The 527,032-nt window shown below is 44.6% G+C and overlaps 2 protein-coding genes and 1 long non-coding RNA gene across 9 annotated transcripts; all 3 read right to left on the reverse strand.

The window, feature by feature from the left end:
- Positions 1–19,842: 19,842 nt before the first annotated feature.
- LOC120939679 lies at positions 19,843–30,276 on the reverse strand. Its single transcript, XR_005749350.1, has 2 exons — positions 30,066–30,276; positions 19,843–20,049 (listed from the first exon to the last, which is right to left on the reverse strand). It is a non-coding gene; the product is annotated as an uncharacterized LOC120939679 (long non-coding RNA).
- Positions 30,277–158,587: 128,311 nt separating this feature from the next.
- TPD52 (tumor protein D52) lies at positions 158,588–423,818 on the reverse strand. Of its 7 annotated transcripts, none has more exons than XM_040354489.1 (7): positions 316,327–316,456; positions 304,358–304,464; positions 301,546–301,694; positions 296,642–296,743; positions 284,295–284,343; positions 237,783–237,964; positions 158,588–158,760 (listed from the first exon to the last, which is right to left on the reverse strand). In XM_040354489.1, the coding sequence occupies exons 1-7, from the start codon at positions 316,439–316,441 to the stop codon at positions 158,616–158,618; spliced, it is 849 nt and encodes a 282-aa protein (XP_040210423.1). In that variant the 5' UTR covers positions 316,442–316,456; the 3' UTR covers positions 158,588–158,615. The 7 variants fall into 7 exon arrangements, with proteins under 7 accessions (XP_040210423.1, XP_040210421.1, XP_040210422.1 ...); XM_040354487.1 differs by lacking the exons at positions 158,588–158,760; positions 237,783–237,964; positions 316,327–316,456 and adding exons at positions 274,616–275,269; positions 284,685–284,726; positions 423,700–423,818; XM_040354488.1 differs by lacking the exons at positions 158,588–158,760; positions 237,783–237,964; positions 316,327–316,456 and adding exons at positions 274,616–275,269; positions 284,685–284,726; positions 405,614–405,653.
- A 58,266-nt stretch (positions 423,819–482,084) lies between these two features.
- Positions 482,085–503,955, reverse strand: ZBTB10 (zinc finger and BTB domain containing 10). The gene is made up of 5 exons (XM_040354490.1): positions 503,037–503,955; positions 496,950–497,847; positions 490,204–490,269; positions 487,326–487,507; positions 482,085–484,149 (listed from the first exon to the last, which is right to left on the reverse strand). The coding sequence occupies exons 1-5, from the start codon at positions 503,712–503,714 to the stop codon at positions 483,754–483,756; spliced, it is 2,220 nt and encodes a 739-aa protein (XP_040210424.1). The 5' UTR covers positions 503,715–503,955; the 3' UTR covers positions 482,085–483,753.
- Between the last annotated feature and the right edge of the window lie 23,077 nt (positions 503,956–527,032).

Below are 527,032 nucleotides of genomic sequence, written 5' to 3' on the forward strand. Positions count from 1 at the left end.
TTGACAGCAGCGGGAGCCAACGGCTTGCGCTGCTATTAATATATCCAATCAAGAGAACCCTGGGCAGAGGAAGAGCATGTTTCCGCCATAGGAAATTCCAGGGCTCAGGTGAGTAAAACGGGGGGAGGGGGGCAGGGTTGGGCTAGAGGGCCGGTCACAAGAAGATTTTTTTTCACCTTAATGCATCCTTACAACCCCTTTAAGCTTTGACCATAAAAACTGGAAGCTGATTGGTTTCTGTGCAGAGCTGCACCAGATTTTGCAATTTCATTCATTTTTAATATTCCAAACAAACTCCCCCATCCATTCATGTATTTTGTTGTGAAATCACCTTGAAAATCACCTAGCATTTCTGGCCATGGTCATCTCATGTAAGGGTAAATGATTCCTGTAGAATTTACTTCCTGGAATCCAACTGCCCTTTGCTCAAACATGCATGCAGGAGAGTGTGCTTAGCTGGGAAAACCCCTCCTCCTCTCCTGAAGACTCCTGGGATGTATGACATCATTTGCCTAGGAAGTAACTGAAGAAATGTAAACATAGTTTAAAACAAGTAAACTATTTTGTAAACAAAAAAACAAGTAAAATATGATATACTTTCTTATCTATTTACTAATGCTAGCAGCATAGGGATGAAAAATAATCAATATTGATTGGCAGAGTGAAGTTCCACTTTAAAGACATACCTTGGCAGATCAAGCTAGACAAAATTTGAGCTAGGATACCCGTTGCTTCAAACCCACTGCTCTACAGATAATATCCCCAACTCCTATTATTCCCTTCACCTCCAATCTGAGCAATCCCTGTTCCTATGCTACTGGATGGTTTGGGGGGGTCATCAGCCACATTTGTTTATGAACAGTAAAATAAATAAGTGAGAGATTAATGCAGATTTGTTTTGGTCTGGCTAGAGATCCTCTTGAACCCCTCTAAGGCCCCGTACACACGAATTCAGCCAGAAACTCGATCGGAGCTGTATTCTGCCGAGAAACCCGGTCGTGTGTACACTTTTGGCCGAGGAGGCCGACGAGGAACTCATCGGGCCAAATAGAGAAATGAGGAAACTTGGCTCGCCGAGATCCTCGGCGGCTTCACAAGGAACTCGACGAGCATAATGATGTGTTTTGCCCGTCGAGTTCCTCGGACGTGTGTACGGGGCCTAAGGGGTTACCAGGCCATAAGTAGATATCACCAGCAGTGTTTCCGGGGCCTGCCCCAAAACTTCTTCCAAGACATATTTCTTAAGAAAAGTTTGATGTGAGCTTTCGGTCGGAAATTCCGACCGTGTGTAGGCCCCATCGAAAATTTGAGAGCTGGTTCTTCATTTTTCTCGGCTTGTCGTAGTGTTGTACGTCACCACGTTCTTGACGGTCGGAATTTTGTGTGACCGTGTGTATGCAACACAAGTTTGAGCCAACATTCCGTTGGAAAAAAATCCACGGTTTTCGTGTTGGAATTTCCGATCGTGTGTACGCGGCATTACAGTTGTGGTGGAGCCTCACAGTATTTATCCATGTAAATTTCCCAAACCAACTCACTTGGCACCTTCAAAGAAGGCCATGAATGCGGGAATGTACATGTCTATAACATGTTTGCCTTTCACTTTTGCTTATTTTTACACTCTCTGGAATAGTGATGAAGTGGTTCTATTTCAAGTCTTTAGAGTAATGGTTTTATTCACACTTGTTGATTTACTAAAACTAGAGAGTGAAAATCTGGAGCAGCTCTAATAGAAGCCAATCACCTTCCAGTTTTTTTTTGTCGAAGCTTAATTGAACAAGCTGAAGTTAGAAGCTGATTGGCTACCATGCACAGCTGCACCAGATTTTGTACTCTCCAATTTTAGTAAATCTACCCCAAATGTAGGCCAAACATGGAGCAAATGTACTTCTTGCGACCGTTGTATTCTCCTGGTGGGGGGTAGGGGGGGAAGCCGTCCACGCTGGAAGAAGACACTGATTATTGCTAGTGGTTCCATCAACTTGGTACAATTAGCCTGCCTATTCATGGTTCAAATCTCGGCCAGTTCCTGTTGAACCGGCCAAGATTCGATCTGTCTATGGCCGGCCTAAGTCTCTTGGACAACCATATTCTGCATTCCAGAAAAAACAGGCCATCTTTCAGGGAAACCTTATTTCATTCTTCTGCATCCAGGACCTTTCAGTCTTTATCTATTACTCAAAACCTTTTTGAAGATAGGCAATAAGACCGATCTGTAAACAATTGTGGCCAGATTCAGGTAGGGCAGCGTAACTTTGTGCGGGCGTAGCATATGGTATTTACGCTATGCCGCCGCAAGTTAGAGAGGCAAGTGCTGTATTCACAAAGCACTTGCGTCCTAAGTTACGGCGGCGTAGCGTAAATGTGCTGGCGTAAGCGCGCCTAATTCAAATGAGGAAGAGGTGGGCGTGTTTTTGTGAAATTAAGCATGACCCCACGTAAATTACGTTTTGAACGAACGGCGCATGCGCCGTCCCTGGACGTATCCCAGTGCGCATGCGTCGGATAGAATGCCTAAGATACATCGAACACTGCCTACGTCGTGAACGTAACTTACGCACAGCCCTATTCGCGTACGACTTACGCAAACAAAGTAAAAAGATAAGCTTGTTCCGACGTCCATACCTTGCATGGGCTGCGCCACCTAGGGAGCAGCTTTATCTTTACGCCGGCGTATGTCTTACGTAAACGGCGTAACTAATTGCGACGGGCGCACGTATGTTCGTGAATCGGCGTATCTTGCTCATTTGCATATTCAATGCGGAAAAAACAACGGAAGCACCACCTAGCGGCCAGCGTAAATATGCACCCTAAGATACGACGGCGTAGGAGACTTACGCCGCTCGTATCTTAGCCTAATTTAAGCGTATCTGGTTTCCAGAATACGCTTACATTTACGACGGCGTAGATTCAGAGTTACGACGGCGTATCTACTGATACGTCGGCGTAACTCTCTCTGAATCTAGCTACCGGTCTTTTCCAAAAGCACATTCCATACCACCCCACCAAATGGACCAGGCACAGTGTCATCAAAGCTGCAGCCATTCAACCTTTTCACTTTCCAGTCATAGGGCCCATACACTTTTTGACAACAGTTGTCTGACAGACGTGTTTTATCAGACAATCCGACCGTGCGTACGCTCCATCGGACAATTGGTTTTGGTTTTTCATCGGACAAATGTTCACAGTTAAAGCGGGGGTTCACCCTAAAAAAAAATTCTAACAATACATGGAGCCGGCCTATGAGTCCGACAGTATGCTGTTGTTTATTTTTTTTTTTTTTCGTACATACCATTATACGGCTGTTTTCACCCCCGGCTTTCCCTCGGGAGTGGGCGTTCCTAATCACAGGCTGTGATTGACGTGTTTCCGACCGGCGCATACTGCGCGTCACGAGTTGCAGAAAGAATCCGAACATCGGTGCACATGCGCCGTACAGAGCCGCACCGACGTTCGGCTTCTTTCGGCAACTCGTGAAGCGCAGTATGCGCCGGTCAGAAGCACATCAATCACAGCCTGTGATTAGGAACGCCCACTCCCGCGAGGAATAGTGATGGACAGGAGAGAAACTGCTGCAGTACTAAGGTAATGATCGCGATTAAAAAAAAAAAAACAACGGATTCGTTATTGTCTATGCCTGTAGGTTTACAAAATTTAGGGTGAACCTCCGCTTTAATGCTCTCAAACTTTTCGGCAACAAATGTCCGATGGAGGATAATCTGATCGTGTGTACACAAGTCCAAAGTACAAACACGCATGTTCAGAACCAATGCTAAAGATAAGCCAACAATAGCAGAAGTTGCCCAAGCAGTGGCGGTAAAGAGCTGAAAAACCACGCGATTTGGTGAAAGTTGGCCGAAAATTGTTGCAGAAAAAGTTCACGGCCAACGCCCATTCGGACCAAGATCCACGGAAAGTACGATGGAAGTCTGATGTGTGTATGAGGCTTTAATATCCCAATTTTCAACACTTGTGAACTGGATCCCAAGGTACCTAAACTACGCAGAAGGCTGTGGTTCCAATTCCAACTGATGGAGGAACTCTGCTGCTTCCTGAGAAAGAACCATGGCCTTGGATATATTGCTGCCCCTTCCAATATGTGTGTTTGAGGCCCTGTACACACGATCAGTCCAAACTTATGAAAACGGACTGAAGTTCAGTTTCATCGGTCCAAACCGATCGTGTGTGGGCCCCATCAGTCCTTTATCCTTCGGTCCAGAAATTTAGAACTTTAAAAGCTTTAAAATTGAACTGATGGACTGGTAACCGATAGGTCAATACCGATGGTTAGTATGCAAAAGCATCGGTTCCAAACCCGGGCATGCTCAGAATCATGTCGAAGCATTGAACTTCATTTTTCTCTGCACGTCGTTGTGTTTTACGTCACCGCGTTGGACTCGATCGGTTTTTGAACTGATGGTGTGTAGGCACATCAGACCATCAGTCAGCTTCATCGGTTAAACGATGAAACTGAACTTCAGTCCGTTTTCATCAGTTTGGACTGATCGTGTGTACAGGGCCTAACTGTTGAGTACTACAGCCATGCTACTTTCATTACTAGAGGGTTAAAGCGGGGGTTCACCCGTACAGAACACTTTTTCCCCTTAGATTCCTGCTCGTTTTGTCTAGGGGAATCGGCTAGTTGTTTTAAAATATGAGCTGTACTTACCGTTTACGAGATGCATCTTCTCCGCCACTTCCGGGTATGGGCTGCGGGACTGGGCGTTCCTATTTTGATTGACAGTCTTCCGAGAGGCTTCCGACGGTCGCATCCATCGCGTCACGATTTTCCGAAAGAAGCCGAACGTCGGTGCGCAGACGCAGTATAGAGCCGCACCGACGTTCGGCTTCTTTCTGCTACTAGTGACGCGATGGATGCAACCGTCGGAAGCCTCTCGGAAGACTGTCAATCAAGAAGGAACGCCCGCTCCCGAAGACCCATACCCGGAAGCGACGGAGAAGATGCATCTCGAAAACGGTAAGTACGGCTCATATTTTAAAACAACTAGCCGATTCCCCTAGACAAAACAAGCATCCATCTAAGGGGAAAAGAGAAAAAAAAACATCATTGGGTGAACTCCCGCTTTAAATATAAAAGTGTCATTTCATATTTTCCTACTTGTTGGACAGCATTTCACATTGGAGAAGTGCATACCAGCCCCTGCAGCCGCGCAAGGATTAATCATGAGCCTATTAAACAAACACAATCCAAAAGCCGACAGTGTAAAAAGCTAGAACATTTCATGACATGTTGAAGCGTGGACACACACACAAAAAAAAGAAGAATGAGTTTTGACATAGCCCTCCGTAGTGAGAGAAGGTAATTGTTACTCTGCATGTTCCTTAGGGATATACAAGGAGTACTCACAATGACAGAATAAGGACCAGAGCCTATTCCAGCGAGACAGTCCAGGAAGACTTGACAGATCCCTGATGTGGGGATGTCCTTGTCTAAGACCTGTCTGCCCTTAACCTTTACTTATTTTCACACTCCACAGACTTATTATTCTCAGGGGACTGTGATGAATAGAAGATGGTAATAGCCCATTTAGACAGGTCAAATTACACACAGGCATCAAAGCCTATGCACATGAGTGCTGGGGCAACCTGCAGCCTCACAAGGTTAATGTTGTGGCCCCGCCAGTGAGCTTTGAATTCTGTTTATTTTATGTAGGCCTGTTTATGCTACTTTCCTCCTGGGGGATTTTTATCAAATGTTTCCCAGTGCGGCCGCAAGCTGCAAGAGAAAACCAGCAAAATATTGGTATTGCTGCTATTTGCCCTGTAACTTGATTGCTTTCTATGCACAGCTGCACCAGATTTATTTTTTTGCACACCCCAGTTTTAGTAAATCAACACCACATTTTTGTATTTTTATGTTTTTATGATATATATTTAACATATTCCTTTGTATACTGATTATGTCCTATTTCTGCCCCGGGCTTATTACAGTAAAGTATTGATATCACTTATTATTATCCTTATCAGCCATCCTTAAAAAAAGCTTCAAATCCAATCACAAAAATCTCATATAACCTTTAATGTGTTAATGTAATTTCAAACATAATATTCATTATTTTAATATCTAAATAATTAAATAAAATAGTACCTAATGCTCCTGCCATGAAGATCCTTGTTGAAGAACTTCTATGAGGCCTCGTACACACGACTGAGTTTCTCTGCAAAAACCAGCAAGAAACTTGCTGGGAGATATTTTTTTGCAGAGGAAACCGGTGGTGTGTACATTTTCGTCGAGGAAACTGTCGAGAAACTCGACGAGCCAAAAAGAGAGCATGTTCTCTATTTCCTTGACGGGAATGGAGAAAATTGGCTTGTCGAGTTTCTCGACAGCCTAACAAGGAACTCGACGAGCAAAACGATGTGTTTTGCCCGGCGAGTTCCTCGGTCGTGTGTACGAGGCCTAAGGTGACAACGTTCTTTCTTAGGGAAGTGACAATGGGGGTTATTTACGAAATGCAAATCCACTTTGCACTACAAGTGCAAACTACAAGTGCAAAGTGCACTTGAAATTTCACTGAAAGTGCACTTGGAAGTAAAGTTCCTGTAGATCTGAGGGGGGCATGCAAGGAAAATAAAAAACAGCATTTTATTATGCACATGATTCAATGATAAAATCGTCAGAGCTTCCCCTTATTTCAGATCTACCCCTCAGGCCTCGTACACACGACTGGTTTCCTCTGCAGAATCCATCAAGGAACTTGGTGGGAGAGCTTTTTTTGCCGAGGAAACCGGTCGTGTGTACATTTTTCATTGAGGAAACTGTCGAGGAACTCGACAAGCAAAAAAGAGAGCAAGTTCATTTTTTCCTCGACGGGAGTCTCAAATTGGCTCATCGGGTTCCTGGTCGGGCTGGTTTTCAACGAGAAACTCGAGCGTGTGTATGCTAAGAAACCCGCTCTTGCTCAGAATAAAGTATGAGACGGGAGTAAAAGTAGCATTTGTAATGGAGATAACACATTTTTAAAGCTGTAACAGACTGAAAAGTGCAAATCGTCTCTTACCAAACTTTTAATTAACACGCAAACACATGAAATTAGCAAAAGCAGCCCCAAGAGTTGTGCAAGTGGAATCGAACTTCCCCTGTATGTGTTGGACGTCACTGCGTTTGAGAACGAGGAGATTTTGTCTTGACGGTGTGTACGCAAAGCAAGCTTGTCGAGTTCCTCGACAAGCCTAACAAGGAACTCGATGAGGAAAACGATGTGTTTCGCCCGACGAGTTCCTCGGTCGTGTGTACGAGGCCTCAGATTTACAGCGACTGCATTTCCAAGTGTACTTTCAGTGCAATTTCAAGTGGCATTTTTATGAAGATTCTCAGTACATTTGATGACTTGATGAATGTTGCTCAATGATGAATGTTGTTCAAAGTACTTTTTAAAACATTCTTTGCTTTTACTTTTCGATTTTGGAATAATTAGACTTTGCTAAGTCTAATTTTGCTAAATCTAACTTTGCTAAACAAAAACCACAAACACTTTCCATCCTGCTGCTTTGAATTTTCTCCTCATTGCATTCGAAAATGAACATCGATTTAACCCCACTACTGAGAGATCGAACAAAAGTTCTTAAAACAAATAGTGTGTGTGGCCAGATTTAGAAGCATCTGTGATCTAAACAAGCAAGCCAGTACTACTAAATGAACAAGTCAGTGGGGGTTAAATAAGAAAAAGCAAATCCACTTTGCACTTGAAATTGCACTTGGAAGTGCAGTCGCTGTAGATCTAAGGGGGACATGCAAGGAAAATAAAAAACAGCATTTTAGCTTACACATGATTGGATAATACAATCAGCAGAGCTTCCTCTCATTTAATTCGAGTGATATCGAAGAGGTCAAGCGGCTCTCACACATACCTCACATACCTCAGAGTGGGCTCCTGATGAAGCAAAATTCCAAAATGCATTGGGACCTACAAAAATCTTCCTGCATTTTTTCCCTACTCTCTAGCAATACATTACACAGATTTTAATAATTTTCTTGAATATTAAGAGGGCTTAGCAGAAACTAGTGCCTTTTTAATGATGGTATAGATTTTTCATCTTTTATGGAAAGTTTTGTAACTTATGCACCAATAAACTTTTTGTAATGTTTTGTGAACTGAGATGATGTGCGTTCATTTCTGGAATTATGTATAGCACCTCAACTTACCATTTCTTCTCTTCTTTTAAAAGTTTTGGACCCGTTACCTGAATTTCAGCATCGTTATATTTTTCTGTGCATTGAACTGATATCTTAAAAAAAATGCTATTGGCCTTCCCAGCTATCTTCTGGGAACTACAAACCCCGTTCATCTTCAAGTAATGAAGATAAGGAGAGGGGGAGGAGTTTATAGTCCAACTCAGGAGAGTATACTTGATGACGTGACAGTGCTGTTGCTCCACAGATACATGGCAGGAGGTGTTGCCACCTTAGGACAAGAAGTATGTTACTGTCATGATAGTCAGGTGAAAACAAAGGAAAAAAGCCTGTAAAAAAGAAAACAAATGCAAACATTGCATCGAAGGACTGGTAACCCCCAATATATTAGGGTTTTTGTTTTTGGATTTAGATACACTTTAAAGTGGTTGTACACCTTGATTAAGGCTTACCTGTAGGTGCAGGAAATATCTCCTAAAGCTCCACAGTTTAGGAGATATTTACAAAAGTGGCGAGCGCCGATGTCTACGGCGCATGCGCACTTTACAAACGCCAATCGTGACGTTTCTAAAGGAAGGTCATGCCATGACTGGTGGCTCCCACGCACATGGCGGCTCCCGTCACGTGACTCTGGCCAGTCACAGAGCCGGCCAAGAAGGAGGATGGGTGAAGAATGGACGCTTCCTGCAAAAGCCCATTATGCTTTACCTTTGCAAGGAAAAAAGAGGAGGTAAAATCCATCAGGCCTCATACACACGACCGAGTTTCTCGGCAATATTTTTGCTGAGGAAACCGGGCGTGTGTACACTTTTCGACGAGAAAACTGTCGAGGATCTCGTCAAGCCAAAAAGAGAGCATGTCTTCTTTTTCCTCGACGGGAATGGGGAAATTTGGCTCGCCGAGATCCTCGACAGCCTAACAAGGAACTCGACGAGCAAAACGATGTGTTTCGCCCGTCAAGTTTCTTGGTCGTGTGTACGAGGCTACAGGGTTTACTTCCTCTTTAATGCAGATCTTTGATTTCTGAATCACTAATAACATTAACATGTAACTAAAGGCAAAACTTATTTTTTTCATTTTGGATAGAGTAAGGGAGGTTTATACCCATCTTTTTATTTGTTACCATCTGTGTCCTATAGGGGAGGTTTTCCTTCACTTCCTGTCCCATAGCCAAAACAGGAAGTGAGAGGAAATCCCAACAAAGTGAGGGAATCTTGGGGTGCCACTAGGGTCACAAGAACTAGTGTCCCCATTGGAAGATTTCCTGTCTGTTACTTTTCTGGGCACAACCCAAAATTTGGAATTTCCTTTTACTTTCACTTCTGATAATGGTAAACAGGACAAATACAGATGGTGACACAGACACTCCATTTTATCCACAACCCAAAAAAAGTTTTGCCTTTGGTTTAAGCTAGATTAATTTATTGAGCTCCTGAATGCAGTTATGATGTTTTCTGAATATTACTGTAATCCCTGCTTTACTGCAAAACCCACCGGCATACATGATTGGCAGGTTCATGTGAAAGATAAACTAACCTATTCACTTGATGTTAGTACCCAAGAAACTGTGCACAGAATCTGGTGGAACAGTCTATATCTCATTACATTATGTAAATCATTGAAATTCCTCACACCCTACTTTTTTTGTGAATCCTTAACCCCCTGCCCCCTGATCCGTGGTAATGAGCATTACTTCTATGCACCAGTGATTCTTTATAGAGTCAGATGGTGTCAGAAAGTGTGGAAGGTCAGCAGGCATTGTTGCAGAGCATTGCAATATGTGAAAGTGTTCCAGTGATGGAATTTGGAGACAATCCCTGATTGTGTGCTGCTGTGTTCAGCATCTATGCTACTCTATAATGAGACCAAACCCTAAGCCTGCCTCATTTTACTGACAATTACATTTCCGGTTAATGTGATTCAGGTATTGGTTTTGTTTAATGGCATGTTAAGGTCTCCTTGCTGTAATTTGGAGCACTATATAATGTGCCTTAAACTGTATTAAAGAAATCTTTTACGCACGGTTTGCATCTATTATTGTTGCATTACATAACCTCATTATAGATATTTTTCTAATGCAATGGCTATTCTGAAAAGAAACAAGCTTTTATGGTGCTCCAATGCCCATAACTGCCCATCCAGGTATGGAGGCTTTTACATTTTTATTACAGTCAATGCTTCTTTTTTTACACAACGCCAACACTGAGTAGGTCTGAACCAAGTACAAAAAATCTCAACTTTTCCAATTCTTTGCTGGATTGTGTTGTACTGTCAATCAGCTTTATACAATAGTGAAGATAGGCACATGCACAAACCTCTATGACTGTATGTGATATACACGTGACACTGCCATAGGTATTAGACATGTGCATTCGTTTTCGTTAGAATGCATTTTCGTCCGAAAATCTGTTTTTTCGTTTTTTTGTTTTTTTGTTAAAACGATAACGAAAGTGCAAGAAACGAAAACCGAAAGATCCGACATAAAAAAATGCTTTATTTTCTTTTTCGTTGCGGTAAAAATTCGATATAGAGAGATTCGACATTATAGGGAAAAGATTCGACATCATAGAGAAAAGATCCGACATTATAGAGAAAAGATTCAACACTATAGAAATAATAGATTCGACATTACAGAGAATAGATTTCGATTTATGAGAAAATAGATTCGACATTATAGAGAATAGATTCGACATTATTACTAGTCATACAACATTAGAATTCTTGTAGGCGGAATATTTGAACGGAAATGTACGATTCGACGTAAAGATTAGACGTTCCGTTGAATATTCGTTTGAACAATCGACAGAAACCAAGTATTATTGGATTTTCGGACGAAAGCTATTCCCCAACGAAAAACGAAATAAATCAAAACGATTTTTGGGAGTAACTAAATAAATTTATTTTCCAAACGAAAACGAAACGAAATATTCCAGTCTGCACATGTCTAATAGGTATTAGTGGAAGCAATCCAACTCCATTCAAATATTTCTATTATACATGTCACATGTTTTTCTTCGAGAGGCCTTTTACATTTGTTGTTTTGCTCACTTTGATCCCAAGTATAAACAGAATTACAATAAAAATTGGAATCTCTTTTATAGCAATGTAGGGAAGTTGCTGGGTGTCAGAGAGTCATAGGCACCACATCCCTTAAAGCGGAGGTTCACCCTAAAATTCAACTTTGTTTCATCCATACCATTACCCATCGTTAATGTACAATCCGCCCTTTTTTTTTTTTTATCTGTCTCCTTACCTTGATTTGGCAGCATTTTGTCTTCCTCCTGGATCCTTTCCCCGTGGGAGTGGGCGTGCCTTTATTTTTCCCCGATCAGCGCGATGTCTCCTGGGAGTGATGTGTCGAGACTCCCAGGAGACACGCTGTAGCGTAATCTCGGGGTCATGTGACTCGGCAAGCGGGTCATGTGACCAGGGCGGGTCCTAATTCGCCATTTTAGCTGAGGGAACACAAGTGTAAATGCCTGCTGGGCTTCAGAGTGCCCACACTGAAGATGGAAACGTCCATCTACTCATTTTATAAAGTATCGTTTGTGGGCCAAACACAACGCGGGCGGCTATAACACTGGGAGACACGAGTGGCTGTTTTCATAAGGTAAGAGCGCCCAAGGGATTTAAAAAAAAAAAAAAGAAAACCCGCGGAACCCCCGCTTTAATAATCAAAGTATTGATGGGAACAGGAAAATTAGGTTTTTAAGGTGCCACACAGACAAAAAGCCTTGGAGTCATCTTTGACTCAGACATGACTATGGACACACAAATAGGATCAGTAGTCAGCGGATCTCACTATCTTCTCCGCCTGCTGCGTAGACTCATCCCTTTCATCCCGGAAGAAGACACAGCAGTAGTAGTGGGAACACTCATCAATTCCAGACTTGATTAGGCAAACTCCCTCTACCTAGGACTACCAAAATACCAGATGTCTCGTCTACAAGTCGTCCAGAACACTGCAGCCAGACTGGTAACAGGCAAAAAAACGTGGGAACCAATCTCCCCGGTCTTGAGGACCCTCCACTGGCTAGCTGTAAAGGATCAGGTGACATTCAAGACACTCTGCCTCACCCACAAATGCACGCAAGGAAATGCGCCGCAATACTTATGTGAGAAAATAAAACACTACACCCCAAATCGGGCCCTACGATCAACTAATCAGAACCTCCTCCACATCCAAGTCCCACTACAAATCTAAAGGAGATTGAAGATCTGCAGTCCAAGGACCATGGCTATGGAAAGCTCTACCTACAGACATTCAGATGGAAGTAAACCATCTAACACACACACCCACTAACACACAGCTCCTTTCTCTATCTGCAACGTAGAGAGCGTCCTGACTCTCCAGTAGCTCCAAGGGAGGGGGCGAGCACAACACTCCACACCAGGGAGAAAGCCTTGCATTACGGTGTGTAGTTACAGATAGAAGAACAGGAAGTGAGGATTTCTCAGAAGAAATAAGGACATTTAAAAGCAAAATGGAAGGATGAGGTAAGTGAAGGAGGACTGCACTAAAGGTAAAGGAAGCTATTTAGGAAAAAAAATTGTACCTTTACAACCCCTTTAAGTTGGGGTGTAAAAAAAAAAAAACGGATACCAACTCCAAATACCGTATTTATCGGGCTATAACGCGCCGCGGCGTATAGCGCGCACCCCCGAACTTGAAGGAAAATTCCTGCAAAAAAAAAAAATACTTACAGTTTGGATGCCTCTCGTCTGTGTCTTGCCCGTCGTCCATCGCGTCCTGCCCGTCGTCCATCGCGTCCTGCCTGTCGTCCATCGGCGGCCTTGTCCGGTCTGGCGTCCTTCGTGGTGTCCTCCCCGCTCGATCCCCGCTTCCCGCGCTGTGTTCGAACCACTGCGCCGACATATACCGAGCGAAGTACACTCGGGTATAGTCGGGCGGGCTCAGCTCCTCTCGCGTAAAGGACGTACAGGACGCACAGGACGTGACCGCGAGAGGAGCCGAGCCTGCCCGACTATACCTGAGTGTACTGCGCTCGGTATATGTTGGCGCAGTGGTTCGAACACAGCACGGGAAGCGGGTATCGGCGTATATCGCGCACCTACGATTTTGCCCTGATTTTCAGGGCAAAAAAGTGCGCGGTATACGCCGATAAATACGGTACATACATCATATCCAAAATAAACTGCAGTCATTAAAAGTATAAAAGTGGCTTGTTCTTAATTTCACATAAGTATCGATAACCATAATAATAAACTTTCCTTTTCCCTAATTAACTATTGGAGGTCACAGGTAGACATTAGTCAAATGGAGAAGCCAAGCCTCTGAAGTCATGTAGACAATATGATTACATGGAGGTGTTTTGAAATCTATAAATGAAATAAAGCCAGTCACTTGGGGGGGCATATATCTCAATGACAAGTTAATGATGATGTACTGCTGTGTATATACCACTTTCTCATATCTAACAGCTATGAAAGAGTCTGCAACAGAGCTGATTGATGGTCTAAACAATTTATTTGATGTTTTGTCTAGACTTTTTGGGGTCTATTTATCAATGTCAGCCAGATGCAGAACTGGGGTTAAATACACCTATTAGGTTTATCACAAGACAACACCCATAATTCTAGACACATTCCTTGCCTGGCTCTTCACCCGTTCACACATTTTTGAAATTTAATTGGCAAAGAAGAGCTCCAGGCCAATATATAAAAACACTTGAGAATAGTTTTTCCAGTTTAGCCAACCTAAATATGTATGTAGCAGGGGGCACCACTGCCCCAGCCACACGGGGGAACCATGACATACGTATCGCCTGCCCCACAACAGTAAAATAAGTGAACTGTCAAACCCCCCCTCCAAGCCTCACATCAGAAGGACCATGTTTCCTCTTAAGCCGGTGACATGGGTCTGTAATTTTGAGGCTAACAGTGCAGAACAATAGACATCCTCCACTAGTTCCTTAAGGTGGAGGTTCACCCGGACATAGCATTTTTTAACCTTAGATTCCTGCTTATTTTGTCTAGGGGAATCGGGTAGTTTTTTTAAAATCGAAGCTGTACTTACCGTTTTAGAGATGCATCTTCTCCGCCGCTTCCGGGTATGGACTGCAGGACTGGGCGTTCCTATTTTGATTGACAGGCTTCCGACGGTCGCATCCATCGTGTCACGATATTCCGAAAGTAGCCGAACGTCGGTGCGCAGGCGCACTATAGAGCCGCACCGACGTTTGGCTTCTTTCGGCTACTCGTGACGCGATGGATGCGACCGTCGGAAGACTGTCAATCAAAATAGGAACGCCCAGTCCCGAAGACCATACCCGGAAGCGGCGGAGAAGATCGCTCTCTAAAACGGTAAGTACGGCTTCGATTTTAAAACAACTAGCCGATTCCCCTAGACAAAATGAGGATCAATCTAAGGGTAAAAAAAAATTTGTGGGTGAACTCCCGCTTTAACACAGCACATTTGTCTTGCTCCATACACAGCGACCTTAGACTAGGGTCCCAACGCTGAGAAGGACATATTTAAACAGACACCAAACTACCCTTCCAACTGAAACCTTCTGTAACTGGCCACCACCATCCCCATTGAAAACTGACTGCTCTTGAAGCACTCTTATTTACTTACACTTCGTTACCCTCATTGCACAAACTGTGATGGCACACATGAGCTTATCTTCATTAAGTGACCAGACCAGACTTTGTAGAATCAACTAAGAGCAGTCATAGGTGGAGAATTTTCTATCCTGCAACCATATCAGTGTTGATGGGGGAATCCCTCCTGTGGAGCAATTGTGTTCCCCCCGCCAGCTTCTAACAATAATCATTGTAAAATCCAACAGGCTGGTTGTACCCAAGTTGATCAATCAATAAATTGGGTACATTCAGCTTTCCTATAGATGGTTTGAATATCGGCTGGTTCCTGCTGAACCAGACAAGATTCAAACAGTCTATGGCCAGTTTAACTTTTTTACTTTTTTAGCGTTGAGTGCAGTTCATGATGTTTGTACAAAGATGTTACATTGCTCTAGACAATATATATCATCTACAGTCATTTCCATTACAATTAATTACTTGGTTGTGACAATGATATTGGTTGTGGCCAGGGCTTTTTTTCTCAAAGAATAGGTGCTGGAACTTAACCACGACACCCCCAAAAAAAATTCCCCCCACACACACCTCACAAACAGTAGGAAGGTCTTAAAGGGGCATTAAATACCAGGATTGCATTACATACAGTGTGCAGAGTTCAGGAGGGTTGCACACAGTGCAGAGCAGTCACTTGTAAACACAGAAACCAGATTTCTGTGTTTACAAGTATTTTGGTGAGCAGGCACCAAATTGTCTGAGCCAGAGATAGTAGAACTGAGTTCCACCAAGTTCCACCTAAAAAAAAGCCCTGGCCGTGGCCATGATTTCAGTAGTAACCATGGTTTTGGCTATAACAATGGTGTGTATACTTTTAGCTTAAAAATTTCCCAAAAATGTAGCTAGCGTTCCTTCATTTTCCCCATCACGTACAAGACTCCTTCCTCCACTAACATTCGCATTGAAGGATATGTGTTTTCCTATCAGACAAATGCCGCTATATACCTTGGGGAACACTCCCCTATATACCCTCACAATGGGAAGTGACCTCCCCTCTGGTCAACACACCACTGTATGCAATTACCCCACAGATATCAGTTATTAAAACACACATAAGTGCCTAACTTATCTCCTGTGAACATGCACATACTGTATTGTTATAAACATTTTAACAAATAATACAAATCCACTTTTAACAGTTTGGCTGCAGTGTTGCCCTTTAATCCATGGCTGGTAACAAGCTATATAGCATTAAAAGTGGTCATGTGTGTGTTCCACTGAATCATTAAATAAAAAATTAGCATTTTTCTTAAAAAAAACACTCCACACGCAATAAAGCGGTTCCATTGTATAAATTTACATATGAATCTAGGGGATGTCCAATAAAATTCTCCAAAGTATGGGATATTTGGACAGAGTTCAGAGATACTGTTGGATCCTCGGCAACCCCTCCATAGGATACTCTGTTTTGCTTCTGTTTACTGCTTAGATGTGGATCTGTATACAAAGAATGTACCACCCGACCCTTTTACTTTGCACACTCCAGATACCTTGCTTCCAGTTCCACTAAGCCTTGGTTACCAAACACCTTGCCTTTTGTTGTTTTGTCTTTTAATGTGTGTGTTATCACTTAAGCCTGGGTATGCCCAATAGGCTTTGTTTTGTATTCCAATTTATATTCTTACAATAAAAAGAATAGGAGCCGGTTCACACTGGGGCGACTCGTCAGGCGACCCAGCCGCCTGACAAGTCGCGTCCCATTCTATTCAATAGAATCTTTCTAATAGGAGCGACGCAAGTCGCTCCGACTTAGAAAAAGGTTCTTGTACGACTTTGGGGGCGACTCGGGGCGAATTGCATTGACTTCTATACAGAAGTCATTTTGCAAGTCGCCCCTGAAGTCGTCTTCAGGACACCTTGCCGAGTCGCCCCTGAAGTCGTGCCGCCCCAGTGTGAACCGGCTCTAAAAAAAAAAAAAACACACTCCACACAAAGTTAAAAATGAAGCCTAAATATGTATGCAGGGAGCGCCGCCGTCCTACTCTGTACTTAAAGTTTTCATCCAGATGTCAATGTTTTGCAGCAGTCAACCTGCTCCTTTGGTGTGTAATCTGTTGATCCTACAATGGGTCTGCTTGTGATGCTGAAACACCCTCTTGCTGCTGCTCACACAAAAACCTGATGTAACGGTTTCCTGTAGGAAACCCAAGAAGGTTCCCACAGTCAACAATCAGTTTTAAACTTGCTTTGGATATCTGAATAAGATTGCTGATGTAAGATGAAAAGATACAGAGGGGGGTGATACAATAAGGCATTTGCGACAAATTCTGGTGTATATAGTCAGAAGCCTTGTGCCAAATATATGAAAACCCTGAGGCCGCGTACACACGGTCGGTCCAAACCGATGAAAACGGACTGAAGGACCTTTTCATTGGTCCAAACCGATCGTGTGTGGGCCCCATCGGTCAATTATCCTTCGGTCCAAAATTTTAGAACTTGCTTTAAAATTGAATCGATGGACGCCTAACCGATAGGTCAAAACCGATGGTTAGTATGCAAAAGCATTGGTTAAAAACCCGCGCATGCTCAGAATCAAGTCGACGCATGCTTGGAAGCATTGAACTTCATTTTTCTCAGCACGTCGTTGTGTTTTACGTCACCGCGTTGGACTCGATAGTTTTTTTAACTGATGATGTGTAGGCACATCAGACCATCAGTCAGCTTCATCGGTTAACCGATGACAACGGTCCTACGGACCGTTCTTATCGGATGGACTGATCATGTGTACGCGGCCTGAGACATTTTCAGTTTCAGTACCGACACATGCAGCAAATTCTCATTGTTCTTATTTGCATCACTATTTTTGTCTTACTGATGTGATAAATTCATAATGGAATACCACTATATCAGTGTTGAAGAAAGTGGAGATAAATAAGACATCCTCTATGCTGGAGCAAATAGTTGATTGTATTGTATGTATAATGTATGGTGTTGCATCTTAACCACTAGCCGACCGTCCACCGCCGTTATACGTCGGCAAGTTGGCTCGGCTGGGCGAGAGCACGTAGTATGATGTCCTCTCTCCCAGCCGCCACTAGGGGCGCGCGCGCGCGCCCCCCGCTCGCCCCCGACTCCCGTGCGTGTGCCCGGCGGGCGCGATCGCCGCCGGGCACGCGCGATCGCTCGTTACAGAGCGGGGACCCGGAGCTGTGTGTGTAAACACACAGCTCCCGGTCCTGTCAGCAGGGGAAATGCTGATCTTCGGTTCATACAATGTATGAACCGAGGATCAGTGTTTCCCCTAGTGAGGCCCCTAGTGACCCCCCCCCCCCACAGTAAGACCACACCCAGGCATACTTAACCCCTTCCCCGCCCCCTAGTGTTAACCCCTTCACTGCCAGTGGCATTTTTATAGTAATCCAATGCATTTTTATAGCTCTGATCGCTATAAAAATGCCAATGGTCCCAAAAATGTGTCAAAAGTGTCCGAAGTGTCCGCCATAATGTCGCAATACCGAAAAAAAAATCGCTGATCGCCGCCATTACTAGTAAAAAATATATAATAAAAATGACATAAAAATACCCCCTATTTTGTAAACGCTATAACTTTTGCGCAAACCAATCAATAAACGCTTATTGCGATTTTTTTTTACGAAAAATATGTAGAAGAAAACGTATCGGCCTAAACTGAGGAAAAAAAATGTTTTTTTATATATTTTTGGGGGATATTTATTATAGAAAAATGTAAAAAATATTCATTTTTTTCAAAATTGTCGCTCTATTTTTGTTTATAGCGCAAAAACTAAAAACCGCAGAGGTGATCAAATACCACCAAAAGAAAGCTCTATTTGTGGGAAAAAAAGGACGCCAATTTTGTTTGGGAGCCACGTCGCACGACCGCGCAATTGTCTGTTAAAGCGACGCAGTCCCGAAACGCAAAAAGTACTCTGGTCTTTGGGCAGCAATATGGTCTGGGGGGTAAGTGGTTAAGCCGCGTACACACGACCATTTTTAATGTCCTAGAATAAACAACGTTTTTTTCGAAGTGATTATTGTCAAGCCTGCCTTGCATACACACGATCGTGAAAAAAAAATGCTCGAGCAAAGCGCGGTGACGTACAACACGTACGACGGTACTATAAAGGGGAAGTTCCATTCTGATGGCGCCACCCTTTGGGCTGCTTTTGCTGATTTTGTGTTAGTAAAAGTTTGGTGAGAGGTGATTCGTGCTCTACAGTCTTCGTGCTTTTCAGTCTGTTACAGCGTGACGAATGTGCTATCTCCATTACAGTTTTACCAGAACGAGCGCTCCCGTCTCATAACTTGCTTCTAAACATGCGCGCTTTTTTCACGTCGTTAAAGCCTACATACGACCGTTTTTCACGACGTGAAAAACGACAACGTGAAAAACTACAAGAAAATTTAGAGCATGTTCTAAATTTTTAACGCCCATTTTTCACGTCGAGAAAAATGCTCTGGAGCCTACACACGATCGTTTTTAATGACCATTTTAAAAAATGGCATTTTTCACGTCATGAAAAACGGTCGTGTGTACGCGGCATCAGAGACATCTTTAAATTCTTCTGGAACTGCTATTTGATAAATTTCGATTACTTCCCCGTCTTCTCCAAATAGCTCCTCTGCTTGTATAACTCTGCTATTGAAGAAGAGATCCCTGGGACATTCCTGTACAGTTGCGTCAGATTCATATGCACTTTAAGGGCATGTACAGGAATCTGACGCAAGTTCCATTATTTGTGGCACTACCGTGAGACAGATTATTAGAGAGTATCTACAACACCCTTTATGAATTTCACAGAGTATGTTTTATAGTAGGGGCTCCATGAAGTACATTCCTACTGACCCTGTGAGATGGTCTGTGTGTGCTTCAATTGCAATGGATTACAAAACTCAGATTCGGGTGAATCGAGTGAATTTATTGATTGTAGCACAGATGCAGCAGGCTGGAATATATTAATAGCTAGTTATTGTTTTTTTTGTCCGACTGAAGGTAGACACCTGTAGTTACGCACCTCATCCCAGAAGGTCCATTTATTAAAAAAAAGGAGAAGGATGATGGGACTATAGTGGTTCTTGTTCACATAATAATGAAAACCGAACAATGATAATTAAAACGTAAATATGAATTATCTTTATTATACAAAAGATTAAAAATGAGTAACAAGCCACAAGAGGTCGTTAGTGTAGGGTAGATCCAGAGTGGTGGTTATATATGGAAGTTTTCTGAAGGTTGAATAGTCATACGTTATCTTGACATGTTTCGCCTCTAGACTTCATCAGGGGATGTATGCGTCAACCATGGATAAACAAGAAAACTGTACAAACATAGAAATAACAAATAAAATAAAAAAATCAACACTACATATAACAAGAATACCCTTGTTGACAAAATCCACAAAGAAGCAGAGGGACTTACCATCAAGGACCCTATCCCCCCATATGAGAGGAAACACTTAGTAGCTAATTGACTGGATTCACTTGTAGCCTATAATTGTTCTATAAGTTGATTTTGCAATGTACAGTAGTTAAACAGATAAACCAGGTTTCAGAGATAAATTAACTGGATAGGTAATCTGCAATTCTAGCATTTTTTTGGAAGGATTTGAGTGTCTGAGAATGTACAAGGCAGAGGTATGGTAACAAGTGTTGCAAAGTAAGCAATGACAACCTGTGAGCGGTTCAGATATGATGGTAATCTATGAACACTTGTCTGTTTCCCACTTTTGGCACCTGCAAAACCATGAACAGCGGAATGAAGAGGCCATGTAAAGATGCATGTGCACTTTATATTGATCACACTTCATTCCAGCAGCTATCATTGCAACACGGTGACAAGCACTTATACAATATTGGGGTTCAAGGTGTATGTTAGGGGAGGGGCTGTCTGCCCCACAACCTATGCTGGCAATTGTCATCACTCATCACTGTGCAGAATAGCACTACTATAATCTGTCTATAAGGCTCATTAGACCATTTCCATATCTGCTGCTGCCGGGAGTGGGGCTGGGACTTGCACCTCTTACTTGGGGGAATAGGTGGGTTTCTCAGAAGTAGTAAGTAGTGGTGTGGTCAGGGTCTATGGTGGACAGAAGGAAAATAGTGTTATTGTCCTAGAGGGAAACGAGGGCCCTGGTCTGGAAACATGTAAGAGGCCCCCCATACAGCTTCCCCTCCAAGGGGAACCCAGGAATTGTCTCCCTAGAGGGGTGGAGTCAGGATAGATGGAGGACCAGAGTAGACAAGGTACTGACTTGAAGCTATCTTTCACATGAGCAGCGAATCAAAATCATGCCAGCCAGAGAATAATCAATTATATGCGGATTAACTGTTTTATGTAAAAATAAGTTATAAGTTCTGTTCTAACCTGTTCCAGGTTTAAAAAAAAAAGACAAAATCGGACTGACTCTCCCCTTATATAGGTAAGCCTATAATTGGAGAACCTTCAGAATGTCTCAGAGTTGAAAACAGGTGGTTGGCCTAGTGAATGATAATCCCCCTCCCACAGATCTATGGTAAAGTGTCTCCCAAATAAACCGTGTGCCCTGTAACCTGGATTCCTATGTTCAACGGGTCCAGGTGCTCAACATGATCCTTCTGGGCTAGACTTGGAACTTCTGGTAGCTGAAAGGCCCCTCATGTATAGGTGAGAGTGTTTTCCAGTACAGCTGTTGAGACGTGAGCAAAGTAGTGGCTTTGTGATCAACTAGAATATTGGAGTAGGCCCTTCCAGGCTTCAAATCAGTGGCGTCACTAGGGTTGGAGTCCCCTGGTGCAGTAAAATATGGTGCCACTCCCCCGAGTCACTGAGCAATCTGGGGCACTAAGCAGGCTAGCGCATTAGCATAGCTCTCCCCCCTGGCCTGCCGCAATGCTCTGTCCTGATGCTGCGGAGTGACAGCAGGAGCAGAACAGAGCAGTGGACACTGAACAGGTTAGTTTTGGGACTCAGTGCACGATCATGATGCACACCCCAAACTGGCCCCTGTAAATGTTGTGGTTTATGCCAGTGCACCAATTCATGCACTGTCACGGATGGGGGGTGACACCATCACGTCGGATATCACTTCCTTCTTAATGGTGTCGCCCAGGCCTGGACTGGGACACAAAATAGACCAGGGCATTTTAGACTGAGCATCCCAGTGGAACCCCCAAGTGTAAATCCCCTCTAGTGAAATCCTCCCAGTGTAAGAGTGTAATTCCCCCTCTCCCAGTAAATCCTCCCAGTTTAATCTCCCATAGTGTAAATTCCCCCAGTATAAATCCCCTTACCATTGTACTCCCCCATGTAAATCCCTGCACCATTGTACTCCCCGGTCTAAATCCCCTAAGTGTATCCCCCTGTGTAAATACCCTTCAGTGTAATCCCCTCAATGTAACCCCCCCCCCCGTGTAATGCCCTCAATGTACCCTTGTGTAATCCCCCTAACGTAACTCCCATCCCTGTGTAACCCTCCCTGTGTAATCCCCCTAATGTAACTCCCCCGTGTAATCCCTCTAATGCAACTCCCCCTGTGAAATCCCTCTAATGTATCCCCCCGTGTAATCCCCCAAATGTAACCCACCCTGTGTAATCCCTCTAATGTAACCCCCCTGTGTAATCCCCCTAATGTAACCCCCCCCCCCCGTGTATATCTGCCCATTGTGACTATATAGTGTATATCTCCCCTCGCCACATTTACAGGCCTCAGATCAGCACAGCTCGGTCCACATGGATGTCCCTCCTCCTAGGCTCCTCCACCTGTTGTGATATACTGTCAGTGTGGAGGAGGAGCCTAGACTCAGTCAGCTGAGAGGAGTGTAACTGCAATAGGCAGCCGACACCTCTTCCCGCCTGCCTTTCACAATAATATTCCCAGAAGACATGCAGGCGCCGGGCACTGGGCTAGCCGCTATGGGACTCCAGAGCTGTCTTCCTATGCCTTCTTTCTCCTCCTCCCTCCCCAAACATTGTGGGGAGCTAAGTAGACAGAAAAGATACCGGAGTGCGCAGGGGAAGGAAAAAGAGGAGAGAGCCACGGCGCCTCTCTCAATCCAGCGTTATGCCAGGTGTCCTCCCTGGTGCGGCCCGCACCCCCCGTTTCCCCCAAGCAATGCCACTGCTTCAAATAGTAACTCTGCTTTTGTTGAGAAAACATTTCCCTTGGGTGATCAATGTACATTGGAAGGATTTTAACAAATTATGTTGCAGACTCCTACCTTTTGTTGCTCTGAAGAAATATCTGTTTTTTTGATTATATCAATGTGCAAAGTGAATCTGAATGGGAATTAATTTTTCATTATCAATCGGCTGCAGGGTTCTAATGGGGACAAATTGCAGGGTCTGAATCCCTTTGAGAGTATCTCACCAAAATGATTTTTTTTCTGCAGAGAATGCCTAAAATTTGACTTGTAATTTAGATAAATAGACTTCTGAGAAAATTACTGAGTCAATCTCACCAGCAGGAAATTACATTTCTGAGGGTGTATCGTACATCAGCAGTGTACAGAATGCCTTCAGGTTGCCATATTGCATTTAATTTTACAGAAACTGACAGTGCTGCAGGATGAAATGGAAAGGTAGTTTTTGCCTAGTATGGAATTGCCCAGCTTCCAATGAGGAGACCAAGGGGTCCAAGGGTAGTTGAGATATTCTCTGAGTTTGGTCTTGCAGTTTGGGCACCCCTCACTCAGTGATTTAGTGGATTTGGGATGTCAGGAGGTACATCTTGGGGTTTTGGGACTGTGTGAAGGATGTCAGTGTAAATCTCCCTGCTTGGTTAAATTGTGGGTTAGATGGATTCATGTGTTACAAGCTATTGACATGTTAATGACCCTTCCTCAGCCAGCTCCCTAGTTCAAATGGTAATTGATTTATTGTGTGTGGGAAGGAGACCGGCCTTACTGTTTACAATGATTAGATAAGCAGCTCATGTTAATTATTCTGATTGCTTCATTGTGGTCAGGCTGTTACACCTAGTAATTAACTCCGCTGATGTCTTTATCTAAAGAAACGTGTCTGCAGGGTCGGCTCCGACTTGTCTCCTATAATCTGTATGGGAAACCCCACTGTGTGAGGGGGGCGTTCCTAACAGGCTGTAACCACATATAAGCTGAGTTTTTGTGTCAATAAAGTGTCTTGTTCTAGCAGTAAGCTTGTCTCATGTGTGGCTTTCTGGGCGATTCCAGGGATATCCCTCCTCGTGGAATATTGGGGTGATTGTCGTTATGGGAAGAAGGGAACGTTGACTGGGATATCATACCGATACCGTCACAATTGGTTGGTAGCAGCGGGATCTTCCCTTCTATGCCCCTTCACACCCGGATTCCAAGCAGACACTGGAAGAACTACTGGAAGTTCGTGGAAGGATCGCTAGCAACAAAACCAAGCGGGTCATCATAGCAGAATTAATGGAGCTAGACCAGGAGAACGGGATTGCAGCAACGCCAGCAGTACAAGAGATGGAGACACCAGTGATTCAGGAGGAGTCACCAACCAACAAGCTAATGAGAGAGAAGCTAGCGTGGTTCGGCCCGAACCCAACGCCGGATGTGGTGCTGAAAGTGATGGACCTGTTAGCGGAGGAACAAATAAGAGACAAACAAATAAGAGACGCAGAGCTACAGGAGGCTAAAGAAATAAGGGACGCAGAGCTACAGTTAAAACTGGCAGCAGTCCAACAAGCAGCCGCACCTTCTACGAACAGTGAGTACAGCACAGCAGACGCAAGGAAGATTCCGTTTAGCGCTTTTAAAGCTTTTGATGAAAAGGACTGTGAAATTGATAACTACCTGGCGGATTTTGAGCGACAATGTAACCTGCACCGAATAGCTAGAAGAGAGTGGGTTGCAATATTGTCAGGCAAACTGTCAGGCAAAGCTTCTGATGCTTTCCGGACCGTGCCAGATCAGGATATCCATAGCTACGCCAGGGTTAAAGAAGCGCTCCTGGCTCGTTATGCAGTAACCCCAGAGTCCCACCGACAGAAGTTCAGGGACTCACGCAAAACCACGAAAGACTCTTACGCAGAATGGGCATGCCAGCTGTCCCTGTCGGCCTCTAACTGGGTTAACAGCAGCCAGGCCACCACCGCAGAGGACATTTTGCAACTAATGCTCCTGGAGCAATTTTACAATCACATCCAGACGGATGTCAAAGATTGGGTGAGAGATCGCAGGCCCATGACTCTACCAGAGGCCGCGAAGTTGGCGGATGAATATGCGGATACTCGCAAGACAAACCAGGTCACACCACGGGTACAACCTCCACAACCAACGGCGCCCTCACACCCACCAGCCGCTAGATACCAACCGCCTAACAGACCGATGACATCTAGCCCTCGCTACCCACGCCAGGAGGACAACGAACAACGCTGCTTCCAGTGCAAACAGTTGGGTCACTTCAAGCAGAATTGCCCCATGAACGACAACACCAGGTCAAATTGGTCTCAACCGGGGTACCGCCCACCAGCAGCAGCCCATTGTGTAGACTCGGCTTGGGATCCCCAGGAGCTGGGTCAGGAAGAACCATTGGGCACCCCTTACGAAGCCCTCATGGTACAATCTGTTATTACGGACAACAGGGAACACCATTGTCAGCTGGTCATGGGCGACCGCCATGAGCCGGAGGGGCCTTGGAGGGAGCTGGGCAGAAAGAGGCACCGCCAGCTACCCTCCAAGAAGAAGAGGTCCTGGAAGTCATATAACCAGCGGACCTGGGAGGAGAAGAAGCGACTGGAGGAGATGGAATCGCAGCGGGCGCCCCAGATGCGGGCCGAGATGTTCGCCAAGGGCCCACCGGTGGCCCCTTACACCACCACCCAGTTCCTGATGATGAAGGACCACGTGGAGAGCCTGCAGGACATGAGCAAGCAGGATCTGATCCGTGAGTACATAGAGCTGGAGGAGTGCATAAGCCGCATGGAGGAGGAGAACAACCACCTGAGGTCACAGCGGGCTGACCCCCCCAGGCTCCATGAACTGGAGATGGAGCTGGAGAAGCTCAAAGAGGAGAACCGGCGGCTGCGGAGGGAGCAGGGGGTGGCTGACCTTATGGGGCTCTGAGTCCCCTCTTTCCCCCCCCCCGGACTCTGAGCACCAGTGCTACAGCATTTCAACAAATATAACTTTTTCTTTTTATGAATCTCCTGTGATTGTCACTTCAGAGCCATAACCTGCCCCCTCCCATAGCGGGACACCTAGATGGCGGCGCACAGACCCATTCGCTGTCTTCACACTGACTTCTGGTGACTTTGCAGATCGCACAAAGACTTGGGGACTGACCGGCGTGTGATCTGACGACCCGGTGGCATACCTGAGTCGGAAGCAGTTACCAATGGAGGTCAGTCACGCCAAACGGAGTTAACCTCGGACTAAAAGGTCTGAACCCGTCAACCCTACTGGACCAGGGAAGGTCCAACCGGGTTTGCCGGAGCAGGGAGAAAAAGGGGGGCCATTGTGAAGGATGTCAGTGTAAATCTCCCTGCTTGGTTAAATTGTGGGTTAGATGGATTCATGTGTTACAAGCTATTGACATGTTAATGACCCTTCCTCAGCCAGCTCCCTAGTTCAAATGGTAATTGATTTATTGTGTGTGGGAAGGAGACCGGCCTTACTGTTTACAATGATTAGATAAGCGGCTCATGTTAATTATTCTGATTGCTTCATTGTGGTCAGGCTGTTACACCTAGTAATTAACTCCGCTGATGTCTTTATCTAAAGAAACGTGTCTGCAGGGTCGGCTCCGACTTGTCTCCTATAATCTGTATGGGAAACCCCACTGTGTGAGGGGGGCGTTCCTAACAGGCTGTAACCACATATAAGCTGAGTTTTTGTGTCAATAAAGTGTCTTGTTCTAGCAGTAAGCTTGTCTCATGTGTGGCTTTCTGGGCGATTCCAGGGATATCCCTCCTCGTGGAATATTGGGGTGATTGTCGTTATGGGAAGAAGGGAACGTTGACTGGGATATCATACCGATACCGTCACAGACTGCTACACCAACTTGAGTGATTTTTGTTGCATCTAGTCAACAGCATGTCAATATTCAAAGTTACAAAGTCTGAGAGGGCAGTGGAAATGTAGGTCCCTAGGTATTTAATCCCTTCCCTCCAATACCTCCCAGCCCTTAAAGAAGAGTTATACTCTGTAAAAAATGTTTTAAAGTCTTTTAATATAAGGACACTTACCTTTCCTAGGATCCTGCGATGTTGGCACCCTGAACCAATTGGGCCAATCAATGGGTTTTGAGTGTGGGCACCAGCATTGTAAGTATAGGGAACCGGCAGTGAAGCCTTCAGGCTTCACAGGCGGTTACCTACTGCACATGCGTGAGTCACACTGTGCTTTATGAATGTTCCCACCATCTTCTGGGACCTGCATGTGTCCCAGAAGGCAGCGGGGGAGGAGGAGGGCCCAGAAATGTCATAGATCACCGATCGGTGATCTTACATGGAAGTGGCAGCAGGTACGTGTCAAAACCAGGTACCCGCTCCCCCTTCCACCTAAAAAGTGCAAAATGTGAAAAAGCGGAGCTTCCCTTTTGGGTGGAGCTCTGCTTTAACCCCCTCAGTGGTATTCCAGAGTCTGGCACAGGGTGGAATTCCAGCACCAAAAGCGTTAACCTCGAGCCTGAGGATCGCTTTGCAGTGTCCACAGGCAGAGTTTACTTACCTTATACCTTGATCCTGCGATGCCTCCCCGCTGTGTGATCAAGCTGTGTCACGGTGCCCGTGTGCCGGCAAACTCTGTTCCCTGCGACGTTACGACGCACGGGGGTGGAGATCGGCGCCAAATTAAAAAAAGTAAATACACACAATACATGCAGTATACTGTAATCTTATTGATTACAGTACTGTATGAAATAAATACACCCCCCCCCCCCCCCCTTGTCCCTAGTGGTCTGCCCAGTGTCCTACATGTACTTTTATATTATTAAAACTGTTCTTTCTGCCTGGAAACTGTAGATTGTCCATAGCAACCAAAAAGTGTCCCTTTACATCAAAAGTGGTTTTTCCAGCTAGAAAACAGCGATAATAAATTAGAATCACTTGCAGAATTGAGCGATAGCGATTTGTGGGGAAATTCGTCATCAAACAATAAAAGTAATGACAGCGACAATTCTGCAACTGAGCAAATTTCAAAGTTTTTGATTTGATTACATTATTGAATAATTTTTATTATAATTACATTATTATTTGTTATAATTATTTAACCATTTCATGCCTAAGCCTATTTATGACATTTGGTGTATACAAGTTAGAATCCGTATTTTTTGCTAGAAAATTACTCAGAACCCCCAAACATTATATATATTTTTTTAGCAGAGAATCTAGAGATTAAAAATAGCGATTGTTGCAATATTTTATGTCACACTGTATTTGTGCGGCTGTGTTTTAAACGCAACTTTTTGGGAAAAATGTACTTTCATGAATTTAAAAAAAATGAAAAAGTAAAGTTTGCCCAATTTTTTTGCATAATGTGAAAGATGATGTTACACCGAGTAAATAGATACCAAGCATGTCATGCTTTATAATTGCACGCACTCGTGGAATGGCGACAAACTACGGTACCTAAAAATCTCCATAGGCGACGCTTTAAACTTTTTTTACGGTTACCAGGTTAGAGTTATAGAGGAGGTCTAGTACTATAATGATTGCTCTCGCTCTGACGATCGGGGCGATACCTCACATGTGTGATTTGAACACCATTTTCATATGCGGGCGCGACTTCCGTATGCGTTTTCTTTGTTGCACAAGCTCGCGGGGAGGGGGCGCTTTAAATTTTTTTATATTTTTTCTTATTTATTTTATTTATTTTTATAATATTAAATTGTGTTTTTTTTTTACATTTTGATCACTTTTATTCCTGTCACAAGGAATGTAAACATCCCTTGTGACAGTAATAGGTGGTGACAGGTACTCTTTATGGAGAGATCGGGGGTCTAAAAGACCCCCAATCCCTCCTTTTCAATTCAAAGTATTCAGATCGCCAAAAACGGCGATTCTGAATACTGTGTACTTTTTTAAATCCGGCGCCATTGGCAGCCGAGAAACCCGGAAGTGACGTCATGACGTCGCTTCCGTGTTTACATTGCGGCGACTGAATCAAAGCCGTTTACGGCTTAGTTTCAGTCTGCGCCTGGACACTGGAGGCGCCGGATCAAGGATCGGGTCTCCCGGTGGGACAGGAGGCCTGGTCAGAGCGGCGAGAGGCGGCGGGAGGGGTTATGTCCCCTCCCACTCCTCTGGCATAACAACCGAGCGGCTTTTAGCCGCATCGGTGGTTATGTCTGGATAGCCAATCGCCGGCTCTAAACAACGGTACCGGAATGATGCCTGCAGCTGCAGGCATCTTCCCGGTATAACCCCCGAAAGCCGAGGACGCATATATACGTACGCTCAGCGTGAAAGGGATTGATTATATTATAATTTATAATTTTGTTTTTCAAACTTTATCATACCCGAGATGTCTACTAGACTCTGGTTTGGTCAGATTTAAGTGAGTTATTCCTAAGAATTACAGGCCTACAATGTAAAACGCCAAATTTCCATGCAAAATAATGGTACCGCTTTCAGCACCTAAAACCTGAACTAATCATACCGCCAGAGAGGTTAAAGAACTTCTAGATGTCGGGAGATGGAGGCGGCCATTTTGGTCATGTGACGGCTGTAATTGGCTGTCACAGTGGTCACATGTTTTCCGATCCTGGCGCACGCTCTCAGCACAGTTTTGTGTTTACAGTAGGCTGCATATATGTGACCTTCCGGGGGAAAAGGTTAAAAAATGTAAACTGAGGCTACCTGGTTAGCTTCAGAGGGAGTGGGTCTGAAATTGGATCTAACAGTAAAAGAACCGAATTAATAATAAATACAGAAAAGGATCCGTAGGTGGTAATCAGAGACATGTTAGATATCAGGGTGCGTGTCATGTCTCCAGTAAGGTAATTATTCATTACAATTGGATATGCGTTTGCTATTATTTTGTTTTATTTCCTATTTTTCCAACGAAAGTGGAGTTACACTTTATACTTTTACAAGTCACCTAAAGTAAGTCATGATAGACACTAATGATGTGAACTGCCTTAGGAGTAACCAGACTGCCCATTTTGGTAAATGACACCAAATCTCATCCCGCCATGCCCTCTTTTGTATATGAGCAACATCCATGGCTATTGTAGTGGAAATAAATTTCGTTGTGATTCTCGCCTGTCTGTCTTCTCCACACCACAGGCAGCTGCTGCGGCGGTCCAGCTCTGGTTACACATCTGCTTAGCAGTGACTCAGGGCTACCTGGGGTCAGATTGCTATGAATACAGCTGCTTCTGAGCAGAGGTGACTACAATGCAAACACAGCCTACCTGGCCTTCTGGAAATCTCAACGTCTAGCGAATTATCTCAACAGCGCTGAAAAGGAACCAAATGTTAACTCAATCCAGGTCACATCTTGTAGACATGGTGTATCTGATACATAACATGATCCTCTGTGGTCAGACAGCAGTAACCCTCATTGCTGTTAGATTGCAGACATGTCCTCCGACCAGAAGAAGTTGTCTCCTGCTGAAATTATGATATTGTTGATCCTTTCTTTTCTGTGGAGGGAATGTGACGCCAGGCCTTCCCCCAAGACCAGCCTGCTTTGTCTATGAAGGATCACACGGAGCTTTATAAACCAAATGGCCTCTATTACACAACATGTGAAATCAGCATTAGTGCCTCTAATATATGAGCGGCTTGCGTTTGTCTTTACATTCATATCTATTACAAGGCGAGCTGTCACTACATAAGCTGACTAGTAAATTACAACTGAACTGAGATATCTAGCTCGGCTTAGTTGGTCTTGCAGCACTGGAGCCCTGCGGTCTGATCCAGTATCAGTATGGAATTTGCATACCTTTCCATTTACATTTCTGAGGGTTTTGGTTTGCTCTTATACACCTTAAATACGGTATATTGGAAAGTGAACATGAACATAATGTGCCCAGACTATGGATATTAAACTATTCTGAACAAGTAGTAAAAGAGCTTGCCTGTGTTGTGAACTTTGAAAATGAACTTCTCCACAATGCCTATAGGTACAGACATGTATGAGGGCTTGTTTAATTGTCATTTCTTTGATTGTTCCTGATATCTATGATGGTTTAAGCAAAACGCATAGTATTGTGCTTAGGACAGAGGTAAGGTTGCTGCCTCCCCTAAAGAGCTCCCACTGGGGAATCTGGGACATATGGTAAAGGAAATGGGGTAAATGGCGCTACCTAGGTTACATAGGAGTAGGGTTCCCACTGAGCTGGCTTGAATAAATAAAAATGTGAAAATATAATGTTACGTGGTCAGGGCCGGATTCCAGACAAGGCCACCGAGGCCAGGCCTCGGGGTGGGAGTGGGTGCAGGGGCGGCGCCGAGGCAACAGGGGGGTGAAAAATTCCTGTCGTCCCGGCCTCCTCCTAATCAACAGCATCTGTAACTCGGGCAATGGAGGGCTCGTTTCCAATTGTCTCATTCGGATCCAGTGGGTTTTCCAATGGGATTCCTGAGAGGGCCGGCTTCCCCCAATGGCAGGTGGGGCAAAGAGCGGCTGCGCCGTGACGTCACGAGGCTGGGAGCCCGGCGGCGCTGGCTCAATGTGCTCGGCAGAGGGTAGTCAGCTTCTACACCATGGACACAGGGTAAGAGCCCGTCCTGGGAGGGGAGAGGGGCCGTCGCTGGCTGTGGACACACATGAGGCTGTGGAGGATGGGGAGAGCTGAGCCGGCAGGTAAGAGCGCCCGACTGTCACTGAGAGGAGTTTAGGAGGGAGACGTGTGCTGGACTGGGACAACGACAATCCTATATACCGCTCTATACTACACTATGACTGCCGGTGTCCTGACGAAAAAAGTCCCCCGGCGGATAATGTCCCCCCTGTACAGCGCTGGCAGGGGTGGCATTGAAGGACCCAGCCTTGGGGCGGCAAAGGGAGTAAATCCGGGCCTGTACGTGGTTAAGTGACAAATGATACAAAAAAACATATGAGATGAGGTATGTACCAAAAAAATGAGTGACAAAATATTTATATACCACCAAAAAATAAAATAAGTGGCAGGAGGCAGAGATTTTATTTTATTTTTTGGTGGTATATAAATATTGGGTCACTCATTTGTTTGGTACATACCTCATCTCATATGTTTTTTTGTATCATTAGTCACTTAACCACGTAACATATTATATTTTCACATTTTTATTTATTCAAGCCAGCTCAGTGGGAACCCTACTCCTATGTAACCTAGGTAGCGGCACTTACCCCATTTCCTTTATCATATAGGATGGTTTGTCTGTGCTATCTTTAAGGCCCTGACGAAGCGGGGTTCCCGCGAAACGCGTAGGCCACGTGCTTTGACATCTCTTACCAGGATCTGCACATCCTGGATGCAAGGAACAGTAGACTGCATTGTGTCTTAAATTGTAATAGATTTTAAAGACGTTTCTGCCCATGGTTGGCAAATAAAACTTTTTCTATTTTCTCATAATTGTGGTATCTATATTTCTGTTTATACGCCACCGAAGCACAATCAAAGTCCCACTCCACCCTATTTTGAACTCTAGTCGTTCCTGATATGTATTTGTATACCATGCATCTGTGGCCACCCATTCCCTTTATTATGCTGGCAGCATGAATTACAAAGAACAGACAAAAAAAGGCCCCCAATGCACCATGGGAGCTCAGCTGTAATATTTTCTGGTTGAGAGTTGCCTTACTATTGCACAGAGCTCCTAGTCTTCTGATATGGTAAAGATAGATGTCTTCAAACACCAAGAGTGTCGGTAAATGCAAGCCTAGATTGCCATACCAGCAGTCTAAAGATACAGTTTCTTGCTTTGATAGTCCTTATCTAAATTAGAATATTATGATAATATATAGATAAATGTATATGAAGTAACTCTATTTTTCTACTAACAATTGAAAAAAAATGTGTAGCCCAATAATAACAGCGGGAAAATCTGCCTCTTTGCAAGTACTGCCCTTAGGCAAATGCCTGCTGTGCCAAATGCAACATTTAAAATAGTGTAGCTGAGTCTAGCTGAGCACCCCTCTAACACATAAGGCTCCATTCACACATGAGCATATCAGTTTACGCGCAGTTTTCAGGCATTTTGTTAAGCTTTTTTTGCAGCTTTTTAAAGGCATTTTAGGAGCATATTTCAAGCTTTATACAGCATCAGGCATTTTTGTTTAACCAATAGAAAGCACTAGGGGGAGGAGAGGTTGAGAAAAATAGGGGTAGAGATCTGCTGTTTGAACAGAAAATGAGCAAACAAAGTGCTCGTAAAACGCTCAAGTTAGGCTTTTCTATTGAAGTCTATGGGGCCAAAAACGCTTGTAATCTGCCAAAAAGAAGCTCATGTACTTTTTTGGGCTTTAGGCATTTTGCTTCAGATGACAGAATGCTTAGATGTACATAAGGGCCATTGAAATGAATGGGATTTGGAGCTACAAGCTTCAAGCAGAAAACCGCTCAGGCGTGAACGGGGCCTACCTAGGGCCCATTCGCACCATCTCCATTGGGCTACATGCTGAAAGCTATTGTTTCCAATAGGCCCAGTTCATACCAATGTGCCATGTTCTGTGTCTCTCCAGCAGCTCTGCTCCGTTCCCTTGCACCATGACATCACACGACACGCTCAGTCACCACCTCCACCAAACCCCCCCACCGCCACTGCCCGAACACACTGTAGCAGGCACTCGGATGGTCTCTGTCGGCTCCGGATTGGAACTGCGAATACGCAGTTCCGAGCCGAGAGTCACAGACATATTTTTAACTGGCAACCTTTTTCGTGTTACTGGCAGGAGAAAAGTGCCCATTTGTTACTGGCTGGCAGTAAAAATACTGGCGGTTGGCAATACTGGTATACACTAGTAGAATTGCAAATGAAAATTTGTACAAAAATTCTCAGTACATTTGAATATCGTTTCAAAGTAGTTCAAGATTTTGTTTGCCTTTAACATAAATTTTTGGAACAAATGGACTCTATTGAATGAAAGCCACATATACGGTTACAAATTCGTACATGCGAGAATTTTTTTCCATCCTGCTCCTTCGAAGCTTCTCAACACAAATTAAATATCAATTCGACCGCACTAAGGATTAGAAAAAAGAAACGTTCTTACAACAGTCTTTCAATGAAAAATGTTGAATGGAATTCTACTATTGTATACCCAGCTTATCCCTGTTCTACTACATACACCCCTTGTCCTGCACTGAAAGACTCCGCACCCCTAGTATAGTGCCCCATGCTAAGTTCATGCAGCAATGGCAGCTTCCTTCATGGAACTCCTTTTTTACATAGCCCCAGGTGTGTAGACACTTAATATTCTTTAAGATATACAAGGTCTTATACAGTCTGGAAATTAATGGAAAATTATAGTCTTTAGCCTTTTCCCCTGGGGACGTAAAATATTGTCACAGGTAATGTATGTCATGCTTATTCGTTATACACCCTGTAAAATGGCCATTTCATCATTGATGGCATTCCTCCTTTACACTTTGATGTTGAGCTCCCGCAGAGCCATTCTCACTGTAAGGACTTGAGTGAAGGGACTACAGCAGTGCTTAAAGAAGTGTATGTCATAATGGTCAGTCAAGCAGGACACAAATGAAAAACATATACAGTACAAGCCATTAACCTGTCAAATAATATACAGTGCTCAGCAAAAATGAGTACACCCCTTTTGAAAAGTAAGATTTGAATCAATATCTCAAAGAACACAAGAACAATTTCCAACATTTTGGGATAAAACTGAGTTTTATAGAACATTTGTTTCGCTCATTACATGATATAACTTAAATCACAAAATCTTCATTTTTACTCAAAGTAGTTGATGCAAAAATGCATACACCCCACAAAAAAAACGACTACATCTAGTATTTTTATGACCTCCGTGATTTGTAAGAACAGCACCAAGTCTTCTCGACATGGAATGAACAAGTTGGCGACATATTGCAACATCTATTTTTTTCCATTCTTCAAGAACAATGGGCCAGATCCACAGCCAGCGGGCTTAACTTAAATGTTCCTATTTAAGTTACACCGCCGCAAAATTTCTACCTAAGTGCCCGATCCACAAAGCACTTACCTAGAAATTTGCAGCGGTGTAACTTAAATCCGTCCGGCGCAAGGCGTGCCCAATCTAATGGGGCGTGTCCCATTTAAATTAGGCGCGCTCCCGCGCCGGACGTACTGCGCATGCTCCCGACACTATTTTCCCGACGTGCTTTGCGCGGATTTACGTTGCGCCGAGTTTTGAGGATCGCGACGGGTGTAAAAGAAAAAAAAAGAGTTGCGGCGGGAAAACATTTTTTTTTTTTAAAATTTGACAGCGACGCGGGAAAGAAGGGTCTACTTTTACATGGTGTACTAAGTTTACACTTTGTAAAAGCAGCCCTAATTTTGCGACGGCAAACTAACACTTACGGGGAAAAAAACGAAGGGAAAAAGCTTTGTGGATCTCCGTAAGGGCTAATTTGCATACCCGTCGCGGAATTTCGACGAGAAATGCCCCCAGCGGCGGCCGAGGTACTGCATCCTAAGATCCGACAGTGTAAAACTATTACACCTGCCGGATCTTAGGAATATCTATGCGTAACTGATTCTATGAATCAGCCGCATAGATAGAAACAGGGATACGACGGCGTATCAGTAGATACGCCTGCGTATCCCTTTTGTGGATCTGGCCCAATCTCTATTAGAGCCTGGAATGTTGGATGGAGAGTGATGATCAACTTGTCTCTTCAGAATTCCCCATAGGTGTTCGATTGCCCATAGGGGTTCAGATCAGGAGACATACTTGGCCACTGAATCACTTTCACCCTGTTCTTCTTCAGAAATGCAACCGTGGCCTTAGGTGTGTGTTTTGGATCATTGTCATGTTGGAAAAGTGCACAACGACCAAGGGCACAGAGTGATGGTAGCATCTTCTTTTTCAATATAGGAAAATGGAAATGTGAATGTAGCGCTAATAATTCTAGGAGAAGGTGAAATCTCACTGAGGTGAATATAACCACTGGGTGTAAACAGTGAAAATATGAACAATAAAAGTGATGTGAGTGTGAATATGGAGGAAAAAATGTGATAAAAAATGTCCATCAACATAACATGGGAAGTGACAGTGGAGATGAATGTGTAGCCACAAGTATCATCGGTCAGAACTTTCTTTCAAGGAGGGTAAGAAGAGATGGAATACGCTTACCGGAACCAATGGATCTACCTGTCAGCGACAGCAGATCATTCAGGCATAGGGAATCCCAACAACGAAAAGGCTCAACTTGTCTGAAGACTCTCGGTAGCAGGAACCACGAACGCAGCCACTAGACCCGACAGTCCATGGCTTGATGGATGGTATCCTGAACTTGTAGAGAAGAACCTAGAGCTCACAGGGTATCCACCCTGTTTTTAACGAATGTTGAGACAGCTTCAGATGAGAAAAACCCTTTGTAGGGTCAATGTAGGGCACGATGGAACAGCACCAAAAAACTGTTTTGTTTTTTTCGGGGGTTCCACTTTAAAATGACTTCATATGGTGCCACGTGCGGGGTTCCTTTTCTGAGGTCTTGTGTACTAATGAATATAGAGCAGTACATCTGTGAATTCATGATGCCATCAATGAAATGCAGTTCCCCGACACCATGCAGCCCCACAGAAGGACACTGCCACCACCATGTTTCACTGTAGGCACCATGCATTTTTCTTTGTACACCTCACCTTTGCAATGCCATACAGTTTTGAATAGGCATGTGCATTTCGTTTCGTTCCGAATCGAAATTCGGACAAATTTTTCATTATTCTGACATTCGGATGCATACGAATTCCCGAATTGTAATATTAACGAATTAACCGAATCCGAACGAACGTTTTCGAATCGAAAACCCACGTACCAAATTCGATCAAATTCGAAAACAAATTCTATTCGACTCGAATTCGAAAACAAATTCTATTCGCATCGAATTCGAAAACAATTAGATTCGAAATCAAATTCGAATGAAAATTGAAAGCAAATTTGAATCAAAATATGAAAAATATAAATCGATTTCTAAAAAAGAATGCAATAAAATAGAATATAAAATAATAAAACAATAGAATGAAAATCAAAGAATAGTAAAGAACAGAATGGAATTTAATAGAATGTAATCAAATACAATAGAATATGACCTGGCTTCTTCTATCTATCTTCTATCTATCTTCCATTTTCTGAAATTCGAAATTCATATAGAATGAACTCAAATTGGAATAGAAAAATATTAGAATAGAGTAGAATAAAATATATTTATATATATATATATATATATATATATATATATATATATATATATATATATATATATATATATATATATTGTTATTATTCTACTCTTCTAATATTTTTCTATTCGAATTTGAGTTCATTCTATATGAATTTCGAATTTCAGAAAATGGAAGATAGATAGAAGATAGATAGAAGATAGATAGAAGATAGATAGAAGAAGCCAGGTCATATACTATTGTATTTGATTACATTCTATTAAATTCCATTCTGTTCTTTACTATTCTTTGATTTTCATTCTATTGTTTTATTATTTTATATTCTATTTTATTGTATTCTTTTTAGAAATCGATTTATATTTTTTAGATTTTGATTCAAATTTGCTTTAAATTTTCATTCGAATTTGTTTTCGAATCGAATTGTTTTCGAATTCGATTCGAATAGAATTTGTTTTCGAATCCGATTGAAATATTATCGAATCCGGTCGAAATATTTTCGAATTCGACCGGATTTTTCGAAATTCGGTCGAAAACGAACGAATTCCGAAAAACGAATTTAACACATGTAACAAATCTAACTTAACAAAATTAATTAAATAACAAATTAAAACGAAACAAAACGAAACAAATTTTTCCCTTTTGCACATGCCTAGTTTTGAAGTCATCGGTTCCAAAAACATTTATGTTGGTCTCATCACGCCAGAGTACAGATTCCCAGTAACTTCTTCTTTTTTAACATGGGCCCTAGCAAATTCTAGGTGGGCTTTTTTGTGCATGGCCTTTAGGAGAGGCTTCATTTATGGGCGACATGCCATTCCTCTGCAGTGTACACCGTATTGTGTCACGGAAACAATCACCCCAGTTTGGCTTTCTACTTCTTTAGCTAAATGCAGTGAACTTTCATGACGACTTTCTTCAACCCTTCTCATCAGAAGACGCTCCTGTCGAGGTGTTAAATCTCATGGAAGGCCTGGACGTCTCTGTGAGATGGTTGCAGTTCCATCTTTGTTACATTTTTGTATCACTTTTGCTACAGTATTCTGACTGATAGGTAAAGCTTTGCTGATCTTCTTGTAGTCTTCAGATTTCTTGTGTAAATAAATTATTTTCTTTCTCAGGCCTTGTGACATTTCTCTTCCATCTGGTGCCATTGCTGACATAATGAAATGGGAAGGGGTTTTCTTTATTATTAAAGCGGGGGTTCACCCTATTAATAAAAAAAAAACATTTTTTTCCTCTAGCATAAAATGAGGCATAGTAGCGCGAGCTACAGTATGCCTGTCTTTATTTTTTTAGCCCCGTACTCACTGTGCAATCGTAGAGACAAGATTCCTATGGAGAGGGAAGGTGATTGACGGCCGGCTCTGGCACGTCACGCTTCTCCGGAAATAGCCGAAATAGGACTTTGCGCTTCACGGCGCCTGCGCATAGTCTGTGCGCAGGCGCCGTATAGCGCCGTGAAGAGCCGAGACCTGTTCCGGCTGTCTTCGGGGAGCGTGACGTGCCAGAGCCGGCCGTCAATCACCTTCCCTCTCCATAGGAACGCCCATTCCCCGCGGGGAGTCGGAATCTTGTCTCTACGATTGCACAGTGAGTACGGGGCTAAAAAAATAAAGACAGGCATACTGTAGCTCGCGCTACTATGCCTCATTTTATGCTAAAATGTTGTTATGGAGGGTGAACCACCGCTTTAATTAATGCCCTTTTATAATCAACTGTCTGCTGGACACCTGTTTAATAAATAATTAGACTCATCTGTAGTTGAATTCTTGTTAATTAGGATTTGTTGTCTAAAATGTAGCTTTGCTCCTAAAGCCTCATACCCACGATCGGACTTCCATCTGACTTTTACATGGATTTTTGTCCGAAGGCCGTAAATTTGTTCTGCATACAGACGGCAGAACATTTTCAGCCAACATTCACGAAACTTTGTGTTTTTTCTTCTCGTTAGCGCCACGCTTTTCTGCAACTTCTGCTAATGTTGTCTGATGGTTAGCATTGGTTCGGAGCATGTGTGTTTCTACTTTGGATTTTAGTCACAGTTCTTGTTGGACAATTTTAGAGCATTCACAGCCAACATTTGTTGTCAGAAATTCCGACAACAATTGTCCGATGGAGCATAAAGACGGTCGGATTATGCGACAAAACACGTCCGTCGCACAATTGTTGTCAGAATATCCGATCGTGTGTACAGGCCTTAAGACTTTCATTGGGATGTAATCATTTTTGCAACATGGTCTTGAATGAATTTGTTAGGAAAAATACTTTTCTGTGTGTGCAAATGAACAAATCTTGGTTGCAATAAATGGCCCGCATTTGTGGGAGTATTTCGTAGTATAGTGTCCCATCGAAACTGTTGACTCTGAAAGGAAAGGAAATTTTTTCTGACAAATCTGTTGGGGTTAATTAATTTATGCTGTGCACTGTATATGCATTATACAGTTTACTGATCCACACATCCTCTCAGTGTCCATTCTTTCAAGAGCTTAGGCCACTGCTCCACTTTCTGCCTGCTCTTTGGAAGGTTAGTGCACCTCAGTGGCACCCAATGTGAGATCTCTCTCTGTGTGCCCAATGTAAGTATCTCAGCTTAGACAGCAAGCACTGCAAGCCTAACTTCAAATTTCAGCCAGTATGCAGCACCTCTATAGTAAGAGATTTTAAACTATTTCACTTGCTAACTGGTGGCATTTGGCGTTTGACCAAATTTCAATGGCTGATCATGGGATCTCAGATGAGAAACAGGATTAGAGTTCAAGCAGAGACACACTGACTGGCCTGGTTTGCTAAATGTCAATCTTCTACAGCCCTTCAGCTGACATTGTTTTAATCATGCCTGTCATTTAGTTATGTGATTGTCTGCCAAGGTTGCCCAGAGCAATGTTCACAGTGGGACAGGCAAATGATTAAGAGCGCCTTACGGACCTATGCTGACGGATGTTGTTTTCTTGTGTCTGATGTGTGTTTGGAGCGTACAGCAAACGCAGTTCAGCAAAAGTTAGTTACCTAGTTGGTTATCGCTGCCCCTTCCACTCAGGCTACGTAGGCGATCTGAGTGTAAGTTCTCCTCTCCCCCTCCCTCCCTGCAATCTTCTGGGACACAACACACGTCCCAGAAGATTGCCCAACTATTCAGGAGCACACCAGCCTGTAAAGCTGCAAGCTGTCACAGCTGGGTGCCCACAATTGTAATGCCGGCACCGGAGAGAGGAGAGGTAGAGAATTGCTGATCGATTGTTCGGGCGGCCACATCGCTGGACCATGGGACAGGTGAGTCTGTGTTTATTAAAAGTCAGCAGCTACACTTTTGTAGCTGCTGACTTTTAATAAACACAAAAATGACTGGAACTCCGCTTTAAATTGTAATCCATTATTTAAGCATTTCTCTACTATTTCCAAACTCATTATATACTCCTGGAGTAAAAATCAAATAAACATGTTTATTACTTAATGTATTAAAGCAGGAGTTCACCCAAAAAAAATGTTTTAACCTTAGATTGATGCTCATTTTGTCTAGGGGAATCAGGTAGTTTTTTTTAAAATCGAAGCCGTACTTACCGTTTTAGAGATGCATCTTCTCCGCCGCTTCCGGGTATGGTCTTCGGGACTGGGCGTTCCTACTTGATTGACAGTCTTCTGACAGGCTTCCGACGGTTGCATCCATCGCGTCACGAGTAGCCGAAAGAAGCCGAACGTCGGTGCGGGTCTATACGGCGCCTGCGTACCAACATTCGGCTACTTTCGGAAAATCGTGACGCGATAGATGCGACCGTCGGAAGCCTGTCAATCAAGTAGGAACGCCCAGTCCCGCAGCCCATACCCGGAAGCGGCGGAGAAGATGCATCTCTAAAACGGTAAGTACGGCTTCGATTTAAAAAAAACTACCCGATTCCCCTAGACAAAATGAGCATAAATCTAAGGTTAAAAATTTCCGGGTGAACCTCCACTTTAAGGTTTAAACATGACAGACACAGATTTAACCTTTGTAATATATACCCAGTGCTAATTTTGATGTAAAATTTCGATTTAGTTTTAGCCATAGTTGTTTGACTAAAAATATGATTTTAGTTTCAGTCATATTTTAGTCATCTGAATTGTTTTAGTCATATGCCGCATACACACGGTCGGAATTTCCATCAACAAATGTTCGATGGGAGCTTGGTGTCGGAAATTCCGACCGTGTGTAGGCTCCATCAGACATTTGCTGTCAGAACTTCCGACAACAAAAATTTGAGAGCTGGTTCTCAAATTTTCTGCCAACAAAACTTGTTGTCGTAAATTCTGAGCATGTGTACACAATTCCCACGCACAAAATTCCACGCATGCTCGGAATCAAGCAGAAGAGCCGCACTGGCTTTTAAACTTTTTTTTTTCTCGGCTCGTCGTACGTGTTGTATGTCAACGCGTTCTTGGCGTTCGCAATCTCCGACAACAGTTGTGTGACCATGTGTATGCAAGACAAGTTTGAGCCAACATCCGTCGGAAAAAAAAATCACGATTTTGTTGTCGGAATGTCTGATCGTCTGTACGCAGCATTAGTCATATTTTAGTTGACTAAAATGGTATTAATTTAATTGAAAAAAGTCTTCAACTTTTTGGGTCAGATCCACGAAGAAGTTACGACGGCGTATCTATTGATACGCCGCGTAACTTCTAGGTTGCTCCGGCGTATCTTTGTTTTGTATCCACAAAACAAGATACGCCTGAAGCTGGGCTAGATCCGACTGGCGTACGTCTTAGTACGCTGTCAGATCTAAGGTGCATATTTACGCTGGCCTCTAGGTGGCGCTTCCGTCGATTTCCGCGTCAAATATGCAAATTAGCTAGATACGCCAATCCACAAACGTACGTCCAGCCGGCGCATTTTTTTACGTAGTTTCCGCAAGGCTTTTTTCGGCGTAACGTTACCCCTGCTATATGAGGCGTACTCAATGTTAAGTATGGACGTCGGGCCAGCGTCGAATTTTACGTTGTTTGCGTAAAACTTTCGCGAATAGGGCTTTGCGTAGAATTACGTTCACGTCTAAAGCATTGGCTTGTTGCGGGTTCATTTGGAGCATGCGCACTGGGATACCCCCATGGACGGCGCATGCGCCGTTCCAAAAAAACTTCATTTACGTCGGGTCAAAACGTATTGCCATAAAACACGCCCCCATCTCATCCATTTGTATTGCGTGCCCTTACACCGACACAGTTACACTACGCTGCCGTAACTTACGGCGCAAATTCTTTCAGGATACGGAAAATACGCTGAAAGTTACTGTATCTGAGATACGCTATGCCAGACGGAAAAATGCGCAGAGGTACGTGGATCTGGCCCTTTGTGTTTGATGTGTTGTCTCTTACTAAACTGCTCAACCATTTCTACTGTCTGATCTCTACAACATATAGGCTAACCATTCAGTGGTCCATGATAAGAACAAGGATGGTTAAATAGCCTCATTGAGATAACACAGGAAGTGTTTTCCGAGGACACAGGACAACTCTGAATTTTCCGACAAGATCAACAGGTACTACTGGCCTGACTTCAATAAAGCAACTTCCAGTTGGCTTCTATGGGTTATGGGCTTTAGAACTTTTCTTCTTGAACTGTTTATTGGATAAGGCCAAGTATGTCTTAAGGCTTAGTCCTAAAGCCTCCAGAGATATAAATAGTCACACGGTATGAATTTATTGCCCTTATCTCATACATAAAGCCTGTTGTCACTTTCCATGAGAAAATAGATATCATACTTGCTCCTTGGTGGGAACTGGCTGGCGATCGGCAGCACCAAACAGGTGGCCGTTACCGCGGAACGCACACACACAGCCCACAAATGAGTTTTAGCAGTACATCAGAGTTCGGCCTTTCCACACATTCTTTGTGCAAAGACATTTAAAAGGCTCTCGCCACACAAGCAGCAGACTCGGTCAATATTTGTCAAAGATGTAAGGTTCGATAAGCAGTGTCTTTTTTAACCCCACATTTCCTCAAGGAGACACGGGGATATGTGATCCTCTGCAGACAGAGCAGCTGTGGGACGCCCATTGCTCCTCTGTGTCATCGGCTTGTCAGAGTTGACAGACAGAATGCACAAGCTCCTACTTGCTCCATCGACCAAACAAAAACCACAGGCCAGCTCCATTTCACAAGGATCCTTTTCTGCTGGCTAAGGGTCTAGGAAACTGCGTTGTTTATAAGTGTAGACACTCTATACACATAGGCGACATGCACGCCTGCTGATACTTTCCTACAATAATAGGGAAGCAAAGGACCATCAATCAGTAATGCCTGATGGAAAGTAGGATACTGAATTACTAAGGCCTCTTAGCAGTTTACATGATGCATTCCTCTTTTACTCCCTAGATTTGCCAATACATTCAATTAAAATAAAATGTTCTTAAGAACAATCCCATCAATGTAAAAAAAGGTTAGGGAGAGGTAGAGGCACAACATCGGAACTGGTGTCGATCTAAAGCCAGCTATAGAGGGTTTGAATCTCTGCTGGTTCAGCAGGGACCAGCCAAGATTTGAACCATGTATGGGCAGGCTGATTGTACCCAAGTCGATCCAGCTGCTAGCAATAATCACTGTGTTCTCCCAGCAGGAAATAAAATCATGTCATCTATGGCCTGCCTACATTACTCCAATACAGCAGGGTTTTCTTTAGATATAAAGGAGATGTGCGCAATCAGATTGTAAAGTGTACAGCCAGCTTAAAGGGGAACTAAACAGTATCCGAGCACCACAAGCTGAAAACCCAATTTTAATACATTTTTAATATTCAACGCAAATTCACCAGTGCATTCATGTCTCCATGCTTTATATATTGAGAAATCACTTTACCTATAATTTCTAGCCGTGGCCATCTTAAGTAAGGGCAGATGATTTATGTAGCATTTACTTCCTGGCATCCATCTGCCTACATCTGATACAGTGCACTAAAACGGATAGGTAAGTGGGCAGGCCACCTTTACTACAATCACATGATCAGTCTCAACGTTGTAGTTACACTCACTGGCCACTTTATTAAGCACATCTGTTCAATTGCTTGGTAACCCAAATTGCTAATCAGCCAATCACATGGCAGCAACTCAGTGCATTTAGGCATCTAAATGTGGTGACGATGACTTGCTGAAGTTCAAACCGAGCATCAGAATGGGGAAAAAAGGGGATTTAAGTGACTTTGAACGTGGCATGGTTGTTGGTGCCAGATGGGCTGGTCTGAGTATTTCAAAAACTGCTGAGCTACTGGGATTTTAACGCACAACTATTTCAATGGTTTACAGAGAATGGTCCGAAAAAGAGAAAATATCCAGGGAGCAGTGTAGCCAGTTTTCAATCCAGGTACTCACCCTATGGTCCATGCCCCACATTTGTGGGTAATTGTATCGAATGACTTTGCAAAATCCAGATACACCACATCCACAGCCCTTCCTTGTGGACGAAAATGCCTTGTTGATGTCAGAGGTCAGAGGAAAATGGGCAGACTGGTCTGAGATGATAGAATCGCAAAAAAACACTTGTTACAACAAAGGTATGCAGAATACCATCTCTGAACGCACAACACATCGAACCTTGAAGAACAGCCGCAGAAGACCACACCGGGTTCCACTCCCGTCAGCTAAGAACAGGAAACTTAGGCTACATATTGCACAGGCTCACTTGGACAATAGAAGATTGGACAATAAAACATTGCCTGGTCTGGTGAGTCTCGATTTCAGCTGTGACATTTGGATGGTAGGGTCAGAATTTGGCGTAAACAACATTAAAGCATGGAGTACTTCCCATTTATCACCACCCTCTGAACTCGCCCCTGTAGCCAGTTTTCAATCCATGTACTCACCCTATGGTCCATGCCGACAGACCTTAGTTTGTACAGTAAATGTTTATGGGGAACTGCCTTTGCAAAATCCAGATATACCACGTCTACAGGCCTTCATTTATCTAGATGGCAGCTCACCTCCTCATAGAAGGTTAATAGGTTGGTTTGGCAAGAACAATTCTTCATTAATCCATGCTGATTACTGCTAATGATACCGTTTTCATTACTAAAATCTTGTATATGGTCCATTATCATCCCCTCCAAGGGCTTGCATACATCTTGGCCCTCTTTTAAATATTGGAGCTACATTGGTTATTCTCCAATCTCCAATCTGCTGGTACCATTCCAGTCAGTAGACTGTTTGTAAAAATTAGGAACAATGGTCTGGCAATTACTTGACTGAGTTCTCTAAGGATCCCCGGGTGCAAGCCATCTGGTCCCGGTAACTTATTAATGTTAAGTTTTTCAAGTCTTTTTCTAATTCTATCCTCTGTTAGCCATGAGGGTGCTTCCTGTGACGTGTCATGAGTATAAAAATTGCAGTTTTGGTTACTGAATCCCCCGGTTTCTCTCATGAAGACTGAGGAGGAGAATAAATTCAATACCTCTCTCCATCCTTAGTAACTAGGTTCTCTTCATCATGCTTTATGGGATCAATATGATCTGACCTCCCTTTCTTACTATTTATATACTTAGATAATTTCTTGGGATTTTTTTTACTCTCCTCTGCTATGTGTCTTTCGTATCCTATCTTAGCTGCCCCGATTGCACCTTTATATTTCTTGTTGCATTCTTTGTAATGTTAGGATGCTGATTGCTGATGATGATCCCTCAGCCTTGCATTTTTTGAAGGTCTTTTCTTTTGCTTTTATATGCATTTTTACATTGGAGTTAAGCCACCTAGGACTTTTAACTCTTTTAAATGTATTTTGCATTGGGATGCACTGGCTAATACCCTTATATAATTATGTTCTTAAAGCATACCCATTTTTCCTCCGTGTTCTTTGTTCTTAAGATTTTATCCTAGTGAGTATCTTATAGTAAGGATGGTAGTTTATGGAAGTTGGCTCTTTTGAAATTAAGTGTCTTTGTATTCCCCTTATGTTTCCTATTTGTGTGATTTATACCGAAATGAATTGAGCTGTGAGCGCTGTTTCCTAAATTGACCCGTTTTTCCACATCTGAGATCAGGTCTGTATTGTTGGTAATCAGTAGGTCTAGTAACGCTTTGTTTCTTGTTGGTGCATTTACCATCTGACCCATGAAATTGTCCTGCAAGACATTTAGGAAATGGCAAGCTTTAGATAATGTGTGGTAAAGATTAAAAGCTGGCTTGTATGTAAATTAATAAAACAGTACATTGTAAATACACACTTGGTGATTGTTGTAAAAAATGCATCCTAAAAGCTTGACATGTTTCGTGGAAACAATCCACTTCCTCGGGAGCAGATGCAGTAGAGCTGTAAAACATATAGACACAACATTGTAGTCTTATTATGAATCAAAAATAGTAATAAGAAGGGGGAGAGGGGGAAGACTGAATCCCCCCCCCAAAAAAAAACATACCCCTCCCTAATGTACTCACAGCTCAGTTCTAGATATGACACCTGGGTGTGTTACGGACAGTGAGTCACTGGGGAACGCCTGCATCGGTAACTGTGGGAGTATATTCCTGGACTGCCCAGGCACAGATGGGGACCTCACAGAGAAGACAGAACTCCATTATATGATCAGTGGTAGCATAGGTAACAATCTCAAAGGGATTCTATGAAAAATATAAATTGTAACATGATCGGTGCGAGTAGAATAGACCCATGCCAAATGGCAGGAACAATGTGATTGCTATAATCGAATCTCAAACCAAGAAAGGAATAAAAAATAGCTTCATAAAGAAGTGAGATGCAGTGAACTAATTATAAGGGTGATAAAAGTGTAACCCCATTTAAAGTCCCAATCTCTCTCCCCCTTTCTAAACAAAATTAGGGATGGAAGCACCGGGCACCACTTTGCCTTATGCTTCATTTAAAGTCCCAAAACCTCTTCCCCCTTTTGAATTTCTGATAAAGTAGTTATTACCCCTGTCATTTTTTTGCCATCTGTTATCTCATTGAGGAGATTTCACCCGAGAGGAAATCCCTTCTAAGTTAAGGAAATCGCTGGAAGTCAACCCAAAATTTGGAATATTCTTTCACTATCACTCTCCGGTATAAAGGTCACCAGGACAAGTAGAGAGGGTGAATCTTCAGAATGGAGACACGCCAATAATATACACGCCCATATAATCCCAATGATATTCCAGAAAATGGAAACTGCAGACATCGGGGTTTAGAAATACTCTTGTAGCCCTACTCTACTTTGTAGGGGTCAGTGAGTTATTTTTATTTTACTCTAACCTGGCCCTAATCACAGGTGTGACAGACAGATCCCAAAGGCCTAACAAGTAAGGATGAGCTCAGGCATGTTTGGATGCTAGTCCTAACCCACCTAGGCAAGCCCACCAAGTAGGTGTCACTGTACTTTGCCAATCATAAACATTTGAGGCATTTCCCACACCCCTTGTATACCTGCAGCTGAGGGACCTAGAATGTTTTAGCTGCAGATTGGTCCCGTACAGCAACTGCTTCATGGTGGGAATGCTCAGATGGGTTTGGACTATGATCCAAACACACCTGAGTTTAACAGCCTTTGGAATATAGAGTAAAAATAAATCAATAAACTGCTTTAAATTGCCATACAAATATATATTTGAAATCAAATCTTTATTCTTTTTTGGCAATAACATGGTGTGGGCTGATTTCTGGCAGTCACAAGCTGTGTCACGCCCCTCCAGCCTGTGTTTTAAAATAAAAGGGAGGTGATTCCTCCATTAATCTACATGTAATACCCTGCCCCCATTGTGTTCAGCTTAGTGGGCATGGAGGAGGGGGGAGGCATTTAACACTATGTATACACTGTATCCCCACCATGTGGGACTCTATAGTGACATGGGCTGCTCAGATGTAATAGGGAGGAAATGCTCAGCATAGAAACTCACAGACAACTGAGCATGTGCAGAGCTGCCAACACAGCTCTGCAAGATCCCTAGCTGAATTAGGGGCTTGGATAGAAGGTGGAGATACAGAGCACCAGGATCAACAAGTTTTTTTGCAGAATAAAGGGAACAAATCTCACAGTGAGTATGAACAGCATGCAATACACCATTTATTAATATTTTTTTATGATGTGGGTTTAGTGACACATTAACCCCCCTGGCGGTATTCCCGAACGTGACTCGGGGTGGATTTTTTGTGCTAAAATCGGTATCCCCGAGTCACGCTCGGGGTAGCTATGCAGAGCCTGCAGCGCGCGCTGGCTTACCTTGATTAACACAGTGTCCTCCTGTGCCGTCGATCTCCGTTCCCTGCGACGTTACGATGCACGGGAGCGGAGATCGGCGCCAAATTCAAAAAAGTAAACAAACACTATACATACAGTATACTGTAATCTTATAGATTACAGTAATGTATGTAAAAAATACACACCCCCCTTGTCCCTAGTGGTCTGCCCAGTGCCCTACATGTTCTTTTATATAGTAAAAACGGTTCTTTCTCCCTGCAAACTGTATATTGTCCATAGCAACCAAAAGTGTCCCTTTATGTCAAAAATGGTTTTAGATCAGCTAGAAAACAGCGATAATAAATTATAATAACTTTCAGAATTGTGCAATAGCGATTTGTGGGGAAATTCGTCATAAAAAAATAAAAGTAATGACAGCAACAATTTTGCAACTGAGCAAATTTCAGTGATTTTGAGTTGATTACATTATTGAATAATTTTTATTAGAATTATATTATTATTTGTTATAATTATTTATAATTATTTATTATATTATAATTTATAATTTTGTTTTTAAAAAAATGTCATACCCGGGATGCCTATTAGACTCTTGTTTGGTCAGATTTAAGTGAGTTATTCCTAAAAATTACAGGCCTACAGTATAAAACGCCAAATTTCCTTGCAAATAATGGTACCGCTTTTGGTATGTAATTCCAGACAGAATCATACCGCCAGGGAGGTTAAGGATGGAAATTCAAGTTTTCAACAGTAAATTATGTCACTGTAGTAAAAGTATTTATGTGTCTTTAGAAAATGTGCATGCACCATAAAAGTGGCCATAAAAGTGGCCCCTTGCTCCTGACACATGTCTTAGTCTTCCTGACACCTGTCAGTGGCTGTGCTTGTTTAGTGCTGATGTAGTCACATCCTTCAGCATTGTATGCTTATCTTAGAACACGTCCTTCCAACAGTCAAAGTGTTAAGAGGTCCTGGCCTTCACGGTGAAAAGATCAGCTCTGTCCTTGTCAACAAAGCAAACCTAGTTGCCAACCTGGGGGTAACCCCCTTTTTACCGCATACGGATAAAGACTATTTTTTGAACTTTATAGAGAGACTAACACAATTGGCAGAGAACTAGACAAGACCTTTCTGGAGACTGTGTACAACCCCGACTGACCACAGTAACCCTGTTGATCTAGTCCCTTAATGCTGATGTAGGATGAAAGGCAAGCCACAAAGCCCTGTGGACGTACAACAGAGGTCACTTTCACATCCCAAGCAAAATATCTGAGGCGGAGCGGCTGTGACCCAGGAGATTAAGTCATGGTGAAACTAGGGATTGTTCCTTCAGCAGTCTAGAGAGAAAGTCACAGCGGCAGCTCCCCTCCTCTCACCCTCCCCAGCTGAGCTTCTAAGAGGAAAAGAAATCTTTTGAAGGCGCCAGGGTGTTATTGCACCACAAAATGCTATATGTAGAGTGCTAAGCTTTGTCACTACTGCTGCAGGTTTCAGTGCCAAGCCAGCAAACAAATACAAACCCTTCTGTCTCCTGGAACTGGCTTCTACCTCCTGTGGGGAGAACTCGCTCACAAGCCAAGTCACTTCCTTAGCTTTATTCCTTCTTCTACTTATGCAGCATACAGGCTTCATTTATTTATTTCACTAAAGAAAGAACGGTCAATCCAGTCTGCCCAGCTTCATGGTGACAGTTTTCTGGGATTTAACTGGGTTTATGCTATCTCCAACGTTATTTAAATATTTTTTTTTCCAGATTTGAGGTTGGGGTGATAAAAACAGGTGGTTGAGCCAAGCTTTTATCACTTCCCCAACTGCCCCCTAAGCTGCAAAAGAGCTGAGGTTGCAATATTATAAAAAATAATTATTCCCCCACGTTCATGGGCAGTACCACCTGTGAAATCCTACCTATTCAAGTGAATAGAGCTGTGCAGCATCCACGTGCAATGCATGCAATTGTAGCATGTTGGTTCAGGTTTTTAGAGGTTAAAACTAGGGCTGTTCTGAGCCCCAGGGAGCTGGTCATGACCAGACTTCTGAGGTGCTTGTAAACGGGTGCTATTGTGAGATTATGAGGGACTGTTTGTTGTATTATTGGTATAGGGGTGGGAGGGCATGTATATTAGAGGGGGAAGACTGATGTCGGTGGGTGAAGCGGGGGACATGTATCTATTTATGTATGATGTACGCTTTAAAGGAATTAACCTCTGTCTGTGCACTGGAGAGCTGTACTGTTTGTTTGAATTTGTTTCTGAATCAATAAAAACCTTTCTGATTTAAAAAAAAAACTAGGGCTGTTACTGATAAAAAAATTTGTGTTCGATTAATCGTTTTTGTTTTTTTAAATCGATTAATCTACTAATTTAGATTAATTATAACGCACATACATTTTTCGGATCACCACCATATATAGTCCCCACTGTAATATACACTAACTTCTCCCCCACTGTAATATCCACAGACATCTCCTCCACTGTAATATCCACAGACATCTCCCCCACTGTAATATCCACAATCACCCCTACTGTAATATCCACAATCACCCCCCACTGTAATATCCATAATCACCCCCACTGTAATATCCACAGACATCTCCCCACTGTAACATCCACAGACATCTCCCCCATTGTAATATCCACAGACATCTCCCCTACTGTAATATCCACAGACATCTTCCCCACTACCTGTAATATCCACGATCACCCCCACTGTAATATCCACAGACATCTCCCCCATTGTAATATCCACAGACATCTCCCCTACTGTAATATCCACAGACATCTTCTCCACTACCTGTATTATCCACGATCCCCCCCCCACTGTAATATCCACAGACATCTCCCCCATTGTAATATTCACAGACATCTCCCCACTGCATTATCCACAGACATCTCCCCACTGTAATATCCATGATCACCCCCACTGTAATATCCACAGACATCTCCCCCATTGTAATATCCACAGACATCTCCCCACTGCATTATCCACAGACATCTCCCCACTGTAATATCCACAGACATCTCCCCTACTGTAAAAGCCACAGACCTCTTCCCACTGTAATAGCAACAATCACCCCCACTGTAATATCCACAGACATCACCCCCACTGTAATACCAACAGACCCCCCCCCCCCCCCCACTGTAATATCCACAGACATCTCCCCCACTGTAATATCTACAGACATATCCCCCACTGTAATATCCACAATCTCCCCCACTGCTATATCCACAGACATCTCCCCCACTGTAATATCCATAATCACCCCCACTGTAATATCCACAGACATCTCCCCCACTGGAATATCCACAGACATCTCCCCACTGTAACATCCACAGATATTTCCCCCACTGTAATATCCACATAAAATCTCCCCACTGTAATATCCACATAAAATCTCCCCACTGTAATATCCACAGATATCTCCCCCAATAAATAAAATGCATAAAACAACCAAGTACCTGTAAAGAAGACAAGAAATACGTATTTGACTCCACTCAGTTTGTAACGCCTCGTACACACGATCGGATTTCCCGTCGGAATAAACTCTGACAGGTTTTCCGACGGAATTCCGCTCAAGCTGTCTTCCGACCGTTGAAAATGCGGTAACGTACAACACTATGACGAGCCTAGAATAATGAAGTTCAATGCTTCCGAGCATGCGTTGAATTGTTTCCGAGCATGCATGTTTTTTTCTCCATCGGAATTCCATACAGACTAAAGGAATTTCCAATAAAAAAAATTTCAGTCGGAAAAAAAGAGAACATGTCTTTTTTTCCGACGGAAAAAGTCAGATGGGGCATACACACGATCAGAATATGGGATGAAAAAAATCCGTCTGACTTTTTCCATCGGAAATTCCAACCGTGTGTACGCGGCATAAGAAATTGTCTCCCTAAAGTCTGCTGGGGAACCAAGACTTCTGGGAGTGTTGATCTCCTGAAAAATGCCTGAATCTCCCATTGGTTCCTCCTGCTGACTTCCACATAATTTTTGTCTCCGTTTGTGATGTTGAGTTCAGCAGAAGGGACCTGTAGGTCCTATTCTCACTATTATGTTGTGATAATGTGTGTTGGTGCAGTGAGGTGCCATGCATTCTGAATGTCACCCTAAGGCACCTTGCCAACGGATATGGTTATAGCCCACCACAACATACACTGCCATGCATTGTAATGTGCAGAATTACAAAAAATCGTACATGCACCTTTTTTGGTGTGTTTTGGTCCATTAGGCAGCCCATTCAAATAAATGGCCTGCCTTAACACAATGCGTGTTAACACGTGGCGTTACATGCATGTGCGCCAACACTGCAACAGTGTGTACAGGACTTTACAGGAAAAGAATTACAGGTTAAAAGTGCTAGAGTCCAATTTATAGTCCATAATACTACTAAAGGAGGACTTTAACGGCTGCCACTTATAACCCAACGGTTCTATTTTGCTTCAGTTCTTCATAAAGAACTACAGTATATACTACTTGGTTTTTAATATTGTTAACTTTTCAGGACATCGTTCTCTAAATAATTAAACTCCAGCAATGAACAGTTTTGACTCATATTGCAATAAAAATGATATCTATGAGCCGTTACCACATATTTAGAGGTTTTTGCACAATTATTTTTGGATATGGAATCTTGAAACTAATTTTAGAATCATTTTTTCTAATGTTATTTTAAAACTGTTTAGACATGTCTTTCCCAGCTTGTGTTTATATATCCAAGATTCCCAGGCAAATGCAAGTCTGTCATTAAGAAATCATTTGAGTGTTGTATATTACTAAAATTAGCTATGAGTGTGACATGTCATCTTGCATGGCAAACTATTAGAACAGTGGTTCTCAACTCCTGTCCTCAGGACCCACTAAAGGGTTTTAACCACTTGCCGCCCGCCATATAGCAAAATGATGGCGGCAAAGTGGTTTCAAAATCCTGACCGGACATCATGTGACATCTTCAGGATATTGAGCCGCTGCGTGCCCCCGGAGGCACTATCGCGGCGATCATTGTTGTGGTGTGTCAGTCTGACACCCCGCAACACTGATCTAGGTAAAGAGTCTCTCACGGAGACTCTTTACCAATCACGACTGATCACGATGTAAACAGGAAGAGCCAGTGATCGGCTTTTCCTCACTCGCGTCTGACAGACGCAAGTAGAGGAGAGCCGATCGGCTGCTCCTCTGACAGGGGGGGTCTGTGCTGATCAATTATCAGTGCAGCCCCCGAGGATGCCCACACTGGACCACCAGGGACGACACTAGGACCACCAGGGATGTCACCATCAGGTATGCCACCCTAGACCACCAGGGATGCCAATCAATGCCCACAATGGATGCCAATCAGTGCCCACAATGGGCATCACTGATTGGCAGGCATTATTGTTTGGCACTGATTGGCATCCATCAGTTACATACATTACAGTACATCAGTGCCACCTATCAGTGCCCATCCATGCCCATCTGTGCCGGCTATCAGTGCCCATCTGTGCCGCCTATCAGTGCCCATCCGTATATGAATACGAATACCCCTTATTCAATACAGCGCTAAAGCAACAAAATTGAAACAATAATTACAAAAAATTGTACAATGTATCAATCCCACATAAATATGTACACCACAGTACTTAAATAAACCAAATGAATAATCTCTTGTAACAACATGAGAAGTAAAGTGTCCAACTTGAGTGGGACAAAGGCTAGGTTAACACCTTTGCAGATGAATGGGCTGCTGTACCTTGCAAAAACACGGCCTGCAGCTCCCATACCCACAAACACGCTGCGGGTTGGGGTGCCATAGGGGATGAATGGTAGCCCCCAGTGTCTCTGTAGAGCAGCACATTTTGGCACATTTTATGCCCCTGCATAGATGTGAACCTAGGTAAAGGCCACATCCTCTTTAAATCTGGGTACACACGATAAATTATTATTTTTTGTTTAACCCACTGGGCTGAATTTAAAAAAACTGGGAGATCGGTGTACTAACACAAGTGATGTTAGTGCAACAATCTCCCCCGCTGTGCCTTTGTATTCTGACAGGAGACTGTCCCCCCTCTCAGAACACACTGATCAGCACTCGCAGCCATTGGCCAGTCAGATGATGGTTTTCTAGCACGCCCGTTCGACCAAAGTCGGTTGCAAGACCGGCTTCCGTAGAACAGACAGATGTATACACGGACTGAAAGTCCGCCGATTCCTGCCGAACCAATCGTTTTCAGAAGATTTTCATCCCATGCAAACTCTATAGGACTATCTCTTACAGTATTTACCACCACTGTGACTTGATCAATAGCATGCAGCCCACCACCAGCTATTGGACATACACTTATTCTGCATACACACAATCGGAAATTCCGACAAGAAAACCGTGGATTTTTTTCAGACGGAATTTTGGCTCAAACTTGTCTTGCATACACACGATCACATAAATGTTGTCTGAAATTCTGACCGTCAAGAATGTGGTGACGTACAACACTACAACGAGCAGAGAAAAATGAAGTTCAATGATTCTGAGCATGCGTCGAATTGATTGCGAGCATGCGTGGTTTTTGTTGTGCATCGGAATTGCATACAGACGATCGGAATTTCCGACAAGAATTTTTCCCGTCGGAAAATTCGAGAACCAGCTCTCAAATTTTTGCTGTCGGAAATTCCGACAGAAAATGTCCTTTGGAGCCTACACACGGTTGGAATTTCCGACCAAAAGCTCACATCGAACTTTTCTTGTCGGAAATGAAGTAATGTGGGCTCATACAGCATGAGATTTCACATACCGTATTTTCCGGCGTATAAGACGACCCCCTAATTTTCCAGGAAAAATTTTGGTTTTGGGATATACTCACTGTATAAGACTACCCCCTTTTTTTCAAGCCCCACTGTGCCATTACATGCCCCCACTGTGCCATTACATGCCCCCACTTTGCCATTACATGCCCCCACTTTGCCATTACTTGCCCCCACAGTGCCATCACATTACATGCCCCCACAGTGCCATCACATTGCATGCCCCCACAGTGCCATCACATTGCATGCCCCCACAGTGCCATCACATTACATGCCCCCACAGTGCCATCACATTACTTTCCCCCACAGTGCCATCACATTGCATGCCCCCACAGTGCCATCACATTACATGCCCCCACTTTCCCCCCCACTGTGCCATCACTCACGTTTTGCAGGCCGGTGACAGTCTCCGTCTGCTGCGAGCGTCCATGATTTCAAAGCCGCGCGCCGTCTTCTCAGCGTGTCCTGTGATTGGCAGAACACAAATTTTCCCAGTAGCGCCTCTGTTCTATGTTCCGCCAATCACGGATGCCTTCTCATCTCGTCCGAGGATGAGAAGGCATCCGTGATAGGCGGAAAACAGAACAGAGGCGCTGCTGGGAAGATTTCTGTTCCGCCTATCACAGGACAGCGAGGACGCGCTGAGAAGACGGTGCGCAGCTTTGAAATTATGACGATCGCAGCTGCACGGAGACCGTACCCGGCGTATAAGACGACCCCCGACTTTGGATGCATTTTTTTGCATCCAAAAAGTCGTCTTATACGCCGGAAAATACGGTACATGGATGGACAGATGCATCACAAAGAGGTTGATTTACTAAAGGCCAACAGACTGTGCACCTTGGAAAGTGCAATTGCACTCTGCAAGTGAAGTTGCTCCAGACCTTAGTAAATGAGGTAAAGCTTCACTTTGCAAAGAATACCCAATCACACGCAAGGAAACAAAAAAAAAAAAACAGCATTTTTGCTTGCACATGATTGGTTGATGAAAGTCAGCAGAGCTTCCGCTCATTTACTAAGCTCTGGAGCAACTGCACTTTCCAAAGTACACAGTCTTTTTGCCTTTAGTAAATCAAGCGCAAGTGCCTGATTCACCAAGCACTTGCGTGTAAACTTACGGCGGTGTATCGTAAAGACGTCCAGCGCAAGCCCGCCTAATTCAAATGGGGCGTGTACCATTTAAATTAGGCGCGCTCCCGCGCTGGACGTACTGTGCATGCTCCGTTTTGAAATTCCCGCCGTGCTTTGCGCGAAGTGACATCATTTTTTTTGAACGGCGACGTGCGTAACGTACTTTCGTATACCCGGACGTCTTACGCAAAAAAAGAAAAAAATTTAAATTCGACCCGGGAACGACGGCCATACTTTAACATGGCTCATCTAAAGTTAAGCCATGTTAAAGCAGGCTTAACTTTGCGACGGGAAAAAATTACTAGCGACGACGTAACGAACGCGAAAACCTTTGTGGATCGCCGTAAAACCTCATTTGTATACCCGACGCTGGAATATGACGCGAACTCCACCCAGCGGCGGCCGAAGTATTGCATCCTAAGATCCGACGGTGTAAGTCAATTACACCTGTCGGATCTTAGGGCTATCTATGCGTAACTGATTCTATGAATCAGTCGCATAGATAGAAACAGAGATACGACGGCGTATCAGGAGATACGCCGTCGTATCTCTTCTGTGAATCTGGCCCATAGTTTTTTATCTTAGTTTTCACATAAAAAGCACAGAGTGGGGATATATTTGATTAACGTGAATGTATATTCTGTCAACAAAGGTTAACACCCCAGTTATCTCTGTGTAATACACAGCCTTTTAAACGTTTTTTTTTTTTTTTTATAGTCTATAATATCTTTTGGGTGCATAAATATTTGAAGTAAAAAAATGTTTTTTTAATGTCAGTGATTGCTTATTGTATCGGCATGTGAAAAGTTACATTTTTGTTTTTCTTAGTGAACAATCATGGACAATTAAGAAATTGGGACCGGGACCTGGACCACAGGAGCAGGGCCGGTGTTAGGAATCATGGGGCCCCATACAGCCTACCTGACGAGAGGGGGAAAACCTGGGTGAGAGACACGCAGGGCATTGTTCTTCACCAATCCTCCTGCTGTCCGGGCCCCTCTGTGTGCCGGGGCCCCCTACAGGAGGGCTGGTGGTCCCCCCTATCAACAGCCATGCACAGGAGGCCCACCAAAGCACCAATATTCAGGACATTTAATCAGACCGCTTATCTGGTGAAATGGCACTTGGAGAATCTGTTTGCTTCTATGTCACTTCAGCTTTGATTTCAAGCCTTTGTTGTGGGTGGCAAATTAGTCTATATTTTAATTTCCTCGTTATTTATTTCTTACGGGTATTTATATAGCACCATCAATTTACACAGCACTTTACAGTCACATCATTATCTGTTGTCAAGGAGCTTACAATTTAAAGTCTTTATTTCACATATTAGGGCCAATTATCCTACCAGCATGTCTTCGAAGTGTGGGAGGAAACTGAAGTACGCAGAGCAAATCCAAGAAGAACATGCAAACTCCATGCAGGCAGTATATTGTCTAGGAAACAATCCAATGACTCCAGTGCTGCAAGGCAGGTGTACTAACCACTATGCCACTGTTCTGCTCCCATAGACACCGCATGCATGTCAATATTGCAAGTATCGCAAATGTCATTTTTAGTACATTTTATATACCGTATTTATCGGCGTATACCGCGCACTTTTTTCCCCTTAAAATCAGGGAAAAATCGTGGGTGCGCGATATACGCCGATCCCCGATGTCTCCGACATTGTCCGAGCATTAGCCGAGCCGAGTGTACTGCGCACTCGGCTAGGCTCGGCTAGGCTCGGGCAGGCTCGGCCACGCTCGGCTCCGCCCGCAGCCACACGAGAGGAGCCGAGAGAAGCCGAGTGCGCAGGAAATCCGGCTCTGCACAGCGTGCCAAATTCAAACACACAACGGAACGCAACCCCGGGCAAGGTGCGGATGGACACCCACAACACTCGACGGAACCCGGACAAGGCCACCGATGGACGCCGGGCAAGACAGCAGACGGACACCGACAAGGCTGGACGGACCCCGCGCAAGGCCGCAGACGGACGCCGGACAAGGTCACCGATGGACGCCGGGCAAGACATCCAAAATGTAAGTTTTTTCTCTAAACTTCCCTTCTCAGCTTGGGGTGCGCGCTATACGCCGGCGCGCGGTATATGCCGATAAATACGGTAATTGTTTATTTTAAAATCTGAAGCCTCATCAATAGAAAAGAAAGGAAAAAAACTGCTTTACATGTCAAGCCTTCCTCTTCATATATACATTTTTATACATTGTACCCTTTAAAAAGGGCACTCACAGTGGTGTGGCAATTCCCGTTATGAGGATGTGCTGGTATTAAGGTGTTACTAAACCCAGGAGCCTGCATTCACTATATCTGGTATGCCACAGTACACAGAACATGTAATTATTTTAGTAAATATAAACTGCTAAATATATTTTCTCATCGTAAATAGCAGTCTTGTGACTTCAATCAGTGTCTGGCCAAGCACTGGTTAAAGCTTGTAAGAGGAGTTTTCATTCTCCTCTGACTATCATATGAGGCTGCAGGACCCCTGACTTTCCATCTGGACAGTGCTGATTAGTCCTGTGCGGATCACATGCACCCTCCCTAAAAAAAAAAACTCTCTAGCAATACACACCAAACTGAGGATGTGCAGAGTGCCTCCTAGGACTCTTTCTATCAGCAGATGGATTGGGGACTGTGGAAGAAGGGGAGGATCAGAGAAGACAGGACAGTGAGGATTAACCCCTTAGGTTCCACAGTGAGTATAACAAGCATGCTTTGCTGCATATAAAGACTTTTTGCTGTTGTTGGTTTAACTAGTTGCTGACCAGCCGCTGCAGTTGTACTGTGGCAGGTTGGCACGGCTGCACGAATTAAAGCTATAGGGGCCACCGGCCACCTGTGATCCCTCCTCAGAGAACCAGCATTGGAATCAGTCAATGTAAACAGACAGAATCCCCATTCTGACAGGGGAGTAGACAGAGATCTGCTGTTCCTAGTGATCAGGAACAGCGATCTCTCTCCTCCAGTCAGTTCACTGCCCCCACAGTTAGAAATACCTCCCTAGGGAACACTTAGCCCCTGGTGTTAACCCCTTCCCTGTCAGTGACATTTACACAGTAATCAGTGGCTATTTTTAGCTCTGATCGCTTTTTAAATGTCAATGGTCCCAAAAAAAAATCATAAGTGTCTGATCTGTCTGCCACAATGTTGCAGCCCCATTAAAAATCACAGATCGCTGCCATTACTAGTAAAAAATAAATAAATAATAACAATGCCATAAATCTATCCCCTATTTGGTAGACGCTATAACTTTTGCACAAACCAATCAATATATGCTTATTGCGATTTTGTTTTCCAAAAATTTGTAAAAGAATACATATTGGTCTAAACTGATGAAGAAATTATTATTATTTTTTTTAAATATTATTTATTTGAGAAAAAAGTTAAAAATATTGTTTTTTTTCAAAATTGTTGCTCTTTTTCTGTTTATAGCACAAAAAAATAAAAACTACAGAGGTGATCAAACACCACCAAAAGAAATCTCTATTTGTGGGGAAAAAAAGGGACATTAATTTAGTTTGGGTACATTATCACACGCCCACGCAATTGTCAATTAAAGCGATGCATTGGCATATCAAAAAAAATGGCCTGGGCAAATCCTTCTGGTTCCTTAAAGGGGTTGTAAAGGTACAATTTGTTTCCCCCCTAAATAGCTTCCTTTACCTCGGTGCAGTCCTCCTTCACTTACCTCATCCTTCCATTTTGCTTTTAAATGTCCTTATTTCTTCGGAGAAATCCTCACTTCCTGTTCTTCTGTCTGTAACTCCACACAGTAATGCAAGGCTTTCTTCCTGGTGTGGAGTGTCATGCTTACCCCCTTCATTGAACTACAGGAGAGTCAGGACGCTCTCTATGTTGCAGATAGAGAAAGGAGCTGTGTGTTAGTGGGTGTCCTGACTGTCCTGTAGTCCAAGGGAGGGAGCGAGCACTACACTCTACACCAGGGAGAAAGCCTCACATTACTGTGTGGAGTTACAGACAAAAGAACAGGAAGTGAGGATTTCTCAGAAGAAATAAGGACATTTAAAAGCAAAATGGAAGGATGAGGTAAGTGAAGGAGGACTGCACTAAGGTAAAGGAAGCTATTTAGGAAAAAAATTGCCTCATGCATGAGCAGTAGGGTTCCCGGCGTGAAGCCAAAAGGTTACACTGCCGGGTACCCTTATCTGCAATGGCGGCGGCGGCAGCACCCAACAGCTGATGGAAACATCAGCTGCGGGTGCCGACAATGCTGCACTTCAGGACAGGTAAGTGTCCATTTATTAAAAGCTAGCAGCTGCAGTATTTGTAGCTGCTGGTTTTTGATTTTATTTTGGGGGCGGGACACTCCTTTAAGTGGTTAATAACACTTTAATAATGGACCTCTTTATGTGCTTGCTGTGTAAATATCCCTAACCTTTCCCATAGACTGCAAATCAAATACTATTTTCTTAAAGCAGCTGTAAGGAAATGAGGATATTGTCCAGTGCTGACAGGTGAAAAACACTAAGGAAGCTGAGATGGAAAGTTTGCAGTCAAGCACAATATGGTAAACCTCCCCCGCACTAGAATTTATCAGATTGGGACTCTGTGGATGAGGGTGAAATGCGGTTGCTCCAAATTACATCATCAAATTAAAGCTGAGCTCCAGGTATGTATATTTTTTGCATAGTTACATTGGATCAATGTAAGTATACATTTTCCATACCGGTGGGATCCCTGTGAAAATTGGAGAATCACTGTAGTAGTCTCCATCACTGCAGCAGTGTTGCCAACCTACCAGATTGAAATTTACTGTCACGACACCCGAAATTTACTGGCGCAGCCACGTTTTTACTGGCATTTCACAAAAGTTACTAAATTACATTTTTAGGTGCAAATTTTAGTATTTTGGCTACAAACAAGTACGCTATGTGATTTAAGGTAGATATTAAGGTAAAAAAAACTTATTTTCGATATAATAAGGGTAAATTATTTAGTCACCTCACCCCCTGCCTCCATCCCCCTCTGCCACCAACACCCCCTGCCTTCACCCCCCTCTGCGGTGCCACAATATCCCCCTGCCTCTAGTCTCCCCCTGCCTCCAATCTCCCTCTGCCTTCAACCACCCCCTGCCTCCAATCACCCCCTGCCTCAAATCTTCCCCAGGCCCTCTGCCTCCAATCACCCCCTGCCTCCAATCTCCGTCTGCCTTCAACCACCCCCTGCCTCCAATCACCCCCTGCCTCCAATCTTCCCCAGGCCCTCTGCCTCCAATCACCCCCTGCCTCCATCGTCCCCTGCCTCCATCCCCCTCTGCGGTGCCACCAACAACCCCTGTCTCCATCCCCCAACCTCTGTGGTGCCACTATCCCCCTCTGCTGTGCCACCAACACCCCCTGCCTCCAATCATCTCCTGCCACTAACACCCCCTGCCTCCAATCTCCCCCTGCCTCCATTGCCCCCTGCCTCTATCCCCCTCTACAGTGCCACCACAGCCACCATCACCCCCTGCCTCCAATCACCCCCTGCCTCCAATCTCCATGCACAGTTCCAAGCCGAACCAATCTCGGCTTTTTTTACTGGCACATTCCCACAACCACGGACATTTACCAACGGGGGAAAAAAGTGTCCATTTTTACGGACTGTCCGTAAAAATACGGATGGTTGGCAACACTGCACTGCAGTGATTGTCTGTCTGTGCCGAGCAGCTGCCCTGATGCATAGTGAACAGAGGGTCATTCACTTGGCCCAAGTGCCATTCACAGAATGCCTTGCATTTTTTTCAATTAATGAAAAGCATTCTTTGATTGGACGAGGTGAAGATTGTGATGTCAGCATGGGACCCGGAAGACAGCAGCAATCACTGTAGTAGCTGTGACCACTACAGCAGTTCTCTGCTTCAACAGGTATCCCACGGGTATGGCATATGCATACGTACAAGGGTTCAAGCTGGAACAATGTAACTATGCAAAAAAAACATACCTAAATTCAGATTTAAAGAGACTCTGCCTGAAATATTGTTGGTAGAGGCTTATGCCACGTACACATGATCGGAATTTCCAACAAAAAAAGTTCAATGTGAGATTTTGGTTGGAAATTCCAACTGTGTAGGCCTCATCAGACATTTTCTGTCAGAATTTCCGACAGCAAAAATTTAAGAGCTGGTTCTCAAATTTTCCGACAGGAAAAGTTCTTGTCGGAAATTCTGATCGTCTGTATGCAATTTCGACGCACAAAAATCCTTTGCATTCTCAGAATCATTGAACTTGTTTTTCTCCGGTCGACGTAGTGTTGTACGTCACCGCGTACTTGACGTTCGGAATTTCCGTGTGACCGTGTTTATGCAACACAAGTTTGAGCCAACATTCCGTCAAAAAAAAAAAATCCACGGTTTTCTTGTCGGAAATTCCGGTCGTGTGTACAGGCATTAGGCCCAGGCAGGCTTATGTGCAGAACGTTTCACTCTCACTCATGGAAGCATAGCACTGGATAACAAGCATGGTTTGTCACATCATTATATTTATTATAGCCTTAGAGAAAACTGAATAGATCTATTTAATCGTCCTTATTACTGGGAAATATAATACGCTTCCCAGTCAGTTCACCTGCATTTAGATATATTTGCCTTTATGAACAATTATGCACATTTACCTGCGTTCAGAGTATTAAATCTGACCCTGGATTTAAAGCATTCTATTTTCTCTAAACATTGCTAAACTGAATGCATCTAAATCTACGGTGTGAATTTTACCATTAAGGCCTCATTCACGCAGGCACTGAGGTCCATATACCATGAATAGGTTGTTTTCTTCAGGGTCTCTAAACTCCGGGTGTTGCCTGCAGGCAGCCCATTCAAGTCTATTGAAGCAGAACTGTATCTGAGCACCACAAACAAAAAACGCTATTTAATTTGTTGTTAATATTCAAAGAAAGCTAATGCTTTATTTTGCTTGGAAATTACTTTGAAAAACAACCCCTAGCTTTTCTGGCCATGGCCATCTTGAGTAAGGGCATGTAGGTAGGTTGCCTACAGTGTATTAGTTAGACAGCTGGTTTCCCCAGGCTGGGGAAGGGGTTAACATTTTGCTTCTCAGTTCCTGGGCTTTTTGGGCCCTGCCTAACCGTCTTGTGGTATAAATGGTGGGGGAAGGCCAGGTTCGGTGGCCTCTGTTCCTGCAGATGCTGTAACTGTCATGGAGCACTGAGAGGGATTGCTGCACCTGGCAGTCCATCAGAAGACACCGGGAGTTTGGAAAACTGTCAAGTCTTGGAAGGTGCCACTAATGTAGGGTGACTAGACATCCCCAGTTTCAGGGGACAGTCCCCTGATTGAGGACACTGTTCGCGGACCAAGTCTGTCCCTGGTTTTGTCCCCAGATTGGAATAGGGGGCAGGGGCAATTTCAAAGACAATCAGTGCAGAATTAAAATAAAAAAAATTAGAATTACACACCCCCGCTCCGCCGTGCCTACTAGCATAGGGGGTTGTATTTTTCCCATTATCTGTGCCCCTTTCTGATGATCATGTGCTGGTCGGAGGGAATATTTCTTCAGTTTCGGGCTCATGCCTATTCAGCTTTGCTCGCATGTTCTTCTGCCTTGGCTCAAATCCTGGCCAGCCACCTGCCTATCTCATTGCCTTCCCTGGCAGAGTGATCTTCCTCCGCTCCCCATCCAGTAGTAGCCGGGGCCCGAAGAGTAAGACTTGAGAGGCTGTGAGGCGGGTGGCGACGGGCAGAGAGTCACTGATTGTTGCCATTACTAGTAAAGAAAAAATATGTCCCCGGATTTAATTTTAGAAATCTGGTCACCTTACACTAATGGACTACCACCTTGAGGTTCAGGTATGCCTGGGCAGCCTAGTTCAGTCACAGAGGAACATGTTGCACTGGAAATGTACTTGTTTGATTTTCTCACAAATGTTCAAGTAAAGTTGCATTAACTATGTAAAGCCTAGTCTGAAGTAATTCAAAGGGGTGCATGATGATTTCTGGAATATGAAAGAACAGGGTCAGTATAGCAAAAAAAATGAAACAAGCTAAAAAAAATGAAAAAAATGAAACAAGCTACTTTTGAGGGTTCACTCTGCAAGGACTAAACGGAGGAGGAATGCAGTTGCTATGGGTAATCAGAAGTAGTGAAAGGTACATTGCAGCACGGTACCTGGTGTAGGTGACAGGTCCTCCGGTAGCAAGGGGGTAGGTGATCTGTCTCCCTTTCCAGCGGTTCGTTTCCCAAAGCCACCAGTACCGAACCTGCAGTATGGAGGCCTTGTGTGTCTGGCCGCATGGTATAGGAGAGAAAGGGTGGAGGAGGCATGAGAGAGAGAGGGGGTGAGAATGAGAGGGGTGGGGTGAGAGAGTAGGGGTGAGAGAGTGGGGGTGAGAAATAGGGAGATGGGTGCAAGAGAGGCGGTGAGCGAGGGGCTGAGAGATAGGGTGCCTGAGAGAGAGAGAGTTAATCTTGAGCATGCACGAGATCCGCACCAGTGCACGGTGGAACCCAATTCTGTCACTGGGAGTGAGGTGACAGAGGTATGCTAGACTAGTGGAGGGGGCATAGGCTCAGCAGCATCCCTCCTAAATGAAACATCCATCAAGCTAAGTTCTGTAATGACGTGGGACAAAGGCACTTCACAGAGGGGCTCTGTACATTTTTCTACTGCACACTGTATAAGGCTCATCTTGGAGAACCGCCATAATGTTTGACTTTCACATGAATGTGGTCTAGGGTTGCCACCTGTCCGGTTTTGATCCAGACAGTCTGGGCTTTGACACATATGCCAGGTTTCCACGCGGACACACATACCAACCGTTCTGTGGCCAGTGGCAGCCGGATCTCTGGCCCCGGCCGCAAACATCTAGAGGGGCGCATCTCATGCCCGCTATGACTGTCATAACTCACACACTGCCAAAACTTTGATGCGCTTTGAGCCCAGCTCAGCAATGGGCAGTGAGTGCCCTGTTATTGGCCGATTGGGTCATGTGCGGTGGTCACATGTGGAGGTGGGGCTGGACTGTGCGTAATCTGTCAGCTCCCCCCCTCTGTTAGTCATCTTCCTGTCAATCACCCCCCTCTGTTATCCCCCCTCCTCTCTGTCAGGCCCCCTCCTCTGTCAGCCCCCTTCCTGTCAATCACCCCCCTCTGTCAGCCCCCCTCTTCTCTGTCAGCCACCCTCCTCTCTGTCAGCCACCCCCCTCTCTGTCAGCCCCCCAGCCCCCCTCTCTGTCAGCCACCCAGCCCCCTCTCTGTCAGCCCCCCTCCCTCTCAGCCCCCTTCTCTCTCACCCCCTCCCACTCAGCCCTCTTCTCTCTCTCTCAGGCACCCTATCTCTCAGCCCCTCGCTCACCGCCTCTCTTGCACCCATCTCCCTATTTCTTACCCCCACTCTCTCACCCCTACTCTCTCACCCCACCCCTCTCATTCTCACCCCCTCTCTCTCTCATGCCTCCTCCACCCTTTCTCTCATCTCTCTCACCTCCTCCTATCTCTCACCCCCCTCTCACCACTGCCTCTCTTTCACCTCCTCCTCTCACCTCCCCCTTTTTCCACCTGCCTCCCCCCACCTCTTTCCCTCCTCAAAGGGTGAAAGCCCCATGAGGTAGGCTGTATGGGGCCCCAATAATTTCTAACAGCAGCCCTGTGAGTGAGTACACCAGTTCGGATGTGTCTTGATTCCTGTGTCTTGCCGATACACTTCTCACCAGCTCACCAGCCCCCCCCCCCACACACACACACAATGGAAGGAAGGAAAATAGCACTACAGTGAAGGAGCTCCACCCCCAAACTCCGGCTCCCACACTTCCTGGCTTAAAGCGGCTCTCTAATGGGGGTCTTTCGGGGCAGGGGACACTGATAAGGGGGTTCCCTGATCTAATCAAGGGCGGGCCATATAAGGGAAGGGGACTTTGAGGTAATGGGGGGAGTCGGAAGAGGGGGTGCTGGCTGCTGGTGACCAATTAGATGAGCAGTCAGTTAGAGACCCCCATTATATCAGCACCCCCCCCCCCCCCCACACACACACACACTTAGAGACCTCTATTAGATAAGGGGAACTCTCCTTATATCAGCACCCCCTTTAGAGACCCACATTAGATCAGTGTGTTCTTATATCACCCCTTTCCTTAGAGACACCCATATTATATCACAGTCCCCTTATATAAGCACCCACCTTAGAGACTAACGGCTGGCCTCTAAAGAGAATCGGATATAGGGGACTCTGATCTAAAAAAAAAAAAAATGCAGTGCAACCTCGCCCTATAATTATATTAATTTGAATGTGAACAAATAATTGTGAATGATGGTGGAAACCCCAAAGGATAATCCAAGTATTAAAACACTTCAATCTTATTTAAACACACAGTATATACTGTACAATCTCCATACACTTATAATACTGTATGAATAGTGGTGTAAATCTATTCCAAAATGTGCTGTGCTAATATCCAACGAATCTAACTGAAAAGGAGTTTATAAATTGGATATTAGCACAACACATTTTGGAATGGATTTACACCACTATTCATATAGTAATATATGTGTGTGGAGACTGAACAGTATATATGTGTTTAAATGAGATTGGAGTGTATAAATACTTGGATTATCCTTGGGAGTTCCCCCATCATTCACAATTATTTTTTCACATATGAATTAATATAATTATAGGGCGAGGTTGTGCTGCATTTTTTTATTTTTTGGAGGGGACTCTAAGGCCCCGTACACACGAGAGGATCCATCCGCTGAAAAATCTCAGCGGATCGGTTTCAGCGGATAGATCCCCTGGTGTGTACGTTCCAGCGGATATTTATCCGTGGATATTTCCGATTTCCAGCAGATAAAAATTTGTAGACATGCTAACAAATCTATCTGCTGGAATCGGCTCCAGCGGATCGATCCGGTGGTCTGTACAGACTCACCGGATCGATCCGGCCTAACCCATCCCTCGCATGCGTCGTAATGATTCGACGCATGCGTGGATATCCTTATATGACAGCGTCGCGCACGTCGCCGCGTCATCATCGCGGCGACGGCGCGACACGTCACCGCGATGGGAATTCGGCGCGGATTTTGATCCGATGGTGTGTACACTCCATCGGATCAAAATCCTCAGAGGATTTATCAATCCTATCAGAGGATCAATCCTATCGTGTGTACCAGGCCTAAGGGGAGTACTGATATAAGGGGATTCTGATCTAATGGGGGTCCTCTATGGGGGGGGGGGCTGTATTATGGAGGGCGTAACACTGACCCCCATGAAGGGGATGACACTGACCCCTGAGTTATGGGGGGTAACACTGACCCTTATATTATAAAGGGGGTGACACTGACCCCTGTTTTATGACACCTAGGATTGCCACCTGTCCGGGATTCACCTGAACAACTCAGGTTTTGAATCATGTTTCTGGGTTTCAGTCTGCCTAAAACCCACCCACAGTAGCATCTACTTCCTGGAATCCATCATCCCTTAGCTCAGGCGTGTAGGCAAGGGGGTGTGCTTAGCTGAGAAAACCTCTTCTCCCCTCCTTACGATTCCTGGGATGTATGACATCATATGCCTAGCCCTGGAAACCAGGAAGTAACTGAAGAAATGTAAAACAAGAACATATAATATACCTTCCTTTCTATTTACTAATGCTAGCTCCATGAGGATTAAAAATAGTCAATGTTGATTGAGAGAATGAAGTTCCGCTTTTAGACACGGAAACAGTCATTCGTCCTAATGTGACAGCCGTGTGGGTGTAGATGAGGCCCCCCCAAACGTAGACAGTGTGCAGCCACACTTTCCTGCCTGTTAGGATGAGCAAAGGTGTCCATGAAGCCACTGCGATCTAATAGACTTAAATGGGCTGCCTACATCTGCAGTCTACAGACACAAAACAATAGTCTGTTCACAGTATACGCGCCTCAGCAAATAAGTGCCCATTACACCGGCAACACAGCATAACGTGCGGCCGCTGGTGTATGCTGTAATGGAGCAGTGCGCTGCGTTGTTACAAGGCATCACAACTTTATTAAAATGTAAAAAATATTTCATTTCATTTCTAAAGCCCCGCAATGCACTTTGATGTGGTGTAGTACGTTGTATGTCAAAACACAATGGGCTAATAGTTACATTTACCATGCTCAAGTACAAGTACAAATGTTATTATGATTGTACAATTGTTTATTTTGATTCTACAATAAAAACTTTATTGAAAAAGAAAAAAAAAACACAATGGGCTGAGTAAAATACAACATATCCAACTTTTTTCAGCTCCTGTTATGGTGTGAACGGAACTAAGAGGACATAAGAAAAAATGCTTTATACGTGTAGATTTGCCCGACGCATATGGGCCCTAAAAATCATTATATGCGTTTAGAAATGTCCTATAAATGCATATAATGGCAGGATGGTTGATGCTGGAATGAACGTGGCCTAAGGCTATAATAAAAATAATGATGTGACAAACTATGCTTGTTATTCGGTGCTATGCTTTCATGTGTGAGAAGTTAGTCAGGCGGTGTGTACGCTGTGGCGGCCATGTTGCACACAGCTATGCAGTAATGAGGTTAGCTGGTAGCTCTGGCCTGTTGCACTGCAGCTGCCCTCCCGCCTCTCTCTCTGTGGCTGTGTGTGTGTGTTTAGGAGGTGCTGTTTCCCACAGCTCTGATCTAATTCAGTTGTAATTCAATCTCCGTGTGACCAACACGCAGCCAGTGCTCTCCCACCCGCCGACAGTCTCCTCTGTCCCAGGCTGTGTGTGATACACATTTACACTGTCAATCTGACAGGCTCCCCTCAAACAACCTCTGTGGATAGACTTACAATGTCAATCGCTCAGGAGTTGGGGGCTGTCTGCGGCAATAACACTCATGTGACCTGTCCAACCCCCCCTTCCATTCCTTCATGGACCCCCCCTGTGTCCTGGCTGCCTACAGTAGACACCCTATACCTGTCACTCAGCCCCTGTAAAGGGACCTTTGTTTGATGGCCTTTTTCTGAGTCACCAGTAAGAGAGGGAGAGAGAGAGGCACATAAAGCTGAAGAGACGGAGCAGATGTAAAAGAGATCAGCGGGAGAAAGCTGTGTGCACATTGCAAAAGTTTTTTTTCCTGAGATTTATTGTAGTCCATACTAGGTTTTCTATAAACAGCATAGGGCTGGCCGCACGTGTTCGCTTATAGTCTATGTAAACTAAACATCTGTTTTTCAGCATGTTTGGCTTCATGCCTCACTTGCTGTATGCACAGTGGCTTAGTGGTTAGCCTTGCAGCACTGGAGTCCTTGGTTCAGGTCTTGGCCAGGACACTATCCGCACAGAGCTTGCATTTTGTCCTTGTGTTTGTGTGGGTACTCCAATTTCCTCCCATATTTCTTAGACATGCTGGTAGGTTGATTAGCTCCTGTCTAAATTGGCCCTAGTATGTGATTACATATTGGCTAAAAACATGTGTTATTAGACATGTGCATTCGTTTTCGTCCGAATGCATTTTCGTCCGAATTACAGGTATTTTCGTTATCATTTTAACAAACGATAACGAAAGCACAGAAAACGAAAACCGAAAGATCCGACATAAACAAATGCTTTATTTTCATTTTCGTTGCGGTGGAATGTGCCTAACCTTAACTCTATTAGTCCAATATTATTCTACATAAAGAGAAAAGATTCGATATAGAGAGAAAAGATTCGACATTATAGAGACATGGAGAAGAGTCGACATAGAGAGAAAAGATTCGACATAGAGAGACATGAAGATTCGCCATAGAGAGACATGAAGATTCGACATAGAGAGACATGAAGATTCGACATAGAGAGACATGAGGAGTCGAAAAAAAAATTTCTTAGAACATTCGACAGACACCATAAGCCTTCAATGACAGATTGGACCTTAATTTGGATTTTCGGACGAATGCATTTTTTTAACGAAAAACAAATTAAATAAAAACAAATTTCGATTGAGAAACAAAAAAAAAAAAAAGTTTGGGAGTAACTAAATAGATTTATTTTTCGGACGAAAACTAAATTACGAAACAAAATATTTCAGTGTGCACATGTCTATGTGTTATCACATTCCGATTGCCAGTCCAACACCCAAGCACTTGGGGAGGCTTGGGGAAAGGTCTAGTGACCTACCTTGTAAATATTGATATATGTTTGATTTAAATATGTATCTATATGCTGTATTTTAAGAATAATTACTACTACTATCCATACACTGTTACTTAAATATGTTATTTACCTTGTAGATGTATTCTCCTGATGAAGTGGTCCTTTGTTTGTGAAACATGTAGAGGATTATATGTCCTGTGAAGACTTTTCAAACCTTGAATCCATCCAGACGTTTACAAGTATTCGTATACTGTGCCGATACCTTCTCTGATTTTATGTATTGATTTTTTTAAGTCATGTTTAGACTTTTATATGTATAATAAATGAAAAAAAATATTCCAAAGTGTATTGTGCTTATTGGTACCAAGATAGTCCATTCTCTTTGGAGAACTACCTTAGCAACTGTCTCCACTCCCCTTTTACATACAATATTTGGATGACGGTACCCATTTTTTGCTTATTATTCTTTCCCCATGATGGGATCTCAGAAACCCTGTTCTTTGCTACCTTGTAAATAATTGGCAAGAAAATTCTGTGTAAAAAGGCTTGTATGTGTATGGTGCTCAAAGAGCTGGCCTACAGATAAATCACAAGTCAGATACGACTAAACACACATTACACACAATTGCAGTGCCCCCCTGTCAGGGAACTCCTGTGAGACGTTTTGCACACAGACGTGCGCAAGCACATAACCTTTGCCATAGAATGGCTCACCGGCGCGTGCATGCTTGCCAGAGCCCGCAATTGCAGGCACGCATGCGCACAGGCGCAAGCACGCGCGCACACGTATCCTGCTCTGATCCTGTGTGTCCTTCCAGTATTTAGACCCGGCTTGCTCTTGACCTTGGCTCTGTGTTCTGTTCCTGTACTGATGCCCATCTCTGACCCGGCTCCGTTCCTGACTCTGGCTCTGTCTATGATTTGGTACCTCACTGCCCGCCTGCTGACGAACCTGGCTATCCCTGAGACCTTGCTCCTGTCTATGTTCCTGGTTGCTGTTAACTCTTGGTTACCTGCCTGGCTGCTAACTGTTCCTGCTCAGTTCATCACAGTCTACTCCAGGCCACTGAACCCTGCCAAGCTGTTCTCCCGGGACCTCCTGCTCCAGGCACTCGTGTCCCTCTTGTCCTTCGGCTTCCTATGTCTCACCTTCAGCGGAGCCAGGACAGGAGATATAAGAGAGGCCGACCTCATCAAATCAGTCTCCCATCCGATCCCTGACACCCCCCCCCCCCATACCTCAAGACCTAAATGATCTTGAAGCCTGGAGAAATAATCGGTAACACTTACCTTACTCCTTCCTTCGCCAGGTTTCCTCAATCCTATGTGATCAGTCAACCGAAGTCTCTTCTCTAATGCTCTAGGTCAGGGATATGCAATTAGCGGACCTCCAGCTGTTGCAGAACTACAAATCCCATGAGGCATAGCAAGACTCTGACAGCCACAAGCATGACACCCAGAGGCAGAGGCATGATGGGACTTGTAGTTTTGCAACAGCTGGAGGTCCGCTAATTGCATATCACTGCTCTAGGTTCTAATGCTCCTTTAATCCCAAGACTTAAATGGGTTGTAAACCCTCGTGTTCATGGGATACATTAAGCTGAAAAAACTTCTGACACTGTCCAGCCCCCCCGTTTTACTCGTTCGTTCCCTCGGTGGAGACACGCTCTTCCTCTCTGCCCGTTGTCTCAGCTCTTGATTGGATAGATTGAAAGCAGTGCAGCCATTGGCTCCTGCTGCTGTCAATCATATCCAATGACGCGGGCGCTGGAAGGTGGGGCCGAGTCCCGTTTTCTGTGTGAATACATGCAGAAGCAGGACTCGGGAACGCGCCTGCACAGGTGTCCACCAAGGAGTGAGCTTCTCCAATGTGGACACCTGTTGTGGGGAGGAGCTACCAGCGCCACCATGGGACCCCAGAAGAGGACGATCGGGGCCACTCTGTGCAAAACGAACTGCACAGTGGAGGTAAGTATGACATGTTTTTTTTTTTTTTTTTAACAAGTGTTTACTAACTCTTTAACTCGGATTTCACCCTTGCAGTGTGGTGAGAGTGCACGGCAAGTATAGCGCTTTCAACAATCTTGGAGTTCAGCTTTAAAGAGTAACTCCACTCTTACTTACACCCTCTGGATGATCTATGTACATTACAAGGATTTTGACAAACTTTGTTGCTGATTCCTATCTTTTGTTATTCTGAAGAAATCCCTGTGTGTTTGTCTATGTCCATGTGAGTCTAATGGGAGTGCTGCTGCACCTGCACGGCTCTAATGAGTAAAATTGCTGGGCCTGAAGCCCCCCCTTTTTTTTTTATTATTTAAACTTTATTTTATTTAGGAAATATTTATTTTTGGCTGTAAAAGATAGGAGGGTTTTATTTTGCTTTAAGGTTGTCAGTAGATTGGCCTCTCTAGATTCAACAGTGCCTAAAAAAAAACTAAAAGTAGAGCGCAACTGAGCATGTTCAGAGCAGGGTGAGACTGTAATACTGGATTTTATATAGTATAGACTATAGACACTTATTTTTAATGTTTTATATAGCTATACCTGCAAAGGGGACCATCCTGAAGTCATCTAGCAGGACTTGATTTTTTGACTTAAGTTCCACTTTAACAATGGGTCATTAGGTACACATAAAATCTTATCTTATCTTGAGCCAAACAATCTTTTAATGCGTTTATGTAACGTCTTTATTCAATGACCTTAAATGGGATACACGGCACACCAAAAATGGATCATGTAGATAAAATAGGTGCCATTGGTATGGATGGATTTTTAAAGCACTATTCAATTTGCTTACATTTAGAAAGCAGCACCCTACATGGAACTACTGTGCATCTGTTGTAATAGAGCCCTAATACACCAGTGAAAGATTGTCTCATATTGAGCTTTCAACTGACACCTACTGTATGTAGATTAGTGTTTTATAGTGCAGTAAATTAGACATTATTTTACCATAAAGAATTTTTTACTAAAATAATTACCGTAATTGATTATAAACACTAACCTACTTTCCAAAGATCATCTTCTTAGCATGGCTAGATTTATCTCTGCAAACATTAGCATTAGCATGTACGCGGGTGAAAGATGTTATTTTACTAGTGAAGGAGAGTGAGTAGGACCACCATCTTTGGCCCTGTACCGCCATCTCTGGCTAGCCAAGTGGAGATAATGAGTAAAATGATTGCAGTTCTATATCAATCCTGCTGGTGGCAGTATATAATTGTTGGTGTCTTGCTTGAGGGTGGCAGCAGTACTGTACACATATATATATATATATATATATATATATATATATATATATATATATATATATATATATATATATATATATATATACAGTATATATACCTTGCAGAGGATTGAATTGCCCTCTGCACAGAACTCTGGCAGCCATCTTTGTTTTCTGATAGGTTCCCCCAATATATAGGTGGTCACCTTGTGCCCCAGAAAGGATAAATAGTATCCCTGTTGTGGCCATGTGGTGAGCCCTGCAATTTGTAGGGACCTGTTTTTTTAGGGAGAGACAAACTTAGTCTAGGGACAGGTTCCTCTGGAGAGGGGACAATTTAAGGACAACCCTGCTTGTTTCTGGGGTTGGGAAAAAAAATGTCTGTTATTAAGTGCACCAGTCTGGTGCCAACTTGCACACCAGTTGGGCAGTGGGGCATCCCCTGAGCAGGTCCAAATATTCAGCTACAACCAAATCTCCTTGGGGATGTAACCGATTGTATGTAAGTGCTGCATTTCTATTGTACAACTGAAACTGTCGGACATCTGATGTTGAAAGTGCCCTGTTGAAAAAGTTGATTTTGTAAAAAAAATTATTTTCCACTGTTGATTGCTCAGCACAGTAAAAGAAAATCTTGTGTCGCCTGATCCCTCTGGATCATAGCCATGCGCAAGCCCCGTCCAGACAACGGCTTGCGTTATGCTCCTGGGCATTCTGATGTCAGTTTGTGAGGCATGCACAGGCTTATTGGGGCCACTTTGTCTGCTAAAGGTAGAGAGAGAGAAAGGAGCAGATTAACCACTTAACCCCCGGACCATATTGCTGGTCAAAGACCAGAGCACTTTTTGTGATTCGGCACTGCGTCACTTTAACTGACAATTGCGCGGTCGTGCGACGTGGCTCCCAAACAAAATTGGCGTCCTTTTTTCCCCACAAATAGAGCTTTCTTTTGGTGGTATTTGTTCACCTCTGCGGTTTTTATTTTTTGCGCTATAAACAAAAATAGAGCGACAATTTTGAAAAAAATGAATATTTTTTACTTTTTGCTATAATAAATATCCCCCAAAAATACATAAAAAAACATCGCAAAGCGTTTATTGATTGGTTTGCGCAAAAGTTATAGCGTTTACAAAATAGGGGGTATTTTTATGGTATTTTTATTAATATTTATTTTTTACTAGTAATGGCGGCGATCAGCGATTTTTTTTTCGGTACTGCGACATTATGGCGGACACTTCAGACACTTTTGACACATTTTTGGGACCATTGGCATTTTTATAGCAATCAGTGCTATAAAAATGCATTGGATAACTATAAAAATGCCACTGGCAGTGAAGGGGTTAACACTAGGGGGCGGGGAAGGGGTTAAGTATGTTCCCTGGATGTGTTCTAACTGTAGGGGGGTGGACTGACATGAGGAAATGACTGATCTTTTGTTCATACATTGTATGATCAGAAGATCAGCATTTCTCTCCCTGAGGCCTTGTACAGACGAGCGAACATGTCCGATGAAAACGGTCCGCGGACCGTTTTCATCGGACATGTCCGCTCGGAGATTTTGGTCTGATGGTTGTACACACCATCAAACCAAAATCCCCGCTGACAGACAGCGCGGTGACGTGGCGGTGACATTGACGCCGCCACGTCCGCAAACCCGGAAGTTCAATGCTTCCACGCATGCGTCGAATCACTTTGACGCCATGCGCGGGTTCTCGGGCCAGCGGACATGACCGATGAGTTGTACTGACCATCGGACATGTCCGACGGACAGGCTTCCAGCGGACAAGTTTCTTAGCATGCTAAGAAACTTTTGTCCGCTGCAAACCTGTCCGCTAGGCCAGAAAATTGTCCGGTCGGCCCTACACACGACCGAACATGTCCGCGGACCAGTTTCAGCAGACATGTTCGGTTGTGTGTACGAGGCCTGACAGGACCGGGAGCTGTGTGTTTACACACACAGCTCTGTAACAAGCGATCGTGTGTGCCCGGCGGCGATCGTGCCCGCCGGGCACGCGCATGGCCGCTTCGAGAGCCGACGTATAGCTACGGGCTCTCGCGCAGGGGAGCCGACATGCCACACACAGAGTTTACACACAGAGCTCCACGTCCCTGCTGTCTTACCGACGATCGCGTGTACCCGGCGGACATCGCGGCCGCCAGGTACATGCATCGGATCCCCAGCGATGCGCAGGGACAGTGTTTACCCGCTGCGCGCCCCCCAGTGGCGCGCGCGGGTAATGCTATTAAATGACGTCCAAAGACGTCCTGTTGGCACTTGAGAGCCGCGCTGTTGACGTCTTTTGTCAATAGCGCGGGTCTCAAGTGGTTAATGAAGGTACAACATTTAGCAACTTATTGCTACACTTAGAGGCTCCTTTCTTCTATTTTATACTCTGTAGCTCCTGCTGGATTTTGCTTCTAATCCCCTTGTGGAGGCTTCCATTTGTGGATGGACATTTTATGGTTACACAACCTGGTCACATTGCTATAATCTTTTTATAAGGACTATAAACTGAAGAACTTATGAAAAAATGGTTGTGGAACGAATCATTTGCGTTTCCATTATTTCTTATGGGGAAATTTGCTTTGATATACAAGTGCTTTGGATTACAGGCATGCTTATGCAACAAATTATGCTCACAATCCAAGGTTTTACTGTAAATCTAAAGTAAATTGAACAAGAAAATTGTATGATGTATGGCCAGCCTATGGGCCAGATTCAGATACAATGGCGTATCTTTTGGCCGGTGTAGCGCATCCCATTTGCACTACGCCGACGTAACATACAGTATTCACAAAGCACTTGCTCCGTAAGTTACGTCGGCGTAGCGCAAATGGGCCGGCGTAACCCTGCCTAATTCAAAGTAGGCATGTAGTGGGCGGGCTACATTTAAATTAACCGTGACCCCATGTAAATGAGGGCCATTCGTACGGCGCATGCGTGCGCATGCTCAGAATCACGTCGCAAATACTCCCTACGAAACGACGTCGGCTCAATGCTTTCGACGTGAACGTAACCTACGCCCAGTCCCATTCACGTACGCTTACGCAAACGACGTAAAATACGACGGCTGTTCCGTTCGTCCATACCTTGCATGGGCTGCGCCATCTTTTTGGTGGTTTATCTTTACGCCGGCGTATGTCTTACGTAAACGGCGTAGCTTACTGCGACGGGCGTACGTACGTTCGTGAATCGGCGTATCTTGCTCATTTACATATTCGACGCGTAAATCCACGTACACGCCGTTAGCTGCCAGCGTAAATATGCACATAAGATACGAAGGCGTAGGAGACTTCCGTCGGTCGTATCTTAGCAACAGTGAGGCGTATCTCATTTTAACAATGCGCGCAAAGATACGACGGCGCGCATTCGGACTTACGGACTTACGTTGTAAGTCTTTCTGAATCCGGCTATATGTGTCCAGCACAAAGACTGTTGATATAATACATTTTATCCAGAGCTTTCCTGGGACCGGAAACTTTTTGAAAGGCTCCTACAGGATAGGATGTCTGCCCTAGGCACTGCTCGTGTCAAACACCTAGCCAGGTTCACAGGAACTTAAAAAACACATAAATATCCCCAAGCCTGATTTGGGATTTAAAGTGAGCACCAGTAAGGATGTCATTGAGGTCCTTAGCATCTGTGAGACCCTGTCCATGTGTCAGATTAACGGGGCAGCGGCTCAGTTAAGCATTGCATAGAGAAGGGAAGCCTGGGTGTTGTAAAATGTGTTACACGCCATTCATCTGCCAATGCCTGATTGAGATCTCTGAGATGTCATAGTGGTGAAATAAGCACTCAGCAAGGGCAGTGCATCTAAACTGTAGGTGTGTGTTACGTGAAAGCTCCTTCAGCTCAAATCACTGCCAAAGACTCGAAATAAAATAAAAATAGATGAGGCTGTGAATAAAAAAAGACAAAAGGGCTACAGATAATTAGGGAGGTTTATGCTGTGCTGATTTTTTTATTTTATTTGTATGTGTGAAAATTAGAATTTTTTTATGAAATCCAATAGGGAATGTGAAATGAAGGTGGTTTTTAAAGCGGGGGTTCACCCTAAAATATCTATATACCGTGTTTCCCCGAAAATAAGCCCGGGTCTTATATTAATTTTGGCACCCAAAAACACACTAGGGCTTATTTTCAGGGTATGTCTTATCATGCCGTGTGCTGTCTTCTCTCCCCATGCCTGTCATAAATCCCCTGTGGAACCGTGTAAAGTGCATGTAAAATCCTAGAATCCACTACATATTGCAAAATGTGTATGTCTCTGCAATCCATTAGTGCCACATACCTTATAGTGCTTGGCACATCTGTAACCCACCAAAGCTCTCTTCCCCTTCTTCAAGCACTGCAGAGGCAGGGGGGCCTGACATCCCCCGCTGACAGCTTGCAGAAGAGCAGAGTGACATCAGCTGAGCGCCGCTCGGCGCTTCCATGGCCAGCCGGAGCCCTCATCCCAGCTCCGAGCACTGCAGAGGAAGGGGGGCCCCAACATCTCCTGCTGACAGCTTGCAAATACCGTAAGCAGAGCGGAGTGACATCAGCCGTGCGCCGCTCGGCGCTTCTGTGCTCCATCGGAAGCCTCTTCCAAGCTCCGAGAACTGCAGAGGGAGGGGAGCTTGAGATCCCCCACTGACATCTGAGAGGAGAGGAGAAGAGGAAAGCAGCGCGAGATCAGCTGAGAGCAGCGGAAGGTCAGCGATATGCCGAAGGTATTTGGCACAACTAGATCGCATAAACACCCACCCACTCTCTACACTTACAGTAATAGCACTGTAAACTAGGTCTTATTTTCGGGGTAGGACTTATATTGCAGCCCTTCCCGAAAATCACACTAGGTCTTATTTTCGGGGTAGGTCTTATTTTCGGGGGAAACACGGTACTGTTATATCCAGCATGAACTGCTGACATCAACAGTATGCTGGATTTTTTTTTTTTCGGGCTGTACTTACGTTTTTTCGTTGTTTTCACCCGGCTTCCGGGTTCTCGCTCCCCTGGGGAGTAGGCGTTCCTACAACGACGCATAGATGATTGACGTGCGGGAAAAGCGCGTCATCGCCTTTCCGAAAATATCCGAGGGGGACTCGGCACTTTACGGCCCCTGCGCAGTCAGCTGTACACGGCAGGCGCAGGTTCCGTATAGCGCCGTAAAGAGCCAAGTCCCCGGCGGATATTTTCGGAAGGCGATGACGCGCTTTACCCGCACATCAATCGTCTCCTGGGAGGATCAACACTCACTCCCAGGAGACATTGCGCAGAGCTCCCCGTCGGGGAAAAGGAGCGACACGCCCACTCCCTGCAAGGAAGAAGACCCGGAAGTGCGGCTGAAGACAGGTAAGTGTACACATTGAAAAAAAAAATGACAACGCTACAAGCCTTTATTAAGGCTGCAGATAGGTTAGCAAAAAAGTTAATTTTGAGGGTGAACCTCCGCTTTAAGTGTGCAATGGGCTTTAAAGTGCCCCTGAGCAATAGGGAAACTCCATTCAACTATCCTGGACCTGTTACACAAAACGTTAACCCTAATGCTATGTCTAATGATACGCTTAAAGTGGTTATAACTTCTGAATGAGTGAATAACTTGTCTAGCGCTACAAATGCGAACTGAATCGCCTCAAGGCGCTTGGTATCCATTTTCTTCTTTAGCCTTCAGAATAGGTGGGTCTTAAGTTTTTTTCTGAAGGCCTGGTGATTTACTTCCGTACGGATGTTAGTTGGTAACGCGTTCCACAGTCGAGGTCCTTGGACTGCGAATCTTCGTTCTCCTTTGGACTTGTAGCAGGCCTTGGGGATTTGAAGTAGATTTTGGTTAATTGATCGAAGAACGCGATTGGGGTTGTGGTATTTTATTTTCTCACATAAATATTGGGGGGTGAGTCCTTGTACACATTTGTGCGTCAGGCAGAGGGCCTTAAATGTGACTCGGTCCTTTACAGCCAGCCAATGGAGGGTCCTCAGGGACGGAGTGATTGATTCACGTTTTTTTTTTTCCTTTTACCAGTCTTGCTGCCGTGTTCTGGACGACTGAAATAAAAAATGAATAGAGTATATTCCTCTACAGTGCCTTGAAAAAGTATTCATACCCCTTGACATTTTCCACATTTTGTCATGTTAGGGCTCTTTCACATGGGGCGGACCATTTTCGGGCTCCGCTTTGCAGGGACCGACCTGTCAGAGCGCCGCTCTCCCCTATGGGGGATTGGATGACAGCGGACCGTAGAGTCCGTTGTCACCTGATCCGATCTGCCAGACGGATGGAAAATAAAGTTTTCCTCCGCCACACTTTGGTGGATCGGTGGGGGTCAGATGTCAGCGGGCATGTCTCCGCTGACATCTGTGGCTCCATAGAGCGGTCCGCCCGTGTGAAAGAGCTCTTACAATGTTAAAACTGAAATGTATTTTATTGGGATTTTATGTTGTACTCTCTAATATGAGAGACAGAATTTTCACAGTTCATTGTTTTGATCATTCAGCCTGTTTTAGGTTTTGTAAGTTTTATTAACTTTGTACATTTTTAGCGCTACACTTTTCACTTGCAAGAATGGTATGTGGCAGGGGCCGCCTGCATCTTAGCAACAAAGAAAAAAAAGGGGGTGGAACCAGTGGCGTCTCCAGCTTTCATATTTAGGGGGGGCACATGGGGGGACAGGGACAAAAGTAGGGGGGCCAACTATAAAATGCAATTATATATATATATATATATATATATATATATATATATATATATATATATATATATATATATATATATATATATATATATATATATATCCTGGGGCCCTTTACTACAATCCCACTATGGGCCCTTTCACATGTTCTGCAGTGAGCTCCCTTCCTACTATACTGGGGCCCCCCAGGGTGGCAGAAAACAAGAGATATGTCACCAGCACACCAAGAAAATATAAGGGTCCAAAGCAGTGGGAGAACTATCAGGGTTGCAAAGGTTGTCTTGCCACCGGGCCCTGGTGTTCTGCCACAGTGGGGATCCCCAGCTGTCCTGTCCCTGCTATTTACAGCGCTGGGCTGGCATCTGTCTCCTTGGCAGCGGCGGCAGTCTATTAGGACCTAGTGCTGGTGACATTATGGGTGCATGCAGGGGAAGGCTGGCACTATTGGTTATAGAGAGCCAAGCCCCCAGCTGGTCACCTAGCAGCAGTAATGCTGTATAACCTTCTCTGTTGACATGCTGATCGGCATGTGATCCAGGTGATGCTCCCAGTCAGATCTAATAAACACAGTATTTATTAGCATCAAGAGTACAACCACATAAATATAATCAACTGTATGATCAGCAGCCATGTGGGCTCTATGCCTGTAAAGTGTGGGCTTTGATCAATAAAATCAATGATTTAATGACTAGGATTTGACTAAGAATCACCTGGATTGCATCCCGATCAGCATGTCAGAGAAGGGTCCACTGCTGCTAAGCAACCTGCAGGAAGCTCAACTGTCTACAACCAATAGAGATGGGCTCGGGTGTGTTTGAATTCCCACATGCCCGATCATGCCAGGAAGCCGACACTCCACAGTGCTAATCAATGTATGGGCTGCCTAATTGCTAAGACCAGCCATAGACAGTTTAAATCTCAGCTGGTTCAGCAGAAACTGGCTGAGATTTGAACCATTAATGAGCAGATTCTCTTATAATTATCACTAGTGGTTGCTGTATAGTCACTGGTGATAATCACTGTTTGTCGGGAGAATACAATTGCTGGGCAGGAGGGATATTCCCCTGTCACCACTGTCTGTTGATGGGGGAATCATGCAAGTTTCTTTCCTGCAATCTGTGGATGCAGGAAAGAAATTTGCACCGTATATTATCTGCCTAACTGAAAGTGAAAGTAAATTGTGAATGTTTTGAAAGAACAGGAGAGGGGGAGGGAGACAGATGGGGGGGGGAGAAGGGATGGAGATAATGTAGTTCAGTGATTACAGTGTACTGCAGTCTGCAGTGCACACACTTAAACACAGTCCAGGCTAGAATATCTGGTTGTGTGAGCGCTCGCATTATGCAGTGTCGGCGAGCAGAGGGGGGGGAGGAATCCCTCGCAGAGCTGACTGGGGACGCTCTCCCTCTCGGGGAGCAAAACACAAAAATTGCAAAAGAAAAAAAAAAAAAAAACATTTTTTTTTTTTTTTTTTGGGGGGGGCACATGGTGGGGCACAGCATGATGTTGGGGGGGTCAGGGCCCCCTCTGGCCCCCCCCTAGGGACGCCTCTGGGTGGAACAGGTGAAGGTGGTGGGATCCCTCTAGCCAATATGCCAATATGCCCCCTCCTCCAAGTGCACTCACTGAACAGTGGGCTGATAGCAACTGAACTTAATATTAGTAATGCCCACAAATTGGACTATTATCAGGGGAGGAACAGATAAGCTGGAACTCAATGATTAAAGAGGGATTTTCTGCACATTTCAGTATAATTTCATTTGAGAAGCTAATACAGGCATTTAGACATGAATGTATGGGCTTGCTGTGACAGCCTGGAGAAGGAGCACGCATGCTCCGAACGCACGCATGAAGTCCCTGTGTCCCGTATCCAGTGACGTAGCAGCCAACAGGGAGATAACTGCTAGCTTGACTCGGAGCCTTGGAAACCCCCGCAGCCTTGGAAACTCCTGCAGCTAGGGAGACAGCAGCAGCACCCCACACCGCCGGCTATATGGATCAGGACTACACAGCAAGCCTCCCCTTGTGACTAGCCTTTTTAACCCTTGCCCTGTTAATTCTTATTTAAAAATGTTTCTTAATAAACTCATCGTTAGTCGTTTAATATACTGCACTCAGATGAGCGCCGTTGTTCTCCACATTATATTCTGACATACTTTGGCTGTGCATCCCCCGTCCCCTCCTCTGCTCTCATAGGGATATGCAGGACAAGGACGATTTTGTGGAGCAATTGGAAGAGGTTTTCTGTTACTTCTAAATGCTGAAGCCTGGATTCTGTGTTTACAAGTGATGGTAGCGAGAAGCAAGCACAGGACCGGTGGCAGAGGTGGCAGAACTGCAATCCACCATGCTCCAGCTAAAGAAAAGCCCTGCTTATATTTCTCTTAGAACAAGTTTTGGGTTTGCTTCATTCAGGGCAAAGTTATGCCTTGTACACACGATCGGAATTTCCGATGAAAAAAGTCAGACGGAATTTTTTCATCGGATATTCCGACCGTGTGTGGGCCCCATCTTAATTTTTTTTCCCGTCAGAGTTTAGAAATAGAACATGTTTTATTTTTTTTCGATGAAAAAAAATCCTATCGGGAATTCCAATCGTCTGTGTGGAACTCTGACGGAGAAAAAAACATGCATGCTCAGAATCAAGTCGACGCATGCTCGGAAGCATTGAACTTAATTTTTGTCGGCTCGTCGTAGTGTTTTACGTCACCGCATTTTGGATGGTCGGAATTTGGTCTGACAGTTCCCAGTTTCCTATCGGAAATTCTGATCGTGTGTACAGGGCATAACAGGTTTGCTTTGATCCCCAAGTCCTCCCCACAATATACTCACTTCTTTCACTCCGCCCACTGCTCTGTTCAGCCTCAGGAGCCAAAGGAAATACCAGGCATGGAGGAGCATGTGATAGAACTGGGCCAATAAAATCATAACTTACAGGTGGGTTTTCTATGGGATAGTATGCAGAACCATTACATTTACAATAATAAATCAATATATTGATATTTTAAATTTTTTATTTATTTAAAACTTTAACAATGTATTTGAATGGCCGGGGCCCTTTATTATTGGTATTATATTTATTTACCAACTTACAATAGATAATAACCAATCACTTTAACTCAATTTAACCTGACAGCTCGAGTTAATACTTTAACCAGCTCAATATCTCTATAACTGTCCCTTTTCATGAGAAAGGACCAAACCACATAATAAGGGCCTCGACGATGGGAGGGCGGGATGTTCCTTCTTCTTCTGCTGATCCGCTGCTGTCTGTTTCACCTACGCAGTTTTAATTTTTTATATAAGGGCTAGCTCGTGCCCTTTTGGCATGTGACTAGTTTTTCAACCAATAATATTTAAACATATTTAAATTATAACTGACATTTAACCTGTAGTCTGCCCCGACCCCATAGGTGGGTGGAGCAAATTATTTTGCTCCTCCCTTTTCCTTCCTCGTAGCTGCTGAAGAAGCGGCAGGGGAGTGAAAGGAAAGCAAATACCGTATATGCTTTTGGGTAGAGGTAAGTTAAGGTGGACCTGTTGCTTTGCACAAAGTGAACTAATTAAAGATATAGATTTGTGTGGAACAATTACCGATATTTAATTGGAACCCGTATCCTCATTCAAGCTGTACACGTCAGGCTCTTGTACTCCTTGAGCAAGAACAGGGTTAAAATGTTCCCTGACCTCTGTAAATTACTCTCAAGGGCTGTGTGTTCCAATGCTGCGGATGACACACAATCGCTTTTAGCTAAACTGACTGACTGTTCAACTGGGCCTTCCCAGCACTATAGAAATGAAACACTATACTTGATGATCCAGTCTCGGGCGGGCTATTGACAATGTCACTTGCTTCCTTCAATCCACACAAAGCTGGTATAGCGCAGGAAGCTGGGACGGACAAAGAAAGAGGTAAAGGACCTGGAAACCTTTGCCAATTTTTTTTTTTCTTGAAAATTTATAGTCTGCCACTACTTTATCACTGTGAGCTGTCCCCTTGTTTTCTTCTTTTACAGGCGTTTTTCCCAGTGGACAGGCCATGCCAGCTGTCTAGGCAGCAGGAACGTCCTTTTTTCCCAAGCCTCGACCTGTGGGAAAATCTTCATTGGCCAGTAATTGATTCCACCCTGCCAGCTCCATTACTTTAGGCCACAGTCAAACTGCCAGCAGTCTGGAGACAGCCAGCCTTCACCCCCCCTCCTTCCCGAGCACTCTTAAGGGGCACAGTTCCTGGCAGCACACTTAATACAGGGTCCTCTGGCTGATGTGTCAGCCCACCCTGCAATTAGAACTAATCTGGAAATTGCCCAGTGCTTTCAGAGCCGTGCACCTGACAGCTAATTGTGTGTATGCGGATATCAGAGAAAAGTCACTTAGCAAATATCCCTTTTTTTTTTTTCCACAAGGTACACGTGGGCAAGCAGCACCTCGCTCTCTCCTACCGAAAACACAAACATTATCTGACAAAAACCTTTCATCAATAAAGACAATAGAATCTTAAAGGACTATTCAGGCTTAATTAAGGTCACATTGCACAAATATGCATGAAAGCTTTTCCAAATCCATAGCGGCAGAGTAAATGAGAAAAGCCAATAGTTACAGTAGTGGTCTGAGAAATGTAGTTACCGTTAGTAACCAGCGACACACCAGATCATGATGGCCCCTTTACACTTCTGCATTTTAACACACTTTCTGGCACCCTATGTGGCTTCCCATATTGAAAATGGTGTCTATGCCCAATTTAAAAACTTAGGCCCAGATTCTCAAAGGACTTACAACGACGCAGCGCCATGTACGCCGTCGTAAGTCCTAATCTGACCCGTCGTATCTATGCGACTGATTCTTAGAATCAGTTACGCATAGATATCTATTAGATCCGACAGGCGTAAGTCTCTTAGGCTGTCGGATCTAAACTGCATTTTTTTTCCACCGCTAGGTGGCGCTTCCGTCGAATTCCGCGTTGAGTATGCAAATTAGCTAGATACGCGAATTCCCGAACGTACGCGCGGCCGACGCAGTAAAGTTACGACGTTTATGTTAGGCTTTTCCCGGCGTAATGTTGCCCCTGCTATATGGTGGCATAAGTGCAGCGCAACAATGTTAAAGCGGATCTCCACCCTAAAGTGAAGTCGCGCTGATCGGCACCCTCCCCCCCTCCGGTGTCACATTTGACACCTTTCAGGGGGGAGGGGGGTGCAGATACCTGTCTACAGACAGGTATTTGCACCCACTTCCGGCCACACGATACGGGCAAAGGACGGGTTTTTTCCTGGCATCCCATCCGTCCCCCGTTGTATGCTGGGAACACTCGGCTCCCAGCACACAGCGGGAGCCAATCGGCGGGCGCAGCGCGACTCGCGCATGCGCCATAGGGAACCGGGCAGAGAAGCCGGAGCGCTTCACTTCCTGGTTCCCTCACCGTGGATGGAGGGGGGAGCAGCAGGGTGACGAGCGATCGCTCGTCATCTGCTGCGGACATCGCTGGACTCCAGGACAGGTAAGTGTCCTTATATTAAAAGTCAGCAGCTGCAGTATTTGTAGCTGCTGGCTTTTAATATATTTTTTTAGTGGCACATCCGCTTTAAGTATGGCCGTCGTTCCCGCGTCGAATTTTGAAAAAGTTACGTTGTTTGCGTAAATCGTCCGTGAATGGGGCTGGACGTCATTTACGTTCACGTCGAAACCAATGAAGTCCTTGCGGTGCACTTTGGAGCAATGCACAAAGTGCGCCGTTCCGAAAAAACGTCAATCACGTCGGGTCACAGTAGTTTTGCAAAAAACACGCCCCCCTGATCCAAATTTGAATTAGGCGGGTTTACGCCGGCCGAATTACGCTACGCCGCCGCAACTTACAGAGCAAGTGCTTTGAGAATACAGCACTTGCCCGTCTAAGTTGCGGAGGCGTAACGTAAATCGGATACGTTACGCCGCCGCAAGGATACGGCGTTCTACAAGAATCTGGCCCAGACATGTCCAATTTTTCTGCATTTTAGTGCATTGGAGGGCCCACAGAAGTCAATGATAATACATCAAAATGTATATAACATGTTTTGATGCATTGTAACAGGTATTAACAAGTCTTGGTCATTGGCTCTTATCCCTATCCATTCCAAAGCCTAAATTCAAAAAAAGCTTTGAAAATGTGCAAGTGGTTATAAAGTCAAATTTTTTTTAACTTAATGCATTCCTTGCATTAACAACTTAAGCCGAAAGACAACTACAGCATGGCTCTGTTGTTCCTTCGGACACAGCTGATCAAAGATCGTGGTAAAGTGCCAATCACAGCAGCCTTTTACCATGCGATCAGCTGTGTCCAATGTAAACACACTTGTCGGTTATCAGCAGTACTTTCCTCATTCGCTGTCACAGTGTGAGGAAAGCAGAGACGGTAACCGAAAAATGTCACAGGGGACATTTACACAGATAATCAGGGCCCATCAATGCTGCCTGTAAGTGCAGCCTCATCAGTGCGACCTCATCAGTGCAACCTCATCGGTGCAGTCTATCAGTGCCGACTATAAGTGCAGCCTCATCAGTGCCTTCTCATCAGTGCCCATCAGTTCAGCCTTATCAGCACACAACAGTGAAGGTGAAAAATTAATTATTTGCAAAATTTTAAAACAGAAGTTAAAAAAAGTGTTTTTCTTTTTTAATGTTTTTTTTTTTTTTTTGCTAAACAAATGAAAAAAATACCAAACAGTGGTGATTGAATACCACCAAAAGAAAGCTCTGTTTATGTGATTTCATATGGCTACAGTGTTGCATGACCACGCAATTGACATTCAAAGTGTGGAGCTGAAAGGTGAAAATTGGCCAGGACAAGAAAGGGGTGAAAGTGCCCAGTATTGAAGTGGTTAGGGTAAAAAATGTATAGGTAGTAGTATCCCCTCTCACCCCCCTTATACTTACCTGAGCCCTCAGTCGATAAAGCGTCTTTAGCGGCTCTCTCCCCTCACTTCCTAGTCCCACAGGCTTTGCCATTGGCTTCTGCTGTTGTCAATCAAAGCCAGTGATAAGAGAGCAGGGGAGGGGCCAAGCTCAGCTCTCTGTGTCTATAGAGTGAGCTTGCACAAGTGCCCCCATAGAAAGTGGCTTTTTATGGTGGGCACTTGCCAAAGAGGAGGAGCCAGGAGCATTGGCGGAGGACCCAAAAAGAGGAGGTTCAGGGCCGCTCTTTGCAATTCCATGGCACAGAACAGGTAAGTATAAACCTGTTTGTTATGCAAGAAAATTGCATTAACAATCACTTTAAAACAAATGTCAATGACATATGACAATGCGCCAGCCTAATGCTACAAAAAAACAAACCTGTATGCACATGTGTAGATTTAAATGGGCCTGGATTAGATTCTTGTGTACCAGGAGGGGTGAGCTGTACATGCGTATCTCAACACTGACACTGTTAAAGGAGAAGAGACACACCCCCCCCTCGTTTAGCAGCCCAATAGAATAGCCATCTGCTGCACATGTGCATCACCAACAGAAGGGCCCCCACGACAGCCTGCGAACACTGACAATTATGCACCAGGCTCTTGGCAATCACCTCCAGGGGTACCCCTTTGTCAGGATGCATATACTCAGCCACTATTGGGGCTGTATGCATAATGTGCACATGGGGACCTTTATTTTATGGGATTAGTTGATGCCAATACTTTAACCCTGTTTGTACCACTTATAGTTTGAATTAGTATTGCTATAGTTCAATTGATTGATGGTTTATAGGCCAGTGCTCATTTATCTAGAATAGTGTCTTTAAACCTGTTTGGTTGCTTGTTTGTTGATTTATGCATTGTTTAACTGCATTGCTTTAATACATCCATTTAACCTATCACCCATTGCTTGGACATTGCTTGAGTGCTAGCACTAAATTACTTAGATTTGTCAGTGACCAAGCAGCTTGACAGAACAGAGAATGCATCATCACCAGCTTCTGTGGGGGTAAGCACTACAGTTCAGTAAAGCAGGCCCACTGATGCAATTAATATTGTAAAGCTGACCATACACTAGTACACTTTAATTCTTGTTCAGCCTGCAGGCTGAACAAAAAAATCAAATAGCTTACTGAATCCATGCTAACAGCATAGAGGGCGAAACCCCCTGCTGGGCTATTGTATTCTGACAGAAGCCAGATGCAGGTGACAGAATACCTGAATAGTGTCTGCAGACAAATGAATGCAGCCGTTGTTTGGCCATCAATTTTCCATGTAGCACTTTCTGTTTTTCAATCAAAGGATGACGGGTAGAAGACGGTCAACAGGGCCACCCTCTAAGCAAATTTAGGCTGGCTCATCAGGAACCAGAAGAAATCTCAACAGTGCATGGCCAGCTTTATCCCTTTTATGACTAAGGCCCCGTACACACGAGAGGATATCCGCTGGAAACGGTCCGCTATTGGCGTATTTGGATCTGATGGCTGTACACACCATCAGATCGAAATCCGTGCGGAATACATCCGCGGTGACGTGTCGCGCCATTGCCGCGACGATGACGCGGCGACGTGCGCGACGCTGGAAGGTAAATACTTCCACGCACGCGTCAAATCATTACGACGCATGCGAGGGAGGGGAGCGGAAAGACTGATCCGGTGAGTCTGTACAGACGACCGGATCAGTCCGCTGGACTGGATCCCAGCGGATAGATTTTGTAGCATGCTACAAAATTTTTATCCGCTGGGAATTGTCCGCTCGGACGTACAGACGACCGGATCTATCTGCTGGAACTGATCCGCGGATCAATCCCAGCGGATAGATCCAGTCGTCTGTACGAGGCCTAAGCCTATTTCTGACATTTGTTGCTTGCAAGTTAAAATCTGTGGGCCAGATTCACAGAAGAAGTACGCCGGAGTATCTACTGATACGCCGGCGTACTTTCAAATTTGCCGCGTCGTATCTTTAGTTTGAATCCTCAAACCAAGATACAACGGCTTCTGGCTTAGATCCGGCTTCGTACGCCTTCGGATCGTAGGTGCAATACTTCGGCGCCCGCTGGGTGGAGTTCGCGTCGTTTTCCGCGTCGGGTATGCTAATTTGCTTTTTCTGGCGATCCACGAAGGTACGCGTGGCGGTCGCATTCTCTTACGTCGTCGCTAGTCGGCTTTTCCCGGCGTATAGTTAAAGCTGCTATTTCGTGGCGTATAGATAGACCTGACATTTTTTTTTGCGTAAGTCGTCCGTGAATAGGAAAGGACGTAACTCACGTCTACGTTCAAAAAATGACGTTGGTGCGACGTCATTTTGCGCAAAGCACGGCGGGAAATTTCAAAATGGAGCATGCGCAGTACGTTCGGCGTGGGAACGCGCCTAATTTAAATGATCCACACCCCCTACCCGAAAACTGGACAGCCGCACTCCAAAATAACTTAAAAAAGTTGTCTTTATTTTTCAACTGTACAAACACAGTCACTGCAACCAACAGAAAACAGGATGGCCGACACGTTTCGCACTTACACTTAGTCATATTGCTCACGGGGCTCACCTGGAGCGGTGAGAAATTTGTCTGTCCCCCTACCCGGATCATTTGAATTAGGCGGGCTTGCGCCGGAGGGATTTACGCTACGCCGCCGCAACTTTACAGGCAAGTGCTTTGTGAATCAAGCACTTGCCCATAAAACTTGCAGCGGTATAACGTAAATGCGATACGTTACGCCGCCGCAAATGTACCTGAATCTGGCCCTGTATTTTTTGCCAGAAAAATACGTAGAACCCACAAACATTATATATGTTGTTTAGCAGAGAATCTAGAGAATAAAATGGCGATCATTGCAATATTTTATGTCACACTGTATTTGCGCCGGGCGCAGCGGCCTTTCAAATGCAATTTTTGGGGAAAAAATACACTTTCATGAATTAAAAAAAAACTAAACAGTAAAGTTAGCCCAATTTTTTTGTATAATGTGAAAGATGATGTTACGCCGAGTAAATAGACACTCAACATGTCATGCTTTGAAATTGTGAACACTCGTGGAATGGCGACAAACTACAGTACAAAAAATCTCCATAGGCGGCGCTTTAAAAAAAAAAATGACGGTTACCAGGTTAGAGTTACAGACGAGGTCTAGTGCTAGAATTATTGCTCTCGCTCTGATGATTGCGGCGATACCTTACATGTGTGATATAAACATCGTTTACATATGCAGGCACAAATTACATGTGTGTTTTCTTTGGTGCACGAGCTCGCGGGGACGGGGTCGTTTTTTTTTCTATTTTTTTTTGGTTACTTTAAAAAAAAATGTATCACTTTTATTGCTGTCACAAGGAATTTAAAGATCCCTTGTGACAGTAATAAGTGATGACAGGTACTCTTTATGGAGAGATCGGGGTCTAAAAGACCCTAAATCCCTCCTTTACACTTCAAAGTATTAAGATTGCCAAAAACGCAGATTCTGAATACTGTAATTTTTTTTTAAACAGCGCCATTGACAGCCGAGTAAACCGGAAGTGACGTTGTGACGTTGCTTCCGTGTTTACAGAGAGAAGACTGAAACAAAGCCCTTTCCGGCTCCGTGCCAGCCTCTCTCTAGCCAGCGTAAATGCCGGATCGCGGACCGGGTCTCCCAGTGGGACGGGAGGCCAGGTAAGGGTGGCGGAAAGCGACAGGAGGGGGGGACGTCCCCTCTCGCACCTCCGGTATGACAGCCGAGCAGCTTTTAGCCGCATCGGTTGCTATCCCTGAAGAGCCAACCGCCCTCTCTAAAAAACAGCTGCTGCAGGCATCATCCAGGTATAACCCCCTAAAGCCGCCGAGGCTGCCTATGTGCGTACACTCGGGGGGAAGGGGTTAATCTCATTCCTTGCTCGAAGTTATAGTGCAGACACAGGCAGGTAAATACAAACAATGGGATGTTTACATTGGTATGACAATGTGATGACAGCTCTCAGAGCACAGGAAGAGGAAAGTAGAGGAGGTAGGAGGTTACAGGGGGGGGTTGTTTACTAAAGGGAAATCCACTTTGCACTACAAGTGCACTTTATCTGCTTGAAAGAACTTTTATTTATTATGGTTTGCGCAAAAGTTATAGCGCCTACAAAATAGGGGACAGAACTATTATTTTTTATTATTTTTTTTTTTTACTAGAAATGGCGGCGATCTGCGATTTTTATTGGGACTGCGACGTTATGGCGGACACATCGGACACTTTTGACACATTTTTGGCGCCATTCACATTTATACTGCGCTCAGTGCTATAAATATGCACTAATTACAGTATAAATGTGACTGGCATTGAAGGGGTTAACATTAGGGGGTGAGGAAGGGGTTAAATGTATTCCCTGCATTGTGTTCTAACTGTGGGGGGGGGGTGACCGATCTATGTCCCTATGTACACAGATCGGTCTCCTCTCCAGAGACAGGACGCTGTCTCTGTGTAAAATGGCAATGAGAGATGATCTCATATGTTTACATATGAGATCATCTCTCATTGGCCGCACAGATCGCATCGCAAACGGCCACTCTGATTGGCCGTTCACGGCGATCTGTAATTGGCTGTGTCCAAGGGACACGGCCAACACAGAGTTTCCCCGCTGCGCGGTCTGGAGCGCGCGCGGGGAACGCGCAAAGGGGCGGACGTCAATTGACGTCCAGTTGGATTTTCAGGTCCGCGCTGTAGAGAGAGAGAGAGAGAGAGAGAGACTTGTAAAGCGCAACACATGCGAACTGAATCGCCTCTGGGCGCTGTATCATTCGGCTATAGCGCGGGTCTGAAGTGGTTAAATGCAAAAAATCCACCAGGTATGAGAAAAACTGTGCTTTATGCGGTGCTTTGTACCTTAAAAAAAAAAAACAATGTCCCAAAGGTCTACCCCCTCAGGATGTTTCTGAAGCTGTCCATCGGCTCTCCCCCTTTCTCTCCAGCCTCTTTTAACCTCTGCACTGAGGGGTGAAAGAACTAATTTCTTTTCAGTAGTGATTACGATAATAAGAGAACATTGTTTCTAAGCCGACCACAAAAGTAGAGGTTTTCCTTGAAAACAAACACAAGAGAGGAAATTTGAAGAAAACCGTGAGGCATTCTCTCTGATCTCAGACTTCTCAAGGGTTGCGTGTGAAAGTTGATTCCTTTCTCAACATGGCCGACAGCATAAAAGAGACATGGGGGTCAAAGGGCAGGAAACGAAGAAAAAAAAATAGAAAAGTGGTTTTCATTAGGAAAGGAGGTTGGGCAAGATTAAAAAATAAAGTCCAAAATCGTAATCGCATTTGGTACTGAGATTTCTTGTCGCTACTAGTGATAAAAAAGCTTATGGTAAAATTTAGCAGATTATTAGCTACACCCAAAATGTAGATTCCAGGTGTGAGTGGACATCAAGGGCATGAACCACCCATTGGGATCTCTCTGGGAGAGACCTGCAGTTTTTATTTTTCCTATGTCTGGATGCGTAACCAACCCAGATAGCCAGCAAGTTTGAAATGACTTGCTAAACTATTGCTAGACTTGCCAGATAGCACAAATGTAGCAAGTCCGAACTGCATGACTCCAGATCAACTTTGCAAGTCTGCTGCAAGTTATGGTTCAGTTAAAGTGGAGGTTCACCCAAAAAGTTAATTTTTAACATTAGATTGATGCTCGTTTTGTCAAGGGGAATCGGGTGTTTTTTTTACAATCGAAGCAGTACTTACCGTTTTAGAGATAGATCTTCTCCGCCGCTTCCGGATATGGGCTGCGGGACTGGGCGTTCCTATTTGATTGACAGGCTTGGCAGAGAGCGCTGATCGGAGTGTTCTGGTGGGGGGGGGGGGTCTCCCTGTCAGAACAAAACAGCTCAGTGAGGGATATCGCTGGACTAACCTCCCATGGTCAGTACAGCAGCTCTAACCGGAGCTGACAGTTTTTTTTTTTTCATGCAACCACTTGGGTTGCGCAAAAAAAAGACTAGTGTGTACCCGAGTGAAAGCTGCTCTCTAAAGCTGCAAAATCGTCCAAAATTCAAGCCATGGGTGACCCCGTCTGCACCACCTGACTTCAATTGAACAATGACTGCAGATATCAAAATACAACAAGCCAGTGCACCAGCAAAACAGCCAAGCAACTGCCATTTTCAAAAGAAGTTTTTCTTCAAAGCGTGAATGTACTTCCTCCGTTTCTCACAGCTTCTTTTAGAATTCTCTGTGCCAGGCTCACATATGTACTTCACTATCTCCATTTAATCCTATAGAGAGTTCATACTTCAACAGTCTGATAGCAGATTGTGGTGTGCATTCCTGGGCCTAGGGGAAAACATTTTGACAAGAGGCTGTGTGACCTCCTTGGTATTGGGAACAAGTCAGTATAAAACTGTTGGGGGGGGGGGGGGCTGGGTTTCATAGAACAATGTACGCTCCAACCATCATAAAATGTGGGTTTACCTGGTGTTCATGGATCCGGAGTCATGTGTTTTCTGTAGATGCAGCTGAACAAACTGTCTGCTCCAAACATTGCGTTTACTGCCAAAGTCTGCAACGAAGATCAGGGCTTGTCATGTATTTGGCTAGTAGTGTCAACCTTCCTAACAGCAGGTGACATTATACATATTATAAGATGTGTGCGAGGATGGACATAACAACATTTATGGGTACCGTCATCCATATGTGTTTAGGGCACATGATCAGAGAAGACCTGAGTTATCCCAATTTTTTGGCATGATGTGAAAGATGATGTTACGCTAAGTAAATAGATACCTAACATGTCACACTTCAAAATTGCACACTCGCTCGTGGAATTGTGCCAAACTTCGGTACTTAAAAATCCTAATTGTTTTACTGGTTGCATGTTTTGAGTTACAGGAAGTCTAATGCCGCATACACACGACCGTTTTTCATGACGAGAAAAATGCAATTTTTTAAATTGGTCATTAAAAACAACCATGTGTGGGCTCCAGAGCATTTTTCTCGTTGTGAAAATTGGCCATTAAAAATTTAGAACGTGCTCTAATTTCTCGCGTCGTTTTTCACGTCGTGAAAAGCGGTAGTCGTGTGTAGGCTTTAATTGACGGGGAAAAAATGCGCATGCTCAGAAGCAAGTTATGAGACGGGAGCACTCGTTCTGGTAAAAAATACAGACAGAGCTGCAATCGAATGCTTTAGATCAAAGCATATTCATGTGTTAGAATGGCCCAGTCAAAGTCCAAACCTAAATCCAATTGAGAATCTGTGGCAAGACTTGATAATTGCTGGTCTCAGACGCTCTCCATCTAATCTGAAAGAGCTTGAGCTATTTTGTAAAGAAGAATGGGCAAAAATGGCCCGGAAGAATAGGGGGGGATTGGGAGGCCCGGATTTCATTAAATATTATTTTGCCTCGCATCTGAGAGCTCTCACCTCCTGGACCTCTCGAAAAGCCCCAAATAGGTGGGCAGAGATAGAAATGAATGTCACAACTCCAGTCCACCCTTGTTATATGCTTTGGCCCTCTGCTTCCCTTCATATGCCCCAATTGCGGAAACTTTGTTTAGCCCCCATGCTGTTCACGTTATCTATTTGGAAACGTTGCTCTGAACGCTACTCCTTGTCCTCTTCGAGCCCACCACTCGTGAACGTTCTATTTAATCCGGACATCCCAGATAGCCTCTCTTACGACCGCATGCTACCTTGGACTCAGGCAGGTCTTTTCCAACTACGACACTTTGTTAACCCAGTGACCCGACGTCTTCTGACTTTCCCTGAGTTGCAGAATCAGCATCAGATTCCCCAAAAGCTTTTCCACTCATATCTACAGATTAGACATTTTTTTTCTACTTTATCCCCTTCTTTGACTTTGGAAAGGCCAACCGACTTTGAATCCCTATGCGCTAGAGGCCCTCATGAGCCCCAAATGATCTCTACCATCTACAAGATATTGCACAAGGCAGTCCCCATGGTGGCGAATGCTCACCTCTACATGAGAAAATGGTCACAGGTCTTACAACACGACATCTCTCTGTTAGATTGGGAGAGAGTGTGGAGGCACACCTCCAGGATTTCTCGATGTGTAGCCCACAAGGAATCTGCATACAAGGTTCTGATGCATTGGTATAGGACCCCAGACATATTACATGCCCGCAACCGAACGGTTCCAAAGCAATGCTGGAGGTGTAATAACGCTGTAGGCTCTCACTTCCACATCTTCTGGGAGTGTCCCCCTGTTCACCGCTTTTGGCTTCAAGTCCAGAAACTGTTAGAAGACTTGGTGGAGACCCCTGTCACCCTGACGCCCATGATCTGTTTGGTGGGTCTCCCGTTCCCTGGTGTCTCTAAGGCCTTGCGCCGATTAATATCTTTTATACTGCTGGCTGCTAAGAGGGTCATCCCCAGACTATGGCTGTCCTCCTCGCCCCCAACAATCCCACAGCTGCTCTCTACTGTAGCTGACATCAGAAAAATGGAGCAACTGACGGCTACAGTGGAGGGTACGGAAGATAAATTTTCTGATACGTGGTCAGTGTGGGATGACTCAGTTTATGGGTCTGAAGGAGACGACTCAAGTTAGTTTGCTTCATTTACCTAAGCATTCCACTAGTGTGTTTACCACTTTTATATGCAGGGTTTTATTTTTGTTTTTCTGTCCAATTTTACAGTATGTTTATAGAGTGATTATGTTGCCTCCATGGCCCTTGGACAGATGTTATCGCGCCCATTTTCTGAATCTTCTCTTTTGATATTGTGATGGACTCCCTTACTCCCACTCAAGACAATCATCTTTTCACATCACCATTCCAATACGTATGCTGATTTTGTATGCTTAGTAGTTCACTAAGACAATGTATACCTGTGTCTCTTTATACCGTTAATAATTCATCTGTACTTTTTTTGTACGATTTGCAAAACTTATAAATAAACAATTTAAAAAAAAAAAAAGAATGGGCAAAAATGTCACTCTCTAGATGTGCAAAGCTGGTAGAGACATCCCAAAAAGACTTGCAGCTGTAATTGCACTTAAAGGTAGTTTTACAAAGTATTGATTCAGGGGGGCTGAATACAAATACACGCCACACTTTTTACATATTTATTTGTAAATACATTTGATAACCATTTATCATTTTCTTTCCACTTCACAATTATGTGCCACTTTGTGTTGGTCTATCACATAAAATTCCAGTAAAATATGTTTACGTTTTTGGATGTAACATGAGAAAATGTGGAAGATGTCAAGGGGTATGAAAACTTTTTCAAGGCACTGTACTTTTTCAAGTTTCGAGTGACACAAAGCTCATGTGTGAACAGGTACCACAGGATACAATGAAAATCCTCATAGTCGGCATTGAAGCACTTCTAGATAAATACTTTAATCAATTCAGACCCAGGCCAATTTTGAAATGTTTCTCATGCATTTAAAAATCAGCATTTGTTCTGCCTGCTTTTTGTCAGTAGGAAGAACAGGGAAAGGCCTTGTTTACATAGGCATCTCCCCGTTCTGCCTCTCCGTGTCACGGTTGTGGTCCGCCGACGAACATTGAGTTTTCGGGGCCCCCGCAGGCACAATCACGGAGTACGCAGCAGGCGCGCGTGCTCACCACACGGCAAATTAAAGGGAACGTACCTGTACCCCCATTTGCCCACCGCTGCCATTGTGCCGACGTATATCAACGTGCAGCAGTCGGCACACTCCATGTGTATGCCCCATCAGAGTAATTCCATCGAAAATTACAATGAATTCCATTCATAGAGAACATATTCTATTTTACTCCGATGGAATTCCGATGTGATTTGATTTTGGTCGGACAAAGGTCCGATCTTGGGGAACAGGGCATAAGGGTTCCCTGAGACCTAAAAATTATTAGACATGTGCACACTGAAATATTTTGTTTCGTAATTTTGTTTTCGTCCGAAAAATAAAATGTATTTAGTTACTCCCGAAATTCGTTTTTATTTATTTTGTTTTTCGTTAAAAAAATGCATTCGTCCGAAAATCCAAATTCAGGTCAAATATGTCATTGAAGGCTTATGGTGTCTGTCGAATGTTCTAAAAAAAAAAAAAAAAAGGAGATTCGGCAGAATCTTTAAAAAAAAAAAAAATAAATAAATAAATCGACTCTTCATGTCTCTTTATGTCGAATCTTCATGTCTCTCTATGTCGAATCTTCATGTCTCTCTTTGTCGAATCTTCATGTCTCTCTATAACGAATCTTCACGTCTCTATATGTCGAATCTTCATGTCTCTCTATGACGAATCTTCATGTCTCTATGTCGAATCTTCATGTCTCTCTATGTCGAATCTTCATGTCTCTCTATGACGAATCTTCATGTCTCTCTATGACGAATCTTCATGTCTCTCTATGTCGAATCTTCATGTCTCTCTATGTCGAATCTTCATGTCTCTCTATGACGAATCTTCATGTCTCTATGTCGAATCTTCATGTCTCTCTATGTCGAATCTTCATGTCTCTCTATGCCGAATCTTCATGTCTCTCTATGTCGAATCTTCATGTCTCTCTATGCCGAATCTTCATGTCTCTCTATGTCGAATCTTCATGTCTCTCTATGTCGAATCTTCATGTCTCTCTATGTCGAATCTTCATGTCGCTATGTCGAATCTTCATGTCTCTCTATGTCGAATCTGTCATTGAAGGCTTATGGTGTCTGTCGAATGTTCTAAGAAAAAAAAAAAGAAGATTCGACAGAATCTTTAAAAAAAAAAAAAAAATGTCGACTCTTCATGTCTCTCTATGTCGAATCTTCATGTCTCTCTATGTCGAATCTTTTCTCTCTATGTCAACTCTTCTTCAAGTCTCTATAATGTCGAATCTTTTCTCTCTGTCGAATCTTTTCTTTTTATGTAGAATAATATTGGACTAATAGAGTTAAGGTTAGGCACATTCGACCGCAACGAAAACGAAAATAAAGCATTTGTTTAAGTCGGATCTTTCGGTTTTCGTTTTCTGTGCTTTCGTTATCGTTTGTTAAAACGATAACGAAAATACCTGAAATTCGGACGAAAACGAATGCACATGTCTAAAAATTATAAGGGTTCCTCTAAAGTAAAAAGATTGAGAAAGGCTGGTCTATATCCATGTATTTATCTTAGTGCAGGTTTCCTTTCACTAAAGGAAATCCGTTTATCTTACTTTATGCATTGAGTTTGGATTTCACTACAGACAACAGAATTCCATGACGGCCGGCAATGACCCCTACTTGAAAAAATTCTTTGTTTTCACCTGCACACTTGTTGCTATTTATGTGCATCCTGAGAACCGAAGCTTTCAAGGGCCACCAAGCATGAAAAGCACAAGTGCCTGCCCTAGTTTCAACAGCTGAGTGTTTCAATAGGGATACTCACCTCGTCAGCACAGTTAATCTCATGTTTCCACAAGCTGACAGCGTGTCTAAGTTTCTAGCAAACATGATCATCTGAGAAAGTGGACTTCGTGTTTCCAGCAGCGGAGCGAATGCTAAAGGATTTATTCTTTGTTTAAAAAAAAAAAAATGGGAAAAACCTTTTTCCAAGAAGTAGTTAGCATGAGCCAGTCATTGGTATGAAAACGTTAATGAAATAAAATATGTACATGTCTTAACTGTGTTATCTTTCAGATAAGATTATAGAATAAAGTCAGTCAACAGTTTGTGTTGTAAGAAAACATAAATGTGGGGAAGAATTCCATCTCACCGCTTGTCATTCACTATTGATATTCAGCTGCGGGTTCAGCGGAGGGTCAGACACTCACGGAACAAAGTAGAATTAGGAATGTGGTGACAGCAGCAGGTGCTAAAATTCTATGGGCTGTACTGATAGGACCTTGTGTATGAAAACTGAAGGAAAGGAAACGTGGAGCGCTGCCCATAGTAATCAATCAATGCTCTCATTTTTCTAGGGCAGGTGAGAACATTAAAGTGAGCACGTATGATTCCTTGTACACAATACCTACACATTTTTCCAGCATGACCCAAACAAAGGTGCCTTTTCCGAAATCACGACTGGGTGATCTAATGTCAGCTTGAGAGTGGACCAACTTGATACCACTTGAGCGGACGTATGGCGAGAAGGCCACTGTTACAATTGGACAAGCTGTCACGGATGCCTGTAACCTAGGTGGCCTATGATTGGGACACAGCTGAACTGATTATTTGGCCTAGCGACTAGGGGGACTCTATGAAGAGGCTGTTTGCCCTGCACCCCAGAATTTAGTTGTATCTTACAATACATTGTACATATTGTAACTTATCCTACCTATATTCAGAGATGTATTATGGCCTAGGCCGACAAGGCCCAGGCCTAGGGCGGCACTTTGCGGGGGGCGGCGAAAAAGCCCACCTTGTCCCCCTGTGCTCATCCCACCCTGTCCTCATCCCTTCCTGTCCTCATTCCACCCTGTCCCCCTGTGCTCATCCAACCCTGTCCCCCTGTGCTCATCCCATGAAAATGACAGGACGGGTCTTAAAAAGGAAGGGGTGCGTCATATATAAAGTAGGGGGTGCGCAAGTTTCACCAGGCCTAGGGCAGCTAAAAACCTAAATACACCCCTGCCTATATTAACCTATATAAGACAACCTGCGGCTGTGATTTTATCCAAGTACGTTGGCCCTCTACTATCCATTATGGATATCTGATATTCTGGATGACAGTTTGCACACCTATTGCTCCTCTGGTTATTTTTTAAAGCTATTATGCTAGTTCTACAGTGCGTTAACACATACGGTACTAATACTTACCCTATAAGAATAAGAATGACACGAAACATGTAGAGAACCTAACTAAACAAACTAACTATGGGCCAGATTCACAGCCGAGATACGACGGAGTATCTCAGATACTCCGTCGTATCTCTCAGAGACTGATAGAATCAATTACGCATAGATAGCACTAAGATCCGACAGGTGTAATTGTTTTACACTGTCGGATCTTAGGATGCAGTACCACGGCCGCCGCTGGGGGGAGTTTGCGTCGTAAACCAGCGTCGGGTATGCAAATTAGGAGTTACGGCGATCCACAACGGTTTTTCGCGTTCGCTACGTCGCTGCTAGTCTAGTTTTCCGTCGCAAAGTTAGTCGTCGTTTTGGGTGACCTAACTTTACTCAGCACACGTATGTGCTGTATAAAGTATGGCCGTCCTTCCCGCGTTGAAATTTAAAAATTCACGTCGTTTGCATAAGACGTCCGGGAATACGGAAGTACACTACGAACGTCGCCGTTCGAAAAAATGATGTCAGTTCACGCAAAGCACGGTGGGAATTTCGAAACGGAGCATGCGCAGTAGGTCCGGCGCGGGAGCGCGCCTAATTTAAATGGCACACGCCCATTTAAATTACGCGGGCTTACGCCGGAGGCCGCCAGCGTAGGTTTTCATTGCAAGTGCTTTGTGAATCAGGCACTTGCGATGAAAACTTGCAGCAGTGTAACGTATCTACGATACGTTACGCCGCCGCTAGTCTACGTGAATCTGGCCCTAAGCTCCTGAAGAAGCGCAAAGACATGAAACATGTAGAGAACCTAACTAAACTAACAAACTAATTAAGCACCTGAAGAAGCGCAACAACACGAAACATGTAGAGCTTCAATTTGCTACATCAACTTACACCAAGTCTGCCCAGACATTGATGGCTGCAATTCACTGACACACTGATTATAGATATGATGGGGCCTTTTTGGTGGTTTTGTTGATGTTCATGTTGTAGTTTGAGTAGTATGCTATCATTAGAATTTTAACTTGCATTATCATGTTTTAGTAAATTTGTAATAAAATAAATATATACTTTTTAAAGACATTTATGTATCTTGGTCCCTTTAAAGTTTATAAGGGTTCACTTACAAATTTTGCTATAGATTTTGGAATGTGGTACTGTTTTAACTATACTCGCACGCACAGTACCACCCTGTGAGGATGCAAATATACTCTATTGAATTGTAGGGCAGATGCCGCACTCTCCCAACTACTCAAAGTCTGGTATCCCTATTATGTTTCCTGCTCTTATGTTCCTCATATACCCAGGCCCCTTCTTACTGTGCATGGTGGGAATTAGATCATGGTGCAGCGCAATACCCTGAAGACTGGAATACAATGTGGGAGTCCCCCTTTCACTCTTCATGCAATGTGGTGGCCTTGAAGAATTATTTTAAGGTAATATCCAGGTTGTACTAAATCCCAGCAAGAATTGCGAAGCATCTCCCTACTGATCCAGCCTCTTACTTTTGGGAATACTCAGACCAGGGTGACATGAAACACATATGGTGGACGCAGGTTCAGGACAAGGGGTGGGCAGGCGGGGTGGCTATAACATGGTCAATACAATTTTACACTAAAAACTTCCATGAAGATCCCTGGGAGACCTTGTTGCATAAGCCAATAGAGGGCTTAACTAAGAAAGAATGCGTCCTAGCGACTCACATTTTTTGGCTATGAAACAGACAATTGCAAAAGCATGAAAAACACCAGTCCTCTCCTTCAACGCAGTGAAGCAGCGAGTTAACGGCCTGCCAGTGAACAAAAAGCTCACAGCGATTCTTCTCGATGCACATAATAAGTTCCTGCAAACCTGGCAGCCTTGTTTGGACCAGTTTCCGACTATGCGACCACCCAATCGTTTACTGGATTTGTAATTTTCGAAGACTAGCCGACCACACAGTCGGGCCCCCATGGATTGTCCTTTCTCAGCCCCGTCCTCCATCTTGCCCTCCCCCTCTTTATCCTCCTTCCTTTCATTTTTTCTATCTGTACTTCTCTTCCGTTTTTGAGTCTTGCTTTTTCCTTTTCTTTTGTTACCCTATTGATTAGCATGCCTCCATTCTTGCCCCTATCGGGAAACATCTTCACACTGTCATGCTCCACTCTCCACTTGGCCATAGGCCAGCCACTGGATGGAATGAACCCTGCACTGGCTACTTCTTAGGTGCCATATGGACCTTTACCTACTGAAGTAGAGGTTTGCCAATCTCAATGCTGCTTTAGGGCCCATTTATAAGCTGTTGCCAGTGTTCGGATAGTGCCCGGCTGACTTGAATGTGCATTCTTTTTGAATCCTATTATGTGTCACATTGGTTTTTTTTTTGTTGTTCCTGAGGCAAAGGGAATTAACATCTCATATTTTATTATTATTACATTATGTTTCTGTAATGGCATTAAGACTGTTAAATTTCTATGTGCTGAGCTTTATGTAAATTTTGTATGTTACTTATTCCGCTCAATTATTTTCTTCCAATATAAACATTGCAAAAGAGAGTTGACCAACTTGGTTGGATTTTTCCAGCTGGTCATTATTGATTTCTTCTAAGAAAGGTCAGCTCCTTCTTAACTTTCCATTGGAACAAAGCCTTATTTTAAAGTGCATGCTTGTTCAACAACCATTTGTAAAAAATAAGAATAATAGGTTGCTGTAGCCAGTGGTTAGAAACTCCACCTAGCAGAACTAAGGTCGTTGATTTGAATCCCAGCAGTGACACTACATGCCTGGAGTTTGCATGTTCTCTGTGTGCCAGTGTGGGTTTCCTCCCACATTCCAAAGACATTCTGGTGGGTTAATTGTCTCCTGTCTAAATTGGCCCTAGTATGTGTATGTATGAATGTGAGTTAGGGACTTTAGATTGTAAGTTTCTTGAGGGTAGGGACTGATGTACATGTACAATATGTATATATATATATATATATATATATATATATATATATATATATATATATATATATATATATATATATGTATGTCAATTGATGGCGCTACATAAGTACCTGTAATAAATTAAATGTTTAAACCTTCAGGAGTTATATTTTTGCAGAGGGAAAGAAGCTCTCACAGAACCCAGACAATCACAGCTATCACTGTGTATAGCTTGAACTTCAGTGATTTACAGCTAAACTAGCAGCCCTCCAGATATCAGAATTGGATGTTTACAGGAAGCCAAGCTGGCCCAATGTAAGCTTTTCAAAAATATCATTCCTGAAGTTCAGATGTAAACATTTCTATTCCCTTCCATTAACTTATTTTTTTTATTTTACAAATGGTTATTGAACAAGCTTGCATTTTCAATTAGGGCTTAGTGCAAATGGAGTATAGTAGGAGCACTCAGAAGATATCCTCGGAGCTGGCCTATTTTGGAAGAAATCAATAATGGTCAGCTGGAAAAAAATCTAACAAAGGTGGTCAACACTGAAGCTGTTAAATGATTGTTGAGCAAGCATAAGGCGGCCATACACGGTTCGAATTTCGAAAGAATTTTCTTTCGAAAATCGTATCAAATAATTTTAGTGGGCTGCAGCAACAGCCGATTTTCGCGCGGCAAACAATTTTGAGAAATCCGACATGTTGGAAATTTTTTAAAAAACAAACGATTTTCTGAACAATGCTGGGAGAATCTTGCGAGAAATTTAATAGAAAAAAAATGCGCATGTGCAAGAAAATATTCACGGAGAGAAAAGAATATTCCCGGAGAGGAACGAATATTCCTGGCAACATGAAGGTTTGGTCGGCCGAATTTAGAAAATCAATGGTGGCATCATCGGATCACAAAAAAAACGAACTTTCTGATTTTGAAAAGAAAATTTGTTTGAAATTCGACCATGTATGGCCTGCTTTACTCTTTCAAATTGGGTTAATTCCCCAACCTCCCCCTTCCAGTCATCCCTGCCAGCTTCTGGCCTAAGGAGCACATACAACATACACTGAAAGCAAATTTCTTTCCTTCAACAGACAGTGTTAATTCTGGGAATCCATCATGCCGGCCATTGTCTTCTCCTGGCGGGGGGGGCGGGGGAAGACAGTGATTATTGCTAGCAGCTATAGCAGCCCCTAGCGTCAATCACAGGTAAAACCCGGCATGCTGGTTGTACCCAAGTTGATCGATTGACCAACTTGATACATTTAGCCTGCCCATACACGGTTCGAATCTTGGCCGGTTCCAGGTGTGTATATGGACTGCCTAAGGTTAAAGCGGAGGTCCACACAAAAATGGAACCTACGCTTTTTGGAACTACCCCCCCCCCCCCCCCCCGTCGGGTGTCACATTTGGCACCTTTCAGGGGGAAGGGGGTGCAGATACCTGTATAATACAGGTATTTGCACCCACTTCTGGGCATAGACCCCCGCAGAATCTGCGGGGGTCTACGTCACTAAACCGCTACACAGGTCCCCGAAGAGAGCAGGGACCAGTGAGGAGACGCGGCGCGACTCGCGCATGCACAGTAGGGAACCGGTAAATGAAACCGCAGTGCTTCACTTCCTGATTCCCTACCCGAGGATAGTGGCGGGGGAAGCCGAGAGCTGAGCGATTGCTTGGCTTCGGCTGCCGACATCGCGGGTACCCTGGACAGGTAAGGGTCCATTTATTAAAAGTCAGCAGCTGCAGTATTTGTAGCTGCTGGCTTTTAATATTTTTATTTTTTTCGGCTGACCTCCGCTTTAAATAGCTTTTTTATATAAAACTGTAGGCAGATAACCTTGTGCTTGCAGAAGACTTTATCAGGAATTAGTCAGTTAGAAATCTGAACTGCCAGGCAATTATTGATACCAGTATAGCTCCCAAAGGACAGCAGGCACAAGGAAAAAATGTATATATACACAAACTTGCTTGATATGTCAGGATCTACTAAAGAAGCCAAGGTACGTTAAAAAGCACTTATTTCTTTAGGCGTAGGTTTCAGAAATTCTCCCCCAAGGCACACAGGAGTCCATAGCTACTAAGATCTGTGGACTGGTACAATAAACTGCAAAGGGAAATTGAGCCCTGTGCACTTCTGTGCAAACACTCCAGACCTGCGGTGAGGAAAAACACAGGCAGACTGGAGCAGTGTTGACATGTCCAATTTCTCTTTGATGAATAGACCCCTCAGACTTGAAAGGACACCGTCTGAGACTGCAGGCTAATTCCTGAACATGTTGAAGTCACGTGCAGCGCAGCATAAAGTTCGCGGATATAATTATGGATGTCTGAAATTGATCATTTCCCGGGGAAAATTAGGACAATTTTGATAATAATAGACGGCTGACTCTTTATCTTGGGAAGCATCTCTTTAAGAATTTTCAGCTACATCTCACATATGTTATGTTTTGTGTTTCTGGTTTATTATTATGTACTGCCCCAGCCATGTATTTTACAGTGACTGGCCTCATTATCCAAGAAGTGTCTGTTCTGCAGCTGTCAGTGCGCAGCCACCTCGCTGAACTCAGGGAGACGCAGGAGCCCTAGATGGCCTCAGAACATCTGGGAGACCTCTAGGCACAATAAAAATAACATTAATGCTGTATAATGTCAAGGTACCTGATGCTCTTTTTTTACATTCAATAGATTTTTATTGAATATGATATGCTCGTACAGATATTACATATGCAACAAATAATACATCAGACCTGGGGGAGCATTCCCGTCAATTCTAAAAACAAAGCAACCAAAGAAAAAGGCAACCATAAAATCTGTTAAGGGTGTAATCAGGGCTCTAGTCCTGCGGGAACGCGTGGGAACGGAGTTTCTGCACTTTTTTCACAGCAGGAACGTAGTTCCCTTTGCAGGACTAGAGCAGCCGAGAGCAGCCGAGCCGCCCGAGCCAATCCTTCACTAAGCGGCGATGCCCAGCTCGAGTCACTGTCAGGGGCAGGCGAACCTTAGTAATCCTTTATGTTACTGGCTGCTTCCTGTATATGGATTCATCGGGTAGTGTGCGGGTATTCTGTCACTTCCTCGATGCCGCAATGTCTCCTGGGAGCTTTTGTCATTGTTCCCAGGAGACATTCCGGAGGTCTGCCGCGAGTTATCGCGGGATTTAGAAAGAACTTGCTTAAAAAAAACATGCGGTTTAGTAATTATGCATATGAGCGTATCATTTTTTTTTTGGTGGGGGAGTGGATCTTGGGTGGGAGTTCCCACACTTTTTTCCCCAGGACTTGACCCCTGGGTGTAATACCCCTGAAAACGGCAACATTCTAAAAAACAAATCGAGAGGAATGTGCGGGTGCACCCACTGATGTGAGGCTGTGTCCCCGTGAAGACTAGACCCAGACCCCAGAGCCACAGGGGTCCCCCCACCCCCAGCACCCCACCAGGGATCATGCTGTGCTAAAGGCAAGGCCCCCCCACAGCCCTCAGGCCCCGAACCGGTCATGGACATTTCCCGTGGATAAGGGTAAACAAACAACAGTGTTGCAAAGATCACAGAAGGAACTCCTATCAACATCTTGGAAGCGGTAACGCTTCAACAGTCACTAATAGGTTACTAAATGAACATAAACAAGCAGGGATAGTTAAAAAGGACAGAAAGTAGGAAAAGAGAGGGAAAAGAATGGTGGGGCAGGGGTAGGAAGGAAGGGAGAACAGAGTGCCTAGTTATGGGCTAAGTTCCGTGTAGCCGCTATGCAGATCCGGCGATAAGGGGAATACCAACATATTCAGCCCAGGGATCCCAAATCTTGTGGAACATCACAGAGGTATCGTCCAGTATGCTAGACAAGTTTTCCTGAGTCATAATCCACAAAATTTTTCTTTTTACAGTTGACAAGGACGGCTTGGGCTGTTTCCAAGATGTAGCAATAGAAATTTTGGTGCCCAGAAAAATAAAGTGGATTAGCCTTTTTGTGGATCTAGGGAGCCGCGGGACTTGAGCATTCAGTAAGGCGACTTCGGGGGACCTTGGAATCTGGCATCCGGTCACCCTGTTGATCATGTTAAAAATAATTCTCCAGAAGGTACGGATTCTGGGGCATTCCCACCAAATGTGGGCCATGGTGCCCCTCAGCTGGGAACCTCTGAAGCATAAGGGATCTACATTGGGGAACATGGCTGCCAGCCTGGAGGGAGTGAGGTACCATCTGGAAATGACTTTCATGCTAGCCTCCATCAAGGAGACATTTTGAATTCCCCGGAATGATTGGGCGAAAGCCTTATGCCAAGTCTCCAAGCTCGAGCTGCGTTGGAAGTCAGACTCCCAAGCCTTCATATAAGTTGTTTTATCCGTGGGGTGAGTGAGGGCTGAGTAGACCACCGATATGCCACCCCTTTGCTCCATGGCTTGTCCGCACCATATCTCATATGGGGTGAATTTGGGAGGCAGGGGTTTGTTGATGCTCTTTTTTTAATGAACCACGGAATGCATGCAATTATATGCATGTGTAGGACATTTATAAACACATCTGCGCGTAATGATTTTAAGGCCTCATGCTCACTGGTGCCTGAGATCCCAGCATTTTCGTGAATGCAGAAGCCTGTAAAACTCTATGAGAATGCAATGTGATTGGATGGTGTACAAAGTGGTACTAACATTAGGTATGTATGCACCCAGGAACGAATACCCAAAACGCTGCGTTACGGGCATTCGTCCTTGGGTGTATACTGCCCTAAATGTTAGTACCACTCAGTGGCATGATCCAACCTGTCCAGCCACAGCCGTTTTCAGCCTCTCATAGAGTTTTACAGGCTGCTTGCAGCAAGGCTGGATTGTGCACTTGTGCTTTTACACCCACGCAAAACTACTGGTGTTCTGTCGTTATGTGCCCGCCGTCGAAAAGTGCCTGCACATGCGCAGAACAGAAGGGCACTCCGGCTGATTTGCCGATCAGCTGGAGTGACGTCCCACAGCGCATGCGCACATCGTAGAAGCTTTTTTTTTTTGACGGGCAATACCATTTCGCGGGGCACAATTTAATGCTATGCAAACAGCGGCGGTACACCATATTTGTCATATTGTGCCTCGCTGTTGCGCCGTGGGTTTACATCGAGGCACAATCTGACATCTATGGTGTCCCTCCGCTCTTTGCATAGCTTTCAATTGTGCCTGTGAAATGGTATCGCCCATCGAAAAAACCCTCCTATGGTGACGTCACTGTAGCTGATGGGCAACTCAGCTGGAGTGCCCTTCCATTCTGCGCATGCAAGGGCACTTTTCAACATAGGGAACAAATCGATCGAACACCGGGATCTTATGCCTAGGGGGTAAATGCCCAATGGTATAATGCATACTGGGCCAGATCCACAAAGAGCCGGCGTAACGTAAAAATTCCCATTTAAGTTACACTGCCTTAAAATTTCTACCTAAGTGCCCGATCCACAAAGCACTTACCTAGAAATTTTCGGCTGTGTAACTTAAATTCCGCCGGCGCAAGGCATTCCTCTTCAAATGGGGGCGATTCCCATTTAAATTAGGCGCGCTCCCGCGCCGGCCGTACTGCGCATGCTCGTGACGTCATTTTCCCGACGTGCATAGCGCGAAATTACGTTACGCCAAGCTTTGTGGATCGCGCCGGGTCAATAAAGTTGCGTCGGGAAAAAAAAAAGATACGGCAGAAAAAAAAAATTTAAAACAAAAAAAAAAAAACGCGTCGCTGGACAGAAGAGTCTGCTTTTACAAGGTGTAAACAGTTTACACTTTGTAAAAGCAGCCCTAATTTTACGATTGCAAACTAAAACTTACGGAGAAAAAACGAAGCTGAAAAGCTTTGTGGATCTCCATAAGTGCTACTTTGCATACCCGAGGCGGCATTTCGACGCAAAATGCCCCCAGCGGCGGATGCGGTACTGCATCCTAAGATCCGGCAGTGTAAGTCCCTTACACATGTCGGATCTTCTGCCTATCTTTTGGAAACTGATTCTGTGGATCAGTTCCATAGATAGAAACAGGGATACGACGGCGTATCAGTAGATACGCCGGCGTATCCCTTTTGAGGATCAGGCCCACTGTGTTTATCTGCTTCAGGAGCATTCAGCATTCTAGCTTGGTGCTAGATTGTGAACGTCGCTCAAGCTGAGGAAGCCAAACTCCCGAAATCACCAGGAAGAAAGATGCAAGCTGCCAAAGGTGCCCATCCAAGGCGATGCATGTAAAAAATCAAAGAAGATCCGCATTCCCATCCAGACAACCTTGTGTAGACTTGAGGCCTCAGCATATGAGTCTCTGCCAAAGCCACACCCCTGGCATGTTTCGCTCAGCCCACCAGGGCTTAATCATGAATTGATTAAGCTCTGGTAGGTGGAGAAAAACATGTCAGCTTCTTTTATTTTATCCTACGAGCAAAACGTGTACATTTAATGTGCACATAAACACAGGAGGAATTGATCTGGGAAGTATAAACTTTGTTTATAATTTTCATCTCTATTCCTTCTGAATTTAATCTCTTAGGGCCCTTTCACACATGGGGACTGTATGTCAGCTTTTTCATCCATCCGTGTACGGATGAAAAAGGGACATACATTGGTCCCTATGAGATCGTGGGTGTCAGCGGATGAACATCCGCTAATAACCGATCTCGCCCCGGTTCCGCATTCCTCCGATTCTGCAGATGGAGGAAAACCCTATTTTTCCATCTATCTGCGGATCAGATCGGGTGAACACGGACAGACGGTCCGTGTTCATCCGATCCCCCCACAGAGGAGAGCAGAGAAAAGACAGGGCGGTCCCTGCACAGTGTGCGGGGACCGCCCTGTCATCCGCCGGCTCAGCGGGGATCAACGGAGCGATCCCCGCTGAGCAAGCGGAGGTTCACGGGGCGGATCATTACTGATCCACCTCGTGTGAAAGGGCCCTTGGTGTCAACTCCTGCTGACCCTTTAAATTTAAGACGTTCATTCACATCTTAATTTGTATTCTCCAGTAAACAAATTTGTAGTATGGTTATTTACGAAAGGCAAATCCACTTTGCACTACAAGTGCAAACTACAAGTGCAAAAGTGCACTTGAAATTGCACTGAAAGTGCACTTGGAAGTGCAGTGGCTGTAAATATGAGGGGTAAATCTGAAATGAGGGGAAGCTCTGCTGATTGTATTATCCAATCATAGTAAACACATACACTGGCTGGACACACACTTAACCCTTTGATCAGTGGCGGCCCGTCCATAGGGACGCACGGGCGCCACCCCCCTCCCACAGTCACAAAAAAAACAAAAAAAAAAACAACGGGCCCTTTAAGAACTTTTATTCAGCTAAAATGTCATTTTGACATTTTAGCCGCAGTTCTGGCGGCCGTCTATAGAGGGCGCTGCAGTGCCACCCCCTCTCGCAAATAACACACATTCGTGCATAAATGCACAAATGTATGTTATTGTTGGTTGCCAGCGCTGCCTGGTCTATTCAGATAACCGGATGCGGGACGCCGGTTACCCGAATAGCGGCAGCTGGTTGGCTGAGGGGAACTGCCTATCAAAGCCAGCGGCTCTGATAGGCTTTTCTCCGGCTCTCAGCTGTCTATACTCTGAGCGCAGGCAATCTGCGCTCATTGTATAAGACAAACGGCCGTTTCAGCCAATCAGGTTCCCGGATTCTGGTTATCAGGAACCTGATTGGCTGAAGCTTCACCACAGCGGCAGAAGACATCGAGGGAGCACATGGAATCCTCAGGTAAGTGCTTTTTACAGGGAAAGGGGCACAGTGACATCATGGGGCACAGTGGTGACAAAGGGCACAGAGGTGACAATTGGCACAGTGGCATCATGGGGCACAGTGGTGACAAAGGGCACAGAGGTGACAATTGGCACAGTGGCATCATGGGGCACAGTGGTGACAAAGGGCACATAGGTGACAATTGGCACAGTGGCATCATGGGGCACAGTGGTGAGTGACAATGGGCACAGTGGCATCATGGGGCACAGTGGTGACAATGGGCACAGTGGCATCATGGGGCACAGTGGTGACAATGGGCACAGTGGCATCATGGGGCACAGTGGTGACAATTAAAGGGCACAGTGGTGACAATTGGCACAGTGGCAACAGTTGAGGGGCACAGTGGCTGCGTTTGATGACATGGCACAGTGGTGACAATTGATGGCACAGTGACTGTGTTTGATGGTATGGCACAGTGGTGACAATTGATGCCACAGTGGCTGCGTTTGATGGCATGGCACAGTGGTGACAATTGATGGCACAGTGGTTGCGTTTGGCATGGCACAGTGGTGACAATTGATGGCACAGTGGCTGCGTTTGATGGCATGGCACAGTGGTGACAATTGATGGCTCAGTGGCTGCGTTTGATGGCATGGCACAGTGGTGACAATTGATGGCACAGTGGCTGCGTTTGATGGCATGGCACAGTGGTGACAATTGATGGCACAGTTGCTGTTTGATGGCATGGCACAGTGGTGACAATTGATGGCACAGTTGCTGTGTTTGATGGCATGGCACAGTGGTGACAATTGATGGCACAGTGGCTGCGTTTGATGGCATGGCACAGTGGTGACAATTGATGGCACAGTGGCTGCATTTGGTGGCACAGTGGCTGCATGTGATGGGCACAGTGAGGCTGCAATTTTTTTTTTTTTCGTTTGCGCCCCCCCAAAAATTTTGAGCACCAGCCGCCACTGCCTTTGATCAACCTAGATGTTTAACCACGTCAATACCAGGTGCTTTCCCCCTTCCTGCCCAAGCCAATTTTCAGCTTTCATCGCTGTCGCTGTTTAAATGACAATTGTGCGGTCATGCAACACTGTACCCAAACAGAATTTTTATAATTTTGTTCCCACAAATAGAGCTTTCTTTGGGTGGTATTTGATCACAAATAAACATATAAAAAAGACCGAAAATTTAGGGGAAAAAAATAATTTTTCTTTTGTTTCTGTTACAAAATGTTGTAAATAAGTACGTTTTCTCCTTCACTGATGGGCACTGATAAGGCAGCACTGACGGGCACTGATAAGGTGGCACCGATAAGTTGGCACCAATGAGGTGGCACTGACGGGCACCGACGATGGGCACTGATATGCAGCACTGATGGGAGGCACTGATATGCAGCACTGGTGGGCATTGATAGGCGGCAATGGGCACTCATGGGTGGGACTGGTGGGCACTGATGGGCAACACTGATGGGCACTGAAAGGCTGCAATGATGGGTACCTATGGGTGGCACTGATAGGCGGCACTGCTGTGCACTGATAGGCGGCACTGATAGGCATCCCTGGTGACACTGGCGCTGATAGCCATTGTGGAAGGAAACTGATTGGCAGCTGCCTGGGCATTAATTGGCAGCTGCCTGGGCACAGATTGGCATTTCCCTGGTGGTCTAGGGGGGCACACCTGGTGGTCCAGTGTGGTGGCCATCCCTGGTGTTCCCGGCAGCATTCTGGTGGTCCTGGGTGGGCATCAAGGGGGGGCTGCACTAATAAACAATCAGCACAGGACCCCCCCTCCCCCTGTCAGGAGAGCACCTGATCAGACTGACACACCGCACCACCGATCGCCGCGGTGCAAGCCCCCACTGGCGCACGGAGGCTGTTAACCTGCTGGACGTCATATGTTGTTCAGTCAGTATAGCTGAACCACCGCGCGGCCGTCATTCTACTATAAGCCAGACGGGAAGTGGTTAACCCCTTCTCAGCCAGTCATTAGTACAGTGACAGCGCATATTTTTAGCCCTGATCATTGTATAAATGTCACTGGTTCCCGCAAAGTGTCAAAAGCCTTGCTTAGTGTCCGATTGTCCACCGCAATATCACAGTCCCACTATAAGTCGCTGATTGCTGTCATTACTAGTATAAAAAAAAATCCAGTATAAATTAGTTGCGTGTAGACACTATAACACATGATACATATTGGTATAAATTTATGAAGAAATTTGATTTTGATTTTTTATTATTGAATATGTTTTGTAGCAGAAAGTAAAAAATATTGTTTTCTTTTCAAAATTTTCTTTTTTTGTTTATAGATTGCGAAAAAATAAAAAAACACAGAGGTGATCAAATACCACCAAAATAAAGCTCTATTTGTGAAATAGAAGAAAAATGGAAAAACATTTTGGGCCAGATTCTCGTATACTTGCGTAAAACAGCGGCGGCGTAACGTATCTCATTTACGTTACGCGGCCGCAAGTTTTACGGGCAAGTGCTTAATTCACAAAGCACTTGCCTGTAAAGTTGCGGCGGCGTAGCGTAAATTCTCCGGCGCAAGCCCGCCTAATTCAAATGATCCAGGTAGGGGGCGTGGATCATTTAAATTAGGCGCGTTCCCGCGCCGATCGTACTGCGCATGCGCCGTCCCTAAAATTTCCCGACAGGCATTGCGCTAAATGACGTCGCAAGGACGTCATTGGTTTCAACGTTAACGTAAATGGCGTCCAGCGCCATTCACAGACGACTTACGCAAACGACGTACTTTTTTAAATTTCGACGCGGGAACGACGGCCATACTTAACATTGGCTGCACCTCATAGACCCAGGGTCAACTTTACGCGTCGCAAAGGCTATGGAAACGTTGTAAATTCTCTGCGTCAAGCGCGCGTACGTTCGGGAATCTCACGTAAATAGCTAATTTGCATAGACGGGGAAAACGACGAGGCGACACCTAGCAGCGGAAAAAAAATTGCATTTAAGATCTGACAGCGTAAGAGCCTTACGCCTGTCAGATCTAATGGATATCTATGCGTAACTGATTCTAAGAATCAGTCGCATAGATACGCCGGGCCAGATTAGGACTTTTGATGGCGCAAATGGCGTTGCGCCGTCGTAAGCCCTTTGAGAATCTGGCCCTTTATTTGGGTACAGTGTCGCATGACCGCGCAATTGTCAGTTAAATGAATGCAGTGCGGTATTGCAAAAAGTGGCCTGGTCATGAAGAGGGGGTAAATCTTCCGGAGGTCAAGTGGTTAAGGTACCTCGTGGCAATTTCGAGTTCTTCTTATACAGCATCACGAATTTCATGTCCAAAAATCATACAGCAAATAAAAACACAGACGTAGGTAAATATCTTTTCACTTTGCATATGAATTATTGAATTTCGTGCTTTTGTTTCTATGGTTCCTCTTTAAGAGCAGCCCAATTCATCATACAGCATATGGCGATTGCTGATTTGATTAGATTTCCATTCACTTCCACCGCAGGAGGGAGAAGCAAAGACCGGAAAGGGGACAGGGGGAGGATGGTGAAGAAAAATAATCCCAGCAGTTTTCATCCAGTCATATAATTGCACCTAGTCTCGCTGTCTGCACCCGCGCTGTCAACACAAACCAGCAATTAGCATTAATGCACTTTGGCAACTGGATCCCAATTCCGAAAGAGACTGGAGGTTGCACCATTTGCATTCAATAAATTATTAAAGGTTGTCAGCTGTTCAGACGAGAGTGGGTAATAACGTGGTTAAAGGCCTACCACATGTCTAATTTGATGTGTGCGCACCGGGCCCCGTTCCCCTACAAGCCTATTCACATCTGTGTAGCCGGAGCTCCGGACTAATAGCTAATAGCTTTACAATGAAGAATACATTAGTTGGATTAGAGGCTAGTTCAAGGTGATTATTAAACCGCATGCAAGAAAACAGAAAGGAACAAAGGACCATCAATGTTTTACTGACATGTAATAACAGGTTCTTTTATTAATTGTACTGAATAAAGTATAGGCAACTTTACACTTGTACGGTAAATGCCAGCACCACTGGGTACCTGGCTGAAACACGTGGCTCAGAACGGAGATTTATGTATGTGCAATTCTCTTATTCCAACTGCCAGGAGGGCTCGGCTTTGTCCAGCCAGGCTACCTGCAAAAGCCTTCCAATATCTTAGGCCCCGTACACACGACCGAACATGTCTGTTGAAACTGGTCCGCAGACCAGTTTCAGCGGACATGTTCGGTCAGCTGTACGTCCGACCGGACAATTTTCGGGCGGATCGGACAGGTTTCCAGAGGACAAATGTTTCTTGCGTCGCGCGTCGCCACGGCGACGGCGCGGCCACGTCACCGCGTATCGTGTCCGCGCGGATTTCTGTTTGGTGTCTACAACCACCAGACAGAAATCTCTGAGCAGACATGTCCGATGAAAACGGTCCGGCGGACCGTTTTCATCGGACAGTCCGTCCGTGTGTACGAGGCCTAAGAAATAGAATGTCCTCATCTCTCGACATGCAAAAGTCTTCTATTGTCCTCATCTTGTCTCCATTATTGTCTTGTATTCCCCATTTACTTCAGAGTATTTAGAAGATTTCATCTTTTTTCAGCCGGCGATTCTGTGCACCGTAAGAAGAATCATAGCCACCTTACCAATCGTTCTTTGTCTGCTACTCCTCTCTGTCAATCCCTCCACTGGCTTCTGCTCACCCGACAAATTAAATTTAAAATACTAACAACTATTTACAAAGCCATCCTGTCACGGTCTGGAGTCAGGCTCAGAAGCCAGCAGCAGAGCGGATATTCACACAGGTCACCCTGACTGATGACACAGGTTCACCTGAGGTGCCGTGTCTAAGCACTAACCGGTATTCACCAGAGCTCCTGATGGTGGAGATGGGCTTTGCTGCGTGTTAGTGCCAGGTCGCAGTCCTCAGGATAGCCCCACCAGGAGGGGAGCAAGCGGGGTCCGGAAGCAGATATAACAGGTAGGGCTCAAGCAGAAGCGGAGTCGGGGAACGAGCCAAAAGTCGGTAACAGATAGTTGCAGGTTGGGATTCAGCAGAAGCGTAGTCGGGGGGACGAGCCAAAAGTCTGTAGCGAATGGTAGCAAAGTCCGTTTGGCAGCAAGAGAGACAGGAGCAAGATATTGTCTGGTGAAGGCACAATATTCTGGCAACCAGGAAGTGCAGGGACATGATAGGAAGTTCATGGAAGGAGCAAAGGGTTCAAGGTTCAAGGCAAACAAGATTCAAGACAAGATCATTCAACTAACTATCTGAAGAACTGTCCAAGGAGCTGTCCAGCATTCCAGGTGGCTCAGCAAGCAGAGTCACTACCAGACACACCAGAGGTCCCAGGTTCAAACCCAGGTCCTAACAGTACTCCTCTCCTCCCAGAATGTCCCCTGGATGTCTTAGGGCCAGGTTTCTGAGGAAACCTCTGGTGAAATTCCCTTGTTAATCTAGGGGCATGAACATTGTTTTCAGGCTCCCAAGAATTTTCTTCTGGCCCATTTCCTTCCCATTGAACCAAATATTGCAATTTGTTCCTAGAGATCCTGGAGTCAAGAATTTTTCCCACCACAAATTCTTCTTCACCCTGTACCTCAACAGGTGGAGGAGGAGGATGAATTCTTCCAGAAAAAGTATTTTCATGAAACTGTTTGAGTAGCGATATATGAAAAACAGGGTGAATCTTCATATTGTCAGGAAGTTTTAGGCGAAAAGTGACCGGGTTGATTTGAGCAGAAATCTCAAAAGGTCCAATAAACTTTTGACCCAGCTTAGCACATGGAACCTGAAACTTTACATTTTTGGTAGATAACCAAACTTTGACCTACCTGAAAGGTGGGAATAGACCTACGGTGTCTGTCAGCAACCTCCTTGTAATATTCCTGCGCCTCCTTCGATGTATTAGTCAATCTCTTCTGGATCTCATGTAATGAAGTTAGTCTATTGGTAACAGCAGGAATTGAAGTTGAGATAGGGAGATCAGCAATAAAAACTGGATGATACCCGGCGTTGAGGAAAAATGGGCTTTGGGAAGTGGAGCTATGTTTAGAGCAATGTTAAGCAAACTCTGCCGTAGGAAGGTAGTCCACCCAGTCATCCTGGAGATAACTCACGAAACATCGAAAGTATTGCTACAGAGTTTGATTGGTCCTCTCGGTCTGACCATTAGACTGCGGATGAAAAGCTGAGGACAGATTAATTGTTACACCCAAAGCTGAGCAAAAACATTTCCAAAATTTTGAGGTAAACTGTACCCCTCTGTCAGACACCACATCATCAGGGATTCCATGAAGTTTAAAAACTTCTCTAACCATTACCTCAGCAGTATGTTCAGCAGAGGGTACCCCCTTAACTGGAATGAAATGAGCCATCTTAGTGAGACGGTCAACGACTACCATAATGGTGGTCTTCCCTTTTGAAAGAGGAAGGTCGACTACAAAGTCCATAGAAATTGACCCCCATGGTCTTGATGGAACAGGCAGTGGTAGAAGTAACCCCAGAGGAGAAGATCAGGGTGTCTTATTGCGAGCACAGGTTAGACATGAAGCCACATATCTCTTTACATCTTTCTTGTACCCAGGCTACCAAAAGGAACGTGATAAGAGTTCTTCTGTCTTAGAAACCCCAAAATGACCGGCAAGTTTAGAGTCGTGTACCAACCTGAGGGCTTCTACCCGAACTAATTCAGGTACATAGAGGCAATGCCCTTGAGTCCAAAAACCATTGTTGTACTTGAGGTTAATGTCTTTAGGAGGATTATTAAGAAGTTGGTCATTTTCATAACCCTCCTTGAGGAGATTAAGAAATGTCTTTGAACTTGTGGCCCCTAGAAAGTTCTTTTGAGGCAGGATTGTACATTCAGAATTGCTTTCCTGGAGAGACCCAGGCAACATTCGTGATAGGGCATCAGCCTCACCATTCCTTGACATAACAAAATTGAACCTGGAGAAAAAAAGGGTCCAACATGCTTGTCTAGATGACAACCTTTTAGCAGACCTAATAAATTCTAAATTTCTATGATCGGTAAGAACGGTTACAGGGTGCTTAGCCCCTTCCAGCAGATGCCTCCACTCAGAAAATGCTTCCTTAATTGCCAGCAGCTCCTTGTTTCCAATTTCATAATTCTTCTCGGCTGAAGACATCAGTCGAGAGAAATAAGCGCAAGGATGAAGCTGCATTTGTTCTCCAATTCGCTGAGAAAGGATAGCTCCCACAGCAGAATTAGAAGCATCTACTTCTACGATGAAAGGTAGTTCTGGATCTGGATGTACCAGTATTGGTGCAAAAGTAAAGAGAGTTTTCAGTTTACTAAAGGCAGCCCGTGCCTCAGGTGACCACAAAAAAGGCACCCCTTTCTTTGTCAGCTGTGGAATTGTAGCAATTACCTTGGAGAAATTCCTTATAAACCTTGAATGAATGAATGAATGAAAAACTTATAAAGCGTGGCGCATGCGAACTGAATCGCTTCTGGGCGCTAGTTGTTCGTGTCTCATGACATCAAAAGAGCAGAGTTTTGATCTGTCTTCTGAAAGTCAGGTGGTTTTCCTCCAACCGAATGCTGGTTGGTAAAGCGTTCCATAGTCTAGGACCCTGAAAAGCAAACCTTCTTTCTCCTTTGGACTTGTATTTGGTTTTTGGTACCCTGACCAGATTTTGGTCGGTGGATCGCGATTCGAATTGTGAGGTTCTATCTTGTCGCAAAGATATTGCAGAGCCTTCCCATTGATGCACTTATGTGTCAGGCAGAGTGCTTTAAATGCAATTCTGTCTTTTACTGGCAGCCAGTGAAGGGTTCTCAACGAAGGTGAGATTGATTCACATTTTTTTTCCCAGTCACCAGTCTGGCGGCCGTATTCTGAACGACTTGCAGACGGGAGATTTGGTACTTTGGGAGTCCGAGGTACAGAGCATTAGCATAGTCCAGTCTGGAATTCACGATTGTTCCCACCACGACTGCTACGTCTTCTTTGGGGATAAATGGAATAAGTCTGCATAGTAGGCGCAACAGATGGTGCGCTCCGCTGACTACTGACCCTATTTGTGCATCCATTGTCATGAAGGTGTCGAAGATGACCCCGAGACTTTTGACTTTGGAGCTAGGGGTGATGATTTGGCCCAGAATGGGCGGCGATGTCCAGGTTGTTGCCAGTTGACTCTTTCGGCTGGCGTGAAACATAAGGAGTTCTGTTTTTGAACTGTTGAGTTTAAGATAACTCTTAGTCATCCAGTTTTCTATCAAAGAGAGACATTTCTCTAAACTGGGATGATGATCCTTTTTGTTGCAGATGCGAAAATACAGTTGCGTATCGTCTGCATAAGAGTGATAGAGTAGTTCTTGGCTACTGATAATATCAAAGAGAGGGCGAAGATAGATGTTGAAAAGCACCGGTGACAGGGGGGATCCTTGGGGGACTCCACATGACACCGTGCGCTTTTCCGACGTGAAAGAACCCAATTTAACTGTTTGTGATCGGTTTTCAAGAAAGGAAGAAAACCATGGTAAATCACCTTCTGCGACTTCTGCTACCTTGGCTAGTCGCATCAGTAACAGTTTGTGGTCTACCGTGTCAAAGGCTGCGCTTAGGTCCAGCAGAACCAGGAGACAAGATTCTCCTTCGTCTGCGGCCTCGAGGGCATCGTCCCATATTTTGAGTAAGGCCGTTTCTGTCCCGTGTCCGGGACGGAAGCCTGATTGTAATGGATCCAGTAGATTGTGGGTATCTAGATGCTGTTGCAGCTGTTGTACCACTACTTTCTCCATTATCTTGGAGAGAACATTTAGGCCTGTTATGGGACGGCGGTGAGTTGGGTCCTTGGGATCCAGGTTAGGTTTTTTCAAGATGGGCTGGATTGTGCCCTCTTTCAACAGGGATGGCACTGTGCCTTCCTTAAATGACTGGTTTATAAGCTGTGTGATGGGTGGTGCCAGGATGTCGGCACATTCCTTCAGCAGTTTGGTGGGGATGATATCATTGGGCGATGTGCTGTTCCGCAAAGCACCAATGATATTTTTTGTGGTATCGATGGAGATCGGTTCCAAAGTGAACTTTGTTGATTGTAGAGCGTTTCTGTGGGTGTTTTGTGGTTGATTGACGGTGGGGTTGAGGGGGGTATTGTTTTGCATGATGCTTTCCCGGATTCTTTCAAATTTTGTTGATGAAGAAATCCGATAGTTCATTACAGAACTCTTGGGTGTCTGAGTTGGGGACTTCAAGACATCCTGGATTCATGGTCTGGGTGACCATCTTAAAGAGTTTGCGGGGGCGGTTTAGGGCGCTGTTAATCGCCATAGAAAAATTATGTTTCTTGGCTTTGAAGATTTCTTTATGATATCGTGTTGTTATTGCCTTGTAGATGATGAGGTTATCCTCTGCAGGGCTTCTTTTCCAGGCGGCTTCCGCCCTTCTGCGCTCTTGCTTCAGAAGCGACAGCTGGTTGTTGAACCAGCCGGACTTTATTTTTCGGATGCAGGCTTTGCGTTTCGGTGCTACTAAATCGGCTGACTGTAGCAGGGCTGCGTTTATGGCATCCAGTGTATCTGCGGCTGTTTGATGTGGATGGATTGTTTTGATTCTGTTTCCCAAGGTAGATTTGAAGAGTTCCGAATGGAGCTTCTTCTGAGATCTAGCCCAGTGTATTGTCACCGGCTTGGGTGCTTTTATCACTGGGGGAATTTTGGAGATTATGAAATTAATTGCATGGTGGTCTGTCCATGGCAATGGTTCATTTTCTAAAATGCTTATTTTCAGATTTTGTCTGAAAATTAGGTCGAGTGTGTGACCTGAAGCATGTGTTGGCCCGCATATAAGTTGCTGTAGTTGCATATAAGTTGCGTCCGCAATGGGATCCTGTGCGGAGTTGGCCCACAGATTAAAGTCCCCGAGCAGCAAAAGGTGTTTGCTGTTAAGGGTATAAGTGGATATAAACTCCGTTAATGATGGCAAAAACTGCGATTTTGGCCCAGGTGGCCTATAGCAGAGGAGAATGTGAACAGTCTCCTGGGGGGAAGTTTGAAGTTGAAGAGTAAGGGTTTCCATGAATAGAAGAGGATTTTGAAGGGCTGGCTTAGTGATTGTAATGTGATTCTTGTGGATCACCGCCAGGCCTCCTCCTCTTTGCCCTATTCTGTTTTCCGTTATAATGCGATAGTTTTCTGGCACCAGTTCTCCGAGAATGGTGTTGCAGTCGTCTGAGAGCCAAATGCAACAAATCACTGTATCTCCTTAACCACTTAAGCCCGGACCTTTAGGCAGCTAAATGCCTAGGCCAGGTTTTGCGAATTTCTGGAATCAGCGGGAGTGGATAGCGATTCTTAATTGTGATCCTATTTAAATCTCTGTAGTTAATACATGGACGCAGGGTGGAGTTCTTTTTCACCACAAAGAATAAGGCTGCCCCAGCAGGAGAGGTTGAGTGTCTGATAAAACCCTTCTCTAGATTCTCATGAATCCACTCTTTGAGCACCTTCAGTTCAGGTTCTGATAAAGAAAAAAGGCGCCCAAATGGTATTTCTGCCCCTGGAAGTAATTCAATGGGACAATCATAAAAACGATGAGGAGGCAGCTGATCTGCGTTCTTTTTATCACAAACGTCCCGAAACTCAATATATTGTGGAGGTAGCTTGTCGTATGACTTGATAGTTGCCAAAGATGCTTGTAAATCTTGGGTTTGTGGAGGGCTTATTTGATAAGATTCTTTGCAATGTTTTTTGCAATGGTCAGATGTAAAGCTTAAAGAACGTGTCTCTCAGTTGATGGAGGGATTATGGATAGAGAACCAAGGAATGCCTAGGATAATAGGGAACATGGGTGATGTGATCAGCTTAAAGCTGATAGTCTCCTGAGGAGCATTACAAAGCCCAAAGGGCATGACCAAAGACTCAAAATGTCCATATCTGGTTCTGAAAGCAGTTTTATATTCATCTCCGGGACAAATGCGGACAACATTGTATGCCCCCCGTAAATCTAATTTGGTAAAGAGCTTGGCGGAGCGGAGTCTCTCAAGCATTTCTGGAATCAGTGGGAGTGGATAGCGATTCTTAAAGCGGTGGTTCCCCTAAAAATAAAATTTTAACATTGCTTTTCCCAAATAAATTACGATTAGAATCGGCCGGTTTTATAAAAAAAAAAAGGTCCGTACATACCGTTTGTTATTTTCGTTCCCACCGCCACTTCCGGGTACGATGCTGGCGGTGGGCGTTCCTAATTGATGGACAGGCATCCGACCGACGCATACATCGCGTCACGAGATGCCTAAAGAAGCCGAACGTTGGTGCGCATGCGCCGTATAGAGCCGCACCGACGTTCGGCTTCTTTCGGCATCTCGTGACGCGATGTATGCGTCGGTCGGATGCCTGTCCATCAATTAGGAACGCCCACCGCCAGCATCGTACCCGGAAGTGGCGGTGGGAACGAAAATAACAAACGGTATGTACGGACCTTTTTTTTTTTATAAAACCAGCCGATTCTAATCGTAATTTATATGGGAAAAGCAATGTTAAAATGTTATTTTTAGGGGAACCACCGCTTTAATTGTGATCCTATTTAAATCTCTGTAGTTAATACATGGACGCAGGGTGGAGTTCTTTTTTACCACGAAGAATAAGGCTGCCCCAGCAGGAGAGGTTGAGTGTCTGATAAAACCCTTCTCTAGATTCTCATTAATCCACTCTTTAAGCACCTTCAGTTCAGGTTCTGATAAAGAATAAAGGCGCCCAAATGGTATTTTTGCCCCTGGAAGTAATTCAATGGGACAATCATAAAAACGATGAGGAGGCAGCTGATCTGCGTTCTTTTTATCACAAACGTCCCAAAACTCAAGATATTGTGGAGGTAGCTTGTCGTATGACTTGATAGTTGCCAAAGATGCTTGTAAATCTTGGGTTTGTGGAGGGCTTATTTGATAAGATTCTTTGCAATGTTTTTTGCAATGGTCAGATGTAAAGCTTAAAGAACGTGTCTCTCAGTTGATGGAGGCATTATGGATAGAGAACCAAGGAATGCCTAGGATAATAGGGAACATGGGTGATGTGATCAGCTCAAAGCTGATAGTCTCCTGATGGTCAGTCTCAATTAGGAGTTTAAGAGGAATGGTCTCGTGGGTAACTGGTCCTGAAGACAAAGGTGAGCCATCCACAGTTTCCATATTAATAGGGGCGAGTTTATTTCTTATTTCAATGGCGAATGGTAGAAAAGTCCGTTTGGCAGCAAGAGAGACAGGAGCAAGATATTGTCTGGTAAATGCACAATATTCTGGCAACCAGGAAGTGCAGGGACATGGCTTTTATAGGAAGTTCATGGGAGGAGCAAAGGGTTCAAGGTTCAAGGCAAACAAGATTCAAGACAAGATCATTCAACTAACTATCTGAAGAACTGTCCAAGGAACTGTCCAGCATTCCAGGTGGCTCAGCAAGCAGAGTCACTACCAGACACACCAGAGGTCCCAGGTTCAAGCCCAGGTCCTAACACATCCACAATTTAGCCCCCAGCTACATCACTAGCCTAGTCTCTAAATACCAACCTAATCGTTCTCTTCAGTCCTCCCAAGACCTCCTGCTCTCTAGCTCCCTCGTCACCTCCTCCCATGCTCGCCTCCAGGACTTTTCAAGAGCCTCTCTAAACATATGGAACTCCTTACCCCAATCTGTCTGCTTATCTCCTACTCTATTAGCTTTTAGACGATTCCTGAAAACCCTTCTCTTCAGAGCAGCATATCCTACCCACACCTGACAACTGTATTTTCATGTTCTCCATCAGCTCACCCCCCACAGTTATTACCTTTTGTTCCACTTGACCCTCCCTTCTAGATTGTAATCTCTAACGAGCAGGGCCCTCTGATCCCTCCTGTATTGAATTGTATTGTAACTGTAATGGCTGCCCTCATGTTGTAAAGCGCGGTGCAAACTGTTGGCGCTATAAAATTCCTGTATGATAATAATAATTGATCATTTTTACAAGCAGCGGGAGGGGACTCCGTCCACCTCCCTCCGCTACCCTCTGTTGTTTCTCCCGGCTCGCCCCTGCGAATGGCGAGCCGGAGAAGAAATCGGTCACCGCCGAAAGTTAAGCATAACATTTCCGGTGACCAGATGGCTCCCCGGTTATCTCTATGACCCTTAAAGGCCTAGGTGCAACGTTATGACATGACGTCATGTCAGTGAAATCTACTGACAGGACACCAAAAATTTACTGACAGCCAAAATGATCTTTTCAGTGCAAAGATCAATATTTGGCATTTTTAAATAACAAACATGTTATACTTACCTCCACTGTGCAGTTCATTTTGCACAGAGTGGCCCCGATCCACGTCTTCTGGGGCCCCTTGGCGGCTGTCTCGGCTCCTCCCCGCGAGAGTTAACCCCCCTCTGGGAAGCACTCTCCCAAGGGGGTTAGCTTGTGGGCGCGCTCCCGTGTGATACAGTCGGCGGCCATAGCCGCCGACTGTATCACTTGGCCCTGCCCACGGCACGCGGCATCATTGATTTGATTGACAACAGCGGGAGCCAATGGATGCGCTGCTATCAATCATTCCAGAAAGAGCCAACTAGAACTAGGTGAAAGCAACGCGGGATCGCACCCAAGGAGATTCGGGTCTCAGATAAGGTAAATGGAGGATCGGGGGGGGGGGGGGGTGACTGAAAGGTGTTTTTACACCTTAATGCATAGGATGCATTAAGGTAAAAAAACACAAAGCTTTACAACCCCTTTAAAGTATAACTAAAAGGCAAAAACATATTTCTCCTTTTCATAGGCGTGCGGACAGGGTGTGCCCAGGAACACACTAATCACTCTGTGCAGTATAGATTCCCCCGACTGCCCTAGCTCCCCCCTTCCTTCCGAACCACTGCTGGCTTCCCTCCTCTCCTCTCCCAGCGGCTGTTGCTGCAAGGATGTTTTAGGGTGAATTTGGGCAAGGGGCCAGTAAATATGTAATTTACTGACCCCTTCGCGTTTGAATGAACACAGTGAGCGATTGGTAATGTGTGTTTGAGCTTTGGGGTGTACACCCTAATGCAATAGGCTGCGCACACCTATGCTCCTTTTACATGAATGCCAGGTTAATATAACCCAGGGGTCAGCAACCCGTAGATCATGGACAGGTGATTGGTAGATCTCGGTCTGGGTTTGCTATCCAACCATTCCAGAGTTGGAGCTGTAGTAGGAAGCAAGAGCCGCATAAGCCGATGCCTCCTCTGTAGTGCCGACTCCTGTCCTATTTGGAGTAATACCAACTGCACTCCACCTCCTATCCCAGCTAGCAGTCTCCAGAGTGGTACCAGCAACAGGAAAGAAGATCTTCAGGTCAGTGTGAAGTAATACACTGGGCATTATAGTATAGGTCTGTTTTTACCCTGATGTGCTGCGGTTTTTACACACCGTGGGTTCAGTGCAGTGTACCTGCAGCTTTGCCGTGAATAGCCATAGGTTTCTATTATATCCTGCTGTTTTACCACCTCCTAACTTTATGTGTGAACGAGCACAAGTGCTAATCCTCTGAAAAGCGATCCGAGTGTTGATAGGTGGTGAGGAGGTTATATGTTGCCTTCTCGCCACTTGATTTAAACCCATGATTTAAACCAGTAATTGCAGTACTACCGTGTCACAAATGTGCGATGGCAATGCATGCATTTACGACACGGTAGTCCTGCAATTACTAGTTTAAATCAGGTGTAAGGAGGCAACACTGTGAAAGGTAAAATTTGACTTCTCGCGTGTTGTTTAGGTAGATCTCCACCTCTCTAAGGTTGCCTACCCCTGATATAACCCAACAAAGAGTTCTTCCTTACATCAGAGTCTGCAGGGTTCCCCTTTAAAGTGCTAGTAGGAACTCTGCGGACCCTTATGTAAAAAGAAAGAATGTGAACTCTGATGTAAAGGAGAACTCTGAGGACTCTGATGTAAGGGGGATTTCTGTGGACACTGCAATCCCTCCTCCTTACACAAGAGTACACAGAGTTCCCCCCTTACATCAGGGTCTGCAGGATTTCTACTTACAGTGCAAGGGGGAAGAGTCCAATCCACAGAGTTTTCTTTTACATCACAGCCCACAAAGTTCTCCCTTATATCAAGGTCCACAGAGTTTCACTTCACATTAGAGTCCTCATGGTTCCCCCCTACAGTGTAATGCCCCGTACACACAGTCTGACTTTTGACTGGCCAAAATCACATCGGAATTCCGACGGAATTCCATCGGAGTAAAAGAGAACATGTTCTGACGGAATTCCTCTGAATTTCTGATGAAAAAAGTCAGATGAGGCGCACACACGGTCGGAATTTCCGATGGAAAAAGTCAATCAGACTTTTTTCATCGTAAATTCCGATCGTGTGTACAAGGCATAAGGGGGAACTTTGCGGTCCCTGAAGTAAAGAGGGACACTGTGGACCCTGATGTAAAGAGGGACACTGTGGACCCTCATGTAAAGAGGGACACTGTGGACCCTGATGTAAAGGGGAATGCTGTAGATCATGATGTAAAGAGGAACCAAAGCCCCCCTCCCCCTTACACAAGAGTACACAGAGTTCCTGCTTACATAAGAGTCTGCAGGATTCCTACTTACAGTACAAGGGGGAACCCTGTGGGCCCTGATTTAAAGGGGAACTCTGATGTAAAGGAAAATGCTGCAGACTTTGGTGTAAAGGGGATCTGTGAGTGTGAGTCTGAAGGGGATCTGTGATGTAAGGTGGTCTCTGGTCACCATACATCTATGCCAGCATGGTTAGTTTTCTGGCTGTGCTGGGAGCTCAGCCTGCCTTCCCTCCAATGACCAAGACTTGTACTGACACGTGTCCCCTCCACACAGCCATCCACTGGAAAGATTAGTGTACTGCGGTTTCTCCACCCCCAGTTCTCTAAGCCTATGCAGCTGGGAAAAAAAAGTATTTATAATGTTTTTATATATATACAGTGGGTATAGAAAAGACAGTTTTTGTTTTATCCAGCTGTATTTACAACATCCAAGTGAAAGCTATAACACCAAAGTGTCAGATTTTTTTTAAAAAAGGGGGATCACCCCCTTGTGTCAGTATTTATTTGAATCAACTTTTGATTTAACCACTTAAGCCCCGGGCCTGTTTTTCAGATTCGGTGTATACGAGACTAAAACTTTTTTTTTGCTAGAAAATTACTTAAAACCCCCAAACATTATATATATTTTTTTCTAACACCCTAGAGAAAAAAATGGCAGTCATTGCAATACTTTTTGTCACACCGTATTTGCGCAGCAGTCTTACAAGCGCACTTTTTTTTGAAAAAATGCAGTTTTTTAAATTAAAAAATAAGACAACAATAAATTTGACCCAATTTTTTTATATATTGTGAAAGATAATGTTACGCCGAGTAAAATGATACCCAACATGTCACGCTTAAAAATTGCGCCCGCTCGTGGAATGGCGTCAAACTTTTACCTTTAAAAATCTCGATAGGCGACGTTTAAAAAATTCTACAGGTTGCATTTTTTGAGTTACAGAGGAGGTCTAGGGCTAAAATTATTGCTCTCGCTCTAACGATCGCGGCGATACCTCACTTGGGTGGTTTGAACACCGTTTTCATATGCGGGCGCTACTCGCGTATACGTTTCGCTTCTACGCGCGAGCTCGTCGGGACGGGGCGCTTTAAAAATTTTTTTTGGGGGTTTTCGGATTTATTTTTATTTATTTTACAATTTTTAACACTGAAATAAAAAAATAAAAAAAATTATCACTTTTATTCCTATTACAAGGAATGTAAACATCCCTTGTAATAGAAAAAAGCATGACAGGTCCTCTTAAATATGAGATCTGGGGTCAAAAAGACCTCAGATCTCATATTTGGGCTTAAATGCAAAAAAAAAAAAATTTGAAAAAAAATTTAATACTGTCATTTTTTCAAATGACAAAAAAAAAAATGTTGCTTTAAGACGCTGGGCGGGACTGACGTTTTGACGTCACTTCCGCCCAGCAGAGCTATGGGGACAGGTGAAGGAGATTTTTCCTTCACTCGCAACCCCGCACAGCTGCCGAATGGTCCCGATCTCTTCCGCCGCTACCGACGGCTACGGTAAGCGGCGGAGGGCGCGGGAGAGCGGCGGGAGGGTCCTCTCCTGCCACCGATAACGGCGATCTCGCGGTGAACCTGCCGCGGAGACCGCCGTTATCGCTGACAGGACCGCCCACTGAAGAGATGAATATCTCGGTTGTGGCAGCAGCTGCTGCCGTTACCGAGATATTCATCTTCAAAGTGATGACGTAGAATGACGGTGGGCGGTCGGCAAGTAGTTAATTACAGGCTTTCGTCTGTTCGGGATGTTTCTACTAACTTTGCACATTTAGACTTTGCAATATTTGCCCACTCTTCTTTACAGAACTGCTCAAGTTCAGTTGAATTTGATGGTGACAGTTTCTGGAGCTCCTCACTTCTGCACTGCAGGTTTGCAGTCTCATATGGCAACAGTATCCAACAGTTACTAACGCAAAGTTCAACAGTTCTCTAGTCTTCACTATAATGTCCACTTGTAGCTCTTCAGCCCCTTAAAGTAGAGGTTCACCCTATAAAAAAAATTCTAACACTGCATCCAGCCCAGTTGTGCATATAAAATGACACTGACCTTTTTTTTTCGTAGATAGCGTTTAGCCGTGGAATTCACCGCGGCTTCCGGGTAGGGAATCCCGCGGGAGTGGGCGTTCCTATTGACATGCCAATTGATTGACATGCTAAACGACGGCGCACACAGCGCGTCACGACTTCCCGAAGGAAGTTCGGCGTCACGACTTCCCGAAGGAAGCTCGGGTCGGCTCGGCTCTATTCGGTGCCGGTGCGTAGGCGCCGAATAGAGCCGAGCCGACCCGAGCCTCCTTCGGGAAGTCGTGACGCGCTGTGTGCGCCGTCGTTTAGCATGTCAATCAATTGGCATGTCAATAGGAACGCCCACTCCCGTGGGATTCCCTACCTGGAAGCCGCAGTGAATTCCACGGCTAAACGCTATCTACGGAAAAGAAAAAAAAAAGATCAGTGTCATTTTATATGCACAACTGGGCTGGATGCAGTGTTAGAATTTTTTATAGGGTGAACCTCCACTTTAAGCTCCTAGTTTCTCACTGGACTCTCTTATTCACTGACTCTGAATTCCGTGAGCTCCTCAAGGCTCTTGCGGTGGTATCTTCCTCAAACGTCACCCACGCTTCCCTGCTGGGTCCCTAGCTTGGCCCACCAGATACCTTTCAAGCTTCACCCCTGATAACCGGCTCAGTCCCTGGCTTGACAGACAAGGCTGCTCTGCAAGCATCACCTCCGCTGGTTGGGTCCCTGACTTGATCAATGCCTGAAGTTTCCTGATTCTCCACCATGCCTGGTCGGTGAGAATACTGCTCCGGTACTTGCTTCAGTTACTCACTGTGGTCCCTGGTAAAGGTGGATGGTCCCTTAGTGGCGACAGCTCCCCTTCTACCTCGGACCACGACAGGTTCTCCGGCCGGCAGAACCGCGAGCAACAGTCCCAACCCTGCTTTGCCCTCTTACTCCTGGATAGACCCTCACATAGCCTGGCAGCCAGATTCCCCTGGGATAGGCCCAATCTCCGGCCTAGCAGCCCGGGGAGTATGACACACGTCCACCCAAACAGCGGTTCGGGTGGCACAGAACATAGATCACCTGACTCCACCTGAATACATAGTCTCCCAGCAGGCCAAGGGATCCAACAAAACACCTGCCCATTGGCTGAGATATGCCATATACCCATAACCTGACCTTGAAATGTATTTCTCACATCGAATGCCATCAAGTGTCCGGCCACCTAGTGGCAGAAGAGAAAAGAACAAGGCCAAACGTAGGGAGAAATCAATGGATCTCTAACAACTATCTACAGTAGCTACCCCTGACAAGGAATTGGGTGAGGAGCTCCCTGACTAAACCCCAGGGCGCTACAGTTCATTAAAAAATAAAAGGAAACATAGTGATCCACTGAGCTTAGCGCTTCATCACTGAGCTGAGTTCAGTCAGATGTCACTGCACACTGGCCACTGTGCTGTAATGATGGCTTGGTGCCAGATACCACTGCATACCGCTAGTGCCATCCATGCCAATGAGTCAGGGATGTTGTGACAGCAAAAGGGGGACATACGCAATATTAGGTAGGTGGCAGTGGCATAGAGGGCGCAGGAGCGCCACCCCCTCTCGCTCCTGCACCGCCACTGATCAACAATACATAGATTCATGCATTGCATGAATCAATGTATTGTCCCTGCTGCCCACTATGCAGATGGCAGGCCCCCTGGTGAGCACAGGCCATCTGAATAACGGCAGCTGGTTGGCTTCGGAAGTGCCTATCAGAGACAACGACAATTGATGGGCACAGTGGCTGCGTTTTGGCATGGCACAGTGGTGACAATTAATGGCACAGTGGTGACAATTGATGGCACAGTGACTGCGTTTGATGGCATGGCACAGTGGTGACAATTGATGGGCACAGTGGCGATAAATGATGGAACAGTGGCTGGGTTTGATGGCATGGCACAGTGGCTGCATTTGATGGCATGGCACAGTGGCTGAATTTGATGGCATGGCACAGTGGTGATAATTGAAGGCATGGCACAGTGGTGACAATTGAAGGCCAGAGTGGCTGCATTTGATGGCACAGTGTCTGCATTTGAAGGGCACAGTGTCTGCATTTGAAGGGCACAGTGGCTGCATTTGAAGGGCACAGTGGCTGCATTTGAAGGGCACAGTGAGGCTGCAATTTTTTTTTTTTTCATTTGTTTGCGCCCCCCCCAAAAAAAATTGAGCACCAGCCGCCACTGGTAGGTGGTCATAAAGTTATTGCTGATTGGTGCATTTCCTCTTCTGTCATTGCCAAAAAAACTATTTTTTTGTTGTTGTTAGAAACTTCCTATAACAGATCCAATGACTCGGGTCATAATAGATCAGCAGGACAGTGCAGTGACTGAAGGCATTGCTATGTTTATTTTGGGGTTTGTGCCGTCACTAAAGAACCATCTAGGAGTTCCAGTCTCTTGAAATCCCACAAGTCAGCTTGTCAATGACAGTCTTGACAAGGTAATGTGCATAAATACACAGGTTGTGAATGCCTGCGAGCCCAGCTGCTACCGCTGCAACACCCAATCCTGCTGGGAAGGAATTAGAAAAGCGTGTAGCATTTGTTTATTGTTCTTGAGATAATGGCAAGCTTCCGCAGACTTCCATTAAATGTCAAGGTGTGCGAGTATGCAATCAAAAGGGGAGCGTTCCTAACGGCCAGCATCAACTTTCATCAGTGCAAACAGATGAAAGATGAGAAGGGGGAATAAAAGGAACTGGGATTGCAGCAATGCGGTCAATGTGTGTTGAACAAGTTATGACGTACAGTAAAACCTTGGATTGAGAGTAACTTGATTTGAGAGCGTTTTGAATAAATGCTTGTGGAACAAATCATCTGAGTTTCTATTATCTCTTATGGGAAAATTTGTTTTCAAATACGAGTGCTTTGGATTACAAGCATGTTTCCGGAACTAATTATTTTCTATATTTTTAATTCTGCAGCTTTCATTGAAAATACATTGTTTGTCTCTATAAGCTTAGCACGTCGATCTACAAAATTGCTCCAGCTTCCTCAGGTTAGATGGGTTGGTGTACAGCAATCTTCATCATTCCACAGATTCTCAGTTAGATTGAGGTATGGGATTTGAATAAGCCATTCCAAGACATGAAAAGGGTAACTCCACTTAGCAAAAAAAATAAATAATATAGTGTAAACAATTGCGACACAAGTCATATTGTAATTGGATGTTATTAAAAATGACCTTTCCTTTTTAATCTGTAGCTTTGTAATTTTCTGTAAAATGCAATATGGCTACCTGGAGGTGTTCTGTACACAGCATTTGTACAGAACGCCCCCAGAAACATTATTTCTTGCTTGTGTGATTGGCTCGCTGATATTTCCAGAAATCTGCACTAGGCATGTGCAATTTTTTAAGTTACGAATACGTTTTCCGTAAATTTTCGTTATTTTAGTTGATTCGTTAACATACGAATGAACGCAATTAATAACGAATAACGATATTTTCAAAATAACGAATATGAAAAACAACGAAGATACGAAAGAAGAAAGAAACGAAAACATAGAAACAACGAAAATACTGAACCCAAAAAAAAAAATAATTACGAAAAACAAAATGAACGAAAATGCAAACTTACTAATATTTGAAGACCGAAAAGAAAACAACCGAAATGCCGAACAAAGAATAAAAAACGAAAATCAAAACTAACGAAAAATAAATTACGAATCTTCGGAAAACTGAAATGAAAACAACGAAAATACAAAATAATGTAAATTAGCTTTCGTTAGTACTGAAATATTTCTGGACCAATAGCCACTGAGCGCTGTCCCTTTCCTCTGAAGAGGTTTGTTCCTTCCCCCAATGAGCTTCTTTCTCATTACCTCCTGGCTCCTTGTGTCTTTTTCTGTGTTAGACTGCAGTGCATCTAATTTCTAGATTTGTATTTGTAATATCTGACATATTTTAGTTTTCTTCTACGTCAGACTTCATTCTAGACAGGGTGTGTGTGTGATAACTAAGACAGTCAAGTCAATCACAGTAAAGTACGAATTACAAAATGACGACGAGTAGTGTGTCGAATAAACGTAAAATGTATTCTAACAGAATTACGAATGCAATAAAATCTACAAAAGTACGTTTTTACAATTAAAGGAAATTAGACACGAAAATACGAATGATCATAAAGCAACGAAAATATATTTCTTACGAAAATACGAATGCGGCATGATGGAAAATATTATGTAAATAGAAATAACAAAACGAAAATTAAACCAACGTAAAAACAAAGGAACAAATAAAATCATTTTAAAAATACGAACGCGGCAGAATACAAAATATAACGAAAATACGAATCTCGATTCAACGAAAAATAAACTAACAGAAAAAAACGGAAACGGAAAAAAGAGTGTTACGAAAATACTAAAGAGTACGAATACGATAACTAACGTCTTACGAAATTACGACTCGTTACGAATCACGATAAACGAACAGAAACGAAACAGAAATAAACGAAAATTTTTGCTGTGCACATGTTTAATCTGCACTAAGATACATGTCAGATTTTTGGCATCCCTGCAACAAAAATTTCATTTTTGGTGAGATACTCCCAATGGGAAATCACATCTAAGGGGATGCAGACCCTGCAGCTTTCCTCATTAGAGACCTGCAGGTGCTGCAGCTGATTGATAATTATGAAACCACTCCCATTAAATTCACTTTCCCACATGGACACAGAGAAACACACATGGATTTCTTCAGAAAAGATAGGAATCTGCAACAAAGTTTGTAAAAATCCTTGTAATGTACATAGATCTCACAGATCTCACAGAGGGGAATGTTTTTTTTTCTCAACAAGTGAATTTACGCTTTAAAGGTCTTCCTTTAATCCACTGCAGTGTATCAGTTTAGCTTTGTCAGTATATTTAGGGTCATTGTCCTCCTGGAAGGTAAACCTCCACCCATCTCCAATCTCTGACAGACTAATGCCGGGTACACAGGATGAGATTATCAGACGAATGATTGTCTGTCTGTTTTTTTTGCATTTTAGTCTCATATCGAAAATAAAGAGGTTGCTAAAGTTATGAAAACTCTCCTATGACAGGATAAAAAATCGGAAGTGATGTCATGTATTGGATTGTATTTTTGGGTGACAACTGTACTGATTAACCGGTTCTGGACCACCTTTGGCACATTTACTGCGGCAGGCGGCCCGGCTGCGCAAAACAATGTACCTGTACGTCGTTCCATGCAGTAGCTCTGAGGGCGCATGAACGCTGATTGGCCAGAGGGGGAGCCAATCAGCGGATCCGGCGGACCTAATGTTCGCCGGCCGCCCACAATCATCCCCGAAAGAGGCAGAACGGCAATCTGCCTATGTAAACAAGGCAGATTGCTGTTCTGTCAGAGCGAAAGAAAGAGATCTTGTGTTCCTGCTAAGCAGGAACACAAATCTCTGTGTTCTCCCAGTCAGAGCAATCTCCACAGAGGACACACTTAACCCTTTGATCGCCCTGATGTTAAACCCTTCCCTGCCAGTGTCATTAGTACAGTGACAGTGCATATTTTTTTAGCACTGATCACTGTATTAGTGACACTGGTTCTCAAAACAAATGTCAAAAGTGTCAGTTAGGTGTCCGATTCCAGTTTTAGTAAATCAACCCCATTATGTTAAGATCTCAAGAAATATCCGGTTGGCCTCACTTCCATTAAATCACCTTTGATTGATTCATAATTCACATAGACAGTCCACAATGCACAGACGAGGGAATATCGCCATGAGCTAATGCACTTTACAACCTAGGCTAATCATTGCTCTAGGGCCAGCAGTCATTAGTGTGCAGTGGAGGTCATACAGGTAAAGACTCACCTAGAGCAGTTTCACTCTTTCTACATTTAACCCCATTGTGTTATTGTGTTTCCAAAGATGTTCAATTTTAGAATCACCCGGCCAGAGAACCTTCTTCTATGTGTTTGGAGAGTCTGCCACATGCTGTTTGGGGAACGCCAAACATTTATTCTTATTTTTGCCCTTTGCTATAGCTATTTTCCTGCCCACTTTTCAGTAAAGACCCACTTTGTGGAGTGTATGGCTTAAAATTGTCCTATAGGCAGATTCTCCCATCTCCACTGTTACCTTTGGTGTTTTTGTTGCATCTCTAAATAATACCCTTTTTATTCAGTCTTAGTTTTGGAGAGGTGGCCTTCTCTTGTCAGGTTTGTAGTGGTGCCATATTATTTTAGTTTTGTTTAGGCCTGTTTCACGCGAACTTCAGCTTGTAGACACGCAGTATGAACAGCACGCTTTGACAAAGCATTTGCAGAGATCTCAGTAAGAATGCTAACTGCCACTTTAAACAAGCAGCTGGCAGGCTTTGGCAGAATTTCAACAAGCTTCAAGAGTTGGTGAAGCCTGCTAGCAGCTTGTTTAAAGCGGCAATCAGAACTCCCATTAGATGTGTGTTCAACATTTACAAGCTGGTACTGTAAAAGCTTCAAAGCTTGCTGAAAGCTCTGCAAATGCTTTGTCAAAGCTTACTGTTCATACTGCTCCTATAGAAGCTGAAGCCGTGTGAAACTGGCCTAAATGGATTTATTGCTGCTCTGTGGAATGTCCGAAAATGTGTTTTTTTTTTTTAAACCCAACCCCGATCTATACTTCTCCACAACGTTGTCTCTGACCTGTTTGGATTGCTCGTTGGTCTTTAAGTTGCTTGCTTAGTGGTTTTCCAGACTCTGGCATTTCAAAACAGGTGCATTGTATTCATACTGACATCATGTGACAGCACATGTGCACTTTAATTGCATGCAAGTGGACCTTACATAATGACTTAATTATGGGACTGCTGAAGTTAATTAAGGGATTCAAATCAACCAGGTAAATACTTATCTACAACAAAGCCACACATTTTAGTTCAAATAATTTTTCTCCTCTCACTTCCGGTTTCGGTTATAGGACAGGAAGTGAAGGCAAACCTCCCCCATGGGACACACATGCCAAACAAAAATCCGACAGGGGCGATAACCTTTACTTACTTTATCCAAAATAAAGAAAAATACGTTTTTCCTATAGTTCTACTTTAATCCTTAATATGTAAGAAAAGAAAAAGAAAGAGCACGTTTATGGCTGTATCTGCAGCCTGCATTGCAGCATTAATATAGAGGCTGCAATTGGATCTTAATATATAAATAGCACTTTTTTATTTTTTTTAAAGTGTATTTTGTGCGTGTACTCGAGAGAGGAGTCGGACTGCAGGAGTTGGGAGTAGGCAGGCCTCCCCCAGAGGGAATCTGCCACCTTTCTCCATGCCCCGGGTGGCAATGGTGGGTGTGTGAGGGGGTCCTCCCACACAGCCCGCCCTACCTGCTCCGCTTTGAAGCCCAACGGGGCAGAGGGACTCCCTATAAGGGAGTGAGAGGATTTGCCCGCTCAACCAGCCCCGTTAGTCCTTCGCCTCTCTTTTTAGAGACCGCGTGGTGAAAGTGCGTGCATGTTAACCCAATTTTGAGTGCGTGTAAGTGTGGTGGTTTTTGTGGGAGGGGGGTGGGCGTACTAAGCGCAGGCTTACCTCGCATAGCACACCCACCGGGAGCCGGGCTGAGACCACCAAACTCAATTCACAGTGCCAATCGCGTTGAGCCACCGCAGCTCATAAATAGCACTTTTGAAGTCAGAATGCACCATAGAATGCCATGGGTTCAATGATAACACCCAACCGCTATCTAATTTCTGTTTCTACAATCATAAGCTGCATAATGCAGAAGAGTTACTGTATCACAAGGCATATCCCTATTCACACAATCCCTATTGTCTACACCTATATCCAGAGGCTGGAATGAGATGGATCAAAAGGGAACCCTTCCAAGCAAGTCAGCCTAATTATCCAATAAAGGAGCAGTCTAGAGAGGATGTTGTGGGGCAGGAGGCTTTGAACTTTGCTCACTGGGATTTTCTAAAAGGCTGAGTCTCACTATTTCTTCTCCATTTATGCTTCATATTTTTACTTGTCTGAAGTGTGTGATGAATGAATAATACATTATTTAAAAGATGATCACATTCCATGCCGTACAGCAGACTGGCAGACATCTGATGCACCAGAGATAGGTAAAACAGGACTTACAATGTTTCTCATCACAGAAATTCTCAAATGACCCATTATCAATTGTGTATCAGTTTCTAAAGCTTAGAATTCTGCTACTATGCAAATTGGTTTAGTGCCCTGGGGTTTAGTCAGGGAGCTCCTCACCAAACTCCTTCTCAGGAGTAGCTACTGTAGTTAATTACTAGGGATCCATTGACTTCTCCCTAAGTTTGGCCTGGTTGTACTTTCCTCTTCTACCATCAGGTGGCCGGGCACCTTGAGTTATTACATTGAGAAGTACAATTCAAGGTCAGGTTATGGGTATGTGGGGTATCTCAGCCAATGGGCAGGGATTTTGTTGAACCTCTTGGGCCTGCTGGCCGGAGATTGGGTCTATCTCAGGGGCATCAGGCTGTATGAAGGCCTATCCAGAAGTAAGAAGGCAGCGCAGGGTTGGGACTGCGGCTTGCAGTCCAATCAAAAGTAATGCTTCTGCCAGCCGGAGAATCTGTCAGTGGTCGGAGGTAGAAAGGAAGCTGTTGCCACAAAGGAACCAACCGCCTTTACCAGGGACCACAGTGAGTAGCTGAAGCAAGTACCAGAGCAGTATTCTCACCGAACGAGCGCGGTGGAGAATCGGGAAACTTCAGGCGGTGATCAAGTCAGGGACCCAACCAGTGGAGGTGACGCTTGCAGAGCAGCCTTGTGTGTCAAGCTAGGGGCCGAGTCGGTCAGCAGGGGTGAAGCTTGAAGGTATCCGAAGTGCAGAGCTAGGGACCCAGCAGGGAAGCGTGGGTGACACTTGAGGGAGATACCACCACAAAAGCCTTGAGGAGCACATGGGATTCAGTTAGTAAACCAGAGGGTCCAGTGAGGGACCAGGAGCTGAGGAACTACAAGGAGAAGTTGTAGTACAGCTGCGAGAACTGTTACTTTGAGTTAGGAACTGTTTAAGTACTGTTACCATAGGAGACAGCAATCCTGCACGTGCAGAAGTGGCGCCTTTCCCTGTACAGCTGTTCTCCTATTGAAGTCTTGGAGTCTGCCAATTGAAATTGCAACTACTTAAGGGTGTCCTGGCCCTAACCCTCTTTCCCCTACGAAATCTAAAAAGAACTGTCAAAGAAAAAAAAACTTTTACATCCAAGAAGTGTCTGGCACCCAAGGACTTTTACCACCTTTGCACCCACTATGCCTCACAACCCACCACATATTGAAGAATGTCAGCTCTCTTTGACCTTGAAGGTTCCCATTAGACTGGAAGAGGTACAAGATTCTGCTACATTAGTCCTCTAAACTCTAAACTTCTTAAAAAGAAAGTTGTAAATACTCACCTTTCCTGGGGGTTTGCACCACTGAATTAGGGTTACCACCTCATCCCTTTAAAACCGAGCACATAGTAATTACACAGGTTCTGTGGCCAATTAAGGTGGTAATTAAACTCACTTGGTACATTACCTGCATTAAATTAGCCTCAGAACCTGTGCAATTCATATGTTTGGGTAAAGGGATGAAATGGCAACCCTACACTGAATACCACTGTGATCATTAGAACTAGACCCAGCGAACCAGTGTGAGCTGTGGGGAACCACCATTATGAGCCATGGAGATCGACATTCCAGCCAGTGTTGGTTTCCAGTGGACTTTGGGGGACCAATTCTAGTGATCGATGCAGAGTCTGTCAAGAGGTGAATATCTACTGCCCTTTTTCTACAGGAAACTCATTTTAAGCTCCTTATTGCTCTCTTATCAGCTCTGAAAACTGTAAAAATCTATTTCACAATTTACGTATGTGAAGTTTGTTAACATGTGCTGGTTGCATTAAAGTGTTACTGACCCATTATCCTAAAAAACTACTAATAAATGGTGTATTACATGCTGTTCATACTCAGTCACTATGATATTCCTTTTCTGTATTCTGCAAAAAAAAAAACTGGTCGATTCATGTTCCAAAATCAGCTCGGGATTTTGCAGCTGTGGTGGCAGCTCTGCACATGCTCAGTTTTCAGTGAGTTTCTAGGCTGAGCATTTCCTCCCTATCACATCTGAGCAGCCCATGTGAGTATAGAGTCACACATGTGGGCGTATACACAGTGGTAAATAACAGCTTACCCCATCCAATACATTACAATATGGTTTAACACCCCTAAGTGAAAATGTCCAAATTGGGCCCAATGTGCCAATATTTTGTGTGGCACTGCCTTATCCCTCTTGGGCATGGAGTTCACTAGAGCTTCACAGGTTGCCACTGGAGTCCTCTTCCACTTCTCCATGATGACATCACAGAGCTGGTGGATGTTAGAGAACTTGCCCTCCTCCACATTCAATTTTAAGATGCCCCACAGAAGCTCAATAGAGTTTGGGGTAGATCCACAATGAAATTACGCCGGTGTATCTACTGATACGCCGGTGTAATTTCAAAATTCCTGCATCGTATCTTTGTTTTGAATCCTCAAAACAAGATACGACGGCATCTCAGCTAGATCCGACAGGTGTAAGTCTTCGTACGTCGTCGGATCTAAGATGCAATTTTTCGGCGGCCGCTAGGTGGCGTTCCCGTCGTAATCCGCGTTGAGTATGCAAATGAGCTATTTACGGAGACCCACCAATGTACGTCGGCCCGTCGCTTTTTTTTCCGCCGTTTGCGTTTGGCTTTTTCCGGCGTATAGTTAAAGCTGCTATACTGAGGCGTACTCAATGTTAAGTATGGCCGTCCTTCCTGCGTACAATTTTGCATTTTTTACGTTGTTTGCATAAGTCGTTCGCGAAAAGGAATTTGCGTAGAATAACGTCACCGTCGTAAGCATTGGCGGGTTCCGGTTTAATTTCGAGCATGCGCACTGGGATACCCCCAGGGACCGCGCATGCGCCGTTCCAAAAAAACGTTGTTTACGTCGGGTCACGATGTATTAACATAAAACACGCCCCCATTAGATCCATTTGAATTCCGCGCCCTTACGCCGCAAGAGATACACTACGGCGCCGTAGCTTACGGCGAAAATTCGTTGAAGATTCAAACAAAAGCAAAGTAAGTTACAGCGGCGTAGCGTATCTTACATACGCTGCACCCAGCGCAGATGTATGTGGATCTGCCCCTTTTTGTCTGGAGACATGCTTGGCCAGTTCATCACCTTTTACTCTCAGCTTCTTTAGCAAGGCAGTGGTCATCTTGGAGGTGTGTTTGGGGTCGTTATGTTGGAATACTGCCCCGCGGCTCAGTCTCTGAAGGGAGGGGCTCAGCTCTGCTTCAGTATGTCACAGTACATGTTGGCATTCATGGTTCCCTCAATGAACTGTAGCTCTCCAGTCCCAGCAGCACTCATGCAGCCCCAGACCATGACACTCCCACCACCATGATTGACTGTAGATAAGACAAACTTGTCTTTGTACTCCTCACCTGGTTGCCGCCACACACGCTTGATACCATCTGAGCCAAATACGTTTATCTTGGTCTCATCAGACCACAGGACATGGTTCCAGTAATCCATGTCCTTAGTCTGCTTGTCTTCAGCAAACAGTTTGCAGGCTTTCTTGTGCATCATCTTCAGAAGAGGCTTCCTTCTGGGACGACAGCCATGCAGACCAATTTGATGCAGTGTGCGTCGTATGGTCTGAACACGGACAGGCTGACCCCCCACCCCTTCAACCTCTGCAGCAACGCTGGCAGCATCATAGGTCTATTTCCCAAAGGCAACCTCTGGATATGACGCTGAGCACGTGACCTCAACTTCTTTGGTCGACCATGGTGAGGCCTGTTCTGAGTGGAACCTGTCCTGTTAAACAGCTGTAGGGTCTTGGACACCGTGCTGCATCTCAGTTTCAGGGTCTTGGCAATCTTCTTATAGCCTAGGTCACCTTTATGTAGAGAAACAAATCTTCTTTTTCAGATCCTCAGAGAGTTCTTTGCCATAAGGTGCCATGTTGAACTTCCAGTGACCAGTATGAGAGAGTGAGAGCGATAACACCAAATTTAACACACCTGCTCCCCATTCACACCTGAGACCTTGTAACACTAACGAGTCACATGACACCAGGGAGGGAAAATTGCTAATTGGGCCCAATTTGGACATTTTCACTTAGTGGTGTACTTTACATTGTAGCAAAGTGTAATTTCTTCAGTGTTGTCACATGAAAAGATTTAATAAAATATTTACAAAAATGTGAGGGGTGTACTAATTTTTGTGAAATACTGTACACACATATATACACACGCACCAGCCACTTTATTAGGTACACCCATGGGCGTCCGCTGAACTTTTTTCAGGGGGGGGCATCATTTTAAAGTCATCAGTGCTCGGTCCCTTTTTGACAATGTCACAAAGAAGGGGGCTTAGTCATTATCGCATAAAGCGTAGGCATGCAAAGGTTTGAGAAACCTGATGCAAAAGCTTAATAGAAGGATCAAGCTGCCATTGTCTGATTATATAATCACGCACGAGAATAAAAAGTTAATTAATTAATCTGTGACCAGTAAAATCATTTATCAGTGACCCGTGACCAGTAAATTAATTCATCAGTGACCAGTAATATCATTCATCAGTGACCCGTGGCCAGTAAATTAATTCATCAGTGACCAGTAAAATCATTTGACAGTGACCAGTAAAATCATTTGACAGTGACCAGTAAAATCATTTGACAGTGACCAGTAAAATCATTCATCAGTGACCAGTAAAATCATTTGACAGTGACCAGTAAAATCATTCATCAGTGACCCGTGACCAGTAAATTAATTCATCAGTGACCAGTAAAATCATTCATCAGTGACCATTATTAGTGCAGGACATTAATACATGAGTTACTATGACCAGTGCAAGACATTTATCCCCCCCCCCCCCCCCGCCGCATATTACAAAAATCAGTCATTACAGTTAATAATCTTCAGACTGCATCATTCCGTATGGCATCAGTTGGAAGATTTTTTTAATATACAGCATGGCGGGGGGGGGGGGGGGGGGGTAAATGTCCTGCACTGGTCATAGTAACTCGTATTAATGTCCTGCACTGACATTAATACATGAGTTACTATGACCACTGACCAGTGCACCCTCCTGGCATTTTAAGGGTATATATACAAAGAAAAATGTAAAGGTTTTTGTTGCCAATCCCCTTAAAGCGCTAGTTGTTTGGCTGTCTCTGGTGGCTTTCCAGCCAAGAAACTAGTATTTTCAGAAGGGAAGTCAGTAAAACCAGGCTGGCTTTGCAGTGCAGTAATGCAACACACATTTTGGCGCACTTTGTACGTATTAAAGTGGAGGTTCCCCTAAAAATAAACTTTTAACATTGCATTTATGAGATTAATGACAATTAGAATCGGCATTTTTAAAAAAAAAAATATGTCCGTACATACCGTTTCCTATATGTGTTCTCACCGCCGCTTCCGGGTATGATGGTCGGGCTGGGCGTTCCTAATTGATTGACAGGCATCAGACCGACGCATACAGCGCGTCACAAGATACCGAAAGAAGCCGAACGTCGGTGTGGCTCTATACGGCGCCTGCACACTGACGTTCGGCTGCTTTCGGCATCTTGTGACGCGCTGTATGCGTCGGTCTGATGCCTGTCAATCAATTAGGAGCGCCCAGTCCCGACCATCATACCCGGAAGTGGCGGTGAGAACACATATAGGAAACGGTATGTACGTATTTTTTAAAAAAAACCCAGCCGATTCTAATAGTAATTAATCTCATAAATGCAATGTTAAAAGATTATTTTTAGGGGAACCTCCACTTTAATGTTTGCACTGACATTTTTTGTAATGGCTCCCCAATGCACTAAAGGAACACACTGACCTGCTGCATGGTAATACACTTGGTTGGTAATTAACTATACACTTTGATTTGTACTATATTCGAGTAGAGCCACTGAGCCATTTTACAAGTGTGTGCACAGTGCACATGTGTTAAACTTGCCTAAACAGCGGCGCTCCGGGCACTGGCTCCTCTTGGTACAGCAGAGTCCTCCCATCAGTCTCACGATGATCCCCGACCCTCCCAGCGTGAGTGACGTCACGCCGCCAGAACGAGCACTGGGCTAGACTGTAAAGTTAGGGGGAGTGAGTGGCTCAGCAATCATCTTCATCTATTGGCTGGCCGGAAAACAAGGGGCGGGAGCGGAGCGGAACACAGACTGGCTGACTTGATATCCCGGCCGCGGCGCTGACTGACATACATAAGAGAGAGAGACACACACAGTGACAATCGGCGGCGCAGGTGCGAGAGGCAGCCGCAGCTAAATTTGTGACACTGACGCTAACATACATAAGAGAGAGAGACACACAGTGCGGGAGGCGGCCGCGGCTAAATGACAGTGTGACAGACACTGATTCCAGGGGGGGGGCGAACGCCCTAGCTTGCCCTATGGAGCGGACGCCCATGGGTACACCTTATAGTACCGGGTTGGACCTACTTTTGACTTCAGAACTGCCTTAATTCTTCATGGCATAGATTCAACAAGGTGTTGGACACATTCCTCAGAGATTTTGGTCCATATTGACATGATAACACAGTTGCTGCAGATTTGTCGGCTTCACATCCATAATGCAAATCTCCCGTTCCACCACATCCCAAAAATGCTCTATTGGATTGAGATCTGGTGACTGTGGAGGCCATTGGAGTACAGTGACCTCATTGTCATGTTCAAGAAACATGTGGTGAGATGATTTGAGCTTTGTGACATGGTGCATTATCCTGCTAGAAGGAACCATCAGAAGATGGGTACCTTGTGGTCATAAAGGGATGGACATGGTCAGCAACAATACTCAGGAAGGCCGTGGAGTTTAAACAATGACCAATTGGTACTATAAGGGGGCCCAAAGTGTGCCAAGAAAATATCCCCCACACCCTTACACCACCACCCCCAGCCTTAACCGTTCTTACAAGGCAGAATAGATCCATGCTTTCATGTTGTTTTAAGGAAAATTCTGACCCCACCATCTGAAATTGACACTCATCAGACCAGGCAACATTTTTCCAATCTTCTATTGTGCAATTTTGGTGAGTCTGTGCGAATTGTAGCCTCAGTTTCCTGTTCTTAGCTGACAGGAGTGGCACCTGGTGTGGTCTTCTGCTGCTGTTGCCCACCTGTTTTAAGATTCGGTGTGTTGTACATGAAGAGATGGTATTCTGCATACCTTGGGTTGCAACAAGTTGTGTTACTTTTGCCTTTCCATCATCTCAAACCAGTCTGCCCATTCTCCTCTGACCTCAACATGGCCTTTTCCTCCACATAACTTCCACTCACTGTATATTTTCTCTTTTTCAAACCATTCTCTGTAAACCCTGCAGAAGGTTGTGCGTGAAAAATCCCAGCAGATCAGCCGTTTTTTAAAAATACTCACACCAGCTCGTCTGGCAACAACAACTAGGCAACATTGAAAAGGGAGAGTATCGCCTCTATTAGACTAGCTATAAAAATATATTAAATGTGCCAGCATCCCGTTTAGTATGAGAAAAGTGGCACCCAATGAATAAAGACTAAAAGGCTGCTTGAGGTCGATCAGCGTCCATCATCATGGGTCAAAAAAAGGGGGAGTTGTTGGTTGGGACTTTCAAGGCACTGATAGGAGACCAAGAGGGTGAAGTAAAAAACGATATTTATTTACATATAAGAATATACAATATAAAAACATTTAGGGACAGACCCCACAGATCAGATCAGAAAACAAGACCATCCCCTGTTAAAAAAAAAAAGAAAACAAGACCACCTGTGTCTAATGGGTGGAGCCAGTGACGTCACAGTGACAAGGTCACTGGCTCCACCCATTAGACACAGATGGTCTTGCTTTCTGATCTGATCTGTGGGGTCTGTCCCTAAATGTTTTTATATTGTTATATGTAAATAAATATTGTTTTTTACTTCACCCTCTTGGTCTCCTATCAGTGCCTTAAAAGTCCCAACCAACAACTCCCCCTTTTTTTGACCCATGATGATGGACGCTGCCCGGCCTCAAGCAGCCTTTTAAACTAGGCCAAGTTCAAAGTCACTTAAATCTCTTCTTCCCCATTCTGATGCTCGGTTTGAACTTCAACAAGTTGTCTTCACCATGTCTAGATGCCTAAATGCATTGTGTTGTTGCCATGTGAGTGGCTGATTAGCAATTTGTGTTACCAAGCAATTGAACAGGTGTACCTAATAAAGTGGCCGATGAGTGGACATCTCTCTCTTTCTCTCTTTCTCTCATATATATATATATATATATATATATATATATATATATATATATATATATTTTTATTAGGTATATCTAAATGATTAAAATGTTTTTTCCTTTTTTTTAGTTCAGCTGGAAGGCTAAGACTCTGGCCCGGGGTGGCTTCTGACACGCTAGCGGCGCCCAGGCTTTCATCGTTAAAGGCAAGTCTAATTTCCCCAATTAAGCTGGTTGACAAGCAATATGACATGTGCCTAGGAGGGAAATCTCTCCTTCACATTTTATCAACATTTCTCATGACTAGAGCGGCCTTTCTATAACTTACAGCTGAGCAGTGCACTTTCCCATGCCGTCAGGGGTTAGGAGGTTAGGACTGAAGCATTGTGCCAGTTGTTTTTCACACAAGAATTCCTGCACACTGCAGTTCAGCTGAAAGAATCCAGCCTGTTGAAAGAGAAGGAGCCCCCTTCTTTGCTCCCACCATCTCTCTAATAAATGCAACGCCCACCACTTGAGTGGGCAGCTCAGTTTAACCCGACATTGATCTGGACAAGTTGCAACACTAATTGGGGAAGGGGAGACCCCCTCCTCTATTTACCAAAGCCAGCGAGTCTGTAAATGAAACTTCTCTCCTGCCGAAGTGAGTGTACATGGAGAGTGTGGCTCAGAGCGGGATATCACAGACTGCTCTCTAACCCCTGCAGAGATGGAGGGGACACAAGTGGATAATGTGAAGCTGCTATTTACATTTCTCGCACCCAAAACACAGCCAGCCGCTTCCCATGAGAAGTTATTTAACCTTACTTAAGAACCTAAGAGCAGAGCTAGATTGGCTACACAACCTGAACTTTCAAAAGCCTTGTGAGGAAAATTGAATGTTACTTGCAACGACTGCAAAAGTGACAGCTCGAAAAATACTTGTATTCATAATATTAATTTTATGAGGGACCAAGTAGGGAAAGCAGATACAGCATGTCATTCTACAAATGCTTAAAGTGGATGTCACAATGTAGAGTATACGATTTCCTATCATCTGTGCCCAGTCTTGCCACACAGAGTTAATCCAGCTCTGAGCAATCCTCTTTTATTGTTCAGTAAAAAAATTAACAGACTTTCAGATAAAACCCTGTCTAAATAAAAAGTCCTTTCCTCTCTCCTTGCTTTGAGTGACAGGTTATTTACATATCTAGCTTGGACATGTTTATCATATGTTATGTTAATCATATTATGAGGTCATTCACAGTTTATTGTATATAACCAGGATGTGTTATGTGGGGGAAGGGGTGGATTTCTCACTTTTTATACTGTGGATCACCTCATATTATCATAAACATAACATATGATAAACATGTTCAAGCTAGATATGTAAATAACCTGTCACTCAAAGCAAGGAGAGAGGAAAGGACTTTGTATTTAGACAGGGTTTATCTGGAAGTCTTAATTTTCACTGAAAAATAAAAGAGGATTGCTCAGAGCTGGATGAACTCTGTGTGGCAAGACTGGGCACAGATAACAGGAAATCTTATACTCTACATTGTGACATAAAAAATATATATATTTTTGGGGTTTACATCCACTTTAAAGATTTATGGAAATGTCATGGTTGATAGCCAACTAACCCCAAAATGTATCTCATTTTAAATGTAAGTGAAAATATCTTCAAGGAATTGATGGCTGATACAAAGCCAAAGATGGCACTGGGGTCCTACCGCATATTCTTCATCATGTATTGTAGAAGAAAAAAACAATCCATGTAAAATTCAGCTAGAGAAAGGTGGAAGTCTTGTGAAGACTCTGTGGGAGGGGCAGTAACACAAAAGAATCTAATGCCCCGTACACACGATCGGAATTTCTGTTGGGATAAACTCAGACGGATTTTTCTGACGGAATTCCGTTCAAGCGGTCTTGCATACACACTGTCACACACAAATTGCGACCGTTAAAAACACGGTGCCATACAACACTACGACGAGCCTAGAAAAATGAAGTTCAATGCTTCAGAGCATGCGTCGACTTGATGTTCTTTTTTTTAAGTCCGTCAGAATTTTCGATGGGGCACACACACGGTCAGAATATCCGATGAAAAAATTCCGCCTGACTTTTTTCATTGGAAATTTCGTGTAAAATGCATAAGGTGAACTCTACATTACAGTCTACCAAAAACTGAGGCAGGAAGGAGATTCAAACCAGTGGCTCCAAGTTGGGATCTGATTGGTATTCCACCCATTTAAAAGTCAGACTTTTAATGATCAGACACTCGCCTGTCCCACGGTCCAGTGATGCGGGTGCAGGAAGCCTCGCTCCTCTCCGAGAAGCCAGCATTCTAACTGTGGGCGCCTGGCGCGTGCGCGAGCCACTCTGCGCATGGCCGGACAATCTTCTGGGACCTGCAACGTGTCCCAGAAGATTGCTGGGAGGGAGAGGTGAAGTTCCTTCCGGCGCCGCAGAGCCAGGGGAGGAAGTGGGAGCTGTGTGCCCATAAAAATTAAGACAATCAAAAAATAAGACAACAGTAAAATTAGCCCATTTTTTTTTTTTTTTAAATCGTGAGAGATAATGTTACGCTTCAAAATTGCACCTGCTCGTGGAATGGTGTCAAAATTGTAACCTAAAAAATCTCCATAGGTGACAGGTTACCAGTTTTGAGTTACAGAGGAGGTCTAGTGCTAGAATTATTGGTCTCACTCTAATGATCGCGGCGATACCTCACATGTGTGGTTTGAACACCGTTTTCATATGCAGCGCGACTTCTGCTTGTAAGCTCGGCGGGACGGGGCGCTTTAATTTTTTTTTTCCGATTTAGTTTACTTTTTATTTTGACACTGTCCTTTTAAAAAAAATAAATGTATCACTTTTATTCCTATTACAAGGAATATAAACATCCTTTTTAATAGAAAAAAAGCATGACAGGACCTCTTAAATATGGGATCTGAGGTCAAAAAGACAGCAGAACTCATAATTACACTAAAATGCAATAAAAAGTGTAATTTGAAAAAATGGAAAAAAATAAAATTATTTTTGAAGAGCATTGGGCGAAAGTGACGTTTGACGTCGTTTCTACCCTCCAATGCTATGGAGCCGAGCGGGGGCCCATCTTCCCCTCACTTGGCATCCAGGCCCAGAGGAGAGCAGACGAGATGGTCTCCGCCGCTACAGAGGGCTCCGGTAAGCGGCAGAGACGACCGATAAAAGTGATCTTGCGGCAAATTCACCTGCTGAGACCACTTTCATCTAAAAGTGGACCGCCCACTAAAGAAGAGGATACTGGGGTTATAGCAGCTAGCTGCTACCATAACATTGATATTCCTCTTCAAACTGATGACGTATAACAACGGCGGGCGGTCCTTAAGGAGGTTAAAGTGATACTAAAGTCTTGTTTTTTTTTTCATTTACATATACCATGTCATACTTGCATGCTCTGTGCAATGGTTTTGCACAGATTAGCCTAGATACTCTTTATTCTCAGGTTTCTCGTCCAGCCCTGTGAATACTCTGGGTGCAGAGGATATCTCAGATGGCAGTTTACAAATTGGAAGGGTTTGTCTCCTGCGAAGTGCAGGAAGCACTAATTAAGTAGTCAATTAGAAATAAGCATCTTGGATGTCTACTGATGCCAAGAATTCCCTTTGTGACTGACCTTCCATGCAAAACTTTCGAATGTGAAGGTATTTGTTTAGGGATCGTAGGTCCAGGATAGGATGAATACTCCTGTTGGGTTTTGGCAATGTGAACAGGTTTGAATAGAATTCCTTGAACCTATCCTTCAGAGGAACCGAACAATCACTCCCTGGGACAAGAGATGTTTCAGGGTGATCTGCAAATCTGGCTGTCCTAAAGAAGATTTGGTTTGTTTTATGAGAAAAAATATATATTATATGGGGGTAGAGTATATGCCCCTTTGAAACCACTTATGCCTCGTTTCCACTGAGCGGAACGGTTCGGGTCGGTACAGTTTGGAAGGGTTAGAATGGTCCGGCCTATTCAGGTGAGCGTTTCCACTGCAAGTCGGACCTATTATCTGGACTGAATGGCGACGTGGGGTTTGTTTTGCTTTCCTTTGACGTGAGCATTGACGTTCTGTCCGCCAATCAGTGGAATGTATCATGTGACGCCAGTAGCTCCGCCCTAACTGTACTGTACCATTTTCTATGGCCCCCACATCTGAAGCAGGACCCTGAATGGTGTGCGGTATGGTTCGGTTGCATGGGCCGCTTTCAGAATGGAAACACTCAAAATAGCGTACCATACCAAACCAACCCGAACCGATCCGCTCAGTGGAAACGAGGCATAATTAATGTCTTGGACCCAGAGAAAGACAAACATCCTCTACTCTTAGGAGTGATTGTGAGAAGGGTTTTGGGGTGGTCATGGTAGTTGTATTGTTCCACACCTTGCACCAAAAGGAAGGACTAAGTTGGGGCTTTGATGAAGAAGTACCAAGAGAGCAATAGTTTACTCCTCTTTTAGAGGAGGTAGAAGTCCCAGAAGAGTGAGATTTATGAAACTTCCATTGTAGAAGAGCTTTTCCTCTTGTGACCTGTTTGATGAATTTGTCAAATGCCTCACCAAATAGACATCCTCCTTCAAAGGGCATACTTGTGAAGCATTGCACGCAAGCAGCTTCAGCTGACCAGACTTTTAGCCTTAAAATTCTGCGCATATGGATAGAAATGAGGGCCATTCTGTAGATCTGTGAGATGACTTGTTCTAGTGCATGAATACAAAAGAGTAAGACAGAGGGTAGTGTCTACAAGTACTCCAACAGGGTTCAATCTTCAAAGGCCAGATCCATTATGATTAGCTGAGGTCTGACAAACAGAATTTGCAACAATAACCGGTTGCAGAGCGGGGCCTGCATGTTTAAAGTGAGCCATTGAAATTTACTCAAATTTCTGTCCACAGAATTTTTAAATGAAGAAACTACTGCTGTAGATACAGTAAGATGTTTAAGACCAAGATGGCAGAGTCTACTAATGTAAGAGACCACTTTCTAGTGAACTCTTTTTCCACTAGAAAGATCGGCAAAGATTTTCAGAGGGTTGAACCAAGTGCAACAATGCCAAGGTTTTTGTGTACAGAAGTGAGCATATAAACACTGGCAAGCATATCGAGTGAGGCCATAACATCAGGTGCATGAAAAAGACTAAGAAATCTTCCCCAGCTTCCATCTAACACTGATGTTGGATCCTTCATTCCTCATAATGAGGAGGCTTTATACTTTTTTTTACTTTGAACAGGGATGGCTATATTAAGGTCATTAGTTGTCTGAAAAATTCTGACATGGTTGCAGAAGATACGCCTTGTTCTGATAGGCCGCTTGTAGTGTGCCTGAGATAGAGCTAGAATTGAATGCAGAGACCTGGTTTATAGAGACCATTGTTAAAAATTTGAATTTTGCTCCGGTGAATGGGAAGCATGATCACACCGAGCAGTTTAAGTGTTTTGCAGGCCTTCGCCCAAGCCAATGTTTGCCTGAGATTTTGCCACGGTTCCTGGTTTCCGCCATTGCCATCAATGAGGACATTTGCCCCGTGGGGCACTCACAGGTGTGGAAATCAGGTAAGCGTTTCCATGAAATTGAACACATAAGCCCAGGTGTTGACCATCCTGTGGCAAAGGGGATGCAGGAAGTGCCCGAGTATCTTCCAAAAGGGATCTTGGCAGAACTGGTGGCAATAGTGTGACCTGTGTTGTGACGTAAAACCTCATCATCCACTTAACTTTCAATGGATGAATTTTTACAGCCAAAATTTTAACGTTTAAAGAATAATTTTTAAAACAATTCCTGGTTTTAACGTAGACATGAATACTATTCAGGAAGCCGGTAATAAATGAGGTTACAGTACTGGTCCAATACAGGGAAAACCTGTCTTATCTGTCTATATTGCTGGTCCCTAACCGAAGGTTATGAGTAAGCACTAATTGTAGTGTAAAACGCGTTAACTTTTACTGTATTCCGCACTGTCTGTGATAATTTTATAAGAAGATTCAATAAAGTATTGAAGAAGTGCAGCAAATTCTGGATTTTTATTGTTCCTAGGGTACAGGCTATATCCATCACAGTGGGCATATCCCTGGTGGGGTCTTCAGGGTCTAGGTTCCATAAGGATGGACCATAGCCCTGGATAACAATATGCATTGCACCAAGTGGCAAGGTGAGCGCCCAAGAAGGTCGTCCCCATTGTGTGGGGTTTAAGTGTGGCTTCCATAGTTTTACTGAAGTAGCATTGATCCTGATGCACTGCTTCTTTTGTTGTATTAGAAGGCAGTGAGACGTTAAGAATCCAAATGAAAACAAAAAACAAAACTAGTTGAAGTGGTTGTATACCCTCGGAGACAACATTATTTAAAAAATTGGCCCATAACACAGGCAGCCCACCGCTGTCTGTGAAAATGTACTCGCCCCTGTAATTAGCTGTAAAATCGCATTTTTATTTTTGATGACGTCACCGCGCTTGCACACTTATGCTCGTCAAAACCGGCCCATCTAAAGTTTGCCGGTTTTTCATTTTAGTTGCTTCCGGCACTGAATGTGAGAGAGCTTCCCCTCTGTCCGACACAGAGGAGAAGTCTCGCGTTGTTACACTGCAGCCGCAGACACAGCAACTAATGTCGTTTTCCGCGGTAACGGAGATTGAGATCGAGGCTTGGTTACGGCGATACAGCGCATGCGCGAGATTTACAACAGTGAAACAGTAAGGGCGGAAATTACGTATGAAAAGGAGTCCCTAAACAGCAGTCGCAATGGCACTTTCAATACCCAGAAATGCTGCTAATAAAAATTCCACGAAAAAGGTATTTACAGGACTAGTTTTTAAAAGTGTTATATGTAGAATGCATTGCGCTGAGCTGGTGTACTATATCAATTCAAAAATAGAAAAAATCGGCGGGGGTTTACTTCCTCTTTAAGCAAAGAATGATTTCAGTGTAAGGGAGGTGTCCATCAAAGCTTGATCTGTGGCACCTGAAGATACCAGCCTATAAACCAGGTCTATGAATATCAAAATCTGTGTCCTGTACTGCACAATTAGGATATGTGGCGACCATATGCCACAGCTCCTACAATGAGATTCGGTTGGTGTTCCATTGGATGCATCGTCCATTCTGAAATTGCCATTACTGAGTTTTTATCTCATACGACTGCCTGCCTACATTACTGTGGTGGACTCCAACTGCTGTGACTCAGGAGCAGCTCTGTTTGAATTAGTTTGTGTCGTGCCCTGTAAGATTTGATCTGCTTTTGGCTGCCATAGAACGAAAGAATTATCTGCTTCTGCCACTATTATCTGCACTTTTGCCTCCTGCTGCTGCTTTACCTAGTTTTTCGGCTTCTGAAAAACAAAACAAAAAAATTTCCGCACATGCTGCATTTTTTAATGTCGTTTTTTAAAATGTCGTTTTTCGAGTTGTAAAAAATGATCGTGTGTGGGCTAAAACGACGTAAAAAACCTGCGCATGCTCGGAAGCAAGTTCTGAGACGGGAGCGCTCGTTCTGGTAAAACTACCGTTCATAATGGAGTAAGCACATTCATCACACTGTAACAGACAGAAAAGCGCGAATTGTCTTTTACCAACAAGGAATCAGCTAAAGCAGCCCAAAGGCGAATAGAACTTCCCCTTTAAAGTGCCGTTGTACGTGTTGTACGTCACGGCGCTTTGCTAGATCATTTTTTAAAAACGATGGTGTGTGGGCAACGTCGGTTTTAATGATGAAGTTGGAAAAACGTTGTTTTTTTTCATGCCGAAAAACAACCAGGGGCCAGATTCTCAGAAGAGATACGACGGTGTATCTCAAGATACACCGTCGTATCTCTGTTTTTGGTTATCTATGCGTCTGATTCCTAGAATCATTTAAGCATAGATACGGCGTAGATCCGACAGGTGTAAGTCACTTACACCGTCGGATCTTAGATGTAATTCTACGCTGGCCGCTAGGTGGCGTTTACGGTGATTTCTCATTTGACTATGCAAATGAGCCTGATACGCAGATTCCCGAACGATTCTGCGTCGTCGTTTACGTTGTTTCCGTAAGCGTAAGGTTACCCCTGCTATATGAGGGGTAACCTTACGTCAGTCCGCCGTATGCCATGTTAAGTATGGCGTCGGGTCAGCATCGTCTTTTTCCGTCGTTTTACTAAGTCCTTCGCGAATAGGACTTTACGTCAATGACGCTCCCGTCGGCTTCATTGACGTTTTGCGGCATGAGCTGGAGCATGCGCACTGGGCTATTTTTACGGCCGGCGCATGCGCAGTTCGATCGTTGCGGGGGCGCGCTTAATTTAAATACAAGCCGCCCCCTTTGAATTACGCGGCCATACGCCGGGCCATTTACACTACGCAAGCCGCAAATTATGTAGCAAGTGCTTGGAGAATACGACACTTGCTCCAGTAAGTTGTGGCGGCGTAGTGTAAATGGCTTACACTACGCCGCCGCGGATTCTATGTGAATCTGCCCCCATGTGTACGCGGCATAAGAACTGTTCTATTGTTGTCACATATTATCCAGGTATATTTGGGGCTTGCTAATAAAATTGCACTTATGTCCGAATGGACAGTGGGCAAACTATACATTACGAAACAGAAGTAGCACTCCTTAAATTACATTTGTCTATCAGTTGTTTCTATTGGGTCAAATTATTGAGCCTAGGTGTCAGCTGTGTGGTTAACCTTACAGCCTTTTCTTAGGTCTTAATGGGACACTTGAGTTATACTGTACCCTATATATCAGCCAGTCAAGCGTGCGAGTCATGGCATGACTGTGACCCCAGGTATATTTTAGAAGTCACATCATTGTCATTTTTTATTATGCATTGGTTTTTGAATTGAGGTTTATTTTCTATAATTATTCAAGTTTTTTGAAGGCGAGATTGGTGTTTGTCCTTTTATTAGAACTACTTTAGGTTATTTCTCACACGGTAATTTATGATTAGGATATGCAAGCTTCCTGGCTGTCATGTTATTGTGTTGGCTTCAATCACTGGGATTGATTTACAAATGGCAAATAGCTTAGTGAACATCTCTGGACATTCATCTGCTAATCACGTGCAAAATAAAATCATGTTTTTGTTTTTCCATTTGCTTGCGATTGGGTAATCTTTGCATAGTGAACACAGTATTCATGTCATTCACTAAGCTAAGGGAACGTTCTCTTGCAAAGTTCAAATTACCTAACAAAGTGAACAGCCTATTGCCATTAGTAAATTAACCCCACTGACTCATAAGTTGTGAATATGAAATTTGGACAATTCTTGTAATTGTATTGGTTGCAAACTTGAACCAAGTTATTTAAGCCCTTTCCTATGAGTGCGTGGCATCACCATTGCAGGCTCTTGCAATGCTTCAGACTTCCTGTTCACTCATTCTACTGCTACCAACATTGCGCTAAGAGCGTATAACAAATCTACATAAATCATGCATGGAAAAATCCTGGAAAAATGGTTCTCGTATAGATGTCCATAGGAGGGAATATCTACAACCACTTAATATTAATAACAAATGATTTATTTCATAGGATTATGAATACATGCACCCATATTAGGTATACTGAAAGCGGAGTTTCACCGACTTTTTTTATCTTATTAAATACCATTAATAGCAGTAGTTTATTCATTGATCGTTTTTTTTTTCCAGTCAGCTTACCATGTTTCTAGGCTGTTCCATTTTACTTCCTCCGTCTCCCACCCGTGGCTAATCATGCCATTTCCTGCAGCACACTGTCTCTTGGGAGCTTGGGGTCATAATTCCCAGGAGTCGGTGTGGATCGCCGCCGCTCAGCATCGCAAGATTCCATCCTGAGATATCTTCGTTGCCATCACAACGTGGCGGGTACTTCCGCCCGTTGTGATGGCAACGTCAGAAGTTTACGGCACTGCGAGCCTAACATTCTGCATATGCGCGAGAGCGCGCGGTGCATGCTGGTCGCTCAGCTGCACCAAATCCCATTAGATAGTGCTTATGGGTTTCACATGCCCATAAGCAATATGGGAAATGCCAGGACAGAAGAATAAGTTATTTTTTGCTTCGAAATCGGAAATCGAGCGGCGATATATACAAAAAACGTGAGTGCTATACATAAAAGTTTTGATCGCAAGATATTCACGAAAATTATATATATATATATATATTTTATTTGGGACTCCACTTTAAGGCAGGAAAAGTTGAGGATCGTTCCTAGTCATTTACCCATTCCAAAAAAAATGACCATGTGCTGCAAATACCAGACACTCACATCCCGAGGGGTTTTATGGCTGAAGGTGTGATAAGAATTCCGATCTCAATATTTTCGACCTGGAATTTCCTCCTCTAATTGCTTTTCCTCTGTAAATCGTTGTCAGTATATTTATAGAACAGACGACACTGCGGATGGGACACCTCGTCCAGCTGTTTCCCACCATGAATATTTGTTAGCAGTGGTTTAAAAAAAATCACCAATTAGATAAACCAATTAAGGTAATTATGGATTGTGTGATCTATTGACCTCGAATTGCAGACTTGCAGCTTATTAGTACAGGAACAGGTAAGGTATGATTATAGCAAAACAGACCATGTCTACTTGTTATTGCTGAGATTTCCCATCAAGCAGAATGGTGTATTATATGTAATGTTTGTGAATAAGCAATGAAATGCAAACCTCTAATGGTCTTTAGCCTTCTGAAAATCAAGATTTAATATCTTTGCTTGTAAAGCAGATCTAAAACCCTAACTGGATGACATTTGCACTGCTAATGCATTGTATATGTTTTCTTCCCGATAAAATACGTATTTTTTTTGGTGCTTTCCACCACCCAAGCATTCTCTGACTGGACAAGGTAGTGAGGAGGAGCGGTGACGTCACGCTTTTTGTCATGTCCATTTAGAAAACACTTTGCATTCATTCAGAAAATACAATGCATTCTCTGAATGGCCCCTGTGCCTGAGTTAGTAAAACATTCAGTGTGCCTTACAGTGGTACACTCCTGAGACCATTCAAAGTTCTACATAAAGCAGTGAACGATCAGGCCCTTCTCACTGAAATTACACAACAGCTTTGTCATACGGAGTCCTTTTCGACAGTCATTAGAACTTGTCATCTTCCCCTATGCAATTAATAACTGGCTAAGTAGTTCTCCCAAAGTTAGAAAAATTGAAGCCAGTGTAAAGACTTTTCACATATATAATTATATTACACAAACCTATATATTACACACATTATCTCACAAAAGTGAGTACACCCCTCATATTTTTGTAAATATTTTATATCTTTTCATGTGACAACACTGAAGAAAATTACACTTTGCTACAATGTACTGTAGTGAGTATATAGGTTGTATAACAGTGTAAATTTGCTGTCCCATCAAAATAACACACAGCTATTAATGTCTAATCCGATAGCAACAAAAGTGAGTAAACGTCTAAGTGAAAATTTCCAAATTGGGCCCAAAGTGTCAATATTTTGTGTGGCCACCATTATTTTCCAGCACTGTCTTAACCCTCTTGGGCGTGGCATTCACAGGTTGCCACTGGAGTCCTCTTCCACTCCTCAATGACGACATCATGGAGCTGGTGGATGTTAGAGACCTTGCGCTCCTCCACCTTCCATTTGAGGATGCCCCACAGATGCTCAATAGGGTTTGGGTCTGGAGACAAGCAAGGCAGTGGACATCTCAGAGGTGTATTTGGGGTTGTTATGTTGGAATACTGCCCTGCAGCCCAGTCTCTGAAGGGAGGGGATTATGCTCTGCTTCATTATGTCACAGTACATGTTGGCATTCATGATTCCCTCAATGAACTATAGCTTCCCAGCGCCGGCAGCACCCATGCAGCCAGGGCCGATCTGCCCTATACGCACTCTACGCAATATGCGTAGGGCCCCGCAAATGCCATCCGCCGCTGCCGCTAGAGGTCCGCGGCCAGGCGGAGACAATGTCCCTGCTGGCCGCAATTTTCTTGAAAGCCGCCGCTGTCGCTAGAGGTCCGCGTCCAGGCAGAGACAATGTCTCCGCCGGCTGCCATTTTCTTGAAGACCAATGGCACCACTGTCCACTCTGTTCTGTAATAGCAGCAGAGAGAGTCTCTGCTGCTGGGGATTATACTTGATGTAAGGGGGGAACTCCGCTGGGAACGCCTGGTGTAAGGGGGGAACTCCGCTGGGAACGCCTGGTGTAAGGGGGGAACTCCGCTGGGAACGCCTGGTGTAAGGGGGGAACTCCGCTGGGAACGCCTGGTGTAAGGGGGGAACTCCGCTGGGAACGCCTGGTGTAAGGGGGGGAACTCCGCTGGGAACGCCAGGTGTAAGGGGGGGAACTCCGCTGGGAACGCCAGGTGTAAGGGGGGACTCTGATGGGAATACCTGATGTAAGGAGGGGCTCCGCTGGGGACACCTGATGTAAGGAGGGGCTCTGGACTTCCACTGAGTCTGCATTATGGTGAGTTGAATGATTTCATTCTATATTACAATGTAATAATGCGCTTCAATCATCCTGACACCATAACAACCTTGGTGCCGGGATGATTGAAGCGCCAACCCAAGGTGTTTGGAGTATCTTTATCTGCCGATTTGTTAAACTTTCTGGAATACACATATTTCTATTGTGGTGTAGGATCTGGGCCTGCCGTCTGTCCATCCCTCTTTCTTTCTTGTTCTCTCTCCCTCTCTTTATGAGCACTGACAGGCTGACCCCCCCCCCCCCCCCCACCCCACCCCTTCAACCTCTGCAGCAATACTGGCAGCACTCATACGTCTATTTCCCAAAAGACAACCTCTGCATATGACGCTGAGCATGTGCACTCAACTTCTGTGGCTGACCATGGCAAGGCCTGTTCTGAGTGGGACCTGTCCTGTTAAATCGCTGTATGGTCTTGGCCACCATGCTGCTGCTCCGTTTCAGGGTCTTGGCAATCTTCTTATAGCCTAGGCCATCTTTATGTAGAGCAATGATTCTTTTTTTCAGATCCTAAGAGAGTTCTTTGCCATGAGGTGCTCATGTTGCCATGAGAGTGAGAGCGATAACACCAAATTTAACACTCCCGATTCCCACCTGAGCCCTTGTAACACTAACGAGTCACATGACACTAGGGAAGGAAAATGGCTAATTGGGCCCAATTTTCACTAAAGCAGGCCATACACGGTCGAATTTCGAACAAATTTTCTTTTCAAAATCAGAAAGTTCGTTTTTTTGTGATCCGATGATGCCACCATTGATTTTCGAAATTCGGCCGACCAAACCTTCATGTTGCCGGGATTATTCTTTTCTCTCCGGGAATATTTTTTCTTGCACAGTTTTTTTCCCCTATTACATTTCTTGCACGATTCTCCCATCATTGATGAGAAAATCGTTAGTTTTTCAAAAAAATTCCAACATGTCGGATTTCTCAAATTTGATTGCTGCACGAAAATCAGCTGTTGCTGCAGCCCACTAACTGTGCGAAATTCGTACGAAAATTCTTTGATACGATTTTCGAAAGAAAAATCTTTCGAAATTCGAACCGTGTATGGCCGCCTTTAGGGGTGTACTCACTTTTGTTGCCAGCAGTTTAGACATTAATGGCTGTGTGTTGAGTTATTTTGAGGGGACAGGTAATTTACACTGTTATACAAGCTGTACAATCACTACTTTACATAGTAGTAACGTGTCATTGCTTCAGTGTTGTCGCATGAACAGATATAATAAAATATTTTACAAAAATGTGAGGGGTATACTCACTTTTTTGAGATTGTGTGTGTGTGTGTGTGTGTGTGTGTGTGTGTGTGTGTGTGTATTCAACAGGAACAAATTATGCTATAATCATGAAAAAGTTAAAGGGCCAGTCCACCTTATTTGATATTTCCACTTTACTTTCTGTAATACAACATTACAGCTCTATCCACCCTTCTTGTTCAAAGATCTGACACACAACCATTAGCAGGGTCTAAGCACTTCTGTTGAAAGTCTTGATTCCACATTACTGACAATGCAGGAGGCGGCAATTTCATTCTAATTCTACATGGCAGTAGAGAAAAGACAGAAAATCTCCAATGAATTCCTCGAAATATGCAAGTCCATCAGAAAAGCATACAGTTTGTTCCAATAAAATCTACTTTATACTATTACCGTATTTATCGGCGTATATCGCGCACTATTTTCCCCTTACAATAAGGGGAAATCGTGGGTGCGCGATATACGGCGATATCCGCTTCCCGCGCTCAGTTTGAAATCCTGCGCCGACATATACCGAGTGCAGTACACTCGGGTGCATTCGGCTAGTCTCGGCTTCGCTCGTGCTCACGCATAAATGTCACATGCCTTGCTGAATGTACCCGAGTGTACTGCACTCGGTATATGTCGGCGGAGGCATTCGAACTGAGCGCGGGAAGCGGGGACTCGACTTGAGGCGCGCGCTGGAGAAGCCGGGAGGACACCATCGAGGCCGGAGACGGACGCCGGACCGGACGATGGACGCTGGGAAGACACCAAAACTGTAAGTAATAAAATCATATAAAACTTTTTTACAGGAATTTCGGGGGCAACTTTAGGGGTGCGCGGTATACACGGGAGCGCGTTATACCGCGGTAAATGATTTTTCTTATTTTTCCTTCTGTGGACATCTGGGGGTTGTCTCCGGTTTCTCTTCGCAAATCATACAGGAGTGTTGAGTGGACTGACCTTTTAAAGGTTTAGATAACCACATAAAATAACTCAACGATTGCCCAATCCCACAGACACACTTTAAACAGGAAACCTTCATAAAACTTTATTATTTATTTCTACTCTTGTGTTTTCTGCTGCAGTATTCCTAATAGAACAGCATCTGCTTCAAGCAAAGTCGTATCTGTAACAGCTCCTAGGAATCTCGAAGTCAATTCCAGGTCAATAAGCTTCAGGCGCACTTTAGTCCCTTTTTGATATTTTCTGTAAAAAGACAATAAAGAGAATTAATAGGTTTTACACTAAAAAAAAAACTGCAAGAAGATGACATTTAAATAATGACAATCTTAAAAATGAACTCCAAGCTAATGGCTTAATACACCGCCCAAACACGTATCATGGAGCTCTTTTACCTGTCAAAGGATTTGCATTTCCTTCCTTGTAGTCTTGATAAATACATACACTATGAGACAGTACTGTCAGCCTGGGGACTTGGCTTTTCTTTACTGCTGGTAATCAATACAGTCAGGTCACCTCCCCACCCCCAGTCTGATTAACAGGCAGCGCCCACCTTAGGCCCCTTCTACACAGGATGGGCTCTGTTGGAGATTCGAACCATCTATGGCCGGCCTAAGGTGGGGTAAGGTTTGCTCTAATGAATTTCTAAGGACATCATAAGGTTAGCAATACAGGAGGGTTACTTTTAAAAACACTTTCTCTGCTGATGACCTTCTAGTACGATTCTTCTACTTCTTTAACCACTTAAGGACCGCCTAACGCCGATATACGTCAGCAGAATGTCACGGCTGGGCACAGGTACCTACAGGTACGTCGCCTTTAAGAGCCCAGCCGTGGGTCGTGCGGGACCCGATCGCCGCCGGTGTCCCGCGATTGGTCACAGGAGCTGAAGAACGGGGAGAGGTGTGTGTAAACACACCTTCCCAGTTCTTCACAGTGGCAGTGTCATTGATCGTCTGTTCCCTGATATAGGAAAAGACGATCAATGACGTTACAAGTCCAGCCTCGCCCCCTCTACAGTTAGAAACACATATGAGGTCACACTTGATCCATACAGCGCCCCCTAGTGGTTAACTCCCAAACTGCAATTGTAATTTTCACAGTAATCAATGCATTTTTATAGCACTTTTTGCTGTGAAAATGACAATGGTCGCAAAAATGGGTCAAAATTGTCCGATGTGTCCGCCATAATGTCGCAGTCACGAAAAAAAATTCTGATCGCCGCCATTAGTAGTAAAAAAAATATATATATGAATAAAAATGCCATAAAACTATCCCCTATTTTGTAAACGCTATAAATTTTGCGCAAACCAATCGATAAACGCTTATTGCAACTTTTTTTACCAAAAATAGGTAGAAGAATACGTATTGGCCTAAACTGGAGGAAAATTTTTTTTTTTTTTATATATATTTTTTGGGGATCTTTATTATAGCAAAAAGTAAAAAATATTGAGCTTTTTTTTTAAATTGTCGCTCTATTTTTGTTTATAGCGCAAAAAATAAAAATCACAGAGGTGATCAAATACCACCAAAAGAAAGCTCTATTTGTGGGGAAAAAAAGGACGCCAATTTTGTTTGGGAGCCACGTCGCACGACCACGCAATTGTCTGTTAAAGTGAAGCAGTGCTGAATCGCAAAAAGGGGCAAGGTCCTTAACCTGCATATTGGTCCGGGTCTTAAGTGGTTAAAGCATCATACCAACCAAAATCGATGGCATAGATTTTGGTGGATGATGGCCACCATTATGTCTCAGAAATTCTGGTGGTTAAAAGGTCACTGGTGGCTTGACTTGTTCCCCAGTCTGCACACCTGTTGTAGCAATTACAATACAAAAGGGTTATACTTTCCCTGAGCCCAGGTTCACACTGGGTACGATTTCCTTCGATCTGAGATGTGATTTCACATGTGAAATCGCATCTCAAATCGGCGGCATTTGCCACCAATTGTCGGCAATGACACTGTCCTAATCGGTGCGACGCCGCATCTGCGGCGCTGCACCGATTTCAAAAAGTAGTTCCTGTACTACTTTTTGCAATTTCAGGCCGCGATTTACATAGGTGAACGGCAGGTGTGTGAGGAACCCGTGAAGGAGATAAAGGAAACCCGCGAAAGACTCCGTGAAAGGACCTGTTTGAAAACGCTTCTCTGCTGACAGTTTGCAACACACTACCGTGCATTATTGATCCCTTGGGGGTCGTTTAGTTCCGGTAAGGGTCAGTGTGTCTTCATGGTGGTGGTGCCTCGACTTTACTTCACAGTGTCTGTCTATTACTTATCACCGGGAGTTAAATTAGAGTGCCCGTTTTGTTATACGTTTTTGCACTATTGTTTTTTGTTTTGTTTTTTTTCTCCACTGGGCTGAGTCCATTGAAGTGGGAGCTCCCTAAACCGTTCTGATTCGGATCTTCAATTGATACATCACAGATTGCCTATTTTGATCCTTGGGGATCTATGTTTCCGGTAAGGGTCAGCTTGAACGCTTTTTTCCTGATTTTGATCCAGCATTAGCAACGGAATTGGATTCATTTTACATTATCTGGACATTTGCACCACTCTTCCATTTATTGTTTATTTGTATCTATATTTGGGACTTTGTCACACAGTTGGCCTTATTGGTCATCATATGAGGTGTTTCTAGCACAACTCGTTTTTATTTTATTTTTTTCTATGGTCACTCATATACCAAGTTTTTTAGCGCAACTCCCACTTTTTATTATTTGTCTATATGTTGTATAACATCTTGAGTTTGATGCTTTTTATTTGATTTTGTTTTTGTTATTGGGTATGCGCAATCTTTCACTGTTTATAGACATCTGTGCAGAAACCTGCACAAATGTCTCTTAAATCGCGGCCGAAATCGGGACTGCCGGCGGGAGTGAAATCGTGCGAGTTCAGCTGAACTCGCACGGCTTCACTCCTGCAGCCCAGTGTGAACCAGGGCTGAAGGATTTTTTCATTTATATTGTATTGTGGTTAATGAAACAAGGAGTGTGCAGGCTTGGCAGGAAAATCTGGCTACTTAGGTCCCTGAATGTTATATACAGACAGTGTGTGGGACTCAGCCCATTAGTCTCTATCCAAAACTGAAAATATCACTTTTGAGTGGGCTGACCCTCAACACTTCCAGAAACCCACTAGCGTTAACGTGCTGTTTAGCTCTCCGAATTTTGTATCCCTCCATGGAATGGTAAATTGTTTCAATCTACACAAGCAGGTGATGAGCAGCAGAGACAAGGTTGCCCTTTTACAAACATTGACACATGCAGGAGTATTTAGTAAAAAGAGGGGGTTGTTAGAATGGCAAATAAACCTCAGAAGGCCTTCACTAATGGTTAATACCGAATACTAACACAACTACATTTACTATTACTAAAGTGCCTTGTGATCCAAATATTTCTGGTTTATAAGCATCTAACCAAAACTGGCAATGCAGGTCTGAGTAGCTACTGCCAGGCATGGGCACCCAACAATTTGAAGCATTCCTTTAGATCAGGGGTCTCCAGACTTTCTAAATAAAGGGCCAGTTTACTGTTCTTCAGACTTTAGGGGGGCCAGACTGAAGCAAAAAATTGTCCCAGCAGCCATGGGAGTAAACAATGCCCCATCATTGGTTTTAGTAATAGCTCCTCATTGTTGGTACCAGTGGAAGAAATAGTGCCCTATTGTTGGTGTCAATGAGAAAAATAGTGCCTCAATGTTGATATTAGTGGGAAGAATAGAACCTCATCATTGGTGTCTGTAGGAGAAATAGTGCCCCACCACTGGTGTCAGTGGGATGAATGGTGCCCCATCCTTGGTGTGTGTTGTGCATGTAATAGTGCCCTAAGGGCCGGATAGAGGCCAGCAAAGGGCCACATCTGGCCCCAGGGCCGCAGTTTGGAGACCACTGTTTTAGATCCACCTCCTGATTTTTTTATTTCAATTGGCAAATAAAACCGCAGGAACCTTAAAAGCGAACCTATGGTGACTGCACTTCCAAGTGCCCCATTGTTTTACATTTTTAGTTCAGGTGACATGAATTGACAAGGACATTCCAATTCTGGGAACATTAACAGGTACTTGCTGGAAAATGTTTAGCCTGAAATAAGAAAGCCAATGCAGCCACTAAATTTAAGGACTAATAAGCTGCAATATATACATCTTTTTTTATTGGATTTAGTTAGATATCTTTAAACACATTGGGCCAGATTCTTGTAGATTCCGCGGCGGCATAGCGTAAGCCATTTACACTACGCCGCCGCAAATTACTGGAGCAAGTGCTGTATTCTCCAAGCACTTGCTCCGTAATTTTGCGGCGGCGTAATGTAAATGGCCCGGCGTAAGGCCGTGTAATTCAAAGGGGGCGGCTTGTATTTAAATTAAGCATGCGCCGGGCGGAAAAATAGCCCAGTGCGCATGCTCCAGCTCACGACGGAAAACGTCAATGACGCCGACGTGAGCGTCATTGACGTAAAGTCGTATTCGCGGACGACTTAGGAAAACAACGTAAACAACAGAAAAAGCCGACGCTGACCCGACGCCATACTTAACATTGCATACGACGGACCTTCATAAACTCGCCCCTCATATAGCAGGGGCAAGTTTACGCTTACGGAAACGTCGTAAATTCGCTGCGTCGTCCGCGCGTACGTTCGAGAATCTCGCGTAAATAGCCAATTTGCATAGACGACGGGGAAAACGACGAGGCGACACCTAGCGGCGGGAAAAAAAATTGCATTTCAGATCTGACAGCGTAAGAGCCTTACGCCTGTCAGATCTAATGGATATCTATGCGTAACTGATTCTAAGAATCAGTCGCATAGATACGACGGCCCAGATTAGGACTTACGACGACGCAAATGGCGTTGCGCCGTCGTAAGCCCTTTGAGAATCTGGGCCACAATTCATAGCAACAAAAATAAACACAACAAACTCCAGTCTCAGTAAAAATAATTGTTACCTACTATCTGCTTATCTGCCCAGGGCACAGTTGCATTACTCATATTAGTTCTTAGATTTGTCTATGCTGTAGTAAGCCTTTAGGTTTTCTACATGCATCACTGAATGTAATTATACTCTATGTGCTCCCACCCTCCAGCTGGCCTTAATGCCAACAGTTTACTGTAGGGAGCAAGATGTTCCCACAGTCAGTGCTTTATCGCACATTTATATACAAGTTATTAACTTACAGGCCCAGTCAGGTCCATTTTCCTTCATTTGACTCAATTAACACAGCACTGTATTTAGCTGAAGAACAATTATCCATGATGAGGATAATAAGAAAATCCTGGGAGTCCAAGTACCATAACTTCAGTGTCATCAAGACCTTCACAGAGCCAAGTACAATAATAGCAAATAGAAGTCTGTTTTACTGTATGAAATATTTGCTAGGTGCAGGAACCCATAATAACCAATTGCAGCTTACCGATTTTTCGTTGTGGTGGCTTAGTTTTATTTTTTAGGCCTTCTTTCTTTTATTTTCACCTGGTAATCCTGCCAGCAAGCCTGTTCTTTTTCAACAGAACAAGCTGTCCTGCAGATGCAGCACTTGCAGGGTTGAGACAAACCCATTAACAGTGACGGTGGGTGCTTACAATAAACAGCTTTTATGTAGACACATTATCCTAAAAGGAAAAATAGTTCCTGTAACGGCTTATAAAAGCGTTAACTGGAGTTCGGTTTCAATTTGTTTGTGTATTTAAATCTGCTAGTACATCCAACAATCCCCCCCCAGACTGACAATGCTCCTGTATGTGGGGGCACTCCAATACAGGAGGTGTGTTACCAGCTAGTATATTGTCAAAAAGTCTGATCGTGTGTATGGACCTTTAGACAACCAAAAAAAAAAACTTAAAGCGGTTGTATACCCGCAATGATTTTTTTTTTTCACACCTGAAAAGGCAAAAGCCATAATGAGCTAGTATGCACCGCATATTAGCTCATTATGAAATACTTACATCGGAACGAGGTGAAGGGAACTGACCTGGTCCACGCAGAGCGAGATGTCATCTTGCTTCGGCGTGTCTTCCGGGTATTGCCGCTCCGTGATTGGCTGGAGCGGCGATTTCGTCACTCCCGCACATGCGCGCGGGAGACTTTAATCCGGTAAGGTCCGGCGGCTGCCGGCCCTTTAGCCGAGGATCCCCGCTGCGCATTGCAGCGGCGCATTGCGAGCGGAATATCTCCTAAACCGTACAGGTTTAGGAGATATTCTTTCTACCTACAGGTAAGTCTTATTATAGGATTACCTGTGGGTAAAAGTTAAAAAAACGCCTATACAACCACTTTAAGTATTCTAGGAGAGGAAAAGGTTATACTAGGCTGTTCCAATCACTGAAGGCAGCAGCATAGCCCTATGTACCTGAATACTCATCCTGTGTCCTACAAAGTATGGTTAAGAAGTTTATTATTAGTACATTATAGTACAGTTTCAAAATGTGTAATATTAACAAACTTTACTGATAATAACATGCCTATCCTGCCTAATATGTGGCATTCTCAAGGTGGACGTCAGACAAATAGCTTGGATCTGAAAAAGGCTTGAATGGTATAAATGTTGCTCACAAATATGTACACAAAGTATTTTTTCTCTGTTGGTAAATGCCAGTCTTTCATCTCCTTACTCAACTGCAAAATATTTTCCTGCACTGTTCAGGGATCAAAACAGGCCTGTTTTGCTGTACGTCGCAATTCTGGAACATGAATGACAATTATGCTCACATCTCCCAGCAGATTGTACTTTTTAGCAGGAGCGGATCAAAGTGCTGCTTAGCGGTTCCCTTTTGATCCACAAACAAGGAATAACATGCAATAGAGTATGCATTAAGAGATTATTCAACACCCTGGAGTCTTACAGGACTTATAGGTTGATCTTACAGAAAAAAAAAAAGTTACTTGACTTTGAAAATATAACTAAATTAACTTTTGATCTTGTTATAGTGTGGGTCCGGGAATTCCTGCTATACTGTATCCAGCAAGTACCAACACACCCTAATTTATTTGGGCCCCGTTTACACAAATATTATCATCATTTGTTTATCCTAAAGGGATATTCTGTGCAGAGTTCACAGCAATGGGCAATCTAGTGGTGATATGGTTAACAAGTTTGTTTTGCAGTGGAAGGGGTCCAGGAATAAGTCTTTTCCAGGGGTACCAACAGCATGGCTCTCCCTGTGTTTGTCCAGACTTTATTCCAAAAACATAGTGGTAGGTCTGCGGGTTTTCAGCAAATGTTTTGTAGGAAGATCCTTTGAGGCATAAGACATGAACTCTGTAAAGGCAACGCAATCATTACAAGGGTTGTCTAAAGGCAAGTTCACACTATTTTGCTGTGGTAACACACAATGGAACAGACTCCCTCCAGAGGTGGTTCTGGCCAGCTCAGTAGATTGCTTTAAGAAAGGCCTGGATACTTTCCTAAATGTACATAAAATAACTGAGTACTAAGATTTGTAGGTAAAGTTGATCCAGGGTAAATCCGATTGCCTCTCGGGGGATCAGGAAGGATTTTTTTCCCCTGCTGTAGCAAATTGGATCATGCTCTGCTGTTTTTTTTTTGCCTTCCTCTGGATCAACTGTGGGTATGGAGTTGGGTGTATAGGATTGTACTGTGTTTTTTATTTTGTTTTTTTTATTTTTTGTGGTTGAACTGGATGGACTTGTGTCTTTTTTCAACCTGACTAACTATGTAACTATGTAATGTCGTTACAGTGCTACTCATTTGGCCCCCCAACATACTAATGCAATGCACCCGCTCTACCAAGCACTGCATTCACTCCACAGCCTCTCTGCCCTTCCACACATCAACCAAGATGTCACAAAGTTCATCCAGGTTTGGGACATTATTTGGGAACAGCTGCGAAAGCCTCCACCGCCATCATCATGAGGAAGCTCCACAGCAGGATCCACAAATTGGGCCACTATACATCCTCTTTAGTATGGAGTAGGTTACAACAGTTCTAGATAGCCAAGAACAAGATCTGGAACATGCGCAGAACGAGCTGTCCTCCCTCAGGGATCATCTAGAGCAGTGGTCATCAACCCTGTCCTGCAGTGTCCACTTACAGGCCAGATTTTATGTATTACCTTGGGGAGATGCAGTCTAGAATACTGCAAATCACTGAGGAGCAAATGATATCAGCTGTGATGTATTTCAGTTATCTTGCAAACCTGGCCTGTTAGTGGGCCCTGCAGGACAGGGTTGATGACCACTGATCTAGAGGACTATTAAAACAGAGCCCACCCTGAGACTATAGAAGACCTCCAAGGCTCCATCACAGCCCTCTTTGAGGAGCTGGCACCAGATGCGGACAGCTGAGAGATAGGCTTGGTTCATCTCGCCCAAAGGCTCACTGCGGGACATCCTAGTTAAACTCCTTTTTTTTTTTTTTTTTTTTTTTTTGACTGTGAGAGCAGCTTCTTCAAGCTGCAAGAGACTCTTCACATCTGTCTTTCCAGGGTCATCCCTATGGTCTCTACAGGGTTCTAGCCCGCTACACTATACTTAAATGGCCTCCAAATTTACCTCACGATTCTTCATGCTGCAGGCATCAAAATGATGAAGCTTCCCTTCAAACTTTACTTCACCTATGAAGGCAAGTCATATCAGCTTCAGACATCCTAAGATATCTATGCCTGCTTTAGAGAGCTCAACCTCCAATAGTCTACACACTTGGCCTCTTTGCAAGCCTCTGCGCAGGAACCTCCTTCTCAAGCCTCTTATTGGCTTTCCCTTGGACCAAAGACCACCAAAAGTCTGTAAGGCTCCATCTTTGCGTGCCTCACCTTTCCCGACTCAGACTTTGGTGCACCTGAGCTTTGACTTTTCTTTTTTTTTTATTCCACCTGCAATACCCAGCAAGTTTACTGCCCTGCATATGCCAACTTCCATGGTTTTGGATTTTACTCCATTACTTAGGTGATGCCACTCTATGGCAATACACATTTGCTTATGTTTTCATGTTAAGTGCTTTTGTGTTTTAATTGTGATATTATACCCAGTTTATAGCGGTCAGACACCACACTTTTACTGGGCTCTATATCCTACTCCTGTACCTCGGTATTTTTCTTTTCTGGACCCCCATGGATAAACCAGCACACAAAGCCCTACTGGGACCACCTTGTTTTGTACTTATTTACATCTGGGATCCTCTGAACCCCACTGGTATTGCCTGCTTAACATTAGCTGACCCATAGGGAGGGTACAAACTATGCTTTAGTCTGCTTCTCATCTACCGCCCCGGCATGCCTGGGCTACCTAATAGATCCAGCACATTAGAGCACTTCAACCCAACTATAATCACTTTTGCAACACTCCGGTCCATTTGGCATTTTTATTAAAGTGGTTGTAAACCTCCGACATAAAATATGAACAAAGCATACCCTTCTATAGTGTGTACTTGTCTTAATACAGAGAACCAAGTGTCATTTCTGTCCATTGCCTCATTCCTCTGCTATCAGCATGAATCACTTCTGATGGGTTTCCCTGACACCAAGAGAAAAATGGTGACAGGGAATAGCATAGTTTTTGATCGACAGCCTCAGCACTGTTGCAATGTACTGTGTGTATCCCTTCCTTCCAATCATCTCTCACTCTGATGTATCTAGAAGTTATGGAAGTACCCCACTCACAGCAGAACGTGAGGCATGTGCACACAAATATGTTTTTTTTTTTTTTTTCAAAAAGAATTGCAATTTTATAAAGTACTAAAGGGGTTATGATATGTAACTACATAAAAAGGAGCTCAATGTCATTCTTTAGTTACCTGGAAGCGATCCAAATATTATAATGAGTGTGGTTTTACAGCTCATCCCCCCTCCCTGACCAGGAAAAAAAAATCCCCCAAACTGTTGTAACAACAGCAAAACACAGAACAATGGTGGTGAAAGTTGTTCTGCTGTCTGTGTGTGCCTGCAGGGGAGATTATTTCCAATGAAAAGAACAGGCAATTACCGTGCGATACCAGTGTCACAGGCTCTAACTGCTGCTCCTTGTAATTTGAACACAAACCCTCAGATACTTTAATCACGCCTAATCCAATTTATTAAAGAAATTCTTCAACAGCCTTGTCGCACCTGCATATAAAGATATCCTGAAAATGGTGCTCATGAAAGGCATCTGACATGTCTGTCAGGTAATGTGGGGTATAAACACTGCCCTTTATGACAGATGCTGCCTGCAGCTAAAACATTTGCGGACGGGAGATCAATAGGGAGAAAGAGCCAACAAGCGGAAATGTGGATGCTGCTTATACAGGCTCCCATCACAGGCGTTCAGAGGGAAACATAAATGATAGGTTGCTGTAGGCATGGTAATCATACATAAACCTGTCATTATACCCTGGCACCAAAGCGCTAATCCTTAACACAACTCAGCCTGTCCTGTATTTAAAAAGGTGGAAGCTTTAAAGCTGGAGATGTTTTTATTTTTAAATCCATGGTGTTTAGCCACCAATAAATTTGTGATCCAGAGCTGGTGAAAGGATTAGAATATGTTGGTAGCCACTGGACAGCTAGAGGAAGAGAGAGAACTAACCACAGATCTTCTATGGATGTAGGCTGCCTCAAATCCTTCAGTCTCTTTATGTAATCCCAGACTTGATGTTGGGATCAGGGCTCTGTGGGGGCCAAACCATCACTTCCAGGACTCCGTGGGGCAGATTCATCAAGAGATACGACGGCGGATCTCCTGATCCGCCGTCGTATCTGTGAGAGCCGACGGTCAGATCTGTGAGATCCCACGGTCGGAGCTATGCGACTGATTCAAAAGAATCAGTTCCGCATAGATCTTCCTTAGATCCGACTGGTGTAAGTGACTTACACCAGTCGAATCTTAGGCGTAATCTCCTGCCGGCCGCTAGGTGTTGTCGCTTTTATTTTTACACGTTGCATATGTAAATGAGGAGAACCGCCGATTCACGTCCGTACGCCCGCCCGTCGCTCTTTTTCAACATCGTTTGCGTTCGGCTTTTTCCGGCGGATAGCTACCCCTGCTAATATGAGGGGTAGCCAATGTTAAGTATGGCCGACGTTCCCGCGCCAAGTTTTAAATTTGTTACGTCGTTTGCGTAAGTACATCGGGAATACGGATGGCCGCAAGTAACCTAGCCGCTGAAAACCTAGCGACGTCATTTGGAGCATGCGCACTGGGCTTTTTCGCCGGCGGCGCATGCGCAGTTAAATCGGCACGGGAACGCGCCTGATTTAAATTGTACACTCCCCCTAGCCGCGGAATTTGCATTCCGCCGGGGGGAGTTAGGATCCGACGGTGCAATTTGCGAGGCAAGTGCTTTATGAATCATGCACTAGCCTCGCTAAATTGCACCGGCGGATCGTAAAACAGGTAGATCTGGCGGATCTAAAGATCCGCTGATCTACATGAATCTGGCCCCTTGTCTTTTACGCTGAAGATAGTTCAGTGGGCTGCATGTTAGGGGTCATTGCTCTGCTGCAGAATAAATTTGGGGCCAATCGCACACCTCCCTGATGGTATGGCATGATGGATTGGATATAAGCATCTGTCTGCATTTCTCAGCATTGAGGACACCATTGATCCTGACCAAATCTCCAACTTCATTTGCAGAACTTGGAAAGGACCCCCCATGCTTCACTGTTGCCTGCAAGCACTCATTGTACAACTTCCCAGCTCTTCGGCAAACAAACTGTCTCCTTCCATAGCCAAATATTTCAGTCCAGAGCACCTGCAGCCATTTTCTTCACCCCAGGCTTTTGTGCATATTTGAGTCAATTAGCCTTGTTTCCACGTCAGAGGTACAATTTTTTTGGTCACAATTCTTCTATTAAGACTTCTGGCCAGACTTCTCTGGACAGTTGATGGGTGTACCTGGGTCCCACTGGCATCTACCAGTTCTGTGTTAATGGCACAGCTGGACATCTTCCGATGTCGAAGGGGAGTTATAGCATGATATGTCTTTTATTTGCTGCATAAAGCGGAGGTTCACCCAAATAACATGTATACAAGATCATATTCTTTATACTTCCAACATGTACAGTATGCCCTTTTTTTTTGGCTCTACATCCCTTATTATGGCTATTTTACACCCGGCTTCCGGGTACTCACTCCCGCGGGAGTAGGCGTTTCTATGCAGAGGCGCAATGTCACCTGGGACTTCGCCCAGATGATTGACGTCCTTGAGAAAAAGTTCCCCCCCGCACCCCCCTATTGCGTAGGCGCGTCACGAGAGTCACAGAGTTTCCAAAAGTAGCCGAACTGCGAGACAGCTCTACACGGCACCTGCGCACCGACTAGGAGCCGTATAGAGCCAACTCTCAGTTCGGCTACTTTCGGAAACTTCATGTTTCCTTGGCCGACCACTGAGTCTACAGTCCTCAACTTTGCCTGGTCAATGGTGTCATCAATGGCGTCTTCAAGGATGAGAAATACAGGCAGATACTTATCCATCATGCCATACCATCAGGGAAGCATGTGACTGGCCCTAATATTATTCTGCAGCAGGACAATGACCCTAAACATACAGCCAGTCATTAAGAACCATCTTCATCGTAAAGAAGAGCAAGGAGTCCTGAAAGTGATGGTTTGACCCCCACAGAGCCCAGATGTCAACATCAAATCTGATTTACATGAAGAGACAGAAGGATTTAAGGCAGTCTACATCCACAGAACTGCCAAGTGCCTTCAAAAACTCTGTGCAAGTGTACCTAGAAGAATTGATGCTTGTTTGAAGTCAAAAGCGTGGTCACACCAAATAAGGATTCGATTAAAAAATTTCTTCTGTTCGCTCACTTTTTTTATATCAATTTACAAAATTCATACAATAATAAAAAAAAATATTTCGAAAGCATTCTTACTTTACAGCATTTCTTCACATATGCCCAAAACTTTCACAGTACTGCAATTAAAGCGGATGTGCCACTAAAAAAATATATTAAAAGCCAGCAGCTACAAATACTGCAGCTGCTGACTTTTAATATAAGGACACTTACCTGTCCTGGAGTCCAGCGCCGATCGCAGCAGATGACGAGCGATCGCTCGTCACCCTGCTGCTCCCCCCTCCATCCACGGTGAGGGAACCAGGAAGTGAAGCGCTCCGGCTTCACTGCCCGGTTCCCTACGGCGCATGCGCGAGCCGCGCCCGCCGATTGGCTCCCGCTGTGTGCTGGGAGCCGAGTGTTCCCAGCATACAACGGTGGACGGACGGGAAGCAAGGAAAAAACCCGTCTTTTGCCCGTATCGTAGGGCCGGAAGTGGGTGCAGATACCCGTCTGTAGACAGGTATCTGCACCCCCCTCCCCCTGAAAGGTGTCAAATGTGACACTGGAGGGGGGGGAGGGTGCCGATCAGCGCGACTTCACTTTAGAGTGGAGATCCGCTTTAAAATTAAATATGGTACCATATTGTTGGTGGGTAACCAAAATCACAAACAACAGAATTATAAATACAAGTGTAGCAAGGTGCCACTTTTGATATGGATAAAAGACTGCCGTTTGCAGATAAAGAAGAAACTCAGCTGCCTCTGGTGGACAATTGTATTATAGACACCTCCTGTGTTTTACCCTGGTACAGCAATGGATGTTGGGAAATGAAGTACAGGGAGATAAAGACTCCATTCCCCTGGTCAGTTGACAGACTACAATATCCAGAGTGCAACTGTGCGATCCCAAAATACTTTGCGCCCTGCACAGCCTGCTGAGTGAAGGAATTTAAGGAGGAGGACCTTCTTGGCTCGCTCTCTTGGACCACCTCTCCAAGCAAGAAGTAGGCCCGTTTTGAGGCTCGTCTCCAGGAACCTAGGCCTGAGAAGCCTGAGCCTAATTACGCCTGTGCGGATCGCCCATCTCGTTAGGGGGATTCCTGACGGAGTGACCGGACCGTGTCCAAGAGCAGCTAGTGACCTGTTCGATCAGCAGTGTGTGTGTGACGGCCGCGTGGAAGACCGGGAACTGTCGGTGACGGAAAGGACAGAGTGTCAGAGTTTTCGCTGACGGAGCAATCTAGAAAGGCCAGGTTTGGTTGGGCGAGACGGGCACCTGCCCAACAATATCTGGATTACAAATTACCCATTGCACGCCACCGCAGTATATTCGTGAATTGTTGGGAACGATCGTATTGAGGTTTGGTCTGATCAACCAAACCTTCCTAGTAAAACATATGTTTTAAAAAGACTGCCTGTTAGGAAGAGTCAGTTGTTGATATACATATCTATATATACTCTTCTATCTAAAGTATATGGCTATATTAAGTTGCACAGTGTTGCTGATAGTAAGAGCTGGGTGAGGCCTGGAGAAGAGGTGCTTCAGTATTAGACATATCTTACTTTGCTGTGCGCTTACACAGGTCTGTTTTAAGTGCTATAATCAAACCTGTATTTATTCCTTATTGCTATTGACTCTTACAGGGCCCTGTAAGCAGTCCACTAACTGTTTTACTTTGTTCTTTTACTTTAATTGCTTACCAAGTAAAGTTTTCTTGGTTTAGTTTAAACCTGTGTGCTGTCTATCGATTATCCTGTGGACCAGTACAACACAAGGTAACAGTTTATTTACAAATTTTACTGTGGTAGGATATCACTGTGTTCCCCAACAGTCAGTGGGTTCCAGAATCCCTACCAATACCAGTTGTGCCAAGGGAGGGTTCGAGCCAGTTTCAGGGGTTGATAGCCAGAGTACAGATACAAAAACAAACCAGCAGCTCCTTCGGGGGTAGTGCCACACAAGCATAGCAAAAGGTTCCTGCAGTAGGCAACGTAGGGGTCAATAGCCAGCAATAAGTGAATTTTCTCCAAATACTCTATATACCTAATATTTCTACATCCAGTATAGATCCATCGCCTCCACTGACAAGGAACTGTCCTTTTACTATGTATGATCTGCTTTGAAACATTGGTCAAAGGACCAGAACGGTTCTTGCCAATTCTGCATTTAAGTGAAGATGGGCAGATAACCCGTCATTTTCCATGACAGATCCAAATGTCTGTGGACATCCTGATGAATATCACACTGGCAAACAGAATAAAAGGGAAAGAGCTTTTCATCCCACTCTATTATAGCACAATGTCATTCAAACCAGTACAATCACCTCCAGCTAAAATCTGCACATGTGTAGGTGAATGACGGTAATAATGATGTGAAAGCATTCATAAGAACTATTTGGGGAAAACTTTGGATACGAAGGATCACTGAAGACCTTGTTGCATCTAGAGCAGGTATTGTGTCAGAGGGCAAAGGTGAAATAAAATAGTACTACAAATAATAAAACTTTCCCCTGAATATAGCAGATCTCTGGCATCAGTTCATCCCGAGTCACCTACCCAGAACAAGCATGAAGATTACAACATTGAAATCATTCTACATACTTGTTACAGGTCACTGACGCCAATATTGAAACCATTGGATCAGTATGACAGCTAAACTACTGGCAATTTTTAAAGTCTTTAAGGGATACTAAAAAGGTATATATAATTATAATTTATTTTTCAAAATAACAAACATGTCATACATTCCTGCTCTGTGCAATTGTTTTGTTGCGGCGATTAGCAACTTAGAATGCCTGCTGTACTATCACAGTCCCAAGAACATCACCAGTGACACCAATACAGTGATCAGTGCTAATAAAATGCACTGTCACTGTACTAATGACACAGGGTAGGAAGGGGTTAATTTGTGTGCTGAAGGTATGTAATGTAACTACACTGTGTACCGTTTTACTACACAGATCTCTTTCCTGTCACTCGCTCCAGAGATCGGCGGGTCCCACTAATGAATCATTGGCCAGGACCCGGTGATCGACATGTAAAGGGAGTCAGCGAGACCGCAGCGAAAATGCAGAATCACAAATTGCTCATGCCTGGTGCCAACAGCGAATGGGCTGACAAACGTCCAGGTGCAAGAATTCAATTTCTAGTTCCGGTTGTGACCTGGTGCCTGGGATTTGTCAAGCCCTGGTTTAAAGAAAGTAACTATACACCATCCTATCGGTTTACTAATGCTAGCAGCAAAGGGTTAAAAATAGATAAAGTGCAACTCCACTTTCACATAGATCACACCCCCCGGGGTAATTTATGTACATTAAAGAGGGGGATTCTAAAGCGCTAGCCAATAGTGAAACGTGAGGTATGCAAATAATACAGTGAAGTGCAAACAAACTGCTGCTCAAATCTAAAATGTTACTAACAAATGCAGTGGTATGAATAAAAAAGTGATGAGCGCAATAATACACTGGGTGATAAGACTCAGTAGCACTTAGAGGGGGTGCAAACAAATATAAAGTGACAAATCACAAGGCAATCAAATAAGGACCACCACTAAAATAACTAGGGTTGTCCCGATACCACTTTTTTAGGACTGAGTACAAGTACCGATACTTTTTTTCAAGTACTCGCCGATACCGAATACCGATACTTTTTTTTAAATGTGTCCCCAAATGGAGCCATGTCCCCCCACAGATGCAGCCATGTCTCCCCCCATATCCAGCCATGTTTCCCCCCATATCCAGCCATGTTTCCCCCCATATCCAGCCATGTTTCCCCCCATATGCAGCCATGTCCCCCATATGCAGCCATGTCCCCCATATGCAGCCATGTCTCCCCCCCATATGCAGCCATGTTCCCCCATATGCAGCCATGTCCCCCCATATGCAGCCATGTCTCCCCCCCCATATCCAGCCATGTCCCCCATATGCAGCCATTGTCTCCCCCCCATATCCAGCTGCCGCCGACTGGTTAATACGCGCAGGGAACATTACAGCTTTGAATAGCTGTAATGATTTGCGCCACGCTGCGTATAGACACTCCCCCTTGCTCGGGATTGGACAGTTCACCCGAGCAAGGGGGAGTGTCTATACGCGGCGTGAATCATTACAGCTATTCAAATGAAAGCTGTAATGTTCCCCGCGCGTATTAACCAGTCGGCGGCAGCGGGGATGCGGCGTAACGGCGGCGGGATGCGGCGTGGCGGCGGTCGGAGTATTCTATTTCGGTATCAGGGGTATGAGGAAAGCCGCTGAGCCTGCATCCCTTTAGATGTGGATGCCTAAAATCTGACTTGCATCTTAGTGCAGAGCAGACTGATGGGAAAATTATTGAGCCAATCACACAAGCAGGAAATTATGTTTCTAGGCGGCGTTCCGTACATATTCTGTGTACCGAACACCTCCTGGTAGCCAAAATAAAATTTTCTGAAAATTACAGTGGCTGCAGATTGAAAAAAAAAAAGGTACATTTTAATAACATTCAATTACAATATGACTTGTGTCGGCGATTTTTTCTTTATTTGCACCAGTGGCGTTGCCCTTTAATGTTGATTGAGAGTGTTTAGTTCTGCTTTAACCAAACTTTTTCAAGTAACGGCAACCAAAAATTTTTCTCTTTTTATAGTTGCGTTTAAAGATTGAATAAAAGATAAAACTGTCAAGATTTTTATTGCTGGCCGAGTCCGCAGAACTGTCACCTAGACGGCGAGGAAAAATCTCTCAGACAGCAATAAAGAAGCGGTTGTAGTCTTCCTCTACTAAAGCAAAAAGTCTGCTTTCCGCTTGGAAATTTCTCCTTGCTTCCTGCTCTCAAGTCGTGACACATTATTATAGAAGGGGAAATGATGGCATGGGATGGGAAATCTCCCTATGCCCACAGATGGCATTAAAAAACCCTTCCTCACTAGCCCCAAAAAAAGTTTGGGCTCCAGATGCCCTCAGAATTTACCATAGCTACTCGTTTTCTCACATATGGTCACCCCACCTTTTCCCCACTTAAAATAAAAGCATGACATTAGCCCATTCTCTTCCATGTCTTTTATAAGACAGGAAAGTAACACTTGAGACATCTCTTCCTCATGGGACCTCCATGATGCCAGAACAGGCATCTTACTGCATCTATCGGCTCAAAGAGTCAAAGTAACCCATTAAGAAGCAATCCAAAGAGCATAACCCATTGTATGAGTGAGCATCAGTCCCTTTCTCACCATCTCCCAAGGTGGCTCCACACTTTCCCACAGTATCGTATTGCTGGCACAAACACACGCACGCAGCCAGCCAGCCTAGGTGATAATTCACTCCAACTTAAACCACTTTTTTTTTTTTTTTTCAAACTTCTTCTCCAAACAAGGTATTATCTGCGTTTGAAATAGTGGCTGAAATTCCACCGCCTCTCCTGAGAAAAGAACAGGGAGGTTTATTGTGTCCTACAAAGGATTCTTGAGATGTATTGACAGTGCAAGCAATCCACAGCCCTCTCGAGGGTGGAAGGGATTGTTAGCAAAGTTTTCTCACAGAAAAATAAAACGGAGGGAAAGTGGCACAGAGGAAACTTAGCTCGGCGACGTACATACTATCAAAACAGAGGGACACCTGACAACAACAACAGGCTACAGTGCCGAGGACAAAGCCCGGCTTTCATGAGCAATCACAAAGAAAACACAAACAAAACATATCCTATTGTGTGGTGATATAGTCCTACCACATTTAGGGCTCCCATATGTTTCAGATAACCGAGTAGTCTGGACGGGGGGAACCATTTGCATTAGCCTGATTATAGCTCGGGTATGGGGTCTGCATGGGTAGGCCACCATAAGCAGAGAATAGAGGAAAGAAGAGCGCACAGCCACCCTAAAGTAACGTTTAATGGTGTACATATAAACCAATAAAGTTGAACTCACAGCGGAAGACTTGGTGTTCACATGGACACGAATATGCCTCCTCTCGTGGCCTCTTCCTTGGGAGATCATCCGATGGTGTGGGGAACGAGCGAGAGATGACAGTCACAAAAATTCCCAGCTGCAGTGTCCCACTGAACAGCTCTGGGAGCCGTGCCTGCGCGACGTCAATCCCGGCCACGATGTAGAGGAAGTAACAAGCAAGCAGTCTGCCAGAAGGGTTGCTAGGACAACATGTTTCAGAGATACGGCCTCCTTCTTCAGGTCACTGGGATTGATTGTGGGAGGCTATAACATTTGGATGTTGCCTAATAGTTACACTTTAAATACCAAGTACACTTTGGGGGGGGGGGGGGGGGAATAAGTGCACATATTCTTTCATGAAAAAAAAATGTGCATTTATTATTTTTTCCCCTCAAGAGCCTGCCAAGCATTGTACTCGTGATCACGGGTGCAATGTCAGGCTTCTGCAGATATGCCCTGCAGCTTTCAGTCTGCACCTCCGATATGGGCTGACTGTTTACAAGCTGTAGGGCTTGTGACTGAATTACGAGTGGGCACATCGGTGCCCTCCCAGCTCATTGAGAACTACAAGCAGTCAGCCACAATGGCTGTTGGTACTTGTAGTTCTCTTGTTCACAGATCGCGGGGAATGAATATCACAACTGTGTGGGAGGAGGCATTTTCAAAATGTGACAGCGGATGTGGGGAGATGATCCCTGCCTGCTGTCGGGGGGAAATCAAGGGTGTGGGGGCAAGTATGGAGCATGTTACACACTACACCCCAATTATGGGTGTAACATGCTCTGAAAAGTGAACTTATCCTTTAACGTACTGCTTGGGGTCACTGGACTTTCATACAGGTAGGGTGACTCATGTGTCCCCTGCCTGTCTACATGAACCCTCAGGGGCATTCGTTCTTTAAACATCTGCAGATTTCTACCTGCTTTCTAAAATTCACACCTTTCTGTGATTTACTTCTGCTAAAGATGTTATGTAGAATGCAACACATCTCCAAAGCCACCTATGCCATTAGATTTCTATTTTGCTTATTTGTGGATATTAGGGGCCAGATCCACATACATGTGTAACGGTGCAGCGTATCAGAGATGCACTACGCCGCCGTACCTTACCTGGCGCATTTTCGAATCCTCAGCGAGTTCGCGCCGTAAGTTACGGCGGCGTAGTGCATTTCTGTCGGCGGATTTGAAATTGGGCGGGTTGGGGGCGGGTTTCACTTAAATGAAGCGCGTCCCTGCGCCGAATGAAATGCACATGCGTTGTTCCTAAATTTCCCGCCGTGCATTGCGCTAAATGACGTCATTTTTTGAACTTAGATGTGACTTACGTCCATCCCTATTCACGGACGACTTGCGCAAAAAAAAATATTCAAATTGCGACGCGGGAACGACAGCCATACTTTAACATGGCAAGTCTATCTATACGCCGCAAAATAGCAGCTTTAACTATACGCCGGAAAAAGCCGACGTAAGAGAATGCGACCGCCGCGCGTACGTTCGTGGATCGTCGGAAAAAGCTCATTTGCATACCCGACGCGGAAAACAATGCGAACTCCACCCAGCGGACGCCGAAGTATTGCATCTGCGATCCGAAGGCGTACGAAGCCGTACGCCTGTCGGATCGAACCCAGATGCCGTTGTATCTTGGTTTGAGGATGCAAACTAAAGATACGACACGGGAAATTTGAAAGTACGCCGGCGTATCAGTAGATAGCCCAGTGTACTTGCTCTGTGGATCTGCCCCTAGGAGGCCAAGTTGTCCATGACAAAATAGAAAAAAAAAAAACCTTCAGTACAGCAAATGTATGCAGTACACAGAAGCCACGCCAATGTAGCATGCAATATTAGTTGCCCTATTGGAGACATTTCCCAGTGACCACCGTCTCTGAAACAGAAGGTAAAAATCAGACAGATGTAAATGCCTGGCACAGGTTCTAATCCTTTCCACCATGTAATAAAAAATTATATAATAAACAAGGTCTGTACTACTGTAAAATGTTCATATTGGAGAGAAATCTTTATTTGCCAACCTAGTGACCACTGTCTTTGGGACAATAGTGAAGGGAAATCTATTTATTATTAGGGATGCCAACAACAGAAGCATTTTATCACTTACCCCAAAAATATTTTGGCTGAAATTCTACTATTTATATCAAACTCGGGTTGAACTGGATAAACCAGTGTCATTCAGTTTTGGCTGTATAATGTACCAATGGCGTGATGTCAACAGTGTGCAACTCTGATTTCATGTTTTTATAAAGTATATTAAGCAAAAAATATATATGAAAATTGACCCACAAACCATTATAGTTCTTCTGTGAGTATATGCCAATAAACACACGTAACCTAGGACACGACATAGAAGAGGTGGAGGAAGGAACCATTCTTTACATTCTTGCCCAAGCTGCCCAATCCACATCAAAGTATAATAAGATATATTAAGAAGAGCTTTTGTTTTTGGTGCCAAAAAGTTTGAGATAGCCAAGCATGGAACGGGATCTATCTGTAAAGCACTTTAATCGGTTGTCTTTGATCCCATTTGATCCCCAATGATTCTCACTTAAGAATTTTTGGTTTTATTTGCCACATACTTTACATTTCATTTACAATGGTCAGACATAATATAATAATATTGACCCATTCTCCAACCTCTTAAAGTATATATGCAGATCTATAAACGGTCACCAATTTATGCTTGTATGCAGAATGTCACCAAGGTTTGGACAACCAGATTTTATTTAATCCCAAATGTATGTTTGCTGCAACCTTTTCACCTACATATCTATACCTTGCTCCTGATTGTGCCAACAGCTCCAAATAACCTGTACAGGCTCAGCTAGAGCCAAACTGATCACTGGACTGGCAATATGGAGGCACTGCATGACACTTCTATGCCAACATAGCCAACTTGTCTGGCAGCACTTGTGTACAGAAGGAAGAATTCAATGAACCCTGGAAAGGCAGGTAATGCTCAGGCAATCTGTAAACACTAGAGGTCGACTGATTATTGGGGCGGCCGATATTTACTTTTTTTTTTGAAGAAGTGGTAACAGTAACAATCTTAACAAAGTTGAGCCATTATCACAAGTAGCGGGAGGGGATGTCGGCCCCCCCATGGCCTTTCAACGCTCAGCCAAGGTCTCCCGCCCCACTGGGAGGCCCGAGCAACCAGTCGGCATGCCCACGACTGGCCAGAGGCCCTAAACAAAGCCTATGGGGCAGATTCAAAAAGAGATACGACGGTGTATCTCCTGATACGCCGTCGTATCGCTGGAGTTCTGCCGGTCGTATCTATGCGCCTGATTCATAGAATCAGGTTACGCATAGATATCCCTAAGATCCGACAGGTGTAAGTGACTTACACCGTCGGATCTTAGGCTGCAATCTCACGCTGGCCGCTAGGTGGCGCTTCCGTTTGAATACGCAAGGAATATGCAAATGAGGAATTACGCCGATTCAGAAACGAACGTTCGGCTTTTTCCGGCGTATAGTTACCCCTGCTATATGCGGCGTATCCTATGTTAAGTATGGCCATCGTTCCCGTGCCGAGTTTGAATTTTTTACGTTGTTTGCGCAAGTCGTTCGCGAATACGGATGGACGTAATTTACGTTCACGTCGAAACCAATGACGTCCTAGCGATGTCATTTAGAGCAATGCACGCTGGGAAATTTTACGGACGGCGCATGCGCCGTTCGTTCCGCGCGGGGACGCGCCTGATTTAAATTTTACACGCCCCCTAGCCGCGGAATTTTAATTCAGCCGGGGGATTTACGATACGCCGCCGCAAGTTTACAGGCAAGTGCTTTCTGAATAAAGCACTTGCCTCAAAAACTTGCGGCGGCGTAACGTAAATCAGATAGGTTACGCGGATCTAAAGATCCGCTCACCTATCTGAATCTAGCCCTATATGTTTACATTCCTTGTAACAGCAATAAAAGTGAAAACAAAAAATAAGAAATGTAAAAAGGACAGTTTAAATATAAAAACTTTAAAATCTACTGAGAAAAAAAAGGAGATTATTCAGAGAAGAATAACCAATGGTCGGACTTTGGAGGCAAAACAACAGAAATAGCAAAAAATATTATTTTATTACAAAAAGTATACACATAACACAGTGTTCAAAGATAAAAAAACATACAAGATATTGAAAGTATGAGTTGTGTCCCTTGTGCGTCTCAGGTCCCAAATTTCTGAAAAGCAAATTTATCCTTTAGGCTCGGTTCACACTTCGGATGCGGCTCACAGCAGAGGATCCGGTGCGTCCCTGTTCTCCGTTTCAGCGATGAATCAGCCTGAATTTTTTCCTGAATTCAGACCTGAAACAGAGCTAAAGTTGCACCTTCTGCTGTACGCTCCGCAGCTCCATTGAGAGCCAGTCACAGTCTCCTGTCGAGTGAATTGGATGCAGAGGAAACCCGCATCCAATTCGCATAACTGTGAACCCAACCTTAAAGCAGGGGTCTCCAAACTTTCCAAACTAAGGGCCAGTTTACTGTTCTTCAAACTTTAGAGAGGGGAGTGGACTATGGCCAACAGGAGTGGAGAATGCCCTAGAATCAGAGGAGGTAAACAATGCCCCATCTTTAGTATTAGGTGGAGGACTAGTGCCCCATCATTGGTGTCCGTGGAAGGACTAGCGCCCCATCTTTAGTATTAGGTGGACGACTAGCGCCCCATCATTGGTGTCCGTGGAAGGACTAGCGCCCCATCATTGGTGTCCGTGGAAGGACTAGCGCCCCATCATTGGTGTCCGTGGAAGGACTAGCGCCCCATTGTTGGTATCGATGGGAGAAATCGTGCCCCACCATTGATGTCAACTGTAGGAATAGCGGCCCACCCTTGGTGTCGGTGGAAGAAAAAGTGCCTCACTATTGGTGTCAGTGGGATAAATAGTGCCCCACCATTGGTTTCAGTGGGAGGAATACTGCCCCATTATTGGTGTCAGTGAGAAATAATACCCCATTATTGTCCGTAAGCGGAGTAGTACCCCAAGTCTGGATAAAGGCTAGCAAAGTGCAGCATCCGGCCCCGGGTCACAGTTTGGAGACCACTGCTTTAAAGGAAAGCTGTACCAAGAGCTGCCATTGCTGGCCTCCATCTGAAAAAGCTAGTTGCCAGTGGCTTTGCTACATCATGTAGTTGACCCAGGACAAATATACTTCTGTTTTAGCAAAGCCAAGAAACTAGCATTTTCAAAAGTTGACCTCAGGAGAGGCAGTAAAGTCTTCTATTGTCAAGCTTAGTATTAGTGATTAGATACAAATCCCAGGAAGCAAATACCATACTGTTCTGTATCTGCCCACAGATGAATAAAGTCTACATATGAATGTGTTATACTGTTCATACTTCCCTACCGAACTCCACAAAGTGAAAGTGTTGGATCCAATAATACTTTATGAAGCATTGTGCAAAGTGGTAAAACCTACAGTCTATGTTCCATTATAAACAAAAAAATACCAGGCACATTGTCCACTTGTGTTGAAGAAGCCAAAATGCTGCACTGCCAGCTACACCCCCTTTAGATCCGATTCCAACGGATTATCTTGTACTTGCACAAGAGAAAGCAGCTGTATGCAAGATGTTAAGTATACATAGAAGTAGTCATGATTGCCTACACATCATCACTATTGATGAGAGGATGCATGGAATTTAGTCCTTTGAAAACTCAACAAAAGGGCCTGGGTCACTTAGGAAAAGGCCAAGTGGCGGCAACAGATAAGTGCATTTTAAGCAGCGCTATTTACGTGAATGATGAGCAAACTGTCAATGCTGAACAGGTACCTGGCCAATAAAAGAGCCTCTTATAGCGCCAACACTAGGTTGGGCTACATAATACTGGGAACAAAATGATCTTCCCTCAGACATAATGAAAGTTCCAATATTAAGCAGGTTCACACTGTGTTGCGGGAATGAGGCCGCGCGATTTCATCTGAATTTCACTCCCGCTGGCAGTCCCGACTTCAGCCACAATTACAGAGACATCTGTGCAAATTCCTGCTGCGATTCCCCTTGACAAAATGAGCATCAATCTAATGTTAAAAAAAATTTTTCGGGTGAACTCCCGCTTTAAGAATCACTGCCCTAAACAATGGAAAGATCCAGATTTCACAGGTTTGTTCTAACAAATATGCAGTACACTTTTCAGCCGCCTGGCAGAATGTCACTAAGCGCAAGTGGGTCATGTTTAAGGCCAGTCCCAAAATATTTCATGCAGCTATAGACCCCAATTCAGGGCAAAACAACAACATTCCGTTACTCATTTCCTGTGAGCTCTGCCCATCTTTCACCTTATTCCCAGGGGCACATCATCACAAAGATTTGACTTCCAGTACTCCAGGACTGGCGATACTCACAGGTCATTTCATCAGCGCTGACCAGTGATCAGTACTGGAAGAATGCCTGCCTCCTGTCCCTTCCAGAATAAAGAAAACGTCCTGATGATGTAAGAATATAACAGGAAAAAGGTAGGTTTATAAAAAATATCAGTGGGAGAGCTTCAGGGGGTAGGGGGTGTGACGGGAGTTTAAGTTTAAGCAATTCATCAAACAATGCCATTTTATTTTGAATACTTATGGCTGCATGGCATATCTCAGGGGGCAACATCAATAGACCATGTCTGCAAAATTTATGCTGAAACGCTCACCTGTAGTCTCCATAGGAAGGCTTCGAGACAAGGTGACAATGCAGGAGCACAGTTGGGAGAAAAGACCAGAGCACTGTCATTTTATAAGAGGAAGTGCCTAAAACAAGAACTTTATGGCAGGATGCCCAGGTATTATTGAAATGAAAGCTGCAGATCAATCATTGTCACAATCTGAATGCTGGCCTAGAACAACAATGTGCAGCCGATACTGGAGCTTTATCTTTAGGAGTTTTAGGCAGCTCATAGTTCAGTCTGTTTTTTTGTGCAAGCAAAATGACTCGGCTTCCCCATCTATCTCCTCCCCTCTGTATTCTAACAGCAGGGAGGCTTTTGCCACTGTCAGAATACACTGATCAGTGTTGCAGGCTACAGCCTGCAGCTCTGATCTAGCGGGGAAAATCCAACAGGCCTGTTGTACATAGGTCAATCAGTAGATCAACTTCTGTGCAACCACATAAATTGACCCGGTCCGATATGAGCCAACCAAGTTTCGATCAATGTATGGCTGGCTTTTGAGAAGGGATCCACTACTTTTAAGTATAAGCAAAATATTTCCAAGGCATGACAAGATTCACACTGGATTTAACACAATTTATGATTACCGTATTTTCCGGCGTATAAGACGACTTTCTGGATGCAAAAAAATGCATCCAAAGTCGGGGGTCGTCTTATACGCCGGGTACAGTCTCAGTACTCACTTTTTTCCCAGCGCTGACAGTGTCCCATGCTGCGATCGCGATCGTGAAGGATTTCAAAGCCGCGCCTTCACTGCAGAGTGTTCTGTGATAGGATGAACAAAAATCTTCCCAGCAGCGCCTCTGTTCTTTGTTCCTCCTATCACAGATGCCTTCTCATCCTCGGACGAGATGAGAAGACGTCCGTGATAGGCGGGAAACATAACAGAGGCGCTGCTGGGAAGATTTTTGTTCATCCTATCACAGAACACTCTGCAGTGAAGGCGCGGCTTTGAAATCCTTCACGATCGCGATCGCAGCATGGGGGACTGTCAGCGCTGGGGAAAAAAGTGAGTGTTAATGCACTGGGGGGGGCAACAAGTTCAGGCACAGTGGGGGCAAGTGATGGCAATGTGGGGGCATGTAATGGCACAATGGCAATGTGGGGGCATGTAATGGCACAATGGCAATGTGGGGGCATGTAATGGCACAATGGCAATGTGGGGGCATGTAATGTAATGGCACAGTCTGGGCATGTAATGTAATGGCACAGTGAGTAATGTAATGGCACAGTCTGGGCATGTAATGTAATGGCACAGTGAGGAATGTAATGTAATGGCACAGTGAGATTTGAAAAAGCCTGTTTCTGTCAGCGGTTCTGGCAACCCCTCAGCTTCCAGAAAGACAGTAAGAAGGGGGTAGTCTTATACAGTGAGTATATCCCAAAATCAAAATTTTTCCTGGAAAATTAGGGGGTCGTCTTATACGCCGGGTCGTCTTATACGCCGGAAAATACGGTACATGGTCTACTTCATTTACTACCAACAAGGCACACAGACATCCAGACACACATTCCAACACTTACATATAATCAGATTATTTTCAAATATCTTCAGAACAACAATTATCTATAAGTGGATTCATTTTCAATAGATCTAAGTCACAATCTTTCTGCTAGTCGTGTCAATTCTAACCGTTCAAACCTCCAAAGTCACAAAGACTTCTGCTTCCCTAGAGATTTAGGGCTGGATTCACAAAGAGTTACGCCGGCGTATCAGTAGATACGCCGAGGTAACTCGGAATCTAAGCCCGTCGTAAGTTTAAAGCGGAGGTTCGCCGGTAAAATGCTGTTTTTACCCTTAGATGGATGCTCATTTAGTCTAGGGTAATCGGGTTGTTGTTTTAAAATCCGAGCATTACTTACTGTTGTAGAGGGTGATCTTCTCCGCCACTTCCGGGTATGGGCTGCGGGACTGGGCGTTCCTCCTTGATTGACAGGCTTCCGAAAGGCTTCCGACGGTCGCATCCATCGCGTCACGATTTTCCGAAAGTAGCCGAACGTCGGTGCGCAGGCGCAGTATAGAGCCGCACCGACGTTCGGCTTCTTTCGGCTACTCGTGACGCGATGGATGCGACCGTCGGAAGCCTTTTGGAAGACTGTCAATCAAGAAGGAACGCCCGCTCCCGAAGACCCATACCCGGAAGTGGCAGGGAAGATCGCCCTCTAGAACGGTAAGTAATGCTCGGATTTTAAAACAACTAGCCGATTCCCCTAGACCAGTGATGGCGAACCTTGGCACCCCAGATGTTTCGGAACTACATTTCCCATGATTCTCAACTACACTGCAGAGTGCATGAGCATCATGGGAAATGTAGTTCCAAAACATCTGGGGTGCCAAGGTTCACCATCACTGCCCTAGACTAAATGAGCATACATCTAAGGGTAAAAGAGCAAAAACAGCCTTTATGGGTGAACTCCCGCTTTAAGTGTATGCTCAAACTGAGATACACTTAAACCTAGCTAAGATACGACAGCCTGCACCGTCGTATCTTAGGGTGCAATTTTTCCGCTGGCCGCTAGGTTGCGATTCCGTTGATTTCGGCATAGAATATGTAAATGACTAGATACGCTGATTCACGAACGTACGCTTGCCCGTCGCAGTAAAGATACGCCGTGTAAAGATAAAGCTGCCCGCTAGGTGGCTTAGCCAATGTCAAGTATGGCCGTCGTAATTTGAAAATCTTACTTTGTTTGCGTAAGTCGTCCGTGAATGGGGCTGGACGTAATTTACGTTCACGTCGAAACCAATACATCCTTGCGGCGTACTTTGGAGCAATGCACACTGGGATATGTACACGGACGGCGCATGCGCCGTTCGTAAAAAACTTCAATCACGTCGGGAGACCAATAATTTACATAAAACACGCCCCCTCATCCTCATTTTAATTAGGCGCCCTTACGCCGGCACTATTTACGCTACGCCGCCGTAACTTAGGAGGCAAGTGCTTTGTGAATACAGCACTTGCCTCTCTGACTTACGGCGGCGTAGCGTAAATACGATACGCCGCCGTAAAAATGCGCGGATCTACGTGAATCCAGCCCTTAGTTTACAAGTGTCTGTGTGTTAGAGAACGATTTTGTTTAAAGATGGAAGTTTTCTGAATTGCTTTAAGAATAGGCACATCTGGTCTACTGACCAAGCAGCAGAAGCAATCAGTAAGAAAAGTTCTAAGATCGGGATTTAATTAGTTTTTTTTTTTTTAACACGAATCCAAAAATAAAAAAAAGTCTGGTATTGGGTTGTCAACCAGGAAAAAATTCCCATAGGATAACAAAAAAAATATGGATTATTACGTGTAGAGACTCAGACCTCTCTTCAACCTCTAATCTTTCATGTAGTAGTGTGAAACAGAACGGGTAGTGATCCAAGAGCCATCCATGGGATGAACTTGGCACTGAGTAGCTTCAAAGAGCTCCCAAGGAGGGTTCCCGGCAAATGAGTGTCACACAGTACAAACCAGGAGCTTGTGTACAAAAAATGCATGGATATTAAAAAAAAGTCACGTGGCCCATATCAAATCGGCTTTCAAAGGTCCTCTGCAGTCTGAAAATGAGACAAGAATACCAAACTTTTTGCTGTGGGCAAGAATACATCCTTTTCATTTCTTAAACGACCCTAACCCAGTCTTACTTCGGTCTTGGTACTCCTTTTCCAGGTGACATGGGCCACCTAAGAACCTCACTGCCCACCTACATCTATGCGTACGGTGTCTGGGAAGTGACAATTAATGCTCGGAAATGTTGTCCTAGCAGTGGCACCTAACTTACTCCTGTGTGATGAAGACACCATAAAACAATATGTGGCTTGCGATCACTCAAATATTGAATTAGTTGAGGTTTCCAACATTGAACTTGCCCACGTGGTTTGGACTATTGGCTCCGATAAAGATCGGGGGAGAGGGAAGGTATTAATGGATGACGAGGGGTTATTCTTTTAAGAGAACCTGTTGCTTCCTTTTGAAAAGGCAAAGCAACAGAATATTTGTAGGGACACGGTTTAGAAGTCGTCTTTATTCTACCTGTTTTGTAAAGTACCGAGTCACAGAAGAGGTTAAACTCCACGTGTCAGAAATACAGAGTAGGCTGTAAATGAAGGCTTTTTTCCCTCACAACTACAATGAGAATCAGTGAGGCGGGCTATCAATTACTCATACAGTACAGTTTGTTTCCTCTGCGGCTTCTCGAGTTACCGTGAACAATGGCTCCGCTGTTCCTTCAAACTCCACTGTACAGGTGCAGCCCCCAATGAACTCAGCCAACGTGTCAATGCACTTCCCAATGAAATGAGAACACCAAACTTGGGGCCTAATAAATAAAGGGACAAGCTAGAGGACAGTTGCTTACCATGAAAGAATGATAAAAGGCCTTTTCAGGCCAGTGGCCTCTGCAGGAACCAGTAAGAGTTACTGGGAAAGGGCCAGTTGCACTTGTCAGCTCCTGTCAACAGCTGGGGGGGAAAGGGTGCACAAATGAGCTTCAATGCTAATCCTGGACTTAAGGGTTCCTTTACCTCATCATCTACAAGTCACGCTCCCATCTAAACTGTCATTTTTTAATACATTTTCCCAGTGCTGTCAGACACTGCTGGTATAATCAAACTCTATGTGTCACAGTAATTAATCATAAAAAGGAAGCCATACATAGCTTTCAGATTATGCTGTAATACACAGTTGGGCCCCTTTCACTTCAAAGTCGCGCAATTTTGGGGAGACTTGAGGTCTATGGGCCAGATTCACAGAGGAGATACGACGGCGTATCTCCCGTCGTATCTATGCGGCTGATTCAGAGAATCAGTTCCGCATAGATAGCCCTAAGATCCGACAGGTGTAATTGACTTACACCGTCGGATCTTAGGATGCAATACTTCGGCTGTCGCGTCGTATTCCAGTGTCGGGTATGCAAATTAGCAGTTACGGCGATCCACAAAGGTTTTTTTCGTCGTTACGTCGGCGCAAGTCTTTTTTTCCCGTCGCAAAGTTAGGTGTGCTTTAACATGGTGTAAAATTACTCCACCATGTTAAAGTATGCCCGTCGTTCCCGCGTCGCTTTTGAATTAATTTTTTTCCAGCGTAAGTACGTTACGCACGTCGCGATTCACAAACACGTCGGGCCACCGTAAGTTCGCGCAAAGCACATGTCGGGAAAATTGCGAACGGAGCATGCGCAGAACGTCCGGCGCGGGAGCGCGCCTAATTTAAATGGTACCCGCCCCATTTGAATTGGGCGGGCTTGCGCCGGACGACTTTACGTTACACCGCCGCAAGTTTCCAGGTAAGTGCTTTGAGGATCAGGCACTTACACTGAAAACTTGCGGCGGTGTAACGTAAACAGGTTACGTTACACGGCCGCAAATTTTCGTGAATCTGGCCCTATGAACCTAAACTTGCATCAAAGTAGTGCAGGGACTATTTTGAAGTCGGCACGACTTGAAGTCATACTAATAGGAATGGTTATGATTGTAAATCATGGGGAATGACTTGTCATACAAGTGTGAAAGGGGCCTAACTTGAACATATGATTCATCTAAAAAAGCTATACTCTGTACAGTATAAAATCAGAGGAATATTCATTTTATACCCAGATTTTATTGTTCTGTAAACATAGGGGGAGATTTACTAAAACTGGTGCACACAGAGTCTGCTGCAGCTGTGTATAGTTACCAATCAGCGATATTAAAGTGGAGTTCCACCCAAAAGTGGAACTAACACTTATCCGATTCCTCCCCTACCCTGCAGTGGCACATTTAGGTACATCAGAAGTTAAACCCCCCCTGCTGCTGGGCCAGTAAGAGTGCAGTGTGCTTCGCACATGTGCAGTAGGGACCCGGCTCTGAAGCCGCAAGGCTGGGGTGCTGACATTGCTGAATTCCAGGACAGGCAAATGTCCTAATATTAAATATCAGCAGCTACAGTATCTGTAGCTGCTGACTTTTCTTTTTTTTTGAGAGGGGGGGGGGGGCGAACTCCACTTTAAAGGAGTTTTTTTTTTTTTTAAATAACAAAACAAACATGTCATACTCACCTGCTCTGTTTAGTGGTTTTGCACAGAGCAGCCCCAAACCTCTTTGCGGGTCACCCACTGGCGCTCCTGGCCCCTCCCTCCTACCAAGTGCCCCCATAGCAAGTAGAGGCTCCCAAGCAGGCACATTCCCGAGTTGCTACCCTGCATGTCCATTCACACACAGAGTGGCTCGGCTCCACCCCTCTCTCTTCATTGGCTCACTGGCTGTGACCGACAATAGCTCCTGCTGCTGTTTCAGACAATGAGGAGGAAGAGACCCAGGAGAGCCGCTGCTCCTGTACACAATGCTGGATCGAGATGGGGCGCAGATAAGAATGCATGAAGGTAAAAAGCATTGAGGCCTTTACAACCACTATAACAGCTTGCCGACCGTATAACTTGCATACACACCGGCAAAACGTCTCTCTCCTGTGCCAGATCCCCTGCTAGGTACGTGACCCGGCACTTCCAGGTAGGGGGTACATGTGGCGCCGGCGACCTGGCTGTGCTATGATTATACACAGCAGATGTCGATCAGTGGGTGCCGGCCATAAGACGACTGCCAGCACCCGCTGATCAGCAGGAGGACACACCGGACAGAGCTCTGCCTATGTAAACAAGGCAGAGCTCTGTCCTGTCAGCAGAGAAGTAATGGATTTTCTTTCCCTTCAAAGCAGGGAATAAAATCCATTACTTCCCCTTAATAAAAGCACCTAACACAGTACACCAAAACACTGGCTAGGCACATGTTTAACCCTTTTGATTGCAACAATGTTTAACCCTTTCCCAGCCAGTGTCATTAGTACATTGACCATGCATATTAGTGTCACTGGTGTCCGATTGTATACCGCAATATCACAGTCTCGCTTTAAAGCGGGGGTTCACCCTAAAATATCTATAGACTGTTATATCCAGCATACTGCTGACATCAACAGTATGCTGGATTTTTATTTTTTTCGGGCTGTACTTACGTTTTTTCGTCGTTTTCACCCGGCTTCCGGGTTCTCGATCCCCCGGGGAGTAGGCATTCCTAAAACGACGAGGAGACGATTGACGTGCGGGTAAAGCACGTCATCGCCTTCCGAAAATATCCGAGGGGGACTCGGTACTTTACGGCGCCTGCGCAGTCAGCTCTACATGGCAGGCGCAGGCGCCTGCGCCATATAGCGCCGTAAAGAGCCGAGTCCCCGTTGGATATTTTCAGAAGGCGAGGACGCGCTTGACCCGCACGTCAATCGTCTCCTGGGAGGATCAACACTCACTCCCAGGAGACATTGTGCAGAGCTCCCCGTCGGGGAAAAGGAGCGACACGCCCACTCCCTGCAAGGAAGAAGACCCAGTGCGGCTGAAGACCGGGAAGTGTACACATTAGAAAAAAAATAACAACGCTACAAGCCACTTAAGGACCGGACCAATATGCTGCTAAATGACCCAAGGGGTTTTTACAATTCGGCACTGTGTCGATTTAACAGACAATTGCGCGGTCGTGCGCCGTGGCTCCCAAACAAAATTTGCATCCTTTTCTTCCCACAAATAGAGCTTTCTTTTGGTGGTATTTGATCGCCTCTGCGATTTTTATTTTTTGCGCTATATACAAAAATAGAGCGACATTTTTGAAAAAAAAAAATATTTTTTACTTTTTGTTATAAGAAAAATTAAATAAACTAAATTTTAGTCAAACATTTAGGCCAAAATTTATTCAGCCACATGTCTTTAGTAAAAAAAAAAAAAAAACATCGCAATAAAAAAAAATAGCTACCTAGCGGGAACAGCGACACCAATACAGCGATCAGAAAAATGGTCGCTTAGTGACACTGGCAATAGGGAGTGAAAGGGTTAACTAGGGCGGTGATCAAGGGGTTAAAACTTTATTAGGGGGGGGGGGCTACCCTGAACCTAACACTAACTGCCTATCACACTGACACTAAATGCAGTGATCAGTACATATATGATCACAGCATTCAGTGACACTGTGACAGGGGGGTCGGGGAGGGGGGGCTGATCGCAAGGGGTTAATGTGCCTGTGTGTCCTGGTGTCAGTGTAGTGTTGTGCAGACTCACTGTGTGATGTGATCTCTCCTCAGTGGCGGTTGAAAATACCGCCGAGAGGAGAGAATACATCACTTCCCTCTGCCTGTGTTTACACAGGCAGAGGAAGTGACACACGGGGAGCGCACTGATTGGCTGAGAGCGATCCGGAGGGGGCGGACAAAAACAAACAGCCGCCCCCTCATCCCGGATCACTCGGGCAGCCACGGGGACCGCCGCAGGTACCGGGGGGTCTATTTTCATATTACTGGGTTTAGTAACACTTTAAGCTTGACAGATTCTGTGTGCACCAGTTTTAGTAAATCTCCCCCATAATATTCTTCTCTTCAGATGGTGTGAAGTATACAGGTATACATAACATAAGGTTTCACCAGATTTCTCTCCGATTTAAAAATTTCATGGAACAAATAAAGTTTAAAAAGTAACTTGCTGTTTATTCGAATTGCAGAAAAAAAGAATAGAAGCATAAGGAAATGGTGAGACGTTTTATTCTGCCATTTAGCATCTTGGAGTTAAGTGGCCAGACATTCACAATGAACACAGAAGTCAGACTGTGGAGCGCCCAGGAGCAAGCATACTTTTATAACCAATACAAATTCATACTAAAGCACCCCTGGCTTTGGAAATCTTAGGGAGCTCTAAAGATTATTTACTATAGGAGGTACTCGATGCACCTCCCTGACTTTGGTATGAGAGATTAAAGGCTTCAAGCATGTGTCAATGGCATCAATATGACACACTTTACAACTCATCGACAGGTGTTTCTGACCTCCTTCACAAAATGAATTTGGTCTACTTCCAGGAGGTTTTCCATTCCCATGGACCGATATGGGAATGTAAAACCCACTTTAAACAACCAAAATTTAATGTAAAAAAAAGTGGAATTACACTCACAATGTATATCACGTGTTAGAGAGTCTGGTGCTCATCCATGTAAAGCCTCTGGTGTATACCGTACTGTATGTGGCCAGAAGTCCGGGGGCGCTAGTGGCTCCCAGCGCTTCCTGAGAACTCAGCATAACACGCGCACGGAGCACCCCAAAGTGTCAACAGTTCCCGAGTGTCTCCAGGAAGCACTGAGAGCCACCAGCGCCCCCGGACCTCTGGCAACATACAGTAATGTATATACCAGAGGCTTTACTGTATACACCAGAGGCTTTACATGAATGAGCACCAGACTCCTTAACACAGGATATACATTGTGAATGTAATGCCACTTTTTTGTAACATTAAAACAATGATCCTTCTACTGCTCACATTGCCCCAGGACCTCTGGCCACGTACTGTATACACCATACACTTTATATTGTACTGGATTTTTTATTGCCGTAATATTTTTTTTATTTATGAATAAATGGTTGTTGAACGAATCATCCGAGTTTCCATTATTTCTTATGGGGAAATTTGGTTTGATATATGAGTGCTTTGGAATACAAGCATGCTTCTGGAACGAGTTCTGCTTGTAATCCAAGGTATTACTGTATACCTTTTCATGTGACAACACTGAAGAAATAACACTTTTCTACAATGTAAAGTAGTGAGTGTACAGCTTGTATAACAGTGTAAGTTTGATGTCCCTTCAAAATAACTCAACACACAGCCATTAATGTCTAAACCGCTGGCAACAAAAGTGAGTACACCCCTAAGTGAAAATGTCCATTTTGGGTCCAAAGGGTCAATATTTTGTGTGGTCACCATTATTTTCCAGCACTGCCTAAACCCTCTTGGGCATGGAGTTCACCAGAGCTTCACAGGTTGCCACAGGAGTTCTTCCTCTCCTCCGTGACATCACAGAGTGGATGTTAGAGACCTTGCGCTCCTCCACCTTCTGTTTGAGGATGCCCCACAGATAGTCAATAGGGTTTAGGTCTGGAGACATGCTTGGCCAGTCCATCACCTTTACCCTCAGCTTCTTTAGCAAGGCAGTGGTTGTCTTGGAGGCGTGTTTGGGGTCGTTCTGTTGGAATACTGCCCTGCGTCCCAGTCTCCAACGGAAGGGGATCATGCTCGGTTTCAGTATGTCACAGTACATGTTAGCATTCATGGTTAACTCAATAAGCTGTAGCTCCCAAGTGCCGGTAGCAAGCATGACATTCCCATTACCATGCTTGACTGTAGGCAAGACACACTTGTCTTTGTACTCCTCATCTGGTTGCCGCCACACACGCTTGACACCTTCTGAACAAAATACGTTTATCTTGGTCTCATCAGGCCACAGGACATGGTTCCAGTAATCCATGTCCTTGGTCTGTTTGTCTTCCGCAAACCGTTTGTGGGCTTTCTTGTGCATCATCTTTAGAAGAGGCTTCCTTCTGGGACGACAGCCATGCAGACCAATTTGATGCAGTGTGCGTCGTATGGTCTGAGTACTGACAGGCTGACCCACCGCTTCAACCTCTGCAGCAATGCTGAAAGTACTCATACATCTATTTCCCAAAGACAACCTCTGCATATGACGCTGAGCATGTGCATTTAATTTCTTTGGTCAACCATGGCGAGGCCTGTTCTGAGTGGAACCTGTCCTATTAGGCTCCATGTACACCGGGCTTAAAAAAACGTTCATATAGAGCATTTTTTGTACAAAGTTTAGGAGAGTTTTACGTTTTTTCTGCCAGTGAGCTCCAATCAGAAACGCGAATGAGAAGGTTTTTTTTTCCTGCCTCTAAACGTTGTTCTAAAAAATATGCCTGTAAACATCCTAATGTGCATGAACACAAAGGATAACATTGAGTTGCTTCTACAGGCAGAACACAAAACTCCTGTAGAACCAACGTTTTTTATTCCAGTATGCATGGAGCCTTAAACCGATGTAATGTCTTTGCCACCGTGCTGCATCTCAGTTTCAGGGTCTTGGCAATCTTCTTATAGTCTAGGCCATCTTTATGTAGAGCAACAATTCTTTTTTTCCAGATCCTCAGAGTTCTCTGCCATGAGGTGCCATGTTGAACTTCCAGCAAGTGAACATATTCGCCATCACACCATGGATCAACACTTCCGTCCAAAGGTTTATTTTATTGAAAAAGATCACATCACAAAAATAGGTGCAACGTTTCAGAGCCGTGCAGGGCCCCTTCGTGTTTCAACACATGCCTGACGTTGGGGCCCTGCACGGCTCTGAAACGTTGCACCTATTTTTATGATGTGATCTTTCTCAATAAATAAAAACCTTTGGACGGAAGTGTTAATCCATGGTGTGCTGGCGAATATGTTCACTTGCTTGATGTTTCCAGGACCCAACTGGTAATGGCTACAGCACCCACCACCATTTTAAGAACCATACTTTCCAGGAACGCGTGCAATCGAAATATTAACAAGAATGTTTAACTTCCAGTGACCAGTATGAGAGAGTGAGAGCGTTCACACACCAAATTTAACACACCTGCTCCCCATTCACACCTGAGACCTTCTATCACTATCGATTCATATGACACCGGGGGGGGGGGGGGGGGGGGGTAGCCAATTGGGCCCAATTTGGACATTTTCACATAGGGGTGTTCTCAATTTTGCTGCCAGCAGTTTAGACATTAAAGGGGAGTTCGACTTTTTTTTAAGTTTATTAAAAGTCAGCCGCTCCAAAAAGTGTAGCTGCTGGCTTTTAATAAACAGACACTTACCTGCTCCACGGCTCCAGCGACGCGCCGGCCGGGGCTCCGCTCTTTGCCCCCCCTCGCCGGCCGGCGTCTTCATTCCTAGTGTGGGCACCCGGCAGTGACAGCTTTCGGATTCACAGCCGGGCACCCACTGCGCATGCGCGAGCGGCACTGCGCATGCGCGAGGGGCGCGGAGTCCCGTCCGATTGGACAGGGAGGGGCTGCAAGAAGGCGATTAAGCTAATCGCCTTTCCAGCCCCTCGGCGGAAGGGGGAAGTGGGACATGAAGTCCCCTTCTCCTGAAGCCCCCACTCCCCCCCCCAAAAAAATTACATGCCAAATGTGGCATGTAAGGGGGCGAGGAGTGGGTTAATCGGAAGTTCAATTTTTAGGTGGAACTCCGCTTTAATGGCTGTGTGTTGAGTTATTTTGAGGGGACAGCAAATTCACACTGTTATACAAGCTGTACACTCACTACTTTACATTGTAGCAAAATGTAATTTCTTCAGTGTTGTCACATGAAAATATAATAAAATATTTACAAAAATGTGAGGGGTGTACTCACTTTATGTGTGTGTATATATGTGTATGTATGTATGTATGTATGTATGTATGTATGTATGTGTGTATATATATATATATGTGTATGTATGTATGTATGTATGTGTGTATATATATATGTGTATGTATGTGTGTATGTATGTGTGTATGCATGTGTGTATGCATGTGTGTATGCATGTGTGTATGCATGTGTGTATGCATGTGTGTATGCATGTGTGTATGCATGTGTGTATGCATGTGTGTATGCATGTGTGTATGCATGTGTGTATGCATGTGTGTATGCATGTGTGTATGCATGTGTGTATGCATGTGTGTGTATGTATGTATGCATGCATGTATGCGTGCGTGTGTTTTTTTTATTCTTTCCACTTTTTGCATGCCTTGTTAAATATCAGCATTGCTTATTTCCTTCATCCTATTTGCTGCTGCTTCCTATCTGCATACATACACTTTACCAAATGCTGCATATCACTTTTCAGGGTGGGTTTTCGGACAGTGACAAGTAACAGTGCATGATACCAGTGCAATGTCTTCACAGAAGCTTGCAGTCTCCACTAGAAAAACATGCGTCAAGATGACAATGCAAATACAAAATTGGGGGACAGAGCGATGTTTCCCCTTAATACCTTTGCGGCAAGTATACTTTAAAGAGAACTGCAGATTAGAAAAATACTGAAATGACATTAATGTTTTATAGCTTATACTATACAAGATTTTTGTGGCTGGATTTACATATGCACATTTTTTACTACAAGGAAATATTAAATGCAGAAATACTGAAGAAACTGTTAAGAAGAACAAGATGGTGGTCGTTAACCTCACGGTCAGACAACACTGCACACCACAAGCTCAGCACTTTAACCTCTTGTGAGCTCATTAACCTCCTGACATGAAAGGCAATACTACAGAGCTGTGCAACAGGTGACCAGCTAGTGATAAATGCCTGCTAAATGACCCATCTTCTTCCCAGTAAGGGGCTTCTGGCCAAGTCTAAATGAGCAAGAGAGAAGACATGCAAATTGAAGGCCACAGACTGAACATGTCCCCTCTGATAACACTGCTGCTCTGAGGTTGTGGCCGCTGTTCCCGGGAGCGCAGCTGTCAGTGCGGGTAAAGTGGACTCCCCGTCCTAATCCTCTGCTGACCTTCGAGCTGAGCCTGAGAACTTGTCAGGAAGGTGCTCTCACACTCCTAGACAGCACGCAGCAGCTGCTGGGGCTTAGCGAGCTGCAGCCGCTGATGTTTAAAGGCTTCTCTTTTATTGTCATTACGCTGATGCCAAATGCGTGCTGCATGCAAACTGTTGTACAGTAAGAGGGCAGTCCACAAGGTGAGAGGCCACAGGCTCCTCACATCCATTATTCTCACATGACATGATAGAGTATCTCTGTATGGGGACTAGATGCCACCAGAAAGCCAAAGCATACAATTTATGACAAAGGGATTCAAAGTTTTGCTGTTGCTTTTAACAACTAATAATAATATTATCAGATGATGGAGAAAGAAAAAAGTACAGCTACCGGAAGCAACATAAGATTGGACTCTTTCAGAAAATTAGAAGGGGAACAAACAGAGTTTTCTGATAGAATCATCAAATAGATTACATTTTATAAAGGAAACCGGGAATCTGACCGGTTGCTGAAGATTAACTCCTAGCCCTCGTTCACATTGAATGCGGCTTTAAAAAACTTGCGACTTCATCTGCAATTTCAAAGCCGCAACATCAGTGCGACTTTGACAACATCAGTGCGGCTTCATGCACAGATGTCTATGCAAGTCGCACCCGAAATTGCCAAAAATAGTACAGGAACTACTTTTTTGAATCCATGTTGCTCGGATATGAACAGTGCCATGGCCGACAATACGGTGCGACTTGTCATGCGATTTAACCTGTCAAATCGCATGACAAGTCACTCCAATGTGAACAAGGGCTTAAAGGGGTAGTAAACTCATTAACTTACCTACAAGTAAGCCTGATTGCAATGGGGTTGATTTACTAAAACTGTCAAGAGCAAATGCTTGTGCAGCTGTGCATGGTAGCCAATCAGCTAACTTCAGCGTGTTCAGATAAAGCGGAGTTACACACAAAAGTGGAACTTCCGCTTTAAGGACTCCTGACCCCCTGACACATTTTATTTTGGGAGGGGGTTGACAGGTACCCAGCTCCCACTTCCGCTTATGGCAACTAGCAGAAGCTCTCCTCTCCCCCTCCCTCCCTGCAATCTTCTGGGACACATCACAGGCTCTAGACCAGCCATTCAGAATGTGCAGCGCAACTCACGCATGCGCAGTGCGCACCCAGCTGTGAAGCTGTCGCAGCCAGGTGCCTACACTTGCAATGCTGGCGCCACAGAAAACAGAAGGAGAAGCGAGGCTTTGGGCGGCCGCATTGCTGGACCGTGGGACAGGTCAGTGTCTTTATTAAAAGTAGCTACGCTTTTTGTAGCTGCTGACTTTAAGCTTTGACAAGAAAACCCTGTAAGCCGATTGGTTTTTATGCAGAGCTGCACCAGATTTTACACTTTCCAATTTGAGTTATTCAACCACAGTGAGCATCTCCTAAACATGCACTGTTTAGGATGTTTTCACATCCGCAACAGACCCTAGAGGTCTCTTCAGTCACAAACCTACACCCAGCCTGTCAGCGAGTAACATGACCTGAGCTGCACATGCACAGCTCAGACCACATTTACAGCCCTCTGTGTTTGCCGCAGTCGTCACTCCCATGCACATGCGCGGGAGTGACGTCGCTTCGACCCAGCCATTAAAATGGCCGAACATAAGAAACCAAAAGAAAGATTGGGTAAAGATTGAAGCGCTGGGTATATGGGAGAGCTACGACAGTGCAGTGTTGTACGCAAGGCGGTCATAATATACTAGTATGCAATGCGTACTAGTATATTAGGACTTAAAGGGGTTGTAAAGGTTCATTTTTTATTTTCTAAATAGGTTCCTTTAAGTTAGTGCATTGTTGGTTCTGAATTTCTCACTTCCTGTTCCTCCTCAGTAAGGTGTTCAGTAAGCTGTTCCAAATGACTTTCCACCGCTCAGGTGATGGTGGAACGCTTACTTAGGAGAAACAGGAAGTAAGAGATTCAAACAAAGAAAAAAAAACATTTAGAAGGGAAATCGAAGGAAAAGGTAAGTGAACCAACAATGCACTAGCTTAAAGGAACCTATTTAGAGAATAAAAGACGAACCTTTACAACCCCTTTAAACCTGTGGGGGGGGGGGGGGGGGGCTATATTTTATCATGATCAGCAAGACTTTTCCATCACTTTAAATATGCTGCCAATACAAATAATGATAACCCCATGTCACACATGAGAGCAGCATAGTGCAAGAACCCTTTCACACTGCCAGCGCCCAGAAAATGCTAGTAAAGCGCTGCTAAAACTAGCAGCGCTTTACCAGCGTTTTTCTGGCGCTTTTAACCCCCGCTATCGGCTGAATAAAGGGTTAAAAGCGCCACTGCTGAGGCACTTTGCAGGCGCTTCCCATTGATTTCAAAGGGAAGGGGCGATTTAGGAGCGGTGTATTCACCGCTCTTAAAGCGCCTCCAAAAAGCTGCTTGTGGGACTTTTTTTGACGTCGTCTTGCCAGCACAGCGCCCCAGTGTGAAAGCACTCGGCTTTCACACTGGGATTGCAGATGAGGCTTTACAGGTGCTTTTTCTAGCGCTAAAGCACCTGAAAAACGCCTCCAGTGTGAAAGGGGTCCAAGTCTCCTCTCTATCTGGCATGTCTTTGCTTTCCCTGGACTTCATGTGAATGGAAGAAAGGAACACATCCATCTGAACCTGGACTTCAGGCAATGTGCTGGACCTCATGGTTGGTGGAGACTCCATGAAAATGCAGGAACACAATTCTAGCAAGATGGCACTACGCATGGGAAGGTCACAACCCCCAATTATCTCATTACGGGGGCATAGTGTAATCATTTCTTAGGAACAATGCCATGCAATGCAAAGATTTTCACACTGGGAAGGTTGTCACTTCACTACACTGTAATTACACTGCACGCTCTTAACATTCCTGAAAGATGCTGGTCTATAATCAGGAGTTGGTGACACTGAAGTCAGTACATATGCTGTTGCTCTGACTGAACAAATCTATGGACTGCCATAGAGTGAATTATTGTGGAACTGCATGCCACACAATACTGTCTGATGAGAGGTAACAAGAAAAGGCTAATTTTATCCATTCTCTTGGTGGATATAGGAGTCCAGGGCTTGTGACGAAAGTCAGTGCCAAGCCTTGGTTTTGAAGATAATGCCTGGAGAGATCCCTTTCACTGGGAAGAAGTAGTAGCTGTAGGAGTAGCACATGTAGGCAGCCATAGATTCATTTCTTGCATTCAATGGTTTGAACGAAGAAAAAAAAAAAAAAAAAAAATTACTTGACCCCCCCCCCCTTACACATTCAGAATACACTGATCAGAGCTGCTGTCAGTGCTGATCAAGCAGAAATGATTCAATAGGGCAGTTATACAGAAGTCAATCGATAGCTTGACTTCTTTACAACCACCCTTCCCATATATGGTTCGAAATCCAGCCAGTCCCTGATGAACCGGACAAATGTCAATTCATGTATGGCTTGCTTTAGGCTTCTTCCTGTGGCCAGGAGTACCTTTCCCTCAGGACTTCCTCGAATTATTCACCAAACAGGCATCCACTGTTAAAAGACATGCTTAGAAGATGGTTCTTACAAGCCAATTCAACAGACCAAGCTTTTAGCAACAAATTCCTGCATAGAGATAAGAACCTTCTAGAGACTTGGAGAATTACATTATACAATAGGTCTGAGGGTATCACCTGCAATGGTTCCAAGAGAGACGGGTTATCAGAGACAAGTTCCCAGTGTCTGTTCATGTGTCTTGTCCTCAAAGTGCATAATAACCTGTGCTTGTATGGGAAGTCTTTTCTGACTGAACCGGCCTTAGTGCCCAAAGGAGCTTCTTTTGGCTCAGCTAATAGGTTCACCATGTCAATGAGTGTGTCCACAGTAGAAAGCATTTGGAGTGACGCCTTATCTCGTACCTCAAAATGTAGGGGAGGGAAAATCCTCTGTGGGCTCCACTAGAGCATCAGGGTCTTCAATACTTTCCTCAAGTAAAGAGGGCTCCACCTCTGATTCCTAGAGTCAGGGGAAATAGAGGAGGTTTAACCTCTTGGGACCCGCGCTATAGTCAAATGACGGCTATAGCGCGGATCCCAAAATCCAAGTGGACGTCAATTGACGTCCGCCCCTTTGCTCGTTCCCCGCGCGCGCTCCAGAGCGTGCAGCGGGGAACTGCTGTGGTGGCCGTGTCCCTTGGACACAGCCAATCACAGATCGCCGCGAACGGCCAATCAGAGTGGCCATTTGCGATGCGATCTGTGCGGCCAATGAGAGATGATCTCATATGTAAACATATGAGATCATCTCTCATTGCCGGCTCACACAGAGACAGCGTCCTGTCAGGGAGAGAGGAGACCGATCTGTGTCTCTTGTACATAGGGACATAAATCGGTCACCCCCCTTCCCCCAGTCACCCCCCCACCTACAGTTAGAACACTAATTAGGGTACACATTTAACCCCTTCCTCACCCCCTAGTGTTAACCCCTTCAATGCCAGTCACATTTATACTGTAATTAGTGCATATTTATAGCACTGATCGCAGTATAAATGTGAATGGCGCCAAGATTGTGTCAAAAGTGTCCGATGTGTCCGCCATAACGTTGCAGTCCCAATAAAAAAAAAAAAAAAAATCGCAGATCGCCGCCATTTCTAGTAAAAAAAAAAAAAATTATTCTGTCCCCTATTTTGTAGGCGCTATAACTTTTGCGCAAACCAGTCGTTTATTGAGATTTTTTTTTTTTTTACCAAAAATATGTAGAAGAATACGTATCGGCCTAAACTGAGAAAAAAAAATGTGTTTTTTTTTTTTAAATTGGGATATTTATTATAGCAACAAGTAAAAAATATTGTATTGTTTTCAAAATTGTCGCTCTTTTTTGTTTATAGCGCAAAAAATAAAAACCGCACAGGCGATCAAATACCACCAAAAGAAAGCTCTATTTGTGGGGAAAAAATGACGTAAATTTTGTTTGGGAGCAACGTCGCACGACCGCGCAATTGTCTGTTAAAGCGACGCAGTGCCGAAAGCTGAAATTTCACCTGGGCAGGAGGGGGGTATATGTGCCCAGTAAGCAAGTGGTTAAACACTTCAGGCCTCCAGAAACTGAAGGTTCTAGAAGTGGTGAAAGTTTTCCAAAGAATTCAGACATAGTGGCAAAGAAACCTGCCTTTGTCACAGACCACATGGTGCATTCCTCAGAGGGAGCTAGAATCAGAGGAGGGGAGCGGTGCCATAACAGGGCACTGCTCTGACTCAAGGGAACAGCCATCACCATGGGCATTTTTTTTAGTTTCCTGTAGGCAGCCCCTTTTGTTCCATCTCCCTTGCACGAGCCACTATAACCCAAGTGCTGACCATGTTCCTGTGGCTGGGTGTCTGTAGTAGTTGGCAGCAGGAGTACAGAAACCTGCTGTGGGAGTTCTCGGTGCAAAAGGTGACAAGAAGGACTTACAATGCAGTTACCGCAATTTTCTGAGAGGAAGTCCAGATAGGAGAAAAAAAAAAAAAAAGTTCAAATTGCTTGCACCAAGAAAACATCATCGTCAAATATATTAGGGACACTACATTGAAGTGAAGAACTTCCCATTCCTCTTTTGTAAGATCTAGATACAGGCGGTCCCCGGGTTACAAACAAGATGGGGACTGTAGGTTTGTTCTTAAGTTGAATTTGTTTGCAAGTCGGAACAGGAACAAGTGTAGCTCCAGCCAAAAGATCTAATTTTTAAAGCGGGAGTTCACCCATTTGTAAAAAAAAAAAATTTCTCCCCTTAGCTTCCTGCTCGTTCGGTCTAGGGGAATCGGCTATTTGTATTAAAATATGAGCAGTACTTACCCGTTTTCGAGATGCATCTTCTTCCGTCGCTTCCGGGTATGGGTCTTCGGGAGCGGGCGTTCCTTCTTGATTGACAGCCTTCCGAGAGGCTTCCGACGGTCGCATCCATCGCGTCACTCGTAGCCGAAAGAAGCCGAACGTCGGTGCGGCTCTATACTGCGCCTGCGCACCGACGTTCGGCTTCTTTCGGAAAATCGTGACGCGATGGATGCGACCGTCGGAAGCCTCTCGGAAGCCTGTCAATCAAGAAGGAACGCCCATTCCCAAAGCCCATACCCGGAAGCGACGGAGAGGATGCATCTCGTAAACGGGTAAGTACTGCACATATTTTAAAATAAATAGCCGATTCCCCTAGAGAAAACGAGCAGGAATCTAAGGGGGAAAAGTGCCCTCTAAGGGTGAACCCCCGCTTTAAGTCTTTTGGATTTGTTTTGCCGTCTGGATTTGTTTTGCTGTCTGTGCCCCTGTTCACAAGATTTCCCCTCACTTTCTGTCCCTATGACAATTGGGTTTTAAAAATGTTGGGTTGATAGGGAAACATGGACTGGTGATAAAGCTTTTGAGGAGACACATTTTCCCCATAATAACTCTTACAGGAGTGAATTTCCCTTCCCAGGGGTAGATTTCCTCTCACTTCCTGTTGTCTCCCTTCGTTTGTAAGTAGGAGTCCTTCGTAAGTCGGATGTTTGTAACTAGGAGACCGCCTGTAGTGTGCTACACACTGTGTTTTATCCTATTAAAAGCCAGGAACCGGTATAAGCATACAGCAAAACCTTGATTTTTCCTTATCCACGACTACTAGAGGTCCAGGCTTCACCCATTATGGTGGCACCCATGAAGGGCCTGGGAATCATAGAAATGAACCACGACCCTGGACCTGTATAGCACCCCGAGGCCAACTATACGCATTGAACTTCATGCTTAAACTTCAGGTCTTATTTTAAAGCTCAGTTACTGCTGGTTACGCAAATACTTTAAAGGAACACTAAAGTAAAAATATTTTTTTTTTAAATAACAAACATGTTATACTTACCTCCACTGTGCAGCTCGTTTTGCACAGAGTGTCCCCCGAACCCTGGCTTCTAGGGTCCCTCTGCGGCTCCTTCTCGCAAGAGCTTTCCACCTTAATGCGAGCGAGCTTGCATGGTGGAAAGCTTTTGTGGGCGCACTCCCGTGATACAGCGGCTGGCATAGCTGCCGACTGCATCACTCGGCCCTGCCCCCCCGGCGCGGCGCATCATTGGATGTGATTGACAGCAGCGCCAGCCAATGGCTGTGCTGCTATCAATCCGCCCAGCCTAGCCAATCAACGGCCAGGCTGGGAACCGAAGAGGATCACGGGGACGAGCCCGGGACTTTCAAGGGGTGAGCCAAGTAAAATGGGGGTTCAGGGGGGGGCGGTACCGTCGGATGTTTTTTCACCTTAATGCATAGGATGCATTAAGGTGAAAAAACATTTACATTTACAACCCCTTTAATGTCCATAGCCTGGCCACAGTGTCATGTTAAAACTGACCGCTTTGTAAAGAAGGAGGTCATTTTTTATTTTAGGTCCCATTTAAGCTGAAATTCAAAATATTAAAAGCTGATCAAGTCTGTACAGGTTTACTTTTTCTTCATAACGTACCAACATGGCAACTTCATGATATGTACAATGGTTAAAGAAGAAAAAAAAAAAACGGTCAACCAAGCAAGCTTTGAGGCCTCTTGCACGCAGGCATCATAAATTACTGATGTTTACTCAGAAAATTGTGATGCCGGTGTGCCAAAGGGGGGCCAAAAACTTTGTGTAAAGACCAGAGTAATATTGAGTATAGGCGAGTAAAGGTGGGTAACAGTATAGACGCGTAACATTTTACTTCATTGCCAGTATTGTAATATACAGTAAAACCTTGGTTTGAGAGTAACTTGGTTTGAGAGCATTTTGCAAGCCAAGCAAAATGTTTTAATACATTTTGCCTTGCTATACAAGCGATGTCTTGATATAAGAGTAGCGTCATGTCACAACCGAGTATAAAAAAAAAAAGGAGAGGAGCCTCCAAGTGTAGCAATATAGTTACATTTAATGAAGGTACAACATTTAGCAACTTCTTGCTACACTTAGAGGCCCTCTCTTCTCTTTTATACCCTGTAAAAAAAATGCTTTGATATACAAGTGCTTTGGATTACAAGCATGTTTCTGGAACAAATTATGCTCGCAAACCAAGGTTTTACTGTACTCATTTACACTCGCATGTGTATGAGTAAATTACTGCATTCAAATAAAAAAAATTCAATTTTTGTTCTACTGCTCTGTACTCAACACTGCATTACTGATCTCTACTGTGTGCAATGTCCCATAGAAAACAATGCATCCCATTTCAGATCAGGAAAAAAAACGTTTTTTTTTAACTCCCGTGTGCAAGAGTTCTTAGCCCGCATTCACATCTAGGCGTTTTTACGCCTGTAGCGCTACGCCGCTGCCGCCAGAGGGCTGGAAACACATTTCCCTGTGTTCCCTGCCGCCTGAAAAAAGGTCCCGGACCTTTTTTTCAGGCGTCTTTCGGCGTTCGGCTAGGAGATGGGAAGCATCTCCATAGAGGGGGGTCAATCCGGGGCACATCTAGGCGGACAATACCGGCGTTTTGTCGCCGCAAATCGCGGTACAAAACGCCGCCATTTGTACCGCGATTTGCGGCGACAAAACGCTGCGATTTCGTCCTCCTAGATGTGAATGGAGCCTTAAAAAGTGTTACTGAACTAAATATTTTCTTTTATTATTATTAAAATAACAAACATGTTATACTTATTTGTTCTGTGCAGTGCAGTGCAGTGGTATTGCAGAGTGCCCCCCGATCCGCCTCTTCTGCGGTCCCCAGCAGCTATCTTGGCTCCTCCTCTACTTTTAAGAGACTACCATAGCCAGCTGCCAGTCACATGACAGCCTAGCTAATGGTCCAGGGTGGCTGTTGTGAGAGCTAGTGAGGAATTCCCAGAGCAGTGCCATCACCCCACTGGCGCCAATGCTCTGCCCATTGTCAGAGACCGACCTGAGGCTGGGGTAAGACACTGCAAGAGGCTTCACTGCAAAACAAAAAAATGCACATAATGGGACAATGTTGATGTACCGTATTTATCGGCGTATACCCTGCACTTTTTTGCCCTGAAAATGAGGGCAAAATCGTGGGTGCGCGGTATACGCCGATACCGGCTTTCCCGCGCCGAGTTTGAATACTGCGCCGACATATACCGAGCGCAGTACACTCGGGTAAAGTCGGGCAGTCTCGGCTCCTTCCGGGCTCACGTCATGGACGTCAGCGCGAGAGTTGCCGAGCCTGCCCGACAATACAGGAGTGTACTGCGCTCTGTATATGTCGGCGCAGTATTCAAACTCGGCACGGGAAACAAGCGGGGAGGACGCGAGGACGCCGCAGAAGGATGCCGGACCCGACCAAGAGGACACCCGAAGCTGCAGACGGACACCGGACCCGACGAAGAGGACACCCGAAGCTGCAGACGGACACCGGACCCGACGAGGCTGCCGCACAAGACACCAAAACTGTAAGTACAAAAAAAAACTTTTTTCCACAGGAATCCGCTGCAACTTTAGGGGTGAGCGCGCTATACCCCAATAAATACGGTATATACTATTTTTTGTACAAAAAAAAACACACCACCACTTTAACAAGTGTAAGGTCCCTTTCACACGGGTGCCTCCGTCTGGCGAATTCTATTTGCTCAGTGGGGGATCGCTCTGCTGATTCTGGCTGAGCAGGCCAATGACCGGTCCTGTCTGCTCCGCTGTGCAGAGCAGATGCAGACACAGTCCTGCTCTCCTCTATGGGGAAATCGTGTGGAAATGGATCGCCTGTCCATTTTTATCCGATCTGGCAGATGGATGGAAAATAGGACCACCATCAGTCTGGATTTTGCGGACAGGATCGGATGACGGCAGTTGTCTGTCCGCTGACATCCGCCGCTCCATAGGGGAGAATGGAGGGTTCGATCAGGTCCGCCTGAAAAACTGAAAGGTGGACCTGATCGAAAAAGCCTGTGTGAAAGGGGCCTAACAGTGCAATTATAGTTCAGGCACAGGTGTTTACGGTGTGTAGGAAATGGGTCAATTTTAAAAGGGAAACCCAACACCGGGGATTTATTTAACTAGGCTTTTGTGTACAACTTAGCTTTTATTTTTTCCTTTATCCAACATAATCTGTATCTTGTGTATACTATGCTGAAATATAAATCCTATTTCTGCTTTTTAAGACTCAAGCCAAAATAGATTTTTACAGTCAAACGCGGCTATTTTTAGACAGAAGTAGACCTCTATCGTTGAGTGCATTGTAAAACGTACCACAAACGCTGAGAAGTATCCGCCACTAATCGGGGCTCAGAGTAACACAGAACCCAAGGAATCCACGCTATCTGCATGTCTGGGAATTACATACTCTTCAATGGAATTTTTGGAGTCTCAGCTTTCCCTCTCACACCTGGCTTAATTGTGCCATTTAAATAAATGGATTTCATAGAATTAGATTAACAAACCCATAGACATGTGGAAGCACCAGTCCTTAACTGTAAAACATTCAAAATTCCAACTTGGATTACAGGGAATGTTGGCAGGCACGTTAGATGGGAACTTCTTATAGAATGTAGATTGGCTGTGAATTCATAAAATTATAAAGTCTCAGCCATAATGATGGATTAACCCCTAGCTTAGTTCAGAAAACTAAACAACCAATTTAAAAAAAATAAACTACTTTTATAGATTCTAAGCCTAATGAAAGCCCTGGCCAGTTTTGAGAATCACACAAATATTAAAAGGAACACTAAAGTATTTTTTTTAAATAACAAACATGTTATACTTAACTCCACTGTGCGGCTCATTTTGCACGCAGTGGCCCCGAACCACGTCTTCTGGGGTCCCTCGGCGGCTGTCTCGGCTCCCCCCCCCCCCCCGCAAGAGCTTTCCACCTTCATGCGAACGAGCACACATGGTTGAAAGCTCTTGCGGGTTCAATAGCCGCTGTATCACTCGGCCCCGCCCCCTGGCTTGCCGCATGATTGGATGTGCTGCTTTCAATCCATCCAGTGTAGCCAATCAATGGCCAAGCTGAGAATGAGGAGGATGACAAGGAGGATGACGAGGATGTGCGCGGGACTTTCGAGGGGTCAGGTAAGTAAAACGGGGGTTCGGGGGGCAGTACTGTCGGATGTTTTTTCACCTTAATGTAAATACCCTCAAATTACAGCTGAACGTCTGCAGTTAAAGCACATCTTGTTTGTTTCAAATCCATTGTGGTGGTGTATAGAGCCAAATAGATTAGAATTGTCGATGTCCCAATATTTATGGACCTGACTGTATGTGTTTTTATGAGCATTCAGCGTTTTCAAGTGTACATTGATTATAGTAAAAAAATAAGCAGTGGGGAATGTTTTGGGAAAAAAACGCTTGCAAAAGCAAATGCCCATAAATACGTATAAAACTTGTGCAATATGAGCCACTATGAGCATTTTTATGCTGCTCTTTCTGCCCGAGGCTCTGACATTTTTTACAGTGAAAGAAGACAATGACTATCCTAAGCCTGGTCTCTGCAAAGTAGTAAAGCTTAACATGAGTAGTGAAGTAACATGAAACAGGAAGGATCTAACTAGGACAGAACTAGTCAGGCCTGTTTCACATGGACTTCAGCTTGTATAGGAGCAGTGTGCACAGCAAGCTTTGACAAAGCATTTGTAGAGCTTTCAGCAAGCTTTTAAAAAGTACCATTCAACTCCACTTTGTAATGTTGAACACAAATTCTAATAAGAGTGCTGATTGCCCCTTTAAGCAAATTTCTAGCAGACTTTCGACAAGCTTCAAGAAGTGCAGAAGCCTGCTAGCAGCTTGTTTAAAGTGGCAACCAGTACTACCCTTAAGATCCATGTTCAACGTTTACAAAGTGGAGCGGATTGATACTTTAAAAGCTTTAAAGATTGTTAAAAGCTTTGCAAAGCCTTGCTGTTCTCACTGCTCTCGTATAGAAGCTGAAGCCCATGTGAAACAGGCCTAACACTAAGGGGTGGGGCATGGGACAGAGGAAGATACAAAAATCACATACTAAACCAACAAATTGTTGTGGTCCTAAACCATCACACTACTGTCAGAATACAATGGAACAGTGTCAGGGCTGGGTTTCCTTCTCTGTGCTGGCAGTTCAGCTGTCAGCCAATTGTCAGCTCCCATCTCTCCACAGTGATCCACCTGTTGATGATCTTGCTTGTTGTCAGCTCTGCCTACTTAAAGCCTTCCTGTTCATTTGCTCTCTGCCTTCACCTGTGTTAACATCACAAGAGACTTTCTCCTGCGTTCCTGTTGAAGACCTGCTTGACTGACGTTCCCTCTGGCTACAGACCCTGCTTGCTGTACTACTACCTTTATCACTGGCTCTTGATCATTGGCTTGGCCGACTACCCGATCCGGTTACTGAACTCTAGCTATGTATGGACTACGATTACAGTTTACCTTTTTATTTTTATTACTAAACAAGTGTGATTTAACTGTACTCTTTCTTGGTCCGATTCATGGTTTCTGACAAATAGTAATAGCTCAATGCAGTAACAAAAAAAATGTCATATAGATGGACCAGAACAGGAGCTTGTGCATGAGAATGCTGTCCATATAAACCAATCAACTTCCAACTGCCTATAATACAAGGAATAAAAAAACTTGGATTTTGTTTTGGTTTTTTTACACATTTTTATGTACACACCTCTTCTTTAAGGACTTTTAGATTTGTAGTGAACCTGAAAGGAATGGTACATATGGCTATATGAACCCCAATGGCCTCAGTAGAGGTGTTCTTTAACAGAAAGTTATTCCATATCCTTCTATAGAGATTCTGTGAATCTATATTTGAGTCTTTAAGCCAGTGAACTCACCTTGGCTGGAACTGTAAGAAGCAAAAGACAAGAGTCATAATTGACATAAAGGCATTTTAAAGTCAGCTGTATGAGGAAAGAAGCAGCAGTAATTGACTGAGAAGTAGGGCATAAGTAGGGCATCACCATCATTCTCAGCTGGCTTAGGTGTTAATCTCAGCAGGCAGCGAGACCATGCGTTCCCAAGAATATCATTTATTTGTCAGTTTATTGCTGACAAGTGCCTATTTGAGGCCCAGCTAAGCCCAATGTCCACCAAACAGCTGAAATATCATTCCTCCAAAATATGTTTCCACCGCAGGCAGCGCCAAAGACAAACATTAAGACACACTCACAAACTATTTATAACAAAACTGACATCTCCTCAAATCTCCAGGAAAATGGGAATGTCATAGATCACATTCCATACATCCACATTACTTGCATATAAGACAGCTTTAGGCCAATCGGTGGATAAACTGCTCCAAAAAGTCACCAGCCAGCAAATCTGTACTGGGGAAGGGGGAACAAAAAGATATTGCCAAGGAATTACAATATACAGTCATCTCTGTGAAAGAACAATGTGCAATAACCCATAACAATCATAGGCATTCAATATACATATTTCCCTGCAGGATTTCATTGCTGTGCTCTCAGTATTATCTTTGGAGGCGATGTCTCTTACTTCATGTCATGTCACTGGGGCAGGAAGTCAATTCTCTCCAATGTGGAAGCCAACAGCAATTAACTTGCATAATCCTCAGTCCCCCCAGCAGATGGCGCTCCCCCATTGTTACAGGAGTGGACAGTTCCTTGGCATCCTCTTGTCCAATGCTTTTGTCTTGAGGTCATCTGGACCTAAGGCAGATACACACAGACCGAAAACCGTCGGATCAGCTGTGTGTTCAACAGAAGGTGGTCGAACAACCAGCTTCTGACAACCGGTCATGCTGGAAAACCAGCATTTGATCAGCACGTGCAGCCAATGGGAGCCCCCCTGTCAGAATACAATGTCTTACTGAGATCCCTGCATCGACATTGCTTGTGTTGATGCAGGAATGTCAATTTATTTTTTCTTTGGTTGCTTAACCCAGGGCTCGTCAAAATCCGGGCGCCCGGCCGCAATTGCGACTAGAAATTGTGGAAGCTTAGGGGAAGCTTAGGCCTGCAGAAGGCCGCAAAGCCACGGCCTCAATTACCGGCTGGGGCGCACAGAGATACAAAATCCTGTGGTCCATCTTGTGGTGGCCGTTGGTATTACAAGTAAAAAACGGCAGTTCTAATGTGTTTTTCACTGTTTTCACTGCCATCTCCTTCCCTCTAATTAGAACCCCAAACATATATATTTTTTTATTCTAACACCCTAGAGAATAAAATGGCGGCCGTTGCAATACTTTCCGTCACACCGTATTTGCGCAGCAGTCTTACAAGCGCACTTTTTTTGGGGAAAAATACACTTTTTTAAATTAAAAAATAAGACAACAGTAAAGTTAGCCCAAATTTTTTTTATATTGTGAAAGATAATGTTACGCCGAGTAAATTGATACCCAACATGTCACGCTTCAAAATTGCGCCCGCTTGTGGAATGGCGAAAAACTTTTACCCTTTAAAATCTCCATAGGCGATGTTTAAAGAATTCTACAGGTTGCATGTTTTGAGATACAGAGGAGGTCTAGGGCTAGAATTATTGCTCTCGCTCTACCAATCGCGGCGATACCTCACATGTGTGGTTTGAATACCGTTTACATATGCGGGCGCTACTCACGTATGCGTTCGCTTCTGCGCGCGAGCTTGGCGGGACGGGGTGCGTTTTCTGACTCCTAACTTTTTAAGCTGGCTCCTAGATTCCAAGCAAATTTGTCAAACCCTGGCTTAACCCGATGGTTGAATACATTTTTTTTTTTTTAAATCCTGCGCCTGTGTGATGCTACAGGGACCATTCTAAAGGAAGGATTAGGCAAGTAGATATTTTCGGTGACTCCACTGTAAGGGAGAAGTTTTACTTTTCCCCTTAGAAGCTTTAAAGGGGTTGTAAAGGTTTGTTTATTTTCTAAATGGGTTCCTTTAAGCTAGTGCATTGTTGGTTCACTTATGCCCCGTACACACGATCCGAAAATCGTACGGAAAAGGCCGCTTTCGAAACGATCGTACGATAATCGGATCATTAGTACAGCGCTTCCGAGAGCCGATCAGGACAGTTCATCCAATTTTATTTATCGGACATGCACGAAATTTTTTTTCGTACAATGCCAGATCGTCCGATTTTCGTATAATCAGTACAGCTGCCATTCAAAAATGCAATACAAATGCATTACAACACATGACATCACTTCCGATTTTTTATTCTGCCGTACGAGAATTTTCGTGACTTTAGTAAACTCATCAGATTCGATGTGCGATTAACATACAAAAAAAAAAAAACGGACGACCATTCGTCCGATAATCGGATCGTGTGTACGGGACATTATCTTTTACTTTGATTTCCCTTCTAAATTTTTTTTTTCCTTTTCTCTGAATTTTTCACTTTTTCAACCCCCATTATATATTTTTCATTGGCCAGAAAGTAGCTGTATATATCCATGTCAAGAAAAGGGTTATGAGCCACCTGATCAGGCAAGGCGCTCTAAAAGGACAGCGCATATGGTGGAACTTCGGCCACAGTGTGCATGACTTTGTAAACACCCTAATGCCGGAACAGGAAGTGAGAAATTCTGACAAAAAAAAACATTTAGAAGGGAAATCGAAGGAAAAGGTAAGTGAACCAACAATGCACTAGCTTAAAGGAACCTATTTAGAAAATAAAAAACAAACCTTTACAACCCCTTAAAGGCTACATTCACACTCGAGCGTATTGTTTTCAGGTGGAAAGTCGCTCATTGTTTGCGGCAATTTTGTATAGGTCAAAAGGTCGCCAATGTAAAAAGCAGAAAAAACGCTTGTAATCTGCCCAAAAAGAAGCTCATGTACTTTTTTGAGCTTCAGGCAACAGAACGCTCAGATGTGAACAGGGGGCATTTAAATGAATGGGATTTTGCTTTTTGGGCGTTTTTGAACATTTGAGACAAGCGTTTTACGAGCTGAAACTCTTCTAAATAGATCTCAAACATCTTCAAGTCCTTTATATCGGTTAATATTTTGATGTAGGGAGATTTTCTAACCCCCGAAACATGTTGGCTGTTTTTAGATCTTCCTGCTGTGAACTGGATTTCACTATTAAAAATATCAGACTCTTATTGGACCCTTTTTGGAGCGCTTATTCATCTTTTTTACATGTGGATTCCTAAAGAGAATTTAAAGTCAAACTTTTTTTTCTAGTTTTAGATAGCGTAGGAAAGGGTTAGAACCCATCAGCATTTTATTGCTGTACGTGATCCAGATGGAGTCATTTTTTCCCTCTATACATCAAGTTAACCACCCTCTAAAGGCCCATACACACAGTCGGACTTTTTGCCAACAAACTTCAAAATCTGCAAGTTTTCAAATTTGTCCGATCGTGTGTACGCTCCATCGGACCAACTTTTTCGGGTTTCATCAGACAAAAAGTTCGGTCTGCAAACGGACAAACTTTACGTCAACAAAAGTCCGATGGTGCCTAGTCCGACCGTGTGTACAGCAAGCAATCGGACTTTTGTACAAAGTACAAACACGCATGCTCAGAAGCAAAGACCAGCCGGAAGTGTTCTGTCTAGTAAAACTAGCGTTCGTATTTGAAAGAGCACATTCGTGACGCGGCAACTTCTGAAATCAAGAAAAGCAGCGCACGTTCTCTTCTTTATAATGTGATAATACTAAAAGCTGCTTTGCTGGAGATACTGACGGAGTAAAAACAAATGTCTTTACTTTGGATTAGTGTATTTTGGTTATATGAATCAAACATATTTTTATTTATTTTTTTGTGGGTCAAGTTAGCACAACCCCATTGCGCAACATGTCTGCTTGATGAACGGAAACGAACAAAATTGCACGAAACTGAAAATCATGAATGCACACAGATGAAACCTCTACTAACTCTCAATTAGCAGGAGCAGCCCAAAGGGTGACGCCGGAGAGTTAAACTTCCTCTTTTAAGCTCTCGTCAGTACGTTGAAACGTCACTATGTTCGCATTTTTAGCTGAAAAAGTCCTAGCGTGTGTATGCTATGGGTGTGACCGGACAACTCCCGTCGGACAAAAATCCAAGGGAAAGTTTGTTGGATGCCCGACCGTGTGTACGAGGCTTAAGAGAGAGCATGCAGAATGTTTTTTACCTTAATGCATAAAAGGAAAAAAAATTTAGGTTATTAAAAAAACAGAACAAAAAAAAGCCTTCAGCCTTTACAACCACTTTAACCATTCCCTACTCTATCCAACAAAATGTTTAGCCCTTAGCTATATAATAAATAACTAAATAGAAAAAAATATAAAAAGGCAACACAAAATTCTTCTGTAAAACAGAGTAGATAAAGAAGGTACCCAATGTCAGTATAAAGCAAAATGGCCAAAACAAGTAAAATGGTTCGCTTTGAAAGCTAATTTTATGCCTTCTCTACTGATGATCATTAATTTTGCCTCTAAATCTTCAGAACAAATTTACAGTAGTCATAAAAAGAATACATATTACATCAGGTAAGCTGGAAAAACATTTTAATATTTTGTATTTGACCGGCAAAGTCCTACAACAGTCACAACAAACTATATGATAAGAAGCCAAATTCACAGCAAATGTCAAAAAGTGGGGAAAAGATCAATTACAGACAACATTTCTAGTTCAAACATCCCTGGGTCATGTCATTTTCAGCACTGTGTGTCTGACTAATGACACAGCTCCCTCTAGTGTTTGCAAACATGTATTGAATCTGCTAATAATTAAACAGGGCTATCAAATAGACAAACATTCATATGTACAGAGAATGTTTCATCACAAAGGCTAGCGCTTGATTAGTACGGCAATACGTTTGAATTACATCCTGGAACTTTTCAGCTATTAATCTTACATATACGAGGCAGGCAGTCATTTTAAACAACGGTCTACATAATTCATTATTTTTAGAGCGAAAGAGAGCGAGAGAGAGCGAAAGAGAGAGCGAGCGAAAGAGAGAGCGAGAGAGAGCGAAAGAGAGAGCGAGAGAGAGCGAAAGAGAGAGCGAGAGAGAGCGAAAGAGAGAGCGAGAGAGAGCGAAAGAGAGAGCGAGAGAGAGCGAAAGAGAGAGCGAGAGCGAGAGCGAAAGAGAGAGCGAGAGAGCGCGAGAGAGAGGGAAAGAGCGAGAGAGAGGGAAAGAGCGAGAGAGAGGGAAAGAGCGAGAGAGAGGGAAAGAGCGAGAGAGAGGGAAAGAGCGAGAGAGAGGGAGAGAGCGAGAGAGAGGGAGAGAGCGAGAGAGAGGGAGAGAGCGAGAGAGAGGGAGAGAGCGAGAGAGAGCGGGAGAGAGCGAGAGAGCGGGAGAGAGCGAGAGAGAGGGAGAGAGCGAGAGAGAGGGAGAGAGCGAGAGAGAGGGAGAGAGCGAGAGAGAGGGAGAGAGCGAGAGAGAGGGAGAGAGCGAGAGAGAGGGAGAGAGCGAGAGAGAGGGAGAGAGCGAGAGAGGGAGAGAGAGCGAGAGAGCGAGAGAGCGAGAGAGCGAGAGAGCGGGAGAGAGGGAGAGAGGGAAAGAGTGAGAGAGAGAGAGAGAGAGAGAGAGAGAGAGAGAGAGAGAGAAAAAGAGCGAGCGAGAAAGCAGCCAGCCAAAAAGAGTTTAGCAAGAGGCATGGCAAGTTTTTGAAAGTTTCAATTTTGCCCAAATTTTTGGGAAAATAAATAGTTTTTTTAACTGTTCATACTGTCACCAGTAGAGAAAAGGAGTCCTCTTACGACTTGTGTGGGAGTGATCAAGGACACCGACTAGTGACAGTATGTTAAAAAAACAAAAAACACTTGAGCGGTCATGATTAACTTTCATTGTTTACTATTATGATGCTGTGATTGGCCACAGCTATTACATTGTGCAGGGTGGTGTAATTGGCCCAGGTATCATGTGATCACTGGTGACCAAATCATTTCATTTCTATGTGTCCCCATGGCAAATTTGCCTACCTTTCTGGTCTGAAAAACATATAAAAGAAAATGAGATGCTCCCAAAAGAAAAAGGCAAAGTCTACATGTGACCCCCAAGCAGGTAACCTTATGGGAATGTATCCATTGACCTGTGACAGCCATAACATTTCGTATTCCCCCTTATTTATTGGCCCAATGTCAGTGGGCATCATTAGGGAAGGTGGTCCTCCGTAAAAGGGGCAGAGAATGGAACCTTTCCTTACGCTATTCCAATAAAAATATGATTTAGCTACTTTAAAGTGGAGTTCCACCCATAAATATAACATTACAGTAGTTTTAAAAAAAAATCATTGGTCCTTTAAGAAACATTTTTTTTTTTTTTAGATGCCTTCAAAGCATTGTTGCTAGGCAGAATAGTTAATCTTCCCTCTTCCTGGACCTAGGTGCATAACCTACACCGCACAGACTCCTGGGAATGTAGTGGGTGTAACTTTCCAGGAGTCTGTGCACTCCCCAGTCTCGAAGAATCATGTGACTTGGACAGTACAGGTGCTGAAACCTGATCTGAAACCTATTACACTGCTTGTGCAGCACTGAGCATGTGCGAGATCTGCAAGGCTGAAATCCAGGAAGTCATACAGTCTGGCTTCATGATGCCCACACTTAAGATGGCCCCAGTCAATTTCTATTTTATAAAAAGTGTCTAAATGCTGTAACAACCTAACAAAACGGACCTTCGTTCACAGACTAACTTTACTAGAATACATTAAGCTTGTGTATTACAGGGGTATTTATATTTAAAAAGTGAATATATAATATAATCGTTTTTGGGTGTGACACAGAAATAGCAGCTACAGAGTCTTTTAATGGAATCCCATTGGAGTGATCTGGTCTGCCAAATATTGGCTTATACTGGATTTCTGTGAACAATATGGCTCAGACGCTCTTCCCTTCCTCGTTATTTGTAATTACAACATGTAAAACGTATCCTTTGAAAAGGGTAATTAAGAAGGATGTCCTACTAATTTCCCAAACATCTGCTTGTGCACCAAAACATGTCATTTAGTTTAGTGGTTTATTTCATACAGTGACAGAAAGGAAACGTGTGGAGCGAACAGCCGCCGCATTCCATGCAGGAGGGGTGTCGACATTTGGGTTTGATAAACAAAACCCCCAGACTAAACGTCCAGGCCAATATACACATATACAAGTTCAAACAGTGATGGGTACACTTAGAAAAGCTCAGGAAAATAAAATCCCAATTACAAGCTGTGTTAGTTAATCACACAAAACAGATGTTCTAAATGCAAACAATGCGATATTATTATTATTATACAGGATTTATATAGCGCCAACAGTTTACGCAGCGCTTTACAATATAAAAGGGAGATATGAAAAGAATGCCCGTCCGATTTGTCTTTAGGTTATTAGTGTGCCAGAAAGTAAAGTATGGAGATCATATTTGTCTACAGCATAAAACAATAAAAGGCAATGAATGGCGTACACTCAAGCCCAAAAAAAAAAAAAAGCTGGGTATATGGGGATATATTTCAATTTGTGTGTACTCCTTTGTGTTCAACAGAAACCGATCCTTAGATTAGCTTCTGGCAAATGGTCCTGCTGGAAAACAAACATTCCATCAGCCAATGCAGCCATTGATGAGTGTGTCCCGATTGTGAAAATGGGGGGGGGGGGGGAGAGGTGGTGGTGGTCCCCACTGTCAGAATACAATAGCGCAGGAGGAGAAATCCCTGCATCCACATCCCTTGTGTAGATGCAGGAATCCATCAGTTGTTTTTTTTCTGTTAAACCCACTGGTTGAACGAAAATGTATACCCAGCTTAAGGGCCCTTTCACACATACGGACTGTATGTCTGTATTTCATCCATCCGTTTTTGGATGAAATACGGACATACATGTACCCCTATGGGACAGAGGGTGTCAACGGATGAATATACACTGACACCCGATCTCATCGGTCCCCGCTATGGTCCGTCTGCAGAGCGGATCGGGTGACCCGTGTTCATCCGATCTCCCCATAGAGGAGAGCGGGGATCTGACAGGGTGGTCGCTGCACAGTGTGCAGGGACCGCCCTGTCATCTGCCGGCTCAGTGGAGATCAACAGAGCGATACACGCTGAGCAAGCGGATAAGAAATTAACGGATCCTCACGGGATCCATGCGTTGGGAAAGGGCCCTAAGAGTTGGGTACTCATCGTAAAATCTATGTCTTTAAGTCCACTGAGGGACACAGGAATTCAAAAACAGTTAGGGTTATACTGCCAAGGGGTTGGGACACCAGTGAACAGAAAAATTGTAAGCTATAACTCCTTCTCTATCCAGCATGCCTCAGTTTTGTGTAAGAGCGCTAACAAGAGCAAGCAAAAACACAAAAAGTGGAATAACCTGTGTCCCTCCATGGAGGTCCCTCGAAGGTCAACAAAGTCAAATTGCAACTTGGATACAGTATCAGTGGCCCAACCAGGGCTGGTGCTACCACTAGGCAAACTAGAGCGCACTGCTGCCTAGGGCGCCGACCACTGGTGTTCCTGCTCTCTTCTCTCTGCAGCAAGCAACCAAGTCTCAGCATCAGCAGGCAGCCGTCGCTCCATTTGCACATAGGGTCAGAGGCGCAGCGGTTATGGACGACTGTGTCTCGACTCCTGAATGAATGGAAGCAAACATTTATTGATGGGCGCTGGAGAGGCTGCATTTGATGGGCGCTGGAGAGGCTGCATTTGATGGGCGCTGGAGAGGCTGCATTTGATGGGCGCTGGAGAGGCTGCATTTGATGGGCGCTGGAGAGGCTGCATTTGATGGGCGCTTCATGGGCAGGGCAAGGAGGGTGGAATCAAGGGGCAGGTGGCAAAATTAGGTTTTCGCCTAGGGTGTCAAGAATCCTTGCACCAGCCCTGGGCCCAACTACTCAGCCAGATTACTGTACAGACATTAGTCCCATGTGAGACACAAACTTAGTTGCCTGTAAGGCTACATTCACACTGGTGCGTCGTGGGCATTGGCGGTAAGGTGCTTTACCGTAGTTTTTGCAGCGCTTTTCGGCCGCTAGCGGGGAGCTTTTAACCCCCGCTAGCGGCCCAAAAAAGGTTAAAACCGCCCGCTTTTTTTTTGCCCTCTGTGTCCCATTGGGGAGAATTTTCTTGACTTCCCATAGCCAAAACAAGAAGTGAGAGTAAAATCCACCAAAGTGAGGGAATAATTGGCTGTCACCAGAACTAGTGTCTTTATTACAACTGTTCTGGGAACCACCCAAAGTTTGGCATTTACTTCAGTGATAATAATAAACAAGACAAACTGAGAGGGTCAATCTCCTAGCAAGTACAGCAATAAAGTCTTTGCACGTGTTTTCAGATCCCCCCCTCCCCCCACTCTATCCAAAACTAAAACAGTTTTGCCTTTAGTTATACTTTTAACTTCCGCTCATCGGATTCCTCCCCCTCACCGGTGGCACCTTTCGGGGGGGGGCAGGATACCTGTCTTTGACAGATATCCTTTCCCACTTCAGGGAGCCTCAGCCGCGGGCTCCCTCCTTCTCCCTGCTCTTCCCCCTGTCAAACAGGAGAGAGGAGTGGGCCTCGTGCATGCGCAGTAGGGTTCCAGGTGTGAAGCCGAAAGGCTACACTGCCGGGTACCCTTATCCGCAATGGCGGCGGCAGCACCCGACAGCTGATGGAAACCATCAGCTGTGGTGCCGACATCGCTGGACTCCAGGACAGGTAAGTGTCCTAATATCAAAAGCCAGCAGCTGCAGTATGTTCAACTGCTGGTTTTTAATCTATTTAATATTTTTTTGGGCGTACCTCCGCTTAAACACTGGGGGCCAGATTCACGTAGAATCGCCCTACGCTGCGGCGGCGGCGTAACGTAGCGTAAATCTGCCCGGCGCAAGCCCGCCTAATTCAAATGGGGCAGGGACCATTTAAATTAGGCGCATTCCCGCACCGAGCGTACTGTGCATGCTCCGTCCCTAAAATTTCCCGACGTGCATTGCGCTAAATGACGCCGCAAGGACGTCATTTGTTTCGACGTTAACGTAAATGGCGTCCAGCGCCATTCACGGACGACTTACGCAAACGACGTGAAATTTCAAATTTCGCCGCGGGAACGACGGCCATACTTAACATTGGCTAGACCACCTAGAGGGCAGCTTTAGTTTTACGTGGCGTATCTCTACGGAAATGACGTAAATTTACAGCGACGGGCAAAGCGGACGTTCGTGAATCGGCGCAACTAGTCATTTGCATATTCTACGCCGACCGCAATGGAATCGCCACCTAGCGGCCGGCCTAGAATTGCAGCCTAAGATCCGACGGTGTAAGTCACTCACACCTGTCGGATCTTAGGGCTATCTATGCGTAACCTAATTCTATGAATCAGGCGCATAGATACGACAATCGTATCTCAGAGATACGACGGCGTATCAGGAGATACGCCGTCGTATCTCTTTTGTGAATCTGGCCCTGTGTAGCCGAGGAGCGGAAAAGATTTTTTGTAGTTGCCGACTTACTTTTTTGAAACCTGGCTAAAGCTCCTCTATAATGACTGACCCAGAACAAACATTCAACCACAAACTCAGAACCTCCCAGCCTGTATATCTGTCCCAGGTCAGTGCCTTACTATTGTATGTGTGTATAATACACAGATATAAAAAAAAAAAATTGAGATAGATAGATAGATAGATATATATATCTCAATTACAGGTGCAGTGTATGGTCCACAACGACATATTTTGCAAAATACGCGACCACAAGCGGTATGACACCCTATTGCACCAAATAGCAAAGGGATGAAAAAATGTAATCCAAGAGCTTGTACTCTAAAGCAAATCTACAGTAGTGACTTCCATATTTAAATTGACACTATGGGCTAGATTCAGTAAGAATCGCCTATCTTTAGGCGGGCGTAGCGTATCTCATATACGCCGCCGTAACTTTGAGAGGCGAGTCCCGTTTTCTGAAAGAATTTGCGCCTGAAGTTACGGCGGCGTAGCGTAAATGTGCCGGCGTAAGCGCGCCTAATTCAAATTGTGAAGAGGTGGGCATGTTTTATGTAAATAAAACATGACCCCGCGTAAATTACGTTTCTAACGCTCATTTGCATATTCTATGCAGAAATCAACAGAAGCGCCACCTATCGGCCAGCGTAAATATGCACCCTAAGATACGACGGCGTAGGAGACTTACGCCGGTCGTATCTTAGCAACATTTAAGCGTATCTCAATTTGAGCATACGCTTAAAGGAGTTCTCTGACCTAAAACTTTTAACCCCCGCTGTGCCCGGGCTGTAAAACTATACCAAATAAACTTTCACTTACCTGCCTACGATCCCCCGTTGTTCCGATATCGCCGTCCCGTTCTCCGGTCCCGGTCTCTTCCGCTTCCTGCGTGTCGGTGACTCACAGTGCGCTCAGCCTATCAGCGGCCGCAGCAATGTCCTGTCGCGGCCGCTGATAGGCTGAGCGCACTGTGAGTCACCGACCCCCAGGAAGCGGAAGAGACCGGGACGGCGATATCGGAACAACGGGGGATCGTAGGCAGGTAAGTGAAAGTTTATTTTGTATAGTTTTACAGCCCGGGCACAGCGGGGGTTAAAAGTTTTAGGTCAGAGAACTCCTTTAAAGATACGATGGCGCGGATTCGGACTTACGACGGCGTATCTACTGATACGCCCGTCGTAAGTCTTTCTGAATCTAGCCCATTGCCTTTAAAAGCAAAGCTCTTGCAGCATCGCTCAGGCAGTACTACTGACAAAGCCCGCCTCATGAAGCCTTGCTCTTTTAAGTCCGGTCTGATGTCAATGGATGCAGCTGTGACTAGATGGCTGTTTGCTGTAGTGTGGGTCCCAGTTTAGATATAATAGGATGACAATATATTAAGTATTATAGTGATCACTGTGGCCTCTTCCATCCCCTCTCCCCCTGCACGCATTCCCTTGCTCCTAACTTCGACCCTGGGAACATTGCAGGCACAGACTTAGGTCAATAAGAAACACTGGCCAGCACAATAGGCCTCGCCTCAAACAGTGCTGTTGACAGACACCAGCACAAAGCAAGTGAATAGAGTCCCCCTCAGTTCTCACACAGAGCGAAGAATGAGTCAGTGTACTGCCGCTTTGCTGCCCTGTTTGTACAGTGTATACAGCTTTTGTCCTCCGTCACTGTTTCCAGCTCAATGGGGGCAAGCGAGCCGGGGAAGTGCAGGCGGAAGAAAGACTCCTCCTCACTCCTGTACTGTGTGTCACTTGCTGAAAAGAACGGCTCAACCCAAAGCTTAAAAAGTTAATGGTAAAAGTTTACTGGCGGTCGTTTAAGTAAATAAATCACTGGGGAATGGAGATGAAGGAAGTGAGAGACATCACTCGCACAGGGATACAGCAAATCCTTCAACTGTCCTTTTATCAAGACCTAAATCATTCAGGATTTCCCAGAAGAGTCTGCAATGCTGGCCACACACATCTGATTGAAACCTTCACATATAACCCATACATGAATCCATTCATTCCTTATAAAGCCATGTGACTTTAGTAATTTAACAAAAAAATAAAAATACATAAATTTTCCCACGCACTATTAAAAACAAATCAGTGTATTTTATAGAACTGAACAGTCACACATAAACTCTCAATAGGATCATCGATTACCAACTGAAATGTAACCATACGATTACATAAAAAATGTATCAAAAATGTCAAACTTCACAGATGGGAAGATCGGCCCCTTTTAAACGGGCAGATTATGTTCCGATCAGCGGGGGATCTGTGAGCTGATCTGCTTATTAGAGCAGAGCGGGCAAATGACACATCCGTGTCCGCTCGGCTTCTGTGGAGCCTGCTCTGCTCTATGGGTGGCCGGGAGTAATGGACTCCACCGTCCCGTTACACCTCGCTACCTCTAAACCTTCTGAATGGAAGAGGAGTCCTCTGCTTTATTTTTAGTAGACCTGATCAGACCCAAAGATAGGCGGGTGTAAATGGACACAAGTCTCTTTACACCTGCCTGTCCATAGGAATGCATAGACCTTCTGATCAGGTCCACCTGAAAAACCGACAGAGAGACCTGAGCAGAATGGCCATCTAAAAAGGGGCCTTAAAGCAAAGTCCCACCCAAAAATGGAACTTCCGCTTTAGGCGACAGTGACCCCTGATACCCTCCAGCTCCCACTTCCTCCCGAGGCTCCGCAGCGCCAGAAGGAAGTTCACCTCTCCCCCCTTCCTCCAATCTTCTGGGACACATCACAGGTCTCAGAAGATTGCCCGGTCATTCACATCGTGGCTCACGAATGTGCAGTGCATGCCCGGCTGTGAAGCCACAGCCAGACACCCACAGAAAGAATGCCAGCGCCGTGGAGAGGAGCGGGGCTTTGTACATCTGCTTCGCTGGACCGTGGGACAGGTGAGTGCCTGATTATTAAAAGTCAGTAGCTACACTTTTTTGGGGCGGAACTCCGCTTTAAGGTGAAATGTCTGTACTCGATAAAGTATAAGTATAGATTGGGTCAAATCATATTGAAAAAGAAAATAATTCTGATGTGTCCACTGTATACATAGGTATGCACAGCCCAAAGCTCAAAACGTGTGTATATATATATATATATATATATATATATATATATATTTATTTTACACACATACACACTATATTGTCAAAATATATCAATTAGAGGTTAAAAATCAGGTGTGAGGAGGCAACATTGTGCCCGGTGATCTTTGACTTCCCCATGTTGTTCAGGTAGGTCTCAACCTTTTTAAAGGTTGTCTACCCCGGTCTTAGACTATCCATCACCAAGTCACAGGACCCACAGATGAGGGTCAGGGGGACAATGCATCTCCATTAAGGCAGCCATACACGGTTCGAATTTCGAAAGAATTTTCTTTCGAAAATCATATCAAAGAATTTTCGTACGAATTTCACACCATTAAAGGGGTTGTAAAGGTAAAAGTTTTTTTTTTTTTGCATAGGATGCATTAAGGTAAAAAAACATCTGCCATACAAGAATTTTCGTGACTTTAGTAAACTCATTAGATTCGACGTGAGATGAGCATACAAAAAAAAAAAAAAACATACGATCATTCGTCCGATAATCGGATCGTGTGTACCGGGCATTAGTGGGCTGCAGCAACAGCCGATTTTCGTGCGGCAAACAAATTTGAGAAATCCGACATGTTGGAAATTTTTTGAAAAACGAACGATTTTCTGATCAATGATGGGAGAATCGTGCGAGAAATGTAATAGAAAAAAAAAATGCGCATGTGCGAGAAACGAATATTCCCGGAGAGAAACGAATATTTCCGGCAACATGAAGGTTTTGTCGGCCGAATTTCGAAAATCAATGGTGGCATCATCGGATCACAAAAAAACAAACTTTCTGATTTGGAAAAATAAATTTGTTCGAAATTCGACCATGTATGGCCTGCTTTAGTATACCAGTCTCTTCCAAATGTCCCCTCTAAAGCTCCACCCAGCTGGACATGCTTCCTGATGACATTTATTCCCAAGTTTCAACTTCTACAGGCAACGTCAGAAGGAGAGCATAAAGCCCTACGTAAGTGTCTGTGTTGGAGTACACACATGGTTAAAGACCCCCCCACCCCCCCACACATAACTGTGCTTGGCAATTGGCTGTTGCATCAATGAGCACCGCTTTGTGGGAGAAATAGGCAGTATACATATGTTACTTCTTATGTGGAATTACCAAATATTTCCAAGGTAGGTATCAGCAGGTGGGAGCTGGTGTTCTATTAATAGAATTTCTTACTTTAAACTAAGTGGGCAATGGGACAAGTTAACGTTAAGAAATAAAAACAAAAAAAAGTCTACATGAAAAATGTCTTAAAGTGGCTGTAAAGTTTTTGTAATGGTTTTCTAAAATAACAAACATGTTATACTTACCTGCTCTGCGCGATGATATTGCACAGAGCTACCCTGAACCTCCTCTTCTGGGGTTCCCCGAAGATGATCTTGGCTCCTCCTCTTCTTGGTGTGCCCCTACAGGAAGCCGCTTTCTATTGGCGTGCACCTGCGGATTTGCTCCCAAGCCAGGCTGTGTGCATCAATAGACAAACTCAGTGTGGCTTAGCCCCGCCCTCCTCACAGAATTTTATTAACAGCAGCCAATGGTTCCCTGTGAGGAAAGGAAGAGTGAGCAGCACTGCTGTAGTTGGGCACAGTGTTGGATGATAGGACTCAGGTAAGAATTTATGGAGGTGAAGGTTCGATACAGATACAGGGCATTTTTTACCTCCATGCAGCGAATGCAGGGAACAAAAAAAAGTCCTGCCTTTAGAACCACTCTAACAAGTATGACAATATATTCAAATAATAAAATGCATCTTCCTTTAAAAGCAAAATAATGGATTGTGGAAGGCATCATAGCAAACCAATGCGAGTGCAGCATTATCTCAAATAGCAGCGCAGAGATCACTTGCCAACATGAAGGAGCCAACAGCCATTTCATGTTATAATTAATGGCAATATAATTTTTAAATCAAATACAGTCAGATTTCAAGCCAATATTTATGTGCAGACAGTATAAGGCTTGCGCCGTGTGACCCATGTTATGGGATATCCCACAGGGAGCCCTAATTTCACTTTCCAAACCAAAAACATTCCTCAGTTTTAAAATGTAACATGTGGTTAAAGAGAGCAATACCAGACAGTCCACAGAAGCCACCACAGGACAGAAAGAGTTAACCCATTCTCCGAAGGCATTAATGAGGATTTCTAAAGGCAAAGCGGCCTGGCAGACACCATGGCACCATCCATATTGTTTGGGCATAGAAGATGCTGAGTGAATTATAAAGTTATAAATACTGTACTCTGAAGAACAACTTTCCCTAACCTCAATGCTCTGCATACTGAATGCTGAAACAGACGGAAGAATGATACCAGGCTGTCTCTTCAGTTGCGTCTTCCAAAACACAAAGAGCCGAAAGTCTGCTGCTGACTGCATTTCAGACATCTAAACCATACGTAAAAGTGTTGGCTTGAGTCTCAAATCCTACATTAGAGGTTATTAAAGAAAACACAAATCGGTACCCTGTGGCCAAGTGTGTTAGAGGTTACTTCAAAGCCTTTCTGCGCCCTAATTCCGAGTCATTGTTAATGGGACAAGTTATCCAGAAGTGGAGGCTGATGGGCTGAGCTGGTTGGCTTATTTGTCTTGGACACACTAATAGCGAATTCCAGAATTCCTGGATCTGTTCCCATCTGCCTGGGTGTGTTAGGTGTTCTGCACACCTTTGCATGTTCCAACACCACTTGTTGTATTTTCCACAATATAGGGGGCTCAGTCACACCAGCCTGCATGTGTTATGCTCCATATAGCGCATGCGCAGTGACGTGCATCGTTACAACGCATCATACTGGTTGACCTTTCTCTCAACTCTCTGCACTGCAGAATTTTGCAATGTGCTGTAACATGCATAGAGGTGCAGTAAGGTGAAACGCGCTGCATAAAGATACAAAACATGTTGCTTTTTTTTTTTTTTTACAAAATGCACACAACTGCACACGTATGTTTGTAAACATGGGAACATATAAAACAACTGTTTTTGATGTGTCCTTGCATTCAGCCTACGTCGCTCTATGCAGAACAATGTAATTCAATGGACTTGGCATAGACACGCTGTAAAACAAAATTGAACAGGGAGTGTGGGAAACCATCATAATGACTGTGGCAGCAGTGCAAACCCAGGCATCAAAGGCAGAGCTCCCGTGAGATGAGAGTACCTCCCTAGCATCAGAAAAAAATTATCAATTCCTTTTTGGTGGATTGACCATTTCAAGAAAATACATTATATTCGAAGTCACTGACACAACATTTTAGAATCAGAGGTCAATAACGCCAGGAGCGGCGTGCTGACGTCACCAACAACGAACGCAAAGGTCCCGGAAGGAACGGGCGGATAGCGAGAGCTGGTCGGCTCGATTTTTACTTGGCATGCTTTTTCCATCTACCTTCATGTGAGTGTATATACTGTATTTGCTGGCGTAGAAGACTACCTTTTACACTTAAAAAAACTGGCCAAAAAGCAGGGGTCTTCTTATACGCCGGGTCAGCTGCTCAGATGCCTGCTGGATGTGTGGTAATACTGTACGTAGCTTCGGCTACATACAGTATATACCACTTAGCCAATCCCGGTGAGCGATGAATTCAAATTAATACAGAGCCTGCTCTGATTGGAGTAACAACCTCTGCCAATCCGAGCAGACTACATACAGTCATTAATGGAATACATTGCTCACCATGTTTGGTTCCAGCTCCAGCAAGAAGGAAGAATATGACTCCAGAAGGAAGAAAAATTAAGCGGTACTTGGTTTTAATTACATTTTATACAGTATCACGCTATGGTAGCTTTTTTCCATTTTACATGGGGAAACAATATAATTCAATAATAAGGCTTACCTGTATGTACTGTGAATATCTCCTAAACTTGCAGTTTTTTAGGAGATATTCACTGTATACGCATATGCCAACATCATTGGCCCATGCGCACTGAAGAAACGACCTGCTTGTGCAGTTTCCTCAGTAGCTTTGCTGTGACCAGAGGCTCCCGTGCGCATGCGCAAGAGTGACGCCATCGCGTCTCTGGCCAATCACAGCGCCCGAGCCTGTGAACCTGGAAATAGCTTTGGGAGACATGTCGCCAGTCACAGCGGTGTGCGGGGATCGCTGCAACAGCTTAGCTTTAGGGTATTTTATAAAAAAACTAGTATGCAACGCATACTAGCTCATTACGCCTTTGTCTTGCAGGTTTTTTTTTTCCTTTCAGCGTTTTACAACCACTTTAATGGCTGTACATGGTTATGCTCCGGTAAATCCCCCCCATGTAATAGTTCCTAGTACTGATATGCAGGAGATACATGGGGAATACAGAGCAGCTGAAATATCACAAAAAAACACCCCTGCAATAGACTGGAGGGTCTCTCTCAACAACTAGGCCACTATACAATACCCAGGAATGATTTTGGAAGGACAATGCTATCACAAAGTAATGCGGAAGACAGAGGTATGTCAAGTATAAATCTAACCTTTTCTGTACAAGTTCCTTTTGCACATGCATTTTTTTTCCTTTGTTACATGGGGTGTCTTCACATTATAAGCAGACGTTGCAATGTACTGCTTTTAAATGTAAATGTAATTACTGGGCAATCGCGGGTGCCCGGCAGCACGCGCATCGGGTTCCCTAGTGGCTTTGGATGGCGCAACGTCATATGACGTCCGCCCAGAACAATGGGGTCTTCCTCCCGCCGTCATTTGATGGCGGGCGGTGGATAAGAGGTTAAAGTGGTAGTAAACTCTCATTTGAGATTTTACCTACAGGTAAGCAGCAGCTGTGTGCCATGGCCAAGTCTCTGCGTGGATACATGGGAGTGACATCATTGCGGCTTGTCCAGTTAGACAGCTGGAGTCCCTGAACCTGGAAGGAAGACAGAGTGAAGATGGAAGCGCATGCAGCGGTGACAGCGTGCCACTGGAGGGCTTTTCTCATATTATGCTAGTATGCAGTGAATACTACCACATTATGATATTGCCTTGCAGGAGAAAAGTTTTTTTTTTTTTTTTTTTCACAAGACTTTACTACTGCATTAATGGGATAATCATTTTAATATTTGTTCACTGGAATTCTGCTTTAGGACAAACATACAACTCAAATGCCACAGTGCAAGAAACAAAAGATGAAGTAGTTATTCCAATATAAGTATTCTTGTAATTTTACAATCTTAGGGCCTACCAATGGGTTCAAAGCCTCCCTCCTGAGTAGAATTTATTCACATTTCCTTCGCTCCCCCACCACCAAACACAAAAGAAAATACCCAGTACTTCCAGCTGTTTCTTGTTTGAGATAAAGTGAACTTAAACACCAACTGTAAGAAAAATAAATAAAATAATAAAATAAATGTACAGCTTTTTGCAGGTAAAAAAAAAAAAAAGAGCTCGCATGGTGTGGAGTCCTTACAAGCATGCTCCCATGATACAGCCGATGGCCATAGCCGCCGGCTGCATCATGGGATGCACCAAGGTGAAAAAACATTCACCTTTACAACCCCTTAAACTCCTTTTTAACAGTCCCTCACGGCAACATCACCCTCGGTGGTGGTCAGCGGGCATCTCCATTGGCTGGTGCAGGATGACATAACGTCTGCGCATGAGCAGGAGCCACTCATCCCGACACACAGGGACTGTACCAGCAATCTAAGCTGAGCTGTACATGCAAAGCTCAGTAGCAGGCAGGTAGGGTCATTTTATTGTAAAAAACTAATTTCAGGTTTCTTCTGCTATATTAGCCTGTCTGCTCACACTCTTGTTAAATGCCTTCAGTTCCGCTTTAATGGCTGGTCCATCACTGTCATATGGAAAGTAAAGGGTAGGTGAGGATCTGCCGCTGGGGATGAGAGCAATGAAGTATAAATGTTGCTTAGTCCTGCAAGTGTAAAGCACTGCTTTGCTTTATAAAATTCATAACATCTATAAACGCCATCAAAATTGAAAAAACGTGTCACCTGTCATAAAGCAACCCTTTATCGCACACGTGTGCGGGAAAAATAACTCGTTAAGACAGGGCAGCCAAAGGTGAAACCCTGTAAACAAACCAGAAAACAAGCAGGCGACAGACGCTCTAATCAGGAACATGTTCTATTCTGTTAGGAAACTCGGAAAAGAATCAGTCAGGGTTCAGCCTGCTGTCAGCAACCTCTCAGGAAAAATTAACTTGAAGAATCAGTGTCACGGGTTTCACAACAAACAAGCCTCCGGAGGATTACAGCGCTGCCTGTTGCAGAACGGCTGCTTTGTACCTTGGCACACAATACAAAGGGTGAGAAGGAAAAGTGCCATAGGACTCGCTGGGGACGTGCAGCAGCTGCGGTATGTGCTAACTAACATAGGTAGCTCGGTCTCAAAAACCTGAGCCAAAGATGTATTAACCGCTGTCAATATTAAATGTACACAGTCCGTGCTGAAAGATCTTGTGTGCTATTCATATAACAACGCTGTGCAGTGCAAAAATAACTTTCCTGCATGCCGATTGCCATACAGTGAAAGTGTTGATAACAAGTCCTGGCTGTAATGTGTGTAGGTGTCCTCCTCCTAACCCTTCAACAAAACACAGCTTTAAAGTGAACCTGTTCTCCATTTTAAAGTATATGTAAAAGGCTAAACTTTTTTCTTTTTGCTTTGGAAAGAGTAGTAGAGATTTGGATTTAGACACACTAATAAAGTTTTGCTGATGATTATTGATGCCACTCATCTAGGTGAGCCCTATTACTTTCCTGCAAGGGACAACGGGATGTTTGTATGGTTTAAGGTGAAGCTTTGATTAGAAAAAAAAATAACAAACATGTCATACTTGCCTCCTCTGTGCAGTTTGTTTTGCAGAGTGGCCCCTAACTCTCTTCTGGGGACCCTCGGCGGCTCTTCTTCACATCAGATAGCCTCCTAGGGCAGTGATGGCGAACCTTGGCACCCCAGATGTTTTGGAACTACATTCCCATGATGCTCATTCACTCTGCAGTGTAGTTGAGCATCATGGGAAATGTAGTTCCAAAACATCTGGGGTGCCAAGGTTCTCCATCACTGCCCTAGGAGAATCGCTCTTCCGGGGCGTCCATAGCTGCTGAATGTATAACTCGGCCCCTCCCCCACATCATTGGATTTGATTGACAGCAGTGGGAGCCAATGGCTGCACTGCTATCAATCTATCCAATCAAGAGCCGGGACCCCATGGAGAGAGAGACAGCGTGTCCCCGCCGAGGGAAATTCAGGTCTCAGGCAAGTAAAAATGGGGGGGGGGGGGCTGGGGGGCCAGTGACGGCCAGGTGTTTTTTCACCTTAATGCATAGGATGCATTAAGGTAATACAACACAAGGGTTTACAAACCCTTTTAGCCCATGTCCACATCGAAACGTTGTGACATGCAAATTGTCAAATCGCCAGCTATGCGCTTCAATTTCCCAAAAGTAGTTCCTGCACTACCTTTGGCCACTTTGGGGGCGATTTCAATAGATATCTGTGCATGAACCCGACAGATGTCTATGAAATCGCTCCCAAAGCCGGACTGACATGCAGGTTTGAAAATCGTGCGAGATCAGCTGAACACGATTTCAGACCCGCATCAGTGTGAACCTAGGCTTAAAGTGAAACGTCACTCTCCTAATCAACAGTGTATATTTTTAATCCTCATGCTGCTAGCATTAGAAAATAGGTAAGAAAGTATATCATATTTACTTTACTTTTTTCAATTACTTCCTGGTTTCCTGTCTAGGCAAATGATGTCACACATCCCAGGAGCCTTCAGGAGGGGAGGAGAGGAGGAGGGGTATTCTCAGCTAAGCACACTCTCCTGCATACAAACTTGAGCTAAGGGCAGGGCAGAAAGTAAATGCTAAATGAATCAAGATGGCCATGGCCAGAAATGCTAGTGGGTGTTTTTCAAAGATTTCTCACCAAAATAAAGCACGGAGACATGGATTTGGAGGAGTTTGCTTTGAAAAGTAAAAATGAATTAAATAGCGTTTTTGGTTGGTGGCGCTCAGATGCAGTGAAGATTTGCTTTAGGGCCCTTCGATACCCTCAAAGGAGGATGAAAAATGGCTTCAGAAGAGCATAATGACGAAGGCTGATGAACTCTGGGCCTCAGTTAGACTTCAGTTTGAGACAATTCTGAGATCTTCTTCAATGTGGGTCCAAAAACATGCTTTTAAAGTGCATTTTAAAGTCAATCATTTGAAATACAGAATTATTTATCATTATTAAAATGCTGGGGGGAAGTTAAGAGCTAGACTTAGAAAAAGGTTCCTGTACGACTTTGGGGGCGATTCGGGGCGACTTGCATTGACTTCAATACAGAAGTCATTTTGCAAGTTGCCTCTCAAGTCGCCTTGAGATCGCCTTGCCAAATCGCCCCCAAAGTCGTGCCGCCTGTGTGTGAACCGGCACTAAGCCTAGGTTCACATTGGAGCAATTTGTCATGCGATTTGAGAGATAAAATCGCATGACAAGTCGCAGCCTATTGGCGGCAATGGCACTGTTCCAATCGGTGCGACACCGATTTTGTGGCGCCGCACTGATTTGCAAAAGTAGTTCCTGCACTACTTTTGCCGATTTCAGGTGCGATTTCTATAGACATCTGTGTATGAAGCCACACAAATGTCTATCAAGTAGCACCTGAAATCGCGCTGACCTTGCTACTTTGAAATCGCGCTACTTCAAGTAAAGTAGCACGATTTCAAAGTAGCATCAGTGTGAACCAGGGCTAAAACCTAGAAGCGAATTGGTTACTATGCACAGCTCTAGAATCTGTGTGCACCAGGTTTAATCCCCCACCATGGTCTCACAGAACAAAGTCACCAGAGGTGTACATGATCCCTGACCAATCATCACAGCCATTACTTTATCTAAAATATTTTTTTTCACCTCAATGTCTGACATCAAGAGGGCCAGATTGTCCCGATATAATTTTGTGAGTTTATGCAATCTGTGTTCAAACTAGTGTGATGCAGGAACCCTGCGAATCCACTACGGGTTCCTGCATCGCACCAGACTCGCACTGCCATATGCAAACTGCTGGGGAGTGTCAATACATTGTTAATGACACCCCCATTTCAGCTTGCATATCGCACTGCGAACTGTCAGTTCAAACATTTAATCGGAGCGCATAGGTGTGAACACCTATGCGATCCGATTCTGGTGCGGACCAAATAAAGGGTCCTGTGCGAGTTTAATCCGAATGCGATGCGATTTCAGCCATACTATCTGTATGGCTGAAATCTCATCACACAGACATTGCATGTGATTTGCTGTGCGAATCACATGCGATTTTGCACCACACAGCAGTGTGAACCGGGCCCTTAAAAGGGGAGAAATGACCAGCAGGTTTTGGAACATTCATTAGGATCTTCAACCCAGAGTTTCTTCATCATCCAGTCTCTGAAGAGGCCTTACTTTTCCTGCTGCACCAGGGCACAGGGCGGGCTTTGGGAGTAAGATGCAGAAACCTTCCTACACAGAAGTCAAATAGACATGGCCTCCCTTTAAACTGCACTAATGTTAGTCTGAAGTGCACAACTGCAATTTAATTAATCAATTGCAAAAATATGTTTACATTTGCACGTATCTGCGCATGTAAATTAGCGTCTTATAAAAGGACGTGATTGCATTATATTTCCTTGTGTACATAAATAAAAAGCCCACAGGAACCATAGTGACATGAAAGGTAAATATCAATGTCTTAGATTGCACGGCTGGCTGGCGCTTTCCGTGTCAGACACTTGACAGAACTAATCCTTTGGCACTGTCTGTAGAGATCAGGGTTCAGGTGGCAGAGACAAGACGTGCAGGGAAGGCTCCTCTGAGAACAAGTGCAGACAGCCCGTTATTACACAAGCAATTCAGTAAAGTGATCCCACAGAGTAGGCACTGTGCTACTCCATAACAAAAGTTACCCATAAAGATGAAACCATAATGACCATTACTGAGCGATCTCATGACTGAGTTACACTTTGCGATTACAAAATACTGTCTGATGTTGTTTTCTACCTCATAAGTTGCAGTGTGCGCCACCCAACCCTCTCCATAGATCTAAGGGCAAATCTTCAGACAACCTGTACATTAGAAAGTAGGACTTGCAAGCAGACGCCTGAGCATGGTGACTGCACATCTCACTGCAATGGAGTTAATTTACTAAAAAGGGACAGACACAGGAGGTTGGATGATTTACTAAAGGGATAGACACAGGGGTTGGACGACTTACTAAGGGATAGACACAGGGGTTGGTTGGTTGGTTGATTTACCAAAGGGATAGACACAGGGGTTGGTTGGTTGATTTACCAAAGGGATAGACACAGGGGTTGGTTGGTCGATTTACCAAAGGGATAGACACAGGGGTTGGTTGGTCGATTTACCAAAGGGATAGGCACAGGGGTTGGTTGGTCGATTTACCAAAGGGATAGACACAGGGGGTGGTTGGTTGATTTACCAAAGGGATAGACACAGGGGTTGGTTGGTTGGTTGATTTACCAAAGGGATAGGCACAGGGGTTGGTTGGTTGATTTACCAAAGGGATAGGACGGGGGTTGGTTGATTTACTAAAGGGATAGACACAGGGGTTGGATGATTTACCAAAAGGAAAGACACAGGGGTTGGATGATTTACCAAAGGGATAGACACAGGGGTTGGATGATTTACTAAAGGGATAGACACAGGGGTTGGTTGGTTGATTTACCAAAGGGATAGACACAGGGGTTGGATGATTTACTAAAGAGATAGACACAGGGGTTGGATGATTTACTAAGACTGGAGCACTCAATCTGGTGCAGCTGTACATGGTAGCCAATCACCTTCTAACTTCAGCTTGTTCAATTAAGATTTGATAATAAGCCCACGGTCACACTGAACACTGCTTTAATATCATGTAAGTTCATCTGAACTTGCATGATTTCAAAGCAGCATTTCAGTACGACTTGTAGGACATCTGTGCGGGTTCATGCACAGAAGTCTATTGAAATTGCCCCCGAAGTCACCAAAAGTAGAGCAGGAACTTCTTTTGGAAATCAGTGCGGTGTCGCACAGATTGGGATGCTCCTATAGCCGGCAATTGATGCGATTAGACAGGTCAAATCGGAGCCTATGTGAACGGGGGCTTAAACCTGGAAGCGGATTGGTTTCTATGCACAGCTTCACCAGATTTTGCACGCTCCAGTTTTAGTACATTTCCCCCATTGTGCACTTAGCAAAACGGTAATGTTCACTTTGAAAAGTGAACAATTAACTGAGCTTGGTAAATATGATGAGGCGGTGTTCAGCTTAATCAACCTATTTGCTAGTAAAAATTAATTCTCTGAATAACCCATCATGTGATAGGGGAATTAAAAGTGAAAACTGTTTCACATTATTTACAACGATTCACTTTTCTAAGAAAAACATACTTTTCAAAGTGAGCGTTTTCAATTTTCTATGTGTAGAGACTCGAATCCATTTAAAAAGGATAAAGTTACATGTTACACCCATATTTATAGAGTAATATGTACCATGCTCTTATCCACCCACCTTCTGCCACCAGGGATCCTCTCTCTGTGACAGTGTGTAGCGGGATCTTCTCCCAGCATTCCCTCTCACAATTTGAAAACAGCGCGGCCATGTGGGACCGAACCCATACGGCTGCATCATTCATTCACAGTTTCCTGTGAATGAATAGACCTACAAGTACCATCAGCTATTGCAGCTGATATCTTGTAGTTCTCAGACTGCAATTCAGTAACTACCTGCTCATATTGGAGGTATGAGAAGATAGTTTACAGAGTCTGAAGGATCCAGGCATTGCACTTTCATTCTGCTGATTGTGGGTCTAATGCTTTACAGGATACAATTTAAAAAAATAATAAATGCACAGTCTGTGGGCTGAATATTTTTTTTAGCTTTTTGGATATGGATCACCATTGTTAATAATATCAATGGCATGGAGGACCCTACTGCATCTATATATGACAGAGAAGACACAAATGTCATTCTACTTGTTTTTTTTGGAACAATATCAGTTTTTTTCACAAGAATATCATGACTATACTTATACAACACACCCCGAGAAGATTTGTACTTTTTGAATAGAGACCCATAGCAGCCCCTGCCTCTTATACGTGACAAATTATCCCAAGTTGAGGGATGATGGAGAAATACCCTTTTTTCGGATCCAATCCGCTTCATCCCGTTTCTTTACAGCCCTTGGGTCTCCCCAAGCCCCCTCACCCTACACCTGTTCCCCCCCCCCAACGTCTTTTTTTTCTTACCCGTCCTTGCATGTTCAGCATAATAATTATAGAACTACAACATGCACACCGACAATCTCCGGTAGCCACGGGCTTATCATGTTCTTGGTTTAATGCAACAATGCCAAGACTGACCTAACTTGATGGGAATTTGGAATTCATTATTATATTTGTTTAGACTGTCTTCTACTATATGTAAGTGACAATGCTGTTTATTCTCATTTCTCCTTTATTTTATCAAGAACAGTTCTTTGTTAAATGTGGAATGCATAAATAAGGGGAAATCTTCACATAAAAGAGACTGAACTGGATACATGCAATGCAGAACTGTCATAGCCAAAGCACTTTCCATCAAAATTCTTAAAAGTAATTCAAAAGGAGTTTTTCTTATTTATTTTTTTATGAATATGTTATACTTAGCCCTGCTCTGTGCAATGGTTTTACATAAAGCAGCCCCAATCCTCCTCTTCAGGGGTCATCCATCAGAGTTCATCAGTATGTCTTTTCTCCCCAAATCTTGTAATTTTCTTTTGCATATTCCCTTTCAGTCACAACATAATAAAACCTCTGAAGAAGACCCCTTGAGGGTCGAAACGCGTTAGATTATCGTTTATACATGCCATATACTTAATAGCTGTACAAATGTTTTGTTGTGTACTGTCAAGAACCTGATGTAATTTATACATTGCCATTTTGTGCGATGCCGCAACTCATGTTCCATCTATGTATCCAATTCCCCCCCTTTTTATATTTTTGATATGTGAATAAAATACCTTTTTATTACATTGAATTCAATTTGTTTAATTGAGGTGCCAAAAAAACCCATTTGGGAAAACTCTCTTTGTCACCCATCAGAGTTCCTAGCTCCCATCCCCTCTGAGGGCACTCCTGTGGGCTCACTGCCGAGCAGTGCCGTGTTTGTCCATTGACAGACTCAGCATGGCTTGGCCCCAACCCCCCACTCTCCTCATTGGCTGTGCTTGACTGCAGTAGGAGCCAATAGCTTCCACTACTGCCTCAATCTCCTGTGAGGAGAAAGAGCAGAGGGAGCTGCTGCTCGCAGGAACAAAGCTGGATCCAGATCAGGCTCTGGTAAGTATAGGGAGGCTTGGGGGGAGAGTTGCACATAGGTTTTTTACTTAAAAAGATAAAAGTTCACCATATCTTTTAGCTCTGTGCCTGAATGAACTACAAGCCGCGGCATCCTTTGCGGTTGTTGGCTTGTAGTTCTCAATGAAGTACCACGGCACTGCGGAGCGCCATGGTAGTTAATTGATTCTTCCTGTCAGTGTATCTGCCTGCCCGTACGGGATGTACAGGTTCACAGATATACTGACAGATCTGAAGGAGATCTGCCTGGCACCAGCAATCAGAAGATCAATGGTGCAATGCTTTACAGGCTCCAAAAGAAAGAAAAATAAAATGCATATTTTTTTACCTGAAAAGTGCATTTTTGTGCATAAGGTAAACTTATCCTTTAATGAAGAGAGTACATTAAGGTAAAAAACATTCTACCTTTAGGACGACTAAGTATGATTAGTTTAACATTGAAAAGGATTAACATTTTCAGCACACAAATTGAACTCTGACAAGCTGGCTTTTTTCCATTCTGTGAAGAGCCAGACAGCCCGTGGTGATCTATTTCCAGAATAAAGTAAAGCAAATGTCTTTCCATCACAATCAATACTCTCTTATACTGAGCTGAAAAATGATCTAACGGGAGGATTGTGGAAAGTAATAATGAGAACCTTTCTGCCAAACAGTCAGCATTGTGGTCATTATATTTCTTTTGTTTTTTAGCTAGCAGGATAATCCCAGGTACAAGTAATTTGCACCTAAAAAGGGTAAAAGTAAGGCCCTTTTCACATGGATCGGATTCGTTGGATAGACTCCTCCAGCTCAGCAGGTGGATGACAGGTCCTTCTCTGATCACTGTGCAGGGACGGACCTGTCAGAGCCTTGCTGTTTTCTATGGCGAGATCGGATGAAAACGGACAGCCTGTCCGTTTTCATCCAATCCACTGGATGGATGGCGAACCTATTACCATCCGTCTGTTTTTAGTAAATCTTATCAGATGGCAGGCGGGTGTCGCCGAGCGGCCCGATCGTGTGAAAGGGGCCTCAATCTAAGAAAAAATACAAATAAAATACAATGTAGCTTGTCTCTACTCACTCTCCATCTTGCTCAGGCCTCTTGCATACGCAGTGAAACTTGCCCCCAAAATCGATATACAGGTCATTGTCAACAACAAGGAAGATTGTCCCAGCAACTATCTTGTCTTTTGCTGGACCCATCTGAATAAGTGGAGAATGATGAAGCAGAGAAGCAAAGGTCTCCTTCTCCTTGGTGGCTGTCTGCAAATAAAATGTGACAAAAAATAAAAACATTACATTTTGCAGGCAACTGTTATTAAGAAAATATATATATTTTTTTTACATTATTCCTTAGTTTAGCGGTCTTGTCTGGCTACATATTCTACCAATGTCTAGGTTTGACATTACAAATTCAAGGACCTACATCATTGTGCCAAAAAAATAAAAACACCAATTTTGAGCCCTTTCTAGAAAAGTAATTAGAAGTGATGCGTCTTGCATAATGCTGCTTCACCTCCTGAAATACACCTAAGATGGTTTTGAACTTTGAGGTTGACTAAACACTCAGCACCTACTCGCAGTACATGAAATATGACACAAGTCAGCTGCACAGTGGATTTTCAACAGATGAGTTAGCTCATCTGTGACCCTCGTCTTATTTCTCTGTAAAACTAAACCTGTGTTTAGAGAAATGCAAATCTTTTACTTCTAAGTGCAAAAAAAGTAGAAAAAAAAGTGGAGAGACTGTAACCAATCAACTAATCAGGACCAAGCACTGTAAATATAGCACTATACATACTGGGGTAGATTCAGATAGATTAGCGGATCTTTAGATCCGCGTAATCTATCTTATTTACGATCCGCCAGCGCAAGTTTTTGAGGCAAGTGCTGTATTCAGAAAGCACTTGCCTCGAAAGTTGCGCCGGCAGATCGTAAATCCCCCGGCGGAATTCAAATTCCGCAGCTAGGGGGAGTTTACTATTTAAATCAGGCACGTCCCCGCGCCGATCTAACTGCGCATGCGCCGCCGGCTAAATTTCCCAGCGTGCATTGGTCCAAATGACGTCGCTAGGACGTCATTGGTTTCGGCGTGAGCGTAAATTGCATCCGCCCGTATTCTGAATCGACTTACGCAAACGACGTAAAAATTCAAAACTCGGCGCAGGAACGACAGCCACACTTAACATAAGATACGCCGCATATAGCAGGGGGTAACTATCCGCCGGAAAAAGCCGAACGCAAACAACGTAAAAAAAAAGCGACAAGCGGGCGTTTGTTTCTGAATCGGCGGATCTCCTCATTTGCATATTCGTCGCGTATACAAACGGAAGCGCCACCTAGCGGCCAGCGGAAGATTGCAGCCTAAGATCCGACGGTGTAAGTCACTTACACCTGTCGGATCTTAGGGAGATCTATGTGGAACCTGATTCTATGAAGATGTCGGATCTCAGAGATACGCCGTCGTATCTCTATCTGAATCTGCCCCACAGTATATAAGCTGAATGCTTATCTTAGCTATTCCTAAGTGAGGGGAAGCCATCTCTTATGCCCCGTACACACGATCGGAATTTCCGATGGAAAAAGTCCAACTGACTTTTTCCATCGGAAATTCCGACCGTGTGTATGTGTGTGTGTATGCCCCATCGGATTATTTCCATCAGAAATTCTGATGAATTCCGTCGGAGTTTCGATAGAGAACATTTTCTCTTTTATTCCGATGGAATTCTGTCGGAATTCCGATGCGATTTTGGTCGGACAAAGGTCCGACCGTGTGTACGAGGCTTTAGACCAGTGGTTCTCAACCCCTGTCCTCAGGACCCAGTAACAGGCCATATTTTAAGTGTCAACTTGGGGAGATGAAGACTAGAATTCTGCAATCACTGAGCAACAAAATTATATCACCTGTGATGTATTTCAGTTATCTTGCAAACCTGGCCTGTTGGTGGGTCCCGAGGTCAGGAGTTGGGAACCAATGTCTTAGACAGTTATCAGTGTCAAGTATGTCCCCACTGGGGGGGGGGGGGGATTTACTCTTTACTCCTGTTCTGGTGACAACTGTAAATTTTAGATTCCCCTTCACTTTCTATTTTAGTGACAGTGGTCATTGGAACAAAACATCCTCAGCAGGGTCGGCAGTAAGAATCTGACAGAGGTTCTAACACTTTAAAGCAGATGTCCCCTGGAAAAAAAAATATTAAAAGCCAACAGCTGCTGACTTTTAATATCAGCACACTTACAGTACCTGTCCTGTAGTCCAGTGCCGTTCGCAGCAGAGAACGAGCGATCGCTCGTCAATCTGCTGCCCCCACCGCCATCCTTGGTGAGGAAACCAGGAAGTGAAGCGCTCCGGCTTCACTGCCCGGTTCCCTGCGGCGCATGCGCATCCAGTGTCAAATGTGACACCGGAGGGGGGGGCTGCGGGTTCCGACAAGCGGGAGTGGAGGTGGAGGGTGGCGCACCACTTTAACTAACATGATCCAAAAACAAACAAATAAAAATGGCTTTAAATACAGGTTAAATTTGGGTCACAAAGAATTTTCCTTGTTTTCCTTTTTACTAGCAACTCAGGTAAAGCTAGTGTCAATCAACGGGAGGGCAGGAAATAACCAGTGGTACCAACACCCAAAGGGTAACCATTGAGGAATAAGTGATGTTCTAAAATAGAAAGAAAGAATGATAAAGAGTAAACGTGAAAGATGTTGGGGAAGATTGGAGAATGAGTCGAATAAAACAATTAATATAATGAAGAAATAGTTGGAGTGCCGAAAGTAGGAAGGTGGTTAATGAGGAGGAGAGTAGAAGGATAATGAGAAGATGAGATAATTACAATAGTAATAACTTGAGAAGTTTAATGAGAATACATCTTCTATTTCCTTCTTCGCACATGTATATTTAAAATGGAAAGGGGAGGGTTATGTGGGAAATTGTTGTTTGTATGTTAATGAAAAATGTCTTAATAAAAATTATAAAAGTAAAAAAAAAAAAAAAAACACACACAAGCTGGTGTCCATGTTTTCCTTTACTTTAAATTAATTTGGTAATAAATTAATTTAAGTTAATTTGGACCAAGCTGGTCCACACTAAGTATTACCTTCACTAGGTGCTGCAGCAGCACTAAGCACTGTATGTACTCTTGGGTCCCGGCTGTGAGCCAGAGACTTCCCGTCTCATACCCGGAACAATATTGAGTTGGTCTTAGTGGTGCTCAGCCATTCAGAAGCAGGCTGATGTCATCATGACTTCCGACTTGGCCAATCAGAGGAAGCTTTGCATTCATTCACAGAACACAAAGCTGCATATGAAATGTTTTGTTGCCTTTAGTTATACTTTAAGGCACCTTTTACACACAGGCTGCCTGATCATGTCCACCTGTCAGTTTTTCAGGAGGACCTGTTCAGACCCTCCAGTCTCCTCAATGGAGTGGTGGATGTCAGTGGACACATGTCCACTGACACCAGCCACCATCCAATCCGATTCCATCTGCCAATAACGTATGTATGGTGGTCCTATTCCCTATCCGTCTGCCAGATCGGATGGAAAAGGATAGGCAGTCCATTTCCATCCAATTGGCCCATACAGGATAGCAGGACTGTGTCCGTGTCCGCTCGACATAGCGAATTGGACACGGACCGGTCATCCGTCTACTTAGCAGGAATCAGCAGAGAGATCCCCTGCTAAGCAAGCAAATTGTGCTTAGCGGAGGCGCCCGTGTGAAAGGGATATTTTTACATTACATTGGTCCAACTTGGACCAATGTAACCATATATGTACCATACCTTGCCAATCCCTCTGGAAGCTAGAAATCACTGCAGTAGGCTGGTGCCAGTGAAGATCACTACTACAGAGATCTCCACCGGCTTCCGGGTCCCATGCCAAGTGGCTGCCTGCTGTGTACTGAACCTAAGAGATGGCTTGATCATCACGGGTGCCATTCAGACAATGCTTTCCAATTTCTCAAGAATAGAAAGGGCTCTCTAATTAGATGTGACCGAGATTGTGACATCACCACCGCACCCCCCCTCACCTATTCCCCACCTCATCCAATCAGAGAGTGTTTAGCAACCATTGAGAAAATGCAAAGCATTCTCTGAATGGTGCCTCCACCAAGCAGGCAACCTCCTGTGTTCACAATGCAGAACGGCAACTGCTTGGCATGAGACCCAAAAGCTAATGGAGATCACTGGAGTGGTGCATACTACAATGATTTCCACAGGTATGGAATATGCATAACTACATTTGTGTAAGCCAATGCAACTACTGTATCCATGCATGGAATTCTTCTTTAAAACCCAATCCCTGGGCAAAAATAAAACCCCCTTTGCACAGCTTCCTCCCACTCATTCAGCTTTTTTTTCCCTTGCTTGCTTTGTAAAAAAAAAAAAAAAAAAAAAAAAAAAAAGAAGGTCTTAATCACCATTGTCTGCTATACATTTCCTTTGTGGGTGCCGTTTTTGGGTGAAGGGGAATGGCACCTGCCACCCAGTCCCCAGAAGCCACCTCGTGGTGACATCACCCCTGAACCCCTCTCCTGCATTCTAAGAGAACCCCGCCATTGGACAGCCAAAAGGAAATGTCATCACAAAGAAGGACCCCTCCTCCTGCACACAGAAGAGAAGACTTGGGATGTCACGTGACCATAGATTTTGGTGGTATTTAGATTGGGATTTATAAAGGGGACATTTTTTTTCCATATGCCATTGATTAGTTAAAGGTGGTATAGGAGATAAGTTTGCACTCTAGCATCTCTACTGATATTCAGTCATTGGCTGACTTCAATGCTTACAGAGTCTATATTGCACACATTAAGGTCTATGGCAATGGCAGCTTTAGAAGAAGAAGAAGTCTGATGTGGGATCATTAGCTTTTCTGTCAAACTCCACTAAAATCAAACACAAAATAGCCGTGCTTACAGCTTATTACTGAATTCTATTTTTAGTCTATAATCCTTTTTTCAATTTTAAATAAAATATAGCCAAAAGCAGGTAATGGCTCCTGAAGTTCAGAGTGGATTTTAGCACCCTAAGAAAGAAAGTTTTAGCGCTTTTAAGAATTTTGACTCTTTAAAAAAACTAGCTAATAAGGCCTAGTACATAGAAAAGCAGCAGGAGAAAACATCCATATCACACACTCCATGACACTCGTCAAATATGAACATCTCCAAAAAGGAAGTGGATCTTGTTCCCTGTCTCCTCGTCTTCAGAATAATGCGCAGGTGTAGGGGGAATGAGAAATCACATCGCCATGGAGACTGAACCAAAGGCCATTAGAAGCAGATATTCTGTCACCATACGTTCTCACATAACCCCTCATTAGCACTGTGAATGCTGATCTCAGCTCAAGAGGGTGCAATCCAAAAAATAAAGAAATGAAGGACACCTATTTTCTTCCAAGAGTCTACTGCTCACTGTCCATGCTGATAACAAAGTCCTTTCTTCTCATCAATCACATATTAAAGCTACACTCCACTCAACCATGAAAATCTGTAAAAAGAAAAAAAAAATGGAAGCCTGTCTAATTAAAGCTTCTACCATGGTCTAGGAGAAAATACAGGATGCCAAGTAGATGCCAAGCTGTTGAAGTGGAACAGAAATCTTGTAGTTCAGATATTACTGGCTCAGAATTTTAAAGGGAGTTTCAATTGATCAAGTTGAGTCGTCAACATGAAGACAAGTCTTGCGGGTCAACAGCACCCAAAAGACAGGTATGGGGACAGCAACTGTCTCGGTCCTGAAGAACACGAGTCTTTAGGAGAAGTTCAAGGCCTTCAAAGTTATTCCGAGTATGAAGAAGCCTACACTTTCCTCAAGACACAAATCACTGCAGTTGCTTGGGCTAGGCATGAAGACCAAGGTGGTGTCCACAACTCACACCCTACTGTACACAGAAGTCTCAGAAGTCTCCCTTTTACTGCCAATATTACTTCAGTTCAGTGTGACTATGGCGTCTTCTGCAAACTTTCCAACACATAATTCTCCTTCTAAAATGATTTTCCTATTGCCCAATAATCCCCACAGTCAGCAGGACAAGTCTCATTCAGGAGATTATCATGGTGGTGGAATGGGAAATTCGCATCATGGATGTGCCGCCGACAAATCTGCAGCAACTGCGTGATGCTTTGAGATGAAAGAAAAATCCTGGATCGCCGCACTCCTCAAAAAAACGATGTCTTTATTCAAAACATGAAAAAAAAAAAAAAATTCAAATGGAAAAAACTGCCAAAATTCATGCAGTCAAACAGGAAGTGGATTAGGAAAAAAGAGCCGACATGTTTCACATCCTGTGATGCTTCCTCGTAGCATCACAGCCAGCACCCTCTTGGTTTGTTGGGACGGAAGCAATGGGGATTGATTGTTTTTAGAGCGGTATACTTTTCTTCACAACTGCGTGATGCTCTCATGTCAATATGGACCAAAATCTGAGGAAGGTTTCCAACACTTTGTTGAATCTATGCCATGAAGAATTAACGCAGTTCTAAAGGCAAAAATGGGGGTCCATCCTGGTACTAGCAATCCCCTTCATTCCACCACATCCCAAAAGGTGATCTATTGGATTGATGGATTGAGATCTGGTGACTGTGAAGGCCATTGGAGTACAGTGACCTCATTGTCATTTTCAAGAAACCAGTGGTGAGATGATTTGAGCTTTGTGACATGGTGCATTATCCTGCTGGAAGAGCCATCAGAAGATGGGTACACACCGCAAAAAAAAAAAAAAAAAAAAAAAAAGAAGAAGATGGGTACACTGTAGTCATAAACAGTGTAAAAATAAATAAAATCAAGTATAATAAATAAGAAAACCAACATTTTTTTTAAAGCACCTATCCCGACGAGCTTGCACGCAGAAGCGAATGCATACGTGAGTAGAGCCTGCATATGAAAACGGTGTTCAAACCACACATGTGAGGTATCACCGCAATTATTAGAGCGAGAGCAATAATTCTAGCCCTAGACCTCCTCTGCAACTCAAAAGATGCAGCCTGTAGAATTTTTTAAACGTCGCCTATAGAGATTTTTAAGGGAAAAAGTTTGACGTCATTCCACGAGCGGGCACAAATTTAAAGTGTGACATGTTGGGTACCAATTTACTCGGCGTAACATTATCTTTCACACAATAAAAAAAAATTGGGCTAACTTTACTGTCCTCTTATTTTTTAATTAGAAAAAGTGATTTTTTTTCCCCAAAAAATTTGCTTGTAAGACCGCTGCGCAAATACGGTGTGACAAAAAGTATTGCAATGACCGTCATTTTATTCTCTCGGTGTTAGAAAAAAAAAAAAAACAATATATGTTTAGGGGTACCAAGTAATTTTCTAGCAACAAAAAATTGTTTTTAACATGTAAAAACAGAGTCTGAAAAACAGGCTCGGGGCTTAAGTGGTTAAATAACTAAAATGTTATACTTGCATGCCCTGTGTAATGGTTTTGCACAGAGCAGCCCAGATCCTTCTCTTGGGGGGTCTCACCAGCGTTTCTGGCTCCTCCTGCCCTCAGAGTGCCCCCATCGCAAGCTACTCCATCCCTAGCAGCGTTGTGTGCTGATGTTGACATGCACAGTGCAGCTCCACCCCTGCCCGCTGCTCCCTCCCCACAGGCTGTGATTGACAGCAGCAGGAGCCAATGCTTCAATTGCTGCATCCTGTGAGGAGAGAGCAGTGCTTTTGCTTTTGGGCACACTGCTGGATTGAGTTTGGAATCAGATAAGTATAGGGGTGGGGAGGAGTCTGGTCACAGAAGTTTTTTTACCTTAAAAAAAATAATAAAAATAATCTGCTTTTAGGATCACTTTAGATCACTTCATTCTCCTGCCCAGGACTACGTGTCCCATGAGGCATTGCTCCCCACACATTCACAAGTTCTCAGGCACTTACTGATATGTATGTAAACCAATAATGCATTCTGTATGCAGGTCAACTAATTGATATTAAAAATAGATGTCAACCATTTTCATTATCAATTATAATCCATTATGTTGATTAGTAGTTTCAGCCTCACTTTGATTTGCTGTTAATTTATAAGGATCCTATGGTACCTTGCTGCCTGAAATCAGTGATGAAGTGGTGTGTTTCCTGTACTAACGATGCCGCCTGAAACTCCTCGGTAGTTAAGATAGCATTTTGTGAGACACAGCAAGTAAATATTCACAGGACATAGTGAATAGGAGTCAAAAAAGGAAGTAAATGTGTTACTAATTTTACAAACTTCAAGATTTTTTTTATTTATTTTTTTTCTGAACAAAGGAGTAGGGAATGAATTGAAATGCAATGAAAAATTATTATATTTGTTTCTATTTTGACCCGCACATGTGAAAGCTGAAGTTTAGTTACATTTTTTTTGCTATGCAGCACCTAAGCTGGCAGATGCAAAGTTTAGAAATCTTCTCCCAGTGCATCAGTATTTGATCGTTATGCATTTCCTATACGATTTTATTTATCTTTTGTTGATTTATGGTTTCATGCGTTGGCTCATGAATTGAAAAAACACTGAAAAAAAAAAAATGGATTACATTTTTTTTAAATAAAGCACACCTACTGATTTTAGGTAAAACCAACCATAAGCTTTTTAAGCGCACTTTCACACTGAGCAGCAGCGGGCGTTAGCAGTAAAGCGCTTTACCGTTGTTTTTGCTGTGCTTTTAACTCCCGCTAACGGCCGGAAAAGGGTTAAAATCGCCCGCAAATTGGCACTTTAGTGGCGATGCCAATTGATTTCAATGGGCAGGGGCGCTTTAGGAGCGATGTATACACCGCTCCTACAGCACTTCAAAGATGCGGCTTGCAGGACTTTTTTGACGCCACCTGCCAGCGCAGCGCTCCAGTGTAAAGGCCTTAGGCTTTCGGATTGGAGTGAAAAGGAGAGGTGCTTTACAGGCACTATTTTTAGCGCTATAGCGCCTCAGTGTGAAAGGGGTCTAAGTAATATTGCTGTCATCCAGTCAATTTTTTTATGATATTATGAAAGCTTTTATTAAAATATTTTTAAAAGATCGTGACTACGATATCTCACTTACCACAGGGCTCGACAAATCCCGGTCGCCATGGCGACTAGAAATAGGGTCCTGGCGACTTGGCTTGGGAGGGGGGCAATCTGGTGGTGAGCCGTTGGTATTACAAGTTATTACCACCAGATGTGTAAGCTGGCGCCATCTGGTGGTGGCCGTTGGTATTACAAGTTAAGTATTACAAGTTAAACAGCAATTCTAATGTAATTTTTAACTAGTTTTCACTATTTTCACTGCCAGCTTCTTCCCTCTAATTAGAACCCCCAAACATTATATATATTTTTTATCCTAACACCCTAGAGAATAAAATGGCGATCGTTGCAATACTTTCTGTCACGCTGTATTTGCGCAGCGGTCTTACAAGCGCACTTTTTTGGGAAAAAATTACACTTTTTTTAATTAAAAAAAATAAGACAACAGTAAAGTTATTCCCATTTATTTTAATATTATGAAAGATAATGTTATGCCGAGTAAATTCATTCCCAACATCACGCTTCAAAATTGCGTCCGCTCGTGGAATGCCGACAAACTTTTACCCTTTAAAATCTTCATAGGCGACGTTTAAAAAAAATCTACAGGTTGCATGTTTTGAGTTACAGAGGAGGTCTAGGGCTAGAATTATTGCTCTCGCTCTACCAATCGTGGCGATACCTCACATGTGTGGTTTGAACACCGTTTACATATGCGGGCGCTGCTCACGTATGTGTTCGCTTCTGCGCGCAAGCTCGCCGGGACGGGGTGCGTTTTCTGGCTCCTAACTTTTTTAGCTGGCTCCTAGATTCCAAGCAAATTTGTCAAACCCTGACTTACCATATGGCCAAATGTATTTCTATACATGTTTACTAGCCTTGATGAAGTGTGCAATCTGTTGACCCTGAAATGTGATGGCAGAAGTTTTTTGGATGGATTCAAGCAGTGATCATCAACTCCTGTCCTCAGGGCCCACTAACAGGCCAGGTTTGCAAGATAACTGAAATACATCACAAGTGATATCATGTGCTTCTCCGTGATTGCAGTATTCTAGTCTGCATCTCCCCAAGGTAATATATAAAATCTGGCCTGTTAGTGGGCCCTGAGGACAAGGTTGATGACTGGCTTAAAGTGTTTGTAAAGGCTAAATGTTTTTAACCTTTATGCATTAAGATAAGAAAAACCTACTGTGTATGGCAGCCCCCTCAGCCGCTCTAATACATACCCGAGTCTCATCTAGATCCAGCAATGTTGCAGGAGTGTCTCAGCTGCCCAGGACTCGCCTCCTCATTGGCTGAGACAGCAGCGCAGCACCATTGGCTCCCGCTGCTGTCAAAGTCAGGAGGGAGGAGCCAGGAGCACAGAAGAGGGACCCGAGAAGAGGAGTATCTGGTTTGCTCTGTGCAAAACCAACTGCAGGAGCAGGTAAGTATAACATGTTTGTTATTTTTAACAAAAAATAAATAGAAAAAAAAATAAAAAAATAAAAGACTTTTGTATCACCAACTTCTAAATTCACAAGGATCGTTTATAAAGGTTTTTGGTCTTTTGTTGTCCTACTTCACCCTCACATGGTCCATCCATCTAACAGCAATCTGTGCCCTTGAGACTAGGTGCAAGAGACAAATTCAATACATTACTCCATAGGATCTACCTTCATCTACTGGTCATTTCAGAAAATGAAATATTTAGTTTATCGCTTTAGAAGAAAAAATACATTATTTGACCAGGGAAGTGTGCATAAGTTACAATAATAGGATTTTTTGTACTCACCGTAAAATCCTTTTCTCCGAGTCCATGGACAGACACAGATCCTTAAATCTTGACAAGTGGGTTATGTTCCCGGTTTACAGGAGAGGACTAGGAAGAAACATGTTAAATACATGTTACATTAACAGAGTTGAACAGCCCCGCCTAGGGGGCGGTCCCTCCAGACATAACCCTCCTCACTGCAGCATGCAGCCTGAGTTCGTAACAAGCAGTACAAACCTAAAAAGGAGGGGTGGGAGCTGTGTCCGTCCATGGACTCAGAGAAAAGGTTTTTACGGTGAGTACAAACAATCCTATTTTCTCTTATTGTCCATGGACGGACACAGCTTCTTAAATCTTGACAAGTGGTATGTCCCCAAGCAGTGTAAAAAACGAGGGGTGGGAAATAAATCAGTAAAACCAATTTTAATTTCACCCCAAAACAAGCAGAGCTCCTCAATGGAGGAGGTGTAACTTTAAACAGCCGCCTGCAAAAATTTGCGGCCGAAAGAAGCATCAGAAGATGCACTTTACAGCAACCATGTAAATTCTGGAAAAAGCGTGAACGGAAGACAAAGTCGCCGCCTCGCATACCTGTGAGACCAATGCATGATGTCGGAAAAAAAAACACAGGAAGCACCAATTGCCCTGGTCGAAAGTGCCGTGACCGGAAAGGGAGCCCGCCCCTTAAGAGCATAGGCCTGTATGACACCCTACCTGATCCACCGAGAAATGTTGGTCGACGAGACCGCCAGGCCCTTTTGTGGACCAGACACCTACACAAAAGAGTCAGATTTCCGAAACGGAGCCGAAGCAAGGTGGTACACCCGTGAAGCACGTACCACGCCTAAAGTATGAAAGGCAACCTCCGTAGGATGCGCCGGCCGGGGACAGAAAGATGGAAGAACAATGTCCTTATTCTGGCGAAAGGCCGAAACCACCTTCGGAAGAAGGGAAGGTCGCGGGTGCACCACCACCTAATCCTTATGGAGGATCAAGCATGGCGGCTTGCAAGACAAGACCGCCAACTCAGAAACCCCTCTAACAGAGGTAAAGGCCACTAAAGGGGCCACCTTCTGAGATAGTGTCAAGAGAGTCTCTCCGATGTTACCAAAAGGAAGGTTCCAGAAGAACCGAGAGCATCAAAATTCATGGGGGGAGAGATGGGACAAGAGGGGAAAGTATATGACAAAGTATATGACAAAGAGATGTAAGCCTGCCAGGCACAACGGTAGATCCTCTGGAAGAAGACTACCGTGCCCTCAGCATTGTTGAGATGACCGAGTAGGACAGACCCCAGTCTCTTAAAGTCTGGCTTCCAATAGCCATGTTGAGCAAGTCAGTGACTTTACAACAGGATGAAACATGGGACCTCGAGACAGAGGTACCTCCCACCCTGGCAACCGCCAGGGTAGACGAACCAAGGATGCCGAGGCCAAGCTGGAACGATTAGAATCATCGGGATCTCCTAAGCCTCCACTCTGTGGAACAGCTGAGGAAGCAACTACAATGGCGGAACGGCAAAAAATTGCCAATACAGACCCCACAGGGCCACCAGCGCAACTGACGCGTCTGTACCAGATCACTAGACCTGGCCACTAGCTTTGACACCCTTGCGGTGGAGATGAGCGGCCAGGAGATCCATGCCCTGTGAGGCTCACCTGCAAGGGAGCCCAGCACAAAGGCCAGACACCGTGGTCCAGCATCTGGCAACTCCAGTAGCCCGCCTGCTGCTATACCTGAAGATAGACCGAAGTCACTGCCGTGGCGTTGTCTGGCTGAAACCAGATCGGACGACCTTGCAACCTACTCGACTACGAGGAGAAACATAGCCTGATCGCCTAAAATAAAACAAAGACCGGTAGACAGGGTCCACAGCACCCGGTGGTCCCAGGCGGTCACCCACCCAGGCCCGACTCTGGGTAACTTCCGAGACCAGACGAGAGCGGATACATTACAGGGAGGTGTGGCCGCAAATCCACGCAGGTGCAGCGACTCAGAGCCGACGGGACCCCCCAGGCCCACAACCCTTGAGGGTGGCATCTGTCGTAAATACCGACCACTGGAGAGAAGAAATAACTTCCCGGACCGAAGAGTCGGGGATATCTGTCACCAACTCAAAAAGACTGACTAGGTGGCGCACCGGAATTTCAGAGACAAGCGATTTTTAACACCTGGACAGTATTTCCCCCGGGAAAACCCGAGTGTGGAACTGGGCATACAGTACCGCCTCGAAGGAGGCTACCCACAGGCCCCGGACCAGCAGGTGCCCGGAGAGAAGACCGATTGCGTGATGCCAATACCTTCACCGCAGACTGAAGAGTCCACAATTTCTCCAGGGGAAGAAGGACCTTCGCCACTGAGGAGTCCGGATCAACCCTAGATACTCCAACGCTGAGTCGGAACCTAGCATGCCCAGTATTTGAACCCTGGGTCGCACACATGGAAGACAGGCTTGCTGCCACTGAGCTTCATCAGCTGGCCTAAACTTTTAACACCCACCCGAATCTTCGGAGGGTCTGAATGTGAATAACACATCCACTAGGCTTGAGACAGAACCTGCTCTCAGAAGAAAGTCGTCCAAGTAGCCAATGAGGCAAAGCCTCGCTATCCCAACAAAGTTAGGATAAGTGCGAGCTCCTAGCTGAAAACCCATGGTGCTGATGCCAGATCAAAAGGGAGGGCCACAGGCTGACAGAGACCCTCTCTCATCACGAAGCACAGAAAAAAAAAACACTGGGACATGCATGTATGCGTCCCTGATGTCCGAGGACGCCAGGACGTCCTCTGGATGGAGCGCAGCTACCATCGAACGAATGGATTCCATGGGGAACTACCCATCGTTCACAAAGGCATTCAGAGCCTGAGGCCCATGGAAAACCCCAAACCTCTCGTCCTGCAGGAAAGGTAAAATTACCCCGCAGCTTAGCAAGTCCCACACTGCCCAAAGCAGACTGACTGGCCGGGAAAGGAAGACACAAGGAAAGAAGGGGGAAGTGATGTATTCTCTCCTCTCGGTGGTATTTTCAACTGCCGCTGAGGACAGAATACATCACACAGTAAGTCTGCACAACACTACACTGACACACACTACACATAGGCACATTAACCCCCCCGATCACCCCCCCCCCCCCACCCCCGTCACAGTGTCACTGAATGCAGTGATAATATATGTACTGATTACTGCATTTAGTGTCAGTGTGACAGGCAGTTAGTGTTAGGTTCAGGGTAGCCCCCGTACCCCCCCTAATAAAGTTTTAACCCCTTGATCACCGCCCTAGTTAACCCTTTCACTCCCTATTGCCAGTGTCACTAAGCCAGGGATCGACAAATCCAGGGCGCCATCTGGCACCATCTGGTGGTGAGCCATTGGTATTACAAGTTATTACCACCAGATGTGAGCTGGCGCCATCTGGTGGTGGCCGTTGGTATTACAAGTTAAGCATTACAAGATAAACAGCAATTCTAATGTCATTTTTCACTATTTTCACTGCCATCTTCTTCCCTCTAATTAGAACCCCCAAACATTATATATATTTTTTATCCTAACACCCTAGAGAATAAAATGGCGATCGTTTCAATACTTTCTGTCAACGTATTTGCGCAGCGGTCTTACAAGCGCACTTTTTTGGGAAAAAAAATCACTTTTTTTAATTAAAAAATAAGACAACAGTAAAGTTATCCCTATTTTTTTTTTATATTATGAAAGATAATGTTACACCGAGTAAATTCATACCCAACATGTCATGCTTTAAAATTGCGTCCGCTCGTGGAATGCCGACAAACTTTTACCCTTTAAAATCTTCATAGGCGACGTTTAAAAATAAATTCTAGAGGTTGCATGTTTTGAGTTACAGAGGAGGTCTAGGGCTAGAATTATTGCTCTCGCTCTACCAATCGCGGCGATACCTCACATGTGTGGTTTGAACACCGTTTACATATGCGGGCGCTGCTCACGTATGTGTTCGCTTCTGCGCGCAAGCTCGTCGGGACGGGGTGCGTTTTCTGGCTCCTAACTTTTTTAGCTGGCTCCTAGATTCCAAGCAAATTTGTCAACCCCTGCACTAAGCGATCATTAGCTAGGTAGCTAATTTTTTTTTATTGCGATTTTTTTTTACTAAAGACATGTGGCTGAATAAATTTTGCCCAAATGTTTGACTAAAATTTAGTTTATTTGATTTTTCTTATAACAAAAAGTAAAAAAATTTTTTTTTCAAAAATTTCGCTCTATTTTTGTATATATCACAAAAAATAAAAATCGCAGAGGCGATCAAATACCACCAAAAGAAAGCTCAATTTGTGGGAAGAAAAGGCCGCAAATTTTGTTTGGGAGCCGCGCAATTGTCTGTTAAAGCGACGCAGTGCCGAATTGTAAAAACCCCTTGGGTCATTTAGCAGCATATTGGTCCGGTCCTTAAGTGGTTAATGTGATAACAGGCCAACTACTATGGGGGTATGCATTAGAAGAAAGGAGGCATCTATTCTGTAGCATTCCAAACGCAGCAGAAACCATCTGACTCCCCCCACCGCCCCAAGTATCTGTAGCCAAATCTAACCTGAGATTGCATTCTTGTCAGCTCACAATTCGAATGCAATACCCCCACCTTGTGGACATGTGTGAAAGCTACACTTGTAAATAAAACCAACATACTACTTCAATAAAAAAAAAAAATTATATATAAATATATATATATATATATATATATATATATATATATCACAGACTGTTGAGAAAGTTGTAAAAACAAATCCTGACCCTACACACAGTAATCATCAGCCAATCCTTTTCAACTGTAAAAATTGACAGCTTGATCAGTCTAAGTTAAGGCAACCAACTACTAGCAGGATTTTTTTTTCAGTAAAAAACTGTTGGTGGCAGTAAAAATTGCTGCCTTAGACCCCATTCACATCTAGGCGTTTTTACGCCTGTAGCGCTACGCCGCTGCCGCCAGAGGGCTGAAAACAGATGTCCCTCTATGGAGATGGTTCACATCTCCACGCCGAACGCCGGACGCCTGTCGCCTGCGGCGTGAAAAAAGGTCCCGGACCTTTTTTTCAGGCGTCTTCGAGCGTTCGGCTAGGAGATGGCAATCATCTCCATAGAGGGGGTCATCTTGGGGCACATCTAGGCGGACAATACCGGCGTTTTTTCGCCGCAAATCGCGGTACAAAACGCCGCTATTTTTACCGCGATTTGCGGCGACAAAACGCCGCGATTTCGTCCGTCTAGATGTGAATGCAGCCTTACTGTAAAGGGGCTCTGGGTTTGATCAACAAGAATGTTATTATCTACATGTTTGTATCTCTATGGTAAACATCCGCAGTCAGTGGATCCGTTCTCCGCCTCATCGGTGAGTCGGTAGAAGCACCGGACGGCGGTGGGCGCGTCCCCTGTCGCCGCCCGTAAGAATGATCAATCGGCTGACCAATAGTTCTTATGGTGTGTAGGGAATCGCCGGCTGAAAAAGACAATATCTGAATGATGCCTGTAGCTGCAGGCATCATTCAGATATATCCACACAAAGTCAAGGACGTCATATTATGGCCGGCGGTGGGTAAGTGGTTAACTGCACATGTGCGATTTAACTACTTGAGGCCCGCGCTATAGTCGAATGACGGCTACATCGCGAACCTGAATATCCAACTGGACGTCGGTTGACGTCCGCCCCTTTGGGCGTTCCCCGCGCGCGCTCCAGAGCGGGCAAACTGTGTTGGCCGTGTCCCTTGGACACAGCCAATTACAGATCGCCGCGAACGGTCAATCAGAGTGGCCGTTTGCGATGCGATCTGTGCGGCCAATGAGAGATGATCTCATATGTAAACATATGAGATCATCTCTCATTGCCGGCTCTCACAGACAGCGGTGCTGTCAGGGAGAGAGGAGACCGATCTGTGTCTCTTGTACATAGGGACACAGATTGGTCACCTCCCCAGTCACCCCCCCCACCTACAGTTAGAACACTATGCAGGGAATACATTTAACCCCTTCCTCACCCCCTAGTGTTAACCCCTTCAATGCCAGTCACATTTATACAGTAATTAGTGCATATTTATAGCACTGATCGCAGTATAAATGTGAATGGCGCCAAGAATGTGTCAAAAGTGTCCGCCATAACGTCGCAGTCCCAATAAAAATCGCAGACCGCCGCCATTTCTAGTAAAAAAAAACAAATAAAAAATAATAATTCTGTCCCCTATTTTGTAGGCGCTATAACTTTCGCGATTATTGCGATTTTTTTTTTTTTTACCAAAAATATGTAGAAGAATACGTATCGGCCTAAACTGAGAAAAAAAAGTGTGTGTTTTTTTTAGCCCTTTAGCACATGATCGATTATATACATGTACAAGCTATTGGGATTTGAGCACAGCTATATCTTGTTTTTTTTCTTGTGAAGTTCCCAACACATTTTCTTATATGTATTCATGTCCTGTGAGTAGGCACTGCTGTGTCACACATTTCACAGAGCCTGTCTTATGAACTACAGAGGGGCTGAGAGCAGGGGTTTCAGGAGGCGGAGTCAGGACAGGAATCACTGCTTGCAGGCAAGGTACCATGGGATATCTAGTCCTTAGAAATTGAAAGTAAGGCCCCGTACACACGACCGAACATGTCTGCTGAAACTGGTCCGCGGACCAGTTTCAGCAGACATGTTCGGTCGTGTGTACGGCCGACCGGACAGGTTTCCAGCAGACATTTGTCCAGCCGACCGTTTTGCATGCTAAGAAACATGTCCGCTGGAAGCCTGTCCGTCGGACATGTTCAGTTGTCTGTACAGACTCACCGTACATGTCCGATCGGCCGCCATCCCTTGCATGCGTCTAATCACTTTGACGCATGCCTGGAAGCATTAAACTTCCAGGGCCGCGCACGTCGCCGCGGCCTTGTCACCGCGTATCGTGTACGCGCGGATTTCTGTCTGATGGTGTGTTTTCAGTGGACAGTCCGTCCGTCTGTACGAGGCCTAAAAAGCAGAACAATAGCAGAAAAGTATGCATAAGATCCAGAAAGCTGTGGAAAGAGATGACCAGCAGAGACGGAACTCATCATGAAAGGATATTTGTCATATTTTTTATGACGACGATGGTATGCGAAATACATTGACGTCATTAGCCGTTGGGTTTGGACAGCACATCAGATCGGTGGAACGCACGCTGGCTCTTCCGAGCAGCCTGCCCGATACACACTAACCAGGGTGTTTATGTTGGTGCCGACCTGATCACCATAAAATGTAAGTGCATCATTGTTTTTACTCGTTCTGTTTTTAATAAAAACAGAATTACACTATTTTACTCAGTCTGGGAGATTCTTTATTTATCCTGTTTTCACAGAATAGGAAGGAAAATCCCAAATTCAGGGTTTTCAGATAGAAAAATATAAATAGCGAGGAAACCTTCCAATGCCGACAACGTTGGAGAGATTTCCTGTTCTGATTATGGGACAGGAAGTGAAAGGAAATCTCTGAAATAGGACACAGATGGCAAAAAAAAAAAAAATGACAGGGATTATAGGGCTCCCTTACTTCATCCAAAATGAAAAAAAAAATTTCCTTTAAAGTGGACCCCCACCAAAAAACATGTTCATGCAGCTCTGCAAGCTAAACTAAAACCCATTGCAGTCATACAATTTTTTTTTTTTTTACAACAATAATCCCATTTTTCTTTCCTTTACTTTATTATTTTCTGGGGCATTGTGACACAGTCTGCGCCCTCCTGATGCCCCTGGGAAGGCTACACCACCAGTTCTTATGGTCAAACTGGGGGATCTCAGGAAAAAATTATTTACCGTTTATGCTGTAGCCATGGAAACATAGAGAGAGCGTTATTTGGTATAACGACATCACCATGACAACATACAAACAATAACAAAGCCCACCAGAAATGATGGAGCGGGAGGTCCGGTGCCGACATTGTTGGTGGGCCGGAACAGAAAACAGGGTAAAAGAACTCCGGCACTGGGGTTTATTTTTTAATAATTGCACTGTGGGATTTTTGAGTACCGATTTGAATGGGTGCCACTGAAAAGAATGGGCGGCGACTTGTCGTGCGACGGATAGCCAAAGTCACACAAGTGTGAATGGAGCCTGAAGGGTGGAAGAAGCAGCAGGATTGTGGAAACAACAAAAAACAATGGAAATAGAAGAGAGTTTGATTTTCCTTGTAAACATTTTATTAGCGTTGGTGCCGGTTTATTACTTTATTTTAGCAACTCTTACAGGTCTTATCCCTCCCCCAGCCTATCATTGGACAGTGAGAGAAGCAGCACGCCGATGGGCTCTTCTCAGCTGACTGGCTCCATGTGCTGCTTCTCCCTCTCAGTCTGTACTCTGCTGTACAGGAACTGATACCAGGTCTTGTTGAGGTACTTGTACTATTTTTTTTTAGGAAATACATTAAATGATGTATTAATACAGGGCTCGACAAATCCCGGTCGCCAGGTCGCCATGGCGACTAGAAATAGCATCCTGGCGACTTAGCTTGGAAGGTGGACAAAAAAAAAATTTTTTTTTTTTTGTGAAGTCCCCAGCTCTTCTTTGTGTGAGCTGGCGCCATCTGGTGGTGGCCGTTGGTATTACAAGTTAAGCATTACAAAGTTAAACAGCAATTCTAATGCCATTTTTCACTATTTTCACTGCCATCTTCTTCCCTCTAATTAGAACCCCCAAACATTATATATATTTTTTATCCTAACACCCTAGAGAATAAAATGGCAATCGTTGCAATACTTTCTGTCACGCTGTATTTGCGCAGCGGTCTTACAAGAGCACTTTTTTGGGAAAGAATTACACTTTTTTTAATTAAAAAATAAAACAGTAAAGTTATCCCAATTTTTTTTTATATTATGAAAGATAATGTTAAGCCGAGTAAATTCATACCCAACATGTCACTCTTCAAAATTGCGTCCGCTCGTGGAATACTGACAAACTTTTACCCTTTAAAATCTTCATAGACGACGTTTAAAAAAATTCTACAGGTTGCATGTTTTGAGTTACAGAGGAGGTCTAGGGCTAGAATTATTGCTCTCGCTCTACCAATCGCGGCGATACCTCACATGCGTGGTTTGAACACCGTTTACATATGCGGGCGCTGCTCACGTATGTGTTCGCTTCTGCGTGCAAGCTCGTCGGGACGGGGCGCGTTTTCTGGCTCCTAACTTTTTTAGCTGGCTCCTAGATTCCAAGCAAATTTGTCAAAGCCTGTATTAATAAATAGATAGATAGCCTCATTAGAGTTTGTCTTTTATATCTCCCTGGAGCTCCAAGCAGTCAGAAGAACCATGCGAATATCATTGGACATGTACACAGTCCGTTGTTTCTCTTTCTATGTCCATGTCTACAGCAGCATTTCTCAACATTTTTTTCAGTAGCGGCACCCTTAAAAGTTTCCAACATTTTAAGACACCCCAGAGAAAAATGTAAATAATGTAAATGTTATTTATCAATAGGAAACCTGAGCCTGGGATGATGTCCACCCAACTGGATGAAAATAAAAGAAGCATAGTCAAAGCCTTTTTGGCCATACGTCTCTTCTGGGTCACACGAGTTCACTCACTTCTGCTCTCCGAGACCCAAAATCATCCGACAGCAGCTAAAGCCAGCTATTGGCTGATGTCATTGAGCCGCTCCAGGCAATGGAAGGAGCCCGACCATATTGTCGGTATCCACCTAGATGCCTGATTGACAGTGGACTCTGAATCGCAAGATGCAGCTGAGAGCCAAAGCCAGCTGCTCCTGCCCAGCGCTCCAGTGAGCAGTGGAGGGACAGACAGTCACCCCTCTGCTCTGGGAGAACAGAGCGATCAGTGGTCATGTGATCACTCAATTCTCGGGCTTAGAGCCGGTGGGGGACAGATACAGCATTAAAGGGGTTCTAAAGACAAAAATATTTTCCTCTTAAATTAAAGTCTGACAGTCTATGAATAAGCACTGAGATACAGTGCGAAACGCGTCAGCTTTTTTGTTCTGTTTTTGGCCGTGGCATGTATTTTGTGATCCATTTTTAATAAAAAGGAGAAGTTTTTTTTGGAGTGCGGCTGTCCCAGCCCTTGTATTCAAACCTGCATCCTGATTGCATTGCCTGCACCCTAGGCTCGGACCATAGGAACTTGATTATCTGGTTCTCTTTGAGCGGTTACCCTTTCTCTAAAGTCTGACAGTAGCTGATGAAGTAACAAGTAATGTTTTGATACCTGTTGAAATCGAGCCGTTTTATTCACCTCCGTCACTCCTGAATCATTATTCTCACTGACTTCCTGGTTTGCGGTGCGCATTCATTCTTGCTACATCACGGCCCAATAGGAACTACAGTTCCCATTAGGCTTAGCCTCCATGCCTGTGAGGGCTAAGAGAGCATCTTCACGCAGGGCTGTAGTCATAGGGAGGGGGGTGAGCACATTCTGGTTTCCACCATGCAAAACGGCTCAGATGCTGGTGGAAAGCAAGAAGAGGAGAGACAGGAAATGGCATTTTCAAACCTGGATTGCTGTATTATGGAGGTGAAAAGGAAAAACGAGGTAAGTGATATTTAAATGCTCTAGCTTACAGCAATCAATTGATCTAATAAAAAACAAACCTTTAGTGTTACTTTAAAGTGGAGGTTCACCCGGAAATACAAATTTTTAACCTTAGATTGATGCTCATTTTGTCTAGGGTAATCGGGTGTTTTTTTTTAATCGAAGCCGTACTTACCGTTTAAGAGAGCGATCTTCTCCGCCGCTTCCGGGTATGGGCTGCGGGACTGGGCGTTTCTATTTTGATTGACAGGCTTCCGATGGTCGCATCCATTGCATCACGATTTTCTGAAAGTAGCCAAACGCTGGTGCGCAGGCGCCGTATAGAGCCGCACTGACGTTCGGCTTCTTTCGGCTACTTGCGACGCGATGGATGCGACTGTCGGAAGACTGTCAATCAAAATAGGAACGCCCACTCCCGCAGCCCATACCCGGAAGCGGCGGAGAAGATCGCTCTCTAAAACGGTAAGTACAGCTTCGATTTTAAAAAAACTACCCGATTCCCCCTAGACAAAATGAGCCTCAATCTAAGGGCAAAAAAATGTTATGGGTGAACTCCCGCTTTAAGGCGAGTATGGATGTTCATTTTAGTTTTAGAACCCAGAACTTCTTTAAGGCTGCATTCACACCTAAGCGACAGCCGCGTTCGCGTGTAGCGGCAGATTTGCCGCGAGTACAAATGTTTCAATTTTTTTTTTTTTCCTAAAGTATTCCCATTGCTGTCTATGGGAAAACGCGCCTGTCGCGTGAAAAAAAGGGTCCGGGACTTTTTTTCAGGCGACAGGCGTTGCGCGTCTATGAGAAGCGTCCCGCGTCGGGCGTTTTGTCGCTTAGGTGTGAATGCAGTCTTAAGGGTCACTAAAGGAAAACATTTTTTTTGCTGAAATGACTGTTTACAGGGTATAGAGACATAAAAGTTAACTGATTCCTTTTAAAAATGATTAAAAATAGATAAAAATCAATCATATAATGTACCTGCAGGTTAGTTTCACTTTTAAACTGGTTTCATTTTCCTGTGAACTAGAGAGACACACAGAACAAAAACAAAACAAATCCAGGGCAGTGTTTTGTTTTTAAAATTAATCTGATTGGTTCTGTTAAGTTTTAGACACACAGTAATGCAGGGGTTGACAAATTTGCTTGGAATCTAGGAGCCAGGTAAAAAAGTTAGGAGCCAGAAAACGCACCCCGTCCCGACGAGCTCACGCGCAGAAGCGAACACATACGTGAGCAGCGCCCGCATATGTAAACGGTGTTCAAACCACACGTGAGGTATCGCCGCGATTGGTAGAGCGAGAGCAATAATTCTAGCCCTAGTCCTCCTCTGTAACTCAAAACATGCAACCTGTAGAGTTTTTTTTAAACGTCGCCTATGAAGATTTTAAAGGGTAAAAGTTTGTCGGCATTCCACGAGCGGACACAATTTTGAAGCGTGACATGTTGGGTATGAATTTACTCGGCGTAACATTATCTTTCATAATATAAAAAAAAATGGGGATAACTTTACTGTTGTCTTATTTTTTAAATTTAAAAAAGTGTCATTTTTTCACAAAAAAAGTGCGCTTGTAAGACCGCTGCGCAAATACGGTGTGACAGAAAGTATTGCAACGATCGCCATTTAATTCTCTAGGGTGTTAGGATAAAAAATATATAATGTTTGGGGGTTCTAATTAGAGGGAAGAAGATGGCAGTGAAAATAGTGAAAAACAACATTAGAATTGCTGTTTAACTTGTAATGCTTAACTTGTAATAACAACGGCCACCACCAGATGGCGCCAGCTCACATCTGGTGGTAATAACTTGTAATACCAACGGCTCACCACCAGATGGCCCCAGCTCACAAAAAAAAAAAAAAAAAAAATATTTTTTTTTTTTTTTCCCCCCTTCAATTCAAGTCGCAAGGACCCTATTTCTAGTCGCCATGGCGACCTGGCGCCCTGGATTTGTCGAGCCCTGCAGTAATGACCGCTTAGACCTACAGTGAAAAGCTCCCAGTATGATGGTTATAAGGAAACAGGCAACCAGGAAGTGTTAAGATCACAGCAGAATTACAGCAACATCAAAGCAAAAACGAACAATAAAGGACATGAAACCAGTACTGCAGTAAGGTAAAGGAAGCTATTTAGCTTAAAAAAAATTCCTTTAGTGATCCTTTAACTCTACAACAGAAGTCCCCCTTTATGTCAGAGGTCCCCCCAATCATGTCAGTGGTACATTGTTCACATCAGAGGCTCCCACCAATCACATTAGAGCTCTACCTTTTGGCTCCATCAGCGGGCGGAGGGTGGGAAGTAAAGGAGGTTGCAGACTTCCATCTTCTCCCGATTGCAGGGGGTGGCTCTGCATCCCACCTGCTCTGGATCAGAGCCATGCTGCAGATAAGCTAGTCACCATAGCAACAACCAGCGCTGTATATCCTGGCCCTAACATGCCATTGGTAGTTAACGATGAGCTCAGGTGTGTTCATAACCCCACGTGCCCGATTCCGCCAAGAAGCTGACACTGCGACGCTCTAATCACAGGTGGCGACACGTTTCCTGACCCGTGGCTGCACAGATCGGGAAATGTCTCACTGCCTGTGATTAGCGCAGTGTCGGCTTCCTGGCGGGATCAGGCACGTGGAGTTGCGAACACACCTGAGCTCATACTTATTGGTTGTTATGGTGTACCATGGTAACTCATGGCATTGGACCCAGACAGCACCCTGGTTGGGGCACACAGCATGACACTCACTCTCAGACACCAATCATAGCTCAGCTTCTATAACAGCGCCTACCACCATCTGCAGAGCGGTGATCTGTGATTGGTTAGCCTGGGATCCCGCCCACAATGGTACTCTCTTCTCCCCCACAATGTCCCTGTGTGGGGCATCCCTTGGCTGTATTTGTACCCGAGCCTCACCTTCACTCTTGTCACCGGGGGACTCACCGCCCCTTCCCCGGCTGTACTCTGCCCGGACTCGCTTCCTCCGGTCACTGCCGTACTGACCGACCGCCTCACATTCCGCACCGGAGCCCGCAACCTGCACAGCCAATAACCGGCATGTCTCCCACAGGGCGCCGCCATCATGCCGCTGTCACTCGCAGAGTCTTGTGACCTCCAAGTATCATAGAGCGCAGGCTGAGTGAGAGGGGCGACAGCGGCCTCTAGTGGCCAGCATCGATCATTACATGGATAGCTCTGAGTCCCAGATTGGGAAGATTTGGTTGGAGAAATGTTCTGTTTTGCACACAGATCACATTCACTGTAAAAGCAGTGCACACTTTCCTGACTTACTGGAATTTGGGTTACATTAAATTTCTCTTTTAAAATAAAGAAGTGTTGGTGGGGAAGTTGTGCTCAGTTGTTGGCCATACACATTACAATCTGATTGTACATAGCCAGATTCAGAGAGACTTAGGCTGGCGTATCAGCAGATACGCCAGCCTAAGTCTGAATGTGCGCCCGCGCTAATTTAAGCGTATTCTGGTAACCAGATACGCTTAAATTAGGCTCAGATACGAGCGGCGTAAGTGTCTTACACCCTTGTATCCTAAAGTGTAATTTTTAGGCTGACTGCTAGGTGGCGCTTCCATTGCGGTCGGCGTAAAATATGTAAATCACTACTTACGCCTATTCACGAACGTACGCCCGGCCGCCGCAGTACAGATACGCCGTTTACACAACGCATTATCAGGCCTATAGTTATTCCATCAAATAGCTGGAATAGTAATGTTAAGTATGGCCGTCGTTCCTGCGTCGAAATTCGAAAATTTTACATTGTTTGCGTAAGTCGTCCGTGAATAGGGATTTACAACATTTACGTCCACGTCGAAATCAATAGGCCCGTGCGGCGTACGTTGCCACAATGCACACTGGGAAATGTAGTCGGACGGCGCATGCGCCGTTCCAAAAAAACTTCAATCACGTCAGGTCAAGCCCCATTAACATAAAACACGCCCCCTTAGCCGAATTTGAATTAGGCGCGCTTGCGCCCGCCGCATTTACGCTACGCCGCCGTAACTTAGCAGGCAAGTACTTTGTGAATCATGTACTTGCCTCGCTAACTTACGGCGGCGTAGTGTAAACAAGCTAAGCTACGCCGCCGCAAAGTTAGGACACCCTACGTGAATCTAGCTAACCGTCTCTATTCAATCTCCTTTAAATCGACTAAATCCCATGCAGTTTCCTCTTGTGCTCTACGCCATGCGGTGTACATTCCCAGCTCATTCTCACATGCCGGGAATAGAGACTGCGTAATCCTGTGTATGTGTATAGGAGTTATATTATCTGAGAGCACAAGGTGTGAATGTCTGGATGCGTGGACTCTGTACTCATCGATCCCACACAGCCTTGCAGATCAAGCCATAAAATATCATTTGAATTTGATGTAGCTCTTATTCTAATGAGCTTTAAGAATATCTACTTTTGTGTATTGAATTTTTGTTAAAGCTGAAATCCAGGAATTCAGCAGCTTTGTAAAAAGTGAAGACACACTATAAATTAGGTCCAAGGAGGTACATGACATCTCCTGAGCGTATCTCTTTTATATATATATCTGTTTATGACTCTTTCTGGAGCATACACTGACACTGGGGCTGTGAGAGGAGAGAGAGACACACACAGAAAGCAGCTGTGTATGGCCCTCCCCTCTGATGCCTATTCAGAGAAGCCTTTGTATTTTGTGAATGAGGCCAGGTTCACACTGGTACGACAAACGCTCCGACATTGGGAGCTCATGTCGCATGACGTGTGAAAATTTATGTTTCCCACGGGAGCCGACTTAACTGGTTCAGGGGGGGCGGCGCTCTCTCATCCCCACCCCCTTTCCTGGCCAACCGGGCTGCGTGTTTTAGAAAATGGTCTGGTATGGACTTTGGGGGGGACCCATGCCATTTTTTTAAAGAAAATTTGGCGTGGAGTTTTTCCTAAAGATTCATACCAGACACAGTGCCTGGTATTGTCGAGGATCGAAGTCAGATCCCTGTTCATTGAAAGTTGGATGCATGTCGGACTTCAAGTCACAGGGCATACCAGTGTGAATCTGGCCTAAGTTCGCATAATACAAATGCTTCTTTGATTAGGCAGCAGGATGGGGAGGGGCAGGCATAGCAACTGCACCAACTCTAATGTTGAAGATGCTTAGACATGAAGCACCAGTGTCGGACACTTAGATACACAGTGATAGATGTCTTCCGGTAGTGGAATAAAACTGTCAGATATAAACACTGGAGATAAGCCCAGAAGATGTCATGCACCTCCTTGGACTTAAGAAGAGTCGTCCCCCCACTAAAAAATTAAAAGTCAGCAGCTACAAATACTATAGCTGCTGACTTTTAATATTAGGACACTTACCTGTCCAGGGTTCATGCAATGTCGGCACCCCAGCCGATTTTCAGATCGGCTCTCCGGTGCTGCCGATGCCATTCGTGGTAAGGGAAACCAGCAGCGAAGCCTTGCTGCTTCACATTCGTCTCCCTACTGTGCATGCATGGAGCACGCTGCACTTTCTAAATGGCCTGGCGGCGGAGGAAGGAGGAGGGGGGCCGAATTTCTGAGGGGCAGCACAGTCTCCCAGCACCTGATTAGAGCCGTAGGCGGGCGCCATGCTCGGCGCTCGCTGTTCACTTAGGCTTTGTACACACGGTCGTCCAAACCGATGAGAATGGTCCGATGGACTGTTTTCATCGGTTCACCGCTGAAGTGGCCTGATGTGCATACACACCATCGTTCCAAAAACCGATCGTGTCAGAACGCGGTGACGTCAAACACACGACGTGCTGAATAAAACTAAGTTCAATGCTTCCAAGCATGCGTCGACTTGATTCTGAGCATGCGCGGGTTTTGAACCGATGCTTTTCTGTACTAACCATCGGTTTGGACCGATCGGGCAGCGGTCCATCGGTTCGGTTTTGAAGCATGTTTTAAAATTTTGGACCGAAGGAAAACAGACCGATGGGCTATACACACGGTCGGTTTGGTCCGATGAAACTGAACCTCGGTCCATTCTCATCGGTTTTGTCCGACCGTGTGTACGGGGCCTTAGTGTTGTGTTAGGAAAGTGAATGAATATGACAGCAATTGGTGGGCACAGTAGGGGCAATTGATGGGCACACTGGCAGCAGTTGATGGGCACAGTAGCAGCAGTTGATGGGCACACTGGCAGCAATTGATGGGCGCAGTAGCAGCAGTTGATGAGCACAGTAGTGGCAATCGATGGGCACACTGGCAGCAATTGATGGGCACAGTGTCAGCAATTGATAAGCACACTGGCAGCGATTGATGGGCACAGTGTCAGCAATTGATGGGTACAGTAGCTGCGTTTGATGGCACAGTGGCGGCAATGTATGGGTACAGTGGCTGCGTTTGATGGGCACAGTGGTTGCATTTCATGGCCCAGTAGCTGCATTTGATGGCACAGTGGTGGCAATTTATGGGTACAGTGGCTGCGTTTGACGGGCACAGTGGCTGCAATTGATTTTTTTTTTTTTCAGTTTGTTTGCGCCCCCCCCAAAAAAATTTAAGCTTCAGCCGCCACTGTAGTGGACATCACTGTTCTGTTTTCGATTTTTTGGATGTCGCCTTGGAAGGTGTTGTGGATACTGGGAGATCTTCAGGAGTTTCCGCAAACCCTGTTCTGGTAACACCACTTTGTTTGCTGCTAGCTGTCACCCATCCCACCCACCAAATCCATACCGGTGGGCGAATTTATACGAGTGCGTAGAAAGTGTTCCACGAAAGCTGCATTCTATAGAGAATGCAAAGTAATAAAAATCTGACTTCTACAGAGAGCTTTCCTGCATTGGTGTGTAGAGAGAGGGAAACATTTAGCATGTAGAAATTGCGCCATAGTAAAAAAAAAAAAAAAGAAAGACAAGATCTTGAGACCATGGGGTTACATTTGTAAAAACCTTTTCTAAAGAATATCATCATGTTGTCATTATGAAAAAAAAATAATCTTTCTAAACTTTGGTCAGTCAATCAATTATATTCTGTCCTAAAGATGGTCTGTAGATATTCCAGCCACCAGGCAGATACGCGTGGCTTCCTTCCAGGGCTTTTTTTCAGGGGGAACTTGGGGGAACTCAGTTCCACCACCTTTGGCTCAGACCCTTCGGTGCCTGCTCACCACAATCACTTGTAAACACAGAAGTCTGGTTTCTGTGTTTACAAGTGACAGCTCTGCACTCTGTGTGTAACCACCTGAACTCTGCACTCTGTATGTAATGCAATCCTGGTATTTATTGCCCCTTTAAGACCCTTCTACTGTTTGTGGAATCTGAACGGGGTCGTGGTTGAGTTCCTGCACCTATTTTCTGAGAAAGAAAGCTCTGCTTCCTTCTCTCCCCTAGTTATTTCACCTCTAATAAGCTACATTCCAACTGGCTCACCTATCCTGGTTCTTTTTCTTGTGGAGTGAATACTTGCAGATATTGTCATCTCAATCTGTGTACTAAGACCTTTGAGTGCCTTGTCACCACTGAAAATTTTAATATCAAGCAATATATTAATTGCGGAACCAGTTTTATAATTTCATTGATTTGTTGTACTTCTTGCTGTTTGCAGAATGTCGGCTGTACAACATGACCAGTAACCTCCCTGGCGGTATGATTCTTTCAGAAAAAAGGTGCTGAAAGCGGTACCATTATTTGCAAGGAAATTTGGCGTTTTATATTGTAGGTCTGTAATTCTTAGGAATAACTCACTTAAATCTGACCAAACAAGAGTCTAGTAGGCATCCCGGGTATGACATTTTTTTAAAAACAAAATTATAAATTATAATATAATAAATAATTATAACAAATAATAATGTAATTATAATAAAAATTATTCAATAATGTAATCAACTCAAAATCACTGAAATTTGCTCAGTTTCAGAATTGTAGCTGTCATTACTTTTATTTTTTTATGACGAATTTCCCCACAAATCGCTATCGCTCAATTCTGCAAGTGATTATAATTTATTATCGCTGTTTTCTAGCTGCTCTAAAACCATTTTTGACATAAAGGGACACTTTTGGTTGCTATGGACAATCTACAGTTTGCAGGCAGAAAGAACAGTTTTTATTATATAAAAGAACATGTAGGGCACTGGGCAGACCACTAGGGACAAGGGGGGATGTGTATTTTTTACATACAGTACTGTAATCTATAAGATTACAGTATACTGTATGTAAGGTGTTTGTTTACCTTTTTGAATTTGGCGCCGTTCTCCGCTCCCGTGCGTCGTAACGTCGCAGGGAACGGAGATCGGCGGCACACAGAGGCACTGTGTGAATCGAGCGAGGTCCCGCTCGCTCACACAGCGCGGTGGCATCGCTGGATCCAGGGACAAGGTAAGTAAACACTGCCTGTGGATTCAGCGAGGCGAGCCCGAGTCTGACTCGGGGTTACCGATCGTAGCCAAAAAATCTCACCCCGAGTCAGACTCGGGAACACTGTCAGGGGGGTTAAGGACCCGAATAGAAGAACATGTTTGTGACTCCAGTAATATCGAAGCCAAGCACACTTCAAATGCTTCTAGGCATGAGGGTTATCTTAGGGGTGACACCACTCCTTTTAGGTTTTGTGGAATAGAACGAGTGGTCCTTGCGGCCAGAGGGGGGGATTGCCATAGGAGACTGTTGGAAAGAGAAGTTTGGTGAATACATAGATTACAGACCTGAGTCTCGTAGGGGTTAAAGTAGAACTATAGGCAAAACTTTTTTTGTTGGATAGAGTAGGGGAGGGTTAAAACCACTTTGAGGTTTTTTTTTTTCACCAACTGAGTCCCATTGGACATGTTTGTGACTCTAGTAATACCAAAGCCAAGCATATTTCAAATGCTTCTAGGCATTTACAGCACAGGGGGTAACATCCCTTCTTTTAGGTTGTGTGCAATAGAACATGTGGTCCCTGCAGCCAGAGGGGGGGAATCATCATCAGATGCTGTTGGAACAAGAAGTTTGCTGGTATCCACACACACAGTGCCTTGAAAAAGTATTCACACCCCTTTAAATTTTCCACATTTTGTCATGTTACAACCAAAAACGTAAATGTATTTTATTGGGATTTTATGTGATAGACCCACACAAAGTGGCACATAATTGTGAAGTGAAAGGAAAATGATAAATGGGTTTCAAAAATGTTGCAAATAAATATGTGATAAGTGTGGCGTGCATTTGTGTTCAGCCCCTTTACTCTGATACCCCTAACTGAAATCTAGTGGAACCAATAGTCTTCAGAAGTCACCTAATTAGTAAATAGAGTCCACCTGTGTGTATTTAATCTCAGTATAAATTCAGCTGTTCTGTGAAGCCCTCAGAGGTTTGCTAGAGAACCTTAGTGAACAGACAGCATCACAAAGGCCAAGGAACACACCAGACAAGTCAGGGATAAAGTTGTGGAGAAGTTTAAAGCAGGGATAGGTTATAAAAAATATCTCAAGCTTTGAACATCTCACAGACACTGTTCAATCCATCATCTGAAAATGGAAAGAGTATGGCACAACTGCAAGCCTACCAAGACATAGCCGTCCACCTAAACTGGCAGGCCGGACAAGGAGAGCATTCATTAGAGAAGCAGCCAAGAGGCCCATGGTAACTCTGGAGGAGCTGCAGAGATCCACAGCTCAGGTGGGAGAATCTGATCACAGAACAACTATTAGGCTGGGTTCACACAATTGACAATTGGATGTTCACAGATCTCTGGAGCGGCTCCGGAGTGAATTGCACAGGGTTCCTGTGTGTCTTCTGGTCCGTTTCAGGTCTGAATTCAGACATAAATTACGACCGAGATCAGACCTGAAGCAGTAAACAGGGACGCACTGGACCCCTGCTGTGAGCCGCTCCATATTGCAGTGTGAACCCAGCCTCAGTTGTACACTCCACAAATCTGGCCTTTACAGAAGAGTGGCAACTGTGTGGGGGACACAGCAAACGTGTGGAAGAAAATGCTCTGGTCAGACTGAACTTTTTGGCCTAAAAGCAAAATGCTCTATGTCAGGGGTGCCCAACCTTTTGAAGCATGAGGGCCACTTAAGCGACTTGGTAACCGGTCGCGGGCCACAATCAATGAGTGGAGCGGGCAGATGGCAGGTTCATGTCTGCTCTGCATTTGCAGAGTGTATACGGACACAGCCCACTATACCTTTTTTTTTGCAGATCGTATTGGAGGTAGGACACAAGTCGGTTTACATCTGCCACTCCTTAAAGGTGAACGGAGGGTCCAATTGGGTCAAACTGACCTTGTGAAGGGGGCCCAATGCTGCTTTAACACTGATGCGCTGTGGTTTACCTGCACCGCGGGTGCAACGCAGTGTACCTTTGGCTTTCCTGCACTTTGCAAAATACTTCTATTATATTCTGTAAGGTTTGGTGCACTTTCAGAAAGCTCACCAAACTCAGTGCAGGTAACCCACGGGTGCTCTACTCTGCATCTGCCGGTCAGTTTGAAATCAGCCAGTAACCACTGCAGAACAGGTATGCCCATATATACACTGTGATTTTAGTAATATACTGACCTTTAATAACAGTATTCTATTCTATTCCATCCCAGAGCAGGAGGTCGCGGGCAGGGCCGATCCTAGGGTCACAGGCGCCTGGGTGCAGAAATATTTCTGGCGCCCCCACATGGGCGTTGTCATTTAACTAACTCCTCCCCTTTACATCTCATTATACATCACTTCTGTAGATGGACTAGGCGCAGGAATGGGCAGGGGCTGTTTATCCTATGCAATCTATCATGTCATAAACATCTAGAGCAGGGGCAGCCCAGAGCATGTGATGCCATCCCCCAGCACACAGTACACTGAACACTGTGACTCACCTCGATTCTCTCTCTGTGCAGCCTGAGATAGAGATGGGAGTGGGAGGCATTCCAACTGGAGTTGGTGGAGACAGTGCGGGATCCAAGACTCCCAGAGTTAGGAATTCATTCCTGCACATCAGCACTCAGCAGCCACTGAAAACTAGAACTATCATGTCAGGAAGAGGAGCGGCCCCTCCCCCGAGCACTGCCAGGCTGGAAGGGGTGCCCTATGCTCACACATAAGTTCTGGACGGACACACACATATGCTCAGAACACTAGTTCTGGACGGACACAAACAAGGAGAGGAGGGAGGGGAGAACTCTGGCACTTCGGCGCCCCCACCTCTGCAGGCGCCTGGGTGCAATGCACCCTGTGCACCCTGCCTAGGATCGGCCCTGGTCGCGGGCCACATCGGAGGGCTCCGCGGGCCACTGGATGGGCACCCCTGCTCTATGTCATGGAAAACTAACATTGTACATCACCCTGAACACACCATCCCCATTGTGAAACATGGTGGGGGCAGCATCATGTTGTTTGGGATGCTTTTCTTCAGCAGGGACAGGGAATCTGGTCAGAGTTGATGGGAAGGTGGATGGAGCCAAATACAGGGCAATCTTAGAAGAAACCCTGTTTGAGTCTGCAAAACTCAAGCAGGACAATGACCCAAAACATACAGCCAATGCTACAAAGGAATAGTTTAGATCCAAAAAATATTCATATGTTAGAATGGCTCAGTCAAAGTCCAGACCTAAAACCAATTGAGAATCTGTGGCAAGACTTGAAAACTGCTGTTCACAGACGCTCTCCATCCAATCTGACAGAGCTTGAGCTATTTTGCAAAGAACAATGGGCAAAGATGTCACTCCCTAGATGTGCAAAGCTTTTCAGATATTTATTTGTAAAAAATATTGAAAACCATTCATCATTTTCCTTTCACTTCACAATTATGTGCCACTTTGTGTTTGTCTATCACACAAAATACCAATAAAATACATTTACGTTTTTGGTTGTAACATGTCAAAATGTTTCAAGGGGTGTAAATACTTTTTTATGGCACTGTAGAATACAGAGCCGAGTCCCACAGAGGTTAAACCTCAGATGGGATCTCAATCTGTATCTCCACTAGTCCCTTTCCTTGTTTTTTAAGCAGTATTGCTTTTCAACTATACTTTTTTAGATTTTCTTATTCTCCTGTCTGCTGGTTCCATTCTTGCTGTTTTGTGTATATTTTCTTTTTTCTTTTTACATTTTTATATATTCCAATTTACAGTATGTATTTTGTTCTGTTTTTTTGTTATTGTCCTACCATACTTGCCTTTTAATTATAAGACAATTATAAGACTTGGGTTAATCTTTAATTTCTGCCTCCCTGAGTTTTATAGGGTGGGGGAATTTAATGTGATGTATTCACAATGTTGTTAGTTATGAATAAAGTGGCTCTTATAGCTGGTTCACACTGCTCCGACATGCGCTCCAACTTCCAGAGCACAAGTCGCATGACATGTCAAAATCAATGCCTATGAGAGCCATCTTAACTGGTCCAACTTTAAAAATGCTAATTTGGTCCTGCTTGAGCACAATTTCAGCCCATTGATTTGAATGCAAGTAGCATCCAAGTCGGATCATCGTCTTAACTGATCTGACTTGTGGCATACAACTTGTGCTCTGAGGATCTTGAAGGGGACATCATCCGGAGACCCCACCTCTTTAAGCCATCATCACCTGTGGCATGATGGGGGTGGTGACGTCATAAGGGGACAGGATCTCCACATTACGTCACCGGATGGCCACGCCTCATGTTTATATAATAAACAGCAGAGAATGAAGCTGGCACTAGAAGAAGAACCAGCAGAAGAACCAGAGCAAGAAGACATCAGCAGCAGAGGGAAGAAGAACTTGAGGAAGAAGTCATTGGCAGCGGAGGGAGAAGATACGTTGGTGCTACGGCAGGGGTCATTTTTAGTAAAGGACTTTGTCAAAAACCTATATACTGTTTTTCATTTATTTTTGATACTTTTTTGGTGAATAGGTAGGGGTATACTCTTTCACATGGGGGGGGGGGGCGGGCGGGATCTTGGCACCCCCTTGTTAAAGGTGGTTTCCAGAATCCGATAAACCCCCTGCCCGCAGACCGCCACAACCGCCACCCAGGCTTGTTGGGAAGAGGCCCTTGTCCCCATCAACATGGGGACAAGGTGCTTTGGGATGGGGGGAAGCAGTGCCCCACCTGCCCCAAAGCACCCACTACCCAATGTTGAGGGCATGTGGCCTGGTATGGTTCAGGAGGGGGGGGGCTCACTCGTTCCCCCCTTTCCCGACCTGCTAGGTTGCATGCTCGGAATAAGGGTCTGAGTCAAAGTTGGATCTAGTTTTTTAAAGTCGCATAGAAGTCGGACATGCAGTGGCAGGAAAAAGTTGTATCAGAAGTCGTGCAACTTCTGTGTTGGAATAGTGTGAACATAGCCTAAAGCCTAAACATTTTTCGCCATAATGCATTCCCTTAGATTGTAAGCTCCATGAGCAGGGCCCTCCTATTCTTTCTGTATTGAACTGTCCCACTTTTTATTGTAAAGCACTGCATAAACTGTTGGCGCTATATTAATGCTGTATATTATTAATAATAATAAGGGGAAAAAATGTTTAGGAATTGATTTTGGCCCCCTTCTGTATTAAAACATCTAAAGGAAGTGAATTAAGAAGTTAATAATACATAAGGGTCAGTTTGCTCAAACCCTACAGCTTCCTTTGGAATCTCCAGGAATCACCTCTTCCTGCCAGACACTATGGCGTCCCTGTGGAAGCAGATGATCGTTGTAGTATTTGCTTTTACTGTCTTCCAGATGCTGTGCTGAGGGGCGGCATAGTGAACACAGAGGGTGACCACGGCGTGTCCATTTATTGAAATAGTCATATATATTTACTTGAGTGTTACTCTGTCTTTTGAGACCTTGAGTGCCTGTTGTGGCTTACTGAATATTTTCTGGGACTACGAACTGGTGCATAATGGAAGCTCATCTCATCATCATATCATAACTGGGTTCATATACTGTACTAGTGCAGCTGGGCTTTGTGGTTCTGTGTTTGTGATTATGTAATAATCTCCTGAAGAAGCAGTTTTTGGCAAAACATGTAGAAATGGAGTGATCACCACATACAACTACACCGAATTGTCTTGCTTATGTGCTCCATGTATGTTTTAAATTTCATATATTTTTAATATTATTCTGATTAAAATTGTGTTGTTTCATATATGACACAATGGGGTGGATTTACTAAAACTGAAGAGTGCAAAATCAGGTGCAGCTTCTAACTTCAGCTTGTTAAATTACGCTTTAACAATAATCCTGGAAGCTGATTGGTTTATATGCAGAGCTGCACCAGAGTCCGATCAGCCTCTACCCTGTCCACCTTTAGGAGATCCCTGAAAACTAATTTATTCAGGGAAGCCTAACCCACACCCAACTAACAACTGTCCCCGAGCCACCCCCATCAAATCATTCTCTGCGGCTATTACCTTTTCTACCACCACCCCCTCCCTTTAGAATGTAAGCTCTATGAGCCGGGCCCTCCTGTACCTTCTGTATTGAACTGTAATTGTGCTGCCCCCGCTCTACATTGTATAGCGTTGCGTAAACAGTTGGTGCTATACAGGGCTTTTTATCTCAGAGAATAGGTGCAGGAACTCCGACCTTCACCCTTCATTTCTGCTCTCTACCCGCCCCTGAGCACCGTTCCTTGGTTCTTCCTCCTACCGGCCTCCATATACCGCCCGTTTTAGAGAATACAGAACCAAGTATTATTTTTGCTACTAAGTGATTTGCATGGAATTTGTTAATGATAACAAAGAAAGACAGTAAAATAGATCCCCTGCAGTGAGCAAAAATAGACCCTACCCCAGCAACAGTAGACCCCTCCAGCAATGATAGACCTCACCCCAGCAAAAAGAGCCCCCACACAACAAAATACCACCCCAGCAACAACAACAGATGTTCCAGCAGACTGCATCAATAGACCCTCCAGGAGGCAGCAACCAGTAAATCCCTCCCAGCAAGAATTGCTCCCCCCTAGAAACATAAGACCCCCACTAGCAACAATAGGTCTACCCAGCAACAGAAGACCTCCACGCAAAAATAGATCCCCACCAGTGACAATAGATCCCCCAGCAGCAAGCATCAATAGACCCTCCAGCACACCCCAGCACTCCTTGCCATTACATACATTCATTGCTGGAGGTGCCGGAACTGCGTTCTCCCGCGTTCCTACTGAAAAAAAGCCCTGGTGCTATATAAATAGTATATAATAATTTTGCACTCTCCAGTTTTAGTAAATCAACCCTATTTTCTTTTCCTGGCTACTTAAAAATCCAAATTGGTCTATACAAAAAAATTGACTTTATTACATTGGTCCAGCTCAGTGGCAGCCTGTCCATTAGGCACGCAGCCCTCCTATTCTTGCTTCGGCCCCCTAGTCTACATGCAATGAGGATTTTTTTTTTTGCAGCATGTGATTAGAGTCAGAGGCTCTAACAAGCCTCTAAAAAGGGTGGGCTCAGGGTGCAGAGCGCCCCCCCCCCCCCAGGTTTGTGACCATAGCCAATGAATATTCACACTGATTCTCATATATATATATATATATATATATATATATACACACACACACACACATACAGTACACACACACATATATATATATATATATATATATATATATATATATATATATAATTTCCTCAGACAATTGAATATACTGATCATCTGACATATACTTCTAGACCTGTATAATCACCCTTGTGTGTATGGTAGAATGCCATGTGAGATAATGTTCTACTCTAAAAAAATAAAAATACATTAACAATAATATAAAAATTAGTATAATGGATACTCAAGAACATTTTTACACACTAAAATAATCAAGAAGTCCGTTAACATGGAAAACATGTATTTATTCAAAAATCTGCTCACCTCCCTTTCTAACAACTGTCATAGAACAATTTATTTCAGAGTGCAAGGCATAAGGGTGTGTGGAAGTAACATTTTCCTAGACATGGAAAAATGCAAAAATCGCAGAGTTTACGTTTTATAGCACACAGACTGTCCATTGGTTACTGCACACTTTTTATATTATATAACTTTAGTGTCTAAACAGTAAATAAAGAATCCAGTGTAACAAAACATATTGGCAGTAATTGAGGAGTACGAAGCATAAATCCCTTTATCTTCCCTGCCCACCAAATATTTTTTTGGCTAGATGTGTTTGCAAGGTTTCTAGCACAGAATGTATACTATCTACCCCCTTTTTTTGCTAAAGGAGTTGCTATCTAAGATTAGGTGGGAGACACAAAGCAGTGGGAGGAAGAAACATAGAAATGTCTGGTAAGGACACAAGAGGGCGCTCTGGGTGGGCTTTTCATTCATTCACTTGCAGCTTCTTTCATTTTTGGCTGTATGTTTTGGTGGGGATCTCAATGATTCTCCTCGTCCTTTTCTGTCAGGTCATCTGTGGCACTGGCATTGGCTGCAGAGTTCAACACTTCTTCAAAATCTCCAGTGGATTGTTTGGGGCCACCAACTTTTGACTGCAAAAAATAAAACGGTTATTTTAATGAGTCTGCAGGTCTGTAAAAAAACAAAATGCGGTTGATTTACTAAAATTTGAGATTGCAGCAAAATCTGGTGAAGCTATGCGTGGTAGCCAATCAGCTTCTGACATCAGCTTGTTCTATTAACCACTTAAGGACCGGACCAATATGCTGCTAAATGACCCAAGGGGTTTTTACAATTCGGCACTGCGTCGCTTTAACTGACACTTGAGCGGTCATGCGACGTGGCTCCCATACAAAATTGACGTCCTTTTTTCCCCACAAATAGAGCTTTCTTTTGGTGGTATTTGATCACCTCTGCGGTTTTTATTTTTTGCGCTATAAACAAAAATAGAGCGACAATTTTGAAAAAAATGCAATATTTTTTACTTTTTGCTATAATAAATATCCCCCAAAAACAGATATAACATTTTTTTTCCTCAGTTTAGGCCGATACGTATTCTTCTACCTATTTTTGGTAAAAAAAATCGCAATAAGCGTTTATCGATTGGTTTGCGCAAAATTTATAGCGTTTACAAAATAGGGGATAGTTTTATTATTTTCTTTTTTTTTTACTACTAATGGCTGCGATCAGCGATTTTTTTCGTGACTGCGACATTATGGCAGACACTTCGGACAATTTTGACACATTTTTGGGACCATTGTCATTTTCACAGCAAAAAATGCATTTAAATTGCATTGTTTATTGTGAAAATGACAGTTGCAGTTTGGGAGTTAACCACAGGGGGCGCTGTAGGAGTTAGGGTTCACTTAGTGTGCGTTTACAACTGTAGGAGGGTGTGGCTGTAGGAGTGACGTCATCGATCGAGTCTCCCTGAAAAAGGGATCACTCGATCGATGCAGCCGCCACAGTGAAGCACGGGGAAGCCGTGTTTACATACGGCTCTCCCCGTTCTTCAGCTCCGGGGAGCGATCGCGAGGGGGCGGCTAGAAACGAATAGCCGCGCCCTCGTCTCAGATTGCTCGGACAGCCACGGGAACCGCCGCATGTACCGGGGGGGGGGTTCCCGATCGGACCCCCGACCCACGTCTAGGCAGGGACGTACAGGTACGCCAATGCGCCTGTCCGTGCCATTCTGCCGACGTATATGTACATGCGGCGGTCCGGAAGTGGTTAAGCTTCGCCAAAAAAAACTGGAAACTTATGGGTTAATATGCAGAGCTGCACCAGATTTTGCACTTTCTAGTTTTAATAAATGAACCCCAGTGTGAAGAAAAACTTGTGCTTTGCCAATACTAGGCTAACAAACAGGGTCTTTACATAGAAGGGAACATAAGTGGCCTAAACGATCCTCAGCTCTTTAGACCGCCACCAGATCGCCCCAATATTTCTAAGCCAATTTTGACTTTCTGACAGTAGAGATAAACAGGAGCTATGAACAATCCCAACATAGGCACCATGTGATGGCATTTAGGCCTGGTGATTGGCTGCTCAGACACACAGCACTGAACAACTTGAACGGGGTGTCACTCATGCCCTTTACCATAGAGAAGTCAACCTAGATGAACATATAAAATGATAAAGTAGTGCCAAAACTGGGGATAGCAAGATTGTGAAATAAAGTCTCAATACTGTTATGCCGCGTCGGAATTTCCGACAACAAATGTTTAATGGGAGCTTGTTGTCGGAAATTCCAAGCGTGTGTACACAATTCCGACGCACACGCTCTTGAACTTTATTGTTCACGGCTCATCGTACGTGTTGTACGTCACCGCGTTCTTGACGTTCGCAATTTCCGACAACATTTGTGCGACCGTGTGTATGCAAGACAAGTTTGAGCCAACATCTGTCGGGAAAAAAATCCACAGTTTTGTTGTCCGATGTCCGATCCATGTGAAAGGGGCCCAAGTCTGATGGCATAAATATGCGCCAATGTATGTGAATCCGGGCCATAGTTTAAAAGTAGTATTGTGTAGTGTCCATAAACACATTGGCCCGGATTCACATACATTGGCGCATATTTATGCCGGCGCAGATTATCGAATATACGCTACGCCGACACAGCGCAGAGAGGCAAGCACAGTATTCACCAAGCACTTGCTCCCACTCGCTCTCAAATCTACGCTGGGTTTCCTCTGCGTATTCCGGCGTAGGTGGAAGTGGGCGTGAGCCATGCTAATGAGGCGTGACCCCATCCAATTGATGGGCCAAGCGCCATAGAAGTACTTAAAACGAACGGTGCATGCACCGTCCCGTGGCCGCATCCCAGTGCGCATGCTCAAAATCACGTCGAAACAACTGCCCAAGATACGTCAAATCACTGCCTACGACGTGAACGTAACCTACGCCTACCCATATTCACGTACTACATAAACAACGTAAAATACGACGGCTTGTGTTCCCTGCTGCAGCCCTTTGCATTGATGCTGCTGAGTTACACCTCCTTTATGGGGCATAACTTTACGCCGGAGGTACGACTTCCGCAAACCGCGTATATTATGCGCCGGGCGCAAATACGTTTGCGAATCGGCATATCTTCCTTATTTGCATCGAAAATCAATGGGAGCGGCAAATGCGCCCAGCGTAAATATGCGCCCACGATACGACGGCGTAGGCAAGTTACGTCGGTCGTAGGAAGCCTATTTTCAGGCGTATCTCAGATTGTGGGCATGGCGCATAGATACGACGGCGCATAGCTACACTTACGCGGCGTATCTCGAGATACGTCGGCGTAAGTACTTTGTGAATCCAGGCCGTATAGTATAGTATAGATACTTAGAATAACAAAGCATACAGAAGATGCAAAGTAGTACACATTCACATTTACATTCAAACAACAAAAACACGAACTCCACTTTGTTGAGATAAAAAAATTGCTCCTCTGGGTGATCGATTCTGGGATTTTAGGAAGCTTTGTTGCAGATTCCTACCTTTTGTTAGTCTGAAGAAATATCAGTTTGTTTGTCTGTGTCCATTTGCAAAAGGAATGGGGAGTGATTATATAACTATCAATCAGCTGCTGCACTTGCAGGGCACTAATAAAGAAAGCTGCAGGGTCTGCATCCCTTTAGATATGATTTCCCTTTGGGATTATCTCACCAAAAATTATTTTTTTGTTGCAGGGGATGCCCAAAATCTGGTTTGTATCTCAGTGCAGACATCTTGCAAGTCAGCAAGCCAATCACACGAGCAGGAAATTACATATCTGGGGGGTGTTCAATACACCAACTGTGTACAGAACTCCTCCAGGTAGCCATATTGGATTGAATTTTACAGAAAATTATGGCGCTGCAACTTGAAAACAAAAAGGTAATTTTTAATAACAGTCAATTTCAATATAATTAGTGCGGCAACTACATATGCATTATTTTGTTTTTGTATTTTGCTTCCCCCCCCCCCAAGAAAGTGGAGTTGCTCTTTAAATCCAGTTTGTATAACAAAATATGCAGTACTGTGTTAGACCCCTTTCACGCTGAAGCATTTTAACGTTTAAAATAGCGATATTAAAACGCTCATAAAACGCTCTCCATGCATCTCAATGGACCCTTTCACACTGAGTCCTGCAAGCAGAATCTTTGGAGCATCTTTCGGGCGCTGAAAAAAAAGCTCCAAAAACGCCCCTCTCCATTGAAATGAATTGAAAGCGCTGTAAAAACGCCTTACCCTTTCACACTGAGGCACTGCAAAAACGCCCTAAAACTTTAGGGTCTTAGCGGTGCTTTACCAGCACATTGGGATTGCAGATGAGGCTTCGCTCGAATAACGCTCGAAAAACCCTAGAAAAAAGAAGGTTACCACGCTTTTAGGGCTCATTCACACTCTGGGGCAGATTCACGTACCTCCGCGCATCTTTCCGCCGGGCGCAGCGTATTTAAGATACACTACGCCGCCGTAACTTTTTTTTTTTTTTAGAATCCTCAAAGTTACGGCGGCGTAGTGTATCTTTGGCGGCGTAAGGGCGCGGAATTCAAATGGATGTAATGGGGGCGTGTTTTATGTAAATACGTCGTGACCTGACGTAAACAACGTTTTTTTTTAACGGCGCATGCGCCGTCCGTGGGGGTATCCCAGTGCGCATGCTCGAAATTAAACCGGAACAAGCCAATGCTTCCGACGGTGACGTCATTCTACGCAAATCCCTATTCGCAAACGACTTTTGAATTACGTAAAAAATTCAAATTTTGACGCGGGAACGACGGCCATACTTAACATTGAGTACGCCACCATATAGCGGCTTTAACTATACGCCGGAAAAAGCCTGAACGCAAACGACGTAAAAAAATGCGCCGGCCGGAGGTACGTTTGTGGATCGCCGCAACTAGCTAATTTGCATACTCAACGCGGAATTCAAAGGAAACGCCACCTAGCAGCCGGCGGAAAAAATGCACCTAAGATCCGACGGCGTACTAAGACGTACGCCTGTCAGATCGATCCCAGATGCCGTTGTATCTTGTTTTGTAGATACAAAACAAAGATACGACGCGGGAACTTTAAAATTACGCCGGCATATCAATTCTTTTGTGGATCTGCCCCAGTGTCTGTTGAGTGTAAGGCCCCGTACACACGACCAAACATGTATGCTGAAACTGGTCCGCGGGCCAGTTTCAGCAGACATGTTTGGTCGTGTGTGGGCGCGAGCGGGCCGAATTCCAGCAAACATTTGCCCGCCGGGCCTTTTCCCAGCGGACAAATATTCCTGGACGTGTTTTAAAACCGTCCGCTGGAATCCTGCCCGCTCGGACATGTACGGTCGTCAGTACAGACCTACTGTACATGTCCGAGCGCCCGCCGTCCCTCGCATGCGTCGAATGACTTCGAGGCATGCGTGGAAGCCTTTAAATGGCAGGCCCGCCTACGTCTCCGCGTCATCGCCGCGGCGACGACGCGGACACGCCCCGCGTAGTGTTTACGCGCGGACTTCTGTACGATGGTTAGTACAACCATCGTACAGAAGCCCTCTGGCAGGCATGTACGGTGAAAACGGTCCGACGGACCGCTTTCACCGTACATGTTTGCTCGTGTGTACCGGGCCTGACTGATCTGCATAGATCAACACAGGCTCAACAGTTATTTTCTATGGGCCCTATTCACACCATACAGGTATGTTGCAAACAAATTGCAACATTACTACATTTGTATGCAGCACACTGCACTGCAGAGCAATATGCTACAGTGAACAGAGTTAAAAAAAAAAAATGCAAACAATGCAAAGCAATTGGTGTGCGCAGCCTATTTCATTAGGGTGTGCACCCCAGAGCACAAACATACATGCATGTATATCAGCAAAGCAAAGTTTTTTATTTTCATAATTTTTTTTTTATAATTGTGTACAATATTATATAAAAAAAATGTTTTTACAATTTATTTTTTAGGAGACCCATTCGGGGGCTTTGGTGAAATATCAGGCCCCGTACACACGACCGAGGAACTCGACGTGCCAAACACATCGAGTTCCTCGGCGAGTTCAGTGTGGAAGCCGCCGAGGAGCTCGGCGGGCCGACTTTCCTCATTGAACAACGAGGAAATAGAGAACATGTTCTCTTTTCGGCCCGACGAGTTCGACGGGTTCCTCGCTGAAAAGTTTACACACGACCGAGTTTCTCGGCAGAATCCAGCTCCGACCGAGTTTCTGGCTGAATTCTGCCGAGAAACTCGGTCGTGTGTACGGGGCCTCAGAGGTCTAAAAAGACTGCTGATGTCTCACTTTTTAGCCCGAAAGGGAATGAGTACCGAGGTTCTTCAGTCCCTTTCTCTGCAGCCTCAGCTGCACTAGACAGTGAATGAATGCAAAGTACTCTGTGCTGAGAGGCTAAGAATGAAGACAGGAGTGATTGGTATAGACCACTCACTGAGTTCATTGAGAAAAGGAAGGAGCCAGGAATTTAGATATTTACTGGCCCCTTTCTCCATCCTGAAAGATCCCCAGCAGCAGCCAGTGGGACAGAGGAAGAGGAAGCTGGCAGCACTACAGGGGGAAATGGGGGCTCCAGGAAGCAAGGAGAATCGGCCCTGCACAGGGTGGTTAGGGTGTGCCCAGGCACACCCTGTGCACACGCCTATGTACGCGCCCTTTAAAACAGTAACTGTATGACCATATAAGCATTGTCTTGCATAATACAAGTCAACTGACAACTACCGTATTTTCCGGCATATAAGATGACCTTTTGGGCTTAAAAACATGCCTCAAAACGCGGGGGTCGTCTTATACGCCAGTACCTGTCTCTGGGATCCATTATTCAAAAGTCGTGGCTCCTCCTTGTGGTGTTCTGTGATAGACGGAACACTTGGTTTCCCAGCAGAGCCTCTGTTCGGTGTTCCGCCTATCACGGATGTCTGACGAGAGGACCTCTGTGATAGGCAGAACACAGGCACCTATCACGGAACAGCACAAGGAGGAGGCACGGCTTTTGAATAATGGACGCCCGCAGTACAGGACTAAGTTATGGCACAGTGAGGCATGGGGTGGCACAGTGAGGCATGTTGATGGCACAGTGAGGCATGTTGATGGTACAGTGAGGCATGTAATGGGCACAGTGAGGCATGTTGATGGTACAGTGAGGCATGTTGATGGTACAGTGAGGCATGTAATGGGCACAGTGAGATTTGAAAAAGCTGAATAAAGCTTGTTCCTGTCAGCGTTTTTTCCTGTCAGCGGTTGTTCCAGCTACCCCTCAGCTTCTAGACAGACTAGTAGGAAGGGGGTCGTCTTATACAGCGAGTATATCCCAAAACCAAAATTTTAGCTGGAAAATTAGGGGGTCGTCTTATACGCCGGCAAATACAGTATACAGGCTGGGTCAGGTCTGCGGTGAATAAGAGGAATAATGGGAGACATGTAGATCGAGCAGGAAGAGTGGAAATGGGGTGACATACTGGATTTTAGGGTGAGACATGCCAGGCACTGGATATTTCCTTATCAGACAAGCAAGGACAGCAGATACACACAGATTATGATGTTTTCTATGTAACTAGCCTGTCACTTTACAAGCATAGGAAGGTAAAGGTTCACCTTTTAGAGTGTAATTAGTATCTATTCAATGTATTAATTAATGTATCAGATGTTGGCTTTCTAAAGAATTGACTGCAGGTATGTAATTAACTGTTTGGGTAACAGCTCATTTCTCATTCTGACATTTCTAATTAACGAGGACACACTATTTGCACCTCAATGAATTCGAAAACATAACCATAATGAATTTCAGAAAAACCAACCTTGTCTGAAAAAAATCAACACGTTTATTCATAAAAGGTCAAAGCATTTTCTTGCTGATCTTTTTGCCAACAACCCATCATTTTGTAGTTTAAGTGATTTACAGTTTATATGTTTTTATTATCTGGTCTGTGAATTTTCCTTGCGTCTCTATTCTAGCCACTGTACAGTATAACAAAGAATCACTGCTTTTATAATGAAGAGAAGCTTCTTTCACAAGGGAAACAGCCACAGATTCATTCACCAGTCTAGTGAATATGATCATTTCTATAGAAAACAAAAGCAACATTGCATTTTTCTAATAAAAAGATATAACTTATTGCTATGTATTAACATAATCATTTAACTTCATCAATTAATTCATTTATTATTGGAAATTTGTTGCTTAACCTCGAGTCCTAGCAACTAAGACTAAGACCCCTTTCACACTGAAGCGGTTTGCAGGCGCTATTGCGCTAAATATAGCGCCTGCAAACCGACCCTAAACAGTGGCTGCTGTTTCTCCAGTGTGAAAGCCCCGAATTCCCCATGTAATGCCGATCATTTTTCGGCATGAAAAAAACATAGGGGTAGATTAAGATAGAATTTACGCCGGCGTATCCAAAGATACGCCGCGTAAATTTAAATCTGCGCCGGCGTATCTACTTTCTGTATTCAGAAAGCTAGATACGCCGACATTAGCCTAAGATACAACTGGCATAAGTCTCTTACGCCGTCGTATCTTAGGGTGCATTCTCACGCTGGCCGCTAGGTGGCGCTCCCGTAGTTTTCAGCTTAGAGTATGCAAATTACCTACTTACGCCGATTCACAAACGTACGTGCGCCGGCGGTAGTTTTTTACGTCGTTTGCGTAACTCGTTTTCGTCGTAACGTTGCTCTTGCTATTAGGAGGCGCAGCCAATGTTAAGTATGGACGTCGTTCCCGCGTCGAAATTTAAAAATTTTACGTTGTTTGCGTAACTCGTCCGTGAATGGGGCTGGACGCCATTTACGTTCACGTCGAAACCAATGACGTCCTTGCGACGTCATTTAGCGCAATGCACGTCGGGAAATTTTAGGGACGGCGCATGCGCAGTACGTTCCGCGCGGGAACGCGCCTAATTTAAATGATCCACGCCCCCTACCCGGATCATTTGAATTAGGCGGGCTTGCGCCGGGGGATTTACGCTAGGCCGCCGCAACTTTACAGGCAAGTGCTTTGTGAATCAAGCACTTGCCCGTAAAACTTGCGGCGGCGTAACGTAAATGTCATACGTTAAGCCGCCGCAGATTTGCCCGATTCTACGTGAATCTGGGCCATAGTTTTTAAAAAATGTCATTTAAAATGATCGTGTGTGAGCTTCACATCATTTTTCAGGTTCTGAAAAACGACAACATTTTTTTTCGAACATGCTGTATTTTTTAACGACGTTTTAAACTATGTCGTTTTTCGGGTTGTAAAAAATGATTGTGTGTGGGCTAAAACTATGTTAAAAACTCACGCATGCTCAGAAGCAAGTTATGAGACGGGAGCGCTCGTTCTGGTAAAACTACCGTTCATAATGGAGTAAGCACATTCATCACGCTGTAACAGACATAAAAGCGCAAATCGTCTTTTACTAACACGGAATCAGCTAAAGCAGCTCCAAGGGTGGCGTCATCCGCATGGAACTTCCCCTTTATAGTGCAGCCGTCGTACGTGTTGTACGTCACTGCGCTTTGCTAGAGCATTTTTTTAAAACGATGGTGTGTGGGCAACGTCGTTTTAATGAAACATAGTTTTTTTTCATGCCGAAAAATGATCGTGTGTACGCGGCATAAGTCTTGACCATACAAATCAAAATGAAATAAAGAGTTTCAATTCACTGTACCTTCAGGTTTTCCACCTTTTCTTCAAAAGACTTGAACGTAGGTGAATTCCTAAACAAAAAAAAAAATTTAATCAGAATTCTATTTATTATCATCATAATTAAAACGCAAAGAGCTGCTCCTCACAAGCCTCAGAAGATGTTTTGGGCGCTATTTCATTTTGGTAGCGCCGGGTTTTATTTTCTTCGTCCTTAATAATAGTAATAACTGAAAAGGTTCTACTTTTCTATCACTGCATATGAACACTGGGCTTGATATATACACAGAATGGACGGTGGAGATAGTCTGCAAGGCAACTATACTCCACCTGTAAAGTATGGAGGACCAACAAAATACCAATAGATAATAAAGACATGCACACTTCTCACAAAGCTTACAACCTAATACTTTACCTCATAGCAGGCATACTAATGGAATGTTGTAAAGAGCGTATACTAAGGTGCAGCAGTAAGGGAAAGAAAGATAGAGTTAGTCAAAGATTATTAAACATCACAGCTAGAAAACATTCTGAGCATAAAATATGATGCGATACACTGCTCCAATAAATAAATATATATATATATATATATATATATATAAATAAATATATATATAAATAAATATATATATATATATATATATATATATATATATATATATATATATATATATATATATATATATATATATATATATATATATATATATATATATATATATTAATTTTACATGGGTATTATTAATATTGCTTAAGAACTATCTGTAGAGAACTAACATAAAGCATATCTAAACCCAAAAACAATCATTTAATATTTTGCAGCTTACCAATTCTTAAACATGGTGGCTGCATTAATTTTCCATTTTTAAGCTAAGAACATTTTCAGCAAGTACAGAAAAAAAAATACCTATTGATCTTTCCAGAAGGACAGTCCTTGTTACTTGCTATATGCAAATGACAGAGGCCCGGATTCAGAGAGCAATTGCGCCTGCGTAACCATAGTTACGCAGCGCAATTGCTTACTTGCCCGGGCGTAACGAGTGTTCTGTATTCAGAAAGCTCGTTGCGCCGACTGCAGCCTAAGATATGCGTGGCATAAGGCTCTTATGCCCGCATATCTTAGGCTGCATTCTTGCGATGGCCGCTAGGGGGCGTTCCCGTAGTGGTCAGCGTATAGTATGCAAATTGCATACTAACGCCGATTTACAACGTTACGCGAGCCCTGCGTACGCAGTTTACGTCGTTTGCGTACGGCGGTTTTTTGCGTAAGGCTGCCCCTTCTATAGCAGGGGCAGCCAATGCTAAAGTATACCCGTCGTTCCCGCGTCGCGAAATTTTAAATTTATGTTGTTTGCGTAAGTGAATCGTGAATGGCGCTGGACGCCAATCACGTTTACTTTGAAGCAAATGACGTCCTTGCGACGTCATTTACCGCAATGCACGTCGGGAAAGTTTACCGACGGAGCATGCGCATTACGCTCTGCGCGGGAACGCGCCTAATTTAAATGATTCCCGCCCCCTACGGGATCATTTAAATTGCGCGCGCTTACGCGGGGCATTTTGCCGGAGCGCCCTCGCAATTTACGGAGCTACTGCTCCGTGAATCGACGGTAGCGCAGAAAATTTGCGGGGGCGCAGGGCAAAAACGGTGCCCTGCGCCTACGTAAAAAATGCGCATATCTTACTGAATCTACCCCAGTATGTACATTCAATGAGAAGTGTCCCTTGTGCCTGTGGTTACAGTTTTAGTTGAAATCTTCTGTTCTCTGCCCCCTCCCATACCCACGCAGTGTTAATCTTCCAGTGCTCAGGGGGTCTATGGACCTATCATAAGTACTCGCCAAACATGCCAACAATGCCCACCTTTTCTGCACACCTCCTCTATTTAGAGAAGGTGTTCCTTAGCTTACAACAATGGAAATGCTCAAAAAAAAATGGAGGAGGCAGAACTTTCATTCATCCACCTTGTCCTATATTTCTAGCAAGCTTTTCACTGGTGGAAGCTATAGTACAGCTTCTATGATTGGAGGAGGGGTGCAGAAAGGGTGGCATAGTTAACACTCTGGACTGAAGATTTCAACTAAGATTGGTCATACACGGTTGGAATCCTGATCGGTTCAGCCGATTAATGGGCTGGATTCAAATCGTTAATGGGTAGACTTGATGTACTAAGTTAATCGATCGATCAACTTGAGTACAACCAGCCTGCCCGATTCTCTTATGATTATCACTAGTGGCTGTTGTAGCCGCTAGCGATAATTACTGTCTTCTCCTGGTGGGGACGGCTTCCCCCGCCCCCCATCGGAAGCAGACAATAGCCCGGCAGGAGGGATTCCCTGTCAGCACTATCTGTATTGATGAGTGAATCCTGCAAATTTATTTTCTGCAGCCCGTGGTTTCAGGAAAGAACTCAGTACAGTGTATGGCTGGCCTAAGACAGCAGCCATCAACACAAGGGACTTTTTCTATTTTTTCACCAGGGTTTACAACCTCCTTAACCACTTAAGGACCGCCTCCTGCACATATACGTCGGCAGAATGGCACGGCTGGGCACAAGCACGTACCTGTACTTCCTCTTTAAGTGCCCAGCCGTGGGTCCGAAGCTCCGTGACCGCGGCCGCGGGACCCGATCACCGCTGGAGTCCCACGATCGGTCCCCGGAGCTGAAGAACGGGGAGAGGTGTGTGTAAACACAGCTTCCCCGTTCTTCACTGTGGTGCTGTCATTAATCGTGTGTTCCCTGATATAGGGAAACACGATCAATGACGTCACACGTCCACCCCCGCACCCTACAGTTAGAAACACATATGAGGTCACACTTAACCCCTTCAACGACCTCTAGTGGTTAACTCCCAAACTGCAATTGTCATTTTCACAGTAAACAATGCATTTTTACAGCATTTTTTGCTGTGAAAATGACAAAAGCCTCGTACACACGATCGGATTTCCATCGGACGAATCCGTGGAATTTTGTGCGAAGGGCATTGGCTGTGAACTTGTTCTGCATACAGACGGCAGAACTTTTTCAGCCAACATACACAGAACTACGTGTTTTTTCTGCTCTTTAGCGCCACCCTTTGGGCAACTTCTGCCAATGTTGTCTTATGGTTAGCATTGGTTCGGAGCATGTGTGTTTGTACTTTGGATTTTAGTCTGACGGATGGCTGTAGATGAACCAAAATTGTCAATCCATCTATGGCCAGCTTAAATCTATAAAAGTAAGCAAAAAGAAACTTATCTTTATTGTGTAAACTACTGGTCCCATTTTTACACCTTTTCATGGAAATGAACAAAAAGGCAGATATGTTTAAAGTCCAGCCTGTGTGACACTCATGGCTCCCTCCATAGGTACAATGTAGAAATGTGTGTAGACATGAAGGGAGAGGATGTATTATTTACATAGGTGAAACAACAAATGGGGAGAAAATCCTGAAAGCAGAAAACAAATGCAGCCATAACATCTATGGACTGGTAAGCTGCAATATATTACATACTGTATTTATTAGCGTATAACACTCACTTTTTTACCCTGGAAATAGAGGGTAAACTGTGCCTGCGTGTTATACACAGGGGGCTTTGAAATGTTTTTTTCCTAAAACTTCCCTCTTAAAGTTAGGGTGCGTGTTATACGCCTGTGCGTGTTATACGCCGATAAATGCGGTAATTGTTTTCAGGGTTAGGTATACTTTAAGGACAGTATATTTCTGTGAATGCTGATGCAAAATTATTACTTACTTTCTGTTTTTTTTACATAGAATATGATGTGCAAATCCATCATTCCTAAAAAGGAGGTAAAAAAAATGCTGATAAACGCTCAAAAACGCCGCTCACCAGCGTTTAACGTTTTTGATCCATTGAAAAAAAACACTAAACAGCCAACGCAAACAAATGCTAATGAACGCTAAAAAACGCTATTGCAAAAACTTTAAAAAACGTTGAAAAACTCACTGCAAAGCTACTGCCGTTTTTATAACGTTATTTTAACGTCTAGTATGCATTATGGAAGTTAAATCATCACTCGGCATGTTAGAAACTAGAACCCATTTCCAATATTTAAGGTCTCATGCACACTGGAAGTTTTTGGACGTTTTTACAGCAGCCATTTTTTGGCTTCAGATGTTTTTTTCTACAATCATTAAACTTCACATCATGTTATCAGCAGTTTTTGGCTGTGGCGTTTTTTGGCTTTAAAAAAAAACCAAAACTAGTGGGTTCTGAGAGGAGTTTTTCAGCTGTAAAAACGCTTTAACGTCAAAAAACGCTGAAAAACGACATTGGAAAACTCACTAAAAAGTTACTTGCGTTTTTATAACGTTATTTTAACGTCCAGTATACATGAGGCCTTAAATAAAACAAAGTTCTCCATCTTCGTACATCTGCAGGTAGACGGGAAAGCCCCACTTTAGCTTTCAGGCTTGTAAGATAATTAATTTGTCTCCACTCAGATGCACCCTCCCTGTTAATTATATATTGTTGTTTTTTTTGTTTTTTTTATAATTACATTTTTGTTGTTGGGTATAAATACATGTAGCAAGGTATCACTTTATACATGGTTAAAAGACTACCGTTTGCAGATATAGAAGGAACTCAGCACCCTCCAGTCAGGGCCGGATTAACAATGGGGCTGATGGAGCTGCAGCTCCAGGCCCCTTTCTCAAGATAGGCCCATTTGCCCAAAAAAAAAAAAAAAAAATTTTTTTTTTTTTTTTTTTTTTTTAAGAATTTTTTTTTTTAAGATCGAATTTGGGGGGTTGTAGCTCGATGACCAGAGGTCACAGAAACCCCACATTTGGGGGTAGGCATGGGAAGAGCTACCCCACAACTGGTTAAAATATGGGACGGCTATCATTTATGGTTCCGGAGATACGGGCCTGCTTGCACAGCCTGTCAGAAGCTACATTCAGAGCTGCCAATATAAATACAAGCTGACACACTACAGCAGACTGATAGGATCACAGTGCTTATAATAATTATTTGTATATTATTCATGGTAATTAACCCCTTGCCACCCAGGCCAATTCTGACACTTCTCTACTACATGTAAAAATCATCATTTGTTTTTTGCTAGAAAATTACTCTATGGTGGTCTTTGCACTTTTTATGTTGCACGGTGTAGAGCTGAATGATTCTGGCTAAAATGAGAATTGCAATTTTTTTGCTTAGAAGATAGATCACGATTCTCTCACGATTGTTGCGGCGTAACATCATCTTTCACATTAAAACAAAAAAAAAAAAAAATGGGCTAACTTCACTGTTTTGTTTTTATGGTTTTTATTATTCATTGAAGTGGGAAAATGCAGTGTGACATAAAATATTGCAGCAATAGCCATTGTATTCCCTAGAGTCTCTGCTAAAATATATATAATGTTTGGCAGTTCCAAGTAATTTTCTAGCAAATAATATTGCTTTTTAACTTAAGAAACAAGTGTTGGACTTTAAGTGGTTAAATTTAGTTACAATGTTAGTTAGTTACAATGTTTCATTTTGTTTACAAACTTCGCAGACTGCCCGGATTTGTTCTTTACACACAGAAGTGTATCCCTTTGATCTAAGAAGGAAGTGTTAGTTACAATGTTTCCTGTTAAAAACTTGGCAGACTGCCCAGATATTTTCTTTTGACAGCTGAAAGTCTCTCCACTTGTTATATGAAAGAATCAGCAAACTCTGCATTGAAGATCGTCAGGGGGGTTGAATCGAGATCACAATTTTTTTAACGATTAATTGTGCAGCTCTAGCACAGTATTTGCGCAGCAATTTTTCAAACATGTTTTTTTGGAAAAAAATTATTCATTCATTAAAAAAACAGTTAGTTAAGTTAGCACAATTTTTTTTGGTATCCTAAGTGATGCTTTACATTTTTTTAGGTTACATGTTTAGAGTTACAGAGGAGGTCTAGTACTAGAATTATTGTTCTCGCTCTAACGATCGTGGCGTATGTAACCTGTGTGTATCTGGCTCTGATACTACCAGTGCCTACCCAGCCACTGACTAGTATCTCTCCCCAGCCTGTCCCCACACACCCTCTCACCTGCTGACCTGTGGATGGGGGAATCACTCCTGCAGTGTTATTGTGTTCTGCCAGTGCGTACAATGATCAGTGTTGCTAACTTTAGCTGGCAGCACTGATTGTTTTAAGAAAAAAAAAACAGGCTGGTTGTACTCAAGTTGATTAATAGATTGACTTGTGTAAAACCAGCTAGCCCATACATAGATTCACTATGGCTGGTCTCTGCATAATTGGCGTCATTTCAATCCATGTATGACCCGCTTAACCACTACTCAGTCCCTAAATATCCTTCCACTCCTGTACATAGTGCTCACTGTCATACTCTCCACACTCCTGTCCTGTACATAGTGCCCACTGTCATACCCTTTACACTTCTCTCCTGTACATAGTGCCCACTGTCATACCCTACACACTCCTCACCTATACATAGCGCCCACTGTCATACCCTTCACACTCCTCTCCTGTACATAGTGCTTGCTGTCATACACTTCTCTCCTGTACTTAGTGCCCACTGTCGCACCCTCCACACTCCTCTCCTGTACATACTGCTCACTGTCATACCCTCCACACTCCTCTCCTATACATAGTGCCCACTGTCATACCCTCCACACTCCTCTCCTATACATAGTGTTCACTGTCATACCCTCCACACTCCTCTCCTATACATAGAGCCCACTATCATACCGTCTACATTCCTCTCCTGTACATACTGCCCACTGTCATACCCTCCACACTCCTCTCCTGTACATACTGCCCCATCATACCCTCCACACTTCTCTCTGGTACGTACTACCCTCTGTCATACCCCCTCACTCTTCCTGTACATACTGCCCATTGTCATACCCTTCACACTCCTCTCCTGTACATAGTGCTTTTTTCCGTACCCTTTGTACTCCTCTCCTGTACATAGTGCCCACTGTTAGACCCTCCACATTCCTTCCCTCACCTGCACATACTTCCCACTTATATACTGTCCATACTCCTCCCCTATGTCGCTTACCCACAAAAACAGTTCTTTAAAATTATACTGAATATCCTCAATGTTACCAGCTCTAGAATGGACACACTTTTGTTAGTTCAACTAAAGGAAATATCAGTTCTCATATTTGTTCTGCCCCATTATTAGTACTCATTTAATTTTGTGATTACTACTATGATGTATAGAGGAACATCGGGGATCTCAGCTACTCTAAATATAGCACTTGTATAAAAAAGTGTCCCTGAAAATATTTTTTAAATGTTGGCAACTGTGCACTTAGGCACTGCCCAAGGGCCACCGTCCACCGGGTCAGTAGGGGGCCCCATGAGAGGCTCCTGGGATCCTGTCATAATAAAGCGGTAGTAAACTTTCCTGACATTACTACTTTTTAGAGGCCCTGGGGTAGGTTATGCCACAATGTACAAGTATGCACAGCATATTAGCACATTAGTGTACACTTCAATTTTCAGACTGAGCCCTCCAGTGCTGCGATGAATCAGGCGGGGCCTGGACACTTCCATCTTCACCCGGTCTTCCTTCTGGGTTCTGTGCCTTTGGTCACTTGCCTTGGCTGGGCTGCGTTCATGTCATTCCCACGCATTTATTTATTATTTATTACACCCCATTCACACCTCTGCGACAAAGCGCCCGACGCCGGCCGCTCGTGCCGCTGGAGGGGAGAATTCCCATTGCTGTCTATGAGATGGTTCACATCTCATAGACGCCGTACACCTGCGGCATGAAAAAAAATCCCGGACCCTTTTTTTCAGGCGGCATTGGCGTTCGGCCATACAAAGCAATAGGAAGGATTTGTAAAAAAAAAAGTTACACTATTCGCAGCAAAATATGCCGCGTACGCGGCATTACTTGTCGCGGAGGTGTGAATGCAGCCTAAAAGGCCCCACCAAAATCCTCAGCACCAGGCCCATGATGTTCTTAATCTGGCCCTGCCTCCAGTGGCCAATTATTGGATAGCCACCTCCTATTTGGTTTTACACTGGTGCAGCAAAGAATTGTGGGAATCGAAGTACAGGGAGATAGAGACTCCATTGCCCTGGTTAATTGATAGACTACAATACCCAGAGTGCAACTGTGCAATCCCAAAGTACTTTGCACCCCGCATGGCCTGCTGGGTGAAGAAATTTAAGGGGGAGAACGTCTTTGGCGCGCTCTCTCTGGACTGCCTCTTTAACCAAGGAGGACGTCTGTGTGAGGCGCCTCTCCGGAAGCCTAGGCCACAATCTCGAGGCCTATCCACGCCTGTGCGTATGGATCGTCCATGCTCTCATGTAGAAATGAAAAGCGTAAACCCACCAGATGGTAAGAATCCTTAAAAAATGTGAACATTTCTGCTATTACTAATGCGCAAAATTGGCAGTCACTTGTGCTTGTTACGGTTTGCATGTACTGCCCTACAATGCCCGATTGGATAAGCAATACGTGAATCATTGTACTGACTGCAAACACCAGTGGATGTCACGTTGGCTCCTGTGGACCTTTGACAAGGCAACTTGCCCACTTCACGAATACTCTTCAGTTAATGATTGTGACTGTATTATTACATGGTCTTCACATTTCTCAACACTCAGCTTGACTTTGACACAAGATGACTACCCTGAGCATAAAGTGATTTCCCTTTGAAGTAAATGTCCAAATTGAACTGAAAGAATAAAGATTACAAGCTGCACAAAAGCTAAAGAACATTGGGCCAGATTCACATAGAACTGCGGCGGCGTAACGTATCGTAGATACGTTACACCGCCGCAAGTTTTCATCGCAAGTGCCTGATTCACAAAGCACTTGCGATGAAAACTACGCCGGCGGCCTCCGGCGTAAGGCGGGCCAATTCAAATGGGCGTGTGCCATTTAAATTAGGCGCGCTCCCGCGCCGGACCTACTGCGCATGCTCCGTTTCCTAACTCCCGCCGTGCTTTGCGCCCCGTGACGTCATTTTTTGAACGGCGACGCGCGTAGCGTACTTCCGTATTCCCGGACGTGTTACGCAAACGACGTTAGATTTAAAATTTCGACGCGGGAACGACGGCCATACTTTAGACAGCAATACGATTGCTGACTAAAGTTAGGGCACCCAAAACGACGACTAACTTTGCGACGGGAAACTAGACTAGCGGCGACGTAGCGAACGCGAAAACCCGTCGTGGATCCGCCGTAACTGCTAATTTGCATACCCGACGCTGGTTTACGACGCGAACTCCACCCAGCGGCGGCCGTGGTATTGCATCCTAAGATCCGACAGTGTAAAACAATTACACCTGTCGGATCTTATGGATATCTATGCGTAACTGATTCTATGAATCAGTCGCATAGATAGAAACAGAGATACGACAGCGTATCAGGAGAAACGCCGTTGTATCTCTTTGGTGAATCTGGCCCATTGGTCCAAATGAAAATGTCAGTGTGTTAGTAGCTTAGTTTAAGGACAGATTTTTTTTCTATCAAATATAAAGTGCATTCAAACACAAAAGGTTTTATTCGTAGTATGGAAATCTAACTGCAACGAAAACCTCATTTCACCCATTTGGTAGGGGATACATGCACAACAATAATATACAACAAAAACACTAATAAACATAATAGCATGACCTGCAATAAGACACTAAAGTAAATTGTACCTGTAATAAATAAATTAAACTCTGGAAAAATTTTAATCATAGATAGAATATTGATGATTCATTTAGTCTGCCCGTTCATTTTACTAATTTATTAAAGCAGAACTTTACTCCACAAATAAACTGAGGGTCCATGACTTCACCCCCTCTGCAATAATGATAGCCAGTGCATTCTTTTTTTAGGGGGGCTATTTCTGTGTTTTTTTTTGTTGTTTTTTTCATGTGGACTCTCATCACATATATCAGGAGGGCACATGTGCCCATTCACAAAGCAGCCAGCAAGGCAGAGCTGTGGGCATCAATGCTTCAGTGGGGCTGCTTGAACCCAGAAGATGCATCTGGTTGAAGAGGACCCTAAACGGTGGAGCTAGACTGAGGTTTTGACACCTGAACAGCAGATTGCTGCAGGACAACGCTGTATCCACTGAGAAGGCGAGTATGATTTTTTAGAGAGCCTTGCTTAAGACGTAAGGTGGGAACCGAGGGGGGGGGGGGGGGTTGGAGTGAAGTTCCTCTTTGATATTTAGGTTTATATCTGTGTTTTACCCAAATTTGTTTAACCAGTTGTGACTTTGTTCTTGCTACTCGTCTACAAAATGTTCAGACGCTTAAAGCCGAGCTCCACCCAAAAGGGGAAGTTCCGCTTGTTTGCCCATTTTTGGGGGAGGGGGAGCGGGTACATGGCAATCTGAGACAGAATTTTGGCCCCTTTCTCCGCAGTATCCTGGGACACATCTCCTGGGAGACTGCGGGACGACCCACAAGGCACAACCCGGAAACAGGCTGTCAAGCTGCAAGGCGTTAATTCACTTCCTGTTTCCTTTACTTGTTATGCCGGCGCCTGCACCCAAAGCCGTTTGAAAAATCAGTTCAGGTGATGAAATTGATGGATCCCTGGACAGGTAAGTGTCCATATATTAAAAGTCAGCAGCTACAGTATTTGTAGCTGCTGACTTAAAATTTTTTGGGGGGAGCCTGGAACTCCTTTTTTTATTGAGACATAAAATATAGCAACATTATTGTTACATTTAATTTCCTTTATTTCAAATATATAAAACAAAGGATCTGCATATTTTTGCTAATCAAATTGGCGGCCATTGTAAGACAAAACGAATGCAACCACCTGAGGACTGGTAAGCTGTATTATGTAATATTTTCGGTTTTGAGTTAAAGTAGAACTATAGGCAAAACATTTTTTTCTATTTTCGATGCGGAAGGGAGGGGTATAACCCCTGTCAGATTTTTTTTTTGCCATCTGTGTCCCATTGCAAAGATTTCTCTTAATTTCCTGTCCCATAGCCTAAAAGGAAGTGAGAGGAAATCTCTGCAAATAAGGGGAATCACTTGGGGACCTCCAGGTTACCAGAACTAGTGTCCCCATTGGAAGATTTCCCCTCTATTACATTTCTGGGGACAGCAATAAAAACTGACAAGCATTCTAATCCCTCTCCACTCTATCAAAAACTAAAAAAAAAAAAAAAGTTTTGCCTTTAGTTAGACTTTTTAACATAAAAGAGACACATTTGTGTGGTAATAGGCTATTTCTTCCCTAAAGAAAGATGATTTTGAGATGAGTAAGACGAGGCATGTTACACAGCATGTATCAAAACCTTCCAATTCATATTTTTGTGAAGCAGTATTGGTTATGTATTGGAGACATAGTACAGTATTAGGAGTAGAAGAAAATGTGTTGATTGCAGTGGATTTTACTTTTTTTTTGCAAAAGCAAAATAGTCCATGCTGTCAGGGATTTTCAAAGGTGTGTCAGGGTAATTTTAAAGAACTTCTCCATTGATTTGCAGGTCCCTCTTCTGTGCTCCTGGCCCCTCCCTCCTGTTGAGTTCCTCCACAGCAAGCAGCTTTCTATGGGGGCACCCAAGCCGAGGCACAGCTCCCTGTCCATTCAGACACTGCGCCACTGCTGTGCATTAGCCAATTAGGAGGGAGAGTCTCGGATTGCTGAGACACTCAAGGACATTTGTGGACAAAGATGAGGCTTGGGTAAGTATTAGGTAGCTGCTGCACACAGAAGGCTTTTTATCTTAATGCATAAAATGCATTAAGATAAAAAATCTTCTGACTTTACAAACTCTTTAATTTGGAAGGATTTCCTCACATTTCCTGTTTGGCTATGGGACAAAAAAAATTCTGACAGGGGTTATAACCCTTCCTTATTTCCTTCCTTAGGCCCAATTCACACGAGGCGGACTCCGTCGCAACGGAGTACGCCTGCTCCCGCAAGCTCAGCGGGAGATCAGTCCGCAGATCTCCGCTAAACCGACGGATGACAAGCTCCTCTCTGCTCACTGAGCGGGGAGGGGCTTGTCGGGCACCGCTGTCTCCTATGGAGCGATCTGATGAAAACGGACAAAATGTCCGTTTTCATCAGATCTTACCCGATCCGATATGGACGGATGGGGACGTGCCCCCATACGTCTGTTTTTAGCGGATCGGATGTCAGCAGACATGTCTCCGCTGACATCCGACGCTCCATAGGGATGCATGGAGCGGCCGTTCAGATCCGCCGTCAAAACTGACAGGCGGACCCGAACGGTCCGTCCGTGTAAATGAGGCCTTAAATTTAAAAAAGGTTTTGCTTATAGTTCCACTTTAAGGCGCAGAGGCCTGTAAAAGACTGGACAGCTCCTCTCTGTGGGGGAAGTTTACACTTGCAAGATGTGTCCAAAATACCTACATGTTGTAATAATATGAATGTAATTACAGCATTCCGGTATCTGACCTGATGTCATACTTACTTTACATCTTCCAATTTTTTCGTAATGACAGAGCCAACTGTGGAGATGGCTGCTGAGGCTCTCTGTCCAGCATGGGAAAGGGTCTCCGAGGTTTTTCTGTACCTGAAAACAAGAAAAATACTGAAATAAGTAACGGACACATGACTGTATGGGTTTAGGTAGGTAGGGTTTGTGTGGTGCTCCATTTTTTGGGGGTGGCAGAAAAAAAACCTCTGCCAGGTCGGCGCTTACCCCATCCAGGACGCTGCTTCCCCAGCTTTTCCTCCTGGCCAATCAGGTCCTAAGCCCCTCTTCCTGTCCTGATTGGCCAGGAGGAGAATCAGGAAAACAATAGCGAATATTGATTCGCTAATGTCACAAGCGGGTGGGCTCGGTGCACAGAGCTCTGTGCCCTGAGCCCAACCTTTTTAAAGCCAATTAGAGCCTCAGTGCTTAAAAAAGAAAAAAAAAACGTGTAGAAATCTAGGCGTCCGATAAATAGAGGGTGACGCATTAAGATTAGGGAGGCAGCGCCGCCTATGTATCGGCTGCCGCTGGGGCAGTGTAATCAAAGCTTGTAATAGTGACACAACACATAATTCTAGCATTATAATATATCATGGTTTAACATTTCTCAAGTATTTCCTGAATATACACACAATCATGGGATTTTGAGTGCGTTCACCTAAAACACTAATGTGAATGCAGGCTCCCTTTTGTCTGATTTTCCTGATCCTCATATTTGTTGTAGCTTAGTGATTTAGAAAGCACAGAGGCCAGCGGGTCAGCATTACAGCCAAACAGAACATCAATATCTGTGAGATTTGATTTCCTAAAAAAATATTTGTGACAGATCCCGAGCTTGCCCTAACCATGTCCCATACATCGTTCATATCACGTGGCTAGACCAAATCCTCCAAATAATCTGCAAGTGGATATGCTGCAAGTGGAATAAGCCACCATCTGTCTAATAATTTAAGGAAGATGGTGCTGATGCAAGAGTCTTCCTTCACAGACCATTTATTCTTCGGAACCGTGTAAATATCTATAGCCACAACAAATGTATGGAGTACTGTAGAAACAAAATGCATTAAAAAAGGAAACCACAACAACATTTGCTATCATTGTGTGACCTTCACTGGAAGTCAACACTCATTTTTATTCGGATACTCGGATTCTGATTACTATATGCTGCTAGATAAATAAGTTCCTATATACCGACATCAATATTTATAAACCAGAATAAATCTGGAATAATTCTGAAGATAATCATTTTTAACCCTCCCGACTAATAACAATGTCACAGACACTAGGCTTAGACAACTGCAACCAACCCTCCAAAAGGTTGGCAAACCTTATGTTTAGGGTGTGCATAGGCCCCATCTGTCCCGTGCGCACACCTATGCACTTTGCAGTTGTGGTACTCGGTTACTTGGGGAGCCACAGTCCTGTCTGAATAATGTGTCTGGGTTTCAGGAGGTCTAAAATCCGGCACGTGATTTAAAACCCAGACTGTCTGAGTAAATCCCGGATGAGTGGCAACCCTAGTCCCAGCAAGGAGCACACATGCAAGGGTGGCTCTAGAGGACCTTGCAAGGGAATGAAGACACCATAACTCTGGGTTTACATATTTAGCCAGAAGCAGTGTCCTGCTTTATGGCAATAAGAAATACATCAGTTGCAATAAGCATGTTGTGGCTATTAATTATCACCTACCATGAATTGCAAGCAGCACTCCCTGCTGGAGATATGACTCTGCTCCTTGTATTTCTCAGACCTACAGAACTACAGCAGATCCATTCAAAGTCTTCCTGAGTCTGCAGGCACCTTCAGCTTCTAACTATAGAACCGGAGACTCAAGCTGTCCATTCCCTGTTCAAATTTCAACCACCTCCAGGTGAAGTAGCTTAAGGCTGGGTTCACACTACTACACTACTTTCATCCTACTTTGCTCTGCTACATCGGTCCTACATTTATCCTACATTGGTCCTACATCCATCCTACTTTCATGAACAGGATACTACTTTGGTCCGACTTCAATGATATTCAATGGGCCTGAAGTAGGATCAATGTAGGACCAAAAGTAGTACAGGGAGCATTTTCAAAGTCGGACCGACTTGTGTAGGACGCTACAAGACGCTCTCATAGGGAAACATTGAACACAGAGCAAAGTAGGATGAAAGTAGTGTAGTAGTGTGAACCCAGCCTAATGGGTGATGCTGTTGGCCTCTCCCACCCAACATCCTACAACTGAAAATTTTCAGGCTAAATTAAATATCTCTATCAGTGTATGGCCAGCTTTAGCCTATGCAAACTGCAGTTCTGTTCAGACTAAAGCCTCATACACACGATCGTATTTTCTGCGGACAAATAGTAGGACTTTTGTCCGAAGGGCGTTGGCTGTGAACTTGTATTGCTTACAAACGGCAAAGAATTATCGGCCAACAAACACGAAACTACGTGTTTTTGCAGCTCTTTAGCGCCACCCTTTGGGCAACTTCTGCTAATGTTGTGTTATGGTTAGCAATGCTTCTGAGCAACACACATTTGTTGTCGGAAAATTTTAAAGCATGCTATCCCACATTTGTTGGCGGGAAATCCAACAACAATAGTAAGATCCGACAAATGGTCGGATTTTCCAACAACACCCTGCCATCACACAATTCCCGTCGGAAAATCCGATCATGTGTACGGGCCTTTGCAACTGCACCGTGCAAAACACCCTATTTACAGACTCACAGGAGGTCTTCTCCTCTCCTCCTGGCTGATGCCCACAGCCCCCCCTCCCCAGCACACGGAGCTGGCTGATGCCAGCATGACAGCGGCTCCCCCCTATCGCTCTCCTCCCGCCCGATGCCCGCGGTCCCTCCCTCCTCAGTGCACGAAGCGAGTCGACGCCAGCAGGACACCGGCTCCCCCCTCCTCCGCTCTCTTCCCGCCCGCAGCCCCCCCCCCCTCTGGGATCCTAGAGCATAAAAGAAGAGCCCAAGCAGACCATGCGACACCCAGGGGAGCTGCAACAAAGGTATTTCCCACAAAACAATCACAAAGGGAGACACACTGCACCGCACACCGGCACAATTCCTACAAAACGAATTACATAATTCTATGAGGATGGATTTTAAAATGTTTTTTTTATGACAAAATACTGACTCCTGACCTGACGGGGAGGGGGAGAAGACACAGGAGATTGATAAATGGCACAGCAGAAGCACGATGCAATCTAGCATGCTTTAAAGGAAAATGATTTTTTTTTTTTTTTTTTTTTTTAGCATTGCAACCACTTTAAAATCATTGTACATACCGTAAATAAATAAGACATCCCCCGAAAATAAGCCCTAGTGTGTTTTTGGTTGCCAACATTAATATAAGACCCGGGCTTATTTTCGGTATGGCCAGCTTAAGCAAATTCAGCATGGTTATTAAACATGAGTTATAATTCATCAAATTTACAAACTTCCCGTACAGGCATTCAGTATTAAGTTCTATCAAATCCCTTCAAAATTGAATACTTTCACTGCTTTGTAAATAATCCATTTACTGATTTTAGTTCATAAAATGTTTACTCACAACAAATAAAAAAAATAATTATAATTTTCCCAATTTAACTGGATGTTTTTCATTCTAGGAAAGATGGTTCCTTCTGGATGAAATGTGATGGCAGATTGGTTAAACAATAATTGTTTTGTGATGATACCAGGTTTTCATTGAGGTTTCCTCTATATTTGTATGGTTAGCATTACAATGTAAAAACATATTTTACATCAATGACATTCTGAAGTTCCAGTGGTTCTGCTAATACTTTCTACATACATTATATTACCAAAAGTATTGTGACACCTGCCTTTATATGCACATGAACTTTAATAGCATCCCAGTCTTGGTCTGTAGGGTTCAATATTGAGTTTGTCCACCCTTTGCAGCTATAACAGCTTCAACTCTTCTGGGAAGGCTGTCCATCATCAGGTTTAGGAGTGTGTCTATGGGAATGTTTGACCATTCTTCCAGAAGCACATTTGTGAGGTTAGGCACCGATATGGAGAAGGCCTGGCTCGCAGTCTCCGCTCTAATTCACCCTAAAGGTGTTCTATCGGGTTGAGGTCAGGACTCTATGCAGGCCAGTCAAATTCCTCCACGTCTTTATGGACCTTGCTTTGTGCACTGGACCAAATCATTTGGTGGAGGGGGGATTATGGTGTGAGATTGTTTTTCAGGGGTTGGGCTTGGCCCCTTAAGGCATCCACATACCAAGACATTTTGGACCATTCATGCTCACAACTTTGTGAGAACAGTTTGGGGATGTCACCTTCCTGTTCCAACATGACTGCACACCAGTGTACAAAGCAAGGTCCATAAAGACATGGATGAGAGTTTGGGGTGGAGGAACTTGACTGCCTGCACAGAGTCCTGACCTCAACCCAATAGAACACCTTTGGGATGAATTAGAGCAGAGACTGCGAGCCAGGCCTTCTCATCTACATCAGTGCCTGGCCTCACAAATGCGGGTCTGGGAGAATGTTCAACCATTCTCATAGAAACACTCCTAAACCTTGTGGACAGCCTTCCCAGAAGAGTTGAAGCTGTTATAGCTGCAAAGGGTGGGCCAACTCAATATTGAACCCTACGGACTAATGCTGGGATGCCATAAAGTTCATGTGCGTGTAACGCCAATACTTTTGGTAATATAGTGTATGTCCATCTATATGACCTTGTTTTATGTTACATCCATACTGTATTTAAAGCATGGTCAGTTTGCTGTTGTGCCCAACTCCCTTTACCCTTACACAATCTGGGAGTGCTTAACCCTGCCTGTTCTGCCACATCATTCATTCATATATGTGTAAAGGCAGGCATCCCAATACTTTTGGTAATATAGTGTAGTGTGGACAGCAGCCGGCGCACTGCGTAGAAAGAACTGAACTTACACATTGGTGGCGGCAACATCTTGTAGGCCTTTGGAAATGTTTTGCTTCAGTTCAGTCAGAGGAGTTACTCCAAGCTTTCTTTTTATTTCTGCTAAACGCCTCTCCTTTGCAGCTAGTACTTGATTGAGTGTTTGTATTTCTTCTTCTACCTGAAAGGTAATGAAATGTTATGTTGCAAAGATGGCTATTTACTGTAAAAGGTACATTTTGTGTGCAAATATCCAATGTGCTTAAAGCTACACTGTGGGGATGAAAAATCTTTACTCTTAAAGGAGTTGTAAATGAATTATTTTTTCACCTTAATACAATCTATGCATTAAGGTGAAAAAACATCTGGTGTTGCCGCCCCCCCCCCCCCCCCCCCCGAGCCTCCGTTTTACTTACCTGACCCGTCTAAAGTCCCGCGCGGGCCCAATATCCTCTTCGCCGCTCAGCCTGGCCGCTGATTGGCTAGAGCGGATGGATTGAGAGCAGCGCAGCCATTGGCTGGCGCTGCTGTCAATCACATCCAGTCACGTGGCGCGCCGAGGGGCGGGGCCGAGTGATACAGTGAGCGGCTATGGCCGCTCGCTGTATCACAGGAGTGCGCCCGCAATTACTGACCACCATGCGAGCTCTCGCACGACTGTGGTGAGTAATTGCGGGGAGGACAGAGACAGCCGCCGAGGGACCCCAGAATATGTGGATCGGGGCCACTCTGTGCAAAACAAACTGCACAGTGGAGGTAAGTATGACATGTTTGTTATTTAAAAGGAAAAATAAATTCCTTTAGTGACCCTAAATGCATTCTTTATTGTGGAAATGACAGTTGCAGTTTGGGAGTTAACCACAGGGGGCGCTGAAGGGGTTATGTTTCACCTAGTGTGTGTTTACAACTGTAGGGGTGTGTGGCTGTAGGAGTGACGTCATGGATTGTGTCTCCCTATAAAGGGGATGACACGATCGATGCAGCCGCCACAGTGAAGCACGGGGAAGCCGTGTTTACACGCGGCTCTCCCCGTTCTTCAGTTCCGGAGACCGATCGCGGGACCCCAGCTTCGGACCGGGTCGCGGGCGTGCGCCCGCTAGGTAGATTAAAGGACGTGCCGGTACGTCCATCTGCCCAGCCGTGACATTCTGCCGACGTATATCGTCGTGCGGCGGTCGTTAAGTGGTTAAGCTAGCCATAGATGAAGATTCTTAGAACAAAAGTCTACGGAAAATTCATACAAAAACTCCCAGAACATTCGAATTTCGTTAGAAAGATTTTGCTTTTAACCTTTAAGTTTGCAGTTAGAAATTCATTCATTCGAGAAAATGTTTCCATACTGCTCCTTTGAATTTTCTCACCACTGTAGTTCAAAACAAACATCAATTTGACACACTAATAATTAGAGAAATTAACAAACTTTCTTAGAACATTCTTTTCCTAAGAATTTTTGTCAGAAATTCTACTCATCTATGGCCAGGTTTAGAGTAAGGATAATGAATGAAGTGATATACAGTGGAACGAGTAACGTGGTTAAAGAGCATTTTAAAAGACGAGCAACTTTAAAAAAAAAATAAAATCTGACTCGGTTTGCAAATGTTGTCTTGCAAAACGAGCATAATTCAAGCTAATGGGATGTGCAGTACCGCACTTGGCCTGAGGTGCGGGGGCACCTGAGCCGAGCAGAGCCGACTGGAGCCGTTTGGAAATACTCCGTTCCTGGGTATTTCCGAGGTCAGCCGAGCTGTCCCGGGCCTTTCCGAGGCTCTCCAGGTGCCCCCTCACATCTGGCCATATGCGGTATTGCATGCCATTGAAGTCAATGCGGAACTAATTATTTTAGTTTCCATTGACCTCTATGGGGAAACTCGCTTCGATATGCGAGTGCTTTGGATTACGAAAATTCCTCCCAGTGACACCAACAATGGGGCACAATTCCTCCCAATGAAACCAACTATAAGGCCCAATGACATCAACAATGGGGCACAGTTCCTCCCACTTACACCAATAATGGGACTTAATTACTCTCACTGACACCAACAATAGGGCATTATTTTTTCCCACTGATGTCGGGACCTTTTCTACTCCCACTGGTCCCAGTCCGGCTCTCCTAAAGTCTAAAGGACTGTAAACTGGCCCTTTGTTTAGAAAGTTTGGAGGCCCCTGCCCATGGGAAAAAAAAGTAGTTAACCCTTGCAGTGGGGAGGGGGACCCACTGAAATGGTAAAGATTTTTCATCCCCGGAGTTCAGCTTTAAAGACGAGCTCCAGTCAAACAGCTAAATACTCAGCTCCAGTAGTGTATTTAGGTTTTGTGCTGCCCTAGGCCTGACTTAACTCGTGCACCCCCTAATTTAAATATGATCCACCCCTTCCTGTCAAGGCCACACCCATTTCTATTTAAGACTTGCCCTGAAATTTTCGATTGGGTACACTAGTTCTGAGGGCCTGGGGGAGGGGAGGCAATGAATTGTGCAATGGTGCAGCAGAATAGCACAATGAGGAAGGTTTGTGGTCCAGGATGATAGTCCAGTCAAAATCAGAAGCAGCGCCACCCCCCCCCCCCTCACAGTTGTGGAATGCTGGCCGCCTGCATACCGGAAGCAGTGCAGCCACTTTATGGGGGCGCTAGACTAATTTGCCTCTCAGCTCAGTCCGCCCCATAGGAATGGCGCTACAGTGTACCTCAACCTGGCGGGGACTTTTTTCGTGCTGCCCTCTTCAAAGTGCTGCCCTAGGCCTGGGCCTAGGCCAGGATACAGCGCCGCTCAGCTCCATTGCTTATACCAGAATTGAACAGATTTAATATTACAATAACAAAATGAAACCCATCCTCAATGGTTACCTTTTCCAGCTCTCGTCTGAGGATTTCCTGCTCTTCATCTGATAGCGTGTCCTTTAATGTCGCAGCTGCATCTTCCCCTTCTGGTACACTTTCAGGTTTCAACAAATCTATATGCAGGATAACAAATACAACTTCTGTCAGTTTGTAGGCTTTTTTAATGATTTTTTTTATTTTTATTTTTTATGTCAACACGATTGAGAGGTTTGTAATATATAGGAATATACTTATTACTTTGTGGCAAACTGTGGGAACAAATTACCATTTACAGACCATGACAGATTAGAAATATTGGTCTTCAAAGCTGGATGCTAAACCATTGTAGTTTGGAAGAAAGCTGACCAATCTGCCCACAGAAGAAGCATTCAGCAACTCTGCGACTTTGGATGGGTCAGTATTCCAGGATACAAGCAATGAGGAGCAAATATTAAACTGGCCATACACTAGTAAAATTTATTTAGAAACATTTCGATTTTCTAATTCTTTGAGCCGGTTCACACTGGGGATCTGACTTCAATTTGCCCCAAGTCGCGCGGTCGAGAAAATTAATGCAAGTGAATGGGAGCCGTCTTAATGTAAACTCCGACTTCAGAAAAGGTTCCTGTACTACTTCAATCCGACTTCTAGGCAACTTGTACCCATTGATTTCAATGGAAGTTCCCTTAGAAGTCGGATCACTGTCTTAACTGAAGCAACAATACAGGAAGATAACATACATTTCTCAGGCAAACCCCTCCCCCCCTCCCACAGAGCTGATTGTTGTTTGATTGGCACTGGAAAGCCTCCTGTCCTGGAAGCAACTTGAAGTTGCCTTGTAAGTTGCCTGATGATTCATACTCAAGTCGTGTCCAAGTTGCCTCCCAAAGTCGTGCTAGAAGTCGTGTTGCCCCTGTGTGAATGGGCTCTTAGGGTTCAAATCAGCGTTTGTTTTCGACCACAGTGACAACAAAATCTGAATGAGCAGGGTGGAAAATGTTTCTAAAACAAATACATTTCCAACAGTTTATGTGGTTTTCAATCTACTAGTGTATAGTCAACTTTAGTAAATCTGCTTTGCTGGAGATAAGGCATAAGAGGCATAAGAGTTGAGTAAGTGAGTAACTTGTATAGCGCAACAAATGCGAACTTAATCGCCTCAAGGCGCTTTCCATCCGGAACCGGTCCTTCAGAAGAGGTGGGTCTTTAGTTTTTTCCTAAAGGCCTGATGGTTTTCCTCCAAGCGGATGGTGGTGGGTAGAGCATTCCAGAGCCGGGTCCTTGGACCGAAAATCTACGTTCTCCCTTCGATTCGTAGCGGAATTTGGAGAAGGTTTTGGTTGGTTGACCCGAGAACGCGCTTGGTGACGTAGGGTTTTATTTTCTCGCTTAAGTATTGGGGAGCGTTCCCCTGTATACATTTGTGGGAGAGGCAGAGTGTCTTGAATGTCACCCGATCCTGTATGGACAGCCAGTGGAGGGATCTCAAGACCGGGGAGACTGATTCCCACGGCTTTTTACCGGTTACCAGTCTGGCTGCCGTGTTTTGGACGACTTGTAGACGTGAAATCTGGTATTTTGGTAATCCTAAATAGAGGGAATTTGCGTAGTCGAGTCGTGAGTTGATGATCGTTCCCACCACTACTGCCGTGTCCTCTTCCGGGATGAAGGGGATGAGTCTACGTAGCATGCGGAGCAGATGATGAGAACCGCTGACGACTGATCCTATTTGTGCATCCATCGTCATGTCTGAGTCAAAGATGACTCCGAGACTTTTGGCTTTATTGCTTGGCGCGATGCTTTGTCCGAGGATGGTGGGTGGTGTCCCTGTGGTCCGATGGGGGTTTACTTAGACAGGCATATTGCAATCCAACTAGTGTTTACTAATCCGGTAAAAGGATCCACGTTAACCCCTTACTGGTTCACTTGAGAAGCCAAAGTTGATTGGTTACCCAGTGACCAAATGGTGACACCTGATGAACACAAGGTTGGTTTGTCCCAATCCAGTGTAAACACCAGTTTGAACTGATCCAATCTCAAAAGGCTAAAAAGTGTTAGGATGGAATTTAGTTGCTGCAATTTACCGCTTATTCCTCATGACTGTCCTCTGCTTTGCTTTACTCATTAAGTCCTAGAACTCCGTTATCCTTAAATCATTATCAGATGACTGGCTGTACATGAGCAGAGCATGACCTAGTACCTGATCTGACACTTCCGAGTCTGGGGCGTACACGTGCGCCGCTGGTGCCCTGCTGTGATCACACACACACACACTGGTAGCCCAGCAACGGGTACTGTGGACTCGATGTCCGGGAGCACCCGCCAACTGTACAGTACACAGGCAGATTGGTGATCTGCCTATGTAAACAAGGACGATTGCCGTTCTGTCAGTAGGGAAGGCGTGGATCCTGTGTTCCTGCAAAGCACGGTCCTATGCCTTCCCATAGTAAAAGCACCTCCACCATAGTGAGAAAGCACAGGTTAGGCACACAGTTAACCCTTTGATCACCGCTGATGTTAACCCCTTCCCAGCCAGTGTCATTAGTAAAGTGATGGTGCATATTTTTTAGCACCGATTACTGTATTGGTGTCACTGGTCCCCAAAAAGTCTCAGTTAGTGTCCGATGTGTCCGCCACAATATCGCAGTCCCGCTATTAGTCTCTGATTGCCGCCATTACTAGTTATAAATAAATAAAAATATCCCATAGTTTATAGATGCTATAACTTTTGTGCAATCAATATAAGCTTTTTGGGATTTTATTTACCAAAACTATGCACCAGAATACATATTGGCCTAAATTGATGAAGAAGTTCTTTTTTTTTTTTTTCATTTTTGTATTGGGTGTGTTTTATAGCAGAAAGTAAAAAATATTGTTTTTTTTTATTCAAAATTTTTACTTAGCGCAAAAAATAAAAACTGCAGAGGTAATCAAATAGCGCCAAAAGAAAGCTCCATTTGTGAGAAATAAAAAGGACCAATTGTATTTGGGTACATCGTCGCACGACCACGAAATTGTCACTTAAAATAATGCCGTGCCGTATCACAAAAAATAGCTTGGTCATGAAGGGGGGGGGGGGGTAACCTTTTGGGGGTCAAGTGGTTTAAACAAACATCCAAACGCAAGCTCTGTAAAAAAATGAATACAAAGTCTCCACAACAACAAAAAAATATTCAACTTATATACGTGAATAAAACATAAGCAACAATAAAATAATACAACAGATAAATCTAAATTTACAATGGATTCTTGAAAAAAAATCCATAAACCTGGGAGATGCCGGGGTGCCAAGCACAGGGTCTTTCTAGCTATAAACAAATGGAGTCGGCGGATAAATGGAAATCGGATTACCGCTTCTTATAGCCTTTCATGAATTATACAGCAAATATAAACTGCCGCAAGCAGGGATCATATAATGAATTCCTAGAGCTGACCCAGAACAGATTACGTCATTTAGTATAAACATAGTAGAAAGATTACACTGTACAATTACCTCAGGGACTGCAACTAATATTCCAGGAATGGTTTTCAGAAATGAAATGTACTCATAGCCAGCCAATGCAAGCTTCGGGGACCGAGAACCTGGCCAAAAACCAAAAGCCAATGATGTGTGGGCACACATGACAGGTCAGCACTTGTGGATTTTAATATTTCATTAGCGGGAAAATCATTTTAATCTTGCGTTTCATACAGGTGCCCTGTGATTGCTAATTATTCACCAGCAACTGTGGAGAGACTGTCATCTTTAAATGCTAATGAAATGACCCAGAGTAAAATGATGGTTTCATCTCAAATCATCGCTTGCAAGTCAGCAGCATTTAAATAAGAATGAAATATAGTCTTGCTCCGAAAGCAGGGGATGATTAACCCTTTCCTGGAAAATGCTGCTTCTTAGTTTATAAAGTTACAAAATACTAGTGGTACGGAAGTTTTTTTTTTATACACTCCTTAATGCGGATCTTCAACTCAACTGAACACCACAAACCAAAAACACTATTTAATACATTCTTAGTATTCAAACTAAACTCCCCCGTCCATCCAGGTCTTTACACTTTATTTTGTTGATAAATCACTTTAAAAAACACACCCCTAGCATTTCTGGCTGTGGCCATCTTAAAGCGGAACTCCACCCTAAAGTGGAACTTCCGCTCATCGGAACCCTCCCCCCCTCCGGTGTCACATTTGACACCTTTTAGGGGGAGGGGGGTGCAGATACCTGTCTAAAGACAGGTATTTGCACCCACTTCCGGCCACACAGTCTGCGGCTAGACTGCGGGCAGAACGTCAGATCTCCCCCTCCCCCTGTTGTGTTCTGGGAAACACTCGGCTCCCAGAACACAGCGGGAACCTGTCAGCATGGCGCAGCGCGGCTCGCGCATGCGCTGTAGGGATCCGGGCAGTGAAGCCGGAGAGCTTCACTTCCTGGTTCCCTCACTGAGGATGGCGGTGGAAGCAGCAGAGTGACTAGCGTTCGCTCGTCCTCTGCTGCGGACGGCGCTGGACTTCAGGACAGGTACGTGTGCGGATATTAAAAGTCAGCAACTGCAGTATTTGTAGCTGCTGGCTTTTAAGATTTTTTTTCACACTGAAAGCACCCGGGTGTCAGCAGCAAAATGCCGCTATTTTTAGCGGTGCTTTACCGTAGTTTTTGTAGCGCTCTTAGGATGCTAGCGGGGAGCTCTTAACCCCCGCTATCGGCCCAAAAAGGGTTAAAAGCGGTGCGGTGTATTCAAAACTAAAAAAAAAAAAGTGGCCTTTGGTTATACTTTTGTCAAAGGAGGTTGCTAAAATAGAGTAGCAGAGAGCAGCTCCTATTACAAAACAGCTCTGAGAGTCTCTGCCTATGATGAGAGGGGGTGTGTGCCTTTCCTCCAATCAGCAATGTTAACCATCTTGGCTGTATGCCCAGACATCACACTCTGTATTAACCAGGAAGAGAAAATCTAACACGATCTCAACTTTCTAAACAGTATATAAATGTGAACACAGCAGATATACATATAAAACCTATATAGGGAGATTTGGTTAATCTCTGTGTATCATCTGAGGCTGTTCACTTCACTGGGTGTATGGAGGGTTTACATCCATAACAAAATAAATGCACACAGTACAAACACCCAAGATCCATGCACACACACAGTGCAACACTCAAGATCCATGCACACAGTGCAACACTTGGAACCTTCATGGTAGTTCTACAAACAAATCACATTTTACCAGTGCTTAGCCGTGTGGGAGAATCCGGGGGGGTGTTGCTCAGGTGAGGTGACAGGAAGAGATAATTCCGATTGACCCCACTGTCAAAGTTGAACGGTGACTTGTACTCATCCTGTTGATCGTAGTCCCTGGAATCCATCATTGTTCTTCTAGAGGGTCATCGCAATTCAAGCACATCAAATCTTTCTTTTTTAGTTCCAGTCTCTTCGAGTCTCTTCGAGTCTCTTCACTGCATTTCTCTTCAACTTATACGGAAATACTTTTATCATTTCTTTTCCCCAGATCATTCAACAAGGCCACAATACATTCCTTCATTTGCCTGAAGATCCATCCCAACTCACATGACTGACGTTCCGAGCAGTTTAATGAGTTACTTCCCTGCTAAAATTGTACTAAGTGGACAACCCTAAGCTAAGCCTGGACAAATGCCGGAAAAAAAAAAACTCAATACAAAAAAAAATTAAAGAGGAAGGTTTGGATGATTATGATACAAAATTAAACTGCATCATCTCTGCGTTCTTTTCCATCGGAATGGCGTGACGGTTTAGAAAACATATACTGCGGACAATTACATTTTGTGAAAATATGAGCGGTTTCACATAGAAGCCCGGCAGCTTCTTAATCTTCTAGGGCACAAACAGATTACTGGCCAATATTGTTTGCTGCACACCATCTGTGCTCTAACGGTCATGAGCGAGGAGACTGCTTGCGGAGGCAATGTGGTAATGTAGACCCTTCACTTTACTTCTAATGTTGGTGAAAAGAGCTATAGATCTTTATATCTTTTGCTACAAGGACACATCCTGGATGCCCTACAGGAAAGTGCTTTTCAAATCAATCCATTACTTAATGTATCCTGGCCTTGCAAACCTCTGAGCCATGGGAATTATCTGTCTCCTAGACGAGGGCTCTGTACATAATGCTCGGCGGTGTTCGGTGACAGCCATTAGCTGGTGACCTGGTTTTCCAGGCCACTTGGAGGAGCTGCAGCACAGGACAAGTTGAACGTAAACAATTGTAATGTGGAACATATGGAAGCGATTGTGAGCACGTGCATGCACTCCACACTTTGACTCCATTTTAATAACCCTTCAGCGCCGTTATAAATACTATCATCACATTAACACGTTTTTATGCTTCCTAAATATATCACGTTCCTGCTGCATGCTGCTCTGAACTCCTCAAAGAGTTCCAACTCTAGTGAAAGGCAAGCCAAAGACGGCTGATATTTGGTGCAAAATATTTGATATTTAAATTTTTATTTCATTTTCTTCTTCCTCATATTACTAAAAGGTACAATATAATTTACAACTTATCCAGCTGTGTTTACATTTAAAAAGATAGTATAGTAGACTTTTAGCGTGCGCGTATTTTAACCTTTTTACAATTCTGACATTTCTCTTCTACACTTAAAAATCTTAATTTTTTTGCTAGAAAATTACTTAGAACCCTCCCAAACATTATATACACTGCTCAAAAAAATGTAAGAACACTTTGAAAACATATCAGATCTCAACGGGCAAAAATCTCATGCTGGATATTTATACGGATATGGACTGGGTAATGTGTTAGGAATGAAAGCATGGCACATCATTTGATGGAAATTATCCACCTACAGAGGGCTGAATTCAAAGACACCCCGAAAATTAAAGTGAAAAAATTATGCAGCAAGCTAGTCCATTTTGCTGAAATTTCATTGCAACAACTCAAAATGGTCCTCAGTAGTTTGTATGGCTACCAAGTGCTTGTATGCATGCCTGACAACATCAGGGCATTTTCCTAATGAGACGACGGATGGTGTCCTGGGGTATTTCCTCCCAGATCTGGACCAGAGCATCACTGATCTCCTAAACAGACTGAGGTGCAACCTGGCGCCACCGGGTGGACCGAAACATAATTGTCCCAGAGGTGTTCTTTTGGATTTAGGTCAGGTGAGTTTGGGGGCCATTCAATGGGATCAATTTCTTCATCCTCCAGGAACTGGCTGCATGCTCTCGTCACATGAGGCCGGGCATTGTCGTGCACCAGGAGGAACCCAGGACCCACTGCACCAGCGTAGGGTCTGACAATGGGTCCAAGGATTTCATCCTGTTCCTCCTTGCACAAAGGAGCAGATATCGGTCCTGCTGATGGGTTAAGGATCTTTTACGGCTCTGTCCAGCTCTCCTAGAGTAACTGCCTGTCTCCTGGTATCTCCTCCATGCTCTTGAGACTATGTTGGGAGACACGGCAAACCTTCTGACAATGACACGTATTGATGGGCCATCCTGGAGGAGTTGGACTTGCCTGTGCAACCTTTACAGGGTCCAAGTATCGCCTTGTGCTACCAGTAGTGACACTGACCCTAGCCAAATTCAAAACTAGTGAAAAACAGTCAGAAAAGATGAGTAGGGGAAAAAAAATGTCAGACACCTCCACCTGAAAAACCATTCCTGTTTTGGAGGTCGTCTCATTGTTGCCCATCTAGTGCACCTGTTGGTAATTTCAATTAACAGCAAAGCAGCTGAAACTGATTAACAACCCCCTCTGTATACACCCCTCCCCCTCTGCTACTTAACTGACCAGATCAATATCCCAGGAGTTCTGATTCAAAAGTATTCCTTTCATTTTTTTGACCAGTGTATTTTTTTTAGCAGAGAAAATAAAATGATGGGTGTTGCAACTTTTTATGTCACACAGTATTAGTGCAGCGCTTTTTTAAATGTAAATATTTGGAAAAAATATATGTTGATGAATTTAATGAACACAAAACACAATATAATACCACATTTTTGGTAAAATATAAAAGATGATGTCAAGCTGAGTAAATAGATACCTTTGATAAAGCACAATTTGTGTGTGAAAAAATTTTTTTTTTGTGAATTTACTTTAATGCAATAGTGCAGTGGTCTCCAAACTGTGGCTCGGGGGCCAGATGTGGCACTTTGCTTGTTTTTATCTGGCCCTTGAGGTACTATTTCAACCACTGATACAAATAATGGGGCATAATTCCTCCCAATGACACAAATGATGGAGCACAATTTCTCCCAATGATGGGGCACAATTTCTCTCAATGACACCAACAATGGGGCCCAATTATATCATTGATTGGACATAATTTCTTCCAATTACACCATTGATGGAACACAATTCCTTCCAATGGTATTTAAGAAGGGGTGCAATTCCTCCCACTAAGACTAATGATTGGGCACAATTCCTCCTACTGACACCAAAGATGGAGCATTGTTTTTTCCCACAGACACCAGGACCTTTTCTACTTCCAATGGCCACAGTCCGGCCCTCCTTAAAGTGGTTGTAAACCCACTTTTTTGACTTTTGCCTACAGGTAAGCCTATAATAAGGCTTACCTGTAGGTATAAAGAATATCTCCTAAACCTGTACGGTTTAGGAGATATTCCCCTCGCAATGCGCCACTGATTGCAGCGGCGCATGCGCAGGGGGGATCCTGGGCTGAAGGGCCGGCCCTGCCGACCCATGCCGGATTGAAATCTCCCGTGCACATGCGTGGGAGTGACGTCATCGCCGCTCCACCCAATCACAGCGATGGAGCGGCGATACCCGGAAGACACGCTCGGCTCTGCTCGGCGTGGACCAGGTAAGTTCTCTACCTCGTTCCGAGGTAAGTATTTCATAATGAGCTAATATGCGGTGCATACTAGCTCATTATGGCTTTTGCCTTGCAGGGTAAAAAAAAAATGTATATGCGGGTTTACAACTGCTTTAAGTCTGAGGGACAGTAGACTGGCCCTTTGTTTAGAAAGTTTGGAGACCCCTGCAATAGTGCGTCTTTTTTTTTTTTTTCACAAGAATTACTGCAGATAATTACTGCATTTATTGTATTTACCCCAAATTAGGTATTCAACTGTAGTAAGCTGACCCTATTTGTATCACATGTAACATTCTTTATAAAACACAAATGCAATAAGCTTTAATGAATTGACTCCTGCGTGTCTTCTGCAATAAATGGTTCTTATAGGATTGTTCATGTACAGTACTTATTGACCATGTATACATTGCGCATGTGCAGCTCAGGCCCGGATTCTCAGAGGACTTACGACGGCGTAGCGCCATGTACGCCGCCGTAAGTCCGAATCCGAGCCGTCGTATCTATGCGCCTGATTCTTAGAATCAATTACGCATAGATTTCTATTACATCCGACTGGCGTAAGTCTCTTACGCCGTCGGAGACTAACTGCATTTTTACGCTGGCCGCTAGGGGCGTGTAAGCTGATTTACGCGTCGAAATATGTAGATTAGCTAGATATGCGAATTCCCGAACGTACGCGCGGCCGACGCAGAAAAGATACGCCGTTTACGTTAGGCTTTACCCGGCTTAATGTTGCCCCTGCTATATGAGGCATAACTGCGGCGTACCAATGTTAAGTATGGCCGTCGTTCCCGCGTCGAAATTTGAAAAAGTTACGTCGTTTGCGCAAGTCGTCCGTGAATGGGGCTGGACGTCATTTACGTTCACGTCGAAACCAATGACGTCCTTGCGGCGTACTTTGGAGCAATGCACACTGGGAAATTCCACGGACGGCGCATGCGCCGTTAGGGGTAAAACGTCAATCACGTCGGGTCACAGTACATTTACATAAAACACGCCCCCCTGATCCAAATTTGAATTAGGCGGGCTTACGCCAGCCGATTTACGCTACGCCACCGCAACTTACAGAGCAAGTGCTTTGAGAATACAGCACTTGCCCGTCTAAGTTGCGGCGACGCAACGTAAATCGGATACGTTGCGCCGCCGCAGAGATACGCCGCTGGACGAGAATCTGGCCCTGTGTGTACAATTTTGGCATATGATGAGATGAAAGAACCTCTGCGCACTGCCAATCAAGATGGCAAAGATCCTAAACCCCGAAGAAGAGCGGGCAAACAAGCTTGCAGACATGGCTACACCGGAGACAAGTACATCTCCCTATATTGCCCTGCTTTGAGATATCCCATTTGTCATAAATGTGCAGTTGCACTTTAAATGTACAGTATAGTTATCATTTAACAGATATTGGTTGCTGACAAATGTGCGTATGTAATAATCAATGACTTTATTCCAGGATATTGAATTGTCCTGTGCAGAGGAAACACTATACCAACAATGAAGCAGTCGAACATTAACCCCAAACTGTTGGGCTGCCTTTGAAGTATAATGAGAGTTGAAGATTACATATTACTCTACTCTAAAATACATAGAAAACAGGTTGGTTTAATATTACTCATCCATTAGCTAGCTATAGCTGGGTCTATGAAATGCAACCTATTTAAAAATCCTATTACACTCAAACGGCAGTCCCAGGAAATGAGAAGCTGTAGAGGTCAATATGTTTCTGTACAATATGAGCCCTGCTACTTCTGGAAACACTCCATAATAATACACCAGTATTAGCGTGCCCATTTTGAGCACAGAAGGGATCAAGATAAAAATAAATAACAATAAAATGCACTTATAATGTGTGGAGCTTCATGCAGTTTGTGATATTAATAGTAAATGTGTTACGCCACCTTGAAGCGTGGGTGAGAGCCCAGCTGCCTATCTACTCCATCTCAACATACCAGCAAAAAGTGTCACTTACAAAATATTTACCCAAAGTGGAAATAAATGCTAAATTTTTCTTTTCATTTTGAATAGAGTAAGGGAGGGGTATAAGCCCTGCCAGTTTTTGTGCCATCTGTGTCCCATTGGTGAGATTTCACCTGACTTCCAGTCCCATAGCTAAAATGGAAATGAGAGAAAATCCCTCCAAAGTGAGAGAATCTCTGGTTCTCATCAGGGTCACCAGAAGTATTGTTTCCAATAGAAGACCTTTCTTCTATGACTGTTCTTGTAACCAACCACAAACCTGAAAGGGTTCTAATCCCTCTCTGCTCTATTCCCAAGCTGAAAAAAATAAGTTTTGCCTTTAGTACAACTTTAGTGCGGCTAAACAATGTATCCCCATCCTCTAGAAGCAACCAGTTACCCCCAGTATGACTCTGGTTTGCCAAAATCAACAACATCTCTTTATACAATAAAGGAAAAAAATCCCATCAAATTTGGTTTTCACGCATCGATTTCAATCTATTCTTTGATTACAAAAACATGCTGACTGCAAACTTGCTGTTCACGGTGTGTATATACACCACCTACATAGTGTTTCTCAACTCCAGTCCTCAAGGCGCCCCAACAGGTCATGTTTTCAGGATTTCCCTCAGATGAAACGGCTGTGGTAATTACTAAGGCAGTGAAACTGATCAAATCACCTGTGCAAAATAATGGAAAGCCTGAAAACATGACCTGTTGGGATGCCTTGAGGACTGGAGTTTAGAAGCACTGGACAGTGTTTCTCAACTCCAGACTTCAAGGCGCCTCAACAGGTCATGTTTTCAGGATTTCCATTATTTTGCACAGGTGATTTGATCAGTTTCACTGCCTTAGTAAGTACCACAGCTGTTTCATCTGAGGGAAATCCTAAAAACATGACCTGTTGGGGCACCTTGAGGACTGTAGTTGAGAAACACTGGCCTGTCCAACTGCCCCTGTGCTCAGTAACTCAAATAAAGGTAAAGATATAATCTCAGTGTGCAATCAGCATGTAGCACCATTGGGACAACAAAGCACATATATCTGGGATCGTCTGTCAGGGATCTGCCACCTAAGTGTTAATAGCGCTGACTGATTTCAGTGATTGGCAACAGGCTGCCTTATTTAACCCCCTCAGCAGCACCGTGTCTTTGCTGTCCGATCTGCAGCTTATCCTGAGACCTGATCCTGAACCTGCACCTGATATCATACTGACCTGGCTCTCTGACTCCGCTGCCATCTCCAGTCCTGACCTTTGGCTTCTTTGACCCTGTTCTGTTTACCTGTCTGCCAGATCCTCTGTTGCCGAATCCAGCCTGAACTCTGACCATTCCTTGCCTGCTGCTTTTGCCTGAACTGATCCTCCGTGTATGACCTGGCTTATTTGACTCCTCTCCTGCTGTCGTCTGCACTTGCGTGCGCCTGTTGCTCTCAGGCGCACCTGCATCCGGTGACCTGCATCCTGCTGACCAGCATCCACCTAACCAGTAACCAGCATCTGCTGACCTGCATCCGGTGACCTGCGTCCAGCTGACCAACATCCAGCTAACCAGTAACCAGCATCTGCTGACCTGCATCCGGTGACCTGCATCCTGCTGACCAACATCCAGCTAACCAGTAACCAGCATCTGCTGACCTGCATCCTGCTGACCAACATCCAGCTAACCAGTAACCAGCATCTGTTGACCTGCATCCGGTGACCTGCGTCCAGCTGACCAACATCCAGCTAACCAGTAACCAGCATCCGGTGACCTGCATCCTGCTGACCAACATCCAGCTAACCAGTAACCAGCATCTGCTGACCTGCATCCGGTGACCTGCATCCAGTGACCTGCGTCCAGCTGACCTGCACCTACAGCGCTCCAGCCTTTCTCATTGGCCCTCATCTCCAATCTCAGAGAACTCTGCAGTCACTCATACCTCACTGTGCTCCTACGGTCACGGTCTCAACCCCAGTGATCCCGGAACCAGGGCGGTACGAGAGGTCTCCCTCTGTACGTCAGGCTCATTTCCAAGGTATGTTTCACCATCCTGACAAATCCAGTTCAGTTGGCATCTTTGCTTTTATCTATCCATGGAGCAAAACTCCCAAGTTCACGGAAGGTTGATGGACATTTGTCCTTTTTCAACCTGGTTGAAGTATATCCAAGCTAAAATGTTTTCTTGTTCAGGATAAAGTTGTCAGGTTTTTATCGATATCTGCGTTCCATTTGTGATTTCCCTTTAATTCCTCTTTGAAAGCACAACAGTGAGCAGAAATCACCTCCTATGATTTGCCCGACCAAATTCACATCGGAATTCCTACGGAATTCCATCGGAGGAAAAGAGAACACGTTCTCTATGTAAACACTGATGGAATTACTCCGATGTGGCATACACACGGTTGGAATTTCCCCTGACTTCCTTTCTCACTGAGAACAATAAAATGTTGGATCTTCTGTTCAGCTGACATGATCCAGTTCGATCATGTGCACATTATACATGGCCAAGTTTACCATGTAAGATGACATTGTTGCCTGCCTTTAGATTGGTTGCTGGAAATCCCTTCCTCCTCTTGACCATCATTGCATGCCATTCTTGGCAAGACACAAATGCCACTTAGATCTTTTATGTCCTGCACAGGCTTTTGAAGTAAAAGAAAAAAATCCTCAATTATTCCAGCTTCCAGTGTGCTCAGCATTAACCATTTAAAGTGAATGTAAACCCATTAGACTATCCTTCTGAATATTTAATAACAGCCTAAGAAAAACTGTGCAAAGAGATACAGATATATCTAGATATTTATCTAGATATATATATATATATCTTACTCTGAACCAAATACCTTTCTTCTTAGAAGTTAGAATACATTGATCACGCGACTTATTGTTATTACTGTGTACCTCACTGTCCAATAATGGGGTGGAGATCACTTGGAGCTTGTAATGTGCCCTGCATACGTCACAACAGAACATTTGCTTCCTCATTCTCATGGCCACAAGGAGACAATTTGTGCGATTGCAGTCACCTGTTGGCATTTCTTTACAAAAAGTCAGGGCCTCTGTCACTTACAATGCTGGAGCCACCCTGCAGGAAGATGACAACTGGCATGTGGGGCAGCTTCAGACAAAAGGGGAAGTCAAATGCTCGCTCTACATAGACAACATGACTGTGTTCTGTGCTGACCAGCGCACCATCGACAAACTCATCCAGACCTGTGAGGGCTTAAGCAAAGCTTTGGGGGCAGAAGTCAACTGTGGGAAGTCAGAAGTCATGCTCTTTGGAAAGTAGTTCATGCCCTCCAGTGCGTCCATCCCATTTAGCTTCAAGACGGACTTCATCACAATTCTGGGAGTTTGGATTGGAGTTAAGGGCACAGCCCTGAAGTCTTAGGAAGAGAGACTGTCCAAGATGAATCAGAAGTTTGGACTATGGTGCCTCTGAGAATTTACCATTGAGGGAAAGATGCTGGTACTCTGCAGCGAGATTCTCCCTGTGTTGCAGTACCTCGGCCAGGCCTGGCCCCCTGGGTCAACACCAGGGGTTGACAATATCTGGGCGCCAGGTGGCAATTGCGTCAAGAAATTGTGACCTGGCGCCCGTGCCCGCCGGTAATTGAGGCCGCGGCTTTGCGGCCTACAAGGCCGCGAATCCGCGGCCTCAATTACCAGCCGCGATCGGGAGGTAGGGGCGCACAGAGGAACAGGATCCTGTGTCTCCGTGCGCCCCCACCGCGCGATCGCGGCGGGCCCGTGACGGCCGGTAATTGAGGCCGTGGCTTTGCGGCCTTGTGAAGTCCCAAGCTCTTCCCTCTGTGAGCTGGCGCCATCTGGTGGTGGTCGTTGGCATTACAAGTTAAACAGCAACTCCAATGTGTGTCATTTTTCACTAATTTTCACTGCCATCTCCTTCCCTCTAATTAGAAACCCCAAACATTATACATATTTTTTATTCTAACACCCTAGAGAATAAAATGGCGATCGTTGGAATACTTTCTGTCACGCTGTCACGATCGCTACCGTGCCAAACAGACAGCGAGGCGTGGTCGTCCCCCAGTTGGCTCTGGGTGGAATTGAACCCAGGGCCTCTCCGTTGCTGGTCCAGGTCTTTGCCTCTGAGCCACTGCTCAATGATATTCTTCTTGCTGTCCGTCGGAGCCTGGTTCTGAACTCGTGCTACTTTGGACCAATCAGTGGCCTGAGCGGCCTATTTAAGCCAGCCCCTTCCTCCTTGCAAATTGCTGGTTCGTTACAGCTTCTGGATTTACCTTGCTGCTGAAAACCTTGTTTGGATATCTTGTTTACCTGACCCTTGGCCTGCTTTTGGATTGTCGCTTTCTGTAACCCTTTGACCCCGGCTCGGACTTGGACTACCTGATCTCTTTATTCCCTGACCTTTGGCTTTGGACTTTGGATATTCTGCTTGCTTCAGCCCCTGACCCCGGCTCGTTCCTGGTATTATCTTCAACCTTGTTTCCCGTGGGCACCTTCTGTTTAGACTATTTCCTGTGTGCTTCTGAACAGCCTCCAGTGAGCTTCGGCTATCCAGTTCCCGGTCCACCTTGGATTCCCTCCTGCCACTGGACCCGGTGCCTCTTGGTGCGTCCTTCCCTCTGTCTCAAACTCCAGCGGGTGGATCGCATCGAGTCGCAAAGGTGAGCCGCCCTTGGCATCTCGGCCTCGGTAAGTAACATTCCTGACACACGCCGTATTTGCGCAGCGGTCTTACAAGCGCACTTTTTTGGGAAAAAATTACACTTTTTTTTTATTAAAAAATAAGACAACAGTAAAGTTATCCCAATTTTTTTTAATATTGTGAAAGATAATGTTACGCCAAGTAAATTGATACCCAACATGTCACTCTTCAAAATTGCATCCGCTCGTGGAATGCCGACAAACTTTTACCCTTTAAAATCTCCATAGGCAACGTTTAAAAAAATCTACAGGTTGCATGTTTTGAGTTACAGAGGAGGTCTAGGGCTAGAATTATTGCTCTCGCTCTAACGATCGTGGCAATACCTCACATGTGTGGTTTGAATACCGTTTACATATGCGAGCGCTACTCACGTATGTGTTCGCTTCTGCGCGCAAGCTCGTCGGGACAGGGCGCGTTTTCTGGCTCCTAACTTTTTTAGCTGGCTCCTAGATTCTAAGCAAATTTGTGAAACCCTGGTCAACACCTGCAAGGCCATCACCAGGACGGTGTTTTAATTGGAGGTTTTAAGATGGACAGAATGAAGTGGGCAGTTATGTTCAAGGAGCCCCTTAAAGGCAGTAAGAACGTGCCTGACATCAACTGAAGGTGTTCTTTGCTTGTAACTGCATCTACAGGACTTTGGTGGAAAGAACTTTGGACTCTGGTGCGGAAACTCCATGTCCCGTTTATTCCTCCTGCCTCTCTGGAAGTCCCTTGGATGGAACAAATGGGACAGTTCCATCCCTTATAACTGGAACACACCTTGGTATTACTTGGACACTTTTACATTTATCAAGGAGCAGGAACTAAATGGGGTCAAGCCCGACTTGTGGAAGCCAAATACTATCTACAATTTGATCAGGGCAAAGAACACTGTAGAGCCTGTTCCAGGCCTACCTTCAGCCACTTGCATGGTGGTCTGGAGGAATGTTTTTTCAAACAGGCAGGCAACAGGCATAAGGATCTGGCATGGATGGCGATCCAAGGGGTTTGCCACTCAGGACATTTATGTATACCAGAAACCTGTGCAGATACAGGCACTGCCGCTTTTGCATCATGCTCTGCATGTTTTCTGGGAGTGCTTCTTTGCACAGGACCTGTTGAGGGCCTTGGAACCAGAGCTCAGGGACTTTGTGCCACAGACAGCCATCACTCACTTTGGTGTGCTGAATAGATTATTCTGTGGGACTTTTGCTCAGGAGGACATTAATGGTGCCTGGCTGGTGATGTGTTGTTTTAAGGATGCTTTATGGTGCGCCAGGAAGTGTTTCCTCCACCAGCAGGAGAGGATGTCAATTGAGGACTGTCGCAGAATGGTTCACAGTCTGCTCAGACTATAACCCGATGGATTTCAAGGAGGAAGACGTCTGAAGATTTCCCCTTTCCCCACTCTCCCTTGTGTGTCTTTGTCCTTTTAATAAAGCTTTGGTCCTTTTCCCCTCCCTCATTCCTCTTCCCTACACACCATCACACCTATTTATTGAATTGTTTTTGAAATGTTTAAAATGTTGCATGCCTTGGTTTTCGTTGAGGTGCCATGTAGGATGTGTGGAGCAGGACTTCAACTAGGGCACTGCACTTCAGACAATGTGCCGTTAGTATAGTAATGTGTCTTGATCAATGCTTTTTGGGGACAAGAGGCATCATGCCTGATATGATAGTTCAGGGAACTTTGCTTTGCACAACACATTAGGCATCATAACACAGGATGAATGTATTTGTGTGATTGGTACTGTATTTTAATGTAGTATATTCATGCGCTGCATCGCATTACTGGGTGAAATGTATGCCAAACAAGTATTTTGTTTTTTATATAAAATGAAGTATATATTTTTTCAAATTGCCTTTTAATTAAAAAAGGGGAAAAAAAACATAATTTTGTCCAAGGGGGACTTATTATCCCCACACGCCCCCCTACTGAAACCCCTCTCCAGTTGATCCTGCCCCCTTCCCTTATCCACATTTCCTAACCCCCCTCTCCTTTTGTCTCTCTTATCCTGTAGTTTTCCCTCTCCCCTTCTCAACAGCTTTCAGAATCTCCCCCCACCACTTTCTTGTTCTAATCATACCCATGGGCCTCTATAAAGGTCCGCACTACCAGTCAAAGCCTTCTGGCTTTCATAAAGTCCTCATATGAGACAGGAGTTAAAGCCCTGTAAATCTTCTTCCATATAAACCCAGCTTTGTACAGTACTTCTATTACTTGTTACTTATCAGGTGTTTCAGCCCCTGCATGGGCATACTTGTTTACCCTACAAAAACCCAATAAAATTATTGGAACAGGAAAAAAAATTGTGAAGTTATACTTTACGTTTTAGTATATATATATATATATATATATATATATATATATATATATATATATATATATATATATATATATATATATGGAAAAATTACACTGAAAAAACAAACGGGCAGCCACAGGGGCCTTTTAGTTTACAGAATCTTGTACTTAGCTTACAGCTATCTGCTGCCAGCTCTGATTCTTCCTGTAAACAGCAAAGAACAAGCAAGAGTCTAATAAAGCAAACACGCCATGCAGCCTCTACTGTTGGAAGGAATGGTCACAAAGGTATATACACACTTTGCCAAAAAAATACATTTCGAAACAAGACAAGTAAAAGGCATACAGTGCATAAGAGCAATTAAAGGGGTGGCGCTCTGTTTCTGCACACTGTAGGAGTTTGTTACCCTACAGTTTTTATAGTGTATGTTACCCCAACATTTCATATTCCTGATATTTGTCTGAGGTATGATTTACTTGTATGAAAAAGTATCCAATTTTCTTTGCATTGCTTCTTTGTGCGAAATTCCTGGTAATCCCGACAGTTCCCCTGCTTTCCAATTTCAAAATTTACCACGGTAGGCATGGAAGCACATCCATCCCAGAGTGGTCAGTTTCGTTTTTTGGAGTCTACTTGGGAGCACAGATTTGGTCAGCATTAGTCAGATATGTGCTGAAATGCCCCCCTGCACAGCCTACCTGTACTCCATTGGTCATACTTGTGCTGACACTCCCTTCTGCACAGCCTACCTGTACTCCAATGGTCATACTTGTGCTGACACTCCCTTCTGCACAGCTCCTTATTGGGAAGAGATGTTTACTGCTGATTCTCTGCCTTCTGCTGACATGCCCTCCCTGCATTCCCCACCCCCAACTCTCTAAGTCCCTTTTGCAGCTGAAAACAGAGGCCACGTGATCAGAGATTTATAATGAATATATATACTTTATATATTATATACACACAGTATCTCACAAAAGTGAGTACACCCCTCACATTTTTGTAAATATTTTTTTAATCTTTTCAGGTGACAACTGAAAATGACACTTTGCTACAATGTAAAGTAGTGAGTAAACAGCTTGTATAACAGTGTCAATTTGCTGTCCTCTCAAAATAATTCAACACACAGCCATTAATGTCTAAACTGCTGGCAACAAAAGTGAGTACACCCCTAAGTGAAAATGTTCAAATTGGGCCCAAAGTGTCAATAATTTGTGTGGCCACCAATATATTCCAGCCCTCTTGGCGTGGCGTTCACCAGAGCTTCACAGGTTGCCACTGGAGTCCTCTTCCCCTCCTCCATGACGACATTACAGAGCTGGTGGATGTTAGAGAACTTGCGCTCCTCCACCTTCCGTTTAAAGTGGAGGTTCACCCTAAAAGAATTATATACCATCCAATCCAGCATACTTTCTTTCTGCTACAGTATGCTGTTATTTTTTTTTTCTCTCGCTGTACTTACCGTTTAATCGTTCATTTTCTTTTCATCCTCCCGCGGGGAATAGGAGTTCCTATGAAGAGGCGTAGATGATTGACGTGCGGCTAAGGCACGTCACGCGTTCCAAAAATACTCAAACTAGGACTCGGCTATATACGGCGCCTGCGCAGTCAGCTCCTAGTCTGTGCGCAGGCGCCGTATAGCGCCGTGAAGAGCCGAGTCCTAGTCCAGCTATTTTCGGAAAGCGTGATGTGCCTTAGCCGCACGTCAATCATCTACGCCTCTTCATAGGAACGCCTATTCCCTGCGGGAGGAAGAAAAGAAAATGAACGATTAAACGGTAAGTACAGCGAAAAAAAAAAAAAAAACAGCATACTGTAGCTGACGCAAGTATGCTGCATGTAATGGTACATAGATGTTTTTTCGGGTGAACCTCCGCTTTAAGGATGCCCCACAGATGCTCAATAGGGTTTAGGTCTGGAGACATGCTTGGCCAGTCCATCACCTTTAACCTCAGCTTCTTTAGCAAGTTAGTGGTCGTCTTGGAGGTGTGTTTGGGGTCGTTATGTTGGAATACTGCCCTGCAGCCCAGTCTCTGAAGGGAGGGGATCATGCTCTGCTTCAGTATGTCACAGTACATGTTGGCATTCTTGGTTCCCTCAATGAACTGTAGCTCCCCAGTGCCAGCAGCACTCATGCAGCCCCAGACCATGACACTCTGCCCTTATGCTTGACTGTAGATAAGACACACTCGTCTTTGTACTCCTCACCTGGTTGCTGCCACACACACTTGACACCATCTGAACCAAATAAGTTTATCTTGGTCAGACCACAGAACATGGTTCCAGTAACCCATGTCCTTAGTCTGCTTGTATTCAGCAAACTGTTTGCGGGCTTTCTTGTGCATCATCTTTAGAAGAGGCTTCCTTCTGGGACGACAGCCATGCAGACCAATAGACCAATTTGATGCAGTGTGTGGCGTATGGTCTGAGCACTGACAGGCTGACCCCCCCCCCCCACCCCTTCAACCTCTGCAGCAATGCTGGAAGCACTCATAAGTCTATTTCCCAAAGACAATCTCTGGATATGAAGCTGAGCACGTGACCTCAACTTCTTTGGTCGACCATGGTAAGGCCTGTTCTGAGTGGAACCTGTCCTGTTAAATCTCTGTATGTAGGTGTGAAAGAGGGCGCTGGGGACTTGTGGACTCACTGATGAAGATACCCTCACACGAAAAAGGGGACCTCTCAGTAGGTCTGGTGATTTAAATATACTAAACACTCCTGTGACAACGAATACAAAAAACACAATAAGATAAAAAACTATATAAAGACAATAAAGTGCTAAATATTGTGAATTGAAATACTGAAAATAATAAATATTTCACGATCCCGTGAATGTGCACAAAATTGCTGTGAACGGAAAATAAAGTGTCTCTCTTTGGCACTCTAATTATTGCAGTCCATTAGGTGTGATTTCCTGATGAAATAAGTGATCATACGATACGCGGTGAAAATTCATACAGCCATCACCAACTAATTACAGCTTCACCCGATGTGTTCTGATCTGTAAAACTCTTACCAAAAGGTGTGGACCCCTTTAATTAAAAAGGATGGTCTGTTGAGCTGAACAGGTTAATGTGCCTGCACACTTGGACACCATCTATTCAGACTGTTGTGATTGGCTCAATCGTATCTCAGGAATCCAAAAACAAAGGAGAACTAATAGTGCATTAACGTTTATTAAAAAATACATAAAAACAAAGTGGCTGAATGGCCCCTTACTTGGTAGGTGCCTGCCCGGCACTAGGATGGCATGCGCTGAATAAAACTCTGGCTTTCAAATGCAGAGAGCGTCCGCTGTGCGGGGAGTCCTATTACTAGCTGTAGCGTCTATGTGCGGGATCAGCTGGGGAGCAGAGAAGTCTGACTTCTCTGCTCCCCAGCTGATCCCGCACATAGACGCTACAGCTAGTAATAGGACTCCCCGCACAGCGGACGCTCTCTGCATTTGAAAGCCAGAGTTTTATTCAGCGCATGCCATCCTAGTGCCGGGCAGGCACCTACCAAGTAAGGGGCCATTCAGCCACTTTGTTTTTATGTATTTTTTAATAAACGTTAATGCACTATTAGTTCTCCTTTGTTTTTGGATTCCTGAGATACGATTGAGCCAATCACAACAGTCTGAATAGATGGTGTCCAAGTGTGCAGGCACATTAACCTGTTCAGCTCAACAGACCATCCTTTTTAATTAAAGGGGTCCACACCTTTTGGTAAGAGTTTTACAGATCAGAACACATCGGGTGAAGCTGTAATTAGTTGGTGATGGCTGTATGAATTTTCACCGCGTATCGTATGATCACTTATTTCATCAGGAAATCACACCTAATGGACTGCAATAATTAGAGTGCCAAAGAGAGACACTTTATTTTCCGTTCACAGCAATTTTGTGCACATTCACGGGATCGTGAAATATTTATTATTTTCAGTATTTCAATTCACAATATTTAGCACTTTATTGTCTTTATATAGTTTTTTATCTTATTGTGTTTTTTGTATTCGTTGTCACAGGAGTGTTTAGTATATTTAAATCACCAGACCTACTGAGAGGTCCCCTTTTTCGTGTGAGGGTATCTTCATCAGTGAGTCCACAAGTCCCCAGCGCCCTCTTTCACACCTACATCCTATTGCACATTATTTTCTTAATAATTTGACCCAGAGGAGCAGCTCAATACCCTAGTAGTTATTAATTGTCACTTTGGTGATCTGTATTAATTAACTTATTTTGGCGCGGAAACACACCCCTTCATAAATCTCTGTATGGCCTTGGCCACCGTGCTGCAGCTCAGTTTCAGGGTCTTGACAATCTTCTTATAGCCTAGGCCATCTTTATGTGGAGCAACAATTCTTTTTTTCAGATCCTGAGAGTTCTTTGCCATGAGGTGCCATGTTGAACTTTCAGTGACCAGTATGAGTGAGAATGAGCTATAACACTAAATTTAACACACCTGCTCCCCATTCACACCTGAGACCTTGTAACACTAACGGGTCACATGACACTGGGGAGAAAAAATGGCTACTTGGGCCCAATTTGGACGTTTTCACTTAGGGGTGTACTGACTTTTTTTGCCAGCAGTTTAGACATTAATGGCTGTGTGTTGAGTTATTTTGAGGGGACAGCAAATTTACACTGTTATGCAAACTGTACAATCACTACTTTACATTGTAGCAAAGTGTCACATGAAAAGATATAATAAAATATTTACAAAAATGTGAGGGATGTACTCGCTTTTGTGTGTGTATGTGTGTATATATATATATATATATATATATATATATATATATATATATATATATATATATATATATATATATATATATATATATATATATATACACACACACACACACAGTAACTGAGCAGGACGTGGATCTCTGTGTGTAAACACAGAGATTAGAGGTCGACCTATATATCGGTTGGCCGATATATCGGCCGATATTTGGCGTTTTTAAATTAATCGGCATCGGCCGATTTGTGCTTTAAAAAAGCCGATTGATAAGTTCAGCACCGCGACTTGGAAAAGCTTCTGCAATACAAGTCAATGCAAGTGCTTCCCGTAGAAGACCTTCTCTCTCTCTCTCCTGGGCAGCCTGCCAAGTTTTAGAAAACATATACAATGTTGCTACTTATCAATTAACTGAACTCCGTGTAGGAGAATTCTCAGTTTAACCATTTAAAGGCTAAATCTTTTTTTACATTTGTTTCTTACAAGTAAAAATCCTGTATTTTCTGCTAGAAAATTACTTGGAACCCCCAAACATTATATATTTTTTTTTAGCAGAGACCCTAGGAAATAAAATAGCGATTGCTGCAATATTTAATGTTACACGGTATTTGCGCAGCGGTCTTTCAAACACATTTTTTGGGGAAAAAATATACTTTAACAAATAAAAAAAAAAAAACTAAACAGTTAAGTTAGCCCATATTTATTTATTTTCGACCAAAAGTTTTCATTACCTGTTTTTGTGTATATATATATATATATATATATATATATATATATATATATAAATAATACACAAAAACAGGTAATGAAAACTTTTGGTTGAAAAAAAAAAATATGGGCTAACTTTACTGTTTAGCCCAAAAGCGCCTGAAAAAAAATCGGCTTAACATATCGGCCCAAAAAAAATCGGCATCATAAATCGGCTATCGGCCGCCGTGATTTCTAAATATCGGCATCGGTATCGGCCAGAGAAAAACCCATATCGGTCTACCTCTAACAGAGATCCACGTCCTGTCAGGGAGAGGAGACCGATGCTGTGTCCCTTGTACATAGGGACACAGATCGGTCACCTCCCCAGTCACCCCCTCCCCCTACAGTTAGAATCACTCACTAGGCCACACATTTAACCCCTTCCCCGCCCCCTAGAGGTTAACCCCTTCCCTGCCAGTCACATTTATACAGTAACCAATGCATATTTACAGCACTGTTCACTGTAAAAATGTGAATGGTTCCAAAAATGTGTCCCCTATTTTGTAGGCGCTATAACTTTTGCGCAAACCAGTCACTATACGGTTATTGCGATTTTTTTTTTTTTTTTTTACCAAAAAAAAAGTAGAAGAATACGTATCGGCCTAAACTGAGAAATTGTTTTTTTTTTTTTTTTATGTGATATTTATTATAGCAAAAAGTAAAAAATATTGTGTTTTTCTAAAAATTTACGCTATTTTTTTGTTTATAGCCCAAAAAATTAAAACCGCACAGGCAATCAAATACCACCAAAAGAAAGCTCTATTTGTGGGAAAAAAAGGACGTCAATTTTGTTTGGGAGCCACGTCGCACGACCGCGCAATTGTCAGTTAAAACGACGTAGTGCCGGAAGCTGAAATTTCGCCTGGGCAGGAAGGGGGTATATGTGCACAGTAGGCAAGTGGTTAAAGTGATTGTAAAGGCACAGTTCTGATTTTTTTAAAATAACAAACATGTTCTACTTACCTGCTCTGTGCAGTGGTTTTGCACAGAGCAGCTCTGATCCTCCTCTTCTCAGGTCCCCTGGTGATCCTGGCCCTTCCCCCCTGCCAAATACCCCATAGCAAGCCGCTGCCTGTGGGGGCACTCGTGCATACCAATGGCTCCTGCTGCTGTGTCTGAGCCGAAGAGGAGCGAGCTTGTGTACATCCCTGGATTGAGATCGGGCCCAGGTAAGTACAGGCGGCGCTGGGAATGCATTAAGCTAAAAAAAAAAACTTCCGCCTTTAGAACCACGGCTGCATTCACCCATAATTGCAGGTGCAATTGCTGCAATTCTGGCCCGCGATTGCAAATAGCTGCAAAACACGGGATGCGTTTGTGATGCCATTACTTCTTCTGCGTTTTGTAGCCATTTGAAATCGTGGCCCAGAATACCAGCGATTCCGCCTGCGATCATGTGTGACTGCAGCCTAATAGAAAACAAAGAACTTCTTCTAAAATTTGGGGACATGGCTCAATGATAACATCCGACGTGCTACAGCAGCCACAGGTAGATAACCACCATGCTTCCTCTAAATACACCCAGCCGTAATCTGCAGAAAGGAATTAAACTAACAGTGTGGCAATCTATTGTGTCATCATGGCTCAGCATTACCCGCAGATAACTGTGCAGGGAAGGGACATTACAGGATGTGCTCAGTGACACAGCAGGATCTGGGCTGCTCCAGGATCTTGTTGGAAGAAGCACAGTGTACACCTCTTGTTCCTCGCAGATACACGTGTTTACTTAATTCACAGAGCCTGCCTTCCCTCACATTAATAGGAAGTCATCCAGCACCTGAACTGATCAAAGCAGACACCATCTGTTCACTTATGAGAATTCATAACTGGGCTGCAAACAGCTGTCAAGTGACTGCATTGCACAAATGTTTTAGACTTTAAACAGATCAGAGTTTGGCAATGGCTGTTATATGAAGCAGATGCATTATTAAAGGGGGGCAAAATCCCCCTCTTGTCACTTGGAAATGCAGTTTTCATCCCACTCCTCAGATCTGGTAGCATTCTGAAATAACTTACCGCTCTTCCTTGGCATGGTGAACTTCTTTACAACTTGGCCAATGGGCAGATAGGGCAAACATGAGCAAGAGTTTATTTGCTTTTGCTTACCTTACATATGGGGTGCTTACAGGACACACAGGTATTGTCCATTCCATTCAACAAGAAGATCCATGAACAGATCTGCCCAATCTAAGCAAAACGGAACAGATGTCACTTCTGTGATATCCCGTCTGTTCCATTTTTTTAACATCTTTTAAAGAAGGTCTATGGGCAGACAGATGTAAATGGATGTGCATTTTTTTTTATCCTTTTTTATCTCCCATCCATTGCATGGGTCTTAAAAAAAAAGAAGCAAACCATTTCCATTCTTTTTCCTTACATCTAGACAGACTTGGAGGTAGGTGGATGTAAACGGCCACATCTTTCTTTGCATCTGCCTGCCCACAGACTAACTTGGAGTTGCCACTCCAATTCGCCTTTTAAAGCTGAATGATAGCCACCCTATAAAAAAAAGATAGGCTAAATAGATACGTGTCCCTAGTGGCAGCTGGTGCTCAAATTTTTTTTGGGGGGTGCAAATAAACTGAAAAATTCTGAAAAAAAACTCCCATCAATTGCAGCCTCACTGTACCATCAAACACAGCCACTGTGCCCATTGATTGCCGCCACTGTGCCATCAAACACAGCCACTGTGCCCATTGATTGCCGCCACTGTGCCATCAAACACACCCACTGTGCCATCAAACACAGCACTGTACCATCAAACACAGCCACTGTGCCCATTGATTGCCGCCACTGTGCCATCAAACACACCCACTGTGCCATCAAACACAGCACTGTGCCATTAAACGCAGCCACTGCGCCATCAAACGCAGCCACTGCGCCATCAAACGCAGCCACTGCGCCATCAAACGCAGCCACTGCGCCATCAAACGCAGCCACTGTGCCCATCAATTGCCGCCACTGTGCCATCAAACACAGCCACTGAGCCATCAAACACAGCCACTGAGCCATCAAACACAGCCACTGTGCCATCAAACGCAGCCACTGTGCCCATCAATTGCCGCCACTGTGCCATCAAACACAGCCACTGTGCCATTAAACGCAACCACTGTGCCATTAAACGCAGCCACTGTGCCATCAAACACAGCCACTGTGCCATCAAACACAGCCACTGTGCCATCAAACGCAGCCACTGTGCCCATTAAATTCAGCCACTGTGCCCATCAATTGCAGCCACTGTGCCCATCAATTGCAGCCACTGTGCCCATCAATCGCAGCCACCGTGCCCATGAAACGCAGCCACTGTGCCATATCAAATGCTGCCAGTGTGCCCCATCAAATGCTCCCACTGTGCCCCATGAAACGCAGCCACTGTGCCATATTCAATGCTGTCAGTGTGCCCCCGCCTGCCCTTACCCTGTCTCAGTGGGGCAGCAGGTGACAGCGAGAGGTGTCCTTGATGTCTTCTCTCTTCCTGTCCTCTGCTATGATTGGTTAGTTTCACCTTTTAAGTTCCATTAGTGAAATAAATTAACTTTTGCACAATATTCACATTTTTGGAGTTTCACCTGTACATAGAGACTGTTAATGATTTCATGTTCCTGCTTGGAAAATACTTTATGTTGGATGGTTCACTGAATGTTTTTTCTTCAATACATGGACTTTTAAATACAATGCTGTGTGGATTACTGTTTATGTGAAGATATATTTCTCAATTGGGATTTCACTTGCTATTCACAAGCCTCAATTGAGTGGAGGCACTGTGCTTATTAGAGATCCCCAGGGCCCCGGATGACAACCCCCCTGTTTTTATAAAAAAAAATATATATATTTGTTTTATTTCTTTAATATATATATATATATATATATATATATATATATATATATATATATATATATATATATTATAAATGTTATTATTATTATTAAAGGACCCAGAGGTCCCCAGATTAATATTTTTTTATATTATTTTATTTCTTTTTTTCTATATATATATATATATATATATATATATATATATATATATATATATATATATATATTAAAGGGCTCAGAGGTCTCCAGGGCCCCATGTGGCAAACACCCTTTTTTATAAATGTTTATTTTTTTATTTTTGTTTATATATTTTCTTTTTATTTATTTATTTAATTAAAGGGCCAAGAGGTCCCCAGGTCCCCATGGCCCTGGATGGCAACCCCCCCCCCCTTTTTTTTTTTTTTATAAATGTTTATTTTTTTAAAAAAAATAAAGATTTCTGTATTTTCTGTGCTGAAAACGACTGCTTTGTGTCCAATTTCCTAAGACACTGACCTGGAACAAGCATGAAGGAAGCAAAGTCTGAACTCCTGATCTGCATGCTTGTTCCAGGTCAGTAATTCAGACGTTTAAGTGGCAGCCTACAAATTTCCTACAAATTTCTCTCATTACCACCCCATTGTGATCATATTTGCAATAGCTTATACTTCCATGAAATGCACTTCCCATGAGATCTTCACTCTGCAGCCTGAGCTGTCATTGAAGCTGATGGAGTTCATGCTGTGCACACCACGAGATGCAGTGCAGGGCCGGGGGATTCTGTATCTATGTGATTTGGTTCAGGCCACAAAGTGAAGTCCTTGATGCAACAGCATTTCAAGTACATATCATTTACTACAAAGACATGATCACAATTGGAAAGGGGGCCATCGCTGTATAGTATGCTGACCTGCCAACGTAAGAGCACATGAGCTTCACATTGCGATTTACAAGACCAGGCAGCAGTGTGAATACTGCAATAATGCAAAGAGCCAGCACTGGAGAGCACTGCCTAAGATGCAATTTGGAAGAACAGCAAGAAACCTAAATGTAGGCTCCAGCCAAAATGAAATGCATTTAACGAGAACAACTTTCCTGCCCAAGGCATCTGCTTATCATCCAGGTGTAGCTGTAGTCAGGCTCCCTACTGCCTAAAGAAACCTTAAGGCAGTAATATAATATTGTGGAATTTGCACAGACACGTGAGTGTACTGGCCTGGGAATTCCAAATCCTGCACACTTTAAGGTTACAGTTGCCACCTCATCCCTTTAATCCCGAACACATATAAGACACCAAGTGAGTTTAATTACCAACTTACCGTATATACTGGAGTATAAGCCGACCCGAGTATAAGCGAGGTACCTAATTTTACCACAAAAAACTGTGAAAACGTATTGACTCGAGTATAAGCCTAGGGTGAGAATGCAGCAGCTACTGTAAGCGGAAAAGAAGGTCAACAATGTCCATTTGCATGCCTCACTGTGCCCATTGCAACCTCACTGTGCCCAACTTCACTGTGGCCAACTTCACTGTGCCCATTGCAACCTCACTGTGCCCATTGCAACCTCACTGTGCCCATTGCAACATCACTGTGCTCATTGCCACCTCACTGTGTCCAACCTCACTGTGCCCGAGTCAGTGTACCTAAAATTCTTGACAGGCTGCGGGCGTCCATTCATTGTTTAAAAGTCGCAGTCTCCTCCTGGTCCCTTTCTGTGATAGGCGTTTCCTAGCAGCCTATCACCGATGTCTTCTTATCCTCGGACTCAGTTTCCCAGCAGACACTGGGGCAGATTCATATAGATCTGCGGATCTTTAGATCCGTTAGATCTACCTGGTTTACGATCCGCCGGTGCAATTTAGCGAGGCAAGTGCATGATTCATAAAGCACTTACCTCGCAAACTGCACCATCGGATCCTAACTCCCCCCGGCGGAATGCAAATTCCGCGGCTAGGGGGAGTGTACAATTTGAATCAGGCGCGTTTTAACTGCGCATGCGCCGGGGCGAAAAAGCCCAGTGCGCATGCTCCAAATGACGTCGCTACGACGTCATAGTTTGCGGCGGGTACGTCGTTTGAGGCCATTGTATTCCCGATCGCGGTACGCAAACGACGTAGAAAATTTAAAAATCGGCGCGGGAACGTCGGCCATACTTAACATTAGCTACCCCTCATAGAAGCAGGGGTAGCTATCCGCCGGAAAAAAACGAACGCAAACGACGTAGAAAACGAGCGACGGGCGGGCGTACGGACGTGAATCGGCGGTTTTCCTCATTTGCATATGCGACGGGTAAAAACTTGCGACGACACCTAGCGGCCGGCGGGAGATTACAGCCTAAGATTCGACTGGTGTAAGTCACTTACACCAGTCGGATCCAAGGGAGATCTATTCGGAACTGATTCTTATGAATCAGTCGCATAGCTCCGACGGTGGGATCTCACAGATCCGACCGTCGGGTCTCACAGATACAACGGCGGATCAGGAGATCCGCCGGCGTATCTATTGATGAATCTGCCCCACTGTGTTCAGTGTTCCGCCAATCATGGAAGTCTTTTCATCCTCAGACAAGAGAATGTCTGTGATAGGCGGAACACTAAACACAGTGGGCTAGATTCAGCATTGATTTACGCCGGCGTATACATAGATACGCCGCGTAAATTCAAAGCTGCGCCGGCGTATCTTCTTTCTGTATTCAGAAAGCAAGATACGCCGACATTAGCCTAAGATCCGACTGGCGTAAGTCTTACGCCGTCGTATCTTAGGGTGCATATTAACGCTGGCCGATAGGTGGGGCTTCCGTCGTTTTCGGAGTAGAGTATGCAAATTACCTAGATACGCCGATTCACAAACGTACGTGCGCCCGGCGGTTGTTTTTACGTCGTTTGCGTAAGGCTTTTTCGGCGTAACGTTGCTCCTGCTTCTATGAGGCGCTCGCAATGTTAAGTATGGACGTCGTTCCCGCTTCGAATTTTGATTTTTTTACGTCGTTTGCGTAAGTCGTTCGCGAATAGGGCTGGACGTAATTTACGTTCACGTCGAAACCAATGACGTCCTTGTGGCGTACTTTGGAGCAATACACACTGGGAAATTCCACGGACGGCGCATGCGCCGTTCGAGAAAAATGTCAATCACGTCGGGTCACCATGAATTAACATAAAATACGCCCCCTAATCCAAATTTAAATTACGCACACTTACGCCGGCCCCATTTACGCTACGCCGCCGTAACTTAGAAGGCAAGTGCTTTGTGAATACAGCACTTGCCTCTCTAACTTATGGCGGCGTAGCGTAAATACGCTACGCTGCGCCGCCGTAACTATGCGCGCCCCTACCTGAATCTAGCCCAGTGTCTGCTAGGAAATGCCTATCACGAAAGGGACCAGGGGGAAGCAGCGACTTTTAAACAATGGACGCTTGCAGCCCTTCAGGTACACTGACAGGAGTATAAGCCGAGGGGTGCATTTTCAGCCCTAAAAAAAGGGCTGAAAAACTCGGCTTATATATACGGTAATCAGCCACAGAACCTGTCTAATTCATATGTGTTCAGGTTTAAAGGGATGAGGTGGCAACCCATTTTAAGGTCCATGCTATCCCTTATACAGAAAGACTAGGTAAAGCTTCAATCACATGGCGGCAAAAAGCTGTATACCCTTAATAAAAGCATATATTTCTGTGCCCGGCAGTCTGGGTTTTTGCATACAGCCATCTATACAACTGTTTACATGAGTAAGGTGACAGATGTGCACCCTGGCCTGGACACAGACAGTTTGTAGAAAATTTACGTCCACTTTCTGTTGAAGAAAAAACAGAAGTGAGCAAAAATATTTTCTAAATGAGGGGAAATCCCATCTGAGTAGTCACCCGAACTGGAGTCACTATTCAAAGATTATCCTTCAACTCCTGTTCTGGTGACAATTGTAAAATACACCATTGTTTTTTTGCCCCAGTGACAGTAGTCACCAAGACAGAGAGAGGGGAGACCCCCAATCAGGAAAACCGACAGCACAACTTTTTATTCAGAGTAAGGGAGGGGTTATATCCTCTGTTCGTTTTTTCTTTTTTTTTTTTGCCATCTGTGTCCTGATTGGGTAGATTGATTTCCCTTCACTTTCTGGCCCATAGTCAAAACAGAAAGTGAAATGATACGCCAAAGTGAGGGAATCCCTGGTTGTCACCAGACCTAGTGTCCATATTGGAAGTTTTCTACTCTTATGCCGCGTAGACACGGTCGGAATTTCCGACAACAAATGTTCGATGTGAGCTTGTTGTCGGAAAATCCGACCAAGTGTATGCTCCATCGGACATTTGCTGTCGGAATTTCCGACAACAAATTTTTGAGAGCTGGGTCTCAATTTCTCTGACAACAAAAGTTCTTCTCGGAAATTCCGACCGTGTGTACACAATTCAACGCACAAAAATTCTACTCTTGCTCGGAATCAATTCGATGCATGCTCGGAATCATTGAATTGCATTTTTCTCGACTCGTCATAGTGTACGTCACCGCGTTCTTGACGTTCGCAATTTCCGACAACATTCGTGTGACCGTGTGTATGCAAGACAAGTTTGAGCGTACATCCTTCGGAAAAAAATCCATGGTTTTGATGTCGGAATGTCTGATCGTGTGTACGCGGCATTGGTGTTCTGAGGACAATCCAGCATTTGTTTTTGTTTTCAGTTTAGGTTCTAATAGGATAAGAAGAATGTGTGAATGTCAGCAATAAAAAACCTGACATCTCAAAAACGGTTATGCGCTACTGAGATATTCCATTGTCTGGTTGTACTTCCTAAATTGTCTCTAGTCTACTCTAATGACCTTACTTTTCTGTATGCTCAAACATTTCTAAAATATTAAGGGGCAGATCCTCAAAGAAATTACGCCGGCGTATCTGTTGATACGCCGCTTAATTTCAAATTTTGTGCGTCGTATCTTTGTTTTGGTATCCACCAAACAAGATATGACGGCATCTGTGTTAGATCCGACAGGCGTACGCCTTAGTACGCCGTCGGATCTAAGATGCAATTTTCCGATGGCCGCTGGGTGGCGTTCACGTCGTAATCCGCGGCGAGTATGCAAATTAGCCATTTCCGACAATCCACTAACGTACGAGCGGCCGTCGCATTCTTTTACGTCATTTCCGTTTGGCTTTTTCCGGCGTATATGTTAAGTATGGTCGTCGTTCCCGCGTATAATTTTGAAAATTTTTCTTTGTTTGCGTAAGTCGTCCGTGAATGGGGCTGGACGCCATTTACGTTCACGCTGAAAACAATGACGTCTTTGCGACGTCATTTGGAGCAATGCACCCTGGGAGTTTTGACGGACGGGCCATGCGCAGTTCGTTCGGCACGGGGACTCGCTTCATTTAAATGAAACGCGCCCCCTACTCGCCGCATTTGAATTCCGCGCCCTTACGCCGCGAGAGATACACTACGCCGCCGTAACTTACGGCGCAAATTCTTTCTGGATTCAAACCAAAGCCAGGTAAGTTACGGCGGTGTATCGTATCTCAGATACGCTGCGCCGCTGCAGATCTTTGAGAATCTGCCCCCAATTCTATTCATGATAACAATTGACCGCATATTCCTGTTATTAACCTTATTCCTTTTCATTTCCTATTATATTTTATATGATGTAATATAATAGATTTTAATTGTATTGTTTCATTTATAATACTTGAGTCTGTTTGTATAAATTTACGCATCCTATATTTTGCTTGAATTCAATGAATATACTAAACATTAACTTTATGTACATTGCTTTGAATGTTGAATACCAAATGCTCTTTTACGTACACTTTACTGTATAATGATATTGTTGCTTTTTTTGTATATAATTATTAATAAAAACATTGAAACAAAAAATCCCTCTCCCTTGATCCGAAATTAAATTTATTACTTTAATAGTTCCATACAAGATTGCAAAATGAAATTTCCCCTCATTTTGAAGATTTTTGTTCACTTTCTGTTGTGTCTCTGGGATGGGAAATGACGGGAAGTCTCCCCAACAGAACACAAACGCAAAAAGAAAATATAGGCAGTTTTAGAGAAGTTCTAGCAATTCCCTGTATTTCCACCTTTGCAGCTAAATTGAGATAACATATACTTTATGTATACACACACACTACATGTTCCCATTCACATAGAAAAAAAAGTAAAAAAAAAATTCTGTTTACTTTGTAATGTAAAGCGGAGTTCCACCCTATTACGCATTCGCGAGTCACGCTGCGCGATCCCACTTGTCCCTGCTGTCTTCTAGGACCTGTGTGTCTCTCAGAAGACAGTGGGGGTAGGCTCGGGACACCGAAGGGGGGGAGGATTCCAAAAAGCAGAAGTTTTTGGGTGGAACTCCACTTTAAGGCGAAGCGGGTGGTCCATTTCCCTACACTAGATACAGAAGATTGGGAGGAAATGTGGGAGTGTCCCTCTTCACAGCTAGTATTGGCTAGAGATAGATTAGTGCAATTCAAAAATACTACATCAAGTGTATTACACGCCCATGCGCCTACACAAAATATAGATGCGTCTCGCCCTCAGCGGATTTCATTCATATTTTTTGGAACTGTCCTCAGATTAAAGTCTTTTGGGCTGAGGTCACCACAATTCCTGTGCCATTGTCAGTGGAGGTATTTCTGTAGGGACTTGTAAAACCGCTGGCCCCTCGCCGGGCAAGCAGAACCCTACTAGGATTATAACTTCATTATTTATTATGCTCGTAAGTCTGTAGTACTCCGATGGAAGGCTTCGTCCGCATACTCACTACATTTTTGGAAGAGATTAGTGAACTCGGCTCTGCCACTATACAGGGCTACTTACCTGTCGCGTGGGTGTGCCAAGAAATTCCATAAAATAGGGGACATCTGGATGGGATCCCTGTCCACTAATACAGACTTGATGGACGATTATTAGTAATGCGCTGATAATTACCTGTAACGGCTCAAGTAGCATCTCTGAACTCGTAGGCTTCCTTGGGTTGCTCGGTCAATAGTTATGGGGAGAGGGGATATGAATGTGTACATGTAACATGTACTTCATTTCGTAAATAATTGTGGAAATAGAAGAATACTTTAGATAATCTGCACAGGCGGTCGAGCGTACAGTAGTTTATTTGTATTTTATTTGAATCGCGACGGGCGTTAAAAAAAAAAAAAATACGAGTTGCGGCGGGAAAATAAAAAATTTGAAAAAAAAAAGATGGCGACGCGGGATAGAAGGGTCTACTTTTACAAGGTGTAAACAGTTTAGGCCTTGTAAAAGAAGCCCTAATTTTGCGTTTGCAAACTAATACTTACGGAGAAAAAACAAAGCGTATTCGTGGATCGTGGATCTCCGTAAGTGCTAATTTGCATACCCGAAGCGGCATTTCGACGAGAAATGCCCCCAGCGGCGGCCGAGGTACTACATCCTAAGATCCGACAGTGTAAGTCCCTTACACATGTCGGATCTTCTGCCTATCTATTGGAAACTGATTCTGTGGATCAGTTCCAAAGATAGAAACAGGGATACGACGGCGTATCAGTAGATACGCCGTCGTATCCCTTTTGTGGATCTGGCCCTAAGTAACTAGGTACTTACTCCCCCTCCCCTATAATGACATGCCAGGGGGGCATGTGGCATGTCAGGGGGTCAAGAGTCCTTAAGGTAGAAGTTACACTTTTGGGTGGAACTCCATAAGGCCTAGTTAACGTCTATGCAGGACTCCGCGACGCATTTGCAAGGGCAAGGCAGCCCATTAATTTAGATGGGGTGCTGTGCCTGTTTTTACTGCGTCTTTTTTAAAGTGTGTGCTTTTGAACAAACTATTTCCATGTGCTGGAAACCGCACCACATTTTTCAGTGCATGGGGGTGTCATTAAAAGTTAATGGCTCCCGTGTGTGGCTGCGAGAATGCATGTCATATTGTCATCTGTCTGCTTAATACATTTAAAAAAAATCGTACTTCGGAGATCCCCCTTTTTCCTCCCCTGCTGTTTCAGCTACATCCTACCATCCACTGGCTTCTAAATTCAGACTCTTCAGCTCTTAGACGCCTTTCACACTGGGGGCGTTTTTCACGAGCTTTAGCGCTAAAAATAGCGCCTGAAAAAAGCCTCAGCTGCAAGCTCGATTGGGTCGCTGCGCTGGCAGGGCGTCAAAAAAGGTCCTGCTAGCAGCTTCTTTGCAGCGCTTTAAGAGCGGTGAAAACACTGCTTCTGAAATCAATGGGCAGCGCCACCGAAGCCCCCCCCCGGGCGTCTGCGGTAAAAAACGCTAGTTTTAGCGTTGCTTCACTGTCCGTTTTGCGACGCTTTTCGGCAGCTAGCGGGGCGCTTTTAAACCCTGCTAGAGTTTCCCCATATAAGGCGTTTCCAGTCAAAGCCTTATATGGGGAAACGCGTCGGATGGCGCAACAGTCTCTGACGTCACCACGCATCAGCTGGCAGGCTTGAGCCGCGGCTGTTTGAAATTCGTTTCATTGCCTTTGGATGTTAGTGTTTTATGGAAGTTTTTGCAATACATTCTTTTAACAGGAATATTGCACCATGAAGTCTCTTCTCCTTCTCTTTACCTGGTAAATTAGCCCGAATTTGAAGGAAATATAGGAGGATCTGTTAATGCTGTGTGAGAAATATCGCATACCACATTGTTCAATCTCTGTAGATTTACCAAAACTATCGAATATGAGGACCCACCTGAACAATCTTTTCAATCTGAATCAAATCAGACAGGCCCTAGCACTACATAGTTGATAGTAGATCTAAAGGAGATTGTACAATCAGATTGTAATGTGTATGGTCACCTTAAAGCGGGGGTTCACCCAAAAAAAAAAATTCTTAATTACATCTAGCAGAGCCAGCATACTAAGGACATTACATTTCGGCAGGTAATTTTTTTTATTCTCTGTACATACCTTTATATCCTGATGTTGTCCAGGGCTTCCGGGTTCCGATGACTGGGGGACTGGGCGTTCCTATCCACTATATGGCGCCTGCGCAGTCAGCTCTACATGGCAGGCGCCGTATAGTGCCGACTCGCAGCTCGGCTATTTCCGGAAATCTGGTGACGCGTGTTGTGCGACAGGTCACCTGTTTCACAAGCCGTCAATCATCGAACGGAAGGATAGGAACGCCCAGTCCCGCAGTCATCGGAACCCTGAGGCTGGGATAGGAACGCCCAGTCCCAGAGTCAGAACGCGGAAGCCCTGGACAAAATCAGGATATAAAGTTAAGTACAGAGAAAAAAAAAAAAATGCCGAAATGAAATGTCCTTACTATGCTGGCTCTAATGTAAAAAAAAATGTTTTTAGGGTGAACCTCCACTTTAAGGGAAGAAGTAGGATAGTAGGTGGAAATAAAATAAGAGGTGGTGTAGTAATGAGGAAGATGTGGTCCAGAGCGGTAATACACACCCTATTCTGTGATGCAGTAAGACAGTGCATGATGGGATATGATCTAAAGAAAGTGATGGAAGCAGAAAGCATTTTTTTTTATTTCAAACAGAGAGGTGAAAACGCAAAGCTTCCATGGATGAGATAAGTGACAGATAAGCCAGTGGGATGGCCGAAAAAGGGAATTTAGCCTTTAAGGCCCCTTTCACACATCTGTTTTCGGATTAAATATGGACATACATGTATCCCTATGGGATAGCGGGTGTCAACGGATGATCCGCTGACACCCGATCTCATCGGTCCTCGCTAGGGTCTGTTTCTGCAGACAGAGGAAAATTCTATTTTTCCATCCATCTGCGGATCGGATCCGTGTTCATCTCATCCCCCCATAGAGGAGAACGGAGATCTGACAGGGCGGTCCAGGACTGAGCAAGCAGATATTAAAGGAATGGATCCTCACTGGATCCGTAAGTGTGAAAGGAGGACCCTTAGGCCTCGTACACACAACCGAACATGTCCGCTGAAACTGGTCCGACGGACATGTTCGGTCGTGTGTAGGGCCGACCGGACAATTTTCCGGCCGACCGGACAGGTTTCCAGCGGACAAATGTTTCTTAGCATGCTGGAAGCCTGTCCGCCGGACATGTCCGATGGTCAGTACAACTCATCGGACATGTCCGCTGGCCCGAGAACCCACGCATCGCGTCGAAGTGATTCGACGCATGCGTGGAAGCATTGAACTTCCGGGTTCGCGCACGTCACCGCGTATTCTGTCCGCGCGGAATTTGGTCTGATGGTGTGTACAGCCATCAGACCAAATGATCCCAGTAGACATGTCCGATGAAAACGGTCCTCGGACCGTTTTCATCGGACATGTTGGGTCGTCTGTACGAGGCCTAAGTGTTACCAAACCCACAACAGTAAAATGATAGTACAAAGGCTAGGGGACAGGCTGCACATGGTCAGTTTGGTGTGTATTGCGAGAGTCCCTTTTTTTTGGGAGGAGAGTGCATGTGATCAGCACAGGGCCAATCAGCACTGTCCAGACAGAGCGTCGGGGGTCCTGCAGCCTGATAGGACAGTCAGAGCAGAATGAAAACTCCTCCTACATGCTTTAACCAGACACTGATAGAAGTCACAAGACTGCTATATACTGCTGATAAAAGGTATTTAGCATTTTATATTTACTAAAACTATTGCATTTCCATGTTCTGTGTACTGTGGGAGAATGGATATACTGAATGCATGGTCCTGGTTAAGTAACACTTTAAGAATACATACTTGAGTAGAATTTTTTTTAAACCAGAGTTTAGCATCACTTTAATATTAATCAAATCCTCCACCATACCAGTCACTTCCACAACACACATTGCTCGTCACCTCATGCGGTCCCATCTGTTCTGCTGCGTGTTCTGTGCTAAATATGGAATCTCCATTGTGGAGACCCCGATTATGTAAGATTTCTGAAATGTCTTCCATAAAAGATTAATACATTCCATATTCCTTCATTCAGCATCTTTAGCAATCCTCCAGACAATACAAAATAACGCAGGCCGAGGTACGAAGTGGGAGAAGAGCAGTTATGTAAGACGCAGTGCGGACACTAGATATCTTCCCAGACATAGTACAGATTGTAATTCCATTTAGGGGAAAATCGTGTGGCTGGGTAAAGAAATGTTAAAAAATAAACAAAGTGCTTCACATTTCTTCTTACAAGCGATGAAATCCATAAAACAGAAGATAAAAATGTATACAGACAAAAACCCAGCTTGCAGCACAACTAAACTTGTACATTTGCTGTAAGTGCTGATAGTTCTCAGTGTGGGGGCTTGTTTACTAGTGTTGAGCAGAATATGCCATATTCGATTTCGCGATATATCTCGAATATATATTCGAATATTCGAGATATATTCGCTAAATTCGAATATTCGTGATATTTTATCGAAATTAATTGAATGCGATTTTTCGCTATTGCGAATGCGAAAATAATTGCGATTTTTTTAATAACTGCGGTAGGAGCGCTCTGATTGGCTTAGAATATTCGTGATATTTTATCGAAATATCGCAACATGCGAATGCGATATTTATTGCGCAATTTCGAGATATGCTGGAGGAGCGCTCTGATTGGCTCAGAATATTCGTGATATTTTATCGAAATATCGCAACATGCGAATGCGATATTTATTGCGCAATTTCGAGATATGCTGGAGGAGCGCTCTGATTGGCTCAGAATATTCGTGATATTTTATCGAAATATCGCAACATGCGAATGCGATATTTATTGCGCAATTTCGAGATATGCTGGAGGAGCGCTCTGATTGGCTCAGAATATTCCTGATATTTTATCGAAATATCGCAACATGCGAATGCGATATTTATTGCGCAATTTCGAGATATGCTGGAGGAGCGCTCTGATTGGCTCAGAATATTCCTGATATTTTATCGAAATATCGCAACATGCGAATGCGAAATTTATTGCAGATATTTCGAAAACTGCTGTAGCAGCACTCTGAAATCGAATATGTATGATATTTTAACCAAAATACATATTGCGATTGCGATTTTTCGATCGCGCATGCGCAATTGCGCGAACAACACGCGACCATTTCCTGGAGCCTTGCCAGTTTCCCAATATTACAGCAACATGGTGGGAAGCAATTTCTCAAAGTCTGAGGAAAAGTTGCTGATTTGTGTAAGTATTTTGACCACTGTTATTTCATCATCTTCAACTGCATTTAAGTCTAGTTTAAAAGTTAGTATATATGATCAGATATTAGTATTTAACCAAAAATGTGTCTCCTGCTTTTACAAAACTACAAGTCCCAGCATGCCTGGACAGCTGCAGACACCCTGGTTGGCAAATGTGTATTTAGGCACTTTTCCTTGTTATTTAGCATAATGAATTTAAAAATTTTTTGGACATAGGACGTATGCGAACGTCCTGACTTCAGTGTCCTCAAGGCCCAAGGACGTTCGAATACATATTGCCCTTTAGATGTTGCAGAACTACAACTTCCAGCATGCCTGGGAATGCTGGCACTTCTAGTATTGTAAGTTCTGCAGGCCCACATTTTTCAGGCCTTTATGCACGGGTCTCTAAACTGTGGCACCCTAGATGCAGCAAAAGTAAAATTCTTAGCATGCACTGAAAGACCGTGGCTGATGGGAGTAGTAGTTTTGCAACAGCTGGAGGTGGACTGGTCTTGAAACCCAGAGTTAGGTAACAAACCCGTAGTGTTTTGCAACCATTCTGCCTCCAGCTGGTTATTTTCTGTTGAAAAGCCTGTGGCGTGCAAAACACAACCCAAAAACTCCACCCGGTGCAAGGAAAAATTTGCACACACCTAAAGAGTGACATCACAAAAAACTGCGACGGTTGCATACGTCAGTGGTCCTCCGAAAAGGTCCCGTCTCTGACCCCCCGGGGCGTTAGGCTCCTAGGCTCCTGACAGGGAAAAGAGTTACTGTGGTCCATACAGCCGAAGCCATATGGACCCATCTCGGTCCAAGCAGCGCAATCAACACGCGAACAACACGCGACCATTTCCTGGAGCCTTGCCAGTTTCCAACTTATGATCGCAGCGCAATCACACAGCAACATGGTTGGAAGCAATTTCACTAAGTCTGAGGAAAAGTTGCTGATTTGTGTAAGTATTTTGACCACTGTTATTTCATCATCTTCAACTGCATTTAAGTCTAGTTTAAAAGTTAGTATATATGATCAGATATTAGTATTTAACCAAAAATGTGTCTCCTGCTTTTACAAAACTACAAGTCCCAGCCCAGCCCAGCATTTAAGTCTAGTTTAAAAGTTAGTATATATGATCATATATTAGTATTTCACAAAAAATGTGTCTCCTGCTTTTACAAAACTACAAGTCCCAGCATGCCTGGACAGCTGCAGACACCCTGGTTGGCAAATGTGTATTTAGGCACTTTTCCTTGTTATTTAGCATAATGAATTTAAAAATTTTTTGGACATAGGACGTATGCGAACGTCCTGACTTCAGTGTCCTCAAGGCCCAAGGACGTTCGAATACATATTGCCCTTTAGATGTTGCAGAACTACAACTTCCAGCATGCCTGGGAATGCTGGCACTTCTAGTATTGTAAGTTCTGCAGGCCCCCATTTTTCAGGCCTTTATGCACGGGTCTCTAAACTGTGGCACCCTAAATGCAGCAAAAGTAAAATTCTTAGCATGCACTGACAGACCGTGGCTGATGGGAGTAGTAGTTTTGCAACAGCTGGAGGTGGACTGGTCTTGAAACCCAGAGTTAAGTAACAAACACGTAGTGTTTTGCAACCATTCTGCCTCCAGCTGTTTTTTTTCCTGTTGAAAAGCCTGTGGCGTGCAAAACACAACCCAAAAACTCCACCCGGATGCAGTGAAAAATGTGCACACACCTAAAGAGTGACATCACAAAAAACTGCGACTGGTACATACGTCAGTGGTCCTCCGAAAAAGGTCCCGTCTCTGACCCCCCGGGGCGTTAGGCTCCTGACAGGGAAAAGAGTTAGCAACGCATATCTCCCCTATACGTGTATCCTGTGTTGTTAATAATATATTCATAATTATGCAAATGATAATGGCTGCTATATTTATGCAAAAAAGGTGGCGACCGAAATGGCAGGATATAAAATCTTTCATGTTACCCCTGTCATTGATTAATAAGGCGAGAATGCTTCCAATTGTTGAATAGCATACATTTACGTCATATATCCATAAGGCTGTCAACAGAAGTATTACAATATACTTTGTTCTTCATCTTGCAGAAGTTCCTGGAAACAGGATACGATGACCTGCGGCGGCAGCCACAGAAAAGGGCTGTGGTCAGCGCCCTAATCGCTGACTTTGGCGGCCAACATGACCACAAGGCCATTGTTAAGAAGTGGTCTGACCTCAAGAGGCGCCAAATGGGTAATGTCAGACGTCTTCGGGCTAAATATCATCCAGGTAAGTTATTGTTGACAGTTATGTTTTTTTTTAAAAAAGTGTATTTTGTGCGTGAACTCGAAAGAGAGAGGAGCCGGCCTGCAGGAGTTGGGAGGCCTCCCCCAGAGGCAATCTGCCACCTTTCTCCATGCCCCGGTTGGCAATGGCGGGTGTGAGGGGGTCCTCCCAACCCAACCTCGCATAGCACACCCACCAGTGGCGGGGCTGAGACCACCAAACTCAATTCACAGGTAGCCGAGAGCGGGATCCGAACCCCTAGCTGCAGAGGTGAATCAGTTGTCAGTGCAGTGGCAATCGCGTGGAGCCACCGCAGCTCCTTTGGTGACAGTTATGTAAGGTCATATGTAATTCATGTAAGGTCAGATGTTGTTAACCAAGATGCCATGTTGTGCTAACATATATCACCACCGGCCAAGGTATTCATAGTACTGTTGAAAAAAGACATGGGGCAGCAGACAGGAACACAGAAGTTATGTGGGAACATAATTTTCCCATTGCTTTGCATGGGACTTTAAAGAAAAACCCCGACCATGGCAAGTGGGGGTGGGTAAGGTTTAAACCACCTATCCTATGTTTGTGGCTGACATATAAGTAACCTGTGTGCCAAGTTTCATATAAATATCTTTAGCCGTTTGTACGTGATGCTGGAACATACATACATACATACATACATACATACATTTATGCACACACACACGTTGAGTTTTATATATATAGATTACCACTAAATTCCTGTGTTAGGAGTGGGGTTGTTATAGTAATCCCGTGTGCTCCATCAGGCCCTTTTTTTAACATGAGATGGTCTGAACAAAACAAAGGAGACAAAAACAGCTCATTTTAACATGGTTGCATCCCAGCTCACGCTCAGTCCCCTGTAGTGCCCACAAGACCCTTTAATATAACATTGTCCCATTGGTTAACTGTCTATATAAATCAATTTGTATTCATATACAATACAGCACAGTACACAGAATTTGCATACGTCATTAGAAAACATTTTTATAATATATGAACATTGTGTTATTATAGGAGCTCCAATGCCAGTTGTCCGCGCCAAGCGCAGAAGGCGCCAGGCCGATGAGGAGGAGGAGGAGGATGCGGCAGAGGAGGATGCGGCAGAGGAGGACATGGATGAGGAGGAGCAGCCAGGGCCCTCCCACTCCCCAACCCCAGCTCCTGTTGAGGAGCAAGCTGAGGAGCTTCCCCCCCCACCACCCCAACTTCTCAAGCAGAAGAGCAGGAGGAAGAGAGCGGTCCTGTGAGCCTCATTCAGGAAGGTAAATATGTGCACAATGATTAATAACATTTCAACAACAAAATGTAGATATAAAAATGGACAACATATAAAGCGCACCTGTCAGATTGTATAACCATAATATGGTATTGATGCTAGAAGTATACAGGTAGTGCATAATTATTAGGCAAGTTGTATTTTTTGAGGATTCATTTTATTATTGAACAACAACCATGTTCTCAATGAACCCCAAAAACTCATTAATATCAAAGCTGAATTTTTTTGGAAGTAGTTTTTAGTTTGTTTTTAGTGTTAGTTATTTTCGGGGGATATCTGTGTGTGCAGGTGACTACTATTACTGTGCAGAATTATTAGGCAACTTAACCAAAAAATAAATAGATAGCCATTTCAATGATTTATTTTTAACAGTGAAACCAATATAACATCTCAACATTCACAAATACACATTTCTGACATTTAAAAACAAAACAAAAACAAATCAGTGACCAATATAGCCACCTTTCTTTGCAAGGACACTCAAAAGCCTGACATCCATGGATTCTGTCAGTGTTTTGATCTGTTCACCATCAACATTGCGTGCAGCAGCAACCACAGCCTGCCAGACACTGTTCAGAGAGGTGTACTGTTTTCCCTCCTTGTAAATCCCACATTTGATGATGGACCACAGGTTCTCAATGGGGTTCAGATCAGGTGAACAAGGAGGCCATGTCATTACTTTTTTTTATTTAATACCCTTTCTTGCCAGCCACGCTGTGGAGTACTTTGACACGTGTGATGGAGCATTGTCCTGCATGAAAATCATGTTTTTCTTGAAGGATGGTGACTTTTTCCTGTACCACTGCTTGAAGAAGGTCTCTTCCATAATCTGGCAGTAGGACTGGGAGTTGAGCTTGACTCCATCCTCAATCCGAAAAGGCCCCACAAGCTCATCTTTGATGATACCAGCCCAAACCAGTACTCCACCACCACCTTGCTGGCGTCTGAGTCGGACTGGAGCTCCCTGCCCTTTACCAATCCAGCCACGGGCTCTTCCATCTGGCCCATCAAGACTCACTCTCATTTCAGCAGTCCATAAAACCTTAGAAAAATCTTTCTTGAGATATTTATTGGCACAGTCTTGACGTTGCAGCTTGTGTGTCTTGTTCAGTGGTCATCGTCTTTCAGCCTTTCTTACCTTGGCCATGTCTCTGGGTATTGCACACCTTGTGCTTTTGGGCACCCCAGTGATGTTGCAGCTCTGAAATATGGCCAATCTTGTGGCAAGTGGCATCTTGGCAGCTGCACGCTTAACTTTTCTCAGTTCATGGGCAGTTATTTTGCACCTTTGTTTTTCCACACGCTTCTTTTGTTTGATGATCACGCTTCAGAAGCTTTGCAACTTAAAGAGTGCTGCATCCCTCTGCTAGATATCTCTCTATTTTGGACTTTTCAGAGTCTGTCAAATCCTTCTTTTGGCCAATTTTGACAAAGAAAAGGAAATTGACTAATAATTATGCACACCTGATATAGAGTGTTGATGTCATTAGACCACACACCTTCTCATTACAGAGATGTACATTACCTAATATGCCTAATCTGTAGTAGGCTTTCGAGCCTATACAGCTTGGAGTAAGACAACATGCATAAAGAGGATGATGTGGTCCAAATACTCATTTGCCTAATAATTCTGCACTCCCGGGATGTGTTAGACACATAACAAGTGTATACACATGATAATGATTGATTAATAAGCAAAAAAAAATATTTATTTATTTGGTAACGTTATTTGAAATCCAAATGTTTTTTTATTATATCCTAAAAGCATCAAGAGATCTGAAGAGGCAAAATATACTCATTGAAAAGACGCACCAGAAGATCCTTCAGAACCAGCGTAAGATGAGCTACCTCAACCAACAAAATGCTCTGCTAGAGCAGCAGCTATCGGGTCAGATTGCGGAAATGCACCGCATTCAAAAACGGATTGAGAGCTATATTTAAATTTATTTTTGTATTAAAAAAACTTATTTTTTGGAAATGTTTCATTTCTTTTTGAGATAGAGTTGTAGGTTTTTCAACACATCTAACTTCACATCAAACAAATCAACATCAACACATTTAACTTCATAATAAGCAAAAACATTTTATACTATTATTTTATTTAACATTAACCTAGGACAAACTAAAGCACACGACACAGACACGACGAACACAAAATAAACTGTTGAAAAATGAACATAACAAAAGCAACAATATATATATATATATATACAAAGAGAGAGAGAGGGAGAGCAAGAAAGAGAGAGAATGCAGATGAGCTCTTGCAGTCAGCCCAATGGTTGCAGTATAAATGCCGCAAAACAGGGTTTAACATAAGGTTCATTGTTATAGTTACACTTGCTGTTTAGATCCGGTCTGGTAGTCCGGTCTGGTAGCTTGTAGCGGAGGCTGTTGGTGGATCCGCTGTGCCAGAAAGCTCATGAAGCTTTACTCAGCATGGAGGCAGCAGCAGGAGTATTAAAATATAATATAACTAGACAATGCATTTCCTGAGGAAAATGCGAGTGGGAATGCTGAATAGCTTAATTGGTGAGCCCCTTGCCAAAGACATTCACCATAACCACTACACTATCTTTAGGACACACAGCTTCTTTCTCTATCTGCAAAGTATAGAGTATGCTGACTTCCTGGTCGCCCCTCCCCCCTCAATAGGTTTCCCCTCCCCCCCAGGTCAGTGAGGAGGAATATTGCACTGAGGTCAGGAAAGTTATTTATGGAAAGAAATAACATTACAAACGCTTTTAATTCACAGATCTAATACATGATTTAAGCCTCCAAACAAAGCTTAATAAATCCTCAAACGTACATGCAATTGATACAACGACTACACCGTTTGAAATACACGGCCCTTGTAAACGCATCGATATGAAATTTATGTAGATAAACTTAAAAATGTGGCCATTTCTGCGATTTAGAAAAGAGCGTCTTTGTGAGTTCTGCAGCAACATTTTTTAGATAATTTCACATGAGAGTCTATGAGACATAATTTCTGGCTGTTGCTCCAATAATTAAAACTAAAATACGTATCGCAGAATTGGTCACATTGCCATAAACCAGACAAGCATAGCTACGTTTTGATCTAAAAATTGTGTATGAAAAGTAGATCTTGTGGGCGTGAGACCAATTTGTTTCCCCTTTTTGTAAAGATATTTTTAATTACAAAGATCTCCAATGTTAAGGTCACCTGACAGACTCTAAATCCCCTCCATAGGATTACATTATAACCTATTGCATTTTTGTGAAAAATTCGCAAAACGTAAATTGCGTTTTCACCAAAAAATTGTAAACGATAACGATTTGAAAAGTCATAGCCGGATAGCTAAATATTTTGTGACCGCTTTAAAGTTTTTTCAGTGTCTGTAAGTGAAAGTATGAAGTAGCTGAAACTTTTGGCATGGCATGTGAATTCAAAGGGGAAAAGGATGTTCTCATTGACTTCAATGTTTAAAAAAAGGGTCTAAAAGCTTAAAATTTATAAAAGTGTAAAAAGTAGAAAAAAACTTGAAGAAGTCCCATCATTAGCTGAACGAGACGAACATTTTTACAGTTGAATGGTCTCAATAGTTGAAAGTATGCCGAAGTTACGCAGAACCAAAAAACTTAAGGAATAATAAGATTACTAAATTTACGGATATCAATACTGGAAATGTTTATTAAAGCATTCACACTAATTAAGATTAATACATTTACGGGTATCCATACTAGGAATGCTTATTAAAGCATTCCCACTAAGTATCACACAGGCATGATTTACAAGCAGTAGTGGTAATAGTAATACATAGCATAAAAACACTTGGGGAATACTTTACAGCATCAGTAGTGGTCATAGTAGTCAATAGTGTACCAAAAAATTGGGACACAGGTGTCTTGACTGAGCTGTAATAGTAGTAGTAGACATTGACAATACAGTGTCAAATCACTCGGGCAAGAGGTGCCATGATGAACAGCAGTCTTAATAAGAGTATATAGGGTGTGAAATAACTGCTGACATAGGTGTCTTGACTGGGCAGCAGAAGCAGCAGTAGTAGTATTAACAGTAGTAGTTGATACAGAGTCATATCACATGGGCAGGAGGTGCCATCATGAACAGCAGTAGGAATAGGAGTATATAGAGTGTCAAATAACTGCTGACATAGGTGTATTGACTGGGCAGCAGCAGCAGAAGCAGCAGTAGTATTAACAGTAGTAGTTGATACAGAGTCATATCACATGGGCAGGAGGTGCCATGATGAACAGCAGTAGGAATAGGAGTATATAGAGTGTCAAATAACTGCTGACATAGGTGTCTTGACTGGGCAGCAGCAGCAGAAGCAGCAGTAGTATTAACAGTAGTAGTTGATACAGAGTCATATCACATGGGCAGGAGGTGCCATCATGAACAGCAGTAGGAATAGGAGTATATAGAGTGTCAAATAACTGCTGACATAGGTGTATTGACTGGGCAGCAGCAGCAGAAGCAGCAGTAGTATTAACAGTAGTAGTTGATACAGAGTCATATCACATGGGCAGGAGGTGCCATGATGAACAGCAGTAGGAATAGGAGTATATAGAGTGTCAAATAACTGCTGACATAGGTGTCTTGACTGGGCAGCAGCAGCAGAAGCAGCAGTAGTATTAACAGTAGTAGTTGATACAGAGTCATATCACATGGGCAGGAGGTGCCATCATGAACAGCAGTAGGAATAGGAGTATATAGAGTGTCAAATAACTGCTGACATAGGTGTCTTGACTGGGCAGCAGCAGCAGCAGAAGCAGCAGCAGTAGTATTAACAGTAGTAGTTGATACAGAGTCATATCACATGGGCAGGAGGTGCCATGATGAACAGCAGTAGGAATAGGAGTATATAGAGTGTCAAATAACTGCTGACATAGGTGTCTTGACTGGGCAGCAGCAGCAGCAGAAGCAGCAGCAGTAGTATTAACAGTAGTAGTTGATACAGAGTCATATCACATGGGCAGGAGGTGCCATGATGAACAGCAGTAGGAATAGGAGTATATAGAGTGTCAAATAACTGCTGACATAGGTGTCTTGACTGGGCAGCAGCAGCAGAAGCAGCAGTAGTATTAACAGTAGTAGTTGATACAGAGTCATATCACATGGGCAGGAGGTGCCATCATGAACAGCAGTAGGAATAGGAGTATATAGAGTGTCAAATAACTGCTGACATAGGTGTCTTGACTGGGCAGCAGCAGCAGAAGCAGCAGTAGTATTAACAGTAGTAGTTGATACAGAGTCATATCACATGGGCAGGAGGTGCCATGATGAACAGCAGTAGGAATAGGAGTATATAGAGTGTCAAATAACTGCTGACATAGGTGTCTTGACTGGGCAGCAGCAGCAGAAGCAGCAGTAGTATTAACAGTAGTAGTTGATACAGAGTCATATCACATGGGCAGGAGGTGCCATCATGAACAGCAGTAGGAATAGGAGTATATAGAGTGTCAAATAACTGCTGACATAGGTGTCTTGACTGGGCAGCAGCAGCAGAAGCAGCAGTAGTAGTATTAACAGTAGTAGTTGATACAGAGTCATATCACATGGGCAGGAGTTGCCATGATGTACAGCAGTCTTAATAAGAGTATATAGGGTGTGAAATAACTGCTGACATAATTGTCTTGACTGATCCAAAGGAGTCATGGGAGAAAATCATGTGGTCAGATGAGACTATAATATAATTTTTTGATCATAATTTCACTAACCGTGTTCGGAGGAAGAATAATGATGAGTACCATGCCAAGAACGCCATCCCTAATGTGAAGCATGGGGGTGGTAGCATCATGCTTTGGTGGTGTTTTTCTGCACATGGGACAGGGTGACTGCACTGTATTAAGGAGAGGATGACCGGGGCCATGTATTGCAAGATTTTGGGCAACAACCTCCTTCCCTGAGTTAGAGCTTTGAAGATGGGTCGAGGCTGGGTCTTCCAACATGAGAATGACCCAAAGCACACAGCCAGGATAACCAAGGATTGGCTCTGTAAGGAGCATATCAAGGTTCTGGCGTGGCCTAGCCAGTCTCCAGACCTAAACCCAATAGAGAATCTTTGGAGGGAGCTCAAACTCCGTGTTTCTCAGCGATAGCCCAGAAACATGACTGATGTAGAGAAGATCTGTGTGGAGGAGTGGGCCAAAATCCCTCCTCCAGTGTGTGCAAAGCTGGTGTAAAACTACAAGAAATTTTTGACCGCTGTAATTGCAAAGAAAGCCTACTGTACCAAATATTAACATTGATTTTCTCTGATGTTGAAATAGTTATATTCAGCACTGTAAATACATCAGGTCCGGGGCTTCATCAGGGAATGCATGGCAAGGGACCCTTCAGCGCCCTGAACCGACGACGGGTGCCAGAAAGTCACCGCCGATCCAGGACTCATTCATCTTTATGAATGTGAGTCTGTCCACGGACTCTGTGGACAGACGGGTCCTCTTGTCCGTGACCACCCCACCTGCCGCGCTGAATGTCCGCTCAGATAGTACGCTGGAGGGGGGGCAAGACAATAACTCCAGCGCATACTGAGCGAGCTCGCGGCAGGTGTCCAATCTGGCAACCCAGTACTCCATGGGGTCGTCGGTGCTCATACTGTCAGAAGCACCGACGGACGCCATGTAGTCTGCCACCATGTGGGCCAGCCGCTGGTGGTGACTGCTGCTGCTGCTGCTGGTGGTGGTACTGGGTCGCTCGGTTTGGAAGAACATCCTCATCTCTTCCATTAGGTCCCCTGCTCGGCTGCAGCTGGGTGCAGCCACCTGCTGGGTGAGATGAGGGGGGACAACTGGAGGCCGGGGAGTTGCCTGCTCCAACCGTCTGACAATGGCTGCCTGCAGTTCCTCCATCCGGTGCTGCCTCCGGCTGGCTGGGATGAACTGCTCCAGTTTCCCCTTGCACCTGGGATCCAAAAGGGTGGCCATCCAGAAATCATCCCTCGTCTTGATGGTCTTAACCCGGGGGTCCCTCCTGAGGCATCTGAGCATGTGGGCAGCCATGGGGAAGAGCACAGCCCGCTGTGACTCCTCAATGCTGGCCAGGTTAATGAGGTGCGACTCTTCTTCCCTGAGGCGCTGCTGGTCAAACTCAGACATGCCCAACCCCCGGACTATCGGTGCCCCCAACACCGGCTCTCCCTCCTGACCAGGCCCTGACTCCGGGACGACACCAGCAACCACCTCCTCCTCCTCTTCATCATCATCCTCCTCCTCCTCCTCCTCCTCCTGGTCCTGGCCCTGGTCTCGGTGGAGCATTGCTGACTCCTCCTGCTCCACCAAGGCACTCTCCCCAGCCTCGAGCAGGCGATCTAGTGTCCTCTCCAGCATGAACAGTATTGGCAGCACGCTATTGAGGCCAATTTGCTCACTGCTGACCATCTTGGTCGCCTGCTCGAAGGAGGACAACACTTGGCAGACCTGGTTTATCTGCCCCCACTGCGCACAGGCGATGAAAGGGAGTTGTGGTGAAGCCCTCTGAGTGCCTAGTTCCATCAGGTACTCCCTCACCGCCCTTTGCTGCTCCCACAACCTCTTCAGCATGTGGAGGGTGGAGTTCCACCGCGTCACACTGTCCACAATCAGCCTGTGAAGGGGCAGATTGTACTTCCGCTGCAATTTGGACAGGGACGCGGTAGCGGTTGGGGAGCGCCTGAAGTGGCTGGCAATCCTACGCGCCTTTGCCACAATGTCACTCAACCCTGGATAAGTGCGCAGGAACTTCTGCACCACCAGGTTGAGGACATGTGCCAGACAGGGCACGTGCGTCAGACTGCCAGCATGGAGGGCGGCGAGTAGGTTGCTGCCGTTATCGCAGACAACCATACCTGGCTGGAGCCTTCGGGGTGTCAGCCACTTCTGGACCTGAGCTTGAAGTGCTTTCAGCACTTCTTCTGCAGTGTGTCTCCGGTCCCCTAAACTAACAAGCTGGAGCACGGCCTGACAGCGCACGTGCCCCACACTTGAGTAGCTACGGGGGCGCTTGCTGGGAGGCTCAGCAGCTGCGGAGACAGTGGCTTGAGGGAGACCAGCAGTTCTCCCCTGGACACCCCGGGGCGGCACCACAAGATCGGTTGCCGACGATCCCTCACCGACGCCTCGGAGGGAAACCCAATGGGCCGTGAAGCTGATGTAGCGTCCCTGCCCATGCCTGCTGGTCCAGCCATCCATTGTCAGATGAACCCTGTCGCTGACAGCGTGATCCAGCGACAGGGTTACATTCTGAACAATGTGCTGGTGTAGGGCAGGGACACCAGTCCTGGCAAAGAAATGGCGGCTGGGGACACGCCATTGGGGTTGGGCCTGCTCCAACATCTGCCTGAAGGGGTTGCTGTCAACTATGTTGAAGGGCAGCAGATGTTGGGCAATAACCCTTGCCAGGAGCCCATTGAGGGAACGCACACGTCGGTCTCCAGGGGGGAAGGGAGTGGTGCGGTCAAAGGCGTCTGAAATCGACGCCTGGCGCCGGACGGCAGTGCGGGACACAGACGTGGAGGGTGCTGTGGAAGTAGAGGTCTGGCTGCCGGTACCAGTACCTCTACTAGAGGGAGCGGGGGGGCATGACCTGCTGGAAACAGATGAAGATGTGGCAGGGGCTGCTGTACCCTGCTCACTTGTGGTGGTGGCGCTGCTACCACCACCACGCTTCATCTCCTCATACAACGCCCAGTGGTTTATCCTGAGGTGCTGGTTCAGGGCTGTGGTACCCACCCGAGCCAAACACTTCCCTCTCTTCACCCTCACTTTACAAATCCGGCAGATGGCCACGGTAGGGTTGTCTGCCACCAGGGTAAAGAAATTCCAGACAGGTGACTTCAGCACCGCCCTCCTGTCAGATGGGGTGACGCTTACTTGCACCTGCTGGGATTCGGTGCGCACAGGTGGAGCTGCCTGCTGCTGCTGCTGCTGCTGCTGCTCCTCCTCCTGACACCTCCTGCTGCCATCACCAGTGGAGACCCTGACGATGGTCTCCCTGGTGGTGACCTGGCGCACCGTTTCACCAGGGTGCCTACCTTCCCCGTCGTCACTGACGTAGTGAGCCGACGCGTCAGATGGCAACCATGATGGGTCACCCTCTTCGCCCCCAGAGATGTCAGACCAAGGGCTGAGATGTGTTGGTCTGAGGGAACCACGTGACATGGAGCCTCTAGCCTGGCTCCGCTGTCCCCTCACCCACGCCTGGGTCTGACTAGGTGCTGCTGTTTCCTGCACCAAAACAGCAGCACCAGTTTGAAGGGATGTCTCTGGGATACTGCCAGCAGGTATCCCATCCTCCTCATCCATCCCTTCAAAAAGGTCCTGACCATCAGGACAGAGCTGGAGGTCTGCCTGATGCATGGCCTCCCCCAAGAGATCCCTATCACTGTCGCTGTCGAACAGTAAGATGCTGGACTCTTGGGGGCTGGGGGGGGGTAGTACAGGCAACGGTGTAATGGTGGTACTACTGTGAGTCGGGACCGACGACTCAGTGGCACTGCTGTGCCCCATGTAGTCCACCACTACTTGAGTCTGAGATGGCAATATCGGGCGGCTGCCCGATGGGAAGAACTCCCGGATCAGGCGTACTCCCCTTGCACCCGATCCTCTACCACTAGTAGGGGCACGAGAGGTACCCCGTGCTGGCAGCGATCCAGCACTGGGAGTAACTCCCCTACCCCTACTGCCACGGCCACGGATGCCGCTCATAATTGCTGATATGTGTGTGGGGGGGTTAAACTTTATTGGGGGGGAAAATGTGAACAAAATGTGTTTTTGTGTTTTTTTTACAAGACGCAGACAAAGACGTACACAGACAGCTACTAAACTATAAGAAAAGTAGTACACCAGACAAGGACTACAAAATTAAAGAAAAAAAAAAAAAGCACTAAACAAACACTAACTTTTTTTTTTTTTTTTTTTTTAAACACAAAACACAGACACTAAACACACACTAAGCTAAGCTAGATGAAATAAATGTACACTAACAGTGTGTACACTTACTACACAAAATTTAACTAAACTGAACACAAAACTTAGCTTTTATAAAAGCTCTTTAGGGAAAACTAAACAAAATTTGAACTGAGATGCCTATCAAATATCACTGAACAGTGAACCTGCAAGATCTGACAGTAACACAAGATGAACAAAACTTAGCTTTTAGAAAAGCTCTTTTATAAAGCTCAGATCAATATGTGTTCTGAAATCTCTTGCAAATATAACTGAACAGGGAGGATTGCAGGATCAAACAGTAACACAAATGAAAAAAACAGCACAAAACAGCACAAAACGTAGCTTTGAAAAAAGCTCTTGGGTCTATTGCTTTGAAAAAAGCAGTTGATATACTGGAAAAGATCCACTGGAATCACTAAATAGCAATGCTGGTGATGATCTAAATCAATCAAGAACAAAGACACAGGAAACCAGGAACACAGAAACAGCCTCCACACTCTATAGCCAGCTTCTGAATCTGCAATGAAATGGTGCTGGGAGTGAGCTTATATAATGTCCATGCAGGCAGGTTCCTATTGGTTGCTAACCTGTGACGAGTGTGGAAGGAGAACTCTGATTGGCTCTGATGCAAAAGGGCGGAGCAAATAATCGCGCAATATTCCTATTGCCGAATATTCGCATTGCGAATATTCGGCAATATAAAATGATCGCTTCAGCTACTCGGCCCAATGGCTCTAATCATACCAGCAATGCTTTCAGACGTCTATGGAGATCACTAGGATGTGATCTGTTTTAAAAATGAAACTGTAAAAATCGCTCTGATGCGGAAGATCGGGGCGAGGAAAATAATCGCGCGATATTGCGTTTGCCGAATAATCGCATTGCGATCTTTCTGGAAAATTCAATGAACGCTTCAGCTACTCGGCCCAGGGTCTCTAATGATACCAGCAATGCTTTTAGACGTCGATGGAGATATCTAGGATGTGATCTGATTCAAAAAAAAAATTGTAAAAAATCGAATATTCGGAATTGCGAATATTCACCGCGAATTTCGAAATATAGCGCGATTTCTCGAATATGCTATATTCGAGTCGAATATTCGCAATGCGAATATTCGTGAGCAACACTATTGTTTACATCAGTGGCCATATTATACCGCGGCCACTGGTGTGCGCTCCTAGCGCACACGTGCCCAGGATGCATGAGTTCTGTGTTCTGGGCGTAGGTCCCAGAAAGTGTAAGGAGCAACACAATACAGCGTCCAGCCGTAGACTTTGACAGGCTGTAGGGAGGTGGGTTGGATGATGTACTTGTGTCAGCATGTTTTTTAAGGACGAGCCTCATTTTGAGATTTGGTTTTTACAAGTTAAAATCATTTTTTTTTTTGCTAGACAATTACATAGAACCCTCAAACATTATATATATATTTTTTCAAACACCCTAGAGAATAAAATGGCGGTCGTTGCAATACTTTGTCACACCGTATTCGTGAAGTGGTCTTACAAGCGCACTTTTTTTGGAAAAAAAATAATTTTGGAATTAAAAATTAAGACAATAGTAAAGTTAGCCCAATTTGTTTTATATTGTGAAAGCTGATGTTATGCCAAGTAAATTGATACCCAACGGGTCACGCTTCAAAATTGCGCCCGCTCGTGGAATGGCAACAAACTTTTACCCCAAAAAATCTCCATAGGCTACATTAAAAAAATGCATTCGCTTCTGCACTCGAGATAGGCGGGACGGGGCACTTTAAAAAAAAAATCTTATTTTTTTTTACAAATAATTTTTTGTGTCACTTTTATTCCTAGTACAAGGAATGTAAATATCCCTTGTAATAGAAAAAAAGCATGATGGGACCTCTTAACCACTTGACACCCGCACGCCGTCATATGACGTCCAAAACGGGGACCTGTTATCCTGGGTGGACGTCATATGACGTGATGGGCTTTGCGGGGGGGATATCTCAATGATGCCTGCACCCGGAGGCATCATTGAGATATCATTTTTTAGCGGCGGCGATCCTGCGCACCGTAAGAACGATCATAGCGGCGGTTCCGCCGCTAGATCGTTCTTACAGGCGGCGGGAGGGGACATCCCCCCCCTCCCGCCGCCATCCGGTGCTTCTCCACGCTCTCCCGTCCCACCGGGGGCCCGGAGAGATGATCGCCGTCCGCCGGATGTTTGCCATAGAGAAGACTGGTGACGATCTGGTCACCAGTCATCTCTATGACCGTCGGAGGCCCGGGCGCGATGTGATGACGTCACGCCCGGGTCCCCGTAAGTAAACAAACCGCAATTGCGGCTAGTTTGAATGAGATCTGTGAATTTTTTTTCACGATCTCATTCTTTCCAGCCTGCAGGAGAGATGTGGGGTCTTATTGACCCCGCATCTCTCCTTAAAGAGGACCTGTCACACACATTCCTATTACAAGGGATGTTTACATTCCTTGTAATAGGAATAAAAGCGATTGAAAAAAAAAAAGTGTAAAAAAAAGTGTAAAAAATAAAGAAATAAGTAAAATAAAAAAGAAAAAATAATAATAAAAAAATTAAAATGCCCCTGTCCCCGGTAGCTCGCGCTCAGAAGCGTACGCACACGTAAGTCCCGCCCACGTATGTAAACGTCGTTCAAACCACACATGTGAGGTGTCGCCGCGTGCGTTAGAGCGTGTGCAACAATTCTAGCACTAGACCTCCTCTGTAACTCTAAACTGGCAACCTGTAAAAATTTTAAAGTGTCGCCTATGGAGATTTTAAAGTAACGAAGTTTGGCGCCATTCCGATGGGCGGGGCCGAGTGATACAGTGAGCAGCTATGGCCGCTCGCTGTATCACGGGAGCGTGCCCGCAATTACTGACCACCGTGCGAGCTCTCTCGCATGACTGTGGAGAGAAATTGCGGGGAGGACCAGAGACAGCCGCCGAGGGACCCCAGAAGACGTGGATCGGGGCCACTCTGTGCAAAACGAACTGCACAGTGGAGGTAAGTATAACATGTTTGTTATATTAAAGAAAAAAAAAATCCTTTAGTAATCCTTTAACAAAATAAAGGCAGACATTACATTACAATTTAGTACAAGAGGAATCAGAGGGCCCTGCTCATTAGAGCTTACAATCTAAAAAATATTCTGACAGTGAGTGAGTTTTCCCCGCTGTCAGAATACACCGATCAGCACTGCAGGCTATAGCCTACAGCGCTGATCGAGTGGGGAAAACCCAACAGGGTGGTTATACAGAAGCCGATCAGTGGATCAACATCTGAAACCTCTCTGCCCATATTTAGACTGAAATTTGGCGACTCCATGCTGAACTTAAAGTGAATGTAAACTCACTCTGATCCTTTCTAAACTACTGCCATAGTGCTGATCTATAAGGATATAGATGCCTCCTGCATGTATCCTTACCTGTCAAATGTCTCCCCTCTGTGTTATAAGAACTGAAAAACTGCAGATTCTGTGGGTGAATCTGCTGTCTGGAGCTCGATGGGTGGAGTCGTGATGTCAGTAGACTCCCCGCCCACCTCTACACTCCCCTTGTCAACATGCATTTTGTCCTATGTATTACTTACACTGAATTCTGCTAAGATCACTAACATCCAGTCAAAATCCAGAAAAGTAACCACATGACTTCAGAAAAGAAGCGGGGGTGGGAATAAAAAAGTAATGCCTGTCTCCAAGCTAGTGCATGAGATATGTAAATAACCTGTCACTCACAGCAAGGGGGCGCAACGGACTAAGGTTTTTCTCTGTAAGTTCGTTTTATTTCACTGAATAAAAGAGGATTGCTCATAGCTGGATTAACTCTTTGTGGCAAGACTGGGCACAGATGATAGGAAATCTTTTATTCTACATTGTAACAGCAACAAAAAAAAAATGGGTTTACATCCACTTTAACTGAAATATAATTGTTTTGCCTGGACTGTACCCTAATCTTTAAAGGCCAATCAAATCAATTTTAATCGCTAAACTAAAATTCTTCCTATAAACTTTGCCAGTAGTTGAAATAAGTTTTGCCATGAGGGCTGAAACATGGTTTGCTCTTCAGGAATATCAGCACAATATAAAAGCAATTAATGAATGATTTACTAAAATCCCCCAGCCTAGTTAGCATTGCATAGACAGATCAGTGGCTGCGGGAGCACATATTATAGAATGTATCGTCTTCAGCTAGCAACAGACCAGCTCATTAAAAATTGAAGACGCTCTGCTTCGGATACATCGTGGGGGGATATGATGTGGCTACGTGAAGCCGATTTTATTAGTTGGGTCTCATAAATAAAACATCCAATCATAAGAGGCTATTTTCCCAGCTGTAGGGCTGATCTCCAGTCTGCGATTGAGAAAAGCAGTCGTTTTAACCCCTAATCCTCAAAAATATAAAACAGATACAGGCCCGGATTCAGAAACAACTTACGACGGCGTATCTCCAGATACGCCGTCGTAAGTCTGAATGTGAGGCGTCGTATCTTGGCGCCTGATTCAAAGAATCAGATACGCCATAATTTGTTCAAGATACGACTGACGTAAGTCTCTTACGCCGTCGTATCTTGGGTGCATATTTACGCTGGCCGCTAGGGGCGCTTCCGTATATTTCCACGTCGAATATGCAAATGAGGTAGATACGCCGATTCAGAAACGTACTTGCGCCCATCGAATTTAGCTACGCCGTTTACGTAAGGCGTCGGTCCGGCGAAACTTTACCCCTCATAAAGCAGGGGTAAGTCATGTTAGGTATGGACGTCTGAAACGTCGGAACAGCCGTCCTATTTTAGGTCGTTTGTGTAAGTCGTACGTGAATGGGGATGGGCGTAGGTTACGTTCGCGTCGACGTATCTTGGGGAGTATTTGCGACGTGACTCTGAGCATGCGCGCGCATGCGCCATTCGATCGTCAACTCATTTGCATGGGGTCACGGCTCATTTCAATACAATACGCCCACTGCCTGGATCATTTGAATTAGGCGGGCTTACGCCGGCCCATATACGCTACGCCGCCGTAACTTCGGGCGCAAGTTCTTTCTGAATACGCTACTCGCCTGACTAAGTTACGGCGGCGTAGCGCATATGAGATGTGCTACGCCCGCCTAAAGATACGCGATTCTTTCTGAATCCGGGCCACAGAACTCAACCACTCCAATCATAAACAGTGCAGGCTTCCTGGATCTTTAAAACATAGCATGAAAAGCAGTAGATTTTAAAACAAATGGAAATTCATAAGTACATTCGATGCCTGGACGAACATCATTCAAAAGTACATCAAAGTTCCCTTTGCTTTTAACATTTGATTTTTAAGTGAATGGACTTACCTGAATGAAAACCACATTCAGAAGTTTCCATCCTGCTTTTTCAATTTTTCTTGTCACTGTGGCTGAAAACGAATATCAATTTGACCCCAATAACAATTCGAAAAATTACGGAACGTTCTTAAAATGAACATTTTGGAACAGGATTCTACTAGTGCACATATGTCAAGCACAAGGCCTGCGGGCAAAATCCGGCCCATCGGCTTTGTTATGTGTCTTTCGCATCCAGTTTTGCAGCCGCAACATGGCGGAACTCCATTCCGCCACCTTTGGCTCTCACCTTCTGCTTCCCGCTGTCACTTGTAAAAAAAAAAAGTTTTGCTCAGAGGTTCCCAGATCTAACAGATCCCTGCAAGTGCTCACGAGGGGAAAAGATCTCCAGAGAAAGCTATTGAGCGATCTCTCTGTAAGGTGAGCCGCCTACACAGGGGGGTACTAGAGCTGTGCCAGGTAGGAGCAACGCTATATCCTGGCCTAGGAGAACAAGGCCCAGGCCAGCACTTTGCAGGGGGGCAGCACAGAAAGAGTATCCGCCGGCTTGTGCTACACTATTAGTGTAACGCAAGCTGCTTCTAATTTTGACTGTCCCATCATCCTGGACCACAAACCTTCCTTGCTGTGCTATGTTTTCTGCTGCATTATTGGCATGGTTATATCTTCTTAGTCCTCTCCATAAAATTATCATAAATGTGTGCTTAAAGTAAAACTATAGGCAACACTTTTTTTGGATAGCGTAAGGGAGCGTAAGGCTATAGCCCCTGTCAGTTTATTTTTTACCATCCCTGTCCCATTGCAGAGATTTCCCTTTACTTCCTGCCTCATAGCTAAACAGGAAGTGAGAGGAAATCTATGCAAATTAAGGGAATCCAATGCCCCCCCAGGCCATTAGAACTAGTGTCCCTACTCGAAAATTTCAGGGCGGTTCTTAAACATAAAGGGGTGTGGCCTTGACAGGAAGGGGTGGGTCATATTTACATTATTGGGTGCATAAGTTTAGTCAGGCCTAGGGCAGCACAAAACCTAAGGACACTACTGGGTAGGAGAGAGAGAGATGCCAAGAATCTTTGGGGGTTTGGGTTGCACACCCTGCACTTTTTACCCCTGAACTCTGCTGACCTAGGCACCACTCTACACAACAGCTCAAAAGAAGAAGATACACAGCCCTGTGTGGAAGTATAAAAAAAAAAGAAACAAGCATCCATACTCACCTCTATGCTGCAGCAATGGCGCAATGCTGCAGCTGTCCCATGCCGGCTTTAAAGCGGGGGTTCACCCTATCGACGGGAAAAAAAATATTTTTTTTTCTTTTACCTTTAAATCAGGCATTGTAGCGCGAGCTACAGTATGCCTGTCCCGAATTTTTTCCTCCCATACTCACCTTGTAGTCGTCCATCGAAGATAAGGGGAATGGGCGTGCCTCTGGAGACGGAGGATGATTGACGGCCGGCTCTGGCGCGTCACGCTTCTCCGGAAATAGCCGAAATAGGCTTGGTCTTCACGACGCGTGCGCATAGCCTGTGCGCACGCGCCGTGAAGAGCCGAGACCTACTCCGGCTGTCTTCGGGGAGAGTGACGTGCCAGGGCCGGCCGTCAATCATCCTCCCTCTCCATAGGCGCGCCCATTCCCCGCGGGAGCCGAAATCTACGATGGACGACTACGAGGTGAGTACGGGGTTAAAAAAATCGGGACAGGCATACTGTAGCTCGCGCTACAATGCCTGTCTCGATGGTAAAATCAAGTACGAGAGGGTGAACTACCGCTTTAAGACAGAGAACTGAGCATTCTCATGATCGCTGCTCGCTCAGATCTCGGTCTGCTTGGAGCTGAGAGCAGTGACTGTCAGTCACAACACCGACACAACACGTCCGTCAGACAATTATGGCCATAAAGTTGGCATAAAGTTGGATCGTGTGTACGAGGCTTTAGGTGTGCTGTGAGCGTATCTCTAGGTCAGTGATGTGAATTTCCACCCAAATATAAAGTTCTTGGTAGAAATGGTTTTGTTTGTTTTGGGACTCTAATGTCCCAAGATTCGAGGGAGGAAGAGAGTGGCACAATGTCCATTGTTTCATCATTTTTTTCACATGTCCTTCCTTGAAGTTGCCTGGGAGAATATTATTAGGAAATTAACATTTCATCACATGTTGTTTTATTCTTATTTCCATTATTGGAGGTTTAAGAATCTGTGTAGCTGTAACGGTATGTTGTGGAATCCCTCTAATTTGGGGAAATGGTGTGTATTGCAGCAAACATTTTAGACATACCCTTCCTTTGATACCACCATCATTCGAAATAATTTAGAGAATCAGTCTTGAATCAGTCCTGTACTGAAAATATAGTGGCTACGTTTTGCTGACCGCCTTCTGAAAAAGTTAGCTGTCGGGTTATCTCTGTCGGCAATGCTTTCTTAGTCACAGACCTGAATATGAATGCAGGATGTTGGTGTGAAGTCAGAGCTCTTCATCTGCATAGATGTTAAACTGGCCATACACTAGTAGATCTTTGTTCAAAGTATTTTGTTTTAAGAACATTTGTTCAATTTTATAATCCTTAATGGGGGGGGGGGGGGGGGATTAGACGCTTATTTTCAATCACAGTGATGTAAAAATTTGAAGGGGCAGAATGGATTTTTTTTTCTAGAATGAACAAATGTTTACAGTGGTTGTTAAGCCACTCTAACCTGTATACACCATCAGCACTGTCTCTTATTGTAGTATCCCTCTATGTGTGATTTATAAAAATAAATGCTGCAAATACTTAAATTATACAAATAAATGCTCAAGCACTAAACATGCCTGGAGCGCAGTTTAGCCCAGGTTAACATTGGATCAATTTGGCATGCGATTTGACATTCCAAATCGCATGCCAAATCGGCGGTTATTGGGCAATGGCTCTGTCCGCATCGTAGTTCCTGTACTACTTTTGGTGACTTCACGGAACCACGGAATCCATCATCCAAAAATTGAGAGTATGGCACAACTGCAAACCTACCAGGACATGGCCATCCACCTAAACTGGCAGGCCGGGCAAGGAGAGCATTAATCAGAGAAGCAGCCAAGAGGCCCATGGTTACTCTGGAGGAGCTGCAGAGATTCACAGCTCAGGTGGGAGAATCTGTCCACAGGACAACTATGATGCCGCATACACACGACGGTTTTTTGGGTTGTAAAAAACAATGTTTTTCAGGGTCTAGAAAAAACAATGTTTTTTCCAACTTGATCATTAAAACGGTCTTGCCTACACGCGATCGTGAAAAAAAAAATGCTCTAGCAAAGCCGGAAAACGACAAAAAACGTTGTGAAAAAATAGAGCATGTTCGGAAAAAAAATTGGCAGTTTTTCAGAACCCGAAAAATGCTCTGAAGCGCACACACGATCGTTTTTAATGACGTTAAAAAAAAAAACTTCATTTTTTAAAACCCGAAAAACGGTCGTGTGTACGCGGCATTAGTCGCTCACTCCACAAATCTGGCCCTTATGGAAGAGTGACAAGAAGAAAGCCATTGTTAAAAGAAAGCCATAATATATGTGCAGCAGTTAATTGATGCGTCTATAATATATGTATGTCTAAATAGTTCTTTATGGATGACTGATGTTGATCTTTAAAGGTTAGAGGATCTATCTCTAAATGTCACACGGTATTAGATCCAGCCCATGTGTGAAAATTCAAACAAGCTTTGAGGTTATTGTTAGGGCTGAAGACGTCTTACTTATTCCACTTCATAATGACTCTTGTAACTTGGCTGCTATGGAGGTTTCCACTCACTGTTAGGATGACTCAGGACTTTGCCTACATTTTATATTGTACCCCTTTTTTTTTTTTTTGGACTCAAGATTGTATTTCTTTTCTTTGTGAAAATTTCAATAAAAACATTGAAACATAAAAGAAAGCCATAAGAAGTCCCATTTGCAGTTTGGGACAAAAACACTGGTCAGAGTTGATGGGAAGATGGATGGAGCTAAATACAGGGCAATTTTAGAAGAAAGAAAACCTGTTAGGGTTTTGCAATAGGCTGCCAGCTGCTGCAGGAGAACCGGATTGGACAGTGCACATAGTGGTAGAAACCTTTAGGGCAGTAGGTGCCCAGGGGTGGATGCCCAGAATTCAAGAAGTCTGCATTTTGGGCATTCATCCTTGGGTGCATTCTTTTTTTTTTCCCCCACACTTCAGACTCAACCTCATAGAGTGAGCGTTATATGCTCATGTTCTGCGTGCCAGCCCATTGCATCTCTATATTGGTTTTGCATCATTAGTGTCGCTTTTATTTCGTGTTGGGTTTTTTTTTTTTTATATATATATATATATTTAAGGGATATTGTTAATTATATCTCCTTTTACTAGAGAAAGCATAAAGTTTACATTTACATAATCCCCCCCTTATCCTTCCCCTCCCTCCCCCCTATCTCACCCAAAACAATCTCTTATACTTCTACTTCACTCTAATTTTCTTCTACTAAATCTTTTAAGTATCTTCCCTTAACTTTTCTGCGCAACTCCATGATTTCTTAAAAGTCCTCCAGTTATCCCATTTCGTATTTTGTAAGATGTTGTTCCCCTCTAAGCCCTCTTTCAATTCTTCCATTTTATAAGTTTCTTCAACCGCATCTACCCACTCCCAAATTAAGGGGCACTCCACCTCTTGCCACTTCCTTGGGATAAGTCTCTTGGCGGCATTAAGTAAATGTGGTACAAGTGTTTTCCTGTAACTTTTTATGCCTTCTTCCCCCCCATGAAATAGGACGACCCATGGGTCCATCTTGATCTTTTTCTTTGTAATCTCTTCCACACAATCCAGTATTTTTTCCCAATTCTGAGCTTGAACCTGACTTTAGAGTTTTGGGGCCAGATTCAGATAGGAGATACGACGGCGTATCTCCAGATACGACGGCGTATCTCCAGATACGCCGTCGTATCTCTGAGTGCGGGCCGTCGTATCTATGCGCCTGATTCAGAGAATCAGTTACGCATAGATTTCCCTAAGATCCGACCGGCGTAAGAGTCTTACACCGTCGTATCTTAGGCTGCATATTTACGCTGGCCGCTAGGTGGCGCTTCCGTATAGTTACGCAAGGAATATGCTAATTAGGTATTTACGCCGATTCAGAGTTTTGAAAATTTTACGTCGTTTGTGCAAGTCGTTCGCGAATAGGGCTTTGCGTAAGTTACGTTCACGTCGAAACCAATGAGGCTTTGCGGCGTAATTTCGAGCATGCGCACTGGGATTCTTTCACGAACGGCGCATGCGCCGTTCACAAAAAACGTAAAATAATAACGTAAAATACGCGGGGTCAAGTGAGATATAAATAAAACACGCTCACAACATCCCCATTTGAATTAGGCGGGCTTACGCCGGCCCACATACGTTACGCCGCCGTAACTTAGGGCGCAAGTTCTATCTGAATACGGAACTTGCGCCCAAATTTACGGCGGCGTAACGTATGTGATATACATTACGCCGGCACATAGATAGAGCATTATATCTGGTTATGAACTTTGAGCATCTTTGAAAATGATAGGGCTTAGGCCACAATACAAATAAACAGGTCTCCAATAATAAAAAAAAAAAATACAAAAATCCACCAAATAAAAAAAAAAGCAGAAAAACAAGTAAACTGGCAGTTCCTAACCAAAGAACATTGCCTGACCTAATTTTCCCAACTAGATTCAATTGCACTCATTTCCTCCCTCCTGCACATCTATGGCCATGCAAACAGCTGACTACAGCCTTGTGACTCTTCTTCTGCTTTGCATCAGCTTATAAAGGAAGAAGTAGTGGTGGAGATTGGATCCTATTAACCTGCACCTTTCTGCCTGTGTAGAAAACACAATCCATCAGGTGTAGAATAATAGAGAGATAAAGGACAACGTAATATGTTAGTAAATGTAAAAATATATACCGTCAGTGACATCTAAATAGACAGAAACACATACATGTCATGTACAGTATTGTATACATGTAAGTGAGATAGGTTGATGGAAATCTTATCAATGTGTTATAAAGTTGATCTCCGGGTAGCCCCTTTCTTCCTATTCATTTCTGACCTACCTACCGTGTTTATCGGCGTATACCGCACACTATTTTGCCCTGAAAAAATTTTCAGGGCAAAATCGTGGGTGCGCGGTATACGCCGATACCCGCGCCGAGTTTGAATACTACGCCGGCATATACCGAGCGCAGTACACTCGTGTATCGTCGGGCAGTCTCGGCGCCTCTCGCGCTGACGTCCTGGACGTACAGGACGTCAGCGCGAGAGTAGCCGAGCCTGCCCGACGATACACGAGTGTACTGCGCTCGGTATATGTCGGCGCAGTATTCAAACGGCGCGGGAAACGAGCGGGGAGGACGCCGGACCCGACGAAGAGGACACCCGAAGCCGCAGACGGACGCCGGGCCCGACGAGGCCGCCGATGGACGCCGCGCAAGACACCAAAACTGTAAGTACAAAAAAACTTTTTTCCACAGGAATTCGGGCAACTTTAGGGGTGCGCGCTATACCCCGATAAATACGGTAAATTTGTGGTCAAGTGACACTGCGGCCCCAAGTCTTCTATCTTCTTTCCTGCAGAAGAGGGGTCTACCTCACTACCTGAGTGATGTGGATGCCTCCTATTGGTTGTCCAGTGGTGTGGTTCTCTCAGGATCCAGACGAGTGCCTAGCATGCTGATATTACAAAGAGATAGAGCTGCGCGATTCTGAATAAAATGAGAATCATGATTTTTTTTTTTGCTTAGAATAAAGATCACGATTCTCGGCGCAACATCATCTTTCACATTATACAAAAAAATTGTGTTTCAAAGACCTCTGCGCAAATACAGTGTGACCTAAAATATTGCAACAACCGCCATTTTATTCTCTAGGGTCTCTGCTAAAAGAAATATATAATGTTTGGGGGTTCTAAGTAACTTTCTAGCAAAAAATACAGATTATTTTCAAACCGAAGTTCATCCCTTTGATCTAAAAGAACAAAATGATACAATTGGCCAGATTCAGGTAGGGTAGCGTAACTTTGTGCGGGCGTAGCGTATGGTATTTACGCTACGCCGCCGCAAGTTAGAGAGGCAAGTGCTGTATTCACAAAGCACTTGCGTCCTAAGTTACGACGGCGTAGCTTAAATGTGCCGGCGTAAGGGAAAGATGTTTTAGAGAAATTAAGCATGACCCCACGTAAATGACGTTATCAACGAACGGCGCATGCGCCGTCTGTGGACGTATCCCAGTGCGCATGCGTCGGATAGAATGCCTAAGATACGTCGAACACTGCCTACGACGTGAACGTAACTTACGCACAGCCATATTCGCGTACGACTTATGCAAACGGCGTAAAAAGATAGGCTTGTTCCGACGTCCATACCTTGCATGGGCTGCGCCACCTAGGGAGCAGCTTTATCTTTACGCCGGCGTATGTCTTACGTAAACGGCGTAACTAATTGCGACGGGCGCACGTACGTTCGAGAATCAGCGTATCTAGCTCATTTGCATATTCAACGCGGAAAACAACGGAAGCGCCACCTAGCGGACAGCGTAAATATGCACCCTAAGATAGGACGGCGTTGGAGACTTACGCCGCTCGTATCTTAGCCTAATTTAAGCGTATCTGGTTTCCAGAATACGCTTAAATTTACGACGGCGTAGATTCAGAGTTACGACGGCGTATCTACTGATACGCCGGCGTAACTCTCTCTGAATCTAGCTAAATGTTTCTTTTTATCTCTCAGCGCTGAGCAAAGCTGACGTCCTTCAATATGTGCTGGGTTGTGAGACAAAAGAGGTTTTATTTCTTTTAACAGTCCTTTTTGTATTTTTGGGGGAAAGAGGGTTAGGGCCAGGACATCCTTAAAGCGGATGTGCCACTAAAAAAATATATTAAAAGCCAGCAGCTACAAATACTGCAGCTGCTGACTTTTAATATAAGGACACTTACCTGTCCTGGAGTCCAGCGCCGTCCGCAGCAGATGACGAGCGATCGCTCGTCACCCTGCTGCTCCCCCCTCCATCCACGGTGAGGGAACCAGGAAGTGAAGCGCTCCGGCTTCACTGCCCGGTTCCCTACCGCGCATGCGCGAGTCGCGCTGCGCCCGCCGATTGGCTCCCGCTGTGTGCTGGGAGCCGAGTGTTCCCATCATACAACGGGGGACGGACAGGAAGTAAGGAAAAACCCGTCTTTTGCCCGTATCGTGTGGCCGGAAGTGGGTGCAGATACCTGTCTGTAGACAGGTATCTGCACCCCCCTCCCCCTGAAAGGTGTCAAATGTGACACCGGAGGGGGGAGGGTGCCGATCAGCGCGACTTCACTTTAGAGTGGAGATCCGCTTTAAGTAGTTATAGTTTCAATTGGCAGACTCAGAGACTTCAATAGGAGGACAGCCCTGCAGGGAAAGGCCCCAGCAAGGTCGCCACTTCTGCACATGCAGGAATACTGTCTCCGATGGCAACAGTCTTTAACAGTTCCTACCTCAAATGTAACAGTTCTTTCAGCTTCACTACAACTGCCTCTTGTAGTTCTTCAACACTGAGCTCCCGGTCTCTCACTAGACCCTCTGATTCACTGACTCTGAATCCCTTGAGCTCCTCTAAGGTCAGTGGTGGTATCTCCCTCAAGCGTCGCCCACGCTTCCCTGCTGGGTTCCTAGCTTGGCACTCCAGATACTCCTCAAGCCTCACCCCTGCTAACCGGCGAGGTCCCTGGCTTGACTCACAAGGCTGCTCTGCAAGCCTCTCCTTTGCAGGTTGAGTCCCTGACTTAATCACCGCCTGAAGTTTCCCGATTCTTCACCCTGCCCGTTCAGTGAGAATATGGTTCCGGTACTTTCTTCAGTTACTCACTGTGGTCCCTGATAAAGGTGGTTGCTCCCTCTTTGGTGACAAATTCCCTTCTACCTCCGACCACTGAGCGGTTCTCCGGCCGACAGAAACGTCACTTTTGGTTGGACTGCAAGCCGCAGTCCCAGCCCTGTGCTGCCCTCTTACTTCTGGATAGGCCCTCACACAGCCTGGCAGCCAGATGCACCCAGGATAGGCCCAATCTCTGGCCTAGAAGCCCGGGGCGTACGACACACGTCCACCCAGACAGCTGTCCAGGTGGCACAGAACATAGATCACCTGACCTCAATATATAGGCTCTCCCAGCAGGCCAAGAGATTCAAGAAAACCCCTGCCCATTGGCTGAGATACCCCATATACCCATAACATGACCTTGGGTTGCCCTTCTGGTATCTAGTACCACCAAGCACCCGGCCACCTAGTGATAGAAGAGAAACGTGCAACAAGGCCAAACTTAGGGAGAAATCAAAAGATCTCTATCAATTGACCAAGATGACTACTCTTGGCAAATAAATTGGTGAGGAGGAGCTCCCTGACTAAACCCCAGGGTGCTACAGTTGTGCTAAACTTTGTTGGTGTTCTGTCAAAATAGCCAACTCGTCAAAATCTCCAACCACCTCACTTTCGGTTTCTCTCCAGCATCAGTAAATGGAGATTTCGACGAGTACAATCCAGCACCGAGATTCACACACCTGCATAGCCATTGACACCACAACACAGCGCACACTGACACCGCACAGCATACTGCCGCTCTCTTGTCAGGGCAACTCTTGGTGAGCGTTGTGCTGCACTGCCTACCTGGGACACCCAGAGTGGTGATAATTGCAGTCCTCCAGCTCACTTGTTCCCTCCTGCTCTCTGCTCTCCAGCTACATTGGTCAGGTTGGGAAGCCAGGCTCAGAGAGGTCATACTATCAGGTCCCATGGCTTAACGAGAATTGTAAGGAGAGCACCTGTGTACTGCTCTGCATGTGTGCGGCTCACCCGACTACTTTTCCTGGGCACGCACCTTTCCTCTTCGGCCGCCAATCGCAGCGTGGCTCTAAGTGTAGGCACAAATTGGACTGTTGGTCATGCAGAACTGTTATCACTCGCCCCCAGCTTAAATCCACTCGCCAAGTGCTAGCAGGCGAGTGGAAATTTTGAGGGCTGCTGTAGTGTATATGCTTCCGATGTGTCAAAATAGCAAACTCAAACAATTTTACAATTACTGATGCTGGAGTGTCCAGAAGTGACATGGTTGGAGATTTTGATGAATTGACTGTTTTGACAGAACATCAGCTGCTTTTTTTGACAGCTCTGAGCATCAAAGAGCTCTGCACTTGTTACACGAACCGTGTGAAATGTCAGATTAAGATCGTGAGGGGGGTTGAATCGAGATCACAATTTTTTTAATGGTTAAACGTGCAGCTCTACAAAGAGGTGACCTGATGACATGAACAATGGCTGCAGCATTGGATCAACAATCCCCATGCCAAGAAACAGCACTGGTGAGGAACACCGAAGATGGACTTATTTGAGTATAACCAGTTCCATAAGGTAATAAAATACTGTGCATGGGGGGGTGTAGAAAGGGATGGGTGGGGGTTATAATCTGTCCAAAGATGGGCTTTAATCTTTAACAAAACCTAGCAACGTGTGTAAATATACAGTATATGTACATGGGGGCCCGGCAGCCACATTTGCTCATTACATAATGTTTTGCTACCTGCTTTGCAATGCTACACAGTGGTTGTGCTTCCCTGCTCCTTCCCACAATGCAAGTCTATAAATTGGTCAACTCATTGAAAATAATATACTCCCTGTGTGGCTGATATCTTATCTCAACAGTTGTTAAACAATTAGTTAGGATCATTGTAGTAGGTAATCCAACCTGCTTTTAGCTGCTAATCTACACGTCTCTAAAACATCATAATATGAAAAGGAGTTTAGAAAAATGTATTAGTAAAGCTAACCATACACAATCAATTGACACCCCCCCCCCCCCCACTGGCTATTGTTTCCAGGCAGCAGAACAGTGACTGCCTCTAATAGGATACAGTCACTGATTGGCCGATAATTTTCCACCCAACTCAGGTGAGTTTTAAATTGACCCATGGATTAATCTTCAGCTAATTCAGCAGGTCTATAGCAAGCCTTAAAGCGGAGGTTCACCCAAATAACATCTATATAAGACCAAATTCGTTATACTTCTAACATGTACAGTAGGCACTTTTTTTTTTAGGCTGTACATACCTTATTATCGCTATTTTCAGCTTCCGGGTACTCACTCCCGCGGGAGTAGGCGTTTCTATGCTGAGCCGCAATGTAATCTGGGAGTTCGCCCAGATGATTGATGTCCTTCAGAAAAAGTCCCCCCCCAGCAGATAAGGCCCCCCCCCATATTGCGTAGGCGCGTCACAGAGTTTCCGAAAGTAGCCGAACATGTAGAGCCGCCAGTTAGCTCTACACGGCGCCTGCGCACCGACTAGGAGCTGTGTAGAGCTGACTGCACAGGCGCCGTATAGAGCTGACTCACAGCTCTACATGTTCGGCTACTTTCGGAAACTCCGTGACTTACCCAAGTACCCGAGTCCGATCTTTCCAGCGACAGGGATGAGCACAGCAGCTCCAACCAATGTCTTGGGTCCTCCGTGGATAGATTGATAGCAGTGCAGCCATTGGCTCTCGCTGCTGTCAATAAAAATCCAGTGACACGGGAGCTGGGGGCGGGGCAGAGTCCTGCTGTCTGTGTCAATGGATGCAGCAGCAGGACTCGGGAGCATGCCCGCATGGGTGCCCCCATGGAATGCAGCTCTCCGTGGGGGCACGCGAAAAGAGGTGGAGCCAGGAGCGCTGCAGGGGGACCACAGAAAAGGAGGACCAGGGCCGCTCTGCAAAATCCTTGTACAGAGCTAGTAAGTATAACATGTTTGTTATTAAAGGGGAGTTCCAGACAATATTTAGCAGCCAGCAGCTACACAAAAAGTGTAGCTGCTGGCTTTTAATAAACAGACACTTACCTGCTCCAGCGTTCCAGCGACGCGCCGGCCGGGGCTCCGCTCCTCTCTTCCCCTTCCCGGCCGGCGTCTTCATTGTCACTGTGGGCACCCGGCCGTGACAGCTTTCGGCTTCACGGCCGGGCACCCACTGCGCATGCGGAACGGCCCGGCGCTGCGCTGTTTGATTGGACAGGCGATCGCCTAGGACCTGTCGCGTGTCCTAGGCGATCGCCTACAGGGAGGGGCTGCCAAAAGGCGATTAAGCTTAATCGCCTTTGCAGCCCCTCGGCGGAAGGAGGAAGTGGGACAGGAAGTCCCCTTCTCCTGAAGCCCCCACTCCCCCCCCCCCAAAAAAATGACATGCCAAATGTGGCATGTAAGGGGGTGAGGAGTGGGATAAGCGGAAGTTCCATTTTTGGGTGGAACTCCGCTTTAAAAAACAAAAACAAAAAAAACAAAGCTTTACAATCACTTTAAGAACTACTATCATACCATGTGATAAATGATCGTCTCAGTGAAGTATATACATTGGCTTCATTATATTCAATCCAGTTTAGTAAAAATGTAATAGATTACATTAAATAATAGATTACATTTTTTTTAAAAGGTATAAGTATAATAAGCATGCTTTGCAGCTTCTCCTCTGCTGTTTACGTTTAATTTCTAAGGACTACATGTCCTATGGTATCATGCTGCCTGCAAGCAGCGATTCCTGCACTGCCTCCTGAATCTCCTCCTCTCTGCACCTCTGTAGAGCAGAAGGAAAGCTCTGTGAAATGTGTGACACAGCAGTGCCCAGGGCCGCTGATAAGGCAGTATAGCCAGCTCTCCTGTACTGGGCCCAGGTCACCTCAGTTCAAAAGGGGGGCCCAGGCAAGAGGACCAGGTGTACTGCCTTATTGCTGACAATTGTGGATCCAGTGCAGCTGAGGCTGCAGGGAAAGGGGCTGATGAATCTCTGTCCTCAATCCCTTTCTCTGTCTCAAATGTGAAACATCAGGGGCCTGTTTAGACTCCTGATATTTCTTTCCCCCCCCCCCCCTTAAAAAAATTAGGGACTGGTTCAAATGTTTTATATCACTGCCTGTTTTAACCCCATACTAGAACACTACAACTGCATTATTTGCACATGGTTGTGGGGCACTTTCAAAGCAGCGCTATTCAACGAAATGGGTATTTATCGATGAGGGTAAAGTTTCTGCCATGGCTGTGAAGCATAGCATCGCAGGCATGGCATTTTAGAGAATACAATTTGATATTTTCAGGAGGTGGGGGCTGTCAGGAAGACTGCACAGGCCCCATGATTTCATAGCGGGATTGATTTACTAAAACTGGACAGTGCAAAATCTGGTGCAGCTGTGAATGGTAGCCAATCAGCTTCTAACTTCAGCTTGTTCAATTACGCTTTGCCAAAAAAAACTGGAAGCCGATTGGTTTCTATGCAGAGCTGCACCAGATTTTGCACTCTTTAGTTTTAGTCAATCAACCCCAGTGAGTACATGTCATAGAATTCAAGGAAATCTAATACATTTTGGGGATAGGTATACTCGGCACTACCACTTCCTGCAACCAATCCCTATTGTTCCATCATCATCTGTATAGGTGTGCGCACAGGGTGTGCCAGTTGTGCCCAGGCACATCCTTATCACCCTGTGTAGCACAGATTCCCCCTACTGTCCTGCCCCTCCCCCCTTCCACGAGGAGCTACCGGCTTTCCTCCTCTCCTTTTCCGCCAGCTTTTTTAGGATGAGTGGGGCAAGGGGCTGGTAAATATGTAATTTACTGGCCCCTTCCCTTTCTGAATAAACATGGTAAGTTATTGGTAATGTGTGTTTGAGCTTTGGGGAGCACACCCTAATGCAATAGGCTATGCACACCTATGGGTATATATTAGGGTTGTCCCGATACCACTTTTTTAAGACCAAGTACAAGTACCGATACTTTTTTTCCAAGTACTCGCAGATTCTGATTACCGATACTTTTTTTAATGACATGTGACAGTGACGCACTGATGGCTGGCACTAATAGATGGCACCGACTGATGGGTACTAAAAGGTAGACATGTGCATTCGTTTTCGTTAGAATGCATTTTCGTCCGAAAATTGGGTTTTTTCGTTATCGTTTTTACAAACGATAACGAAAGTGCAAGTAATGAAAACCGAAAGATCCGACATAAAAAATGCTTTGTTTTCGTTGCGGTAAAAATTCGATATAGAGAGATTCGACATTATAGGGAAAAGATTCGACATTATAGGGAAAAGATTCGACATCATAGAGAAAAGATTCGACACTATAGAAATAATAGATTTGACATTGCAGAGAATAGATTTCGATTTATGAGAAAATAGATTCGACATTATAGAGAATAGATTTGACATTATTACTAGTCATACAACATTAGAATTCTTGTAGGCGGAATATTCGAATGGAAATGTACAATTTGACGTAAAGATTCAACGTTCCGTCTAATATTTTTTGACCATTAGACAAAAACCAACAAAGATTCGACGTTCCGGCGAATATTCTTTTGACCATTCGACAGAAACCAAGTATTATTGGATTTTCGGACAAAAGCTATTCCCCAACGAAAAACAAAATAAATCAAAACTATTTTCGGGAGTAACTAAATAAATGTATTTTCCAAACGAAAACGAAAAAACGAAACTAAATATTCCAGTCTGCACATGTCTACTAAAAGGTGGCACTGACTGATGGTTGGGAGTCGGGACTGATGGCTGGCAGTGGCACTGATGGATGGGCACTGATAGGTTGCATGCACTGATGGCTGGCACTCATTGATGAGCACTGATAGGTGGCAGTGGCCCTGATTGGTAGGCACTGATGGCTGGCACTGACTGGGCACTGAAGAATGGCTGGCACAAATGGCTGGCACAGGTGGATGGGCACTGACAGGTGGCTGGCACTTATGGGCACTGAAATAAATTACATGAAAGGAAAATAACGAAACTATTTTTTTTCTATGCTGCCTGCGACTCCCATCTTGGTACACTCTGCATTTGTCCACATAAATGCAGCAGCGTACATCTTGTTACACCCAGCCCATATAGTTTGGGCTGGGTGTAACAAGATGTTCCCTGCTGGCTTAATGTGGCCGAGTGCAGGGTGTACCAAGATGGGCGTCGGATGTCCAAGCACTGACGGCAACACGGAGCGTCACTTCAGTTACCGAATGTGACGGCTCCGGGTCACTGATGATGCGGATGGACCCTGCACCTCTGCCAGGCCAGCTTACCTGCTCGAGGATTCACCCGCTGACTCTGCCCACTGACTTCGCCCCTATTGAACGCTGTCTCTCACATCCCAGGTATCGCATTAGGCATCAGGAGCATTTGTGTGAGTACAAGTACTCGCACAAATGCTCAGTATCGGTCCCGATACCGATACTAGTATCGGTATTGGGACATCCCTAGTATATATGAAATGGCCTATGAAGAATGAATGAAGGGACTGTTACCAACTCTGCTTTTTCTTTTTTTTTTGCTGCTGGGTGCTTCTGATGCATGCTACGTTTTATGTTTTATTTGCATTTTGAACGTGCTACATTCATAGGGAGGATAAGCATTCTGGGATACATGCCAAAAGTGCAGCAGGATACTTTTTAAATGTACCGCACTATATTGTAAAGCGATGTGCAAACTGTTGGTGCTATATAAATCCTGTATTATAATATTATAATAATATTATTATTATTATTAATAATAATAATAAGCACATAAAAAACATACATTCTGCTTTGTAATATTATGTTGATCTGTGTTCATAGAATGTAAAACTCATTACCAATTCAAAAAAATAACCCAAATAAAAGCAGAAACGCTTTCTTCCCCTACCCTTCTACCCGTCCCGTCCATTCATTTCCTCATCTCTGCTCTTTTCTCTCCCTCTTTGTTTATTTTATGTTCTTTCTTTCCCGATTTCTCTTTCTGATACAAATGACATTACTAGCAGATTATAAAGCCTTGTTTTTCTACCATTGTTCAGGCCCACATTTTGTGGACTATATTTTGGTACAAATATTACCTATCTATGTTGAACCTTTATGCCTGGAACCTTTTATATTGTACATTTCTAGATTATGAAGCCAACTGTGAAGGAGTAGGTCACCCCTCCGCCTTACAGCCTGAGGATTGCCCTCCCATCCTACCATTGTCCTGTAATCTTATGCTTGACTGGGTGAATCTGTCCTTAATTCATTTTTCCACCATATCCTGTAGAATCTTCTTGACTTGCAGGGCTGCGTCCCCGACTGCAGTTCTACTCCCCTGTGCCTGTTCAATGTCTTTTTAAAAATCTCAAAATGAATACAAATTTTGAATGGAAATAAAAAACAGAAGATCTGCATAAGGCCCCGTTCACATCTGGCATTTTGGGATCTCAGGCAGAATAGCTGCGATTCTGTCCGAAATCCCAAATCGCACTACACATGTTCGAATGCCATTCATTTTCAATGGCTCATATTTGCCGTGTGGTTTTGCCACAATTGTCACTTGTTAAATCAGGCGGAACGTCACTTCTGGAGCAAACTGTGATGGGTAGCCATATTTGACGAGACAAGGGGCGAATGCTTTTCTCAATACAGACTGGCCAACAGGATTTTTTCACACCCCTGTTGCCACGGCGCCGCCCCTGCACCCACTTGCCGCCCCGAGTCGTGGCCTTGTCAGGAATCCAGCCCTGGCTATTGCCATACCCTCCGTTAGCCTTCTGACTTTCACGAGTGAGACTAATGCAGCGTACACACGATCAGAATTTACGACAACAAATGTTCGATGGGAGCTTTTTGTCGGAAATTCCGACCGTGTGTAGGCTTCATCAGACATTTGCTGTCGGAATTTCCAACAGCAAAAATTTGAGAGCCGGTTCTCAAATTTTCTGACAACAAATTTTGTAAATTCCGATCGTGTGTACACAATTTCGATGCACAAAGTTTCCACGCATGCTCAGAATCAAGCAGAAGAGCCGCACTGGCTATTGAACTTAATTTTCCTCGGCTCGTCGTACGTGTTGTACGTCACCACGTTCTTGACATTCGGTGTTTCCGACAACATTTGTGTGACCGTGTGTATGCAAGACAAGTTTAAGCCAACATTCCGTCGGCACAATTGTTATGGCCAGCTTTCCTTATATAATAACTCTTTTGTTTTTACAATTACTGTATTTATCGGCGTATACCGCGCACTTTTTTCCCCTTAAAATAAGGGTAAAATCGTGGGTGCGTGATAAACGCTGATACCCGCTTCCCGCGCTCAGTTTGAACGCCTCCGCCGACATATACCAAGTGCAGTACACTCGGGCACATTCGGCCAGGCTTGGCTTCGCTCGTGCTCACGCATAAAAGTCACAGAGCGTGACCATGAGCGAAGCCAAGCCTGGCCGAATGTACCTGAGTGTACTGCACTTGGTATATGTCGGCGGAGGCGTTCAAACTGAGCGTGGGAAGCGGGGATTCGACTCGGAGACAGCGCGGGAGAAGCCGGGAGGACACCACCGAGGCCGCAGACAGACGCCGGACCGGACAAGGCCGCCAATGGACGCCGGGCAAGACACCAAAACTAAGTATAAAATGTTCTTTTTACAGGAATTTCGGGTGCACATTAGGCGTGCGCGCTATACGCCGGAGTGCGCAATACCCCGATAAATACGGTACATACTTGCTAATTTTGATTGCCCATGTTGGCCTCATTGATAACGTCGTCCATCTGTTTCGCTATCAAGCTCATTTTGGATTTTACCTGTTTTTTAAAGCAGTGTATTATACAACTGTAATTCCACCTTGCCTAAGATTTAGCGTTCTGTAGATCTTTCTTTTTTGCAATAAAACTTTTATAAAAAAAAAAAAAACACTTAAGTATTTTTTGAATGAAGAGATGTGTTGATGGCACACATGTAATTCTACAAGAGGAAAATAGTTATAAAGGTGGGAATTAGGCTAACACTTTGGGCCAGATCCACGTAGCGCCGCGCATTTTTACGTCCGGCGTAGCGTATCTCAGATACACTACGCCGCCGTAACTTACAGCGTATTTCCCGTATCCACAAAGAATTTGCGCCGTAAGTTACGGCGGCGTAGTGTAAAATGTGTCGGCGTAAGGGCGCGCAATTCAAATCACTAAGTTGTGGGCAGGTTTTATGTTAATACGTCTTGACCCAACGTAAATGACGTTTTTTTTTAACGGCGCATGCGCCGTCCGTGGGGGTATCCAAGTGTGCATGCTCCAAATTAACCCGCAACAAGCCAATGCTTTCGACGTGAACGTAATTCTACGCAAAGCCCTATTCGCGAACGTTTTACGCAAACGACGTAATCGACGTAAAATTTGACGCGGTCCCGACGTCCAAACTTAACATTGGCTGCGCCTCATAAAGCAGGGTTGACGTTACGCCGAAAAAAGCCTTACGGAAACGACGTAAAAAAATGTGCCGGCTGGACGTACGTTGGTGGATTGGCAAATCTAGCTAATTTGCATACTCGACGCGGAAATGGACGAAAGCGCCACCTAGCGGCCAGCGTAAATATGCACCTTAGATCCGACGGCGTACTAAGACGTACGCCAGTCGGATCTAGCCCAGCTTCAGGCGTATCTTGTTTTGTGGATACAAAACAAAGATACGCCGGAGCAACCTAGAAGTTGCGCGGCGTATCAATAGATACACCAGCGTAACTGCTTCGTGGATCTGGCCCCTTGTAGGCATATTGGCTGCAAATAATTGGAAATAGTAAAAATTCTAAATGAAGGTTTAACACAGATTAGACCTGGAGAGAGGAAATAACAGGATGTGGGGATGGATCTACCAGGTGGATCTTGACAAAGGATGGCTTGAATTCCTTATTTATGCATACGCCCTTATGAAGGGGGAGAACCAGTCTCTCATTCCTTTCCACAAGGCCCTGCAGCCACAGCCAGGAGTAGGAGTGCCTGGTATGCAGGCAGAATTCCTCTGCTAGAACACATCACAGTGACAGCAGAGAGAAGCCAACATGTAAACTGACTGGGACAGCGATCGATGTCTGTGTCATTGTCTGCCGCCATCACTTCACCGCCAAAAGAAAAGATCCATACTGTCACCAGGCACTCAAAACTACACAATGGGTTGGGCAACAAAGACAAATAGACCGTTGTCTTCACCCATGGCCTGTGTGTTGATGTCATCTTAGAGTTTCGCACTGCTTCTGATGCGTGACAGCTTGTACAGCAGGGGGTGAGAGAGCAATGACTTGTTAAGGGCTTGTTTATACTTGCTTTAAAATGCAGCATTCAACACACTTTTTTAAAGCACTCTGAATTCCAATCAAAGCGCCCTTCACTTAATAAAATGGTTACCCTACAGTCCTGTTCACACTGTTGTGTTTGCTTTGCATTGATTTGCTTCAAAAATTATACCCCATGTTGCTTTTATGGTGCTTCAAATCGTCTCCAAAGCCTCCATAGAAGTCTATGACAAAGCTCGCTTACAGCACCTGAAGCTTTTGAAGGTTGTTTTTGCTTTGGAGGTATTGCAGGTATAAGGCCCCATTCACACCTAGGCGTTTTTACGCCTGAAGCGCACTGCTCACAAAACGCCAGAGGGGAGAATTAACATTATTCCCTATGGTGACTGTTCACACCTGAACGCCCAAACGCCTGTCGCGCGAAGCTCAAACAAGTCCCGGACCTTTTTTTGTCGCGCGTATCGTGCGGTTTGGGCGTATTTGAGCGTTTTTTTTTTCCATAGAAAGTAATGGGAAACGCGCGAATTGAGCGTATCGCGCGACAACGGGCGTTTGCTACGGGCGTTTCGTCGCTTTAATAAATAGAACTTGTCGCCCATGCAGAAGATTAAAAAAATCTACCAACATAGCAACAAGTGATGAAAAGATGATCATTTTTCCTATTGGCTAAAATAAAAAATGCCGAAGTACAAAAACGTCGCACGGCGCTGTATGCAGACGCGCAAATACGCGCGACAAAATGCCAGAAAAAAAACGCCCAAAAAAACGACCGATGCTCAGGTGTGAATGCAGCCCTAGATATCCCAGGAGGCGTTGGGAAACCAACAAGTTCAGCAGTCACTTACAGTTCATGTGTAAATATTCTGGAAGTGTCAGGGGGACATATCCTAGCTCCCAACTGTCCCTGATTTGGAGCATTGTCCCTCTGTCCCTCATTCCTCCTCATTTTAGTCTGATCTATATAGAGTTGTATATAAAATGCACATTTTATCTATCAAAAAGTGCTTTCATCTGATTTCTAAATAAAAACTGCATTTGTAAATTCCAAAAGACAATATAAAGGAATAGTAGTAGTAAAAAAAAGCACTTGTGGGTTTAACCAATCTTGTTTGTGTGCAATTCTCCTTTAAGGAGGTGTGGCAAGGGGTGTGTCCTATGCCTGCATACGTTTGCCGATAGGTGTCCCTCATTCCCATCTCAAAAAGTTGGGAGGTATGAGATATCACATCTGGCATGTAGCATGGAGCAGCAGGAAGGTTAGCAGCGTGTGGACCAGAGCGGAGCAACTAGCAGATGACACAAGTGGGAGCGCTATAGCAGAAGATCAGCAGAGAGGACTGAGCGGCATAGGATCAGAAAAGCTGGGGGACCAGAGCAGGAAAAACTAGCAAATGTGGTGAGCAGCGTGGTGGCAATATAGTGGGAAGTGACCGGGGAATTGAGAGACAGAAGGATCAGCACACCAGAGGACCAACAGAGCTGGGGAATAAGCAGAGTTGGGGGTTACTACTCAGTGGGGGGGGTCAGCAGAGCTGGAGGTCATTACTGATTGGAGGGGATCAGCAGAGCTGGGGGTTACTGCTGAGTGGGGGATCAGTAGAGCCAGGGGTTACTGCTGAGTGGGAGATCAGCAGAGCTGAGGATACTACTGAGTGGTGCATCAGCAGAGCTGAGGATACTACTGAGTGGTGCATCAGCAGAGCTGAGGGTACTACTGAGTGGTGCATCAGCAGAGCTGAGGGTACTACTGAGTGGTGCATCAGCAGAGCTGAGGATACTACTGAGTGGGGCATCAGCAGAGCTGAGGGTACTACTGAGCAGGGGGATCTGCTGAACGAGGGTACTAATAACTTGCTGAACAGGGGTACCCAAGAGATGTTGATCTGCTGAGTGGGGATACTACTGAGCTAGAGTTCTGTTTGGCCCCTTTGAAACAAATAGAAAATCAACACACACAGGGCATTTGACAAGCTTCATTAAAGCATCAACAAAGCACCACAGAAGCATCAAAAACACACGTTAAATCGGTAGGCGCTTTAATGTGTGTTAAAGTTGAAGTAAGTGTAAATGAGCCCTAAAAGGTACATTCCACTCAAAACTAAAAATGAAACCTTGATGTGCATAGGAGGAACCCAACCTGCCTGCCAAGCTTTCCATTGTATTTCATGCACACAGTGCACCAGGCCAGCAAACTGCTCTGTATGACCTTGTTCCCTTTATATGCTGGGAAAACCCTCCCCGCTAACAGCTGAATGTGTGAGCTGTGAATTCCTGAACTCTACTCGTAGTACTGTTAGGTTTCCCTTGAAGGGAAGAATTCACAGCCACTATCCCTGGGCCCTCGCTCCATCCCGATAGGAGGAGACCAGAGTACCCAGGGAAAACCCATGTAAGCTAGGGTGACCACACATCCCCGGATTGGGAACTCTGTCCCCGGACCAAGTCTGTCCTCGGTTTTGTCCTCGGATTGGATTTGAACAGGGGCTGGGGCAAGTGTTAGACTTATATAATATAGATATATATATATATATATATATATATATACACACACCAAAGACAAAGTTAGTGCCTCTCCTACTAGCATTGGAGGGTGTATTTTTTCTATTATCTGTGCCCCTTTCTGATGATCATGTGCTGGTTGGAGCGCAGGGAATATTTCTTCAGTTTCGGGTGCATGTCCATCCAGCTCCGCTTGCATGTTCTTCTGCCTTGGCTCAAGTCCCGGCCAGCCATCTGCCTGCCTATTTCCTTGCCTTTCCAGGCGGAGTGATCTTCCTCCGCTCCCCATCCAGTAGTATGGGGCCAGTAGCCGAGGCCCGGAGAGTGAGACTTGAGAGGCTGTGAGGCGGGCGGCGGCGACAGGCAGAGAGTCGCTGATTGACGTCATTACTAGTAAAAAAAAAAAAAGTCCCTGGATTTCAATTAAAAAAACTGGTGACCTTAATCTAAGCACAGGGACAACATGCCCTTTCCATGCACATAGCCACTGTGCTGTCCACGTATGTTCATACTCCACCACTCTCCTCTTGTTTTGACCCTCTTCTCTGTCATTCAGGTGACCAAGCAACATATGCCTACAGCAAGATGCTTTAATATTATCTATGCCTGTACCCTAATATGACCCCTTGTTTGTATACTGATCTCTATCTTCTACGAAAAGCCTGTGGTATATGGTTGTAAGGATAGAGGGAGGGTTATTGTTAGGGTTGCAGGGAGAGTTAGTGTTAGAGCGAGAGAATGTCACTAGCACACGATAGATCTCTAGCATGGGTACACCCTAATCCTAGGGTTGGCAACCCACCAATGGTCAAGCAGGTGAGAGCTAAACCGCAATCCTTCCTTGCCAACCCTCATAACCTGGACAGGAAACCGGCGGCGGTGGAATTTAGTGGAACCGATACATATTTTCCTCCTTCAGCAGCTGAAAGTAGGCTTCTCCTCCTCTCCCTCTTGTCGACATTCAGCTGCCACAGGAGGAAAATACATGGGATCGGTAGCAATTTATGCCACCCCCACCACCCCTTCTGTCCCTGTTACTCTTCTTTCTGTTTTTCGGGTCCCCCTGTGTTTCCTGGCTTCCCCTTCCTCCCATTGTTAAAGGATGGAGAGTGGGGAAGAGGCCGATAAATATGTCAAACCAGGGGTGGACTAACAACTCATGGGGCCTCCGGGCAATAGGAGATTATGGGGCCCCCGGGCAAAAGGAGATTATGGGGCCCCCAGCAATAGGATATTATGGGGCCCCCAGGCAATAGATTATGGGGTCACACAGTATACATACACACAGAATACACATACACACACTGAAAAGGTACTGGAGAGGAGGGGCAGCTATAATCTTGAAGTTTTTTAAAACACAGATTTTTACATACTGTCCCTGGTTTTACTGAGGCTGGCCAACCCTGATGGGGCCCCCTAGTGGCATGGGGCCCTCGGGCAGTGTCCGAGAGCCAGAATGGTCAGTCCGCCCCTGTGTCAAACGCATATGTGTTGGAGCTTTGTGGTGCACACCCTAATGACATAGGCTGCGCACACCTATGATCTCCAGAATGGGTCCAAAGCTTTATTCAGTGATCACATCATTACAGTAGAAGCAGCGTTTTGGAGACTCACAGGACCCCTTCATCAGGCAGGTGATGTTGCATGCCTGATGAAGGCGTCCTGTGAAGAAAAAATTCATATGACAAGTGGTTGACAGATGGAGCGGGGGACAAAGAGGTAGACGCGTTTTCCGCAAATATCAGCGCTTGGTCATTACTTAGACATGAGGTAATGACTAAGCGCTGATATTTGCACGAAACGCGTCTACCTCTTTGTCCCCTGCGTTATCTGTCAACCACTTGTAATATGAAGCTTCAATAAAAGGATTTTTGGAAATGCAGCCGTCCAGAATTATATCTTCACGTTACACAGAATGCAAGCTGGGCTAGCACCTGACTAGTGTGTGTGGGGATTAACCAGAGACTCACTCACCTGGGGCAGCTTTTCTTGTTTCATGATGAAGGCGTCCTGCGAGGCAAAACGTTGCTTCTACTGTAATGACGTGATACTGAATAAGAGTTAGGGATAGGGCACTGTTACAGGGAAGATCAGTGTTATGATTATTGTTAGGGTTACATGGATGTTTAATGTCTGTGTATTAAAAGAAGGGTTAGTGCCAGGGTCAGCATTAAGGTTGATGGAAAGGATAGTGTCAGAATTAGTGTTAGGGTTACAGGCAGGATTAGTTAGGATCCTAGGGAGGCTTTGTGTCAGTGTTACAGGCAGGAATAGTTGCAGCGTTAGTGTTAGGACCAAAGGAAGGGTCAGGGTTATTGGTAAATGTAAGGCTTAGGGTTAGGCTTAGGGTTAGGGTTGGTGTACTGTCACAGGGAGGGCTAGTGGTAGCGTTAGCTTTAGTGCCAGAACCGGTGGTAGGTTTACAGGGAAGGTTAACATCAGAGTTAGTCTTAGGGTTACAGGAAGGGTTAGAGTCAGGGTTAGTGTTATGCCGATCTGACAATCCGACAACAAAACCGTGGATTTTTTCCGACAGATGTTGGCTCAAACTTGTCTTGCATACACACGGTCGCACAAATGTTGTTGGAAATTGCGAACGTCAAGAACGCAGTCACGTACAGCACGTACGACAGCACAATAAAACGGAAGTTCCATAGCAAGTGTGCTCCTTCTGCTAAACTCGTATTAGTAGAAGTTTGGTGAGAGACTATTTGCATTTTTCAGCTTTGTGCTTTTCAGTCAGTTACAGCGTGACAAATGTGCTATCTCCATTACGAACGCTAGTTTTACCAGACCGAGCTCTTCCATCTCGTACTTGATTCAGAGCATGCGTGGAATTTTGTGCGTCGGAATGGTCTACACACGCTTTGAATTTATGAGAACGGATTTTGTTGTCGGAAAATTTGAGAACCAGCTCTCAAATTTTTGTTGTCGGAAATTCCAAAAGAAAATGTCCGATGGGGCCTACACACGGTCGGAATTTCTAACCAAAAGCTACCATCGAACATTTGTTGTCGGAAATTCCGAGCGTGTGTACGCGGCATTAGAGTTACAGGGATGGTTAGCATCAGTTTTAGTGTTAGTGCTACAAGAATGTGAGGGTTTGTGTTACATGGAGTGTCAGAATTAGTGTTAACTATAGGTGTGCGCACAGGGTGTGCCAGATGTGCCTGGGCACACCATAATCACCCTGTGCTGCGCAGATTCCCCCTGCTGCTTGGCTGCAGAGAAAGGAACTAGGGAATCTCTGTCCTCTGTCCCTTTCTCTGTATCTAAAGTGAGACATCAGGGGTCTGTTTAGACCCCTAATATTACACTAAAGTCCCCCATTGGGGCTCCAAAAAATTGTAAAAATATAATATAAAAAATAAATAATACAAATAAACTACTGACACCAATCTCTGCCCTATTGACACCTCCACCACTCTACAACACCAACCTCTGCCCTATATATATTTACATACACTCATGTGTGTTTGAGCTTTGGGGTGCACACCCTAATGCTATAGGCTGCGCACACCTATGGAGTTAACATTAGTGTCAGGGTCACAAGGAGGATTAGTATCAGGGGTCCTTAGTGTAGGTCATCTCTCTCAGAGCTGGGAGCATTGAACCAAGATCTGCCAGTACTGGTACTCTGGTATGCATCTGTACGTTGTGAAGAACTGCATAACATCAGCCACTATAGTCATCATTACACACATCTAGATGTTGTTGGCTGCAAATCTAAACAGCGGCTGGAAAATAATTTTCAAAGTATTAGCTGCATTCATGTAAAAAAAAAAAAAAACACCTCTCACTGAATATTCTGTGGTGCTTGGAGTTCTTTATAAGCCACAGAACTACTAGAATTGTATTGCGGCAAGATCAGAAAATCCATATCTAGCATACAGACATTTTTTTTTTTTTACACAACCATATCTGTGTGCTGCTGTATTGTGCGGTTACTTACTAGTGGTGCCACAAAGGCTCTTTCATTTGTATAAGCAGCAATTTATCAGTTTGGCACAGTCTCGAGCTGGCACCTGATTTGTTTTCAGCTTGTTATGTAAATGATGAACAGTTATGATAGGAAGTGAAAGTTGCATGCCGCAACAGGTTTCATTTGCATTAAGAGTCGAGTTTCTTTTGATTTTGCAAAAAGGATTTTTATAGGATCTGTTGTATAATTAATAAAAAACGCATTCATAGCATATATATATATATATATATATATATATATATATATATATATATATATATATATATATATATATATATAAAGGGCTGCAGAAATTAACGATTAATTCCATGATTAATCGTTAATTTCTTTGATTGATCAAAATATTTTTGATCGAGTATGAGATACGCGGATTAAGCTCCGCGGTCTCGCCTATAGGAAAGGTTGCGGCTTCAGCCTAGCTCCGGAGCCACAACCATCTTGGTACAACCGGCGGCGGCCTATTAGCGGAGCGCTGACTTCATCGTCTGCTGCCTGGGAGATGTGGACATTACAGGGGAGATGTGGAGATTACTGGAGGAGATGTGGACATTACTGGGAGAGATGTGGACATTACTGGGAGAGATGTGGACATTACTGGGAGAGATGTGGACATTACTGGGAGAGATGTGGACATTACTGGGAGAGATGTGGACATTACTGGGAGAGATGTGGACATTACTGGGAGAGATGTGGACATTACTGGGAGAGATGTGGACATTACTGGGGGAGATGTGGCCATTCCTGGGAGAGATGTGGACATTACTGGGAGAGATGTGGACATTACTGGGAGAGATGTGCATATTACGGGGGAGATGTGGACATTACTGGGAGAGATGTGGCCATTACTGGGAGAGATGTGGCCATTACTGGGAGAGATGTGGACATTACTGGGAGAGATGTGGACATTACTGGGAGAGATGTGGCCATTACTGGGAGAGATGTGGCCATTACTGGGAGAGATGTGTCCATTACTGGGAGAGATGTGGCCATTACTGGGAGAGATGTGGACATTACTGGGAGAGATGTGGACATTACTGGGAGAGATGTGGACATTACTGGGAGAGATGTGGACATTACTGGGAGAGATGTGGACATTACTGGGAGAGATGTGGACATTACTGGGAGAGATGTGGACATTACTGGGAGAGATGTGGCCATTACTGGGGGAGATGTGGCCATTACTGGGAGAGATGTGGCCATTACTGGGGGAGATGTGGCCATTACTGGGAGAGATGTGGTCATTACTGGGGGAGATGTGGATATTACGGGGGAGATGTGGATATTACGGGGGAGATGTGGATATTACGGGGGAGATGTGGACATTACTGGGAGAGATGTGGCCATTACTGTGAGAGATGTGGCCATTACTGGGAGAGATGTGGCCATTACTGGGAGAGATGTGGACATTACTGGGAGAGATGTGGCCATTACTGGGGGAGATGTGGCCATTACTGGGGAGAGATGTGGACATTACTGGGAGAGATGTGGACATTACTGGGAGAGATGTGGACATTACTGGGAGAGATGTGGCCATTACTGGGGGAGATGTGGCCATTACTGGGAGAGATGTGGCCATTACTGGGGGAGATGTGGCCATTACTGGGGGAGATGTGGAGATTACTGGGGGAGATGTGGCCATTACTGGGGAGAGATGTGGCCATTACTGGGAGAGATGTGGCCATTACGGGGGAGATGTGGATATTACGGGGGAGATGTGGATATTACGGGAGAGATGTGGACATTACTGGGAGAGATGTGGATATTACGGGGGAGATGTGGATATTACGGGGGAGATGTGGACATTACTGGGAGAGATGTGGATATTACGGGGGAGATGTGGATATTACGGGGGAGATGTGGACATTACTGGGAGAGATGTGGATATTACGGGGGAGATGTGGATATTACGGGAGAGATGTGGATATTACGGGAGAGATGTGGACATTACTGGGAGAGATGTGGATATTACGGGGGAGATGTGGATATTACGGGGGAGATGTGGACATTACTGGGAGAGATGTGGATATTACGGGGGAGATGTGGATATTACGGGGGAGATGTGGACATTACTGGGAGAGATGTGGATATTACGGGGGAGATGTGGATATTACGGGAGAGATGTGGACATTACGGGGGAGATGTGGACATTACTGGGAGAGATGTGGATATTACGGGGGAGATGTGGATATTACGGGGGAGATGTGGACATTACGGGGGAGATGTGGACATTATGGGGGAGATGTGTGGACATTACGGTTATAATTAATCGAAATTAGTCGATTAAAGAAAAAAATCGATTAATCAAACACGAAAATTGTAATCAGTAACAGCCCTAATATATATATATATATACACACACACACACACACACACACACACACACACACACACACACGCAGTTGTGATCATAAGTTTACATACCCTGGCAGAATTTATAATTTCTTACCCATTTTTTAGAGAATATGAATGATAATACAAAAACCTAAACTTAAAGTTCTGCAGACGCCCACGTTTGTGATGTGGAGAATGGAGAGTGGGAGTGGTTGAGTATTTTAGCAAAAGATATAAGGCAGGGCTGACACCATTCAGTCCATGTGTGTTGTGTGTTGTCAGCCCACAATAGGAAAATGTGCTTGTATGTCAGAGATATACAATGTTTTGTTTTTGTTTTGTTTTTTATCTATGTTTATGCTTTAAGCAAACCCTGCCATGTGACAGAACTTCCAGGATAATTAGCCTTATAATGCTTTTAACAATCAATATGCCTGTGAAACATTATTAAATTTCTAGACAGAGAACAAGTGTGTGGTAAAAAAGTTGGAGTGTTATTAAATTAATCTGGTCGCTGTAAGCTGTGTGTTCAAACTGAGTAATGCTACCAATTCAATTAGCAGTCATTAGGATGACAAGACTCACATTCAATTACATCCTGAAGACTCACGAGTAGGGGAATAACATACGGACCCCACTGTCATCAGAATACAAAAGTAGAAAAATAAAGTTAAAAATAAAGTAGAATTAGGTTATATAGACTAAATCAGTTTTTTAGGGGAACAAAAAAAAAGACACATTGACTTACAACAATATGCGCTCTATGCAACTGAAAACTAATAATGGAAGAAGATTATACAGTATTTATAACACATATGCAATTACTCTCTCATGAAGACCAATATTAACAAGCGGGTACAGGAAAAAAAACATAGCTGAATGTCTTCGGGGTGAGTTTATAAAGTTAAACAAAGCTATTCATCCAGGGATTGCGCATGTGCATTCATGATGTGCGAATAGGTGTTAAAAGAAATTGTTATTAGGCTATTTTCGCTCCAGTTTAAATGTATTCTTTATACAGAATAAAGTAAAACAAGAAAATACTGCACTGTGGCCACTAGATGGTGGTGATGATCATAGGAAATATGGTTAATTTCAGATGATCATCAGCTCCATCTAGTGGCCAATATGGTTTTATCATCCAGCACATCCAGCATCCAGCCAATCATCCAGCACAGAGGCAGAACGGCAGTCTACCTATGTAAACAAGGCAGATCACGTTTTGTCAGTAGGGAAGGCATCTGGTGTTGTTGCAAAGCAGGGACAGATTCATGCCTTTCCCTAGTAGAAGCACCTCCCCCACAGTGCACAAGCACTGGTCAGGCGCAGCGATTAGCCTAAGTGCGTCGGGACCCTTCGAGGTAAGACCACGCTATATTAAGATATCTCTCCACTTAACTTAACGGTTAACCTTAAATTGCCCCTGATGTTAACCCCTTCCCAGCCAGTGTCATTAGTACAGTGACCGTGCATATTTGTTTAGCACTGACCACTGTACTGGTCCCCAAAAAGTGTCAGTCAGTGTCCGATTTGTCCGCCGCAATATAGCAGTCCCGCTATAAGTCGCTAATCTCCACCATTACTAGTAACAAAATAAATAAAAGTATCCCATAATTTGTAGACACTATGGGCCAGATTCTCGTAGTTTGGCGTATTTTTGTGCGGGCGTAACGCAACCTATTTACGTTACGCCTCCGCAACTTAGACGGGCAAGTGCTGTATTCTCAAAGCACTTGCTCCGTAAGTTGCGGCGGTGTAGCCTAAATCGGCCGGCGTAAGCCCGCCTAATCCAAATTTGGAACAGGGGGGTGTGTTTTATGTAAATAACTTATGATCCGACGTGATTGACGTTTTTCACGAACGGTGCATGCGCCGTCTGTGGAATATCAGTGTGCATTGCTCTAAAGTACACCGCAAGGACGTATTGGTTTAGACGTGAACGTAAATGACGTCCAGCCCCATTCACGGACGACTTACGCAAACAACGTAAAAAATTCAAAATTCAACGCGGGAACGACGTCCATACTTAACATTGGTACGCCGCATGTACGCCACCATATAGCAGGGGTAACTTTACGCCGGGAAAAGCCTAATGTAAACGGCGTATCTGTACTGCGTCGGCCGGGCGTACGTTCGTGAATTTGCGTATCTAGCTGATTTACATATTTCTAGGCGTAAATCAGCGTACACGCCCCTAGCGGCCAGCGTAAATATGCAGTTAAGATCCGACGGCGTAACAGACTTACGCCGGTCGGATCTAATAGAAATCTATGCGTAACTGATTCTAAGAATCAGGCGCATAGATACAACCGCACAGACTCAGAGATACGACGGCGTATCTGGAGGTACGCCGTCGTATCTCTTTTGAGAATCTGGCCCTATAACTTTTGTGCAAACCAATCAATATATGCCTATTGGGATATTTTTCTACCAAAAATATTTAGCAGAAAATAGTTTTTTTCATGTTTTTGGATGCGTTTTATAGCAGAAAGTAAAAACAAAAATCTAAATTGTTGGTCTTTTCTTTTTGTCCATAGCGCAAAAAATATAAACCACAGGAGGTGATCGAATACCACCAAAATAATTTCTATTTGTGGGGGGACGGGGACGGGACGTACATTTTATTTGGGTACAGCGTCGCACAACTGCGTAATTGTCAGTTAATATAACGCAGTGCTGTATTGCAAAAAATTACCTGGCCAGGAATGGGGGGGGGGGATCTTCCAGAGCTGAAGTGGTTAATGTATGGAACTGTTATTGAGTACAGTATTTTGCCAGATCAGAGGTCAGTCAGACGGAGTCTGTACATCCCACCACACCCTTTAATCCATCAGCACCTTCAGTTTGGCGATTCGGTAACTCGTTTTAATTGAAATAGATATTAAAAGTTGCATATGTGAATATATTGATATATTTTCCTAACATAGATATCAGGGTAAAGGAAAGTCCTTCTGTCTTAACAAAGAAATTGCGCAGTGAGCCGGTGTTAGGCGTAGAAATAACAACTCAGGTTCACATTCCAATAGGACTGCCAACATTCTCACAAGTAAAAGCTAAACAGCCTACAAAAAGCTTGGGACCCAAGGCATCTGTTCTGTAGACCTCTCTTGGAGGCTCGAATACTTACAAATGTTTTATATACTGTACAAGTAGAAAAAAAAATGTTTATCATGTCGTAGACATCATGGACCTTAGGTTCGGTTTCCACTACTGCGAGTTGTTGAGCGACGTGACACATGTGATTCTTTTGCCTGACGAAGAGGTCCTGCGTGACCTCGAAACGTTGCTTTTTGGATCGCTATTATGCATTAAATTTTTGGACGTTTTTTCAATGATCCTTGGTGTGCTGGCGAATATGTGTACTTGACACATGTGAAGTCGCATGACAAGTCAAATCCCGTGCATTTCAATGGACCCCGTTCTAATTGGTGCGACTGAAGTTGCAGCGACTCCAAAAAAGGTTCTTGCACTACTTGATTCCGACTTCGGTGCGACTTGTTCTCACATGGTTTTCACCGGTCGCATGACATTGCATCAAAAATCGCATTGTAAATGGCGCGACTTTGGGGTTGCAATAGTGGAAACAGAGCCTAATGCAGCGTACACACAATCGTTTTTCAGCATGAAAAAAAACGCTGTTTTTAAAAAATGAAAAGGGGGCATTACTTAGTGCCCACAACATGGGAGTGTGGCTGTCAGAATAAATTATAAAAAAATAAAATAAAAAAAAAAAAGAGAAGAAGAGGTGTGTACGTTTGTTAAAAAAAAAAAAAAATGTATTCCTGATAGCGTCACTTTAAAGCCACCTGTGGCTGTCAGGTGTACATCGGGTGGGTAAAACGTGACTCTGAGCGGGAAAGTCACGTGTTTCCCGGGCTTAGGGCATGTGTAGGGAGTCACGTTTTTCCCGGGCTTTATCCACGTGTAGGGGGCTATATAAGCCCTCTACTCTGAGGCCTTAACCAGCTGTAACCAGGAACAGCGTGGTGTGCTCCCCCTTCCCTCCCACCCTGTCGCAGCACCTGTTATGTGGTATGTCACACTTGAAGATAAGGGGGGACTTTGTATTTATTATTTATGGTATTCGCTCGAGTTCTATGACTGAGCGAGAATTTTACGTTTTGAAAGATATTTATTAAGAATTTAAATATTGAAAGTTTTATTTATTAAGAATTTAAATAATATTAAATGGATTATTTATGCTTATATATATTTATATATACCAATAAAGGTGCCGCGGCCATTTCTATTACCAATTGTTTTTTATATTTATCAATAAAATTATTTAAATATATTTTGGTCTATGGCGAGTTTTATTTACATTAGATTTGAATTTGTTTTGTACAGCCTCAACATGCTTCAGTTTTTCAAAATGTCGTTTTTTGTGTCATAAAAAATGATCGTGTGTGGGCCAAAACAACGTTTTAAACAACGTTTTAAACCAGCGCATGCTCAGAAGCAAGTTATGAGACGGGAGCTTGAATGGAACAGAGTGCCGTCGTACGTGTTGTACGTAACCGCGCTTTGCTAGAGCATTTTCAGAAAACGATGGTGTGTGGGCAACGTCGTTTTTTATGATGAAGTTAGAAAAACTTTGTTTTTTTTCATCACAAAAACGACCTCTGCAGTTTTTATTTTTTGTACCATTAACAAAAAAAGGCAGACAATATTTCTCACGTTTTGCTAGGGCTCTTTCACACGGAGCGGATCCGTATTGATCCGCCCCGTGCGTCCGTCTGCTCAGCGGGGATCATCCGTAAATCCCCGCTGAGCTGTCGGCGGACAGGGCGGTCCCCGCACACTGTGCAGAGACCGCCCTGTCTTTTCTCCACTCTCCCCTATGGGGAATCGGATGAATACGGACCGTGTGTCCGTATTCATCCGATCCGCCAGATGGAAGAAAAATAGGGTTTTCTTCCGTCTGAAAAAGCGGATCTTTGCGGAGGCGGATGTTTGCGGACGTAAACGGACTTGTAAAAAACGGACCGTTTGTCCGCCTGTGTGAAAGGGCCCTTATAGTAAATATCCAAAATAATTTTTCTTTAAAACCAATTTCTTCCTCAGTTTAAGCCAATGTATATTCTTCTACATATTTTTGGTAAAAAAAATTTGCAATAAGTGTATATTGATTGGTATGCACAAAAATTATAGTGTTTATAAAATAGGGGATAGATTTATGGAATTTTTATGGTATTTTTTTTTTTTTTTACCATCAATTGGCAGTGATCTGTGATTTTTAGCGGGGCTGCGACATTGCGACGGACAGATGGGACACTTTTGACACATTTTGGGACTATTGACATTTATACAGCGATCAGATCTATAAAAATGCACTGATTACTGTGTAAATGTCACTGGCAGGGAAGAGGTTAACACTAAGGGGCGATCAAGGGGTTAAATATGTTCCCGCGTGAGAGTTTCTAATTGTGGGGGGGTGGGACTGACTGGAGGAGGAGACATATCGCTGTTCCTAATTACTACGAACAGCAGATCTGTCTCTTCTCTCCTGTCAGAATGAGGATTTGTGTGTTTACATACACAAATCACTGTTCTGGCTCTCGTGCCCACGATCGCAGGTAGCCAGCTGCAATCGCACCCGCCCGCCACGCACCTGCTATGACTCTTAAAAGGAGCCGACGTACGAGTACTTTGATTCGTGGAATGGTCCCACTCCAACTGAAGCCCCCACTCCCCCCAAAAAAATTACATGCCAAATGTTGCATGTAAGAGGGCGAGAAGTACTTAAAGCGGAAGTTCCACTTTTGGGTGGAACTCCGCTTTAAGTACCTATGCTAGTTGTATGTAAAAGTAAACGTATTTATTTTAAAGGAATATGCTACTGCATTAAATGGTGTTTTATATCTACCTACATTTCTGCTATAAGGAATACAAATCTGGCACCTTATGACACTTCTGCCAGATGACAATAATTCTTACTGTAATTAGCATTTACAGACAATGTTGCTTTATCATAGTACACATAAAAGCCCATTGTTCATAATATAAACTCTTACGAATGAAGCACAGTAGCCAGCTGTCTAGTGCAGAGTAACATTCTGCTGTATAGTTATAACATTTAAGTAAACCTATCACCAGAAAATTATATTTAAACACAATCTAAAAAGTGATTTAGGATATGTTGGAAAATTTTGGAATGCAATGGGGCAGCATTTTTTTTTTTTTTTAGTACCGTCAAAGGACAATTAAAGTATTTAAAAAAAACAAAGGTTTTATTATATATATAGATTTAAAACAGTCCATGTAGCTATTGTGGCTATATGAACACAATACATAAATAACAAAGAAAATCCCTTTATACGGTTCCTAAATCCCCACCAGGGGCAGTCACCTCTATGGGAAGTCGCTCGTGGAGTGATGTCGTGGGGACTGTCAAATTCTCAACATGTTTCGTGGTATTGCCCCGCTTCTTCAGGAGATTACAGAAGGGATAAACACTAACATATATGAAAGGAACACCAAAGTAATATTTTTTTTTTTTAAATAACAAACATGTTATACTTACCTCCACGGTGCAGCTCGTTTTGCACAGAGTGGCCCCAAACCTGGTCTTCTGGGGTCCCTCGGCAGCTGTCTCGGCTCCTCCTCGCAAGAATTCATCACCTTTATGCGAGCGAGCATGGTGATGAGTTCTTGTGGGCACGCTCCCGTGATACAGTAAGCTGCTATAGCTGCCGGCTGTATCACTTGGCCCCGCCCCCGGCGCGCTACGTCATTGGATGTGATTGACAGCAGTGCGAGACTATTTTGGGATGAGGGTACCTATATAACAACCTTTATACACTGAGCATTTATTTCAAATTTAGGATATGTTCATAACTATTGGCTTTGTCCATGCTCACAGGACCTGTTCTGTAGCCACATAGGAAAATGGGATCATAAAGGATTATTCTGGGAACCAGTACAAAGATAAAAGTTTCTTGTCAGGGAGGTTATCTCTAAAGGTTCCAGGTCTTTACCAGTGCCACCGATGGTTTGGTTGGCTCTCGAAAGCCGTGTAAGATTGATCAGATCATACGATCGCTTCCAAATCGGTATTTTTCGTCCAATTTTCTGATCCACAGCATGAATCTAGGAAAGTCCATTCTGGTAGCAACAGGCAGGTCAGGTAAACCAAGGCTAGGTACAAAGCATAAAAGCAGAATTGTGATCAAGCTGAGTCCGAAGGCCAGTTACCAGAATGTCACACAACCAGAATGAGGTACTAGAACAGAGACAGAAATGAAGTCATGGTTGTGGCAAAGGTCATGACTGGTGTTGATCTGTCGGAAAGGGAGGTCAGGCTGGAAATCCAGGTTGGCAGCATAAGTCAAAATACCTGAAGTGCATTTAAAGACCAGACAGTCTCAATGACAGCCAGGACAACCAAGGAGTGCAAGAGGAGCAAGAGATTGTTTCCATGTTATTGTGCCCACAACAAGGGTTGTAAAGGAAAAACATTTTTTCCCTCAATAGCTTCCTTCACCTTAGTGCAGTTCTCCTTCACTTACCTCATCCTTAAATTTTGCTTTTAAATGTCCTTATTTCTTCTGAGAAATCCTCACTTCCTGTTCTTCTGTCTGTAACTCCACACAGTAATGGGAGGCTTTCTCCCTGGTTTGGAGAAAGCCTCTTGAGGGGGAGGGGGCGAGCAGGAGTGTCAGGACGCCCACTAACACACAGCTCCTTTCTATATCTGCAAAGTAGAGAGTTTCCTGACCCTCCTGCTCGCCCCCTCAAGAGGCTTTCTCCACACCAGGGAGAAAGCCTCTAATTTTTTGTGTGGTGTTACAGACAGAAGAACAGGAAGTGAGGATTTCTCAGAAGAAATAAGGACATTTAAAAGCAAAATGGAAGGATGAGGTAAGTGAAGGAGGACTGCACTAAGGTACAGAAAGCTATTTAGGGGGGGAAATGTTTTCCTTTACAACCCCTTTAAACCTCAAGGTTTGTAGAGTTACCATCAATTCTGTGTACCAAACCGGAGACATCCCTTTCCTCTGAGGCACAAAAAGGGGAAACAGAACCCACTTTGAGTTTTTTTTTTACTTTCAATGTTTATTGATGTTTAACAGGAAAAAGATAACATACAGTGACAATAACATCCAAATCGTTGGCCTACAAGGCCTACATTCACAGTTACAAGTCATATGAAAATACCTAGAGTGGTATAATAACATTAGCTTGCCGTAAAGAGCAAAGGTTGAATCACAAGCCATGTGCTTTAGGCTAGATTTTTCCCTTGGACACTGGAAACAGTTTTTTTAGGTCTGAGGTTGTGTCCCCCCCTCCCAAGGTGTTGTCCTAAGTATTCCCATCGTATGTTACTGCTGTCCCCTGCTGAGAAATTCCCTAGGGATCACTAGAGGGGTCCTCCAACCATATCAGGAGATGTCCAGCCTGCCACCCCGGAAGTTATTTTTAACTGCCCCTGAACTCTCCTCTATGTTATCTTTTTTTTTTTTTTGGAATGTAAAAAAAATGAGTTCAGAAACTGTGTTTACAGGCATTTCAAGCGCCAAACGCTTCTAAGGCCTAACATACATGGTAACCTCTTCTGAAAGTTTTTCTTGACAGCTTGAAACCAGGGTTTAAAAACGTCAATTCAATCGCGTTCGTATGCTGCGTTTAGCAGCGTTTTGCAACATTCACATCTAGGAGCGTTTATTTAAGATGACATCATTAGACCCTCAAATAAAATAGGGCATCTTTAACCACTTCCTTACAGGGCACTTACGCACCTTCCCGCCCAAGCCAATTTTCAGCTTTCAGCGCTGTCGCACTTTGAATGACAATTGCGCGGTCATGCTACACTGTACTCAAACAAAATTGGCGTCCTTTTTTCCCCACAAATAGAGATTTCTTTTGGTGGTATTTGATCACCTTTGTGATTTTTTTTTTTGCGCAACAACTAAAAAAAGACTGAAAATTAAAAAAAATAAAAAAAAGTTAATTTTTTTCTGTTAATGTCTTTGTAAATAAGTAAGTTTTCTCCTTCAATTACGGGCACTGATATGGCGGCACTGATGGGCACCGATGAGGTGGCACTGATAGATGGCGCTGGTATGCGGCACTGATGGGCGCTGGTATGCGGCACTGATGGGCATTCATAGGTGGCACTGATGGGCACTCATAGGCGGCACTGATGGGCACTCATAGGCGGCACTGATGGGCACTCATAGGCGGCACTGAAGGGCACTCATAGGCGGCACATATGGATGGCACTGATGGGTACTTATGGGTGGCACTGATGGGTACTTATGGGTGGCACAGATGGGCACTGGGCACGGATTGGCACTGTGGGGTGGCACTGATGGACACTGAGGGGTGGCACTGATGGATCCATGTTGCCAATCAGTGCCCATTTGTGGGCACTGATTGGCATCTTTTTTTTCTGTCTTTTTTTTATTTATATTTTTTTTACAGTTTTTTTTTTTTTTGCCCATTTTATTTTTTAATTCCCTGGTGGTCCAGTGTGGCGATCCGAGGGGGGGCTGCGCTGATAAACAATCAGCGCGAACCCCCCCTGTCAGGAGAGCCGCCGATCGGCTCTCTTCTACTCGCGTCTGTCTACTCGCGTCTGTCCATCAACGGCTCTTCCTGTTTACATCGTGATCAGCGGTGATTGGACACGGCTGATCACGTGGTAAAGTGTCTCCGTGAGAGACACTTTACCTAGATCGGTGTTGCAACAACGATCGCCGCGATGCGCGCCCCCGGGGGCGCGCAGCGGCATAATATCCTGAGGACGTCATATGACGTCCAGTCAGGATTAGGCAACCACTTTGCCGCCGTCAATCTGTCATTGGCGGGCGGCAAGTGGTTAAAAATGCTTCTAAATGAAAGCGTGCCTAAACGCCGGTACCGCATTTAGGCGCGTCTGAAACATCGGCGTCTGAACCCATTTTTTTGCCTTCAAAAGAAAATCCTCTGAATGTACGTTTACCAGCAGCAGTGTACATGAGGCCTTAACGTGGCTAAACGTGGTAAAAGCACAGCTATGGAGTATAAGGGAGGACATTCCTCTATAACAGGGGTCTCCAAACTTTACAAAGGGCCAGTTTACTGTCCTTCAGACTTTGCGGGGGGCTGGACTGTGGCCATTGGGAGTAGAAATGACCCAGATGTCAGTGGGAAAAAATAATTCCCAATTGTTTATTTCAGTGGGAGAAATGTTGTGCCTCATTGTTGGGTGTCACTGGGAGGAATTGTGCCCCATCATTGAGCCCCATTGTTGGTGCCATTGGGAGGAATTGTGCCCGATTATTGGTGTCATTGGAGGGATAGCACTGCATGGAACAACACAGAGGACAGAGAGAGAGACATTTGGCACCTTTTAGGGGGGAGGGGAGGAGAAGATACCGGTCTAAAACAGGTATTTGCTCCCACTTCCGGCGAAAGATCGCCGCAGTATCTGTAGCGATCTACGCCATGTCCGACCCCTCCTCCGTCACCTCCGCTTTCTTCGGGGAGACACACATGTCCCAGAAGACAGCAGAGACTTGAGCATGCACAGTAGTGAAACAAGCTGTGAAGCCGCAAGGTATCCGGATGGGATGGGTTGGCTTCAGGTGAGAACATCACGGTCTCCCTGGACGGGTAAGTGTCTTTATTTTAAAAAAGTCAGCAGCTGCAGTATTTGTAGCTGCTGACTTTTATTTTTATTTTTTTTCAGGCGCTTTAAAATTAAACGGTAAAATCAAAATAAGGCTTCAAGAAATTCAGAGATGACCACAAGAAAATGTACCTGTATTATTAAGCATTTTATACAAGTTGTGACATTTCCTATGGCCCAGGGCACTTTCCTCATTATTGTGTTTCTCTATGCAGACCACAAGTTCCCTTTTCTGTAGTATTTTGTGACATTTTACACTCTGAAGGGGAGGCATGGCCTCTCTTCTGCATGCAAAAACGTAAGCCACACAACAGCGGCTCTGAGTAATCAAGTGAATAAACTCTTTTACCCTTGGATTTTAAAATGACAATAAATTCTAGGTCAGGGCTGTCCAACTGACAGCCCACGGACTGCAAGTGACATGAACAATAAATATCTCCATTCACTGCCACTGGTGACAGTGTGAGCTACAATAAACCAACAAAAGGGTGTTTATTAACACGGACACCAGTGAATGGGGATATTAATTGCTGAATGGGAGTTTTTCTTTTTTATTACTATCACTGACACCAATGCTGAGGGTTATTATTGCTGGCACCAAAAGAAGGAGGTTTATTATTGCCGACACTAAACACTACTTCCCAGAAACCCTTGCATGGTCGTATCTGTGGCAATGTGTTACTTCTATACAGACTGGATTGAGAGCAGAAGAACAAAGGATGGAGCTTCCTGCAATACTTTGCATGTCTTTTTCTGGGTTTACGATTATAGTTTTTGCTGTTGCCAGATATTTTAAAATTGTAAAAAAAATGTGGCCCTTGGGCTCTTTTAAATTGCACACTACTAATGTAGGTGCTTGGCTTTGCATAGTAAAAATGGTACTTTGCCAAAAGATTCCCTGTGGTGACATTAGAGCTTTTCTTACGTGAGAAAGAAACAGCGGGGGCTCCAAGGGGGCAACCCCAGATACTTGGCAAGTTGGCATGAGTCAAGGGACTTTCCAACAATCTTCATAAAAAGGGGAAAACCCATTTGATAGGTACATGCCAACCAAAGAAATATTATACAATACTTTATCTTCAATGGGTAAACATTTAGAATTACTTTCATTTATGTAAAATTAATTTAAGAGATTTGAATTTTTTTTAAGCTAGCTAAAGATGTGCAGATATGTCCCTAACAGTGTTGCCAACCGCCTGTATTTTTACGGACAGTTCGTAAAAACTGGCACTTTTTTCCCCCGTTCGTAAATGTCCGTGGTTGCTGGAATGTGCCAGTAAAAATAGCCGAGATTGGTTTGGCTTGGAACTGCGCATGGAGATTGGAGGCAGGGGGTGATTGGAGGCAGGGAGTGATGGTGGCTGCGGTAGCACCGCAGAGAGGGTGGAGGCAGAGGGTGATTGGAGGCAGGGAGTGATGGTGGCTGCGGTGGCACAGAAGAGGGTGATGGAGGCAGGGGGAGATTGGAGGCAGGGGGTGTTAGTGGTAGGGGGTGATTGGAGGCAGGGGGTGTTGGTGGCACCGCAGAGGGTGGGGGATGGAGACAGGGGTTGTTGGTGGCACCGCAGAGGGGGATGGAGACAGAGGGAGATTGGAGGCAGAGGGAGATTGGAGGCAGGGGGCCTGGGGGAGATTGGAGGCAGGGGGCCTGGGGGAGATTGGAGGCAGGGGACCTGGGGGAGATTGGAGGCAGGGGACCTGGGGGAGATTGAAGGCAGAGGGAGATTGGAGGCACCTCAGAGGGGGGTGAAGGAAGGGGTTGTTGGTGGCAGAGGGGGATGTGACTAAATAATTTGCCCTTATTATATCGAAAATAACAAAAATATGTTTTTACCTTAATATCTTTGCCATTTGCCTAGCATACTTGTTTGTAGCCTAACTACTGAAATTTGCACCTAAAAATGTAATTTAGTAACTTTTGTGAAATGCCAGTAAAAACGTGGCTGCGCCAGTAAATTTCGGGTGTCGTGCCAGTAAATTTCAATCTGGTAGGTTGGCAACACTGGTCCCTAAGAAAGAAACGACTGTCTGGCAAGCTTACAGATAGAAGTAATGACACTCAACAAGCTAGAAAATGGCAAGTGCTTTGAACATTGGTGAAAGTGCATGTCATTGCCTTCTAGGCAAACTTTAAAATCCTCTGCTATCACATTGGACTAACAAAAACGAGTTGCCACCAAGCAATTTTTTGCCACTTTTACTTGCCTACTGCTCCATATTTAAAAAAAAAATTTAGATTTTGTTCTGTCTCCCTGCGACTGCTCTTTTCCCCATTACAGACTTACCATGTCTTGTGTATCATACTGCGTTTCTGTGTGGAGGTGGTTATTTTTGGTAAGGGCTGGGTTTTGCCTCCTCATTTCAGAGCTTCCAGCAAGAACACAGAGCAGCGCAATAGTGACACCTCCTAATCACACTCCAAATCTAATGGGACTAGCAGTCAGGGGCAGCAGTGCCTTAGATCTCATGCTGCAAATATACTTTGAAGCTGCAAACACAGGGAGTACTCTGTAACCCTCACCTGGAATCACGCGATTTTTTTCAAAAGCAAATTCCAAACAAAAAGGTAAAAAAAAAAATCATTACACTACTTTAGGCACAATTAACATTTCTAGATGTACCCTAAAAGATAGCAAATCTTTACTTTTTTTTTAATTCAGATACACTTTAGAGAACTTCAGATTATACTGTTTTGAAAGATGAACACTAAGCAAGTGCCTGTATAATTAAAAATATAAATGTACTGTCAGGGCAAAATAATGTAGCGTCAGGGCAAAAAAAGTGTATGCCAGGGAAATAACAAACCAACAATTGCAGCACACCTCTGCACTAAATAGTCAGATTGTGCCACGTCATATTTAAACTAACTACAAGTATATAACGGCCTCTCTCATCCTTTTCAACACAGAGGAACCCTTGAAATAACTTCCCAAAAACTCAGGGCACCCCTACTAAAAATTACAATATCTACAACTCACGATACATTCGTTTGATGATCAATGAAAACAATGCTCCTTACACCTGTGGTCATTGGCAAGCATTACCCCCTTATGCCTTGTACACACAGTTGGACTTTTGACCATGAAAAAGTCCGCCGTGAGTCCGTCGGAAAGATAGAGAACAGGTTCTCAATCTAGGGTCAGTCGGACTTCCGACAAAAAAGTCAGATGGAGACTACACACGGCCGGACTTTCCGAGGAAAAAAAAGCCAGTCTGACTTTTTTTCTCGGAAAGTCTGGTCGTGTGTACGAGGCATTACAGATATCTAAAAGGATTGAAGGGAATTTATCTTAAAGGGAGAAATTTCTCATTTCTCAAGGAACCCCCAACAACCTCTGGAGGAACCTTAGGCCCCGTACACACAGTCGGACAAAACCGATGAGAATGGTCCGACGGACCGTTTTCATCGGTTCACCGCTGAAGTGGCCTGATGGTCTGATGTGTGTACACACCAACAGTTCAAAATCCGATCGGGTCAGAACGCGGTGACGTAAAACACACGACGTGCTGAAAAAAACGAAGTTCAATGCTTCCAAGCATGCGTTGACTTGATTCTGAGCATGCGCGGGTTTTGAAGCGATGCTTTTCTGTACTAACCATCGGTTTGGTCCGATCGGGCATCGGTCCATCGGTTCGGTTTTGAAGCATGTTTTAAAATTTTGGACCGAAGGAAAACAGACCGATGGCCTATACACATGGTCGGTTTGTTCCGATGAAACTGAACTTCGGTTCATTCTCATCGGTTCGGTCCGACCGTGTGTACGGGGCCTTAGAGTTCCATGCAAACCCTGATTAATAAACCCAGATATACAGTATACTGTACTAGCTCAGTGTATCCAATAGCCATTCTGGTATTCATCTTTTGTACCAGGAAGTCCAAAATAAATTCCATAAAATGAACCAGGAGAAAAAGTAGGCCTGTCAAGTTTCCTAAATCCAGTACCACCTTCTTCATCAGTGCCATATAGTCCTGTCAACATATGTAGCAGCATATAGAGCAGTGGTTCTCAACCTGGGGGTCGGGACCCCCTCGGGGGTCAAATGATGATTTGCCAGGGGTCACCAAATCCTGGGCTATTCCTGAAGCCTGCACCTCTCTCCCAGCCTTGTTGCGGCTGTTCAGCAGGGCTGTTTCTGAAGCCGGTGGCCACCCAGCTAGGCTGTTCCCGGAGCACACAATTGCCCACTCGGCCTCTTCGCAGCCGCCCATTAAGTTCACGGCATGTCTGGGGGGCAGAGACTAGAGGTCTGCTGACTGGTGAGGATTGCGAGGTGGGAGGGGCTGGAGGAGACCCAATTTCCTGATTTCAGCATAGGTGTCACAGCTACAAGACACCACAAAGTTAGAGACACACTGGGTAACACTACATGTGATTATAGTTGCCATTAAAAGTCCCCACTACAGTTCTCAGATCAGCAGATGACCTTGATCAAGAGCACCTAAATTGGCCGATCAGAACTCCCCCCTTGCATTGCCATGGATCCCATCCCCCTCCTCCGAGTAAGAGAAGGAATTAAAATAGAGAATATGTGGAAGGGAGAGGAAAAGAGGGGAGGAAGAAAGAAAAAATGAGAGAAAGAATAAGAGAAAAAACAAAGACGGCTAGATAGAGGGATGGGGGAAAAAAACAAAGAAATTAGCATAGCGAGAGATAAAAGGGAAAAAGAGGAGAACAAAGAGAGAGTGGTACATCCTAAAATGTACCATATGAGGTTTTAATACTGTACGAGTGGAGGGGACTCAGGGAGCACTAAATTTCCATGGGTTAGGGGTGCAAATTACTTGTCTTGCCTTGGGTGCCGATAACCCACGCTACGAAAATAATGTTACTGTTGGGGGTCCCCATAACTTGGGAAATTTTATCAAGGGGTCACGGCAGTAAAAGGTTGAGAACCACTGATATAGAGGGAGGTTGCACATCGTGTGATCATTGGTTGCAGACCCAGCTTAGAAGCTCAGTGAAATACCTGACGAATCTGGCTTTGAGGAATAATTTACCACAGTTGCAAAGTTTCCTGGACATCATTAGCAGCTTACTGACTGATGTTACTTGTGGCTGAATGTTGACTAATCTTCTCTCCACCTATACACAGTGCGGTCACAGGAAAAGTTGGGACAGAGTTTATTTTTGTTTCATGGAAGGTGAAACTTGCCCAACAGGCCTGTACATATAAAGTGAAAACAAAGCATGAAAGACTAGACACACAAGTAAAACAAAATGTTTTTAGTCGTTTTATCTCGCTGCTGCCAGACTTCCTGTCTACGCAATATTATAACATAATAAGGGTTGTACAGCGAGGCTAAGTAATGAAACCAAATAGAAAGTTTAAACTAATCAGAAAAAAATAAAAATTGTGTAGCTATACTAGACCTGGTTAATGAGGCACAATAAAATTTGATGTTTGGGGCTATTTGCAGATCAAATATTTTGACAATTCTATGGTAAGAAAGGAATGGTTGTTAAGGCCAATAACCCCCTAAAAAACATAAAATGGACTCTAACCAAACAGCCTAATCTCCAAATCTATACTTGGCTGACTCTTGAAAATGCTGATAAACCTGCTTTCTGTTGGCTATGGGAGAAAGTTCTTACCTAAACTACAATTGTCCAATGTATTTTCTCACACACAAAGCTTCAACTCCAAGAATTGGGCAATATACACTAGTCGCAATGGTACTTTACTCCAGTCAAACTCCACAAAATGTCCCCCTCATCCATGTTGGTACTGCTGCACATGTGAAGGAATGCTACTTCATCTTATTTTGGTCTTGTCCCAAAGTAAAAAAACGTTCCGACAAGCATTTGTTACTATTTAAATTACTGAACCCTATGACCAAGGATGACCCAGCTTTCTTCTTTCTGCGCATGAACAACATGGACTCCAGCAAAGTCGGAAAAAAAATAAAAAATTAGTATGTCTAACCAATGCGGCTACAATGTAAAAGAAGGGCACAGGTATTTGGGCCCGCCTGCATAGGCTTGTGGCAGCGCTGCCCCTCTCCACACTTGGTATTAGGTCTAATAGATGGTTTAAGAAAAAGGTACACAGTCTCTTTCTATTAGCCAATGGAAATTTATGGAAGGTTCTAGAATTTATGGAAGCCCTATACATAGGAAAGTTTTCCAAGGTTTTTGTGCAGTTGGTCAAGCCTTGGCGAAAGAATGTGGTTTGGTCATCCTGGATGGCTGAGGGGGACATTTACGGTTCTTTTTAGTTCAGCTGGGCTCAAATTCTAATAACTGAACTTATATATTGAATATTTATATATTTATGGTTGAAAAATATTATATATTTTATGGATATATGATATTTAAGAGTAAACCAATAAAGTGCCACTGCCATTATTTGCCCATTGATGTCTGAGTATTATGGCCCGGATTCACATACATTGGCGCATATTTATGCCGGCGTAGCGTATCCAATATACGCTACGCCGACGTTGCGCAGAGAGGCAAACACCGAATTCATAAAGCACTTGCCTCCCAAACTGTGCTGGGTTCCCTCGGCGTAAGCCGTCGTAGGTGGAAGTGGGCGTGAGCCATGCTAATGAGGCGTGACCCCATGCAAATGATGGGCCGAGTGCCATCCAAGTACTTAAAACGAACGGCACATGCGGCGTCCCGTGGATATATCCCAGTGCGCATGCTCACAATCACGTTGGAACTACTCCCTAAGATACGACAGATCACTGCCTACGACGTGAACATAACCTATGCCCAGCCCTATTCACGTACTACGTAAACAACGTAAAATACGACGGCTGTGTTCCCTGGTCCATACCTTTGCATGGGTTGCGCCTCATATATGGGGAATAACTTTACGCCGGACGTACGACTTGCGCAAACCGCGTATATTATGCGCCGGGCGCAAGTACGTTCGTAAATCGGCATATCTCCCTCATTTGCATATGTGCATAGAAAATCAATGGGAGCGGCAAATGCGCCCAGCGTAAATATGCGCCCACGATACGACGGCGTAGGCAAGTTACGTCGGTCGTAGGAAGCCTATTTTTAGGCGTATCTTATTATGTGGGTCGGCGCATAGATGCGACGGCGCAAGTTGTACTTACGTCGGCGTATCTTGAGATACGTCGGCGTAAGTGCTTTGTGAATCCGGGCCTATGTTTTTATTTATGGCTGTATTTGGGGAAATGTTTGTTCGGTTTGGGGTGGTGGCTGCCTGCAATCTCACGACCATCCAAATTTTTGGAAACAACCTTACACCCCCCATGGTCGATTGGTTATTCTTTCACTATTCTGCACAGTACAAACAACTCACAAACACTTCTTGAGATACCCTCCAACCTCACTGGACAATCCTATACAATATGGGGCTCCCACCCCTGATTCCCTTTGGAAGAGGCTCCAAACAGAGACTCTCCCCAACTACCCCATCTCCATCCCTCTCTGTGACCTTTTCTTTTCATTTCCTTTCTAATGGGTCTATTTCCATGGCAAATCTTCAAAGGTCTTCCCTGGGACTTGCTCTACAAAAGCACACTCACTCCTCTACACCCACACCGTGATAGACTAAGGCCCCTTTCACATTGGACCTGTAGCCGCGGTGGCGGTATATCGCCGCTAAAAAGAGCGGCGCTATACCACCGGGATTGCCGCGGGAATCGCCCGCTAGCGGTGCGGTACTAACCCCCGCTAGCGGCTGATAAAGGGTTAATACCGCCTGCAATGCACCTCTATAGAGGCGCATTGCGGGCGGTATTGCCGCGGTTTCCCATTGTTTTCAATGGGAAGGAGCGGTGAAAGAGCGGTATACACGCCGCTCCTCTCACCGCTCCAAAGATGCTGCTGACAGGAGATTTTGTGTCTCCCGCCAGCGCATCGCCTCAGTGTGAAAGCCCTCCGGCTTTCACATTGACGTAGCTGGGCAGGAGTTTTTCAGGCGGTATAGCAGCGCTATTTTTAGCGCTGTACCGCCTGAAAAACTCCTCAATGTGAAAGGGGCCTAATTGAGAATAGATCCAATCTACAAGAGCTGTACCACCTAATCACGAAACGCCTGTAGCCGAATGGTTACTGACACTTGAAACCTTGATACTCTGCAAGAACACAACTGTTTTGTATATATTTTATGCAACACCCTAATAAAACTGAATATTAGAAGAGTATTTATCCTTTGAAAAAGTTCAGTGCCTCAATATGTATGCAGATTATTTGCAGAGGCATATATGCCAGGAATCAGTGTGTGAATAGGATGCAGTCAGTTTTTCTAGGCAGTAGTTGGCTACATCTTTTGTCCCACCCAGATGTAATCATTAAAAGGGCCAAATGGAGGTCACGGCATAATCTCTCACTGCCATCTACTCTATATTGGCCATTGCCTCCTATCTGGGCTGCTTATCCATGTCTGATTTGGCAATAAAAACAGATGACCAAATCTGTTACAAACTGACAAATACGGCAAGCGCCCCAATTTGCTATTGGGTGGGCAGCCCTGTTCACACATACTGCAGTGACCTGCGTTTTACTGCACTTGAAGAATGCAAGTTTTAACATATAAATACACATCAACCCAACAACAGTCTAAAAAAAAGTCCCTTACAAGGACCCATACAGTGGCCATCTTAGAGGAGAAGTAGAGAGTGTGCTGTGAAAAGGTGTCTCAGTGACAGGGTTTATAGAAACAGATAGGGATGGGCTCAGACATGTTTGGATCCTAGTGCCAACCCACCTGAGCAATCCCACCAGGAAGCCGTCACTGCACACTAAAGTTGAAAAAAAATTGCAATCCCGATTCAACCCCCCCCCCCCCCACGTGATCTTAATCCAGCATTTCTATGATTCATGGAAGTGCAGAGCAGTTCCCTGCTCACAGCTGTCAAAAAAAAGCAGCTGCCAATGTTTATCAACAGCAATGATCAGCAAAAGAGATAAAAAGAAACATTGTATCTTTCTGTTTATTTACAGATCACATGGATGAACTTCGGTCCACAAAGGAGGTCAGTTTAACCACTCGAAGACTAAGCCTTTTTTTGACACTTGTTTCTTACAAGTTAAAATCATTTTTTTTTTATCTAGAAAATGACTAGGCTGCTCAGCTTTCTGGCGTGATTGCTCAGGTGGGTTGGGACTAATATTCGAACACGCCTGAGCCCATCACTAGAAACAGATGACTTCCATCCTAAATAATTATTGTATAAGGTCCAAAACTGCTCTTTACTTTCACATTGTGTGAGCAATGGATGAGCTCAACAGCACTGTTTGGTTTACCCAATCTCCTCCCCAAAATGTGGGGGGGGGGGGGGGAATTGAATGATTAAATTATCTTAAGCGCTTGCTTATACCGCCTTCCACCCGCCCTGGTCATCCTGTTTGAAGGACTCTAAAAAGGTAGAGAGTGTCACCTGCACATTGCAAGTTCAATTTAGTGCCATTTATTAGATACCAATGCTAAAATAATTACAGCAATGTTTCAGGAACTAAAGTAGTCCCTTCATCAGTCATCCAAAAAAAGATATGGTTGGGGCTCTCAAGACAGATCCCTAATAAGGAGTTAAACAAAAATCCTTAAAGCGGTGGTCCACCTGAAAAAAAAATATTAAAAGCCAGTGGCTACAAATACTGCAGCTGCTGAATTTTAATAAATGGACACTTATCTGTGCAGGGTGCCCGCAATGTCGGCAGCCGAAGCCGAGCAATCGCTGGTCTCTCGGCTGCCCCTGCCGCCATCCTCGGTAAAGGAATCAGGAAGTGAAGCGTTGCGGCTTCACTGCCCGGTTCCCTACTGCGTCCTCACTGGTCCCTGCTGTCTCCTGGGACCAGTGTGTTTCCCAGAAGACAGCGGGGGGGGGGGGAGGGCGTGACTCTTTGCCCGGAAGTGGGTGAAAATACCTGAGGGTTCCGAAAAGCAGAGGTTCACTTTTTGCGTGGACCTCCCCTTTAAGCTGTAATGAGGTATTATTATTTGTGCATAATAACTTGGCTTCATCAGCCCACCGAAAAACAGCACCCACCCCCCCCTCCAATTCCTAAAATATTAGGGGGTCACCTAAATTTAAGGAATCCATGTGCCAATGAAATAAAGAGAGATTATTTATGGTTGCTATCAGACACAAAAGGAATAGGGCACACGCCGTGCTACAGGGCCAAAGATCCCCCTTCATCGGGGCTTGGACAATGAAGCAAGAAAGTGTCTATTGGACCTAAAGCAAACATTCCTGGATATAATGCATGCGATCATTTTTCAGCATGTCGAAAAAACGAAGTTTTCCTAACTTCATCATTAAAACGACGTTGCCTACATACCATCGTTTTTTTTATTTAGCAAAGCGCGGTGACGTACAACACGTACGACGGCACTATAAAGGGGAAGTTCCATTCGCCTTTGGGCTGCTTTAGCTGATTCCGTGTTAGTAAAAGACGATTCGCGCTTTTTTGTCTGTTACAGCGTGATGAATGTGCTTACTCCATTATGAACGGTAGTTTTACCAGAATGAGCGCTCCCGTCTCATAACTTGATTCTGAGCATGCCTGGGTTTTTTTTACGTTGTTTTAGCCCACACACGATCATTTTTTACAACCCGAAAAATGACATAATTTAAAACTACGTTAAAAAATGCAGCATGTTCGATTTTTTTTTGTCGTTTTTCAGAACCTGAAAAATTATGTGAAGCCCACACACAATCATTTTAAATGACGTTTTTGAAAAACAACGTTTTTTTTAATGCCGAAAAATGATCGTGTGTATGCGGCATAAAGATCTGACAGGTGAAAACATTATTTTGCAATTGCCCCCTGCATCTACCTGATAAAGGGACGCGTGTCGAATTCCGAATGATTTTTCTTTGAATAATTGTTCAAATCCAACCATTAGTGGGTCCGCAGCTACGGATGAATTTTGTGTGGCCTTTGAATTTGAGTGATTGGGCATATTAAAATTTTTGGGAAAAAACAAAACAAATTTCTAATCAAATGATGGGAGAATAGTGCGAGAAATATAATCAAAAAAGGAAATGAGCATGGGCTGTGACCTGGAAAGAAAAGCTGGTCAACACCGTGACCCTACTTTACATGGGAAAATTCACTTTAAGAACATGACACTTTAACCACTTAAGACCCGGACCAAAATGTAGGTAAAGGACCTGGCCAGTTTTTGCGATTCGGCACTGCGTCGATTTAACTGACAATTACGCGGTCGTGCGACGTGGCTCCCAAACAAAATTGACGTCCTTTTTTTCCCACAAATAGAGCTTTCTTTTGGTGGTATTTGATCACCTCTGCGGTTTTTTTTTTTGCGCTAGAAACAAAAATAGAGCGACAATTTTGAAAAAAATTCAATATTTTTTCCTTTTTGCTATAATAAATATCCCCCAAAAATGTATAAAAAAAACGTTTTTTTTTCCTCAGTTTAGGCCGATACGTATTCTTCTACCTATTTCTGGTAAAAAAAAAAATCGCAATAAGCGTTTATGGATTGGTTTGCGCAAAATGTATAGTGTTTACAAAATAGGGGATAGTTTTATTGCATTTTTATTAATAATTTTTTTTTTACTACTAATGGCGGCGATCAGTGATTTTTTTCGTGACTGCGACATTATGGTGGAACACATCAGACAATTTTGACACATTTTTGGGACAATTGTCATTTTTCACAGCAAAAAATTCTATAAAAATGCATGGTTTACTGTGAAAATGACAATTGCAGTTTGGGAGTTAACCACTAGGGGGCGCTGAAGGGGTTAAGTGTGACCTTGTATGTGTTTCTAACTGTAGGGGGGCGGGCTGGACGTGTGACATCATTGATCGTGTTTCCCTATATCAGGGAACACACAATCAATTACAGCGCCACAGTGAAGAACGGGGAAGCTGTGTTTACACACAGCTCTCCTCGTTCTTCAGCTCCGAGGACCGATCGCGGGACTCCAATGGCGATCGGGTCCCGTGGCCGCGGTCACGGAGCTTCGGACTGGGTCGCGGGCGCGCGCCCGCGACCCAGGGCTGGGCACTTAAAGAGGACGTACAGGTACGTGCTTGTGCCCAGCCGTGCCATTCTGCCGACGTATATGTGCAGGAGGCGGTCCTTAAGTGGTTAAAGTCTTACAAAACCCACAACAATAAAATCAGTCTGTATGTGCAACATAGCATGCTTTTTATACTCACTGTGGAACTTAAGGCTGTTTTATCCTAAATGCACAGATCCTCCCCCTCCTGCACTTTCTATCTGGGGAAAGCCAGCTAACACAGGCAACGTGGCCGACCTGCACATGCTCAGTTGTGTCTTTTATGCTGGAGAGAACATTTGCTTGTTCTCAGAGCTAGCCAGGTCACATGTAGTGGAAATCTCCTCCTACCTGAACTCAGCACTGGAGAAACTGTGCAGTCTATCATGTAACTGTGGTATACAGATCATCAAAAAAGGTATATAGTGGCAGTATTTTAATATACAAAGAAGATTTATAAGCTGTGGGCACAGTGGGGGGGCGGATTAACTACCGGTATTTTCATATCACTGGGTTTAGTAACACTTTAATTCATCTAGTGGCTATATATGATGAATTATTTTTGGGTGTGTGATATTATGTTACTAATGAGTATGGAGTGATTGACAAATCGCGGAAGGAGCAAAACCATGATGGTGCACATGATCACCCAGGCAAGAAAGCCAGACGAAAAAAAAAGGCAGAAGTGAGTGTTATGGTAGCAACGCACGCCCTATGTTATCAGTCCCAGCTGAGACATGTCTGCTAAACCCACAACCCTCACATGACCATATGCTCAGCCACCTCCAATAATTCATGTGAATCAGACAAACAAGAGCTCTGCAGCCTTCAAGGACTGTGTGTTCAGTAAGAGTCTTGATTCTGTTCCCCGCATTGTTACCCTGAAGGATAAAGAATGCGATCGTTAATTTCCTGCTCTCTGAATCCTCACTTTGTTGTTGTGCCAGGTAACTGCAGAGCGGTGGTGTGCCTTGCTCATGTGACACCAGAGGCAGATTATTATTTATAGAGGAACTCCAGCAATGACTTTTTTTTTGCAAACTTACATTGGTCCAGCTTGGCTCAATGGAAAAATGCATATCCGACATCCAGAGTGCCACTTGGGGTGGGTATCGGGTATAGATACTTTCATCGAGCCAAGTTGGATGTAATAGCTATGATTAAGCATTGACACTCAATGCGAAACGCGTCAGCTGTTTATCCCACTGTGTGCTGATATCTGTAGTGCATTTTTTCCTGTACCCAATAAAGGGCACGTCTTTTTCAAGTTACTGGAGTGCGGCTGTCCATATCCTTATTGTTTTTGCACAAGTTGGATGTAAGCATGCAAAAAAAGAGAATTGCTGGAGTTCTGCTTTAACACCCAAACTTCTATACAACAAAATCTATTTTAGATATCATCATGAAAATAAAGTAATAATAATAATAATAATAATGGCCATAAACAGTGTTAAATTGTCCAAGGCAAAGAGACAATGGGGTAGATTTACAAAAACTAATCGCACCGTGCCCTGTCGACCAATAAGTGTTCTTCCACCCTTCCCCATACTCCATTGGCAGAGCGGCGCTTGCCAGAGCCGCTGATTGTGTGAAACTGACATTTGTAACTGAATGCAGAGAGAGAGGAGCTGTCAGAATTCAGTGTTGATGTCAGGAGTGGGCGGGACCCGGGGTGGGCGGGACCCGGGGTGGGCGGGACCCAGAAGCTATCAAACACAAGCCAATGGAATGGGATCTGGTGAAACAGCGGATGCTGAGAAACGTTATCCTATTGGTTATCCTACATCACTTCCGGTCCTACGACGGTGCGTTGCGTTCCACGCTGGAACGCACGCCGTTCTGAAGCAGCACCAGCGGTTCCTGGAGCTCCTGTGTTTCCCTATGGCTTCCTAACTCCTGGATTTCCATCTCCTCTGGTTTCACAGTATGAGACTAGCCAGATTGAACCCCTGCAGCTACAGATGACACGCTGTGACACCAGACCAGCCTCTTGCCCTACCATGCTTGTGTTTTCACTCCTTTTGTGAGTAACCAATTTATTGTTTAAGACATTATTTTTAATTAAACCCATATTTACTGCACTTAGTTTGGCGCAATTCCTTCTTGTTCGTATAGATGGGATCTGGGCAGACTGCTATAAGTATGTGGCCCTCCTCCTTTCTTAAGCAGTACAGTCATTGGCTGGTTTTTCATAGCTGCTGGGTCCCGCCCACCCCGGTCCCCGCCCACCCCCCACATCATTGCTGAATTTTGACAGCTGGTCTCTCTCTGCATTCAGTTACATATGTCAGTTTCACACAGTAACACTATATCGGGTAAGTGTGAAACCTGCCAGTGCCAACCTGTGCCACCTGCCAGTGCCAATCAGTGCTACCTTCCAGTGCCAACCAGTGCCACCTGCCAGTACCAACTTGTGCCAATGTGTTAGTGCCAAATGCCAACCAGTGCCACCTGCCAGTGCCAACCAGTCAAAAAAAGAAAAAAATTGGCCTAAAATATTGGCTGCAAAAATCTGCATCATATATCAGCCATAAGCTGCCCAGATTTCTAAATATCAGCATCGGGCAGAGAAAACCCATATCAGTCAACCTTGTGATGGCTCTAACCTGCCTTAGAATTAGAGGTCATGTCCTGTGTAAAAATGCTGATCCAAGCTTACAAGAAAAAAAAAAAGAAGATATTCAGTCAAAACGGTAGCATCCCCTGGTGATTTGCCAGTAAGACACTTCCTGACCAATGGTGACAGTGGTCACTCACCCTACAGTATCAGGACAACAAAAACAGGACAGGACTTCAAACCTCCTCCTCTTTTCTCCATAACACAGAGGGGAGGACTTCTGTAGTACACAGAGGGAGATGGGAACAACATGACTGATAAGAATGCAGCACAGGAACTTATCACCTTATCAGACAGGATTTTCTGGCAGGATCAATAGGTATTTTTTGCACTTATCACACAGATAAAACAAAACACTTTCAATAGACACTGATGAATGGAAGCCACATGCCAAAATGTGTTGCTTCCAAAGGCTCTTTATTTAACTATCAATAATACAACTGCATTCATGTCGCCCCCCCAAGAACTGGCCCTACTTGACGCGTTTCGCCACTACTGGTTTGATCGCACGGATCCTTGTGACCAAGCCAGTGTTTTTTTTGTTGTTGTTATTTTTTTCTGGGTTTGCAACCTCTTTAAGTGGCCAGGTTCACTAGATTGGCACTTGCTGGCTCAAAGACATTAGTCTTGAACATATTTTCAGTTTTGTGCTTTTGTGACAAACCTATTTGAAGGTTAAATTTTACTTTCATTAATAAACGATACAACATACAGTACATAATTGCAACACAAGATATTTTGTAATTTAATGCGGTTTAAATGACCTGTTTCTGTACAGTTTCCAAGTCCTTGACTCAGAAGTATTGCATTTTATCCAGATTCAGTAAATACCATTTATAGAAAGAGGCCATCATAGGTCTCTTATGACAAGTGCACTTTATATTGCTTCATAAAAGGGCACAAGTAGGGCGTGCTTATTGCATAAGAACCTTACCAACCACACAGATTGAACCTCACAAATTTGATTGGCTGCTTTACGCGTTTGGCTAGCTAAAACTTTATCTTTTGTTTTGGGTAAAATGGGGCAGGTTTAAAACCAATTCCAGATTATTTTATGCTGTCCTTAAAGTATTGAGGACATTTCTATCCCAGAGGTGCAACAGTAAGTAGAAAAACAACAGTAAGTAAAAGTAAGTTGAATTTCCTTTCTAGACGGTTGTCCCCGATATGGATGATCTGAGTGAAAAGATTTCTTGTTCTGGAGAAAAGGCAAAAATTTTGGCTTTCCCCTCACTTTCTCTCTAGATGAAAATGGTCACCAGGAGCTGGTCCATTTAGCCCTTCCCAATTACCTGGGTTCATGGACACACCAAGAGTAGGCAAGTTCCTCAACTGCCATTACTAAACAGCTCAGAGGTCACACTTTATAATGTAGATTCTGATCGGTAGCCAGGTTAGAGGCCCTCCACTGTTAGAACTGGCACGTGGGCAGCCGGGTGAGAGCCTAATAGCACACAGCTTCTCCAGAAAACTCAGCGTCTGTGCAGAGCATCACCCCAACTGATATCAGAGTGCTCCAGTTCCTGTAGGGTATCATCCCTGTGTCCTGGGGCATTGGATTCCTCCAGCTATTCGCCAGTGTTACCAGGGTTACCCTGGACTTCACTGAAATGGACACGGTTAATGGGAAAAATGGCCAGTTCTAGCCAGAAATGGAACTTCCACGGATTGGATCCCCCCCCCCCACCCCCCAGTCAAATCCAGGTATCAGCTCCCACTTCAGGGGAAAGATCGCCGGAACGTTACAAACTACGCAATGTCCTGCCCCTCCTCCTCCCTCCTGCTGCCTTCTGGAAGACACACAAGTCCCAGAAGACAGCAGGGACCATTCAGAGCATGCAGCATGACTCACACATGCGCAGTAGCTAATAGGCTGTGAAGCCATATGGCTTCACTTCCTGTTTCCCTTAGTAAGGTTGCTGGCGCCTGCACCTGGAGCCCAGGGGATGGGTCGGCTTCAGGTTCCGACATTGCGGGCTCCCTGGACAGGTAAGTGCCCTTATATTTAAAGTCATCAGCTACAGTATTTGTAGCTACTGACTTTATTTTAATAAATCTGTTTTATATTATTTTGTATGCTTGATCTTTGTCCGTATGACTCTGTTTTGCATTAATGATTCTAACTTTGCACCCATTTACTGAATTACAAGTTAGGCTCCATTCACACTTGTATGACTCCAAAGTTGTGCTGACTTTGGAGTGCAACTTTGACGTAACTTTGGATGGGTGCAACTTGGATAGGACTTTGCAGGGACGGACTGACAACTCATGGGGCCCCCGGGCAATAGAAGATTATGGGGCCCCCGGGCTTACAGATGGCCACCACGCCAGGAGGCAGTGCAGAGGCGGGGCAGCTAAAATCTCTGGATTTTCACATCAAAAGCATGTCGATTTCGGACATATCAGGAACAGATGTTAAAAAAAAAACAGATTTTTACATACTGTCCCTGGTTTTACTGAGCCTAGCAACCCTGATGGGGCCCCCTAGTGGTATGGGGCCCTCGGGCAGTGCGCGAGTGACTCAATGGTCAGTCCGCCCCTGGGACTTTGGCTTTGACCAGTGATTATGGACAACTGTTGCACACAAGCTGCATTGTATAACATTCAGGTATGACTTTCATGCAACTTCTGAGGGCTAACATTGAAGTCTATGGCACTCAAGCGGCATGAGAGTTGGATCAAAGTAGTGCATGAAGTTGCTGCAACTTTAAGTCACGCATATATGAATGGTTATCATTAGAAAACGGCTTGTCGTGTAACTTTGATGTGCAAAGTTGTATGACAAGTCGCACAAGTGTGAATGGAGCCCTAGGCGGCGTACACATGGTCGAACATGTCCGCTGAAACTGGTCCGCGGACCAGTTTCCACGGACAAGTCCGACCGTGTGTACGGCCTAGCGGACAGGTTTCCAGCGGACAAAAGTTTCTTAGCATGCTAAGAAACTTGTCTGCTGGAAACATGTCCGTCGAACATGTCCGATGGTTAGTACACCTAATCGGACATGTCCGCTGGTTATGACGTGTAACCAGCGTCCCGAAATCCCGCGCATGCGTCAAATTGATTCGACGCATGCGTGGAAGCATTGCACTTCCGTGTTTGAGAACGTCGGTGTCTTCTACGTCACCGCGTTCTCTGTCCGTGGGGATTTTGGTCTGATGGTGTGTACACACATCAGACCAAAAGCTCCCAGGAGACATGTCCGATGAAAACGGTCCGTGGACCGTTTTCATCGGACATGTCTCCTCGTGTGTACGGGGCCTTACAGTTACACTCTAATTATTTGGCCAATTACCAATCATTTTACAGATGCTCAAAAACGTGATCGATTACTATAGCAAGCACAACGTATGTAAAATGTTCAAAGTGATGGAAATCCAAAATGTTCTTCTAGATAGCGGGTATCAAACAGCAAGGTACACTAGACTACACGTGTATGGTGCATCAACAGTACTTCAATACTCCATTCTAAAAAATGACTGTCTCCTTAATATCTAAGAAAGTAAATGCAGAGAATAGTCTTGGGTAATCCTAGATAATCCTTTCAGTGACAGCGATCACAAATGACCTGTTGTAATAGGAAAGATAACCATCCTCAAGCATTATCTTAATATCTTTAAATATATACACAACTTTCTCAAAAGTAAAATCTATTTATAAAGGGATTCTTATTCTGTCATGCATGAAATTATGCATACTAATTGAAAAAAAGTTATTACAGTGCACCAAACATATAAACAGCAGCATTACTGCAAAGGTAAACTCTTTCTTAGGCCAATGCCACACAGCAAAAAGATCAATAGAAAATGCAGGGAGAGCACACTTACTTCAGCAGTGAGGGATCACCGGTCTCTCCATTCAGATATTGCCATGCAGATCCTGGGCACCAAGGAGGGACGGGGAACCAGGGACACATGGCGTGCGATGTTGTGCGCCAGGCAGAGGAACAGCACAAATAACTCCTACAAGGAATAATGTAAACAAACTCCCAGCTTCTACAGTGGCCGGGAGTTTGTTTACATGCCAGTGCTGCTGTCAGTGTAATATTTATTTTATCCACAGTGAAGGGATATTTATATATTTGTAAACTCAAAACGTAGTTAGAAAACAAGTAAACGCAAAACAGGTTAGGCCCCATGCACACGAGACGCTGCTAAACTCGAGTTCAGAGGCATTTGGGCATTTTTTTCAACTGCCCCTGAACACATTTAAAGTTATCCTATGTGTCCATGCACACAATCACGTTTTTTGGCGTTTTAAAGCAGTTGGGTTTATGTCCGTTTTTTCAGACGCAAAATTTTGGGTTCAGAAGCGTTTTATTTTTGCGTTTTAAACTTTGGGAGGGTTTACAATGTCTTTGAGATAAGCACTGACAGCTGCAAACGCGGTAAAACGCAGCTAATCGCGTCAAATGCTGCGCAATTCGCGGCAAAAACGGGCGTTTTAAACGCCGTTTTTTGCCTTTGAAAACGTGAGTTTAAAGGTGTTTGTAATTGCTTCTCGTGTGCATGGGGCCTTAGAATCCCTGTCTATTGTAGAGTGACCAGACATCCCTGTTTTCCCGGGGACAGTTGCCGGATTGAGGACACTGTCCCCGGACAAAGTCTGTCCCCGGATTGGATTTGAACAAGGGCAGAATAAAAAAATGCTCTAGCAAAGCGCGGTGACGTACAACACGTACGACGGCACTATAAAGGGGCAGTTCCATGCAGATGACTTCACCCTTGGGGCTGCTTTAGCTGATTTTGTGTTAGTAAAAGACGATTCGCGCTTTTCTGTCTGTTACAGCGTGATGAATGTGCTTACTCCATTATGAACGCTCATAACTTGCTTCTGAGCATGCGCAGGTTTTTCACGTCGTTTAAGCCCACACACGATCATTTTTTACAACCCGAAAAACGACATTGTTTAAAACGTCCTTAAAAAATGCAGCATGTTCGAATTTTTTTTTTGTCGTTTTTCAGAACCTGAAAAATGATGTGAAGCCCACACACGATCGTTTTAAATTACAGTTTTTAAAAACGTTGTTTTTTACATGCCGAAAAACGATCGTGTGTAAGCGGCATTAGCGCTCCTAGCTTAGGGGGGTGTATTTTTTTTCTATTATCTGTGCCCCTTTCTGATGATCATGTGCTGGTTGGAGTGGAGGGAATATTTCTTCAGTTTCGGGTGCAGGTCCATCCAGCTCCGCTCGCATTTTCTTCTGCCTTGGCTCAAGTCCCGGCCAGCCTCCTGCCTGCCTATCTCCTTGCCTTCCCTGGCGGAGTGATCTTCCTCCGCTCCCCACCCAGTAGTAGCCGGGGCCCGGAGAGTAAGACTTGACAGGCTGTGAGGCGGGAACGGCGGGTATACTTTAGCATTGGCTGCCCCTACTATTAGAAGGGGCAGCCTTACGCTAAAAACGCTGTACGGAAACTCCGTAACTTGCGTACGCAGGGCCCGCGCAACATTGTAAATCGGTGTTAGTATGCAATTTGCATACTATACACTGAGCACAATGGGAGCGCCCCCTAGCGGTCATCGCAAGAATGCAGCCTAAAATCTGCTCATACGCCTATAAATGTGTCTAATTATGCGCCAAAACTAGCATTTTTTATTTTTTTGCCAGCTCCTGGCAGAAACATGCAGCATTAATTAAACTTATTTTAATACACCCTTGTGCATAAAGCCTTAAAAGTTTTAAAAATCGCAAAACAAAAACTTCAAATTAAAGTTTAGGGGCATCAACATTTTCAGACGCACAGCTCACATCCTGTCCAGCAATCCTCTACTGAAAAGTAGCAGCTGTCACTTGGAGCCTATTCTTGCCCAACATGGCAGCTCGCAGAGAGTGACATTCTGCACGGCGGGTTACAAAAATGTTTTGGGTCTCAGTTTCCCGATCATTGTCCTTAGTGTTCCATACAAAGGGGACATTGTAACTCATACAGGATCTTTGCATACTTTCATTTATTTTCAGACATGTCTATCATTCCCAACACAAGACGGTACTGATCAACCCAGCCAGCTTTACAAACACACAGATTGGCTGTGACCAGACACTATACTGGGCAGACCAGACACTATACTGGGCAGACCAGACACTATACCGGGCAGACCAGACACTATACCGGGCAGACCAGACTCTATACTGGGCAGACCAGACTCTATACCGGGCAGACCAGACTCTATGGGCCAGATTCAGAAAGGAGATACGACGACGTATCTCTGAGTTTGGCCAGTCGTAACTTTGCGCCTGATTCTTAGAATCAGTTACGCATAGATTTCTATTAGATCCGTCCGGCGTAAGTCTCTTACGCCGTCGGATCTTAACTGCATATTTACGCTGGCCGCTAGGGGCGTGTACGCTGATTTACGCCTAGAATATGTAAATCAGCTAGATACGCGAATTCAAAAACGTACGCCCGGCCGACGCAGTACAGTTACGCCGTTTACGTTAGGTTTTTCCCGGCGTAAAGTTACCCCTGCTATATGAGGCGTATATGCGGCGTACCAATGTTAAGTATGGCCGCCGTTCCTGCGACGAAATTTGAAAAATTTACGTTGTTTGCGTAAGTCGTCCGTGAATGGGGCTGGACGTCATTTACGTTCACGTCGAAACCAATACGTCCTTGCGGCGTACTTTGGAGCAATGCACACTGGGAAATTCCATGGACGGTGCATGCCCTGTTCGTGAAAAACGTCAATCACGTCGGGTCATGGTTAATTTACATAACACACGCCCACTTCTTCACAATTTGAATTAGGCGGGCTTACGCCGGCCTATTTACGCTACCCTGCCGCAACTTTCTTTTGAGAATATGGCACTTGCCTGTAAATGTTGCGGAGGCGTAACGTAAATAGGATACGTTACGCCCTCACAAAAATACGCCATTCTACGTGAATCTACCCCTATAACACTAAACTGGGTAGACCAGACACTATAACACTAAACTGGGTAGACCAGACACTATAACACTAAACTGGGTAGACCAGACACTATAACACTATACTGGGTAGACCAGACACTATAACACTAAACTGGGCAGACCAGACACTATAACACTAAACTGGGCAGACCAGACTCTATACCGGGCAGACCAGACTCTATACCGGGCAGACCAGACTCTATACCGGGCAGACCAGACTCTATACCGGGCAGACCAGACTCTATACCGGGCAGACCAGACTCTATACCGGGCAGACCAGACTCTATACCGGGCAGACCAGACTCTATACCGGGCAGACCAGACTCTATACCGGGCAGACCAGACTCTATACCGGGCAGACCAGACTCTATACCGGGCAGACCAGACTCTATACCGGGCAGACCAGACTCTATACCGGGCAGACCAGACTCTATACCGGGCAGACCAGACTCTATACCGGGCAGACCAGACTCTATACCGGGCAGACCAGACTCTATACCGGGCAGACCAGACTCTATACCGGGCAGACCAGACTCTATACCGGGCAGACCAGACTCTATACCGGGCAGACCAGACTCTATACCGGGCAGACCAGACTCTATACCGGGCAGACCAGACTCTATACCGGGCAGACCAGACTCTATACCGGGCAGACCAGACTCTATACCGGGCAGACCAGACTCTATACCGGGCAGACCAGACTCTATACCGGGCAGACCAGACTCTATACCGGGCAGACCAGACTCTATACCGGGCAGACCAGACACTATACCGGGCAGACCAGACACTATAACACTATACTGGGCAGACTGGACACTATACTGAGCAGACCAGACTCTATACCAGACAGACCAGACTCTATACCGGGCAGACCAGACTTTATACCGGGCAGACCGGACACTATACTGGGCAGACCAGACACTATACTGGGCAGACCAGACACTATACTGGGCAGACCAGACACTATACTGGGCAGACCAGACACTATACTGGGCAGACCAGACACTATACTGGGCAGACCAGACACTATACTGGGCAGACCAGACACTATACTGGGCAGACCAGACACTATACTGGGCAGACCAGACACTATACTGGGCAGACCAGACACTATACTGGGCAGACCAGACACTATACTGGGCAGACCAGACACTATACTAGGCAGACCGGACAGAGCTTGTCACAGCTGTCAGTGCAGAGCTGGAGGGGGAATGGGATGGATGAGCAGGCAGGTGCAAGGGACCAGAAGAGTTAAACCAGAAAGGAGGGGCAGGCAGGGTGCCGATCCCCCATGTTTGTTGTAGATGTGGACTAACTTTATCTGATCAAATACAGAAAATAAAAAAGCACTACACAAAGCCAACTCTTGCAGTGATTAGTTCTATACACAAACCCCCCAAGGAAAGGGATCAACAAGCCACAAAGTAACAGCCTGCCCTGGTGTGATCCCTACCATCTGGATTGGAGGCAGCTGTGCACACCATCCACATCCTGCCAGGCACACATGGCAGCTCTATACAGAGCAATGGGTGAAATGACAGAGGGGTGAGGACACACACAGCACTTGTAGGTCATGCATGCTGATCCCACCTGTGCCCCTTACCTTGCTCAGCACTGTCCATGGTGTTGGTGTGATAAGAAGCCCCAAGTCTCATATGTGTGAGGAGTAGTGATCCTTCCACTCCCCACCTTCCTCCCCGCCCTCTGTCCCAGGCAGCTCTGACATGTCTGGCTGCTCCCTCCCTCTCTCTCCTCTGACAACTACACTGGTCATCATCCATGATCCCTAATGCCACCCATTCTGCTTCATCAGCACGTTCTTTTCTGCCACTTGCCCACCAAGCCTTTTCTGGCACTCTTTGTTTAACCACTTCAATACCAGGCACTTTCACCCCTTCCTGCCTAAGCCAATTTTAACCTTTCAGAACGGTTGCTTTTTAACCAATTAATGCAATCTATGCATTAAGGTGAAAAAACATCTGGGGCTAGATTTAGTAAGAGTTACTCCGGCGTATCAGTCGATATGCCGTCGTAACTCTGAATTTACGCCGTCGTAAATTTAAGCGTATTCTGGAAACCAGATACGCTTAAATTAGGCTAAGATACGAGCGGCGTAAGTCTCGTACGCCGTCGTATCTTAGGGTGCATATTTACGCTGGCCACTAGGTGGCGCTTCCGTCGTTTTCGGCGTAGAATATGCAAATGACCTAGATATACCGATCCCCAAACGTACGTGGGAGCAATGCACACTGGGATATGTACACGGACGGCGCATGCGCCATTCGTAAAAAACGTCAATCACGTCAGGTCATCATACATTAACATAAAACATTTGAATTAGGCGGGCTTACGCCGGCCCATTTACGCTACGCCGTCGCAACTTACGGAGCAAGTGCTTTGTGAATAATGCACTTGCCCGTCTAAGTTGTGGAGGCGTAGCGTCAGGGCTTTTTTTCAGCAGGAACGTGGGGGAACGCAGTTCCGGCACCTCCAACTCTAAATGTATGTAATGGAGCTCTGAGGTGGGTAGGGGGTGGAACCAATGAATGGTGCTTGGAGGTGGGTAGGGGGTGGAACCAAGGAATGGTGCTCAGAGGTGGGTAGGGGGTGGAGAAAAGGAATGGTGCTCGGAAGTGGGTAGGGGGTGGCACAAGGAATGGCGCTCAGAGGTGGGTAGGGGGTGGAACCAATGAATGGTGCTTGGAGGTGGGTAGGGGGTGGAACCAAGGAATAGTGCTCGGAAGTGGAGAAAATTAATGGTGCTTGGGAGGTGGGGAGGGGGTGGAACCAAGGAATGATGCTTTGAGATGGGTAGGGGGTGGACACAAGAGGTGACTCAGAAAGGAGGGAGTTCCTGCACCTATTCTCTGAGAAAAAAAGCCCTGCGTAGCGTAAATAACATACGCTACGCCCGCACAAAGATACGCTGCCCTTACTGAATCTAGCCCCTGGTGTTGCCGAGCCCCTGTTTTACTTACCTGACCCGTCGAACCGCGCGGTCCCGATATCTTCCTCGCCGCTCAGCCTGGCCGCTGATTGGCTAGAGCGGATGGATTGAGAGCAGCGCAGCCATTGGCTGGCGCTGCTGTCACTCACATCCAGTGACGCGGCGCATCGAGGGGCGGGGCCGAGTGATACAGTGAGCGGCTATGGCCGCTCGCTGTATCACAGGAGCGCGCCCGCAATTACTGACCACCATGCGAGCTCTCGCATGACTGTGGGGAGTAATTGCCGGGAGGACCAGAGACAGCCGCCGAGGGACCTCAGAAGACGTGGATCGGGGCCACTCTGTGCAAAACGAACTGCACAGTGGAGGTAAGTATGACATGTTTGTTATTTAAAGGAAAAAAATGTTTTCCTTTAGTGACCCTTTAACCTCTTCCCTACCGAGACTCATAGTAATATGACGTCGGCAGGGACCTTTCGTCCTTCAGACTGGACGTCATATGACGTCCTTGCTTTCCCGGACGCTAGGGGGCGCGCGCGCCCCTGCCGCATTGCTCGTGACACGGTGCGCGGGCCCCGGCGGCTGCGATGTCCGCCGGGCACCCACGATTGCCCGCAATCACGGCAGGACCATGGATCAGTGTGTGTAAACACACAGATCCATGTCCTGTCAGCGGTGAGGAGATAGATGTGTGTTTCCAGTACAGAGGAACACACATCGATCTCCTCCCCTTGTGAGTCCCCCTCCCCCTACAGTTAGAACACACTTTAGGGAACATATTTAACCCCTTCAGCGCCCCCTAGTGTTAACCCCTTCCCTGTCAGTCACATTTACACAGTAATCAGTGCAGTTTTATAGCACTCATCGCTGTGTAAATGTGAATGGTCCCAAAAATGTGTCAAAAGTGTCCGATATGTCTGCCGCAAAGTCACGGTCACAATAAAAATCGCAGATCGCTGCCATTACTAGTAAAAAAATAAAAATGCCATAATTCTATTCCCTATTTTGTAGACGCTAGAACTTTTGTGCAAACCGATCAAATACGCTTATTGCGATTTTTTTTTTTACCAGAAATATGTAGAAGAATACGTATTGGTCTAAACTGGAGGGAAAAAAAAGTTTTTTAAAAAAAAATTATGATATTTATTAAATCAAAAAGTAAAAGATAGTGTTTTTTTCAAAATTGTCGCTCTTTTGTTTATGGTGCAAAAAATAAAAACCGCAGAGGTGATCAAATACCACCAAAAGAAAGCTCTATTTGTGGGAAAAAAAGGGCGTAAATTTTGTTTGGGAGCCACGTCGCACGACCGTGCAATTGTCATTCAAAGTGCGACAGCGCTGAAAACGAAAAATTGGTCTGGGCAGGAAGGGGGTGAAAATGCCCTGTATTGAAGTGGTTAAGGACCTTGCCTGTTTTTCAGATTTGGTGTTTACAAGATTAAAACATATTTTTTTGCTAGAAAATTACTTAAAACCCCCCAAACATTATATATATTTTTTTCTAACACCCTAGAGAATAAAATGGCGGTCATTGCAATACTTTTTGTCACACCGTATTTGCGCAGCGGTCTTACAAGCCCACTTTTTTTTGGAAAAAATTCACTTTTTTAATTAAAAAATAAGACAACAGTAAAGTTAGCCCAATTTTTTTTATATTGTGAAAGATAATGTTACGCCAAGTAAAATGATACCCAACATGTCACGCTTCAAAATTGCACCCGCTCGTGGAATGGCCTCATACTTTTAACCTTAAAAAACTCCATAGGCAACGTTTAAAAAATTCTATAGGTTGCAGCTTTTGAGTTACAGAGGAGGTCTAAGGCTAGAATTATTGCGCTCGCTCCAACGATCGCGGTGATACCTCACTTGTGTGGTTTGAACACCGTTTTCATATGCGGGCGCTACTCACGTATGCGTTCGCTTCTGCCCGCAAGCTCGGCGGGACGAGGCTTTTTTAAAAAAATGTTTTTTTTTGTTTTCTTATTTTATTAATTTTTACACTAAAAAAAATAATAATAAAATGGGTCACTTTTATTCCTATTACAAGGAATGTAAACATCCCTTGTAATAGAAAAAAGCATGACAGGTCCTCTTAAATATGAGATCTGGGGTCAAAAAGACCTCAGATCCCATATTTAGACTTAAATGCAAAAAAAAATATTGTCATTTGAAAAAATGACAACAAGAAAATATTGCTTTAAGAAGCTTTTTGACGTCGCTTCCGCCCTGCTATGCTATGGAGACGGGTGGGGGCCATCCTGCCCTCACTCGTATCCCAGCCAAGCAGGGGACAGGACCCGATTGCCTCCACCGCTGCCGACGGCTCCGGTAACTGATAGGCGGCACTGATGTACACTGTTAGATGGCACTGATGAGGAGGCACTGGCAGGCATTTATGATGGGCAATGATTGGCATCATTTATGGGCACTGATTGGCATCATTCGTGGGCACTGATTGGCATCCATGGTGGGCATACCTGGTGGTCATGGGTGGGCAACTTTGGTAGGCATCATTGGAAACGGCTTAGATCCAGTCTCCTATGTAAAAACACGGAAGCGACGTTACAACGTTACTTCTGGTTTACTCGACTGCCAATGGCGCCGATTTAAAAAAAAAGACTGTATTCAAAATCGCTGTTTTTGGCAATCTCAATACTTTTAAGTGTAAAGGAGGGATTTGGGGTCTTTTAAACCCCCGATCCCTCCATAAAGAGTACCTGTCACCACCTACTACTGTCACAAGGGATGTTTACATTCCTTGTGACAGCAATAAAAGAAATAATGTAAAACGACAATGTAAAAAAAATGTAGGCGCCCCCATCCCCACGTGCTCGCATGCGTAAGTCACATGTGAGGTATAGCTGCGATCGTCAGAGTGAGAGCAACAATTCTAGAAAAAGACCTGGTAACCGTTAGATTGTTTTAAATAGTCGCCTACGGAGATTTTTAGGTACCATCATTTTTTGCCATTCCATAAGTGTGTGCAATTTCAAAACATGACATGTTAGGTATCTATTTACTCGGCGTAATATCCTCTTTCGCATTATACAAACAGATTGGGCTAATTTTACTGTTTAGTCTTTATCTAATTCATGAAACTGTCTTTTTTCCCAAAATACCGTGTGACATTAAATATTGCAGGGATCACAATTTTATTCTCTAGGGTCTTTTCTAAAAAATATATATAATGTTTGGGGGTTCTAAGTAATTTTCTAGCAAAAAAAATTATGAATTTTAACTTGTAAGCAACAAATGTCAGAAATGGTCTTAGCCATGAAAGGGATACTATACTGTACCTCAACTTATTTATTTTTTTAATCACTTTTATTCCTATTTCAAGGAATATAAAAACATTCCTTGTAATATAAATAAGGCATGACAGGTCCTCTTTATGGAAAGATAATTACACTGAATAATAGTGCAGCTCTAAAAGGAATAATAAGTTACATGTCGTTCCACGTGTATATTTTTAAGTGCAGTAATCCTTGGACTTATTTGTACATATGGCCCTTGGTAAGGCCCGATTGCATGCACTAGGAAGAGTACCATTGTGCCATCTACCTCACCTGTGAGCCTATATACAGTTGTGTTCAAAATTATTCAACCCCCCAATGCTGTAAAGGGTTTTAGGGAATTTAGTGTACATTTGTAATTGTATTCAGAATGAAATCCTACAAGGACTCCATATGCAACTAAAATGACATCAATTGGTTTTGTAATACAGTAGTAAATGTTTTTTTTGTGAATTCTTCATTTACACAATTATTCAACCCCTTAAAGACTACCACTCTGAAGAACAGAGGTTCATTGAAGTGTTTTCAATCAGGTATTGAAAACACCTGTGGATGTCAGGGAGCAGCAATAAAGCCTAATAAGCACCAATCAGGCAGCTTTAAAATGACTGTGATACTCAGCTCCTTCTAGACATTTACTGGTGTGGTTACAAACATGGTGAAGTCAAGAGAAGAGGTGATTACTCTTCACAGGAAGGGCAATGGCTATAAGAAGATTGCAAAGATGTTAAACATACCAAGAGACACCATAGGAAGCATCATTCGCAAATTCAAGGCAAAGGGCACTGTTGAAACGCTACCTTGTCGTGGCAGAAAGAAGATGCTGACTTCGACTGCTGTGCGCTACCTGAAGGGTAGAGTGGAGAAAAGTCCCTGTGTGACTGCTGAGGAACTGAGAAAAGATTTGTCAGATGTGGGTACTGAAGTTTCTGCTCAGACAATACGGCGCACACTGCGTAATGAAGGACTCCATGCCAGAACTCCCAGGCGCACCCCCTTGCTGTCTCCAAAGAATAAGAAGAGTCGACTGCAGTATGCCAAAAGTCATGTGGACAAACCACAGAAGTTTTGGGATTGTGTTCTGTAGACTGATGAAACAAAATTAGAACTGTTTGGGCCCATGGATCAACGCTATGTTTGGAGGAGGAAGAACAAGGCCTATGATGAAAAGAACACCTTGACTACTGTGAAGCATGGCGGGGGGGTCAATCATGCTTTGGGGCTGTTTTGCTTCTGCAGGTACAGGGAAGCTTCAGCGTGTGCAAGGTACCATGAATTCTTTTCAGTACCAGAAGATATTGGATGACAATGTGATGCAGTCCGTCACAAACCTGAGGCTTGGGAGACGTTGGACCTTTCAACAGGACAATGATCCCAAGCATACCTACAAGTCCACTAGAGCATGGTTGCAGATTAAAGGCTGGAACATTTTGGAGTGGCCATCGCAGTCACCAGACTTAAATCCGATTAAGAAACTTTGGTGGGACTTAAAGAAAGCAGTTGCAGTGCGCAAGCCTAAGAATGTGACTGAACTGGAGGCTTTTGCCCATGACGAATGGGCGAAGATACCCGTAGATCGCTGCAAGACACTTGTGTCAAGCTATGCTTCACGTTTAAAAGCTGTTATAACTGTAAAAGGATGTTGTACTAAGTACTAAGGTTGAATGTCACTTGGGGGTTGAATAAAACTGATAATGATGTGAGCACAGAAAAGACATTTGTGGTTATTTCATTATAAATGTTATGTTATATTTGTCTGACCTACACGTGCCTCTTTGATTTAATTGTAAGCAGGATGAAAGGATGATCAAAATCAATGTCAAACTGGGCAAAACAATCAATTTCAGTGGAGGTTGAATAATTTTGAATACAACTGTATATATATATATATAAGAAGGCCAGTATAGTGGCCTGAGTTTATGGGAGGAGCCCGGAGGGTATTTAAAGCGGAGTTCCACCTAAAAATGGAACTTCCGCTTAACCCACTCCTCGCCCCCTTACATGCCACATTTGGCATGTAATTTTTTTGGGGGGGGAGTGGGGGCTTCAGGAGAAGGGGACTTCCTGTCCCACTTCCTCCTTCCACCGAGGGGCTGGAAAGGCGATTAGCTTAATCGCCTTTTGACAGCCCCTCCCTGTAGGCGAGCGCCTGTCTAATCGGACGGCGCCGTGCCGCTCGCACATGCGCACTGCCGCTCGCGCATGCGCAGTGGGTGCCCGGCCGTGAAGCCGAAAGCTGTCACTGCCGGGTGCCCACACTAAGAATGAAGACGCCGGCCGGCGAGGGGGGGCAAGGAGTGGAGCCCCGGCCGGCGCGTCGCTGGAGCCGTGGAGCAGGTAAGTGTCTGTTTATTAAAAGCCAGCAGCTACACTTTTTGTAGCTGCTGACTTTTAATAAACTTAAAAAAAAGTCTGGAACACCCCTTTAAGCAGCCCACTCACACATGCTTTTTGTCGGTTCAATGTGCGGTACTACATGTCACTGGGCCGACTCTTCCCAGCTCACCTCATGTCCGTGAGTCTGCGCATTCAATCGCATTCAAGCTTCTCTGTTCATGGTCTTCGTCGGCGGTTCCCGCTTACTGTCGCAGGTAGTATGCAAACCTTTTCGTATCATGTGCAATCTTGCAATTCGTTATGCTTCCTATCCTGCACCCCTTTTGTAAAAAATCTGCCTTCTGCCAAACATACGATTCATTTGTAAATCCAAGCCTCAGAGCCACTGTCGGTCGTTGTCTGATATCACTCGCCACAGGCTTCACTGGTTATAAAATTCATGGTTGCCGTCTCATCCATTTGGAGATTAGCATGTATTGTTTGTATGGGTTCTTTGGCAGATTGAGGTGGTAATTAGACCCACCGGGTGCCTTGTCTGCACTTGATTAACCTCGGGGGATGGGTGGTTGGTAGGTGTTTGGTTTCAAAGCAAGGGGTAGCATACACTCTACAACCAATTTGTATCATATTCGTTCAATACTCCTTACTACCGATTCGTATCAGATTCATGTCATGCATTTTACAACCGTTTTGTATCAGGCATTTCTCTTTCTAACCATTTTGTATCAGATACATTGCATACTTTCTACCGATGCCATTCGTTGTTTGCTCAATATTGTGTGTTTTAGTTCCCGCAGCGTAACTTACGAATTGTTTGTACAAAGTTCTTCTCTCTCATTTATTTACCAAAGTTATTGCCTGTGCGTCATGCATGGCGCCACACCACACTCTTCGGATGTGTTGCACACCCACTCCAGTCCAAAGCAAACCCAGTCGCACGTTCACTGCCCCAGGTAGGATTGGTTAGCTTGTTTGTCATGTCAAATTCGTGGCCACTCGTGGGTTCCCGCAGTGGAGCTTAGGCTCCATACACACGATAGAATCCATCCGCAGATAAATCCCAGCAAATGGGTTTCTGCGGATAGATCCTATGGTGTGTACACGCCAGCGGATCTGTTTCCGCAGAGAAATCTCCTCTGGGATGGATTCCAGCAGATCGGATATTTGCTGACATGCACAACAAATCCATCTGCTGGAATCCATCCCAACGGATGGATCCGCTCGTCTGTACAGACTCACCGGATCCATCCGTCCAAGGGGGTTCCCCGCACGTGTCGTAATGATTTGACGCATGCGTGGAATTCCTTATATGACAGCGTCGCGCCCGTCGCCGCGTCATAATCGCGGCGACGGCGCGACACGTCATCGCCAGAGGATTTCCGCGCGGATTTCAATGCGATGGTGTGTACACTCCATCGCATAGAAATCTGCGGAAATCTTTGAGAGGATTTATCCGTGGAAACGGTCCGCTGGACCGTATCCGCGGATAAATTCTCTCGTGTGTATGGGGCCTTACAAATTATTCGTACGCACTTCTCGCGTTCTATTTTCTACACCAAACCTTGTTGTTTTGCCCCATGCACGGCATCACGCTACACCTTCCCGATATGTTTCACTCTAGCCACAGTCCGCCGCAAACTCACTCGCATGGCCCACTGTTGCGAGTAAGATTTGTTATTACATGCTTTATGTCCTATCAATTTGCTACCATTCGTTTTCTCTCATATCGTTCGTTAGTGGCCCCTACGGAACCAACTAATCAAACGGACGTTGTCCTTCTACCTTACACTGCTCGCTCAAAACAAACAAACCAGGTGTTTCTATCCTTTCTCAGTAACCCAATTCTTATTGATTGAGACCTTGCAACCATGCAAATCATCTCAGCAGCCTGACACACTTGTTAAGACCCTTGCAACACGTGACCCTTACAAAACGCAAATATATATATATATATATATATATATATATATATATATATATATATATATATATATATATATATATATATATATATGTGTGTAAATATATTGCGCTAATCCAAAAATATCAGAAATCTTAGGCAGCCAACACAACAAAGGAAAAATTTTGAAAAAATATAGAAATATAAGTGCAGCGCCAATTTGAAGCCTGTCTTAATGGCAGGATCAAAATGTAAAATCCGGAATGAACCAGATATAAAAATAAAAAGTCAAAAAGATGGTGAATGATCAAATCAAGAACACCCCTCCAAATTAAATATCACAAAATACATTTTCATAATCTGTGAATGTGTTTACATCAAAGTAATAAGTGTTCATATGAGGTTCAGGCCTTGTACAGACGAGGGGACATGTCCGATGAAAACGGTCCGCGGACCGTTTTCATCGGACATGTCCGTTTAGAGATTTTGGTCTGATGGTTGTACACACCATCAAACCAAAATCCCCGCGGACAGAATACGCGGCGACGTTGCAATGACGCGGCGACGTACGCGACCCCGGAAGTTCAATGCTTCCACGCATGCATCGAATCACTTCGACGCATGCGAGGGATTTCGGCCGAGCGGACATGTCTGAGGAGTCGTACTGACCATCGGACATGGTTCCAGCGGACATGTTTCTTAGCATGCTAAGAAACATTGGTCCGCTGGAAACCTGTCCGCTAGGCCGGGAATCCGGTCCGGTCGGCCCTACACACGACCGAACATGTCCGCGGAAACTGGTCCGCGGACCAGTTTCAGCAGACATGTTCGGTCGTGTGTACGAGGCCTCAGAGGTGAAACGTCCAATAGCAATTCAATACAATTGGATGAATGTCCATAGACTGTAACAAGTGACACTGAAACAATCCCCAAAAGATCAACGTGAAGAGTTATTCCCTCAGAGATACAGTCCCTGGAACTCAGAAAAGATGGAATACCCTTACCGGATGGTGAGGACCCACAACACACCGTACTGCAGCCTCTTCGTTCCCTCCTCTGTACTCTTGACAGATGAAGAAAGATTTTAACACTTTTCTGCCCTTTTGAAGGGGTGTAAGGAATAGAAGACTGCAGATAAACAAGTAAATCCCTATGTAGGAGGATTTGTTTCATCTCTGTGTATCATCTGAGGCTGTTCACTTCACTGAGTATATGTGAGGGCTTACAACCACTTTAAGGATAGCCAAACATGGCTCCAATTTGCTTGATTCCCTGTTGGTACCACATAGCTCGATATTATTCTATTCAAACTTTGAAGAAAGAAGGTGGAAAGTTGTCAGTTAATCAAAGGTCTGGGAGGCAAATACATCTACTCTCTCTTCACTTTTTCCCTAATTTTCCATAGAAATCAGATCTATGTCTAATTAATCCCTCACATTGGCATTTTCTCTATGCAAAGCCTACTAGGACTCCTTAACCACTTCCTTACTGGGCACAAATACCCCTTCCTGCCCAGGTGAAATTTCAGCTTGTGGCACTGCGTCACTTTAACTGACAATTGCGCGGTCGTGCGACGTGGCTCCCAAACAAAATTGACGTCCTTTTTTCCCCACAAATAGAGCTTTCTTTTGGTGGTATTTGATCGCCTCTGCATTTTTTATTTTTTGCGCTATAAACAAAAATAGTTAATGGCGGCGATCAGCATTTTTTTCGTGACTGCGACATTACGGCGGACACATCGGACACTTTTGACACATTTTTGGCGCCATTCACATTTATACAGCGATCAGTGTTATAAATATGCACTAATTACTGTACAAATGTGACTGGCATTGAAGGGGTTAACACTAGGGGGTGAGGAAGGGGTTAAATGTGTACCCTAAATTGTGTTCTAACTGTAGGTGGAGGGGGGGTGACCGATCTATGTCCCTATGTACAAGGGACACAGATCGGTCTCCTCTCTCCCCTGACAGGACAGGGATCTCTGTGTTTACACACAAAGCTCCACGTCTTTTCCCTGTAGCCGCCGATCCCGAGTCCCTGGCGGACATCACGGCCACCAGGCACTCGCATCGGCATCTCAGCGATGCGGCGAGCACGCGCAAGCCCGCGCCGCTGGATGCGCGCACAGGCTGTCTTTTTACGGCCTGTTAGAGATTCACAACCACCCCGCGGCCGTATAAAGTCGTACGGCCGTCGGGTAGTGGTTAAATATGTATCTCTGTCCCCAGCCCACACCATTGTCAGTAAGGCTCCATTCACATGAGGCGGACTCCATTCCTACGGAGTCCGCCTGCTCCCACCAGCTCAGCGGGAGATCAGTCCGCAGATCTCCGCTGAGCCGACAGATGACAAGCTCCTCTCTGCTCACTGAGCAGGGAGGGGCTTGTCGGGCACCGCTGTCTCCTATGGAGCGATCTGATGAAAACGGACAGCATGTCCGTTTTCATCAGATCTTACCCGATCCGATCCGCATGGACGGATGGGGACGTGCCCCCCATACGTCTGTTTTTAGCGGATCGGATCGGGTCGAATGTCAGCGGACATGTCTCCGCTGACATCCGACGCTCCATAGGGATGCATGGGTCGGCCGTTCAGGTCCGCCGTCAAAACTGACAGGCGGACCCGAACGGTCCGTCCGTGTGAATGAGGCCTAAAACTCCTAGTGATTGGCCAGAGTGAATTAAATATTCGTATCTCATAACATTTTATATTGTAACTCTGTTTACTGGAGAACAGTCCCCATGAACAGGCCGAAGCAAACAATGTCCTAGGCTTAGGGTAAGCCCAAACAACGCAGATAAGAGCTACAGTGTAGCTGCCCACTAAATTTGGGCATAAAGAAAATCGCACTTGAGCAATAGAAACCTGACTTTGTGAATTGCCCCTCATGTCTGATTCAGTGAATATGAGCAATATTTGAGCCGTCTGTTGGATTAGTAATCGCATAGTAGAAACCTTCAAAGACATTGGTAAGGAAGTTGTGAGGCTTTAAATAACATACTCTTGCCCTGAGAAATGAGAGGCACAATGGAGATCTGTAGTTATGACTATACAAGTGTGCCCAACAAAAAGTTAACCACTAGGGGCCCGCACTAAACCGAATGACGGCCAGAGTGCGGACCTGAAAATCCGGGAGGCCGTCAATAGACGTCCTCCCCTTTGCATGCGCAACGCGCTGTGATCACTGAGTCGCTGAGACTTGGGTGATCACAGATCCGTGTAAGGGCCCAGCCCCTTACCACGTGATCAGCTGTCAGCCAATGACAGCTGATCACATGATCTAAACAAAGGATCGGTAATCATTTTTTTTCTCCTTACGCTAACAGCGTGAGGAGAAAAAAAAGCCGATCACTGGCTTGTGTACAAGGGACATTGGTCCCAAAGAGGAAGAGGCAATTCTGCCTCATCTGTGCCCTAAAATATCGCCTGCCAGTGCCACCTGCCATTGCCTACTGCTAGTGCCCACAATGCCACCTATCAATGCCCATAAGTGCCATATCAATGCCCACCAGTGGTGCCAATTAGTGCCTCATCAGTGCCACCTAGTAATGCTGCCTATGAGTGTAACCTACCAGTACCGATCAGTGTCTATTATTGCCACCCATCAGTGTCCATCACTGCCACCCATCAGTGCCCATCACTGCCACCCATCAGTGCCACTTATCAATACCTATTAGTGCCACTTCTCAGTGCCTACCAGTGCCACCTATCAGTGCCACCTCTCAGTGTCACCTCTCATTGCCCACCAGTGCCGCCTATCAGTGCCCACCAGTGACGCCTATCAGTGCCCACCAGTGACGCCTTATCTGTGCCCATCAATGCAGCCCATTGGTGCCCATCGGTGTCCATCAGTGCAGCCCATCAGTACAGCCCATCAGTGCCCATAAATGCAGCCTCATAAGCGTACATCAATGAAGGATGAAAATTACCCATTTGCAAAATGTTATAACAAAATATAAAAAATATATGTATATATTTATTATTTAAAAAAAAAAAAAAAAACGCAGAGGTGATCAAATACCACCAAAAGAAAGTTCTATTTGTGGGGAAAAAATGCAAAAAATTTCATTTGGTTACAGTGTTGTATGACCGCGTAATTGTAATTCAAAATGCGACAGTGCTGAAAGCTGAAAATTGGTCTGGGCAGGAGGGGGGTTTACGTGCCCAGTAAGCAAGTGGTTAATTAGCGCAACCGCAATCTTAGTGCCCAACAGCCATCAATGGCTATACCTACAGATCACCATAACTGTCACATATTAAGAATGCTATTAATGCAGCAATGTGACATCGCCATATACAATGGGGTGACCATGACTCAGTAGACAGATCATGATTAGTAACACAAGGGATCACTGGGGCTGGAACGTTTTCTTCTTTCTATTATGAAAAAGAAATCTGTAATTTTTTGTATGATTAACTGCTAATCTCTTCTGATATAATACAGAATATGATATACATATGATAAAAAAATAACTGGAAAATTATATATATAGTATAAATATAACCTGAAATTGTGCAGTACTGTCCCAAAGGCACCATTATGGAATCACTTCATTGTAAACAGTCTGGTTATTTGTTTCCATAAAATCAGATTACTCCAATAGAACCAGCTTCAGACTACATACACACGTATGCTTTACTATGCACCCCTGCTGTATATGGCAGCTGGCGCGTTTGAAGCAATGCCAGCACACCGCGCTGAATTTGCTGGTCAAAGAGTTATTTTTCTCTGCTTTCCGAACCCTCCCAATGTGCACTTGGGGATGAAATCTTTACCTTGTTAACACTGCCAGCTGGACAAGCTTGGTGCAGTGTGGTATGGTGTTCTTACAGTGATCCAAGAGTACAAGATGTACTGATTTGAAAGATTAATTGTGCGCACTTTTACATATGCGTATGTTTGCAAGATCTCAGATTTGAGGCGAGGAATCTGTTTAATCTGTTCAAACATGCATATAGTTCTATGCAATTAGAAAATATAGGATTTAAAGCAGTTGTAAAGGAAAAACATTTTTTACTTTAAAATAACAAAACGTCATACTTAGGCTGCATTCACACCTGAGCGTTTTGTCGCCTGAAGCGCGACGCTCAAATACGCTAGAGGGGAAAAAATACATTATACCCTATGGAGATGGTTCACATCTGCACGCCGATACGCCTGACGCCGAACGACTTAAGCTCAAACAAGTTCCGGACCCTTTTTTGTCGCGCGTATCGGGCGGTTTGGTCGTTTTTGAGCGTTTCCATTTCCCATAGAAAGTAATGGAAACGCTCGATTCAAGCGACTTGCGCGACAACGAGCGTTTGCTACGGGCGTTTTGTTGCTTTAATCAATAGAACTTTTCACCCAGGCAGAAGATTAAAAAAATCTACCAACATAGCAACAAGTGATGAAAAGATGATAATTTTTCCTATTGGCTAAAATAAAAAACGTTGAAGTACAAAAACGTCGGACGACGCTGTATGCAAACGCGCAAATAAGCATGAATACGCGCGACAAAACGCCAGAAAAAACGACCGACGCTCAGGTGTGAATGCAGCCTTACCTCCACTGTGCAGTTCGTTTTGCACAGAGTGGCCCCGATCCACGTCTTCTGGGGTCCCTCGGCGGCTGTCTCTGTCCTCCGCGCAATTGCTCACCACAGTCATGCGAGAGCTCACATGGTGGTCAGTAATTGTGGGCGCGCTCTCATAGTTCATTGATCTTCCTTCCATTAACTTTCTGCCTGTATAGAGGTACAGCTATACTGAGATTCTGCAGGAGCCTGACGTTGCATTTGTGATCTACTAATCACAGGTGCAATGCTCTGCAGGAAAAAAAATTTAAAAAAATTTTGACCTGCAAAAATACAGTCCATTTATTTATTTATTTTTAAAAGGTGAACTTCGCCTTTAAGGTGAAAGGAAATCTGTATTGATAGATATATGAGGCTGACAATTCTGACCTCTATTTAAGAATACCAGTTCGCTGGCTGTCTCTGGCTTCCAAGTCACTGACAAGCATGCAAAAGTCGGAGTAAAATCCGAACTCCAAATCTGCACACTTGTTCCTGGTTAGTGATTTAGAAATGATTGAAACCATTGGATTAGTATGATAGCAGCCACCACATCTTCTCAGTACAGTATTCCTTTAATAGGCAGTCATTTGTGCCAAATACTCTGTGTGCCAGTAATCCCAGTCCAACCCAGAAAACAAGCGCGCCTTCATAAACTCAGAATCAAAGAAGTGACACCTACAGGACCACCTTCAGATCTTGCTGCTGCTTACCAACGGTTCATATTGATTTGGATTCCTTCAGCTTTATGTCAGTTTCAGGAATATAATAAATATTGATTAAAAATGAGCCACTTCCTTCCTTTTACAGATACGTTCACAGCAATTAATATAGCTTTACAATATTTTCTTTCCCTTCCATATATTATTCATACAATGTAATAAAACAGTGCTGAGTTTCCCTGAAACATCTTGAGCCTGAACAAAATGGAAAAACCCCACTAAAATAAAAGGGCCATTGAGCACAGGCAGTTCCTAAACAGCATGCTGAACAATAAACCTGACTATAAAACTGAGGCAAACATTTTCCCATAAACTTCCGAAGGTTCTTGTGTATATAAAGGGGCAGGAAAGGGATGGAAATGTTTAATAAGCTTTTGTAAGCCTGATGGACCAAAGTCGTGCAAGGATACAACAAAGTAACTAATGTTATCTCAAGTCCTCCTTCTTGTAATATAGTATCTATTGTCAATACTTAAAGCGGAAGTAAACCCATCGATTTAACAGTTTCAAAAAGCAGTTACATTTCCGGCATGCCGGGATTGCCAACTGTCACATTGGTTGTGCTCTCAACCAAACTGTCAAACCATCCAATGGCTGGTGTCATAACTGATCACATGTGCAGCACCATGGCAGTTGAAGATTAAACATAGGCCAAGATGGCAGCTTCCTTGGCTGAAAATGATAGGTGCACTTTAATGCAGTAAAAAGTATTTATTTTTCAGAGACGGAAGGAAACTATACCCTAAAACAGGAAAGGATGCATAGAAGTGCAACTAAAATAACATTTTGGGCAGGATTTCTACTATACAGTACAGGTATCCACTTTTGGGTGGAACTCCGCATTAAAGATCTCCAGGTACAGTGTCTCCCAAGTTTTGCCTCCTCACACCTGATTTAAACCTCTAGTTGCCATACTACTGTGTTGCAATTGTGTGCATTGCACAGCAATTATGGGTTTAAATCAGGTGGTGAGGAGACAACATATCGCCACCTCACCACCTGTCAAACAGACTTGGATCGCTTTTTTGAGAGGAGCAGCAGTGCCTACTGCACTTGTGAATGAGCCAATTTCAGAAAGTGCACCAAACTCACGGGATATGATTGAAGTCTATGGCTAAATGCAGCAAACCAGAAGGAGAGCTGCAGGTAAACTGCACCAGTGGTGTGGGGAAACTGCAGCACACCAGTGTGAAAGCAGCCCTATACTAGTATGCCCAGTGTATTACTTCACACTGACCTGCAGATCTCTTTTTTCCTGCTGCTGGCACCACTCCGGAGACTGCTAGCCGAGATAAGGGGTGGAGTGCAGTCAGTGCCGATGCTGACCTCCCTGGGGCCCTAAGCAAAATTCTGCTAAGGGGCCCTCTACCTGACCCTTGATGCTGTGAGCTATGTAAACCATTAGCCTTGTGCCCAGTGCACACCATGCAGCCTTGTGCCCAGTGCCCACCAAATGCAGCCTTGTGCCCACCAAACACAGACTTGTGCCCAGTGCCCACCATGCAGCCTTGTGCCCACCATCCAGCCTTGTGCCCAGTACACACCATGCAGCCTTGTGCCCACCATGCAGCCTTGTGCCCACCATGCAGCCTTGTGCCCACCAAATGCAGCCTTGTGCCCAGTGCCCACTATGATGCAGCCTTGTGCCCAGTGTCCACCAAATGCAGCCTTGTGCCCACCAAATGCAGCCTTGTGCCCATCATCCAGCCTACCTGTGCAGGGGAGGAAAGGCGAGGAACAGGAGAGCCGCACTGATCAGCATGCAGAGCAGGGAACACAGCAATAACAGCTTTCATTTCAATTGCTGTGTTCCCACCGCTCAACATCATATACAGACCCGCCCCCTGGCCGGGGAACTTTGATTGACAGATCACCCGTCACCAGAATAGGACGGGTGATCTGTGTATCAAAGTCCCGGGACCAGGAGGAGGGGCTGTATCTGACAGCGAGCGGCGGGGAACACAATTGAAATGAAAACTGTTATCGCTGTGTTCCCTGCGTGCGCTGCGCTCTAAACATCCGGGCAGCTCTCTCTCTCTTGCCCTCCATGATCGCTGGAAGAAGGACTCCCATTCAAAGGGGGCCGCCCCTGCACCAACGAGGGGGAGGCGGGGCCTCAAGTATTTTGCGGGGCCCTACGCAGCTTGCGTAGTGAGCGTATAGGGCGGATCGGCTCTGAGTGCACTCCGCATGAGGCAGGAGCCAGCACTACATAGGAGGCATCAACTAATGTGGCTCAGGCTTCCTACTACAGCTACTACAAGTTTACAAATAGTCCCTCTGCATTGCACTGTGTTTGATGCTCTGGAATGGAGGGTCAGCAAGCCCAGACCGAGATCTACCAGTCACCTGTCCACGATCTACAGGTTGCTGACCCCCGGCCTAAACTCACAAGTGAATCCATGCCCATTAGCCATGCACAGTTTTAGCTACAGAGCACCTTCTGTGTCTTTTGAGTTTTTACTTAAAAAGCATTTTTGGGGGGGGGGGGGGGGGGGGGTTGTTAAATATTGATTCTTTAAGTATGAAAAAAATTCTTGTAGTATTTGGGATGGTCATTAAAAGTGTGCTCTGTCAGTAAATTTTGCAATTTTTTTCAGTAAAAGAAGTCATGGAAGGGTGGCAGCCCTGGTACATAGCCTCTGTTTGTACAACAGCACACCCGGGACACCTACACCTAGTATACAGATATAGCCAGATTCACGTAGACATGCCTAACGTTAGGCAGGCGTAGCGTATCTCATATACGCTACGCCGCCGTAAGTTAGAGAGGCAAGTGCTGTATTCACAAAGCACTTGCGTCCTAAGTTACGGCGGCGTATCGTAAATGTGCCGGCGTAAGCGCGCCTAATTCAAATTAGGAAGAGGTGGGCGTGTTTTACGTCAATAAGGCATGACCCCACGTAATTGACGTTTTGAATGTACGGCGCATGCGCCGTCCGTGGACATAACCCAGTACGCATGCTCCAAATTACGCCGCAAAGACTCATTGGTTTCGACGTGAACGTAAATTACGGCCAGCCCCATTCACGGACGACTTACGCAAACGACGTAAACATTTTAAAATTCGACGCGGGTCCGACGTACATACTTAACATTGGCTGCGCCATCTATTTGGTGGTTTATCTCTACGCCTGAAAACGCCTTACGTAAACGGCATATCTTTACTGCGACGGGCAAGCGTACGTTTGTGAATAGGCGTATCTCGGTGTATCTTGGCGTATCTCGGGCCGCTAGGGGCGTGTGGCCAGCGTAAATAGTCAGCAAAGATACGACGGCGCAGGCGGTCGTATCTTAGCAACATTTAAGCGTATCTCAATTTGAGAATACGCCTAAATATACGACGGCGCAGATTCAGAGTTACGACGGCGTATCTACTGATACAGAACCTGAATCTGGCTAATAGTAAGATATTGCAGCTTTGGCTTGCCCTTCATTCCCAAAATGCAATTCCAGTACCTCACAATACAGATTACAAAGCTCCATCTGCAAGAAGATATGGGTTAAAAAAAAAAAGGCCGAGGGCAGAAATAGGAAGGTGCGGGATGGGGATCAATTCATTCCAACTAAGGAAAACTTTTTAATTAAGTTTTTGTTAATTGATTGACAATATAAATGAAGTCGGGGTCAGCATAGGAAGACCCTTTCCAGTGTTTTACAGCCGTGTGCTGAGTGATTTGTGGATTATAGGTGACATGGTCTTTCCTCAGGGTTACCTCAGTGTTCAGGGAAGAATGACCTACTCTCCTTCCAAACTACAGCACCTGCACTTCTGGAATGTTCCAAGGAGGATTCTGTCATCATCTGCTGCCTATACTGTGGCCTCTCTTTTGTCAGGAAACCATCGTAGAGTTGTTAAACTAATATACTGTATTTCTGAACTTCTAAAGAACTATTATCAGGAAAGCCAGTCCCCCCTATGTTTTGGATTCAGACTTCTCTGTGTTGTATTAAAGCACACCGTGTTACTTATTATTGTGTGTTGCATAGCAGTCAATTTCATTATGAATATGCTGCCATCACACAGAAATGGACCAAATATAGATATGCAGAATGTTTTGCTTGTGGAACGAACAGCAATGAGTTTGCGTGCATTGTGTTGTGCTGCAATACATTTATGCCAGTGCTGCATTGCCTCAGGCTACGTTTACCCTAGCAGCTGTCACCTCTAAACAGTGACCCACGGTAGCCTTTACAAAGGTGTTAAACAAGCGATAAGGAGGTGACATGTCACCTCCTCGCCACCATGCCGCAACTGCATGCATTGCACGCAGTTGCAGAAGGGCTGCAACATGGCCTTGTTCACTTCAATGGGCAGTGGCATGTGTACACTTCCATATGCTGCATTTAAAACTTAACCACTTGCTTACTGGGCATATATACCCCCCTCCTGCCCAGGTGAAATTTCAGCTTCCGGCTCTGCGTCGCTTTAACTTTTTAATTGCGCGGTCATGCGACGTGGCTTCCAAACAAAATTGATGCCCTTTTTTCCCCCACAAATAGAGCTTTCTTTTGGTGGTATTTGATCACCTCTGCGGTTTTTATTTTTTGCGCTATAAACAAAAAAAGCAACAATTTTGAAAAAAAATTCAATATGTTTTACTTGTTGCTATAATAAATAGCCCAATTTTTTTTTTAAAAAATTGTTTTCTCAGTTTAGGTCGATACGTATTCTTCTACATGTTTTTGGTAAAAAAAAAAAAAAGAATCGCAATAATCGCTTACAAAATATGGGACAGAATTATTATTATTATTTTTTTTATTTTATTTTTTTACTAGTAATGGCGGCGATCTGCGATTTTTTTTTTTTTATTTTTTATTGGGACTGTGACATTATGGCGGACACATCGGACACTTTGACACATTTTTGGCGCCTTTAACATTTATACAGCGATCAGTGCTATAAATATGCACTAATTACTGTATAAATGTGACTGGCATTGAAGGGGTTAACACTAGGGGGTGAGGAAGGGGTTAAATGTGTACCTGTATTGTGTTCTAACTGTGGGGGGAGGGGGGTGACTGGGGGAGGTGACGGATGCTGTGTCCCTATGTACAAGGGACACAGATCGGTCTCCTCTCTCCCCTGACAGGACGTGGAGCTCTGTGTTTACACACAGAGCTCCCCGTCCCTGCTCTGTCATTACCGATCGCGGGTACCTGGCGGTTATCGCGACCGCCAGGCACGCGCATCAGCATCTCGGGGAGGCGCCGGGCAAGCGCGCGCCCCCCAGTGGCCGGAGGAATCCAGGACGTCATATGACGTCCTGTTGGATTTTCAGAGCCACCGTGTAGCCGTCATTTGACAATGGCCCGGGGCTCAGGTGGTTAAAGGAGTTGTAAAGGAAAAAATGTTTTGCCTAAAATTAATGTCTGCAGGGTAGACAGACAGAATAGTGTAATGATTCTGTTAAAAAACAAGTAAATACCTATTAAATTCCTTCATCTATATCACCTCCGGCATTCTAGTTTCTGTTCTCTCATTCACTTCCTGGTTTGCGGCGCTCGTTCATGTAAGAACTACATTTCCCAGTATGCATTGCGGCACGCCCAGTAATTCACACCTCCTTGAGGTCTCTAACATGTAGAGAGCGTCCTGCCGCACAGATGTAGTTCCCAGGAGGGGGCGAGCACCTCACTGACCACCGCAGTAAAGCCTCCCTTCATGGTGGTGAGTTACAATCAGACAAGCAGGAATTGAACAGAGAAGAAATAGAGCAACTTCTGAGCAAAAACGAACAATGAGGAAGTGAAAAGAGGAATGTCTGCAGTTAAAGGATGCTTATTATGAAAAAAAAAATGTTCCTTTACAACCCCTTTAAAGGAGGGCAGTGCGGGTACTTTCACACTGAGGCGCTTAGTGCATTGGCGGTAAAGCGCCTATTTTTAGCGGCGTTTTACTGTCGTGTTTGCTGCGATTTTCGGGCGCTAGCTGGTAGATTTTATCCCCCGCTAGGGGCCGAAAAAGGGTTAAACCCGCCCGCAAAAACGCTGCAAAGCTTTGGAGGCGCTACCCCATTGATGTCAATGGGCAGGGGTGCTATAGGAGCGATATTTTTACCACTCCTACCGCGCTTCAAAGATGCGGCTGTCAGGTTTTTTTTTTAGCGTCCCACCAGCGCAACGCTCCAGTGTGAAAGCCCTCAGGCTTTCACACTGGATAGAAAGGAGCGGCTCTTTCAGGGCGCATTGCACACGCTATTTTTAGCGCAATAGTGCCTGCAAAGCGCCTCAGTGTGAAAGCAGCCTTAAAACGCAGCTGAAACACATGTTTTTACTGCCCCCAACAGCAAGTCTAAATGAGCCCTTAGTGCATTGTTGTGCCACTCAAAACAAATGACATATCAATGCACATAATGTGCATTGCAGTAATACATGTGCTGTTGTAATTTAATGTGCATATTAACGTGTGTGTAACTGCAGTGCAGCTTTCCACAAAGATGGGTTTCAACTGTAATGCCGCGTACACACGACCGTTTTTCGGGTTGTAAAAAATGACATTTTTAATGGTCTAGAAAAAACAATGTTTTTTTCAACCCGATCATTAAAACGGCCTTGCCTACACACGATCGTGAAAAAAAAAATGCTCTAGCAAAGCGCGGTGACGTACAACACGTACGACGGCACTATAAAGGGGAAGTTCCATGTGGATGGCGCCACCCTTGGGGCTGCTTTTGCTGATTTTCGTGTTGGTAAAAGTTTGGTGAGAGACGATTCGCGCTTTTCAGTCTGTTACAGTGTGATGAATGTGCTATCTCCATTACGAACGCTAGTTTTACCAGCACTCCCGTCTCATAACTTGCTTCTGAGCATGCACGTTTTTTTCACGCTATTAAAGCTCACACACGACCATTTTTTTACGACGTTAAAAACGACAACGTTAAAAACATTGTGAAAAATTAGAGCATGTTTGAAATTTTTAATGGCCATTTTTTACATCGTGAAAAATGCTCTGGAGCCCACAGAGATTAAAATGACATTAAAAAAAAAACATCATTTTTTACAACCCGAAAAACAGTCGTGTGTACGCGGCATAAAAGTTATATTTAGGCAGCCGACCTGCTGACTACTGTTCAATCTGGAAATAAAGCAAAATCATTGTCCAAGTACCACGTTTTTAAATTAAGAATAAAAGTCTCCCCACCCCCTTGAGAAACACAGATTTAAGAAATTCTACATTATGGTGAGTTGAACTATTTATTTTAATTTTATATTACAATGTAATAATAGAAATAATGCGCTTAAATCATCCTGACACCATAACAACCATGGTGCCAGGATGATTGAAGCGTTAACACCAGGTGTTTGAAGACTCTAAACACGCCCACTATTTTGCGTAAACCACGCACATTTTTTACCACATGCACTGCATTTTTCTTTTTTTGGTGTGTCATGCCTACAAATACATGCTCCGCCCCTTAATTATAATAAGGTAATTTCCAATAACAATAAATTACAATATGGTCTTTTTTTCAATTGTATATGCTACAATTATTTTTAAAATTTGCTATAATGTTTTTCCACAAAATTGGTGTTACCCTTTACGTTTGAATGCCATATCAGCATATTAATAGCGGAGGTTCACCCTTTAAAACATTTTTTGACATCACACAAAGTCGTGCCATCCTACCGACACAATGCCGGTGTTTTTTTGTCAGCACATACCTCTTAATCCCGATTTTCACCTCACGGCGATCTCGCGGGAGTGGGCGTTCCCAAGCACTGCCTGTGATTGACAGGCTTCCGAACGGCGTATACTGCGCGCCACAGGTTGCCGAAAAAACCCGAACGTCGGTGCGGCTCTATACGGCGCCTGCGCACCGACGTTCGGGTTCTGTCGGCAACCTGTGATGCGCAGTATGCGCCGTTCGGAAGCCTGTCAATCACAGGCAGTGCTTGGGAACGCCCACTCCCGCGAGATCGCCGTGAGGTGAAAATCGGGATTAAGAGGTATGTGCTGACAAAAAAAAAAAACACCAGCATTGTGTCGGTAGGATGGCGCGACTTTGTGTGATGTCAAAAAATGTTTTAAAGGGTGAACCTCCGCTTTATCCTATAGATCCAAACATGTAACACTGAAGGCTTCCTCAATTTCCACCCAGAGTTTTGTTGATCACAATCTCACCTAAGTTAGCCATACACTAAATGTACAAAAAGAAAATAGCCTGTGCTGTGTGTAATTCCCTAATAAGTGACTAATTAACAGCTGCACTCACTGTATTGCATATCCCAAACCCAATTAATTATTAACTATTATCTTCTTATGCCATGTGGATTTGGCATTTTGAATGAACTTTTCATGTTTGCACTAATGATTTGGCACTTTATCTGGATATAATTTGTTTTGAGTGTATGTTTTTATATATATAAAAATTGCACTTATATGCACTTTGCGCCAGATTCTCAAAAGAGATACGACGGCGCATCTCCAGATACGCCGTTGTATCTCTGCCTAGCGCCGTCGTATCTATGCGACTGATTCTTAGAATCAGTTACGCATAGATATTCATTAGATCCGACAGGCGTAAGTCTCTTACGCCGTCGGATCTTAAATGCAATTTTTTTTTTGCCCGCTAGGTGGCGCTTCCGTCGATTTCCCCATCGAGTATGCAAATTAGCTAGATACGCAAATCCACGAACGTACGCGCGGCCGACGCAGTAAAGTTACGAGGTTTACGTTAGGCTTTTCCCGGCGTAAAGTTGCCCCTGGGTCTATGAGGCGCAGCCAATGTTAAGTATGGCCGTCATTCCCGCGTCGAAAATTTATAAATTTGGGGCTGGACGTAATTTACGTCCACGTCAAAACCAATGACGTCCTTGCGACGTCATTTAGAGCAATGCACGCTGGGATTTTTTAGGGACGGTGCATGCGCAGTTCATTCGGCGCGGGGACGCGCTTCATTTAAATGATACATGCCCCATACCCGCCGAATTTGAATTCTGCCGGGTGATTTACGTTACGCCGCCGCAACTTTACACGCAAGTGCTTTGTGAATAAAGCACTTGCCTGAAAAACTTGCGGCGGCGTAACGTAAATCAGATATGTTACGCCCGCCCAAATTTACGCCCATCTATGAGAATCTGGGCCTTTGGCTCTATTTCTTATCCGCAATTTTAGTGCAATATCCTTTTTGGGAGGGCCATTTCCCCCCCCCCTTACCCCCACAAATAAAGAGAGGCCTGCAATTGTCTTTTTGATAATATATTTTGAAAAATTTATCTCATTTTACCTGCCCTCTAAATCCTTGAAAAAAATGTATTACTGTATTTTTTGGCGTATAACACTCATTTTTTTACCCTGAAAATAGAGGGTAAACTGTGCCTGCGTGTTATACGCAGGGGGCAGTGAAAAGTTTTTTTCCTGAAACTTCCCTCTTAAAGTTAGGGTGCGTGTTATACGCCGATAAATACGTTAGTTTTGGCAACCAGATAACAAAAGGATAGTACAACAAAGAAAATGTGTAGAAATGACATAACACAATATCCTTGTCATAAAGATGCATTTCAGTAAGTCATTTTATAAAAAGCAAAACTTTAGTTCCTGTACGGTTATTCAGCTTTTGTTTTTCATTGTAGCAAGAGTAGCATCCAGTGGCCAGAGGTATAACTGCACTGTTTGATAAATACACTTCTTTTATGACCACATTTATTCACTCCATTTTCCTTTTTCCTGTTCACACTGTAAAAGCCTCTCAATTACTGAGAAGGGGGGGGGGGGCAAGTCAGAACTTTGCTTCATCAAAAAGGACTGATGTCTATTCTAACATTATAATACTGAGGAATGTATATATCTACAGTATATACTTCAGACAGTTTTATATCCATTTAGTAAAAACCTGTATATTTTTGCTAGAAAATTATCTAGAATCCCCAAATTTTATACATATATTTTTTTTTATCAGAGGCCGTGGAGAATAAAATGGCAGTTGTTGCAATTTTTTTTATGTCGCACGGTTTTTGGACACGTTTGACACATTTTTGGGACCAGTGACATTTGTACAGCGATCAGTGTTATAAAAATGCACTCATTACTGTGTAATTGTCACTTGCAGGGAAGGGGTTAAAGGGGTTGTAAAGGTAAGTTTTTATTTTATTTTCTAAATAGGTTCCTTTAACCACTTCCTTACTGGACACTTAAACTCCCCTCCTGCCCAGACCAATTTTTAGCTTTCAGCGCTAACGCACTTTGAATGACAATTGCGCGGTCATACAACACTGTACCCAAATGAAATTTTTATCATTTTTTTTCACACAAATAGAGCTTTCTTTTGGTGGTATTTAATCACCGCTGGGGTTTTTATTTTTTGCTAAAGAAACCAAAAAACATGGAAAATGCTGAAAAATGGTTTGTCATAGTTTGTTATAAAATTTTGCATTTTTCTCCTTCATTGATATGCGCTGATGAGGCTGCAATGGTGAGCACTGATAGGCTGCACTGGTGGGCACTGATGGGGACAGATAAGGCGTCACTGATGGGGACAGATAAGGCGTCACTGATGGGCACAGATGAGGCTGTACTGATGGGCACAGATGAGGCTGTACTGATAGGCACAGATGAGGCTGCACTGATGGGTGTTACTGATAGGTACCACTGATGGCACTTGTAGGTGGCACTTATGGGCGGCACTGGTCGGTGGCACTGTGGGCACTGATGGGTGGCGCTGGTGGGCACTGCTAGGTGTCACTAATGAGCAGGCGGCTGCTCTCCCTGATCGGGACCGATGTCCCTCTAACAGCCGATTACCGGCTCTGTTTACATCACATGATCAGCTGTCATTGGCTGACAGCTGATCACGTGGTAAGGGGTCGGGATTGACCCCCTACTCCGATCTGTGATCCAGCGAGTCTCATTGACTCACTCATCACAGAGCGAGCTGCACGCGCCCTACAGGGGGCGTGCAGGCTTCTCGAGCATGGCAGGATGTCCAGGGAAGCCTTCCCAGCAATTCAGGTCCACGCTGTAGCTGTCTTTTGGCTATAGTGCGGGTCTGAAGAGGTTAAGCCAGTGCATTGTTGGTTCACTTACCTTTTCCTTCAATTTCCCTTCTAAATATTTTTTTTTTTTTTTTTTTTGTCTGAATTTCTCACCTCCTGCTTCTCCTCAGTAAGCTGTTCTGGCTGACTAACCCCCAGCCAGAACGTCTTGGATGACGGGGGCAAGCTTATTGAGGAGAAACAGGAAGTGAGAAATTCAGATAAAGAAAAAAAACATTTAGAAGAGAAATTGAAGTAAAAGGTAAGTGAACAAACAATGCACTAGCTTAAAGGAACCTACTTAGAAAATAAAAAACAAACCTTTACAATCCCTTTTAACACTAGGGAGTGATCAAGGGGTTAAATGTGTTCCCTGGGAGGTGTTTCTAACTGTGAGGGGGTGGGACTGACTGGAGGAGGAAAGAGATTGCTGTTCCAAATCACTAGGAACAGCAGATCTGTCTCTCCTCCCCTGTCAGAACTTGAATCTGTCTTTTTACAGTGACAGATCCCCGTTCTGGCTCTGTCCCATGATTGCGGGTGGCGGACATCGCGGCAGCCCGTCACACGCAGCGGGTCCCCCGCCGTGAAGTGGGCGTGTGCACCTGCTATGAGTCTTGGGCCTCGTACACACCAGCGGATCTGTCCGATGAAAACGGTCCGTGGACCGTTTTCATCGGACATGTCCGCTGCCGGATTTTGGTCTGATGGCTGTACACACCATCAGACCAAAATCCCTGCGGAAAACAAACGCGGTGACGTGTCGCGACGATGACGCGGCGACGTGCGCGACCCTGGAAGGTCAATGCTTCCACACATACGTCGAATCACTTCGACGCATGCGAGGGATTTCGGCCGAGCGGACATGTCCGGTAAGTCGTACAGACGACCGAACATGTCCGACGGACAGGCTTCCAGCGGACATGTTTCTTAGCATGCTATGAAACATTTGTCCGCTGGAAACCTACAGCTGGCGGTAAATTACAGCAGGCTTTCACTATTAAAATACAGCATGACTTTATAAAATAGTGCATGCTGTATTTTAGTGGCATTTTTTAGTGAATGCCAATTATTTATTTTTTTTAAACACTGTGTGGTATTTTACCGCATACTTGTGTAGCACCCTCATGTCTACGCAGGGTTGCTCCTAAATGTACCTTCCAGGTGTATTGGCCTTGGTCAATTGTTAGGAATGATTGGATTTTCCGTCGGGATAAACTGACGGATTTTTCAGACGGAATTCCGTTCAAGCTGTCTTGCATACACACTGTCACACCAAATTCCGACGTACAACACTACGAAGAGCCGAGAAAATTTAAGTTCAATGCTTCCGAGCATGCGTTGACTTGATTCTGAGCATGCAAGTTTTTTTCTCTGTCTGAGTTCCCTACAGATGAATGGAATTTCTCATGTTCTCTTTCTAAATTCCGATGGAAGAAAGTCAGATAGGGCACACACACGGTCAGAATATCCGATGAAAAAATTCCATCTGACTATTTCCATCGTAAATTCCGATCGTGTATACAAGGCATTAGGCTCGGTTCACACTGCTGCGCTGTGAATTTGTTCAGTTTTTTGTCCTGTGTGAGGTGCGATTTTACTACGAATTTCAGGAGTTGGACATATTTGCGATTGATGTTCTAGCCAATGGAATCATAATGTAAAAAAAAAAAAAAAAAAAAGGTGTTAACTTCCTGTGTACTTCCTGGTTTTTGTGGAGAGTAGTGTGGTGGAATTCACACATATGTGAACCATCAATGCGATTAAATAACGATTTACATTGATGTCTATGGAGACTAAATTCGCAAAGCAACGCTGTAAACTCGCACAAGACCCTTTTTTTTATTGCATTCGTAAAGGAATTGCAACGCATGTATGTGAACGACTAACATTGAAAACAATTGGCCAGATTCAGGTACATCGGCGCATCTTTGAGCCGGCGTAGCGCATATGAGAGGCAAGCTGAGTATTCACAAAGCACTTGCTCCCATATTTACGCCAGTGTAACGTAAATAGGCCGGCGTAAGCCCACCTAATTCAAAGTAGGCAGGTAGTGGGCGTGTTGTATTAAAATGAGTCGTGACCCCATGTAAATGCATGGCCGTACGAACGGCGCATGCGCGTGCATGCTCGGAATCACGTTGCATATCCTCCCTAAGATACGACGGCTCAATGCGTACAACGTGAACGTAACCTACGCCCAGCCCCATTCACGTACGACTTACGTAAACGACGTAAAACACAACGCTGTTCCGACGTCCATACCCTAACATGACTTACCCCTGCTTTATGAGGGATAACTATACGCCGGACGTACGCCTTACGTAAACGGCGTAGCTTACTGCGACGGGCACAAGTACGTTCGTGAATCGGCGTATCTAGGTCATTTACATAATTTACATATTCGACGCGTAAATCAATGGAAGCGCCCTTAGCGGCCAGCGTAAATATGCACCCAAGATACGACGGCGTAGGAGACTTACGTCGGTCGGATGGAGCCAGAATTCAGGTGTATCTGGTTTCAAGAATACGGCGCATAGATACGACGGCGCATCCGTGAACTTACGCGGCGTATAAGAAGATACGTCGGCGTAAGTCCTACCTGAATCTGGCCCTATCACTTTATGGATGACATGCAAATTTAGAATGTTTTTGATGCATCACATTCGCTTTGAACTCGCATCAGTGTGAACCGGGCCTAAGTCTGGAATTGCTGCACTTCTCACTTCTGTCACTAGAGGGCCAGGTATCTGGTGAGGTGACATTGGATAAAACAAGGGCAATGCAAGGGCACATTATGAATAGGGACCTTGCTAAATTTGGATGTGGTAAAATACCGCTTTGAGTCCAATGTGTGTGCTGTATTACTACTTAACTGTCAGTAATCTTATTACTAACAATATACAGTAACTAAAGCAATAACAAGTGATGTGGCACTGCCATATTTCTAGATGGTTTAACAGATGACAACGAAATATTGTACAATTACCACAAAATCACAGGCCAGTTTCCACATCCACAATCTACCATTCCTTACACCCTTTTAGATCAGCTGGGAGGCAAAACCCCTCATACATAAACCATGGAATGTCCTAAACTGAATAAAAACCTTTCTGGAGGGAATCTTGCCTCTTGACTGAAATTCTCAGAATAACTCACCTCAAGGCTTAACATAAATAATAAGTCAAATGAGGACATGCTGATATCAATCTCAGATTATCTCTCCGAATACAGACAGGGAATTAGAAGTTATATACTCGAGTATCTACCCTTGAAATACTCAGCTGTGAGAGGACAGTTACTTTAATCTGAGGATCTGGAGAATTTTCTTGCCTATACTGGAGTACTTTTTTTTCTCCTTAAAGCGGGGATTCTCCCTAAAAATTTCTTTATTTTTTTCTAGCATGTCATTCAGCATAGTAGCACGAGCTACAGTATGCCTTTATATATTTTTTTGGCGTCGTACTCACTGTTTAATCGCGTAGTAAAGTTTCAGACTCCCCGCGGGGAATGGGCGTTCCTATGCAGAGAGCTCGTGATTGACGGCCGGCTATGGCGCGTCACGCTTCACGAAAATAGCCGAAATAGGAGTTTGCTCTTCACGGCGCCTGCGCAGTCAGCTCCGATGTCTGTGCGCAGGCGCCGTATAGCGCCGTGAAGAGCCGAGACCTACTCCGGCTATTTTCGTGAAGCGTGACGCGCCATAGCCGGCCATCAATCACGAGCCCTCTGCATAGGAACGCCCATTCCCCACGGGGAGTCTGAAACTACGCGATTAAACTGTGAGTACAGCGCCAAAAAAATATATAAAGGCATACTGTAGCTCACGCTACTATGCTGAATGACATGCTAGAAAGTTGTTTTTTTAGGGTGAAACGCCGCTTTAATGATAAATGCAAGGTTCTCGGTTGAAGTTTTTTCTTTTGTTTATATTTGACTGTCTATGTAAACCGATCAGCCACAAAATTATGACCACCCACCTAATATTGCCCCCAAAACAGCCCTGACCCATAGAGGCATGGACTCCACTAGACCTCGGAAGGTTTCCTTCAAGTCCTGTAAATTGCAAGGATTGTACTGGTTTTTCTGTAATAACTCGTCCAATGATATCCCAGATATTATAAACCAGTTTGTCAATCTTGGATATCTGGGGTACTCTTATTATAAACAAATCCTTCCCTTTAACTACTTGGCGACCAGCCGCCGTAGTTATACGGCGGTATACAGTTATATGGCGGCAGGTCGGCTCCCCTGCGCGAGAGCCCATAGCTATACGTCACCTAGCAAAGTGACCACTAAGGGCGTGTGTGGGCCGCCGGAGGCGCGCGCCCCTGATCCCGACGCGCATGCCCGGCGGGTGCGATTACCGCCAGGCACCCGCAATCGCTCGATACAGAGCGAGGAGCGGGAGCTGTGCATGTAAACACACAGCTCCCGGTCCTGTCAGGGGGAGAAATGCCTGACCATCTGTTCATACAATGTATGAACAGCGATCAGTCATTTCCCCTAGTGAGTCCACCCCCCCTACAGTTAGAAAACACCCAGGGAACATACTTAACCCCGCCCCCTAGTGTTAACCCCTTCCCTGCCAGTGGCATTTTTATAGTAATCCAATGCATTTTTATAGCACTGATCACTATAAAAATGCCAATGGTCCCAAAAATGTGTCAAAAGTGTCCGAAGTGTCCACCTAAATGTCGCAGTACTGAAAAAAAAAAAAATCGCTGATCGCCGCCATTACTAGTAAAAAAAAAAAAAAAATGCCATAAAATTACCCCCTATTTTGTAAACGCTATAACTTTTGCGCAAACCAATCAATAAACGTTTATTGCTTTTTTTTAACGAAAAATATGTAAAAGAATACGTATCGGCCTAAACTGAGGGAAAAAAATGTTTTTTTATATATTTTTGTGGGATATTTATTATAGCAAAAAGTAAAAAATATAAAAAAAATTCAAAATTGTCGCTCTATTTTTGTTTATAACGCAAAAACTAAAAACCACAGAGGTGATCAAATACCACCAAAGGAAAGCTCTATTTGTGGGGAAAAAAGGACGCCAATTTTGTTTGGGAGCCACGTCGCACGGCCGCGCAATTGTGAGTTAAAGCGACGCAGTGCCGAATCGCAAAAAGTGCTCTGGTCTTTGACCAGCAATATGGTCCGGGGGTTAAGCCGATTTCGACTTCTAGAGAGTCCGCTCCCTCATCACAAGATAGCCATAGAACCCGATTCTGTGTTTGCTGAGGACAATGAAGAGACCGGCACTGAGGTCAAAGGGGCTCCAGACCCCCAACTCAGCAAAGTGTCACTCTCCTGTGAGAAACCAGATTGACAGACTGCTTTATAATATCTGGGATATCGTTGGACGAGGGATTACAGTGTCAATTGGGAGACCCACCTACCTGTGAGGGCTGTTTGACTTCCTTTGAGAAAAGGGGTAAAACATTTCTGTTAAGACCCCTTTCACACTGAGGAGTTTTTCAGGTGGTTTAGCGCTAAAAATGGTGCCTAAATACCGCCTGAAAAACTCCTGCCTGCAGTCTCAGTGTGAAAGCCCGAGTGCTTTCACACTGAGGGGATACACTGGCAGGACCACTCCAAAAGTCCTGCCAGCAGCATCTTTGGGGCGTTGAGAGGAGCAGTGTGCTTACCGCTCCTCCACCACTCCTTCCCATTGAAAACAATGGGACACCGCGGCTATATCACCGGCAATGCGCCCTCTGCAGAGGCGCATTGTGGGTGGTACTAACCCTTTTTTGTCCGCTAGCGGGGGTTAAAACCGCACCGCTAGTGCCCCAATACCGCTGCAATTCCGCCAGAATAGCGCCGCTATACCGTCAGCGCACCTCCTGCCCCAGTGTGAGAAGGGCCTAAGTGGAGGTGTTGTCACCTGGGGACGCTGGTTGATTTTTTTTTCTGGCACCCATTGCACAAAAGCATTTTATTCTATCGCAGTAAGCATTTTGACTGAACAGCAAGCACTTTTTATTGAAGGAATTTCTTGGACTTTACTGTATATACTCGAGTATAAGCCGAGTTCTTCAGCAAATTTTTTTTGCTGAAAAAGCCCCCCTTGGCCAGGGCTGGACTGGGACAACCTTACCCACCTTACTTTTGCAAACACGCACAAAAACAAGTGAAGCGTGAGGGCTAACAACATGCAGGAACATTGCTACAGCCTCATTGGCTGGAATTTCAGAAACCGGCATTGCTGCACAGCCATTGGCTGCCTTTCAGCAATGCAGCGACACTGAGGCTGACCTGGGTTGCACACTATGAAGTGAGGTGATGGGTAGTGCGGATGACAGGTCTCTCCTATACTGGCCAGCCGGACAAACACAACCCCCCCCCCCCCCCCCCCCCAGCCAGCCAACCTCGATGGCCACCCAAGCCCCCCCCCCCCCCCCATTGGCCAGTAGCCATTCTACTTTATTTCTCTTATAGGCAGTACAGCGGTGCTCAAATGAATGGGCCGCACAGCCATTTCTTTGACAGGCTGTCACCGAAACCGGCCCGCTGAGCCATTGGCCCACCGGGAAACTCCCTGTAGTCACAATGGCCAGTACATGCCTGCCCTTGGCTTATACTCGAGTGAGGGTGGAGTGAGGGTGTTCTCCGGTCTCTGAGCGATGGCGATCCGCCTCTAGAGGTCTAACAGTGGCCTGCAGCGTTTTGGAGTTGCCGCCATTTTTTTGTAGCCGATTGTTACAGTGGACGGGCGCCGAACAGGTGCATGACACAGCGGGAGACCGTAAACAAGGTGAGGCTGCAGATGGGCACAGTGAGGCTGCAGATGGGCACAGTGAAGCTGCAGATGGGCACAGTGAGACTGCAGATGGGCACAGTGAGGCTGCAGATGGGCACAGTGAGGCTGCAGATGGGCACAGTGAGGCTGCAGATGGGCACAGTGAGGCTGCAGATGGGCACAGTGAGGCTGCAGATGGGCACAGTGAGGCTGCAGATGGGCACAGTGAAGCTGCAGATGGATGGGCACAGTGAAGCTGAAGATGGGCAATGTTTACCAGTAGCTGCTGCATTTCCCACCCCAGGCTTATACTCGAGTCAATACGTTTTCCCAGTTTTTTTGTGGTAAAGTTAGATGCCTTGGTTTATATTCGGGTCGGCTTACTGTAATTATTTATTTATGTATTGTGTAGAATATCACTGAGCTTGATTTGGTTGTCACATATGCATTTTTTATTATTCATTAAGCACTATATAATTTATTATAGCGGACCTTCAGTAATGTTTTCATCTATTAAATCCCCCTGCCCTTGTAGTTTTAATTTTGGATAGTAAAACATTTTTTTTCTGCCAGAAAATACCTTATACAGCTCACTTCCTGTTTCTTGTCTGGTAAAAAGCCTAGGATTATGACATTGTGCACCGCGCTCTCTCACTCTCGCGAGAGTGTGACAGACAATGGGGGGGGGGGGAGGTGTAAGTCATAAAAGGGCCAATGAGAGCCGCAGAGCTGGAGGTGTGCTCTGTGTGTCTGTATAAATTCAGGAAGTGAACAGGCAGTTAAAATTGATGCGGCCAGACTCCGTGGAGGGAGATTTCTGCAGCATATTTGACAAGTACAGAATCACAGCATATATAAAATAATATGCAAAGTGGTTGGAGGGAAGCTTCAGAATGGCAAAGATGTTTGTAGGTGCGCAATTTGTGCCCTTCTTTTTTGTTTAAACAAGCTGTTATGCATCGTGTGTGCTGACACCTTTCTATCGGAACCAGCATTAACGTTTTCAGCAATTTGAGCTACAGTAGCTCTTCTATTGGATTGGACTCCACAGGCCGGCCCTTGCCCCCCATGTGCATCAATGAGCCCCCATGACCCTGTTGCCAGTTTGCTGGTTTTTCCTTCCTTGGATCAATCTTGTCAGGTCCTCACCACTGCAGACCAAGAACATCCTGATAGAGCTGCTGTTTTGGAGATACACCTGACCCAGTTGTCTAGCCATTACAATTAGTAAAAGACACTCAAATTCTTACACTTGCCCATTTGTTTCTGCTTTCAACACCTCAACTTCAGGGACATGTTCACTTGCTGCTTAAGATATATATTATTGTCAAGCTCACAAGTGTCTCTACAGTGAATTTCACAGCAGCCAGGTGAACCCACAACACCCCTTGGCAGATGTTAACCAAATTTAGTCATATATTTGCAAATTTTGTCATGTTACAACCAAAAATGTAAATGTATTTTATTGGGATTTTATGTGATAGACCAACACAAAGTGCCAAATAATTGTGAAGTGGAAGGAAAATGATAAATGTTTTTCAAAATCGTTTACAAATAAATATGTGAAAAGTGTGGCATACATTTATATTCAGCCCCCCAAATGTAGAACCCCCTTTGGCTGCAATTACAGCTGCAAGTCTTTTGGGGATGTCTCTACCAACTTTGCACATCTAGAGAGTGACATTTTCTTTGTAAAATAACTTAAAGTGGAGGTTCCACCAAAAAAAAAAATATTTCGCCAAAAACCTAAAAAAAAAAAAAAAAAAAAAAAATGTTACTCACCCTAAATAGCTGTTGCTATGCGGAAGTGCCGAATCTGCCTCTTCATCATCCGCGGTGGATTCTCTTCCTCCTCCTACACTGGGCGTCTTCTTGTGAATGGGGCGCACTGCATTCTGGGAACTGTGTGTGTCCCAGAAAGCTGCTCGTGCATTCGCAGTAGGAAACGGGCAGTGAAGCCGTACGGCTTCACTGCCTGTTTCCCTTACTGTGGATGGCGGCGCTTGGAGCTGCCAGGATCGAGGATCGGCCTCGGCGGGGGCTGACATCGCTGGCGGCTAGGACAGGTAAGTGTCCTTATTAAAAGTCAGCAGCTCCTCTTTAAGTTCTGTCAGATTGGATGGAGAGCGTCTGTGACCAGCAATTTCTTGCCACAGATTCTCAATTGGATTTAGGTCTGGACTTTGAATGGGCCATTCTAACACATGAATATGCTTTGATCTAAACCATTCCAGTGTAGATCTGGCTGTATGTTTAGGGTTGTTGTCCTACTGGAAGGTGAACCTCCGCCCCAGTCTCAAGTTTTTTGCAGACACTAACAGGTTTTCTTCTAAGATTGCCCCGTGTTTGTCTCCATCCATCTTCCCATCTTCCCATCAACTCTAACCAGCTTCCCTGTCCCTGTTGAAGAAAAGCATCCCCACAACATGATGCTGCCACCACCATGTTTCACGGTGGGGATGATGTGTTCAAGATGTTGTGCAGTGTTAGTTTTCCGCCACACATAGCATTTTGCTTTTAGGCCAAAACTTTAAATTTTGGTCTCATTTTACCAGAGCACCTTTTTCAACGTTTGCTGTGTCTCCCAGGAGGCTTCTCGCAAACGAAAGAAGCCAGAAGAATTCCTGTTTTCAAACAATGGCTTTCTTCTTGCCACACTTCCATAAAGATTTGTGGAGTATGACTTGGGCTACTTTCACACTGGGGCCGCCAAGCATTAGCGCTAAAGTGCCGTTTATTATAGCGAAGCTTTTCGGCTGCTAGCAGGGTGCTTTTAACCCAAAGTGTCCCGCTGCTGTTAATCAAATCCAATGACGCGGGGGGCGGGGCCGAGTCCTGCTTTCTGTCAGGACACGGGCGTTTGCCTGCATGGGTGTCTACGAAGGAGAGCGCTTCTCTGACTGAGCACTCGAGAAGAGGAGGAGCCAGGAGAACCGCTGAGAGACCCCAGAAGGAGGATCGGGGCCACTGTGTGCAAAACCAACTGCACAGCGGAGGTAAGTATGACATGTTTTTTTTTTTTTTACCCTGAACCTTTACAACCCCTTTAATTCTTCATATAGACTAGTTATGGAAAACAAGTCCCGTTCCTTACCTCCACATTTATTTCCCAACTTAACCTTAGCCTAATTTGTCTCTAGTAAGAACCTTGGTCTCTTTACTGAAGACTTTCTTAAAGTGGAGGTTCACCCAAAAAATCTATTTTTAACATTAGATTGAGGCTAATTTTACTAAGCAGAATCGGGTGTTTTTTTTTTTAAATTAATGCAGTACTTACCATTTTAGAGATAGATGTTCTCCTGCCGCTTCCGGGTATGGGCTGCGGGACTGGGCGTTCCTATTTGATTGACAGCCTTCCGACGGTCGCATACAGCGCATCACGAATTCCCGAAAGTAGCTGAACATCGGTGCGCAGGCGCCGTATAGAGCCGCACCAACGTTCGGCTTCTTTCAGCAACTGGTGACGCTCGCTGTATGCGACCGTCGGAAAGGCTGCCAATTAAATAAGAATGCCTAGTCCCAAAGATCATACCCGGAAGCAATGCTGTATCCTGGCCTAGGCCAACAAGGCCTAGGGCAGCACTTTGCAGGGGGGCAGCACAGACAGTGTCCCCGCCGGCTTGCGCTACACTGTTGGGAAAATTAGTTTAGCGCCCCCATAAATTGGCCACACTGCTTCCAGTTTGCGGGCGGTTGGCATTCTGCAACTGTGGGGGGGGGGGGGGGGGGCGTCGCTTCTAATTTTTTACCATCCCTGTCCCATTGCAGAGATTTCCCTTCACTTTATGTCCCATAGCCAAACAGGAAGTGAAAGGAAATCTATGCAAATTAAGGGAATCCATTGCCCCCCCCCGGCCATCAGAACTAGTGTCCCCACTTGAAAATGTTATGGTGGGTCTTAAACCGCAAGGGGAGTGGCCTTGAAAGGAAGGGGTGGGTCATATTTAAATTAGGGGGTGCACGAGTTTAGTCAGGCCTAGGGCAGCACAAAACCTAAATACACCCCTGCCTGGAAGCCACGGAGAACATCGATCTCTAAAACGGTAAGTACTGCATTCATTTAAAAAAAAAAAACACCCGATTCTGCTTAGTAAAATTAGCCTCAATCTAATGTTAAAAAAAATAAAAATTCAGGTGAACTCCCGCTTTAAGCCTCGTACACACGATCGGATATCTGATGGAATCTAATTCGATGGATTTTTTCATAGGATATCCGATGAAGCTGACTTTCATCAGTCGTGCCTACACACCATCGGTCAAAAATCTGACCGTGCCAAAACGCGGTGACATTAAACACTACGACATGCTGAGAAAAATTAAGTTCAATGCTTCCGAGCATGCGTCGACTTGATTCTGAGCATGCATGGATTTTTGACCGATGGACTTCCACACAGACAATCGTTTTTTTTCTATCGTTTTTTTATCCATAGGAAACATTTAAACCATGTTCTATTTTTTTTTTCACCGATGGGAAAACAAACCGGTGGGGCCCACACACGATCGGTTTGTCCAATGAAAACAGTCCATCGGACAAACCAATCGTGTGTACAGGGCTTAAGGACTATAGCAATTCCTCTTCTTTTCATCACATTCAGGTGAATAAAAATAGAGCATCTCATTGCTGGCAACAGACGCCAGGAGCAGACTCCGCTGCCAATTGGACCCCCTGTCCTTTTCTCCAATTCTTAGGAGAGGTGCCAGGCCTTCAGAGATAAGTTAACAAAACAAAGACAACCTCATTTACTTGTAGAAGGGGCTGGAAATGTAAATAATCTCCTTGGGGGGAATGGGGACTAGTCAGTGTTTTGTGAAGCAAAGATAAAGAACTCATGATTACATCTGCATATTATTCCACTGACCAGGGGATCCATTCACCTCATTGTTCTACATCAAACATTGCTTACATCACAATGATGGCTTTACAGGGCTGCACAAATAGACGTGGAAAATCCACACCACCTATTAAACACGAACACTGTCCATATTGAACGGGGAACCCTGGCAGTTACCACCTAAACAGTTGACGCAATTTACTTTTAAGGTGTCACTATATAATGCATTTTACAATTAGGCAATTTTTCCTGCTGGGAATCAAAATTGGAATGGAACAAATGGTTGATGCAGATGGATAATCTATGTATGTGGCAGCTGGCATTTATATGACAACCTCTGCTGTGACCAAAACAGTGTCCTGAGCCAACACAAAATGAAAGGCTGTAAGCAAACTGCCAGGTATGCTCTGTAGGGATCAATAAGAATGAGAGGCCAAAAATGACATCATGGAAGGCAAACAGCCTTTTACCACATACTCGTGTATCAAGCGCAGGGCCGCCATCAGGAATTTTGGGGCCCCTTACACAGCTTCAGGCATGGGCTCCCTGGAGCAGAGAACCAGGGGGGGGGGGGGGGGGGCTTTACAAAAAAAAGAAGAAATAAAGTAAAATATGTATATAAAAAAAGGGGGGTATCCCTGGGGACCTCTGGGCCCTTTGATAAAAAGAGAAAAGAAATCTCTGGGCCCTTTAATAAAAAAAAATATAAAAAAAATAAACATTTATAAAAAATACATAAAAAAAAGGGAGGTTGCCATCCGGAGCCCTGGGGACCTCTGGGCCTTTTAATAAAAAATATAAACAAAAATAAAAAAATAAACATTTATAAAAAAAATACCTCTGGGCCCTTTAATAAAAAAAATATATAAAAAAAATAAACATTTATAAAAAATACATTAAAAAAAGGGAGGTTGCCATCTGGAGCCCTGGGGACCTCTGGGCCTTTTAATAAAAAATATAAACAATATATATATTTTTTTTAAAGGTGGTTGCCTGTACCCCCCTGATGGCGGCCCTGATCAAGCGCCATTCACATTTGCACATTTTCAGCCGTAGCGTGTTTATAAAAGTCCTGCTTGCTGCATTGTTCATATAGTTTTCAGCAAATAGCACATTTCGTATGGTAACGCTTGTAAAAGGCGCAATGATCACACAACACACTGCAACTAAAAAGCTCATAAGTGAAAAGGGCTAACCAGTATTTTTTTTTTTTATCTTTTAAACAGACAAACTTCATATAAAAAGTTTTGAAACAGCTTCTTAACATTCCAGGCAATAATGTCAAGTGAACGCCCACAATGGCTTTAACTGTTACAGCGTTTTTGCTGTTCTTTTTCCTGCGCTTCTTCCTCTGTTCAGAGGACGTTTTGCTTTTCTGTATGCTGCTTTATTTGCACCCCCACACCACAAGCCAGAAATGCCAAAGACTCCAACGCAGCTTGTGATCCCCATGTTTAAGCTCTGTTCATTCAGATTTGTGAGAAGGATGATCTGCTTGTGTAATACAATATCACAGCTGACCAAGTAAAAAGACATGAGTGAAAAAACTAGGTAGATGACATCACGAAACGCTGTCATACTGATGCTTTGGCTTCAATACATTATGGGTCAGTGGGCCAGAACATGTATATCAATCGGGAAAGTCAAACAAAAAAAAGGAATCATTATTTGCATACTTGTCCTGGTCCATTAATTATTAAAGCAAGTCATATCAGCATTGGACAGACTTCGTCCTTCTTTGGGACCACAAACAGATTTGAGTAGAAACCCTGAACCCTTTCCTGCAGCGGCACAGGTATGATTACCACGCACTTCAACAAGTCCTTTCCTGCCCCTCTTAGGGTGTCTCGACGAGCTGGAAGAATAGGAAGGTTTGAGGGAAAGAATCTGTTCGGTGGACAAGGGAGAAATTCTATCTTGTACCCTGATGAAACCATTTCGCAAAACCCACTGGTCGGAAAGCAGGGAGGTCCACCGAGCTGTAAACTCGCAAAGAGGTCGGTGGGGACAAACCTTCCTGCAGTAGCAGATTTGTTTGCAGGCTTGTTTTGCCTGCGAACCCAGGGATGCTTTTGTCCCTCCGCTGGTCTCTTGTTGTTCTGGGAACGCCTGCCTGCGGGCTCTGACGAAAATACCTCTTCTGCGCGGAAAAGGAGGGTCCGGCCTACGGCATGGCTCCTTAACCTTTCTGGACTGAGGGAGAAGCGTGCTCTTACCTCCCGTAACGTCCTTAAAGGGGTTGTAAGGGTAACAAAATATTTCCCTAAATTTCTTCCTTTACCTTAGTGCAGTCCTCCTTCACTTACCTCATCCTTTGATTTTGCTTTTAAATGTCCTTATTTCTGCTGAGAAATCCTCACTTTCTGTTCTTCTGTCTGTAACTCCGCACAGTAATGCAAGGCTTTCTCCCTGGTGTGGAGTGTTGTGCTCGCCCCCTCCCTTGATGGGGAAGGGGGCGAGCAGGAGAGTCAGGACGCTCTCTACGTTGCAGATAGAGAAAGGAGCTGTGTGTTAGTGGTAGGGGTGTAACGGATCGTCACCGATCCGTGATCCGAACGGGCCACCCCGTTCGGATCGGCACACCCCGCGATCCGCGGAGCGCTCCGGAGCCTAGGCCTAGGAAAGTCCCCGGCTTCGGCCTAGCTCCGGAGCGGCGGCCAGTCTGCTTGCCAGAGCCCAGCGTGACACACCTCCCCGCCTCCCCGGGGAGGCGTGTCACGCTGTGCACTGGGCTCTAGCAAGTTGAATAGGAATGTTAGCAGTGAAGCACTGGTGTGAGAGGAGGGGGGGGGAAAGGGGGAAAAAAGAGCACAATAGCAATTCACAGGGGTGGATTAAAGAGGAAGCAGGTGAGGCTGTTTGGGACTTAAAGTACAATCTTGATGTTTTTACAGCAAAAAAAAATATATATATATATATATATATATATATATATTTTGCTGTAAAAACATCAAGATTGTACTTTAAGTCCCAAACAGCCTCACCTGCTTCCTCTTTAATCCACCCCTGTGAATTGCTATTGTGCTCTTTTTTCGGATCAGCAAAAAAAAAAAAAAGGTTCCTTTTTTTAATTGGTCCAAAAAAAAATATATATTATTTTATTATATATATATATATATATATATATATATATATATATATATATATATATATATATATATATATATATATATATATATATATATATATATATATATATATATATATATATATATATATATATATATATATATATATATATATATATATATATACATTTTTTTTTTTTGGACCAATGAAAAAACGGACCCTTTTTTTTTTTTTTGCTGATCCGAAAATGATCCGATCCGTGACTCCTGATCCGAGGATCGTTCCGATCCGTGAGTTTTTTGATCCGTTGCACCCCTAGTTAGTGGGCATCCTGACTCTCCTGCTCGCCCCCTCCCCCACACCAGGGAGAAAGCCTCAAATTACTGTGTGGAGTTACAGACAGAAGAACAGGAAGTGAGGATTTCTCAGAAGAAATAAGGACATTTAAAAGCAAAATCGAAGGATGAGGTAAGTGAAGGAGGACTGCACTAAGGTAAAGGAAGCATTTTAGCCAGATCAGGTGACGCAAAACCACTGCAGATACAGAGGCTCTGGAAATCAAAGGAGCTGCATCCAGGGCAGCATCGCAGACATATTTGAGGCCATGCACTAACTGGTCAGCGAGTTCCACACAGCCCGGGGAACATGATGCTCCTCCAATTCCTGCTGCAATAACTTTGCCCACTCAGTCAGTGTCTGTGGCCAGAATGGGTCGCAAATGCTGATCCCAGTATGGTGAACATGGACCGACCCAGTGTCTCAGACCTCCTTTCAGCAGGGTCCTTAAATGCAGGGGTCCCCTCTACCGGAATCGTGGTCACTTTGTTTGACCTAGACACTGGGGGGTCCACGACCGGGGGAGATGCCCATTTTTTCAGCAGGCTCTCCTCAAAAGGGTAACGCACCGCCATACGTTTAGGGACCAAAAAGGTCCTCTGCGGTCGTTCCCATTCCTTGTCTATAAACTTACTTATCAAAGTTAGTTACATAGGGAAACACCTTAGCAGTGTGGGTCGGCTTGTGGTACCCAAAAGGGACCAACACCTCAGCAGATGCCCCAGCCACATCCTCCAGTTTAAGAGTGTCCCGCACTGCGGTCATAAGTGCTCCAACAAGTGCCTTGATCTGCGCTGACCTGGACGAGGAGTCACCCTCACTGTCCGAATGGTCCAGTCCGCATCCTCTGATACCTTAGAACCGGGTCTGAGTCAGAGCTATCCCCAGAAGAAGTTGGGGGGAGGGGGCGCTTTTTACCCACGTTTGCACCCACACACAGCTTCCACCCTGGCAACAAATGATTCTAGGACCGTCGACAAGGCATCCACAGGAACAGCAGGTGCAGGGGCACCGGTTGCTACCACCGGAATGTCTGGGGAAGAAACACCAGCTTCTGACGCCCTCTGCAACTGTGGTCTCAGGGACCACAGTCAAGCACAATAGTAATTTTAAAACAAGGTGCCCACCCTCCTTGCTGTCACTGACCAGGGGACTCACCGCCCTGACAAGAGCTGCTCAGCGCCGCGTCCCGCTCTCCCTCACAACACCGTGTGTATTAGAATGTCTCTGAGGTAAAACAGCGCTATTCGTGCCGTTCAGGAAGTCACTTCAGCACTAGAGGTCAAAAACCTACACCAAAATGGCTGCCGGCTGCCCCAGTAAAAAGGGGCGCGAACTCCAAGAAAATGGCCACCCGCTGTGCACGGCTACAAGAAAATGGGCGCCAGCCGTTCCCATATAAAGGCAGTGCGGCTACAAGAAAATGGCACAGTTTAAAATGAAAAAACGGAGGTAAAAAAAAAAGAAAAAAGGGGTGGACGAGAAGGCCGAGATGCACCCACTAGCGGAATCCCCCCCACACAGACACCCCCGCAGCCCCCAGCCAGGACCCCGAAAAGACCCCCGGTCAGTAACAGCAGGCCCATGTATGGGGATGAGGGAAGGGAGGTGGGAGAGGAAAGGGAGGACAAGAGACCCCCTAAACAACCCTCCCTAGGAAAGCCCAGCTGTTCCATCCTGCCAAGACAGGAGGAAAAGTACTTACCCATCCCTGCCAGGACTGCTGGCGCGTTCCTGACAGACCCACTTCCGAGCAGTACGGAGTAGCTGTTGGCCACGGCCCACTGTGACACAGACAGCAGTAGCCTGGTCATATGTGAGCCTCGGAGCATAAAGCCCACCGGCCACCCCTGGAGCAATGGGATATGTTGTGGCCGACCCAGCGCGCAGCTAAGGCCCGCTCACGCTTGATGGCCGGACTGGGGGGACTACAAGGATCTATATTATCCAGCCTGTCACCTAGCCGGCAGTTTATAGAAGATCTCAGGATCAAAGAAATAAATAGAAATAAAAAATAAAGTAAAATTTTAAAATAAAATCTCTTCAGGACCATGGGCCCAAAAAGGAGCCAGGTCCTTCTCCTCCACTAGGCAGAAACCCTGGGTTGCAGAAAAGAAAATCACTTGATTCCCCCATCAACATATTCAATGTGAACGGGGGAAGCCCTCCTGTGGAGCTATTGTGCTCTCCCGGCAGGTAGGGGGCGTATGGGGAGCCGTCTACCAGAAGAACACACAGTGATTACTGCTAGTGGCTGGTAGTAATCGCATGAAAAATCAGACAGACTAGTTGTATCTAAGTTGATCAATCCAAGATTTGAACCATGTGTGGCTGGCTTTAGAGGGGGGGGGGGGGGGTTTAGAACGCCTGACATTTTTTTTTTCCTTGCCATAGTCAAAAAAGGAAGTGAGGGGAATCCCCAGCAATCACCAGAACCAGTGTTTCCATTGCAGGATTTCCCCACTATTCTTGTTCTGGTGATCACTCAAAATTTGGGATTTTCTTTTACTTTCACCAAGGTATATAGAGAGGGAGAATCTCCTTAAAGTGGAGGTTCACCCTATAAAAAATTTCTAACACTACATCCAGCCCAGTTCTGCATATAAAATGACACTGACCTTTTTTTTTCGTAGATAGCGTTTAGCCGTGGAATTCACCGCGGCTTCCGGGTAGGGAATCCCGCGGGAGTGGGCGTTCCTATTGACATGCCAATTGATTGACATGCTAAACGACGGCGCACACAGCGCATCACGAGTTCCCGAGAGAAGCTCGGGTCGGCTCGGCTCTATTCGGCGCCAGTGCGCAGGCGCCGAATAGAGCCGACCCGAGCTTCCTTCGGGAAGTCGTGACGCGCTGTGTGCGCCGTCGTTTAGCATGTCAATCAATTGTCATGTCAATAGGAACGCCCACTCCCGCGGGATTCCCTACCCGGAAGCCGCGGTGAATTCCACGGCTAAACGCTATCTACGAAAAAAAAAAAAAAAAAAAAGGTCAGTGTCATTTTATATGCAGAACTGGGCTGGATGTAGTGTTAGAAATTTTTTATAGGGTGAACCTCCACTTTAACTAGGCTACAGACAGCAATAAGCAATGTTCTACTACCTCTCCACTCACATATAAAAATACCCTGCCATACTCTGCAATACCCGGCCATACTCTGCGGCACCCGGCCTCTGTATGTGGCCAGGCTGTAGAAGTCTCACACATGTAGTATCGCCGTACTCAGGAGGAGTAGGAGAATCTATTTTGGGGTGTCATTTTTGGTATGTACATGCTATGTGTTAGAAATATAGTATAAATGGACAACCTTGTGTTAAAAAAAAAAATTGTTTTAACCACTCCCTATCCGCCGGCCGTCATATGACGTCCTTGACTTGGTGCGGGGATATCTGAATGATGGGTGCAGCTACAGGCGTCATTCAAATATCAGCTTTTTCAGCCGGCGATTCCCTACACCATAAGAATGATCATAGCGACTGTTCCGACGCTTGATCGTTCTTACGGGAGGCGAGAAGGGACAAAGCCCCCCCCCCCCCCCTCCGACCGCCACCCGGTGCTTCTGTCGACTCACTGTTGCGATCAAAGCCAGAATCTTTTTTTTTTTTTTTATTTCAAGTATCCCAGCCTAGAGGTGAGATATGGGGTCTTATTGACCTCATATCTCACTGTAAAGAGGACTTGTCATGCCATATTCCTATTACAAGGGATGTTTACATTCCTTGTAAAAGGGATAAAAAAAAAAAATTGGGGGGGAAAAAAGTGTCAAACTAAAATAAATAAAGTAAAATGAACAATAAAATTTTTATTTTTTTTAAAGCGCCCATGTCCCTGTGAGCTCGCATACAGAAGCGAACGCATACGTAAGTCCCACCCACATATGAAAACAGTGTTCAAACCACACGTGTGAGGTATCGTTGCGAACGTTGGAGCGAGTGCAATAATTTTAGCCCTAGAAATCCTCTGTAACTCAAAACATGTAACCAGTAAAAAAAATTAAAGTGTCGCCTATGAGGATTTTTAAGTAGTGAGGTTTGGCCCCATTCCACGAGCGTGTGCAATTTCAAAAGGGTGACATGTTAGGTATCTATTTACTCGGCGTAACTTCATCTTTCACATTATACAAAAACATTGGGCTAACTTTTAATGTTATCTTTTTTTAAAAGCACAAAACTTTTTCGAAAAATTGCTGCGCAAATACCGTGCAAGATAAAAAGTTGTAACAACTGCCATTGTATTTTCTAGGGTCTTTGCGAAAAAAAAAATATATATATAATGTTTTGGGGTTCTATGTAATTTTCTAGCAAATAAATAATGATTTTTACATGTAGGAGAGAAATGTCAGAATTGGCCTGGGTGCTCCAGAACGCCTGATGGTGCTCCCTGCATGTTGGGCCTCTGTATGTGGTCACGCTGTGTAAAAGTCTCACACATGTGGTATCGCCATACTCGGGAGTAATAGCAGAATGTGTTTTGGGGTGTAAGTTGTGGTATTCATATGCTGTGTGTGAGAAATAACCTGCTAATATGACAATTTTGTGAAAAAAGAAAAACGTGATTTTTGTAAAGAACTGTGGGAAGAAAAAGGCAACTTAAAAAAACTCACCATGCCTCTTTCTAAATACCGTGCAATGTCTTCTTTCCAAAAAGGGGTAATTTGGGGGATATTTGTACTTTTCTGGCATATTAGGGTCTCAAGAAATTAGATAGGCCTTCAGTACTTCAGGTGTGATACATTTTCAGATATTCACACCAGTTTGTGGACTATATAACTTTCACAAAGACCAAATAATATACATTAATTTGTACTTACTGTATTTTTGCCAAAGATATGTAGCAGTATAAATGTTGAACAAATTGCAGAGTATGGCAGGGATGGCTGAGCATGGATGGAGGGATCTCTCCCCCCTCTCCTACTGTACCGATCAGTACAGAGATGGGAGAGAGGAACCGGCGACATAAATCGATGATTGTCGATGATTTCTCTGTGAAGAAGAGGTCCATCATATTCAGACACTAGCAAAAAAATAAACTGGAGGACTAAGGCTGCATTCACACCTAGGCGACAAAACGCCTGAAGCGCGACGCTACAATACGCTAGAGGGGAGAAATAACATGATTCTCTATGGAGATGGTTCACATCTCCACGCCGAACACCTGAAGCTCAAACAAGTCCCGGACCCTTTTTTGTCGCGGCATATCGGGCGGCTTCGTCGTTCTCCATACCCAACAATGACCTATACAAAACCGTGGTTAAAAACGCCACGTTTTGTCGCGGCAAAAAAATGCCGCAATTTGTTGCAGCAAATCGCGGTAAAAAACGCCGCAAATCGCCAACGCCTAGGTGTGAATGCAGCCTAACGGAGTGGGGTAGGGTTATAGTAGAAGCTTGCTAATATAATTTCCTGAAGGTATGCGCCTATAACCCATGGTGTATGAATGTCCCTTGTGTCCTGTACGATTAAAGTAGGATTTTAATGGCAAATCAAAAACTATCCTTCTAATTGTTCTTCTTTTTATGTATGCACTTTATTTTAGAGGCTGTAAAAATTTATTTATTTTAAAACACCCCCTCAGACAAGCTTTTTTATGGATTCCCCCCATTTTCTGCAGTGCAACCCTAAGCTACATTTTATTTCAACATTTAGTACAGTAAGGGCCCTTTCACACGGGCGGACCGTATGTCCGCTATTTCATCCATCCGTGTGCGGATGAAAAAGGGAGATAGTGGGTGTCAGCGCATGAACATCCGCTGACACCCGATCTCGCCCACTTCTGCATTCCTCCGATTCTGCAGCCAGGGGAAAACCCTATTTTTCCATCCGTCTGCGGATCGGACGAACACGGACAGACGGTCCGTGCTCATCCGATCCCCCCATAGAGGAGAGCAGAGAAAAGACAGGGCGGTCCCTGTTTTATTAGTTATACGAGATATTAAAAACTTGGCAAGTTTACTGCGCCAGCCTGGGCGGATCTAGTCAGGATAAAACCCCCTGTGGCATCTTGCATCTCTCAGGCTCAGCTTACACCTGGGCAGAGTGACTTCCAGGCATTTTTCTTTGAGTGTCTTTGGAAGTGTAATGGAAGTGTATTACAAGCATTTATGTTTCGCAAACAGAAAGCACTAGAGGAGGAGGACATTATGGATGGAGAGCTGCTGTTTAAACCACTTCCCGCCGGCGCATAGTCAAATGATGGCCATCATGAGACGTCCTGGTATTCCTGCAGTGTGGAGGGTGTGCGCTTACTCGCCACATCACTGAGGACCCCATGGGATTGCTCGTCAGAGTCAGGGACGTGGATCTGTGCGTGTAAACACAGAGATCTACGTCCTGTCGGGGAGAGGAGACCGATGGTGTGTCCCCTGTACATAGGGACACCGATCGGTCACCTCCCCCTACAGTTAGAATCACTCCCTAGGGAACACATTTAACCCCTTGATCGCCCCCTAGTGTTAACCCCCTTCCCTGCCAGTCACATTTACAGTGGGGATCGAAAGTTTGGGCACCCCAGGTGAAAATTTGTATTAATGTGCATAACGAAGCCAAGGAAAGATGGAAAAATCTCCAAAAGGCATCAAATTACAGATTAGATTATTATAATAGGTCAAAAAAAGTTAGATTTTATTTCCATCATTTACACTTTCAAGATTACAGAAAACAAAAAAAAAAAAAAAAAAAAAAAAAGCGTCTGCAAAAGTTTGGGCACCCTGCAGAATTTATAGCATGCACTGCCCCCTTTGCAAAGCTCAGACTTGCCAGTGTCATAGATTGAGATTGACATCACCTGGTCTTCCCAGACGATGATTGAGAACAATTTTAAATGCCCAGACTCATCTGACCTTGCTCCAACAATCAGCACCATGGGTTCTTCTAAGCAATTGTCTAGAAAACTGAAACTGAAAATAGTTGACGCTCACAAAGCTGGAGAAGGCTATAAAAAGATAGCAAAGCGTTTTCAGATGTCAATATCCTCTGTTCGGAATGTAATTAAGAAATGGCAGTCATCAGGAACAGTGGAAGTTAAAGCAAGATCTGGAAGACCAAGAAAAATATCAGACAGAACAGCTCGCAGGATTGTGAGAAAAGCAATTCAAACCCCACGTTTGATTGCACGATCCCTCCAGAAAGATCTGGCAGACACTGGAGTTGTGGTACACTATTCCACTATAAAGAGATACTTGTACAAATATGGTCTTCATGGAAGAGTCATCAGAAGAAAACCTCTTCTACGTCCTCACCACAAAAATCAGCGTTTGAACTTTGCAAATGAACATATAGACAAGCCTGATGCATTTTGGAAACAAGTTCTGTGGACCGAGGAGGTTAAAATAGAACTTTTTGGCCGGAATGAGCAAAGGTACGTTTGGAGAAGACAGGGCACAGTATTTAATGAAAAGAACCTCTGTCCAAATGTTAGGCATGGGGGTGGATCAATCATGCTTTGGGGTTGTATTGCAGCCAGTGGCACAGGGAACATTTCACGAGTAGAAGGAAAAATGGATTCAATAAAATTTCAGCAAATTTTGGATGGTAACTTGATGCCATCTGTGAAAAAGCTGAAGTTAAAGAGAGGATGGCTTCTACAAATGGATAATGATCCTAAACACACCTCAAAATCCACGGGGGATTACATCAAGAGGCGTAAACTGAAGGTTTTGCCATGGCCTTCACAATCTCCTGACCTCAACACAAATTGAAAATCTATGGATAGCCCTTAAAAGAGCAGTGTGTGACAGACAGCCCAGAAATCTCAAAGAACTGGAAGACTTTTGTAAGGTAGAATGGGCAAAGATACCTCAAACAAGAATTGAAAGACTCTTGGCTGGCTACAAAAAGCATTTACAAGCTGTGATACTTGCCAAAGGGGGCAGTACAAGATATTAACTCTGCAGGGTGCCTAAACTTTTGCAGACGCCATTTTTTGTTTTCTGTAATTTTGAAAGTGTAAATGATGGAAATAAAATCTAACTTTTTTTGACATATTATAAGAATGTCTAATCTGTAATTTGATGCCTTTTGGAGATTTTTCCCATCTTTCCTTGGCTTAGTTATGCACATTAATACAAATTTTTACCTGGGGTGCCCAAACTTTCGATCCCCACTGTATACCGTAATCAGTGCATATTAATAGCACTGTTGCTGTATAAATGTGACTGGTCCCAAAAAGTGCCTGGATTTGTCCGCCGCAATATCGCAGTCCTGACAAAATATCGCAGATAATAGTCATTACCAGTAAAAAAAAAAAAAAAAATGTATCAAATATATCCCCTATTTTGTAGACGCTATAACTTTTCCACAAACCAATCAATATACGCTTATTGCAATTTTTTTAACCAAAAATATGTAGAAGAATACGTATCGGCCTGAACTGAAAATGTATTTATTTTTTTTAATTGGGATATTTATTATAATAAAAGATTTTTTTTCAAAATTGTCAATATTTTGTTTATAGCGCAAAAAATAAAAACCGCAAAGATGATCAAATACCACCAAAAGAAAGCTCTATTTATAGGGGGAGGGGGGGGAGTCAATTTTGTTTGGGAGCCACGTCGCACGACTGCGCAATTGTCATTCAAAACATGACAGTGCTGAAAGCTGGACTGGCCAGGAAGGGGGTGAAAATGCCCGATATTGAAGTGTTTAAGCAGAAAACGTGCAACACTTGTAAAATTCTCAAGTAACACATTTTCAGGAGTCTCTATTGAAGTCTATGGGACCAAAAAGAAGCTCATGTACTTTGCGTTACAGATGTTTTGCTTCGGGGATCGAAATGAATGGAATTTGGCTTGTTGAGCATGCAAGAGCTATACGCTTCAAGCAGAAAATTGCTTGGATGTGAACGGGGCCTCAAGGATGCAAGTCACATAAGCCTTGGGTTTTAAGACCCACTTACCTGTGAGGATACAAATATTGTAGCTGCCATATTTTTTTTTGCTAGAAAAAATTACTTCGAACCCCCAAACAATATACATGCACAGTATTTTACAAAAGTGAGTACACCCCTCACATTTTTGTAAATATTTTATTATATCTTTTCATGTGACAACACTGAAAAAATGACACTTTGCTACAATGTAAAGTAGTGAGTGTAGAGATTGTATAACAGTGTAAATTTTCTGTCCCCTCAAAATAACTCAACACACAGCCATTAATGTCTAAACCGCTGGAAGCAAAAGTGAGTACACCCCTAAGTGAAAATGTTCAAATTGGGCCCATTAGCCATTTTCCTTTTCCGGTGTCATGTGACTCATTAGTGTTACAAGGTCTCAGGTGTGAATGGGGAGCAGGTGTGTTAATGTGGCATTATCGCTCTCACTCTCATACTAATTACTGGAAGTTCAACATGGCACCTCATGGCAAAAAACTCTGAGAGTCGGTTCACACTAGGGCGACACGACTTCCAGCGCGACTTTCAGAGGCGACTCTGACCCGACTTGAACATGAACCACAGGGTGATCTGGGGCGATTTACAACACAACTTGAAGTCGTCTCCAGGACAGGAGACTTTCCAGTGGCCAATAAAACAATCAGCTCTGGGAGAGGGAGGGGGGCAGGAGAGGTTTGCCTGAGAAATGTATGTTATCTTTCTGTATTGTTGCTTCAGTTAAGACAGTGATCCGACTTCTGAGGCGACTTCCATTGAAATCAATGGGTACAAATCGCCTACAAGTCGGATTGAAGTAGTACAGGAAACTTTTCTGAAGTCGGATCGCCCGGATCGTGTGTATTAACACCGCTCCCATTCACTTCCATTGTTTTTCTCTACAGCGCGACTTGGGACGACTTGAGGCGACCAAGTTGCCCCAGTGTGAACCGGCCCTGAGGATCTTAAAAAAAAAAAAAAAAAAAAAAAAAAAAAAAAAGGAAGAAGAATTGCTGCTCTACATAAAGAATGGCCTAGGCTTTAAGAAGATTGCCAAGACCCTGAAACTGAGCTGCAGCACAGTGGCAAGACCATAAAGCGATTTAACAGGCCAGGTTCCACTCAGAACAGGCCTCGCCACAGTCAACCAAAAAAGTTGAGTGCATGTGCTCAGCGTCATATGCAGAGGTGGTCTTTGGGAAATAGACGTATGAGTGCTGCCAGTATTGCTGCAGAGGTTGAAGGGGTGGGGGTGTCAGCCTGTCAGTGCCTGCATCAGTGCTGCCGGCACTGGGGAGCTACAGTTCATTGAGGGAACCATGAATGCCAACATGTACTGTGACATACTGAAGCAGAGCATGATCCCCTCCCTTCGGAGACTGGGCGCAGGGCAGTATTCCAACATGATAACGACCCCAAACACACCTCCAAGATGACCACTGCCTGGCTAAAGAAGCGAAGGGAAAGGTGATGTAAAGCTCTGGGGAACTCCATGCCTAGGAAGGATTAAGGCAGTGCTGGAAAATAATAGTGGCCACACAAAATATTGACACTGGACATTTTCACTTAAGGGTGTACTCACTTTTGTTGCCAGCAGTTTAAACATTAATTTCTGTTAAGTTATTTTGAGGGGGCAGCAAATTCACACTGTTATACAAGCTGTACACTCACTACTTTACATTGTAGCAAAGTGTAATTTCTTTAGTGTTGTCACCTGAAAAGATATAAAATATTTTCAAAAAATGTGAGGAGTGTACTCACAAAATTTACCATTGCCCAGAAACCAGACGTTACATCTTGGCCTCACTCTTCTGCATACCCAGCTCCCGGGCTTCAGCTATCTGTTAGACCCCTTTTCATTATCATAAAGTGTTTATCGCTCCCTGCTGTTTGAACATATACCGGAACTGACTCTGGCTGGCCAAATATTATACAAAATTGTCTTGAACAATTTTCCTTTACACTTACCAAAAATCATACAATAGGAGATCAAATCTAAATACTTTCAATCTGTATGCAATCAGGCAGGCCCTTGCACTACATAGCCATTATTATACAGGATTTATAACACCAACTGTTTGCGCAGTGCTTTAGAACATGAGGGCAGACAGTACAGTTAGATACAATACAATACAGAAGGATTCAGAGGGCCCTGCTTGAAGGTAAATCAAAAAGAAATGGAGTAAGACAAGTGTGTGTAATGTATGGCCAGCTTTAGTTCTGCTGTTCCAGCAACACTACAAATGTATTAATATTTTAAGATTATATTTTTTTGCACAAAAGTGCAAATGCTATATTATGAGCATGTAAACATTGCTCGGTCACAGCTGGGCAATATTTTGTTAGAAGCTACTCGTTTATAGCATCGCTGCACATTTCCTATTACAGGGCATTATTGCTTGTCAGTACACTTAACTTTTGCATGCATACGCACACAGATCTCATCCATACATTATATATTTTCACTTTCATTGCCAGAGGCATACATACCATACAGCGCTGCAAATTCATACATGACCAGTTTCCTGGAAAGTTAAAACGCCACAACAATACTGTAGTGTACCAAGTGTATATTTAAATTTACTGTATGCAATCTAACATCACATTTGGTCATAATTTAATCGAATATACATAAATGATTGAAGTAGTAAAAGGACTCTTTTTTTTCAAGAGAATAAGATCTTGTGTAAAAGGAAAAAAAATAAAATAAAATAATGCACAATAGAATTTAAAGCCAGGTCCAAAGTTCTAAGCTCTGAGTGAGTTTGCTCCTAATAAAGCAGATTTGTGAAATGTATATATATTATATTATTTATATATATGTATGTATATATTGACAGTTCTACAAGGAGCAAACTATAGGAGTCAGAAAAAAAATAAAAAATATGGAGGGGGTGGGAATAAGACTTACACTACTTACATATTCACAAAGAAAAACATAAATTTCACGTTTTAAAATAGTCTCTTTTTAAACAAACTAAATCTATTTTGGACCCCACCAAAAAGACAAAAAAAGTTACTCAGATTTTTACATTTAGGAGGTATTATACTTTCAGAGATATATAAAAGAAAACAATATTAGCTCCCAAAAATTCCTACTACTAACAATTACAAGCCAATTCATGTTAGGCAAAGGGACTGTAATAATTACTTAGTAACTAGATTTGTTATAATTTACACAGCAAACCCGTTTAGTGAGATATTAAAAGCAGCAGTGACACTTTGCAACAGTTTTCCAAACAGCAGCAGTCACTCATGAAATATTTGTTGCAGGCCTGAAATGTATTTCTCACCTTTTTTTCAGTTGTGCATGGCCCATAACTGAGCATTTAGGGCGGGGGGAGGAAAATAAAAAAATAACCCATACAATTCTTCCCATAGACGCCTCCACAAATAAAGCTGGTCACAGTAAAGTGGATGTCTCACAGAGAGTAATGGTAAAAAAAAAAAAAAAAGTCTATCACTCTTATTGCCAGAATTTGCTGTGATCACTGGAATGGGCAATAAATAACCCAAAAAATCATCCCCCCAATTGCATTAAGAATTGCCACCATGTAGGAGTGTTTTTTTTTTTTTTTTTTAAATTGAGCATCAAAAGGATTGGTATGACGAGAGGAGCTTGTTATTGACCTCTAGTTAACCCATACATGACATAACGACAAGTGTAACCTGGTTCCTGAGGTAGCTTTTTTTGCTTTCTTTCTTCCGCCGTTATACTTTACATACATGTGTAAAATTAACATTCAGCGCCAAAACATAATAATTATAATTTTAGAAAATAAAATAAAAATATAATTATATAAATAAAGCTGCACCTCAGAACCAATACTGATTGTGATAATTGAAAAAATGTGTAGAGGGCGCTAGATCACTCAGTGCTAATGAATGGTAAACCAGCGTGCTGGGTGAAAATTTAAATACAATACAATAGACTTCTATTAAAAATTGTAAATATAGTAATAATATAATAAGAAGAAAAGTCTTTGTGTTAAAAAAAAAAAGACCCCTCAGAATCTTATAAAAAGTCCCAATAAGTGTTCAATCAAATACATAACATGTAAAAGAAAAAGAAAAAGAAAAAACAAATCTTCTTTCTTGAGTATTCTTTAAGTGAAAAAAAGGAAGAGGAAAGCCGTCACCAACAAATCCAGTCTTCTTAGTCACCCTTAGATTGGTGTTGAAGCAAACAAATGTGCTTACCAGAAATAGTGGACTATTATGGTTAAACAATAGTCTGATAGACATATGCAGGATTGTGCCTGCATGCACATCGGACAGGAAATCAATGATAGCCTCAATGCCAGGGATTCCAGATAGGATATGGATGAAAAAAGAAAGGCAATGGAGATGCCAATAGTGTATTATCGCTTAAAATTTATTGTAAATAAAAAAACATATGTAAAAAACAAGAGACAAATGGCCTAGATGGCCTCTTACTTCTAAAAGTGCCTACCCGGCACTGGGGCTGCAGGCGTGTCACCGCTACCTTGCGGTGCGGTAAAAAGCAGGGTCGTCTGGTCCGGTGCTAACTCCGTAGCACGGCTCGGCGTCCCAGCTGACAGCTCGTACAGGCAGGGAGGCACGTCACGTGATCGGGTCCGCCTCCGACGTACGTTTCGTCGGGTACAACGTCTTCAGGGGGGCGTCGGGTACAACGCCCCCCTGAAGACGTTGTACCCGACGAAACGTACGTCGGAGGCGGACCCGATCACGTGACGTGCCTCCCTGCCTGTACGAGCTGTCAGCTGGGACGCCGAGCCGTGCTACGGAGTTAGCACCGGACCAGACGACCCTGCTTTTTACCGCACCGCAAGGTAGCGGTGACACGCCTGCAGCCCCAGTGCCGGGTAGGCACTTTTAGAAGTAAGAGGCCATCTAGGCCATTTGTCTCTTGTTTTTTACATATGTTTTTTATTTACAATAAATTTTAAGCGATAATACACTATTGGCATCTCCATTGCCTTTCTTTTTTCATCCATATCCTATCTGGAATCCCTGGCATTGAGGCTATCATTGATTTCCTGTCCGATGTGCATGCAGGCACAATCCTGCATATGTCTATCAGACTATTGTTTAACCATAATAGTCCACTATTTCTGGTAAGCACATTTGTTTGCTTCAACACCAATCTAAGGGTGACTAAGAAGACTGGATTTGTTGGTGACGGTTTTCCTCTTCCTTTTTTTCACTTAAAGAATACTCAAGAAAGAAGATTTGTTTTTTGTTTTTCTTTTTCTTTTACATGTTATGTATTTGATTGAACACTTATTGGGACTTTTTATAAGATTCTGAGGGGTCTTTTTTTTAACACAAAGACTTTTCTTCTTATTATTATATTATTACTATATTTACAATTTTTAATAGAAGTCTATTGTATTGTATTTAAATTTTCACCCAGCACGCTGGTTTACCATTCATTAGCACTGAGTGATCTAGCGCCCTCTACACATTTTTTCAATTATACTTTACATACACATGGAAATTTTCAGGCAACTTTAACCACTTTCAGTTTAAAAAGCAAACACCCTACACAACAGTTGATAGAAACAGTAGTAGTTCATCTGAAAAGGACAGTTCATTTTTGTGATTAAGGCTACACTCACACTGGAAATTTAGGCCGCTGAAAGTTGTGGCTGCAGGAACCGTCCGATCCCTGCTGCCACTCTAATCAGCTAGGTGTGGCTGCTGGCCCAGTTGACTAATAACAGGGTGCCGGTGGCCACAGGTAATCACTGGCTGTGCAGAGAGTCAGGAATAGTTACGGCCATTCATTATATAGTATACAGGGCCAGCACCCGCACCTAGCTGCTCAGAGCCGCAGCAGGAATCAGATTCCTACTGCTGCAATTTTCACCAACCTATATTGCCAGTATGAATGTAGCCCAACAGTTGTTGAAAATGGTAGAAGCGGTCTGAAAATGACCATGCATATAGTTAGAATTAAGGGCAAAGGAAAAGTAATAATAATAATAATAAGAAGAAGAAAAAAAATGTAAAGAAAGACGTTGTCTGTGCCAATCAGAATATTTAAACGTAAAAGATGAAACTTGAGGGCAAAATCTTCCCTTTCCCTGTTCTTATTCCATACATTTTTTCAATCCAAACCTTCCTAAAAGATGGCCACACACAGGCCAAGTGTTATAACAAATTCCAGCATACATATTGACAACTGGAAGTCTGTTGGGCCATGTAATAAAGTTAACTAGAGGGTGATAACAGGCACTGACCAATTAAGAATGAGGAAAAAGAAAAATGGCAGAATTACCATAAGCACAAAGTTTTTTGAACAACTGGATTATTAAATGGGCTTTTATTTGTAAGGGTTCTTTCACACCATATTGCACTTAAAAAAAAAAAAAAACTTACAGCAACATATTGAAAATGCATGTGCATCAATGTGCTTTAATAATGCATTTTCAAAATGTACTGCATTTTGTTGTATTTTTATGCACATTGGCATGTGTTCTCTGTTCATGTCAGTCGTTGTAAGGCTACTTTCACACTGGAGTAAAACGCCACCATTTTTAGCAGCGCTTTACCTGCGCTATTTGGCTGCTTTTAATCCAAGCTAGCGGCCGAAAAAGGGTTAAAACCACCCGTTTCAGCAGCCCTGCCCATTGATTTCAATGGGCATGGGCGCTGTAGGAGAAGTGTATACACCGCTCCTACAGCGCCTCAAAGATGTGGCTGGCAGGAAATTTTTGAGCATCCTGCCAGTGCACTGCACCAGTGTGAAAGCCTGAGGAGCGGCTTTTTCAGGGCGCTTTGCAGGCACTTTTTTTTAGCTCTATAGCGCCTGCAAAACGCCCCAGGGTGAAAGTAGCTCAAGTGACAGGTCCATGGACCATTTTTTTTCTCTTAACATTCAACTGCCTTTACATGCGTTCCTATGTGTTGAATCAAAATGCAAAAGGGTTGCATTTCAACGTAATGTACTGCAACACACATGTTGTATAGAAAATGTAAAAAAAATAAAATAAACACACAGTGTGAAGGAGCCCCTAAACTGTCTGATGGAAGAACCATCCCCAATAAAAAAAATAAAAAGCTTGGAAATCAGTTTCCAGCTTTTCATTTCTCTGCAATGTTTGCAGTGCAGTTTAAAACTGGTTGGTGAAGTTATCTGGCAGTTCTCTCAATTTGATAAAACAGGTAACACTATTCTCTAATTTATCTTGTATAGTACTGGGGATTGCTCTAAAGTCCACTTTCTTGGCCAAAAGATACATCAAGAGTCAAGCAGAAAAAAAAAAAAAATATATTGGTGAGGGCAAAAAAAATACAAGCTCATAATCTATGACTCCATTACTTCTCTAAACAGATAGTCGTTGCAATATTGCTCCCCCAAAAATATATATATATATTTATAAAATAAATAATAAAATTGTAAAGATAATTGCAGTTTGTACATATCTGAAAACTTCGACCTGACATGAAGGGACAATAATAAAGCATTTAGATAACAAGAAATTTGCTTGAGCACTCAGAAATGCCTGGCAGTCTACACACAACTCCAAAGAGCTATTACAACTGATTTCAACTTATAAAAGCAAGAAAATGATACAAAGCAAAAATATGACATACAGTACATAACATATAGGCTCGGACAGGCTCTGTGCCACTAATAATTGCTGCGGCTCTTTGCTACTAGCAGTTCAAGCGAGACGTCTTAATTCCGACCAATTCTCTCAAAAAATTCCTACATCTGTGAAAAGTGCCCGAAAACTCCCACAGGAAACCCTTATAAGCCATTAGACTTCAAATTCACAACTTTCACCTGAGTAGAGAAGAGAGGGCTTCCAAAAAGGTCTGTCTGCAGCTCATAAAAACAAACACCGTCAATGTAGAAACGTGGCTTTGTACTGAGAACTAGGTGGAAAAGTCACCAACTCACATCACTTTTGCTAGCCTATTACCACCCAACAGGTCTTGGTTCACACAGTTCCTTATATGTGGATCAATCTAAGAGCACTGGTCGGAAATACCGGCCTGGCTATTGTCTAGATAAGGCTTCCTGGAAATTATGTAAATTTACTGTATTTATTGGCTTATAACACTGACTTTTTTACCCTGAAAATAGAGGGTAAACTGTGCCTGCGTGTTATAAGCAGGGGGGTGTGGAAAGTTTTTTCTGAAACTTCCCTGTTAAAGTTAGAGTGCGTGTTATACGCCGATAAATACGGTATATACCAGTTTTCTGCTCACTGGCATTGAATTAGCTAGATAGGGAACGAAATTCATGCTGCCCCAGCTGAGGGAGGCATCTGTACACAAAAGGTGTTCAAAGCAATATGGGACAAGTCACACAGGATTGTAGCTAGGTCTACATACATTTGAATCCAATCATTGTGATGCTCTATTATTTTATCTGAATATTTTCAAGGTAATATAAATTAAATAAAAAAAATCATGAAAAATTTACGACCATTTTAATAGAATCAAAATGTGATATTTTTGACAAAACAGCATAAAAATAAAACTATAAATACAACTGAAAATACTAATTGCATCCACAAAAAGATCTATGCAAACATTGACGCATGTGTGGGCAGCAACAGGCTAGTCATATGTCATTGGATATTTCATTACTTCCAGTGAATCATCCTAGATCTTGCTGAGGATGGACTCTTGTCTTACCTGCCGTTTGGCCGAATTGTAATTAGATTTGCAAGCTAGTTTCTTGGCAAACTGCAAATGTTTGCTCATAATCACATATTATAGCAGTAAGCTCTATTGGTGTTCAGACTAGTCACATCCCCAGTGAAATTCATCTCTAATGTATGGTGGGCCACAGATTTGTGTCAATGACACCTGCATATACGTGATCAATGGGCAGTACTGGGGAAGCTTCAATCAGTCCACAGTGATTGGAAACTAGTACAGCGCGCGACACATGTGCAAGAAAGCAGCTATTCACCCAGCCAAGACAAGGTACTTTATCATCAGAGTAAAAAATAAAAAAAATAAAACTACACCGAGAAATAAATAAAATTGTGGGCAAATAGCCAAGTGCTAAAGTCAGGAAAACTTTGTGAAGGTTACATTGTATCCTCACTTTTAACACAAGGAGATCAAAAACGCAAGCCGGAGCATTATTTTCTGCCATATTATAAAAAACTGCATACAGCCAATGTCTGCGCAGTATGAGGACGAAAAGGAAAAAAAAGAAGAAAAGAAGCAGCAATTTATGATCATGTAACTGAACTAATAAAACAACTACAGTCCAGAGTGACTTGCAAATCACCCCTGATCAGTAATCCCTTTATATGATGCAAAAATGTAGACAGCCACCGCAGCTCATGACAAGACAAATACATGACTTGAGCGCTCAGCTTGACGCAATTTTCAGAGACAGAACAGTAGAAACATAGGTTGCCACAAAGAGCCGACAAATAGTAAAAATAACTTAACAGGATGTGAATACCATTACAGTGAATCATTCAATATCAAGATCTAACTTCTACAGGTGGGCAAAAAAGTGATCTAAAGCTAGCACTGCTTTAAATTCCACAAAGAACCTCCACCACAAATTCCCCCAAAGAAGCCGAGAACTTTTTAAATCAAATAAAGACCTGCAGCTGAGCTTAAAGCAGTGCAGCCGGATCCCTACAGTGAGGAAAAAAAGTTCTCAATATATTTAATAATGTGTCCCACTCTTCTAGTAGTGTAAGGAACATCACATTCATACCACGATTCATCATTGCTTTTCATCCTAACCAAAACTGATACACGTATTAACATTACATTAGTAGTATTTAGACTTTGATAGGACCAACATAGCTATATCCTATAAATAAAAAATACATTTCTTTGATAACTGATTGGAGATGTTAGGACTCTGTAAATTTCATCCAAAATTGCTGTATTCTGTACAGTCCTGTGCAAATTACTGGAAAAAATAAAATAAAAAAAAGATATTTTTTGCTATAAGGCTTTGACCCTACAGTTTTCACAGCAATAACTATTGTCCAGCACGGTACCATGTTTTACAAGCCTTCGGTTCAATGACGAATCATCAATCAAATTAAGCATCCTGTCCAGCTGCAGCACCCTTGAGTGGAAATGCCTATTGGCAGTCAAGTCAGTCGTCTATTGTCATACAAACATCTCCTGATCCGTCCCATCGAGGCTGGGGTTTCTGTCTTTCCCACTGTGAAGGATCATTCTGTTCTCCCCAACGTGAGCCGTCATTTTGCTCTGACCATTGAGTATGATCATTTGGATCTTCTCCTTCGTCCACCAGGTCATCATCTCCATCTACTGTCTCTATAGGGTCATTGTCATCGTATTCTTCATCTCTAGGGAAGTCATCCGTCACCTGCTCTACACCACCCTCTTGGAGTCCTGGTTGAGATTTATCCACACAGTCTACACAAACTCCATAGCGCCGAGATCCATGCCGAATTCCAACACTTGCTGCGAGCATGAAGATCTTTTTACATACCATGCACTTGTATTTCTTGTCTTTTTTATGCACCTAGACATGAAGTAAAATAAAGACAGGCATAAGAATTGCAGAATTGTACACTGTATTTTAAAAACCACAAACAGGTCTATTCCATAAACAGTGGAAAGAAAGCACGAAACAGATAATCAAGTATTATATACTGAATTAAGATTAGTAGCAGCCATCCAGCATCATCTAGTCTTTACTCCTCAGCCTTATGGCTCCTTTCAAACTTGAAAGCAGCCTATAAGTGCATTAGCACACCTATAGTATTAATGAGCATTTAGGATGTCTTGTACAGGCGTTCATGTTGCATCAGGCAACACTTCTCAAATGCCCCGTGTGTTTTTGTTTTTTTACCAGGCCAAAATGGAAAATTATCAAGATTGACGCTTTGCAACTGCACAGTAAATGCACTGGCATAGACGGGTTTCCGTGCAGTTGTGGTGTGTTTCAATAGAAGGGAAGGGAGGCAGGTGCAAAGCATCAATACTTGCTAAATGCAGCAGGCAGAGTTATTTTGCCTTGCTGCAACACTTATGCTGCAATGTGAACACCTCCATCCACTCACCACGGGGACAATTTTGAGTGGCATTGATTGCCATTGATAGGCATTCAGGAAGCGTTCAAAAGGGGACCCAAGAACCTATTTTTAATGCCCGTTTGAGAGAGCCCTTAATGTCATAGGACGCCAGCCCAGGATGGGAGATCCCTCCTGCAGACGTCATATTACTATGGTCGGGTAGGGAAGTGGTTAAATGAAAGAGGGTAGTAAGCACATTTACTTGTAAAAGTAGGTTGTGTGGCTGTACTTCTCCTGTGGATCACAGTTTGTTCTGCACTCCTGTGACCCATTTTCAGCAGACCAAAGCGCGCTGTCAGCTTACGTCAGAGCCAGACAAGGCTGGGGCAAGATCTCGACAATATGGTCGGAATCCGCCTCAGCGAGCCCACGAGAGCCTAAGCCAGCCGCTTCCGCCCGCTCTACAGCCAAGCGCTCCAGTAAGCGTGGGGTGGGGGCCCCAGAGCAGACAGCGGTGACCGTGTCCCCCCAGGTCTCTGCTCAGAGTAGAGTTTGATCGCTCGGTTCTCAGTCTTAGAGGCACTGGGTGAACCAATGCTGCATCCAGATAGGGAAGTACGATTCTTAAAAAAAAAAAAAAAAAAACCATACTTTTAATAAACATCCTTCCTTTTAGAAGCCAGAAGTGAATATTCTGCAAGGCTGCTGGCCCTCAATCCCAGCAGTTAGACAAGAGTTCCCGCTGAAGATCAGGAATCGGAAAGATAACCACATGTGCCAGTGTTATTGATAACTGCTGACCTGGTAATTTGTAACTCTTTTATGAAGTACAATTTATGGGCAAACATAACATCATAAATGTCCACTGGTTAGCTAGGAAAGGCTCTCTAAAGCTGTCCAAAGATGGATCAGAATTTCTGCTGAACCGGCTGAAATTTGATCCATGTATGGCTGTTCTCACTCAACAGAAGTCAATTTAACAAGCAACGTCTGTCAAGCGGATGTGTTGGAAAACTTTTGCCGATCAGTGGTTTGCAGTCAATTGGTTGCAGCAGTCGATCAGTGTTTTATGACAGTGGAGAAGATTCCTTTATCCATCTTCCCCGCCCCCCACATCAGCCTGCTGGCTGAATCAAAAAAACAACACACATTTATAACCAGCCTTATTTTCACACATTTACATTAGAGTCTTCAGCATAATGTGCGTTTTTCAGCGAATTACAGAATATGGCTAATTCTATGCAAGAAGAATTACATACCTTTACCAGACAGGCCATGAATCTACCCTGAATCTATTTATTTTTACACACTGGTTGACATTGTATTCTAGTCAAGTCATTAAGTGCCAAGACTTGGTGTAAAAGAAACAAAAAAGTAAACAACAAATGCAATGCTTCCAAGAAACAATTGAGAAGTTGGCAATATGATCTGACTAATATGTACTAGAGCTGCACGATTCTGGCTAAAATGAGAATCACAATTTTTTTTGCTTAGGAGATAGATCACGATTCTCTCGTGATTCTTATGGCGTAACATCATCTTTCACATTAAAATTAGGCTAACTTTATGGTTTCGTTTTTTTATTTTTTATTATTCATTTAAGTCCCCCCCCCCCCCAAAAAAAAAATTGCATTTGAAAGACCACTGGGCAAATAAAGTGCGACATAAAATATTGCAGCAATTGCCATTTTATTCCCTAGGGTCTCTGCTAAAAAATTATATATATATATATATATATATATATATATATATATATATATATATATATATATATATATATATATATATATATATATATATAATAAAAATAAAGATGTTTGGGGGTTCCACAATTTTCTAGCAAAAAAAAAAATATATATATTGATTTTAACTTAAAGGATCACTAAAGGAAATTTTTTTTTTGGCTGAAATGACTGTTTACAGGGTAGAGAGACATAATAGTTAACTGATTCCTTTTAAAAACGATTAAAAATAGATACAAATCAATCCTATAATGTGCCTCTTAGATGCAAAAACGAAACTGAAAGTAGTTTAGTCTTTGCATGTTATTTTATGCCTCTGTGCTGGACAGTGCCATAGAGAGTCATGGCTAGGAAAACTAAACTAAACTCTCCCATGACTTTTTTCATACGGAGCCAGACAACCAGCAAGTGTCCAGAACAGAGCAGTTTTACAGCAACATCAAAGCAAAAATGAGCAATGAGGACATGAAACCAGGACTGTAGTAAGGTAAAGGAAGCTATTTAGCTAAAAAAAAAAAAAAAAAAATTCCTTTAGTGACCCTTTAAGAAACAAGTGTCAGAAAAAGAATTAGACTTTTAAGTGGTTAAACTTCCTGCATTTACACACAGAAGTTTGTTACAAGGTTTCATGTTAAAAACTTGGGGATTTTTTCACACACACACGGAAGTTTATCCCTTTGATCTAAGAAGGAAGCATTTGTTACAATGTTTCCTGTTAAAAACTTGGCAGACTGCCCAGATATTTTCTTTTGACAGTTGATCAGTCTCTCCACTTATGAAATAATCGGCAAACTCTGCATTGGAGATCGTCAGGGGGGGTTGAATCGAGATCACAATTTTTTAACGATTAATTGTGCAGCTCTAATATGTACTCTTCAAATATTAAACTTATGCTCCAAAACAATACATTTTATATAGAGCCATGAGAAGTAAAAACTTACCAAGGAATGTCTCTTGACATGCTCTCTTCTAGTAAAGAGCTTTCCACAGATGTCACAGCTAAAAGATCTCACTCCTGTGTGAATGAGCAAGTGTCTTTTAAGTGTTCTTCTGTATTTTGCGACATAGTTGCAGTGAGGACATTTTAATTTATTCATGTTCATTAGCCCAGAGGATCCATCTCCTAAAAAATAATAAAAAAAAATATGTATATATAAATATTGCAGACAATAATGAACGGCTTACAAGTGGAATGTGTAGATTCAGAACCAAGTTCACTGCAATGGAAGGAACATTCCCATACTCCTAAAAGCTATTTTTATACAAGACTAATTCATAGAAGAGAAACTAAAAACTGGGATCTAAAGTAGAATTTAATGTTTAGTTTTATAAAGTCAACTTTTTTTTTCTAAAAAATAACAAACATGTTATACTCAGGGCCGCTGATAGGCCAGTACCCCCACAGAGAACAAATTAATGTAGGGAAAAAAAAAAAAAAAAAACCTCCACAGCCCTGACCGGACATCGTTATCCAGGAGGACCCTATCCATCCCCCCCCCCCCCCATCATTGCTTTTTACGTTTTTACTGTAATAGACCACTACCTTCCGTGTTCCGTTCGTGTACTGTAGGTTGCAGCTGGAAGGGACTATTTTTTCTATTTCGGGCGCGGAAGAATATCTCATCTCTTCTCTTCTCTTCCGCGCCCGCTCCTAATGCTGGATCAAGTCCCGTCCAGCGTGTTCTTCCCTGGCGCCGCCCACGCAACCCTCTGCACTGCAACTACTTGGCGAAAGTGGGAGGGACTGTTTCTTCTATTTTGGGCGCAGAAGAATGTCCCAGCCAGCGCGTACTCTACTATGCCTTCCCTTGCGCCGCGGATTGATTTCTCTCCCTCCACGTGAGAGAAGGAGAAGAAGAAGCAGCTGGCATCTGTCAGGAATAGTTCGTGGACAGTGCAGGCAGCAGCAGGATCAGGGAGGAAGTGACTCCCGGCTAACAGGTGTGTGTGCTTGCTTGCTTTGGGGAGGGGGGAGGAGAAATCAAGATCTACTGCATCAACCAGCATCTATACATTATGGCATTGGTGGCATAAGTGGCACTATCTGCAGGTAGCACATGCGTTACTGCCCGTAACGCATGTGCTCCCTGCACAATATGACATTGGCGGCATGGCATGGGTGGCACTGTCTTCAGCACAATATTGTATTGGAGGCATGGGTGGCACTGTCTGCAAGTAGCACATGCGTTACTGCCCATAACACATGTGCTGCCTGCAGCGACAGTGCCACTCATGCCGCCAATGCCATATTGTGCTGCAGACAGTGCCACCCATGCCGCCAATGCCATATTGTGCTGCAGAGACAGTGCCACCCATGCTGCCAGTGCCGTAATGTGCTGCAGAGACAGTGCCACCCATGCGCCAATGCCATTATGTGCTGTACACAGTGCCACCCATGCCCCCAATGCCATATTGTGCTGCAGACAGTGCCACCCATGCCGCCAATGGCATAATGCCATTGACAGCATAGGTGGCACTGTCTCTGCAGGCAACACATGCATTTTGGCATTAGTGTCATGGCTGGCACTGTCTGCAGCACATTATGGCATTGGCGGCATGGATGAGAAAAATAATTATCACTTGTAAGCAAACCTGCACCTTGTTTCAAGGCGGGGTCTGGGGAGGGGTCAGGGGTGGGGCCAGGGGTGGGGCTGGAGGAGGGGCGGGGCCAGGGGTGGAGCTGTAGGGGGCCCCGTCAGGTAGGCTGTACGGGGCCCCATGATTTCTATCAGCGGCCCTGGTTATACTTACCTGCTCTGTGCAGTGTTTATCATCCTCTTCTCGGGTCCCTGGTCCTGCTCTTGGGGCCCCTCCCTCCTGCCAAGTTCCCCCAGAGCAAGCAGCTTGCAATACTATAAGTCCGTGTAAGTCCATGGCTCGACCTTGCCCCCTCATTCTCCTCATTGGCTCACTGGCTGTGATTTGACAGCAGTGAGAGCCAAATGACTCCCACTGCTGTCTTAGCTTTCTGTGGACTCCCCCTCCTCATTGGCTGAGGCGGTCTTGCACATTGCTGGAGGAAGATCATGCTCATGTAAGTATTAGGGGGGGGGGGGGGGGACTGCTAGAATACATGAAGGTAAAAAACCTTCAGCCTTTACAAACACTTTAAGGCTCCATGCACACAGAAGCTAAAAAAAAAAAGCCATAAATAAAAAAATTAAAACCGCCAGTAGCTTTGCAGGGAGCCTTTCAACATTTTAGCGTTTTTCAGTGTAGTCTTTTTTTTTTTTATCCATTGAAAAAAAAAAAAGACAAAGGAAAGGCTGGCGTTTGAGCATTTTTTAGTGCTTTTTCCCCACCGAAAAACGGCACTTTGAACGCAAATTGCGGACGTTCAGAAAAAAGCCAATAAACTCCAAAGCTCATTAACACTAAAAAACGCCCAGAAAATAGGCCAACAGAGTTCAGTTTATGGTCTTTTTAAAAAACGCCAATAAACTGCAGTTTATCAGCTTCTGTGTGCATGGAGCCTTAAGTGTAATGCTATGTACACATGATCAGTTCGTCTGATGAAAACAGACCAATTTCATTGGACGAACAGATCGTGTGTGGGCCCCATCAGTCCCCCCCCCCCCCCATCGGTGGGGAAAAAAATAGAACCCGTTTTAATTTTTTTGTACGGTTAAAAAACCGATAGAAAAAAAAAAAACGATCGTCTGTGGGGAAATCCATCGGTCAAGAATCCTGCATGCTCAGAATCAAGTCGACCCCCGGAAAAAGTACATGCCAAATGTAAGGGGATGAGGAGTCCTTAAAGCAGAACTTGGTGCATGGATTTATGATTCTTACAGCAGAAATAAGACAAAATGAGCTTACCATTCTCCCAAGCTTCTCTCGGCCAGGGTTCTGGGAACATGCCAAATTTGAACTCTTTTGAGGTGCCTGAAAATACACAATACATATATAATTTAAAAAATAATAATTATGCAATTAAAACTTCAACAGCTATTTAGTGTGTGCATTTAAGGCAAGGCAGGCAGTCACCAACAGCATCACACTAAAGTAATAAAAGAAAACGCATACCGACTTCAGAAGACAGGCGAGTGAACTCTCCAGTCTGCTTCTGTATAAGCACATGGAGGAGGTTTGCAGGAACAAGGGAGCCTCAGAGTACATGTATGGGAATGATTTCACCCGTCAAATGATTTGTATGTGTACTTATCCATTACCGACACTTAGGAGACATGCACAGACTTCTGCAGGTGCCAAGGGAGCCCTAGAGTAAAAATTCCCAACTTTACATGCCCAACCATAGAAAGAAAATAGCTGTACAGTGTATACCAATGTACTCTTATAAACCCTAATGCTCTTTTGCATGGCCGTTTACCCATGAATGCGCGCATTGGCCTATTTTCTGAGCACATAAATTTCACATTCAAGGGAAGTACATCCTACACGCATGTGCAAAGTACAGGAAAACGCTGGGAATTTTACGCTATAGCTCCCTTGCTACTTCAAACCTCTTTGTGCATGTACCCTACATCTCAGGACTGGATAAAACAAATATAACATTCTGTGGTAGCTAAAATAGCTGCTGTATGTCCATTTCAACTGTGTATTCAGCAGCTTTCCTGGAGTATGTGTACCAATTGTCCAGTATGGCAACCATCTGCAGTTATAAATAAAGTGCCATGATGGATCTCACTATGGATATGTGAGAATGGCCTTTTAGATCAGCAAGAATGAGAACAAAAGTACCAGTGAGGTCTTCATGGAACCTCCAGATAGACATGCCCAGGCCTATGACAAGAACTTAGGAGCATAAATGAATAGAGATGTACTACAATTGCAAAACGCTTGTTGGCAATTGTGGAGTTATTTACCATACAATGATTTCCAATTTACAGAAACACCCCTTTTCCAATTGACACTTTTATAAACAACCTATTTTTAAGCACCTCCCATTTTAAATATTGTCCCTATTCCAACCAACACATGCCGCCACAGAAAATAATGTGTACGTTTCCATAGCCCTGGGATCAAAAGAGCAGAAATAAGATGGCTTTCTTAAATTTTAGAAAACTATATATTTCAATCCTTTGCAAAAAAAAAAAACTCACGGGACTTGTAGTTTTGCAACAGCTGGAGGGCTGCCCATTTAAGACCCCTGAGCTAACCTCTAGCTTCAGGAAGCACTTGGATTGACTTCTCTACCTTCTAACACCTTCAGTTTTTTGCATACCATCTTCACTGTATCAGAGTAACCGAGTCAACCACCTTGACAGGACACCCTCTTCCCTCTCCCACCCCTCTGTTCACCTGTGTTCTAGAATTTCCCATTTATGCATGGTGACAGAGGCAGTAGATTCACATCCCTATCTCTTACTGTGATCATATGACACTTGTATAGGCCTAATTATTTGTAATGTGCATCTTGCACTGCATTAGCAATTGTTTTTTTTGCTGTAAAAAGGCAGGAAATGACGACTCACACCTACACTACCCTTTTCCTTCTTGAGTGTACAAGTTACTTTTTTAAAAAATATTTTCAGGTGTATGGGCCAGCTGTTTTACAGCAGCCATGAAAACGACACTGATCAAATGGCCTGCATGGTACAAGGCCAAAAAGGAAAAAAAGTGGACACTTCACAGTGGTTCTAAATGCTGAAGTTTTTTTTTACTTATTGCACAAAAAGGTAAAAAATAAATAAAAATACATTTAAAAACCTGAGTGCAGCCCCCCCACCCCCTGTACTTACCAGAGCCCAACCTCGATCCAGCAACAAGCATGAAAGCAGCATTTCTCATAGGCTCAGAGACAACAGTGCATGTGTTCCCCCATAGAAAGTGTCTTTCTGCTATAGCGAGCACTCAGCGGGGGGGGGGGGGGGGGGGGCCAGGAGCCAAGAGAAGGAGGATCGGGGCAGCTCCATGCAAAACTTTTGCACAGAGTAGGCAAGTAGAATATGTTTGTTATTAAAAGAGAAAAAAATTAAAGTTTACAATAACTTTAAAAAAATAGTATGTCTCCTGACAAAGATTTACTTTGTCAGGAAATTGCATAAGAACCAGTTTATACAGGGCAGCATCAACAGAAGCCAATTCTTACAAGAAATAGAAGTGTATTGACAAAATATTCACACCCCCATCTGAAGCATTTGTATGTACATTGCCTTTGTCTGGGCAAACATCTCAAATTACAGTCATAATAGAGGGTGTGACCCAACGACACAATCAACCCGACATATAATTGAGCCCCCAGGTGTGTTTCTTTACACTGCCTAATTACATCAACCAATTGTAAGGAAAACAACTCCATACTCAATGGAAAGGCAGCATTTACTAGAGATCTCAAACCATTATAAATTGATAAACGCTGGATTAACCATCTATAGACAGCAATAGTCAATTGTTTATTGTATGGGGAAGAAGTGGTATAGCTCTGTTCTATGCCAGCAATGCTTCTGTCAAAAACAACTTGTAAAGTGCTCCAATTTAATTATTACCAAGAGTGGGAACAAGCTTTTCAGAAATAATATAAAAAACAAGAATTTGGTGGCAAGTCCACCAAATTCTACAGCATTGGGAGGGGTGAGTCCGGGCATACACTGTGAGAGAGCCGATTGGAGGAAATGCACACACATAGGCAGAGGAACGAAGAAACATGCAGAGCTGTACAGTGAATAGACCAGCTCTCTGCTAATCTCCAAGTTCCTTCCCCAACACAAATTTCCAGCTGCTTTTATCTCCTGTGTCAGAGAACTTGTCAGACATTATCATGCTGATAACAGAGGAACGAAGCAGCAGACAGACACATTACTTAGGGCTTTTGAGAGAGATAAGTAAAAAACTACTGCTTGGAATCTAGGAGCCAGCTAAAAAAGTTAGGAGCCAGAAAAAACGCACCCCGTCCTGATGAGCTTGCGCGCAGAAGCGAACACATACGTGAGCAGCGCCCGCATATGTAAACTGTGTTCAAACCACACATGCGAGGTATCGCCGCGATTGGTAGAGCGAGAGCAATAATTCTAGCCCTAGACCTCCTCTGTAACTCAAAACATGCAACCTGTAGATTTTTTTAAACGTCGCCTATGGAGATTTTAAAGGGTAAAAGTTTGTCGGCATTCCACGAGCGGACGCAATTTTGAAGCGTGACATGTTGGGTATGAATTTACTTGGCGTAACATTATGTTTCATAATATAAAATAAATTGGGCTAACTTTACTGTTGTCTTATTTTTTTATTAAAAAAAAAGTGTAATTTTCCCCCCAAAAAAGTGCGCTTGTAAGACCGCTGCGCAAATACAGCGTGACAAAAAGTATTGCAACGATCGCCATTTTATTCTCTAGGGTGTTAGGATAAAAAATATATATAATGTTTGGGGTTCTAATTAGAGGGAAGAAGATGGCAGTGAAAATAGTGAAAAATGGCATTAGAATTGCTGTTTAACTTGTAATGCTTAACTTGTAATACCAACGGCCACCACCAGATGGCGCCAGCTCACACAGCCACCACCAGATGGCGCCACCAGGACACTATTTCTAGTCGCCATGGACTTCTTTAGCACTGCTGAAGAGGTTTTACCTCCCATGGGTCACAATAAAAACAGCTAAAGTTTACTATATGCTTTAGTAACTGATCAGATGTTAGAACTATCCAATGTTGAATATAGCAGGTTTACCAGGAGAAATGAATGTGCAATGCTGTTATCATCCATCTGTCATGCACAAGTTTATTTCTGGTACAGGGCAGTGCAATGCTTCACCCTTTGTTCTAGGGCAATTGTCTTCACTACAGTTAAGATGCATGCAAGGTTTGCCAGGTCCTTTGTGTATCATTAATGTCAAATGCCCAATGTTTGCCATATAGCACACAAGCCAAATCTAAGCACTGTTATAAAGTGATTTAAAAAAAAAAAAAAAGTTTTATCTTTTTTTGTAAATAACAAACATGTTAGTCCCCTTTCACACTTATATGACTTGTACCACAATTTTGGATGGTAAAATCGTATGACAAGTCATTCTCCATGATTTTCAATGACTACTATTCATACTGGCACGACTTTAAGTCTTGCCGACTTCAAAGTAGTTCCTGCACTACTTTCTTTCTGAAGTCGAATTCCGTATTAACAGATGCGACTTGTACACGACTTGTACATGAAGGGGAACTCCAGGCCAATTTAAAAATAAATAAAATAAAACATGGCATGGGTTCCCCCTTCATGAGCATACCGGGCCCCTTGGTCTGGTATGGATTCTAAGGGGAACCCACACGCCAAAAAAACGGCGTGGGGTTCCCCCCCCAAAATCCATACCAGACCCTTATCTGAGCACCAGCCCGGCCAGTCAGGAAAGGGGGTGGGGACAAACGGGCATAGCATATCTATGTTGACAGTACTTGAGATGAGCACTGACCTCACAAATTTCAGTGCATTACATCCAAAGTGAACCATAATGCCTCGTACACACGGTCAGACTTTTGACAATGCAAAAGTTCGCCATGAGTCCGTCGGAAAGATAGAAAACCGGTTCTAAGGTCAGTTGGACTTCCGACCAAAAAAGTCAGATGGAGGCTACACACAGCCGGACTTTGAGAACAAAAAGCCTGTCTGACTTTTTTCTCAGAAAGTCCGACCGTGTGTACGAGGCATAAAAGTAACTTAAGTGTATAGAAACATGAACACTGCTGACCAGCAATTGATGGAACAATTTGTTTGAAATAGGGTTGTCCCTGATACCACTTTTTTAGGACCGAGTACAAGTACCGATACTTCCCCCCCCCCCCCCCATGTACTCGCCGATACCGATACTTTTTTTTTAAATGCAGCCATGTGTCCCCTAGATGCAGCCATGTGTCCCCTAAGAGAAAGCCAAGTCCCCCCCGCCGACATCTAGTTGATCAGCGCTGGGGGAACATAACAGCTTTCATTTGAATAGCTGTGTGTTCCCCGCCGCGCCTCGTCATGTATAGACACTCCCCCTTGCCCGGGCACTTTGATAGACAGATCACCCGTCCAAACCTTGGGACGGGAGATCTGTCTATCAAAGTTTCTGGGCAAGGGGGAGTGTCTATACATAAAACGCAGCAGGGAACACACAGCTATTCAAATGAAAGCTGTTGTGTCCCCCAAGAGTAAATTAACTAGATGTCGGCAGCGGCGGGGGGGGGGGGGGGGGGGGTAACTTGACTTTGTCTTATGGGACTAGGCAGCAGCAGCTCTCCTCCCATACGAGGACTGCTCTGCTCCGTTCTCCGCCCCCTCTATGGAAAAAATATTTTTTTATGGGGTTAGGTATCGGGAGCATTTGCGCGAGTACAAGTACTCGCGCAAATGCTCAGTGTCGGTCCCGATACTAGTATCGATATCGGGACAACCCTAGTTTGAAGTAAAATCCTTTGTGTAGACATTTCTATATATGAAAAGATTTACACAAAATGAGTACAATGTAGGGTTGCACTGATACCAAGATTTTAAGACAGAGTACAAGTACCGATACTGTCTTTCTCCCCCCCCCTCCCCCAGTACTTGCTGATACAGATTACCGATACTTTTTTTTTATTCTTATGTCATGTAATAGTGGCACTAATATGTAGCATTGATGGGCACCAATAAGTGGCACTTATTTTTTTCAGTGTTTTGTTTACAAATTTAACTTAAAAAAAAAAAATATTAAAATTACAATTCTTTATTTTTTTTATCAGCCCTGTTGGTGAGATATTAGGGGTCTAAACCTCTGACATCTCCCCTTTGAGGCAGGGAAAGGGACTGAGGACACAGATTCCCCAGTCCCTTTCTCTGCAGCCTCAGCTGCACTGAAGATGAATGGACAGGAGACAGAAGCACCTGTTCATTCATAAACTGAAACATCATAAACACAGACTACAATGCTCAGTTATAAATGGACAGTAATCACTGACTGTTCATTCAGAAAAGGAAGGAGCCAGTAAATTACATATTTACCGGCTCCATCCTGACAGGTGGGACCAGAGCAGACCCGGGGAGCAGCACGACGACACAGGGGGGAGACTGGAGGAGCTATAAAAAGGGAGATACGAGTGCCCTTTTTATTGCCACATCTGTCAGTCTCCCGCTGATCACAGAGCTGCAGGATATTGGTGTCAAATAGACATTTGATATTAACCCTTTCGCTGGAGGATTTCCTTGGACATTGTATTTTTGCATCCCATACATCCTTTAGCGCAATTCTGTGTTTTTTGTCTATATTCTGGAGACTGGAGGAGCACAGAGTGAGACCAGAGCAGACCTGGGGAGCCGCAGGAGGACAGTCGGGATGATCAGTGGGGGAAGTTACAAGCAGCATCTCCCTGTATACCCATTAACAAAGCAGCTGAAAGCTGCGGGAGGGAGAGAAGAAGCGCTTTATTAAAAAGGTATACAGGGAGATCGATGCTTGCAACTGCCCCCACCGCTGCATCGATCATCTGTTAGGCCCCCTACGCTGAGGACACAGGAATTGGGTCAAGTATCGGAGTATTTGCACAAGTACTCGTGCAAATGCTTGGCATCGGTGCAACCCTAGTACAATGCATTATGTTTTCAAATGATAATCATTTACATGGGAAAATGTTACATTAAGACACCTCAGATGATCACCACCTACCTGCTGCATCCTGGAAGCACTGTACATCCTCGTCTACATAAGGAACCGGCTGCTGCAGCATTGTGTTACCATCTACTTGGAGTTCATTGTTTGGAGGGATGTTATACACAAATCTTTTGGTGGTTTGGTTTTTTCTCCTGGCCTTGTTGTTGTTGGGCTCTTGCAAACCAACTGAATTTGAAGCCATATCATTCCACACAAATACCTTTCCCTGAGCTGGGGGCTCAATTTCTGTCACTTCTGGAGAACTGTCCTGAATCCACGTGGAGTCATTGGCTTGAAAGTTATCAGTTGCAGGATCTTCTAAACTAAATCCATCTGTTTCAAGTTTTATGTTACTTGCCAGATTTGTAAGATTACGGGTAGCCCAAAAACTGGCCACTTTCTGATCCCGGGAAGCAACCCCATCTTTGTTCTTCCTTTTGTTATAGTTTACAACAACGGACTCTGGAGCTTCAGATTTTATACTTATATTCAAGGCATCTTTGATGAAATTACGACACGACTGAACAACTTCAGTCATCTGGAGATAGCTGGCCACAGTCATCACTTCTATGGCATTTTGGCTGGTGAGTACAAGATTACCAGAGTACATAAAGTCTAAAATGACTGAAAAACCATGCACAGCAACAACATCCAAGTAAGTAACAGTGGTTTGGTCACGGCTTTCTTTGTTTGTAAAACAGTACATGGTTTTAAAAAAACGGCTGCCTGCAACCAGGATATTCTTGTGGGCTCTGAAGACTTTACCATTTACTACAATATTGACATCACAAAGAATGCCTTTTTTCCTCTGGTCATTGAGTTCTTGTAAAAGTTGGTAACAGTAGGAATTTTCATTTGGCTTTATACTATAGTCGCTGTAGGTCTCTGGCACTTCCTGCTTTATTTCTGACTCCTATGAATACAAAAGAAAAAAAATATATATAAGTAAAACAAGGAAACAAGTCAATATTGATGGGAAAAGAGGCAATATCAGCAACAGATTTTATCACAAGTTAGGCCTCTTGCTCATGGGCACCTGAGCCTCCTTCCCCCAGAAAGCCCAGGTGCTGCGTACTGCCGCCTAGACATAAATGGCTGTACCCAGGTATATGCAGTGCTCACATAAACACACACATAGTATAAAAGGTGAATGCAAAGAAAATAACTTTATATTTTTTGCATACGACTGCACACTATAAAAGTGTTTATTTGAGCACCAGTACAGAGTCTATGGGTAGCTTAGCTATATGCAGCACCTAGGCTTTCCAGGCAGAAAAATACATTACACAGGATCAGTCTCCCCTGTACAAGAAGCCTACAGGCATATTTACATTACAATCTAAAATGGCCTCTGTCAACCAGGGTTTCAGAGGATAGAGCAATTTCATCCTCCCACATGAGTAACCCCTGACAGCATTGATTTTTTTTACTGTCTTATAGGGAGGATTCTTCCCAATGACCACAAATTTTAGGTGAAGTCCCGCTTTAAAGCGGGGGTTCACCCTTAGAGGGCACTTTTCCCCCTTAGATTCCTGCTCGTTATTACTAGGGGAATCGGCTATTTATTTTAAAATATGTGCAGTACTTACCCGTTTACGAGACGCATCCTCTCCGTCGCTTCCGGGTATGGGCTTCGGGAATGGGCGTTCCTTCTTGATTGACAGGTTTCCGAGAGGCTTCCGACGGTCGCATCCATCGCGTCACGATTTTCCGAAAGAAGCCGAACGTCGGTGCGCAGGCGCAGTATAGAGCCGCACCGACGTTCGGCTTCTTTCGGCTACGAGTGACGCGATGGATGCGACCGTCGGAAGCCTCTCGGAAGAATGTCAATCAAGAAGGAACGCCCGCTCCCGAAGACCCATACCCGGAAGCGACGGAAGAAGATGCAGCTCGAAAACGGGTAAGTACTGCTCATATTTTAATACAAATAGCCGATTCCCCTAGACCGAACGAGCAGGAAGCTAAGGGGAGATTTTTTTTTTTTTTTTTAAATGGGTGAACTCCCGCTTTAAGGCCAGGTTCTCATGTGTGTCAGGAATACATACACAATGAGCACGTTGTCAACCCGCAAGCAAAATGTGCTGCTCTTTAGAAGGTGCATAAGGGTGCTATTAATGGCATCCCTACATATTGGCAAATGTGGCATGTTTTTGCATGTGTGAAACACTGAGGTGCCACAGAATCATTGGGTTCCATGCTTTCCCAGTATTTCATGTGAATACAGCAGACCATTCAAATGAATGTGCTGTACTTGCAACCCACAAATGTGAATCTACTCTTATAGTATACGATGTTTGACTGCTTAGTGGTTATGTGTTTGAGGTCTACAATTTAAAGCACGTTCACATCAGGCAAGTTGAGGTGCATTGAATAATGCAGGCTCAATGCTAGGGCACATAGAAATCAATTGTTCTCCATGCGCTTATGTTCACACAGAATACATGTGGCTTGCAGAGAAGCCCAGCATGTGCATTTTATAGTGTGTGGCACCACATGTATATGCAACACAGTGCAACAACCTGCAGTGCATTAAAGAAAACGTATTGAAAGAAAATAGTAAACAGTGAAAAGTGGTGTCACAATACGTCACACTGCCCCTGCACATCACACACCAGTGTGCGCATTATAGGAGCACAACACATGCGGGCTGGTGTAATGCACTCTTAATGCTCTCTCTAATGGAGCGCACATTTACATCTGGCCTGTTGTGCTGCTTTAATACAAGCTTGCGTTGTATGAAGGCATCTCATTCACTTGAACATTCTGCCTATGCAACACCTTTTTTTGACACAGAACACCATAAAGCACTTTAGTATGCTATGTGCTGCTCTGCATTGGAGGTGCATTCCTTCAGTGTTATTCAAACTGAATGGTACCGCAACGCATACGTGGTGCAACACAATTGTGACAACACAATGACCCCTGAGGTCACATTATCACAGAGGGTCTCATGAACATGCGTCTGTGTTACATGCATTGGGCAAACCATTCATGTCAATGGGCTACCCTATACATGCCAAAGAAGCTTATGTACCATTCTCAATGTACATTTGCTTGCCACCTTTGAGATATCATTACCAATGAACAGCACAGCAAAGTGATGTGTGTTTTGTGTGTTCATGGAACAGTCAGGTGTGATTGCAGCCTTATAGAATTGCTAACTTTCCTTGTCTGTGGCAAACAGGTGTCCTGATCCTAAATAAAAAGCTAGAAAATAATCCAATGATGGCTCGATGAATAACATAGCTCTACATCTACACCTCTGCCCAGAGGGCTTTCAAACACATTTTTTTGAAAAGAAATGCACTTTAATGAATGAAAAAAAAAATTTTTTGTTTTTGTTAATGTGAAATATGTTACGCCGCGAGAATCGTGATCCATCTTATAAGCAAAAAAAGTTTTGATTTTCATTTTAGCCAGAATCGTGCAGCTCTGCTGGGGACTCCCCTCCATGTATCAGTATTGTGCCCTTCCCCCTCAGATCTCCATAACCTGACACACTGGATGGGACTCAGGGGTGGACTGTCCCTTTAATCCCACCATTCCTACACAGAATCTTCTCTATATGAAGCAACCGGCACCGTGCCCTCTGCTGTCAGTGTACCGGGATCGTTATGTCACTACAGACTCCTATCGCACTCATGTCAATGCCGGCTCCTCTCCCGGCCCCCCTCCACCCCCAATACGGGAAGAGCGCCGAGCGGTCACATGTCAGCGGTGATCGCTGGTAAACATTCCGCCTCCAGCCGGCGCTGTCACAGGGCACACTACGGGGACCCATTGGGGAGCAGCCACGTAGCGACACGTCCGTCTGCCGGGCCAGGCAGCGCCCACCTGGGGAAAGTAGGGGAGGGGTGATGGGGGAGGCACAGGAAGGAGAGATGGGGGACGAGGAGCAAACTTCCGGCCTGCTTATTACACCAGCTCAGCCCCCTCTTACAGAATGTAGGTCACCCCTTCCTCTCCAACACACCACCCCCTTCCTGGTGTCACTAATCAGCTTACACCGAGGGTGGGGTGCACCGCGCCGCCGACACATCCAAGGACAGGCAGACCTCCTCCTCCCAGCTGTGCAACTAAAAAGGGTCATGTCACTACCCCCCCCCCCCCCAATAAGACGTGTATTGGCCCCTTCATGTGATGACCCCCATAATAAGTCATGTGACCATCCCCCCTGGATCCCTGCAGAGAGTCATGTGACCAGCTACCCATAATCCCCCCCAAAAGTGTCATTTGACCAGCCCCCAGTATATAACCTCCCCAGACCCTTGTAATATGATATGTGACCAGCCCCCAATATCACCCCCCCCCCCTATCGCCCCCATGTAACCTGTCCACAAGATCATTCCCCTCCTTATTAGGACACGTGACCAGCCCCCCCAATTAACCCCCCCCCCAAAAATGACCAGCCACAAAGATTACACCCCCAATAAAACACATCCATCCCCAACAGGACAATCCCCCCCAATATACCCCCCCTAAACGTGACCAGCCACAAAGATCACTCCCCCCAATAGTAAGTGACCAGCCCCCTTAGGAAGGAACCAACCACCTGATATCACTCCCTCCAATAGGACGTGACCAGGCCCCCCCCCCCAATAGGACACGACCAACCAACCCCCCCCGATAGAAAGGACCAGCCCCCGATATCACCCCCCCCCCGATAGAAAGGACCAGCCCCCGATATCACCCCCCCCCGATAGAAAGGACCAGCCCCCGATATCACCCCCCCCCCCGATAGAAAGGACCAGCCCCCGATATCACCCCCCCCCGATAGAAAGGACCAGCCCCCGATAGAAAGGACCAGCCCCCGATATCACCCCCCCCCCGATAGAAAGGACCAGCCCCCGATATCACCCCCCCCCCGATAGAAAGGACCAGCCCCCGATATCACCCCCCCCCCGATAGAAAGGACCAGCCCCCGATATCACCCCCCCCCCCGATAGAAAGGACCAGCCCCCGATATCACCTCCCCCCCAATAGAAAGGACCAGCCCCCGATATCACCTCCCCCCCAATAGAAAGGACCAGCCCCCGATATCACCTCCCCCCCAATAGAAAGGACCAGCCCCCGATAGCACCCCCCCCAATAGAAAGGACCAGCCCCCGATAGCACCCCCCCCAATAGAAAGGACCAGCCCCCGATAGCACCCCCCCCAATAGAAAGGACCAGCCCCCGATATCACACCCCCCAATATCACCCCCCAATAGAAAGGACCAGCCCCCCCGATATCACCCCCCAAAAAGGACGTGACCAGCCTCCAATTTCACCCCCTCAGTAATACATATGGCCACCCCCATATCCCTCACAATAAGACACGTTGGCCCCCATAATAAAACATGTGACAAGCTGTGACCTCTGTCTTCAATAATTGATATAACCAGCCCTATCCCCCCCCCCCCCCACAAGAGGACATGTGACCATCTCTACCACCTCCTTCAATATGTCATGTGATCAGCCTCCCCCATAATGATATGACCCCGGGGTGGTGGGGCAGATTGCACCCCCATTACCTGGCACCTTAAATAAATGCCCCCCAATATTACACACGAGGTTGGGGCAGATATCAGTGTAAAATGACTTTACAATAGATGAGGGGGTTCCCTCCCCCCAATGGGAGCCTCCAGCACACTGACCTCTCCCCGGTAGGTAGGTGCCTCCAGCACACCACTGACCTCTCCCCGGTAGGTAGGTGCCTCCAGCACACTGACCTCTCCCCGGTAGGTAGGTGCCTCCAGCACACTGACCTCTCCCCGGTAGGTAGGTGCCTCCAGCACACCACTGACCTCTCCCCGGTAGGTAGGTGCCTCCAGCACACTGACCTCTCCCCGGTAGGTAGGTGCCTCCAGCACACTGACCTCTCCCCGGTAGGTGCCTCCAGCACACTGACCTCTCCCCGGTAGGTGCCTCCAGCACACTGACCTCTCCCCGGTAGGTAGGTGCCTCCAGCACACTGACCTCTCCCCGGTAGGTAGGTGCCTCCAGCACACTGACCTCTCCCCGGTAGGTAGGTGCCTCCAGTAGCTGGAGGTCAGCGGTGTGTACCTGGTCAGTTCTCCCCCAAGGTCAGAGCCCCCTCCCCCCCCCCGGTTGTGGTCTCACCTGTACGGCGGGGTCGTTGAGCCTGTGTTCGGTGGTCTGTCCGTGTCGGACCAGTAGGGCCCTCTTGTAGCTCCGGGTGCCCTTGGTGAGCTCGTCGTGCCCGGCCTGTTCGTTGGAGTGGCACCAGGTACAGGACATGAGGCCGTTCTCCTGGGAGAAGCGCAGCCAGGGGAACTCGTGGAGCCATGATCCCTGGAAGGAGCAGTGCAGGCTGGGGAGAAGGGACTGGGGCCGGGTGGAGGGAAGGAGGCCGAAGCGGCGGGGCCCATCTCCTCCTCCTCCCGGGATCAGGGTGCAGTCCTCGTCCCCCTCCACCGCCTTCCCGCCATCCTCGTCTTCCTCCTCCTCGTCATCTTCATCCTCCTCACTGCTATCCCCGCTCACCGAGGGCCCGGTCACTCCTCCGACCGGGACCGCCGCAGCCGCCTTCGTCGCCCCGGGGTAGGCCTCTCCGTCCTCCTCGTCATCCTCCAGCAGGCCCTCCGGCTCCAGCTCCACTTCCACCTCCTCTTCGCCAACACCGCCTCCTCCTCCTCCATTCAGCTGCCGGCCCAGAGCCCAGGCCGAGGCCTCCTCCTCCGAGCTGACGCCATTATTGTTGTTATTGTTCCCGGCAGCAACGGCGGCGCTCAGACCGCCTCCCCGGAAGGCCAATGTCCTGCGGTTCATCTCCGCCATGTCACCACAAGCCTCGCTCCGTCCACACAGGGGGCCCGCCCGGTGATATGTGAGGTGACCGGGAGTCCCCCCCGCCGTCCGCCGCGCACAGCCTTCTGGGAGCCGCTATACCTCTCACACGGCGCGTCCTGTCCGCCCGGGCTCCCCGCATACAATGGCGCCCACAAAACGCCGTCGCCGCTCTCTGCACGGCCGAGGTCGAATGGCAAATGAACAACGGACTGAGCCCACAATGCACTGGGGCGCTGTCCGGAGAGGGGGAGTCAGGGGGGCGGGTGAGGTGGGGGTGGGGGAGCAGCTGAGGGAGGGGGGCGGGGGGGCCTCCTCTATATACACAGTGCGCGCACACACCTCACCCCACTCACAGCGCCGTGCACCCGGACTCAGTGCCCCGAGCTACGCACGCACACTGCACCCTCATAGAGAGACCCGAGCAACACACATATACTGCACCCTCATAGAGAGCCCAGAGCAACACACGCACCCTGAATGAGACACGAGCAACACACACTGCACCCTCATAGAGAGCCCAGAGCAACACACGCACCCTCAATGAGAGCCCCGAGCAACACGCATACACTGCACCCTCATAGAGAGCCCAGAGCAACACACGCACCCTCAATGAGAGTCCCGAGCAACACACACACTGCACCCTCATAGAGAGCCCAGAGCAACACACGCACCCTCAATGAGAGACACGAGCAACACACACTGCACCCTCATAGAGAGACCCGAGCAACACACATACACTGCACCCTCATAGAGAGCCCAGAGCAACACACGCACCCTCAATGAGAGACACGAGCAACACACACTGCACCCTCAATGAGAGACACGAGCAACACACACTGCACCCTCAATGAGAGACCCGAGCAACACACACACTGCACCCTCATAGAGAGACCCGAGCAACACACACTGCACCCTCATAGAGAGCCCAGAGCAACACACGCACCCTCAATGAGAGCCCAGAGCAACACACGCACCCTGAATGAGAGACACGAGCAACACACACTGCACCCTCAATGAGAGCCCAGAGCAACACACGCACCCTCAATGAGAGCCCCGAGCAACACGCATACACTGCACCCTCATAGAGAGCCCAGAGCAACACACGCACCCTGAATGAGAGACCCGAGCAACACACATACACTGCACCCTCATAGAGAGCCCAGAGCAACACACGCACACACACTGCACCCTCATAGAGAGCCCAGAGCAACACACGCACCCTCAATGAGAGCCCCGAGCAACACACACACACTGCACCCTCATAGAGAGCCCAGAGCAACACACACTGCACCCTCATAGAGAGACCCGAGCAACACACATACACTGCACCCTCAATGAGAGACCCGAGCAACACACACTGCACCCTCATAGAGAGCCCAGAGCAACACACGCAACACACATACACTGCACCCTGAATCCTGAATGAGAGACCCGAGCAACACACACTGCACCCTCATAGAGAGCCCAGAGCAACACACGCACCCTGAATGAGAGACCCGAGCAACACACATACACTGCACCCTCATAGAGAGACCCGAGCAACACACACTGCACCCTCATAGAGAGCCCAGAGCAACACACGCAACACACATACACTGCACCCTGAATGAGAGACCCGAGCAACACACACTGCACCCTCATAGAGAGCCCAGAGCAACACACGCACCCTGAATGAGAGACCCGAGCAACACACATACACTGCACCCTCATAGAGAGCCCCGAGCAACACACGCACCCTGAATGAGAGACCCGAGCAACACACGCACCCTGAATGAGAGACCCGAGCAACACACACACTGCACCCTCAATGAGAGACCCGAGCAACACACACACTGCACCCTCATAGAGAGCCCAGAGCAACACACGCACCCTGAATGAGAGCCCCGAGCAACACACATACACTGCACCCTCATAGAGAGCCCAGAGCAACACACGCACCCTGAATGAGAGCCCCGAGCAACACACATACACTGCACCCTCAATGAGAGCCCCGAGCAACACACACTGCACCCTCAATGAGAGACCCGAGCAACACACATACACTGCACCCTCATAGAGAGCCCAGAGCAACACACGCACCCTGAATGAGAGACACGAGCAACACACACTGCACCCTCATAGAGAGCCCAGAGCAACACACGCACCCTGAATGAGAGACACGAGCAACACACATACACTGCACCCTCAATGAGAGACCCGAGCAACACACACTGCACCCTCAATGAGAGACCCGAGCAACACACATACACTGCACCCTCATAGAGAGCCCAGAGCAACACACGCACCCTGAATGAGAGACACGAGCAACACACACACTGAACCCTCATAGAGAGCCCAGAGCAACACACGCACCCTGAATGAGAGACACGAGCAACACACGCACCCTGAATGAGAGACCCGAGCAACACACATACACTGCACCCTCAATGAGAGCCCCGAGCAACACACACACACTGCACCCTGAATGAGAGACACGAGCAACACACACTGCACCCTGAATGAGAGACCCGAGCAACACACACTGCACCCTCATAGAGAGCCCAGAGCAACACACACACACTGCACCCTGAATGAGAGACACGAGCAACACACACTGCACCCTGAATGAGAGACCCGAGCAACACACACTGCACCCTCATAGAGAGCCCAAAGCAACACACACACTGCACCCTCATAGAGAGCCCAGAGCAACACACGCACCCTGAATGAGAGACACGAGCAACACACATACACTGCACCCTCATAGAGAGACCCGAGCAACACACACTGCACCCTCATAGAGAGCCCAGAGCAACACACGCACCCTGAATGAGAGACCCGAGCAACACACATACACTGCACCCTCATAGAGAGACCCGAGCAACACACACTGCACCCTCATAGAGAGCCCAGAGCAACACACGCACCCTGAATGAGAGACACGAGCAACACACATACACTGCACCCTCATAGAGAGACCCGAGCAACACACACTGCACCCTCATAGAGAGCCCAGAGCAACACACGCACCCTGAATGAGAGACCCGAGCAACACACATACACTGCACCCTCATAGAGAGACCCGAGCAACACACACTGCACCCTCATAGAGAGCCCAGAGCAACACACGCAACACACATACACTGCACCCTGAATGAGAGACCCGAGCAACACACACTGCACCCTCATAGAGAGCCCAGAGCAACACACGCACCCTGAATGAGAGACCCGAGCAACACACATACACTGCACCCTCATAGAGAGCCCCGAGCAACACACGCACCCTGAATGAGAGACCCGAGCAACACACGCACCCTGAATGAGAGACCCGAGCAACACACACACTGCACCCTCAATGAGAGACCCGAGCAACACACACACTGCACCCTCATAGAGAGCCCAGAGCAACACACGCACCCTGAATGAGAGCCCCGAGCAACACACATACACTGCACCCTCATAGAGAGCCCAGAGCAACACACGCACCCTGAATGAGAGCCCCGAGCAACACACATACACTGCACCCTCAATGAGAGCCCCGAGCAACACACACTGCACCCTCAATGAGAGACCCGAGCAACACACATACACTGCACCCTCATAGAGAGCCCAGAGCAACACACGCACCCTGAATGAGAGACACGAGCAACACACACTGCACCCTCATAGAGAGCCCAGAGCAACACACGCACCCTGAATGAGAGACACGAGCAACACACATACACTGCACCCTCAATGAGAGACCCGAGCAACACACACTGCACCCTCAATGAGAGACCCGAGCAACACACATACACTGCACCCTCATAGAGAGCCCAGAGCAACACACGCACCCTGAATGAGAGACACGAGCAACACACACACTGAACCCTCATAGAGAGCCCAGAGCAACACACGCACCCTGAATGAGAGACACGAGCAACACACGCACCCTGAATGAGAGACCCGAGCAACACACATACACTGCACCCTCAATGAGAGCCCCGAGCAACACACACACACTGCACCCTGAATGAGAGACACGAGCAACACACACTGCACCCTGAATGAGAGACCCGAGCAACACACACTGCACCCTCATAGAGAGCCCAGAGCAACACACACACACTGCACCCTGAATGAGAGACACGAGCAACACACACTGCACCCTGAATGAGAGACCCGAGCAACACACACTGCACCCTCATAGAGAGCCCAAAGCAACACACACACTGCACCCTCATAGAGAGCCCAGAGCAACACACGCACCCTGAATGAGAGACACGAGCAACACACACTGCACCCTCATAGAGAGCCCAGAGCAACACACACACACTGCACCCTGAATGAGAGACACGAGCAACACACACTGCACCCTGAATGAGAGACCCGAGCAACACACACTGCACCCTCATAGAGAGCCCAGAGCAACACACACACTGCACCCTCATAGAGAGCCCAGAGCAACACACGCACCCTGAATGAGAGACACGAGCAACACACACTGCACCCTGAATGAGAGACCCGAGCAACACACACTGCACCCTCATAGAGAGCCCAGAGCAACACACACACTGCACCCTCATAGAGAGACCCGAGCAACACACATACACTGCACCCTCAATGAGAGACCCGAGCAACACACATACACTGCACCCTCAATGAGAGACCCGAGCAACACACACTGCACCCTCAATGAGAGACCCGAGCAATACACACTGCACCCTCAATGAGAGACCCGAGCAACACACACACTGCACCCTCATAGAGAGCCCAGAGCAACACACACTGCACCCTCAATGAGAGCCCCGAGCAACACACTCCCTATTGGGGTTAGTGTGTAAGAACATCACAATACCTCACTGACAGCCTTCTATATACAGTATCTCACAAAAGTGAGTACACCCCTCACATTTTTGTAAATATTTTATTATATCTTTTCATGTGACAACACTGAAGAAATGACACTTTGCTACAATGTAAAGTAGTGAGTGTACAGCTTGTATAACAGTGTACATTCGCTGTCCCCTCAAAATAACTCAACACACAGCCATTAATGTCTAAACCGCTGGCAACAAAAGTGAAAATGTCCAAATTGGGCCCAATTTGCCATTTCCCTCCCCAGTGTCATGTGACTCGTTAGTTACAAGGTCTCAGGTGTGAATGGGGAGCAGGTGTGTTAAATTTGGTGTTATCGCTCTCACTCTCTCATACTGGTCACTGGAAGTTCAACATGGCACCTCATGGCAAAGAACTCTCTGAGGATCTGAGAAAATAAAAAGAATTGTTTCTCTACATAAAGATGGCCTAGGATATAACAAGATTGCCAAGATCCTGAAACTGAGCTGCAGGATGGTGGCCAAGACCATACAGCGATTTATCATGACAAAGCAGGAACTAAAATTGTCTCTGGACAGCCGCACTCTGAACTAATTGTAGCCTTTATTGGAAGAAGGACAGCACTACAAGTCACAGCAAAGTAAAATAAAACCCCAACCACTGACGCGTTTCGCACTGAAACTAGTGCTTAGTCATAGCTGCTCAGCTCCTGAGTTGTCTGCAGCGGTGGATGTTTGTCTGGGTTCCCACCTGGAGCGGCTATTCCCTTTCCCCCAGTTTATCATTACAGGTTCCACTCAGAACAGACCTCGCTCTGGTCGACCAAAGGAGTTGAGTGCACGGGCTCAGCTTCATATGCAGAGGTTGTCTTTGGCAAATAGACATACAAGTGCTGCCAGCATTGCTGCGGAGGTTGAAGGGGTGGGGGAGTCAGCTTGTCAGTGCTCAGACCATATGCTGCACACTGCATCAAATTGGTCTGCATGGCTGTCGTCCCAGAAGGAAGCCTCTTCTAAAGATGATGCACAAGAAAGCCCGCAAACTGTTTGCTGAAGACAAGCAGACAAAGGACATTACTGGATTACTGGAACCATGTCCTGTGGTCTGATGAGACCAAGATAAACGTATTTGTTTCAGATGGTGTCAAGCGTGTGTGGCGGCAACCAGATGAGGAGTACAAAGACAAGTGTGTCTTTCCTACAGTCAATCATGGTGGTGGGAGTGTCATGGTCTGGGGCTGCATGAGTGCTGCTGGCACTGGGGAGCTACAGTTCATAGGGAACCATGAATGGCAACATGTACTGTGACATACTGAAGCAGAGCATGGTCCCCTCCCTTCAGAGACTGGGCCACAGGGCAGTATTCCAACATAACGACCCCAAACACGCCTTTAAGATGACCACTGCCTTGCTAAAAAAGCTGAGGGTAAAGGTGATGGACTGACCAAGCATGTCTCCAGACCTAAACCCTATTGAGCATCCGTGGGGCATCCTCAAATGGAAGGTGGAGGAGGGCAAGTTCTCTAACATTCACCAGCTCCGTAATGTCGACATGGAGGAGTGGAAGAGGACTCCAGTGGCAACCTGGAACGCTCTGGTGAACCCCAATGCCCAAGAGGTTTAAGGCAGTTGGGAAAGGGATCACCGCTCCAGGTGGAAATAAAAAAGATAAACTGCGCCAGAGCTTTTTTTCTCAGAAAATAGGTGCAGGAACTCAACCATGACCCGTTCAGATTTCACAAACAGTAGAAGGGTCTTAAAGGGGCATTAAATACCAGGATTGCATTACATATAGAGTGCAGAGTTCAGGGGGGTTACACACAGAGTGCAAAGCTGTCACTTGTAAACACAGAAACCAGACTTCTGTGTTTACCAGTGATTGTGGTGAGCAGGCACCAAAGGGTCTGAGCCAAAGGTGGTGGAACTGAGTTCCCCCAAGTTCCCCCTGAAAAAAAGCCCTGAACTGCGCCAATAAAAATGTCCACGATAGTCTTTAGATGGCATAAGGACAATCTGTAAGCAATGGGTATCTTCCAACACCTGCACTAATGATTATACAGTTATAGGTAGAAACACTCAAAAAGGTCCATAAACAGAGAAAAGATCCATATGCTCTGCCTTTAAATAACACTGCAGTGAATCCACAAATGAATGAAGTGCCCACCTCCATATACAAAAGGCCGCTTATCAAAGGGCAAGCACGAATACACATTCGACTATAACCCAGCCACGGCCTTTAACTTCCAGGAGAGTGGTGATAACAGGAAACAGACTCTCACCAGGGATGAACTTCAGCGTACCTAAGGTTCCTTCAATGTAACATGCGGTCCATGGAATCATTCACATAGCATAGAAGGAAGAAGAGGGACCATAGCGTAACACTGTAGACACTGTTGCATTTATTAAAAAAGTAATGTACTTACAAAACACAAGATTAAAAACTGCATGTAAACTTGCCGGCCGGCAATGTAGGAGCCCTTCCTCCTCAAGACGACGTGGTGACGTCACTGTATGGAAATGGCACTCTCCTCAAGATGGAAGCAGCAGGTGCAGACTAAGCATGTAGCAATTAGAAGAAGGAAGGTGTGGACAGCCGCACTCCAATAAAAACACCTTTATTATGCAAAAGTACAAACCACAGCAGGGATAAAAACTGACGCGTTTCACACTCTCCAGTGCTTAGTCATAGCTATTGAAGGGGCAGCATATTTACACTGTTATACAAGCTGTACACTCACTACTTTACATTGTAGCAAAGTGTCATTTCTTCAGTGTTGTCGCATGAACAGATATAATAAAATATTTACAAAAATGTGAGGGGTGTACTCACTTTTGTAAGATACTGTATATAGAAGGCTGTCAGTGTACAGATGGATGTCAGTGCTGAGTGAAATATTGTGGGGTTCTCACACACTGACCTATGACTAAGCACTATCGAGAGTGTGAAACGCGTCAGTTTTTTTATCCTGTACCCTGCTGTGGTTTGTACTTTTGTTATTTTGCACAATATAATGGTGGCCACACAAAATATAGACACTTTGGGCCAGATTCAGGTACACTTATGTTGCTCCGCGGCAGGGTAACGTATCTGATTTACGCTACACCGCCGCAAGTTTACAGCGTAAGTGCCTGATTCACAAAGCTCTTACCTGTAAACTTGCGGCGGTGTAATGTAAATCCGCTCGGCGCAAGCCCGCCTAATTCAAATGGGGCGGGCACCATTTAAATTAGGAGCGTCGAACGTACTGCGCATGCTCCGTCGGGAAAATTACCCGACGTGCATTGCGCTAAATGGCCTGGCCACCTAGCGGCCGGCCTAGAATTGCATCCTGAGATCCGATGGTGTAAGTCAATTACACCTGTCGGATCTTATGGGCTATCTATGCGTAACTGATTCTATGAATCAGCCGCATTGTTAGGACGGGCGGATCACAGAGATACAACGCCGTATCAGGAGATACGCCGTCGTATCTCTTTTGTGAATCTGGCCCTTTGGGCCCAATTTGGACATTTTCACTTAGGGGTGTACTCACTTTTGTTGCCAGTGGTTTAGACATTAATGGCTGTGTGTTAAGTTTTTTTGAGGGGACGGCAATTGTACACTGTTATACAAGCTGTACACTCACTACTTTACATTGTAGTAAAGTGTACAATTTCTTCAGTGTTGTCACCTGAAAAGACATAATAAAATATTTACAAAAATGTCAGGGGTGTACTAACTTTTGTGAGATCCTGTGTATACACTGAGATCTATACACTGACAGCCTGCCATTAATACTATGGATATAAAAAGTTAAAATGTCCGGTTTCTGTAATATAAAAAAAATGAGACAAAGATAAATAATTTCAGAACTTTTCCCACCTTTAATGTAACCTATAAACTGTACAACTTTGTTGAAAAACAAAGTTTTGGTTACTGGGATTATTAGGGGGGGGGGGCATACTTACACCCGCAAACCCCCAGACTATAGAAGGACCTTGTTATAGGAGAACCTGAAAAAAGCAAATATAAGTTAGCAGCGGTTATGGTGATACTAAGATCTACTGGGAATGTTCAAAGATTTATTAAATTATTTATTAATTTTGTTAGGATTTTGAAGTAAATGTATAAGGGATGGTGAAAGGATAATCAAGAAACGGGGAAGGGGGAGGATTCGGTATTATAATTATAGGATGGTGGCAATTTCGATGCTCTCGTTAATGCCGCCGGGCGAGAGTGCATCTAGGCTGTAGATCCAGTAGGTCTCTCGTGCACACAATTTTTTGTATCTTTCAGCTGCTGGGAGTGATCTGTCCATTTGTTCAATTACCCATTCTTGGAGTCCTGAAGTTGATTGTTGATGTGACCTGGTGAAGTGTCTGGGTACACTATGAGGGTCTGTGCCACCCTCTATGTTCCTCCTGTGTTCTCCAAACCTTTGTCTCAGAGGTTGTATAGTTCGTCCTATATACAAAAGGCCACAAGGGCAGCTCAGACCATATACAACGAAATCAGAAGAACAGTTGTAAAATTCTTTTAGTGGGTATGTTTTGCCTTTGGTACGGAATGTTTTTTGTCCGTGTTGGACGAACCGACAAGTCTTGCAAAGAGGTTTCCGGCATTGGTACATACCGACTAGAGGTATGAGAGTTGGTATGGGGGGTGGGGTGGTGGTAGATTTCAGTTTACTGGGGGCAATTTTATTTGTTGAGATTAGGGGATCTCCGATAAGTTATTTTTGGACGGACTGGAAGGGTGGATTTAAGGTGAGGGTCCTGGAGTAGAATATCCCAGTGTTTGGATAGTATACTTTCCATACTTTTATATTTATGATGAAATGTAGTCACAAACCTTGCTGAGCGATCATCCGCAGTTTTTTGGGGGTTTTGGTGGTGTTCCGTGAAGGTAGAAGTTGAAAGCTTCATCAATTAAAGTCTCCAGATACTGTTTCTCGATAAACTTGTTTTTGAGATTCTGGCTGAGTTCTATGTAATCTGAATCTTTTGTGCAATTTTGTCTCAAACGACAAAATTGGCCCTTAGGAATGTTTTTTATCCATCTAGGGAGATGGCAACTTTTGAAGTGCAAGTACGAGTTTCCTGCTGTGGGTTTCGTGTAATTTTTAGCACAAATGATGTGCTCATCATGTCCCAATTCAAGATCAAGGAAGGCCATAGAGGAGGGGTCAGATACGGATGTAAAGGACAGACCATATTGATTATTGTTACAATGTTCAATGAAAGGTGATAATGTCATCGATGTAGCGTCCGAAGAAAGCAATGTTGGCAGCATACAGGTTATTTCGGTGGATGTGGTTGTTTTCCCAAAAACCCATGGCCAGATTGGCATATGAGGGGGCAAAGTTAGCCCCCATAGCTGTGCCCTGAACTTGATGGTAGAACTCTCCATTGAAAGTAAAGTAATTGTGGGTTAAGCAAAATTTGGTGGCTAGGATGATGAAGTCTGCTTGACGGGGGTTAATCAATGGTTCATTTAGCAAGAATTGCTCTAATGCCATCAGTCCAAAGGAGTGTGGGATGGATGTATATGGATGGATGTATATATGAACAGACATCGAGTGAGAGCCATGGGAAATCTTTTACATGCCTGCATTATACCACAAAAATGTGAGTGGTTTTTAATCTATGCTTTTAATAAATGTGTGTTAAAGTATTGCACCCAGAGGCGCCTCTTGCCTTGCTTGTCTCTCCAGAATCGGAACATGGTTTCTGTTCCCCACTGATGGCAGCCCTGAGAGCATACCCCCAGGGCCGGCGCTAGCGCAAGGCAAGATGGGCACTTGCCTTACAGCGCCAGCTCTGACCCTGGGAACAGGGCGGAAAAGTGATCACCGCCGAGTCACCCCCCGAACAGAGTGTGTGTATCATCCACGGACGGTCACGGACCTATGGCATTGGCAGCCTGAGACTGACATGGGAAGTGCCATGTGGCGCTATAGGGGGGGGGGGGCGCCCAAAAAAAAGCTCCCTGCTTGTAAATCCTGTCCTCCTACGGCTGGGCTGTGGCCATCTCCCGCACTATATCCCCGGCGGCACGGCACCTGCAAAAAAAATGAGCTCAGCTGTCTGGCAGGCAGCGCAGCATGGAGGAGCCGAGTGTGACAGGCACCCCCCATGCTTCTTGAAAAGTTTAACCGGCCAGACCAGCGTCATTCCACTAACTAGCGTAGGCGGAGCCTAAAGCTCCGCCTACCCTCCTCTGCACGACTTCAAGTTTTCCCCGAGCGGGTCGGTGAGGGACGTCAGCCATCACGTGAGTTGGTTTCTGTGGAGGACAGAGAGACTTGAAATTAGGGAAACCGGGAGAACCCCAAAGCCAGGCCCAGGCAGCAGCAGGTGAGGCCAGGTACCGTCCATATTATCATTCATGTGTAGTGTAGTATGTAATGTTGGGTTGTTGTATGATGTGTGCCAGCCAGGTTCCAACTGCCAGTGCCAGGCAAGCAGCCAAATAGTACTTGCTCAATATGGAGTAAATAAATTAGAATTCTGCATAGCCATAGATATCATAAAGTGATTTGTGCAAGTAGTACCTGCTGTTGCACAAATCACTTTATTTATATCTATGGCTATGCATAATTCTAATTTATTTAATTCATATTGAGCAAGTACTATATTTGATTGGCTGCTTGCATCTGTTTGGTCATGTACCTGGCTACTGCCGTCGGCAGTAAAGCGCCGCTATTTTAGCAGCACTTTACTGTCATTTTTGCGGCGCTCTTCGTCCACTGGCACACTGCTAGAGGCCCAGAAGAGTTAAAACCGGCCGCAAAGCGCCGCTTTGCTGGCAGTTCAGTGGCGCTTTTTTGAGCATCCTGCTAGCACACTGCTCCAGTGTGAAAGCTCTTGGGCTTTTGCATTGGAGTGAGAAAAGAGGCTCTTTCAGGGCACTTTGCAGACGCTATTTTGTAGCGCTGCAGCACCTGCAAAGCTCCTCAGTGTGAAAGTAGCCTAAGACCCCTTTCACACTGAGGCGCTTTGCAGGCGTTATAACGCTAAAAATAGCGCCTGCAAAGCGCCCTGAAAGAGCGGATCCATTCACTCCAGTGTGAAAGCCCAAGTGCTTTCACACTGGAGCGGTGCGCTGGCAGGACAGTAAAAAATCCTAAAGCGCCCCTGCCTATTGAAATTAAAGCGCTGCTTTGCGGGTGTTTTTTTAAACCCTTTCTTGGCCGCTAGCGGAGGTTAAAAGCACCCCGATAGCAGCTGAATAGTGCTGCTAAAAATAGCGGTGCTTTACTTTCCGATGCCCTCACCGCCCCAGTGTCGGGGGGGGGGGGGGGGGGCGCCAAAATGCACCTTTCGCCTGAGTTGGCAAAAATTTCCTATTCACATTTGCTCCATGCTCTATATGCTGATTATGCTGACTCGATATTCATTACTCAGTTTTTTTGCGCATAATTTACTTGTTGCATCATTTAAAGTGCCTCTGGTTAACCCCAAATAAAGCTGTTCTTGTAGGTCTTTCCTGACATTTTCCTAGTTGCATCCTACAGCAAAAGCCATGGTCCGCAGAGAGCTTCCAAAGCATCAGAGGGATCTCATTGTTAAAAGGTATCACTCAGGAGAAGGATACAAAATAATTCAATGCATTAGATATATCATGGAACACAGTGAAGACAGTCATCATCAAGTGGAGAAAATATGGCACAACAGTTATATTACCAAGAACTGGACGTCCCGCCAAAATTGATGAAAAGACAAGAAGAAAACTGGTCAGGGAGGCTGCCAAGAGGCCTACAGCAACTTTGAAGGAGCTGCAGGAATATCTGTCCAGTACTGGCTGTGTGGTACATGTGACAACAATCTCCCGCATTCTTCATATGTCTGGGCTATGGGGTGGGGTGGCAAGACAGAAATATTTTCTTAGGAAGAAAAACATCCAAGCTTGGCTAAATTTTGTAAAAACACATCTGAAGTCTCCCAAAAGCATGTGGGAAAATGTGTTATGGTCTGAAACCAAAGTTGAACTTTTTTGGTCATAATTCCAAAATATATGTTTGGCACAAAAACAACACTGCACATCATCAAAAGAACACAATACCCACTGTGAAGCATGGTGGTGGTGGCAGCATCATGCTTTGGTGCTGTTTTTCTTCAGCTGGAACAGGGGCCTTAGTGAAGGTAGAGGGAATTACGTAAAATACAGTCCACTGCACTAGGTTTAGTACAGATGATACACAAATATGAAACAGTCCCAGTAGTAGTATAGTGTGATATAAAGTGCTTGTGCTCAAAGTTGATATATCCGTGCTTTAATGTGCTCAGACTTGGGTGCCCCACATAGACGTAAACTCACCCCCTGGAGTTGACCAACTATCGCTAGTATGGCCCCCCCGCCGTGCTCCGGTGCCCTCCGTCGCTTACAGTAGCTGCCGACAGCAGTGGAGGCGATTGTGTCCTCTTCCCTGTTAGGTATGGAGCTGAGTGAGGGGAAGATGAGCCCCCACCTGGCTCCATACCATTGCAGGGCGGAAGCGCCGTCAAAACGTCACATTCGCCCATAGCTCTTAAAGCAACATATTTTTTTTTTTCAAACAACATTTTTTTTATTGCATTTTAGGCCCCTTTCACACTGGGATGGTGGGGGCGTCGGCGGTAAAGCGGAACTATTTTTAACAGTGCTTACCGTCAATTTCAGGGCGCTATTCCCCCGCTATTGTCCGAGAAAGGGTTAAAACCACTGCAAAGTGCCTCTGCAGACTCGCTTTGCCGGCAGTATAGCCGCGGTGCCCATTGATTTCAATGGGCAGGAGCATTATACACATCGCTCCTTCATCTCTCCAAAGATGCTGCTAGCAGGACTTTTTTTACTGGGGCTTTCACACTGGAGAGACAGCAGCGGCTGTTTCAGGTCGCTTTGCAGGCTATTGCGTTATAGCGCCTGCAAAGCGACCCAGTGTAAAGGGGTCTTAGTGTAAATATGAGATCTGAGGTCTTTTTGTTCCCAGATCTCATATTTAAGAGGACCTGTCATGCTTTTTTTTCTATTACAAGGGATGTTTACATTCCTTGTAATAGGAACAAAAGTGACACTTAAAAAATAAAAATAAAAAAAAAGAACAGTGTAAAAATAAATAAGAATTTAATTAAATGCGCCCATCCCGGCGAGCTTGCGTGCAGAAGCAAACGCATACGTGAGCAGTGCCCGCATATGAAAACGGTGTTCAATCCACACATGTGAGGTATCACCACGATCATTAGAGCGAGAGCAACAATTCTAGCCCTACACCTTCTCTGTAACTCAAAACAGTCAATCTATATAATTTTTTAAACGTCGTACGTGGAGATTTTTAAGGGTAAAAGTATTTAGCCATTCCACGAGCGGGCGCAACTTTGAAGCATGACATGTTGGGTGTGAATTTACTCAGCGTAACATGGAATGGCGACAAACTTCAGTACTTATAAATCGCCAGAGATGACGCTTTAAAATTCTTTACAGATTACATGTTTAGCGTTACAGAGGAGGTCTTGCGCTACAATTATTGCTCTCGCTGTAATGATCGTGGCGTATGTAACCTGTGTGGATCTGGCTCTGATACTAGCCAGTGCCTCACCAGCTACTGCACGTCCCTGGTTTACACAAGCATTGCTTAAAGTCGCAGCAAAATCGCGTGACTTTGAGGTCGCACAAGTGTGAAAGGGGCCTTAGTATATCTCCATTCCCCAATCCCCCAGGGATCTCCAAACTACGGCCCTCCAGCTGTTGCGGAACTACACGTCCCATGAGGCATTGTAAGACTCTGACATTCACACACCTGACTAGGCATGATGGGAATTGTAGTTTATGAACAACTAAAGGGCCATAGTTTGGAGACCTCTAGACAAAAATGAGCAGTTGACCCGTGCAGTGCAGGCACAGCCTCACAGCATAGGAAAACTTTTTTTTTTGCCGGGTTTGGGCTTAAATGTAATTTCAAATGTAATTTTAAATAGTTATACTGCAGCATTCCTTACATTTGTGGTGTTGATCTTTCATGTATGTTCTTTTTGAGTTTGTAATCTTTGATCAACAAAATAATTAATAGATGTGCTGAAATCCACTAATTAGATAAAGTAGCATAATCCACTCCGTGGCCCGGATTCAGATAGAGATACGACGGTGTATCTCCTGATACACCGTCGTATCTCTGAGTTCCGTCGGTCGGATCTATGCGCCTGATTCATAGAACCAGGTTCCGCATAGATCTCCCTAAGATCCGACAGGTGTAAGTGACTTACACCGTCGGATCTTAGGCTGCAATCTCACGCTGGCCGCTAGGTGGCGCTTCCGTTTGTATACGCAAGGAATATGCAAATGAGGAGTTACGCCGATTCAGAAACGAACGACCGCTCGGCGCTTTTTTTTACGTCGTTTGCGTTCGGCTTTTTCCGGCGTATAGTTACCCCTGCTATATGCGGCGTATCCTATGTTAAGTATGGCCGTCGTTCCCGGGTCGACACGTTTCACACCAAACTTTAGCGCTTATTCATAGCACTGAAATTAAAAGTTGATTGGCTACCATGCATAGCTGCACCAGATTCTGAGTGCTCCAGTTTCAGTAAATCTTCCCCAGTGCTGTCGGTCTAAGGTCACCCATGGACATACAAGGGTCGTTGAACAAGATGTTTGTTTGTAGGGGAAAAGGGGAAGTGGGATCAGTTGAGTGATGCAGGCACATGTCCCCTTTGCCCTCCCATTGAAAGCTGTTCATAAATTTACTGTGCAATTATTTCTCTTCACTGCCTGGCCTGCCTACAGCTGGTCATTATATAAATTGTGTTATGAGCCATTATCGCCCAGCTTTTTGCACATGCACACAATGGGCCATATTCTCAAACAAGTTACGCCGGTGTATCTACTGAAACACCGGCGTAAATCGAATTTCCCACCGGCGTATCATTATTTTGTATTCACAAAACAAGATACGCCGGATTTAGGCTAGGATTCGACTAGTGTAAGTCACATACACTGTCGGATCCTAAATGTAATTCGCCGCCGGCCGCTAGGTGGCGTTTACGTTCAGGTCTCATTTGTTTATGCAAATGAGCCTGATACGCCGATTCCCCGAACAAAATCGCGCCGCGTAACCGTCGCTAACGCCGTTTGCGTAAGCGTAAGGTTACCCCTGCTATATGAGGGGTAACCTTACGCCAGTCCCACGTATGCCATGTTAAGTATGGCGTCGGGTCCGAGTTGTCTTTTCCCATCGGGTACGTCGTTTTACTAAGTCGTTCTTGAATACGACTTTACGTCAATGACGCACACGTCGGCGTCATTGACGTTTTCCGCCGAGAACTGGAGCATGCGCAGTTCGATCGAAGCGGGGGCGCGCTTAATTTAAATACAAGCCGCCTCCTTGGAATTACGCGGGGATACGCCGGGCCAATTACACTATGCCGCCCCAAACTACGGAGCAAGTGTTTGGGGAATACAGCACTTGCTCCTGTAAGTTGGGGCGGCGTAGTGTAAATGGCTTACGCTACCGCCGTGGGAAAACTACAAGAATCTGGCCCAATATGCCCTTGGAGAACATTGGCCATTATCATGTATGACCACACTGTATCATTTTCGTTCACATACTTGCTGCAGACCTAAAGCTCATATCACACCATCAGAGCATGCGTGCATTTCTGCGTGTCGTATGTAGGGCAGCCCATTCACTTCAATGGAAGTAGGAAATGCTCAAAAGAAGTTTCTGATCCTTTTGGAAAAAATGCTCACCTATAGGACTGAATAGGGTCATGGCTAATGTGTACTAAAAGAGGAACAAGAGGGAGGGATATTATCAGATGAAAGGCTCTGCGCATGCCAGCCAGGACAATGAAGATAGCTGGAACTGGGACTAAAGTCAATATTTAACATAGCAGGGTTCACTCAGGGGGGGTTGGGTTCACTAAAAGTGAACTTGTCCCCTAAAGTGGTTATCCCAGTTTGGTTGCTTGACATATAATAATATCATGACAATGACCAAACTGCCCAATAGACATGTTTGCATGTCTTTCACTGGCTTATCTCAATATTGGAGCTGGTTATTCCAACTGAACAATGGTGGGCACCCCAGCCAGAACACTCCGATTTGTGCTCTCAGCCATCGGCTGAGAACGCCGATCGGGAGGTGGTTGGAAGACCCTTTTCGGGCATGCCTATTTCACAAAAGCAGGCCGAACGCCTTTTGTCTGACCAGCTGCAGTAAACATGAGCCTAATGTCGGCCGGTTTCCATTATACCGACCAATGACGCCTGGCATTCGGCATGTGTGTGCGGTACGGTTTTCTCTGATACTAGTATCGATATCGGTGCCGATACCAAGCATTTGCACGAGTACTTGTACTCATGCAAATGCTCCGATGCTTGCTCCAATAATAATAATAATAATATTACCTAGGCATTTAGCCTCACAGATGATCAGTGCGGTGGTGCGGGCAGTTACAGGCACCGATCTCCCTGTATATCTTTCAATAAAGCAGCTGACAGACGCTTCCCCTATTCTCCCTCCCGTGGCTGTCAGCTGCTTTATTGAAAGGTATACAGGGAGATCGGTGCCTGTAACGGCCCGCAACGATCGTCCGACTGTCCCCTGTATCCTCCTCCGGTCCCCTGGGTCCTGCTCGGATCCCCCTCTGTGCTCCTCCAATCCCCCATTTGTCCTGGATCTGTCAGGATGGAGAGCGGAGGAAGGAGCCGGTAAACATATGACCCACAGCACATAGCAAAAAGGACCACACAGTGGTTGAAGGAGAAAAGGGTGAATTTACTTGAGTCAGAGCCCAGACTTAAACCCCATTGAAAATCTGTGGAATGACTTGAAGACTGAAGTCCACAAACGGTCACCATGAGATTTAACTGAACTTGAGCAGTTCTGCGAAGAAGAGCGGGAAAATATTGCAAAGTCTAGGGCCCGGATTCAGAAAGCTTTTACGCCGGCGTATCTATTGATACGCCGCGTAAGTTTAAAGATACGCCGTCGTATCTCTGCGCGGTATTCTTGAAGCTAGATACGCCTGAAATCTCGCTTCAGCCGACCGACGTAAGTCTTAGTACGCCGTCGTATCTTGGGTGCATATTTACGCTGGCCGCTAGGGGAGCTTCCGTTGATTTACGCGTCGAATATGCAAATTACCTAGATACGCCGATTTACAAACGTAGTTCCGTCTGGCGCATCTATATACGCCGTTTACGTAAGGCGTCGGTCCAGCGTAACTTTACCCCTCATAAAGCAGGGGTAAGTCATGTTAAGGTATGGACGTCGGAAACGTACGAACAGCGACGTATTTTACGTCGTTTGCGTAAGTCGTACATGAATGGGGCTGGGCGTAGGTTACATTCACGTCGACTAAGCATTGAGCCAACGTATCTTGGGGAGTATTTGCGACGTGACTATGAGCATGCGCGCGCATGCGCCGTTCGAACGTCAACTCATTTGCATGGGGTCACGGCTCATTTCAATACAACACGCCCACTGCCTGGATCATTTGAATTAGGCGGGCTTACGCCGGCCCATATACGCTACGCCGCCGTAACTTCGGGCGCAAGTTCTTTCTGAATACGCTACTCGCCTGACTAAGTTACGGCGGCGTAGCGCATATGAGATGCGCTACACCCGCCTAAAGATACGCGATTCTTTCTGAATCCGGGCCTAGATGTGCAAAGTTAGTAGAGACATATCCCAACAGACCAAAGGCTGTAATAAACGCAAAATGTATTTCAACAAAATACTGATCATTTTTCCAACTCAGTGATTCTGTTTTTGAAATGTTTTATTTTTTTCTGACATGTTGGTGTTATATGTTTCACTTGGATGTTATAGGTTGCATGAGTAAATACAGTTTCATAAAACAAAAACTGTGTCTGTCTTAATTTTTTACTGCAAAGCAACAAAATTTGATTATTTCAAACGGAGGTGATTCTTTTCCATACCTACTGTATATAGACAAGTCAAGTGTGTAATATAAAAAATATTTTCTTCCTGATAGATTTAAAGACTAGTTTTGCCTCCCCCCCTGCTGACTTTTAATATTAGGACACTTACCTGTCCAGGGTTCCCGCAATGTCGGCACCCAAAGCCGATTTTCAAATCGTCTCTTGGGTGCTGCCGCCACCATTCAGGGTAAGGGAAACCGCCATTGAAGCCTTTTTTTGCCAGGTTGCCTACTGCGCATGCGTTAAGCGTGCCACGCTTTCTAATTGGCCTGGTGGCGGAGGAAGGAGAAGGGGGGTCGAACCTCAGAGGGACGGCCCCGCTGCGCTGTCTCCTGGAAGTGGGGAAGGGTGCCTGTCAAAAACAAGGAAGCATATAAGTGGAAGTTCCATTTTTGGGTGAAACTTCACTTTAATTTATTTTTCCTTTATTATTATTTTAATATGTACACAGGCGATAAGGGGTTAAGAAGCATGAAATCAACCTAAACACCCGCCGCACGACTATTTACGTCCGCAAAATGGCACGGACAGGTAGATGGGCGTATATATATACGTCCTTGCCTTCTAGCGGGTGGGGGGTCCGATCGGGACCCCCTCCGCTGCGTGCGGCGGGCGGATTCCCTCGGGGAGCCATCCGGGACGACGGCGCGGCTATTAGTTTATAGCCGCTCCGTCGCGATCGCTCCCCGGAGCTGAAGAACGGGGAGAGCCGTATGTAAACACGGCTTCCCCGTGCTTCACTGTGGCGGCGTATCGATCGAGTGATTCCTTTTATAGGGAGACTCGATCGATGACGTCAGTCCTACAGCCACACCCCCCTACAGTTGTAAACACACACTAGGTGAACACTAGCTCCTACAGCGCCCCCTGTGGTTAACTCCCAAACTGCAACTGTCATTTTCACAATAAACAATGCAATTTAAATGCATTTTTTGCTGTGAAAATGACAATGGTCCCAAAAATGTGTCAAAATTGTCCGAAGTGTCCACCTTAATGTCGCAGTCACGAAAAAAATCGATGATCGCCGCCAATAGTAGTAAAAAAAAAATAATTAATAAAAATGCAATAAAACTATCCCTTATTTTGTAAACGCTATAAATTTTGCGCAAACCAATCGATAAACGCTTATTGCGATTTTTTTTACCAAAAATAGGTAGAAGAATACGTATCGGCCTAAACTGAGGAAAAAAAATAATTTTATATATGTTTTTGGGGGATATTTATTATAGCAAAAAGTAAAAAATATTGCATTTTTTTCAAAATTGTCGCTCTATTTTTGTTTATAGCGCAAAAAATAAAAGCCGCAGAGGTGATCAATTACCTCCAAAAAAACGCTTCATTTGTGGGGAAAAAAGGACGCCAATTTTGTTTGGGAGCCACGTCGCACGACCGCGCAATTGTCTGTTAAAGCGACGCAGTGCCGAATCGCAAAACCTGGCCTGGGCATTTAGCTGCAAAATGGTCCGGGGCTTAAGTGGTTAATGTGACCTGAAAGTAGTAAAACACCAAAAAAAACACACGCATATTTGTGATTTTGTGTCCTCTGCTTATCTAGATGAAATGGTGCCATAACCAGTGCTAAAGTGCTTGGCAAATATACCTAAAACACATGGGCACCATATACAGTGAAAGGAAAATCTTCTATATCATGGCCTATAATTCAGAGGTAACCGGGGTAGTCAGCCCTTGGGCTTGGGGGTGTAATTCTACCAACTGCTGCCAGGAGACAGAGAATAAAACATGGAACAGATGGCAGATAGCAGGGCTGAGTGGTAGCAGTCTTACAAGAGCTGTTATATACAATTGGTAATTCATGGTACATATTATTGTCTTTGTGTTTTAGGGAGACGGATATTGAGCTCCAGCCAAATTAGGAAATTAGGAAATTTGTTGTTTTAAATTGAATGTGACTCCCAGTTCCACCATAAAGCCTTCAGACAGTTAGCGGCAGAACTGGTCATGGTTCTTTTATTTTTTTAAATTCATGTTGATAGAAAGAAGAAAAAAAAAGACAGCAGCGTGATTGTAATTATATCCCAATCGGGTTGATTAGGGTGGAACACAAATGGGTCACGAGCTTGACTGCAAATAGAAAATGTTCCTTGTATCTCTATCAGACAAGCTAAAAGGAAGATTAGTAATAGTGATTGCGACTAGTAGCTGAAGAAGCCACAAATGTAGGGTCACCCCAGAGGATGAGGGAAAGAAGCAGCTTAGCCAACACGGCTTAGGAGGGCAGATCCAGCTCTAAGATTTTCTTTTTTTTATACTCAAGCAGAATTTTTTTTTTTGTGCATTTGCTTTTTTATTAATATTAACTGTACATTAACTGATTATTGGCCAGAAAAGGTCAATTTGGATCTGAACTGCCAATGTCTGATCTTGTATGGGAGGCTCCTTTCTTGCTATATTTTTATCATATAAGAAAGGGTTTCCCAACTAGGGCTCCACGGAACCCTAAAGTGCTGCGAGCAGTTCACAGGGGTTCTGCCACTAGCCAGTGTTGCAGGGGACTTAGATCCACCCAACTAATAGTGGCCTTAGTGGTCTCCCTGCAATGGCTAATGCTGGGAGAGGTCCCCAGGGGCTCATCCACTAGCCAGTGTTGCAGGGGACTTAGATCCACCCAACTAATAGTGACCTTAGTGGTCTCCCTGCAATAAGCACAGGGGGACAGGGTGGGATTAGCACAGGGGGACAGGGTGGGATGATCACAGGGGAACAGGGTGGGATGAGCACAGGGGGACAGGGTGGGATGAGCACAGGGGGACAGGGTGGGATGAGGACAGGGGGATAGGGTGGGATGAGAACAGGGTGGGATGAGCACAGGGGGACAGGGTGGGATGAGAACAGTGGGACAGGGTGGGATGAGCACAGGGGGACAGGGTGGGATGAGGACAGGGTGGGATGAGCACAAGGGGACAGGGTGGGGTGAGGACAGGGGGACAGGGTGGGATGAGCACAGGGGGACATGGTTGGATGGGGACAGGGTGGGATGATCACAGGGGGACAGGGTGGGATGAGCACAGGGGGACAGGGTGGGATGAGCACAGGGGGACAGGGTGTGATGAGCACATGGGGACAGGGTGGGATGAGCACAGGGGGACAGGGTGGGGTGAGGACAGGGGGACAGGGTGGGATGAGCACAGGGGGACATGGTTGGATGAGGACAGGGGGACAGGGTGGGATGATCACAGGGGGACAGGGTGGGATGAGCACAGGGGGACAGGGTGGGATGAGCACAGGGGGACAGGGTGTGATGAGCACAGGGGGACAGGGTAGGGTGGGATGAGGACAGGGGGACAGGGTAGGATGAGCACAGGGGGACAGGGTGGGATAAGCACAGGGGGACAGAGCATCTATTAATTTTGGGGGAGAGGGTGGTATAGGGATATGTGCTGGGGTGTGGAGTGATTTGAGAGGGAAGAAGATATGTGCTAGTGGGGGGGGAATCGGACCCCCCACTAGCACATATCTTCTTCCCTCTCAAATCGCTCCCCAGCACATATCCCCATACCACCCTCTCCTCTCCCATCACTTCATTCATTCACCTCGTATCTGCTCCCCCCCTTACCTACTGGTTACTGTGCAGCACGGCTCTCTCGGTTGTGTCTCTCCTCGGCTCCTCCTCCTGGCTGTGTACACAGGAACATTGAGCCAAGAGGGGGGGAGGAGCCGAAGAGTGACTGTGTATTGCAGTCAGTGGAGAGAGAGGGACGGCTGCACTGTAGCCAAATGACGCTGTGGGACCCCGGGCGGCAGATGTCCCGGGTGACCGCGCCACTTTGCAGGGGGGCGGCGAAAAAGCGCCCGCCTCCCAGCTGAATCCTGGAGTTCAGTGCAACTGCACGCTTCGGCACTGAACTCCAGGATTCAGCTGTGCGGCTCTCCGTGCGAGAGGAGGGGGGTTCGCGGGGGGGTGCTTTTTCGCCACCCCCCGCAAAGTGCCGCCCTAGGCCTGGGCCTTGTTGGCCTAGGCCATAATACATCTCTGCTTGGTGGTCTTCCTGCTGTGGCTAATGCTGGAAGAGGTCCCCAGGGGTTCTGCCACTGGCCACCTTTGCAGCAGGTTCATGTCTACCCAAGCAAAAGTGTCTTCAGTGTTCCCCCTGCTGTGGCTAATGCTGCTGTGAAATCATGTCTGCCCAACACTGCCATGTACGTATTCCAGCTCCGGGTAACATTGGTTGATATCTGTCCAATGGTACCCTTTGAATTTCGGCATCTTGCATCACCATTGTAAACATGCAGTGAGATGATGAAAGCAGCTTTGGTTTCTTAAAGCGGGGGTTCACCCAAAAAAAAATGTAACATTACATTCAGCCGAGTTGTGAGAATGACATTAGGCTGTTTTTTTTTTAAATCCTTGCCGTACATACCGTATTATCTATATTTTCACCGCGGCTTCCGGGTATGTAATCTGTGGGACTGGGCATTCTTAATTGATTGATATGCTTCCGACCGGCGCATACAGCGCGTCACAAGTTGGCGAAAGAAGCCGAACGTCGGTGCGCAGGCTCCGTATAGAGCCGACTCGCAGTCCGGATTCTTTCGGGAACTCGTGACGCGCTGTATGCGCCGGTCGGAAGCATGTCAATCAATTAGGA

The sequence above is a fragment of the Rana temporaria genome, chromosome 5, assembly GCF_905171775.1.
Source record: "Rana temporaria chromosome 5, aRanTem1.1, whole genome shotgun sequence".
Classification (NCBI taxonomy): domain Eukaryota; kingdom Metazoa; phylum Chordata; class Amphibia; order Anura; family Ranidae; genus Rana; species Rana temporaria.

What these genes read in the sequence shown, in the direction of transcription:
- TPD52 (XM_040354489.1), bottom strand. Translation starts at nt 316,441, where the DNA reads ATGGTCAGAGTTCAGGCTGGATTCGGCAACAGAGGATCTGGCAGACAG. An exon ending in GATGTTGCCGCCACCAATGT is followed by an intron (nt 296,744 to 301,545) that starts GTAAGTTCAGTT and finishes TCTTGTTTTCAG; the next exon opens with GTACAGAAAAACCTCGGAGA. An exon ending in AGGCCTGAGCAAGATGGAGA is followed by an intron (nt 158,761 to 237,782) that starts GTGAGTAGAGAC and finishes GTCTTTTTACAG; the next exon opens with AAAATATCAAAAAGGGACTA.
- ZBTB10 (XM_040354490.1), bottom strand. Translation starts at nt 503,714, where the DNA reads ATGGCGGAGATGAACCGCAGGACATTGGCCTTCCGGGGAGGCGGTCTG. An exon ending in GTGCTTCCAGGATGCAGCAG is followed by an intron (nt 490,270 to 496,949) that starts GTAGGTGGTGAT and finishes GTGTATTTTCAG; the next exon opens with GCACCTCAAAAGAGTTCAAA. An exon ending in GAGAGAAGCTTGGGAGAATG is followed by an intron (nt 487,508 to 490,203) that starts GTAAGCTCATTT and finishes ATTATTTTTTAG; the next exon opens with GAGATGGATCCTCTGGGCTA.